Source organism: Chlorocebus sabaeus, chromosome 12, assembly GCF_047675955.1.
Source record: "Chlorocebus sabaeus isolate Y175 chromosome 12, mChlSab1.0.hap1, whole genome shotgun sequence".
Lineage (NCBI taxonomy): Eukaryota > Metazoa > Chordata > Mammalia > Primates > Cercopithecidae > Chlorocebus > Chlorocebus sabaeus.
The window spans coordinates 75135685-75712400 of record NC_132915.1 but is presented as its reverse complement, the minus strand read 5'-3'; the positions used below and the strand labels follow the sequence as shown (position 1 = coordinate 75712400).

Sequence of the window (576716 nt, the reverse complement as noted above, 5' to 3'; positions counted from 1 at the left end):
TGTTATATAGTTTCTTATATCCATTCAGGGAGAAAATGATATTAGTCTCAATCGCACAGAAGGTGTACACCTTTCCTGTGATACTGTTCTTAATATTCAGAGGCATAAAGGATAATATTACACCCAATATCGCAGGATGTGTCCACTCCCCGATATTATTCCTAATATCCAGGGGGTAGAGGATGATATTACGTCTAATATTGCAGTTGGTGTACACTTCCCCTGTGATATTGTTCCTAATATCCAGGTGGGGAGAGAATGATATTACTCTTTATATCGCAGGGTGTGTATATTGCTCCTTTGATATAGTTCCTAATACTTAGAAGAGGAGAGGATGATATTACTCCCAGTATCACAAAAGGTGTACATCCCTTCTGTGATATTGTTTCTAATATCAAGTAGGGGAGAGGATTATATTGCTACCAATACCGAAGGGGGTGTACACAGCCCCTGTCATATTCTTTTTAATATCCAAACGGGAAAGGGTGATATTGCTCTCAATATCACAGAAGGTGTACGTCCCCTGTGTGATGTTCTTCTTAATTATTCATGGGGGGAGAGGATGATACTACTTTCAGTGTCACAATGGGTGTACACATATCTGTGATATTGTTTCTAATATCCAGGGGGAGAGAAGATAATATTACACCCAATATTGAAGGGGTTGTACACCCGCCCTGTGGTATTTTTCCTAATATCCAAGTGGGGAGAGGATATTACTCCCCATATCACAGGGAGTGTACATCCCCCCTGTGATACTGTTTTTAATATCCAGGTTGGGATGCTATTCCTCCCAATATCGCAGTTTGTAAACCCCCCTTGTGATATTGTTCCTAATATTCAAGGATGGAGAAAATCATATTACTGTCAATATCACAAAAGGGTATACACCACCCCGTGATATTGTTTCTAATACCCAGGGTGGGAAAAAGAATGATATCACTCCCAATATTGCAGGATGTGTACACCCCCATGTGGTATTGCTCTTAATATCTAGAAGATGGAGTAATATATTACTCCCAATTTTGCAGGGGTGTACACACCCACCCTACAGTATTGTTCCTACAGTCCAGTGTGGGGAGAAGGTGATACTACTCCCAATATCACACACGGCGTACCTCCTTCCTGTGGTATTTTTTTCTAATATCCAAATTGGGAAAGGGTTATATTACGCTCAATATCTCAGGGAGTGTACACTCCCCCTGTGATGTTGTTCTAAATTCCAGGGTGAAAGAGGATGACATTACTCTTAATATTGCAGGGGTTGTACCCACCCCACCCCCCGGGATATTGTTCCTAATATCCAGGGAGCAAGAGGATGATATTACTCCCAACCCAATAGCCAAGAGGGTGTACACCTTCCTGTGATACTGTTCCTAGTATCCACTGGGGGAGAAGATGATATTACTACCAATATCGTGGGTGGGGGTGTACACCCACCTGTGATATTGTTCCTAATATCAAGCAGTGGAGAGGATGATATTACTCCCAATTTCCAAGAAGGTATACACTTCTTCTGTGATATAGTTCCTAATATTTAGGAAATGAGAGGATGACATTACTTCCAATATCACGGCAGGTGTACACCTTTTCTGTGATATTGTTCCTAATATCCAGGGGGAAAGGATAATATTACTTCCAATATCACAGGAGGTGTACACCCCCCCTTGTGATAATGTTCCTAATATCCAGTGGGGGAAACGATGATATTACTGTGAATACCACAAAGGTTGTACACCTCCCCCCCCACGATACTGTTCCTAATATCCAGGTTGGGAGAGGTTGTGACATCATATTGCAAAGTTTGTACACCCCTTTGTGATACTGTTCTTAATATCCAATGGGTAAGATGTTATTACTCCCAATACCACAGGAGTGGTACACACCCCCTGAAATATTGTTTTTAATATCCGGGGGGAAAGAGGATGATATTACTCCCAATAGCCCTGCAGTTGCACCCTCCTCCCATGATATTGTTTTTTATATTCACAGGGGGAGAGGTTGATATTACTCCCAAGAGCGGAGGCTGTGCACACCACCATTGTGATATTGTTCCTATTATCCAGGGGTGGAAGAGGATGATATTACTCCCAATATCGCAGTGGTTGTACACCCCCTACATGATATTGTTCCTAATATCCAGGGAAAGAGAGGGTGACATTACATTCAATATCGCAGGGGGTGTACACCCCCTCCCATAATATTGTTCTTAATACCCAGGGAAAAAGAATATATTACTGTAAATATCGCAGAAAGTGTACAACCCCCTGTGAAATTGTTTTTAATATTCAGGGCGGAGAAGATATTACTCCCAGTATCGCAGAGGATGTACACACACCCCTGTAATATTCTTTCTAACATACAGGGAAGGAAAGGATGCTATTACTTACAACATCCAAGGGGTTATACACATCCCTGTGACTTGTAATTAATAATCAAGGTAAGGGGGAGTGGATGTTATTACTTTCAATATTGCAAGGGGTGTACACTACCCCAAAGATATTGTTCCTAATATTTAGGTAAGGACAGGATGATATTAATTTCAATATTGCAGCGGGTGTAAACCACCTCTGTGATATTGTTGCTAATATCCGGGGGGAAATGATATTACCCCCAATAACACCGGGAGTGTACACCCCACCTGTAATATTACACTTAATATTCAAAAAGAGAGACGAGGATAATATTAGTGCCAAAATTGTGGGGTGTGTACACCCCACCTGCTATATGGTTTGTAATATCAAGTGGTGGAGAGGGAGGTGATGTTATTCCCAATATCGCAGGGTAAATTCCACCCACCGCCATATGGGGAGTAATATCACCCCCTCCTCCCCACCCTGAGTATTACGAGCCATATGCCAGGGGGCTGTCCGCTCCCTGCCATATGCGGAGTAATATCACCCCTCTCCCCCTCCATGGGTATTACGAGCCATATGCCAGGGGGGTGTCCACCCCCCACCATATGGGGAGTAATATCACCCCCCTCTCCCCCCTGGGTATTACAAGCCATATGGCAGACAAGTGTACACCTCTCACCATATGGGGAGTAATATCACCCCCTCTCCCCTTCTGGGTATCACAAGCCATATGCCAGGGGGGTGTCCACTCCCCTCCGTATGGAAAGTAATATCACCCCTCTCTCCCCACCCTGGTTATTATGAGCCATATGCCAGGGGGGTGCCTACATCCCTGCCATATGGGGAGTAATGTCACCCTTCTCTCCCCCTAGATATTACGTGCCATATTAAAACAGGGTGTCCACCCCCCACCACATGAGCAATAATACTCCCTGGATAAGACGCATGTCTACACAGCGTGTTTACAATATTTGGAATAATATAATATTTCCCTTTTTAAATTACAAACATTATCACAGGAAAGTGTACAGCAACCTGCGATATTGGGAGTAATATTATCCTCTCCCTTCCTTAGATACTAGGAAAAATATCACAAAAGGTGTGTACACCCCCTGCAATATTGGGAGTAATATCATTCTCCCCCCGACTCGATATTAGGAACAATATCACGGGGAATTGTACACTCCCTGCGATATTATTAGTAATATTATTCTCTCCCCTGCTGGATACTATGAACAATATCACAGGGGTTATACATCCCTTTGATATTAAGAGTAACGTCATCTTCTCCCCCCTGGATATTACAAACAATATTACAGGGGGGTGTACACTCCCTGCGATATTGGGAGTAATATTATTGTCTTCCCTACAGAATATTACGAAGAATATCACAGGGATGTGGACACGCCCTGCAATATTGGAAGTAATTTTATCCTCTTCCCCCATCGATATTTCCAACAATTTCAGAGGAAGGTGACCACCCCCTGCGATATTGGCATTTATATCATCCTCTTCTCTCCTGGATATTGCGAATAATATCACAGGGGGCTGTACAACTTCCGCAATATTAGGAGTATTATTATCCTCTTCCCTTTTGGATATTACAAACAATATTATACAGGTGTTGCACACCCCTTGTGATATTGGGATTAATATCATTCTATTCCTCCTGGATATTAGAAACAATATTACATGGAGTGGTGTACGCCCCCCGTGATATTGGGCATACTATTATCCTCTTCCCACTTGGATATTAGGAACAATATCAGAAAGAGTTGTACACTTCCTGCAATATTGGAAGTAATATCATCCTCTCCAACACTGGATGCCATGAATAATATCCAAAAAGGGTTTACACTTCCTGCGATATTGGGAGTAATATAATCCTCTCCCCCCATGAATATTAGGAACAACATCACGAAGAAGGTGTTCACCCTTTGCAATATTCAGAATAATATCACCCTCTCCCTTTCTGTATCTTAGAAACAATATCGCAGAAGAGATGTACACCCGCTGCGATATTGAAAGTGATATCTTACTCTCCTATCCTAGATATAATAAACAATATCACGGGGGAGTTTACCACTCGTGCGATATTGAAAGTAGTATCATCCTCTCCCCACTTGGATATTAGGAACAATATCACAGCAGGGTGTACACCCCATGCGATATTGAGAGTCATATCAGCCACTCCTCTCGATATTAGGAAAAATATCACAGGGGGTGTACACATGTGGGGTGTACATTTCCTGTGCTATTGGGAGTAATATCACCCTCTCCCCTACTTGATATTAGGAACAGTATCTTGGCGGGGGGGTGTAAACTCTTCTCGATATTGGAAGTAATATCATCCTCTACTACTCTGAAGATTAGGAACAATATCAAAGTGGGGTTGTACCCCTCCTGCGATATTGGGCGTAATATCATCCTCTTCCAACCTGGATATTAGAAACAATGTCACAGGGAGGCTGCATACCCGATGAGACATTGGGAGTAATATCATATCCTCCCGCTTTGGATAACAGGAGAAATATCACGGGGGGGAACTGTACATTCCGTGCGATATTGGGAGTAATATATCTTCTTCCAAACTGGACATTAAGAATGATATCACAGGGAGGATATACATTCCCAGTGATATTGGGAGTCATTCATCCTCTCTTCCCATAGATAATAGAAACAATATTTCAAAAATGGCATACACACCCTGCGATGTTGGGAGTAATATCCTCTGCTTTCCTGGATATTAGAAACAATATTAGAGGTGTAAACCCCCTACGATATTGAGAGTAATATCCTCTCCCCTTCTGAATATTACAAACAAAATTACAGGAGAGTTTACACCCCCTGCGATATTGGGAGTAATATCATTCTCTTTCTTCCTGGATGTTACGAACAATACCACAGGAGGGTGTACAGCCCCTGTGATACTGGAAGTAATATTATCTTCCCCCACTCCTCGATATTACAAACAATATCACAGGGGAGTGGACATTCCCTATGATATTGGGAGTAATATCATTTTCTGTCCCTCAGATATTACAGACATTATCACAGGGGGGTGTACACACAAGGTGTGTACGATATTGGAATTGATACCATCCTCTCCCCTTCCCTTCCATCTGTACACCCCATTCGATATTCAGAGTAATATTATCCTCTCCCTCCTGGGTATTATGAACAATATCACAGGGGAGTGTACACCCCCTGCAATATTGGGAGAAATATCGTCCTCTTTTCTTCTGGACATTACAAACTATAACACAGGGGATGTATACCCCCTGCGATATTTGCAGTAATATCATCCTCTTCCTCTCTGGATATTACAAATAACGTCACAGGAGGGTGTAAATTCCCTGGGATATTGGGAGTAATATTATCCTCTTTCTCCTTGGATATTACGAACAATATCATAGGGAGTGTACACCTGCAGCAATATTGGGAATAATATCATCCACTACCATCCTGGATATTGTGAACAATATAACACGCGGGTGTACACCTGCTGCGGTATTGGGAGTAATATCATCCTTTCCCCGACTGGCTATTATGAACAATATCATAGGGAAGTGTACACCCCTTCGATGTTGGGAGTAACGTCTTCATCTTCCTCCCTGGATATTACGAACAATATCACAGGGGAATGAATACAGAAAGCGATATTGGGAGTAATATTATCCTCTCTTCCATTGAATATCACAGGGCCGGTGTACACCCTCTGCGTTATTAGGAGTAATTTTATCCTCTTCCCCCTTGGATATTTCGAACAATATCACAGGAAGGTGACCACATCCTGCGACATTGGCATTTATATCATCCTCTTCAACCCTGGATATTACGAACAATATCACAAGGGGGAGTACACCCCTTGCGATATTAGGAGTAATATCATCCTTTTCTCTCTTGAAAATTACAAACCATATCACAGGGGTGGTGTGCATCCCTTGCGATATTGAAAGTAATATAATCCTCTCCCTTCTGGATATTCGGAACAATATCACAGGGAGGGGTTTACACCCCCTGCGATGTTGGGATTAATATCCTCTCCCCATTTGGATATTAGGAACAAAATCACAAGGGGGTATACACTTCCTGTGATATTGGAAGTAATATCATCCTCTCCTACCCTAGATATCAGGAACAATATTGCAAGAGGTGTGTACACCTTCTATGATATTGGTAGCAATATCATCGTCTTTACCTCTGGATACTAGGAAAAATACCACAAAAAAGCTGTTCACCCCCTGGGATATTGGGAGTAATATCATCTTCTCTTCTCTATATATTAGGAAAAATATCACAGGGGTGGTGGACACCCGCTGTGATATTGAGAGTAATATCATCCTCTCCCTCCCTAGATGTTAAAAACAATATCATGGGGGGTGGAGGTGTAAATTTCCTCTGCTTTTTGGAGTAATATCATTTTTCCCCCTCCTGGATATTAGAAACCATATCTCATAGGGGTGTACACCCCCTGCGTTATTGGGAGTAATATCACCCTCTCCCCATTTGGATGTTAAGAACAATATGACAGCGGGGTATAGACCCCCTGCAATATTGGGATTAATATCATCCTCTCCACCCCTGAATATTAGGAACAATATCACGGGGGTGTACACTCCCTGTGATATTGGGGGTAATATTGTCCTTTCCATTCCTGGATATTAGGAACAATATCACAGGGGAATTGTACTCTCTCTGCGATTTTGGAAGTAATATTATCCTCTCCCCAGTCTGGATATTAGGAATAATATCACAGAAGGGGTGTACACTTTCTGCGATATTAGGAGTCATATTACTTAGGAACAATATCACAGGAAGGTTATACACTCCCTGCAATATTGGGAGTAACATCATTATCTCCCCCCCCAACCCCGCTGAATATTAGGAACAATATCATGGGAGCGTGTACACCCCTATCCATATTGGGTTTAATATACCCCTGGATATTAGGAACAATATCACCAAAGGGGTGTACACCCCCTGTGACATCGAGGGTAATATCCTCTTCCCCCCAGATATTAGGAACAACATCAAAGGGGGACCGTACAACCCCCGCGATATTTGGGTAATATCATCCTCTTCCCTTCTGAATATTAGCAGCAATATCACAGGGGGATGTACACCCCCTGTGAAATTGAGAGAGATATCGCAGATATAACTGGATATTAGGAACAATATCTCGGGGGGGGGTAAACACCTTCTGCAATACTGGGAGTAATGTCATCTTTCTTCACTCTGGATAGTAGGAAAAATATCGCAGTGTGGGGGTTGACCAGTTACGATATTGGGAGTAATATCATCCTCTCTCTTCCTGGATATTAGGTACAATAACACAAGGGGGTTATATCCCCCTGCGATATTGGGAGTAATATCATTCTCTTTCCCCCGGTGATAAGAGCCATATCACACTGTGATATTACTATCAATATCGCAGAGGGTGTACACTCCCACTTTGATATTGTTCCTGCTATTTAGGAGGGCAGAGGATGATATTACTCCCAATAATAGTGGCTGTACATCCCCCCGTGATATTGTTTCTAATATCCAGAGAAAGGGAGGATGATTGCTGTCAGTATCGCAGGGGGTGTACACCCCTCCTGTGATACTGTTTCTAATATTCAGGTGGGGAGAGCATGATATTACTCCAATAACGCAGGAAGTGACATTTCCCCTGTGATATTGTTTCTAATATCCGGAGGGGAGAAAGATGATATTACTCCCAATTTCACAGGGAGTGTACACACACTGTGATATTGTCCCTAATATGCCTGGTGGGAGAGGATAATATTACTCCCAATATCGCATAGGGGTACACACTTCCTGTGCTATTGTTTTTAATATCCAGAGAGGAGAGGATATTACTCCCAGTATCGCAGACGGTGTACACAACCCTGTGACATTCTTCCTAATATCCATGGGGGAAAAGAATAATATTAATTTCAATATCCCAGGGAGTGTACTCATCAATGTGATATTGTTCCTAATATCCAGGAGGGGAGAGGATGCCATATTCCAAATATGGCAGGGGGTGTACACCCACCCTGTGATATTTTCTCTCGTATCCAGAGGGAGAGAAAGAAGATATTACTCTCAATATTGCAGGGGTGTACACCCACCTGTAATATTGTTCCTAATATCCAGGGTGGGAGAGGATGATATTACTCTCAATATAGCAGAAGGTGTACACAATCTCTGCGAAATAGTTTTCAATAAGCAGGGAGGGAGAAGATAATATTACTCCCAATATCTCAGGGTGTGTACGCCCACCGTGTGATATTGTTCCTAACATTCAAGGGGGAAGATGATGATATTACTTTCAATATCGCAGGGAGCATACAAACTTCTGTGATACTGTTACTAATATTCAAATGGGGAGGGAGGATATTACTACCAATATCGCAGAGGATGTACACCCCCCAGTGATATTGTTTATAGAATTTAGGTGGTAGAAAATGATATTACTCCCAATATCCCAGGGGGTGGACATGCCCCCCGTGATATTGTTTCTAATATCCAGGGGGGAAGAAGATGATATTACTCCCAATATTGCAGGAGTTGTATGCCCCCTTGTGATATTGTTTTTTATATCCAGGGCAAGAGAGGATGATGTTACTTTTAATATTGCAGGGGGTGTACATCCTCCCCATGATATTGTTCCTAATATGCAGGCAGGGGAGAAGATATTACTCCCAATATCGCAGGGGGTGTACAACCCCATGCAATACTGTTCCTAATAGTGTATTAGAGGATATTACACCTAATATTGAAGGGTGTGTACACTTCCTCTGTTATATGGTTCTTAATATCCAAGTGAAAATAGGATGACTTTACTTCCAATATCGCAGTGTGTGTACGCATGCTCTGTAATGTTGGTCATAATATCCAGAAGAAAAAAGGTTGGTATTACTCTCAGTATTGCACGGGGTGTTCACACCCCTTTTGGTATTGTTCCTAATATCCAGAGGGGAGAATATGAGATGATTCCCAATATCGCAGAGGGCTTACACCCCGCTGTGATACCCTAATATCCAGGAGGGAAGAGGATATTACTTTTAATATCACAAAAGGTGTACACATCAATGTACTGTTTACTGTTCCTAATATCCGGGGGAGGAGAGGATTATATTACTCCTAATATCGCAGTAGGTGTACACTCACCCTGTGATATTCTTCCACATATCCAGGTGGAGATGTTATTATTCTTAATATTGCAAGGGGTGTACACCCCCCCGTGATATTGTTCCTAATATCAGGGTGGAAAGGGATGCTATTACTCCCAATATGGCAGAGGGTGTACACCTCCCTTGTGATACTGTTTTTAATATCCAAGTTAGGAGAGAATGATATTATTCCAAATATCGCAGAAGGTGTACACCGCCCCTGTGGTATTCTTTTTAATATCCAAAGAGGAAGAAGATAATATTACTCCCAATATCGCAAGGGGTGTACATCCCCTCTTTAATATTGTCCCCAATATCCAGAATGAAAGAGGATGATCTTACTCCCAGTATCACAGAGTACCCCCTTTGTGATATTATTCATAATATCCGGGGGCAGAGAATGTGATATTACCACCAATATCGCAGGGTGTGTACACCTTTTTGCAATAGTGTTCCAAATATCCGGGGTGGGGGAAGATAATATTACTCCCAATATCGGAGGGGGTGTACACCCTCGTGAGATATTGTTCCTGATACACAGGGAGGAGAGGATGACATTACTCCCAATATCGCAGGGGGTGTACACACACTTTGTGATACTGTTCCTAATATTTAGGGGGGAGAGGATGATATTACTCTCAATATCGAAGTGGGTCTATACCCCCCGTGATATTGTTTCTCATATCCAGATGGAAAGAGGTTGACATACTTCCAAAATTGCAGGTGGTGTACACACTCCCTGTGGTATTGTCCCTAATATTTAGGGGGTAGAGAATGACATTACTCCCAATATCACAGAGGGTGTACACCCACTTTATAATATTGTTCCTATTATTTAGGGGTGAGAGGATGATACTACTACCAATATCTCAGGATGTATACACCCGTCTGTGATATTGTGTCTAGTATCCTAGGGGAAGAGGATATTATTCCCAATATCGCAGGGTATGTACACCCCTCCATGATATTGTCCCTAATATCCAGGGGGAAGAGGATGATATTACTCCCAGTATCGCAGGGAGTACACACTTCCTGTGATACTGTTTTTAACATCCAGGGAAGAGAGGATGATATTCCTCCCAATACTGCAGAGGTTGTACACACCCCTGTGATATTCCTCGCACGGGGTGAAACTATGTTTGATATTACTTTCTTTTTTTTTTTTTTTTTTTTTTGAGGCGGAGTCTTGCTCTGTCGCCCAGGCTGGAGTGCAGTGGCACTATCTCGGCTCACTGCAAGCTCCGCCTCCTGGGTTCACGCCATTCTCCTGCCTCAGCCTCCCGAGTAGCTGGGACTACAGGCGCCTGCCACCACGCCCGGCTAATTTTTTTGTATTTTTAGTAGAGATGGGGTTTCACCGTGTTAGCCAGGATGGTCTCGATCTCCTGACCTCGTGATCCACCCACCTCGGCCTCCCAAAGTGCTGGGATTACAGGCTTGAGCCACCGCGCCCGGCCGATATTACTTTCAACATCTCAGGGGGTGTACACACCAATGTGATATTGTTCCTAATATCCGGGGGTGTGGATATTACTCCAAATATCAGAGGGGGTGCTCACCAATCCTGTGATAATCTTCCTCATATCCAGGGGGAGAGAAGAGGATATTATTCCCAACATTGCAAAAAGTGTACACCCCACTGTAATATTGTGATATTGTTCCTAATATCCAGGTGGGGAGAGTATAGTATGACTCCCAATATCACAGGGCTGTACACCTCCGCTGTGATATTGTTTTTAATATCTAGGTTAAAAGAGGATGATATTACTCCAAATATCGCAGAGGTGTACACCACCTCTGTGATATTGTTCCTAACATCCAGGGAAAGAGAAGATGATATTACTCCCAACATCGCACGGAGTGTACACCCCCCTCGTTATATTGTTCATAATATCCAGGGGGGAGTGAAGGTGATATTACTCCCAATATCGCAGGGTGTGTTCACCACCTTCGACATTGTTCCTAATATCAAGTGGTGGAGAAGATGATGTTATCCAAAATATAGCAGGGAGTGTACACCCCCTGATATTTTTTCCTAATATCCAGGTAAGGAAAGGTTGATATTACTTGCAATATTCCAGATGGCATGCACACTTTCTGTGAAATTTTTCCTAATATCTAGGTGGTAGAAGTTGACATTACTCCCAATATCCCAGGGGGTGTACACCCCCTTTGCGGTATTGTTTCTAATATTTAGGGTGAAAGGATACTACTACCAGTATCACAAGGCGTGTACACCCACCCCTCTGTGATAGTCTTCCTAATATCCCGGGGGGAGAGAGAATATTACTTCCAATATCGTAGGGGGTGTACACCCCCCTTGTGATATTGTTCCTAATATTCAAGGGGGGGAGACGATATTACTGTCAATATTGCAAAACACGTACACCTTTCTGTGATATTGTTTCTAATATCCTGGGGTGGGAGGGGAGAATGATACTCCTCCCAAAATTGAAGAGGTTCTACACTCCCCCTTTGATATTATTTCTAATATCCAGGTGGGGACAGGATGATATTATTCCCAATATCGCAGGCATACACAATGCCTGAGATATTGATCCTAATAACCATGGAAAGAGAGGATGATGTTACTTCCAATAAGGCAGGGGGTGTACACCCCAAATGTGATATTGTTCCTAATATTCAGGGGGAAGAGGATGATCCTATCCCCAATATCACAGGGGGTGTACACCCCCCTGTCATATTGTTCCTACTGTCCAGGGAGAAAGAGGATGATATTACTACCAATATCGCAGCAGGTGTATACCCACCTTGTGATATTGCTCCTAATGTCCAGGTTCGGAAAAAGTGGTATTAGCCCCAATATCGCAGGTTGTGAACAACCCATCTGTGATATTTTTTCTAATATACAGATACATGTGATACTGCTCCTAATATCCAGAATGTAGAGGAATATATTACTCCCAATATCACAGGGGCTGTACACCCCCACCCTATGATATTGTTCCTACAGTCCAGAAAGGGGGAAGAAGATATCACTCCCAATATCACACAGGGTGTACACTCCCCTGTGATATTGTTCCTAATATCCAGGGTGAAAGAGGATGACTTTATTCTTTTTTTTTTTTTTTTGAGACGGAGTCTCGCTCTGTCGCCCTGGCTGGAGTGCAGTGGCACCATCTCTGCTCACTGCAAGCTCTGCCTCCCAGGTTCACGCCATTCTCTCGCCTCAGCCTCCCGAGTTGCTGGGACTACAGGCGCCCGCCACCTCGCCCGGCTAATTTTTTGTATTTTTTAGTAGAGACGGGTTTCACTGTGTTAGCCAGGATGGTCTCGATCTCCTGACCTTGTGATACACCCGCCTCAGCCTCCCAAAGTGCTGGGATTACAGGCGTGAGCCACCGCGCCCGGCCGAGGATGACTTTACTCTTAATATCGCAGGGGTTGTACACAGCTTCCCCCGCCCCACCCCGGGATATTGTTCCTACTATCCAGGGAGCAAGAGGCTGATATTACTCCCAATAGCGAAGGGGTGTACACCTTCCTGTGATATTGTTCCTAATATCCGGGGGGGAAGAAGATGATATTACTCCTAAAATTGCAGGGGCTGTACACCCCTGCTCCACGATACTGTTCCTAACATTGAGCGGTGGCCAGGATGATGTTATTCCCAATTTCCAAGAAGGTGTACGCTTCTTCTGTGATATAGTTTCTAATATTTAGGAAAGGAGAGGATTATATTACTTCCAATAGGTGTATTTCTGTGATATTTTTCCTAATATCAGTGGGGGAAAAGGATGATATCACAGGAGGTGTACATCCTCCTTGTGATATTGTTCCTAATATCCAATGGGGGAGACAATGATATTACTGTGAATACCACAAGGAGTATTTCTTCTGAAACTATTCCAAAAAAAAACTGAGAATGAGGGACTCCTCCCTTACTCATTCTATGAGGCAAGCATCATTCTGATACCAAAACCCACCATAGACAAAACAAAAAAGAAAACTTTACATCAATATCTGTGATGAACATAGATACAAAAATCCTCAACAAAACACTAGCGAATGGAATCCAGCAGCACATCAAAAAGCTAATCCACCACAATCAAGTAGGCTTTATTCCACAGACGCAAGGTTGGTTCAATATAAACAAATCAATAAATGTGATTCGTCACATAAACAGAACTTAAAAAACACATGATCGTCTAAATAGACACAGAAAAAGCTTTCAATAAAATTCAGTATAACTTCATGCTAAAAATCCTCTACAAACTAGGCATCAAAAAAACACCTCAAAATAACAAAAGCCATCTATGACAAACCCACAGCCAACATCACGCTAACAGACAAAAGCTGGAAGCATTCCCCTTGAGAACCAAACAAGACAAGGATGCTTGCTCTCACCATTCCTATTCAACATAGTACTGGAAGTCCTAGCCAGAGCAATCAGGCAAAAGAAAGAAATAAAAGACATTTGAATAGGGAAAGAAGCCAAACTATCTCTCTTTGCAGATGATGTAATTTTATACCTAGAAAACCTCAGAGTCTCTGCCCAAAGGCTCCTAGATCTGATAAACAATTTCAGGAAAGTTTCAGGAAACAAAATCGATGTACAAAACTCAGTGGCACTTCTATATGACAATAATGTCCAAGTGAGAGCCAAATCAAGAATTCAATCCCATTTGCAATAGCCACAAAATAACAATAATAAATAATACCTAGGAATACAGCTAATCAGGAAGGCAAAATATGTCTACAGTGAGAATTACAAAACACTGCTGAAAGAAATCAGAGACAACACAAATGGAAAAACATTCCATGATCATGGATAGGAAGAATCAATATGGTAAAATAGCCATGTTGCCCAGAGCAATTTGCAGATTCAATGCTATTCCTATCAAACTACCAACAACATTTTTCACAGCATTAGAAAAAAGTATTCTAAAATTCATATGGAACCAAAAGAGAGCCCAAATAGCCAAAGCAATCCTAAGCAAAAACAACAAACCTGGAGGCATCACACTATTCAAACTATAATTTGAAACTATACTACAAAGTAGTATTCAAACTACAAACCTGGAGGCATCACACTATTCAAACTACAATTTCAAACTATACTACAAAGCTATAGTAACCAAAACAGCATGATACTAGTACAAAAACAGACACACAGACCAATGGAACACATTGGAGAACTCAGAAATAAAGCTGCACACCTACATCCATCTAATCCTAGACAAAGTTGACAAAAACAAACAACGGGGAAAGGACTCCCTATTTAATAAATGGTGTCAGGATAACTGGTTAGCCATATCCTAAAGATTAAAACTGGACTCCTTCCTTCTACCACATACAAAACTCAATTCAAGATGGACTAAAGAAGTAAACATAAAACTGAAAACTATAAAAACTCTGGAAGATAACCCAGGAAACACCATTCTGGACATCTGCCTTGGGAAACAAAAGAAACTATCAAGAGAGTAAACAGACAACCTACAGAATGGGAGAAAATATCTGCAAACTATGCATCTGACAAAGGTCTAACATTCAGAATCTACAAGGAACTTAAATTGACAAGCAAAAAACAAACAACCCCATTAAAAAATGGCCAAAGGGATGGGTGGGCAGTGGTTCACACCTGTAATCCCAGCACTTTGGGAGGCTGAGGTGGGTGGATTGCTTGAGCCCAGGAGTTCAAGACCAGCCTGGGCAACATGGCGAAACCATGTCTCTACTAAAAATACAAAAATTAGCCAGGCATGGTGGTGCATGCCTGTAATTGCAGTTACTCAGGAGGCTGAGGCACAAGAATCACTTGAACTCAAGAGGCAGAGGTTGCAGTGAGCAAAAATTGTGCCACTGCACCACTGCACTATAGCCTGGGTAACAGAGTATGACTCAATCTAAAAAAAAAGGGGGGGGGAAGGGGTGGTGGCAAAGAACATCAACACTTTTCAAAAGAAGACATACACATGGCAACAAGCATATGAAAAAATGCCCAACATCACTAACCATTAGGGAAATAGAAATCAAACCCATAGTGAGATACCATCTCACATCAGTCAGAAAGGCAATTATTGGATGGGCATGGTGGCTCATGCCTGTAATCACAGCACTTTGGGAGGCTAAGGTGGGTGAATCATCTGAGGTCAGGAGTTCGAGACCAGCCTGGCCAACATGGTGAAACCCCATTTCTATTAAAAATACAAAATTAGCCAGGTGTGGTGACACACCCTCTAATCCCAGCTACTTGGGAGGCTGAGGCAGGAGAATTGCTTGAACCTGGGAGGCGGAAGTTGCAGTGAGCAGAGATTGTGCCATTGCATTCCAGCCTGGGTGACAGAGTGTGACCCCATTTCAAAAAAAAAAGGCAATTATTAAAAAGAAAAAAAATAACAGATGCTGGTGAGGCTGCAGAGAAAAGAGAACACTTATACACTGCTGGTAGGAATGTATATTACTTCATTGTGGAAAGCGGTTTGGAGATTTCTCAAAGAACTTATAACTACCATTCAATCCAGCAATCCCATTACTGGGTATATGCCCAAAGGAATCTAAATCATTCACCAAAATGTTCACCAAAAACTTACACAAAAATATTCAGAGTAGCTTATTCAGAAAACTCCAAACAAGAAACAGTACTGATGTGCACCAATAGGATAAAAACTGTGGTATACCCATATAGTAAAATTACTAAGCAATTACAAAGGAATGAACTACTGATACATGCAACAAGATGGATGATTTCAAAGACATTATGCTGAGTTGTAAAGTCTACACAAAAGAAAACATATTGTATATGACTCAGTTTTATTAAGTTGAGTTGTAGGGGAGTTAACTGGAAAAGAACTTTCAGAAGTGCTAGTAATATGTCTAAGCAGAAGTTTAGGTTATAAATTTGTATACATTTTTCAAAACTCATGGTATGTACACTTACTATTTGTGCATTTTATTGTATGCAAACCTTACCTCAAGAAACAAAAACTGTAAAAAATAGTTTAAGAGGTATGGTCTGTTACAAACTACAGAGTAAAATTGTTCTTAAAAAGAAAAATAAATTCAATAATTTGTGGGGAATATATGCTTTAAATCAAGTATATGAAGGATCAGTATGGACCTTACACTTATCCACAAGTCTACATGGTTTGCTCCCTCATGTCCTTCAGTTCTCTGTTAAAATGCAATTTTAATAGAAAGGCCTAGCAGTCCTGTAACAAACAATCCCACTCCCCTCACTTTCTATCCCTATGTCCTACTTAATATTTACTTGTAACTTTTATTACCACTACAAGAACACATTTGTTTATTATCTGTCTCTCCACCACCAGAATATAAACTCCAAGGGAGAAAGCATTTTTCTTGTTTTCTGTTATCTTCAGAGCCTAGGACAATGATTGACCCATAACTGGTACTCAATATTTGTTGAATAAACAACTGAATGAATATTACCAAGGATGTGAATTGCACCTGGGGCAAACACTATAAAGGGCTTTACCAGGGGAAAGGGAGAGCATTCTGAACACATTATTCCATTTACAACATGCAATGTTCCACTCAATTATCATCAACTTGTGATGTGGATTTTAATGGAAACGTGTCCGGGCTTTAAGGGACAAAAAATACACACACACACACACACACAAACCAGAGTCTCCCTTCTTCTCTCATCTCTCTACCTTTTGGTCTCTACCCACAGGGAGGCTATCATTTCCACAGAAACCCGCCCACTCCACATATCTTGTCTCTCCCCAGCCCTTACTTGATACTCCCTCAGTAAGGAAGAGTGACTAATCTGATAAATCACTTTGATACTCATTTGGTCATGTTTTACTTGAGAGTGAGATCACTGAGGGAAGCTGGCTCATGTTCTTGCCAGCTTTTTGTCTCTTTTTTTTTTTTAAGGAGACCTATTAGGACTTGACTTTCTCAGTGCCACCTCTGATTAGCTGTGTAAGGCAGGTCTATAGGCCTTATTCACACTTCACATTGGGTAAGGAGTCTAACCTTTGCAAATCCAAGTCAAGACTCTACAGGTGACCTGAATAGATTCAGGATGGGGGTTTCAGGCCTAAGCCATGTTCTCCCGTACATTGTTTTACATTAAGAGCCTTGAATTGAGGATTATAGGATACTTGCATAGATTAATAAAGTTTCTACCAATGTCCCATTTGGACAGTAATCACTGAATATATACCATATTAGTCAAAACACTAGATGAGTTCTGAAACTCTACCTCAAGAAAAATATAAAAGAAACATAAAAATAATGTAATACTCCATTGGTGCTAAATAACATATTTTAATAAATTTGTCTTTAATACAAGTGTAAAACAAGAGTCCTTTCATTTCAACTATAGTTAAACCCAAACTTTAAAACCAGTCAATAATTAACAATGTATTAATTTTGAAAAGTTTTTAACTGTAAGAGTATCATATATAATACAGAGCTCTTAAATACTTAATGCTTTCTGTCACAATATTAAAAATAAACTTGTTAGCATTCCAAGACTATGAAAAGTGCCCCCTCCCAATGTTTTTGAACAAGTAAAAGTATAGTACCTGCTGGTGTTTACATTTGTTAAAAATTTAAAATAACAACAACAACTTGAATGTGATTTGAGTACTTCTAAACCATCCAAAATACCTGATACGGGTAGTAGGTTCATGGTTTTGGTAAAAGAAACTAGGTCACAGAGTTTTAATGTTATAACTGGACTTTTAAATCATAAAGTAAGAAAATCTGATGTCATTTAGTATCTTTTCTTTTTATTTTTAATTTTGTTAAGAAGGAACCAGATTTTATATCATCATTCTTCATCTGAACGGACTGCCATATGAAGTTCTGGTTTCTCCGTTTCTTCTTGGTTAGCTGGTTACTACCAAATGCCTGAGGACAATTCTCAGAGCATTTCCATATGAAGGTGATTAGTTTTCATTTAAAATAAAATTAATAACACATGTACATGTAGAGGAAAATATAACAAAACCATATGAAAGCTTGTCAGAGACATTCAACTAGAAACTAAAACAGCAGCCACTAGAAAGAAGACATAGTGGAAAAATTTTTGAACTGAGATACTTTTTGTTGAATAATTACAGTAACTACTACCAATATATTCAGACCAATGAAGATTAGAAAGAACATGCAAAATGCTGAGAAAAGTAATTTCCCCTACAATTAAAACAAACGTGTTTTAATGAGAGATTAAAAAAATCAGTCAAGCTCTTAAAATGAAAATTACAAAACAAAACATGGGATTAACAATTTATTAAAAATTACACCCTTGATTTTATTAAGGGAAAAAAACAGTAGTTTTTTTTATAACAAGGGCATGAGAAAGACTTCAGATTAAGATTCATACTCTGTTCTAAATGAAAAGTAGTAAAATTACTTCTAGTAGAAAATATCTGCTATGGAAAAAAACTTTCAGATATTTTCCATTTGATGTAGGTATTAATAAAAAATGTGATGTTTATATATAAAATATAAAGCAGCAATTTATTTTCATTTATAATATAAAGTGTTTTAGGAAAAGTTTACTCTTCTCAGTGTTCAAAACAAAATGGCAATTGTTTTCCATACCCAGCAATTTTAATGATAATGTAAAGTAAAAATTTAATCCTGCTGAACTAAAGCTCAATAGATTCAAATTTTAAAAATATGAAAATATCTACATTTTTAAAAGTTTAAAATTTTTGTTACTTTGCAATGACAGATCTGCTTTTTCTAACATTTAAAAAATTTTGACTTTTATTAATATAAAACTATTCAAATAATCACAACACAATCCCTTATACCAGAAAAGCATAATCACATGATACACTCATAACACTCAAGAATTACAATCAAGAAAGGGGAAGTCTTCTTCAAACAAAGAATTTCTTTCTTTCTGTCACCTCCATTCCATATATATAGTCTTCATTTCACATCACATACATAGAAAAACTATCACAATCTAACAGGTAGATAAGAAAAAAAATTTTTTTGGCCTTGTAGAGCTCATCAAGTAAATTTATTCATTCTTCTTAGCATGTTTCTTTTTAACATTATCTGAAGCAACATCTACAGGCTTTGAGGCCAATGAACCAATACCATTGGAAGGTGATTTTGCTTCACTTTTCTTCTCACGTGATGAAAACGGCTGCTGCCAGCCAAAAAGCATCCGACTCAATGTATCCTCAAAAGGAGCAAATGTCATAGTAGAAGTCTGTGTAGTCATCATGGTTATCTGGGGGAAAAAAGTTCAATTTTGAATTTAAATACAAATGCTTTTTGTTTCTCGAGAGAGAAAAACAAAGGAAAAAAATCAAAATGCATTCTTAATGTAAACTGCAGGAAAAGCAATTTAAGCTACATTCTGGTAAAATCTCTGTTCTCCATGAGATTACACTTAATGGAAAAGAACACAACTCATTAAAAATAATACAAGGTACCATATTTTGGGGTGCCAAATGAGCAGAACAACCACTTTCACAAAAATGCATTTAGTATTCAAAGGAAGTAAGATAAAATATCAACATTACCATGCACTTGTGTCAGAGCTAAGATAAGTGCTTTACATTGTCATTCTCTTTAATTTTAACCCAACAACTACTCTATTACTATCCTCATCAGTGAGATGTGGAACCAAGGCTCTGAGAGGTTAAATAACTTGCCCAAAGTCACAAAGCTAATAAGTGGTAAAGAAGTTTGCAATATCCAGATTTTGAGTTTACTCAAATTACTAAATAAACTATCATCATCTACACAGATTTTTAGTGAACTGAAGAATACCACCCTCAACAGATTGTAGAAAGTCTCTATCCCCCAATTTTTTCCATATATATTTTTATATAAAGGAACCAAGACCTCAAAGGGTAGAGAGTGCTCCCATTCCTTTATGTGGCAAAATGCACAGTGTTCACAGATGTTTAGATACACTCAAGAAATTGATGCCAACATAAATCTGGGAGGAGAACTTTCAAGTCTAGAATAGCTCCAAAGAATCCAGGAATTTCCCCAAGAGTCAATTCCTCCAGAACACAGATAATGACTCAAACTAGAAATTTTGGGTATCAAATTTCCAAAGAAGACCCCTACATAACCTACCTGCTTGGGGAAAATGGTATCAAGAATAAATTCTTACTAGTTGCAATACAGTATGGGGAGTTGGAAGAAAAGTATATGTTCATCACAAAAGGAATAGGTAAGTTAAATGCATACTATGCAATAGTTAGACTAGAAAAGAAAAAGCAAAAAATTATTAGAACATACTGTTAGGTGAAAATGAGACACAAAACAAGAGCCATAGTGTACTATAATTTATATAAATTAAAAACACATCCACACACAACATTGTGAGAGTACTAAAGATCACCGAAATGTATATTTTAAAACAGCTAATTTTATGTGAATTTGAACTCAATTAAAACAATTTTTTTAAATACAAGCCCATGGACTTCAGGCCAGTCATGATTAAATAGCTTCTATCAGGACTCAGTCTCTCACCAAAATCAACAAAAGACAGAAGTACATAAAGTAACTGCTAAAAGACACTGACAAACAACTGAAATAGGCAGAACCTGATGGGGCTACTATCCAAGAGAAAAAAAGCTGAATAAAGTGAGTTCCACATTCACCCTTGCTTTTTCTTGTGAAGATATGTACCTAAATTCACAGCACAGGGGAACAGAAAGCAGAAGTCCAGGGGGGATAGGAAGCCATAGGTTGGAATGTGAGAAGGCCAAAGCTGTAAGGACCTGAGGTCAATATAGCCCAAAGAGGAGGAAACCACACGGAAGTGAGCCCTAAAATCCTTGTGCAATTCACCCTGGAGGAATTTACCAATCCCTAAACTCTGCATACATAAGAAGGAAGAGAATCCAAAAGCCTAGCAGACAGCAACGACTGGGAGGCCAAAGAGCTGAGCAGACACTTTAGCAGCCAGCTGCTTGGTACTGGGAAGATAAGTTGGAATTCAAGGTCAGATGAGGTGAAATTGCCCAGGGATATACTTCAGGCTTAAAGTAAGACCCCAAAAGGGTTACCCTGTAGAAGGGCAAACTGAAATGCAATACAGCGCTAAGTCTAAAACTAACAATATGATTAAAATATTCTGCTTGTGCATTAACATTAACAACTGTCTTCCAGAAGATGTTAAATGTAGTCCCTGCCCTCAAGGAGCTTACCTACTAGTCAGAGATAGGCAAGTAAATCAGTAATTGCCAAACAGTAAAGAAGAGTAAGGGCAGTAATGGAGATTTCCCAGGAATATTTAAATAATGGATATAGATCTGGAAGTCATTTATCACACAAGTGAAAGGTAAATGCATAAATATGAGTGTACACACCTGGAGAGAACGTAAAATGAGGAGTCTAAATATAACATTAACCTCCAAGTTTATGCCATTATTGGGTAAGATCTAAGGACTTTTTAATATTAAATTATTCCTTAGAATAAATAGTTACAATGAGATACACTAGCATAATCACCTTGGTCATAGCTTGACTTAAGGAACTGCAAATAAAAGATAATAGAATTCAAATAAAAAACAATGGTCTACTGTCAGGAAAACAGCAATGTCTTTTTTTTCACAAAATCCAAAAGAGAAGAGTGTCAGGATTTAAAATATTTTCTGAGAACATGAACTATAATAAGTATTTTTCAAAGTCGAGTGTTTTAATAGAATCTCCACTCCCAAAAGACTCATCACTCAGTTGAGAAGTATTGCTGGCATCAGAAATTACTGCTGAGATAGACATATGAGGTTCAAGGACAAACTTCTGTGAATTCAGCCTCTTATCAGACCTTGATTTAACAAGGTGACAAATATAATTGTGACAAATAGAATAAATCCTTATTCTTTTACAAATAAAACTGTCTCCTTATTTAGCAAACTATTAAAAGAAAAAGCATATTACCTAAAATAAACAGTATTTGGCTTCATAGTCTCTTACTTAAAAAGGAGAGGAAACAAAAGAAAATAGAAGCCCTAAAAATATTTTGGTATTTTCAACATATCCTAAAATATAAATTAATTCAGGTAAAGAAATTGTTTATATGATATCTCAAGTTACACCATTTCAAAATGTCCAGTAAAATGTGACACACAATATAAGTACAAATGGCACTTACATCTACTTTTATATTCTCTGTAGTGCTTAGCATTGAGAATACACTGAATGAATAAATATAACATCTACTTCATAGCATTAATTCAAAGGATACCTTAATAAATCTATATAAGAAAAATTTGCACAATTAATCTCTCTTTTCATCCAGAACATACTTCTTCCTGTCTCTACCTGCCCAAATTCAAATAATCCTTTGCAGTGAAACTCATGTCTATTCCAATAGGCCCTTATCAGTGTCTTCCAATGAAAGTCACTTGGCCCTAAAATGAATCCCTAATGGCACATGGCATATTCAAGTAGGTTTTGTGATCACTCTATGCTTTCTCCATAGATTATATCATTCCCTCAGACTTTGCTAATTATTAACGTGAATGATTCAAATAAATTAAAATCATAGGGTTTATATTTTCACAAATGTAAAAAAAGCTAGGCGAATGAACTGTTCATTTTTGGTATATATAAGTGTGCAATAATTAGAGACCTGTGAAAGAGCATTTTGACCATTTATTAGTCAACAAATACATATTAAAAATCAATTATATACACTAGACTCAATGCTAATGATGCAGTGATGAATACTGCAAACTTAGTACCTCTCCTCATAAAGTTGAAAAAGTTGAGTTAGCATATCTCATGTTCCTTTTTAGACAATAATATCTTAAGAATAGGGTTTGGGTCTTCTTCAATGTTTATATAATCACTTATATCCCCCAAAGCACCTAAGAACAGTGTCCCTCATTCATGTATTCAACAATATATTACATCTTATTCAATGCATCAATGAATAAAATATATATATTACACCTTATTCAATGTATATATGATCATTTGGATCCCCAAAAGGGCCTAAGAACAGCGTCTGTCATTCACGTATTAAACAATACATTACCTGAAGACACTTCTCATCAGTATTCAGCACATTTACACTCCTTAAAACCATCTCCTCCTCCTTAAAACTCTCATCAACCACTCCTTTTCCATTTCCCATTCTAGATTTCCCTTCTCTAAATATTAGAGAACTTTAAGGCTCTGTCCTCACTCCTGTCTCATTCTATGCTTGTCTTCCTATAACTGCCTCCCTAAATTAGCTTATAAATTGCAATAAACAATAAACACAATTGCAATAAAAATAACATGGTTTTTAACAGAGCTAGACAAATTGCTATTAAAGTTCATATCAATAAACAAGAATAGCTAACAATATATTGAAAAAACACAAACATAGAAGAAATCCAGAAAACAGTGAAAAAGAACATTTGCAGGAGTGCCTGATACTCCACAGCCTCATCAACAGAATGTGTAGCCAGACTTTTAAACTTTTAGTTTGCGGGAAGGTTGCTTGAGTCCAAGTTTGAGACCAGCCTGGGCAATATAGTGAAACCAAAATTGTACAAAAAATACAAAAATTAGCCAGGCATGGTGGCACACACCTGTAGTCCCAACTACACTCAGGTGGCTGAGGTGGGAAGATCGCCTGGGCCTGGGAAGTCAAGGCTGCAGTGAGCCATGATCATGCCACTTCACTCCAGCCTGAGTGACAGAGCAAGACCCTATCTCAAAAGTAAAATAAAATAAAAATTTAAAATTTTGTGCCAGTTTGATGAATGATAAATGGTATCTCAAGTGTTATTTTAATTAATGTTTCTCAAGTATGAGTTCCACATTTTTTAATATGTTTGAGGAACATTTCCCGATCTTTTCTGTGTGAACTGTCTGTTGATAACTTTCTTTTAACTTTTCCATCAGGTTTTGGTCCTTTATCCCTTAATTTTTAGGAGGTTGTTATATATCAGGCATACCAGCCCTCTGATATATGTTGTAAGTATTTTATCACTGTTATTTGATAGCTATATTTTGACTTTGTCCACAGTGGCTTTTGCCGTGTAACTTTAAAAAACAATTTATGGAGTCAAATTTATCAATCTTTTCTTTATACTGAAGGAAGAACCAAGTAAACCCCAAAGTAAACAGAAGGAAGGATATAATAAAGACCTGAAATTAATGAAATCTAAAACAGAAAAACCAATAAAACCAAAAGCTGGGTCTTTGAAACAAATCCATGAAATTGACAAACCTCTAGGCAGAGTGCTTTTAAAAGAGAGAAAAAGAAAATACAGATTACCAATATCAGGAATGAAAGGAGAGACATTACCACAAATTCCACAGACATTAAAGGGATAACAAAAAACTATTATGAACAATTTCATGCCAACAATAAAAAACTTAAGTGAAATGGCAAATTCCTTAATAAACACAACTTAGTAAAACAGACACAAGTAAATCTGCATAGCCCTATATCTATGTAAGAAACTGTTATCAAAAACCTTCCTTTAAAGAAAATTCTAGGCCCAAATGACTTCATTAGTGAATCTATCAAACATTTACCAATAAATAATATCAAACCTACATAAACTCAGAGAATACAGAAATTCTTTTCCATTTATTTAAAAAGTCCAGTTTTATGTTAGTACAAAAAAGAGAAAAAAATTACAGAGAAAACTACAAACCAATATCCATTAACACACAGGAAAAAAAATCCTTGAAAATATTTTTAAAAATGGATTCAGTAATATCCATGACTGATAAACGCATCATGACTAAATGGGGTTTATCACAGAAATGAAAGATTTACGTAACATTTTAATAATCAATCAATGTAATCCACTATACTAAGAGAATATAGGAGAAAACCCCTATGATTATTTTAACTGATACAGAACAAAGCATTTGACAAAATCCCACACCCATTCATGATAAACTTTCAGCAAACTAGAAATAAAAGAGAACTTCCTCAACCTCATAAAGGACATCTATAAGATGCTTAATAGCTAACATCATATTTAAGGTAAAAGGCTGAATGTTTTTCCACTAAGGTCACAAAAAAACAAAGATGTTTACTCTCACCATTTTTCTTTCACATTGTACAGGACATTCTAGCCAATATAATAAGGCAAGGAAAAAAAAAAAACCAAATTGAAAAGGAAAAAGTAAAACTATCTTTATCATAGACAAGACCATGTATATAGACAAGGCTAAGGAATCTACACAGAAGCTACCAGAACCAACAGGCAAATTTAGCAAGGTCACAGGATACAAGAACAATGTGTAAGAATTAACTATATATTTAAATACAAGCAACGTAAAATTCCAAATTGAAATTTGAAAAACTACTATTTCTAAAGGCATCCAAAAATATGAACTACTTCAGGATAAATTTAAATTTAACAAGATACATATAAAACAATGAAAACCACTAAATAGTACTCCAAAAATTTAAAGAAGGCCTAAATACATGGAGAAACATGTATCAACAGACTAAATCTTTTTAAGACCTGATTTCTTCTCTATAGACACAATCTCAAAAACAATTCCAGAAGGCGTTTTTTCCATAGAAAGTGACAACTTAATCAGAAAACTTATTTAGAAATATAAAAGATGTAGACTATCCTAAGAAATACTGAAAAAAGAATAAAGTCGGAGAAACTGTACTACTTGATTTTAAGACTTACTATAAAGTTATGGTAATTAAAACAGTTTGGTATTGGCTAGAAATAGACATATAAATCAATAGAACAGAATATACTCCAGAAATAGACCCACATAGGTCAAGCCAACTGATTTTCAACAAAGGTGGCAAGATCATTCAATGAGGGAAAGAACTGTCTTTTCAACAGTGTTGTAACAACTTCATATTCACATGGAAAAAAAAAAAAAAAAAAAAAACCTGACCCTTACCTCATAGGACTCATAAAACTTATTTTGAAATGGTTCACAGATTCTAAAAGTAAAAAGGATGAGTTCATGTCCTTTATAGGGACATGGATGAAGCTGGAAACCATCAATCGCAAAGACAGAAAACCAAACACTGCATGTTTTCACTCATAGGTGGGAATTGAACAGTGAGAACAATTGGACACAGGGTGGGGAACACCACACACCAGGGCCTGTTGTGGGGTGGTGGGAGGGGGGAGGGGGGAGGGATAGTATAAGGAGATATTCCTAATGTAAATGAGTTAATGGGTACAGCACACCAACATGGCATATGTATACATATGTAAAAAACCTGCATGTTGTGCACATGTACCCTAGAATTTAAAGTATAATTAAAAAAAAAAAAAACAGAAAAAAAAGCAAAAATTATAAAACTTTTAGAAGAAATAGGTGAAAACTCTTCAAAACCTTGAGGAATAAAACAATTTCTTAAATAGGACACAAAAAGAAGGACCATGAAAGGAAAATCTAGTAAAGTAAACTTCATCAAAATTTAAAACTTCAGCTCTTCTAAAGACAACACTAAAGAAATAAAAAGGAACAGCATAAACTGGGAGAAAATTATTTGCAATACATATATCTCACCAAGGATTGACATCCTGAATATACAGAGAACTGTTACAACTCAATAATAATACAATTTTTAATAGACAAAATATTTAAATAGACACTATTGAAAAGATGATATATGAATGGCCAGTAAACACATGAAAAGACGCTCAAGTCTCTAGCCACCAGAGAAATGCAAAATAAAACTACAATGCGATATCACCTCATACCTATAAAACGCTAAAATTAAAATGACTGATAATACCAAATAATTAACAAGGATCTAGGACAATCAGAAGTCTCATACATTGCTGGTGGGAACGTAAAATGATACAACCATTTTGAAAAATAGTGTGGCAGTTTCTTAAAAAGATAAACATATGCTTTTCAGATGACCTAGCAATTCTACTCCTAGTTATTAAGTGAAATGAAAATACATGTCTGGCCAGGCACAGTGGCTCATGCCTGTAATTTCAGCACTTTGGAAGGCTGAGGCAGGCGGATCATGAGGTCAGGAGATCGAGACCATCCTGGCTAACATGGTGAAACTCCTTCTCTACTAAAAATACAAAAAATTAGCCAGGCGTGGTGGCACACACCTATATTCCCAGCTACTCGAGAGGCTGAGGCAGGAGAATCACTTGAACCCTGGAGGCGGAGGTTGCAGTGAGCCAAGATTACACCACTGCACTCCAGCCTGGGCAACAGAGCAAGACTCTGTCTCAAAAAAATACAAAAAAGAAGAAAAAGAAAATACATATCTATGTATAGACATATATGTACACATATTCATAGCAGCTTTATTTATAACAACCTTATTCAAATAATCAAAAGCTGGAAATATACCAAAACCCATCAACAGATAACTGGAAAAACAAACTGTGGTACCTAATACTGTTGCGGGAAGTCAGGGACCCTGAACAGAGGGACTGGCTGAAGCCGCGGCAGAAGAATATAAATTGTGAAGATTTCATGGACATTTATTAGTTCCCCAAATTAATACTTTTATAATTTCTTTTGCCTATCTTTACTGTAATCTCTGAACATAAATTGTGAAGATTTCATGGACACTTATCACTTCCCCAATGAATATCCTTGTGATTTCCTATGCCTGTCTTTACTTTAATCTCTTAATCCCGTCATCTTCTTTGTAAACTGAGGAGGATGAATGTTGCCTCATAACCCCGTGATTGTATCAACTGCACAAATTGTTCGTAGAGCATGTGTGTTTGAACAATATGAAATCTGGGCATCTTAAAATTCACTGATGGCTCCAGTAATGGCAATGCTGGCTATGTAGGTCCTACAGACAAGCTTATTTCTACACCACTGCACTCCAGCCTGGGCAACAGAGCAAGACTCTGTCTCAAAAAAAATAAGAAGACAAAAAAAATACATGTCTATGTATAGACATATATGGACACATATTCATAGCAGCTTTATTTATAACAACCTTATTCAAATAATCAAAAGCTGGAAATACACCAAAACCCATCAACAGATAACTGGAAAAACAAACTGTGGTACCTAATACTACTTAGGAATATGTAATTATATGGGTAAATCTCAAAAACAAAATGAGTACATACTATATGACTCTATATGAAACTACAGAAAAGACAACTCTAATCTGTAGTGATATAAAGTGGATAAATGGTATACTGGGGCTATGGATAGTGGCTGGGATTTATCAGAGCAAGGTACAAGGGAATGCTCCGAAGTGATAGAAATGTTTCATACACTGACTGTGGTAGTGGTTACACAGGTATACAAATTTGTCAAAACTCATCAAAATGTACTCCTAGACTGAATGCACTTTATTATCCATGAATATAGTTTATTATGCATCAATTATACTTCTAAAAAGTTGACTTTTAAAAATTTTTAAAGGAGCTCATTTCTAATAATTTCATAAATAAATATTAAACGCTACTTTGCTAAAGCATTTTTTAAAATTGTTACAAAACCCCAAATAATTTTAATATCAATTTGCAATATGACCCACATTTTACATATCTATAAACAAAGAAAGTTTTAGCATACTAACGCCTTAGAAAGAATTCAATTTGGTCCAATAATTTTATAGCCAGAGTTTCTAGGATAAAGTCATATTTATAATTCTCTGTCCAGATTTTTAATAAAAATCAGTAATGTTAAATGGAACACTATCATTTTATAGAGAAATAGTATGAAATTATATTGAGAAATTAGAATAGTCATTAAACATTAAGATTTTATTACAACCCAGGCATTATATATTTCTTTACACTTAAGGAATAGATATCAAACAATCTTGGAGTAAAAAATAGAAGGCAACTTGCTTCAAGTTTGTACCAAGTCAATCAAGCAGAAACCTGAAGAACCTTGTTTTAAGATGAGAGGCATTTATACTTGGCAGGCATTTTCTTCCAATGAAAAAATAAAGTCAATGTGCCACTATCTTGACACTTATAAACATGTTTAAAAAAAGCATTAAGGACATTGATTCTCACAGTTGGCTGAATACTGGAATCACCTAGATTAAAAAAAATACTAATCCCTATACAACATCCCTAAAATTCAGATTTAATTAGTATAAGTTAGGCCCTAGGCAAATAGGCTGTTTTAAAACTCCTCGGGTGAGTCTAATGTGCACTAATTTGAAAACCACTAGCTTAGAGACCTGTTCCATCATCATAGAAGTCAGTCGTGAGCTGAATGATTATATATGCCCTGATTTCAGTGGGTAGTGTTGTTATTTTAAGCATCTGATAAGTGTATCTCCCTTGATTAAAAATAAATACCTTATAGAAGAGATTATATGTTTTATTTATCATTGTCTCCACATATCTGGAACAATGAAGGCACATAGCAGTTGCTAAATAAGTATATTTTTTTAAAATTTTTTTAATTTTAATTTTAATTTTTATTTTTTATTATACTTTAAGTATTTGAATGAATATATGATTGCCTTATACTTCTTTTATATCCCCATCTTGTAATACACTATGCAAATTAGAATTCAAAATATATATATTGAACAAATGAATGACTGAAGCAATTGGGGATAATATTTAAGGCAAAACCAAATCTGATAAAATATACACATATTTTAAAAACACACACATATATATATAAGTAGATCAAAAGTGGAAAAAGAATATACAAAAGAGTGCAACATTTGGCAGCTGAGAATTATTTCATTGAGTTTTCAAATATTCTTCACATTCTTATACTTAGAAACAAAGAAGTAACCCCAAATAACTAATTCATTAGCCAATATCTCAGAACTTGTACATATGCAGATAAATTTTCTTTTAAAAACAGAATTACAGTTTAATCTTGATGCGCAGCTCAGGTTTCAAAATTCAAGTAAATAAAATTTTAGTACACATCATGATAGCCTTACTGCATAGCTGCGTTAAAAACAAAAAGTATTTGGTATCACCTATTGTTATGTGCTCTCAGTTGAGATCTAGGTAGTTTCCTAGGAGTCTCACATTGATAAACAACTATTTTGGTACTTCCTTACATAATGTGTTTATTTAGAAATACCTTATTAATAACAGACTTCCTTTTGATAGCTACATTCTCAGATATGGCTTCATTTATAAAAGTTCCACAACTATTACATGATTTTTAATTCAGTTAGTATCTTAGACTACGGAACTTTGGTTTTCTTTTTTTTTTTTTTTTTTATTAATTAAACCAAAACTAACTTCTACTTGGGTAAGTCTCTTCTCAATACTTTCAGACACGTTAAGTATTCTTTTTTTTTTTTTTTTTTTTTATTTATTTATTATTATTAAACTTCAAGTTGTAGGGTACATGTGCACAACGTGCAGGTTTGCTACATATGTATACTTGTGCCATGTTGGTGTGCTGCACCCATCAACTCGTCATTTACATCAGGTATAACTCCCAATGCAATCCCTCCCCCCTCCCCCCTCCCCATGATAGGCCCCGGTGTGTGATGTTCCCCTTCCCGAGTCCAAGTGATCTCATTGTTCAGTTCCCACCTACGAGTGAGAACATGCGGTGTTTGGTTTTCTGTTCTTGTGATAGTTTGCTAAGAATGATGGTTTCCAGCTGCATCCATGTCCCTACAAAGGACACAAACTCATCCTTTTTTATGGCTGCATAGTATTCCATGGTGTATATGTGCCACATTTTCTTAATCCAATCTGTCACTGATGGACATTTGGGTTGATTCCAAGTCTTTGCTATTGTGAATAGTGCTGCAATAAACATACGTGTGCATGTGTCTTTATAGCAGCATAATTTATAATCCTTTGGGTATATACCCAGTAATGGGATGGCTGGGTCATATGGTACATCTAGTTCTAGATCCTTGAGGAATCGCCATACTGTTTTCCATAATGGTTGAACTAGTTTACAATCCCACCAACAGTGTAAAAGTGTTCCTATTTCTCCACATCCTCTCCAGCACCTGTTGTTTCCTGACTTTTGAATGATCGCCATTCTAACTGGTGTGAGATGGTATCTCATTGTGGTTTTGATTTGCATTTCTCTGATGGCCAGTGATGATGAGCATTTTTTCATGTGTCTGTTGGCTGTATGAATGTCTTCTTTTGAGAAATGTCTGTTCATATCCTTTGCCCACTTTTTGATGGGGTTGTTTGTTTTTTTCTTGTAAATTTGTTTGAGTTCTTTGTAGGTTCTGGATATTAGCCCTTTGTCAGATGAGTAGATTGCAAAAATTTTCTCCCATTCTGTAGGTTGCCTGCTCACTCTGATGGTAGTTTCTTTTGCTGTGCAGAAGCTCTTTAGTTTGATGAGATCCCATTTGTCAATTTTGGCTTTTGCTGCCGTTGCTTTTGGTGTTTTAGACATGAAGTCTTTGCCCATGCCTATGTCCTGAATGGTACTACCTAGGTTTTCCTCTAGGATTTTTATGGTATTAGGTCTAACATTTAAGTCTCTAATCCATCTTGAATTAATTTTCGTATAAGGAGTAAGGAAAGGATCCAGTTTCAGCTTTCTACTTATGGCTAGCCAGTTTTCCCAGCACCATTTATTAAATAGGGAATCCTTTCCCCATTTCTTGTTTCTCTCAGGTTTGTCAAAGATCAGATGGCTGTAGATGTGTGGTATTATTTCTGAGGACTCTGTTCTGTTCCATTGGTCTATATCTCTGTTTTGGTACCAGTACCATGCTGTTTTGGTTACTGTAGCCTTGTAGTATAGTTTGAAGTCAGGTAGCGTGATGCCTCCAGCTTTGTTCTTTTGACTTAGGATTGTCTTGGAGATGCGGGCTCTTTTTTGGTTCCATATGAACTTTAAAGCAGTTTTTTCCAATTCTGTGAAGAAGCTCATTGGTAGCTTGATGGGGATGGCATTGAATCTATAAATTACCTTGGGCAGTATGGCCATTTTCACGATATTGATTCTTCCTATCCATGAGCATGGTATGTTCTTCCATTTGTTTGTGTCCTCTTTGATTTCACTGAGCAGTGGTTTGTAGTTCTCCTTGAAGAGGTCCTTTACATCCCTTGTAAGTTGGATTCCTAGGTATTTTATTCTCTTTAAAGCAATTGTGAATGGAAGTTCATTCCTGATTTGGCTCTCTGTTTGACTGTCACTGGTGTATAAGAATGCTTGTGATTTTTGCACATTAATTTTGTATCCTGAGACTTTGCTGAAGTTGCTGATCAGCTTAAGGAGATTTTGGGCTGAAACAATGGGGTTTTCTAAATATACAATCATGTCATCTGCAAACAGGGACAATTTGACTTCTTCTTTTCCTAACTGAATCCCCTTGATTTCTTTCTCTTGCCTGATTGCCCTAGCCAGAACTTCCAACACTATGTTGAATAGGAGTGGTGAGAGAGGGCATCCCTGTCTTGTGCCAGTTTTCAAAGGGAATTTTTCCAGTTTTTGCCCATTCAGTATGATATTGGCTGTGGGTTTGTCATAAATAGCTCTTATGATTTTGAGGTACGTCCCATCAATACCGAATTTATTGAGCGTTTTTAGCATGAAGGGCTGTTGAATTTTGTCAAAAGCCTTTTCTGCATCTATTGAGATAATGATGTGGTTCTTGTCTTTGGTTCTGTTTATATGCTGGATTATGTTTATTGATTTGCGAATGTTGAACCAGCCTTGCATCCCAGGGATGAAGCCCACTTGATCATGGTGGATAAGCTTTTTGATGTGCTGCTGAATCCGGTTTGCCAGTATTTTATTGAGGATTTTTGCATCGATGTTCATCAGGGATATTGGTCTAAAATTCTCTTTTTTTGTTGTGTCTCTGCCAGGCTTTGGTATCAGGATGATGTTGGCCTCATAAAATGAGTTAGGGAGGATTCCCTCTTTTTCTATTGATTGGAATAGTTTCAGAAGGAATGGTACCAGCTCCTCCTTGTACCTCTGGTAGAATTCAGCTGTGAATCCATCTGGTCCTGGACTTTTTTTGGTTGGTAGGCTATTAATTATTGCCTCAATTTCAGAGCCTACTATTGGTCTATTCAGGGATTCAACTTCTTCCTGGTTTAGTCTTGGAAGAGTGTAAGTGTCCAGGAAATTATCCATTTCTTCTAGATTTTCCAGTTTATTTGCGTAGAGGTGTTTATAGTATTCTCTGATGGTAGTTTGTATTTCTGTGGGGTCGGTGGTGATATCCCCTTTATCATTTTTAATTGCGTCGATTTGATTCTTCTCTCTTTTCTTCTTTATTAGTCTTGCTAGTGGTCTGTCAATTTTGTTGATCTTTTCAAAAAACCAACTCCTGGATTCATTGATTTTTTGGAGGGTTTTTTGTGTCTCTATCTCCTTCAGTTCTGCTCTGATCTTAGTTATTTCTTGCCTTCTGCTAGCTTTCGAATGTGTTTGCTCTTGCTTCTCTAGTTCTTTTAATTGCGATGTTAGAGTGTCAATTTTAGATCTTTCCTGCTTTCTCTTGTGGGCATTTAGTGCTATAAATTTCCCTCTACACACTGCTTTAAATGTGTCCCAGAGATTCTGGTATGTTGTATCTTTGTTCTCATTGGTTTCAAAGAACATCTTTATTTCTGCCTTCATTTCGTTATGTACCCAGTAGTCATTCAGGAGCAGGTTGTTCAGTTTCCATGTAGTTGAGCGGTTTTGATTGAGTTTCTTAGTCCTGAGTTCTAATTTGATTGCACTGTGGTCTGAGAGACAGTTTGTTATAATTTCTGTTCTTGTACATTTGCTGAGGAGTGCTTTACTTCCGATTACGTGGTCAATTTTGGAGTAAGTACGATGTGGTGCTGAGAAGAATGTATATTCTGTTGATTTGGGGTGGAGAGTTCTATAGATGTCTATTAGGTCTGCTTGCTGCAGAGATGAGTTCAATTCCTGGATATCCTTGTTAACTTTCTGTCTCGTTGATCTGTCTAATGTTGACAGTGGAGTGTTGAAGTCTCCCATTATTATTGTATGGGAGTCTAAGTCTCTTTGTAAGTCTCTAAGGACTTGCTTTATGAATCTGGGTGCTCCTGTATTGGGTGCATATATATTTAGGATAGTTAGCTCTTCCTGTTGAATTGATCCCTTTACCATTATGTAATGGCCTTCTTTGTCTCTTTTGATCTTTGATGGTTTAAAGTCTGTTTTATCAGAGACTAGTATTGCAACCCCCGCTTTTTTGTGTTCTCCATTTGCTTGGTAAATCTTCCTCCATCCCTTTATTTTGAGCCTATGTATGTCTCTGCGTGTGAGATGGGTCTCCTGAATACAGCAGACTGATGGGTCTTGACTCTTTATCCAGTTTGCCAGTCTGTGTCTTTTAATTGGAGCATTTAGTCCATTTACATTTAAGGTTAAGATTGTTATGTGTGAACTTGATCCTGCCATTATGATATTAACTGGTTATTTTGCTCGTTAGTTGATGCAGTTTCTTCCTAGCCTTGATGGTCTTTACATTTTGGCATGTTTTTTCAATGGCTGGTACCAGTTGTTCCTTTCCGTGTTTAGTGCTTCCTTCAGGGTCTCTTGTAAGGCAGGCCTAGTGGTGACAAAATCTCTAAGCATTTGCTTATCTGTAAAGGATTTTATTTCTCCTTCACTTATGAAACTTAGTTTGGCTGGATATAAAATTCTGGGTTTAAAATTCTTTTCTTTAAGAATGTTGAATATTGGCCCCCACTCTCTTCTGGCTTGAAGAGTTTCTGCCGAGAGATCTGCTGTTAGTCTGATGGGCTTCCCTTTGTGGGTAACCCGACCTTTCTCTCTGGCTGCCCTTAAGATTTTTTCCTTCATTTCAACTTTGGTGAATCTGGCAATTATGTGTCTTGGAGTTGCTCTTCTCGAGGAGTATCTTTGTGGCGTTCTCTGTATTTCCTGGATTTGAATGTTGACCTGCCCTACTAGGTTGGGGAAGTTCTCCTGGATGATATCCTGAAGAGTGTTTTCCAACTTGGTTCCATTTTCCCCGTCACTTTCAGGCACCCCAATCAGACGTAGATTTGGTCTTTTTACATAATCCCATACTTCTTGCAGGCTTTGTTCATTTCTTTTTCTTCTTTTTTCTTTTGGTTTCTCTTCTCGCTTCATTTCATTCATTTGATCCTCCATCGCTGACATTCTTTCTTCCAGTTGATCGAGACGGTTACTGAAGCTTGTGCATTTGTCACGTATTTCTCGTGCCATGGTTTTCGTCTCTTTCATTTCGTTTGTGAGCTTCTCTGCATTAATTACTCTAGCCATCAATTCTTCCACTTTTTTTTCAAGATTTTTAGTTTCTTTGCGCTGGGTACGTAATTCCTCCTTTAGCTCTGAGAAATTTGATGGACTGAAGCCTTCTTCTCTCATCTCGTCGAAGTCATTCTCCGTCCAGCTTTGATCCGTTGCTGGCGATGAGCTGCGCTCCTTTGCCGGGGGAGATGCGCTCTTATTTTTCGAATTTCCAGCTTTTCTGCCCTGCTTTTTCCCCATCTTTGTGGTTTTATCTGCCTCTGGTCTTTGATGATGGTGATGTACTGATGGGGTTTTGGTGTAGGTGTCCTTCCTGTTTGATAGCTTTCCTTCTAACAGTCAGGATCCTCAGCTGTAGGTTGTAGCTGTAGGAGATTGCTTGAGGTCCACTCCAGACCCTGTTTGCCTGGGTATCAGCAGCAGAGGCTCAGTTGAAAATGCAGAAATCGCTGGTCTTCTGTGTCGCTCGCGCTGGGAGTTGGAGACTGGAGCTGTTCCTATTCGGCCATCTTGCTCCGCCCCCCTGGTTTTCTTAAAATCAGCATTGGTTGCTTGATCATAGGTTTGTCACCAAAAAGTGCTGCTTCACTCTCCGTGGTTGGAAATCTTTTCTGATGTATCAGGGATATTCATTCTGAAACTGTTTTAGCTTTTTTCTTTTCTCCTTTAGAGGTAAATTCTTGTTTTTAATAATATTTTCTAAAAGTTCTGCAATTGCAGCTTGAGAGGTAGAAACTTTGCTCATCAAAGTCCTGAGCACTAATCTGCTTACAGTATGAATAAGTTGGCAAACGAACAAACAGTCCATCTCCAGGATTTTCAATATGTCCCTTTTTTAAGTAGTCAAGATGTTTTTCCGCTGCAGTCTGTAAGTAAGAGGGTACTTGAAGAATTTCCTGATGATGATCCGTTAAGAAAGAAACTAATCTTCCAGCAAGAAGCTCATCAAGATCCACTTCTTTAGCACAGCATAGCACACACCAAGAAAAGGTATGTATCCTCAGTGATCTCGTGCCCAATGCATCATGAAGTTTAGGCATATCAACATTTTGACTCATTTGGGAAATCATACGCATTAAAAGTTGAAGTTTTCTATAATTTGCTGGGGGAAGTAACAAACAACATAACTGTACAGCATCGATGGCAACCCTCTCTAAATGACGTTGCAGGAAACTCTGTGTGCCAGTCAACACAGAAGAAGCTGGAAGTAAAGAATTTTCTGAAAATTCTATTGAACTTTTGCAGAGTCTTTTATTGATTGTGGCACTAGACTCTCCAAGTTCACTTTCCATAGCTGTTTGCACACTTGTGCTGCCTTGTCCAACATTTGGTTTCATGATAATTTCAGCCACTGGTGTATTGATATAACTATTCCTTCTTGTACTACTTCTTAAAAGCAAACTCTGAGACCTGTAAAGCTGTTTTGACTTGCATTTCCCATGACACAACTTCTCTTGGTCTTGAGCAGTCAAAGTAGTGGTTCTCTTAAAACCAGCACAGAATGGCTTTTGAATATTTTCCTCTGAATGAAGATTCAACAGGAATTCCTCTTTGGGCTTAGACTCTAAAAACAGTTTATTATTTTGTCCTTCTATGTTTGGAAAAGATAGATGAAACACACTGGATGCCTCTTATTTGAATTCCCTGACACATCTACAATACCTTCCAAAGAACAACAGCTTGGTTTGCTGTTAGAGGATAGATCATGCATACCACTTAACCCTATTAAATTATGACAGCTTCCTCCCATTATGTCATTAGCACTCACTCTTCTGTTTCTTAAATTAACTAGCTGCATTTTCTTAGCAAATCTTTCTTGAAATCCTGGATTGCTTATCTGTAGTCTCTCAGAATAATCTGATTCTTCTTTTTTCTCTATGAAGCAGACTGAGAAGAAGGTACTCAGTTGATTTGAAGGAATTCAAATTGTTTAAGTGAAGGAATTTTTAAGACTGTGGATCATCTTAGATTCTATGTATCCCACTGGATCTATCTGAAACTATCACATAGCCACAAATAACCAAAATGTTCACAAATAATTTGTAATATTCAAAAGTAAGTAGAGGTTCAGGGAGATCTAGAAAATAATCTGTGATTGTTCTGAATACATCTTGTTCAAATCCAACATTAGTTGAATTATTCATATCATCAGTTCTTGGCCAATCCGCCAGGCCTCATGGCAGATAATACCCAGTGAGGAAGGTCATCCAATTTGTTTTGTAGTATGACTACCCCATGTTTACTTGTATTGGCCATGTTGTACATTACATATTGGGGAATTACTTGTTTTGGATTTATGACTTCTTCTAGGGATGGCACACCTAAAATGGTTTGCAGGTAGATCAGAATAACATATCTCGAAATTTCTTCAACATCTTTCTGGCTTAGTTCTCTATTATCAACTGCATTTTCTTGATCTTCATTGATTATTTCATGCTTTATTTTCTCAGCATTTTCCTAAGATAAATGTATTCCATGCTTTTTAGGAGTTCTACGAGATAAGTTTCATCATTTAAAAATACTATCTTTATCTTTGGAAAAGTTCTCTATGTTGTTTTTTCTCAATTCTGGATGCCTTCGTGGCAGAGTTTTAAGTGGCGAAGTAGCAGGAAATCTGAAGAGCTGCTTATTATCGTCAACATTTTCTGATCCCCACCTGCCTTTGATATCTTCAATTACATGATTCTTAAGAAATATCCTCAACAGTTGGATAGTCTGTTGACTTGTAACTTTGGGACCAAAATTGCTATTATTTCTTAATAGGTCATAAAGCCAATCCACTGCTTCTCCTGCTGTGAAACAATTGCCATATTTTTTAAAGTGTTGTCTATGTTTTCTTAGAGGCATTCCTGCTCGAAAAGATGTGGTAACTTCATTCCATAAGTAGCAGAATCCATTTAAGATGGCCATACCAGGAAGATCTGAATTCTAGCTCTGCCACTTGCTGTAGATGTGACTTTAGAAGGCCTCTAACATCTGTGAGCCTCAGTGTCCACACTGGTAAAGTAGGACTAATAACACATGCCTGCCTGAAGGGCATTCCAGCTTGGTGGCCCGATAAGGCCCAAGAGGCACACCCAGACTCTCCATAGGTCTGTCAGCGCCCGGTGGCGTCCATGGCTGTGAAGGCAACACTCAGGCCCAGTGGCCCGGGCAGTGACGAGTCTCAGCACAACCATCGGCCCTGCTGCCAATTTGAATAGCATCTGCTAAAGCATTTTTTAAAAGTGATCCTGATAAAGTTGGGCCCTGTACCATACCTTGGGAAACACTGCTGTTGGTTATACCTAGAAACAGAGTGAACAGGTCACAACGTACGTGAATTTTCACCCTCGTCAGATATTGCCAAAATGCTCTCCCAAGTTTTATTCCTGTTTATACTCCCTCCAAATCCCTTTAAAATAGTTTATACTCTTCATCTTCACTTTTTTATTCACCTCAGTTGATTACAATCATTTTTTATCCCTTACCAGTCCACTGAAATTGCTTTTACTAAGGTCACTAAATATCTCTTAATTTCAAAACCCAACAGCCTCTTTTCAGTTTTAGTCATTCTTTACCATTTCTTCTGCTTTATTTCACAACAGCTCTATTTCACAATTACTCCTTATAGAGCCAATTTTTATTTTTAAATATTTTTAAAACATTGATGTAGATGTGGTGAAAAGGGAACACGTTTACACTGCTGGTGGGAATATAAACTAGTACAACCACTATAGAAAACAGTATGGAGATTCTTCAAAGAACTAAAAGGAGAACTACCATTTGATCCAGTAATCCCACAACTGGGTATCTCCACAGAGCAAAAGAAGTCATTATATGAAAAAGACACTTGCAAACTCATGTTTATAGCAGCACAATTAGCAATTGCAAAAACATGAAACCAGCCTAAATGCCCATCAACCAACAAGTAGATAAAGAAAAGGTGGTACGTATACACCACGGAATTCTAATCAGCCATAAAAAGGAACAAAATAATGGCATTTGCAGCAACCTGGATGGAGCTGAAGACCATTATTCTAAGTGAAGTAACTCAGAAATGAAAAACCAAATATCGTATGTTCTCACTTACAAGTGGGAGCTAAGCTGTGAGGATGCAAAGGCATAAGAATGATACAATGAACTTTGAGGACTTGAGGGGAAGGGTGGGAGAGAGATGAAGGACAGAAGACTACACATTGGGTATAGTATACACTGCTTAGGTGTACCAAAATCTCAGAAATTACCACTAAAGAACTTATCCATGTAACCAAAAGAACACCTGTTCTCCAAAAACTACTGAAATGAAATTTAAAAGATAAAAAAATGATTAAGATTATGAAATATATTATCAGTTTCAGTCAACTCTAAATGGGATTTGGGCAAATGAATTAGTTTAAAATGAACATTCTATTTAGAAACTGGTGGATATACTTTCTAATTAGGAAAATGTTGAGAAATATTATAAAACAAGTTCAACATTCTATGTTTTCCTATTTTTAAATATCTTTATTATTATTACATTACAGTATGGTGTTTAAGTTTGGGTGTTAAAATATAGAACTTTACATCCAGGAACAATTGTAAGAGAAATTATCATTTTTATTCCACAAATTAAGTGATGAACAAAAGCTGATCCCGTAACTCAAGAAAATGTAAGATATCAGTGCTATTTATTTATTCTTACCAAACCCACAATATACATTCATTTTCTTTAAAGATTAAAGTTAGAAACTCAAAAATAATACAGCTCCCACTCATTCAGCAAACTAGGAGTAGAAAGGAATTAACTTCCTACTCTGCTAAAAGGCATCTAGGAAAAACCCATAGCCAACATTATGCTTAACAGTGAAATGCCAAATGCTTTCTCTCTAAGACGAAGAAAAAGACAAGAATGTTCATTCTCTCCATTTCTATCAACACTATACTGGAGGTTCTAGCCAGGATAACTGGGCAAGAAAATTAAAGACATGCAGATTGAAAAGTAAAGAGTAAAATCATCTCTATTTGCAGATGACATGATCCTGCATATAGAAAATCCTAAGGAATCTATCTTCTATTTTATTATTTATTTTATTATTATTATTTTTTGAGATGGAGTCTGGCTCTGTTGCCCAGGCTGGAGTGCAGTGGCACGATCTTGGCTCACTGAAACCTCCATTTTTGTATTTTTAGTAGAGACAGGATTTCATCATGTTGGCCAGACTGGTCTCGAACTCCTGACCTCAAGTGATCTGCCAACCTTGGCTTCTCAAAGTGCTAGGATTACAGGCATGACCCACCATGCCCAGCCAGGAATCTACCTTTTAAAACATTTATTAGAACTAATAAATGAGTTCAGCAAGGTTGCAGGATACAAAATCAATATACAAATATCAATTGTATTTCTACATATTTGTAATAAACAACCTGGAAGTGATATTTTAAAACAATTGTATTTAGTATAAAATCAAAAAAGAATAAAATACTTAGGAATAAATTTAACAAAAAAAGTGTAAGACGTGTATATTGAAAACAAAGATGGCCAAACTAAATCAAAAGAACTCCTGTGCTGATGAATTGGAAACCTTACTGTTAAGATGGCAATTATTCTCAAATCAATTTACAGATTTAAAGCAATCCCTATCAAAATAAGAGCTGGTTTCTTTGCAGAAATTGTAAAGTTGATCCCAAAGTTCATATGGCAATGTTAGTGACCCAGAATAGTCAAACAACTCTGAAAAAGAATAACAAATTCAGAGGTGTCACACTTTTTTTTTATTATTTATTTTTCTTTATTCTTCAACTTTCATTTAAGATCAGGGGTACATGTACAGGATGTGCAGGTTTGTTACACAGCTAAATGTGTGCCATGGTGGACTGCTGCACAGATCATTCCATAACATAGGTATTAAGCCCAGCAATCATTAGCTATTCTTCCTGATGCTCTCCCTCCCTCCACCTCCCCCTGACAGGCCCCAGTGTATGTTAGGGAGGAGTCTCTCCTTTTCAATATTTTGGACTAGATTCAGTAGAATGGTATCAGCAATTCTTGGTACCTCTGATAGAAGTCAGCTGTGAATCCATCTGGTCCTGGGCTTTTTTTGGTTGGTAGGCTATTTATTACTGCCTCAATTTAATAACTCATTACTGGTCTTTTTGGGGATTCAACTTCTTCCTGGTTCAGTCTTGCAAGGGTGTATGTGTCCAGGAACTTATCCATTTCTTCTAGATTTTCTAGTTTATTTGCACAGAGGTGTTTCTATTATTCTCTGTTTATAGTGTAGTTTATAGTATAGTGTTCTTTATACAGACGGTTGTGTGTATTCCTGTGGGGTCAGTGGTGATATCCCCCTTATTATTTCTGATTGTGTTTGATTCTTCTCCGTTTTTCTTTATTAGTCTAGCCAGCAGTCTATTTATAAATGTTTTCCAAAAACCAGCTCATGGATTTGTTAATTTTTTTTGAAGGGTTTTTCATGTCTCTATCTCCTTCAGTTCAGCTCTGATCTTGATTATTTCTTGTCTTCTGCTAGCTTTGGGGTTTCCTCTTGGTTCTCTAGTTCTTTCAGTTGAGGTGATAGGTTGTTAACTTGAGATCTTTCTAGGTTTTTATGTGGACATTTAGTGCTGTAAATTTCCCTCTTAACACTGCCTTAGCTGCAGCCCAGAGATTCTGGTATGCTGTCTCTTTGTTCTCATTAGTTTCAAAGAACTTCTTGATTTCTGCATTAATTTCATTATTTATCCAAGAGTCATTCAGGAGCAGGTTGTTCAATTTCCATGTAGTTGTCTGGTTTTGAGTGCATTTGTTAATCTTGAGTTCTAATTTGATTGTGCTGTGGTCTAAGAGACTGTTATTATTTCAGTTCTTTTACATTTGCTGAGGAGTGTTTTACTTCCAATTATGTGGTCAATTTTATATTAAGTGCTGTGTGGCAATGAGAAGAATATACATTCTGTTGTTTTTGAGCAGAGAGTTCTGTAGCTATCTATCAGGTCTGCTTGATCCAGAGCTGAGGTCAGGTCCTAAATATCTCTGTTAATTTTCTGTCTCAATGATCTGTCTAATATTGTCAGTAGGGTGTTAAAGTCTCCCACTATTATTGTGCGGAAGTCTAGGTCTCTTTGTAGATCTCCAAGAACTTGCTTTATTAATCTGGGTGCTCCTGTATTGGGTTTACAAATATTTAGAACAGTTAGCTCCTCTTGTTGAATTAAACCCTTTACCATTATGTAATGCACTTGTCATTTTTTATCTTCATTGGTTTTAAAGTGTGTTTTGTCTGAAACTAGGATTGCAACCCTGCCTTTTTTCTCTGTTTTCCATTTGCTTGGTAAATTCTCCTCCATCCCTTTATTTTGAGCCTATGTGTGTCTTTGCACAGAACATGGGTCTCTTGAAGACAGAATATCGATGGGTCTTGGCTGTTTATCCAGCCTGCCATTCTGTGTCTTTAAATTGGGGCATCTAGCCCATTTATATTTAAGGTTAGTATTGTTGTTATATGAATTTGATCCTATCATCATGATGCTAGCTGGTTATTTGCAGACTTGTTTATGTGGTTGCTTCATAGTGTCACTGGTCTGTGCTTCAGTGTGTTTTTGTAGTGGCTGGTAATGGTTTTGCCTTTCCATATTTAGTGCTTCCTTCAGGACCTCTTGAAAGGCAGGCCTGGTGGTGATGAATTCTCTCAGCATTTGCTTGTCTGAAAAGGATCTTATTTCTCCTTCAATTATGAAGCTTATTTTGGCTGGACATGAAATTCTGGTTTGGAAATTCTTTCCTTTAAGAATATTGAATATTGGCCCCCAGTCTCTTCTGGCTTGTAGGGCTTCCACTGAAAGGTCTGCTGTTAGTCTGCTGGGCTTTCCTTTGATGCTGACCTGGTCTGTCTCTCTGGCTGCCCTTAACATTTTTTCTTTCATTTCAACCTTGGAGAATCTGATTATTATGCATCTTGGGGTTGATCTTCTCGTGGAGTATCTTACTGGGGTTCCCTGGATTTCCTAAACTTGAATGTTCGCTTGTCTTGTTAGGTGGGGGAAGTTCTCCTGGATGATATCCTGAAGTATGTTTTCCAGCTTGGTTCCATTCTCCTCGTGTCTTTTAAGTACTCCAATCACAGGTTAAGTCTCTTTACATAATCCCCTATTTCTCAGAGATTTTGTTCATTCTTTTTCATTATTTTTTCTCAATTTTTGTCTACCTGTCTTATTTCAGAAAGATAGTCTTCAAGCTCTGAGCTGTTTTCCTTTGCTTCAGGTATTCTGCTGTTGATACTTGTGATTGCATTGTGAAGTTCTCATGTTGTGTTTTTCAGTTCCATCAGGTCAATTATGTTCCCCTCTAAACTGACTATTCTGGCTATCATCTCCTTTATTATCATGATTCTTAGCTTCTTTGCATTGGGTTAGAACATGCTCCTTTAGCTCAGTGAAGTTCATTATTACTCACCTTCTGAAGCCTACTTTTGTCAAGTCAGGCATCTCAGCCTCAGCCTAGTTCCATGCCCTTGCTCCAGAGATGTTGCCATCATTTGGGGGAGAAAAGACACTCTGGTTTTTTGAGTTTTCACCATTTTTGCGTTCTTTCTCATCTTTGTGGGTTTATCTACCTTTGATCTTTGAGGTTGCTGACTTCGAATGGGGTTTTTATGGGGTCTTTTTTGTTTATGTTGTTGTTGTTTTCTGTTTGTTTTTAACAGTCAGGCCAGTCTATCATAGGGCTGCTGTGGTTTGCTGAGGGTCCACTCCAGACCCTAGCTACCTTGGTTTTTCCCAAACCTGGAGGTATCATCAGTGAAGGCTATGAAACAGCAAAGATGGCAGTCAGCTCCTTCCCTGGAAGCTCTGCCCCAGGCGGGTACTGACCTGCTGCCGGACCGAATGCACCTGTACGAGGTGGCTGGAGATCCCTATTGGGACGTCTCGCCCAGTCAGGAGGAACAGAATCAGGGAACTGCTTTAAAAAGCAGTCTGGCTGCTTTTTGGTAGAGGAAGTGTGCTGCACTGGAGGGGACCTTCCTTGTCCAAACCATTTGGGCACTCCAAAGCCGGCAGCCTAGAATGGATGAGTCAACTGAGTCACAGAGATGGTGACTGGCCCTCCCTCCGGGAGTTCCATCCCAGGGAGAGATGGACAACCCTGGCTGGAATGGATGAAGTCCCTGCAGGGAGGTCCTGTCCAGTGAAGAGGAATGGATCAGGGTCCGGCTTTAAAAAGCAGTCTGGTAACGATCTAGCAAAGCAGCTGTGTTGCATTGTGGGGAAACCCTTTCTCATCTGTAACATTTGTATTCTCCAAAGCCAGCAGACTACAGTGGCTAAGTCTGCCAAACCACAGAGATGGTGGCCACTCCTCCCCCTAAGAGCTATGTCCCAATAGAACCTTTTTGAAGTGGCTGAAGGCCCCACAGGAAGGTCCCACCCAGTGAGGAGGAATGAATCAGGGTCCTGCTTAAAGAAGCACTCTGGCCATGATCTACCAAGGGAGCTGTGCTGCGTTGTGGAGGACCCTTCCTCATCTGGACTGTTCATATTCTCCAAAGCCGGCAGGCTGGAACGGCTAAGTCTACCAAACCGCATAGATGCCACCCGTCCCTCCCCCCAGGAACTCAGACCTGTCTCAGGCAGATTCCAGCATGTTGCCGATGGCAGGCTGGAACCCAAGACAGTGGGTCTTAGATTGTGAGGTGCCATGGAAGTGGGGCCTGCAGCACGATGCTGCTTGGTTCCCTGGATTCAGCCCCCTTCCTAGGAATATGTACGGATGGATTTCCTCACTTGCTGGGGACCCCAGGGCCACAGTATGTAAACTCCTGTGTCTCTGTGTGCGCCTGAGTGGTTGCTCTGCCAAAACTCCACACAGCTCTGTGCATCAGACCCAAGACCCTGGTGGCATGGGTTCACGAGGTGATCTCCTGATCCACAGGTTGCAAAGGTCCATGAGAGAAGCGTGGATCCCTGGGCAAGGTTGCATAATCACTCACTGCTTCCCTTGGCTGGCAGTGGGGGTTCCTTTGGTTCCATGCTGTTCCCAGCTGTAGGAAGTCGTTGGAGATCCCTATCGGGAGGTCTCACCCAGTCAGGAGGAACAGAATCAGGGACCCGCTTAAAAAAGCAGTCTGGCTGCTTTTTGGTAGAGGAAGTGTGCTGCACTGGAGGGGACCTTCCTTGTCCAAACCATTTGGGCGTTCCAAAGCCCAAGGTCCCTTACCCTACATGAGCTGTCTGCCTAGACAGTCCCACTGCAAGGTGGGTATTTCAGTTGAAGGTGCTGAATTCACTTGCCCCTTTTCACTCCTTTCCATGAGTGCCATGGACCACAGCTGCTTCTAATCAGCCATCTTGGATCCTACCACAGTCACACGTCTTGATTTCAAAACTAACTACAATGCTACAACAATGAAGACATAGTAGTAATAGCATAAGGACGGGCACACATATGGATGGAATAACATTGAGAATCCAGAAATAAACCCTCAAATTTACAGTCAACTGATTTTTGACAAGATTGTAAAGGCAATTCACAAAGGAAAAGCATTGTTTTTACAATAAATAGTGCTGGAACAACTAGATATCCACATGAAAAAACTTGGACTGTTCATCATACCATACACAAAACTTAACTCAAAACAGATCATAAAAACCAAATGCAAGAGCTAAAACTATAAAACTCTTGAAGAAAATATAGAGGTAAATCTTCATGATCTTAGATTTGGCAATGGTTTCTTAGTTATGACATACAAAGAACACATAATAAAAGAGAAAATAGGTAAATTGGACTCATAAAAAAAAGTGTTGTTGGGTTTTGTTTGTTTGTTTGTTTGTTTGTTTGTTTTGAGACAGAGTCTTTCTCTGTTGCCCAGGCTTGAGTGCAGTGGCACAATCTCGTCTCACTGCAACCTCTGCCTCCCTGGTTCAAGTGATTCTACTGCCTCAGCCTCCTGAGTAGCTGGGATTATAGGCACCCACAACTAATTTTTATATTTTTATATTTTTAGTAGAGATGGGGTTTCACCATGTTGGCTAGTCTGGTCTCAAACTCCTGACCTCAGGTGATCTGCCCACCTCAGCCTCCCAAAGTGCTGGGATTACAGGTGTGAGCCACTGAGCCTGGCCTTCATCAAAATTTTACCAATTTGTGCTTCTAAGGGCACTATCAGTGAAGAAAAAACCTTACAGAATGGAAAAAAATATCTGCAAATCATTAAGTCTGATAGGGTTCTAGTATCCAAAATATGAAAAGAATTTTACAACTCAACATTAAAACAAAATATAAATTAAAAATGAGCAAATGATCTGACTAGATATTTTTTCCAAAGAAGATATACAAATACCTAATAAGCACAAAAAAGATACTCAGCATCATTAGTCATCAGGGAAATGTACATCAAAACCACAAGGAGATGCCACTTCACACCTACGAGGGTGACTATAACAAAAAATACAATACTATGCACTAGTAATGGTGTGGTGAAATTGGAAATCTCATACATTGCTGGTGGGAATATAAAAAGATAAAGCTACTTTGTAAAATAATCTGTCAGTTCCTCAAAAGGATAAATAGAATTAACATATGGCCTAAAAATTCCATTTGTAGATGATATACTCAAGAGAAATGAATCACATGTCCACACAAAAATTTTTACATGAGTGTTCACAGCTTATTATTCATTTTAGCCAAAAAGTGAGACAATCAAAATGTCCATCAACTGATGAGTGGATAAATAAAATGGCCTATAGCTGGAAGTATTGGGGAAAATGTGAAATGACTTCTAAAGAATACAATGTTTCTTTTTGGAGTGATAAAAATGTTCTAATACTGATTTGTAGTGATAATTGCACAACTCCATGAATACACTAAAAAAACTATTCAATTATACACTTTAAGTGAACTGTATGATATGTGATATGGTTTGGCTCAAACCATACATCACTCATATCTCCACACTCAAATCTCACCTTGAATTGTACAAGGGAGGGGCCAGATGAAGGTGACTCAATCATGAGGGTCTTTCCCGTGCTGTTCTTGGGATAGTGAGTAAGTCTCATGAAATCTGATGGTTTTATAAATGGGAGTTCCCCTGCATAAGCTCTCTTGCCTGCTGCCATGTCAGATGTGCCTTGGCTCCTCCTGTCTTCCGCCATGATGGTGAGGCCTCCCCAGTCATGTGGAAATGTGAGTCCATTAAACTTCTTTTTCTTTATAAATTACCCAGTATCAGGTATGTCTTTATTAGCAGCATGAGAACAGACTAACACAGTATGGAAAATATATCTCAATAAAGCCGTTAGAAAAAATATATACAGCTCAAAATTTGAGGACTGGAAGAGACTACATGTGAAGAGATTTTGCCTCCAATATTTGTTACTTGAATTACGGCCACAGACCATCTCCATTTCAGAGACTACTGAAACAAAAATGAATGATTCATACACTGACTTCATTCTAAGACACATATTAGCTATCCTGTTTTCCTTTTAAAAACCCCAAAGATAAGTTTTTAGCCAAAAATATCTAGTCTCAAATAGAGGTGGCCATAAAATTTTCTAGACTTAAATAACAATTTTATTATAAAATCAATTGTCTATTTGTGAACAGGGAACAATACTTATTCATGGTATGAATAGTCAGAATTAGCCTCATGATACAGCTGCAAATAAAATTCATAAGATATGTCAGATACAGTGACAGAAAGACATGCATCCTCTCTAATCCTCTCAACAACTGTACAATGAAGACGAGAAAATTAGGATTCAGCGACATTAAGTGGCTTGCCTACTCAGGGATTAGCCAGCAAAGCTGGGATTTGAACCCAAGACTGCCTGTCTCTAACCTATCTTCAAGAAGGAATAAAGCTTCCACCCAGGCAATATTAATAGAAAAGAATGACCACAAATATGTCCTATATAAAATATTTGAAATTTTAGAGCTTAAAGGAAACTCAGAGAATATCTATCTCAAGTATCTCATTTTACAAATGAGACAGTATCATCTTTGCAGTCTCTGATATAGCATTGGCTATTTCTACTACTGTCTCTTCTCCAATATACTACTAGGTTATCTGCAAGTGTTTCCTGATAGCCCTCGCATAAAGCAAATAAGAAATCACAGAAAAGTTAAGTTTCAGAAAGTCATGGATGTACTGAGTAAACCTCCCCAAATTCTTCCTCTTAGATAATAACAATAAATAAATGTTTCTCTTACTTGCCCAGTATGCAGAATTGTATCAAAGGGGAATGGTTATACAGGATTTGTAATAATTATAGGTACTTTGAATTCTTACCTTTGTGGCCACAATAAAGATGGTATAAAGGAACATAAGATTATGCTTTGATATTGCCAGATGCTGGGTGTGCTGGAATGTGAAGATAACTGACCCCAGAAGGGTTACCTTGGAAGGGCTGAAAATAAAACACATTTTAAATCAGCAAGTAATAAATATGACATATCTCCATCTTTTTCAAAGAGTTCTCTGCAAAACATTAACTTAATGGGTTACTAATAGATGTAATGCAAAGATGAGTTTTGTTAATACACTTTAAAAAGTGTTGAAAATGCTGAGTTATACAAAGTTAAATACCTTTCTTCACATCATAAACTACAGATTTTAGAATAACCATACATATTCTGACTCTCCAACAAAAAGAGTATATTTCTATATGCAATATTTCTGAAACATATTTGGCCATAACAATTTTTTCATAAAGGATTTCAAAGTTCCACATTGTACAGCATGATTTGGAATTAGTCATTAAAAACCTTACAGTGCTAAAAAGCTCACAGAGTGGAGTCGAGGAAAAGAAAGGCCAGATTTTTAGCATTTGCCCATTTCCATGATGTAAATACTCCCATCATGGCCAATGTCAGGCTGCTGCATGGAAGAGGAGAGGTGTACACAACTGGTTCTCATAAAACGATAAAAGCCATCTCCAGCCCATCTTTAGCTAACTCCAGCACAGCATATTAGTTTTAGCTAATATATTAATGCTTAGATTGTAAAGTCTAAAATAAGATGCTAATTTACCAAATAAGAAGCATTACTTTATGTTATATATTTGCCGCATATTTAAAGTATATCTCAGTAACGAATCATTGCCTAGCTCTCTATCTTACAAGTAAAAAAGATAAATGATAAACTCTAAGAATGCCACACTGCAAAACAGGACAAATCTAAAGGTTCCTATAAGTCATTTTATTACTTTATTTATTTAATTATTACAAGCAAAGGACTGAGTTCAAAACAGGGTGAAGTTTGGACAACAGACCAAACCTGAATTACTTTCCTGTGGCTACTGTAATAAATTACAACAAATTCAGTGGCTTGAAACAGAAAAATGTAAAATCAGTATCACTCAGTTAAAATCAAAGTGTCAGTAGGGCCATACTACCTCTAGAGACTCTAAGAAAGAATCCACTCTGTCTTTTTCAGTTTCTGGATCTTGCTTAACAATATGATTGAGTAACAGTCATGTTTTATTTTATTGTTTTCTTCTTTTTTTCTTCTTTAGTCCCCATGTCTGTTCCATCCAAACACTGTTGAAGAGAGAAACAGATCTGCGGGACCACCAAATGCACTGCCAACAGTCATGTTTTGGAACAGTAGTCTCTAAATCTTTTTGATTGTACATCCCTATTGGTTAAAAAAAAAAAAGTTTTACAGCATTCCCAAATTATGGCTGCCAATTAATTTGGAAATTATATATAACTGCATTATAAAATGTACACAAAATTAAAAATTTAAAAGGATAAGATAAAAACATGGAATTATATCTGTTTTAAGGTTATTTTGTTTCTCTTTCTTTCTCACTGTTTGTTTTCTGCACCACGGTGGCTCATTATGAGCACTGCCTTGGCATACACATCTACCATTTTGGATTGTATTATCTTAAGGGTTGAATCTAAGGAATAAGGATTTCATAGACAATGCATTGGGGCAAGGCATTGGAGAAGGTCTTAAATTTAGGAAAAAGTCCATTTTAAATTGGAGTATGAGATTTGTTTAAAAGATTAGAATGCATTTAGAAAATCCTTATGCTTACTATATTAGTTTCCTCTGAAACTAGCAAACAAGTTATCTGCCTCCAAAATGCAATGATGAAATAAGCACTGAATAACAGTTAAAGATATTGCCATTCCAAAAGGGAGAAAAGAGGAGGAAAAAGGTTCAACAGTCCCAAGCCATTTTGAAATCCAGAAGGGCAAATTCCATTAGGATTCAAGGCCTGGGAATAATCTTCTTTGGCTTGAACCTCTACGTTGGTGGCTCTGGCTTCTGCACCTGAATCCAGCCTATGCACCTGGCCTCAGGCCTCTGGGCCTGTAGCTCCTACCATGAAGTCATTCTTCCTTTTCCTTCCTTTTTTAAGCATATGTTTGCAGGTGAGCAGTTTTATCAGCCTGATTCTGGTCTGCAGAATTTTAAAAGTCTGACAGCCTTCTTTCATTTAATCCTGTTTTTCTCCTTTCAGTCCAAGCTGGCAGTGTTCCTTCTGATTTAATATTTCCAAATCCCCATTGGGTCTCCTGTGTATGCACACCAATCCATGTCACTAGGCAAAGAGAGTCTTCCACAGATCTTTCTTGGATAACCTCCTCTCTATCCCTGGCTTCTGCTATAATGATTGAATGGATCCATGAGTCAAACATCCAATCCCTTCAACACTAGGAAAAGTTGTTCAGTCACACCCTCACTTCTCTCCAGAGTGAATCTCAGTTTTACCAACTTTGCACTCTCAACAGGCTGAAAATTTCCCAAATGATAGAGTCCTGGTTTTGAGGGGTTTTATTTGTTTGTTTGGTTAGTAGCATTCATTCCCTCAATTTAACTCTTTCCTCTTGCACTCTACTATAAGCATCAGGAAGAAACCAGGCTGTACCTGGAACACTTTGCTTGGAAATTTCCTCAGCAAAAATATCCACGTTTACTGATTACAAGTTATGGATTCCACACAACTGTGGCAAACAATTGTGCAGCTAAGTTTCCACCACTATATAACAAGGATAACCTTTCTCCAGTTCCCAATATCATGTTCCTCATTTCCTTCCAAGTCTTTACCAGCACTTTTAACAACATTCCTACCAACATTTTGCTTCTAACAATATATGTATTCTCTAAGACTATATATTTATAGACTCTAATATGCTCCTCACTTCCTTCAGATCCCTCACCAGAAGTGCCTTTAACATCCACAGTTCTACTGCACACTTCAAAATTCCTCTAGCCTCCACCAATTATCTAATCCCAGATGTCTGTTACAGCAGCACACCACATCGTGTATCAAAATCTCTATTACTTTCCTGTGGCTACTGTAATAAATTACAATAAATTCAGTGGCTTAAAACAGAGAAATTTAAAATCAGTATCACTCAGTCAAAATCAAAGTGTCAGTAGTGCCACACTACCTCTGGAGACACTAGGAAAGAATCCATTCCTTGTCTTTTTCAGCTTCTGGGAGCTACCAGCATTCCTTGGCTTGTGGCTATATCATTCTAATCTCTGAGATGTGTGGTCAAATCTCCCTCTGTTTTCCTCTTATAAGGATATATGTGACTGCATTCAGTCCCACCAGAAATCCAGGACGATCTCTTCATCTCAAGAGTTTTAATTTGCAAATATGGAAAGAGTGTGTTCCCATATTGGTAACATTTCAGGTTCCAGGGGGTGAAAACCATTAGAACTTTAGAAACCATTATTCAGTCTTACTGCATTTATTTACTGTAAAAATATGTTTATACAGAAAAATACAGAAATATACTGACACATTAACAGAAATTGTCACTAAACAATGTATTAGAAGTTTCTTTTATGTTAATATTTTCCCAAATTTTCCACAATACGTATATTTTACTTCTTAAAACTTGGGGTAGAGAAGGAAAAGAAGGAAAACACTCTAAAAGAGTTACTGTGGGGACAAGGGACAACTTGACTTTGTTTTTGGCAGGACTAAATTTTATTATTAAATGAACTGGCAGCAATAAGCAATATGAAGGCAATTAAGAAACAATTCCACATACTAGCATTTAAAGAATACCTACGGGTCGGGTGTGGTGGCTTATGCTTGTAATTCCAGCACTTTGGGAGGCTGAAGAGGGTGGATCGCTTGATCCCAGGAGTTTGAGACCAGCCTGGCCAACACGGTGAAACCCTGTCTCTACTAAAAATACAAAAACTAGCTGGGTGTGGTGGTGTGCACCTGTAATCCCAGCTACTCAGGATGCTGAGGCAGGAGAATCACTAGAACCCAGGAGGCAGAGGGTGCAGTGAGCCAACATCGCACCACTGCACTCCAGCCCAGGTGACAGAGCAAGACTCTGTCTCAAAAAAAAAAAAAAAAAGTTTAATAAGATCTAATTAAATAGAAAGCTATCCAATGTTCCTAACATTGGAAGACTTAAAACTGGACAGGCATGGTGGCTCATGCCCACAATCCCAACATTTTGGGAGGCCACGGTAGGCAGATCACTTGATGTCAGGAGTTCAAGACCAGCCTGGCCAACATGGTGAAACCCTGTCTCTACTAAAAATACAAAAATTAGCCTGGTGTGGTGGCATGCACCTGTAATCCCAGTTACTTAGGAGGCTGAGGCAGGAGAATCACTTGAATCCAGGAGGTAGAGGTTGCAGTGAGCTGAAATCATGCCACTGCACTCCAGCCTAGGGGACACAGTGAGACTCTGTCTAAAAAAAGAAAAAGAAACACTTAATATTGTTATAAGAGAGCAACAATTCCCAAAGCGATCTACGGGGTCAATGTTATCTCTATCAAAATTCCATCACTGTTTTTGTTTTTTGTTTGATTACTTTTTTTTTGTTTTGCAGAAATGGAAAAAATTACCTAGGATTTTTAAGGAAGCCTCATATTCACATGAAATTGCTAGGGACCCTGAATGGCCAAAACAATCTTGGGAAAAAAAAAAAAAAAGAACCAAGTTAAAGGACACACACTGCCCAATTTGGAACTTAACTAAAAAGCTACAGTAATCAAAACGGCATGGTACTAGCACAATGATAAACATACAGACAATGGAATAGAACAGACAGTCTAGAAATAAACCCATACATCTATGTTCAACTGATTTTCTGGTAGGGTGCCAAGTCTATTCAGTGGGAAAATAATTCAATAAATGGTGCTGGGACAACTATATATCCACATACAAAAGAATGAAGGTGAACCCATAATTCATATGATATATAAAAATTAACTCAGGCCAGGCACAGTGACTCACACCTATAATCCCAGCACTTTGGGAGACCTAGGCAGGAGTATCGCTTGCATCCAGTAGTTTGAGACTAGCCTGGGTGACATAGTAAGACTCCATCTCTACAAAAAATAAAAGATAAAAATTACCTGGGTGTGGCAATATATGCCTGTAGTCCCAGCTACTCAGGAGGCTGAGATGGGGGCATTGCTTGAGGCTGGGAAGTTGAGGCTGCAGTGAGCTGTGACAGTGCCACTGCACTCAGCCTGGGAGACGGAGTGAGATCTTGTCTCAAAAAAAAAAAAAAAAAAAAAAAGAAAAGAAAAGAAATTAACTCAAATGGATCTGTGAGCTTCTTTTAAGATAACTCTTTAAAGAAAACACAGGGGAAAATCTTCATGACCTTAGATTTGGCAATGGATTCTTAGTGATGTCAAAAGCATAAGAAACAAGAAAATAGAGTGATGTTAGCAAGGTGGCCAACTACAAGTTCCTAGCCCTGCCCTCTACCCCAAAACAAACAAACAAAACAATAAATAACAACTACATTTTGATGAAAATAACTAAAGGAGAGTCCCAGAATACAGCAAAGGAGCAGAAGCAACTCCATAGAGCACAAAAACACAGTACGGCCACATAGAGAAGGGAAGAAAAGTCCTTGTCTCCACCACTACTTCCCCTGAGAGGGTCAGCTTGAAACCAGGAGGGACTTCTCCCTTCCAAGAAAAGGTAAACAACAGAACCCCAACAACCATCATCACTACCATGAACACCCACAGTCTTCACCACTGTGGACTTCTGCAGCCCTCATAGGTACTGAACCCAGCTGAGGGAATTGCCCAGAGTCCATATGGCTGTGTTCACCCCAAAGAAGAATCCTACACTTCCCTCATCTTCTGTAGCCCTACCTGCTACTGTGCTATACCATTTTGAAAGCAGAGCCTCTCTGGGAGTGCATCCTGCTCTGTACATAAATAGTTACTATACCCTTCCATCCCTGAGCTTTTGTTGTCACTGTAACAAGCCTGTCTAGTGACCCGCCATCCTCAAGCCTACCTGCTACAATGCCCTACCCTTGGGGTCAAGCTGCTATGGAGCCATTCCATCCCCTATATCCCAGTTGTTTCTGTGTCCTACTCCTCAGGGTCTAAGCTAATGCAGCACTTCACCTTCTGAGAAATAAGGGCTTTGGCCAAGCAGAGCAGTCACACCTCTGGCACCTGAGCCAAAGCAGCACCAGAGCTGACATGGCACCCCACCTCCCAGGCAACCTGTGCACTGGTCTAGCCAAGCAGTTGATCCCCCTTGGCAACTGAAACATGCAGGGCCCCGCATCCCAGGGAAATAACAGCATTGGTTGAGTTGAACCACCCTGTCTTCCAGGTGGAATGGATGCAACACTCTATCCATAGAACCGGACTAGTCCCCAGAGTCTACACTGCTGAAGCATCCCACCTCCTCAGAGAGTAGAGTCATCCTTGTGCTACTCCTTGCCCTCCAGGGCCCAAGACACAGCTGTGCTCCACCATTAACGGGTAACTGTTGTTGCTGCACCCGGCCTCACAAAACTTAGGCCTCTGCTGTGTACTACCAGCCTAGGGTCCAGAGTCCCCACTGCACAGTGCCTCATGCCCCAGGGCCGGAGTTTCTGGTGTGTACTCTTGACTCTGGGACTCTTGCTCCCTGGGGCTCAGGCCGTTGGAGCACCCCTTCTTCTCCAGAGCTATGCCAGTTCTGTGCCCTGCCCCCAGGATCAGAGTCACAGCTACGTCCCTGCCCCATGAGAACAAGCTGTTGTGGTGAACCTCAGCGTCACAGACCCTAATTTTGTGGCTAATCTGCATCTACTCAGACCTCATAGAGTAAATGTGCAGCCCAAGTCCCAGGTGCTACAGTAGTTTCAAGAGACCCTGAGCTCAGCACACTGTATCCACAGCCAATCCAAGCATGCACCCTTCAGCCCAGCACTGCTGTGACTGCCTGTGGGCCATGTCAGATCAGACACCAAAAAGGATCCCCTCAGTTAGGATCGCTCCCATTGTTGGGAAAACAAGAACTCGAGGACCCCAAAGTCCTTGCAACTGAGGATCCTAACAACTCATGCTGCCAGTACTGCTGCAACAAACTCTTAAAGCTTAAGCCACTTAGGCACCCAAAGTCATCAATGACACTGATTATAGTTAAAGAAGCTGCACAGAAACTACCAGTGTGCCTACTCAGAATAAGAGCCACCATACCCTGTCCAATTGGTACATAGAGGTGAAAGCCTTTCCCTATGAAAACCACTATGTAAAGTTTGGAAGAGGTGATTGTTCCAACAGATGTGCAGATATAAATGCTGGGTAGGACACACAAAATATAAAAAAGCAAGGAAATGTGACACCACAAAAGAAACACAGTAATTCTCCAGTAACTGACCCCAAAGAAATGAAAAGTTATAAACCGCCTAAAAGAGAATTCAAAATAATGATCTTAAGGAAACTCAGTGAGACACAAGATAATACAGACAGATAATTCAACAAAACCAGGAAAATGATTAGAGATCTGAATGAGAAACTCAACGGAGACAGAAATCATTTAAAAAGAACCAATCAAAACTCCTGAAGCTGAAGAATCCAATGAATGAAATTAAAAAAAAAACAGAGCTTCAACAGCAGATTAGAAAAGTAGAAAAAGAATTTGTGACTTCAGAACAAGTTTTTGAAATCAGCCAGTCAGGAGAAAAAAAGGAAAAAGAATGAAAAAGAGTAAAGAAAGCCTATGGGACTTATGGGACACCATCTGGCAAACAAATTTTCACATTATGAAAGCCACAGAAGCAGAAGAGACAGTATTAGGACAGAAAGCGTATTTAATAAAATAATCCGCATATGTAATCCCAGCATTCTGGAAGGCCAAAATGAGAGGGTTGCTTGAGGCCAGGAGTTCAGGACAAGCCAGGGCAACATAGTGAGACCCTATCTCTACCAAAAACAAATGTGTTTTAGTTAGCCAGGCATGGTGGAACAATCTCTAATACCAGCTATTTTTGAGAGGCTGAGGTGGGGAAGATCATTTGACCCAAGGAGTTCAAGGTTGCAGTGAGCTATGTCCATGACACTGCACTCCAGCTTGGGCAACAGGGCAAGACTCTGTCTCTAAAAAAATTTTTTTTTAATAAATCAAATTTGCTGAAAACTTCCCAAGTCTTAGCTGAAATACTGATATCCAGATCCAGGAAGCTCAAAAGTCCCCAAACAGGTTCAACCCAAAGACATCTTTACCAAGATGCATAATCACCAAATTGTCAAAAGTAAAAGGCAAGGAGAAAATTCTAAAAACATCAAGAGAAAACTGTCATGTCACATACAAGGGAATCTCCATTAGATAATCAGTAGACTTCTCAACAGAAATCTTACAGGTCAAGAGAAAATGGGATGATATATTCAGACAGCTGAAAGAAAACAAGTGTCAGCCAAAAGTACTATACCCAGCAAAGCTATTCTTCAGATATTAAGGTTAATAAAGACCTTCACAGATAAGCAAAAGCTGAGGGAATTCATCACCACTAGACCAGCCTTACAAGAAATGCTTACGAGTGCCACAACTGAAAGCAAAGGGACAACAATTACTATCAAGAAAGTATGTGAAAGTATATAATTCACCAGTAGATAACTTCAAAATCAAACTCAGAATACCATAGTGCTGTAATGGTGCTACATAAATCTTTCAATCTTCTAGTATAAACATAAAAAACCAAAATGGTCAAAAACAGCTATAATTCAAAGTTAAGGAACACACAAAAGATAAAGTAAATTAAGGCAACAAAAATATAAATGAAGAATAGGGAAAATATCTAGAGTACTTTTATGTGAGTAAAGTTAAGCTGTTACCAACTTGAAATAGTCTGCTTTAACTACAAGATTCTTAAAGTTAGCCCAATGGTAACCACACAAAAAAAATACAGTGAATATGCAAATTAGAAAGAGAAATGAAATAAACCTAGGCAAATAACAAGAGGAAGAAAGGAACAAAGGATCTACAAAACAAACAGAAAACAATTAACAAAATGGCAGGAGAAAAGTCCTTTCCTAGGATGAACGTAAACGGATTAAATTCCCTAAAAAAGATATATAACGGTTGAACTGATTTAAAAAAAAAAAAAAGATCCAACTATATATGCTGTCTACAAGGAACTCACTTTAGCTTTAAGGATGCACACAAACTGAAAGTAAAGGAATGAAAAATATATTCCATGCAAATGATAACCAAAACAGAGCAGAGGTGAGTATACATACAGCAGATAAAACAGACGTCAAGTCAAAAACTTTCAGAAAAGACAAAGAGGGTCAGTATTTAATGGCAAAAAAGTCCATTCATCAAGAGAACATAATAATTGTAAATATGTATGTGCACAACATTGGAGGAACTAAATATATGAAGCAAATATTAATAGACAGGAAGGGAGGAAACAGCAATACAACAATAAACATCTATAGAATGTTCCATCCAACAACAGCAAAATACACATTCTTCTCTAGTGCACATGAAACATTCTTCAGGATAGACCACATGTTAGGCTGCAAAACAAGTCCTAACAAATGTAGTAACATTAAAATCACACCGTGTCATTTTGATCACAACAGTATCAAACTGGAAATCAACAACAGGAACAATCTTGGAAAATTCAAAAATACGTGAAAATTACACAGGATGCTCCAGGGCAACCAATGGGTCAAAGAGGAAATCAAAAAGGAAATTTTAAAATATTATGAAACAAATGATAGTGGAAACAAAACATACCAATACTTACATGATGCAGTAAAAGTGGGTCTAAGAGGGAAGTTTATAGCAATAAATATCCACATTAAAAAAAGAAATATTTCAAATAAATAACTAACATTATGTATCAAGGAAATAAAAAAAGAACAAAGAAAACCGAAAATTAGCACTAGGAAGGAAAAAATACAGAAATAAATCAAATAGAAAAAACAGGGGAAAAAAATCAATCAAACTGAGTTAGTTTTTTGAAAATCTAAACAAAATTGACAAATGCTTAGCTACACTAAGCAAAAAAAGATAGAAGACTTAAATAAAATCAGAAATAAAAGTAGAGACATTTCAACAGACACCAAAGAAATAAAAAGAATAATAAGCAACTACTATGAACAATTACATGCCAACAAACTGGATAACCCAGAGTAAGCGAATAGATTCCTAAAAAATATAACCAACCAAGATTAAAGCAGGAAGAAGTAGAAAGCCTGCACAGGTCAATTACAAACAGAGACTGGAATATAAACTTAAAGTCTCCCAAGGGACTAAACAGCCCAGAACTAGATGGCTTCACAGCTGACTTCTACCAACTTTAAAAAAGAATTAATACCAGTATTTCTTAAACTCTCCCAAGGAAATAGAGCTAGAGGGAATGTGCCTAACACATTTTCAGAGGCCAACATCAGCTCATGCCTAATCCAGACAAAGACGCCACAAAAAAAAAAAAAGAAAGAAAGAAAGAAAGAAAGAAAAAGAAAACTACAGGCCAATCTCTCTGATGTAAAAAATATTAGTAAACCAAATTCAAATAGCCAAGATAGGAGAACTACCTAAGTGTACATCAACAGATGGCCGTTTGTGTTACTATAAAGAAATACATGAGGCCCAGAGCTGAGCAGAACTAACAGAAATCTACAGAACTCTCCACCCCAAATCAAGAGAATATATATTCTTCTCAGCACCATATAGCACTTATCCTAAAATTGACCACATAATTGGAAGTAAAACACTCCTCAGCAAATGTAAAAGAACAGAAATCACAACAAACTGCCTCTCAGACCACAGTGCAATCAAATTAGAACTCAGGATTAAGAAACTCACTGAAAATCGCACAACTACATGGAGACTGAACAACCTGCTCCTGAATGACTACTGGGTAAATAACGAAATGAAGGCAGAAATAAAAATGTTCTTTGAACAGTCCATGCTCATGGATAGGAATAATCAATATTATGAAAATGGCCATATGGCCCGAGGTAATTTATACATTCAATCTATAATTTATATATCAAGCTACCAATGACTTTCTTCACAGAATTCGAAAAAACAATTTGAAAGTTCATATGGAACCAAAAAAGAGCCCACATTGCCAAGATAGTCCTAAGCAAAAAGAACACAGCTGGAGGCATCAAACTATACTGACTTCAAACTATACTAAAAGGTTACAGTAACCAAAACAGCATGGTACTGGTACCAAAACAGAGATATAGACCAATGGAACAGAACAGAGGCCTCAGAAATAACACCACACAGCTACAACCATCTGATCTTTGACAAATCTGACGAAAACAAGAGATGGGGAAAGGATTCCCTGTTTAATAAATGGTGCTGGGAAAACTAACTAGCTATATGTAGAAAGCTGAAACTGCATCCCTTCCTTACACCTTATACAAAAATTACTTCAAGATGGATTAAAGACTGAAATGTTAGACCTAAAACCATAAAAACCTTATAAGAAAACCTAGGCAGTATCATCCAGGACATAGGTATAGGCATAGACTTCATGACTAAAACACCAAAAGCAATGGCAACAAAACCCAAAATAAACACATGGGATCTAATTAAACTAAAGAGCCTCTGCACAGCAAAAGAAACTACCATCAGAGTGAACAGGCAACCTACAGAATGGGAGAAAATTTTTGCAATCTACCAATCTGACAAAGGGCTAATATCTGGAATCTACAAAGAACTTAAATTTACAAGAAAAAAAATCAAACAACCCCATCAAAAAGTGGGGAAAGGATATGAACAGACACTTCTCAAAAGAAGACATTTTTGCAGCCAACAAACACGTGAAAAAATGCTTATCATCAATGGTCATCAGAGAAATGCAAATCAAAACCACAATGAGATACCATCTCATACCAATTAGAATGGGGATCATTAAAAAGTCAGGAAACAACCAGTGCTGGAGAGGATGTGGAGAAATAGGAACACTTTTACACTGTTGGTGGGAGTGTAAACTAGTTCAACCATTGTGGAAGACAGTGTGACAATTCATCAAGGATCTAGAACTAGAAATACCATTTGACCCAGTCATCCCACTACTGGGTATATACCCAAAGGATTATAAATCATGCTACTATAAAGACACATGCACATGTATGTTTATTGCAGCACTATTCACAATAGCAAAGACTTGGAACCAACCCAAATGTCCATCAATAATAGACTGGATAAAGAAAATGTGGCACATACACACCATGGAATACTATGCAGCCATAAAAGAGTATGAGTTCATGTCCTTTGTAGGGACATGGACGAAGCTGGAAACCATCATTCTGAGCAAGCTATTGCAAGGACAGAAAACCAAACACCGCATGTTCTCACTCATAGGTGGGAACTGAACAATGAGAACACTTGGACACAGGGCGGGGAACATCACACACTGGGGCCTGTCGTGGGGTAGGGGGACGGGGGAGGGATAGTATTAAGAGAAAAACCTAATGTAAATGATGAGTTAATGCGTGCAGCACACCAACATGACACATGTATACATATGTAACAAACTTGAAAGTTGTGCACATGTACCCTAGAACTTAACGTATGATAATAAAAAATAAAAAAGATGTTCTTTGAAACCAATGAGAACAAAGCTACAATTTACCAGAATCTCTGGGGCACATTTAAAGCAGTTTGTAGAGGGAAATGTAGAGCACTAAATGCCCACAAGAGAAAGCAGGAAAGATCTAAAATCAACACCCTAACATTGCAATTAAAAGAACTAGAGAAGCAAGAGCAAACAAATTCAAAAGCTAGCAGAAGGCAAGAAATAACTAAGATCAGAGCAGAACTGAAGAAGATAGAGACACAAAAAATCAATGAATCCAGGAGCTGTTTTTTCTTTAAAGATAACAAAATAGACCGCTAGCAAGACTAATAAAGAAGAAAAGAGAGAAGAATCAAATAGACGAAATAAAAAATGATAAAGGGGATATCAACACCGATCCCACAGAAATAGAAATTACCATCAGAGAATACTATAAACACCTCTACTCAAATAAACTAGAATTTCTAGAAGAAATAGATAAATTCCTGGACACATACACCCTCCCAAGACTAAACCACGAAGAAGCTGAATCTCTGAATAGACCAATAACAGGTTCTGAAATTGAGGCAATAATTAATAGGCTACTAACCAAAAAAAGTCCAGGACCAGACAGATTCACAGCTGAATTCTACTGGAGGTACAAACAGGAGCTAGTACCATTTCTTCTGAAACTATTCCAATCAATAGAAAAAGAGGGAATACTCTCTAACTCATTTTATGAGGCCAGCATCATCCTGATACCAAAGCCTGGCAGAGACACAACAAAAAAAAGAGACTTTCAGGCCAGTATCCCTGATGAACACTGATGCAAAAATCCTCAATAAAATACTGGCAAATCGAATCCAGCAGCACATCAAAAAGTTTATCCACCACGATCAAGTTGGCTTCATCCCTGGGATGTAAGGCTGGTTCAACATACGCAAATCAATAAACGTAACCCATCACACAAACAGAGCCAACGACCAAAACCACATGATTATCTCAATAGATGCAGAAAAGGCCTTAGACAAAATTCAACTAACTTTCATGCTAAAAACTCTCAATAAACTAGGTATTGTTGAAACGTATCTCAAAATAACAAGAGCTATTTATGACAAACCCACAGCCAGTATCATACTGAATGGGCAAAAACTGGAAGCATTCCCTTTGAAAACCTGCACAAGACAAGGATGCCCTCTCTCACCACTCCTATTCAACATAGTTATTGGAAGCTCTGGCCAGGGCAAAGAGGCAAGAGAAAGAAGTAAAGCGTATTTAAATAGGAAGAGAGGAAGTCAAACTGTCTCTGTTTGCAGATGACATGATTGTATATTTAGAAAACCCCATCTTCTCAGCCCAAACTCTCCTTAAGCTGATAAGCAACTTCAGCAAAGTCTCAGGATACAAAACCAATGTGCAAAAATCACAAGCATTCCTACACACCAAGAACAGACAAACAGAGAGCCAAATCATGAATGAACTCCCATTCACAATTACTATAAAGAGAATAAAATACCTAAGAATCCAACTTACAAGGGATGTGAAGAACCTCTTTAAGGAGAACTGCAAACCACTACTCAACAAAATAAAAGAGGACACAAACAAATGGAAGAACATTCCATGCTCATGGATAGGCAGAATCAATATCATGAAAATGGCCATACTGCCCAAGATAATTTATAGATTCAATGCTATCCTCATCAAGCTACAACTGACTTTCTTCACAGAGTTGGAAAAAACTACTTTAAAGTTTATATGGAACCAAAAAAAGCGGCTGTATAGCCGAGACAATCTTAAGCAAAAAGAACAAAGCTGGAGGCATCAAGCTACCTGACTTCAAACTATACTATAAGGCTACAGTATGGTACTGGTACCAAAACAGAGAGATAGACCAATGGAACAGAACAGAGGCCTCAGAAATAACACCACACAGCTACAACCATCTGATCTTTGACAAATCTGACAAAAAAAAAAGCAATGGGGAAAGAATTCCCTATTTAATAAATGGTGCTGGGAAAACTGGCTAGCCATAAGTAGAAAGCTGAAACTGCATCCCTTCCTTACACCTTACACAAAAATTACTTCAAGATGGATTAAAGACTGAAATGTTAGACCTAAAACCATAAAAACCCTAGAAGAAAACCTAGGCAATATCATCCAGGACATAGACATGGGCAAAGACTTCATGACTAAAACACCAAAAGCAATGGCAACAAAACCCAAAATAAACACATGGGATCTAATTAAACTAAAGAGCCTCTGCACAGCAAAAGAAACTACCATCAGAGTGAACAGGCAACCTACAGAATGGGAGAAAATTTTTGCAATCTACCAATCTGACAAAGGGTTAATATCCAGAATCTACAAAGAACTTAATTGTATAAGAAAAAAGCAAACAACCACATCAAAAAGTGGGCAAAGGATATGAACAGAAACTTCTCAAAAGAAGACATTTAGGCAGCCAACAGACATATGAAAAAATGCTCATTATCACTGGTCATCAGAGAAATGCAAATCATAACCACAATGAGATACCATCTCACACCAGTTAGAACGGCAATCATTAAGAAGTCAGGAAACAACAGATGCTGGAGAGGATGTGGAGAAATAGGAATACTTTTACACTGTTGGTGGGAATGTAAACTAGTTCAACCATTGTGGAAGACAGTGTGGTGATTCCTCAAGGATCTAGAACTAGAAATACCATTTGACCCAGCCATCCCATTACTGGGTATATACCCAAAGGATTATAAATCATGCTACTATAAAGATACATGCACACATTTGTTTATTGCAGCACTATTCACAATAGCAAAGACTTGGAACCAACTCAAATGTCCATCAATAATAGACTGGATAAAGAAAATGTGGCACATATGCACCATGGAATACTACACAGCCATAAAAAAGGATGAGTTCATGTCTTTACAGGGACATGGATGAAGCTGTAAGCCATTATTTTCAGCAAACTATCACAAGAACAGAAAACCAAACACTGTATGTTCTCACTCATAAGTTGAACAATGAGAACACATGGACACAGGGAGGGAAGCTTCACACACCAGGGCCTGTTGAGGGTTGGGGGGCTGGGGGAGAAATAGCGTTAGGAGAAATACCTAATGTAAATGACAAGTTGATAGGTGCAGCAAACCAACATGGCGTATGTATACCTATGTAACAAACCTGCATGTTGTACACATGTACCCTAGAACTTAAAGTATAATATCAATAATTTAAAAAAAAAGAAATACATGAGGCGTGGCAATTTATAAAGAAAAGTGGCTTAATTGGCTCACAGTTCTGCAGGAGGTAAAAGCGTAGCACCAAAATCTGCCCAGCTTCTGGTGAGAGCCTTAGGAAACTCACAACCATGACAGAAGACAAAAAGGGAGCACATCACATGGTGAGACTGGGAACAAGAGAACAAGGAGGGAAAGGAACCAGACTTTTAAACAACTAGATCTTGTGAGAACTCGGTGAACAAGAACTCACTTATCACAAGAGGATGGTGCTAAATCATTCATGAGGGATCCGCCCCCGTGATCCAATCACCTCCCACCAGCCCCCACCTCCAACATTTGGAATCACATTTCAACGTGAGAGCTGGAGGAGACAAAGACCAAACCATATCAACGGATGAATGGATAAAGAAACTGTGATATATACAAGTTGAGCACCCCTAATCCAAAAATCTGAAATTCTAAATCTTCTAAAATACAAAACTTTAGGAGTACCAACATGATCAAAAGAAATACTCATTGGAACATTTTGGTCTTCAGGTTTTTGAATTTGGGACGCTCAACCAAGTAAGTATATAATACAAATATTCCAAAATCCAAAAATATCTGAAATCCACAACACTTCTGGTCCCAACCACTTCAAATAAGAGATAGTCACCTTGTATATACAATGGAATACTATTTAGCCTTATAAAGGGAGATCCTGCCATTTGCCACAACATGGATGAATCTAGAGGACACTATGCTGAATGAAATAAATCAGACACAGAAAGAAAATTACTGCATGATCTCACTTATACATGGGATCTCAGGGAAAGAAAAGTCAAATATACAAGGACAGAGAATAAAACAGCAATTACCAATGGGCAGGGTTGGGGGAGGAAATGCGAAATATAGGTCAATGGATACAAAGGAGCACACATGTACGATGAACAAGTCTAAAGATCTAATGTATAACACAAGGACTATAGCTAATTATAGTGTAATGTATTCAGGATTTTTGTTAAATGGGTAGACTTTTAACAAAGTCTATGTATGGCTGCTCTTGCTGCATACATAAAAATGAGAAACTATGTGAGATGATGGATATGAAGCAGTACAATGTTCTCAGTAGTCTATGAAAAATTGAAAATATAATTGCTGGTACAACCAGTAAAAATAATAATTCAAAGAGGTATAGCTAATAAGCCAAAAAGTAAATTAAAGTGGAATTCCTACAAATATTATCTTGGAATCAAGAAAAGGCAAAAAGAAGGACTAGAGGAAACAATAAATAATAAAATCATAGACTTAAATGCAACCATATCCATAATTACGTTATTTGAATACAACTTATATATAGTCATATATTTTATTACCCCAAGTTACAAATTAATTGGACTAAACCCTCCAATTAAAAGGTAGAGATTGCAACAGCCTCCCCTAGTACTAGGATTACAGACATGAGCCACTGTACCCGGCCTCTATTACTTATTTATTTTTTAAGTGAACCGTAAAACAGCCTCAGTTAGATCCTTCAGGAAATATTCCAGAAGGCGGCACTGTTATTATAGGAGATGAAAGCTCCATGTGCATTATTGCCCCTAAGACCTTCAAGTGGGACAAGATGTGGAGGTGGAAGATGATGATATGGATGATCCTGACCCTGTGTAGGCCGAGGCTAATATGTGTGTTTGTGTCTTCATTTTTTTTTTTTTTTTTTTTTTTTGAGACGGAGTCTCGCTCTGTCGCCCAGGCTGGAGTGCAGTGGCCGGATCTCAGCTCACTGCAAGCTCCGCCTCCCGGGTTTGCGCCATTCTCCTGCCTCAGCCTCCCGAGTAGCTGGGACTACAGGCGCCCGCCACCTCGCCCGGCTAGTTTTTTGTATTTTTTAGTAGAGACAGGGTTTCACTGTGTTAGCCAGGATGGTCTCGATCTCCTGACCTCATGATACGCCCGTCTCGGCCTCCCAAAGTGCTGGGATTACAGGCTTGAGCCACCGCGCCCGGCTTGTGTCTTCATTTTTAACAAAAAAAGTTTAAACAGTAAAAAACAAATCTTAAAAATAGAAAAACACTTATAGAATAAGAATACAAAGAAAGAAAATATTTTTTTACAATTGTATAATGTGTTTGTGTTTAAGCTAAGTGTTACTATGAAAGCTTCAAAAAGTTTTTAAAAATTTAAAGTTTATCAAGTAAAAATATTACAGTTAGGTAGAAGGAATAAGATCTAGGATTTGGTAGCATAATAGTACAATGTAGTTAGCAATAATTTATTGTACGTTTCAAAATAACTAAAAGAGTGGAATCAGAATGTTCCTAATACAAAGAAACGATAAATGCTTGAAGCGATGGATATCCCAATTACCCTGACGTCATTACACATTGTATGCCTGGCTGAAAATATCACATGTACCCCATAAATACGTACAATTATGTATCCATAATACTTAAAAATAAAAAATTTTAAAAATAAGTAAAGGGAATGTTTTAAAAAAGAAAAAAGTTACCGTAAGATAAGGTTAGTTTATTATTAAAGAAAAAATTTTTCTATACATTTAGTGTTGCCTAAGTGTACAGTGTTTATAAAGTCTACAGTAGTGTATACTAATGTCCTAGGTCTTCACTTACCATTTGCTCAATGGCTCATAGAGAGCAACTTCCAGTCCTGCCACCTTCATTCTTGATAAGTACCCTATACAGGTGTATCATTTTTTATCTTTCAGACCATATTTTTATCACACCTTTTCTGTTTAGATATATTTAGATACACAAATACCTACCACTATGTTACAACTGTCAATAGTATTCACTACAGTAACATGCTGTAAAGGTTTGTAGCCTAAGAGAAATGGGCTAAACCATATAGCCTAGGTGTGTAGTAGGCTATACCATCTAGGTTTGTGTAAGTACACTTGATAACATTCACACAATGATGAAATGACACATTTCTTAGAACATATCTCCATTGTTAAGCAACACATGACTATATACATAAACACAAACCATCATAATGAACCAGTGATCTCACTTGACCCAGTTGTTGATAATTCATATAGTCATCTAGTATGTATTATTTGCTATGTGCTAGGTGCTTGGGACACAAGAGCATTCAAAAGAGACAAAAATCTCTGTCTCTGGCATTTTATATTCTTTGAAAGGTGGGGAGAGGAGCCAAGGGGAGGGGAGAATAAATATAATGATTAAGTAAATTATATAACACATTAGAAGGTGATAAATGTAGAAAAAAAGTAAAATAGAAGGAGGTGTTGCAATTTTAAGCAGGGTAGTCTTCACTGAGAAGGAAGCATTGAGAAAATACTTTGAGCAAAGTAGATAAGGGAGTTAGCCATCTAAGAAAAATAATTCTAGGTAGTGATAAAAGCTAGTGCTAAACCAGACCACACTTGACTTGCTCAAGCATGGAGTAAAGTGAGCAAGGGAGATAATACCAAGAGATGAAATCAAAGCAAACTGGAAAAGAGTAAAGGCACATTTGGAGGGCCTTATAGGCCATTTGGAGGAGTCAATGCAAGATTTCTGAACAAAGTAGAAACATAATTTCATTTTGGTTATAAAAGCCCAAAAAAATGTTTTATGGAAGGTGCTTCAAGGCATATAATCAAAATGAGAAAAACTGAATATCAAGAATATCTTATTTATAACTTATCATTAATCAAAGCCCCCTTTGTTCTATTTCTAAACTATTTCATTCAAACTTACAGGGGTATTTTCCAAGTTAAATATCCCGAAATTTGTTAGTTCACACAAATGTACTTCATCACTCGTACTGGCTTTCGACCTTCTTTTTTTTTTTTTTGAGACACAGTCTTGCTCTGTCACCCAGGCTGGAATACAGTGGTACGATCTCGGCTCACTGCAACCTCCACCTCCCAGGTTCGAGTGATTCTCGTGCCTCAGCCTCCTGAGTAGCTGGGATTATAGGTATATGCCATCATGCCCAGTAAGTTTTTGTATTTTTAGTAGAGACGGGGTTTCACCATGTTGCCCAGGTTGGTGTCGAACTCCTGAGCTCAGGCGATCTGCCTGCCTCGGCGTCCCAAAGTGCTAGGATTACAGGCGTGTGCCACCGTGCCCAGTCCTCAACCTTCATTTTTAATTCATTATAATCTATTTTTAATCCAATTTAAATTAGAAAATGAGCTTATTTTTACATGAAGTCTTTCCTCACCTTGCTTCTTATAGCCACCATTCTCTAAGTCTTTTCCTTCTTGAATTATGGGAACAGTAACTATATTTCTCTACTTCATTTTTAGGTACATCAGAAACATATCTGTGACTTATTTAAGACTGAGTCTGGGCCAGGCACAATGGCTCAAGCCTACAATCCCAGCACTTTGGGAGGTCAAGGCGGGTGGATCACCTGAGGGCAGGAGTTTGAGGTTAGCCTGGCCAACATGGTGAAACCCCATCTCCACTAAAAATACAAAAATTAGCTGGGCATAGTGGGGCACGCCCATAATCCCAGCTACTTAGGAGGCTAAGGCAGGAGAACTGCTTGAACCTGGGTGGCGGAGGTTGCAGTGAGCCAAGACCATGCCATTACACTCTGGCCTGGCGTGTGAAACTCCGACTCAAAAAACAAAAAAGACTGAGTCCAGCCCGGCACAGTGGCTCATGCCTGTAATCCCTGACCCTTGGGAGGCCAAGGAAGGAAGATCACTTGAGGCAAAAGTTAAGACCAGCCTGGGCAACATAGCAAGACCTCATCTCTACAAAAATAAAAATACTGGCTGGGTGTGGTGCTTCACGTCTGTAATCCCAGCACTTTTGGAGGCCAAGGTATAAGGATCGTTTGAGCCCAGGAATTCAAGACCAGCTGAGGCAACATAGTGAGATGAGACCCTGTATCCACAAAAATTTTAAAAAGTAGCAAGGCATGGTGGCAGATGCCTGTAGTCCCAACTACTCAGGAGGCTGAGATGGAAGGATCACTTGAACCTAAGAGATCAAGACTGCAGTGACATACCACTACACTCCAGCCTGGGTGACAAAATAAGACCCTGTCTCAAAAAAAAAAAAAAAAAATACAAATACAAAAATTAGCCAGGCATGATAGCACACACCTGTAGTCCCAACTAGTAATACTTGGGAGGCTGAAGTGGGAGGATTGTTGGAGCCTAAGAGGTCTAGGCTGCAGTTAGCTATGACTACATGATTGCACTCCAGCCTGAACAACAGAAAGAGAATCTGTCTCTTTAAAAAATTAATATATGACTAAGTCAGTGTCTTCAGAGAACAGATTATCTTAAATAGATGCAAAAGGCAGTTTGTATCACACAATGGGTTATTTCTATAATCTTTCTCTTATTTTTATCTGTAATTAAGCCCAACTGACATTTTTTAAAGCCACTCAAAGGGCTTTATAACGTATTGATTTGATCCCACAAACTTGACATTTTACTATCAGAACTATGTATATAGCCTGAAATCTGGATGATGTCATAGTCATTAATGAAAATGCCAAGAGCCTATCACCTATTCATTTCCATCCAGAGAAGTCTATTCCTACATAGCTTTCACTTCATAAATATATACTCTTCCCACAATTCTACAATCATCTAGAGGTTTTTGTTTGGTTTTGTTTTCTAAAGAGAGAAACCCACAGAGAAGGAAAACACATATTTTAAACTACATTTGAGAAAGCAGACTTTTTAAAAGAATAAAATTTGCTAGTTCTCTTTCCATTATCATTACTATTTATTTTTTCAGCTATATTCCACCCACATTTAAAGTCCCTAAAATGTTCTTAAAAAGAAATTTGGTGGCCGGGCGCAGTGGCTCACGCCTGTAATCCCAGCACTTTGGGAGGCTGAGACAGGCCGATCACGAGGTCAGGAGATTGAGACCACCCTGGCTAACACGGTGAAATCCCTTCTCTACTGAATATACAAAAAAATTAGCCGGGCGCGGTGGTGGGCGCCTGTAGTCCCAGCTATTCCGGAGGCTAAGGCAGAAGAATGGCGTGAACCCAGGAGGCGGAGCTTGCAGTGAGTGGAAATCGCGCCACTAAACTCCAGCCTGGGCGACAGAGCAAGACTCCGTCTCAAAAAAATAAAAAATAAAAAAAAGAGATTTGGTAAGATCTAAGGATAAACATCTAGGTCTCAGTATAATTTATACCAACTTACTATGACATCTTCAGCCATTCATCACCTTCTGGTCTCCAATCTCCTTTTACCAACCTCTCAAAATTCGTTATAATGGTACCACCTGCACCTAAAAATATGAAAATAAAACAAAAACATTTAGCCAAATTTTCTTGAAAAACATATTTAAAGGGAGCCATAATTCTATCACCTGATAAAAAAAATTCCAAGAGGATTCCCAAAATATAATTCTTGGGAAGAAGAAAAAAGTTGCCTTGTATATTTAGGGTACTAAACCAACTGCAATTCTTCTCTTTCACCAGCATGGCAAGTGTCTATTATACTGTAATTAAGGTTAAAACTGGGGCCTTGGACACAAAGATATGGTTAGAGGTTTGTTTCAGAACTGAAAAATAAAATCCTCTGCTTTATACATTTCCTTTCCTGATATGACCAGTTTTAGGTGCAGTATATTGTAAAAAGAAGTTAGAGAGATGTGTTCAATTCCTACATACAAAACAAAAAGGCAAATGATGCAAAGTTCAGTGATCATGAACCCATAGTCAATCATATTTACTATTTCTAGTAATTCTGAATGAAAAAAACACAGAAAAGACACAGCAGTATTTTTTGTTCACACGTACCACATAATTTCTTATGTAAACTTATTTTATTTACAGTGGCACTATACTTTAATTAACTATAAATCTTTCTGGTTCTGGGGATCTTAATCAAACCAATCATAAAAATTTTCTATCATAAGACGATCTCAAAATAATGGCTTATGACTAGTACTAGTTTTGAATTAACTTTACTAGCCAACAGAAACAAGGTTTTTACCTTCCAAAAAGTCTCTGTTATTAAAGTATGTGATCCATTAATGTAACTAGAGAACTGTTCAGTAATGGTATTAATAATACACCAATAAGAGAATATTTATGAACACATATTGTTAATATTACCTCGGGCCCATCCAATAGCTATCATGACTATCCAGCCATTTTTGTAATAGCTATTAGCATGTGTGACTCCACCTACTATTTTCCAAGTTCTGGTCACTTCCTTCATTCCTGAAGCCAGCAGTTGAACAGGTAGATATGAATAGCCCTGGCAAACTAGGTCATACGGGCAAAAAAATGTAATATACCTGAAAATAAAATGTGCACATTTTAATATATGAATGGAATCAGAAGAACAGAAATTAAAATCCAACCTAACAGCAGTAACAATTTGGCAAAACACAACAAATGAAATTTTCCATATAAACATTTAACTTGATTTCAATAAAAGCACAACTTGGGTAGGGAGTCAATTTTTTAAATCACATGAAACATATGTCATCTGCCAAAAAGTCATGATCAGAGGAGAATCTAAATTGTGGACTTCTGAATACTTTATAGATATATGAAATATTTAGTGAGTTCTTAATTTGTGCCTATATTGTTCTAGAAGCTAAGTGCTGAATCCAGTAACAAAACAAATGCATAATCATTTCCAGGGGTAGGGACTCCTACACAGTGTCTTTGTCCTCTGGGAAAATGAATTAGAGAAAGGGCCCTTTGGTAACAGCAAGGGCTACATTTCAATCCCAACTAACATATTCACCTGTGCCCCACTGTGCAGGACATAAACTACAATCTATACAAAGGTACATGACGGCTCACAAGAAGGCAGATTAATATTAAGGAAAAACACATTTCTACACAACTGAAAGAATATGAAGCTTGTTCTTTAATTTAGTTCACTAAGCTTAAGTTTTAACCAAATTAAATTGTGATGAAAAATAATTCAACCCATCTCTGGTAAATTATTTTTTTAAACTTCATTTGTTCTAAGCATCTGTTCAAATACTAGCAGTAAGATCTATCGGAAAACATACTGCTTTTTTCTCGCCATTCTCCAAATACTCTGGCAGACAATTTTGTGCTTAAAGTAGAACATATCTTCTTTCTAATGGGATGAATAAAAGACATGGCATGAAAGAATATCATATCTCTTTTAAAAGAAGCTATTAATCCTATTGTAATTCATGATTTATAAAGTCAGAATTCTTCAATGTTCATGAAATATGAAATGCTTGCCAAAATACTGCTTCAGCGACTAAATAAAAAGATACAATAGTCTGTTTAGCCTAAAGCACCCTTTCTTCTTCATCTCCACTTACCAATTCCTTCCTATTCTTCAAGGTGCCACTCAAATATTACCATAGTCATTGACTTTGGGATTCTTGTTTTATTTCATCATCTCAGCTGAGATCACATTCTGATGGCTCTGTAAAACTAAACCAATTGGTTCCTATGCCTAAAAATAGCTCTTTATACATTTTTCTTTATAGTATAAAATAAAGGCTATAATGCTCATAATGAACTATAATAGTTCTCAGATGACAGGAATCATTCATGTTACCCTCTAACCTAAAACTCAGCATGATGAAAAGTAGCCCTGAATTAAATCATTTATTAGCAATCAATCTAGAGACAAAATACAAAATATAGCAAATCAAAGCATTAGTTGATAATTAAAAAGTTTGAGAAAAAAGAATAAACTGAGAGTAGTAAAAAGATTTCTGAAAACCATTTGTATGGCTTTAAAATTTTACATATTCATATAAGAATTTTAAAAACAACCAGTATGATTTAGAATTTTTACACATTCATAGAAAATTTGAAAAGTCTCTGTATACTTCTCTCTTTGAATATAGAACTAATTTCTAAGAAGTTGGTTAGGTAATGGGGGAAAGTATACACATTTAATTTTTAAATGTATTTTTAATAAAACAAAAATATTTTTGTATCTATTACAGATTACATTAAGGGGGATTTGTTTTAACCTTAGCAGTAATGAGCACCTAAAAGTAAAATATTCAAAAAAACAACCAAAAGAATATTACAAATGACCCATTTTCATTCCTTACACTAAGCCTGACTTTAATGTGAGTTAAAAACTTATACTATTACAATAGCAATCTTGGACTTTTATATTCAACTATGAGACATCATAGTATAACACAAAAAAAATCTGCAATTATTGCAACTCTTCATTTAATCAGATCTTTCTAAAGCACAACTACAATAAGCTAACATTTTAAATAAAAAAACTATTTTCATTTGAGAGTTAAGTAGCCACAGGGCAAAAGAACAATTGTTTATTGTGCTCAGTAGACTTACAAGTAAACATATCAGACTAATGGCACCCTCAACAACCATTCCTGCTCTCTAACAAATTAGCTTTTTAAAATTCTTTTAATAGATCCCTCAACCAACACTTATTAGGTTATAACCTTGTAACCCCTTCTGTAAACATAATTTCACCTTTAACTAAAATTATCACATCTAAGGTAACTTTAACTCGTAAAGTACCTAAAGAAAACACATCGGAAAAAGAGAGAAGAAGTGGAATGAGAAAACAATTGACTTACCATACATTTAACTTGTAGAGGTTAAGTTAATGGAGAGAAAAAAGTAACGAAAGCATAAAAGTCTCAAAACGGGATACAAACAAGATCCTAGACCACTAACAAATGAAATCTCAACCAGTTTAAGAAAAAATGAGAGTAGAATTTAGGTTAATACAAAAAGTTAGGCAGAGAGAAGCTTCCCAGGCTTAGTCACTGAGAACTGTTTTCACTCTACTATCAATTCCACTCCTCTATGGAAGACAATATCACTGAACTAAGACAAAACACAATGATAAATTAAATACAGTTCATGTTAGTCCAATATGACAGCTTTGTTCTTGCTCTTATCACCCCAACAAATTGCCAATTTTTTGTACATGCTTTGAAAAATACAGACAGAATGACACCCATAAAATGATATCTTTTTGTTGTATTTTTCCTCATCTAAATGTAGTCTCGGTTACACAAATGTGCCATATGTAAGTAATTGATACTTGCAATTTTAAGAAAAATGTACTAGGAAACAAAAATAAACATACTAAAAAATTATAAAATATTTATTTCCCCCGGAAACAGCTTTTCAAAACAAATAAAACCTATGAAAGTGTACACTGGCTTCCAAACAACACTATGACATACCAAGTTATTGTTTCTCTTTGCCAGTAGATGGTGCTGATTTCCAGATGTATACACTATGAGCTACTGTACTAAAGATTACCTTGCTTGCTTGTTTAAAAACATTTCTAACATCACTTTATCTCTCAAATTAAAATCAAATGGGCCAGGCATGGTGGCTCACGCCTATAATCTCAGCACTTTGGGAGGCCAAGGCAGCCGGATCATAAAGTCAGGAGTTCAAGATCAGCCTGACAAAACATAGAGAAACCCTATTTCTACTAAAAAGTACAAAAATTAGTCAGCATGGCAGCGGGTGCCTATAATCCCAGCTACTTGGGAGGCTGAGGCAGGAGAATCACTTGAACCCAGGAGGCAGAGGTTGCAGTGAGCCGAGATCGTGCCATTGCACTCCAGCCTGGACAACAAGAGCAAGACCCGTCTCAAAAAAACAACACCTCAAATGAAGCAAAGATTACAAATTTGTTCTAAATATGAAAACTTTATAAAAGAAAATAGTAAAATATCCTATGTCTTTAAGCCATAAATTTTTTATATTTAAGGATCTCTGAAGACAAAGATAACATTCCTGTTTCCAGAGCACAAAACAATATACTGTGTAAGTAAAGATTAAAGGACTAGATACCCCAGGTTGGAATCCCAGCTTCAATTACTCAGTAACTGTGACACCTCAGGCAAGTTAGTAACCCCTCTATGTCTCAATTACATGCTTTTTAACATGTAATTGAATAAAATAATACCTACGTCACAGGGTTCTTGTCAGGTTTAAGTGAGATAATGTAAGTAAAACACTTAGAAAACTGAGACACATTGTGCACATGTACCCTAGAACTTAAAGTATAATAATTTTTTAAAAATGAAAAAAAAAGAAAACTGAGACACAGTAAATGCTGTGTAAGTACTTGCTATTATTGTTGTTTTGTAATGCCTAACAAAATACCTAGAACCAATAAAACTGCCATCAATAAAAGAATAAAATACAGATATTAATATAATGGACTATATAGCAGGGGGAAGGTATGTTCTATAGCTACATACAAACACACAGATGAATCTTAGTAACATAATATTGAATACAAATCTTAGCTTTTTAATGTAGTTTTAGCATGTTTATATCCATAAACAATATAGTTGCTAAAAGTTTTATAAATAGAATCATATGTATTTTTCTGTTTAAGTTCTATTCCTGAGATTTATTCTTATTGTGTGTGGTTATAATTACTAATTTTCACCAGTATTTACCATAACAGAATTAATGTGCCATAATTGATTCATTTCTCTGCTGACAGAGCTGTTCCTACTTTTCCCTATTATAAACAGTGTTTCTAAAAACATTCTTGCATATATCTGTACATAAGCAACATTTTCTCTTGTTTTATGCTTAAGAGATTTATTTTAGGAAAGTGATTCTTAAAATCTATTGGATAATGCCATTATGTTAACATCCATATTTTTTCTTCTGTGGATGAGCATTTTTATTGCTTCTAGTTATTTCACTGGACATCACGAAGTTGAAGATAACCTCTGAAGGTGGAAGAAAAGAGATGGAATGGGAGGAGACCACAGAAGGGACATAAAAAGTAATGGTAAGGGTTCTGAGAAGATGGTAGTGGCTGCATACTTTCTGATCTCTTCAAATTCCCATAAAAACATACAGAGAAATAAGACAGGAAAACCAAAATGCCTTGCACAATAGTTGACTCTTAAACAACATGGGGGTTAGGGATGCCAACCCCTATGCAGTCAACCATCCACACATAACTTCTGACTCTCCAAAATCTGACTATTAATATCTTACTGTTGACCAGAAGCCTTACCAATAATACGAACGGGTGATTAACATGTATTTTTTATATTATATGTATAACTTTTTCACTGTCACCTATCTGTCCCAGATGTATTCTTATAATTAAGCCACAGAAAATATTAAGAAAATTTTAAGAGGTAATGTATTTATTATTCATTAAGTGGAAGCAGATCATCGTAAAAGTCTCCATTCTTCTTCATCTTCACAAAGAGTAGGCTGACGAGGAGGAGGGGTTGGTCTTGCTATCTCAGGGGTGGCAGAGGCAGAAGAAAATTGCATATAAATGGATCCACACAGTTCAAATTCATGTTGTTCAAGGGTCAACTGTACTTACAACAAAACTATGTAACAAGATATACCCTCAAATCCCAAAATGCAAGTGGGTAGAGAAAAATCACCAACATCCACAACACTGTACTAGTTGGCAGAAAGAAGAAAGCAACAAGGTGGCAACTGATGAACTTAAGACCAAAATAATACCAAAACAGCTAATGGATATTCACTGGAAAGCAGAGCAGACTAATTTGGAAACACACACAAACACACACACACACACACAATTGCTACAAGTGACAGGGGTTCTGGCATCTCTAATACCAGATAAGACAAAGAGCCCATGATAAGAAGTTCTGAAAGGGTTGGAACAATTTAGTCCCTCTGCGCTTCAAGCTTTTGAAACTGATCCACCAGGGCTCTCTTCTATAACAAGCCCCACACTGAGAAGAAACTGAGAAGAATCGAACCTGAGCTCCCCACACTGAGAAGAAACTGGGAAGAATCAAACCTGAGCAGAATAGAAGAAAGAAAAGGCCCAGACCAAGCCAAGGAAGGCAAGAGACCCAAGAAATATCAAAAAGCAGGTCCTCATCTTTTGAACACTACATAAAAACAAAAGCAGGAGCTCTGTGAAGTCAAAAAAATATTTCCACCACATTCTGCAAGTTTATGAAAGCCAATTTCATATAAAAATGACCAAAAGTATCAAGATCAAATCCTATACAAAGTTATTACAAGAAAAAAATAAGCAGAATAAATCCTTACAGACAATGTAAGCACTCAGGAAAATGTCCCCACAAAACAGATCAAAACTGTAAACTATTTCAAAACAAGCTAAAGACATTAAGAAAGTCATGTAAGACATAAAAGAACACACATAAGAATAAGCAAAACTGAGAACCAAAGATTCAACACTCAGGAGAAAAAAAGAGATAAAAGAAAAAAAAATCATTTCCAAAATAAAAAACCAGAAAACACAAAGAGAAATAAACATAACAGACAGTGTCTTCAAAGAAACAGCAGGTGAAAAGAGAAAAGAGAAAAACAGATGAAAAGCAGGTTAATTTTTTTAGAAATACAGATTTTTAAAAAATCCTTGAAGAAAGGCAAAGAAGAGCCAATATACCAATAATAAGAGTTCGTAACCAATGCAAAGTAAGAATGCAAACACTAGTATTACTTTCTCAATTAAAAAAAAAAGTGTAGGTACCAAAAAGAACATACCATGTCCAAGTGAATACTGTTGCACAACAACCAACACCAAGATATTTTATTTAAATGACTGGACTTTAATGAAAAAATAAATCTTTAGGGATCTAGAAAAAAAAAGATCTTAAAAGAGAAAGAAAATTAAAAGATCACCAGACTTTCACAGCAGTGCTTTAAGCCAGAAGAAAATGGAGTAATATATATTTAAAATGACAGTGTAAAATAGTACATTTATTGTTAAAATGGGAGAATGAATAGAATATATGCAATAATAATTTCTGTAATCATTTCCTTGGTAGTCTTTGAACATTACTCTAAGACTACTGTGTGCATAATACAGAAAAAAATCAGTAATGTTAGAATATATTAATTGAATCACATCCTATGTCCTTAAGAATCCAAATTCTTAGGGTACAAGAAAGGAGATATATATGTAATAGGGAAAAAATAAATAAAAGCTATATGGTCCTGAATTTGAATTAGAAATAAGAATATGAACTCATGAGTTATTTTATCTTCATTTTTCCTAGCTCTGTTCACTAAAAAGGCCGAGACATAATGATCAACCCAGTAACAACGAGCAGATGAAGTCTCTAGCACTCAAGTCGTGGTCTTGAAATGCCATTGTTCACCAAAAGAAACCAGAACATCTTAGAGAAACAAGTGATTCCAGAAGAAAAGCACAAGATGAATCTTACAACACCAGGTAGAAAGTAAGCTAATTCAAAATCTGTCTCAGGAGTCAACCTAAAGAGGCTTCCACTGGCTGAAGATGGGATAATTTGAGCTTCAATATGAAAATAACTGAAATTTTATTGAAACCAATGAAATACGGTTAGTCCATGGGCTCGTAATTATTTTCTTTAAGCTAGTATCTTTAGAGGATGACAGAGATCTAGTTCATTACACTGAAAATTGGTAAATGAAGGGAAAGAAGCAAGCATTACCTTTCCAGTATGAACTGTATAGCTGGTTTCCAAATAGATGATAAATAGGAAGTATCTATTTGTATTTTGGGATCTTTGGGATATCACTTTTCTGGGCAGAAACCTCTGTGGCTGGTGGCACCCTTGACCAAGCTCTTGTCCTGCAGCCAGGAAGAATGAAGTACGCAGACAAGTGGAGGGTGAGCAAGACAAAGAGAATCTTTGTTTAGTGTTAGAGCAGCTCAGAGAAGACCCACAGTGGGTAGCTCCTCTTTGTAGGCAGGTCATCCTGTTGAGTGTGTAGCTCTCAGCAGAGAGGAGGGTGGGTGGCTCCTCGCTGCAAGCAGGTCCTCCCATTGTCTCTGCAGCTCTTAGCAGGGAGGAGGCTCCTCTCTGTGGTTTGTAGGCAGGTCATCCCATCAAGTGCTCGGCTCTCAACAGAGAGGGTAGCTCCTCTCTGCAGCTGGTCATCCCCACATCTGCAGCTCTCAGCAAAGAGAAGGCCCTGCAGAGAGGGTGGGGCTACTGCCTACTCCTGGCTCCCAAGAGCACAGGGGTGCCTGGGTTGCAGCCACGACTTGGGCAGCTACACTTGCACCCGGGGAGCTCCAGCCCCACCAACTTGGAAGGGGCAGGGCTCCCACATGTCCCCAGCTCCCTCCGCTCCGTGGGGCATGGCACTGGGCTGAGTCTCCTCACTGTCTAGGGTGGGTGCTCCAGGTCCTCACTGGGCCTGGGCTGGCATCTGGGGCAGGAGTAACATTGCCATGCAAGCTCTCTTTGTGGCCCCAAAGCTCAGGGGTGACCTGAAGCTCCCCCTCGGCCCATGCAGGAACCAGCCTGGCCCAGTCCCATCATGGAGGCCCCAAGGGTGGCTGGTGGGCTGTGGGGGATGGGGGGCTGTCCACCTTCTCCCTGTGCCCTCCCTGAAGCAGCTGGCATGATGGCAGCAGCCACACCAGATGGCCTGCGGCTGTCATCATTTATAGTAATATTCCAACTAATAAATAAGAAGAAAAGATAAAACTAGACTATCTTCACTTTGCAATTCCTAATAGACACTACGTGTAAAAGGGTGCTAATGTCACAAAACAGGACCTCTTAGAAGTCTTGCTAAAGGAATCTAGCCTAATCTGATTTGGATTCTGCATCAATCTTCCAATTGTAAGGAAACACAAAGAACAGAAGAATATAATGATCTATACCATGATTATGCAATCAGCAAACTCTGGACTATGGAAAACTTTACGGATTGACTGGCTCTGGTTCTTCAACAGATAAAGTTTAAGGAAAAGAAAGAAATGAAGGCATAACTTTTTTTTTTTAATTAAGAAACATATGAAATTTTTAAATAGGCATGACTAAACTATAGTATCTAAGGATAAACACTGAGTTATAAAATTATTAAAATATTCAAAGAAGTGATTACCATAAAAGTCAAGATACTGGTATGTTATCATAATGGTTATCTAAAGTAGGAAGTGGGTCGGGCACAGTGGCTCACGCCTGTAATCCCAGCACCTTGGGAGGCCAATGCAGGCAGGTCACTTGAGCTCAGGAATTCGAGACCAGCATGGCCAACATGGTGAAACCTCAGCTGTACTAAAAATACAAAAATTAGTTGGGCATAGTGTCATGCACTTGTAGTCCCAGCTACTCAGGAGGCAGGCTGAGGCAGGAGAACTGCTTGAACCCGGGAGGCAGAGATTGCAGTGAGCCAAGAGCCACTCCACTCTGACCTGGGCGACAGAGCAAGACTCCATCTCCAAAAAAAAGACAGAGAAGGGGGTTATGATTGGAATGGGACACACAGAAAGGACTTCTAAGATAAGTGGAGATTGCAGTGAGCCAAGAGCCACTCCACTCCGACCTGGGCAACAGAGCAAGACTCCATCTCCAAAAAAAAGAGAGAGAAGGGGGTCTGCATTTATTTACTTGTACACCACACGCAGTTTACATCTTCCTTAACTACTCTCCTTCCCAGGTAAATTCTAATTATATTCGACATCCAGCTAAGCGGGCCCATCGCTTCTCACCTCTATCCTAGTCAGTACGTTCAGCAAATATTTATTGAGCGCTTACTGTGAGCAAAACATTGTACTGGATAATTGAGGAGAAAAATAGATAATTCCCTTATTCAGTAAATGTCTACTGAGCACAATCTAGTGAATCATTACAGTATGGCCTCATTGTTTTGAGGTGTATTATTCATAACAATATTTTATACCATTCATATCTTAATACAATTATAGAACCCAACATACTACCAAAGATAAGTAATTGTGTGGTTATATGCCATTTAAAAGTATCCAGTATTTGATCCCATTATTACAAATAATGAAAAAATGATTTGTTTTAATCTGTAATAAACTGATTTATTGTGCAGTGACTGTAATATACTAGAGTTATATTAAGTTGTTTACTCAGCCTCACCAAACACATACTAGGAAATAACCCCCAAAATAAGTATTTAACTTTGCATTAGATATAAAGGAGACTGGGTGTTTTAATTAGATTATTTAAAGGCAGACAGCTGTTATCCCAACTGATGTAGTATGTTCTGTAATTGAGAATATGTTCACCAAATTTTACTTTTTAGTGATTTATAAGTACATTTGGTAGGGGACATGTTCTACGTATAGTGAATAAAAAACTTTTACAGTAAAAACAAAAAAAAATAGCCAATGTGGGAAACATAGTGTGAGACCTCATCTCAACAAATATAAAAATTTTAAAAATGAGCCAGGGGCCAGGCATGGTGGCTTACTCTCTGATGGGCTATTATTCCAGTACAGTTAAAACAACATTTAAAAAAAAAAAATCAACAGATAACATGTTGGATAGCAATAATTCTAAGAGGAAAAATAAAGAAACATGATGTGATAGTCATGGAAGAGGAGGTGCTACTTTAGTCAGTGAAGGCCTCTCTGATAAAACAAAATATGACACTTCTGAGGAAAAAAGATTACAAAGAGAAGAAAGCAAGTACAAAGGCACTGAGGTAGAAGAATACCTTACATTTGAACATCCAAGAAATTGCAAAGCTCTAGCAAAGCTCATGTGACTAGAGAAAAGTGAGCAAGAATAGAGTTGTAAAACATTACATGAAAGAAAGTGAAAGAGAATATTTTGTAGGATTTTACAGGCCATGGTAAAAGTTTGGGATATTGTTCTTTTTTATTTTTTATACTTTAAGTTCTAGGGTACATGTGCACAACATGGAGGTTTGTTACATATGTATACATGTGCCATTTTGGTGTGCTACACCCATTAACTCGTCATTTACATTAGGTATATCTCCTAATGCTATCCCTCCCATCTCCCCCAACCCCACAACAGGCCCCAGTGTGTGATGTTCCCCTTCCTGTGTCCAAGTGTTCTCATTGTTCAATTCCCACCTATGAGTGAGAACGTGTGGTGTTTGGTTTTTTTGTCCTTGTGATCGTTCTTAATAAGATAAGAAATTACTGAGCACATAAGTGACATGTTCTAATTTAAGTTGTCCCTCAGTATCTGTGGGGGACTGGTTTCAGGATTCTCCCTCAAAATCTGTGAATGTGAGAGTCCCTATATAAAGTAGCAGAGTATTTGCACATAACCTACACACATCCTCTGCTATATTTGAAATCATCTCTAGATCATTTATAATACCTAATACAGTGTAAATACTATATAAATCGTTGTTACACATTTTTTTATTTGCATTATTTTATTGTTGCATTATTTTTTATTGGATTTTTTCCCAAATATTTCTGATCTGCAGCTGGTTGAATTCAAGCATGCAAAACCCATGGGTATAGAAGGCCAACTGTAATAATTTTGTCTGCTCTGTGAAGAATAAAGAATAGACTCAAAGGGATAATCAAAGGAGCAGCAAGACCACTTACGAAGCTCCTGCAATCATCCAGAAGGTTAGTATTATAGGAACAGAAGTAGAAATAACAGAAAGTATCAAATTCTGGATATCTTCCTTTTTGTATAGTTGCAGCATCTATACACATCAAAAAATTCTTCCAAAATGCTAATAACTTTGAAAAATATTGTTATAGAAATAAAAGTCATTGGGAAAGTTTTTTAAAACACATAGCAACTGGAAGACTACACTTTAAGAGACGGTTAAACAAATCTGTGAGAGATAGTGGCTATAAAGTGGGAAGACTCTAAAGTTAAAAACTTCGTGTTTTGATTCTAGCTCAACCACTTACTAGACAAGAAAATTATAGCAGCATTCCCTATGCTTCAATTTTATCATTTGTCAAATGGAAATAATAATAGCTACCTTACGGTACTCCTGTGATTAAATATGACAATGAATATAAAGAACTTAACTGACATATGGTAACAACTCAACACTGCCATAGGTTCCCAGGATTACTTTTTCCCATAGTTATTATTTGTAATATCCCATATTCATTTTAAAATTATCACAATAAAAATGAACTGTAAGTGTTCCCGTTATATATTTAATGATATGGTTTTAATAGAAAACACAGTTTCTGCTTTATACATAAAAAAGCACTATAATTTGTATTATAGATTTTTTTAAACTTGATGGATCAATCCTCTTAAGGATAACAAATTTGGATTTGCAAGAATTCAAAGCAATTCCGGGTAACATTTTTTTCTTCACTTCAAAATTATAAAATTTAAAGATCTCATAAAATCAACAGAGTATAAGAAGAATAATATGAGCCATAATTGTTTGGACTTTTTGGTTAGTTTCAGTTGGTCACATACATGATTTTATCATGTTGGATATCTGCGTGTATCAGTTAGGTTCACAAGATAAACTCTAGGGCCAAATACTTAATGCCCTTTCATATTGGAAATGCTTCTATTAAAGACACATTAGAGGCTGGGCATGGTGGCTCATGCCTGTAATCTCAGCACTTTGGGAGGCTGAGACGGGCAGATCACTTGAGGTCAGGAGTTGAGAATAGCCTGGCCAACATGGTGAAACCCCATCTCTACTAAAAATACAAAAATTAGCCAGACGTGGTGGTGCAAGCCTGTAATCTCAGTCACTCGGGAGGCTGAGACAGGAGAATCACTTGAATCCAGGAGGTGGAGGTTGCAGTGAGCCTGTAATAAGGGTTAAAAACAAAACAAACAAAAAAAAACAAGTTTTCCTCTGCTTAGCAGCTCACATCAAGGACAGTTATAAGATAACACTGTCCAAAAAGCCAAGGCCAAAGGAATGGGTTCCAGACACCCCTAACCCCTCCAGAGCAAGGTTAAGAAAAAAAAAAAAAGAGAAAGACAAATTCCTTTACTGTTACTCCTTTCCCTTGCCTCTTAAGCATAACTATGTTTTACAAATATCTGTATTTAGCCAGTTCTTGTTTTTCTTTTGACACAGCTACAAGGCCACCAGCTATGTAAGGCCACAAGTTATACACTATATGATTAACTACTTTTGTTTTGCTCTTATAAGCCCACTTATAAAAACCTCGCTCTGTCTTTGTTCAAGGCCTAGCTTTTTGGAAGTAAATCCACTGAGCCGGTGCGTACCTCAAAATAAATATCCTCCTGTATTCACCCATTCTGGTCTCTCTAATCCTCTGCATCCCTCAACAAGCCAAGAGCGCGCCACTGCACTTGCAGTCTTGCACATAGCAAGACTATGCTCAAAAAAAAAAAAAAAAAGTACATAAGACAATGGCAGACAATAATTGCTTCTGGGAGAAGATAAGGGGAGACGAAAAAGAGAGAGACATACTTTGCACTTAAAGCCTTTGGCATGGCTGGGCACGGTGGCTCACGCCTGTAATCCCAGCACTTTGGGAGGCCGAGGCAGGCAGATCACCTGAGGTCAGGAGTTCAAGACCAGCCTGGCCAACATGGTGAAACCCCGTCTCTACAAAAATACAAAAATTAGCTGGGCATGGGGGCGGGTACCTGTAATCCCAGCTACTCCAAAGGTTGAGGTGGAAGAATCACTTGAACCCAGGAGGTAGAGGCTGTAGTGAGCTGAGATCATGCCACTGCACTTCAGCCTGGGCAACAGAGCAAGACTCCATCTCAAAACAAAACAAAACAAAACAAAACAAACCTTTGGCATTATTTGGGTTCCTCCCTTGCAGATGCATTAACTTCTCAAGCACATAAAATATTGTTCAAAGAAAAAAAACTCATTTTACTAACAATTTACAACACAATTGTTTAAATGTCACATAGGTCACCATAATGGCAGCTTACCAGATTGAAGATGCCAGTAATATGTTAGTGTTGTTTGCGAGAAACTTCAATGGAGGCTCTGCAAGCAGTAGACAGGATAAAATTCCTCCACCAAAGCAGTGGAGCATAGCAGTAAACCAGCTTGAAATAGGATTCTTCCATGCCAGTGCAGCTGCTCCTGAAATGGTAAAGTAAAATATGGTCTGCAATCATTATATATTTATTAAACAAGCCCCAAACTACAAGTTGCACTAAACCAATAAACTTCTTAAATTCATAATTTTCAACAACTATTATTCATAGTTGTACCAATCACAATCATTAAAAACCATATCTTTTATTCTTTAAAGCAAGACTGGAAACATTTTGTTAATGGGTGATTTTTGGCACTTTGGCACCTTTAAAATATGCTGTTCTGTTTGGGCTGTCATTGCCAGTTTCCTAGTAATGGATTATTATAAACAATATTCTCACTTACTGTCTCCTTTCATCCCAAACCCTACAGTAAGTACTCCCAGACAGTATGTCAAAGTGATTAAATAAGAAAAATTTATAATCTTAAGTATATTAGAAAATAAAGAAGCTGAAATAAACAAACTAAGCTTTCAACATGACAGGTGAGAAACAGAGTAACAAAATAAACCTAAAGGTAAAAGGTTTCTTAGGAATATATATTTATACTACCTCAACATGAGTCTTAACTAATTACTTATTAATTGTAGAGGGAAATAGTAACTTCTGAGTGGGGGAAACCTTGCAGACACCACTGTAAATAACATCAAATGACTGCTGATATGATGCACTGAGAACACATCATCACTTCTGTGGTATCTCTTTTTTTTTTTTTTTTTTTTTTTTAAGACGGAGTCTCGCTCTGTTCCCAGGCTGGAGTGCAGTGGTGCGATCTTGGCTCACCACAACCTCCACCTCCTGAGTTCAAGCAATTCTCCTGCCTCAGCCTCCCGAGTAGCTGGGACTACAGGTGCCTGCCACCATGCCCAGCTAATTTTTGTATTTTTGGTAGAGACGGGGTTTCACTATGTTGGCCAGGCTGGTCTCGAACTCCTGACCTCGTGATCCACCCACCTCGGCCTCCCAAAGTGCTGGAATTATAAGCATGAGCCACTGAGCCCGGCCACTTCTATGGTATTTCTAACAAAAATATACAACCTGAACTAATTGAATCAGACAAACCCAAACTGAGGGCTCCTGAGAAAACAAAAACAAAAAATAAACAACAACAACTGGCTTATATTTTTTAAATGTCAAAAACACCCAAAAAAAGGCCAATAAAGCATTCTAGATATGAACAATGTCTCTAACTCAAATTGTATTTATTTATTTACTCAATTACTTATTTATTTATTTTTGAGACAGGGTCTCACTCTGTCGCCCAGGCTGGATGCAGTGGAGTGATCTCGGCTCACTGTAACCTCAGCATCCTGAATTCAAGCGAGTCTCGTGCCTCAGTCTCCCGAGCCGCTTGGATTACAGGCAGGTGCCACCATGTCAGGCTAATTTCTGTATTTTTAGTAGAGACAGGGTTCTGCCATGTTGGCCAGGCTGGTCTGGAACTCCTGGGCCTCAAGTGATTCACCCGCCTCAGCCTCCCAAAGTGCTGGGATTACAGGCCTGAGCCACCACACCTGGCTTCCAACTCAAATTATTTTATTTTTAATGTACTGGCATTTAGAAGAGAAAAAAAAAATTTCTCTGTCCTACATTAAGATGTTTGAAATATGCTATCAATAGAATGATTTTCCCCAAAATTCTTAGCAACATCTGTCACATTGAGACCTAAATCTAATTCCAAATATAAGATGTTTAAAATGCAAATAATTACATATGAACTTTAATATCAAAATACTTTCAGCCAGGCATGGTGGCTCACACCTGTAATCGCAACACTTTGGTTTGGGAGGCCGAGCTGGCAGGATTGCTTGAGTCCAGGAGGTCAAGACTAGCTTGAGCAACATAGCAAGACCCCCCATCTCTACAAAATATAAAAAATTAGCCAGGCTTGATAGTACACACCTGTAGTCCCAGCTACTCAGGAGGCTAAAGTGGAAGAATCACTTGAGCCCAGGAGTTCCAGGCTGCAGTGAGCCATGACAGTGCCAATGCACTCAGCCTGGACACCAGAGTGAGACCCTGTATCGAAAATAAATAAATAAATAAATACCTTCATCATGAAATGAAAGCTACAAAGAAAAATAAAGTCACGCTCTACTTCCATAAATGCACTTAAAATCACATCTACAAAATAATCCCAAATTCTGGCAAAATGAATCATTAGACTATGCTTAAAACAGTTTTATGAACTTACAGTTATAACAAAACTTAGAAATATATTTTGTTAATGCACTACATACATGACTTCTTTATTTTGTTGTACTCAGTCTATTTTAGTTCTAGAGTGTGTCCCTGTTTTTAAGAACTAGTTGCACTGTAGTTATTTTCAAAACAGTTGACATTCAACTTGCTAGTGGCTGACATAACTTCTAGAAAGAAGCATGGGAATGTTCTAGCCTTCTCAAAGCTTCAACTCTACATATTAAGTATTTTTAAATTGCATATTAGTTTACTTTTGATTTAGTCTTTCCCCTTTATAATCTTCTTTTTAAAAAGAGAGAAAAATGAACAACCCATATGCCTCAAGTATGCTTTTTCATCAAAATTATTTAAAAATAATAACGTAGGCAACAGAGGCTTACAGATTATCTATGACACAATTCAAGGAGTTTTAGATCAAGCTGGGGGGATGTTTTTGGTTTTTAAATTTTTTAAATTTTTTCAGGAACAGGGTCTCACTATGTTGGCCAGGCTGGTCTCAAACTCCTGGCCTCAAGTGATCCTCCTGCCTCAGCTCCCAAAGTGCTGGGATTATAGTGTGAGCCACTGCGCCCAGCCTTAGATCAAGTTTGAATCATAGTGGACCAGGTAGATCCACATACTCACCTTGTAGTTATTCCCCAGTTCCTTAATGAGTAATTAGAACAGACACACTTGGCAACTGACTCAATGCCCATATAGATTCTTTGATTTATGGCATAAGGATTAATATGGTAGAATGGATCACATAGAAGCCTCTAGAGATTCCTCTCCTCACCAACAAAGTAACCAAAAACAATACCACAGAAATTGGCACCAAAACCAAAGATGAAAAGGTGGCTATCACATTCCACTAACTTAACTGTTTGATCTAAATATAAGACAGATGGATCTTGGAGAATAGCTAGGAATTATAAACACAGAAAGGTCATGACTGTAATTGCAGCTAGTATTCAAGATGTAGTATTTTTATGGGGTCAAATCAACACAATTCTTACAACTTGGAAGCAAATGCTTTTTTCTTCCTATTAATTTGCAAAAAATCCCAGAAGCACTTTGTGCTTTGTTTAACCATTACAGTCCTGCTTCAGGTCTATGTTAACACTCTTGCTCTCTAAAACAGTCCAGAGATTTTGACCACATTGAGAGATCACACATCACACTGATCTGCACTGATGACATTATACTGGCTGGGTCTGATGAGTGGCAAGTAGCAAGTACTTTAGTTATCTTAATAAGATATATGCAAACCAGAAAGTAGGAAGTTCAAACCCTGCTCCTAGGTTTCTGTTCAGTCCGGAGATAGAAAACACTATTATTTAAATAGAACTCAGTAGGCATAAAATTGTTCACTAAGTTATTGAAAAGGCAAAAAGTAAATACTATGTTATCACAGAGTTCAGTTCCAGAAAGGAGTTACTACTCTGGGGGAGCAAAAAATAGACTGAAATTATTAAAATTTAGAAAGTTGGTAGAGGAACTCTTTAGAGCCCAAACTGAGACCCCTGTGGAGGAAACACTGCTCAGGTGGTGTTCTAGACAGCTCATTTATTACACAAATAAAATACTGAGTTTAAGTTCTTATCCCAAGCTACCTAGCCCATTACTGATACACTCTAAACTAGATGCAGGTCTCCTGACTTTATGAGCTCTTTCTACTACAACATACTCCCTGATTAATATTTTTTGACAGGTCACCCAAATATTCTAACTTTTCTTTCACTTAAAAAATATTAAATAAATTTAAGCAAAATTCTTTAAACTCACAGAAGTAAATTATGAACTGTCATTTCTGAAACATACTGGAGTCAAACCTGGCTTTCTTTTTTCTTTTTTTTTTTTTTAAGATAGGGTCTAGTTCTGTCACCCAGGCTGGAGTGCAGTGGCATGATCTCGGCTCACTACAAACCTCCACCTCCAAGTTCAAGCAATTCTTGTGCCTCAGCCTCCTGAGTAGCTGGGATTACAGGCGTGTGCCACCACGCCCTGTCAATTTTTGTATTTTTAGTAGAGGCAGGGTTTCACCATGTTGGCCAGGCTGGTCTCGAACTCCTGGACTCAAGAGATCCACCTGCCACAGCCTCCCAAAGTGCTGGGATTACAGGCATGAACCCCTGCACATGGCCTTTGGCGCTTCAAATCACGTAACAAAGGGGCAAAGTTTTGGGGAGGGTCATAAATGTTCTCTATTTATCTGCATATTGATTATGGGTGTGTTTGAAAATCCACTGAGCTGGACATTGATAACTTTTGCACTTTTCCTTGTTTTTACATGGAGATTCATAAAGACATTGCAAAACTGGGCTGCCACCACTGCTGCCACCCTTCCAGGATGCCCAGAACTGATAAATTCTAGACCTATAAACTTGCATCTCCCACAAATTAGAGGAAAGGAACAATGACAAACTTTATTCCAGGATTTAATTCATAGAAATGACAGAAATCATTGGAGAAAATAACCATGTCAAATGATACCTTATTGAGAAATTGCTAATTATCGAAACCAAGAATATTAAATGGGTATGCAAAGGTAAGGCACAGAATAGTAAGAAATTTTAGAATTAACCAGATCTGGAGTCAAGAACTAGCTAACTATATGACTTAAGGTTATTTTATCCCTTTAAACTATTCCTCTTCTATAAAATGAGTTAAATAATACCTACCTTACAGGAATGCATGAGGAATAGAATATACTGAAATGTTCTCCCAGTATCTAAAAGCAATCATGCCTACTATTACTGTGTAGAAGGCGCGGTGGCTCACGCCTGTAATCCCAGCACTTTGGGAGGCCGAGGCGGGTGGATCACAAGGTCAGGAGATCCAGACCGCGGTGAAACCCCGTCTCTACTAAAATACAAAAAATTAGCCGGGCGCGGTGGCGGGCGCCTATAGTCCCAGCTACTCAGGAGGCTGAGGCAGGAGAATGGCATGAACCCGGGAGGCGGAGCTTGCAGTGAGCCGAGATCGCGCCACTGCATTCCAGCCTGGGCGACAGAGCGAGACTCCGTCTAAAAAAAAAAAAAGAAAAAGAAAAGGTAGTGCAACCTTATGTGACACTATCAAAAATAAAGAAAAAGCACCAATAAGTCTCTTTAGGGCTATAACAGCATCTTTCATTGTGGTATCCTCAACATCTAATATAATGCCCAATACAGAGTTTCAATGAATATTTGCTAAAATTAATTATGCATGATTTGAGAGAGGCTAGCAGAATAGTCACATCAGAATTTAGAGTAAAACAATATATTTTGTGTGTAACAGAAATTACTGTAGTCAGGAAGTCTTATACAAAATGGTGGTTTGATGTGAATGTTGGATTGAAAATGTATTTATTTTAATGAAGACTTAAGAGACATTTAAAATGTAAGATAAGATAGATTAAAATTAATGATGTAAACTTCCCATTAAAATGGTTTCTTACTAGCAACCACCAAAACAGCATATTCCAACTTCCTAATAAAATGCCCAGGAGACAGAGAAAAGAAAAAACAGCACCAAGATGGCCGAATAGGAACAGCTCCAGCCTCCAGCTCCCAGTGTGAGTGACACAGAAGACGGGTGATTTCTGCATTTCCAACTGAGGTACCAGGTTCATCTCACTGGGGTGTGTTGGACTGTGGAGGCAGGACAGTGGGCGTAACCCAACAAGTGAGAGCCCAAGCAGGGGGAGGCATCGCCTCACCCGGGAAGCACAAGGGGGAAGGGAATTCCCTTCCCTAGCCAAGGGAAACCGTGACACACAACACCTGGAAAATCGGGTCGCTCCCACCCTAATACTACGCTCTACCAAGGGTCTTAGCAAAGGGCACACCAGGAGATTATATCCTACACCTGGCTCGGAGGGTCCGGCGCCCACGGAGCCTACCTCATTGCTAGCACAGCAGTCTGAGATCTAACTGCAAGGTGGCAGCGAGGCTGGGGGAGGGGCGCCCGCCATTAGTGAGGCTTAAGTAGGTAAACAAAGCCTCCAGGAAGCTGGAACTGGGTGGGGCCCACCAAAGCTCAAGGAGGCTGGCCTGCCTCTGTAGACTCCACCTCTGGGGACAGGGCATTGCCAAACAAAAGGCAACAGAAACCTCTGCAATTGTAAATGTCCCTGTCTGACACCTTTGAAAAGAGTAGTGGTTTTCCCAGCACGGAGTTTGAGATCTGAGAACGGACAGATTGTTGAGTCTCAGGACTCAAGTGGGTCCCGACCGCTGAGTAGCCTAACTGGGAGACATCCCCCACTAGTGGCAGACTCACACCTCACACCTCACATGGCCGGGTACACCTCTGAGACAAAGCTTCCAGAGGACCAATCAGACAGCAACATTTGCTGTTCAGCAATATTCACTCTTCTGCAGCCTCCGTTGCTGATACCCAGGCAAACAGGGTCTGGAGTGGACCTGGAGCAAACTCCAACAGACCTGCAGCTGAGGGTCCTGACTGTTAGAAGGAAAAATAACAAACAGAAAGGACATCCACACCAAAACCCCATCTGTATATCACAATCATCAAAGACCAAAGGTACATAAAACCACAAAGATGGGGAAAAAGCAGCACAGAAAAGCTGGAAATTCTAAAAATCACAGCACGTCTCCCCCTCCAAAGGAACACAGCTCCTTGCCAGCAGTGGAACAAAGCTGGACAGAGAATGACCTTGACGAGTTGAGAGAAGACGACTTCAAACAATCAAACTTCTCCGAGCTAAAGGAGGAATTATGAACCCAGCACAAAGAAACTACAAACCTTGAAAAAAGATTTGACGAATGGCTAACTAGAATAACCAATGCAGAGAAGTCCATAAACAAACTGATAGAGATGAAAACCATGACATGAGAATTACGTGACAAATGCACAAGCTTCAGTAACCCAATCGATCAACTGGAAGAAAGGGGATCAGTGACTGAAGATCAAATGAATGAAATGAAATGAGAAGAGAAGTTTAGAGAAAAAAGAGTAAAAATAAATGAACAAAGCCTCCAAGAAATATGGGACTATGTGAAAAGACCAAATCTACGCCTGATTGGTGTACCTGAAAGTGGCGGGGAGAATGGAACCAAGTTGGAAAACACTCTGCAGGATATCATCCAGGAGAATTTTCCCAAACTAGCAAGGCAGGCCAACATTCAAATTCAGGAAATACAGCGAACGGCACAAAGATACGCCTCGAGAAGAGCAACTCCAAGACACATAATTGTCAGATTCACCAAAGTTGAAATGAAGCAAAAAATGTTAAGGGCAGCCAGAGAGAAAGGTCGGGTTACCCACAAAGGGAAGCCCATCAGACTAACAGCAGATCTCTCAGCAGAAACCCTACAAGCCAAAAGAGAGTACGGGCCAATATTCAACATTCTTAAAGAAAAGAATTTTCAACCCAGAATTTCATATCCAGCCAAACTAAGTTTCGTGAGTGAAGGAGAAATCAAATCCTTTGCAGAGAAGCAAATGCTTAGAGATTTTGTCACCACCTGGCCTGCCCTACAAGAGCTCCTGAAGGAAGCACTAAACATGGAAAGGAACAACCGGTACCAGCCACTGCAAAAACATGCCAAAATGTAAAGACCATCGACGCTAGGAAGAAACTGCATCAATTAACGAGCAAAATAACCAGCTAACATCATGATGACAGGATCAAATTTACACATAACAATATTAACCTTAAATGTAAATGGGCTAAATGCTCCAATTAAAAGACACAGGTTGGCAAATTGGAAAAAGAGTCAAGACCCATCAATTTGCTGTATCCAGGAAACCCATCTCACGTGCAGACACACATAGGCTCAAAATAAAGGGATGGAAGAGGATTTACCAAGCAAATGAAGAGCAAAATAAAGCAGGGGTGGCAATGCTAGTCTCTGACAAAACAGACTTTAAACCAACAAAAATCAAAAGAGACAAACAAGGCCATTACATAATGGTAAAGGGATCAATTCAACAAGAAGAGCTAACTATCCTAAATATATATGCACCCAATACAGGAGCACCCAGATTCATAAAGCAAATCCTTAGAGACTTACAAAGAGACTTAGACTCCCACACAATAATACTGGGAGACTTTAACACCCCACTGTCAACATTAGACAGATCAATGAGACAGAAAGTTAACAAGGATATCCAGGGATTGAACTCAACTCTGCACCAAACAGACCTAATAGACATCTACAGAACTCTCCACCCCAAATCAACAGAATATACATTCTTCTCAGCACCACATCACACTTATTCCAAAATTGACCACATAGTTGGAAGTAAAGCACACCTCAGCAAATGTCAAAGAACAGAAATTAGAACAAACTGTCTCTCAGACCACAGTGCAATCAAACTAGAACTCAGGATTAAGAAACTCAATCAAAACCGCTCAACTACATGGAATCTGAACAACCTGCTCCTGAATGACTACTGGGCACGTAACAAAATGAAGGCAGAAATAAAGATGTTCTCTGAAACCAATGAGAACAAAGATACAACATACCAGAATTTGTGGGACACAATTAAAGCAGTGTGTAGCGGGAAATTTATAGCACTACATGCCCACAAGAGAAAGCAGGAAAGATCTAAAATTGACACCCTAACATCACAATTAAAAGAACTGGAGAAGCAAGAGCAAACACATTCAAAAGCTAGCAGAAGGCAAGAAATAACTAAGATCAGAGCAGAACTGAAGAAGACAGAGACACAAAAAACCCTTCAAAAAAAATCAATGAATCCAGGAGCTGGATTTTTTGAAAAGATCAACAAAATTGATAGACCACTAGCAAGACTAATAAAGAAGAAAAGAGAGAAGAATCAAATAGATTCAACAAAAAAATGATAAAGGGGATATCACCACCGACCCCAAAGCAATACAAACTACCATCAGAGAATACTATAAACACCTCTATGCCAATAAACTAGAAAACCTAGAAGAAATGGATAAATTCCTGGACACATACACTCTCCCAAGACTAAACCAGGAAGAAGCTGAATCCCTGAACAGACCAATAACAGACTCTGAAATTGAGGCAGTAATTAACAGCCTACCAACCAAAAAAAAGTCCAGGACCAGACTGATTCACAGCTGAATTCTACCAGAGGTACAAGGAGGAGCTGGTACCATTCCTTCTGAAATTATTCCAATCAATAGAAAAAGAGAAAATCCTCCCTAACTCATTTTATGATACCAACATCATCCTGATACCAAAGCCTGGCAGGGACACAACAAAAAAAGAGAATTTTAGACCAATATCCCTGACGAACATCGATGCAAAAATCCTCAATAAAATACTGGCAACCCGATTCCAGCAGCACATCAAAAAGCTTATCCACCATAATCAAGTGGGCTTCATTCCTGGGATGCAAGGCTGGTTCAACATACGCAAATCAATAAACGTAATCCATCATATAAACAGAACCAAAGACAAAAACTACATGATTATCTCAATAGATGCAGAGAAGGCCTCTGACAAAATTCAACAGCCCTTCATGCTAAAAACTCTCAATAAATTCGGTATTGATGGAACATATCTCAAAATAATAAGAGCTATTTATGACAAACCCACAGACAATATCATACTGAATGGGCAAAAACTGGAAGCATTCCCCTTGAAAACTGGCACAAGACAGGGATGCCCTCTCACCACTCTTATTCAACATAGTGTTGGAAGTTCTGGCCAGGGAAATCAGGCAAGAGAAAGAAATAAAGGGTATTCAGTTAGGAAAAGAGGAAGTCAAATTGTCCCTGTTTGCAAATGACATGAGGGTATATTTAGAAAACCCCATCATCTCAGCCCAAAATCTCCTTAAGCTGATAAGCAACTTCAGCAAAGTCTCAGGAAACAAAATCAATGTGCAAAAGTCACTAGCATTCTTATACACCAATAACAGACAGACAGAGAGCCAAATCATGAATGAACTCCCATTCACAATTGCTTCAAAGAGAATATAATACCTAGGAATCCAACTTACAAGGGATGTAAAGGACCTCTTCAAGAAGAACTACAAACCACTGCTCAACGAAATAAAAGAGGACACAAACAAATGGAAGAACATTCCATGCTCATGGATAGGAAGAATCAATATCGTGAAAATGGCCATACTGCCCAAGGTAATTTATAAATTCAATGCCATCCCCATTAAGCTACCAATGACTTTCTTCACAGAATTGGAAAAAACTGCTTTAAAGTTCATATGGAACCAAAAAAGAGCCCACATTGCCCAGACAGTCCCAAGTCAAAAGAACAACGCTGGAGGCATCACACTGCCTGACTTCAAACTATACTACAAGGCTACAGTAACCAAAACAGCACGGTACTGGTACCAAAGCAGAGATATAGACCAATGGAACACAACAGAGCTCTCAGAAATAATACCACACATCTAAACCATCTGATCTTTGACAAACCTGACAAAAACAAGAAATGGGGAAAGGATTCTCTATTTAATAAATGGTGCTGGGAAAACTAGCTAGCTATATGTAGAAAGCTGAAACTGGATCCCTTCCTTACACCTTATACAAAAATTAATTCAAGATGGATTAGAGACATAAATGTTAGACCTAAAACCATACAAACCCTAGAAGAAAACCAAGGCAATACCATTCAGGATATAGGCATGGGCAAGGACTTCACGTCTGAAACACCAAAAGCAACAGCAACAAAAGCCAAAATTGACAAATGGGATCTAATTAAACTAAAGAGCTTCTGCACAGCAAAAGAAACTACCATCAGAGTGAACAGACAACCTACAGAATGGGAGAAAATTTTTGCAATCTACTCATCTGACAAAGGGCTAATATCCAGAACCTACAAAGAACTCAAACAAATTTACAAGAAAAAAAAAAATCCATCAAAAAGTGGGGAAAGGATATGAACAGACACTTCTCAAAAGAAGACCTTTATGCAGCCAACAGACACATGAAAAAATGCTCATCATCACTAGCCATCAGAGAAATGCAAATCAAAACCACAATGAGATACCATCTCACACCAGTTAGAATGGCAATCATTAAAAAGTCAGGAAACAACAGGTGCTGGAGAGGATGTGGAGAAATAGGAACACTTTTACACTGTTGGTGGGAGGGTAAACTAGTTCAACCATTGTGGAAGACAGTGTGACGATTCATCAAGGATCTAGAACTAGAAATACCATTTGACCCAGCCGTCCCACTACTGGGTTATACCCAAAGGATTATAAATCATGCTACTATAAAGACACATGCACATGTATGTTTATTGCGGCACTATTCACAATAGCAAAGACTTGAAATCAACCCAAATGTCCATCAGTGACAGATTGGATTAAGAAAATGTGGCACATATACACCATGGAATACTATTCAGCCATAAAAAAAGGATGATTTCATGTCCTTTGTAGGGACATGGATGCAGCTGGAAACCATCATTCTGAGCAAACTATCACAAGAACAGAAAACCAAACACCGCATGTTCTCACTCATAGGTGGGAATTGAACAATGAGAACACTTGGACACAGGAAGGGGAACATCTCACACCAGGGCCTGTTGTGGGGTGGGGGGAGAGGGGAGCAATAGCATTAGGAGATATACCTAATGTAAATGACAAGTTAATGGGTGCAGCACACCAACATGGTACATGTATACATATGTAACAAACCTGCATGTTGTGCACATGTTCCCTAGAACTTAAAGTATAATAAAAAAGAAAAAACAAACAAACAAAAAAACTTACACTATTAGCCCAGACTGAAAACTATAGCCAATCACACGCCAGGGTTCAGGAGGATTCACATGTTTGTTCACAAGACAAATGGAGGTAAACAAAGAAAAAAATTAATCCCACTTGTTACATTACCTGATGTCTTTTATGTCTTTGCTTATGAAGCAAAAGTTACAGAGAAGGGTGGAGGAGTATTATCTTTCCTGGGATTTTAAAGCCTAAAACCTGAACCAAACAAAAATGGGATGCAGTCCTTCACACCTTAGGCAGAAAAGAGTTAATGCCCTTTCTCATTTTGCCTCCGGTGGCATTTTTTAAGATCTAGGCAGACAGTACAAATGATCCGATATAAATGGTGGGAAAGTAGGGAGTGAGGTACTGGCAGTGGTAGAGTACATACCAAAACAAAGTCTCAAGGAGTAACACGTCTGAGAGGGTAAAGATATGAAGAACTCCAGTAGCAGTATATATATGAATTATAGTTTACTGTAGGTGTGAGTTCTAGAGAATCAATCACTGAGGGGGGGGGACAGGAAAAAGTTGCCAATTAAGTAACGTATACATATTCTACATAAAAATCTAAAAGAAATGGTGTTGGAATAGGAGGAGTACACACATATTAGCTTCAGTTCTGAATATGAAAAAGGAATTCTGACCACATAAATAGAGAGTAATACAAGCTACTCACTCCATCTACTGACAGAGCCTGAACAAATGTATCTTATTCAAAATGAGTTAGAAGAAAAAAAGACATATATGGGGTGTAAAAAAATTACTATAGGACATAAAGTGATTAAGATCCAGAAGATTCAAGTGAAATAGATAACATTTAAGAATTAGCTACTGGAGAATCCAGAGAAATTTTCTACAATATAATGTAAACATTTACTCCAATAGATTTGGAAGTCTAAAAGAAACAGATGATTCCTGAGAGAGATATAAATTACCAAAACGACTTAAGTCTGGATTGGAAGAAAAATAAGATTTACCCATTAAAATATACCAAGAAACATAAAACTACATAGTTGAAGTCTACCAAATATCAAAGAACAAGCAATACCTATTAAATAAACCATCCCAAGTTTAAAAAATGGAAAGCTTCCCATTCTATTTTACAAAAACAGCATAACCTTGGGCCCAAACTGAGGGTCACACAATAAAATAACCTAATAGGCTCATTTCTATTATAAACATAAAAGCAAAAATTTTACATGAAGTACTGCCAAATCAAAATCCCTAATGAATTAAAATAATGTATCAAGTAGTTTAGTCCAAGAATATAAGGATGATTCATCATTTTTAAAAAATGTAATAATGTAATTCACTACGTTACATTTTTAAATGGGAAACACAATATGATCTCAATAGATTTTGAAAAAAAAAAATAGCACTTGATAAACTATGTCACCTTCACCAGATGGTGTAAAGATATAGGGATAATCCTAGAAAGTTGGGAATAAAGAAAAACTTCCTTAAAAGTGTCCCTCATAAAAACCTATAGCAAACATCACTCTTGAGAAAACTTTAAAAGCTTTCTCTTTAAATTCAGGAATATCAGGAGTAAGACAAAGTCACCCACTATCATTAGTATTCAACAAAACACACTTCAATATAAAGAGGCTAGAAAAAAAAATAGAACTTGGGTTCTTGGCTACAAGCAACAAAAACCAACAAACTTAAGCCATAAATAATTCATTGGAAGGATTTCAGTAGCTCACAGAAAAAAATAAATAAATAAAAATAAGAGGCTAATGAAAACAAAGAAGAACTAAGGACACTCCAGAGGTCTATGCAGGAGGGATGATCTTAGTAAAGGTCGAGAGCAGAACCAGTTCAGTGACCTTAGAGCCTACTCTGTTGAGACCACTGAGTTCCAACTGTTCTATCCAGCCATGATCACACTTGCAAAGGAACATCTATACAACAGAAAATACTGCAGATAGATTAAGAACCTATACTTTTTTAGAACTATAGAATTTTTTAAAAAAAAAGATCAAGGAGGAGTATTTTTATAACCTTAGGCCTGAGAAAGCCCTTCTTAAAATACACAAATCCCAATAGTGACATAGGAGAAAAAAATTAATAGATTTTTTATGAAAAAGTAAAAATATTATGAAATTGTTTAAACTTCTGCCATAAAAGACAATATAAACAAAGTTAAAAGATAGCAAGAGTTATGCAGAGAAAGGACTACAGACATAAACAGAATTAATATCCATGATCCACAAAGAGAGTCAACAGAAGACAACAGCCTACAGCCCAATAAGAAAATGGACAAAAAAAATCAAGCAATTTACAGGAAATACAAATGACCAATAAGAGGCACAAACTCATCAGTACCATGACAAATGTAAATGAAAAACTGTTTTCTGATCATCAGAATGGCAAGATATTGAAGACCAATAATAGAACTGTCAAAGGAAATGGGCAGTCTAACACACTTCAGGTAAAAGGCTAAACAGGTACACTGTTCACTCTTGCGTCTGAATTCTATCATTTTTACCTCTTTACAAGTACTGGTACTGTCTGATACTATATTAGTATTCAATAATCACGTGGTTCTCAATTTTTGGAATCTCAGGAGCCCTCTACATCCCTAAAAATTAGCAAACAGATTAATGGTTGCCAAGGATGGGGGACAGCTCACACAAAAGTGCAGGAAGGAATTTGGGGTGGGTGAGGAAACTGTTCAATATCCTGATTGTGATGGTGGTTAAATGACTGTATGTGTCTGTCCAAAAACACAGAACTTTGTATTAAAAATGGTGAATAGACTCTATGTAAATTATATCTTTTAAACAATCTGACTTAAATTTTTTGAGAATCCCAAAGGGTTTTGTTTATGTTGGTTACAAGTATCAACACTTAGCATCTTAGGAATTATAACTGAGAAAATTTTAAATAGTTGTGGAGGCTAAAGCAACTCCAACATCCGCCATGTTGACTTATGATTAACCCCAGTTCTGGGATTGCTTCTAAGATTTATATTTTATCTACTGTTCCTTGTGTAAAAGTATATACTTATCAATCTTGCCCTTAGGTCAAACAACCTTAACACTACTTCACTTACCATAAATTCTGCCCTTAAGCAACTGTCCTACACATCCCTGGTTGGGGGTTGGGGGTCGGGTAATGGGGGTGATCCACCATCTTCTTGGGGCCACCCAAGACATGGCTTCTGTTAAGTCCCTTTCAAAGGTTTCTTTCTGAGAAACTGAATTCCTCAGCCTCTCAGCTTCCTTAGCCTTTGCGGGTAGGACTGCATAGACCTGTCCACAATGCAACAATTGTTTTTCATGTTTTCATTTTTTAAAAAGTACATGTATTAAATGTTAACATAAATAATGTATTCTTCCAGCCTGGCCAACATGGCGAAACCCCGTCTCAACTACTAAAAATACAAAAATTAGCCGAACGTGGTGGCAGGCGACTATAATCTCAGCTACTCGGGAGGCTGAGGCAGGAGCATTGCTTGAACCCGGGAGGCAGAGGTTGCAGCAGGGAGCCAAGATCGCGCCACTGCGCTTCTGCCTGGGCGACAGAGAGGCTCTGTCTCAAAAACAATAATAATAATTATGATAATGTATTCCTTATGAAAAGTAACTTTTCTAAAACAAAAAACATTTAGTGAAAAGAATCACACTGTTGTACATTTTAACAAATGTCTGGCTTCAAATAGAAAACTGTTAGATTCTCATATCTACTTCCTTATGTTACAGTATCACAACTCAGCCTCTGGAAAACTCCACTGTACACTTTTGGAAAAATGAGAGTGACAAAGATAACGTCTGCATATTATTATAAAAGTAATTTTAAACTGGTAGTGTCAGAGAATCCCATGGGTCCCTGGACCACAATTTGAACATCTGATTTAGCCTATACAAAAAAAAAATTTTTTAATCAAATTCTGAACATGTAGTAGCAACAAAACTTTTTTTTCAAATCAAGGAAATAATATCTTATGCAGATAATGTGTTCTACTTTAATACAGTAATACCATCCTTACCCAGGTCAAAATTTGTATCAATGATTTAAACTGAGCTACAAACTTCAACGTAAATGAAAAATATTTCTGAGGTCTAAGGAGTTTTTAAAACCAGTAAGCAGTCCATAAAAAAGGTACAGCATCATCCTCCAGACCTCACTCATCAACTATCTGTAGGGCAAGGCGACGAAAGACAGCAAGAACACAAAGAAAGTAGGCAAAGAAACGCCTGACCTCAAAGAAAGAAGAGGTCCATACAACTAAAAGGACAGCAGAATTACTACAAAAATAAAGCAGTATTAGAGCAAACGCACCCTGGTGTAAAATCCAATAAAATACAACTACTGTCCCTTGATCGCATTGCTGAAAGAACTCAAAATGCTGTTTCAAGGATATATCCCCGTTCTGCAGATAGTCAAACTGTGCCAGGTAACTCTTACTTGTACTGTGTTCGTAGTGACTGTGAAAAGGGGAACGCACTCGCTTCTCACATGCTAGGCAGGATGTCAGGACACTGCGTGAAGGGGAATCCTGGTCTGGCTACAGGAGGCTTTTTGTTTCAGTGCTTGTACAACTTTCGTAACTGGAGAGTAGTCCGCAACTATCTATTACTCCAAGAGACTAAGTCAGAAACCTGCTGTCTCCTCACGTGACTTTCAAACACTGTGCGAGCGAGTAGCGGTACCTCCACGAGGCCGCGCAAGCCCTGGGCTGGCGCAGGTAACTATGGTTCCGAAACGCGGCGGCGGCTTCTGTCAGTCCTGGGACTTCTGCCGGCGGTTGGCAGGGTCGACCCCGCTCGTCCCGGCTGCGGGATCGCGGACCCCAGGTCACGCCTCCTTTGACAAGTACTAGAGCCTCCGTCCTCCCCGGCCCGTTTCCCCATCTGCACTCAGGAAGTCGGACCTACCGGCCCTTGGCGCCCCTCCAACTCTACCATCGAACTGTCTGGGCTAGCGGCCACTCAGCCGCCCACCCGACTTAGACGGGCCTCGCCGTCAGGGGCACTCCGAGGGGCCCGGCCCGCGGCGCCCCGCACTCACCCGGCTGACGTTTCACCGCCATCACTGACACTAGATAGTGCGCGATGTCAAAAAAGGGAAACATAGACGTGCGGGAGAAGGCCAAAGCCAAGTCGTCCCATGGAGAGTCCATAACGACCACCGACCGCGGCAACCGAAGCAGCCGCGGCGACTGGTCCCCCGCGCGCGCGCACAGTGAAGGGTAGCAGAGCGGACAGCCACAGCCGGCCGCACCTCCGAGCCGGCTCCGGCTCTGCGCGTGCGCCCTGGCGCCGAGGGCGGGGCGGGGCGGGGCCGCTCGTCGCGGGAGCCGCAGGCTCACAGACGCCAGGCGGGTGGGCGGGGCGAGCGGGTTCCCGGCAGCTGCAGCAGGCTTGGCCTCGGTTCTCCTAATAAGGGTCCAGCGTCTTCCGCATCCTGGGCGCGGCGCAGGACCTGAAGAGCATGCAAATGAACGAAACACGGTCCTCAAGGGGAGACGCTCAGAGTTGGATTTATTTCTGTAAATTGATGTCATTCACCTAACATTTATCGAGCAACCACAGTGCAAGTCACACTGACTTACTGGAGATATAAAAATAAAACAGTAATATCCTGCCCTCAAGAACTATGCCTTCCCTGAAAGATATTTTTTATAAGAAGAGATAAAACGCACATAATGGTACAAAAGCAGGTACTGAGAGGTAAAGCTGCCGTGCGAGAGCAGTTCCGAGACGAAGATTACAATTGTAGGAAGTGGGTAAAGTGACATGTGAGCCGGACTTTAAAAGTTAAGTAAGAAGCAAAAGCTAGGTGGGAGATGGAGGCGGGTGTTTTGGGTTGACTACAAAGTGAGAAATGAGGTTGGGAAAAGTCCCCGAATGGCAGACAAAGCCAGGCAGTTTGGCTCCAGAGGTTAAATTCTTGATCAATCAATATGTTATGCGCAGAGCCAGAATCCCTTCTCCTAATTATTACGCTAACCGGGTTGTTTGGTGGAGGATGAGGGCGTGGAGGTGCAACCAAGCAACAAGATTAAGAATAGATTGATGAGAAGCGACTGACAACGGAAAATCGGAGGGTATTCACTGGTCCAAGCAAAAGGTAGTGGAGGCTGTGGCAGCAGAAATTGAGACCAATTGTGGGAAACATGGGTAGAAGCAGAATACCGTCAGTGAGTGTCAGTCTGTACAGGCCGGAAAGGCAGCATTTGTCAAAGAAAATGAGGAACAGGTGGGTAGGAGGATTGTGGTTGCATTCTGATAAATAGGAAACAAGAAGGAGTAGGTTTGGGTAAGAAAAAAAACTAGCTTGGCACACTTTTATTTGATGTGTGAACAGAACATGCTGGCACCAGGAAATTGGAGAAACGTGATTAGCTGCTAGGTAGGCGAGGCAGCTTCACAGGAGTATGCACTGCAAGAGGAGAATGTTTTTATATGAATATTTATTCATTAATTTTAATTCATTTAACAAAACGTTTTTTGCGTGCCTACTATGTAGCCAGCATTTTGCTGGATGTCAGAAGTACTGCCCTAAACACTAAGTGTTTAAAACGCAAGAAAATTGTAGTAAATCTCTACACTTCATTACTTATCGAGAAAGAATAGATTTGTTCAAATATTTTCACGTGTGGTTTTCTAAGCAAGCACTTCCTGTAGAGAAAAGTCTTTAGACCTGTAGCACACTTTCTAGCAAAACTAAGGGGGAGAAAAAAAAAAACACCTGTGAATATTTATACTTTCCTGTTTAAGTCTGTTCTTTCCATACTTTTTAAACATTCCCTTATTTTTGGAATTTTAGTTTTGTGAATTTAGGCTCAGAGTTTGGATATTACTTCTTTTTTCTTTTGTTTCCTTTTTTTTTTTTTTTTTTTTTTTTTTTTTTTTGCTATGTAGTCTCACTCTGTCGCCAGGCTGGAGTGCAGTGGCGCGATCTCGGCTCACTGCAACCCCCAACTCGCTGATTCAAGCGATTCTCCTGCCTCAGCCTCCCGAGTAGCTGGTTACAGGCACACGCCACCACGTTTTTTTGTATTTTTAGTAGGGACGGGGTTTCGTCATGTTGGCCAGGATGGTTTGGAACTCCTGACCTCGTGATCCGCCCACCTTGGCCTCCTAACGTGCTGGGATTACAGGCGTGAGCCACCACGCCCGGCCTGGATATTATTTCTTTAAATATTTTATATTTTAACAGTCTTTAATTTTGAAAATATATGGCTAGTCTTTGGGCTTAAAAAAATACTTAATATGATGCAATCCTTAAGACATCACTGAGTTATGTGTCTTTACCAGTGTTATTCTGGGGTACCATTAAATCCATTATTAACACCGATAGGGCAAAAGTGAATAATCACTGATTAAAAAAAAAAATCAGAGGTTTTATGAAGAAAGTAAATCAAGAACTTCCTTAAACAGAATAATTCCAATGGAAAGGAATTAGATCTACAGATAATTTGAAAATTGTTGCACTTCAAAACAGTAAGAATAAGCTTGGTCCTATCTGCCTAGAGCCTAAAGAAATTTCCTTATAAAGTTCTAGGGGAAATTAAATCCTAATCTCACAAAAAGACAAGTTCCATCTACATTTAAATGTGCTCACCATATTTGCTTCTGGTCAGTGGTTGACTTATTTAGTCTATGAGCATTGTAGGAGGAAATGGAGGATGGAAAGACCCCTTTCCTTCTTACCTGTAAAGTACCATGCTATTGAACTTTTTGAAGTACCTTAGAGTCCACAATTAGGAAGTTTTATATTAAAGGGACCAACTGCATTTTAATTACCAATTACCTTTAAATTGGTAAGAAGGAAAGGCAAGATTTGGGAAAATTACATGTGAAAATTCAGTCTTTCTGACTTTTGGAAGGGGTATACAAAATTACATAATTATTGGTGACAAAGTGAATCCAAATTACAAAGTATAGCTTATTAATTAGGAAGCCAAACTGGTCTAATTGTATTAATATCCGAAAAAGAGTTTCATGGGGTGTTTTTTCATTTTGGTTTGTTTGTTTGTTTGTTTGTTTGTTTGAGACTGAGTTGCACTCTTGTTGCCCAGGCTGGAGTGCAGTGGTGAGATCATGACTCACTGCAACCTCCACCTCCCAGGTTCAAGCAATTCTCCTGCCTTAGCCTCCAGAGTAGCTGGGATTACAGGCGCCCACCACCACACCTGGCTAATTTTTTGTATTTTTAGTAGAGACAGGTTTTTACCATGTTGGCCAGGCTACCCAGGCTGGTTGAACTCCTGAACTCAGGTGATCCACCCGCCTCAGCCTCCCAAAGTGCTGGGTTTACATGCATGAACCACTACGCCTGGCCTGAAAAAGAGTTTTGACTAAACCTGTTGGAGGCACTTTTTAGTTAAAAAATAGTGAATCTAATTTTTATAAGCCAGGTTTTGCAGCACCAGCATGATGAACATTTGGGGCTAAACAATACTTTGTCATGGTGGACTGTGCTTGCATTATATGACGTTTAGCAGCATCACTGGTACTAGATGTCAGAACCACGTGCATGCACACACACACACGCTCTCCACTTGTGACAATCAAAAACGTCTCAGCTTTGCCAAATGTCTTCTGGGGCAGGGGCAGGGGTTGGGGGGCACAAGATCACCCCTGGTTCAGAACTACTGTTATAAATGAATAAATGCTTTCTTCAGCAATATATGCCTCTATTAATACAAACGATATGGTCATGTCACTAATGTTAATGATCTCTTTAATTCTAGAAAAATTCATATAACCCTTCTTAGTCTCAGTTTACACATCCATCTTCCTGGGTCAAACTGACAATATCCTGAAACTCAGTGTCATACATGCAATCCTAGCTGTTTCTTCCCTGCAATACTGCTTTTTACCCACTAAGTGGCATGCCTTTCACTTTAGAAAATCTATAATAATAACTTTTTATTTTTTTATTAATACATCATACTTGCACATATTTATGGGGTACATGTGATATTTTGATATATGCATACAACGTGTTATGATCAAATCAGGGCATTTAACCTATCCACCACCTTGAACATTTATCATTTCTTTGTGTTGGGAACACTTCAAATCATCTTTTTTGTTTTTCTCTTTTGAATCTTAAAGGACTATGAATCAGATCATCTCTTCTAGCCATTTTGAAATAAACAATATATTATTGTTAACTATAGTCACCCTACCTTGCTATTGAACTTGTTAAATTACCTTAGAGTACACGATATGGAAGTGTCATATTAAAGGAACCAATTGCACTCCTAAACCTTAGTATCTTGGTCAGGCATGTTCATTCTAAAGTTATTTGATAAGCACTTGATAGCCACACTGTATCAAATGATAATGTATTAATATGTGACATTTAAGACAAAGTATATGTAATTTGAATTCAACCTTTTTTACTATTCAGGATTATCAATGAGAATTAGCTAGAGAGCACCAATTGCCCTCAAAATACCCGCTGAATTCAATCAGTATAATTAGATGCCAGTGCATGAGACTGAAGTAAAACCGATTTAAGTATACACTCAACTCTTTAGACTCAGCATGTATCTAATAATAGTGCCTTTGATATTGTGTCTTGGAAAAGCTGACATGGCTCACTTACTTATTGCACTGGAAACTAAAAATGTTCTCCGTGTATAACAAGTACAAACTTACCTGATTAAAAGCCTGTTGTTATTATGGGAATATCTCTAACTTTCTTCAGGGTAAGGACCACCAAAACTGTAGTCACCCACCAATGCCATAGCTGTCAGTTGTCTGTGGTCATTAACACTTAAGTTCAACATATTCCTCTTCAACATCTCTGTTCAAGAGTAACAGGTACCATTAAATCACAGAATAAATGAGTTTCGGAAGTTGAATGGACCCCCCCAAAAAATAGTAACATGGAGTACAAGTAATGGAAAACCGTTTTGTGCAGCTTAAGCAAAATGAATAATTTGCCAAAAATCTACTAGGGAATCTCATGAAAGCCAAGAAAAGTTGAGCTCAAGAAGAGCAAGAAGCAGAGCATTTCTGGGCTCAGCAGCAACAGGTGGGTGTGCACTTCTCTCAGTCACTGATGATACTCAATGCCAACATCTCTTGGCCTCTGGGTCCCCCTATTGAATATTGCCAGGAGGGAGACCCTGTCCTGACCTGGGACAGCTGTACACTCCTGGTTAATCACTTCTGATGAGAGGCTGGGTCATGTGGTTCAGATCTGAAGCATCCCTCCATATCAGAGGCAATTTCCTGAAAAAGGAGGGAGCGGCTGGTCACAGTGGTTCGACCTGTAATCCCAGGACTTTGAGAGGCCAAGGCAGGAGGATCGCTTGAGCCCAGGAGTTTGAGACCACCCTGAGGAACATAGTAAGACACTGTCTCAAAAAAAATAAAGAGAAAGGAGGGAGCTAAGCAGACGTCCCAAGAGATGTCTAGTATGATCATTTTCTTTAACCCATTTATTTTATTTTATTTTTTAATTTTTGTTTTAATTTGAGAGCAAGTCTTGCTCTGCTGCCCAAGCTGGAGTGCAGTGTGGCGTGATCTCAGCTCACTGTAACCTCTGCCTCCTGGGTTCAAGCAATTCCGTGCCTCTGCCTCCCGAGTAGCTGAGATTACAGGCACCTGCCATCACGCCTGGCTAATTTTTGTATTTTTAGTAGAGATGGGGTTTCATCATGTTGTCCAGGCTGGTCTCCAACTCTTGACCTCAAGTGATCCGCCCACCTCGGCCTCCCAAAGTGCTAGAATTACCGGTGTGAGTCACAGCGCTTGGCCAAACCATTTATTTTAAAGTAGGAAACTAAGTGCTAGAAAGGTCACCACCAGCAGTGACCAACCAAAATTTGTTACTATTCTGTTACAATCAGTCTTCCTATGTACTCCTACTAGGTTTTCTCCTGTCCAACAGAACCCAAACACTTCTTTTAAAGTTTTCCTTTACGGATAGATTCAGCATCCCTACAGCAATGAAAAGGCTACCCACTAGATAAGGGCCAGGAAGACCAATTAGTAATCATTAGTAACCCAATACCATTGTTTGACATTACCTCAGCAGATCCCATTGCTTTGTTGTCATTTAAGATTCCTTTTTCTTTGTCTTTTTTTTTTTTTTTAAACAGAGTCTCGCTCTGTTGCTCTGGCTGGAGTGCAGTGGTGGGATCTTGGCTCACTGCAACCTGTGCCTCCTGGGTTCAAGTGATTCTCCTGCCTCAGCTTCCCAAATAGCTGGGATTACAGGTGCCTGCCGCCATTCCCAGCTAACTTAAGATATTTTTAAAATAAAATAAAAAGTCCAGTCCAGTTAAAACATCCATCTTACATGCAATACAGAACTTCTTTCCTTCCATTTGCTCAGGACTGCCTGTCTCAGAGACTTTGATGGGGCAATGGGCATGGGGGAGCCTCCAACCTCTCTTCATCTTCTGTTCCTTTCATCTTCTATGTCTTCTAGGGTTAGAGCAGTGAGGAGGGAAATTAGAGAAAAGGAAGAGAAGACTTTCTAGTTGGCAAATGTTGGTCATAGTTTTTGGTTTTTGGTTTCTTTGTCTTGGTTTGCTTTTGGCTATTGATATTCTTCTCTATGGCAGGCTCTCAATGCAGACTCACGCATGGGGTGTATTTGTGGGTTCCCCAATGATGCCATGGAGCTCACATAGCAAGATCTCCTAACCTCTACAGTTATGGCAGACACCATTGGTTGAATCACCCAGCACACGTATTCAATTCTGTGTATCAGGTTAAAACATTATATATAGTTTGTTCAGCCTCTCAGCAAGGCGTGAACTTGTGTTAGGATATTGGCAAATAAAACTTCAGGGGACCTAGGTTGACATGCTTCTGAAAACAAAGTAAGGAAAAACAAAGTTGGAAGACTGACACCGTCCAGCCTCAATATTTACTATAAAGCTACAGTGATAATCAAGACATATGATATTGGTGAAAAAATAAAAAAATAGGTCAATGAAAATATGTGGCTTCTCTGATAAAAGGGACCTATGCCCTTGACATTGGCCCTTCTCCTTGTCTTTCTGCCTAGAGCTGGGGCAGCCATGTCGTGACCATGAGAGAAAATAGCAGATCATCAAAGTTATCAATTATCCTTCTCAGACTTCCTGTTATGTGAAAAAATAATTTCTTATCTGTTTAAATAGAGTCTGAATTGGCTCGGGGGAAGTTAGCACCTCTTTCTTCACAGGGAGAGGAGTAGGAAAGCAAAGCCTCTAGCCCACTGAATTCCCTTCCATGAATTTCCCTTCAAATTCTTGACCTCTTACATTGTTGAAAGTGAAGTTCTCTGGACCAGTTGTTATATTTTATTAAGTCCTGCATAGATAGGGCTTAATTGTCTTTTCAGAATGTAGAAGTAACATCTTTTGTCTTAGGGGCTCTAATGGAATTTCACAATAAATTAGCATCTTGTTATACTAGACGACGGGCAAAGGAAGGAGATTAGAAAACGGGGTGGATGATGCTGGGCGTGGTAGTTGATGCTTACAATCCCAGCACTTTGGGAGGCCAAGGTGGGAGGATATCTTGAGGATAGAAGTTTGAGACCAGCCTGGGCAACATAATGAGACCCCATCTCCACAAAATTAAAAAAAAAAATTAGCCCAGAGTGGTGAGGTGCACCGGGTCCCAGCTACTCGAGAGGCTTAGGCAGAAGGATCACTCGAGCCCAGGAGTTTGAGGCTACCGTAAGTTATGATCGTACCACTGCACACCAGCCTGGGCAACACAGCAAGACCCTGTCTCAAAAAAGAATGAGATGGATGGGTGAGGTTTGAAAGGAAGTGCACATGGCTGCAGCTGGGAACCTACAAAGTGTCAGTTATCTGAATAGATGGGTTGATCAAACCAAAACACTAGCAATGAGAACACAACATGTACTTGATGTATGGGCAAATAAAAAGAATCATACCCAGGGATTTATAAATGTGTCCAAATACCAGAGCATGCATGGTCAGGAGCGTCCATAAATACAGAGAGAGCAAATACAGTTGCAGGTGGACTAACAATCACAGAGAGAAATTATTCCAATGTAAGCTGTTTCCATGTGACAATTGACAATAAATACAGACTTCATTGGTTGAGTCCAAACTTGTCTAGCTTTCATACAGAATGTGTCTACATTACATATATTTTCAGGACTATTGTTAAAGATAATGGTCAATTAGTGGCATTGTATATGTATGGATAGAAGGTATAGTCCAAGGAATGTTTCAATCACTGTATGTGCTTTAAATAACCATAAATCAGGTAAGATATAAAATCTGTAAAATGTAAAAATCTACCGGTATTCTATCTTTTATCCATGAAGCTGGATATTCTTACAGTTTTGCATACAAAAATTGGCAATGCTGCCTCAATCAAAAAAAGCTAAGGAGAATATTTGTACCATTCATAACAGCAGAGCTTTTCATAGGCATTATGATTATCTAAGAAGGGGATAATATCCCACAGTAATTTAACCTTGGAAACAATTTTTTCCCTGCAAGTCATTCATAAAACTGGAAATCCATCTTGGAGAACTCCATGTAAAACCTTTCTGATCTCTGGTGTTTCAACTGGACGATCAGATTATTTATAGTGTTTATTCGCTCAGTAAATATGTATCCCATCTTTCAGATAGGAACCATCAGATTATGATAGCAAACGTTTTTCTTCCACCTCTTTTCTTTTTTCTTTATATTGTACTTTAAGTTCTGGGACACATGTGCAGGATGTGCAGGTTTGTTACATAGGCATACATGTGCCATGGTGGTTGGTGCACTTATCAACCCACCATCTAAGTTTTAAGCCCCACTTGCATTAGGTATTTGTCCTAATGCTCTCCCTTCCTTAGCCCCCCACCCCCCAACAGGCCCTGGTGTGTGATGCTCCCCTCCCTGTGTCTATGTGTTCTCATTGTTCAATTCCCACTTATGAGTGAGAACATGTGGTGTTGGTTTTTCTGTTCCTGTATTAGTTTGCTGAGAATGATGGCTTCCAGCTTCATCCACGTCCCTGCAAAGGACATGAACTCATTCTTTTTTATGACTGCATCTTCCACCTCTTTGGCTACTTTTCTGTTAGGCTTAACTAGCCGCTAGCAGTATATCAAATTACATCCTTGACTACATCTTGAGTTCGTTTGAGAAATATTCTCATCTTGGGAGGCAGTGTAGTATGGTGGTAATATAAAACATACAGGCCTTAAAGTCAGACACTCCACTCATTGTGTAACTTCACAGAAAGTAGTTGCTAGGCTGGGTGCGGTGGCTGGCTGAGCGCAGTGGCTCACGCCTGTAATCCCAGCACTTTGGGAGGCCAAGGCGGGTGGATCATGAGGTCAAGAGATCAAGACCATTCTGGCCAAAAAGGTGAAACCCCGTCTCCACCAAAAATACAAAAATTAGCTGGGCATGGTGGCACACGCCTATAATCCCAGCTACTCGGGAGGCTGAGGCAGGAGAATCGTTTGAACCCGGGAGGCAGAGGTTGCAGTGAGCTGAGATCATGCCACTGCACTCAAGCCTGGCAACAGAATGAGACTCCATCTCAAAAAAGAAAAAGTTGCTAAATCTCTATAAGCCTGTGTCTTCATCTTTAACATAAGAATAACAGTACTTACTTCACAGTGTTGTTTTCAAAATTAAGAGATCAGGTATATAAATTGCTTTCACAAGTGCCTGCCACAAGGTAAGTGCTTAATAAATCTTAACTATTACTGTTCTTCTAGACTATTCAGATCTCCAGATCTCTTAGTAGGAATTTGGAAGTTCCTTTCCTACTGCTTTCTTTATTAATATTATTATTATTATACTTTAAGTTCTAGGGTACATGTGCATAACGTGCAGGTTTGTTACATATGTATACTTGTGCCATGTTGGTGTGCTTTCTTAACTACTAACATTGTATAGAATATATTGGTTTTAGAGGCTCAGTGATCAAGACTGCTGGTGATGAGGCCAGACATCCTCAGTCAAAGCCTGGCCCTGCTAGTTGCTAGCTGAAGTACTTTAGGCAAGTTTCTTTGTACGTGTTTTCTCATTCATAGGATGACAAAAATAAAAATCTGGACTTCATGGGTTTTTTTGTAAATATTAAATATATCAACACATGTAAAGAACAGTGTCCAGCACACAGAAAGCCCTCAATAAAGGTTGGTTATTATTATTCAAATTTTATTTTCCAAATATCGTAATGACTTTTTGAATAATTTTCTCTTGTCATGAATAGAATTTAATTTGGACCTAATTTCATAAAAATTACCTACTGCATAAAAGCAGTCAAATGTGTGTTCTAGTGTACTGATCGGTTTGACCTAATTGAAATGAACAGAATTATCAGTGTGCAATAAAAAAGGATGCTTAGGTTACAGGCTTCAGGAAGTTAAGAAAAATTGTAACATTCTAAGAAAAAAGTTTGGGAAGTTTTTCTTTCTTTTTCTCCCTTTTGGTTTGTGTTTTTTTAGTTTTATATCCTTTTTTAAGTGTTATACATGTATAATAACATATGCCCAAGTAGAAATAACAGTAATGCTTCCTTTAATACACAAAGATGATGTTATTGCTTTGACTAAAACCATGTTCTTGAGTTTTTCTAGTTCTGTTCTCACATCCTCCCAGCTACAAGTCCTCTATATTGAAATATACTAGTTCAGTTTGGAAAAGTTTTCAATAGGGCCTCTCTGGTCCTCTAAATTCACCTAAGCTTGAGATGCCAAAATAAAAATACTGTTAGCCAGGACATGGTCTAAATAAAGGCTAGGAATGTTCCCTACTAGACTGAGGTAAGGACAACTGGGCTGACAGCTGCTGCAAATCCATAATCAGAAGAGAGGCTGAAGATAAAATTAGATAAAAGGAGGTTGAGACTGGCTAATTAGACTGGGTGGTTGGCAAGTTTGGTCAGTCAGATCATAGCTCAGGCTAAGAAATCCAACCTAAGGACAGATGAGGTATAGTCAACTGGCATCAATATTACCAGAGCAAAAAGGTTAGGTGAGAAAAATTCAGTGAGGTAAGAAGACACGTCAGGGACAGTGTGGATGACCAGCCACATAAACCTACTGATGCCAGCACTGGCAGAAGCCAAACAAGGATTTCTCCCAGGCAGGTGAAGAGTTGCATCAAAAAAGATTTGCCATCCAAAAGACACTTTCTCACAAAAAGCCCTAATCAGAGAACAAAAAACTGATAAATAGGATTACATTCACATTGAAAAATTCCAGTTACCAAAAGACACTTTAAGAGAGTAAAAAGGGGCCTGACGCAGTGGCTCCCTCCTGTAATCCCAGCACTTTGGGAGGCCGAGGCAGGTGGATCCCTTGAGCCCAGGAGTTCGAGACCAGCCTAAGCAACATGGCAAAACCTGGTCTCTACAAAAAAAAAAAAAAAAAAAAAAAAAAAATTAGCCAGGCATAGTGGTGCTTGCCTGTAATCCCAGCTACTGGGAAAGCTGAGGTGGGAGGATCGTTTGAGCCCAGGCTGTCGAGGCTGCAATGAGCTGAGATCACACCACTGCACTCCAGCCTGGGTGACGGAGTGAGACCATATCTCAAAAAAAAAAAAAAAAAAAAAGAGTAAAAAGGCAAGAAAAGAAGATACTTGTTATATGCACACACACATACCCAAACACACACACATATCTATCTCCAACAATAGACTCTTACCAGAAAATATAAAGAACTTGTATAAATCAATAAATGAAAGACAACTAATTTTTTAAGAAAGTTCAATACAAAAATAGTCAAAAGCCTTTACAGGTAATTCAGGAAAGAGGATATCTAAATAATCAGCAAACTTCTGAAGACATGCTTGATTTCAATAGTCATCATGGAAATACTAATGAAAATGTTAAATAAACTACAGTAAGATATGCTTATCAAAATGGCTAAAATGAAAAAAAAAAAAGAGGTAATACCAAGTGCTGGTGAGGATGCTAGGCAACTTGAACTGTCTCACACCGTTGGTGAGAATATAAACTGGTACAACCACTTTGGAAAACTAGTGATGTATGTTAAAAGTGAACACATACATGTCCTCAGACCCAGCAATTCCACCTCTAAAGGGGGCATATGTTCACCAAAAACATCTACACAAGTGTTCATAGCAGCAATATTTATAATAGCCCCAACACAAATGTTCCATTAAAAGTAGTACAAATGAATAAATCTTGGTTTAGACTTGCAATATATGTACAATTTTCTCTATAGCAATTAGGATGAATAAAATAATGCTACCTGCATCAAAATTAATAAATCGGACAAATGTGGTATTAAAAGAAGCCAGAGACTTAAAAAAATACGTTCTGCATGATTCCATTTATATAGAGTTCAAAAACAGGCAAAACCAATTTATGAAATTAGAAGTCCAGATCATGTTTGCTGTTGGATGCAGGAAGGGGGTTCTGGAGTTTGGGTTCTGTTTTATGGGCTTGGGGTGTTCACTTTGTGAAAATTCATAGAGCTGCATTTTTATGGTTTGTGTACTTTTCTGTATGTATTTCATACTTCAAAAAATTTCAATAGGCCTGGCGCAGTGGCTCATGCCTGTAATCCCAGCACTCTGGGAGGCAGAGGCAGGCAGATCACATGAGGCCAGGAGTTAGGGACCAGCCTGGGCAATATAGCAAAACCCCATATCTACTAAAGATACAAAAAATTAGCTGGGTGTGGTTGCACGTGCCTGTAATCCCAGCTACTCGGAAGGCTGAGGTGGGAGAACTGACTGAGCCCAGGAGGTTGAGGCTGCAGTGAGCAGAGATTGTGCCACTGCTCTCCAGCCTGGGCAACAGAGTGAGACTGTCTCAAAAAAAAAAAAAAATTTCAATAAGTGGGTAAAATGATATCTTCTAACAAATATACAAGGCAACTTGGGACCTAGTAAGCGGTTTGGCTCTGTTTAGGTTTTCTGTTTCTCCAGAGACCTGGGAGTAGTATAGTGAACTAACGGATAAGAGCCTAGCCGAGCCTAGCCTAGCCTAGCCTAACTCACGTAAGTGTTTGTCAGAGGCATTGCTGTGTCATCAGCTCAGTCAGAGGTTCCTTCTGGAACCCTGAGACATAACAGCTAAACTGTATACAATTTCCTTAATCCCATGCTTCCCTGAGGTCTGTTTTTCAAAGAATTACTTCCAGAGCAGATGAAGTTAATAACTCCAGGTTAATCATCCAAGATCATCTTTAGGTGCCAGTAATCTAAGGACTTAAAAATGATTGGCTTTTCATGTCATTTACTTCTTTATTTATTTTTAAATTCAGAGGTAGAGCTGCTTAAAAAGCAGATAGAGTGGCAGATTCCATGTCTACTATGGGGCTCAATTATATGCCTCTGCATACTACAAGGGCCCTCCTCTCCTTCCTGAAAGGAAGAAATTTTACCTAAGTAGGGGTAAGATTCTTGTATTGCGTTATCGCTTGAACAAACATATAATTTGGGCTGCAGACACATGCAAATATTATGAGGCTCTTGGAGGTGCCTGGCCAGGTGCTAATAATATGTGTCATCCCCCCAGAATTCAGAGCTCAGTGGCAAGGATACCTGAAATCAGCCTCGAAATTCATTAAGCAGCTGTTCTCTACTGGCTGCTAGATCCTGAGTCACTGAGGATAGAGATGAGAATACACCAATTCCCCTAAAGACTGCCATTCAGGAGAAGAGGAATGGTGAATGCTTCAATAGTTATTTGAAAAAATGACCACCATCATCACTGCCTACACTGGACTCTTAGAAGATATTTATGACAAAATTCCCAAAGGCTGGTCATGCATCTAATCAACTGTATGTCCAGATAAAGAACATCTCCAGGCTTTCAGGAAGCTTTGCTTTAATAGCACACAAATAAATGAACAAAGATTGTATGGCATAATAAATGCTGTAACAGCAGGAAACACAAGGTATTGTGACGGCTCTTGGAGGTTGAGCTGCTAAATCAAACTAGAGAGGTTAAGAAAGTCTGGGAACTAGCTGGCTATCGAATGCTCTAGAATCATAACCCCATTTTGTATACTATAGTGTTTTGTCTGCCCTCCCTGAATTTAAAACAAGGTATTTCCTTTCAGAAGGGACCTAGTCAATGACATGGCAGCAAATTAGGCCACTAAATAGCGGACATTCTCCCAGATCTTGAGTCACAGTGTGCCCAGCTTGAAAGTTGATTAGGACTCTGGTCTCCAAGTTTGGGGTCCAAGGAGAACCCCTGAAGCTTTGCTGAAAATCACTGACATGAGGCAGAAGGCAAGTTAGAGTAATATTTGTAGGTTTTATGGCTAGCTTTGGGGAAAACGGGTTCTGATTACTACTAATTTAACCCATCCTGGGGAAGAGGGAGTCTATTGGGTTGGTGCAAAAGTAATTGTGGTTTTTGCCATTACTTGTAATACCTTCTATGGCTAGCCTCAGGGCAGAATGGGACTGAGAGACAGGACAGCAAGAAAAGATCAAAGAAAAACTTTTGCTCTTAAGGCTGATTCTGAGGCCTTCGTTTTGAAGTATTGTTTTCTGAGCCCCAACATCCACAATAGCCGTCTCCTAGAAGCTGAAATCCAAATCCATGAACGGATGCAAAAATTTCTGCATTAAGTAGGTGGAAGAACAGGTGTCGTGCAAGCAAGGTGGCCACCATATGATGGACTATTCCATAGAACAGTCTCCTTCTCTTGTTTCTGTTTATATATCTAACCACAAAAGCATGGGCTCAAGCACCCCAAATATCCCCTCCCCCAGCATCATATTGGGAATCTCTGAGGCCCACCGCTATATTCATTGGTATACTGGCCCCTGGTCCATGGCATATGCATCTACCAAAGACTAGGCTCAGAAAGCAGATAAACTTTTATATTTTTCAGAATGAGGAAGAAAGAGCTCAAGGACTCCCTCTGACATCAGGGCAATTGCAGTGTTTAGTGGGTGGGGATCGGGAGCTGGGGAAAAGGTCAATGAGTGAAACTGAAAAGTTGCCCCCCCACTTCTGCAATACCTCAAACATGTGGCATCTTTCCACAGCCACCTTCCTGCAAAGTCCAAAGACCAGCACTACTCTGACTAGACACCTAGTACAAAGTTGGGGGAAAGAATGCCATAGTGGGAAGCCACTGTCACACACAAGTCCAGAGAGCTGTGTCATTATAAATAATGAAGGACAGTCACAGAGATGATACCCCATGTCTTTATAAGAAGCCCCAATAAACCAAACCACTGGATCTGGTAGCCGTCTGGTCTTTTCTGTTTGTTAACTTTCTCTGGCTTTAATCCCAGAGGTGACAGTGGACTTTGATTCTTACATTGCATTTGTATGTGGGAATTCCCGTTGTGCTACCCTAGATCTACCCTAAAACCTAGATCCGAGGCAAAACACCCAAAGCTATTTGGGCTTGGTTTTTGGCATCCTGCCTATTCTAGCCCGACATATAACTCCTTTCCATTCTTCGTTTGGCCTGTATTACACTAACAGTAGCAGCAGCTATTAGAGACTGCACTCTACTGTATAACCGGGGTTCAGAGGATAGTTGACCATGGTATTCTACATCAGGGATCAGCTAGACTCTGCCTAAGGAGAATCCTGGAATCTAAACAACGCAAAAGGGAAAAAGCTGTCAGAATAGATTCAGTAATACATTTTCTAGCATCATCATAATGTTTATTAGTAGGTCTTACCTAACCTTATACAGTACAAATATTTTCTATTCATCAGGGATTTTTTAAAATGTTAGCCAGATTTTTTTAAATCCTCTAGGTTAAAAAAACTATATTACTACAGTTTTCACAAACAAATCATCTTACTCACAGAGCAATGTCTATGATAATTAATTTGAATGTGGTCAAGGTAGTTGGTTTGGTAAATCATCTACACTGCAGCCCACATCCACCCTAACCCTTAGTCCTTAGCCCATTATGATAATTTGGCAAAAGAATGTGGATGGAGCACAAAAATCCAACAGGGCAGCATTACATCAGCAAAAGAAAGCCATCCACAGCAAAATTAACACCAAGGTTAAGGTGTTTAAATATTCATTATTGTTTAGATTGCTAGTAGTAAAAGAAAGTCTGAAATTGATCTGTAATCATTAACCATCTAAGAAAATTGAGTTAAAACTATTAGTGGAAACTTTCCAGACAAGCTACCCTAAGGCAATTGTGAGTTGAATAAGGATATTTTAGTGTTAAGAAATTATTTATTTAAATTTATCTGAATTCTTCCACCTCCAACCCTCTGCCCTTCCACTTCTCATCCCAAACGAGCAACTGAAGCTATGAGAATTCATAAGGAAGTTCTTTAGCTTTAAAAGGGAGAGGGGGCAGGAATGAAAACAGAGATGAAAAATGCCCTCCTTTTCTTCTGTTGACAGAAACTAATCATTGCTGCATATTTGTTGCTCTCTGAATAGCTTAAGCTATTTCAGGGGTGGTGGAAAGGAAGGTGTGGCAAAATGAGCATCTGACCGAGAAGGCCTTAGTAATTCATTAATTTCAGGGTAGTGAATCTTTTCAGCTCTGTAAATGGACTGTGAATTACAAGAGTGTCTCAGATGAGAAGCAGGAGCTCAGTGAGAGACCCAGAGGGAACGAGTCCTCTGGATAAGAGAAAGGCGCGTTCCACTGCCAGCTGTGACAGAGACTGGTGTGTGGCAGACAATTTCCAGGGAAGATGTCTTCAACTGCTTGGGCTTCATCATCCAAGGGTATAGCCTGCTTAGCAACTAATGAGCAAAAGTACTGAGTGCCAACCACCCAGGACATCAAGAGCCTCATGGGGAAGAGGGTCAGTTCTTCAATTTCACAATGCATGAAGACTTCTTAAAGGCTATTAGTGTAAACTTTTTAATGTTTTGTGTACAGTCCTACTCATATGCATGAGAATCAACTTGCTGACCTTGTAAGGTCCCCTCCAGCCTTATGTGAGGTAGCATACTGAGAGGACAGGGAACACTAGCTTTGGAATCAGAAGTCCAATTGGTAACGGGAGGATTTTTCTTGGAGGAGCCACTTAATATCTCGAAGTCTCAGTTTCAAGACTTCAAAATGGGGTTGAAAATACCAGTTTTATTTAGCTCATAGTCTATTATGAAAATTACACTATATACTTATATATTTTGATAAAATATAAAGCTTTGTATGAACATACATTATCTTTAAAAACTATCTGTGATGCTGGGTGCAGTGGCTAACACCTGTAATCTCAGCACTTCAGGAGGCCAAGGCAGGAGGATTCCTCGAGCCTAGAAGTTTGAGACCAGCCTGGGCAATATGGCGAGACCCTGTCTCTACAAAAAATAAAAATAAATTAGCTGCACTAGGTGGCACACACTTACAGTCCCAGCTAGGAAGGCTGAGGCAGGAGGATTGCCTGAGCCCAGGAATTTGAGGCTGCAGTGAGCCATGATTGTGCCACGGTACTCCAGCCTGGGTGGCAGAGTGAGACCTTGTCTCAAAACAAAACAAAACCAAAAAAAAGAAAAAGAAAAAGAAAAAACCTAAAAATAATCATCAAAACCATCTGTGGAAGATTATGGAAAATGACTAGCAGAGTCAGCCAACATGAGGCAGAGAGAATACAGGAATTGCAATCACCCCATTGAGTTGTTTTCTATTTTCTGTACCTAGAAAAAGGATATATCTGATAAGGAAATATCAGAGTATAAATTCTGAAGGGCAAGAACCAAGTCTTAGACAACTTTGCACATCCCATAGCACCGAGTGTAGTCCTTGACAGGGAGTAGATGCCAATAAATATTTGTTGAATTGTACCACCTGACTTCAGCTTCCAAATTTACGAATTGATTAGCCAAGAGGTGAAAGTCAGTAAACTGGCAAGAGGAAGAAGAGGGGCCTTACTTTTTCACAGGGAGAAACAGCCTTGCCATTGTGGTCTTTATTGTGCCTTCGCTGTGCCGCCTTTTCTGTTCTGAACATAGACCGCTCCTGAGCACTCTAAATTGTCAAGAGCTCTGTAGGCTTCCCAGAGGAGCAGCTTTGTGTGGCTAAACACAGGACATACATTCTTTTTGCGCTTTTTTGGGGGTAGGTTTACTGACAAAGTCATTGTCCCTCTCTTCCTGGCCTTAGCCCTCTGCAGCTCTAGTTATGCTGTTTAGGTTCGTGAAGTACAAATTAGCATAATCCGATTAGATTAGCTGCTGAGGGGCGTCTTTGGTCTGAAAAGCAGAGAAAAGAAAAAAGTGTCTCACAAAGAGGGGAGCCTGGAGGATGGAAGGGGAGGGAGGGCAATCGCTCCTGTGCTGCTGGCCTGAAAGCTTGCACCTGCACAAGCCCTCTTGTAAATAAGGACTCTTAGATGGTATTAAACAGGGGACTGAGGAGTCCGGGGGAGCTCAGGGAGGTAAGCATGGGGAAGAGAAAGGCAAGACAGCAGCTCTGCATCCCATTAATTGATTTATCTGGATTGGCAAAGCAGGGGTTGCTGACAGAGAAGAATGTCCGTTTGATTCCTACTCAGCATTGAGAGTGGGTCAGCCTCATAATCTGGTCTATCGAGATAACGTTTTAGAATCTCTGCAAGAGACTGATAAGGGGTTTACTTGCAGGGAATAATGTCCATTGGATGTTTGATTTCAGTACTTTCTGAATGGGACTTCCGTATCTTTCCTTTATTTCTGGAAAAGAAAAAGCCAGGCGATGGTAGTTGTTTCAGGCCTTTGGGTAAAGGTGTACTTTTAAAACTACCAAAGAAAAACCCAGCAATCCACTTGTTAGAGGAGGTGACACAGGAACATTTTTGACTGGGTGCACCTTTCTCTGCTATAGACAGTTTATGGGTTTGATCAAAGTTTTCATGATAAGAAAGGGACTGTATTTGTGAAGTAAATGTTGCATTTCAAGCAAGTCATTTCTTTTACCATTCTTAGTTGAAAAAAGACTATTTCCCCCAACCCCCACACCCCCCCCCCCCCAAAATATGGAGAAGCCCTGAGACACAGAAGTCCCTGCACTTTCTGAGGACTGAGAATGTTTCCATGATTCTCAGGGAACATAAAATATGTTTAACTCTATGGGACCGAAAGGAAGCCATAGGTTAGGCCTGATCTGTGACATGATTTACCTCTAAGGTCAGGTGCAGAAGAAAAGGAATCACCTCCAGCTAGAGAAGGCTTGCTTCTGCTGAGATATCTTCCTAAGTGTCATTCAATGTAATTTAAATGCTGCGAGCAACAGACATCCCCATCACTTCTTTCGGATAATTTTTTCCTTACCAAAGAATTCTTCTGGGTAGAAAACTCAGACCACCAACCAAATTAATCTATGCATTTTATTTTCTTTATTTCAATCGTTGCCTGCCTGCAGTTAGCATTTATCCCACAGGAAGTTTCTTTCTTAGAGGCAAAAGAACATATTAAAATAAATTTGACCTTTGCTGAAGGCAGACATGAGCTCAGAGCCTGCCTTGCTGTTGGCTGTGCGATCTGAAGTTTGCCTCTTAAAACTTTTTTAAGCCGCAATTTCCCAAACCGTAAGCTGGAGCAAACACCTCCATTTAATGGTTGTTAGAAGGATTAAAGATAACTTTTATAAACTATCAGTAATAGGCATGCAATTAATATGGAACGCTTCCTTGAAGTGTTTATATTTTGACTTTTTCCCCAAATAAAACTTGCCATACTCAGATACATATATGTTGTGTGTACAAAAAGGTGTATCCTGATACCCAAGCACAGTACAAGGTGTTTTCTAGTCCCAAAGGGTGTCTTTGCTCTGTTTCCTCTGCTGTTTTACCAGTACATCCACCCTTCTCAACTTCTGTGATGGGGCATCTTTCCCCCTGGAGCCTAGAGCCATAAAGCCTCTTAGAGAGGGATGAAGGAGACACTGCAAGGTTGTTTTCAGAAGCTCTGGAGCCTAGGGAAGAAATTTAGTCTGGGAAGGCAGGTAGGAAAATACTTTCTTCTTGCGTTGGTTTTATTTTTTTCTTTAGACGGAGTTTCGCTCTTGTTGCCCAGGCTGGAGTGCAATGGCACAATCTCGGCTCACCACAACCTCTGCCTCCCGGGTTCAAGCGATTCTCCTGCCTCAGCCTCCTGAGCAGCTGGGACTGTAGGCGTGCACCATCATGCCCAGCTGATTCTTGTGTTTTTAGTAGAGGTGGGGTTTCACCGTGTTGGTTTCCTATCTGCTAGAAGCCAAGGTGAGCATTCGGAACACCTTCAGTGTGAGACGGGGATCTGGAGGCCTCATATCCAGAGGAAAGGGTAAGAAGCAGGTCAGGGGAAGGCCTAGGAAGCTCATTGACTCTGACAGCCTGTATCTCTCTCAGGCTGCAGGTGGACACATGGTGTTTCATGCATCCTCCTACAGAGACAGAGTGGTGGAATGGCAGTGGCATAAAAGCAAGTGGACAAGGTATCCTTCGTCAGACAAGGCCCTCTGCAGATATAAATTACTTTTGTGCTTTCCCATATAGATTTTAGTAAAGGTTCATTGTGGAAATGTTTGACTTTTTCAGAAATATTTTATTAAAATGGTTAAGATTTAGATGAGGAACATAATTTCACTGTATATGAAAATAAAATTATACCATGACCAAATAAGATTTCTCCAAACAATGCAAGAAAATATATTAATATTATATATCATATCCATCTCCATAGCTATCAGAAGGTCTTTCATTAAAATTTATTACCCAGGTAGAATGACCTTCAGCAAAAAAGAAAAATAAATATTATCTGGTTCTTTTTTGGGGGGAGAGGGTAGTGAAGATGCTCTGCCTGCTCTGTGCCCCAGGAGGTTTACCTACACGCACCTCAGCCTCCATCACTCTGGCCTCCCTGCCCTGGTTGGTTGTGGCCAATGTAAGGCAGTGGCAGAACAGCAGGTGGGAGGAGAGAAAGAGGTCATGGTATTTACCCCCTCCCCATATCTACAACCACAGCTGCAATCAGACAGCCCCTCCCCCTCCCGTGGCCACACCTTCGCTGGGTTCCAGTTACCCTGGGGACTAGCAGTGGGTAGCAGGAGACTTAGGCCTCACCTTTATTTACCTAGCAATCTCACTCCGGGGCCACACTTGTCAAGCAGTTGTTGTCAACTGAAACTTTATTTTTTTTGCCGTTTCCTTCCTCTTTTGGATTTTTTTTTTTTGTTCCAGCCCAAGGGTATGTGTCCTCTTAGCTCAGCCTGCTAAAGGTCAGTGTACAGGGTACTCATCTATCAACACCTAGTGGACCCAGGGTCCTCTCTCTTCCTTGTGTCAGAGTTCCAGGGAGCACGTTTTTGAAACTCCTTTTTTTAGAGCCAAATTTAGAATGTGGTGAGGGAGCAATATTTTTTTCAATTGGTATTTACTTTAAAAATGTAATTTTAAGTTCATAAGAAGTCTTTATTAAAAGAGAGGGAATATTCAGCGTCTCCTGGCCCCCCATTTCTTGCATCAGAAGCCTCAAAGATAGGACCTCACAGCAAGATTTTAAACTGAATCCAGAAAGACAAAAACCTCAGAGTAAAGGAAGACTTTCTAACTACAACTCAAAATCCACAACCATCAAATTGATTAATTGTACTATATTAAAATACAATTTAAATATATGGCACATACCATAAGCAAAGTCATAGGACGAATGAAATATTGGGGGAAAATATTTGTAGCCCACAGCACAGAAAAGGAGTTGATCTCCTTCATATATAAAGAGCTTTTAGAAATTGGGGAAGAAAAAAAGACCAACAGCCCAGTAGGAACAAAGGGCAGAGGACATTTAAGAGAGTCCACAGAAACAGAAATACAAACAACTCACAGATATGTTAAATCAAGTTTAGCATATTGCTGCCTCCTTACATATTTTAAGTTCAGCCTAAAAGTTTCTCTGTACATTATGAACCATAACAAGTAAACCCATCATAGCGTACACTTGTGCCAATCACCGAGTTTTGGCCAATCAAATGTGGCCAACTGTTCAAACCATGTTCAAATAAGGCAAACGCCCACCTGCAACCAATGCAGCTATTTCTGTACTTCACTTCCCTTTTCTGTATGTCGCTTTCCTGTTTCTGTCCATAAATCTTTCACCACATGGCTGTGCTGGAGCCTCAGAGCCTACTCTGGCTCGGAAGGCTGCCTGGTTTGCAAATTGTTCGTTGCTCAATTAAGCTCCTTTAAATTTAATTTGGCTGAAGTTTTTCTTTTATCACATACGATGTCAGCCTCATTCCTAATAAGAAAAAGGCAAACTAAAACCACATTGAGATAACATTTTCACCTATCAGATTGGCAAGTATCCCAGCAATTGTCAACATAACCTGAAGGTGAATTTGTGCAGAAACAAGAGCACCCATACATTGCTGCTAAGATTGCATTCATTCTACAGGTTTACCTACGCACTTGGGAAATCACATGTTACAGGTTATTCATTGCAGCAGCATTAGTATCAGCAAAAGACTGGAAACAACACAATGGACATGATGTAATACATGCGGATATTAAAAAGAATGAGAAAGTAACCTATGATTTGGGAAAATCTTTAGGTTATAGTGTTACCAGAGAAAAGCAGGCCAGGCATGGTAGCTCAGTACTTTGGGAGGCCAAGGCAGGTGGATCACTTGAGTCCAGGAGTTCAAGGCCAGCTGGGCCAACATGACGAAACCCCATCTCTACTAAAAATACAAAAATTAGCTGGGTATGGTGGTGCGCACCTATGATCCCAGCTACTTGGGAGGCGGAGGTAGGAGAATCACTTAAGCCCCGGAGGCGGAGGTTGCAGTGAGCCAAGATCACACCACTGCACTCCAGCCTGGTCAACAGAGTAAGACTCTGTCTTAAAAAAAAAAAAAGAGAAAAAAAAAGAAAAAAAAAGAAAAAGCAAGATGGTGTGAAAAAGAGGAGGACATGAGAATATAGAGTTATACAGATGCTCCTCAATTTAGGATTACATCTTAATAAACCCACTGTAAACTGAAAATATTCTAAGTTGAAAATGCATTTAATGCACTTAACCTACCAAACATCATAACTTAGCCTAGCTTGCCTAAGACACACTCAGGATACTTAACAATAGTGTTGGGCAGAAATCATCTAACACAAAGCCTATTTTAAAATAAAGTGTTGACTATTTATTGAATACTGTACTGAAAGTTCATGTAATTTACTTTACTATGTAATTTACTGAATACTGTACTGAAAGTGAAAAACAAACGTTGTACGGGTCCTCAAAGTACTGTTTCTACTGAATGCATTTCACTTTCTCATCATCTTAAAGTTGAAAAATCCTAATTCAAATCACTGTAAATTGGGAACCATCTGTATTTGCATAAGGAACTACTGAAAGATAATTAAACTCTGAAAAGGGATGGGCGATAGGGTTGATAGATACAAGGTAGAAACGAGACTTTTCAATATTTGTCTTTTAGTATAATTTGGATCCTTATACCATATAAGTAAATTATCTACTCAAAAATATTTTCCAAAAGAAAAAATACTCCTGTTATTAATCCCAGTCTTACTTTTTTTTTCCTTTAAAAATAGCCTTAGAAAACAACTTTTCAATAACCATTTTTTGGGCATATTATCATTTTTCTCTCTCATCTTAATTGTATCTTAAACATTACTTCTAAGATATTTAAATTATAGATCTTAAAACACCATCAACTTATAAAAGATTGCAATTGAATTGAGGCCATTTTAATTTAATATAATTATAACCCACACATGATAAGATGTACAGATTTTTAAATTTTTACACAGTTAGCTCATTGACTTAAACCTGACCAGGTCACACTTATTTTTTTAAACAGGAGTGCTTAGGGGAAAAAATTATGTTTACACCTTGAAAGTTTGGTGTTTTTAAAATTTTGCTTAAAAAGACCCCATTTCATACCTAATGTAGATGACAGGTTCATGGGTGCAGCGAATCACTATGGCACACGTGTACCTGTGTAACAAACCTGCACATTCTGCACATGTATCCCAGAACTTGAAGTATAATAATAATTTTAAAAAGACCCCACTTTAAGTATAAATGTGACTGTATTCTGAAAACAAATTTTTACACCTGAGTATTTCACAATGTATTTGCCCAGATTAGGGTTCCAAGGTAAAAACTGATTTTTAGAGGCTTCCTGCCGCAGTTTGGCAAACACGTTGTTTGTTCATTTGTTTACTTGATTGTTTTGTCCTCGGTTGCCCTCTCTCTTCTTCCTTTTCAAATCTACTCATCCAGGGATAATTAGAGCATTTTGGCTCTCCTCCCACATACTGCTGAAAAACTGAGCATGGAGCCAGTTTTTGCAGGGAAAGTTACTGATCCTCAGTCTAGCAGGAGCTGAGGAGGGGGTGTCTCTAGGGTAATATTCCATCTGTAATATTACCATACCAGGTGACGAGATTGGGAACATCCCCAGAACACGTAGGTTACAGCCCTTGCTCCAGGCTCCTCCTCCCTGCGGGATTTGGCTCATTATGTAGATCTTCTATGCTCTCCACCTCTCTGGCTAGAATGTTAAAGAGAACCCAAGACCCTGGGTCTGAGGCCACCTGAGCCTCATCTCTCACCTTCTCTAGTCATTCACTAGTCCAAACTGAAAGGAGTAAGGGGAATGCCGGTAGCTTTCACTGATATGACATCCCCTACTTTTTCTCACAGACCAAACAACAGACTATCCAGCCCTTCCAGGCATTTTTCAGTCACCATTGTCTTACTGTCAACATCTCTTTCAAAATCCATACTCTGTGTATTGCCAGTAGGAGGTGTGAGGGGCACAATTGTACCATCTCCGGTGTACTATAGTCAGCGGAAAGAGAACAGGTGCACACACACAAACATTTGTGTATACACACATATATACACACCATAAGGTAAAATCAAATCTTGATTTATTTAGTGAAATGTTCAAAAAATATGCTTCAGTGATCTGGCTACTGGCGCAGACACAAGGTATTTCACCACAACATTCCACTTCCTCCAAAGTGGAAAGAGGATCTCAATGGCTATGAGACTATGCACAGGGTAGAGTCTTGTTGAATCCAAGAGGCTCTTCTATGCTGTTCTTCAGTCTTTTAAAACCAGGTACTTATATATCACTAGTTAAAAAGAACTGATGAAAAAAAGTCTTAAAAATATATGAAGAGAGCAAGAATGCAATTCCATATCTAGTGAACAAAACATTGTCCATTTCCTTAAACCCTCCTTCCTCCTCAACTCCAGAGGAGCTAAAAGCGAAAGGGGGACAGCAGAAGATGTGGAGGAGTGGCTCTCCCACCCTGGGAGTGTGCACCTACCCTGCGCACACACTTGAGACATAGGTCAAGCTTGAGCCAGGGTGGAGTTGGAGGTAGGAAGGAGAGGAGATGAACTTTCAGATTGGCCCAGACTAGCCCAACACGTCATGACTGGATGGGAAGGGAAGACTAGGCAGAGCATTGTTAAAGGCAGTGACTGGAAAACAACAAAACCATGCCAAGTAGGCATGTCACCATGTCCAGACCATGGAACTAACAAGTTGTACCTGCAGGTATCACATTCAAGCCTGGCGCAGTATGACAGTCTTTTCATGGTGTCTCATCGTGGTGTCAACTCCAGCCTGGTGTTTCCAAATAGGAAGCTTTTTTTTTTTCAGGGGTTGTGTTTGCTTACCCAATATCATTATTGGGTAATATACCTAGTCCACAAGGTTCCATTAAGGTGGTTAGGATGAAAAAGAATTAAGAATTCTGACGTTAAAACAGAACGCTATCTGTAAAAAGCAACCCTGGCTTTACAGAATGCAGTGATTTTGAGCAAAAAATCCTGAGGGTCAAATTCGGGCTCTGCAGTGGAAATGTGGGCAAGTTAGATAACCTTCTACACTTCAGTTTCTTTATCTGCAAAATGGGAACAGTGATATTAATATAATATATTCATATAATTAATATAACATAACCCATATTATATTAACAATATAATATTGTTACAAAGATTAGATGAGCTGATACACAGGAAGCTCTTGGCAGAGTGCTGGCATGTAGAAAGTACTCAGCCAGCCGGGTGTGGTGGCTCGTGCCTATAATCCCGACACTTTGGGAGGCCAAGGCAGGAGGATCACTTGAGGCCAGGGGTTCAAGACCAGCCTGGGCAACATAGTGAGACCCTGTTTCCAAGAACAAATAATAAGTAAAAATAAAATAAAAAACGAAGCACTCAGCCAATCTTGATTTTACCTCTTAATACTGTAATTTTATAAGTGTTGTAAATAATTGTGAAATAGATACTTATGTACATAATTTTCAGTAGAGACAGGGTTTCACCATGTTGGCCTTGCCCTTGTGATCTACCCACCTCGGCCTCCCAAAGTGCTGGGATTACAGGCATGAGCCACTGCGCCCGGCCCAATTATTTTTTGATAGGTTCCTAGAAGGATAATGACTTAGGTTCAAGTGTATGAGCATATTGACCACATTCTTTTTTTAATGCTTACTAATAAAGACAATTCAATAGCTTGCTTCATTGGACTATCAGGGAATTGTTGGCTCTGGAAATTAAATTCTTAGAATAAATGCTAGCTGGTAGATTACAAACATAAGGTTTATCTATAAGTCTAGTGCTCTTCAAAATCTCTCTGTGATAAGTCATTAGCAATAAAGAGAAAATAAAATGGAGCGTTTCTCTGTTTGCAGTAAACTCCAATGGGCGCAGAAGTGCAAGTGTCATTCAGGAGACCCTGTCCCTGCTTTCTGTAATCCCTTAACTGCATTCATTCCTTGGCATTCCCTTCCTAACACCTGCCCTTTAAATCCTTCACTTTGCATTGCCATTGGACTTTTAGATTTCCTCCTTATCTTTGACCTTTTTATTTAAGGATGTGACTTTTGGCTAACCTTTGGCCTGTGGGTCAGCAGTTAAGCTGTCCATTCTCCCAGGCTCTTTCATCTTTTGCCTTTTTAGGGACAAAGCCAGTCGTGCATAATTTATACTTATTTTGGTCATCTCAAGCCATTCTTACGTGATGAAACCTCAGAAGGCAGGTGCTGCCAGGGGTATCCTTGAATAGGAATTATGAGAAACTAACTTTTAAGAAGAGTATTAGACTTTGGGTTTCTGAGAAGATTTCAGCCTGTTCAAGTTTCATTTCAAAGTCATCTTTTAGAGAAAGCTAAAAGAGTACTCTTAACAGAGCCAGTCTTGACATAAGTTTTCACATTTTGAAAGTGGGGATCATTTGCAGTGCTGCTGTAGGGATTAAATATTAGAAACTCTTCCTGAACTCAAGTAGATTTTAGCTTTTTAGGGGAAACGATACACACAGATATCTATAACATAAGGTAGAAGAAGTAAGGATCATAAAACACATAAGGGGATTCTAAGGAAGGAGAGATTAGATTAAGTAGTAGAAATCTAGGAGGACTTCACGTAAGAGAGGGTGTTTAAGATCAGCCATGGGCTGGTGCAGTGGCTCATGCCTGTAGTCCCCTCACTTTGGGAGGCCAAGGCAGGAGGATTGCTTGAGCCCAAGAGGTTGAGACCAGCCTGAGCAAGATAGTGAAACCGTTTCTACAAAAAAATAAAAAATAAAAAAAATTAGCCAGGTGTGGTGACATGCACCTGTAGTCCCAGCTATTCAGGAGGCTGAGGCAGGAGGATCCCTTGAACCCAGGAGTTTGAGGCTGCAGTGATGGTGCCACTGCACTCCAACCAGAAGAAAAAAGATCAGCCATGTGGAATTTGGCACAGGTGGAGGGGTGAGTAGAACAAGTGAGAATGGGGGCATTAATCCAAGCATTTGGCATCACAGGAGTAAAGTCACGAGTAGCAAAGAGTGGGCATGTTCAGCGATCTTTAAGTAAAGCAGTTTCATTGGCATGTAGACTATGTATAGGCATTGTGAAGGGTGAAGGGAAGGACACACTGGGGCCAGGCTGCAGAGGGCCTGGTTTGCTAGGGGATGGCATTTGTCTCGATCTGGTCGACAAGATACTGAAGGTTTTGTAGCAGAGAAGTGATATGAATACAGCCGTGATTTGAGAAGGACCATTAGGGAGCTGTGAGAAAAGTGACATGAAGAGGAAGAAGATTGATTTCAGGTGATGCTGGGCTTTTTTCTATACTAAAGACCATGGGGGAGCTGGTGGGAGGTGGCGGGGACGTGTCAAAGCCAGGATAGTGGCTGTGAAGATGAGAGAAGGGCTGAATGTGCTTAGTAAATTTATGAAATTTTTCTTTAAATGAAAAGAACAATTTCTTTTCTTAAATAATTTATTTGCAATAAATTAACAGTTAAATAACAAATTATAATCAATGGTTAAAAATTCACAAAACATCAACAAATAAAATCTTTGGTTGATATATCTAATCACATTTTACATAGTACAATAATTGAATTTCAGTAAAAAGACATATGAAGAAGATTACTGAATGCTATTGAAAAGAGACTAACATAACGATAAGGTGCTTTTTCATTTTCAATCCTAAAATACTTGGTGGCTGAACAGGGCTCTAGAAAGGCTAAACACAGTGTCTGCAGACCTGGATCTGGGTCCTGGGTTTGCACTAACTGCATGTGACCTCTGGAAGTCACTTCAAATCCCTCTAGAACCATTTTCTCCTCCGTAAAATGAGGGACTGGCATTAGCCCATCAAATGATCTATATGAATCAATGGACCTGTTTATACCTGTTTTCTAGAAGTTTCTAGTGGTGTCCATAGCAGGCTAAACACCTTTTTTTTTTTTTTTTTTTGAGACGGAGTCTGCTCTCTGCTGGAGTGCAGTGGTGCGATCTCAGCTCACTGCAACTGCCGCCTCTCAGGTTCAAGCGATTCTTCCTCCTCAGCCTCCCAAGTAGCTGGGATTACAGGCACTCACCGCCACACCCAGCTAATTTTTTTTAGCGATGGGGTTTCAACATGTTGTCCTGGCTGGTCTCGAACTCCTGGCCTCAGGTGATCCTCCCACCTCGGCCTTCCAAAGTGCTGGGATTACAGGTGTGAGCCGTGGCGCCCGCCTCCACTTCTGTTTAAGTTACAGAGTAGCATAGTTATATAATCTGTTGAAACTATTCTGTTGGGCTCAAATGACCTATAAACGGATGTACCATCCAGTGAACCGTAATGTTTTTGAATCATAAATTCTTGTTACTGCCATCACCAAGCCTTAAGTATAGGACACCAGAGAAGAATCTAGAATGATTTTTGAGTTAGCTTCCAGTCTCAAGGTTTTGGTCCACAATTGACTATATTTTCCTTTTGACAGACACCTTCTTTTTTTCTCCTTCCTTCTTTTCTTTGAGACATGTTGCTCAGGCTGGCCTCAGACTCCTAATATCAAGCAGTCCTCCCACCTCAACCTCCCACGTAGCTGGGACTACAGGCACATGCCAACACACGTGATTTAACAGTCGCTTTAACCAAACACAACTTGGTGTACAAAAATGCAAGCAGGCAAAAGAAATCATTTAGGAGGTGAACTACATAAATTAATGATTTAAAGGTTCATTTATTTATTATAGGATTATTTGCAAGATTTCTTTAAATGATATCCCCCTCACATAAGTTAATGAGAACTTGATCTCCTCATGACTTTTCAGGAGCACTCTGTTACATTTCAGTGGAAAGGCCCTCTTTGTCAAAGAAGATCATGGCCCTCTTTGACACAGATCATGGCCCCAGCAGCAGAAAAGTGGACTCATCCTGGGTAGAGAGGCAAAATCCTATATCTAGGCAAAGTGATACTCTACGCTTTCCTTGGCAACATGTTAAAACAAAGCTGATATAAAAATACTGTAAAAAGTGTTATTTTGATTTAATTTCAGATGAGAGAGTAAGTGATGTTAATTGACAACTGTCATCAAAACTTTGAAATGTACTATCACCTGGTAATTTGGGGGTAAGCTTGTGTCCACATAAGCTAGTGAGGAACAAAAATGCACATTCAGGGAAACCATTTTGATCTCTTTGCTGATGTGTTTCCCTGGACTATGCTGGGGCTGTGGGGAAGTTGACCAAATGCAGTTTAAATAAAGGGCCTAGAAGGAAATCTTACTGGTTCAGATAAATGCATTGTGTTACAAGTACGAACGCTATATAGAGTTTAATGACATAATGACCTTTCTATTTCAGGGGAATGAGATTGTAAGAGTTTCATCCAGCTTTCTTCCAATCACCACACCAAGGAGGCTCATCTCAACCTTTCACAAGTAAAACACCTTCTTTCTGAGTGGCAGGAAATTTAAATTCCTCCATTGTGTATACACTGGAAATCCCTAATCTCAAATCCATCAATTTCCTACCTATGGTTCAGAAGGTTTTAAAACCAATGTACTGTCAAGAACTTTGGGGAAAGAAAATGTCCCAGAGATAATCAAATGACATTATTTATATTCCAGGTTCAACTATGGGATTTATCTTTGACTCCAAGTATCATGAGGGTGGCATACGGTGATGGATTCTGCCAGATCCGTGCTATTTCACTGATTGTTGGGTACCAGTCCTCCCAGCCTAAGACTAAGCTTGATTACCCTTTATCAAATACATCTCATTTTTCAAAACCAACTTTAAAATCTGTGCTGAGGGAAGCATATGCTACTCATTCATCTGAGATCCATTATGAGAAAACTTTTTTTTTTTTTGGAGACGGCTAATGCTCCATAGCAAAGAAGACAAATTACAAATTCATTAGTTCATTAGAGTCTGGTATTACATTTCTATTGTTTACTCTAAATGTTTTGTTTAAACTAAGCTCTCTGTTAAATGAGTCGTTAAATGGTAATGTTTGGATTTTCATAATCATAATTGAATTTTACAGGTCTTAAATGAGCAGGAGTTCAGGCTGAGTGAAACGTTTTAATGCATGCCATGTGAAACGAAGGCTTTAGCTAACTTGTTTCAGCTAACTGTTTTTCATAAGAAAACTATGAGCTCTAACACATAAGTTATCCAGTCCTTTCCTCTCACAGATATAATCCACTATTTGACTTCAGAAATCACATATGTACAAATGGCTCAGCACAAGTAGCACCTCACACTTTCACAGAGTTGAAAGGACACAGAACCGTTCCACATACCTCTGCCGCATTCCTGTAATCCCCACACCTCAGTCGGGGCTGGGGGCGGAGGTACCTTTTCTCCACAGATTTTTCCCGCACGTCTCCCAGGTTGGTTTCTGCAGGGGTTATCTTTCTGTTCATCAATCGTAAGATTTGTTTTGTTCACCTTTGATCAAATACATCTCATTTTTCAAAACCGTCTTTCAATCTGTTCTGAGGGAAGTATATGCTGCTACTCTCATTCATCTGAGATCCATTATGAGAAAACTTTTTTTTTTTTTTTTTGAGACTGAGTCTCACTCTGTTGCCTAGGCTGGAGTGCAGTGGTATAGTCTTGGCTCACTGCAACCTCCCCCTCCTGGGTTCAAGCGATTCTCATGCCTCAGCCTCCTAAGTAGCTGGGATTACAGGTGCGCACTACCACACCTGGCTCATTTTTGTATTTTTAGTAGAAACGGGGTTTCACCATGTTGGCCAGGCTGGTCTCGAACTCCTGACCTCAGGTGATCTGCCCATCTCAGCCTCCCAAAGTGCTGGAATTACAGGCGTGAGCCACTGTGCCCAGTCCATCAATCTTAAATTTATTTTGTTCACCCTTGATCAAATCTCATTTTTCAAAACAAACTGTAAAATATGTTCTGAAGGAAGCATATTCTACTTATTCATCTGAGATCCATTATGAGAAAACTTCTTTCTTATAACCGAAGACATTGAGTAAACAGTGATTTTCAACCTTTTTTTTTTTTAACTTAGAATTTTTTCTCCAAAAGTCTTATTCAGAACCTGGATTTAAAATAGGCAGAGGTAGGCGGCTCTACCTGACATCTCGGGGGGTGACAGCCCACAAGTGACATTCCTCATGACTCCTTTCAGCTCCCTGCAGCTGTGCCTGAGCCACCTCCCAGGAAGCTAAAATTCATGCTTCACAAGTTATCATCAAGTCAGCTCTGGAACATGCAAAAGTCTGTCCACAGGCAGTGACTTCTGAGCAAGTGCTGCCCTGGGAGATGACAGCCAAGAGCCACACTAAGGAATGTGGTGGCTTGGGCCAGGTGAAGGAACCTGGTAGTTCTCAAGCGGAGTCCTGTCCTCCAGACCTGGCAGGTGGGGTCCTTGAGGGAAGAGCCCCAGAATGTTCCCCTGAGCAGGCACTCCCGTCTGTTGCAGGCTTTGCTCCCCCAAGACCTTGACCAAGAAGTTGATATACCTCATTGCTAGGCGAAGCGTTTCATTTTTGCTCAGCTTTTTGTCTGGAGGGTGAGTGGGGATGAGCTTCCTCAGCTTGGCAAAGGCGCTGTTGACATTCTGCTGCCTCCACCGCTCCCTGGTATTTGTGAAGATCTTCCTGGTCATGTTTGAGTTCCTGAGATGGAAAGAGAAAGGGCCCTCAGGGCCAGTATCTTATAAGAGGCCTGATTGTTATCACATGTCCTGCCAAGAACCCGAGATGTTAGATTTTCTTGACTCAGAGCTTAGGTGATTCATTTCCTCATTTTCAGGTTTTTTGACAAGAGAAAAAAATGTAGTAGACGACAGGGGAAGGTGAGAACAACACCCTTCAGCTTTTTCTCCCTGGCTGTTTTGAAGCCTCCAGTTGAAAGATTGCTTTGTCCCAATACTCCTATTTCTTCCTTCATAACCAACTCTTCCTGATTGTTCAGAATCAGGTACAATATCGATTGAGTTTATGTGTGACTACAATATATGTTTGGCCAATAGAAAGTTCATTTTCTTTTTTTTTCTTTTTCTGAGATGGAATCTCACTCTGTCACCCAGGCTGGAGTGCCATGGCACGATCTCAGCTCGTTGCAACCTCCAGCTCCCGGGTTTGAGCGATTCTCCTGCCTCAGCCTCCAGAGTAGCTGGGACTATAGGCACCTGCTACCATGCCTGACTAGTTTTTATATTTTTAGTAGAGACGGGGTTTCACCATGTTGGCCAGGCTGGTCTTACACTCCTGATCTCAGGTGATCCACCTGCCTCAGCCTCCCAAAGTGCTGGGATTGCAAGCGTAAGTCACCACGCCGGGCCACCAACAGAGAGTTGAGTATGAACCAACAGTGTGTTCTCAGAATGAAGTAAAAAAAGAAAATGATTCTAGGTTTCATAATTTGGAATAGAGAAGACAATACAGTTCTCTTCTTAGCTGGCGGACGTCACCGGGAGGATTCAGCCCCTCTCTGTAAGAACTAAAATATCCAGACTGGACTATGTTTAGAGGAGCAGGAACAGAGTGATGGAGGGTCTTGAAACCCTGTTGTATGAAGAACAGAAGTGGGGGTGTTTAGTCTCACAAAAATGAAAAGACAAGGGGCAGGTGGGAGTGGTTATTTGGCGTGTATTCTGTAGAAGATACTTGGGCCTCTTCGGGGCTGCATTGGATAACCTTTCCGAGTCTAGGAGAGTGGTTTATCATCATATACTGCCAAGCATGATGCAGCCATTTTTCACTCCTAGAGGCACGGGCCCCTTTTTTCAGGTGGCTTGGATTAACATGTGCTAATAAGAACACTTGGGAGGCACTGGCAAACAAGCCAAGGTGCAGCCCCAGGCAGTCTGATGTTCCTGGCTTACTGCTATTGGTCTGCTGCCTGCTCCACGCTCAGCTCCCCTGGGCACTGGGCGCTTTCTGGTTCCTCCAAAGACTCATGAATATTCCCAACTCTACCCTTTTGCACGGTGTCATTTTCTGTTCCTTGAATTTCCTCCCCACTCTCTACTTACCTATTTCTTTAAAGAGCAGGCCAGATCTTCTCCTACCACCAAGCCCTGACTCTACAGGAGTCTTCACATAACTCAGCCATCAGTGGAACCATGTGCATGGTGGTCAAGAGCACAGGCTCGCTCCAAGGCCAGAACCCTGGTTTGGCTGTTGGTTCTACTCCCCCTAGCTGTGTGACCTTGAGCAATCTACTTAACCTCTCTGTGTTTCAAATGCCTCATAAGTAAAGAGCAGTTCAGGAGTACTGCATCATTGTGAGGACACATAAAATGATACACATAAAGTACCTTAGCTCAGTGTCTGGTGCATAGTAAAGGCTCAATAAATATTTAATGATTGGCGGGGCTCAGTAGCTCACACCAGAAATCCCAGAGCATTGGGAAACCAAGGGGGCCAGATCACCTGAGGTCAGGAGTTCAAGACCAGCCTGGCCAACACGGTGAAATTCCATTTCTACTAAAAATACAAAAACTTAGCAGGGCGTGGTGGCTCATGCCTGTAGTCAGGGCCAATCAGGAGGTTGAGACAGAAGAATCAGTTGAACCCAGGAGGTGGAGGTTGCAATGAGTCAAGATTGTGCCATTGCACTCCAGCCTGGGTGACAGAGCGAGACTGTCTCAAAAAAAGAAAAAAAAATTAATGATTGCAATTATTATCTCTACAAATAAAACAGAGAAAAGTAAATGTTGTAATTTATCATTTTCTTCCTAATGAAGACGTTGTCATGCATTAGAGAAGGTCTGAGCTTTGTTTATGTGCTCTTTTGATTCACTTTACAGGAATATATGGGGGAGGATGTGTATGTGTGTGTGTGTAGAGCAAAAACCTGGAAGGGTTCAGGCCAAACTGTCAATCGTGGTTCCTTGGGGAAGGATAGTAGATTGGGAGAAGAGAAAAAAGAGAGACTTGTGGTGTTTTATTCTTTTTTTGTATTGTTTTATATATGTCTTTTGTTGTTGTTGTTGTTGTTGAGATGGAGTTTCACTCTGTTGCCAGGTTGGAGTGCACTGGTGCAATCTCGGCTCACTGTAACTTCTGCCTCCCAGGTTCAAGCGATTTTCCTGCCTCAGCCTCCCTAGTAGCTGGAACTACAGGCACACGCCACTAGGTCCAGCTAATTTTTTGTAATTTTAGTAGAAAAGGGGTTTCACCATCCTGGCCAGGACAGTTTCGATCTCCTGACCTCATGATCCGCCCGCCTCGGTCTCCCAAAGTGCTGGGATTATTGTCAGCACAGCACTGGACTCTCTAACCCAGACACAAGCAGGAAAGGCAAGAAGAAAGGAACTGGAATGGGGAAACGTCCGGGGGGCATAGAGACACTCACTGGCGTGAGCCACTGCACCCAACTGTTTTATATTTTTATAGTAAATTATTCATGTATTATTTGCTTCATAATAGAAGAAATGTTTTAAATGCTTATGGGCTGTAGAGCAGAAACATCCAGATTTGAATCTCTGCTCTCGATGTCCTAGTTATCGTTTAACTTCTCGAAGCCTCGGTTTTCTTCTCTGGAAAACGGAGGGAGATACAGCCATCAGCAGGACTTTTGTGAGGATTACATGAAATGCGTTATAAAGTGTCTGGCACACAGATGCTAAATAAATGCAGCAATTTCCTCCCTATACACATGCAAAGCATCATTGTTGCAAAGAAAAGCATTTTTCTTTCTTTTTGTTCTTTTTTAAAAAAACCATTTTTGGTAGAGAGAGGGTCTCACTATGTTGCCCAGGCTGGCCGGGAACTCCTGGGCCCAAGCAATCCTCCTGTCTCAGCCTCCCAAATTGCTGGGATTATGGGTGAAACACTGCACCAACGGCATTTTTCAACCACCTCTCTGCCCCCTGGACATTTCCCCATCCCAGTTCCTTTCTTGTTGCCTTTCCTGCTTGTGTCTGGGTTGGAGAGTCCAGTGCTGTGCTGAGAATTCATGGTGAACTGGAAGCACGGTAGCACAAGGTCACCGCATGGCTTCCAGCTCACCCCACTGTCCGCTTGCACCCACATCCTCTCTCCCTGGATATATTCCTAGTTGGACCCACGGACCAATTACAATACTATGCACTCCAAGCTTTGGGACCAACATTTGCCGACACTGCGAGCCAGGTATTGTGCTTGCTGCTGAGTGCTGAGGAGCTGGCTGATTGTATTAACATGTGAGGGAAGCACTGCGACTGCAGGAGCAGAGAAGCAGCAGCTAGCCAGGCATTCTAGCGGGCTCCCAGACCGGCCAGGTAGCCTTCCAAAACTGAGAGGGGTGAGCCAGGTGATCCCCAGGACCTCATTCTACTCAGAAATGCTACAATGCCCCGCCCATTTCCTTTTTTTTTTTTTTTTTTTTCTGACAGAGTTTTGCTCCTGTCGCCCAGGCTGGAGTGCAGTGGCCAATCTTGTTGCTCCCTGCAACCTCTACCTCCCATGGCGCAGTCTCGGCTCACTGCAACCTCGTCTCACGGGTTCAAGTGATTCTCCTGCCTCAGCCTACCAAGTAGCTGGGATTGCAGGTGCCCGCCACTACACCCAGCTACTTTTTGTATTTTTAGTAGAGATGAGTTTTCACCATGTTGGCCAGGCTGGTCTCAAACTCCTAACCTCAGGTGATCCACCTGCGTTGGCCTCCCAAAGTGTTGGAATTACAGGCGTGAGCCACCATGTCTGGCTCCATTGCCTTTTATCTAACCTAAGTCATTTCTGAATAATCTGACCTTTGGTTCTACAATGAAAACCTGAGTGTTGTCAGAACTACACCCAAGTATACCTAAAATATAAAAGCTTGAACCTGAATCAAGGGGATTTTAAGATAGAAAACTATCTAGTTTTGTTCACACTGACGCTGGCCAGGATTGTGGCAGCAAAGTTACATTCATGCTTCTCTTATCAAAAGAGGGTTTAGCTCATTCACTAAGTCAACCATAGTCCCATGGGGGGTCTTTTTCAAGCTGGGAGGAAAAAAGATTAGGCAGGATAAACTAACTGTGTTGTTCTTTTCTAAGAGGGCTCTATCCTATTGTACTAGAAACAGACAGAAAAAAAAACAACAAAAAAAAAAAACAGAGAAAACTGGCTTCTAAAATGTAGTCTGCCATCCTAGGAGGTGCTTAATCATTCCTTGTTGATTTATCCTCAAGTGTGTTCGTCTCCTTCTCCAAAGGGGAAACAGAAATCAGTGGTTTAACAAGCTGGAAAAGCTCAAAGTAGAGGTCACTGGAAAATTACTGAAGTACTTATTAAATCAAAGGAAAACTGCATTTAGTGTTTTTCCAGTCACAAGGACTGATTGCTGCTAATTATGATCTCAGAGTAATGTAAGAGCTAAAAAAAAAAAAAAAAAAAAAAAAAAAAAAAAAAAAAAAAAAAAAATAGACTAGATGCCACAGAATTGGAGAACATTTGATAGATGCCAAAACAGAGGTGAAGCATTTAGGCCACACAGGGAATCAGTGGTATAGTCTGTGTCCCAGGCCTGGATATTGATGCATTTACGTCACCATTGAGGACTCCTGCCGGGTCAGGGTTCATAACCTTTTTTGTACCATGGACCCTTTTAGGAGTCTGGGGAAGCCTAGGGACAGATTCATTTTCAGAACAATGATTTTTAAATACATAAAGTAAAAAGGCTTTGGTTCTCATCTCAGAATAATTATTTTAAGTCCATAAATTAAAATATATAGACACAGAAAATAACCAATTATATTTAGTAGTTATTAAAATAAAATACAATATAGCAATACATGTGCTTCATATTTAACACATTAAATAACTAGACTTATGATAATCTCTAAAAAGTGATATGTAAATGATGTTTTCAAAAGATCTGCAACATCTGTGACATGAAATGCACGCATCTATGATTTCTATTGGTGACAAATTCACCACCACAGCTAATACTACTACAGTTTATTACCCACATTCATAAATAAAGGAAATGCTATGTTTAGATGAAAGGTTAGTGGAAGTAAAGATGTAATTTTTCTCCATCCAAATTCATAGCACCCCTGAATTCTATCTGTATATCCCTGGGTGGATGGGGGTTGGGTAACCCAGGTTAAGAATGCCTGGGTTGGAGGAAAGTCAGGTAGAAACACCAGGAACATAGATACGCATAAATCCTCTGTTTATATTGTCGCTACTGAAGGTAACACATTAGCAAAGAAAAGAAGGACACACTCCCCCAAGGTGACCAATGCCCCTAACAGGAGCTGCTACTTTTTATGCCAGGGGTTCCTGGACACGAAGCCCGGGTTCACTAGAAAGGGTGCAGCACAGGCTCACGGCTAACACTGGGGGGCCTGTCCCAGGCATTCACACACATGCAGCTCTTTCTTCATTCAGCTTTAAATGTACCTTCCTGGCATTTGGTCCGGTGCATTTGTCTCTTCTTTCACCTTTCTCTTGAAAATAAGTGAAAATACTCGCCACGAAGGGTGGTTTATATAGTTAGATTGGGGAATAGTGCTTTACCTCCAATATGAGGCACAGCTCTGCCTTTTGGAGTTAGTATAGAAGTAATATAAGCTCATTTAAGAAAAGAAAATCAAGCATACACATGTGCCTAGAGTAAAGCATAAAAGCCTCCCTACCTGTTTAGCTACTTGGTCTCACTCCCCAGCTGCAGCCAGTTTGGTGTGTGTATCACACACACACACACACACCCTTTAAAATCACCATATATATCATGCAAGTCACTTTTCTCACACAACTCTGCATGTTGATATATTAAATCAGCAGCACACAGTATGAATTCTTCTCTTCAGCGCCGTTCACAGTAGCCTCACGCTGGGGGAGCCACCTGTTCTAAGATGCACCCAATCCCTGCACCGTGCAGCCTGGACGCATCTCGAATACCTGCCCAACCTTCTTCCCTTGCCCGCTTCGCTTCCAGGCCTTTCCCTTTTTCTTATTATAACGTTTGCTCCCCCTTGCAAACCATTGCCTTGCCCAATGACTAAGTATTTGGGGAGTCCAGGAAAGCATCTCGTGGCTGAAGTTTCGAATCTGCCAGGTGTCCGGGAGTCTCTCAGGGATGCGCGAGCTCCTTGAAGGGCTCTGGGAGACGCGCTGTCGGGCGCGGTATAAGTGGGTACGCGGCATCACGCATAAAAGCGACGCGGCCCCGCCAACACGCTAGAGAGTCGGCCTAGCACCCCCGGAGCCGAGCCACCGCCCCTGCCCCGCGGAAGGTCCCCGGGTCTTCCCATCGAATTGGCTCGGTGGCTGCTACCAAGTCTCGGCCGCACTCCTGCTCTCCCGGGTGAGTGAGGCTCAGCGAGAGACCCGCAGGCCCAGGAGCCCGGCCCTGGTGGCGCCCACTTACCCCCGGAGTCCACGCACCTCCTCGCAAAGAGCCCGCGCCGTCGCCGTCGCCCTCGCCGGCCGTGTGCGCCCTCGCCTGGACGCCGCGCCGCCGCCGCCTTTATAGGACACCGCCCTTTGTCTCGCGGGGCCCGGGGGCCCCTTCCCGACAGGGACTCCCACCGGTTCCTCCCCACTCCCCGCGCCCTGGCTTCCCGGGACCAGCCCTCTCTTGTGCCCTGGAAAGGGAGCAAGGGAAGAAGGAGAGCCCCGCCTTGTGTGAGGCTTGGGGGCGGTAAGGGGGTCCTGCTACCCACCTGGGCTGGGGGAGCCGCTTACTAACCTCCTTCTCCAACACATTCAACCCTGGGAAAGTCCGTATCCGTTGTTAATTCATCAGATGCTTATGAAGCCCCAGTGAGCCTCTAACTGGAGTTCAGGAACCGCTTGCTTCAGAATCACAAGTGGGGAAGGAGGATCCCAACACCCACGACCCAAACCCATGAAACCAGGATTTTTCGGAGGTGGGGGTGGGGTCTGAAATCTGCATTTTTAAAACCTAAGTATTTCAGGAGATTAAGATGCACAGCAGAATTTAACAGTCACTGTACTGGGTAGGTTCCCGAATTTATCCATTTCAGTTTGCACAGTGCCCAGCACTAATATTGATTATTTCAGTGAGGGAGGGGACTTCTAATTGGTCTTCCTGCTTCTGGACTTGCCTCCTTCTGTCTATTCTCCAACATCATCCAGAATGATGCTATGAAAACACAAGTCAGATTCTGGTCACTTCTCTGCTCAAAATCCCGCAGTGGCTCTCCATTTCACTGACTTATGCCGAAGCCTTTATAAAATGCGCCCAGAGATATCTTTTATCCCTCTGAGCTGTCTGTCTCTTCTCTCCCTGGGGCTCACTCAGCTCTAGCCACTTTGGTCTCTTTGTTGTTTCAGGAACTCACCTCAGAGTCTTTTCACTTTTCACTGTTTCCTCTGCCTTAAACACTCTTCCCCCAAGTTATCCACGATTCCCTCCCTAACCTCCTTTCATTCGTTCAACACATTATTACTGAGAGCTTACGATGAGCCAGGCCCTGTTCTAGTTCCTGGGGACACAACTTCAAACAAAACAGATAAAAATCCTTGCCCTCAAGGAGCTGACATTCTTTAGGTCTTTACCCAAATGGCACCTTCTCAGTGAAGTCTCTCTCTGACCACAATATCTAAAATTGCACCGTCTGTCTGGCGTGGTGGTGAGCCTGTAATCCCACCTACTCCAGAGGCTGAGGCAAGAGGATAGCTTGAGGCCAGGAGTCTGAGGCTGTAGTGCACTATGATCGCACCTGTGAGTAGCCACAACACTCCAGCCTGGCCAACATAGTGAGACCTTATCTCTTTAAATTAAATAAATAAATAAAATTGTTCCTTCACACACACACACACACACACACACACACACACACAGTCTTCATCCTTCTGTTTTATTCTTCTTAACACTTATCCCCACTTAGTAATATTTACTTACTCTCTGCCTTTCCCCACCCCATCTACTCCCAGTGAATAGGTGTTCCTCAAATGTTAATTAATGAATGAATAAGTAATGAATTCCCAGGTACCACTCTCTCTGAAAGATCTGGTATAGGACCTGGCACAATAAATTCACAAATGAATTGCAGCTTAGTGGATAAGAGCAAAGGGCTCTGGAGTTACATTACCCAGGTGGAAATTCCTTGTCTATTCACTTTTGTGATCCTAGGCAAATTATAGAATTCATGCTTGCCTTAGTCCTTATCTGTAAAATGGGGACAATGACAGAATTGTGAGGACTAAATGAGAAAAAGGTAGGTAAAGCATTTAGCAGTATGCCTAGCACACAGTTGGTATATTGTAAATTTTATTGTGGTCCACTGTATTATTGTTAACAACTATTGGCTCCCTTCCCTGGGAGAGGATAATATAGCCCCACTCACTGCCATGTGATTGGCAGCACCTCCCTGTAAGTGGAGGAACTATACTTCCCTGCCCCATTGCCAGGCTTGACCATACAACTTGCATCAGCCAATAGAATGTGAGCAGCCCTAACGTTGATCATGATGGAGCAGAAGCTTTACAAGGGATTGCTGGACCCGGTGCTGTGGCTCACGCCTGTAATCCCAGCACTTTGGGAGGCCAAGGCGGGCAGATCACTTGAGATCAGGAGTTCGAGACCAGCCTGGCCAACGTGGTGAAACCTTATCTCTACTGAAAAAAGTAAAAAATTAGCTGGGCATGGTGGCGCATGACTGTAATCCCAGCTACTCAGGAGGCTGAGACAGGAGAATCGCTTGAACTTGGGAAGCAGGGGTTGAGCCGAGATCGTGCCACTGCACTCCAGCCTGGGGACAGAGCAAGACTCCAGTTGGGATTGCTGGATGGGCTCAGCCATGAGAAAGTTAGGTTTGGGGTTGCTCGTGCAGCCTGGACACCATGGAGCAAACCCGCAACCAACCATATAACATGAGTGAGAAATAAATCTTTATTGTTGTAAGTCACTGAGACTTTGCGGTTGTCACACCACCACCCATCTTACCCACCTCCAAAAGAAACAATACAGTTTCATTATAAATTAAAACGGTGTTGCATAAATTGCTAGGTTATGGTGGTAGGCGGGGAGTGGGGTAGGATGGGGAGGTGGGCATGAAGGTGAGGAAAGTTCTGTATCTATTTTCAAGGCACTAACAGCTATTGGAAGGGAGAAGACATGACAACATGACTAACATAAGACAGACAGTCCTGAATGTGAGAGAGTGTGAAATTAGAGTTAGGGATGGAGAGGTAGAAGATTCTAGCTGGGGGATCAGAGGTTACTCATGGGACAGATGGCATTTAAACTAGGCCTTGAAGCAAGGGTGGCTCTGACATTTGTGGGGGCCATGATAAGGGTACAAATGGAGACTCCATCCCCATCCCCATTCTTTTCCCACCCACTAGCTCTGTCCTTTTCTGTGAAGGGTCTTGTGAATATGATGTGAACTCCCAGCCCACAAGGGCCTAAGGAATAGCTTTATCCAGGCCCTGGAAATGGGCTCATGGTCATTTGAACAGAAATTCAGAGATCCCAGATTCCTAGAATATGTTCTAGAAGGTGGGGCATGGGGGTTGGGTGAGCACTGGAGGAGGGCCAGAGCAGGGCCATCTAAAAGTACACTGTCCAGGGCAGGAGCTCTGACTGCTGGGTGCCCGGTGGAAGGGTGGTGAAGACTGGGTAGGAATTATAATACAAGTGTAGGGGTGGAGGAGAGGGCAGTCCAGACAAATACAACTGTGTGCTTTGAACATGGGAATATTATGTTTAGTTACAGGTCGCAAGACTCATTCTGGTGGCAGTATAGAGGAGGGATTGGAGGGTGGATTGGGGAAAATTAGTTGGTAAAAAGAGATCTTTAGAAACATAACCTAAGGCCAGGTGTGGTGGTTCACGCTTGTAATCTCAGCATTTTGGGAGGCCGAGGCAGGTGGATCATCTCAGGTCAGGGGTTTGAGAACACCTGACCAACATGGTGAAACCCCATCTCTACTAAAAATACAAAAAATAGCCAGGTGTGATGGCGCACACTTGTAATCCCAGCTACTCCGGACATTGAGACATGAGAATCACTTTGCTTGAGGCAGAGGTTGCAGTGAGCCGAGATCATGCCACTGCACTCCAACCTGGGCAACAGAGACTTCATCTCAAAAAACAAACAAACAACAACTACAAAAACTAATATTTGCAATAAGCTTCCCTGATTTGCTCCTCTTTCTGCTCCTCTGTTCTCCCTATATGGCAGTTCTAATACAGCAAATGTTACATTTTGAAGCAATAACCTGTATTAATCTTCACCTTAGCCAAAAACTGTAAGGTGATAATATTTTCTTCCATGGCATATTTTACAGCTGAGAAAAAGAATCGTGGTAACAGGATAGCAAGATCGGAGATGGATGATGCTAAACGAAACAATAAGCTGTCAAATAGGATCTGTGTGCAAGTGGACAAGGACTCAGAGAAAGGACAAGGGCTACAGAGAAAGGAGCACGACTGTGTTGACATCCTAGGACCAGGGTTGATGGTTTTTTCCTTTTCAAAACGTTCTTAAATGTTATTGTTGGTTTTATGCTTTTAGAAGCAGGGGAAATAATCTTTGCTGCATCATTCCACTAGCAGTGATCCTTCAGAATGATGGGTCCTCTCCCATGCCAGTCTCCCAATGTAGAGAATTTCGGGCTAGGACCTGCAGGGGAAGGGGTTGAAGTAGGAATTTACATAAGCCGATTATTGGGGGATTAGGTTTGGGCAGCTAAACGCCTCTGTGTGCTTGAGCTAAAACCCTTACTATTCATGGCTCTCACCGCCCCCTGGAGAGACTGCACCTGCGAGCTCCTGGGGAGGAAACAGAGGGCTGGGGAGGGAAGGGCAGGTCACTAGGAGAGCTTGGACACTGTCAGGCTTTCTGGTTCTCCTGGTTTAATTGATCTGTCTGGATTAGCCTGTGATGACTGGCCTTCTAGTCCTGTATGCAGGGCTTGTCAGTTTCAGGAAAGACCAAACCTGGGATTTCTGTTTTATATTTTATTCATAAAAGTAGAGACAGGATCTCGCCATCTTGCCCAAGCTGATCTTGAACTCTTGGGGTCAAACAGTCCTCCAGACTTGGTTTCCCAAAGCATTGGGATTATAGGAGTCAGCCACTGCCATGGTCCAAACCTAGGACTTTTGGAAGGGATTTCTGCCAGGCCGAGTGGGTGCAGGCCAAGATTGTTTTGGCTGGAGGTCAAGCATCAGCCTTAGCCACTCATAAAACTCTCTTCTTCCCTCCTCCATCCTTGGCCCCTTTACCAATCTCCAGTTCTCCGTATTGAGGCCCTATTCATCCATCCATCTCTCCGTTTATCCAGTCATTTATTCATCCCTTCTTCCATCCACCTATTGTATATGCATCCATTAATTTATGAAACATGAATTAGCTGGTTCTTGATATTTAATTTACTGGTAAATCCTTCTACGTAGGTTTTGTTCCTTCACATGTTCTCTCCCTCCTTAATTTTGGTACTTTGACATATAAATTTGGACCTTTTCAGATTCATTAGTAGAGTGTTATATACAGTTATTCAGTTACTTTTTAAAATCTATGTATTTGTTTTATCCCTTTTCTCATGCCTCATGTTATGTGTTCATGATTTCTCGCTGTCTTCTTGATCAGTGTTGCAAAAGTCTGTTCATTTTATTGCTCTTAAAAAAACTAGCTCTGGGATTTGCTTTTTCAAATACACTTTCTGCTATATCTTCATTAAATCTGTTCTTTTTGTTTACGTTTATTTTATTTCCTCTCCACTCTACCACTCTTGGATTGAATGCTTATTTATTTTTACTCTTTCTTGTTTAGTAAGCAAAGCACTCCAGGCTGTGAACTTTCTTCTGATAGACCTTTGGGGATATCCCGTTTCCATTTGTAGTATCATTGTCATTGGTTTCTAATATCTGTTGCTTATTTTTCTTTTAGAAAGTGTTTTTAAATTTTCTTGTTGTTGTATTTTTCGGCAACCATTTGCTATTAGTTTCTAATTTTATTGCACTATAGTGAAATATATGCCCTACATGTTTTTTGCTTTGGGATATTTATTGAGAATTTTCTCTTTGATAAAACATATATTCAACTTTTATAAATGTTTCACAGGTACTAGAAAAGGAGGTATATTCTCTGTTTGAATGGTAAAATGTCTTTTTACACATCCATTAAATAAATCTATATTCTTGGAAGTTTTGGTCTATTTGATCTATTCAAGAGAGCACTGTGTGAAAATCTCCCTTTACTATTTTGTGTCTGTTCTTTTTGTTTTCTGGGAGTGTTTGCTTCAGATCTTTACATCTTTTGATGCATTGCTTTTGAAGCATAAAGACTCATAACTTTTTTTTATTGACTTAGAGGACTGTAGCCTATATCAATATAAAATGTCTGCTTTTTGCCATGAATTTCATTTTATTATATTCATATTACAACCCCTGCTTTTAAATTTGCATTTGCCAAATTAAACTGTGCCCATTCTTTATACTTAATTTCTGGGTGCGTGGGAGTGACTCTTGGTCATAAGAAGCTCTTTTTGATAAATTTCAATTATTTTAACTCTCTCTTTTTTTTCTTTAAAGGAGACTCCACCTCCATGTTGAATTCTTCAAAACCAATCTCATTCTAGTTTACTTGCTACATTATAAACTTCATGAGGACAAAGACTTAGTTTCCGTAATCACTGGACCCCAGAAATTGTGCTCACTGCACATAAAAGCTGTTTGATCAGATATTTGTTGAATGAATGCAAGAAAGCTCTTATTTCTTCAGACAGCTGCCTCCAGTCTGCCCTGCTTTCTGTCAGCAGATACATAGCTTGCTTCTGTGAGGTAAATGTTTCCAAGGCCATAGACGGGATCTCGCTCTGTCACCCAGGCTGGAGGGCAGTGGTGCAATCTCAGCTCACTGCAAGCTCCGCCTCCCGAGTTCACACCATTCTCCTGCCTCAGCCTCCCGAGTAGCTGGGACTAGAGGCGCCCGCCACCACGCCCGGCTAATTTTTTGTATTTTTAGTAGAGACGGGGTTTCACCGTGTTAGTCAGGATGGTCTCGATCTCCTGACCTCATGATTTGCCCACCTCGGCCTCCCAAAGTGCTGGGATTACAGGTGTGAGCCACCGCGCCTGACCTGGTTGTTTTTCAGGAAGGAGAGAATATTCTGTCTGCTACATGGAGAGGGGCAAGAGAAGAGGTGGGGTTGGGGGACTAGTTAGGATGCCATGAAAGCAATGCAGGCAAGAGGAGATGATGGCTTGACTTGAGGAGGGGGTTGACATTAAGCATCAACTCTGGCCCAGGAACTTAATCCTCTGCCCCAATTATTCAACCTTAAGTGCTAGGTGTCACGCTAGGCATTTCACCCAGGTTTTCTTACTCAATATGAAAAATTATAAATATTAATTAAAAAGTTACAGAACAAGTTATCCTAAACAAAAAAATTATTTCTCCCAAAGAAGTCAAATACTAAAACATATACTTAAAGAAACAAGCATATGGCTGACTCAGTTTTACTAGTGGTTTTTAGACAGACATCTTTCCAGAGCCTGCAGAAGCTGCAAATTCTCATGGATGTTCATACTACTCCATTCACAGGGCCCACAGAGCAACTGTGAACAGCTCACATCCTCCCAGGCTCTTCCTGCCTCCCTCATTCCAACCTCCTTCAAATAAGAAAATTATCAAGCAAGTAGCGGCAAGTGAAAGCAGGTGACACAGGAAACCAGGGGACCCGGAAGGGAGAAATGCACTGATGTGGCCCACATCTGCCTGAGCAGTGGGCAATGCACCAGCGGGGTGAGATCTTTAGGAGAGATGCTAGACACTGTGGCCCAGAGTCTCTGATACACACTGGTTTTGTGGCCCTGGACAGGTAGTAGTATCCTGCTGAGCCTGTTTCCTAAAACATGGGAATAATAAATACTCATTGATTGGCTGTGAACTGAGATAAGATATTGAAAAATGCCAAATAGCAGGCAGTTTAGTGTGGCAGCTAAGAGATGACCTTTGACTTGGCTTTGGAGACAGACTGGCTGGCGTTTGTATCCTTGCTTTGATGCTATTATAGTTGTCATCCTGAGCAAGTTACTTAACTTATCCCAGACTCAATTTTCTCAGCTATAACTTAGAAATATCATCTCATGGGTTATTGTGAAGATTCAGTGAGCAAATGTATGAAAAGTTAGTGCTTTGGAATAAATACTAAAAAGTGGTGCTAACAGTCATCTAATGAAACCAAAGGTACTCAATACATAGATTTCATTTTATATTTACTACCAAAAAAACTCTATCTGAAAGCTAGATGGCCAATCTAAACACATGCCTCTAATTTCTGCCAAAGGGTACTTTCCGTTTTTTTCTTTCCTCTGCCCAATCCAGCATTCTGGCTCCCACCTCTCTCCTTCAAGTTACTTAGTTTCTGTGCCGCTAAGAAGCTTTTATTTTTTTCTAATATTTGAAACAGAGCCCAGGACTGGATGAGGGAGAAGCCAGAGGGGAAAGAAAAACTTCTGTTGAGCATCAGGCCTTTCTCTTACATTTAACTTCCATTCTTCAGCACCCCAGACCCAGGACCCCTTGGTAACACCCACACACCCACATTTCATCTCCAAGACACCTGGCATTAAAGCCGTGAGGGTATTTCTGTCCAGAGCAAATGTTGACTATTGCAGCATAAAGCAGCGCACACAACTACTTCAAGTGAGCTTCCCATAGTTACCAATTAGAGGGACACACAGCCTTGGGTGTGCCCAGCTGCCGACCTCTCAAGACCAGGCTGGCTTGGCCTTGACTCCGCAGGCCTGGAGCTGTGTTTCTATTTTCAGCCAATAAACCCAAACACAGTGGGGAAAGCGAGGGGAGGTGTTGGGGTGGGCAGGACCAGGTACTGGAGGAGAGAAAGGGGCGGATGGAATTCCCCTTTCCTTCTTTAGTCTCTGGTCTTTGTGTAATGGACATGACTCATCAATGGGTCTCCTAGATGAGGATTTAGATGCTCTGTGGGCAGCAGATAAGAGTGCAGCCTACTTGCAGAAAGTAAATTCGTGGAACACTCCCCATAAAGTCAATACTGTCAGGCTTATCAGCTGTCCTCATTTCCCACTCAGCTCCCTGGGGACCAGACTGGAAATAAAAGGCCGCAGCTCCAGGCGCTGAGAGTGAAGGTGCAGGGCTGAGCTGGGGAGGGGCCTCTGCCCGCTAGGCTGCTTTTCAGGCAAGTGGGGGAAATCTGCCAGGTCAAGCTGCCCAGAGCCCTCAGCTTCCCAGACTGACAAATCCCAAACCAAATACACACACCAGAGGATGAGGGAGGCATCCCCTTACTCCTTAAATCCAGCAGATGTTTCCAGGAGGTCCCATTGTGCTTAGGAAAATTAGAGGATGTCACCTCAAATGCAACCAACACAAAAACACACAGAGGAAACCTTAATTTCCCACCACTGTTGTTACCTTTGCTTTTCATAACAGATACTTCTGCACTACCCAAGAGCACATGCATCTTTTTAGCTGGTGGGGATATGGTTTCTTTGCACATTGCCTGAACTAAATAGGTTACCAGCTGGGGTTTCAGATCTGTTTCTGAGACTTACACTGTAGCTGATGCAGACTGGTTTAACAAGATACAACCTGTGCCTGGCTCCTCTCCCACTCACTGTCCCTGTGCTCTCTGCTGGGATTATAGGCTTGCCCAGGCCTCATCAGCCAGCAGTCCCTGCCTGAGCTCTCTTACCCAGGCAGCAGAATCTGTCTGGGTGGAAAAGAGGAAGAGTGAAGACAAGATGGCCTTGTTTTTATTATGGTCCAGAAAGCCACTGGAGTCCCAAGTCTTCTCGTAGAGGTAAAGGTAAGGTAGAAGGTCAGTTGCTAGCACAAACTACTCTCCTAGTGCAACTAGAGCAATTACTTTTTACCCCTTGGAGCCCACAGTCTCCAGAGGTAGACAATAGGGACAATAGGGACATGAGGACTAAGTTAAGACCCAGAATTTAAACTCACCACTAAGCTTATCTCCCTTCCTGGCTTCTGTTCTCCCTAGCTTCCATTTATGCTCTGTGGTATCACCATGTGAAAAGTCTATCCTGTCCTAGTTTCTGACTGAAGCAACAGGTATAGGAATGACTCCAGCCTCTTTCCCACATATCTCACATTGCCCGTATTGTGGTGCCCAGGTCTAGTACTGACCATTGGTCTCCACTCCTCTGCTGTGTTCCAAAAATTGCCTTCGTGTCTTCCCCAGAGCCTAGAATCTCACTGGCTCTCCTGGCCCAATTCATCAAACTGAGCTTTTGTCTTCGCTCTCAAAGGCCTATTCTAATTGCCTGGAACCCTCTGGATAAACAGAGGGTTTATTCACAGAATAAAGCTTATTCTGTGAATTTACTGACTCCTCTTATTCAGAAATGTTTTCTTTCTTCATTTATTCAAGTTTTCTGTTCTACAAGTCCTAAGACTCAGCTGAACCTCACTACCCAGTCCCTGTCCTCCTTCCTGAAGTTTTTTCTAGCCTTGGGTGCTCAGATGGCCATCTACAAAGTCTAGGACTTTTGTCTCCTTGCCTAAGCCTGGTCCTTGAGACTCAATTCCATTAAGCGTTATGTTTTAACCCCACATACTCCTGTCCTATCACACTCCCTTTCTGTGGCTTGCAGTGCTACTCTTGAGCTCCACTTCCCAGACCGTCTCCAAACTGTCCCCTGCTCGCTTGGCCTCAAGCGTTTCCTGACCCTGGACTCCTCGTGCCCATGTCTAGCACTGACTGCGAATTCCTAGGAGTGACCTTACTTAAACCATCTAGGGTCCTATGCCCATCTGGCGAAGTTTCTATCCTCTGTCCCTGCAACTATCCCAGTTCTAGGGTCTCTAGGGTCAGTCTCGGGGCATCTGAATTCTCCTAAATCCCTGCTCTGTCCTTGAAGGGGTTCCCTGAATGTTTGTTGAACCTCACCCTTAGGACAGATCTGGTGAGCAGTAACCAGGTCAGAAGTGTTTACTGAAGGCACGATGCTCCCATCCAAAACTTTCCTCTCTCATATCCAAACTTCATAGCAGAATATTCAGTCCCCTCATTTCCTGCAGTCTGTTCCTTGCCCACTTGTCCAGTTGTTTTTTTTTTTTTCACTATTTATCCATATGGCAGATGGTCTTATTCACTGTCCTATAAAGTCTATTCTGTGAATTTACTGACTCCTCTTATTCAGAAATGTTTTCTTTCTTCATTTATTCAAATTTTCTGCTCTACAAGTCCTAAGACTCAGCTGAACCTCACTAACCAGACCCTGTCCTCCTTCCTGGAGCTTTTTTCTAGCCTTGTGTGCTCAGATGGCCATCTGCAAAATCTAGGACTTTTGTCTCCTTGCCTAAGCCTGGTCCTTGAGACTCAATTCCATTAAGTGTTATGTTTTAACCCCACATACTCTCTCCCCAAAGAACAGGCCTTGTACCTGTGGTCTTGAGGCCAGGGTCGCTTCTTATCAACGGTGCTCAGCATAGGGCCTCTACCCAGGAGGGATCTGAAATACCAGTCTTACAGAAAAATTGTTACATAGGATTATCAGGAAAATACAAGCTTATAGGATTTACGCCAAAGGCAGATGTAAAACCATGTGAACATAATATTAACAATAGTTATCATTCACTGAGCACCTACCATGTGTGTGCCAGACACTGCAGATTTCTTACAGTTCTTTTAATAACCTTGAAAGCTAGGTATTAATTTAGCCCCATTAGTTGAAAAAAAAATCAGAAATCAGAAGTTGAATAGCTAGCCCAAGATCACAAAACTAGGCTGTGGAGGACTCTGGATTCCAGTCTACAAATCCAAAACCCTTGCTGATCCCATAAAATCCTCTAGATCTGCAATGTCCAATATGCTAGCTACTGGTTTTAAATTAAAATTAAAGTAAACATTTAGTTATTCAGTTACACTTGCCACATTTCAAATACTCAGTAGTCACATGTGGCTAGTGGCTACAGATAGATCATTTGCAGCACCACAGAATGCTCTAGATAATTCTCTGTCTTCCACTAAGACATGGAGAAAAAGATGGCTCCTAACAAATTACAAGTGGGATGATAAGAGAAGACATAATCCTAAAAGAAGAGCTTTTCCCTTGTTTATGAGGTCACATGCCAGAATTTTTTTTCTGCTAAGCAGGATCTGGCTGGATTAGAGGGTTGGCCAGTCTGGGCTCCAAAACAAACTCTTCCACACTTCAACTATGAGACCATCATCTTCTAAGACATCTGAAAGACGTTTGGTGGTATAACATTTTCAGAACATTGGCCACTCAATTACCTTTCTTATAAAATTCACTAGAAAACATCCTCCAAATTATTGAGATTAACAGAAGAAAAAATTGAATTTAGAAGTTTTAGGTTGTAAAAGCCCTACTGATAAAGTTGCAGAGAACCAGGAATAGTACCAGCTGCTAAAGGGCTTTACTGATAAAGCTAATTAAAGAAAACTCAAAGAACACAAAGGAATAATAAAGAGAAAATAAATCGTAAAAAGAGGGTTACTAAAATGACAAAGTAAATCAACAAAGAATTGGAGGAAAGTCAAAAACAAAAACCTAAAAACCTGTCTTCCAAAAATTGAGACAAAGTTATTCCTTTTTATTATGAAGAGTGTTACCTATTACGAATCCTTGTAAAATGTTTAAGGACACTCTTTAGTAAAATCACAGTGAAAACAATGGTGCGCAGTACACATTAAAAAAGAAAATCATAAAAGAAACAACTAGCAGATTTGGTGTTATCATTATTTTTGATTTTAGCCATTCTAATAGGTATGCAATGATAACTCATGTGGTTGTAATTTGCATTTCCCTGGCTAATGATGTTGAACATCTTTTTCATGTGCTTCTTAGCCATTTGTATATCCTCTTCAATGAAATGTCTGTTTATGTCTTTGCCCATTTTCTAATTGAATTTTTCAAAAAACTGCTGAGTGTTCAGGTTCTTTATATATTCCAGGTACTAGTCCTTTGTCAGACACATAGTTTGCAAATATTTTTCTCCGAGTCTGTAGCTTGACTTTTCAGCTCTCACATGTGGGCTTTTGCAGAGCAGCAATTTTTAATTTTGATGAAGTCCAATTTATCAATTTTTCTTTTATAGATTGTGTTTTTGGTGTCAAGTCAAAGAAAGAATGCTTTGCATAACCCTAGATCATGAAGATTTTCTCCTATTTTTTTTTCCCAAAAAGGTTTATAGTTTTATATTTTACACTTAAGCATGTGATCCATTTTAAGTACATTTTTGTACAAAGTGTGAGGTTCATTCAAGTTGAGTTTGTTTTTTGCCTATGAATGTCCAATTGCTCTAGCACCATTTGTTGAAAGATCTATCTTGGCTGGGTGTGGGGGCTCATGCAATATCAGCATTTTGGGAGGCCAAAGTGGAGGACAGCTTGGGGCCAGGAGTTTGAGAGCAGCCTAGCCAACATAATGAGGCTCCGTGTCAACAATAACAACAAAAAATAATAAAATAATACCTGGGTGTGGTGGCATGCACCTGTAGTCCTAGCTACTTGAGAGGCTGAAGCGGGAGGATTGGTTGAGCCCAAGGAGCTTGAGGTTATAGTGAACAATGATTGTGCCACAGCACTCCAGCCTGGGCGACACAGTGAGACCCTGTCTATAAGAGAAAAAAACAAAAACAAAAACCAGACTGTCTTTCCTCCACTGAATTGCTTTTGCACTTTTGTAAAAAATCAGTTGGACATATTCATATGGGTCAATTTCTGGTTTATTTTGTTTCACTGATCTATGTGCTTATCCTTTTACCAAAACATACTGTCTTTGACTACTGCATTAGATTGCTAGGGCTGCCATAACAAAGTACCACAGCTGAGTGGTTTCAACAGTAGAAATCTATTTTCTCACAGTTCAGGAAACTAGAAGTCCAAGGCTAAGATGCTGGTAGGGCTGGTTTCTTCCGAAGGATCCTCTCCTTGGCTTGTAGGTGACCATCTTCTATGTCTCTACATGGTCCTCCTTCTGTGCCTCTCCTTGTCCTAAGCTCTTCTAAGGACTCCTCTAGTCACCAGTGAATTGGGAATCACCCATATGAGCTCATTTTACCCTAATTAGCTGTTTAAAGGCTCTATCTCCAAACACAGTCACATTCTGAAATACTGGGGTCAGGACTTAAACGTAAGAATTTTGAGGGATATAAGGGAACACAATTCAGCCCATAACAATTACTATAGCTATATAATAAACCTTAATATTGGGTAGAGTGATCCTTCTCACTTTCAGTATAAGAGGCTGATTTTAAGTAATAATAAATTTTTTTTTTTTTCAGATCAACAGTTAAGTAGAATTGGCAGAGTGAGTAGCCACTGGATTTCAAGTCAGAAAACAAGGATTTAAGATCTGTGTTACCTCTAAATTGCAGCTTCCTCATCTGCAAAACAAGGGGTGATAACATCTACCTTATAAGATCAGATGCAGTATCTACTGAAGTGCAAGAACAAACTTAGGTCTTCTGATGCCAAATCTTTCTGCTACTTTTTCCTTATAAAGATTACTTGAGATATTCTAGAGAAATTAACTTACCACATACATTTTAAAATAAGTTCTTCTATGTCTACTAAAAACCTTGCTGAGATTTTGATAGGAATTGCATTAAACCTATTGATCAAGTTGAGTAAAACTGACATCTTTACTGTATTGTTTTCCAATCAATGAACATGGTACGCATCTCCATTTATTTAGGTCTTTGATTTCATCAGTTTTTTTTTTGAGACGGAGTCTCACTCTGTCACCCAGGCTGGAGTGCAGTGGCACAATCTCGGCTCACTGCAAGCTCTGCCTCCCGGTTTCACGCCATTCTCCTGCCTCAGCCTCCTGAGTAGCTGGGACTACAGGTGCCCACACCACGCCCGGCTAATTTTTTGTATTTTTAGTTGAGATGGGGTTTCACCGTGTTAGCCAGGATATCCTGGATCTCCTGACCTCGTGATCCGCCTGCCTTGGCCTCCTAAAGTGCTGGGATTACAGGCGTGAGCCACCACGCCTGGCCTCATCAGCATTTTTAAAATACAAATCTTGTATACAATTTGTTACTTTTATACCTAAATACTTCATTTTCTTCGGGGTGACTTTAAATAGTACTGTGTTTTTGTTTTCATGTTTGCTGTTAGAATATAGAAATGCAATTGATTTGGGGGTATTGGTCTTGATCTTGTATACTGTGACTGCACTAAAACTCACTTATTAGCTCCAGGTGTTTGCTTGTTTTAAAATACATTCCTTGGTATTATCTATGTAAACAATCATGCCATCCACAAATAAAAAGTTTTTAAAAATTTCTTTCTTTCCAATCTGCATGTCGTTTGTTTATTAACTTTTTTTTTTTTTTTTTTTTTTTTGCCTTATTGCAGTGACTAGCACTTCTAGTATTAGGCTGAATAAGGGTGGTGAAAGCAGACATCCTTGCCTTGTTCCTAATCTTAGAGGAAAAACATTCAGTTGTTCGCTATTAAGACATATAAGTTTTTGGTTTTTTGGGGTTTTTTAGATGTTCTTCATCAAATTGAGGTAATTCTCTTCTATTTTTAACTACTGAGTTTTTCTCATGAATGAGGGTTAGATTTTATCAGACTCTTTTTGTGTCTATTGATATGATTTTCTTTACTTTGTTGATATGGTACATTACATTGACTGTTTTATGGCTGAACTAGCCATGTACACCTGAAATGAATCCTACTGGTCATGGCACTGTTGGATTCAGACAAACTAGAACTTCTTACTCCATGTCCTGTGTTATTTCCACTCCACTACAGTTACTTTTAACAATTTTGACATCAGCTAAAATCCTATAAAAGACCTTTCTAGTTCTTTCTCCCTGAAATATGTTATGATTCCCCATGGTGGTTGTTTCCTCTTACTAAGACAAGCTAATAAACCTAACTTTGTTTGATTACAGGTGTGTTCCTGGTGGTCTTTGGCTGGCAGGTTTTATCTCTGAGAACTTTTGGATACCCAGGTATATGTGTGCAGACTACTAGGGTCCCCAGAGTTGAATTTTAGAAATACTGTACTGGTGGCAGGATTACTATTTTACCAGATTGTTTATGAATGTTAGTGTCTGTTATTTCTACTGCAAGTCTCAAAAATAAATACAAGATATCTCAGGAGATTAGAAAAATTTTATTCATCATCCCAAACTGGATTATATATTACAAATTCTGATGAAAATAATATTAAAGGTATTTTCAAGTAGTACCACAAACTATCTGTACCTGAAGATAAAACGAAATAGTCAACTGGTAAGTACACATTGAATCTATTCATCTTCAAAATATCACTTTGTTTAGAAATTCATATATATGTTTTTGTAGTTATGAAGTGGGAGGGACACACAAATAGCTACATAAGATTTTCATTTAACAAACATATGAACTATTCCCCATGCTTTGAATGAATCATCAGAAGGCTGTAAAATCCTGTTATTTTTTTCAAAGGTGCATGAAATAATGTTTCATTTCTAATAGCAAAAATACAGTACTTCTAGTTTTCCTCATACTCTCTTCCAACCCTACTGTGAGAGCTGCTTATAATTATATAGCAGCTTGTTAATGGGTTCCTACATAATCTCTGTATTAGGTTGGGTTAGAAGGTGCCACGGGGCATTCTAGGGTAGAAGTTTTGATAGTACAGAAGCAGAAGCAGAGATTTCTTTCTTTCCTTTTTTATTTTTTTTTTCCTTTTTTGAGACAGAGTCTTGCTCTATCACCCCAGGCTGCAGCACAATGGTGCGATCTTGGCTCACTGCAGACTCTGCCTCCTGGGTTCAAGTGATTCTCCTGCCTCGGCCTCCCGAGTAGCTGGGACTATAGGCGCGTGTCACCATGCCTAGCTAAGTTTTTTGTATTTTTAAAGGAGACCGGGTTTTGCTATGTTGGCCAGGCTGGTCTCGAACTCCTGGCCTTAAGTGATCCACCCGCCTTGGCCTCTCAAACTGCTGGTATTACAGATGTGAGCCACTGCACCCAACAGAAGCAGGGATTTCTTGTTAGAAAATTTATACTTGCCTCCTTTAAGCACAGTACCTATACAAAAGGTATCACCATTGAATTAGTTTGTTTCACTTATAAACCATAATTAGGATTTCAGTCTGATGTGAAGCAGCCTAAAATGGCATCATGCACCCTGCTGCTTCTTGCCTAGTTGAGAAAGAAACACAAATTTGGGGGCAGAAAGTAGAAATGAGTATTTTCAATTCTCCTTTATTAACAATGACACAGGCATTCACCAGTATAGACAATTGAATGAAACTAAGTATTCCAGATTTCTTCCCTTTCCAAATCATGGCTTATATCTAATTTCACTAACAAGGAGGTAAAGATTTACATCTAGGAAAGGCTAGAATATTGAAAAAGAAGTCCAGGGGAGAGTAGGCACCAAATCTAGGGAAGTACAGTGAACTGCTTGGGACCAGCAAACTAGGTAGCATATGGGATAAGATTAGGAGACAAATGCTTAACCAAGAAAATGAAAATACAAGTTCTATTGAGAGAAGGAGGCAAACTGGTAATGTCTCTGAATTCATAAACCATACAATTTAATTTTTAATGACTTGATAGCATTTTTTTTTTTCTTAAGCAAATTCAGTCTTGCAACATTTTGAGTAAAGCAATGTGTTCTGACCCACGGTTTCTATAATTCCATTTGAAGATTAGAAAAGAAACATGGAAGTAGAAAAACTGCACATTTCTTGAGTACTTACTTAATCCTAGACCTGAGGCTAAGAACTGTATACTTCATTTAATCACCCTAAAAACCCTTAGAAGTATGTATCATTTCCCCCGCTCACTAATGTGGAAGTTGAGACTGAAAGGGCCCCCACCATAAATCCCACATGATTAAGCTGAAATTCAAATTCAAGCCTCACTCAAAAGCTTGTGGTCTTTTTATGGCAACACATTGCCTTCCCTAAGTGAGATGTTGTAGGTGATCTAGCCCAGGTCTTAATAATGGTGTAAGACAAGGAGGAAAGAGGGATAACTGCTGGGATTTTTCTTGAGAAAGTCTCTTGACTGGTTGGTAACTGAAGTTTTTCCATGCATTAAAGCTGTTACAACTAATAATTACCTGTTAGAAGGCAGGAATGTGGCACTTTCTCTGACTAGGTTTTGAGGGAATATTTCTCCTAAGGATTTATAACATTTAGGATTTAAAAAACTGTTCACTTTCCAGAAGGTGAAACCAGGGGGAAACAGAAAAATGTGTAGCCATAAGTTTGGGTGAGATTTTAGACTGAAGTGTGGAAACTCATTCCAAATGTGTTTTCCAGATTTAGCTCTGGTACCCAATGTATAAATTCTTGCTTACCTATGTAATATCCTGCCTATCTATGTGCCATCTGAAGTACTGTAGTTGTGTAAGAATAAAAACAATGGTTTGACATCACAAATTTAAAAAAGAATGAGTACTATCTATTCTTAAATACTTGCATTTATCAGAGAGTATCAATATAAATAATTAAAAGTAGTTTATACTAAAAACGAGATACTCTAGTCTCCTTTCCAGCCAAGCAGATTAAAAAAATCCCAAAAACTGCAAAGTACTCCAGTTATATATGTTATTCTTTTTTGTGAATGAGACCACTACTACCAGGTAAAGGTCCCTTAGGAAGGAAAGGGCCTCATGAAAGGTCACTGTAGGAAGGGGAGAGACTCTTCAAATACAGGCATTTAGCAGGTTGGTGCTGATGCTTCCTTTGGGAAACAGAATGGTGAAGTGGCAATGGGATGCATTTTGAGCTTAGAGAATTAGGTACTAAAGGCTGATGTCTCCAGATGTGAACTATCTTATTGTCTGGAGAGAAGGCATTTTCCAGATAAAGGTATGAAGGTTGCCTAAGAATTCTGAACAAGAAAATACTTCCCCTTGACCTCTCTGTCGCCTTAGGTTCTCAATCTGAACAAAAAGATACTAAGTGGCAGAAATACCCTAAGACTTGGACTCAATGAAGCACTGGATGACTTCTCTGTTAAGCATCTCAAGCACTATTAAAGATACTGTGTTGTGATGCAAAACAGACATCGGACTAGAAGTCATGGCAGTCTTGGGTTTTAGCCTCAGCTGTTCTTGTTTAGATCATTCTTTTCTGCCATTATTTATTTAGTTATAAAGTAAGAGGGTTTAAAATGAATATTACATATGGTCTCTTTCAAGATTCAAAAGCAGAATTACTTTCACTTAAGTTTTAACTTGTTTTGTGGGGATACTGGCAAACATTCTGTCAGCTAGTGGTCATATTTCAGGTTTTGCAGCTAGGGAATCAAAGAAATCAGATGTCCCACCAAGCAGCTACTCTTAGGGATGCTCAATTTTAGGAACTATGGTTTTATTCCAGGGGCCAGATATCAGTAGCTGCAGCAGAGGAGAGAAGGAAAAGTGCTCCCTGCTTAGAGAGGGACTGGGTGACTACCTGGTTGTCCTGGTTGTCAATTAAGAGGAATCTTGCCTCTCAGGATGTCTCTGAAGACATCCATGAGTGCCTAACTACCAACAAGTTGTCAGCTTCCCCAGGTAAGCCAGGTAAACTAAACCTGAAAGTGGTCAGATTAGGAGAATGACTGCTAGAATACTCAAGTGAGGAAAGAAAAGTGATCCAATGAGCTACTGAAGATGGACATACTTAACCCAAGGTCTCTGGACACTCAGCAGAATCCAACTGTTAAAAAACATAAGATGAAGTACGGATGAATCAGAATCAGAGGTACGTCTGGCCTTCACATTCTAGGGGAAGGCTTTTGTTACCCGAAGTTAGGGCAGAATCCATGAGCTGAAGCCTGTGAAACCAGAAGACAAGTATTTGAGCAGCCAGCGGTCTATGTAGGGAAGAATATAGACCCTGTGTCAATGGGGCCAAGATGTCTTAGATTTCAGACACTCTAAGCCTTTGTACTCCAGGAAAGGATAAAAGATTAATCTGTAAACAGATGGGTAAGATCTCCTGGCAAAGAATGGGAGTCCCAATTTGAAATGGGCAGAAATGTGGAGTGTATGCATTTCTAGATACTGAGCACAAGCAAATGGTCCTCATCAAGTAGGGTGGATTTTGCCCCAAAATACTGTTATTATTTGTTATATTATGTTTGAGCATGAAAAACAAATGTGGGGTCAGCTATTTAGAATTTGGGAATGTACTCTATGGGCTGATTTTCCAGCAAAGAGAAAACTGATGATGATGATGATGTGCCATTTTGGGACAAGTCCACTGATAATCTTAAAGGTCCCCAGATACCTGCTCATGTTATTTAAGAAAAACCCAATAATTCTGCACTGAGAATGCAACTTAAGTCAGGAAGACTGTTGGTTATCATTTATCAAAGAAGGTTTTCATGTTGCTTTAAAAATTTGGAATGGGGTGGTTGTAAGTTACTTTCCCTAATTTGTTTTTGGGAAAGTCTATCAGCCCATTCCCTCAGATGTTCAGGTTCCCATTTTTGAGACCCCTATTGTTCTCTGGTTTCAGAGGAAAATCTGCCAAGCTCCAGGAAGTAGTCCCAAATAGCATAGGTAAGATACAAGATTCAGCTTCCTTTCCCAGACAAAGAGAAAAATAGCAGTGTTTATTGTGCCTACATTTTCCTTTACCTCTCACTTAGAATATATCATTCAAGTGACCGGTGAAGAGATGGGGTAAACAGCATCCCATCTGACTCAGACATCTTGAGGGGAAAAGGAAACTGAAGGGTTCCAGAGTGTGTGGTACTTGATAAAGTAGAAGTCTGAGTTCTTTCCCCATCGACATTCAACAGACTGAAAAACTAGGGATGAACACAAACTTTACAAATTCTATGATCTGAGGTAGGGTGAATAGTTGCCAAGCCCACTATTTAGCTTCCATTTTGGAGATCGATATATAGGAAGAGGAGAAGAAACAGGTAGGTTTACATGCCACTTAAATTGGTATATAGACCAAAAATTAATGAAGCTGTAATTGATGAATGAAGATAATAAAGAGTATGTTTTAAAAATTAGAGTACATTAAAACAATTCTATTAATATTTTATTATCATTAAAATTGGGAGTGCAAGGATTATAAATTCAGAAAATATAAAATGTACATGAATTTCTCATATTTTTACCTAACAGAGTGACTGAGAATAAAATAAAAATGAGTTTTGTGAAATCATGGACTCTTTCAAAATCATGTCTAGTAGCATGGTCTCACTTGAATGATTTGTCAACAAGTGCCATCAGATGTCAGTGAAAATACTCTCACAATGGATTGAAATTTAAGCATTACACAAGCATAAACTTCCTTCTCACTTCAAATATGACAGCAGTACAGGTATAGAAATTTATTTATCCTGACAAGTAATAAAAGTTCTGATATAAATTAGCTCTCACCTTCCCTAAAAGAGTAATGCCTTGTTCTCTAATTCAATTCCATATAAGATTAGTTGAAAAATGAACCCGATATCATCTTTTCTTGATGCCACTCAAAGTCTGATGACTTGAGTATTAACTCAGACTCCACAATCTTAAAAGTAGCACTAACATACCAGCTTAAATGCCCAGAACAGGAATAGGTTATTCTTTTTTACTAGTATATCCTTCCTTTGCTTTGCCTGGTGAGCTCATCCTCCAGTGCAAACATTAGTTAACATTTTTAAAACTTTTACAGAACTTGAACTCTTCAAAGGGTGGGGGAGGGTTCCCTCAGAGGAAAAATTGAGTTGTTTACCAAAGGGAGGAATAAAAGAAGCAGGTATTTGTCTCATTCATCTAGGCTTCTCCACTGTAACCTAGCATTGTATGTGGCACATGAAAATTCCTCAGTGCTAAATGAGAGAATTAAATCAGATGGCTCTGGAGTTAGGACCCTTTCTGTGTCTTCAAACTTGTCCCTTTTTTTCTTTGGTTCCCACTTAGTTTGACAAATAGACATGTATCTTTTTAAACAGTTATCTACCTTTTTTTCCAAGAAAGGAATTCTCTCATTTCAACCTATTATCTTAGTATAACTGGATAACCTCATCCCACTCAGAAATAGGCCAGATTCCATTGGGTTGCACATTGGGAGGAGAGCGCTTCCAGTCCCACGTCTTTACAGGAATCTTCCAGGTCTTACCATAGTTGGCTTCAATGTATTCGAGGGTTTCACAGGGCACATGGACCTTCATGTCTACAAACTCAGTCCAGCACAATGTAAATTTGGGAAACAGGTACCTGCAGCAAAACGGAGGGATTAGGCTTCAACAGTGGAAGGTCTAGCTAAGGAATCTAGCTGCTAGTGCATTATTGGCTGAAGGACAGTGCTCTCCCATTAAACAGCTTTGGGAATAGAGTGGCTATTTAATTGTTTTTGACTGTCCAGAATCCCTTTCCTCTTCTCCAATTTTCCTTCCTTGTTCCAAGTCCATAGGATTGAGGAGAGGCTGACCCTATCACTAAGCTCCAGAGATCAGTAAAAAAGACTCAGGCCAGTAAGTTAATGATTGAGGCACGGATGGGAACGTACCCAAGGCAGGCAATCAAAGTCAGCCTTGGGCTTTCTGTTGGAACTGTAGAGGAAAGAAGTGTCAAAGCAAAAAGTTGTCAAAAGATGGACAAAACGATCATTTTCTTTTCTTTCACAATCTGGATTTCCCAAGGATACAGAGTAAGCAGGACTCCAAGCTGCATTTCCAGGCTTCTCCTTTGGTTCCATAGCTTACATGATCCTACCTGTGGTTTCTGCCTTTCATCTCAAATGCTAAAGAACGTCTTTAAACCAGCCCAAAGAATACTAGTTATAATGATTTTAACTATATTTATTGCAGGACTAAGACAATTCGTAGGTAAGTTTCAGAAATTAAACCAGGCCGGGCGTGGTGGTTCCTGCCTGTAATCCCAGCTCCTTGGGAGGCTGAGGCGGGTGGATCACTTGAGGCCAGAAGTTCGAGACCAGCCGGCCAACATGACGAAACCCCATCTCTACTAAAAATACAAAGAAATTAGCTGGGTGTGGTGGCGCACTTCTGTTGTCCCAGCTACTCAGGAGGCTGAGGCAGGAGAATCACTTGAACCCTGGAGGTGGAGGTTGCAGTGAGCCGAGATCACGCCACTGCACTCCAGCCTGGGTGACAAAGTGAGACCCTGTCTCAAAAAAAAAAAAAAAAAAAAAAAAAAAAACAGAAATTAAACCAAAACATGTTTCTGAAAGGTACTTTGGATCAAGTAAACTAAATTATGTATCCTAGAAAAGAAAGCTAAAACTAGCAGGTCTGTTTAAGTTTATATTATAGCTCTACTCTATATTCTGCATTTTTTTTTTCTGAGAAACGTTTCAGTGTGGGAAGAACTTTCAGTAATGAGGTTTAAAGTGGCAATAGCAGAGATTACAGGAATTTAAAATATCAGAGGATTAAAGAAAGAACAGGGAAAAGCCAGATTTCAAAATGTAATCATATTGTGGAAATGGGATCTAACTGGGATGTTCTCCAAGAAAAGGTCAGTTCTGATATATTCTGCCTTTGATTATCGTGTTTTACCACCAAATGAACATAAAGTCATACATGAAAAGGAGAGGCTGAACAAATTCTAAAGAAAGCAACAACTCCCTTTTACTCAAACCCAGTTAATGGACAATTCCAGCTGGCTACTGTGAAAAGGCGGCCACAGAAAATCTCATAGCTGAGAAGTAAGATACAGCTTAGCCCCACCATCTGCTGGTCCCAATTTTACTCTGCACACTCATGTTCATGGAATTGCTTATTTTGTCATCACACATAACAATCCATCACCAGCCTCCACCCTCTCTAATCAGATGCTGGTTAGCAGAATGTCCGCCTGTCTTATCCTATCAAGTTGACACACTGAAGTTGAATTGAGGCAGAAATCATGTTCTATCTTGTAATACAGGCCAGGAAACTTCTCTAAGTATTATTCTTTGTAGTCTCATCAAAGAGCTAAAAGAGGGAAATATAATAATAGATACAGGATAGATAAGGTGAAAGGGAATACTACAAATTTTACAAAAGCAATGTTTTGAACAATGAAGAATTTATGAGCAAAGCCAAAACATTTTAAATATATAAACAATGTGAAAATAATTCAAAGACAATTTAACTCAAATGTTAGTTTTTGTACTTAAAACTGAAACCTCTCTAAACTCTTTGTGGTTTTCTTTTCCCCAATTATTTTTCAATCCATTCAGCAAAAAGAAAATCCCAGCTTCCTAGGAGAAGACGAAAGATAAGCAAACAATAAAATGTAAAAACTGATTATAAAATAGGATTGTGAAGAGGAAGTGAAGGGGAGTGAATGACGCAAAACAGCACATGCCATGTACCCTCTCCAGGCTACCAGTAAATAATGACTAAGACTAAAATACACCATGGGTCTGCAATGTTACCTCGACTTTTAAAGCTAAGATTAAGTTCAGCTAAGCGGTTTGTACTTTAAGGCCCTGGGATTGGATCCAACATGTAAACAGGTTTAAATGCAGACTAAGGCAACCCTAAATCAGAATGTAAGTTTAAGAGATCTTATTACCACAAAAAAAATCCCTCCATCCATTTTCTATTTCATACCACTTTTATTTCATATTATTTTTACATAAAACAGTAGTTAAATAGTTGGAATAGACCATTTTTTTCCCTCACAGATATCCTTAAAATCTATACAACTACTTGGTGGTAGTTGGATAATTTCATCAGTTTAATTACAATCAGTTTAAGTACAACCTATGGACATAACTGCTAAATGAAAACGAAGTTCTCCCACCATCCCAGAACCAACAGTGTTTTATTATTACTAGGCTCAGAGAGATGGAGACAACATCAACTATAACTGAACCTGACTTTTTTGAACTTAAGTTTTACATTAACTCCAGAGTTGGAGCAGTAGAGCCATTTCTAGATAAGAATTTCCTGCAAAACATAAATGGTTTATTCTCACTACCAATTTTTTCTCTTCTTTTAACTTTTAATTTCTTCTCATTTAATTTCTTCCAGTGCCTAAGCCCTCTAGCATATTGTTTAATAGAAGCAGGGCTAGCACACATTCCTAATGTTTTTCTGATTTTAATGGAAAGGCTTCTAAAGTTTTATCGTTAAACATGATTGCTCACTCTAGTTTTTTGTTATATTCTCTTTATTAGGTTAAAGAAATTTCAGATACCTTTTTTTTTTTTTTTTTTTTGGAGACCAAGTCTCGCTTTGTTACCCAGGCTGGAGTGCAGTGGTGCGACCTCAGCTCACTGCAACCTCCACCTCTCGGGTTCAAGCAATTCTCCTGCCTCAGCCTCCGGAGTAGCTGGGAGTACAGGCGTGCACCACCACACTTGGCTAATTTTTCTGTTTTTAGTAGAGTCAGGGTATTATCATGTTGGCCAGTCTGGTCTCGACCTCCTGACCTCAAGTGATCCACCGGCCTCAGCCTCCCTAAATGTTGAGATTACAGATGTGAGCCACTATGCCCAGCCCAGATTCCTTTTAATCCAAATTTGTTAAAAGGTCTCTCTCTTTTGGGTTAATTATAAAATTTATCAAAAACTTTTAATATCACCTATTAAAACACTCGTAGTGTTGTTGTTCCTTTAATCTATAACACAGAGAATTACACTAATAGGTACACACTACAAAATTCTATTCATTTAGTGTTTTTTCACTGTATTCACTGAGACAGTAATTTCCCTTAAACATTTTTTTTGGTATTGTCCATGTCTACTTTTGCTATCACTGTCATAAAATAGTTACTTAGTTTTTTGTTTTTCTATTGTCTGAAATAAGCTGTACAATACAGGGATAATCTGCTCTGTGAAGGCACAGTAAAACTTTGCAGCAAACCTTCTAGGTTTTAGTATTCTGTGGTAGGGAAAAGAGGGAGAAAGGAGGATTTCTGATTACTAATTCAATTTGTTGAATGAGTATAGGTTATCTTTTTTTTTTAAATTTATTTATTATTATTAAACTTCAAGTTGTAGGGTACATGTGCACAACGTGCAGGTTTGCTACATATGTATACTTGTGCCATGTTGGTGTGCTGCACCCATCAACTCGTCATTTACATCAGGTATAACTCCCAATGCAATCCCTCCCCTCTCCCCTCTCCCCATGATAGGCCCCGGTGTGTGATGTTCCCCTTCCCGAGTCCAAGTGATCTCATTGTTCAGTTCCCGCCTATGAGTGAGAACATGCGGTGTTTGGTTTTCTGTTCTTGTGATAGTTTGCTGAGAATGATGGTTTCCAGCTGCATCCATGTCCCTACAAAGGACACAAACTCATCCTTTTTTATGGCTGCATAGTATTCCATGGTGTATATGTGCCACATTTTCTTAATCCAATCTGTCACTGATGGACATTTGGGTTGATTCCAAGTCTTTGCTATTGTGAATAGTGCTGCAATAAACATACGTGTGCATGTGTCTTTATAGCAGCATAATTTATAATCCTTTGGGTATATACCCAGTAATGGGATGGCTGGGTCATATGGTACATCTAGTTCTAGATCCTTGAGGAATCGCCATACTGTTTTCCATAATGGTTGAACTAGTTTACACTCCCACCAACAGTGTAAAAGTGTTCCTATTTCTCCACATCCTCTCCAGCACCTGTTGTTTCCTGACTTTTGAATGATCGCCATTCTAACTGGTGTGAGATGGTATCTCATTGTGGTTTTGACTTGCATTTCTCTGATGGCCAGTGATGATGAGCATTTTTTCATGTGTCTGTTGGCTGTATGAATGTCTTCTTTTGAGAAATGTCTGTTCATATCCTTTGCCCACTTTTTGATGGGGTTGTTTGTTTTTTTCTTGTAAATTTGTTTGAGTTCTTTGTAGGTTCTGGATATTAGCCCTTTGTCAGATGAGTAGATTGCAAAAATTTTCTCCCATTCTGTAGGTTGCCTGTTCACTCTGATGGTAGTTTCTTTTGCTGTGCAGAAGCTCTTTAGTTTAATGAGATCCCATTTGTCAATTTTGGCTTTTGCTGCCGTTGCTTTTGGTGTTTTAGACATGAAGTCTTTGCCCATGCCTATGTCCTGAATGGTACTACCTAGGTTTTCCTCTAGGATTTTTATGGTATTAGGTCTAACATTTAAGTCTCTAATCCATCTTGAATTAATTTTCGTATAAGGAGTAAGGAAAGGATCCAGTTTCAGCTTTCTACTTATGGCTAGCCAATTTTCCCAGCACCATTTATTAAATAGGGAATCCTTTCCCCATTTCTTGTTTCTCTCAGGTTTGTCAAAGATCAGATGGCTGTAGATGTGTGGTATTATTTCTGAGGACTCTGTTCTGTTCCATTGGTCTATATCTCTGTTTTGGTACCAGTACCATGCTGTTTTGGTTACTGTAGCCTTGTAGTATAGTTTCAAGTCAGGTAGCATGATGCCTCCAGCTTTGTTCTTTTGACTTAGGATTGTCTTGGAGATGCGGGCTCTTTTTTGGTTCCATATGAACTTTAAAGCAGTTTTTTCCAATTCTGTGAAGAAGCTCATTGGTAGCTTGATGGGGATGGCATTGAATCTATAAATTACCTTGGGCAGTATGGCCATTTTCACGATATTGATTCTTCCTATCCATGAGCATGGTATGTTCTTCCATTTGTTTGTGTCCTCTTTGATTTCACTGAGCAGTGGTTTGTAGTTCTCCTTGAAGAGGTCCTTTACATCCCTTGTAAGTTGGATTCCTAGGTATTTTATTCTCTTTGAAGCAATTGTGAATGGAAGTTCATTCCTGATTTGGCTCTCTGTTTGACTGAGTATAGGTTATCTAGATCTTTTTGAGTTGATTTTGGTATTTATTTTTCTAGAAAATTTTATCATTTTCACATTTTAACTAATGATCACATTTATTGACCTACTTATCTATTGCATTTTGTTTTGAGAGAGTTAATATAACACAGCTGAGTATAAACTAAAGACAACCATCCCAGATTTTTATTTTTTCTTAATCAATCTTGCTATTTTACTAGTCTTTAAATTAATTTTTTAAAAGTCAGCATTTGGATTTGTTGGTATTTGATAATGTTTATTTTCTATTTCATTAATTTCTTTTCTTGGCTTCCTTCCTTCACTTTCCTTAAGTTGACTCTGTTGTCCTTTTATTTCAGCTGAATGCTTGTTTTTAAATCTACTTTTTCATACTTAATGTTTTTAAGGCAATATACTTATTTCTACCCCTAAACTAGAGCCTATGATGTTTTTTTATTTTTGAGACAGAGTTTCCCTCTGTCGCCCAGGCTGGAGTGTAATGGCTCAATCTCGGCTCACTGCAACCTCTGTTTCCCGGCCTTGAGCCATTCTCGTGCCTCAGCCTCCCGAGTAGCTGGGATTACAGGTACATGCCATCACACCCTGCTAATTTTTTTTATTTTTAGTAGAGATGGGGTTTTGCCATGTTAGCGAGGCTGGTCTTAGACTCCTGGCCTTGTGATTTGCCTACCTTTGCCTCCCAAAGTGCTGGGATTACAGGCATGAGCCACTGTGCCCGGCCTCAGCCTATAATTTTTAACATGTAGTACATCCATCATCTTTAAGTCCTAAATATTTTATAATTTGTATTATGATTTCCTTTTTAATTCACGAGTTATTAAGGAGGATGTTTTAAAGTTTTCACACATTTTAAAGATGTCTTTTAATTGCCAATTTCTAATTTAATTCCATTGTGGTCATAAATGCTATCTACTGAAATAACCATGTAGTTTTTTTTCCTTTAATCCATTAATATGGAGAATTATACATACACAAGAAAAATCTTATTAAGGCTTTGAAACTTCTTAAAATTGCCTTTATGATCTAGCATATAATCAACTTTTGTGAATGCTCTGTTTATAGCTGACAAGAAAATGTATTCACCACTTACTGGATGAAGACTTTATATATGTCAAATAGATCAAGCCTGTTAATTTTGTTCAAATCTTCAATATTTTTACTAATTTCTTCTTTGCTTAAACCAGCAGTTTTATTTTGAGACAGGGTTTTGCTCTGTCAGCCAGGCTGAAGTACGGTGTGCAATTAATTATAGTTCATTATAACTTTAAGCTCCTAGGCTCAAGTGAACCTCCCACTTCAGCATGCTGAGTAGCTGGAACTACAGGTGCATGCCGCAATGCCCAGCTAATTTTTAAAAAAATGTTTGCTGTAGAAATGAGGTCTTACTATGTTGCCCAGGCTGGTATCAAACTTCTGGCTTCAAGTAACCCTCCCACCTAGGCTTCCCGAAGTGCTAGGATGACAGGCATGAGCCACTATGCCTGGTCTTTGGCAGTTTAAAAAATAAAAGCATATAAGAATCTCCCACCGCAGTTGTGGGCATGTTAAATGTTCATTAGAATTTCATCAGTTTTTTAATTTGTATTTTTAAAGGCCATATTGTTAGTCATGTAAACTCACAAATATTATTTATTCTTGGTAGACTGTTTCTTTGAGAGATTCTGTAACGAGCCTTCTAATCCTTTAATGTTTCCCCTCTAAAATTCTATTCTGTCTGATACTATTATAATACCAGTTTTAGAGCTCAGCTTGGCAGTTGAGTGGTGGTGACCTTTTAAAGGAATGGGATCCACCTGGAATTCAACTTCTTTCTCTCTCTCTCTTTTTTGGTCCCCCCACTTCCCACCGCCCCCCCCCAAGTTCTGGGGTACATGTGCAGGATGTACAGGTTTCGAACATAGGTATATGTGTGCCACGGTGCTCTGCGGCACCTATTTTCAACCTTTCCGTGTGAGTTTGCTTGGAATGTGCCTCTTGCAAGCATTATATACCTAAATTTTGCTTTCTCATTTGATAATCTTTGTCGTTTTATAGGTTAGGTTAATCCATTTATGTATTTATGTATATTTATTGTGATAAACTGTATATTTAACTTATTTAGAACTCTAGAGTCAGCCTGCCTGGGCTCAAGTCCTGGCTTCATCAATTATTAATTGTATGACCTCATTAATCTTTTTTAGCCTTAATTTTGTCATTTCTAAAATGAGGATAATAATAGTACCTACACCTCAGAGAGATGTTAGTACAGAATGAATAAATAAATGTAAAGTGCCCGGAACAGTGTTTAAGACATAGCAAGTACTGTTAACGGTGTTGACTACTGTCAACATAGTATGATTATTTTCACAGTTTCAATTTACCATTCTTTTTCTTTGACCCCCTCCTCCACATCTGAAACATTCACTTGGATTGATAAAGTTTATATATTCCCTTTTGTTCTGTTTGTTTGGTAGTTTTAGGTAATATTTCTATCCTAGTGACTGTTTATTCTAAAACATAATTACTTCACTATAACATTCTCTATTAAAAAGTAACTTTTTGCAGAATCTCTATCTGCTTTCTAAACATGAAACTGAGTATACTTTACTCCTTAAACACTGATATATCACCTCTTCCCCAGCTTATTATGTTAAGAGTTTCCTGACCTTTCTCTTTTTTTGATTGCTAATTTTTGCAGGTACATAGTAAGTGTATATATTTATGGAATATATGAACTGTTTGGATACAGGCATGCAATGTATAATAATCACATAATGGAGAATGGGGCATCCATCCTCTCAAGCATTTATCCTTTGTGTTACAATCAATTATACTCTTTTAGTCATTTTAAAATATACAAATAAGTTATTATAACTATAGTCACCCTTTTGTGCTATCAAATAGTCAGTCTTACTCATTCTTTATAACTATTTTCTTTTTGCACCCATCAACCATCCCTACCTTCCCCCCACACCCCTTCTCAGCCTCTGGTAACCATCCTTCTACTCTCTCTCTCTCTCTTTTCTTTTGAGACGGAGTGTCACCCTGTTGCCTAGGCTGGAGTGCAGTGGTGTGATCTCGGCTCACTGCAATTTCCGCCTCCCAGGTTCAAGCAATTCTCCTGCCTCAGCCTCCCAAGTAGCTGGGACTACAAGTGTGTGCCACCACACCTGGCTAATTTTTTATTTATTTTTAGTAGAGATGGGGTTTCACCATGTTGGCCAGGCTGGTCTCGAACTCTTGACCTCAGGTGATCTGCCTGCCTCGGCTTCCCAAAGTGCTGGGATCACAGGCGTAAGCCACCACGCCTCCCCCTTTTTTTGCGGGGGGCGGGGGGCAGGGGGACACAGTCTTGCCTGTTGCTCAGGCTGGAGTGCAGTGGTGTGATCTCAGCTCACTGCAACCTCTGACTCCTGGGTTCAAGTGATTCTCATGCCTCAGCCTCCCAAGTAGCTGGGATTACAGGCATGTGCCACCATCCCTGGTTAATTTTTGTACTTAGATTAGAGATGGGGTTTCACAATGTTGGCCAAGTTGGTCTTGAATTCCTGGCCTCAAGTGATCTGGCCACCTCGGTCTTCTAAAGTGATGGGATTATAGGTATGGGCCACTGTGCCCAGCCTCATCCTTCTACTCGCTATATGCATGAGTTCAAATTGCTTTTAGATCCCACATGTAAATGAGAATATGTGATGTTTGTCTTTCTGTGCCTGGCTTCCTTTCTCTTTTTAATATAATAATTGCCATTATTTTTTATAGGCAATGGTTAACAAATTTACTGACCTTTTAATGCATTTTTCTGTTCACCATCATTTCATATATATCATGTCTTCCTCCTGGGTTCTTTCATATGTCTCTAAGTGTAGATCAGTAAGGCATAAACTTTTAGTCTTTCTATAAATGTAAATGTCTCTACTTTGATGTCATTCTTGAATGTTAGTTTTAATTACACATAACATTCTAAGTTGACAAATATTTCTCCTCAGCTTTTGGAAGATGTTACTGCATTATCTTCTGACTTCTATTGTTGCTAAGGTATACTTGCTACTCATTTGTGAGCAACCCATTTTCTCTGGTATCCTGTAAAATTTTTCTGTTTTGATATTGGTTTCCTTAAGAAGTATCTTGGATTTATTATTTATCCTCCTTGTCAGTCTTTAATTTGTAAGTTATCTTTAAATATCGCTTTTCATCATTTAGTCTATTTTTTTTTTAGCTCACCTCTATCTTTTAGATATATTCATCAGTGCTTTGTGTTTGGAGCAAAGGAAGTGTGGCAAAGGGAAAATGACTGTGTCATATTAATTATAAGTCATTACCACCAATGCTGCCTTTAAATAGTCATCTAAGAATCAGACTCAACTCTTGAAAAGCAAGGTTACAGTATGCTGCCCAGTATTTTCTTTAACCATCTCTTTTACTAAACTTGGCACAATCCCACCATAGTTAACAAAAGCAAAAGGAGAGGAATTGCTAACATGCTTTTCAGAGCCTATGCTGGGTTACAGTCTCTCTGAGATCTTCATTAACCCCATTCTCCACCCCCGTCCTAAACTTTTAACATATTATATATGGGAGTTAAGGAATATACATGTTTTATAAAGTAAAATTCTACCTCTTAAACCTCATGTTCCTACTGACTTCGACTGTACATTGAATGATTCCATTTATCCTATTATTAACTTCACTATGCAATCCCCATAAGACCACTGCCCTAGTGACAAACTAGTACTCATCTGTGCCACAAGAGAAACAAGAAAACATTTATTTTATCAAGGAGAAGGGGTAGACAAATTAAACCCTGTAAGATAAAATTTAATGCCTGAATGTATATACATAATGACTACATTAAAAACTATCAATATAAAACAAGTACTAAAGTTTTCCTCAATGCCAGAGGACAAAGCCTTGGGACATAATTACGTAACTTCCAAAAACTCTATAGCTCTAGATAACTGCATAACTTCCCAAAACTAGATCTATAGCGCTTCAACAACCAGTTAGACTCCAGTTGTGCTTGCTTTCCTTCAGACAGTTTTTACAGGATCTCTCCTTGTATATAATGGATAATTTTTAAAAGAATTAAATTATAATTTCAATTTTCATACTCAATACAAAAGGCTTTTTAACTATCAGATTACCCAATTTGTTTAATCATATGTGAAAGTCTCAAAGTTTATCATTGCAATTAGGTCTGCCCTGATCAAATTCATTGCTGTTGGTCCCATATATCCCTCAGTTTCAACATGTGATCTCAGACCCTTTTTCTCTTAGCATCAGCCTTCTAAGTCACAAACCGTTTTTTATAATTTTAACCTTTTTTAAGTTTAGTTTTTACTTTTTTTGTAGAGATGGGGTCTCCTTATGTTGCCCAGGCTTATCTTGAACTCCTGGGCTCAAGTGATCCTCTCACCAGGTCTTCCCCAAATGCTGATGGGTTACTGTGCCCAGTCTTAAACTTTTAAGGTAACTTCTTTTGAGGTAACTGCTTTTGAGGTATAACTTAACTATAATGAAATACATCCATCTTAAGTGACGAGTTTTGACAAATGTGTATACCTGTGTAACCACAATAATCAAGATATAGAACACTTCTACCAAGCCCCCGTCCAAAGTTCCCTGTGCCCCTTGGCAGTCAAGCAATCAACCCACCCTGGCCCTAGGCAACCACTAAGCTTATTACACTCTTGATTGGTTTTTCCTGTGCAATTTCAAATAACAGCAAATACATAGTATATACTCTTCCTATCTGACTTCTTTCACTTAGCATCATGTTTTAGAAATTCATCCATGTTACTGCATTTATCAGTATTTCATTGCTATTCATTGCTCAGTGCTAGTCTATTGTTTGAATGTATCATAATTTTACAACTAGTCACCAGAAGATGGGCATTTGGGTTGCTTCCATTTCTTGCTAGTACGAGTGAGACTGCTATAAACATTTGTGTACAAGTCTTTTACTGAAAACACGCTTTTATTTCTCTTAGAATACTAACCTATATAATATCTTATAGAATTATGTTCAAACAGCAAACTATATGACAGTTTTAAAAAATATAATTTACTTCACATAAATGAAAGATTTGCTGTTTATTCATTTGGAGGCAATCTTCTCTTAAAAAAAATAAACAAAGCTTGCTATATAAATAACTTCCACTTCTACATATTGTATAAGTATACAATTCCCATATAACATGCATTCAAAGTTCTTTCCTCAACTCCTCAATTTTGCACCTGCTACTTACTAGAGGTTTGGAGGTATAATTAAGGAGACCTAAGACATAATCTGTATGTTGTAAAATATAAAGGCACAAACAGAGCAGAAAATATGAGATCATTCTTACAAAAGTCAATGTTTTAAATACACTCATTTAAAGAAATTATTCAAATTTGCCTTTAGCTTCACAGCTGTTAAGTACTAAAAAGACAAATGCGTTTCTTGGAGTTACAACTGTAGGAGCACAGTATCAATCTGTGAAGCTGAGACAATGAGTGGGGATTCAACAACTACCTCTAGTCTTTAACTTCTTGTGAAGCAGAATGATTGAAAACAACTAGCCTAACTTAACTCTATGGTTTTAATTCTCCAACGGTGTTAGGTTGGATCAAGTCATCAACCTAGTGTCACCCCATCATCCTAACAAAACAGTGTAGACTACACTTAGAGGATCTGACTTAGTTTCATGTAGGGCTCAGGTCTCACTTAGCCAAACATGTACTAGGCCTGATTTTATCTATCACGTAGAAAGGACAGACAAATTAGCAAAAGTACTCCAATAAAGCATGAGAGAGGTAAAGAAAAAGAAAATCTATAGAAATGCAGAGGAAGAGAAGATTATTTCCAGACAGAGGTACCAAGAAGCTAGTTCAAACAGAGAGCAACATAAGGCCCTTGAATGAGTAGAACTAGGATATGCGATGATGTATGATAATCTAGTATTACCAGTGACAAGCTTAAAATCTTGGACCAAAAAAAAGTTTCAAAAGGTAGAGTGTCTAAATGCAATGTGGTATCCTGGATTAGATCTTAGAACAGAAAAAGCACATTAGTAGAAAAGCCAGTGAATCCAAATAAAGTATAGAGTCTAAAGTTGATCTTTACTTCATATTACATATAGAACAATAAAGTTTCTAGAAGGTAGTTTTATAAGAGGAATAGCTTCACTATCTTGAGATAGGGAAAGATTTCTTAAACAGGACATGATACTACTAGCCATAATAGATAAACTGAACTACATTAAAATAACTTTTTATTGACCAAAAATCACTATTAAGAGAGTAAAGAAGGGCTGGCACAGCAGCTCATGCCTGTAATCCAATCACTTTAGGAGGCCGAGGAGGCACTTGAGGTCAGGGGTTTGAGACCAGCCTGGGCAACATGGTGAAACCCCATCTCTACTAAAAATATAAAAATAGCCAGGTGTGATGGAAAGTGCCTGTAATTCCAGCTACTCGGGAGGCTGAGGCATGAGAACTGCTTGAACCTGGGAGGTGGAGGTTGCAGTGAGCTGAGATCGCACCACTGCACTCCAGCCTAGGTGACAACTCTGTCTCAAAAAAAAAAAAAGAAGAAAGAAGAAAGGCACAAATTGGGAGAAGATATTTCCAAGTAAGAAAAAGAAAACTCAAATAGACAAAAAAAACCTGACAAGACACTCAGCAGGTAACTCACAAAAGAGGATATCCAAATGGTCAGTAAACATGAACTTGCCTTCATTAAGTCAGGGAAATGGAAATCTGAACTAAAATGTGGTAACACTACACACCTACCAAAATGGTTACAAATTAAGAAGTCTGACAATGCCAAGTGTTGGTACAAATGTGGGACAATGGAAAGATCTATAACATACTGGAATGTAACTCGGAATCACTTTAGAAAACTATTTGTAAACAATATGCTGAAATTGAACATATGAATACCCGATGACCAAGCAATCCCACACTGTATGTGTAAATCCAATAGAAAAACATTGCTGTGGTTTGAATGTTGATGTCTCCTCAAAATTCATATGCTGAATCCAAACCTCCGAGGTGACGGTATTAAGAGGTAAGACCTTTGGGAGGTGATTAGGTCATGAGGGCGAAATGCTCATGAATGGAACCTTTATAAAAGAGGCCCAAGGGAGCTTGCTTGCTCCTTTCACCATGTGAGAAGTCAGCAGTCTGCAACCAGGAGGAGGGCCTTCACCAGAACCTGACGATGCTAGTACCTTTACCTTGGACTTCCCATCATCCACAACCCTGAGAAATAAATTTCTGTTATTTATGAGCCACCCAGTTTATGGTATTTTGTTATAGCAGCCTGAGCAAACTAAGATAAATATGTACCAGGGCACTAAAAGACACGTACGGAAATGTTCACTACAGCATCATCTGTAATAGCCACAAATAACAGCCCAAATATCCAACTAATATTTGGGCTAGTGGACTTAATAAATATTTGTGATATATTCATACAATTAACCACTACACAGCAAAGAAAATGACTGAAGAGCTACAACATTCAAAAATATGGATGGTTCTCATAAATACAATGTTGAATGAAAAGAAGCCAGCAACATATCATTTATTTTATATCAAATAAAAAAACAGGTAAAACTAAACTGTAATATCAGAAGTTAGCATTGCTGTTACCTTGTGGGAAACAGAAGCTATGATCGTGAGGGAAAATGATGTGGGTTTCTGGGGTACTGACAAACACCTATTTTTTTCTTTTTACTGGGGTGCTGGTCACACATTTGTTCATTCGATAATTCTTGGAGGTATACATTTGCTTTGTATAGCTTTCTGTATGTATGTTACACTTCAATTAAAAACATAATAATCCACTATTTCCTAATTTTTCTCTAGCTCTAAGATTATAAACTTATATGTTATTTTGGACACTTAGTTTTCTTGGACTCCCCCTGTTCATAGCCGGGCATGGTGCTAAGTCCTTTCACCATTTCTTCCAGTCACCTCCTGTTTAGCATAGGTCCTCAACCACCCAAGTCTTCCCCACTACACCAGCTTTCCATGCTGGAATATTGAGGAACAATATTCCTCAATAGGACTTGTGTCTTACTACATTCTCCACCAAAAGCCTTATGAGAGAGATTCATTATTACATCCAGTCAAAAACCCCACCAAACAACAAGACCTTCTGGCAGTAAACCAGTTTACCAACATTGCCCAATATCATCTTTACATGGCCCTAAGTCTCTTTTCCTAGAGGCAACCAAATCTAACTTAAGAGCAATTCCCCATTCAACAATATTCATTCAAATTGTGCTGACTCAACCCTCACTTTCAGAGAAAACTTCCATAGAATCAGTACTCTTTACACGTTTTTTTCCTATAAACTATATCTCTCTGCAGTTATATGTAATACAAGTTTATATTCATCTTTGTAACATTTGGTAGGCTTTAATTCACTATGTGATTTTTTCTAATTGCTACCTAGCAAAGAATCTTCCTAATGAGACTTCTATGCTCTGCCTGCCTAATTTAGAATTAGCAAACAGCTGTGAATCTATTATATGCCAAGCACTGAATCGGGTAACTACACATTATTTAATCTAAGCATTATACCCTGTGAAGTACACAGTGTTATTCCCATTTTACAGAGGAGAAATCTGAAGCTCGGAAGGTTATATGACACAAAAAAAATAGAACTCAGATTTGAATTCAGGTCTTCTAATTCCTGGGCTCACTCAGCTAAAATCACACTTATATAAAGTTTAAATATAAAAGTCTCTACATAATAAGTGTCTAACACCTATAATAAAACATTCAAAATCCACTGTAATATTTTAAAGTTGGATTTTGAAAGGGAGACTGCGATGACAGGGAGGGGGTTAGATGTATACTAAAAGCCAGTTGATGTTAGGAATAGTTAAAAGAAATGATCCTTTTTTTCTTTCCTTTTTTTTTTTTTTTTTTTTTCTGGTTTTGCTCTGTTACCTAGGCTGGAGTACGGTGGTGCAAATGTGGCTCACTACAGCCTAGATTTCCTGGGCTCAGGCAATCCTCCCATCTCAGCTTCCCATGTAGTTGGGACCACAGGCACATGCCACCATGCCTGGGTAATTTTTTTTAAATTTTTATATAAAGCCAGGGTTTATTTTGTTGCCCAAGCTGATCTCAAACTCCTGGGCTCAAGCAATTCTCTCATTTTGGCCTCCCAAAGTGCTGGGATTAAAGGCATGAGCCACTGTGCCTGGCCAGAAAGTTAATAATTGTTGGTGACTTGCTACTAATGACTGACCTGGTTTTATGAAAGAAGATACCTTGGGATAATAAAAAGAAAGTGGAAAAAAAAGTTACTCAAAGAAACTATCAGGGGAGTCATGAATGACTGTGAGTACAATGCAAGACTCAGTATGATATAGCAAACTAAACATGCGACTGTATAAAAATTTGTGTAACTTTTTAGGAATGCAACCTGGCAATATGTATCAAAACTCTTTAAAAGGCTCATATCTTTTGACTTAATAATTCTACCTTTGGGTATCTATTGAAGGAAACAACCCCTTAATAAAGTTTTTACTTTATGTATACAGATGCCCACAGAATTTTTTAAATTAAAAAATAGAAATAAACTAGTTTAAAAATAGTTAAATAAACCTATTTTTAGGACTTTTTCCACATTTCTCCTAAGTCTACCTAACAAATTTCTCTACTTTCAAGCCACACTTCTTTGCCATTGTTTCTAGATATGGCTGATTCGGTACTTCAACTATAGATTAGGTCGGGTGCGGTGGCTCATGCCTGTAATCCCAGCACTTTGGGAGGCCGAGGCGGGTGGGTCACGAGGTCAGGAGATCGAGACCATCCTGGCTAACACAGTGAAACCCCGTCTCTACTAAAAATACAAAAATTTAGCTGGGCATGGTGGCGGGCGCCTGTAGTCCCAGCTACTCAGGAGGCTGGGGCAGGAGAATGGTGTGAACCCAGGAGGCGGAGCTTGCAGTGAGCCCAGATCGCGCCACTGCACTCCAGCCTGGGTGACAGAGTGAGACTCCGTCTCAAAACAAACAAACAAACAAACAAACACACTATAGATTATATATATTTGATTACAGTACTGCTATCAGAGTACTTTAACATGTTTCATGGCCTAGATCATGAGATCCTTAAGAGCAGAAACTAAGTTAGAGTCACATCAGTATCCTTAGCACATAGCAGTTAGTAAATACACTTTACAGAAATGAAGTGATAAATTACATAGGATCCACACTTGGATGGGAGTGTGGTTCACAGAGGATGAATCTGAATTTTCTGAAGATCTATCCAATAAGCAGAAGCTGCAACCATCAGAAGGTATAAGGAACCCACTACTAGCCCAAGGAGTAGATTTCCTATTAGAGGATGTAGCAGTGGCTATATTACCCTGATAATGTTTTCATGGAGGGGGTATTAACAACATGATAGAGATCATGGTGACATTACATAGTGTACTGGTAAGAACATGGGCTCTGAAGTGATACACACCTAGGTCTGACCCAGGTCTGCCTTAATTTGCTCATCTATAAAATAAAGGTGATTATGATAAAATCTCCTTTATAAACTTATTGTGAGGATTAAACAAGATAACACATATAAAAGCTTGGCATAGTGCTTGGCTCACAGTAAGTATTCAATATAGTTAACTATTATTATTACCTTTCAAACTTCTGGTTTCTACCCATTCCAGTTGATTCAAAATGGGAAAGAAAGAAAAACCAAATAAATCTAGGCAGCATCTTTAGGAAATGTGAAGTTGAGGAATAAAAACTTCACATTCTGGAGGCATAGTTATTATATTCATCACTTTTATTACTGGCAGATTTGGATGCTGGAGAAAAACAGAATAAAGAATCCAGTCAATATTTTTAAATGGAATTTGGATTTCAGGTAAAAGAAGGGCTTCCTATAAAGAAGTGAAAAGACCGAGAACTAAAGACAGAATGAGTATCATGAGATGGGGGAAGAAAATGCCTGCCTAGAAAATTACTAATCCAATTTACCACTGTGCTGAAGGTACTATACCTTATGCCAGTGCAGTGTGGTAATAACAGTAACGGTAATAGTCATAATAATACAGTACTGACAGTAGCTACTACTTACACAATACTTACAATGTGCCAGATACTGTTCTAAATGCATTAGATGTACTCATTCACTTAACCTATTAACTCTAAGAAGAAAGCATTTAGGCTTAAGGGTCAAACAGGGCTGGCATTAAATCTTGGTCTTGCCATTAACAGCCAAAAGCCTCAAGTAAGTTACTTCACTCTGAGCTTTAGTTTCCTAATGTCTAACTGGAGGTGAGAATACCGAACCCACAGGGATAGTATGAGGATTAACCAGAACATATATATATGTATATATATATGAACTACTTATCATAGTGCCTGATCAGCCAGCAGATATCCTGGTAGCGATATCTTTATTATTACTGTTAATATATTTTTAAATCTTAGGACCAAAGATATCATTTGGTAGGCCTGCAGAGTAGTTTAGAAGAAAATCTTTTTTCTTCCTTCTTGAGTTCCTCTTCTGCCTTTCAAAAAATAGTAAGCATTCTACATTATTAAGCTTTTCTCAGAATGAACTATATATAAAATAAAAAATAGGTTATTATAGAGACAAAAAGACCTTTGGAGAAGGTGAGATGATACATTACACTGATTAGTTTCAATAGTAATTCTAATGTGCTCCCAACCATATTTGGTGTATGGTAGATTTAGTTACTGATTACAAATAATTGATTAGTTACTGATTAGTGGTAAATATTGAGCAAATTTAACTCTCTTTATAGATGGTGCACTTTAAAAAAAAATAAACCCATATTCTCAAACTATGTTGTTGAGAATATAAATTGGGGAAACATCTTTGGAGGGCAATTTGGCAATATCTATCAAAATTGAAATATGCTTATATTCCCTTTAGCCCCAAAATGAGTCTAATACTTTATCCTACACAGGGTTTCACATGTGTGCATAAAGACATATGAACAGAGATAGTGATCGCAGAACTGAGGGTCACAGCAAACTACTGGAAATAGCCTAAATATTCATCGATAGGGAATGGGTTGAATAAATTATGGTATTGCCATACAATGGAATAAAATGCAGCTATTTCTATACATACTCATTTGGAACATTTTCCAAGATATGTAGATATGTGAGGAAAAGAACATACAGACAGTGTGTAATATACTATAATACTATTTGCGTAAAAGGGGAGAGATGAACATAAATACTATATGTATACAAGCATATGTTTGTCTCTGAAAGGATACATAAGAAATGAGTAATTATGTTTATCTCTGGAAAGGGCAACTAGAAACAGGAAAAGGAGGGGCAGAGGATGGAGAACGGTTTACTTTTCACACATATCCTTTACATTGTTTGAATATTTTAACTATGTAATATATAATCTATTCAAATATTTAAAATCCATTAAAAAGACCCTTTGACTAGCTTTAAACATTTTTTCTTCATCCTCAAGGAATAGTAGTGTTAAAAATACTACATTTTCTTAAAGTAAATAGTGCTGAAAAGAATAAAAATGGCATATGGCTGGGGGAATCTTCCAAAGAAACTACTCTACTCAGCCATCTCCTGTTCTTTTCTCTGCCTTTTAAGGTCACAGTAATATGATAGAAAATCTGGGACTCACACCATCTGTCCAGACAGTTCTATCACTGCTCATTTCTCTTGTTAAATAATCAGAACACTTCACACTTCCCAAACACTGCTACTATAAAGAGCTGTTAAAGCAGAATGAAAGAAGCTTTTTCTCTCCAGAAATGTAGTAGTTGGAAATGAACAGTTCTTTTGAGGTTTGCAGGTTTCGGATCATGTCAGTGAGAGAAAAAATTCAAGCCTTAGAAAGAAATTTAAGAATAAAAGCATTCTAATACTGGCTCTAGAAATTATTTGTCTTAGAAAAAAGGTGACACTGTCATAGAAGTTCTCTAAGAATAGAAATAACAGTTTAATATTGAGATGATTATACAGGTCTCTAATCTGTAAATTTCTCATGAGACTAAGAAGAGAAATAGTTTTCTTTACTACTGCTGCTGCTGCTACTACTACTACTACTAGTACTAGTACTACTATTACAACTATAGTTTATTAGTAACAGTAGGTAATAATTACTTAGCACCCAGGACATCCTGACACTCCTCAAAGCTCTTTTTGTGTATTAATTCTTTTAATCCTTAAAACCACTCTATATGGCAATTTCTACTATAATTTCCATTTTACAGCTGAGGAAACTGAGGCAGAGAGGTTAAATAACTTGCTCAAAGTAATACAGCTGGTAAAATAAAGAGCTGAGATTCAACAGCAATCACACTGGCTTCAGAATATCTACCTCTGAAGGTTGTTATGAGGATTAGATGGGTTAATATATGTAAAATGTTCAGAATAGTGCCTGACACACAGTAGAATTACTCAATGTAATAGATAAAATGATTACTGTTCAGAAAAGCCGAAGGCCACAAATTAGGGTGGAGCTAAGTTTTCCCAGGTCAGCCTGACTCAAAAACCCATGCTCTTCAGGTTCCCATTCTCATTCTCTCTCTCAGAACTGAGAATAGACCAGCTGTATCAACTTGGACTGACAAACCCAGGGACACTTCCTCCTCACAAACCGTCCTTCTAGGTATTTTCACTTCACAGGCATAACTGGACTCTATGGGTAAGAAAAGTGTTAGCTAATAATGGAGTCCTGAAAAAGGTTTTTGGTTTTCTTTTCATTTTCAGTTACTTCTTTATTTCTACCTCCTGAAATTATTTCTGTAGTGACTTTATAAGTACTTATTTGATTCATACTTGAATTTTTTTCCTGTTTTGGCCTGAGTGCCTCCGTTCCACATGTGATCAGTTTCTTCATAGAAGAAAAAAATGTCAAGTTTTACATCGTCTTTTCCCTGGAAGGATAGTTCCAAGCTGTCTTCTACCTATGGGGAAGATGAAAACCTTCACACACTGAAACAAAGGAAATACATTTTCGAAAACCTTTTTTTAAAAAGAAAAATAAAGAAACAGATTCTTAAGTTTTACATACGTAGATTATTCATTCTAAGATGCACATTTTTTCAAGTTAAAGCACCTCTGAAATTGGGATGCATCAGTAACATATCATTTAATTTCTTAACTGCATCTAAAATAATGTTGTTTCTTACAATTGATGATAACTCAGAGTAAATGATTTATGGTAATTATCACTGCAGAAAAAAATAGAAACATCCTATTCCAGAGCAGATTTCTGATGAAAAAAGGAAAAGAACCAAACAAATATTATTTCCTTTAATAACCAAATAAAACTATCAGGAAATAAGTCTCTCATAACAATCAATCAATAAGTGCTTAAGTGGTATTCCTCAGAGCCACATACATAAATAGTTTAGATCATTATACTACACACATGGAAAAAAGAAAAAAATAAAAGTCAAGGTAAAAAATGTAAATAATTCTGAGAATATTTCCCTAAAGAAAACTTGTCATACAAATAATTACGTTCCCATTGGACTTGGTACATATATCTGCCACTGCACTCATCACTGAATAATTATTTATGCAGTCTTTCCCCCTCTCAATTAGACAGTGAGCTTCTCAAGGGTAAGAACTATCATTTATTCATCTTTGTGTCCCAGGTGCAGAGGACAGTGCCATACTTATAGTGAATGTTTGGTAAATGTTTGCTGAATAACTAGAGCTCTATTACTTGACTTTGACCTCAGTAAAATATTTTATTTATATTTTTTAGTGAAATAAAATAATTATTTATGATGGAAAAAATAATTTTCTGGTGACTAAACATATTTTTACTTGCTTGTAGGATAACACCTCCGAGGGGACAAGCAAATTAAGAACAAGATGATTGCAAGAGATCATGGACTTAGGGAATAGGAATCAAATTGTCTAGAGGGAGATTTCATCTAGGCCACAACGACCTATCCCTGGTTAATGTCTGAGCAAACTGCTATAGCCTAGGACATATAAGATAAACAAGAAATTGAAGTACTTATTTGAAATGATTCTATATTTCTATCCCTTAGCAATCAATGGGATATTTTATGTTGATAATGACATCCATAAATTAAATGACTCATGAGAAACAATGTAACTTCAGGTACGGTGGGTGGGATTTTTACTTATTATATTAATTGTATATTATATATTATATTGATTTTATATTACATTGTTGCCTAATATAATAGCAATACATTCACCTATAAGAGTTCAAGATCCTTCTTTTCTCATTATTATTAGTTGCTGCAAAAGTAATGGCAAAAACCACAATTACTTTTGCACCATCCCAATAGAAAGCCAGATTTTCTTGCTTTTGCCTAGATACTGCAGAAATTACAAGTGGTAACAGGCTTCTGCTGAACTCATTCTAGTCAATACTGAGTGATAAAATTATATATGTAGCATTCTTACCCATATCTGAGTTGCTTAATATAAACTTTACAATTGAGATATGTTATTTATGAAATGAAGCCGACTTCTGTTACTGACCTTCCCAAATTTGTGTTTGAGTGGAAGTCCTGCATCCTGAAATGCTAAAATAATATCAGATTTGTAATCTTGTATAAAAATTCCTAGGTCGACATCTTTGCTATAAGGAATAATGTTGCATTGTCGATACCATCCTAAAAAGAAGATTAAATTTTTTTTAACAAAATTTAGGTTTGGAAAAAATTAGTTATTATAACAAATTATATTTGTAACAAGGATTTTTTTTTTTTTTTAAAGAGACAGAGCCTCACTATATTGCCCAGGCTGTACGCAAACTCCTGGCTCACATGACCCTCCTGCTTTGGCCTCTCGAGTGGCTGGGGCTACAGAATGGATTTTATTTCCCAGGATTAGACTTAAGGTGCTTTACCAAAATTATTTTTAAAAATTAAATCTCAAACTAAATGACTTTGTTTGAGCAGTCACCTGAACCTTCTATCTATCTATGTAACTATTTTTACTGTCTGAGCACTCTCAGCTTTCTCAAAAACTTTCATGATACATTTTAGTTTCTGAATAAACCATTAGCTTTAGTAATACTAACTTGCTGATGAGAATGTTTAATCATTAATCTCTAGTGATAGAGGCGGCTGTTAAGATATGCAAAAAATATTTAATTCTTTTGCTTAACCAATATATTTTTCTTGATGAATAATTTGTAGAGCCTAACAGCTCTCAACAGAGACCACCTGATTGGCCATATGGAAAAAAAAAAGCAGTAGCAGCTTCAATTTTCAACACACTGCCAAATGATATTTCTAAGTGTTTACCATGTATGTGCTCTCAATTCGTTGCTATAGCATTGTTTTGAAGAAATAAAACATATACCTCAATGTTATTAAGGACTCCTGGGTCTCCCCTACGATCTTTCTAATCATTTCATTCCAATTCTTTCAAAAGTAAATAAATGATTATGATTATCCTTATAGGCATTGCTATTGGTTAATATTGCTTGGAATTCTAAAATAATTCTATTAAAGAATTATAAACAATTAAAAATAGAAGTTTTCTTAAATATCATCTAATACAACTCCCTCATAAGTGCCCTTAAGTCAAGAAAACCATGGGACTGAAAACTCAAAACAAATCGTGTCAAATGACTATGAAGTGTCTTTGATGACACACATTATAAAACAATCTTGTTTCTAAAAACTTAAATCTTAAAGCAAATATCACATAGATGTGTAAGATGTACTTTTTTTTTTTTTTTTTTTTTTGGCTTATTCTAGTGGTAAGCTACTTGGCAGGAAGAACCATGTAAATTTTCAACAAAGGCTAATAGATAGGATAACCATATATTCCAGTTTATGTCTGTTGTACTAACATAATTATTAATGGTGCTTCCTTTCACTCTAAGACTCTTGAATTGAACAATAAATTGGATGGCAACCCTATCCCTATAAAGGCAGGAGTTGAATTAACTTTTGTACAGATATGGTTATTATAAAGAAAAAGAAAATACAGCTATAATTAACTATCATGATAATCAAGAGACAACAAATTAAAAACAAAACAAAATTTAAGATTCTAAATAATTCTAAATTCCAAAGAAGTTTGATTTAATGGACAGTGGACAGAGACCCAGAAACCATTCACAGATTCTAATAGCAACTTGCTTAAGAAAAGTCTGTATGTCCATGTCAGATGAACAGCGATGTCTAGTTAGTGATACTACCAACAACCTAGGAAAGGTTGATGGAAGACCTTACAACACTCCCTTCAATGTTCCTCTCATTAGAAACATTTGGTGCAATGCAAGCTGTTTGTATGGTATAGAAGTAACGAAATAGAGGGCTTTTTATAATTATTTAAAAAGGCAATAAACAATCTTTGGGATAGAAATAATAAAATGCTAATTTAGGATCATCCGAGAATCAACTATAGTAGTCCCCCCATATCCGTGGTTTCACTTTTAGCAGTTTCAGTTACCTGTGGTCAACCACAGTCTGAAGATATTAAATGGTAAATTCCAGAAATAATTCAGAAGTGTTAAATCAAATCTTTCAGGGCTCAGATCTAGCCTCTGCTAAACATTCCTTGATTTGCCCAGGAAGTTTTCAATAGTAGACTAACACTACATCATAATGCCTACATCCTTCATCTCCCTTCATCTCATCATGTAGGCATTTTATCATCTCACACTATCATAAGAAGAATAGTGAGCACAGTAAAATAAGATATTCTGAGAGACAGAGAGATCACACTCACACAACTTTTCTTATAGTGTTGTTAAAACTGTTTCATTTTATTATTATTTACTGTTGTTCATCTCTTACTGTGCCTAATTTATAAATTAAACGTCATCATAGGTATGTATGTATAGGGAAAAAGCATATATAGGGCTCAGTACTATCGAAGACTTCAGGCATTCACTGGTGGTCTTGGAATGTATTGCCCATGGATAAGGGGGGACTATTGTATAGTCTACATGTTCTGATATAAATTTTATACGTATTATTTATAAATTTTAGTAAACACAAGCATGGCCTTTCTAACATTCTTTTTTATAATTCTCAAATTAATTTCTTTAAGGAAATCAATAGATCCTTGCTGCATGCACTCATGTTTATTCTGTCTATACATATGACCCTTCAAATATCACTGATATTTTGTCATCTCAAGTAGAAATCCCTAAAGCGAGAGGACAAAAATGACAAAAAGACAAATGGAAAGTTGTAAGAATTTTACCTAGACAAGTCCCACTGCTCAGCCAGAATGGTACTCCCAATTTGTTTAATGTTTTCGCTGCTAGTTGCAGTAATTCCTTAGCACTCTTCCGAAAGGCCATGGCTTCCACAGTGTTATCATCAAGGTACTGCTACAGATATAATAAATCGTCAGCTATTACAGCCATTTCTAAATTGCTAGGAATCTTTCTGTGGCATCTGAATTAAATTTGAAAATTAACCCCAGGCTGGGTACAGTGGCTCATGCCTGTAATCCCAGAACTTTGAGAGGCCAAGGCAGGTGGATCGCTTGGGGTCAGGAGTTCAAGACCAGCCTGGCCCACACGGCAAAACCCATCTCTACTAAAAACACAAAAATTAGCTGAGAGTGGTGGACCGTGCCTGTAGTTCCAGCTACTCAAGAGGCTGAGGCAAGAGAATCACTTGAACCTGGGAGGTGGAGGGTGCAGTAAGCCAAGATCACACCACTATACTCCAGCCTGGGTGACAGAATGAGACTATCTCAAAAAAAAAAAAAAAAAAAGAAAGAAAGAAAAAGAAAAGAGAAAAAAAAAGAAAACTAACCCCATATAATCTTTTTTCTATTATAAAAACCACATTTTATAGTTACTTGTTTGTCCCACATTAAAATGAACACGTTAAGAGTAGATTCTTGGAGAGATAAATTAAAAGGGAAAGAATAGAACCAGGATTCCCAAAGGCTGAGACATCCTTTTATCAGTTCCCTCCTCTACATTGCAATTTAGTAGCTGGACAGTCAGGATAAAAATAAGGCTAATTATGAGAGCTACAAACAGAGCTGAAACAAAATGAATTTAATAATGTTTTCACCATTCAGTGATTCTATTGGTCTTTAGAGACTGTGTAGTATAGTAGAAAGAGCCTGAGATTTTGAATCAGATTATCAAATCTAGCATACTTCTTTTTAGCTGTGATCATATGCACATTATCTTCACTTTCTATAAGGAAAGTGAATTCATTTTATCATTATAGCTCCAGTGGGTAGAGTACTGCCTGAATATTTGTTGAATGAATGAAATAATGTAAGAATAAACAAATCTCTCCTATATCTAATTTTCTCATTTTTGTTTAAAGATAATTATTATACTTCGTAGGACGGCTGTGAAGATTAAAGGAGAAAAATGTCTTGCAAATTGTAAGGCCACAGATACCATTTACTCATCTTGGTTTTCTGATTCTCTTCATTTTTAGAGTGTTCTGGAGCTGAGGAAAGCACTCTAAATTCTACAGTGATGTTTCGCTACCTATGGGACAAAATCTAAACTTCTTGTCCTGGTGGACATAAACACTGTGTTCTTGTTCCTGAATACTGGGGTCCAGCCTCATCTGCACTCTTCTCACACTTCATTTTATAACTTGTAAACCCCCAAATATACCACAATAACTTGTAACTCCTCAAATATACCACAACTTTTCAAGCTTCCACACCTGTTGTTTCCTTTGTCTGATATGGCCCTGATCAACAAAATCTTTCAAGTCTCAGCTCCAACCTCTGCAAAACACTCCCTGATTGTCCCAGGAAGACGTATGTATTTATTCTTCCAATGTTCCTATTCAGGAAGTGTTTCTATTCAACATTTGTAGAACAAAGAATTATGTTTGGTTCTAGATATACAAAGACAAATGAATTATCTTTTTCCTTAACAAGCTTATGATAGTTACCACTTGTAAATACTTTTACTATAATTCATATCACATTTAATCCTAATCATCAATTTTATTTGATATTCCCTCCACTAGACTGCAAAGATGGTTCCCTGAGGGCAAGTACTACATCTCTTCATCACTATATCTACAGGTTTAGAATAATGCCTGGCAAATAATGTCTGAAAAACACATACTGATGAATGGGCAAATGAATACATGATTGACTAAGCCCCTTCCAGGCCTGCAACATCCTAAAATATCCTGTAATTCTTTTACAATATAGTAGGCAAGAATATAGATTCCAGATGGACTATACGAATCTTAAGCAAAAAGTGCCCTACCTTCAGTAAGAAGAATTTCTTGCAGATAAGTCACTGTCCACAGAATATACAAATTACACACGATCCCTTCATTTTCAATACATTCCTTTCCTCAAAGCCATAAATGCTCTTACAATAAATGACTGGAATGAGAGATACATGTTCTAATGCTTGTTGTAGTAGGAAAAGCCTGGAGTTAAGAGGTGGAGATCTAGGATTTAGTCCATGCTCAACCAACGATGACTGTGTTACTGACATCTTGAAAGATCAATTTTCTTACCTGGTAAGATAATCCTTGCCTTATTACACAGAGTGACTGAAAGGATTAAAAAGCAGATATGAAAAATTCGTGCTCTACAAAAACATCAGGTCTGATAGTTACCTCTTGCTGGTACTGCCGCCATATGGACATATTCCCACCCCAATCTACTTTTCCTAACATAACACTCTCAGAAACTCCATTTCTTTTTTTTTTTTTTTGGAGACAAAGTCTCCTCGCTCTGTTGCCCAGGCTGGAATGCAGTGGCATGATCTTGGCTCACTGTAACCTCCACCTCATGGGTTCAAGTGATTCTTCTACCTCAGCCTCCCAAGTAGCCGGGATTACAAGTGCACACCACCACATCCAGCTAATTTTTTTATTTTTTGTAGAGCCAGGGTTTCGCCATGTTGCCCAGGGAGGTCTCAAACTCCCGAGCTCAGGCAATCCAGCCACCTCGGCCTCCCAAAGTACTAGGATTACAGGCATGAGCCATGGCACCCGGCCCGAAATTCCATTTCTTAGAACTGATCCTTATATGTGTTAAAGTGCATACATGCATACAGCTATATACCTTAAACATCTGTTACAAAATTTAAACATTTTAGTATACATACTTTTTTTTTCATTTAAAAATATCCTGCACAAGATAGATTAAAGACTTAAATGTAAAACCCAAAACTATAAAAACCCTGGAAGACAACCTAGGCAATACTATTTAGGACATAAGCACAGGCAAAAATAGGCACAGGCCAAAAGAAATTGCAACAAAAGCAAACTGACAAATAGGATCTAATTAAAATAAAGAGCTTCTGCATAGCAAAAGAAACTACCAACAGAGTAAATCTATGGTTTGCAAACCATAGATATTAGGTCTAATATCCAGCATCTATCAGGAACTTAAACAAATTTACAAGAAAAAAACCAAACAACCCCATTAAAAAGTGGGCAAAGGACATGAATAGACACTTTTCAAAAGACATACATGTGGCTAACAATCATATGAAAAAAGTTCAACATCACTGATCATTAGAAAATGCAATAAAAAACAATAAGATACTATCTAATACCAATCAGAATGGCTACTATAACAAGTAAAAAAAATAATAATAAAATAAAATAAAAAATCCCAGATATTGGTGAGGTTGCGGAGAAAAAGAAACACTTATACATGGTTGGTGGAAGTGTAAATTAGTTCAACCATTGTGGAAGACAGTGTGATGATTCCTCAATGACCTAAAGACAGAAATACCGTTTGAACCAACAATTCCATTATCAGGTATATACTGAAAGGAATATAAATCATGCATTCTATTATAAAGACACATACATATGTGTTCCCTGCAGCACTATTCACAATAGGAAAGGCATGGAATCAATCTAAATGCTCATCAATGATAGACTAGATAAAGAAAATGTAGTATATATACACCATGGAATACTATGTAGCCATAAACAAGATCATGTTCTTTGCAGGGACATGGATGGAGCTGAAGGCCATTATCTTTAGCAAACTAACACAGGAACAGAAAACCAAATACTTCATGTTCTCACTTATAAGTGGGAGCTAAATGATGAGAACACGTGGACACATAGAGGGGAACAACACACAGTAGGTCCTTTTGGAGGGTGGGAGGAGAGAGAGGATCAGGAAAAATAACTAATAGGTACTAGGCTTAATACTTGGGTGGTGAAATAATCTGTACAACTAGCCCCCACAACACAAGTTTACCTATGTAACAAACTTGCACTTGTACCCCTGAACTTAAAAGTTAAAAATAAAATAAATAAGTAAACCAATAAAAATAAATCCCGAGTACAAATCTCAGGATTACTATACCTCTAAAAAAAAAGACAAAATTAATATCCTAATTTCAATATCACGTTTGATTTTTCCTGTTCAGCCAATGAATGGGGACACAAAGCCCAAGAAGAATCCTGGAATCCAAAAGCACAAATCTTATATCAAAGAATAAGATGACAGAAGGTACCAACTTTTATTGTAGATGAGGAAAGCAAGGCTCAGAAAATCACCCAAAATCTTAGAGCAAATTAGTAGAAGTAAAACAAGAATGTTGCTAACTAGATATTCCTAGGCCAGGTGTACAGGTATTTCCAACTTTCCTTTTGGTTTTTCACTGATACTCAACAGGTTGGAGCTCATTAATTATCTTGTGATGGTTTTTGCTAAAACAAAATCAAATTCAGGAAAATGTATACTATTCTAGTTTTTGAACTTCATGGTAGATTGAGAAAATAATTAAAAGTAAATAAAGTCTCCCTCTCTTCCTGAACTATTTGATACTAAAACCATTAGATGCGGCAGAGCAAGAAAGGTTTTTGTGCAAAGGAATAGCCCGATATGGGGTGTCAGAGCCTGGGCAGGTAATGAGAGCACCCACATGAAGAGGGTAGGAGAGTGTCCAGGGTGGGGAGTCAGAGCCCAAGCAAGGTGAGGAGAGCCTCTCTGCAGAAGAGCAGCCAGGTGTGGGAAGTCAGAGCCTGAACAGGGTAAGAAGAGTGCCTCTACCTGGGTGCAGTCCAGCAGGGTATAGCAGTGCCCAGGTAGGGTGAGAAGAACAGCCACGTGGTGGGGGCAGGAAGGGGAGGACACGTGTTGGAAGACTGGTTATATACAGGGCGACTGAACAACTAAGTAAACATTGAAGACAATGGGAGTCAGGTTACTCACAATTTGAGAAGGGAGTCGCAAATACGGAAATGAACTCTGTTGTTTAATTGGAACTTTGGACTGGAGATATCAATGTGAATTCAGAGGTTTCAATACATAGATACAGAAATAAATACACACAGACATACACACCCTACCCCTGTCCACTGAGAGAAACTTTCTGCAGCAAAACCCAAATAGCAATGGGTACAGCTGGCATCCAGGTCTTGGCTTCTAAAAGGAAATAAGACTTAAAGAAATGGCTGATCCCAGGGTGGAGGTAGGAAAATTATAACATGAACCCAGAATATCTTGTAGTGCCAAAAAGTAATAAAGTGTTCAAAAAATAATGGAGACAAGTAAAAAGACACAGCATTGTAAAGGAGTTTCTACTGGCCAAATATGGAACAATCTGAAGATCAAAATACATAATGAAAATAATGGACTATAACCCATAGGGTAAAATAGGAAACCATGAATTTATATTGATATGAACAAATGAATTGAAAATGTAATGAGGAAAACAATATTTACATAGTTTTAAAGTAACTTCTTGCCAGACGCTTATTATTATAAAGGAAAAAATCAGAAACTTCATAGTGGTAAAGATATGAAGTTTCAGATAGCACTTTAATCAGGTGAACAATGTGAATATCAACAGTAATGGGACAAATCAAAATTATGCAGTGCCCAGTGAGATGTAATGAGAGCACAGCACCACTTCTATACCTTCTAAAGAAGTATAACCTAAATCTAACATGAGGAACCCCCAGATAAACCCCAAATGAGGGACACTGCACAAAACATCTGGATTGTAACCTTCAGAAGTATTAGTCATGAAAGTAATAAAAGAACTGAGAAACTATCCCAGACTGAAGAAGACTAAGGAGACAGGAAAATTAAGACAACATGTGATTTTGAATCGAATCCTTTAATTACAAAGGTTATTACTGGGACAACTGACAAAACTTGAATAGGGATTAAATGGTAAAAATGTACATGTTAATTTCCTAGCTTTCATATCAGTACATGTAGAGAATGTTCCTCTGTTTTAAAAAATACTAAATTTTTTGAAGTTGTGGGACAACTGGTCAACATCTTACTCCCAAGTGGTTCAGGAAAAAAAAAAAAAAAAGCTATCGGTACTGTACTTGCAGCTTTTATGTATTTAAAAGTGCTTTTTAAAAATTATTTTAAAAAAAGATAGGAGGCTGCCTTATGAGATCTATTAGATTAATTCATTGCTTGTTTTACACCAAAGCATTACATTTAAGACTGTTTGGCGCCATCAAGTGTTCAAATACATGTATGTTCACTTTAATTTGAAAACTGACCCTACCGGAGCTTTTCTTTGTGCCAGGTACAGTAGATACTGGGCCAACACAGGTAAATAAAAGAACACTCCTGTTATCAAGCAGTTCATAAAATTTGGTAAGAGGATGAGATAGATATTCATAATTCACTGTGATAATTGCTATAATAGACATGACAACCACAGCAAACTCCCTTAGGACAGGAAGAGCGGTCAAGTTTAAGCACAAAACTCCATCTCTTCTACTTCCTGTTATTATGTGGTAGGCATATGTCAGGCAGCACTTTTCTACTAGAGTAGGCCCACCCACGCATGTGGTTTTTCAGCTTTTTATTCATGAGGCTGGCTGCCATTTCACAGCTCCACAATGACTTAAGGAAACAGGGCTAGGAAGGCCCACTTGGGTTTAGGTGCCACTCGGCTTTAGGTGCCAGTACACTGGATTAGAGAAACCTCAGATTTGTGGGTCTTGGGCACTGGACAGTAACATACTTCATTTTTATAACCCTCATGGATACAGTTTTCTTGGCAGGGAACCCCAGAAAATAAAGGGCAAGTGAAAGAATTCGGGTACCAAAACGCCACTGTAAATTTGCCTGTTTTCGCTGTATCTCTGTGTTTCATGTCATCTCTTAGAGCTGAACTTTCATGCCTCTCAAAATCATTTTTATATCCCCAGGGCCAGAAGCCAGGGGAACACAATAAATGTGTATTGAACTGAAAGCTGCAGCAAGAGAATAAAGTTTTAAAAGCACTTGGTCTTCGTGTAGCACTTATCTTCAAAAACCTTCATAAATGCAAAAATAAATCATATTCAATGCCAACTCTGAAACAAACTGTATTTTCATGAGGTCTTTTCTAAATCTAGATAGTCCATCTTCTACAGTGGCTTTATCCTACTACTTGGACTGAGAATACACCACTTTTTACAAAGTTAATGGGCTATCTTAACTCAAGGCAGAAGCCAGTGCGAAATCTATTAAAGTTATTCAAATAATAAATAAATATCAACCTATTGACTTAGAAAATAGTTTCTTAAGGTTAATTTTTAATCTACTTTTTAAAAAACTGAAAGAAAACAATCTAGAAGAAAAGAGACATATCAAAAAAGGATGTTTACTTTTCTATTTTCCATAAGCCCCTTCATCTTCCCATCTTCAAATATTAAAAATAATCCCAACATTTTCTTTAATGTAAAAGTACACATTTGGTTGTCTCTAACCTGAAAGAATGCTCGAGCTTCTTTATATCTACACTCAATAAACCTAGAGTGTGGTACTTCTTCTACAAAGTGCATTGGATCCTTTGGAATGAGAACTTCCAGTCCATCAACAGTAACTTGCTGTAACTCTGGCCTGAAAACAAAAGTTAAGATTTATTGAGGGGTCGGGGAAAAGGGGAGGGAGAGCATTAGGACAAATACCTAATGCATGCAGAGCTTAAAACCTGGATAACAGGTTGACAGGTGCAGCAAACTACCATGGCACATGTATACCTATGTAACAAACCTGCAAGTTCTGCACATATATCCCACTACTTAAAGTAAAATTTAAAAAATAAATAAATAATTTTAAAAAAATTTATTAAAAGGATTTAACCCAGAATACTGGCAGCCTCTTACAAACATCAAATATTAGCAAAATACTTAAACATCAAGCATAGTTTCATCAATTAGATCAGATATCGATTAGCAATTTTAATAAGACCTAGAAAAATCTGACCTCAAACAGTTGAGTTTTAATTATTTTGGTTAATGTATTTATATATTAATATAGTTGTACTTGTTCATATACACTTTGGCATTTTAAGCAGAAACAAAAATTTTGTGACATAATTTTTAATTATCAGTTTACTTTTAGAGAAGTAAATATTTTTAACACGTAAGTCACACAAGTTAATTACAATGGCCTGAGAATCTCATTAATGGGTAAAATGCTAATCTGGAAATCTATCTTATGTATTTTGGATCCCATACTCTAAAAATATTATTTGAGAGTTTTCCATTCCTATTCATATAAAATTGTACAATGTAGAGATAGCTTTTATCTATTGTTACACATTTATATTTAATAAGTAATTGACAATTTTGAACTTTACTGAGTTATTAAACTTTGAAATAAATTTGCAAAGCTTTAAAAAACTAAAAGATAATGTCTCCCTAAAGAAGGTTATTCAAAATACAGAATAAGAAAAAAACATGCAAAAAAGTGGTAAGAGAACAGTGAGTACTAAAATTTTTGATTAAAATAAGAGAAGTCAATAATAAAAACAAAGTATTTTTCTCCATCTCTACTCATTTTTTTTTTTTTTTTTGGTCATTTCATTTTGAAAATATGGCTTGGTTCAGAAAAGTTTTGACTTTCAATACACAAAAAATATAGAAGATTTCAGTTCTGAATACCTTTTTCAGTCATTCTCAAATATGTGACTTTAAGTACTAACAAGAAGGCAATATCACATGATTCCAGATAGAAAGTGAGAGAGAAAACATATATATAATATATTTTTTTTAAAGAAGGCAAGAATAAACATACTCTTATACTTCTCAAGCGTAACAGATAAGAATTATCTCACTGGAAGTTGCTAAGAAGGAGTTTTTAATGTGAAAATCCTTACAAATATTTACTGCTGCCTTTACATCAGATTCTGCTATTCAAAGTAGACTGTAACATCATTATTGCTGATTTCAAAAGGAGAAAAAAAGGGACAATTCTAGGTTAGAAACTTCATACTCCAAGTATAACTTCAAGAATGTTTTTAGTCCTGTAATTGTTAACATTACAAACTAAACCTAATCAAATTTTACATGAGTTCCTTCAAGTAACTGTTTCTCACAAGAAACATTTTTATTATTGCAATAGCCAAAGATAAATTATTGCACATGGTTTTAAAAAATATACAGGAAAGTGCATAACATAAAGGCACAAAATAATGAATTTTAAAGTAAACACCAAAGTCTCCACCACAGAAATAAAATTCTTCCAGCTTCCCTGTAGTTCTCTGTGTCCTCTATCTAGTCTTTTTTGGTACCTCTTGCTTAGCCTTCTTAACACGTTTACTGTAAGGGTATACATCTATGAACATAATTTAGCAGGTGTTTGAATTTTTTATAAAAGTAATAATAGAATTTAGATTCTTTTGTGCCTTGTGTCATTCAGCATTGCAGGATTCATCCACGATGTGCATAGACCTCTAGTTTATTTTTCCCTGCTGTGTAATAATTCATTATATGAATATATATATATCAAAAATTATTTATCCCTTTATAGTTGTTGTTTTTTGTTTCTTTTTTTTTTTTGAGACAGAGTCTTGCTCTGTTGCCCAGGCTAGAGTGTGGTATCACAATCTTGGCTCACTGCAACCTCCGCCTCCGGGGCTCAAGCAATTTTCCTGCCTCAGCCTCCCCAGTAGCTGGGATTACAGGCACCTGCCACAATGCACGGATAATTTTTGTATTTTTTGTAGAGATGAGGTTTCACCACATTGGCCAGGCTGGTCTGGAACTCCTGACCTCAGGTAATCCGCCCACCTCGGCCTCCCAAAGTGCTGGGATTATGTGTATGAGTCACAGGGCCCAGCCAATCCTTTTATTGTTGAAGGACATTTGGGTTGCTTCTAATTTGGAGGCATTAAGAACAACGTTACTATAAACACTTATATAAATTATATATTAGATTTCAATACTCAAATGTAAAAACACTGCAAGAATTATGACTGAACAACACTCATTTCACATTTCACCTTTTGACTCTGAACTTACCTGTCAAAAGCTCCTGGATAACGACCAAACTGCAACTTTCGGAAGGGGACAAATTTCCTGTCAATGTGTTCTTTAAGTCTCAAGTGGCCGTGCCAGAGGTAGTTGCCACTCCTCTCATGGAAGACTACCAAGTGGATCGCATGAGTGGCCAATTTGCAGATATAGTGCAGGGGGATTTCAGTTCCAGAAAGTGAGTCTATCCCGTCTAGCCGGGGATCTTTACTCTCAATCTTTAGGCACTGAAATCCCATATTCTCAGCTATCCGAAACCAGCCTTCCTAGAACCAAAGAAGCATCAAACATCAAGAAACAACATTTAAACACGGAATATTTAAAGTCAAATACTAGTAGCAAAACAAAAGTGATTCTTACGTTGAACTTGAGCCATATTTTTGTGCTAATCTGCTTTGTAAGAATATTTTTAAATGAAGGTGATGGGCAGAAGGTAGTGGTGGGAGAAAAAAGGAAAGTAGCAAAAATACAAAGTATGTAGCAGGAAAGATATAGCCAAAGACTCTTTATGGGTTGGGCTCTGTGCCTCGCCCCTGTGATCCCAGCGCTTTGGGAGGCTGAGGCAGGCGGATCACTTGAGCTCAGGAGTTTGAGACCAGCCTGGGCAACATGGTGAAACTCTGTCTCTACAAAAAATACCAAAAAAAATTAGCTGGGGTGTGGTGGCATGCACCTGCAGTCCCAGCTACTTGGGGGTCTGAGCCAGGAGGATCGCTTGAACCTGAGAGGTCAAGGCTGCAGTGAGCCAAGATCGTGCCACTGCACTCAAGCCTGGGTGACAGAGTGAGACCCTGCCTCAAAAAAAAAAAAAAAAAAAAAAAAAAAAAAACACTCTCTTTATGAAAATTAATACAAATCCCTTCCTTGGAATGAGAATGCTCATATCAGTGTTTTCTGGTTAGTTTCTATAAAGTAAATGTTGATTCAAGGACAGCACTTAAAATTAAACTTGTAATTCTTAATTTAACTTTTAATAACCTTTATCTTCCAAAGTACTTCAAAAAAGTAGTTCTTTCATCTCAGAGTTTACATCCCAGCATCTTAAAATACTACCATAATAGAACACCATCATAATGCAAATCATTAGAAAGTAAACAAATATACTGTGAGACAAGGTTCATTTTCCAACATCATTTGTTTCATTATCAACTGTAATATTCCCTTTTTCCCTTTTCTTTCTTGGTACACCTAAGAAGTAGAAAGCACTGACTGAGGGTGAGGGTAGCCAATTCAGAGAAAGACACTACTGAATAGAATAAAAGAAAGGCATTATCAGCTGATAAATTCAGGAAATATTTAAAAGGCGGCCAGAACTTGAGAGGAATGTGACCTTGGGTTATAGGAGGAAAGACTGACAGACAAAATAGGCAGAATTATGATATGGTTTGCTTTCTTATAACTATCAACAAGATAAGTAAAGAACAAAATAGTTGATCTGATCAATTGGTGTAAAGGCCTAGGTCAAGGTTATGCTGCAAAAGTTCACTCCCAGTTGCCCTGGCAGAGGTCTGCTCACTTTATGGTAATGGCATTAACACAGAAAACTCACATGCAAATGGAGCCTTTCATTATTAGATCTAACAATCTGATTAGTTCCACATTCGGGGAAGTTTTGGGGGGGACTATCCAAGGGCTCTTGAATCTCTTGAATAGCAGGATGTCACATGTACAAAAGGATAAACTTTTGGGAGGCTGAGGCAGGTGGATCATTTGAGGTCAGGAGTTCAAGACCAGCCTGGCCAATATGGTGAAAACCTGTTTCTACTTAAAAAAAAAAAAAAAAAAATTAGCTGGATGTGGTGGCATGCACCTGTAATCCCAGCTACTCGGGAGGCTGAGGCAGGATAATCCCTTGAGCCTGGGAGACGGAGGTTGCAGTGAGCAGAGATTGCACCACTGCACTCCAGCCTGGGTAACATAGCAAGATTCCGTCTCAAACAAACAAACAAAGAATAAACTTGAACCCATGTGCTAATTCTGGGTCGGCTGAGCTTTTGCTTCTTCCTCTGACTAAGGTAGTATCAGTTTTGCCAATGGTGGCATATTCCCCTTCTTCTAAAATAGTGATTCTCAAGGCAAGTGGGACTGCACCCAACAGACATTTTAGAAATTTGTGGGGATATTTTTGGTTTATCAAGATAATAAACTGGCATTTAGAGTCCTAGGCCAAGAACACTAGATATCCTACAATCCAAAATATGAAAATCTATCCTGTGTACTATGTAATTTCAAATGTCCTGTCAGATAATCACGTAGTGAAAAATTTGTTTACAATTGTCTGAGCCTTTATTTCTCAGGAATACAATAGTCATGTCAACGGAGAAACAATTTTACTTTTTTGTTGTTGGAAACTTGTGCGCTAATTTGGAAAATCATATTGCCAACAATATCATTCATAATATGAGTTTATATTTGTAGCTAACACATTCTGTGATCTTACTTCTAAATACAAGCATCGGAATTACTTTATTACGTCTTCTAGTGTAGTCATTCTGGAACATCTGCACACTGAAATACATACCATTTCCTTTTATTTCTAGGTTATATTATAGTTAACGCATTATATTGATTTGGGGAATTATGTATATAGGAGGGTTGTAATTTCTATGAACTTCATTTGGGGAAAATAAAGGGACATTACAAAATATTCTTTGTAAAAATAAGCCTTGTAGGCTTTTTCTATGAGATACCAAACAGATCAACAGAAATGACCTAAAAATACTGATATTGAGAAGACGTCCCCCAGCAAAAAAGCAGAATCCTTCCTCTCGTCTTCCTGTTGTGAACATGGATGTGATATCTGGAGCTATGACAGCTATCCTGTGATAATGAGGTAAATGAATAAAGAATTTCAGAGACACAAGTCCTGACATCAGTGGCTAGCTAAACTAATATCAATAGCCACTAACCTTTTAACTCCTCATTATATAAGAAAAAGAAATCCCCTGTTTGCCTTAGTGATTAGTTGTATTGTTATTTATAGCTGAAAATATTCCTGATACAATTTATAAAGTGTTTTAGGAAATTTTTTAATGTTTTGCATTTTAAACCAGCCTAAACCCATACTATTTTGTAAAAAGAGAGACATTCCATTATCTGAAAGCAAATCACTTACCTCATTCTTCCATAGGTGATACTGCAGTGCAAATGCAGTAAAGTCTCTTGGAACACAGAAAAATGTGCATTGTGAAATGGAGCCTTGAGAAGTATTTTTCACTTGTTCAAAGTTCTTATTAATCAATTCCAATATCAAAGGATCAATAAGAAACACTGGTACATTTTGGTTGGATGTTAGCATAATAAATTTTTTAACTGCACGCTGTTTGAGAGAAAAAGAATTCTCGTATTTCCAGTAAGCCAACACAACAGCCTATTTTATAACATTTTAATGCATTAATTGCATAAGAATGCAGAGTATTTACCCAGTAGATACCATGCTTATCATTGTGCTAAAAAATACAAATGATTAAATAGCACATATGGTCTCTGCTCTCAATAAGCAGTCTTCTAAGAAAGATGAACATTTTCAATATAAGGTGAAATATGCTATAATAAAAACATATACAACATATTATAAAAGTACAGACCAGTAAGCTACAAATTTGCCGTACATCAAAAGGAGAAGAAATTTAACAGAGGAAGTAGTATCTGACATGAAAATGTGGGGCTTACAAAATTATTCTCTTAATGTTAGCTAAATCTTTTCAAGCAAAATTGAGAGAACTATCTGTCAGCTTTTAAAAATCAGTCTTGTTAATCTTTCAAAAACAAAAATCAGTTGTTTGTACCATTTTTCTTCATGTGTGTAATGCTGCTTAATAATCTTTCAAAAGACTCAGACCAAAATACACTGCCTGTTTGATGACTGCCATGTATAATATGCTTTTCTAATATCGCAATATTTCAAAATATAACTCTGCTGGGCAGTAACTAGGGTCCCCTACTGAAAAAAACAAAAATTCAACAGTAGAATGAAAACAGACTAAATCACACTTAGGAGTAAGTAATACCTAAGAGCAGCAAGGATAAACAGAGTATCTGGCATACACTATTGCTTAAAAGCCTACTTCAGTGAAAGCAAGACTTAAAGGAATGTTTGCCTATCAAAAAGGTGCTTCATGAAATTAAGAATAAATTCTTATTCAGAAAATTTGAAGGAACTCATAAAAATATATATAAGATAAATAGACAAAGTATCATTTTTAGGGATAAAGGATGAGATAAAGCTAAGAATCAGTGTCATTATTTATTTTTAGTGTAGAGTATTATGCAAATGCCAAGAATACAATAATCTCTGCCTTATAGGGGTTTATTACCTCAGTGTGAGAAACAGCTAAGTAAAAAGTTAGGATAAACAATGTTACACCAAAAAATTCAAGTTAGATGACAGAAATTTCTTTAAAAATACAATTTAACAAAACTATCACAAGATGAAACAAAATCTGAATTGCCCTATACCTATTAAGGAAACTAAATTTGTTAGGGGAAAAAAAAAAAAACCAGCCCTCAAAATAGCAAGGAAAAACTTCAGACTTAAGACAGTTCACTGGTGAATTCTACCATTTTTAAGGAAGAATACCAATTCTACAAAAACTTTCTCAGAAAATGGAGCAGGAGAAAATACTTCCTATCTGATTTTAAGAGGCCAGTGCAATACTTAATAGCAAAACTTCTCTCGCCTGTAATCCAAGCACTTTGGGAGGTCAAGGCAGGTGGATTACCTGAGGTCAGGAGTTCAAGACCAGGCTGGCCAACATGGTGAAACACCGTCTCTACTAAAAATACAAAAATTACCCTGGCGTGGTGGCGTGCACCTGTAGTCCCAGCAACTCGGGAGGCTAAGGCAAGAGAATCACTTGAACCCGGGAGGTGGAGGTTGCAGTGAGCCGAGATCACACCACCACACTCCAGCCTGGGCAACAGAGAGAAACTTCATCTCAAAAAAAAAAAAAAAAAAGCAAAACCCGACAAAGACATTACAAAAACAAAGTATAGTCCACCATCCCTCATGAACATAGATGCAAAAATACTTAATAAAATATTAGAAAATCAATTCTAGTAACTAAAAAAAGATAAAAAAGGAAAGTAAATATCATGACCAAATAGTATTTATCCTAGGAATGAAAAGTTACTTTAGCATATGAAAATCAATCAATAAAATGTGACAAATCAACAGAAAAAAGGGAAAAACTATGATAATTTCAATAAAGAAAAAAGCATTTGACAACATTCAATATCTATTCATGACTTAAAACTTTCAGCAAACCAGGAATAATACATCCTTAACTTGATGAAAGGCATGAACAAAAAATTTACTGAGTCGTGTGGGAGTTCTTCACATATCTCTGATACCCTTCCTTTGTGAGATAAATGTTTTACAAATATTTTCTACTCTGTGGCATGCTTATTCGTTTTCTTAATGGTGTTTTTTGATGAGGAGAAGTTTAAAATTTTAATAGTCCAATTTAGCTATTTTTTGTGTGTATGTGTCTTTTAGGGTTATTGTTTTCTGTGCTTTATACTAGGAAAAAAAACAAGAAAGAAATGATTTTGGAAGAAAGATGAGATAACAGAACTACTACATAAAAGGTACTTTAATGTTTGTTTAATGGATCTCAGCTTGGTGTTAAATACAAATATGATGAACACACATAGCTTCATTACCATTATTAATAGAAATACAGATTAGGTCAGGGTCAAGGAGAGATTCTATAACTCACCTTCTAAACACATCCTCCAAGTTGTTATCAATACAATCATTAATGCTCCTTGGAAACGTGTTCAATTGATTCTAAATCCAATTAATTCTAAATCACTATTATCATCTGACGTTCAGTAATTAATTTTGTTTATAAGAATGAAAAACATCTTGTTGAAAAGAGATTATACTGAGACCACAATAGCCTATTCATCTGCCTGTGTATTAAAATTTTATTAAAACTTAAAAAGGCTTGGCAGGACTTGTTCTTAGTAAAAGACTAGTTCCTAATTATTATCATTTTCTTTTCTAAGTGCTCCCAAGTCATCTGTTTAATAACTCAATAAACATTGAGCCCTAGAATTTTACCAGGGCTCAATATCACACTATTGATGAGATTTCACCTTTTATTCCTTCTAAAAGTTTAGAAGTATATTAGTACTTCTGCTTTCCTGTGATTTTGCAAATACAGTGATTCATTGACCACATTTACAATTTTTTTTAGTCCCCTCAATGTAAAAGAGTATAAAGAGAACTCACTGAATGCAAGCTGCTCTTCAACTTTTTGCTTGAGTACCATGGAAGTAAAGACTTTGAAAAAAATCCATTATTTTCTCCCACCTCAAGGATCATTTCTTGAATGAAAAGGATAGAGTCACGCTACCTTTTTCTATTATTTTAAGCTTTAAATTTTTCACAAATTCCATTTAAAAATGTATCAGTGAACCTGTACCTTCTCCGACTGCTCTATTTACTAAAAGGTTTGGGAATGTTGTCAGAATGTTGGTTAATACTGATAAAGGAAAACCTTTTATCCAACTGAAGCTACAACAACTTAAATTTTTTTCTGAAATTGCTTTTCAGTGTACAGATGAAGACTCCTAATAAATGGCAAACCTGAAAAATGTATGTTTCTCTAAGTATCATCACATCTTATAATGTTAAAATGTATGATAGATCACCACTATTGCCTTTGGCTATTAAATACTGAATTTTAAATCTCAGCAAATTGCTTCAACCACAGGATGATAAATCTGGTCCAAGTATTACATGTATGTGTTTTCTAAGGGTGGCATGGATGTAGAGAAGGGTTACAGAGAAGCATACAAAATACTTCTTTTTAATTTAATCTAAAATCTTTATAACTGTGACTGGGTAGTATAAATTCCAAGTATATCATGCTTACCTTTATCCTCAGAATACCCTAAATTCACAGAGCAAAACAATAGCTATTTTTTATAAATTGAAAGTTTACATTGATACTTATAGACTAGAGAGCTGGGAAGCCTGATAACAGGATATCCCCAACTTTACTTTTAAACAGTAGTTCAAAATCTACTTGGTGTTAACAATGACCTAAAATGACCACTGCTTGGCGATCGGAAAATCCACTCTAATTTAAAGAGTTCCACATCTCTGGTTATACAGAAGCCAAAGATTGAAGTGTATCATGAAATATCTGGTCATTCCTATAATGTATACTAACAGAATAAATGTTGTGTTTTATTAGTAACCCAGCAATATTTTTCTTTCTAAATTTAGTTTTAAAACATAGGAAAATATATTTTATCAATGCGTAGGTTCTGAAATTTGTAAAACAAAACAAGGATATATTGTGTATATTGCTGGTTTCCTCTCATCTTATAAAGGAACTATGTTGAATAGATTTTTATTCCTGATCATTACTTGTCCCTTATTCAAATATTCATCTGAATATTTGATTCATATATTCATTCATTTAGAGAAACATCATAGCTCAGTGAATGAGGGTTTTAGAGGCAGACAGAATCTGGTCTTACCAAATTATTAGTCAACTAACTTTAATCTCTCTAAGTGAATTGAGAGTAACAATATTTACTCACTTCTTAAAGTTTCTATAAGGACTAAATAAGACATTGCATAAAGCACTCTGTAGAGGGCCTGTTCCTTACCTGCCACTACCAACTGGTCACCCACCACACAAGGTAGCTATTACTACTACCATCATTCAACAAATACTTACGGAGTAAATGAATGAACTAAATGAACATTATAATTGAGAAATTTCTTGTTTATTCTACATACCCACTGTGTGCTATCAAATCCAATTCGGCTTCCTTTGGATTTTGACAAACCAGCTCCATTCTAGGAAGATAACAAAATAACTTTTTAGTAAATTCAAAGCCCAGCATATAACATTACATGTCGGTTAGGCATGAGATTCAAAATACAATTAGCTTATAATAATTAAAAAGCATTAGCCAATATCTATTTTTCACATAGTCATAAGCTAAGAATTCTACATTTTTATGATATAAAAATCCAAGATGGAAAACATTGATAGATTTGTAGTAAGTTAATTAAGTTATTAAATAATAAGGTAGACATGGTCAACATCTCTGAATCAATTAATTTCCATCAATGAATGGCAAACTCTGGAATTAGGGTTTGTCTATTAAGGTCTATGGCTATATCTGCAATCTCAACGTATCTCCAAATATAAAATTAGTGTTTGTAGACTTTGGCAAAGTGATAAAGTATAATGTTTATTGAGGAGCTCATGTGTTTGACACTTCCATATATGAATTATGTATACTCATTGACCCCCTCACAACAATCCTGCAAGGTAAACATTATTATTTGTTTTGCAGATAGCACCAGTACGCACACTTTACCTAACACACATCATAATTTTGAATGTTGAAGTTTTTATAAAAGATATTTCAGGTCTAGAGCATCAGATGAAAGAAAATTATTATGAGTTTCCATCTGATAGCCCCAAAATACTTTAGAGTAACAGGAGAAAGAATGTCTGATGTTCCAGAGACAACAGGAAGAATGTTTCAAGCTTAAAGAAGATCCAAGTAAGTTTCTTATGCCTTGAGTGCATACTTTATCTATAAGCTATAGATGGGAGGATGCTGAAGAACAATTAGAGTAGCCTCACCCTAAAAATGAAATGTGCTCTAAGTTCCTAAACCTCATTTCCCCATTAAACCTCACATTAAAGGGTAGGGACCAAGTCCAATCCATCTTTGTATTACCAGTAGTACCTAGGATAGTGCTTGATGATTTGTATAGCTTAGTAAAGGTTTGTTAATTGGAAGGAGAGAGGAAGGGATGGAGAAATGAATATACTAAGTAATTAAGACAGAGCCAGAACTGGTCTCTCCTCACAAGCTCTGCAACTTAACCAATAGCATTTTAATACTAAGGGATGTTTGAGAAAAAAACAACTGTAATCTTCAAACCTGAAAAAAGACTGCAAACATTGTAATACGGCTACTTGTTCACCTTAGTCCTACATTAGTTGATTAGACTATATTTCTGAGCTGTTTAATTTGTTGAGTTTGGGATAAGCAAATTTCTAGTGAACGAGCATGTTATTTTTATAATAGCTTTATTGAGATATAATTCACATACCATAAAATCTGCCTTTCTAAAGTGATTTTTAGTATGTTTAGAGTTGTGCAACTATTACCACTGTCTAATTCCAGAATATTTTAATCACTCCAAAAAGAAACTATGTTCCCATTAACAGCCACTCCCCTTTCTCCACTCAGTCCCAATCATAACGTTAATTATCTTCTCTGTGGATTTGCCCATTATGGACACTACATAAAAATGGAATCATATATGTGGCCTTTTACATCTGGTTTTTCACTGAGCATGATGTTTTCAAAGTTCATTCATTCATGCTTTGGCATGTATCAGTACTTTATTTCCTTTTATGGCTAACATTCCATTGTATATTCATTCATTAGTTGATGAACATTTAGGTTATTTCCAGCTTTTGGTGGCTACTATGAAAAATGCAATCAGAAATATTCATGTTTCATAATCATTCTCTTGTACAGACTGACAACTTACCTCCATCTGACTTCATTTTACTTGCTCAGCAAAAGCCCAACTTTCTACTTCCGCACCTGCAACTGTGCAGCTAAAGTGGCTGCTGACTGATATCACTTTATTATTATTATTATTATTACTATTATTATTGAGACAGGGGTCTCTGTTGCCCAGGCTGTTGCAGTGGCATGATCACAGCTCACTGCAGCCTCAACCTCCCAGACAAGCGATCCTCCTACCTCAGTCTTCCTAGCAGCTGAAACTATAGAGGCATGCACTACCACAACCAGCTAATTTTTGTATTTTTCGTAAAGACAGGTTCTCACCTTATTGCATTGGCTGGTCTCAAGCAATCCACTTGTTTCCACCTCCCAAAGTGCTGGGATTCCAGGTATGAGACACCATGCCTGGCTGATGTCGCTTTAAATTCATGACTACTAATCTCAAGTGGGGCTTTAATTCCGCTCAGAAATCATACTACATTCCCCTTGTGTATTAATGTCTCATTCTCTTAGATGACTTTTCTCCCTCTTTTCTCTAACACCTCCCTATCCTATCTTTCAACTTATGGCATTGCTTTCTATTTCACTAAGAAAAAGGAAATTTGAAAATAATTTTCAAAAGCCCCCCACCACATCTTCCCACCTACTGTACAAGAATTATATCCATATAATACGACTTCCCTTCTGTCATAACAGATGAATTGTCTATGTTCCTATCTAAAGCCAGCCTCTCCACTTATGCACTAAATTCCATCCTCCCTTGAGTGGACAAAGACATTGCTCCAGCAATTTTTCTTTCTCTGATGGATCATTCACATCAGTATACAAACATGATTTATTCCATCTTAAAACACTAATAATTAAAACAAAACACAAAAACTTCTCAACTCCTCTTTTCCCAAAGAACAACTTTCTGTCCCTCATTACAGCAAAACTCCTAATGGTTTATCTCTTCTCATTGCTGCCAATTCCTCTCCTCCCATGAACTCACTTCATTTTAAATTCACTCTGCTGAGCATCATGAAGATCACCAATGACCTGCACATTGCTAAATCCAATAGTCAATTATCAGTACTTATCTTATTTGATATACCAAGAATTGTTGATAACCCCTACCTACTGAAACACTTCTACTGAAACACTTCATTTACTTAGCTCTCTGTATCACCATATTTCTGTTTTTTCTCTATTTCTCTCTGGCTACTTCTTTAGTCTAAGTTGCTGGTTCTTCTCACTTCCCTGATGTGGAGGGTCCTAAAGCTCAGATGTTGAGACTTTCTCTCTTCCCCTTTAAAAATCTATATTCATTTCCTTGGTATCTCATCTAGTTGTATGGCTTTAAATACCATCTATATGCTTACAACACTCAATTTGTACACCCAACCCATTCCACCCAGACTTATACAGCCAATTGTCTATTCACCTTCTTCACTTAAAGGTCAAATAGGCACCTGACATGCTTTGGATCTGTGCCCCACCAAATCTCATATTGAATTGTAATCCCCAGTGTTGCAGGTAGTACTTGGTGGGAGGTGACTGTATCATGTAAACAGTTTCTCATGATTGGTTTAGCACAATCCCTTTGGTGCTGTTCTTGTGATAATGAGTGAGTGATTTATCCCAAGATCTAGCTGTTTAAAAACTGTAGCACCTCCTCCCTCTCTCTCTTCTTCCTGCTCCAGCCATATGAAGTGCTGGTTCTGCCTTCACCTTCTGCCATGATTCTAAGTTTCCTGAGGCCTCCACAGAAGCCAAGCCGATGCCAGTATCATGCTTCCTGTACAGCCTGTAGAGCCATGAGCCAATTAAACTTTTCTTTATAAATTACCCAGTCTCAGGTATTTCTTTATAGCAATGCAAGAACAGATTAACTACAGAAAATTGGTACCAGGAGAGCAGTATTGCTGTAAGGTATCTGTAAATGTGGAAGTAACTTTGGAACGGTGTAATAGACAGAGGGAAAGTTTGGAGGGCTCAGAAGAAGACAGGAAGATGAGGGAAAAATTGAAATTTCCTAGAGACTTGCTGAATGGTTGCGATCAAAATGCTTATGGGATATGGACAATGAAGTCCAGGCTGAGGAGGTCTCAGATGGAAATCAGGAACTTATTGGGAGGTGAAGCAAAGGTCACTTTTGTTATACCTTAGCAAAGAACCTGGCTGTATCGTGCCCTGGCCCTAGAGATCTGTGAAACTCTGAACTCAAGAGTGACAGTTTAGGGTACACGGAAGAATAAATTTCTTTTTTTTTTTTTTGAGACAGAATTTCACTCTTGTTGCCCAAGCTGGAGTGCAGTGGCATGACCTCGGCTCACTGCAACCTCCACCTTCCGGTTTCAAGCAATTCTCCTGCCTCAGCCTCCTGAGTAGCTAGGATTACAGGCACCCACCACCACGCCCGGCTAATTTTTGTATTTTTAGTAGAGACAGGGTTTCACCACGTTGGCCAGGCTGGTCTCGAACTCCTGACCTTGTGATCTGCCCACCTTGGCCTCTGAAAGTGCTGGGATTATAGGCATGAGCTACCATGCCCAACCCAGAAGAAGAAATTTCTAAGCAGCAAAGAGTTCAAGATCTGACCTGGCTGCTTCTAACAACCTATGCTTATATGTGTGAGCAAAGAAATGACATAAAATTGGAACTTTAATAGGGAAGCAGGGCATACATGTTTGGAAAATTTGCATCCTGGCCATGTGACAGAAAAGAAAAGTCCATTTTCAGGGGAGGAATTCAAGCAGGCTGCAGAAATTTGCATTAGCCAAGACAATGGGGAAAAGGCCTTGAAGGAATTTCAAAGACCTTTGAGGTAGCCCCTCCCATCATAGGCCTGGAGACCTAGGAGGGAAGAATAGTTTGGTGGGCCAGGCCCAGTGCCTGCCACCCTGAGTAGCCTCAGGACACTGCTCTCTGCATTCCAGCTGCTCTAGCTCTAGCCTTGGCTCAAAGCAGCATAGGTACAGATCAGGTTGCTGCTTCAGAGGGCACAAGTTGTAGAGCTGCCCAAGGCCTTGGGAGCCCACCCCCATGTACCCTGGACATGAGACATGGAGTCAAAGAGATTATTTTCGGGTTTTAAGACTTAATAAGTAACCTGCTGGGTTTTGGACTTGCATGGGGCCTGTAGCCCCTTTCTTTTGGCCAATTTCTCCCTTTAGGAACAGGAGTATTTGCCCAATGACTGTACCCCCATTGAGTCTTGGGGTAACTAACTTGTTTTTGGTTTTACAGGTTCATAGGTGGAAGGGATTTGTGTCATTTCAGATGAGACTTTGAACTTCTGAGTTAATGTTGGAATAAGTTAAGACTTTGAAGGACTGTTGGGAAGGCATGATTATATTTTGCAATGTGAGAGGATCATGAGATTTGAGGGGCCAGGGGCAGAATAATATGGTTTAGATCTGTGTACCCACCAAATCTCACGTCAAATTGTAATCCCCAGTGTTGGAAATGGGGCCTAGTGGGAGGTAATTGGATTGTGGGGACAGTTTCTCATGAATGGTTTAGCACCATCCTCTTGGTGCTATTCTTGTGATAGGGAGTGAGTGAGTTCCCCTAAGATCTGGTTGTTTAAAAGTGTATAGCATCTCCCCGCTTTCTCTTTTCCTCCTGTTCTGGCCATGTGAGGTACAGGCTCCCATTTCACGTGCTGCCATGATTGTAAGTTTCCTGAGGCCTCCCCAGAAGTTGAGCAGATGCTAGCATCATGCTTCCTGTACAACCTGCAGAACGATGAGCCAATTAAACCTCTTTTCTTTATAAATTACCCTGCCTCAGGTATTTCTTTATAGCAATGCAAGAACAGATGAATACAGCACCTTAAACTTAACATGTACAAAAAAACTCCTGATTTTCACCATTCCTCAAACTTGCTCTTTCCAGTCTTACCCATCTCAGTAAACAGCAATTTTGCCATTCCAATTACTTAGGACAAAAATACTAGAGTTATCCCTGATTCGCTTCTGTCACTCTAATACCCTACATCTAACCCATCAACAAATCCTGAAAACTCTAACTTTCCATTTCTCACCAACTCTACCACCAACTCTCTTGTCCAAATCATTATCATCTCTTGTGTAAATTACTAGAATAGCCTTCTAACTGGTCTCTCTGTGTATTAATATGTTTTCACACTGCTGATAAAGACATACCTGAGACTGGGCAATTGATAAAAGAAGTTTAATGAACTCACAGTTTCAAGTGGCTGGGGAGGCCTCACAATCATGGCAGAAGGTGAAAGCTACGTCTTACATGGCAGCAGACAATAGAGAATCAGAATCAAGCAAAAGGGGAAATCATCAGATCTCCCCTTATAAAATCATCAGCTCTCATGAGACTTATTTGTTACCACAAGAACAGTATGGGGGAAACCGCCTCCATGATTCAATTATCTCCCACCAGGTCCCCTGCTCAGCACATGGGAATTATGGGAGCTACAATTAAAGATGAGATTTGGGTAGGGACACACCCAATCTATTCTCATCAGAGCGGCCAGACTACTTGTTTTAAAACAATAGTCAGATCATGTCACATAGCTCAAAACCTTCCTATGTTTCCCAGTCTCACTCAGGATAAAAGTCAAAGTCCTTATAATGGCTTACAAGACCCTAAGTAATAGGAAACTCTAACCTTACCTACTATTCTCCCCATCACTCATTTGTCTACAGCCACATTGATCTCTATGCTGTTCTCAAAACTGATAGACATATTCCTGCCTCAGGGCTTTTGTACTTCCTTTGTTTTCTACTTAGTATGCTTCTACTCTAGACATCAAAATATTCATTCTCTTTGAACAGGTTGTGTCTTCTATTTGTAATGACCTTTCCATCTTTTTCACTTGAAGAACTCCTCATCCTACAAGACCAACTCAAATTATTATTTCATCCATGAAATATTCAGTAATCGCCTTCCCAAGTATGTTATTCAGTAGTCTCTCTTCCCTGTAAACCTTGTACTTACCTCACTCAGCTTGAAGGGACAAGATTAAGGACATTGGAGGGTCCAGTTTTAGAGGGCCCGAAGATTATATTATTTTGTTAGTACTCCCCCACTTTTTTTTTGTTTTGAGATGGAGTCTCACTCTGTCACCCAGGCTGGAGTGCAGTGGCGTGATTTCAGCTCACTGCAACCTCCTCCTCCCGGGTTCAAGCGATTCTCCTGCCTCAGCTTCCTGAATAGCTGGGATTACAGGCAGGCATATGTCACCACACCCAACTAATTTTTGTACTTTTGGTAGAGACGGGGTTTTGCCATGTTAGCCAGGCTGGTCTCAAACTCCTGATCTCAGGTGATCCACCCGCCTCGGCCTCCAAAAGTGCTGGGATTACAGGCATGAGCCACCGTGTCTAGCTGTTGGCCCTTCTTAAGAAAGAATGTAAAAATATCTTTTGCAAATGTTACAAAAATAAATAGCTTTAAACTCCAAGGTAACAAATACTAGAGTATTCTTTCCTGAAAAGCCTGAAAGCTTTGCAGTCCTTCTTACTATAGTGCTGCAGGCATTTACTGCTACTAAATTTGGGTTGGAATAAAAGATAAAATCCATTTTTCATCCCTATCTCTAACACATAATCTTAAGGGTCTCTGAAAATCACCTTGAAGTTCAAGGATGACTTAGAATCTTGGTTTTTATGTTGATGACGCTAACCTATAATTTCACACTGATCAAGACTATGATTCTGTACTCTTTGGCTACCAAATCAAACATTTAATTGAACTAGAAATAATTTTTACATGAATTTATTTATCTAAGCATATCCCACAAAACACTGCTCACTGAACAACAGAGGAATGCAATTTAGATATAATCAGTAAACAAAGTTAACAATAGTTCAGGTTCTCTTCCTATGTCAGAAGAAAACCATTAGAAAACTGAGGATGCATCTATACTTCACTAAAGTTTGAGTTCAAAAATGCTGCATATAAGTGAGATTTAGAAGTTTAACAAAAACCCAAAAGCTTAAAATTTTTCCACAATGACATTGAAAAAAATTTAAAAGTTGGTATCTTTAGCATCTAATTAGTCTAACTATCCTTATTATTTTTATTTCATGTATGTACATATTTGTTTATTTTTTGAGACAGGGTTTCCCTCTCTTGCCCAAGCTCACTGTAAACTCAAACTCCTGGGCTCAAAGGGATTCTCCCACCTCAGTCTCCCAAGTAGCTAGGACTACAGGCATGTGCCACCAAACCCAGCTAATTTTCTTATTTTTAGCAGAGATGAGATCTCACTATGTTGCCCAGGCTGGTCTTGAATTCATGGGCTAAAGCGATCCTCTCGCCTCAGCTTCCCAAAGTGCTAGGATTACAGGCAGGCACCTGGTCACCTTACTATTTTTAAATAAAGTGGTTTTTTTTTTTTCCTACTGGCATAGAGAAACTGCTTGTATTCCTTACAGATAGTATCCTGTTTTCACACTAAAACATACAGGAAGCATCTATACTCTCATCAGCATCTGTCCCAAATTAAATTATAAATATTGGGCAGGAAGAAACCACCTCATTCATTGTTTCTATCGCCTTGGCAAAATATTCTACAAATTGTGACTTTTAAATAATAGTTTCTGAATTCATGAGTAAATTTAAAAATTTCATTTTAAAGGATACAATTACTGGGCTACAAATGGTTTAAAATAATTTCCATATATTAAAAAAAATTTTTTTGAGACACGGTCTCCCTGTGTCACCCAGGCTGGAGTGCAGTGGCACAAAGACAGCTCACTGAAGCCTCAACCTCCCAGGCGCAAGTGATCCTCTCACCTCAGCCTCTTGAACAGCTGGGACTAAAGGCACACGCTACCATGCTGGGCTAATTTCTGTATTTTTTGTAGAAATGGGGTTTCGCCATAGTGCCCAGGCTGGTTTCAAACTCTTGGGCTCAAGCAATCTGCACGCCTCAGTGTCCCCAAATTCTGGGATTACAGGTGTGAGCCAGTGCCCCCACTCCATATATTTCAGTAAAATAAAAATAATCTGTGATATTTTAGAACTTACATGTTATAGTGTCTACCTATTATCAAAAGTAAACATAAAAAACAAGAATCTAGTGTGAATAACGAACTTTACAAAATTAATGGTATATAAAGGTTACCTGAACTTTAGTTACATAATACTTCTGTTCAAAGATTGTATTTTCTTTAATGAATAAGGCATTATTACTAAGCCAGTTTGCATGGTATGGACACAATACAACAAATACTATTTTCATTATAAAATTTTTAAAAATAATAATAACAGCCAATTTTTACTGTTCTCTTTCTGTATAACATGCATTATTCCAAATAGTTTATGTATATCAATTCATTTAAGCTTCACAAGTCTATGAGGTGATACTGTTATTGCCCCCCATTTTGTAGATAAGGAAACAAAGGCATTTAGAAGTCAAGTAATTAACTCAAGATCCCACAGCTAATAAGCAGTATAGATGAAGTTTAATCTCAAATTGATGTTCACGCTCTCAACAACTATGTTACATTGCCACCAAGGGAAAAGGGTCGAGACAGCAGTTCTTTATTAGAATTTAATATATAATTAAGATGGGATTTTTAATCAATGAGTAATTCAATAAGGGATATTGGGACAATTGGTTAATCATTGGGGAAAATGTAAGTTAGATGTCTAATTCATACCTCCTACTAAAATAAATTCAATTTAGTGAAAAAATTTAAACATTACATAGACAAAATACAGTTAAATATTCCCATAATCTTGGGCTAGTTATAACATAAAAAACAGATGTCTTAAGGAAAAAAGATTTTGACATCTGTCTACTTATACATTAAGTACTAATTTATTGAGGGAGTATATCATAAATATAAAGTTAAAAGGCAAATTACAAGTCAGGAAAAATATTTGAAATATATATGATGAAGGTTTAATAACCTTCAAACTATAAAGAACAGCTACAGAAAAAGACAACATCATCAGGAACATATGTGAAAGACACAAATAAGAAGTAAGAATACAACTAAAAAGAACCAATAAACATATGGAAAGATGTTTAACCCCACTAGTAATCAAAGAAATGACCTCTAATGGAGTTGAATAGCTTTCAGTTTCTGAATATTACGAACACTAAAAATTAATGAATGAGGTTTTGGGGTAGACTCCTCAGGTTCATATTCCATCTCCCACACTTAATAACTATGTGATATTGGGAAAATTAGTAAATCTCTCCAAACCTCAGTGTTTTTGCTGGAAAAAAAGGAAGAACAAGATCTACTCAACTTGTTGTTTTAAGAGTTAAATGTAGATAAAGTGCTTTGCATAGGGCCTACTCAATCAAGCACATCAAAAAATGTTAGCTGCTATGGCAGACACTATAGGTAAGCTGACCTGACACCAATTCCCAAACCCCTTCTCTTTTGCAGTCTCTATTATAGAGGCTGGAAAAGCTAAATAACAAGAGTAAAACCTTACTACCCCAGATTCTCTTATATTTGGGAATGTGCTGGCCACTGTCACAAAAGTAGAAGCCTACTAGATCACGCTATTACTTCTTCTAGCCTTGACTGTGGCACAGGAAATACCAAAAGAATTTTAGAGGCTCTAGACTTACAGATATGGACAGATAATTCCTCTATTTGTTTAAGCTACTATTAGCCAGCCATCTCTAACTGAAACAGATGTCATTATTATTGTTATTCCTATTTATGAAAACATATGAGAAATCAGGCATACTACTTATCCTTATGAAGGATAACTTTGTAATACATAACAAAAATCTAAAATGTGCATATTAGATCTAGAATTTCTACTCTAGGGCTTTATCCTAAGAAAATAATCAGGAAAGGGTTGAAGATGTCACAGAAAGATATTCATTGGATAAACAGCCAAGATCATAGGTAGATTCAGTATAGTCCCTTATTTTTAAAATTATATAGCCTGGAAAAAATGGAGCTAGGGACATTAGAGATCAGCTCTACACATCAGATATTGGTTGGTTTGGGTAGGTAAATTATTTAACATCTCTCTTAACAGTTTTGGTTTTCCAGGCCAGCTGCAGTGGCCCATACCTGTAATCCCAGCACTCTGGCAGCCTGAGGTGACAGAACTGCCTGAGGCCAGGAGTTCAAGACCAGCCTGGGCAACACAGCGAGACCCCATCTCTATAAAAAAAAAATTTTTTTAATTAGTCAGGCGTGATGGCATGTGCCTGTAGTCCTCCTAACTACTCAGGAGGTTGAGGCAGGAGTACTGCTTGAACCCCAGAGTTCAAGGTTACAGTGAGCTATGATTATGCCACTGTACTTCAGCCTGGGTGACAGAGCGAGATCCCCTCTTAAAAAAAGAAAGTTTCAGTTTTCTCATCTGTCAAAATTAGGTCTAATAACCCCACGTAACAATGCTGCATAATAAACTTCCCCCAGTCTTATGGCTTATAAGCATCTATTTCCTCCCTCACAAATCTGTGAGTCAGCGGGGCAGCTATGCTTTGGTCTGCTCCATACATTTTTCTCTTCTCCTATAGGTCAGGGGAGCATAAAAACTAAGTCAAATCACAACAGCCTATTTGAAGCTTCTGCATGTGTCAACATTCTACTGTTCAAGCCCAACATAAAAAAGGCAGGGAAGTATACTCCCCTCTAGCTGAGGAGGGGCGCAAAGTGATTAATTCTGATGAATAGTTCTAACAAATGAGGATAAAAACAAAAAAAATATATACATTTTTCTTCCCCATGATTGTTTTTAGGATTAAATTGAGCATGGAAAGCATCTAGTACAATTCTCAATAATAGTAGCAATTATTATAATACACCCCAGAGAGAGTATCTGGCAACTTTTCACAATGTAACAACACCGTCACAACTTCGGAATTCTTTATCTGGTATATTCTACGGAATCTTCAGAAGCTACTGATTTCCACATCATTGTCTCTACTTTATTCCTATAATACAGATAAAGGTAAGTCATACCATTATACTTCTCCAGTAGGTACTAAATTAAAATATATGCTGTACTAAAATAAACTAATTTTGACATTTTATCAAAATTATTTATCATTGAGTTCATTTAAATGAAGGATAATCTGTTTAACAAAATAATAATTTTAATAGATTAAACATCATTGAAACTTAGCAACTGTGTCTTTAGTGTGCTAAAGTATATTTAACTGAATTTTTAATTGTTTGCTGCACCTCACAAAGATGCAAGAATCTGAATAACCATGATTAATATTATGTATTGCAAAGAGAAGTGTGATCAGAAAATATACAATGATAAGAAAGGAGGAATGATAAGAAAGGAGGAATAAAATTACCTTTGTTGATAAATAGTGCTTGTAGTAGTACAACTGAAACAGCAGAAATGCAGAACTTGTCAGCGTTAAAAGGGCCAAAACCACGTTCTTATTGATTCTGCTCATTAGTCTGTGAGGCTCACTTGGTTGTCTTTTGAAAGTATCTCAGTAGTTTTCATCTTTTTGGATTTGGAAAGGAAGATAATTTTGTTTTCTGTGAACAAAAAAGACTTTTTTAAAGAGACAAAAACTTCTTTAATTTTTTACCTGTAATAACCAAAAATAGAACAAAGAAAAAACTAAATTTCCACAGGCATTCTTTGATCTGGTCATTTTCTATGCTAAAGAAATAACCAAATATGAGATCAATGATAAAAAAACAAGAATGTTTATCATTGCTTTTTTTTATAACAGCAAATAACTGAAAACATAAATCGGATATTTATAAAAACTGAGCAACAAAGTTTGAGAGGTACTTTTCTCCTCCAGTTTCTGATTAAGAAAAACTGGTATGAGACCTCAGAATTTGCATTTCTGACAAGTTCCCAAATGATGCTGATGCTGCTGACAATGCTGAGAACCACTTCCAAAGGAGAAACTGAGAACATTTTTCATCAAGGAACACGGCCTATAAGACAGCTCTTTGTTGCTTTTCGAGTTTGTGTGTGATCTCGGATGTGGATGTGGTCAGTTTTTATTAATACTCCATGTATGTTTTCAGTTTTTCAACTGTAAAGAATGCCAGAATAAACATTTTGTTCTTTCATCTTAGGTCTCATCTCTGATTATTCCTTTAGGATAAGAAATTTAATACAGTACTACTTCTTCCTACCTTGTCTCCAGTTTGATTTTGGTTAAATACATTTAGTTTTTCAAGTGCTTACATTTATTCCTTCAATTCTTCAAATATACTGACACCTCTATTACGTTTGATATCTAAGGTTTATATGTCTTTTGTTCTCCAGCTATAAAATAAGAAGAAATCAACAAATTTATACTACATTCTGTCTTCTCTCCCCTTTCAATCTCAACTTCTATTAGTTATTTCTACTTGTTACAGTTCTATTGTATTCCATAACTACAAATCTCACAGTTATTTTGGTCTTATTCCTACAATGTTCCCTGCCAATCCATTTGCTATATCATCTCTGTTCATCTATTGGATGACTGATATTCATCTTCTTGCAGTTTATCAAAAAGAACTTAGGGGTACCACTTACCTTGAGCTTTTGCCTTGTTCAAAAATAGTTGTCAATTTGGCTGCGAGGTTACACTGTCTTTCCCCAGTGACTTACACACTTTGTACCATTGTCCTGTAGTGCTAAATATTCCCTTGACAGTATCTGATTTCCCAAACCAATCCCCCGTAGGTAATTTAATCTTTTTATTGGGATGAGCAAAGAATGCATTCCTTACCTTTGAAATCCAATTTTTTAAAAACTAGGTTATACAAGGATGTTGATGACTGTATATTAGTTTTTCCTCATTCAATGTGTTTCCTTTCAATCTGTAGAATAAAGATTTTTTTTTTGAGACAGGGTCTCACTTTGTCATCCAGGCTGAAGTATAATGGTGCAATCATAGCTCATTGTAACCAGAAACTCCCAGGCTTACGTGATCTTCCTATCTCAGTCTCCTGAGTAGCCAGGAGTAAAAGTATGTGCCACCATGCCCAGCTAATTTTTTAAAAATTTATTTGTAAAGATGGGGTCTTGCTATGTTGCCTGAGCTGGCCTTAAAACTCCCATCCTTAAGAGAACCTCCTGCCTCAGCCTCCCAAAGTGCTGGAATTACAGGTGCGAGCTACTACTGAGACTGACCTAAAGATTTCTTTTCTTTGCAGAAGGTTTTCTTAAATATTTTTTCTGTTATAACATTGAATTCTCTAATTTCAGAACTACAATTAAGCCTTTTTGAGATGGAGTCTTTCTCTGTCACTCAGGCTGGATGGAGTGCAATGGCACAACCTCAGTTCACTGCAACCTTCGCCTCCAGGGTTCAAGCAATTTTCCTGTCTCAGCCTCCCGAGTAACTGGGATTACAGGCGCCTGCCAGCACTCCCAGCTAATTTTTGTATTTTTAGTAGAGAAGGAGTTTTGCTATGTTGGTCAGGCTGGTCTGGAACTCCTGACCTCAAGCAATCCACCTGCCTCAGCCTCCTCACCTACTTTTCTAAATGGGAATATAATTTACTCCTTAACTATGGAAGAAAGAAGTAAGGGTATATTCTAGACTAGAGGGTAGTCTCTGGTATACAAGAAAGCTCTTTCTGACAGAGTATTTTGTACATGTGTATAGGTGAGAAAGGCAGAGAATGTGTACGAGAACAAGTGGGAAAAGCATTTAAACATTACTTCTTCCAGATGTCAGAGACAGGCAGCAAAGAGCCACTCACTATCTCTCCTCTACTTTGCCTCAGCAGGACAGTGCTTCCTGCAAAGACGGGGTATCTGTGCGTTTCCTCATTCACTCTTCCTTTCTTGCTAGTTCATGTGGCCAAACAATCCGAGGAAATTCCCATTGCCTTTCCATGCATCCCCATCCCACTGTAAACAGCAGATGACTCTTTGCTCTGCCAGCTCTATCTGAGATCTCTTTCTACCAGCATTCTCTTTTAAGCTCTTCCTGCTTACATGTGGCTGCCATTTCTCAAATATTTCTATTTGGAGTTACAGGTCTTCTAGTCTCAGCAAAGATGTAATTACATCTCTTTCTCTCATTTTCCTTGTTGCTTCATGGTAATTTCAGATAGAAGACAACTGTCTTTACCATCTTAAAATCAAGTCTTGGTTTGGGGTTTTAAAACAATCCAAATGAGCTTCCAGAGCTGATGCCTACATAAAGCAAATACTACAAAATATATATAAAGTCAACAAACTACTTAAGAGAAATAATACCAATAGTGATGTGAACAATGCACCTGATCAATAGATAATGTATATTAAGCAAAGATAACCTAATAAATCATAATTATTTTCTATCTCCCAAAACTGTGAAAACAGTATCAATTAACATTGATGATGGTATTAGTTTTTATACTCAGTTAAAACCCATGAAAATACAATTATCAAATAGAGGTTTAGTATTTCTTATCCAAAATACTTGGGACCAAAGGTATTTTGGACTTTTTAGGATTCCAGAATATTTGGATTACACTACCAGTTGAACATCCCAAATCCAAAAATCTGAAATGAACATTCCTTTCAGCATCATATCAGCACACAAAAGTTGCAGATTTTGGGGCATTTCAGATTTTGAATTTTCAGATTTGGGATGCTCAACCTATACTCTGATAAGGGCAGCTCACAAGATTAACAAGGAAACTACCCTTCATTTTCAAGATTTCAACTCAAGTTCTTGTACTTGTATTAAATAGTGCATTAATGTATTGTATGCTGATTCCTAGTGAAATCTAAAATGGCATTCAGAGTAGGCCATCACTCAGCTTCTTCTAAGCCCAAATTAATAAATGGGAAAGAACACATAATAGGCCTATATAAGCTACTACAGGCATAAAATCTAAATTAGTATCTTGTTCTTTCTTCTCTAGTTTACAACTAATTCTTCCATAAAATAAACCTCCAAAATACATCATCCAAAACTTAACTATATTTTTATTATCAAGATGACATCCAATTAACTTTACTTCATTATTTATTTTCTATAAATGCCAAGGCAATTCAGTTGCAAAAGAGAAAGATTCGCCTATCAAAATGTTCCTTTTTACTAGAACTACCTCTTCATTAGGAATATTCAGTAACCACTTAAAAATAATGTGATACTTAAAAAAGAGAAACCATAGTATGTTAATTTTAGCTTTAAAATACCTCTTGCATCAACTCTTTCCTTCTTCACTGTCATTCTAAACTCTATGTACCTAATGTCCTAATTTTAACTGATGTCCCTGACTCCACTTTCTCTTTATCCACAATCTTACCTATACACTGACAGATGTATCAAGTTGCTGACAGATAAATCAAGTAACACCACAATCAAAAATTTTCAATAGTTCCCTACCACCTACAAATAGTTCAAATTGCATATAATGGTATTAAGGGGTATTCACAATCTGACTGAATACAGACAAACTTACTATAAGCTTTCTCATACTTCACATAGTCCATGGTTTTTGCATGAGTATTCCTGGAATACATCCTGCACTTTCCTGCCTCTGTGTTTTTGCCCATTACGTCTTGTCTGCAATGCTCTCATTTACTTCCATAAAACTAGTTTACCTTTCTTTCCATAGATCCTCTCAAGTGACACTTCTTCAATGAAGTCTTCAATACTCTTCCAGGTTAGAAGTGCTCCCTCCACCTCTAACCTAGTTTTACCTTTCTGCAAGAAATAAATAGTTACTGTCTACCTTAATGGGCACAGATGCCAAAAAAACAATGCTAAGCCCTAGAGATAAAATGACAAATAAGATACACTTCTCTAACTTCAAAGAGCTTACAGGTGAGTACAGGAGTTTTCAAAAGAAGAAGGACAGTAGTGATAGTGGTAGACAGTGATATACCTGAAAAAGAATATGAGAAGATTTTTTCTAAAATGCACAAGCCCCATTCCTTACCAACCCCACATCAATTAAGAACCACTGTTCTACTTTATGATGGACTCTATCAGAGATAAATATAGAGGCAATAACAATACAGTGTAGTTGCAATGAAGGAATAAGCACGGGTTACTATGGAAGCACAAGGAGAGTCAACTAACCCTGAGGCTTTTACTAGTTTCTAGTTTGCATTATAGCTATTAGTGTATATGAATCGTCTCCCTCACCCAGCCTAAAACTGGCTGAATTAACATCAGGTAATAGTAAGTATGATAAGTATACTAAAAATACACTGTACAATGCTCAAGAGAACAGAAAACTATTTAAATGCAGGTTTTCTGTTCTGCAAGAATTTTTCCAATAAAACAGAATTTGAAATATTAAAAAAAGATTTTTAAAAGCGTTTAAAGGCCCTTAAACTCTCATGCCTGGTTCCAACCTTCAAAAAATAAATGCCTAAAAATATTAAAAATAACCTATGGAGAGATATGGCATAGAACTGAAACAAAAATATTATGTCTATATGTACTTCTTTTTATATGTTACATTTTAGCTATCATAATAAAAACACTAGGGAGGATAGCATTCATTTCCTTACTTACACTTAGGTGAAGTTTCCTAAAGAAGACAGAATATCATCTCTAATGGAAAAGAAAACAAAAAGCACTGCAGAGATAGTAAATTAAAATGAGGCTGGGGTTGGGAGAGAAATGGCAAATGTTTTCAGGAAAAAAAAAAAGATGTAATGAGAGGTGTTATGAAGTTTAAGTAGCCCAACTATCTTAAAGTTTTAACGCAAATATGAGAAGGTTAATATGTAAGTATGGTATATTATGACATAGAATTATTCTTAGATGATGTGGAAGCAGGGCATAACTAATGCATGAACTGAGATCTGGCAATGAAGAAGAAAGAAATGGGTAGATCTGCTTACCAACTAAACCACGAATGGGTTACACGGTGTCAGAGTTAACAATCCTCTCAGTCTTTGGGGCAGCTAGACCCCAAGAGTAGGTCACCTCCAGCCAAGAATACATTCTTTTAACTTTCATCTTTTTTTGGTCAAATTTACTATGTGTCAAGATGTGAAAAGGCTTGGAAAAAACTAGTAGTAGATAAAACCCATACACAACTGTGATGAAAAAAGGTACAGGATGAGGAGTTCACGATAATTCTCAGGCTCTTTCTACAGTGAAGAGCAGCACTGCATATTCTTCAACTTTCCTTTTACATTTGCATCTGTACTTTGAAGGTATTACTATGAAAGACTTTTGGTAACTGCTTTACCCTGACACCTCCTCCAGCCCCAGACCCCTCTTTTGAGAATCACCTAGGTAGGGGTCTGTTTGAATGAATGTTTGAATGAATGAATGATATATCAAGACAGATGATCCAGAAGGCAGGAGTGGGGGGAAGTGGAATCAAAAACCTGCCCTGACACCTAACTTAGGTTCATAAGATGGTATGTGCTAGCCTAGCCATATCCTTATGCTGTGGGCTCCCCGACTTATTTGGGGATATCGGAGAGTAAGACAGAGGCATGGATGATATGAATCAGAGAGTGAAACTGCCTTCGCAAAATTATGACAGCTAAGAGAAATCTGACATAGTTGATTCCATCTTGTTTCTAACCTCCAATCTGTCCCTGGTCATTTCTGGGTACAGGCCAAGCTAACTTTGAGAGGAATTTAGTTTACAGTTTAACCTAAAGCAAGGATGATAGTAACCTTTTCCAAAACTAAACTGCCTTTGTAAAACTAATGAAAGACTATAAGATTAAGATTATGAGAGGGACCTGAATTCTGGTAAAATGTAGTTAAATGATAACCAGTCTTTTTTCCAGAGGACACAGGATTTATAATTTCCCTGGCTAAAACCTAAGATTGGTCTTTTGAGATATTTTTCAGACCTTTGCATTCTGGACCCACTGACCCTACCTAGAGGTGAACTAGTGACTCACGACCCAACCAGTCATGTGGCTCCCTACTCAGAGGTGGACTCAGTACACAAGGACCATTTTTCATACCCTCATGATCGCATCCCCAGCCAACCAGCAGCCCTCATTCCCTAGTCCCCTGCCCACCAAACTAAAAACTATCCTTGAAAAACTAACCACCAAGTCTTTGGGGAGACTGATTTGAGTAATAACTTCTTTGCACGGCCAGCATCATTGTTAATTAAGCTCTTTCTTTACTGTAATGCCATGGGCTCAGTGAACTGGTTTCGTTTGTGCAGTGGACAGGAAGGCAATTGATTACAGGCAATTGATTACAACAGAACTGACATTCAAATATGCCCTGAACAAAACAAAACAAAACAGGAGGCTGAACTACAGAGGGAAGAGAGTAGTGTAATTAGGAAAAGTCATAGTAAGAGAGATGAGGTAGCAGATTGGCAGGCATAAAGAGAAAATGCCTCTGAAAATGTATTCAGAGGTAAGACCAAAACAAAAAAAATCAATGTTTTTCAGCTGTTCTCAAAAGCCAAAAATATCCCAGTAGCAACAGCTACTATCAAATCTTCCCTAAATACTGTTAGTCTTTCTTATTGTCCATTTATTTTCCTTTCATTGCTAACTTATCACAACTGTCAGCAGCTTGGAAGTAAACATTAGACTGCAAAGGGTTAAGAAATTTCTTTACCTGCTTACCATTCATGCACTTAATCCTCTGCAATATAACCTCTACCTAAACATGCTGACACTTGAAGATAAAAAGCTAATGAAATTTAGTCTCTCCAGTAGATGCTCCAGAAAAATCCTAAATACATAGTGACTCCTTTCTGAATGACTATGGTGTAAGAGTGTTTTGGAAAGAGAGTAGCTGAAATGAAAGATCTAGATAAGACAGGTTAGCAAGAAGGGAGGTGAAGACAGCAAGGATTGTCTTTGGGTTGGGAGGAGTGTAGGTGCTTTTATTTTTTCCTTATTTATCTTACATGAACATCAGTTGATTTTGTAATAAAACTACTGTTTTTTAAAAACTTTAAAAATTCTTCTCTCAGCCTAAATGAAATGACAAATATTCATTTACTAGAGCCCACATGTAATTATGTTAATGTCTCCCCATTTTTGGAGTACGAAGAATTTTTTTAAGAAATGGGGTCTTGTTCTGTCACCCAGGCTGGAGTGCAGTGTCATAATCATAGCTCACTGCTGCCTCAAACTGCTAAGCAGAAGCAATCCTCCCACCTCAGCCTCTTGGGCACCTGGAATGATCATAGGCATGAGACACTGTCTGGCTCCCAAGGGTTTTTTTTGGTTTGTTTTGTTGTTTTTGAGACGGAGTCTCGCTCTGTTGCCAGGCTGGAGTGCAGTGGCGCAATCTTGGCTCACGGTAACCTCAGCCTCCCAAGTTCAAGTGATTCTCCTGCCTCAGCCTCCTGAGTAGCTGGGACTACAGGTGCCTGCCACCATGCTAATTTTTGTATTTTTAGTAGAGACACGGTTTCACCATGTTAGCCAGGATGGTCTCGATCTCTTGACCTCGTAATCCACCTGCCTCAGCCTCCCAAAGTGCTGGGATTACAGGCGTGAGCCATTGCACCTGGCCCCCAAGTTATTTTTAAGTGACTCCCTCAAGAATGCAGGTACTTAATTGCTTGGTTCTGGACACTTGGGTATTTATCTTAATAAAACCATACAGCAAACAGAATCAAACCCAGGGCTTAGAGTGTATCATGTACTTAGTGCAACACTTAAATTGTGAATGTATGTACGTAAAATCTGGATGAATGTTCCCAAAAATATTAATAACGGTTATCTCTGGGTAGGAAGAATTAGGAGTGATTTTTACACGGTTCTTTATACTTTTCTACATTGTTCCAATATTTGTATGAGCATATATTATTTTCATAAGGAGTAAAATGATTTTATCCTAAGAGAAACAGATGATGGGTAGTGGTAGTGGCTTAATAACAGCCATATTTGCTAAACAGGATCTAGATTCTTGTCACTTAAAAGTATGGTCCAAAGAACATCCGTATCACATTGGAACTTGTTAGAAATACAGAATTTTCAGCACCCACCTACTGATCCATAATCTATATTTTAATAAAATCCTCAGATGATTCATATGTACATTTAAATCTGAAAAGCACTGATGTGGATGCTAAGGGCTTTATGTGCTGGGAGGATAAGAACAATGTCTACCTTGCTCATCGTTATATCCCTAGAACCAGCAGTGCTTGAAACATATAAGTATTTGTTGAATAAATAAATATGTAAATGATATCACTTCTGGGTGGGCAATTAGGCAGTGGAGATTATATCTATTTGCATTATTTATTTTCTGCCAGAATTCCCAGAAGTAGGTGCTTATTATTTGCTGTAAATGCTGTTAAATTAGTTTAATAACAACACTGGGCCCCTGAGAATCTACAACTATATGTAACTTTTTTAAAAAAGAACTCCTTCCTTGCTCTTACCTCTGAGATCCACATGCCTCCTCAGTAATTTCTACAACCTCCTGTCTATGGGAATAGCCTAGAGTTACTCTCTCTACAATCTCTCCCTGAAAGCAAATCCATGCTCAAGATTTTAACTACCACCTGTGAGAGAAAACACTATTTAAATTACAGTCTATGCACTCTATCTACCTATATTTTCAATTCTATTTCCTGAACCTCACCTCAAATTTAACATGTTCAAAATTAACAATTTTTTTTTTCTTTTTTGAGACACAGTTTCACTCTTGTTGCCCAGGCTGGAGTGCAGTGACCTGATCTTGGCTCCCTGCAACCTCTGCCTCCCGAGTTCAAGCAATTCTCCTGCCTCAGCCTCAGAAGTAGCTGGGATTACAGGCGCCTGCCATCAAGCCCGGCTAATTTGTTGTATTTTTAGTAGAGACAGGGTTTCACCATGTTGGCCAGGCTGGTCTCGAACTCCTGGCCTCAGGTGATCCACCCGCTTCAGCCTCCCAAAGCGCTGGGATTATAGGCATCAGCCACCGCCTCCGGCCCCAAATTAACAATTTTATTCTCTGTCAACTATCTTCCTCTCCCCATCCAGAAGAAAGTAACTAGCTCTCCATCCTCACAGTCTCTAGTTGTACAGGATTTAGACAAGAGAGATCAGCTGGCCCAACATCACCTTATGGAGAACAGGCTCTAGAAGAAGAATTAAAGGACAGCCAAGAGGCTAGTTATTGGCAACATCAGCACTCTACGATCTAAATCACTTTATTCCCAGTACACTATTGCATGCTGGAATTCAACAGCATTCCCATTTTTGCCAACAGCACTTAAACTTTTTTTAGAAACCCAGGTTAAAAATATCACCACCCAGATCCAAGAAATCAAGTCCTGTGTATTATTCTTTCGGCATTTCCCCGGTTCCTTTTTTCTTCCTTGTCAGAACACCCTGCACTTCCTTTCCACTTACAGTTCTTTCATCATTCAATGCCAGCCTTCCCAAATCCTCTACCCTAACTAAACATATGTCCACAAATAGAATCGCTAAAATATAAATGCTTATTCCTGCATTTGATATCTTTGTCCATGGCCCAACAGGGATGGTTTCCAACCGTTCAAACCCTATTCATCCTCAGAGTCTAGCTCAAACACAGCCTTTTCTACTTAGCTTCCATCTGCCCAATTTCTAATATACTACTCTATCATTCACTTTTATATTTGTTCATAGATTGATTTTTACTTACTGGAAACGTGCTATCTTCAAAAGCATAAAGAATCTGATGTATCATCTAGGTTGGTTTTTTTGGTTTTGTTTTTGTTTTTTTCCACATCTGAGAAAACTGAAGCCAAGAGAAATGTGGCTTACCTCATGTTAACTGAGAAATTGTAAATTGTAGGCCGGGCGCGGTGGCTCACCCCTGTAATCCCAACACTTTGGGAGGCCAAGGCGGGCAGATCACCTGAGGTCAGGGGTCACTACCCTAACCCGGCTACTACAAGAGTCTCGATCGTCCTCCAAACATTCACCTGTCCCAGGATGAAGATTTTAACTGATGACACGCCCAGAAGCGTGGGAAGGACTGGCCAAGTGGAAGTCTGCCACGCGATGCTCGTGGACTGACTGAGGAGTACCCAGCCTGGAGCGCGCTCAGCCTGTGGCCGGCCTCCCCACCAAGGGGTAGGCAGGTGCCCAGAATGCTGGAGGATGCCCGGCAAGGGCACCTGGGCCACCAGCCGTACCTGTCTGAAGGCGCCCAACCACCCCCGGCTGCCGAGCTGAGCCTCCCATACCTTACCTCACTCAACAGCACCTGCAGCCGCTCTGCTTTACGGCACTCACAGCAACCGCTGCAAAAGCGGCCGTCAAGTGCTGAGCCGCGGAGGCTCGCTTGGTTCCTGCTGGGAGGTTCCTGCGGTCCAGCAGCAGCTTTGGCGTGCCTATGACTCTTGTCGCATCCTCACAGCCAGAAGTTCACTGAGCCCTAGCGGTTCCTCGCTTTTATAATCTAGCCACTTAGCCAAAGCCCTCTTTTATCTCTTGCCTAATTAACAACTACAGCAGCGCACTGAGGCAGTCTGAGAGTTTAAGTTCTCAAACGCTTTCGAAAGCGGACGATGAACTGGAGGCAGCAGCTGAGCTGTTTTCCAAGCCCATTAAATGTGAACTTCTGATAAACGAGTAATTTTTTAGTGCGTGTGCTTTGCTAGAGGGATTCAGCGTAACTCCCTGAAGTTGGTTTGGATACAATTAGTAGAGATAGGGGATAGAGTGGGAACTAGCAGCTGCGTTCACTATTGCTCATGAAGTTGAGGTGCCGTTATGACATTAAAGATCCAGCGGCCTGTTGCCCTCCAGTTTAAGGCTGGATACAATTTTGGACCTGATTCTTTAACTTTTTTCTTTTCTTTTTTTGTAGAGACTTTGGGGGCTAGCGAGGCGGGGCGGGGGGGAGGGGAGCGTCCTCACCATCTTGCCAAGGCTGGTCTCGAACTCCTGGCCGCAAGTGATCCTCCCACCTTGGTTCTTTAACGGTGTAATCCAAAAGATTGTTGTTAAGGCTCAGATATTAATCTTGTTACAAATCTTTGAAAACCATAAATCACTAAACCAGTTACCGTAATTATAATTTATTTCTACAAAATGGAAAATACCCCATCATATATTTGTTTTCTAAGCTTTGTTTTAAATTTTATCAATACAGAAAGAAAAGGATGGGCCGGGCGCGGTGGCTCAAGCCTGTAATCCCAGCACTTTGGGAGGCCGAGACGGGCGGATCACGAGGTCAGAAGATCGAGACCATCCTGGCTACCACGGTGAAACCCCGTCTCTACTAAAAAACTACAAAAAAACTAGCCGGGCGAGGTGGCGGGCGCCTGTAGTCCCAGCTACTCGGGAGGCTGAGGCAGGAGAATGGCATGAACCCGGGAGGTGGAGCTTGCAGTGAGCTGAGATCCGGCCACTGCACTCCAGCCTGGGCGACAGAGCGAGACTCCGTCTCAAAAAAAAAAAAAAAAAAAAAAAAAAAAAGAAAAGGATGAAAAAGTCTTCCTCACTTCATAGAGGTTATCACTTTTACCAACTTTTTGTTTTTCCTTCCAGAAATTTCCTACGTACATACAAGCTTACTGTAGAAGTCCTCTTATCCAACGCACTCAGAACTGGTAGGTACTCAGTAGGTTAATAAAAAAAAAAGTGGAAGGTTACACCAAGACGAAGGAAGTTATCAAAGCTTAATGGCATCATTAACACAGGTGCTAATGTGATGGGACATGGGAAAAAATGAGCATCACATACCTACTATGGATTGAAACACATCAAATATAAAAATTCCTGAGTTTTTAATGACTCCTTAAAAAATAAAATTCAGTCGCGATTGAAAGTTGCCAGGTTGAAGATTAAATATTCTAAAACTTGATAAAGGGAAAACATCAAGCATTTATCCTGCCCTTCTTGTACGGACTGAATTTCAGTGTAACCAAAATACTTGTAAGAATTCCAGCTAATAAATGGAGAATGATAAAACAATCACGATTTTGCAACTCCTAATAAAATAATAGAAAGGGCAACATCAATAGATAAAATTAAGGTGAAAGGTTGATGGGGAACTTTAATAATAGACTGGCACCACCTGAACCCACTCATCTTCATCTCACTGAGTTTGGGAAAAGCATAGATGATGTACTTCCTGATGTGATAGAAAGTACACAGCCACACCTGTGAAGGATTCCTGCCTAAAAATTGAACCTGCATTTACTCAGACTCTAGATCTAACACAGGATATAGAAAAGCAACTAGCTAAATTCAGAAAACGAGACATTCTACAAGACAAATTTCTCAGTTTTTTAATCAATGGCATTTAAAAGCAGAGGGAACTACTACAAAATCAAAGATTTAAGAGATATAAAGAAGTACAATGTGTGGACCCTGTCTGGATCCTGATTTGAACAAGCTAACTGTAAAAAGCTATTTTTGAGACAACTGAAATTTTAGTATGGACTGATCCATTAGATAATAGTACAGAATTACTGTTAATTTTGCTAAGAATGTTAACAGAATGTGGCTCTTTTTAAAAAAACCATCATTGATGCATATAGCTTACTTACAGGTGACATTTTAAAACAAAATAGATGGCACAAACATGGCAAAATGTTCACAATGATTAGGTGATGAGCACAAAGCACTGGCTTTCTACTTTTCTGTATATTTGGAAATTATAATTAAAAGTAACAGGAAAAGGGAAAAATTATCAGGTTCTTAGAAGTAAATATTTTTCAAGTGTATAACAAATCTAGTTCTGAATAAACCTTTTTAAAAAGGCAGTTTCAGTAGAGGATTACAATGGCCAATCTTCTGATTTGAACTAAGTTCATTTTAAGTATGGACCAACTGATTAGAGTATCTCACTTGTTTTTCTTAGAACACCATAGAAATAATGCATCATCCATCATTTCTAGTTTCTGTTTCTGTAAAATGGACCAGGAACTTAAAGATACAAGTGAAGGAATATGAATTTGAAGTCCTGGAATTTTTTAAAAACAGATCTTCCCCTATCACTCACAATTACTTTAGCCACAACTAATTTGGCAACTTTTTAAACTCTTCATCTCTAATGGTTCCCCTACTTATAAGTATCTTTTCATACTCATTTCATATTTATATTGGTTTATATATTTATATAATTGGTTTACATACTTATATGACTACAACAGTGACTACCACCTGCATAAGCAGGTTTCAGAACAAACATAACTGAAGGTAAATATACAACTCAATGGGTAGCAGTGTTACTTATCAAGCATACTGAAAAGTCAGATGTGAGCCCTCAGCTCATGGCAAACATCAGTCAGTATGCTTTAACCTGGTTAGCAAATACAGTTGAAAGATGGGGGGTACAAGGATGCATAAAAACAGCCTCTCTTACAAGTAAATATTCATGTTCTATAAACCACTCAGCTGTGCACACAAGCAAGGATCCTGGCCCACTCCTAACATTTGTAGGGTCTGGGCCAAGAATACAAATGAAAGCCAACCCTGACACATTTTCAGTGTCTAAATAGCTGAGCGTTAACCAACAAAGAAAATGTTATACTCTTCTACTTTTAACATGTATTTCTTCTCAAGGAACAGAAATCTAGGTTCAAATATGCAATTCGCAGATTCTTCAGACGTGTACTAGAAAGTGACATTAGGGTTGGCCTGCCCTTCCCTGATCCCCTGGGTCTCTTTTTACTTCTAGCTTAAGCCTGCCACAGGGGCCTGTCAGGCATGCATGTGGACAACTCAGTCTGCACATCCAAGCTTCATCTGTACTTCCCACAAACTGCCAGCCATCGGGGTATATACATCTGTAGTAGTCTTTTGTCAGGATGGACTTGGACAAAAGGCCTGCACATATCCTGGGGGCAAGCTTCAGGCTGATGAGCCAAGGAATTCTGGGGTCCTGGCTGATAACATAGTATAGAATTCTGTGGGTAAAGGAACATGGATTCCAAGTAGTCATCCCTTGGCTCTTCAATTTTTCATCCCACAGACAGAGACACAGCAAGAGTGTGGGGATCCTGTTAGTTAGCTTGCCTTAGGTAGGTAACAAGAGGGGTCCTGGAGAGCCCCTGGCCCATGGGTCAGTGCCTCATCCCAGATAACATAAAAAGCAGCCTGGGCAAAAAGCTGCAGGCACCAATAAGGGAACTAGCACAGGATGTTGTGCCTGGAGACATGCCCACGACTGCACAGATGGAAAAACCTACGGCCCATTTGGATAAAAACTTACACAAACCTCCAGCTCACTCAGATAAGGGAACAAGGCCTGGCATAGAAATGCCTTTGTCCTTTGTATAGTCAGCAGGTTCCCAGGAAAAGTTTCTTCTCCTTTTGTAGGCACGGGCACAGTGGGCTCTGATAGGTTCCGGTGGGCGCTCTACTTTCCTTTGTTAGGACTATTAGTCCAGCTGCTACGTCCACGTTAGCCCAATTGGTCCTCGGCCAAACTTTCACTTCAGCTTCTGATAGGTCCTGGGCCAAGCTAAGCAGCATCTATGAATCATCATTTCACCTCCTGACTGGCCCCGCGCCAAGCCGTCACGCGTTCTCCGAGACAGCCCGCGGAATAAGCACATTCCTTCCCCTTCGTCCATAAAAACCCTGGACCCCAGGATCATGGTGGGTATGACCATTCGGGATCCCCTCTCTGCTGGCAGAGAGCTTTCTTCTTTCACCCTTTCGCTCTAACCACACCTCTCTGTCCATGCTCCATAATCGTCTTGGAGGTAGGACAAGAACTCCAGGTGTTATCTCAGACAATGAAAGACTGTTTCAATAACGTAGTATAGAAGTGGGTAAAGAAACATGCATTCCAAGTAGGTATAATCCCTTGGCTCCTCAATTTTTCATCCCACGAAGAGAAGCACAGCAAGAGTGTGTGGGTATCAGGTCAGGGTCCCCTCTTACCCAAGTGTAAGTGCATGCACACACCGGTGCGTGTATGCATATCGTACTCTATATATGCAAATCTATATATTGTACTCTATAATATATCGTACTCTATATATTGCTGGATGACTTTTTTCTGTTTAATCATATCATGAACGCACTTCCATTAACAGCATATCCTTTAACAGCTGTGTAGGATCACATGGAAATACCATAATCTAACCATCTGCTGTTGTGCTGACCTTGTGCAAAAATAAATAAATAAATACAAATACCATGCAGTGTAAGTGTAAAATGGGGTTTAGTAAGGAAGCTTGGACAGAAAAGTAGAGTGCACATAATATCCTGAGCTCTTATGCCACACACTCCCAGCCAGGCACAATTGAACTGGTATACCAAGGAAAAGGCTCTAATTAAGCCAATTGTCATAATGGTCTATATATTTATAACATTTATTGGGGAGGGGAATGTGCAGAATATGTAATAGCTAGATCACTACTTAATAATGGTAGTTTGCTGGTGCAGCAAGTTAGAAAAGGGAGCCTTAAAAATTGTTATCACATTCCTTTGCTGAGGCAACTTAGGCCTTTTGAACCAGTTCTGTACCTTGCTATCAAAAAAGGGAAAGGAATTTACCTCCAAGGTCATCCAAATTTGTAGGTCTTCAATTGATAACTAGGTTGCTACTATTAGCTATGGTAATGCTGCAATTAACATTGGCTTTTTTTGTAAGTACATATGTAAGAGAAATACTTATAAAGGAAATTAAGGAGTATGTGCATTTAAAAATCTTAATATTGCTAAAACTGTTCTCCCGAAATGCTGCACCCATTCACTCTCCATCTTCTACAGTGGTTTCTCGATCAATCTTAGTCCATTCTTCTTCCTGTGACTCAAGACTATCCAGTCTCCTTTCATTCTTCTTACATAACTTCTTAGTTATAGGAGCTCCAGTCTCACTGATTTTTTTTCTTCTAAACTGTTTTCAAGTTAGAAAAAGAATTTTTAAAAGGTTTAGGTTCTGATTCTGACTCTTAGTTACCTTACCATCTACCAAAATGTAACCCAACATGTGGCAAGATCCAAAGAAACCAAATTCTTAAGTTATATTATACTTACTTACATAGCATGTTTCATTTTCCATCTGTAGGTACACTGTTCAAAACAGTGGCTACTAGCAATATGCAACTCTATGTAGCCACATATAAAGGGCTCAGTAGCTGCCTATGGCCAGTCACTACTGTATTAGACTGCACAAATAACTTTTCATAATTGCATAAAATTCTGTTGAACAGTAGTGCTCTAAAATGTTAAGCTTTTTAGGCAAAGGAACTATGACTTTTTTTATATTCTCTTCCCCAACAGCATATTGTATTTATACTTAAATAAAAGTTAATAAAATCAAACAATGAAGCAAAAGAGAGCAGGAAAAGAGTTTTTAAATGTTTAATGAGATATTCCAGGTGCTTCTGTAAAATCTTAACTGGGACATTCTATACAGAACACAAAATCATTTCAAAATACAAGTTACTCCACTTTGAATACCCTATTTTAAAGTGGAAAAACAAAAACATTTTAAAAAGGCTTTGTCTTGTTTCTAAGGAAAATGAGGCCATGTGCTTCTTAAAACACTATTGTGCAGCACTGAGTACATCATTTGTAGTTCATTAAAGGTCTTCAGCCATAACTTAAAGGCCAAACCTGAGGAATTAGAATTTTTATTATCACAACTGCATAGCAAAACCATGTCCAGATAATACACTAAATCTGTAGATTCAAGTAACCTGTAAACCATTTAATCCAATTTAAAGCAAAACAAATATGTCAGGAGAGATACCAAGAGATATCCAGGTTAACAAGATTTTGAAATGCTTCATCTTTTTAAAAAAATGACAATGCAACAAAGTTGTCAAATGTTCAGTGGTTACATTTTATATCATTTATCCAGTGACAACAAACTGCCCAGTCATTTGGTTGTTTGGAAAGAACTGTTTAGACCAAATTCACTCTTTGCATGTGGCACTGGGCAGCCCAAACTTCAAAGTGCAAATGCCTGCATGGAAATGTAGCTTAATTCATTTATTTATGCCACTATTCTACACTGACACACCAATGCTGTGAAAGAGCTTTTACAGCTCTAGAGTAATAGGCTTGAGAAAATATAAAAAGGCCACAAGTCATGCACAAATTAAATGAATATTAAAGAGCATTTTAATTGGGGTTTTCTTTGATTTTTTTAAAATCATGTTTGAAATCACTGGTGATACCACTTTAAGCACACACTTTATCAAAGTAAATGCATCTAGAATTATCCAAACACTTAAATCCATTATTAGCTAAAAACACTTTACATTTACATAGCATTTTGCTGTTGTTGAAGCAAGTTCATATACTCCATTTATTGTATTTCCTCACAACAGCCCTGTGAGGTAGGCTGAACAACTTACACTTATTTTATAAATAAGGCAATAGAGACCCAAAGATGATAAACAATTTATGTAGCGGTCACAGATCTAGTATATGGTAGAGCTAAGGTGATTAATTTTAAATACTTCAAAAAAGAAGCCAAGATCCTTTTTATATCATAACCAGGGATTTTTAAGACTTGTGGTTTTTAATATAAATTATTCCAAAATTTTAGCTATTATCTGTCTTATAGTATGAATTAGTTATAAAGTTGATTTTAAAGAGTCTCCCTTAATAGGTAAATTAGACTCAGTGCTTTGGTACCTTAGATATAAAGGAAATGTTACAAAAAAAAAAGTTATGCATTCTCATAGCCCTTATGTTCTCCAAAAAGTTCCAATACTAAAAATGTGTTTTACCACTTACTATTTGACTTATTTTAACCCTAGTCAAAACTTAATAAGCTCCAAGCCAAAGCAAACACATTCACCTGCCTTCTGCTCTACATACTGTGAAATCCTCTACATGTCCATTCCCATGGATCAGCTTACATTGAATGGGTACCACTAAGAAAAGATACCAGTTTAAACTCACATAGCTTAATTGATTATGCATCAGAAGTCAGTAGCTTATACTGACCCAGAAATAACAAAACTTCTTTTATTTAATAATTGAGTCATGTGAAGAGAAAAGTGTACTCTGGCAAATTCTGGTATTTATTTATAAGTCAATGCTAACTTTGATATGGCATATCCAACAATATCTTTTCAATGAAGACAACATACACCAAATGTAATCCATTTAAACTCCAACTAATTCGAAATGCTTAGACTGCTTCGGTTAATCAAATACTCCAGGTAACAAAGCTATTATATGTGACATATCAGGATCACAAATAATTGCAGACCATGCATACTGTAAGATACACACAAAACTAAACTATACTGAACGTGAGGTAATCTTGCCGTGATAATTAAGGAAACATTCATGATCTCTTATAATACTCCAGTGTCAACATTATGAAATGTATATTTTGGTTAAAAATAACAACTTTGTGGTTATCTGTATATTGAGTAAATTTATGTTGACCACACACTTCCCTAAAAGAATGTATCTAGAGTAACTACAAAATCAAAGAAGAAACTTTTTCAGACCCATTACATGTGACTATATAAAAGTGAACCATTTAATATGCAGTTAATTTGATTTTTTTTTTTAAGCAAACTACAACACATTTTAAACTTCTGACTTATTAGCAAAACATTTTTAAGAGGCAAACTCTGTCACACTACTCAAAAGCTGCAAACCTATACGCACAGTCCATCAAACTTCACTGGTTTTGGTTAATGTACATATAAAGTAATCACATTTTTACTGCCATAAGAACACTCAAATATTTGCTGTATCAATTAGTCAATGAATGGAGACTGATCTTTTAAAAACAAATTACATTTTTAAAAAAATAATTTTTAAAAAATATAATCAATTTCTTAAGCCTGGAATCACATATTTTATAGTAAGACGTCTACACTTTCCTCTTTAAATAAATATTCTTTGAAATAATCATTTTCCATATACTTTTCCAATTGTTTCCATAAGAAACAATAAAATTACATAAACAATTATAATTTTATGGACAAAGTATATAGATAAAAATTAATCATTCTACGTAAGTTATGAAATAGCGTATCTTAGCCTAATTAAAAGATTCCATTACATTTACTTTTATCATTTATACTGCCAAGGATCAGTCACAAAAAATTCAAATTACACATATTATTCATGCTTTAATTTCATAAATAAGTAAATTAAAGCAAGCCAATATGTCTCTTTTCATAACATAGGGAAAAATTACTGTTTGCAGAACAGAGTAAATAGGCAAAGTCTAGCTATACAGCAGCAGTTCACGATTTGTCAAGATGATACAGATGCCATTAATGAAACCCATGTATAGACAGGCATGTCCTTAATACTTTCGATTAGTTTACCTACACCTGGAACATTCAAAGAATTGCTGTATATTAAATTTCTGAGTGCATTAGTTATTAATGCTTAGTATCTACATATTTACCAAAATTTAAAGACATAATGTGACATGGTCAGCCGTAAGAGTCAAAATGAATTGTAAAAAAATTCTTTTTCTAAAGTGCTTAAGGCAGCTCCTTCATTTCTATATCCAGCTTAATAAAACTGGTTTGGAATTCAGTTGCTAAAAGAGAAATGCCATACTAAATGCATGTTTTTATAAAACAACTGTTTTACACCTGTGATATATCCATTATAGTCAACCTCTCATGCATTTCTTTTATAGGAAGCAATCATCTTTGACCTGTGGAAACAAAAACTAAATAAGCAACAAAAGATGTTTCAAAGGATTTAATACTTTTTCCAATGTATTAAATTGAGCAAGAGCTCAACATTTTAAAATTCAAATGTCAATGAGAATATTATATATTATAATCAAGTTAATAGTTACCTTTTTTTGAGACTAAATAGGCACTATATTTGATTAGTTTTCAGTTTGAAAATGAGGATGATGCTTTCTACAGTTTAACTTAACAACAAATAAACTAAAAACATCTTAAACAAAAAAAAAATTTTGTTCTTTAATTTTAGAGACCTTTAAGAAGGCCAGTAAGAAGAAATCCTCAGATTCTTATTTTGAAGTAATAATTGCAAAATTTAATATCAAGTAATACATGTGATGAGAATTTGTACTCTGGATTTACTGAACTTACACTATTACTACAAAACCTCTCAGAGATGAAACCTCTCCAGCGGAGAGGTTTTCCAAATGAATATTAGAAAATTTTATGTGAAGAGTTTCAAATGACGACATGAACACGAGAATCATGTACACTCCTCCAGCCCCTGATTCATATATGCTTTTCCCCATGCCCCTGCAACAGAGGGCCCTCACCACTGTAGCAATGCTCTGTAGCTTAAACATCAGTTGACACTGCATGGGGCATGGACCAAGAGTATGCTTAGAGGAAAAAGGCACTGAATTAATAAGAAGAAAGAATTATATAAGACACAGTAATAAAAAATTTTATACAACAGCATCTGACCTTTTCTGTGTCATATTTGCTAAAATTCACTTAAAGCAACTCAACTACTAAAAATTTCTGCTTTCAGGTTTGAGTCTATGAAGGGAATTATAAAATCCCATTTATTTAGATCCTGGAATAGGCCCTCTGTAGTGAACAGAACATCTGAAAATTTCTTTCAAACTCTCTCTGAGGAACAAAAACCAAAATTATATTTCTTTGGAGAATCAAAAGACTATCTATTGGCTTACTCATTCTCTAAACTGCCTTGCAGTCTTTAAAGTTACGAACATGTCATCAGATAATAGTGCAGATATGAACGTCCTCTGGAAAAACAATATTCCAATTCAAATAAAATTCCTCATTTACATTTGTTTTATCAAGGGAACAAAATATCCTATCAGCTGTAAATTTTTAGAGAGAATGAGCTGTTATTAATACTATTACACAGGTCTTTATGTAGAAAGCAACTCAAATGTAGGCAGTAATGGTCACTCCTTGGAAGGAGGTTGGTTATCATAGCACAATATATTTTAAATGAGAATGAAAAAAAAGTCAACAAGAGAAATGAAAAGTTTCAAAAATTAAGAAAAATACAAATTCAGACCTCTTAAAAATGCCCAAGAAATTATTAAATACTGTAATTTTAACTTAGTTTAGCTCAAAGGATGTGAGTTACAAATTATAATTGACTTTTTAAGAATAGTTATGTTCCACTTAACCATGGGTTTTACCCCAAGTTTGGGAAAGACATTTATGTCAATTTTTGTAATAATTAACATTTCTTTAAAAAGAAAGTGAATGTAGCAAAAGGACTGAGAGTAAACAAACCTCTGAATGAATGGCTGCTTGAAAAACTCATGTGCCAATTAAGTCAAAGATACTCAGATTTTTTTCAAAACAATTGCTTAAAGCATTCCATATGTTATGAAAAAGAATATATACATTATTTGAGTATTTGGGTACCTCCTTTATAACCTATCTTTCTTAGATAAAAATTAAGTGATACATGTTTTTCAGTCTTCTATGTAACTTTAATAAACTTTCATTCCTATTAGAGATGTTAAAAATCAGCATAATTATTATCAGTGCCACATTCAAGTGGGAATTTTACCAAACACAACTATTAAAGGTAGGATTAAACTAGACAACAAAATCAAAAAATATAAGGCTTTAAAAATCTTACCCATCATGTAAAGTGATGGAATGAAAAGAACTGTAGTTAAACAAGGCAACATATAAAGAATACCCCCCTTGCCATTGTTAGTGCACTAGGTAAAAAACTGAAATTTGGGTGATTTTAAGCTGTTGTGTCTAGAAATTTCTTGTCACAGTATTTTGGAAAAAAGAAAATTATATACAACCTAGTCAATAAACAAAAGAGGATAATTTTGTAAAACTTATTTATAAAAGAGGAAAAATAAACCATTTGAAAACCTTTTTATCATTCCCAACATATGATTTCAATTTTTAGAAAACCTTAGATGACTATGTATTTTTAAAGCTTCTGTGTTAGAACTAAATAATAGATAGTAATGAGATTTTAAAAAGACAAAATACAGAAGGAAGAAGGCAAGATTTAAAAGCTTTTCTCCCCAGGCCTTAGGGTTACTATATGTAGTTAAACATTAGAAGAGTCAAAGTAATCCAAGAAATACAAAAATGAGTTTTTATGTTAAACACTGCCTTTTCCCCCATTTACTCTTCAATCATCAGTTTTTTGCTTGGTATCTGCTTGCTTCTATTATACTGTACAGTAGGTTCCTGCAAATGCTTTGAACTAGGTATTTAATGATAACAGATTCCAGGCCTCAAAGCAGAACACAGCAAACCTGATTTTCACTACTCGCAAATTCCTGTGATTAATAACTGCACAGAAAAGGCCACCCAATCAAGAGGGAGGGTAAACGTATTCTGGGTAGACACTATTGAGTAACAACATTGTTCAGGCTACTAGCCGAACCAGTCATTCCATTTTCACTTTTCTGAAGTGTTCTCACAGCACTTGGAACCTGCATCCCAGTACTCAAAGAAAGTCCACCACACCATACCTAAGAAAAGACAAAAAAAACCTGTCAGATTTCAAATCAAATTAGAACTTCAGTGATTTTTACATTTCTATTTCAAAGGTAAAATGTCACACATATGAACATCAATCATTCTCAAACAGATAACCATCATATTTCAGCTGAGGGGAAATGGAAAGACTAAATCAGAACTATTTTAGAACCACAGAGGCCAGAGGAGGTCTTGGTGGTAGCAGAACCAACTGAAGTTGCACCCAAGAGAGGGAACTCAGGGCTGCAGAAATTGAGAAATTTAATTGGCTTAATCTAGGCAAAAGATATTACCTATCATTACTGATGCTAACTTTCACAACCAAGGGAAGCTTTCAAAGCACCAACTTACTTCCCAGTTATGCTTTTGGTTTTGATAATGAGATATGGCCTGAGATTATAAAAATCTAACACCTCTCTATTAACAGTAAAATCCAGTTTTCTTCCCTACTGTGTTAACAGTAAGAACTCTTTTATAATTAAGAAGGACTCCTGACAAAAATACAAATCCCAATATCCAGATGCACTTCCCATGTTCTATTACTTATCATAAATGTGAATGACTTTGTGAAAGTTAAAACTGCTTTGCTTGTGAACAGAGCAGCTATGATTCAATAGAGTGAGAAATAAGATTTGGGACACAGTCATAAGTATTAAAATATGAAAATATGGATCATTGACACTATCATCAACTACCAGGTATGAATTAATAATAGACACAAGCTTAAAGCAAGGGAAATTCTAGAAGTTAAGTATCATCACCTTCAATTATATCCTTAAGTGTTCAGTATCTACTAACTAGATTATTGTACTAAAGAATCTACAGAACTGTGAAATTTGTAATTATATAATTAACATTATAAATTTTCAAAACTATCAGGCTCAGTAATGATAACTCCCAAAATACAAAGCAACTTTCTGATTATAAAACTACTATATTATTTTTTGGAAATTATTTAAATGATTTAGAAAAATATTTACTCAAAATATCTAGCATGAAGATGCAAAGGGGAATCAAGAAGAAAACATAAAACCTTTGTGGCCTTGAGTTAGGCAAAGCATTACCCATAATAGGGAAAAAAATTACTAAATTGGACTTTATATCAAAATGAAAAACTTCTCTTTGAAATGTTCAGAAAATGAAAATGCAAACCATAAACCAGGAGAAAATATTTGCAAAGCATATATCTGATAAAGGATTCACATCCAAACTGTACAAAGAACTCTTAAAAATAGGAAAACCAGGCCAGGAGAGGTGGCTCATGCCTGCAATCCCAGGACTTTGGGGGGCCAAGGCTGGCAGATCATTTGAGCCCAGGACTTCGAGACCAGCCTGGGCAACATGGCAAAACTCCATCTGCACAAGAAACATTTTTTAAATAGCCGGGTGTGGTGGTGGGCACCTGTAATCCCAGGCTAAGGTGGGAGCCCAGGCAGTTGTGACTGCAGTGAGCTGTGATCGCACCACTGTACTCTAGCCTGGGTGACACAGCATGACCCTGTCTTTAAAATAAAGTAAAATATAAAAAAATAAGAAAACAAGTCCTTAAAAGTAAGCAAAAAATTTTAACAGATACTTGAAATAAATTATATGAATGGCAAATAAGCACATGAAGCATCATTTGTCATTAGGAAAGTACAAATAAAAACACAATGACATACCACTACACACCTATTAAAATGGCTTAACAACAACAAAAATCTGGTGATACCAAATAATGGCAAGGATATGACCAATTCTCATATCACTGATAGAAAGGCAAAAAATGGTACAGCCACTTTGGAAAACATTTTGGAAGTTCCCTATGAAGTTAAACATAGACTTTCAATGTGATACAGCAACTGTATTACTGCTCTTAGGTATTTACACAAGGGAAAATCCCGTATGTAAATGTTTATAGTTATTTTATTCATAGCTGCCCAAAACTGGGAAAAACCCAAGTGTCTTTCAACTGGTGAATGAATGAATAAACTGTGACACATACATATATGAAACACTACTCAGCAATGAAAAAGAGGAGAATACTGACACCACAACAACATGGATGAATTTCAAATGCAGCATGGTACGGAATCAGAAGGCTACATACCAAACAATTCTATTTATATGATGTTCTGGAAAAGGCACAACTATAGGGCCTATGAACTGGTTACTGATAGCTAGGGCTGGTTGTGTGGAAGGGTCCACTATAAAAGAACATAAAGGAATTTTCTAGGGTGATGGAAATGTTCTATATCTTGATTATGGTGGTGATTATACAACTGTAGGCATTTGCTAAAACCCACAGAACTGCACCATACTATAAATTCAATAAAACTGACTTAAAAATTAATCTTGTACACAAAACATTTAACAGGCATTAACGTAGTTAATAAAAGCAAGCCTTCAATGAAGGAAAATTTTTTTTAACAAGTTTAAAATAATTTCTTGCAGTATCTTATGACACTAATATAATTAGAGTATTATTTGGAATATAAAACAATAAACTCAGCACATACATACATGAGATAGATTCAAATTAAAAGTAAATCTACTCTTTATAAAAGCACACCTAAGACTTGGAAAAAAATTTTCTGCATTCCACATGGTAAACAATTCATCCTTGACGGACCAGTTTGGAAAAATAGCCAAAAATGCATGATAAGGCAGAGATTTGTACAAAGTTTAAAAAAAAAAAAAAAGGAAAAAGAAACCACCCTTCTAATATCTTTGTTTCCATGAGCAATAACTTTAGTCACTAATAACTTACTTTTAATATAAAAATAGGTGTCCTGGTTATTAGCATTGTTTTAAACTTAAGAGATTAAAGTATCTGGAATAATTATTACGGATAATGAGATTTAAAAGCACTGTATTTTCAACCCACTCATACTCTGAAAACTTTCTCCTTACAGTTGACAAGTTACAGTTAGGGGTGATGACAGAAGAACATACATGCAAAATATTCCAAGTTTGCATTTGAAATATACCATCTTGATTTACAGAGGTAGCCCCCAAATTTAAGGAAAGTTCTAGCCAAAGTAATGGTAACTTTAACTGGATCCCAGAACTCCCCACAGGAACCTAACCTATGAAAAAATGCAGAAGGTTAAGAGTTGGAAAAAGCAATAACATTTGCTTAAATAAATAAATTCAAAACCATGTTTCATTTTGTGCAGAGAAAACATAAATGTTTCCTTTCAGCCTGAAATTGAGTAGACCTGCAGTTATATAGGATGTAATTGCTATGTGGTGTGCATACATATGTTCAGCATAGCACATAAAGACAGTCATCTAATATTGTACAAAGATGACAGTGCACTATGATCTTGTCAGTAAATGGTCCTGGAATAACTGGATATCCACAGGGAATTAAAGAACGTATCTAGATCCTTACTTCATACCAAACACATCAATCCTACGCAGTCTATATCTAAATGTACAAGGTAAAGCTTTTAGAAGACAAGAATATTTTCATGACCTTGGGGTGCATACTGATTTCTTAAACAGAACACAAAAAGTGCTAACTGTAAATGAAAAAATTGATAAACTTAACAAAATTAACTTTTATCAAATGATACCAATAAGGAAAAAGGAAAGCCAGAGTGAAGAAGATCCTACAAATTAACCCATAAGAAACAGGAAGACAACCTAATAGAAATACAAGCAAAAGATCTGAATAGCCAGTTCACAAAAGAATATACCCAAATAGTCAACAAATATATAAAAAGGTACTCAACAGCACTAGTAATCAAGGAAATGAAAATTAAAACCACAATGTAATATATCATCCACTAGAAGGGCATACATTTTTTTTAAATACCAAGTGTTGACAAGGATTTGAAGGAACTCAAATTCTCACATACTGCTAGCTGTAAATTAGCATAACCAACCATTTCGGAAAACCGGCAGTTTTACAGTTGATTATACATACACCATATGATCTAGCAACTCCAATCATAGGTATATACGCAATGGAAATATACACATACATTTATCAAAAGATATGAACAAAAACATTCATGGCAAATGTGTAAGCCCGCAAATGGAAACCACCCACATATCCAACTAAATTAAAATGTATAAATCAATTGATATAGTCACAGAATGGAAAACTGCACAGCTATGAGAATGAATGAACTATAACCACATATAATATGGATTAATCTCACAAGCATAATGTTGAGTCAAAAAGATACTGTATGATTCTGTTTATATAAAACTAAAAAGGAAGAAAAGTAAATTTAGGATATTAAAAGTTAATACAGTGTTAACACTGGAGAAGGGCCATTAGGGACTGGAAATGGGCACTAGAGGGGGCTTCTGAGGTTCTCGTAATGTTCTAGGTGCTAGTTACACACATGAGTGCAGTCTTTAAAAAATCATCAAACTACATATTTATGATTTGTGTACTTCATGTATTAACATTACTTCAATAAAATATACCAAAAATATATAAAAACAATCACAGATTTGGGAGAGGGTGAATTGGGGAAAGGGAGAAGAATATGAAGAAAAAATAAAATATACTCCTTCTCCAAATATACAACATAGAATATTCTCCTTAAAGTTGCCAAACCAAGTAAAATATAAGTTAGGTATATATAAAATATAAAACATACTAACCATGAAACCAGGTAGTACTGGCTGAGTAAATTTTGTCTTAAAGGAATATAGCAACTGTTTTGAATTTGCGTCATAGAATGAAAGTTGACCTAAAAAAGAAGGAAAAAAAGCCTAATTTATTATACAAAAATTGTAACATTTAATTAATTCTAGTGCATAATCATGTAAAAAAAATATATAAGTTGACATTAATTTTTGTTATAAACTTTGAGGACTGGATTAATTATTCCCACTTGAAAATCATAAGGACAAATGCTTAAGGAAAAGCCCAATCCAATTTTCTTCCCCTGGTTTTCAAGACCTGCATAATACCTCTATAATCTGGCACTATTCTACTTATTTACTACAAACTATTTCCTTATTTGATCAGTATTTAACAAATGGTTTCATTAGCCCAGTGTAAACCAAGACCATTTCTTCCTCCTTATTTTTCCCGTAACCAGCCTCTCTGCCCAAATCCTAATCACCATTTAAGGTGTACTCTATTAAACCTTGTCTTCTATCTACCTGATGCCATACTGATACTCCAGTCTCTGAAATCACGTATAATTATCACTGCTTCAATTTTGTTAATTTTTTTAATAGAGGCGGGGTCTTGTTATTTTGTATAAGCTGGTCTTGAACTCCTGAGCTCAAGCAATTCTCCACCTCAGTCTCCCAAAGTGCTAGGATTACAAGCATGAGCCACGATGCCTGACCTGCTTTGTTAATTTTTAAAATCACCTCACGGTATATATTTCAATAGGATCATGCCCTAATAAAAGCTGTCTGTCTGACCTCCTAAACTGTACAACCAAATGGCCTCCTTACAACTGTTATCACTTCTTGAAACTCTTCTCTGATGACCATTCCCTTGGTTTGTATCATAACCATGGGGATAACGTCGCAATCTCCTCCTTTTCTTCCTGTTCTAAATGTAGCTGCTTTGTCCACGCTCTTTTCTCTATATAATGCTTCCTTAATAAATCAACTGCCACCAAAGAGGAAGATAAAGGAAACTAGTATTTATGCACACTATTATGTAGGTTGTTTAATTGAGGTAATGTATGTAAAGTACCCAGTACTTTGATCTCAAAGTTGGTAAACAGCAGAACAGTACATATGATCACAAAGTGAGTAAATAGCAGAACAGTAATGCTTAAATATATTGTTCTATACAGTCTTCCACAGCAATTCTGTAATGCTGTCTCAAATATTTAGCGTCAGCTCTACTTAACTGCTGAATTCTAGCACTGAATTTCAAAATGCTTGCTAAACATGCCACATGGTTATTCTGCTGGCATTTCATTTCCCCCCAAAACTCTATGTTCCCTATCCTGTTGACACGGTCATCCTAATGATCACACTGGCTGGAACCTCAGAGTCATCTTCAACTGCCTCTCCTCAGCTGATCTGTATTTAGTTACTAACTCCTATGAATTCTACTGTCAAATCCATTCTTAATTCTCCACTGCTCAGATGCTTGTTGCCAGTTACTCAACACTTATTAAGGGCTTTCTATGTGAAAAGCACTAGCCAGACAATAAGGGTTTAATAGCTAACAAGAGACTCAGTCCTGCTCTACACCAGTTGAAGACTGCTTCCTGAAAAGTCTTATGCTCACTATGCTTTCAAGCCCTTCCATCTTTAACCACTGACTCTCTAATATTTCTAAAACTAGATTATATTATGACAATAATGTTCTAAAACATGCAGAACCACCCCTCTCCACTACTAAAGACCAGTCCATTATTATTTTTCCAGGCTCTCAGAATCTGATCCTATTCCACAATACAACTTCCTCTTGCCATATGTTATGCTCTAGACTAAAATCTCACTACTGCCTTTGTGGACTCACAGAGTATGGGAAAGGAGAAAGAAGATAAGCAAATGTTGCCTTGGTAGTTGAAAAAGAAAAAAAAATGTGTGCTAATAAATTTGCCATTTATCCTGAGGAAAATGATTCAAGGCAAATAATTCAAGGCAAACAAGTTAAAAAACAAAAAACACAGCAAAGCTAACATGTCATCACCAAAAATAAATCAAGCCAAAATTACTTTTTCTCCTTTTTTGAATAAATTAATTGATAGCTCATAGAATTATTTGGGCATGATACTACTAAAATAATAAAATTTGGTATTAGCTTAAGTGTCAACTTGGAGAAAAAACATCTAGGGAATTACTTTAGTTCAATATTATGTCATCTTCAAAATTATTATACATTAGATAACTATAGAGAATATGCTTATGAAATAACTAATTCAATGAGCTTTAAAATTTTTCCAAAATATATCAAGTTTAGATGATATTAAGAGGAGCGGAAATTTGGGCCAAATCAATAAGATGAAACTAAAAAAGGATAAATGTAATAGTCTTCATTTGCATTATATATAACATTGAGTTATTTTTAAAGACCCTAAACTGGCTGGGCGTGGTGGCTCATGCCAGTAATCCCTGCAATTTGGGAGGCTGAGGCAGGTGGATCACTTGAGGTCAGGAGTTTGAGACCAGCCTGGCCAGCATGGTGAAACCCCATCTCTACTAAAAATACAAATATTAGCCAGGCATGGTGGCACGTGCCTGTAATCTCAGTTACTCAGGAGGCTGAGGCAGGAGAATCGCTGGAATCTGGGAGGTGGAGGTTGCAGTGAGCTGAGATTGAGCCACTGCACTCCAGCCTAAGCAACAGAGTAAGACTGTGTCTCAAAAAAAAAAAAAAAAAAACAAAACCTAACAACAACAACAACAAAACAAAATCCTAAACTGCCTAATAAAAGAAGAAAAAGACAATTTGACATAATGCCATGAAAAAAGATCTAATGGATTAGATCTTTTGGACAAGCTCAATACTGGTCAGCGTGCTAAGTCATACTATTACAAATAGCACAGTCAAATTACTGTCCTTTGTTGGTCAGAGGTCATGTGTTCCACTCTAACAACCAACCTTTAAGAAAAACACTGACATACTAAACAGCCATAGGAGATTATAAAGACTTGGAAAAATTAAATTTTAACAGGGGCAGCTAATAACGGAATATATGGTCTGGAAAAACAGGGCAAGAAAAGCGATGTTAGTACCTGTAGTTTTTCATAAATAAGGATTATCGTGTGAATATGAATGAGGAAACAATTCTGTGTTTATTCAGATGGGAAAAATTAAGAGAAACAGTTTCTGAAGTTATAGGGAGACAATGTGAGTCAACTTAAGAAAAATCTTCTAACCAAGAGCTGTCCAACAATGAAACAGGCTGCTTTCTAAGACAGTAAACTTCACATTAAAAGTTCTTCAGGCACAGGTGTGGCAACTACCTGCAGAGATAGTGTAATAAGAATTTCATACTGTGTAGCAGATGGAGTAATGTCTTTTCTTTTTTGGATTAGACTACAATGTGTTAACAATTTTGTAAGTAAAGAAATTCTGATATTGAGGGGAAACCCCTTTGGCCCCTATAAAGATATTACAAGTCATTCTGAAGAATACCTTTAAAGACAGCAACTTGAAAATTAAGAACATTCCATTCATTTCAAGTTTGATGTGGTTTGGCACAGTAAATAATTGCTGTATAGCTTATGTTTACTAGAATAGTAGAAAATATGGCTCTGGTATCTTCTTGAAATTTTTTTAATTTTTGTAGGTACATAGTAGGTGTATATATTTATGCAGTACAGTACAAGAGATGTTTTCATATAGGCATGCAATGTGTAATAATCATGTCATGTAAAATGGGGTATTCTTCCTGGGTTAGGTAATTTCTAAGGTCTACTTCAACTAGAAAATTCTGACTATCACTCTTTAGAGGTAGGCAATAAAACATGGTAAGGAAGGAATTAAAATGGACAGAAGAAATGTTAGTGCTGAAGACTAAAATTAGCAAAATCTTTCAGACTTAGTATAGTATAAATGAGAGCTTTTGTAGGGCTCCAGGCAGACATCACATATACCATTCCAGTCAATTCTAGAACTGAGATTTTGATGATGATCAAAAGCCTACCTGATCAAAATGTCCTTACCACAATACTAATGGAAATCCTGTATAGATGATCACCAGTGAAAGGTACTGAAATGCAAGCAACTATGAAGAAATAACCTATAAGAAAATAAACTTACCCCCATCAAAATCACAAAATACACCTATTTTTTCAGGAACAGTAACATCCAAAGCTTTGACTTTATTATTATGCTTTGCTGCAAATGTGTTTTGTAGCCAGTTGTTGACATGGATACACCAACTAGTGTTTGTCTTTCCCAATTGGTCAAATTTCCCCAACGTTTTGTATGCTACTCCCACACTGTAGGATTTACAGTCCTTCTGGGCCTTGACCTCCCAATAATGTTGTCCACTTTCAATAGCAGTGTCTCCTACAAAAAATCAGAAAGGTACATTTGACTCTTTTCTCTTCCTTATGAGTCACACAGTTTTACCTATCACTTGTCCCAAAAAAATGACACAAAAATTTTTATTCAAGTACTTTTCCTGTAAGAATAATCATGTTAACACACAGACACTAAATGCTGAGTACCTGCTCTAACTTTACCTTTATGTTTAGTAATATTCTTCTGAATATAAAATGTTTCAGAGGTTTTCTTCCTTACTATCCCCCCTCCTGGCTTATATATAAAGATGTGGGAACACTATGTAAGCTGAAGTAGAGTTTTAAAAGTATCAATAATAATAAGACAATTTGAAAACTCCCCAAAGTAATTAGGTTTCAATTGGGAGGAACTTCTTGCAAAGATTTATTCAATATACAGATAGCCACTTTGAGTGGAAAGTCCACCAGTGTGATTGTGATGCCTTTAATCTGAGATAATGAAAAACAATTATATTTTGTCCTACCCAGCACCGTGTACGATTCTCCAGTAAAACGATCTCTACTGCCTCTTACTGCTGGTGGCCTGGAGCCTACAGATGTTCGTTTTGGGGATGGTGTACCACTTCTATATAAACAAAAAGAAAAAAGAAAAATGAATATTTTATATTGTAAATGTTTCATAAACTAAAACTAGAAATCATGGAAGGAACCTCTGAAGAGACTTCTCATTATGTTATAGAAATAACGACCATTCAATTTGATCCGAACTATTATTAAACAGCGCTGTCAATTATAAACACTGAAATGTAAGAAGCTATCAATACAAAGCAGGCTGAAAACACTAATGGCATGCAGACTGAGCAAGGCTTACACAAAGAACACATGGCTGAAACAAACAATGCTAAAATGTGACAAGACTTACTAAAGAAAAAAGAAGGACTCAAGAAAGATAATGAGTTATAGCTTACTTTTTTTGCAGGTAAATAAAGGCAAAGATAGGTTCCTTCTTATAATCCTGACTAAATAACTCTTTTTATAAGCAGTGAATATTTTTGCTCTGAATCTTAACTTCTTAAAAATAGAAATGGCGACCGGGGGTGGTGGCTCACACCTGTAATCCCAGCACTTTTGGAGGTGCCAAGGCGGGCAGATCACCTGAGGTCGGGAGTTCGAGACCAGCCTATCTAACATGGAGAAACCCCCATGTCTACTAAAAATACAAAATTAGTAGGGCGTGGTGGCGCATGCCAGTAGTCCCAGCTACTCAGGAGGTTAAGGCAGGAGAACCGCTTGAACCCAGGAGGCAGAGGTTGCCGTGAGCCAAGATCGCACCATTGCACTCCAGCCTAGGCAACAAGAGCAAAACTCCGTCTAAAAAAAAGGTGGCGGGGTGGGGGGCTGCAGGCGGTGGCTCACAATTCTAATCCCAGCAATTTGGGAGGCTGAGACAGGTGGAGCACGAAGTCAGGAGTTCAAGACCAGCCTGGGCAACACAGTGAAACCCCGCATCTACTAAAAATACAAAAATTAGCTGGGCATGGTGGTGGGTGCCTATAATCCCAGCTACTTGAGAGGCTTAGGCAGGAGAATCGCTTGAACCCGGGAGGCGGAGGTTGCAGTGAGCCCAGATCATGCCACTGTATTCCAGCCTGGGTGACAGGGCTAGACTCCATCTCAAAAAAAAAAAAAAAAAAGATGGAAATGGCAATTGTCCAAATCCATGCACAGGATAATAAAGAGTATTATCAAGCATTTCTCCTACTCAAATAGCCAAGATCCACCTTGACTTCCTCTTATATCAAATTATATGATATATAGAAAACTGGAGAGTATTGGGATGTTTGCTGACTTTCAAAAACTCAAAATAGATTAAGTCCCAAAGATGTTTTCAAAATAACATTTTAATTATACTGAATTACTACATTTAACAAAAGATATTTTGGTCAAGATTATCCTAAAATTATTTAGGGGATATGGGGATAACTATATTCTCACCACTAATTAGAAATAAAAACACTTTTTTTCTAACATAGCACTAGAAATTTTCTTCCTAAAATCAACTTAGTAGATTTTAATATAAGCTATGAATACTAGAATAGAAATCCCTGACAAAGGCAAAGCAAGAATACAGGTAAAACTTAAAGTCATTTCATATGATTCATTTCATATGATTCAGTGACTTCGTTCTGCATTATTTAAATGTTGTCTTGCTGTCAGAAAGCAGATTTATTAGACAAATTTCGAAGAACTCAGGACCACTTCAACTGTCTCCTTTTTAGTGTATAATATTACGTAGCAAAAGTGTAAGTCTAGAACTATAACACTCACATGACTTAGTTTAATTCTTCCCAAGGGATTTCAAAGGTCCTTTGTATAAAGATATTTCTTTAAAAAGACAATTGAAAACTGACTGTAGGTTCTGTTTGAACAGATAGCATGAACAAAGCTGAATGTGGATAGGTAGATTAAAATTTCTGTGAAACTTGTGCTAAGGTAGGCAGTAGCTTCTTGCTATTGGGTAGGGGGACAGCAAAACAGAACGTGAGGGGGGAAGTTCCAGAATAGTTGTTGAGATCTCCAAAATGAGGGATAGAAACAAATAAAAATTACTAAACATTTATACTCTTTATTCTGAATAACAAAAATACCTGTTTTCACTTTTTCAAGGTTTGGGATGAACATGTATTCTAAGTTGATACTTATACAATACTTTTAAGAGTCATTAACTAGTAAGAAAGTAAAACTGCAAACATTGTCAACTGGTAACTTAGGAAAAAATAACTGCATCATAATTTTCTTTCCGATTCATTTTATATAAGCTGATAGAGAATGTTAAAAGCCTGATTACAAAAGGTCTGTATGTTTTCAAAAGCTTTATCTTAAGCTCAGGGGAAAACATTACATTTGCCTCAAAGTTTAAAAAAATAATACATGTAGCTCTATTTTCCTTATCTTGTGAAGGGCAAAGACTCTTGAAATCAATGGTTTTTTAAACCATATGCTGAACTCAAAGGAATCCACAGATGCCACAGAGGTACTACGGGAAGAAGCCAGCTTTAGGGCTTCCTCCCTCCTTTAACCAGCTATACTTTTCTCTTTTCGGATTAGGCTTCTGGAAATATTTCATGAAAGAAACCATGCTGTTGCTTTTCTAAAAAAAAGGTGTGAAAAAACAATGTTTTAGATGCAACATTAAAAGAAGACATGAAAAGGAAGAAGGCAAAAGTAAAATTGTTTCAACATGGTATATAAATTATAACAAAAAAGCTTTTAGGTCGCCAGAACACCTATGTAATAAAAGAACTTCATGTGGTTGACAGTTATTCTCCAAAAGTTCATATGAGATTATCTGAAATGAAAGTACATTCTCCCCTTAAAAAAATGAGTGCAGAGGTCACCAAAGATTACCCAGTTCATCAAGTCACCAATTCATAAATTGACTGCATATTAATCTTCCTCCACTCAAGTTATTCAACTGCAAATATTGGTAACTATACAAAAATGAACACAGTTTTAATTAATCATGTCAGTATTTGTGAAAAATTACTTTTGTAACTAGAGAAGGCAGATGGGATACAATAACCTGAGAACACTAGCTCTTCATTATATCTAACTTCACTTTAAACCCCAGTGTTTTTTAGTATTGCTAGTACTATCTTACCATGAACAGTCATGACTATGGTTGCTATTCAGTTGAGAAACAGCAAAGAAAGTCAAGATTTTGTTTTGGCTAACTAGGTAAGAATCAAATGAAAGGAGATGAGAGGTTAAAGTAAACGTGTAATCAGGAGTGAGGAGGAATTAAATGAGCCAAACCAGTGGTTCTCAAACCCAGCTGCACATCAGAACCACTTGGGGAACTTTTAAAAATGCAAATTACCAGGACTTAACCATAAACTACTAAATCAGATACTGGAGGGCAGGCTTGAGAAACACATGTCTGTGTTTTTAAATTAAGAATTTCAAGATTTTGCTGTTCATCTGGGCTAGGAGCCACTAAGGTAAAACAAAGCAAAACTCCCCTATCAAGGAGCAGGGATTAAAAGGGTGATAAAAAGACAGGTTTTACACAATCTATCATACGGCACCCTTGGTGCTTGTTTGCTACGGCAAGTGAGGAACTTGACTATGGAGTAGCCGAGGGAAGGGAACTAACTGTTGCTAGGAACCACATCTCATCTCTGTATCCTCAGTACAGAGTAAGTGTACAATATCTGACTAGAATGAGCTCAGCTGAGCAAATAGAATATGTGATATTATCAATTAAGGACCACCTGTATCTTCCTGAGCCAAAGTACTACATTGGAAAAACAATGGGCTTTGGCATTTTGTAATGCATCAATGATTGTCAATTGAAAAGGCACAACAGAATCAAAAACAATCAGGAAACTTTTTCAAAATACACTGATAGTTTACCTCTCCAACTGGTGGGTCAGAGGGTCTGCTGAGAGGAAACATGCATTCTGAAAAACATTTCCCAAGTAACTCAGGGCAACAAATAGAAAGTGAATGTCATATAAAGAGAAAAATGTCACTTGGCACTGCTTCAAAATGTATTAAGAACTCTTTTGATAACCAGATGAACAATTTTTAAAAATTTGTAACTTACCAGTAGTAAAGAAATAAAGGGAAGCATGGAGAAAAGAAAAACAGACATAACTATTGACATTGGTACTTTAATTTCAGAGAAAAGTTAAATAACAAAAACTCTTCCATTGCAGCATTCCAGACTTCCAATCCTAAGTCACTTTTTCAAGAAACAACGTATAGTAAGTTTTATGTCAAGCATGATCTCCTCCCATCCCCTCCCTCACCCCACTTCTCTAAAGGACACCCTGGCCGCTTAACTATCTGAATTTAAGTAAGGCTCTTCAGCTACCTCTAGTCTGGGTTGTTTTGCCAGCTTCCCAAACAATTTCTTTACTGTCCAATTCATCTTGCTCATTATTATAAGATAAAGCTAACTCTGATTCCTTTATTTAAAAATCTTCATGTACTTCTATACTACTTACAAACGACTTAGCATGACATTCTGGTTCTTGATTTAGTCCCAATCTGCCTTTCTAGCCTTCTCACCCCTAGAGATCACTATATAGCTAAATATACCAGCCAAAATGTTGTTTAAACTCACACCATATACTTCAGTGCCTTTGCTATGGTGGTTCCCCCTTTCAGTGCAAGTCTAATCACACATTTTCCCACTTGCTCAAAAACCAGCCTAAATACCACTTCTTTAATGCAAGTCCTCCAAATTCTATCAGGCTAAATAACCTGTCTGAGGACTCCAGCTCCAGGCCCAAATCCCGTGTGTGATTATTTTTTTCTCTTTTTTAAAATTATTATACTTAAAGTTCTGGTGTACATGTGCAGAATGTGCAGTTTTGTTACATAGGTATACACGTGCCATGGTGGTGTGCTGCACTCATCAACCGGTCACCTACCTTAGGTATTTCTCCTAATGCTAGTCCGCCCCTAGGCCCCGTGATGTTCCCCTCCCTCTGTCCATGTGATCTCATTGTTCAACTCCCACTTATGAGTGAGAACATGTGGTGTTTGGTTTTCCGTTCTTGTGATAGCTTCTGAGAATGATGGTTTCCAGCTTCATCCATGTACCTGCAAAGGACATGAACTCATCCTTTTTTATGGCCGCACAGTATTCCATGGTGTATATGTGCCACATTTTCTTTATCCAGTCTATCATTGATGGACATTTGAATTGGTTCCAAGTCTTTTTATTGTGAATAGTGCCCTGATAAACATACGTATGCAATGTGACTTTATAGCAGCATGATTTATAAATCCTTTGGGTATATATCCAGTAATGGGACTGCTGGGTCAAATGGTATTTCTAGCTCTAGATCCTTGAGGAATTGCCACACTGTCTTCCACAATGGCTGAACTAATTTACACTTCCACCAACAGTGTAGAAGAGTTCCTATTTCTCCACATCCTCTCCAGTATCTGTTGTTTCCTGACTTTTTAATGATCACCATTCTAACTGGCATGAGAAGGTATCTCACTGTGGTTTTGATTTGTATTTCTCTAATGACCAGTGATGATGAGCATTTTTTCATATGTTTGTTAGCATATGTTTGACAAGTGTCTGTTCATATCCTTTGCCCACTTTTCGATGGGGCTGTTTTTTCTTGTAAACTTGGTTAAGTTCTTTGGCGATTCTGGATATTAGCCCTTTGTCAGATGGATAGATTGCAAAATTTTTCTTCCATTCTGTAGGGTGCCTGTTCACTCTGATGATAGTTTCTTTTGCTGTGCAGAGGCCCTTTAGTTTAATTAGATTCCATTCGTCAATTTTGGCTTTTGTTGTCATTGCTTTTGGTATTTTGGACATGAAGTCTTTGCCCATGCCTATGTCCTGAATGGGATTGCCTAGGTTTTCTTCTAGGATTTTTATGGTTTTAGGTCTTATATTTAAGTCTTTAATCCATCTTAAGTTAATTTTTGTATAAGGTGTAAGGAAGGGGTCCAGTTTTAGTTTTCTGCATATGGCTAGCCAGTTTTCCCAACACCATTTACGAAATAGGGAATCTTTTCCCCATTGCTTGTTTGTGTCAGGTTTATCAAAGACGAGATCGTTGTAGATGTGTGGTTTTATTTCTGAGATCTCTGTTCTGCTCCATTGGTCTATGTATCTGTTTTGGTACCAGTACCATGCTGTCTTGGTTACTGCAGCCTTGTAGTACAGTTTGAAGTCAGGTAGCATAATGCCTCTAGCTTTGTTCTTTTTGCTTAGGATTGTCTTCACTATGAGGGCTCTTTTTTGGTTCCATATGAAGTTTAAAGTAGCTTTTGCCAATGCTGTGAAGCAAGTCAAATGGTAGATTGATGGGGATAGCACTGAATCTATAAATTACTTTGGGCAGTATGGCCATTTTCACGATGTTGATTCTTCCTATCCATGAGCGGGGAATGTTTTTCCATTTGTTTGTGTCCTCCCTTATTTCCTTGAGCAGTGGTTTGTAGTTCTCCTTAAAGACATCCTTCATATCCCTTGTAAGTTGTATTCCTAAGTACTTTATTCTCTTTGTAGCAATTGTGAATGAGAGTTCACTCATGATTTGGCTCTCTGTTATTGGTGTATAGGAGTGCTTTTGATTTTTGCACATTGATTTTGAATCATGACACTTTGCTGAAGTTGCTTATCAGTTTAAGGAGATTTGGGGCTGAAACGATGGGGTTTTCTAAATAAACAATCATGTCATCTGCAAACAGAGACAATTTGACTTCCTCTCTTCCTATTTGAATACGCTTTATTTCTTTCTCTTGCTTGACTGCCCTAGGCAGAACTTTCAATACTATGTTGAATAGGAGTGGTGAGAGAGGGCATCCTTGTCTTGTGCCAGTTTTCAAAGGAAATGCTTCCAGTTTTTGCCCATTCAGTATGATACTGGCTGTCGTTTTGTCATAAATAGCTCTTATTATTTTGAGATACGTTCCATCGATACACAGTTTATTGAGAGTTTTTAGCATAAAGGGGTGTTGAATTTTGTCGAAGGCCTTTTCTGCATCTATTAAGATAATCATGTGGTTTTTGTCATTTGACCTGTTTATGTGATAGCTTACGATAGCATATGTTGAACCAGCCTTGCATCCTAGGGATGAAGCCGACTTGATCATGATGGATAAGCTTTTTGATGGGCTGCTGGATTCAGTTTGCCAGTATTTTATTGAGGATTTTCGCATTGTGTTCATCAGGGACATTGGCCTGAAATTTTCTTTTTTTGTTGTCTGCCAGGTTTTGGTATCAGGATGACGCTGGCCTCATAAAATGTGTTAGGGAGGAGTCTGTCTTTTTCTTTTGTTTGGAATAGTTTCAGAAGGAATGGCACCAGCTCCTCTTTTGCCTCTGGTAGAATTCGGTTGTGAATCCATCTGGTCCTGGACTTTTTTTGGTTGCTAGGCTATTAATTACTGCCTCAATTTCAGAATTTGTTATTGGTCTAGTCAGGGATTCGATTTCTTCCTTGCTTAGACTTGGGAGGGTGTATGTATCCAGGAATTTATCCATTCTAGATTTTCTAGTTTATTTGCATAGAGGTGTTTATAGTATTCTTTGACGGTAGTTTGTATTTCTGTGGGATCAATGGTGATATCTCCTATATCATTTTTTATTGCATCTATTTGATTGTTCTCTTTTCTTCTTTATTAGTCTGGTTAGTGGTCTATCTATTTTGTTGATGTTTAAAAAAAACCAGCTCCTGGATTCATTGATTTTTTGAAGGAATTTTAGTGTCTCTATCTCCTTCAGTTCTGTTCTGATCTTAGTTATTTCTTGTCTTCTGCTGGCTTTTGAATTTGTTTGCTGTTGCTTCTCTAGTTCTTTTAATTGTGACGTTAGGGCGTCAATTTTAGATATTTCCTACTTTCTCTTGTGGGCATTTAGTGCTATAAATTTCCCTCTACACACTGCTTTAAATGTGTCCCAGAGATTCTGGTACATTGTGTCTTCGTTCTCAATGGTCTCAAAGAACATCTTTATTTCTGCCTTCATTTTGCTATTTACCCAGCAGTCATTCAGGAGCAGGTTGTTCAGTTTCCATGTAGTTGTGTGGTTTTAAATGAGTTTCTTAATTCTGAGTTCTAATTTGATTGCACTGTGGTCTGAGAGACTGACTGTTATGATTTCCATTCCTATACACTTTCTGAGGAGTGTTTTACTTCCAATTATGTGGTCAATTTTAGAATAAGTGTGATGAGGTGCTGATAAGAATGTATATTCTATTGATTTGGGGTGGAGAGTTCTGTAGATGTCTATTAGGTCTGCTTGGTCCAGAGCTGAGTTCAAGTCCTGAATATCCTTGTTAATTTTCTGTCTCATTGATCTGTCTAATATTGACAGTGGGGTGTTAAAGTCTCCCACTATTACTGTGTGGGAGTCTAAGTCTCTTTGTAGGTCTCTAAGAACTTGCTTTATGAATCTAGGTGCTCCTGTGTTGGCTGCATATATATTTAGGAGAGTTAGCTCTTCTTGTTGCATTGATCCCTTTACCATTATTTAATGCCCTTCTTTGTCTCTTTTGATCTTTGTTGGTTTAAAGCCTGTTTTATCAGAGATTAGGATTGCAACTCCTGATTTTTTCTTTCTTCCATTTGCTTCATAAATATTCCTCCATCCCTTTATTTTGAGCCTATGTTTGTCTTTGCATGTAAGATGGGTCTCATGAATACAGCACACTGATGGGTCTTGACTCTTTATCCAGTTTACCAGCCTGTGTCTTTTAATTAGGGCACTTAGCCTGTTTACATTTAAGGTTAATATATTGTTGTGTGTGAACTTGATCCTGTCATTATAATGCTAGCTGGTTGTTTTGCCCATTAGTTGATGCAGTTTCTTCATAGTCTTGATAGTCTGCACAATTTGGTATGTTTTTGCAGTGGCTGGTGCCGATTGTTCTTTCACTGTTTAGTGCTTCCTTCAGGAGCTCTTGTAAAGCAGGCCTGGTGCTGACAAAATCTCTCAGCATTTACTTGTCTGTAAAGGATTTTATTTCTCCTTCGCTTATGAAGCTTAGTTTGGCTGGATATGAAATTCTGGGTTGAAAATTCTTTCCTTTAAGAGTGTTGAATATTGGCCCCCACTCTCTTCTGGCTTGTAGGGTTTCTGCAGAAAGATCTGCTGTTAGTCTGATGGGCTTCCCTTTGTGGGTAATCCAAGCTTTCTCTCTGGCTTCCCTAACATTTTTTCCTTCATTTCAACCTTGGTGAATCTGACGATTATGTGTCTTGGGGTTGCTCTTCTTCAGGAGTATGTTTGTGGTGTTCTCTTTATTTCCTGAATTTGAATGTTGGCCTGTCTTGCTAGGTTGGGGAAGTTCTGGATAATATCCTGAAGAGTGCTTTCCAACTTGGTTCCATTCTCCCTGTGACTTTCAGGTACACCAATCAAATGTAGATTTGGTCCTTTCACATATTTCTTGGAGGTTTTGTTCATTCCTTTTTATTCTTTTTTCTCTAATCTTGTCTTCTTGCTTTATTTCATTAAGTTGATCTTCAATCTCTGATATCCTTTCTTCCACTTGATTGATTCGGCTATTCATACTTGTGTATGCTTCACGAAGTTCTCGTGCTGTGTTTTTCAGCTCCATCAGGTCATTTATGTTCTTCTCTAAACTGGTTATTCTAGTCAGTCATTCTTCTAACCTTTTTTCAAGGTTCTTAGCTTCCTTGCATTGGGTTAGAACATGCTCCTTTAGCTCGGAGGAGTTTGTTATTACCCACCTTCTGAAGCCTGCTTCTGTCAATTCATCAAACTCATTCTCCATCCAGGTTTGTTCCCTTGCTGGCGAGGAGTTGTGATCCTCTGGAGGAGAAGAGGCATTCTGGCTTTTGGAATTTTCGGCCTTTTTGTGCTGGTTTCTCTCATCTTTGTGGATGTATCTACCTTTTGTCTTTGATGTTGGTGACCTTCAGATGGGGTCTCTGAGTGGATGTGCTATTCCTTTCTGTTTGTTAGTTTTCCTTCTGACAGTCAGGTCCCTCTGCTGCAGGTCTGCTGGAGTTTGCTGGAGGTCCACCTCAGACCCTGTTTGCCTGGGTATCACTAGCGGAGGCTGCAGAACAGCAAAGACTGCTGCCTCTTTCCTCTGGAAGCTTCGTCCCAGAGGGGCACCTACCAGATGCCATCCAGAGCTCTTCTGTATGAGGTGTCTATCAGCCCCTACTGGGAGGTATCTCCCAGTCAGGATTCACGGGAGTCAAGGACCCACTTGAGGAGGCAGTCTAACCCTTAGCAGAGCTTGAACGCTGTGCTGGGAGATCCACTGCTTTCTTCAGAGCCATCAGGCAGGGACATTTAAGTCTGCTGAAGCTGTGCCCACAGTCGCCCCTTCCCCCAGGTGCTCTGTCCCAAGGAGATGGGGGTTTTATCTATAAGTTCCTGACTGGGGCTGCTGCCTTTTTTTCAGAGATGCCCTGCTCAGAGAGGAGAAATCTGGCAATCTGGCCACAGTGGCCTTGCTGAGCTGCAGTGGCCTCCACCCAGTTCGAACTTCCCAGCAGCTTTGTTTACATTGTGAGGGGAAAACCACCTACCCAAGCCTCAGCAATGGCGGACGCCCCTCCCCCCACCAAGCTGGAGCATTCCAGGTCAATCTCAGACTGCTGCTGTGCTGGCAGCAAGAATTTCAAGCCAGTGGATTTTAGTTTGCTGGGTTCCGAGGGGGTGGGACCCGCGGAGCCAGACCACTTGGCTCCCTGGTTCCAGTCCCCTTTCCAGGGGAGTGAACGGTTCTGTCTCACTGGCATTCCAGGTGCCACTGGGGTATGGGGGGGAAAAAAAAAAACTTCTGCAGCTAGTTTGGTGTCTGCCAAAAAGGCCACCCAGTTTTGTGCCTGAAACCCAGGGCCCTGGTGGGGTAGGCGCCGGAGGGGATATCCTGGTCTGCAGGTTGTGAAGACTGTGGGAAAAGTGCAGTATCTGAGCTGGAGTGCAGGGTTCCTCAGGATCTGTCCCTCTCAGTTTCCCTTGCATTGGGGAGAAAAATCCCCGACTACTTGCACTTCCTGGGTGAGGCCACGCTCTACCCTGCTTCAGTTCGCCCTCCATGGGCTGCACCCACTGTCCAACCAGTCCCAACCAGATGAACCAGGTACCTCAGTTGGAAATGCAGAAATCACCTGCCTTCTGCATCTATCTTGCTGGGAGCTGCAGAACAGAGCTGTTCCTATTCAGCCATCTTAAAGATCAAATCTGGCACATCTTTCTTCCTAAGAATGCCTGGGGCATTTTCTTAATTTGGCAAACTACAGTCAGCTCCACATTAGCCATAAGCTTCCAGGCAGCAGTCCTTGGGAAATTCTCCTGGAAAGAAGGCAGGCGTGCCGTCTAGTGACATGCATGCGCCCTGTGTGCGATCTTTCAGGCCTAAGCATAGGCAGGCGTTGATGAGGCAGGGTCGGGGCACAGGGTAGGGTGAGCTGCCCTCCTCACACCAGACTTGGTGCACAGCTAGTGCACTGTAGTTTCGAGAGAGAGTTGCAATTCCACTCTTCTCCCCATCATGATCGTACACCGTATCTGCAATCCTATCCTAGGCACCTCTATTCAGAGGTCCTCTTCCTGGAGACAGGCCCTAGGCTGAGTTGCTTTTCAGGTGTCTCTGCATAAAACTCCTTTAGGGCAGAGGTCAGGGGAGGAGTGATGGTCTGAAAATATTTTTCTCCCCTCTGTTTTAGTATTTTTCCCATTTTAGCCCTCACTGCCCACCTTCTTGGCTCTCAGGTCCATAAACTGGCAGGAGCCTTTTGTTTAGGGCTTGCTGCAGTGAGAAGATCCACTATTTGTGATCTGTGTTGATTTACGTGACCTTCACCCAGTGCCATTCTGTTGGGAAAAACTGAACAATGGGGGAGTGAGTATTCTTTCCTTTGTGGCCTCTTGCTTATACTATCACAGCAAATCAATAAATGTTTGATTATTACTTTTAGTTTGACTATCCTACCTAACCACCTCAACATCTGGTAGCTCTGGGCATCTTTCTTCCTCTGAACACCTTTATTCACACTTACCATTGTACATATGTCTACCGTGCATTATTGCTACTTGCACATACATCTCATCTACATAAGTTAGGGCAAATTTCTTGAAAGCAGACAGTGTTTATCCCTATAAATCCTACAACATCCAGCAGACATCCTACAGTGAACAAATATTTACGGAAAGAATATATAAATGCATATAACATTCCACAAGTAGCCTATATGTAAAATACTCTTAAAAAGTAGGAAGGGAGAAAGAAATAATATGATCTTAAATCACGAATATGTAGTCTATTCATAGACTGTTAAATTCAGCATTTTCCAATTTATCACACACTATAAAATCACTTTTCCCAATAGCAAGTACATAAACTGAAAAGTAGAGGAAGATAATTTTGAAAAGACAACACATTCTGGTTTCCAGTAAAGATATGTAGTATCTTCAAATAAGCATTATATTACTCGTGCAAATTGAAACAATTCATCTTTCTGGAACTGTTTTGATAATTTTAGCAATGACCTTTATTTTTTATCCTTGTTGATTCTGAAACTGCCTAATTATTATAAAATAGAGAACTCTTCAAACCTGCTGTGTGTCAAATACAAATAAAAGCAAAGCTATAATGTTAGACTAGTGGATATTATTCAGTACAACAAGAAAGATGCCAGGTATGAGTAAAAGCATAAAAATAAATCAGATAAGGAAAAAAAAAATCAAGAAAGACTTTAAAGCAGAGCTTACTTTGTTACCATATACAATATAATCCAAATAATATGCAGCACACTACAATGTAAATTCAAAACATAAGCTACCAATACAGTCTACACAGAGCAGTATTTTAGCTTATGAAGGCTGCCGCAATGGCTTCTGCTTATTGGTTAAAAGAAAAAATTAAAGTTTTTTTAATCAGCCAAGCTAGATTATACTAAGTCCTAGAACTAGACAGACATAGATCATCACCTTGTATGTTTCTTCAGTGAAGTAACATGGACACTGTCAGATAAAAACAGGCAACTGTTAAGAAACTGTTTTACAACTTAAATTTAACAGTTTATAACAAAATCAGATTAAAGGCCTGCTGAGGAATTTTTGGAGATTCATTTTTGTTATTGTAGCCCACAAAGGCATTTATCTTCAGTTTGAGCAAAAACTTCTTCTATTAAAAAAGAAAGAGGCTCCCATGCTTTGACTTTATTTAAATAAGTTAGTTATGACAATAACAAAAGGCCCTTGAACCTGCCTCTTAGGTTCATTGTGTTGCTGATCAGAAGCAAGACCCTAGGGTTGTACCTGCTAAATGCTGTCATTTAGTGCAGACCAGACCTGCAGGTAAGATAGGTGATCTATAAGTCTAAAATTCAGGAATTAAACTAGAAACTTCTAAGCAATTCAAGTTTCTGTATATATAACTTCAAAGAAATGGAATACTGAAATGAAAATGTGTAAGAGGATTAGGGATGAAACTAAAACAAAAGTAACAAAAAATGTTAATGATATGTTAAACTACTGACAAATAGTATTATATTCTTCACTTTGGTGCTACCAATATACTGTAAATCTCATAGGTATATTGACTAAGAATTTCAATGAAAATTATTGTTAAGTAAGAACCAGTGTACAAGCATTTGTCCATATGGCAGATTTAATGGCCTAGCTTACCTGCCCTTGTTCTCTTTTCCTTTCATTTTACTTTCTTGACCTTTTCCTCCAGTAGGATCCCACTCTACACAGGTATCTTCAACTTTCAGGTTCAAATGGGATGAGGAGTTATCCAAATTGAAGTTAAGTGCTATTCAAGGTAATATTTCAATACATTTTAAAAATATAGCATATCTCCACTTTCTGAAACACAGCTATCACATTATTTTTTACCCAATCAATTCAATACTGAATACAGAAAATAAAGAACAAATTCATAATCCTAGCACTTAAAATTCTCAACAATCAGGCTGTAATTTATAATTCTTATCTGATTTCCCATTATTCTTCTCAATATATCCTATACTCCAATCAAATACAATGTACTTGCATGGTCACTGACATTTCTGCTGTTCAATCTTCTAAAATCTCAGTGAGTACACAGTAACCTAAATCTCCTGTTATTAGGATATCAGTTGACTGTTACGACTAAATAGGAAGGGGAACTGGAAGAATTAAGGAGAAGGATAAAGTTACATAGTGTAAAAAATTATCAAACCCGGCATACACATTTTCTCTGATACTCTAATATTTAATAATTTCACACCTAAACTCTCAGTTTCAAAGTAAGACAAACATGGAGAAACTGAGGCCATGATGGCAGAACAAGGAAACTGGCCCAGCTGATAGATAATTTACATGACCAAGTGTACAGAGGGAAAAGGGACCATATAAATGAAAAAAACAAAAAACAAAAAACTATGCTTTCCAGATTATTTGATATTTTGAGGAATTATCTATACTTTTCACAAGACTTACTCAGAACTGCTAATTTAGGAAATCAGTGAAGCAAGGTATACACTTCCCTCCTTGGAAATTTAGGGTAAATCATTAGAATGCATTGATTCATGACTGATCACACCATTCCTTTTATCTTAAAATATAACTCTCGGAATCTTTATCTTGCAAGGTATCAGCTATTACACAGTTACTAACTAATCTGCCTGTTAGTTCTATTTCCCTCCAAAGGTTCAAACTTCTAGTATATATTAAGAAATACAGTATCCCTTTACAAAACCCTATTTCACTTACGGATATTACTTAATTTAGCTAAGGCTTCAGTGTGTCTGTGAACTATGACTCTCTCTAGTTTGTTGTTTGATGATGCATATCTGTTTACCTAATCAATCAATAATCCTTTTATCCCCTATTGTTCTGTAAAGAGCACTTTAATTTCAACTATGTATTGGAGCTATTGTTCATTGTTTTTATTTATGAAACAACATTCTGAATACAACACTACTGACCACAGAGCTTCCAGTAAATATCAAACAATACAAGGAAGTTCACAGCTTTCAAAATCTGTATTTAAAATGAAATGAACTTACAGAAAAAAGAGATAATGCAGCAATAATGCAGCTTTTTAGTAAAAATAGAAATAGAATTCCTTAATAGACAGGTTATCAAAAGGTTAGGATTATGTAACACTGATACCCTGCATTTCCAAGAATGAACTGCCTTAATAAAGTTAACATCTATATGTGAGTCATTAGGTAATGCATGTGAGAGCATCTACATTTTTGAGAAAGAATACTGGATTTAACTCTAAGGTGCCACCAAGTCTCAACTGCTTGCTAAAATCCTAAGGCTGTTTTTTCAAAAAAGAAAGAAATCCTAAGGCTGTCCCCTAATGTTTGTTATGCTGGAGAGAAGGGCCACCAGCAATACTGATGTCAAAGGTGGCAAAAAAAAAAAAAAAAAGACAGTGCCATTGAAAACCACTTAAAAGCAGACTTATCAAATACCGCAGCATCCAAACAAAAAGGCATGGGTTTCAATCCTAAGGAGTGTCATTTTCATATCTCTCTTTCTTTTTGGACATTACCCCTTTATGGAACCTCAGTTAAGTTATAGAGCTCCTTAATGTAACAGAGATAACATTCTATAGTTAAAAATAATAATAATAATAAAAAGACTAGCCTCAAAAGTGAGGTCCTATCTCTCGTATAAGTCCTAAGTCCTATAATATAACTAGATACTGGTTCCCATATCTTTAATAGTCTGTGAAAACAAAGTACCAAAAATCAGAGTACAGATATATTTCACATGTTTAACTTTGTGCCACTGGCTGCTTTCTTGGTACTATAAAATTATATCATAGCCGCTATCAATTAAAGTTGGAGAATAATTTGTGATTTAGTAATTTAATATCATTTACCTTCACAAGAAAACAACTTATACCCTAAATATTCTGGTGATAAGAACTTACATTACTCTTCACTTCTGAGAATTACAATGCCAGAGGAAATAGTGCTACACATGTTGGAGGGCAGAAATAAACAATGTTCATTATTTTCCATATCAAGAACTTTAAGTGGAAGCATATGAAATTTTAGTAGGCTCAACTACTTAATCTCCACCTTTCTTCCTTTCTCTCTAGTTTTTTGTCCATACACTAATTTCTACTGGTTGGTTGAAAAAGGCTGCAACAAGCCAAATAAATTGGTAAACAACTGTTCAGTGTGTCATTTGTAAAAATGTGGACTTTTCCTATGCAGCTCTTACTGCTATGGAATAACCCTAGAAAATCTGTGACTCATGGCCATGTAGGAGTCTAACTTTATTCTGGAACTCCCTGAAGGTCAGAATCACTGTTCCATGGGTCTCAGAGTTGAGTTTCAGTCTATTTCTACTGCAGAGGGTTTACTCAACAGTGAAGAAGTGCTGAAAAGGGCTAGAATCAACTTAGTTTCTCTCTACAAACCCCAAGATTAAGAGTTTGACCAGTAACATCCAAACATTGCTAACAGAAGCAGCCAGCCCAGCTCGAAGAAAACTACAAGCCAGTGATTAATTTTCCTGTATCTATGGAATTTGCATAGAAATGTGTAATTCACCACATTTAGGTCCAACTTTGGTCATTAAATATAAAGAGTAAATGAAAAGAAACAAAAGAAATTTTAAAAATACGATGCTCTTGAGGAAGAATAATAATAGTAATGAATGTACTTGATGGGCTAAAACAGTTCAAGTTATACAGAAAAGATTATCTTCCTATATATGACTGTATTTTAAAATGGTAAAAACCTCTAAGAAACCACAGTAACATCTCAGTTTGACAACATGTAATACAGAGTAACTGCATTCCTTAGCTAAGTTACCTATAGTTCAGTTCTCAAATAAAAACATTTGCTAATCCAAACAAATTACTTCAAGATAGACTTTATTTTAGACCTTTGTGAAGCAAACATTTTTCTGAGTTTGTCTCATCAATAAATTATAGGCCTCATCATTTTGTTTTATTCTGACATGATTTTTTTTCATCCTCCAAATCCAATCAAATCTCTGGCAGGTAAACCTATTCAAATGCTATATGAACTAGAGGTCAGTGGAATGCCTTAAGTCCCAAGTGCCTACAAGAATGTGTAGAGTCTGGTTCTGGAATTAAATCCAGTCAATAATCATCTCACAACTGGGAAAGTCTCCAGCATTATAACCTTCAAATTGGTAAATACCTAAAAATATCCTCTGTATTCAAGTGTGCTACCCTAGGGAGCTTTCATTAAATCTAAATTGCTCTCAGAGACTAGAAGAATCTAGGTTCCAGGCTCATAGTAAGGGATGGCACAGAACTCAGAAGTGGATTCTTAATCACACCTTTCCAAACTAGGTCTAGGGATCATGGGGAAGTCATTTAATATATTAAAACTATTTTTTCATCTGCAATATAGATACCCATAATATCTAGCATACTGATCTCTCGATGACTTTAATTATCTAATAAAGAATTGAAAGTGTTTTGTAACCATTAATAAACTATATAAATGTTAACTGCTGCAATAAGATTCACGAAAACAGAGAGGACCTGAACTAAACAGATACTTCCCCAGTATTGATTCCCCACTAATCCATTCTATGGGAAAACTCTGGGCAAATCTCGGTGATACTTACCTATTTATATATTGAAATGTATAAATCAAGCATCCACCAGAAAATACAATACCATCATCTCAGTCTATTTTATTTGTATGAATACAATTATATAGGAAAACCCAATGAAAACCACTTTCCCTTTCTTAAAATTCTTACTGTTGCGAAAGCTAGGCTAGGGGAAGTAGAGAAGGAATTCAACATAACATGAAGTGTTTCCTGTTACAAAGTTATGAATAACTTCAGCTGCTAAGCTTTGTTTTATGCTGTATAAAGAGTTACTGATCTCACCTTTGGTCTCTAGAGTCACTGGATCAGAATACTCTCCAGCCACAGCCTTGTTACAAGCTCGCACTCTGAAATTCATATACTTTGAATCAAATTTTAAGCCTGAAAAAATGAAAACATGGTTTTCAGACATGAACAGTAAAGGACTCTATTCCCAAAAGTATGAGTATGAGCCTTCAGACATTAAGTACTGTGTCTCTGTATTCAGGAAGAGTATGAATTTGTTAAAAGAGTGATATGTGGCCGGGTACAGTGGCTCACGCCTGTAATCGCAGCATTTTGGGAGGCCAACTCCCGAACCTGAGGTCAGGAGTTTGAGACCAGCCTGACCAACATGGAGAAACCCCATCTCTACTAAAAATATAAAATTAGCTGGCATGGCTACTCGAGAGGCTGAGGCAAGGGAATCACTTGAACCTGGGAGGCAGAGGTTGCGTTGAGCCAAGATCGTGCAATTGCACTCTAGCCTAGACAACAAGAGTGAAACTCTATCTCAAAAAAAAAAAGAGTGATATGCTCAAAATAAGAGGAATCATGATTTAATTATTATTTTATTCAAAGAAACACATATAGTTTATCAACTTTTATTTTAACTCAGTGATTAAAAAGTACCCTTTCAGGCCTCATTAAAAGTAATATTTCACTCAAAGAGAGATGGTACAATTTACAATAACATATTCAATTTAAAGTGAACACCCTAAATAATTTTTATATTTATGAAACATTGTTTTTTATGTGAAAATGAATTTAAAGAGGAAGTAAAGCAGAGGTTAGTAACAAACATTTTGAAGTACAGTCTAGATTAAAATCGCAGTTTAGAAATTACTAGCTAAGGGACTATCAACAACTTGACTGAGCCTCAGTTTCCTAGTTGTAGAACAGAAATGATAAAGCCAACTTAACAGTTGTTGTAAAGATAAATGAGATGTAACATGCTGATTAAATGAGATGTACTATATGTAATACACTTGAGCCCATCTTCTGACAAATGGTAACGGCTCAATAATGGTGCTCCTAATATTACTACTCATGCACAATAAGCATCTGACAACTCAGGCAATATTTTGCCATTTCAAATATCCAAAGTCCACTATATATTGAGACATCCTTATAATGGCTTTCAAAAGGTCAACACGAATTTCCAATATTATACCAAGTCACAGGTCTTCTTTAATTATTAACATGAAGGTAATCTTAAAACAGTAAAAGTTACAGTATTTACATTATCAGTGAAATGAGTACTGAGAACATCTAAAAAACCAACAGTTTTTTAAGAGTCAGAAAACCAAGGTAAAAATTAAATGTTATTCTGCAGTAATGTTTTCAGAATATCCCTTCATACTTATTTTACATATATTCTGTTTTACTATGTTACAAATGTCCAAAAGTAATAAAAACAAAGGTTTCCAGCCTGGCCAACATGGTGAAACTCTGTCTCTACCAAAAAATACAAAAATTAGCTAAGTGTGGTAGCACGTGCCTGTAGTCCCAGCTTCTCAGGAGGCTGAGGCGGAAGAATCGCTTGAACCCAGGAGGTGGAGGTTGCAGTGAGCCAAGGTCCCGCCACTGCACTCCAGCCTGGGTGATAATAGAACAAGACCCTGTCTCAAAAATAAAAAGGGTTTCCTTGATATTTCAAGAAAAAATCACTTCCATAATGAATATCTAAAAAGTCAGTGTGACTAAAGAAACTTAAAAACTTTATCCTTTAAAGTAACTCAAAACATTTTTCAAGAATACATTTATCTTCTGAGAATGAGATTCCTGAAATGCAGACATGTTACCTGATAGTGTATATTCAGTACCCTTAATATTATCAATTATCTCCCAGCATCGCTCATCCTTTACACGTGGAAGTCCATCAAAATTAGTCTTCCTATGTTCCAGTATAAAATGGTCAATCTTATTATCTTCTTCCAGCATTCTCCAAGCTACTGTTACAGAGTTATCTGCCACCAAACACTCTACTGGATCTATCTCTGGAGCTTTGGGGACTGCAAAGAAGAAGAAAAAAAAAAAAGACTCATTCATTCCTCATTTATTACAGCTCTAATCAATTATTGATATATTTATATCATTCAAACTGCTTTTTCATTCTGCTTTTGAACTGCTCAAAAGTAGATCAGATTAAGCAAAAAGATACCCCATAAATGTAAAATAACTATTTTCAAAGTACACACATTAAAGATAAGGAATCAAGAAAGACTTGCTACTTCTGAACATATTATATTTTTAATCTGACATTTCAAATAGCTGTAGCATATAAATTAAATCAACATTAACAAATAGAATAAATTGCTTTGAATATAATGATTAAAATAATTCAAGAGTATATTTTCACTCTTGAATGTATTTTAAAATCTTGTTTTATGTATTTTAAAATCTTGTATGTATTTGAATGTATTTTAAAATCCTGTATGTATTTTAAAATCTTGTTTCCCAACCCTGCAAAATACTTAAGGATTTTTAAATGTTTTTCCCAAGAGTTCTACAGTTCATTAAAATAAACTGTAGTAAATGAGCCACATTTAACATGTATGAACATTAATTTCTTTTCCATGAAAGACATATTTCATAGCTATTTAACATTAACACATGATCCACTGACATAACAACTGTAGAACATGGTCCTCCAGTGATATGGACTTGTCTGAACTGGGTGAAACTATGCAGTCTAGCAGGTATCAGATTTAAACATTTTATTGTTAAAGAAAAGAATTCAAAAGATTTATTCCTGGTATGCAAGGCTAGTTAAGTGTTTGAAATCAATTAATGTATTCTATTCCATCAATTGCAGAAAAATTATATAATGATACCAATAAAAAAAAGAAAAATACCATTTATAAAGTAAAAAATAAAACTCTTTGTGGATGACATGACTGTCTATGTAGAAAATCCAAAGAACAGGCCAGGCGTGGTGGCTCATGCCTATAATCCCAGCACATTGGGAGGCCAAGGCAGGCAGATCACGAGGTCAGGAGTTCAAGACCAGCCTGACCAACATAGTGAAACTCCGTCTCTACAAAAAATACAAAAATTAGCCAGGCGTGGTGGCATGCACCAGTAATCCCAGCTACTCATGAGGCTGAGGCAGGAGAATTGCTTGAACCCAGGAGACAGAGGGTGCAGTGAGCCAAGATTGCACCACTGTACTCCAGTCCGGGCAACAGAGCGAGACTCTGTCTCAAAAACAACACCACCACCACCACCACCACCACCACCACCAAAGAATAAAATTCCTGGAAATAACAAGTAATCATAGAAGGGTTGCAGGACACAAGAGATGAATAGATGAAGCAGAAGGGAATGTGAGGGCAGTGAAATTATTCTATATGGTAGCATAATGGTAAATATAAGACACTATAAATTTATCAGAACCCACAGAACTGTTTAACACAAAGAGTAAATGCTAATATAAAATCTGAACTTTAATAATGTATCACTGTTGATTCATCAATTATATCAAATGTATCACACTAATGCAGAATAGTAATAACAGGGGAAATAGTATATGAAGGAGGTAGTGGGTTTATGGTAACTTTCTGTACTATCATGCTCAATTCTCCACAAATATAACCCTATTCTAAAAAACAAAGTAAAGCTGGCCCTCTGTGTCCACGGATTCAATCAGCCTTGGATCAAAAAATATTTGGAAAAGATAAAAATAACAATAAATAAAATAAAAAAGTTCAAAACTACAATATAACAACTACTGACATAGTGGTTACATTGTATTAGGTATTATAAGTAGTCTAGAGATGACTTAAAGTATATGGGAGGATGTACATATATGTGGTTATATGCAAATACCCATTTTTCACAAGGGACTTGAGCATCTGTGGATTTTGGTAATTCAACGAAGGTGCTAGACCCAGTCCCCCACACATACTGAAAGATGACTTTTGCTAATATTTTTTTAAACCACAACAATAACAAAAGAATTACGTATAAAAGTTAAGATGCAAAGTAACATGAGAGCTAACAAATCCAGTAAAATAACATCAAGATGAAAAAATTTGACTTGGAAAGGATGATCCATTTCCACTAACTAGAATCTTCCCAAAGTTAAACTCTGCATGTATAATTGTACAATAAATACTTAGAATTGGATATAATTTATTAGTAAGACAACTGACAACCAAAAAAGCATTTATTATTTGTCATTACCATCAGTTTCCTTCATCTGTCTCGTAGGATTTCTGTCCTTATGATACGTAACATCTGTTAGTCTTTATTACTGAAACATAAGAATTGTAGACTATTCACTGCCAAGAGAAGAGACTATAGGCATTCATGAATTTAATATGCTCTGCTATGCCTACATGTAAGGAAATGTAAAGGCCTATGGCCTGTAGCAATGTGAAAATTTTGCTGAGTCATAAATCTGCAACTGAAAGTCCTGAGAGGCTGGTATAAAAAAGGTCACTTAATTAGTGAGTAGGACTAGTTAGCACACTACTACGTACATCTCAATTCAGCTGCCATTCTAGTAAGACTGCACTGGCAGGCAGATTCTTCTTTCTTGTGAATAATGGTCCCCAAAAGAAAGTCAAGTAACAAAATGAAAACTGAGGTTAAAAAAAGAAAAAAACTAAGAAAGTGGTGACACGTGGGAAGGACAAAGAATATTTAGATAATTTAAGAGTGGTATGTCAAATTTAGGTTGACTTGGAGCTAACATGTGGGAAGTTCACTCTAGATTCTATATAGAAGAAAACAATTCATCAAATACGGCATACACATTCAGGGGAAGACGAAAGATAGTGTACTTATTACACAAAAATATTACTTAGGCGATGCAGAACTCTTTGAAAGGAAAGCAATCCACATGTTTTGTCTACATATTTCCATAAAGCAACAGTGACTAACTAGCAATAGTGTAGAAATTAGTTGAAGAATTTACTAAATGTTTTATCTGCATCTGAATGTAAAAGGGTAAGTGGCATCAGCATTGCCAGACTTATTTCTTTTCTTAGCTCTAGAAAGGAGAAAGGATATAAAGTCAAAATTTCAATGCATAAAAAATGGCTAACAGTAGATAATGACTTTGTAATTATCATTGATCATCATCACTTCCACTGTTAAGACTCAGGTAAATCCATAACTAATATTACTACATATAATGTACTATAGGATAGATTATAGTGGCATTTATGGAATTAAGAGATAAAGATATTTTTTCATTTTATAAGTTAATTTGATTCCATCTTATAGAAAATTTTTATGCTATAAAATATTAAAAATTAGAGATTTAAATGCATCCTTCATGAATTTTTAAAACCTATTACATTTTTCTGCTGGGCACAGTGGCTCATGCCTGTAATCCCTGTACTTTAGGAGGCTGAGGCAGGAGGATCACTTGAGCCCAGGAGTTCGAGACCAGCCTGGGCAACAAAGTGAGACCCCTACAAAAAAATCAGAAAAATTTAGTTGGGTATGGTGGTGCATGTCTGTGGTTCCAGCTACTCCGGAAGCTGAGGCAGGAGGGCTGCTTAAGCCCAGGAGGTTGAGGCTGCAGTGGTTGTGCCACTGTACTCCAGCCTGGGCGACACAGCAAGACCTTGTCTTTAAAAAAAAAAAAAAAAAAAAAAAAAAAAAAATTCCTATTGCAGTTTTCCTTCTGGACGAAACTCCTCCACAAAAAGGATTCTTGATTTTTTTTTTATTTAAATCTCATTTTGCCAAAAGGGGAAATCCTAACTGTTCATGCAATCTACTTGACAACAATAAGCATGCTCTTGGTCTGTTAAGCCATCACTGAAAGCCCAAAAGAAGGGAAGTAAGGGTGAGAAGACTGAGTTTTAAATCATTTTTTAAATCAAAGTAGTAGTAATATCTATGTGTATTTTCACTCTGTCAAAATTTAGAAGTGACGGGAAACCTAGATACAGAAAATGAAGATATATACACTGGATTTTAGGGGGAAAAGCTCTACTTACAACAGAAAACATTATGGGAAAAAAATGTTATCACTGGTATCAGTTATTCACATGAGAAAACTGAGAAGGGGGAGAAAACAACAGTTAAAGCCTCAACTGCTGTAAGTCAACATGTAAATTTTCCAAGTGTGAGTAAAAAAGTGCACTTGAGATAAATACAAAGTGAAAAATACAATTTCAAAGGCAACAATCAAACAAAGTTTTCTTCATAAGTTAAATAGAAAACTAAAAAAGAATAATGGTAGTAACAATAGCCATCATTTATTGAGTGCTTTCCACTTTAATCCTTACCATTACAATACCATAAACTTTATATTATCATTATTTTATTAGGGGTTCAAAGATGTCAAAGTAACTTGCCCAAGATTGCACTGCTAGACAATTAAAGAAGAAACAGGATTTAAACATAAGCAGTTTGACTTAGAGACAACAGCCTTTACTATTCTTAAAGAAAGGCACTCTAAGCTAAGGACATATATATTAGTATATAAAAAAATATAAAATTGAAGAGCAGTAACATGCAGAAAGATATCCGAATAATAATGAGAAGAAAAAAACATATATGAAAGTTAAACTATCTGGCCAAGTGGAAACAAGTGATCTATAAAACTAACACAAAGGGATGAATGATAGGACCCTTACTGACCTGGAAACCTAAAGGAACCTAAAGGCAGGATCTCTGAAAAGTTCTGAATCTGCCTTACTGATAATTTGATAACCCGGAAAGTAGAGTCTGTGTTTGGTAAACTAACTTTTTCGGACCTAAGTATGACCAATAAGAAGAACACAGATATAAACATGGAAATGATGGCTGGGTGCAGTGGTTCACACCTATAATCCCAGCACTTTGGGAGACCATGGCTAGAGGATGGCTTGAGGCCAGGAGTTTGAGACCAGCCTGAGCAACACAGTGAGACCTCTATCACTACAAAAAGAAAAAAAAATTAAAACTTAGCTGGGTGTGGTGGCATGCACCTGTAGTCCTAGCAACTCAGGAGGCTGATGCAGAAAGACTGCTTGAGCCAGGAGTTGGAGGCTACAGTGAACTATGATGATGCCAATGCACTTCAGCCTGGGTGACAGAGAAATACCCTGTCTCAAACAATAAAAACTGTAAATGATGGGAACTTTAGAAATAAGCAACAATGTCATCTTAAAGAATTCATGAAAGCCAGAGCAGGAGATTGGGTAAAATCTGAAAAAAAACTTCAAAACTTTCAAACAGAAAAAGAAGAGGACTCATATACTACCATAGACTGTTATAACTACCATATAACTACCATACTCTGGAGGGATTCTACCATAGCAAAAAAAAAAAAAAAAAAAAAAAAAAAATCCAGCATAAAACAATTTTATTGTGTTGCATGGTTGAGCTTTTATAAATAAGACAGTGCTTCTCACCTTGAATGTGTGTAAAAATAACCCTAAGTTACCTCAAGTCCAACACTAAGACTCTTGACTCAGAATCTGCAGTTGATTTGCATGCACTTTAAAGTCTGAGAAGCACTGCACGTTATCTTCTGATGAATGGATTCCCTTTACAACACTGGCTTCAAGCTATTGTCAAGCTTCTTACTGAATTATTTTAGTGATGGGAAAAGTTACTATTTCCTAAAATTGCTCTTCTCATAGTCAGTTGTGGCTATTAGAAAAGCCTTTCTGATATTACTGAGCTGAGTTTTCTCCATAAAACTCCATTTGGAAATGAAAGGGAAATAAACTATCTCAAATGCTTGGGATTATAATCCCTTGGCCACATTTTTATTTAAATTTTAATTGAAATTGTACTTGCTTAAGGAGTACAACAGGATGTCTGAGAGTCCAACTCAAAGGAGACCCAGTTACAGGAGTGTCCCCACACATTTGTGAGTTTTACCTCCAGGAGCTTACCAGGTTCCCACCACGAATAACTAACGGAGAAAAATCCCCTTATGCTTCCACAGCAGGGGGAGGAGAAAAGGAAGTATTTTGAAATACATCAGAGCTTCTGTTCCCTTAAGAGAAACTATTTAATCATAGTCTAATCTGTTGAGGTTTTGTCAGAGCCTAAGTGACCTGGGGAAAGGGAAATATCCAACTCCAATCAGCTACTCCATGTGGGCAAAGGGAAATACCCAAACCAACCCCAGGCCACTCCAAACAATCCAGGAGTGAGGAGTGGGGAAAACTGAGAAGTCCCTTGTGAAGTTCACAGTCCAGAGGCACAGGCTCACCAAAAGACTGAGACCTAATTATAGTGCTACAGAATGCTTCCCCTCCCACACACCTTACTACCACATTAATAAAGGCCTGTTTACATCAGCTTCGTTAACCCAATACATGTCAGGTTATCAAGAAAAAATTATAAGACTCAGATATGGCAGAGATGCTGGAATTATCAGACCAATAATTAAAAACAGTTATAATATTCTCAGGGCTCTCATGGAGAGAGCAGACAGCATAAAACGGAGAAAGGAGACAGCATAAAAGACAGCATAAAATGGGCAATAAAAGTGGAGAGTCAGAAATTGTAAGAAACAAACACAAAGAAAAAAACACTGTACCATAAATTAAGAATAATTTAATGGACTTAATAGCTGACTGGAAAGAAACTTTTGAGTTTGAGGATCTCTCAATAGAAACCTGCAAGATGAAACAGCAAAGACAAAAAAGATTGGAAGAAATCCCACAGAATATAATATCCAAAATTTACTGTGGAAGTACAAAAGGAGTAAATATGTATAATGGAAATTACAGAAGGAGAAGACAGAAAGGAACAGAAGATATATTTGAAACAATAATGACTGAGAAATTCCCAAATTAATGTCAGACACCAAACTACAGATCTAGGATGCTCAGGGAACATCAATGAAAATAAATGCTCCCTGCCATATACAAACAAAAACCATATCTAGGCATATATTCAGACCACAGAAAATCAAAGACAAGGAAAACACTTGAAAGAAGCCAGGTGGGGGCGGAGGAGGGGACCTTACCTATAGAGGAGCAATTCTGTATACCTTGAAATTATCCTTCCGTAGTGAAGGAGAAATAAAAACTCTCTCAGACAAATAAAAATTGACGAAATCTGTTGCCAATAGGCATGCTATGTAAGAAATGTTTTTAAAAAGTCCTTTAAAGAGAAAGAAACAAAGAGCACTGGAGAAGGATAAGTGAAGGTAAAATAAAAAGTTATTTTTCTTGTTTTTGACTGATCTAACCAGTAACAATTCAAAACAATAAGGGCAACTATTTATTTGAATGTGTGTGGTATATATATGTGCTTATATACACTGTTGCGTAAGTGAAATAAATGACAGCAATGATACAAGTGATGGGAGAGAGGCAGAAAATCACTAAGTACATAGTTGAACTCAACGACTCTATCAATCAACTGCATATAATAGATATCTACAGACTACTTCATCCAACAATGGCAGAATACACATTCTTCTCAAGCTCCTATGGAACATTTGCCAAGATAAAGACTACATTCTGGGCCATAAAACACACATTAACAAACTCAAAAGCATACAAATCATGCAATGATTAAATTATAAATCACTTAACAGAAAAAGATACATAGCTGGAAAGTCCCAAAATACTTTGAGATTAAACAACCCACTTCTAGCCAGGTGCAGTGGCTCATGCCTGTAATCTTTGCACTTTGGGGCGGGGGTGGATCACCTGAGATGAGGAGTTCAAGACCAGCCTAGCCAACATGGCGAAACCCCACCTCTACTAAAAATATAAAAATTAGCAGGGTGTGCTGTAGTCCCAGCTACTCCGGGGACTGAGGCAGAAGAATTGTCTGAACCTGGTAGGCAGAGGCTGTAGTGAGCCGAGATGACGCCACTGCACTAGCCTAGGCAACAGAGCAAGACTCTGTCTCCAAAACAAAAAACAAAAAACAAAAAAAAAAAACACCAACCAACCAACCAAACAAAACCAAAAAAAAAAAAACAAAACAAAACAAAAAAAAACAACCTACACTTCTAAATAACACATACTCAAATAATAAATCTCAAGAGAAATTTTTAAATATTTTGAACCAAATGAAAATGAAAACACAACTTATCAAAATTTGTTGAATACAATGAAAATAGTGCTTAGAGGGAAATTATAACACTGCATGCACATATGGTCATGAGCCATAAGCCACATAACAACATTTTGGTCAATGACAGACCACATATATAAAAGTGGTCCCATAAAATTACAATCCATATTTTGATTGTATTTTTTTCTAAGTTTAGATATGTTTAGATACACAAATCATTATCATTGTGTTACAACTGCTTACAGTATGCAGTACAGTAACATGCTGTACAGGTTTGTAGCCTAGGAGCAATCTGCTATATAACATAGCCTAGATGTGTAGTAGACTATACCATCTTGGTTTGGTAAGTACACTCTATGATATTTGCACAATGACAAAATTGCCAAACATCACATTTATTAGAATGTATCCCCACCACTGACAAATGATTATATTAGAAAAGAAGATCTAAAACCAATAATTTAAGCTTCCACCTTGGTAAACTAAAAATAATAATAATAATAATAAAGCCAAAGCAAGCAGAAAAGAAATAATGAAAATTAGAACAAAAATCAGGTTGGGTGTGGTAGTCACACCTGTAATCCCAGTGCTTTAGAAGCCTCAGGTGGGAAGCTCACTTGAGGCCAGGGGTTTAAGACAAGCCTAGGCAACACAGTAAGACCCCCTCTCTACAAAAAAAAAATGAAATTAGCTGGGCATGGTAGCACATGCCTGTAGTCCTAACTACTCAGGAGGCTATGGCAGGAAGATCCCTTGAGCCCAGGAGTTCAAGGCTGCAGCGAGCTATGATTACATAACTGCACTCCAGCCTGGGCAACAGAGCAAGACTCTATCTCTAAAAACAAACAAAAAAAACAAGAACAGAAACCAATGAAACTGAAAAGAGGGAAATCAAAGGAAAAAAAGTCATGAAAGCAAAACCTGGTTCTTTGAAAGATCAATGCAATCAATAAACCTCTAGTCAGACTAAGAAAAGAAAGGACACAAATAACTAGTATCAAAAATGAAAGAGGGAGCATCACCACAGATCCCATGGACATTAAAAGCTAATCAAGGAATTCTATGAACAACTCTATGTCCACAAATGTGATAACCTAAATGAAAGGAACAATTCTATGAAAGACACAATCTGCCAAAACCCACAGAAGGAAAACAGACAATCTGAATAGATTGAATCGATATTAATAACTTTCCAAAACAGAAAGCACCAGGTATAAAAGTGTTCACTGGTGAATTCTACCATACTTCTCAGGACAAAAGTATACTAACTCTCTACAATCTCTTGAGGAAGAGAAAAATAGAGAGAATACTTCCTAACTCATTCTATGAGGCCAGCATTACCCTAATACCAAAACTGACAAAGATATTACTGCAAAAGAAAACTACAAACCATTATGTCTCATAAATTAGATGTGAAAAATCCTCAACAAAATATTAGCAAATCAAATCCAACATAACAAAAAGAATTACACCCTTGACCAACTGGTGTTTATTACAAGTATGCAGGCTGGTTCAACATTTGAAAAATCAATGTAACCCATCACATCAATAGGCTTAAAAAGAAAAATCTCACAATCATATAAACAGATGCCAAAAAATGCATTTCACAAATTCCAACACTCATTCGAAATAAAACCTCTCAGTGAAATAGGAACAGAAGCGAACTTCCTCAACTCAACTTGTTAAGAAATAGCTACAAAAAAACTTACAGCTAACACCATACTTAATGGGGAGAAACTCAAAATTTTTCCACTAAGTTCAGAAACAAGGCAAGGATCCCCCTCTTTCCACTGCTTCCAACATAGTACTGGAAGTCCTAGGTAATGCAGTATGACAAAACAAGGTATTCAGATTGGGAAGAAAGAAATAAAACTGTCTTTGTTAACAAATGACATGATCATCTAAGTAGAAAATCCAAAAGAACCAACAAAACACTCCTGAAACTAATAAGTGATTACAGCAAGGCTGCAGGATACAAGGTTAATATACAAAATTCCACCACTTTCCTGTACACCAGAAATGAACCCATGGAATTTGAAATTAAAACACAATACCATTTACATCAGCACCCCTAAAATGAAATCTTCTGATATAAATCTAACAAAATATGTTCCATGTTTATATGAAGAAAACTACAAAAGTATAATGAAAGAAATCAAAGAACTAAATTAGAGATATTCCATGTTTATGGATAGAAATACTCAGTTTTCTTAAGATGTCACTTATTGCCAACTTGATCTACAGATTGAATGCAATCCCAATCATAATCCCAGGAAGCTATTTTGTGGATATCAATAAGATGGCTCTAAAGTTTATACAGAAAGGCAAAGGATCCAGATAAAGGCAACACAATACTGAAAAAGAAGATCAAAGTTAGAAGACTGAAACTAGTCAATTCTCAGACATACTATGGGAGGTGAAGCTTGCAGTGAGCAGAGATCGGGCCACTGCACTCCAGCCTGGGTGACAGAGCAAGACTCCATCTCAAAAAAAAAAAAAAAAAAAAAAGCTACAAAGCTACAGTCATCAAGATGTGGTGTGGGTGAAAGAAGAGACAAATAGATCAAAGGAACCAAAGGCATGCTTCATGAAAGAATAAGAGACTAAACATTATTACTGAAATTAAAAATCTTGCTCTGTAAAAGACATCGTTCAAGGCGAAGAAAAGCCAGAGAGTGAGACAATATCTGCAAAAGAAACATCCGATAAGGACTACAAAGAACTCCTTTTTTTTTTTCTCTCACTCTGTCTCCCAGGCTAGAGTGCAGTGGTGCGATCTCCACTCACTACAAGCTCCGCCTCCTGGGTTCACGCCATTCTTCTGCCTCAGTCTCCCGAGTAGCTGGGACTACAAAAAAATGCCCGGCTAATTTTTTGTATTTTTAGTAGAGAGGGGGTTTCACCGTGTTAGCCAGGATGGTCTCGATCTCCTGACCTTGTGATCTGCCTGCCTCAGCCTCCCGAAGTGCTGGGATTACAGGCGTGAGCCACCGCACCCAGCCCAAAGAACTCTTAATATTCAACAATAAGAAAAGAAACAACCCAATGGAAAAAAAACAGGCCGAAGACCTTACAGACACCTTACCAAAGAAGACATACAAACAGTAAGTATATAAAAAGATCCTTCACATAATATGTCATTAGGGAAACTGAAACTTAATAAAATACCACAATACCACCAATTGGTGAAAATGTGGAGCAACAGAATTCTATTCATTGCTTGTGGGAATGCAAAATCATACAGACACTTAGGAAGACAGTTTGGTAGTTTTCTACAAAATTAAACAAACTTTTACCATACTGTCAGTAACTGGCATTTATTCAAAGGAGTTGAAAACTTATGTCTACACAAAAATGTGCATACAGATGGTTATAGTAGCCTTATTCATAACTGTCCAAACTTGGAAGTAACCAAGATGTGCTTCAGCGTATGAATGAATAAACCAATAAACCATGGTGCATCCAGACAATGGACTATTATTCCATACTAAAAAGAAATGAGCTATCAGGTCGTCAACATATATGGAGGAAACTTAAATGCATATTACTAAGTGAAAGAAAGCAATGTGAAAAGGCTACTTACTACGTGATTCCAACTATACAAGATTCTGGAAAAGGCAAAACTATGGAGAGAGTAAATAGATCAGTGGTTGCCATTGATTGGGGGTAACGAACAATGAAAACGTGGGGCACAGAAGATTTTTTGAGCAGTGAAAATACTCTGTATGATAATACAATGGTGGATACATGTCAGTATACATCTGCCCAAATCCATAAAATGTACAATACCAGGAGGGAACCCCCAATGTAAACTATAGACTTTTGGGTGATAATTACGTGTCAGTTTAGGTTCATCAATTGTAATAAATATACCACTCTGGTGGGAGACGTTGATAGTGAAGAAGGCTATGCATGTGTGAAGGTGTATGAGAAATCTCCATACCTTTCATTCAACTTTACTGTAAACTTAAAACCGCTCTAAAACTAAAGTTTATTTTTAAAAAGCTGCAAATATAAGAAAATGTGTATTTTTACAATCTTGCAATAGCAAAAGTCTTTCTAAGTAACACCTTTACAAAATCTAAGAGTCACAAAAAAAAAGTGTGATGTATTTGACTGCACTAAAATTAAAAATTTTGCTAGGAAAAAAAATCACCATAAATTCAACAGGCAAATGATCAAGGTGAGCAAGGATATACACCACATAGGACAAAGGTTGACTTCCTTAATGTATTAAAAGGTCCTATCCCACATTTCGTTAATAAAAAGACTAACAATTCCATGAAAATTTGACAAAATTCATAAATAGGGAGCTCATTTTTAAAGTGGCTTATGAAAATATGACAAAGGCACAAATTCATTCATACTTAAAGAAATGAAAATTAAAGCAATCACAGTATATTTGTCACCTATTAGAATAGGAAAAAAGAGACCCGACAGTAGTGTTTGCAGCAGTATAACAATACATGCATTCAAATATTTTCTAGTACATATAAACTGTGAAATCTCTTTGACAACCTAAAATCTACTCAAATTTAAAATAAACATGCACTTCCACTTCCAGAAATTTGTCCTCAAGAGATAGTGTCACCTCTCTGCAAATATATACAAGTATTTGATCATTTCAGCATTATTTCTAATAAAAAGACTATAAACCTAAATACTCATCCAGAACTAATTACATTCCTACTATCTAGTCATGAAAAAAAAAATAAAGTAGATGTACAGTGATCTGGAATGAACTCCGACATACTGTTAAGTGGCAAAGCAAAATTATATAACAATGTATATGTATGCTTCCTTTCTTTGAGTTCTTGCTGTACTATGTGCTTCCACCTTTTTAAAGGAGGTGAATTACATGTTAGCTTCAATCACATGAAATCACCAAAAGTTACCAATTACGTGATTCTGTCTATATGATGATACTTTTACAAAGGCACAGACTGTTTCTAGAAAGATAAGCACATGCTAGTTAACAGTGGTAACTCCTAGGGAAGAAAACTGGCAGTCTGAGATGAGAGGGCTACTTTATACTCTTTCGTACAACTTCAACTGTTTATCACATGCATATATTCCTTTTTCCAACAAAAATACTAAAGTAACTTTAATATGTAAACAGATAAGCAGGAAAGGACAACTTTCCTCTCTAGGTTGCTGAAATTTTTCTTTGCTCTCCACTCAGATGGAAATTATATTAAGAATGTTCTACATCTGATAGCTATATGAAGAAGGGTGAAATTCTGAAGTTTTAGAGTCATACTGGTGGTAAGTAGAGACATATGGTTAATGTGACTTCTAAACATATTTCCTATTTTCCTTTCCTAAGAAAGCTCACATTTGGAGATATATTCCCTAGTCTGAAATTTAAGTCCCTATCTCCCACAAGTGAACGTAAGAGTGTTCTACTGAAAAGTAAAACCTCAGTTAACTGGTAACCTGTGCCACCTCAAATTTTCAAAACTAAAATAAAATCCAGCTTCTTACCAACGAAATTCTACATGTCAGAATGAAAAAAACAAACCATTTTAAATTATATGGTAATCAAAAAAAACTTTTAAAAATGTTTATTCCTGCTTTAATATCAGTTTCACTCTCAAGTAGAGCCTTGTGAATGAAAATATAGAAATTCTGAAAGGCCAGTGTTTAGGTAAATAGCCAATGACAAGTACACTTTCTTCCTCTACAACTACAGTTCCTTCTCTCATCTTTTCCTTTTATGGACTCCTCTAGAACTTCTAATCTGTATCACACAAATTAGTATTTCACTTGTGCTACCCTTCCTAGGTTCCATCATAGTGTTAGAACTACTAACTTGTTTTTCCAATCATATTTTAAAGTCCCTGACCATATATTCAAGGAAAAAAGAATGGTTCCATATAATCAACATTCTCTATTCAAAAATAGCTAGCCTCCAAAAAAAAAAGTATTTGTAAGGAAAATATGTCACTTTCAAGAAGTCCTTGATCCCTCAAATCACCATATCTAAATAGTTTTAGTTATCAGCAACATGATGCAAAAAAAAAAAAACCTAACCAAAAGGTTGTAAGTCATATTCCTGACTTGTCCCCAGCAAACTCATGTTGAAGTTTGATCACCAATATGGCAGTGTTGGAAGGTGGCGCTTTTAAGAGGTGATTAGGTCATTACAATGGATTAATGTCTTTCTCAAAAGACTGGGTTAGTTCTCATAAAAATGGATTAGTTCCTGTGAAAGAAGGTTCTTACAAAATGAGGTTGCCTCTCTTGTTTTGCCTTTTTGGCATGTGTCTGGTTCCCCTTCTGTGCTCCATCATGTTTTGACATAGCATGAGGCTATCACCAGAAGGTGCCAGACACTGCTGCCCAGTCTTGAACTTCTCAGCCTAGAGAACCTCTTTTCTTTATAAATTACCCAGTCTCAGGCCTTCTGCTATGGTAACACAAAACAGATTAAGATTGGTTCTTAATTGGTTCTTTCATATAAGTGAATACTTTGGGACTCAATCACAAATAGTTTTGGCTACTGCAATATCCTCATATTAATACTTTAATAAAACAATGTTAACATATACTGAAGATAAAGTTCCATCTGAGCCACAACCACAACAATAATAATAACACCTAACATTCACTGAATTTTAACTATGTGCAGGTACTATTATAAATATTTTAGAGATATCAATTTATTTAATTCTTATAAACACCCTAGAAGAATATCATCACATTTTAAAGATGTTAAAAATGAAGGAAGTTAAGTAAATTGTTCAACATGACATGGCAAGTAAGCAACAGGATTCAAACCTAAGAAGTCTGGCCTTGAGACCCACTGCTAACCATCACACCATACTGCTTCCCTCTGCCAAGCTAACAATAAGAGATCCCTTGATAGGATTCTTAAAATGCAATTTTTACTACGAATAAAATCTCTAAAAATAAAAAAAAACTACCAAATTTAATTATTCCTTAGCTGAGTGAAAAAAAAATCACACTGTACTTCCTTAATATTTACATACCAATGTTCATTGCAAAAAAAATCTTGTAGAAAAAAAAAGTTTTTATACAAAACTTTACATGTAGTACATGTATTTACCTGGCAAAAACTTCAAAGTTTGCAGCATCTGTCTTTCCTGTGAGAAATCCACCATTAAATGAGTCATGTTGTCACTGACCTTTGGTTTCAAAGAAAGGCGAAAGGCTGAAGCCATTGTGACTCTATGGTAAACACAAACATACTTTTTAAAATAAAGGAATAGGAAGTATCAAATCATATTTAATTTATAAAATGAAAATACAAATTATATCACTAATAATTTCAGAGATTCTAATAAAAGTGAAATAGAAATTTGCTCTTAGTCTTCAAAATTAACTAAATAAAAAACTACAAAATGTCTTTTTAAAGACATTTAAGACAACTGGTTAGCAACTTTCCTCCCAATTTTTGTTAAATTGCATATATACAAATAACATAACAAGTATCCAATAAAAATAATCTTTACCAAACTCAACACTCATCTGAACCTCTGTACATTCAATCTTAATGACTTCCTGATGCCAGCCTTACTCCTTTTCATATGCCAGATAATGAACTTAAATTCATTTATATTCATTTGAATCACACCTTGATTCAAACATTCTCCCTAGTAACAAGAGCTACTCCATGTACCCTCAAATAAGAGTAGAGGTAGATTGACCTAATATTGTATAGTTTGGTAGTTGCTAAAGATAGGCCATGGATAAGAAAGGAGAGAAGTGAAATCATTATCAATGAATACCATACTAGGTGTCACTCTGATCTATCAACATCAGCTACAGGGAAGCCTACTATAAGAAACAGCCCTGTGAAAAATTATATGCCATGGAAATAATAGGAATTCAATAAACATTTACTAGATGAATGTGGAGGGGAAAAAAAAAAGAATAAAGCCACTTTATCCAAAGTACAGAGAGTCTGTAGTCCATTAAAACCGGAGATTAAAAGAAATCCTCTAATCCTATTAATTTGTAATTTTATCTCTAATTTCAATTTTTCATATTCTAATAAATTTCCACGAGTATCACAAAGTAAGCCCCTTACTATCTTTGGTTCAAGAATGATCAGAAGTACTACAGGTGAACACTGTCCTCCTAGTACACAATTTGGAAGGGGAAGGAAACAGAGCTGGTGGGACAAGGGGAATACTAGGCCTAGTCAATTGGATCTGCCAAATCAATTGGATCTGCCAAATCAACTGGATCTGCCAAATCTACACAAGAAGTTAATGAAATGAAAGATGTCAAACTTGCTATATTCACTTATTTTAGGATGAAAAATGTCAGACTGTTTCTGTATTTATTTTACTTCATTTCAAAACTAGTAATAATTTAATAGTAACAATGAGTAAACAACAGTTTATGTGTTTATCAAGAAGAAAGTGCTATACTGAAATATAATTTACAGCAAAGGGAATTCACACTGACTGAAGGCTTACTATATGCCAAGTATAATTCTGATTATTTCATGCATATTATGCTCAGCTGTTTGTCTCTCAAATAATACAATTTCAATAAAAAGGAACAAATACTAAGTCCTATATATGTTATTCTTTACAGCCCCAAGTATCTTTTGATTCAAGGACATGTGAAAGAGCTACAGTCAGATATGTACTTAATAAATGCTCACTGAATCAGTGAATAGGTTAGAACCTACTTGGTTCATTCAAAACTGACTAAATATTAAAATGTTTACTGAGAAATGTTGAGAAAAAAATCTGAAAGTATTTTAAAGAACTTAAAACCTTAAACCTGTAAGATTTGATTCAATCACCATGACATCAAAGAAAAAGAATATGCCCCATAAATGCATTAGAAAGGCTTATCAAAGCTTAAAAAAAAAAAAAAAAACAAGAACAACTCTTATTTTCTAGACAACGAAAACTTAAGTTTCCATGAATCAATTTAGATGGGCAACAATGCTACAATCTTTCAGAAGATTAAACTTTAACTGCATGTATTTAGACATGTGCCTCAAAGACCAAACTAAACATCGAAAATTCATTAGATAATTCTCTATACTACAGGATCTATGAGGCTAGGTATGTTTTAATTCCCCTTGATTTTCTTAGTTCATTTCTACTAGCACAAGGTAAATTCAAAGATCCTTTGCTCCTGATTTTTGCAAAGAGAAAATAACTACAAAACATAGTTTTAATTTCCTCAAACTACCTAATTAACTTGATTCTTTCATAACTCCTCTCTTTCAAGAACCAATAACTCCTGCAATATACCTCAACTAATCATATTCCAATATTATTAAGTCCCCAGAAGTACACGCCAGTGATTCTATAAAGTTGTAGAGATGTGCTATTATCTTATTTCTATCCTGAGTTTTCTCTCTTAATCCTGCTGTTCCTCTGCGTAACTTTTACCATAGCAAATGATAAATAATGAGTTTTCGCAGATATTTTCATTTTTTATATTTGATTCCTTGCTCAGATATGTTACACATTCTCCCTTAAAGTCCATCTATGCCCTTATAAAAAGATAATCCTAGGGCAGGCATGGTGGCTCATATCTGTAACCCCAGCACTTCGGAAGGCTGGGGCGAGGACAGCTTGAGCCCAGGAGTTTCAGACCAGCCTAGGCAACATGGCGAAACCCCGTCTCTACAAAAGATACCAAAAAATTAACTGGGCACAGTGGCATGTGCCTGCAGTCCCAGCTGCTCAGGTGGCAGAGGAGGGAGGGCCCCTTAAGCCAGGGAGGTCCAGGCTGCAGTAAGCTGTGATTGTGCCACTGCACTCCAGCTTGGGTGATGGAGCAAGACTCTGTCCCCCGCCCAAAAAAAAAGAAAAATCCTTTCTTTACTTGGTGAAAATAGCTAAAGTAGTCATTTTATTATGACTATATGTTTAAATTATTTTTATATTTTAAATGGTAATAATGGAATTCTAAAAGCTCACTTTTGGGGAGTACCAAAAACTACATCGGAGAAACCTGAACATTATAAAGCTAAATATCAAAATTTTAAAAATTAAGTTGAAGGGCCGGGCACAGTGGCTCACACCTATAATCCCAGCACTTTGGGAGGCAGAAGTGGGCAGATCACTTGAGGTCAGGGGTTCGAGACCAGTCTGGCCAACATAGTGAAACCCCATCTCTACAAACACACACACACACACAAATTAGCTGGGTGTGGTGGCAGGTGCATGTAATCCCAGCTACTTGGGAGGCTGAGGTAAGAGAATTGCTTGAACCCGAGAGGCAGAGGCTGCAGTGAACCAATATTGCGCCACTGCACTCTAGCCTGGGCAACAGAGCAAGACTCAAAAAAAAAATTAAGTTGAGACTCAGAAATGTTCCTCACGCAGGAAGTAAAAATGTTGCAGGGGACCACAAAAATGCTATAGGGCTTGAACACGCAAACACACACACAGACACACAAACACACACACACAGGAGTTTGCCTGAACCCTAATTCCTGAGACCACCTGGATACTAATGAAATCAAGTCAAGAGGCTGGCTTAGAAGAGGCAAAAAACCCAAGCTTCAGTAAAGAACACAGCCACTGAAATTGGTCATAAAATTAAATCCTGATAAACAAATCTGGGCAAAGAGAAACAGTTCAAGGATACAGACAAAATTCTGTGATGCCAAGAGCCATACAGAATCTTGAAAAAAGGAGAAATTTTGCAAGGTCATGATAAGGAAGTAACTTCTAATTCAGAAAATTAGGAACTAAAACAGGATGTAGTGGGATAGGTAGCTAAACAGTAAGTATAATATACCCAGGGAGGAAGATGGATGACTCGATGGATGACTCATAGCAATTTCCAGACACAACCCAAATCTACCTTATCCACAAAACTGACCTATCTACCATCCATTCCTCACATCGCTAGTATTTTTCACCTTCAAACTTTCACAATCATCTTTCTAGATTCAGGATTTGTAAGAATGATCCATGTCTTTAGCTACTGCCTGATGTAAAATATACAAAAAATACAAAAATTAATATAGGATCAGGCACAATGGCTCACACCTGTAATCCCAGCACTTTGGGAGGCCAAGTTGGGTAGATTGCTTGAGCTTAGGTGTTCCAGACCAGCCTGGGAAAAATAGCAAGACCCTGTCTCTACAAAAAATACAAAAATTAGCTGGATGTGGTGGCACATGCCTGTAGTCCCACCTACTCAGGAGGCTGAGGCGGAGGATCACTTGAGCCCAGGAGGTAGAGGTTGCGGTGAGCCAAGATCGCACCACTACACTCCAGCCTGGGTGCTAGAGTGAGACTCTGTCTCAAAAAAAAAAGAGAGAGAAACACAGAAGTAAAATTTTCCGCCAAGATTAACAATAGAGGCACTGTTTTTCACATAATCTATAATGAAAATTTTTGTGAATTATCTGAAGAATAATTTAACCTAGGATTTGGAGTGGTACTTTGAAGAGCTGTGCCTTTCAGAAAATCTCATGATTCTCAAATGAAAAAATGTGTTATAATCTCAATACAGACAACATTCAGTGACTAGACAGGCAGATCCAAACTGTTCCATCTGTGTTAATGCGATCCAAATGTTGCTAGCAACTCCTTTAGCACTCTATGTTCATTACAAGTACTAAATTTCTTATGTTAAGCCTGGCTTTACCAATAAGAAAGACCTTTTAAGTCAAAACCTTTAATAATTATCTTTAATTTTCTCTTCCCATAGAATATTAACCAGATAGTGGTGGCATTAGAAATAGAAAGAGATGGCACCAGGAACAGGATGGAATGAGAATACAAAGGTGTTAAACAGGAGGGCAGTGAAACAGGAGAGCTTTAGTTCTTGAGGACTACTTAAAATGAGTGAGTTCACAGAAAATAAGACCCACTTATATTTAAATTTAACAAAAAACACATTCCAGGAGTATATATTTTTAAGTTATTCAAAATATTTCCCTCTTCATTAGTACAGCTAATTAAGAACTGTTCTAAAACTAAAACTAACTATATTACTATACCAGAAATGAAATTCTTCTGAAGCACATAATTATCCACAACTATGCTTTTAAAAAATCTTATTCATACAATGGTTATTCGAAGAAAATATATAGAGGACATTTTATTTTGTACTTGGTCATTGGGTATTTTTATCTTAACTAACACAGTTTTAATTAAAAAACTATTTCTGAATTTCATTTCTGACTTCAATAACAATTCTTAAGTAAAAATGTGTTTTATACCATACCTATCCTTGATCTGTCTGGCAGCCTTGGAGCCAATCAGGGAGAAGAGAAAGAAGGCAAGTTAGTGCTTTTCATGCAAGTTTCAATGGCAGTGACATGCAAGAAAAGTTAGGATATAAACCCTACAATAGATTAGTTCATATTCACCAAAACACAAACTATAGAAAATTTTTGTGTATAGTTCACATAAGCTTTCATGTGATGTTATAGTAGAATTACAGTAGAAAATCCAGACCCCATAAAAATCAACTTTTAGGAGGAAAATTTAACACTTCAAACAAATTCCAGGGGACTATAAATGTTTTTTTCTTACCTTAATATTATCAAAACACACTTCCACTTTCATTCAGTCTGATACTCATCAACTAGAGCAACCAACCTCCTTCAGGGGACAACTTCCTTCATGGTTTTCTTGTACATGTCAGATTTACTCTCTACATTTTCTTCGGAGATTTCTTTCACTACTTCATAATCGTTGTTCCAAGTTTTCTCTATATGCCTCTATAGGGCAAGGAATTCTGAAAGCTTGCCTGCTAACAAATACAACTAGGCTGCAATTCCACACACCTTTACTCCAAAGAAAGTTGTAACGGCAGAAATCCAGACACAAAGAGACCAGAGAAATACTTCCAGCAATGGGGTCTTTCTCCATGATGATTTCATAGATGCTACCAACTTAAACCTAAATATGATATCTCTTTTGTCTTTTTTTTTTTTAATGAAAGCACAAGTTTAGAAAGGGAACTCAGCTATTTACTTGGGATTGCATGGTCATATAAAATGATAAAAAACAAGTAAAAACTGTTGTCCTTTTTACATTTACATACAATATATCCAACAAAAGTTTTTTTCCCCACAGTAACCAGTACAGTTAACAATATATCAGACATAGACAAGGCTGTTTTGCTCAACACTGTATCCCCAGTGCCTAGCAAAAATGCTTAGGACATAGTAATACTTAATAATTATTAAATTTATTTGAATGTTAATTAGATATATGTAGCAATGCTTCTGTGGCCTCTCTTCTTCAGTTCTAATGTTGTTCCTATTCATTATTGGTCATTTTTATATCCACCCTAAAACATTCTGGTCTGAGTACCCTTTCTACTCAAAAACACAGAACTCAGATCTTTTCTTTTTGAGACAGAGTCTTCCTCTGTTGCCCAGGCTGGAGTGCATGGCGCGATCTCAGCTCACTGCAAACTCCGCCTCCCGGGTTCACGCCATTCTCCTGCCTCAGCCTCCTGAGTAGCTATAGGGACCTGCCACCATGCCTGGCAATTTTTTTTTGTATTTTTATTAGAGACAGGGTTTCACCATGTTAGCCAGGATGGTCTTGATCTCCTGACCTTGTGATCCGCCCGCCTCAGCCTCCCAAAGTGCTGGGATTACAGGCGTGAGCCACCGCGCCCAGGCAACACAGAACTGAGATTTAAGAGATCAGCATATTATACAGTTTCAGCACTACTACTAATCAGTTGAGACCTTGTATATTAATCATTCTATTTCTTTTCTAATGAATTTTGCTCCTTACTGTTTCCAAAAATCATTTCCAAGGCCCACATACTACAGCAAACAAATTCTGTGGGATCTGTATGTATCTTAAGTCATGAAACTACTGTAGTACCAGAGATAGAAAATGTTTAAAAAGTTAATTATATTGATTTTTTAAATTACTGTCATTAAAGCTGGAATTACAAAACAAAAGATTTTACTGTAAGTGTTAAAGGAAGGAAAGAGAGGACTCTTCTCTGTACCTGATATGAAACAAGTACTTCTAGGATTACTCTTTGCATCTCCATTCCCTTATTTCTCCTAGGAAAATGATATGACTTATCTGATAATGGGTTTGAAAGGAGAAACTAGAAAAGAGTAGCTCAGGACCTTCTGCTTTTTCTGGCAGTTTGCCTGCCCACAGAGAACATATATTCTGTTCTTTCCCTCTGTGCCATAACTTTCACTGAAAGTGGCTTCCCCTGCCCATCACCTGAGGCAGCCCCTGCTGATCATGGCTGGGTGAATTTGTCTGTCTAATTCTAGGTATTTAGTATCAGGAAACTTGCCCAATAACAAAAGCCATCTTTTCCAACATCCTTTTATTATTATTTGGCCTCTTATCAGTTTTGTTTTATCTTATTTCCTAATTGGTTTCGAACTCAGAGAAATATTACAAATCACCCTCGCATAACCCAATGATATGAAGACCATTACCATTTTTTAAACTGACCACGATGATTCAATTTTGTGTCAAGTGTTACTAAATTTAATAAGGTGAAAATGTTTAGTGTGTGTGTGCACATATGCATGCATGCAAAGCTTTTATGGTATCACTTCATGTACCATGCTGTTTGTGAAAAGGAATAAATGAAAAGCCAGATAATGTAGGAAAAACTGTTGTCCATGCATTTACATCGAATATACCCAGCTGGTAAAACTGAAAACTCCCATGGCTCCACTTTCATTTAGGTTCAAATTGTACTGCATATATATTGTATAAATGCAAGAGAGGTTTAAGAAGTTATTCTGAGCAATGATTAGAAGACAGAGTTTCAAATTCTGAAGACATTTCTTTGAAAGGGCCCAATTTCAAGAAATGTCTTAAATTAGAAAATATTTTTTTTTCTAGAATTCTTCTCTCTAAACAGAAAGGTATCCAAAAGATACACAACACTATACAGCTTCTAAGTTTCTATTCCTCTATTTCAAGAATGGTGACTTTTGTTAATTACAAAATTGGCAGAAAGGATTTCAGTAGAAGATCTAAAGAGTGATGTTGAGTAAAGTAATATAACTCAGCTTCCTGGAAGCTTTTCAGTAATATACAGTACCATAACCTGAAAATAAATCTAAACATCCATTGCAGCTTCTTCATAACTCACTACCTGGAATTACGGAGGCTCAAATAAATGTGTTGGCAACAGAGCAGTGGTAAATCTTGGAATCAGCTGGTACTAATTAAACAGATGTTTGACAAAATTCAGCATTACAATTCTACTTAAGGAAGTTTGGTCTCAGGTGACACCTTTCTATGGCTGATTAAAGAAATGGAATTGTAAGATTTAGTTTAAAAACAATTAAGAGATGGAGGGAATGAGGGAAGAGAGACAGAGAGGGAGAAAGGAAGGCACCATCTCTGATATGAATGCAGAGAAACTGTAATATGAGTACAAGTAGAAGTAATCGCAAACCAATCTTCATAACTGCCAATTAAATTTAAAGGTCAAACCAGATATTTTCCCAGTCACACAGAAAAAAGTTAACAGATCTTTTCCCAATCTCTTTTGTTCTTAATCTGTAATGGGTGAATATAGAAACTATTTTCTTCTGTGAATTTATCAAGCACTTTGAAGATAAAGTATCTTACTGTTTCTATCTTTCTTCTTTAATATCATCATTTCTCTTTTTATAGAAAGGGAGAGGGAAAAAGAGCCTCAAAACATTATTTTCCTTTAGGCAAAAATATGTCTTTGGGAAAAAAAAAACAGATTGCACATGAGTTAATTCCATACATTAGAAGTTTTGTATTTGGCAGACATATATTTATCTGTTTATGAAAGGAACTATTTTTCAAAAAACGATCATTTGAAAGAATCTGTCACAAAAGCCACAGTGAATAACTTGAAATACACTTTGAAATATAGTACTGCATGCAACTGTTTCATGATTAGACATATCTGTACAGGAGATTGCATTTCTGTAAGACACAAACACCAAGAAATGAAATTAAGGTGAAAACTACAATTTGTCCTATGCTTAACAAATATTTAGATCTGTTTTTTTATATTGCCCTCAAAACTGAAACATTCATGCTTTTGTTGAAGGTCCTCTCCTCTCTCCTAACATTCTTAACTTCAGCCAACAGAGGGAGCTTCTGGCAGTATTTCTGCTTACTTGAAAGTACTGAGTGAGCTTCTACCCACTCCTCTTCTTGTTCACTCTTGCCAGTGGTCAGAGCCTAACACTCACTGGACAATATTCTGCAGGCGAATCATTCATTATGAGTGAGATGTGGGAAATACACTAAACCCATTCTCCCTCTTCAGCTGTGGTCAAATGCAGAAGACACTGCTCCCCTTTCACCTAACTGTACTTTTTATTCCATTACAGGGACCTCATGGGTAGGAAACTATTTTCTCCCTTCTAGTCTGACAACTGAAGTACATGTGGCATGATTGTGATGGCAAGTTAGTTACACTGACTTGGAAATTGTCAGCTCTTTCTATAGAGAGAATTCAAGGTCTAAAGTCAGGGTGGGAATAGAAATACTAATTTTGGTAAAGGATCCAAGCAGTGTTCTGCAGGCCAGCTGTTAGCAGAGAACCCACATTTGGTGGGATGTTGCCAATTTGCTAAGTCCAGGAATAAAGCTAATGATCTGGATCCCATTTGCTGGTGATCCTTCTGCATAAATTTACTAACAACCAAACTTCTAGCAGTTAAAAAAAAAAAGTGAAAGTATGTTCTAAATTATTTTTGCATTTGTGCTATTTGTATTTGTTTACTTTCAGAGAGTATAAAATGCTGGTAAATAGCATAGTTTCACATTCAGTTCTCATGCTGAGATACTGCAACGTGATAATTTAAATACCAGAACTTAAAATACTTTTTTAAGATAATGAAGTATGAAAAGATACTCGAATTTAGCCTATGCTATCTTTTTGTCCTCATGAGCCATTCATATTAATCTCATTTAAGCACTTTAATATGGGATATTCACAAACAGTATACCTTAAATGAATTTCTTTTTCCAGACATCTAACAATATACTGCTAGACTAATAATCTCCAAAGTCATCTCTCCCTATTCACTCAGCAACTAGGTGTCTGAGGCAGGCCTGTAGTCCATGTAGCTGGCTAGGAAAGTAAACTTAGTTTTTTACTTGAAATCAAATTATTATCTGGACATATGAAGAAAATAATTGCAAGCAGCTCTCAGTTAAGCATTTTTCCTAAATAATAAGCCCAGATTTCTGGCTAGGAAACACTGACAGATACAGTAATGTGCCACATAACTACATTTCAGTCAATAATGAACTGCATATACAATGGTGGTCCCATAAAATTATAATGCTGTATTTTTACTATACCCTTTCTATGTTGAGATACACAAATACCACTGTATTGCAACTGTCTACAGTATTCAGTACAGTAACATGCTACACAGGTTTGCAGCATAGAAGCAACAAACTATACCATACAGCCGAGGTATGTAGTAGGCTATGCTATCTAGGTTTGTGCCATTATACTCTAATGTTCCCACAATGATGAAATCGCCTAATGATACATTTCTTAGAAGACATCCTCATCGTTAAGCGACACATGGTTGTAATTCATTTCACCACATCTCCAAATGGTTTAAGCTACTAAATACCAAATGGTTTAAGCTACTAAAACTATAAACTGCTGCAAGACAAGACCCAAATAGTAAGAATAAGCAAAGTGGCAAATTAAACCACAATGTGACTTATTTTATCAGAACCTTTCTAACTTATAATCTGTCAGGAACAAATTATAACAGAAACAAAGCTGGAAAGAATAAAGGACAGTGAAACAGAAAAGGGTAGCATTTGGGAGAAAGAAGACAGAAGAACTCTGAAAATGTCAACAGAAAGAGAAACATGGGAAAAATAAACTTTTATCATAGTTTTTCCAAGTTTCAGTCCCTCCTTAAATCAACTGGATTCAAGGCATTTTTGATTATTAGTCTCCACATTCTATAGTTTTCCTGTCTTCTTCCTCACTCTCAGGCTGTCAGTTGGTAATTCTTACTGCTATGACTATACCTGTCATTAACAACTGCCCTACTCCACTAAAAGGGTAATTTGTTGACAAGTAGAAAACAGAAAGAAAAATACTGAAAATAATAGTAGTATCAAGTACAATAGTGAACAGATTCTGAGAAATGATCTTGAATAGAGGACATTAACTCTTGTCATGAACTCTATGATGTTGATTTTGATGACTAAGACATCTTTTGCTTTCTGCATGTTTCTTAGCTATGTTCCAGACATTTAAGGTTATCACATGAATGCCCTCTAAGTAAGTGACATATCGTACTTTTTTTTTTTTTTTTTGAGGTGGAGTCTCGCTCTGTCTCCCAGGCTGGAGTGCAGTGACACGATCTCGGTTCACTGCAAGCTCCGCCTCCTGGGGTCATGCCATTCTCCTGCCTCAGCCTCCGAGTAGCTGGGACTACAGGTGCCCGACACCACGCCCGGCTAATTTTTTTTATTTTTATTTTTTGTATTTTAGTAGAGACGGGGTTTCACCATGTTAACCAGGATGGTCTCGATATCCTGACCTCATGATCTGCCAGTCTCGGCCCCCCAAAGTGCTAGGATTACAGGCGTGAGCCACCGCGCCTGGACTGTTTTTTGTTTTTTAAGATAGAGTCTCGCTCTGTTGCCCAGGCTAGAGTGCAGCGGCGTAATCACAGCTTGGTGCAGCCTCGACTTCCTAGGCTCAGACAATCCTCCCACCTCAGCCTCCAAGTAGTTGGGAGTACAGGTGCACATCACCATGCCCGGCTAATTTTTTTATGTATTTTGTACAGACAGGATCTCACCATGTTGCCCAGGCTGGCCTCAAACTCCTGGGCTCAAGCAAACCACCCACCTTGGCTTCCCATAGTGCTGAGATTCCAGGCATGAGCCACCACACCTGGCCAACATATCATACTTTTAAAGTACTTTTAAGTATGGTACATTTCCCTCATAATTCCTTATATAATAAGTCCACTTATGTGCATTAGTGTCTTTACAACTCACCTCCAAATTTAAAGAATTAATTCATGCACTGGCTTACTGCAAAAGAACTTTTGTTTTGATTCATTTGTTTAAAAGAAGATATCCATGTTAAAGTTCAATTTTAATATCCAAAGATGTAAGGTGGCAAATGTTACCTTCTCAAGGAAGTTTTTTCTACCTTCAAGTTCACAGAAAATCATAAAATGAAAACAATCACTAGGCATAAATCAATTATAAAGCTACCTTTCTAACACCAATGCAGCTCACTATATACTCCACAAAGGTGAAGTAAATAACATCAAACTCAAATTATCTTGATAACCACACAGTAATTTTTGCTAATTATATAGCTTAATTTCCAACTCTTTTCACATCATTTTAAAATATATTCTACATTTCTGGGTTTGATTTGATGAAATGGCAATCATTTAAAACGACCCTACTTAAAAGAAGAATTAGAATTTAGAATTTACAATCACTTAAACACCAGGATCTAAGTTAAAACATTAGCAGGCTTCTTGCTCTACTCTTTACATTTTTATACTAAACATATCCCTTAAGTAAGGATCTACATTTCCATGTTTTAATAAAACATTCAATTACTTAAATCAAGCATTGGGGGCATTTATCTGCAATAAGAAGTTACACAGTTACAGTGCTCATATGCATAAAGTGATAATGCTTTCCCAATCAGCTCATAGACGGAAACACAGAAACGCTTTTTAAACATATTTGTTGATGACCCTAAAGACACACACTTCTAAGTGTTCGCTTTGGAATAAATGAACAGCTAGCATTTTACTTATCAAGAAACCCCAAGCCTTTATTAGTATTAGAAATCAGTAAAGAAATCCAAAACTAAAGAAAAACAAAAACACCTTTTTAAAAATACAACTTTCCTTGTTAAGTGTATTAATGCAGTTTTTGTGTACCTTTGAAAATTCTTCGGGTTCCTTTATATCTAATGACCTTGTTGCAAATTCTAATAGTTCTTCAGAGTTCTCCAGGGCGTTATTACATTGACTAATTTGACTCTAGGAAAAAAATAAATAAATCATTAAAATGAAGTTTCCTATTGCCATCAGAATCTTAAATACATATTGTTATAATAAACTTACAAATAATTTTAATAGCAATAACAGAGGAAAAATATTTCAGTGAGCTACTGTAGCAAGATAATCAAGACAAGTTTTACATATATATAAAAAATTTGTTATATTTCTTTTATATATATATACAAAACAAATTTTAATTATCTTAATACGTTGTACCTCTTTCCATAATTTATCAAAAACAGCTTAACTGCATACAGGCAAAGATATACTCATCCTTTAAAACAAAAAAGGACCTAAGCAAAGCTTAGTCAACTGGCATTAATTAAAAACTAGCAATTCAAGATACATAAAAAATATGGGACGAGTAGGAAGCATTTTTCTAAACCTAAATGGCAAAGTTCCTGCTCTAAAGATGAATGTTTGCAATTCAATTTTATCTAACAAACTGCAAGTTTTAAAAATGTTTCTATTGGCTGCTCCCAGCTCCCCTGTAACAATGCCAGAAGAACAAACTGTCCACATATATTCAAGCAGAAAGAAGGTCCCGACAAACAACAGACATCAATGAGGTACTAGGAACTGAGAGGTAAGTGAAAAGGGAAAATATTACCAGCAGCACTGGAACATCACTCACACCAGGGAAGGCTAGGGGGCTGATTGAAATGGATAACGCACACTCTATATGCAAGAGTTTTTGGTACTTGATGGGAAGAAGGAAAGGCAGGAGAAAAGACATGACCCATGGCCACTTTGGTGGCAGGTTTAATATGTGGTACAAGTTAGGGTGACAGAAATGTTGGCTAGTGGTAGATGAAGACCATTAGAGCTGCTCTGGTAAAGAAGTAAGGGGAGGGAAAAGGGAAGATTGGAGATTAAGCAGCTGGATGCCTAAAGGCCATTCCAGAGTGGTGCTGTAAAGAAGGGTCTGGGTCCAAAACATAACAGAATTCTGCACAGGATGAGTTTTTGGTTGGATCTTCAGAAGACGCTGAGTTGTCCTTTCTTCTACAGTGTTTTGTTTTTTAAATGAATTCATTTCTTATTAGTATTTATTGAAATGTATGGAAACTTTATGAATAAACAAATTATCCTTGAATTATTTAAGTAGTACATCACCTGCCCCCAAATATGAACAACAAACCTCAACCTGGGGAGTATGGACATGCTTCAGAGGGTATCTGATGCCTGGAAATTGTGCATGTACAGTGTATATGTAAGACAGAAAGAGAACATACGTGTTTTCCCATAGCTTTTAGGTGCTCAAAGATATCTATAACTCAAATCAAAACACAAAAATTTGCACTTCTACACACCAATAATGAACAATCCAAGAAGGAAAATAAGAAAAAAATCCACTTATAACAGCATCAAAAAGAACAGCATACTTTGAAATAAACTTAACCAACAAGGCATGAGACCTATACACCCAAAACTACAAAACAATGCTAAAAGAAATATACAACAAAAATAAAGGGAAAGATATTCATGTTCATAGACTGGAACATTTAATATTGTTAAACTGTCCATACTACCCAAAACAATCTATAAATTCAATGTAATCACTGTCAAAATCCCAAGACATTTTTTGTAGGAATAGAAAAAATACATGTAAAATTCATGTAGAATCTCAAGGGACCCTGAACTGCACAAACAATTTTGAAACAGAAAAAAGTTGAATGCCTCAACACTCCTGATTTCAAAATATCTTACAAAACTATAGGACCCCAAACTATGTACTACTGGCATAAAGACAGATACACAGACCAATGGAACAAAACAGACAGCCCTGAAATTACCCTTCACATATATGATCGAATGATCTTTGACATAGGTACCAAGGTTGAACAATAGGGACAGGACACTCTCTTCAACAAATGGTGCTAGGAAAACCGAATATCCATAAGGAAAAAAAAAAAAGTAGGTCCCTTACTTAACACCACATGCAAAAATTAACTAAAAATGGATTGAAGACCTAAACATAAGCTCTAAAGCTCCTAGAAGAAAACATACGGGAAAAGCTTCATAACACTGTGTGTGTCAATGATTTCCCGGATATGACAATGAAAGCAAAAATAGACAAATGAGATGATGTAAAACTTTAAAACTTCTCCATATCAAATGGAACAACCAACAAAGTAAAAAAGCAGCCTACAAAATGGGGGGGAAAAAACTGCAAATCATATACCTGGTAAGGAGTTAATATCCAGAATGTATAGAAAACTGCTGCAACTTAACAACCACAAAAACCCTACAAGTAACCCAATTAAAAGATGGCCAAAGAACCTGAATAGACATTTCTCTAAAGAAAATACACTGATGGCCAACAAACACATGAAAAGATGGTTAACATCACTAGTCACGAGGGAAATGCAAAGCCAAACCGTAATGAAATAGCATGTCATACCCATTATGATGGCCACTATCAAAAAAAAACCCAGAAGATAAAAAGCATTGGCAAGTATGTGAAAAAACTGGAACCCTTGGGCTGGTAGGAATGTAAAATAGTGCAGCCACTATGGAACACATTATATAGAGGGTCCTCAGAAAACTAAAAAGAGAATTACCACATGATTCAGCAATCCTACTTCTAAGTATACATATCCAAAAGAATTGAAAACAGAATCTCAAAGAGATATTTAAACTCCCACGTTCATTGCACCATTATTCACAATAGCTAAGACATGTAAGCTGCCCAAATGTCCATAGACATATAAATGGATAAAGAAAATGTGGTATATACATAAGTAGAATATTATTCAACCACAAAAAAGGAGAAAATCCTAGACATGCTATAACATGAATAAATCTTGAGGGCATTATGCTGAGTGGAAATAAGTCATAAAAGGACAAATGCTATGATTTCACTTATGAGACATGTAGAGTAGTCATGGAAACAGAAAATAATATGATTGCCAGGAGCTAGTAAGAAGTGGAAATGAGTTGTTGATCAAGGGACATAAAGTTTCACTTGCACAAGATGAAAAAATTCTAGAGATCTGTTATACAAAAATGTAAATATATTTAACACCATCAAATTGTACACTATACAGTTTAAAACGGTTAAGAGAATTGGCCGGACACAGTGGCTCACACCTGTAATCCCAACACTTTGGGAGGCCAAGACAGGTGGATCACCTGAGGTCAGGAGTTTGAGACCAGCCTGGCCAACATGGTGAAACTCCGTCTCTACTAAAAATACAAAAATTAGCTAGATGTGGTGGTGGGCACCTGTAATCCCAGCTACTTGGGAGGCTGAGGCAGGAGAATCACTTGAACCTGGGAGGCGGAGGTTGCAGTGAACCAAGATCACTCTGGCCTGGGTGACAGAGCCAGACTTTGTCTCCAAAAAAAAAAAAAAGGTTAAGAGAATAAATTGGTTTTTTTAAAACCATAATTTTAGAATACTTATGGCCAAAACAAAAAACCATATTCTTCAAGGTATACTAAGAAATTCACTAATCTTTGCTTACCATAAATTGAGCATTAAATAGATTAAAATTATCCATACTTTAACAGTTGTATGATCTCACCTGTAACTCTTGGGATTTACGAGCTTGTTCCTGCTTGATACAGTTAATCATACTTTCTTTTACTTCATCCAGTATAGAGTATAAACTATCAAATTCTTCGTCTAACTCTGAGAGTATGTTGGACGAATTTTCCTGTTGAAAAAAACAAAACAAAACAATTTTACTGAAGAGCTATCAAACATTTAAAAACTAAAAGGTATGTCCAAAAGAGAGAATAAATTTATATTATAAACTATATTGGCCTAATATAAAAATAACATAATTCTAATGTTTGACTTAAGGCTTTCAAAAGAGATAAATGCAACAAACTGCCTGCTAATGCTAACAGTACTGTTTCAGCTATACTATCAGTTAAGTTGCCTTTTATGGACTAGCCCCATACGCTCTTCACTTTACTGTTTCCACAGGACAACATGAAAGGATGTTTGAAGATTCCCAACTTTGTCCAGACCTTCAGTATCTCAGGCAGACTTTAAGCCAGTGGTTCTTAACCTCTGGTGCGTATCAGAATCACTGGTGAGGTATTTTAATACAATATTCCAGAGATTTTAATTCAGTAATTCTGAGGAACACTTTGCACAAACAGAAATGAGGCAGATTTTGTCTAAATTTTAAAATCTTTCAGGGTCTCTAAAACACTGCATTTATATAAGATAAACAGAAATTAAAAGACTAAGCAATTATTTATTGGATCCTAAGATATTTATCAAATATTGAATCATCTAATGACTAGAATTTGTATTCAAATCCTGTATTTTATTAATTAAAATACAGGTAAGTTACTTGCCCAAAGCCACACTAGTAACTATGTTACTAGTAACATGGTCAATAAGGCATTTCAAGTCTCTTGACTTCTCAGAGTTCCCCATTGCGTCCATAAGCAAGATGCTGCTACCTCAACAAAAAATAAATTAAATTATTTGTAAAATCCCTAGATAAGCAATATCCACACTTGCAACAAATATGAGATAGAAGAAATTCTCTTAAGACATTTTTCAACTTGGATGAATCATTCAATTAAGAGAAGCGAACTGGCACTAAGAGAACTAATATATACAATCTATTATAATATTATATGTCCAAACTTTCGCTTGTAATGTTTATAAAAACTAGACACCTCACTGGCACCTCACCAAAGGTGGTGGTAATCATTTTACTAGTCTATTTACAATGGTAAGAACAACTACAGAAGTGGAATGTGCAGTCCGGAAGGGAAAAGACCTAACTCAAATCCCACACTAGCCACTCAGTAACAGCATGACCTTGTACAAGGCACTTAAATTCCTAGACCTCAGTTTATTCATTCATAAAAAAGAAATAGATTATTTTCCTCTCAATCACCAGATGGCATCTTGTTGCCTTTTGCCTACTACTAAGCCCCCATCTTCAGCAACAAGGGTGTAGTTAAATTCCCCCACTACCGTTTTTCTAACGTTAAGGTAGAATTCTAAAATTTATCAACCAGAAGAATGGTTTGAGCTAGATCTACATAAGATCTCTCTTTCCAGATATCAAATGTGATGATTCTCTTGTCCACAGATCAGGAGCTTTACAGTCATTAGCTTTATGCTTATCTAAAGAAAGCTGATTCTCCAATTTTCCAAAAAAATCGTTCAAGACAGCTAAAATAATGATTTTTTTTTCTTTTTTTCTTTTCTTTTTTTTTTTTTTTTTGAGACAGAGTCTTGCTCTATCAACCCAGGCTGGAGTGCAGTGGCACAATCTCAGCTCACTGCAACCTCCACCTCCTGGGTTCAAGCGATTCTCATGCCTCAGCCTCTCAACTAGCTGAGATTACAGGCGCCCGCCACAACCAGCTAATTCTTTTATTTTTAGTAGAGATGGGGTTTCACAATGTTGGCCAGGCTGATCTTGAACTCCTAACTTCAGGTGATCTACCCAACTCGGCCTCTCATGAATGTTCTTTTTGCTAAAGATTATTTTGGTTATTCTGGGTCTTTTGTATTTCTATATACATTTTAGGATTTTTTCTATTTCTGTGGAAAATGACACTGGTATTTGGATAGAGATTACAATGAATCTGTAGATTACTTTGGGTAGTACAAATATTTTAACAATGTTAATTCTTCTAATCCACAAACATGGGATATTTTTCCATTCATTTATGTCTTCTTAAATTTCTTTCATCACTGTTTTATAGCTTTCAGTATACAGATTTTCCATTTCCTTAGGTAAATTTATTCCTATTTTTTTATGCTACAGTAAATGGGATTGTTTTCTTATTTTCTTTTTGAAATAGTTCGTTTTTCGTGTACAGAATACTGATTTTTGTGCATCGATATTGCATTCTGTAACTTTACTGAATTTATCAGTTCTAATAGTTTTCTGGTACAGTCTTTAGAGTTTTCTAAAGACTAAGGCAGGAGAATTGCTTGAACCTGGGAAGTAGAAGTTGCAGTGAGTCGAAACTGCGACATTGCAATCCAGCCTGGGTGACAGAACAAGTCTTTGTCTCAAAAAAAAAAAAAGAAAAAAGAAAAAAGTGGTGAGAGGAAACATCTTTGTCTTGTTCCCGACTTTACAGAAAAAGCTTTTGACTTCTCACCTTTGATAAGATGGTAGCTGTGAGACTGCTATTATACATATGGCCTTTACTGTGTTGGGGTACATTCCTTCTATACCCAATTTGTTGAGAGTTTTTATCATGAAAGGATGCTCAATTTTGTCAAATTATTTTTCTGCATCTACTGAGATAACCATACACTTTTTTTTTGTCTTTAGTTTTGTTAACATGGTATATCACATTTATTGACTTCTGTTGAACCATCCTTGCATCCCAGGCATGAAACCTACTGGATCATGGTAAATGATCTTTTTAAGGTGCTACTGAATTCAGTTTGCTAATATTTTATTGAGAATTTTTGCATCTATGTTGATTAGGAATATTGGCCTGTAGTTCTCTCTTTTGTAGTATCCCTGGTTTGGCTTCATTATTGGGGTAATGTTGAATTTGTAAAATGGATTTGGAAGCACTCCCTCCTCTTTGATTTTTTTGGAAGAGGCTAAGAAGAACTGATAGTAGTTCTTTAAATATTTGGTAGAATTCAGCGATAAAACCACCAGGTTGCAGGCTTTTCTTTGATGGGAGACTTTATTGTGGATTCAATTTCCTTATTCATTATTGACCTATTCATACTTCTATTTCTTTCTCATTCAGTCTTGGTAGATTTTACGTTTCCAGCAACCAGATTATCTTGAGTTCTCTCTTCCACAATCAGTATGTCACTACTTACAACATAAATTATCTCCCCAAACCTGGAACTATTTTCTTAAGTATTCCTCTCCCTCCTCAATGGGCCCTTTACCTTTTACTTAATTTCATCTGCTTCTACAAGTAGACCCCTTACCAATAACATTTTATTTTCTTTTTGAGACACAGTCTCGTTCTATCATCCAGGCTGGAGTGCAGTGGCACAATCACTGCTCACTGCAGCCTTGACCTCCTAGGCTCAAACGATCCTCCTACCTCAGCCTCCTGGGTAACTGGGACTACATGTGTATGCCACCACACCCAGCTAATTTTTTTTAAATTTTATTTATTTATTTATCTATTTATTTATTTATGGTAGAGATGGGGTCTTGCCATGTTGCCCAGGCTTGTTTCAAACTCCTGGGGTCAACCTATCAACCTGCATCAGCCTCCAAAGTGCTGGGATTACAGGCATGAGCCATCACATGTGGCCAACATTTTTCTTCCATTGTTTATTGCAAAAGAAATGTTTTACTTGCCAGTACTTTTGAAAAAGTACAAATTGCTCTTAATTTATATTAAAAAAAATGTCAAATGGAAAAGGACTAAAGTGAGCACTCTGGTACTCCCTAACAACTACTATTCCAGAGTTTTCCTTTTCTCTTACTATTTTGATTTTTCCATGGACAAAACAGGAATTGCAATGAAAACATTTTTACTTTATCTGCTATTTTAAAACCCTGCTCTCACCTCCATTAGTTTATAACCCAAAGTTCATAGAGTATATTTGTACTTCAGATTTGACTCATTAGTTGTGACGTATTTATATAAAATTTTTCATTAAAAAATCATACCTGAACTCCTTTTAGTGTATGATTTAGTGTATCAATGAAGTTCTGAATTTCATCATTTTTATTTGCCAGAGTTGAAATGATCCTCTGTAGAGCTTCCTAGAATTAAGAAAAACATTAAAACACTATATTTCAATGAAAGAGTTATAAAACTCATTAACAAGCATTCTCTAAACAAACTTTATGTAAGAGTACAACAAATAGGAGCAATGTAAAATTTCTCATTGTTCAAAACTTCCAAAGGCTTATAATTAGAAAAGATGGGGTATATATTTGTACTATATTAAGCCCTCTTATTCCTAATATACAACTTAATCCCCATGATACTTTTCAGATTGAAACTGATCAGTTTAACTTAATACCAATAGAATTATTTTAGGTCATCGGCCATGGCAATGGAATAGAGCAAAATCTTTAAATGATGTAAAAACAAATGGAAACGGAATACAACATCAGGATTCAAGGAATAAAAGCAAGGAGACATAAATTCATCAACATTTTATTTATTTACAAAAATAAACATATTTTAGAGATACGAAACTAGATAATAAATGTGCATTTAGAATGACAACATTCATTCCAACGTTTACAGATGCCGTAGAACTATAATAAATCAAGCAATTTTAGTAGCAAATAGCTGAGACTTTGATAATGCTTCCTATTTAAATAAAACATTTGGTTAATTTTCTCTCTGGTTCGGTGCTATCCAATAACATTTTCCACTGTGATGGAAATGTCCTGTAAATGTGCTGCCCAATATGGCAGCCACCAGCCACACACAGTTAATGAAGTCTTGAAATGTGACTAGAACTGAGGAACTAAATTTAATTTTTTCAACTGTAATTAATTAATTTAAGTTTATATAGCCAAATGTAACCAATGCTATCATATTGGACAGCACAAGTCTAGCTGCAGTAACTACTCATTGGTAGCAATAGCAAAAACCAAACAAGGTTATTTATAGTCTCAGAAAAAAATCAAATGCAAGTACTTTAATACTTTGTAATTTTCTCAGAAGCATAGGACTTTTTTCTGTAAGTACCTATGAGCTTAAATGTTTTAATAAAGCCTACAAGACTTTGTGAAATAAAGGTTCTCCTAAAAATATAATCAGATATCGATAAAGGGTTATACATAAGGAGCCCAGGAAATAGTCTGAAGGGAGGTAACATCTTTTTTTTTAAGTTTTTTTCCTCGAGACAGAGTTTTGCTCTTGTCTCCCAGGCTGGAGGGCAATGGCGTGATCTCGGCTCACTGCAACCTCCACCTCCTGGGTTCAAGCAATTCTCCTGCCTCAGCCTCCCAAGTAGCTGTAATTACAGGTGCCTGCCACCATGGCTCAGCCACTTTTTGCATTTTTAGTAGAGACAGGGCTTCACCACATTGGCCAGGCTGGTCTCAAACTCTTGACCTCAGGAGATCCACCTGCCTCAGCCTCCCAAAGTGCTGGGATTATAGGCATGAGCCACTGCACCCGGCTGAAAATTTTTAATTTAACAGTAACAGTTCTCCTTTGAGTCTCAAAATTCCTGGAGATAAGGAGGTTTTTATTATCATCCCTGGGGCTGCCTAAGGGTTCTCTGTTTTATTCACTTACACTACTTCTTCCCACTGTCACTACTGTTGGTATTTTAATATAATAACACAATGAAGTTATACTGTGAAAGAACACCAATGAAGACCGAGAATTAAGTGTTTATCCTGCCAATACTCTTCCCAAGAACTGGTGCACCAAGACTTGGGGGAGGGGTGGACGCAGTTGGAGAAGCAACAGAGGTAATACAGAAATGGAGAAGAAGTCAAAGGACTTAAATCTTCCAAGTACTCACCCAACGTAGGCTCAGTACTTTTTTCTTTCTTTTTTTTGTTTTTGTTTTTGTTTTTTTTTTTTTTGCTTTTTGTTTTTTTGAGACAGTCTCACTGTCAACCAGGCTGGAGTGCAGTGACGCAATCTTGGTTCACTGCAACCTCACATCCCAGGTTCAAGCAATTCTCCTGCCTCCATCTCCTGAGTAGCTAGGATTACCAGCATGTGCCACCACACCCAGCTAATTTTTATATTTTTAGTAGAGACAGAGTTTCACTATGTTGACTAGGCTGGTCTCAAACTCCTGGCCTCAAGTGATCTGCCTGCCTCAGCTTCCCAAAGTGCTGGGATTACAGGCGCCACTGCATCCAGCCTCAATACATATTTATTATTTTATTTATTTATTTATTTATTTATTTTTTGAGATGGACTCTCACTCTGTCGCCCAGGCTGGAGTGCAATGGCGCCATCTCGGCTCACTGCAACCTCCGCCCACAGGTTCAAGTGATTCTCCTGTCTCAGCCTCCTGAGTAGCTGGGATTATAGACATGAGCCACCATGCCCAGCTAATTTTTGTATTTTTAGTAGAGACAGGGTTTTGCCATGTTGGCCAGGCTGGTCTCAAACTCCTGACCTCAGGTGATCCACCTGCCTTGGCCTCCCAAAGTGCTAGGATTACAGCCTTGAGCCACCATGCCCAGCTCAATACATATTTAAAAGCAACACAATGGAATAGTAAAAACAGGTCTGTACAATACTCAGACTTTATAGTAGGTTTCAGTTAATAAGACAGGGCTGTTTCTGGCTAATGAACTGAATCTGCCTCCCCTTCTATCCCTCAAAATGGCAGAGTTACGTCCGTATTGTGCAGATGAGAAAATGGAGATTCAAAGTAACACTGCTAGTAAGGTAAAAATGATCTATGTCCAAAGCCCATGGTCTTAACTACTTTGGAATACTGCCTCTAAATCCAATCAATTAGCCCATCATATGGTCTACTCATACAATACAGTACATATTCTTTAAATACCTTATTTGCCAAGAGTTTTCAATGACAGAGAACTGCTGGAATTTTCATAGTAGAGAATCACAGCTTGATTCACTGGAAGGCACTTCTAATGAACTTCAGAGAAAAGTTGGTAACATTCTACCAGAACAAAAGTAGAAGAATCTTCTGAAAAGATCACCTTCTATGAAAAAGAGGAGCCAGGCCCAATGAATTCAACCCAGTGACAAAATTTCAATCACCATGATATATGTGAGTTCAATAAAAGCTGAAAAAAGGCCAGGCACAGTGGCTCACACCTGTAATCCCAACACTTCAGGAAGCTAAGGCAGGCAGATCACTTAAGGTCAGGAGTTCAAAACCAGCCTGGCCAACATAGTGAAACTCCTCTCTACTAAAATTACAAAAATTAGCCAGGTGTGATGGTGTGCACCTGTAATCCCAGCTACTCAGGAGGCTGAGGCAGGAGAATCACTTGAACCCAGGAGGTGGAGGCTGCAGTGAGTTGAGATCTCACCACTGCATTCCAGCCTGGGCAACAGAGCAAGATTTTGTCTCAAAAAAAAAAAAAAAAAAAAAAAAAAAAAAAAACTGTCAGGCACAGTGGCTCATGCCTGTAACCCCAACACTTTGGGAGGCTGAGGCGGGTGGATCACCTGAGGTCAGAAGTTCGAAACCTGCCTGGCCAACAAGGCGAAACCCTGTCTCTACTAAAAATACAAAAATTAGGCAGGCGTGGTGGTAGGCGCCTGTAATCCCAGCTACTCAGGAGGCTGAGTCAAGAAAATTGCTTGAACCCAGGAGGTGGAGGTTGCAGTGAGCCGAGATCACACCACTACGTCCCAGCCTGGGTGACAGAGCAAGATTCTGTCTCAAAAAAAATTGGTACCAAAAAAAAAAAAAAAGGCAGACATAGAGCAAAAAATAAAATATCCTTAGCATAGCTTCCCATCTATTTTTTTTTTTTTTTTTTTGGTCTAAGTTTAGTAGCAAGCTTTGCATTTCAGAAATTACATAGCAAAAATCTGGAGATAGTTGTAGTTTATGGCCCCAACTAGGTAAGACCTGAGCTCCAAAGATTTTAATGAGAAACCTTTTTTTTTTTTTTTTTTGAGGCTCTGTCACATGGGTGGGAGTGCAGTGACACAATTGCAGCTCACTGCAGCCTCAACCTCTTGGGCTCAAGCCATATCCACCTGCCTCATTGTTTGATTTTTTGTAGAGACGAGGTCTCACTATGTTGCCCAGGCTGGTCTCAAACTTCTGGGCTCCAGCAATTCTCCCACCTTAGCCTCCCGAAGTTACAGGCATGATCCCTGCTCCCAGCTAAAGCCTACCTTTTTAACGTTCCTGTTTTTTACTGAGTACAGTCCAAGACATCTAAATGCTCTAATTTTGAATCAGATCTTCAGGTTAAATCCTCTGCTCCTTTAAGAGCTACCAACCTGCTGCAAGTTAACAGACTGGTCCAGTAGTGACGTTAGAGATCAGAAAACAGGCTTTACCAACTGTAACGTTTTCATTCTCCTTAAAGCAGTACTGTCCAATATAAACATAGTAGGAGCCAATAGCAGCCACATCAAAAAAGTAAAGGAAAAACAGGAGAAATTAATTTTAATATTTTATTTAATAGATTCAAAATACATCATCATTTCAACATGTAGTCAATATTTAACAATTAATGAGTTTTTCTCTTTTTTGGTACTGAGTCTTCAAAATTTAGTTTGTATTTTACACTTATGCATATCTCAATTCGAAACTGGCCACATTTCAAGTGCTCAAAAACCACATTATGGCTAGAAGCTACCATCCTGGAAAATACAGACTTAAGAGGTCTATGTCATCCAAACAGACCATATATTTCTAAGAGTGGAAATAGGGCAGAGATCCTCTATTAATCTTATTAATTTGCAATTAAAAATAAACGACCTAAAAGCTTTCTGAACTTTTTCTTGGAAGACCAGAATTTCTTTATGTGCTTATGTTATGCCAGATTCTTGAATTATAATAACTATATGTCGATATAAGTTAAAACGTTACAACCAACTTCCTTTACCAGAATTTCGCTAATTTCTCAGTTTTTAATTTATATTATTATTAACTCTAGAAAGTGAAAGACATTTTAAAATTACCAACTCTCAAAATAAATTGGTGCATAAGTAACACCACTTTGGGATCCAAAACCATAACAGAAGAAACAAATACACTCCTCTCTCCTGTGAAATTTACGCTGTTCTCTCATGTTTTTGGTTAGAGAAGACTCCTTGGGATCACAAAAAGTACAAATGTCCATGTCACAGTTGGCAGCTAACAAAAACAAGACTGCACCTGAGGACAACTGACATATAGGTTAGACAAATTCAAATAATCATCAGAATAATGCCCTCCATTTTCTATGATACTATCCCATATCTCCAAAAAATACCATCCTTAGATTACAATTTTTTTTTTTTTTTTTTTTTTTGAGATGGAGTCTCACTCTGTTACCCAGGCTAGAGTGCAGTGGTGCAATCTCGGCTCACTGCAACCTCCACCTCCCGGGTTCAAGCAATTCTACTGCCTCAGCCTCTCGAGTAGCTGGGATTACAGGTGCAAGCTACCATGCCTGGCTAATTTTTTGTATTTTTTAGTAGAGATGGGGTTTCACCATGCTGGCCAGGCTGTTCTTGAACTCCTGAGCCTGTGATTCACCCGCTTCGGCTTCCCAAGTGCTGAGATTACAGGCATGAGCCTCTGCGCCCAGTGATTACAGTTAATCTTATCTTTACCATTCCCCTTAAATTCATTCAAAATTCTATTACCATAGATGAAAGACCCTTTTCAACTGTATTGGCCTAAGATGTATTAATAGCCATACTTCTGGAAAGAAACTCTGCAATCTATGTTAAAGCCTTTAGGGGAATGATATCCTATATGAATTGCGTAAGGCTGTAAAAATACTGTACTTCCCCAGAAAGTGGATGAGAAAGAAAGGTCTTTAAAGACTGATATAGTATTTCTGGGAAACATGGTCTCATTCTTTGAAGAGAGAGCACTCTACAGCTCTTGAATTTAACAAGGAGTTCCAGTACAGCATGAGAGTCTGTAATACATACCTAGATAAAGGGTCTACATTCTGAGAAAAGTTGCTTTACCCTAATGCCAAAACTGCAAAGACTAAAGGCCTAGATTATTTTCAGGGGATGCACTCCAATCTTTAGATGGGGAGGGCTTCAGAACCTTTGCTACAATATACCACTGAGACGCTGTCAGAATGGACAAGCCAGCTACAGAGGACTCTGGAACCCCAGCATTTAAGATCATCTATATTTTCAAAGCTGCCGAATACGTTACTAAACATGGTTGCAGAAGCAGCAACCATTCAGATCATAAAGAGAAAGTCACAGCAACCAATGTGACCTTGTTAGCTAATACAGATAAAATGCTGCCTCTCTGTTAAGCTTTTCTAAGCTCAAAGGTAGGAAATATCCGCAAAGTTCCCCAAGGGCAGACTACTGAGACAAAGGCTCCAGAAGCTCTGATCCACTTGCCCTTTAATCTGTAACTGCTGTGGAGAGGATGAGCAAATGAAAAAGACTGTAATCCAGAGCTCATATTTAGCATTCTAAAATAGTAAGTTCATCAGTGAGAGGGCCAAGGCTTCAGCCTTTCTGACCCTCACAAGAATGGGGACTGGCTGGAACTAAGTGGAAATGACATAAAGATAAAAAGCACTAAGGAACTTGGTGCTCAGTAGAACTGGAAAACAAGTTACAAGGAATTAGAATATTTAAGACAAAACTACCACCAGCACCAAAACATGAAAACTAAAGAATTAAGATTACATGGGCTGAGTTCGGAAACTTGACCCTAGCTTGTATATGTGACATAAAGTTAAAATTTTCTCTACAGTGGTAGGAGTCAAGTAAAAGGTGTATATAAGGATAGTATGTGCCTCATCTAGGAGGTATACAAGGGGAGGCTGGCTGAATAGGTATCAAACCCAGCAATTTTTAAAAAGTGTTTTCTAGATATGGTAGGCAATACGCCAAGGCAGAGAAAGAGAGCAGAAAAGAGCTAAAAGATATCATAATGCAATGAGTTTTCTACCCCAGTCTATCCCTCCAGGACTTCCAAATTTAATCAAGAGCAAAGACAGAAAGCTAGGCCATCATCACTATCTCCTCTCCTCTAATTTGTGCTCTACATGAAGTCACAAAGTTCTATAGACTGTACCTTCTTAATGGTTCTACTGATAGCAGCAGGAGGCAGACCTAGTCCTAGGTAGATGGGGCAGATCCCTGGTGAAACCTGACCTTCAGGCTGAAGACAGCCTGAAGCCTGAAAACTGGGCTGCCAGTTCCTGATGGAATCCACCAACCTGAATGAGAATTTCCTTTATGCCTTTCAGTCAAACAAACGGTGCTTTTTCCAGGCCCACCCATGGACCAATCAGCACATACTTCCTCCTGCCCATGGACCAATCAGCATAAACTACCCCATTTTGAGCCCATAAAAACCCTGGACGCAGCCACATATTTGGACTACCCATTTCAGGACTCCTCACACTAAGAGCTATTCTGTCACTCAGTAAAACTCTCCACTGCCTTGCTCACCATCCAGTCGTCCATGTCACCTCATTCTTCCTGGACTCTGGACAAGAAGTCAGGAACCACTGAAAGGCAGGCGCGGAAAGGGCTGTAACACTTTCCTGGCTCGCTTGCCAAGCTGCATACAGGAGCAAAAGGGGCTGTAACATGTTCCTGGCCAGGTCACCAAGCTGCAGGCAGTGACATGAACTGCAGAAGTGAAGAGTGGCAACACTTCTAAGGGCCTAGACCTCAGGATTCCCTGAGCCAGACCTATAACACTATAGCCCTCCCACCTTCCACCAGCATCAGGCGGCTGCCCCACATGACAGGAGGTGACAACAGGACTGGGCCAGCCTGGGAGCCACAGGCCCAGGTGAGGTGGCAGGAGTGAACAGGCTGAAACATGCCCCACTGCTCCCACTGGCCAAGCTGCGGGTGGCAGGAACAAGAACACTGTAGCACCCCTGCCCCCAACCCCTTGGGGCTCCACAGTTACTGGCATCTCTGAGTTTTCAGGCACCACTGCATTCACCTCATCCAGACACAGGCACCCACAGAGGAAACCACTTGCAGTATGTTTGGTTCAGCTGCAGCCTCACATGGAGCTGGTGACTGTGCCAGTGCCTGGAGCTGCCCGCATGGCCACAGCAGCCAGCATGCTAGGCTGTCCACAGTGGTCGTACCCCAAGCTCACTCGCTCACTCACATATCCCTCACTGCTCCATGCCTGGATCGCCCTTGGCAGGTGTGGGATCCAGGCCAGTAGTATGAGCTGAGCACAGCCTGCCAGGCCAAGTGAGCAGAACGAGCCCAGCAGGCATGAGTGAAACTCAAGGAGAGACACTGCCAGCCACAGAGGTTTCCAGCTGGTTAAAAAACATCCAAAGTATCCTGTAACATTAGAATTATTACTACTATCTTAGTAAAAGTTACCATGATATCTCAACCTATATCTCAACCTTCACTGTAGCAAAACTTCTTAATCAGACTCTGATAATAATCTTTCTCCCCAATAATCAGTTCTCTATATACTTCAGCTAGGGTAATGATGGCATCACGCTTCCTGATCAGTATTCTTCAATGGCTTCCCATCGTACCTTGGATAAAACTGAAAATCTTTAACATGACCTATAAGATCTCAAATGATCTGTGCACTGCCTACCTCACCTGCTTTATCTCCCCAGACTTCCTCTCTCTTATTACACTCCAGCTGCATAGCCGGCTATGAATTTATCTCATTTGACTTGCTTCCTCCTAGCAGCCCTCTCATTTATCAGTTCCTCTACCTATAACCCCTGTCCTAAAACATATACACAATGTACTGGCAAAAAAAAATCCAAAAATGTACTTAAAGAATGAGCCCATGTTACATATATTCATTTCTTTTTTTTTTCATCAAAGCCTATGAGTGAAGGAGGGCAAAGACAACTTTCATCTGCCCCACGGGATTCCATCAACCTTAAAGGATGCCTGCGAAGTTCTCAGATTTTTATATCAGATCTCAAGCCTCCCATTACCTTCTAAACACTGATGGATAAAGTAATAGATAAACATAGATGAATAAAGGCAATACAAATTATCTAAAGTTTATCTAGAAAATTATGTAAGACTCAGGTGGTGATAACTAAAAGTTCTAGGTGATGCAGGTCTGAAGACATGCTTTGACAAATGCCAATTCTGCTAAATCATAGTAAAATATATGACATAACTCTCCATAGGAAGTCTGCACAGGCAATCTCAGCAATTGTCTTTTGGTGATGTAACACAATTACCAGACCCTCATAATAACAACAAAAAAATACAATGATGTGACTATGGATTTAGACTAAGGCAACTGCTACACCAACAAGAAAAAGCATTATATACACCCTAGCCAAGCACAACCACAACCACTGTCATTGTCATGGAATGAATCAAAGTAATCTAAGATGTACACGACATGAGCTACTCTCTTCAATGCAGCACAGCTTAAAGTTACGTTTATACTCACTATCAATCAAGTAAAAGGATAATCAATAGACTGAGCAAAAGAGCACTTTGGTACTCTTAAGTGCCAAGTACTATCTTAAGCTCTCTACATATTATTAATTCATTTAATCCTTTCAAGAATCCTATGAAGTAAGATACTATAATTATCCTCGTTTTCCAATGAGGAAGCTGACGCATGGAGAAGTTAAGCAGCTTGCCTAGAATATCAAGGCTAACATGTCACACAGTCAGGATTCAAATTAAGACAGTTTGATTCCTGAGTCTATGCTCTTAAAGGACTACACTGTACTGCCTGATAAAGTAGAGATCAGAGGTTCATGAACAGGTCAGAATGGCTAAAGGCATCCAAAGGACTAAGATTTTACTTCAAGATAAGAAATCTGGAACTGATCAACAGGTTATAACCCCAAATCAGAGGGCATCAGCATCCATGTGATCATAATTAGAGAAATGCTGACATATGGGTTTCCCACCAGCATCTTCTCTGACCAGGAGAAGACTTCTGAGTCAAATTCTACAGCAGTATTCCAGAAAATCAAGATACAAAAATCTAGAGCCCCTGCAAATACTACAAATAGATCTATAATTTAAGGGGGTCAAACTATTATTATAGCCAATTTAGTTAGAATTTCATTAAGCACCTTCTACGTGCCAGGCTCTGTGCTGCTAACATGGAGTATCTTTTTAATCATCACATCTGATTTAAAAAAAAAAAGTAGTATTAGTCTTCACACTTTATGGTTGGAAAAAGGAAAGATTCAAGATGTTAAGAAACTTGTTTTAGGTCACACAGTTATCAACTGGCAGTCACGATTCAAATCCAGGAGGTTGTCCCCAGAACCTCTGCTTTTCAAATCCAGGAGGTTGCCTCCAGAGCCTGTACTCTAGGCTGTTTAAACTGTTGGGGACTACACGAGATAATCACAGGGTTCCTGCAACCAGAGGAAAGGGATTGATCAAACCAGCATGTAACATTCCTGGAAAATGCTCAACTGCCACCAGAAATGATGTCACTTGCATCATCCCACACATAGACCTGTCCTTTGAATTAAGTGACTTCATGCTAAACCCCTCCATCGACTCCAATGGGGATGGCACCAGGTTCAAGAGGCTGAAGAAGAAACCGAGAGCCACCAAATGAGACATGGTGTTTTATTGAGGGATTACATACAAGGGAGAGAGTCCAGTGGTGGCAGGCTGGGCAGAACTGCCTTAAATACGGAAAAGGTCCAGTGACAGTGAGCTGGACAAGATAACTACACAGCCCAGTGAAACTCAGAACACTCATTCAGGTGAGTCTGCCATACAGGCTCATTCTAATAGTATGCTTAAACTATCGCTGTTAGGTAGGTTTACCATACAGTGATAAGAGCTGAATCCAGAAAGCTCTATCCAGCTGTTAGCTAGATAACCAGAATCTCGCCAGTTATTCTGACAAAAGTATCATGCTCAGATGTGATGCAAGAAGGTGAAAAAAAGAGAACTGGGAAATTCAGGAATCTAATCATCATAATATACCTAAAAGATGGAAGGCTACACCCTCTGTAACAGTGAAACAGTTGAGAACATTACCTGTACACAGACGTAACTGAGACAGCCTACAATCAATTCTGATTTAGTCTAGCTTACCAGCTGAGAAAAAATCTAAATGCTAGTAAAAGAACTGGCTGGGGAATGCTGCCTTTCTGCCCTGAATCCAGTTTAAGATATCACGGCATAAAAGGAGGTAATCTCCCATCTAGAATTTGAGGGATATAAAGCACACCAGAGGATAATGAAGCCTTAACCATGTTCAGTGGCCTCTGAACTGGCTGTTTTACCCAGTAAAGTCAAGGAGGCTCATAGTCGGCCAAAGAAACCAGAGGTCCTACCATTTAATGAAAGAAGGTGGCATTGGAGTGGAGATGGGAGTATTAGTATAAACTAACAACCCTTCTCAAGGGCAACTTGACAATACGTATCAAATACAATTTTTGAAGTATATATACATTGACTCAGTAATTCTATTTCTAATTTATTCTAAGTGAATAATTAAGGGTGTAAGCAGAGACTCAGCTACAAGGATGCTCATCTGTGACATTTATAACATTAAAAGGTTGGGATCAACAAAAATATACAACAAAAGGGTACTGATTAAATAAAATCAAGTAAAACACGCATACAAAAGAATTCTGTTGAATAATTAAAAGTATTGTAGAATGATTAATATGGAAAAATATCCATAATTATGTGAAATGCAAATTATAGAGCAGCATATATAGCATGATACCGTAATTTTTAAAAAGTTTTTATATGCATATCAAAAAACTAGATGGTGATATAAATGTTGAACAGATTATCTCTGGGTGGCAGAATTGAGTGGTTTTTATTTTCGTTTTATTTATATTCCTATTTTCCTACAATAAACTTATATCACCTATATTTATAATGCAATAGAAATGCAAACACTGGCTATGTTAATACTTTTTAAATAAATTAGTTCAAAATGCAATTAATAGCAATTAACAAGCATCAATAACTGAAACCAGATTCTATCAGAACCTTGTGGCTGGGAAGAAGTGCAAACAAAGGGTGAAAAACGTATTTTTAAAAGTCTGGAGATAAAATCCACCAACTTTAAAATATTTTCCACCATAAGTTAGAGTGGAATATCTATCACTATGGCAAACATTCAATATGTGTTTACTGCAAGAATAATCCTGCTTACATTTAGCCAAGCATTGCAAACAAGCACTATGTTAAATTTTTTTATAAAAAAGGTCTGCTTCACTATCTTTCTAATTTTTAAAAACTGCCAAGTTCAATTGAAAAATGAAGATATCTATATTACATATAACGGTCATAAGTATGTCAACATGGTGTTCATTTCTTTTTTTTTTTTTTTTTTTTTTTTAGACAAGAGTCTTGCTCTGTTGCCCAGGCTGGAGTGCAGTGGCGTGATCTCGGCTCACTGCAAGCTCCACTGCCTGGGTTCATGCCATTCTCCTGCCTCGGCCTTCCGAGTAGCTGGGACTACAGGTGCCCGCCACCATGCCCAGGTAATTTTTTGTATTTTTAGTAGAGACGGGGGTTTCACCGTATTAGTCAGGATGGTCTCGATCTTCTCAACTCATGATCCACCTGCCTCAGCCTCCCAAAGTGCTGGGATTACAGGCATGAGCCACCATACCCAGCCCATTTCTACTTTCTTGCTCACAGTTCTACTTTAGATAGCTAAGACATTCCTTCAAAAGAGTTGAAAAAAGGGGAGAGATATGTATAGACACACACACACACACACAATAAAAATAGTGATTTTAGGCTGTGCGAGGTGTCTCATGCCTGTAATCCCAGCACTTTGGGAGAGTCATCTGAGGTCAGGCAGGAGTTCAAGACCCCCCTGGCCAACATGGCAAAACCCCATCTCCACTAAAAATTTTAAAAATTAGCTGGGTGTGGTGGTAGGCGCCTATAATCCCAGTTACTAGAGAGGCTGAGACACAAGAATCGCTTGAACCCAGGAAGCAGAGGTTGCAGTGAGCCAAGACTGCACCACCGCACTCCAGCCTGGGCGACAGAGCAAGACTCTGTCTCAAAAAAAACAATAGTGATTTTTATTTGGGGCAATAAGAGAGACCAAATTCCAGGTTTTTACCTAAATCATGTTCTTTATCATCTATCAACTATTTTCACTATACTTCAACTATTTAGCTTCTTAAAAAAAAACAAACAACAACAACTTTAGGTCAGATGTGATGGCTCATGCCTGTAATCCCAACACTTTGGGAGGCCAAGGCGAGCCAATCGTTTGAGCACAAGAGTTCAAGACTAGCCTGGACAACACGGCAAAACCCTGTCTGTACAAAAAACACAAAAATTAGCCAGGCAATATAGTGGCATGCACCTGTAGTCCCAGATGCTCAGGGCGCTGAGCTGGGAGGATAGCTTGAGCGCAGAAGGCAGAGATTGCCGTGGTGAGCCATCAGCCTGAGGAAGACAGTGAGACTCTGATGAAGGAAGGAAGGAAGGGAGGGAGGGAGGGAGGGAGGGAGGGAGGGAAAGAATGGAAGGAAGGAGAGAGACAGGGAGGGAGGAGAAGGAAGGAAGGAGAGAGAGAGGAAGGAAGGAAGGGAGGTAGGGAAGAGGGGGGAGAAAGGAAGGAAGGAAGGGAGGGAGGCAGGGAAGGAGGGGAGAGAGGATGAGGGACGGAACCCTGCTTTATAGGGGCTTATCCCTGTTACATTTTAAGTTTTAATTACTTTAATCATACCACCATTGAAATGCAAATAATTCAGGCAAGAACGGTGGTAATGAAAAAACTTTGGGTTGTAAAGAAAAACTTCGCTTGAATCCAGACTACTATTTGCTAGCTGTGTGACTCTGAACAAGACACTTAGCCTCCCTAAGTTAGGGAAAATGAAAATGGGCTTCATTTTCCCTAACAGTGCAACAGGAATAAGAACTGTTGTGACAGTTCAACACAATACTGGATGCAGAACAATAGTCAAATTTCGTTTCTCTTTCCTCAGGAAACAATTTTTTTTAACTGAGGAGTAATTTTGGAACATGGAACACTTGGTTGGTTATGGATGTGGTGGGGTTCTTGGAACTGGTAAGGTACAAGAGGAAGGCAAAGAATAGCACATAGCTTGGAGCAGGAAACTGGGATAAGGAAACTTAGCGTAGATAGGCTACTTGTTGCAGGTTGTCATGTTTAAAACTCCTCCTGCTCAGCTCAATCTCCCCAATCTAGTTTTGTCCAGTCAAGCCTCACCTGTCACTCACTACCCCTTTCCAAGTAGGAAGAATATGCAGGAAAAATAGTGGGGAAAAGCAAACAAGTGACAATATATGCTCTTGGTGAATTCCTTCCTCTGGGCTCTCATCTCCCTTCCTCTCTACCCTTTCTTATTCCTACAGTAAGTACCTTTCTTAGAAACAGTGATCCCTATGCATGTGAATAATCTGTACAAAAATTTAACTTAAACTATAAAATTTCAAGCTCTAAGATTCTAAAAAGGTACAAATGTCTTATTTGTTTCAATGTTTTCTTTGAACGTGCACATTTTATCAGGTGAAGAAACCTTTGGGATTTTATCTTAAAACCGTTTAAAGACATAATCAAAAGGTTTGAGTATCAAACAAAAGCCACCTATCCATAACACATCCTGTTCACAAAAGCGTCCCAGAAACTCGATATAAACAAAACCCCTCTGTTTATTTCCAGGAGTTAATACTGTGGTTTTCTGTATCCAACAGTATGCCTTACATACCCGGGGTTATTATGTTTTCTTCCTCTACTCAAACAGAGCATCTGTTGCTAACATTAACACTGAAGTCCAAGTTATTTTCACAGACAAAAAAGCAGCTGGTCAAGCTAATCCATTTGTTGACTAGCCACCATCAAGCTTCTGTAAGACTGTCTAGTTAACCTCTATTGTCAGACTGCATGAGTCAGAACTTCCAATCCTCTTCCTATTAGAATTTAACAACTCTTCTCTGGCACCACCATGTGAATCGTTTCTTACAGATATAATAGCAGAAAATATGCTTTAAAAGTAAAAATGTCGGGCCGGGCGCAGTGGCTCACGCCTGTAATCCCAGCACTTTGGGAGGCCGAGGCGGGGGGATCATGAGGTCAGGAGATGGAGACCATCCTGGCTAACACGGTGAAACCCCGTCTCTACTAAAAATACAAAAAATTAGCCGGGTGTGGTGGCGGGCGCCTGTAGTCCCAGCTACTTGGGAGGCTGAGGCAGGAGAATAGCGTGAACCCCGGAGGCGGAGCTTGCAGTGAGCTGAGATCGCACCACTGCACTCCAGCCTGGGCGACAGAGGGAGACTCCATCTCAAAAAAAAAAAAAAAAAAAGGAAAAATGTCTACACTGAATTTTAAAAGAAGAAAGTTAATTTGAAGTTAGGATTATTAAATTAATAGCAGTAGCTAACAGTGTTTTTGTATGCTAGGCATTGTTAAGTGGCTTTTAAAAATGAACGCTAGACCAGGCATGGTGGCTCAAGCCTGTAATTCCAGCGCTTTGTGAGGTTGAGGCAGGCGGATCACCTGAGTGAGGTCAGGAGTTTGAGACTAGCTGGCCATCATGGTAAAACCCCATCTCTACTAAAAATACAAAAATTAGCCAGGTGTGGTGGGGGACGCCTGTAATTCCAGCTACTCAGGAGGCTGAGGCACGAGAATCTCTTGAACCCAGGAAGCAGAGATTGCAGTGAGCCGAGATTGCACCATTGCACTCCAGCCTGGCCGACAAGAGCAAAACTCCGTCTCAAAAAAAAAAAAAAAAAAAACACACACACACACACACAATCCTCACAATAATCCTGTGAGAGAAGTACAACTGTTATCTCTATTTTACAGATGAAGAAATGGAGACAGAGCAAACTACCCCAGCTCATACAGCTTATAAATAGTAGAACCAGAGACCTGGCTCCGGAGCCATCCTCTTAATAATGTAAAGCCCAAATCCCAATGCCTAACAAACATTCAGGTATATATTCAGGCCTTCCTCACACTTTGCAGTACCTATTTTTCTTACACTCTACTGACTGAGGTACTACCCCTGCTACTATTTTCAATGTACATTCCATAACAGAAAATAGTCTCTAAAAATAATGTCTGGGGTGTACTACTGTCTTATTTAAAGAGAACAATATCCAGCTTAGATCATTACTATTTGAGGCTTGTGATTCTGCAGGAATTCATATGAGAAAAGGAAGCTCAGGTTCAGAGCACTGAATTGGTTAATGCACATTAACCCCGGACATTCTTTTTACAGCTATAAACCAAAGAGTGTGGGTTTTTTTTTTTTATTAGAAAGATTCGGTACCATCAATGAAATTCAACATATTTTCTAATATTGAGAAGTTGATTCTCAAAGATATCACAAATAAGATACTTTACTACTAATAAGAAAGAGAAGCTAATTCTTTGCTACCTCTCAGGAAACTGCATGTGGTAACCTGTAGGTACCCAAACACATCATTCGAAATGAGAACAAATAGGTTCAAATCTTAGCCTTAGGGCTAGTAGCATGACCTTCCAGGAGTCACAACCTCCAAGTCTTGATTCCTCATTAAAGTGAGGAATAATGCATCCCTGACAAAGTATGATGATCCATATTAAAACACCTTTTTTTTTTTTTGTATTTTATGGGACACAGAGTATTTTAGTGCTCATACTTTGTAAACTTTAAAATACTGTGTTTTCAGAACAAACTATTTTATCAGATTTTTACTATGACACTATAAAATACTCTTACTTCTACCGCACAGAAGAGGAAACAGATTAATCACAGTTAAGTGACTTGCTACTTATCACAGAGCTAGTAAACAGCATCCTGGAACCCATGTCTCCAGACTTTGCTCCTTCACTTGACCTCTGCTAATGTCCATTCAAATACCATTACTTTTATCTAATAAGCTGAGAGATGCTTTACAAATTTAGGCAGAGACAATATTTTAAACCTATACATACCCAAAATACACAAAATGTAATTTTTAAATGTCTTACGAATAGTCACGCATACCAAGGTGAGTTTCAGGACCAACACATACAATGAAATCATGTGCATTTTTGTTAAATACTATAATAATCAATGCTCAACACATCACTATTCTCTCATGCCCTCAGCAAAGTGATCAAGAAGGTGAATCTAGACAAAATTGTAGAAAACGTTGTTCTAAGTCTTTCCCGTGCTTTCTAATAATAGAAAAGAAGAGCCTCTTAGATATGTCTTTGTTTTCCCTGCTACATTATTAATACTCCTCGTTTTTTCTTTCCTACCCTGCACTATATTTCAATTACGTTATAGTCTAACAAAGAGAACAGGGTGGTTATTTTCATATGCAGATTATGACTGAATAACTCACTTCTAACTGTATTGAAGACATTGGCTTTGTTCTCCAAATACTTCTTCTGAATCGAACCTTTACAATTATATAACCTTTCCTCAACTGTTCGGAAAGTATAAAACATTCCACGACGACCCCTAAGTAACTGTGCCCAGCAACACCAACTGGTCAGAGTGGGACGGCTGCCCTAACAATTGAAGTCTTTTCCCTCCATTCAACGAACACTAAGATCTACTTAGGAAAAGTCATGGGAAGGGGAGCGGGTGGGCGGTACAAAGGAGATTGGGTCCCTGACCTAAAGAGCGGGGTGCTGAGACTGGACTTGGTCGAGGAAAAAGCCCCAGCTTTCGGCGTCAGCAGGGAGAGACCAAACAAGCCTGTGCCTCGGTTTCCTCATCTGCTGAGGAGGGATACACCCCCACCAGCACGCTCGCAGGCTGCGGGCATGAAAACGGGCCTAAAGCATTGCAGAGTGGCTGATTTTAAAAGGGGGATGGCTCCCTGTTTTTCCTTAAGAGTCAGGGGCCCGGACAGAGCACAGGGCAGAGGCCAGCCCGAGTCACCGGGCGCGGTCCTCGCATCCGTGCGGGCGCCTCTTTGCTCCCGCCCAAAGAGCGGCCGGGCGGCCTTGCCCTCCGCAGCAGCAGCCCGGACGCCCGGCCAGGCCCACCCGCGCACCCACAGCCCACGGGCCCAGGCGCCCCGCCCACCCTGTGCCGGCCCGGCTTGTCTCGGTAGCCCCGGGCTCCCCTCCCCCGCTTACTTTCTGGGAGTCCATGGCGAGGGGCTAAGTCTGTTGGGCTTGAACCCGAAACGACGAACCGTGTGACGAGGCTCAGCGAGATCGCACACCCCAAGACCGCTACTCACTGCACTGCCCCAGCCCGCACCGGCACCGCCCGGCCCCACCCGTCCGCGCCCAGCCCGCGCGCGCCGTCGCCGCGGCGCGGTTGCCAGGGTGAAAGGGCGGCCCGCAGAAGGGAGGGGCTGAGGAGCACCCCGCGCCTGCGCGCAGCGGCCGACTGCACCCGGGAAGTAGCGGTGGAGGGTGGGGAGCGCCGCGGGTCGGTCTCCCGCTAGCGCTTCTGCAGGCTGCAGTCCCTTCCCCCATCCTTTTTCCTCCAGCGACAGCAGTCTCTGCGGCCCTGAAATAGGCCACTGGGCATCCAGCAGCCGACCGGTTGGGAGGATCCGGGAAGGAAAGAGTATCTGGTGCTGGAGACAGATGAGCCTACCCTCCACCCAGCACGCATCTGAAGCCTCTCCCCATGCTATCCTTAGAGGGGCAGCCAGGCTACAGCGGACCCAGCGGTCTGAAGGAAGGAAAAGGGCTGGGATGGGGATGTAGCGAAAATGTGGGAAAAGGCCTTTAGGGGATGTGGTGGAAACGTGGGAGGGGGGATATAGGGATGAGAGTGGCGGAAACGTGGTTATGGGATTAATGTGAGCTTTGGGGCCTGGCACAGTTTTCCCGGGGACCCACCACCCTCCCCGGCATCTTGCTACCTGTATGATTTTGAGCAGGTCACTCTCCCTGAGCCTGTTTCATCTGTAAAATGAGAGAAATAATGCGGACCTTGCAGAGGATTGTGAGGATTAAATAACGTATGGTACATATTAGTACTGAGTAAATTATTATTATTATTATTATTATTATTATTATTATTTGGAGATGGAGTCTCGCTCTGTCACCCAGGCTGGAGTGCAGTGGTGCCATCTTGGCTTACTGCAACCTCCGCCTAGCGGATTCCAGGAATTCTCGTGCCTCAGCCTCCTGAGTAGCTGGGATTACAGGCGCACCCACCACACCTGGCTAATTTTTTGTACTTTTAGCAGAGACTGGGTCTAGCCATGTTGCCCAGGATGGTCTCGAACTCCTAAACTCAGGCAGCCTGCCCACCTCAGCCTCCCAAAGTGCTATGATTACAGGTGTGACCCACTGTGCCAGGCCCATTATAGTCATCTTAGTGGGGAGTTAGAACCTGCTCGGTGTGACCTGAGGCGGCAATGAAGATTTTTAGAAAGCCTGGAATTTAGTAGGCTTGAAAAAGTTCTTCCTCAAGCAGAGAGGCCTCATCTTCCATTTGGATGACTCTGGAGAGGCTCACAAAAGTTCAACTGGACAGTCATTTATGATGAATGAATAAAAGGGAAATACGTACTGAGTACCAGTTCTACAAACAAAATTCAGTAGTGGACAAGGCCCTGTTTTTCTCATGGAGCTTACAATCTAGTATAGGAGGCCAACCAAAAAAACAACAAAAAAAGTGCTAGGTAGTTATAAGTGCTAAAATTAAAAATCAGGCCAGGCATGGTGGCTCACACCTGTAATCCCAGCACTTTGGGAGGCCCAAAGGGTGGATTGCTTGAGTCCAGGAGTTCGAGACCAGCCTGGGCAACATGGCAAAACCGCGTCTCTACAGAAATTAAAAAAAAAAAAAAATTAGCCAGACGTGGTGCTGCAAGCCTATAGCCAGAGCCAATCAGGAGGCTGAGGCGGGAGGATCACTTGAGTCCTGGAGGCAGAGGTTGCAGTGAGCCTAGATCACACCACTGCACTCCAGCCTGGGCAACAGAGTGAGACCCCAGCTCCTAAATAAATAAAGAAATAAATATGGCAAATGGATTCAGAGAATTGGGAGGGTTTAATTTTTCATAGAAACGTCAAGGAAGGTCTCTCTTGGAAATGGCCTGAGTATAAAGTGAGAAGATGAATTGTACAAGGATCTAGGGAAGAACATTCTAGACAGTAGGAACAACAAATACAAAGGCCTTATGGAGGGAAGGAGCTCTGTGTTTGAGAAACTATTTATTCTACAATGTTGTCATTACATCTCTGCATGGATCCCTCTGAGTGTACTGTGATTTTTTTGAGGGCTGAATTTCTTTTGCCCCATATCTGTATCCCCAGCTCAGTCTGCCACATAGTATGCACTTAATATATCCTTTTTTAACTGCACAGAGATTTTCAAGAAATGAAATGAAAGTTACGAAAGGGAAAAGAGGGGCTTGGCTAAGGCTAGGTGGGTAGTGCTTAGAAAGCCAGGGTCCAGGGTGAGCCTATGTGCGCCAGCTGAAAGGAGTAGTGGCTTGCAGTCCTGCAAAGAGATGCCCATCTCTTAGTACCAAGAGAAGAGAGCCTCCTATTCAACCTTTCCCAGGTCCATGAGGAACAGCAAGTGCAGCCAGGTGCCCAGCCATTAGCCCACTGCGGCAGCCACAAAGGTCATTCCTCCACACTGTGTACTGCAGCTGAGTCAGTTTCCCATGAGGGAGAAATGCAGCCTGGGGATTGGAGAACATCTAAAGTCTAATCACCAGACTGCGTGCTTCCCGGCTCTGCCCCTGCTTGCCACTATGGGACCCACCACTAAGCGGAGGAAACAGAACTTGGTGATGTCCCCACTTCTCTTGCTGCAAGGACTTCACCTCATTACTGTCAGAGGGCAATTCCTGGGCACTTTATGACTGACAGGCACCACCGGAGGAAGAAAGAGGCTTTTGGGGACAGTGAGTTGCAGCTGAAATGTGATCACCAGACTCTATCACAACTCCCACACCCCAGGAGCTCACTCCTGGCTCCTTGCCTCCAGCTTCCCGAGTTCTTTCCCTGCAGCCCAGCCAGCAGACTGCAGCTTTTGACAACATCTCTACCCCATTTGACTTCTGCCCTCACCCAATCTCTGTCTCTGGCCAGTCTGGCTCTCCTGCCCAGCTCATCCTGGGCCTTTTGCTTCCCCTTGTTCCCATCTGGGAACAGCTAGTTCCTTCTGATTGTGACTTCTGTCTTCCCCAGTTTGTACAAGTTCTCCCATCACAGCCACTTACCGAGCTGGGCTCTAAGTCTCCCACCCAATCCCTCCCAGTACCTCTGGCCTATTGGCAAGTCCTTTGCCTTTTCTGTACTTATTTTTTCACAGCCAAATCCATTTAGAAATTTTCAAAAGTAGTTTTGCAAATAAAATAAAGCATTTGTTCTTAAATGTGATCCCTGGACCAGCTGAATCCACATCTCCTGGTAACTTCTAAGAAGTACAAATTGTCCGGCCTTATCCCTGGACCTACTGAATCAGGAGCTCTTGGAGTAGAGTCCAAAAATCTGTGTTTTAACATTTCCTCTAGGTGATTCTGATGAATGCTAAGCTTGAGAGTCATTGAACTGAGAGAAAGCAAATTGTTTACAAAAAACGGGGGTCGGGGAGAGAACTACAGAGGCATAAAAATACCACTTCAAAACCTAGGTTTCTTATTCTTAAAAAGCCTACCTAATCATAGACATTTATCCAGTTGAGGTCTCTGGGCCTCCAGAAACCTCTTTCTGAGGAAACCTCAAGTTAGGATAGCCTCACAGAGAGGCTGATATAGAGAGTCTGGAGAAACTGTCTCTCCCAGAACCAGGTTCTCTATCTTCTCTGAGGGGTGCCAGGCATTGCCTGCAGCCCTGGGCTACCTCGCATATTCTGAAATTCCTCCATCTCTTAGGAGAGAAATTTCCTTCCTTTCAGTGTTGCCCACAGTCTTCCCCTTTGGGAGTCACTATAGGGCCATCGGCATGGAGTCAGCAGTCTGAATTTAAATCCAGATGTTGCTGCTTGCCAGCTGCGTAGCCTTCGGTGAGTCACTTCACCTTGCTAAACCTCAATTTCCTACTCTGTAACATAGCGATCAGAATAGTAGTAATTCCCTTTTAGGGTTGCTGTGAGGATTAAAGGGGATTATGTAGGTCAAATGCTGGCTAGTATTATTTAACAAGTGGTAGCTGTTACTAATAATTACTCTCTTACTCATCATGTCCTCCTGTTTTACCCTTGCACAGCTCTTTTTCCTTCTGGATCTTTGGGGCCTTAAAATACCTATTCTCACCACAACTCCCCTTTTCCCTGTTATACCTGTTTTTTCTGGAGCAAAATCACTGTCAAATGCTGCCCTTTGTTGAAGTCCGAAATCTTTGCCCATTGCTCCCTGCTACTATATCTGGCCTGAGTCTTAGCCTTTGCCACCCAGCCTGGGAAGACTCCAAGGCCTCTCTAAGCCTCAGCTTCTTTAGCTGTGAAATAGGGATCATAAAAGTGGCACCTACAAGGGATGTTGAGTGGTAAATGATATAATTCATATTAAATTTTGAGCACAGTGTCTGGCATATAGTGAACATTCGAAAAATATTAGCTATTATCATTTCTTACCAACCGTAGAAACCTAATTAATTCTGATTTTTTATTTTATTTATTTATTTATTTATTTATTTATTTTATTTTTATTTTTATTTATTTTTTTTTTTGAGACAGAGTCTGGCTCTGTCGCCTAGGCTGGAGTGCAGTGGCCGGATCTCAGCTCACTGCAAGCTCCGCTCCCGGGTTCCTGCCATTCTCCTGCCTCAGCCTCCCGAGTAGCTGGGACTGCAGGCGCCCGCCACCGCGCCCGGCTAGTTTTTTGTATTTTTTAGTAGAGACGGGGTTTCACCGTGTTCGCCAGGATGGTCTCTTTTAACAGAGACATGGTCTTGCTGTGTTGGTCAAGGTGGTCTTGAACTCCTGGCCTCAAGCAGTCCTCCCACCTTGGCCTCCCAAAGTGCTGGGATTATAGGCATGAGCCACCATGACTGACCTTGTTTTTCTGGCCCTCTTCTGAGTAAAAACCAAACTCATCCAAAATCCCTGCAACCCCTCGGAAGTCAGAACAAAAATTTCTGATCCTAGGCACTCATTACAGACAGAGTCTCCCAGGAGGGTGATATGGTTTGGCTGTGTCCCCACCCAAATCTCATCTTGAACCACAGCTCCCACAATTCCCATGTGTTCTGGGAGGGACCTGGTGGGAGGTGATTGAATCATGGGGGCAGGTCTTTTCTGTGTTTTTCTCATGATAGTGAATAAGCCTCACGAGATCTGATGGTTTTATGAAAGCGAGTTTCCCTGCACAAGCTCTCTTTCACCTGCTGCCAATGTAGGATGTGCCTTTCACCTTCCGCCATGATTGTGAGGCCTCTGCAGCCACATGGAACTGTGAGCCCATTAAACCTCTTTTTCTTTATAAATTACCCAGTCTCGAGTATGTCTTTATCAATAGCATGAGAACAGACTAATATGGATGGAAAGAATGGTTCTCCCCTGATGCGGGCTGGCACTCTCTACTTGAAGAGCTCTAAGCCAAGTGGGAAGCAGTCAGTGGACACATACATGACTAGTGAAAACATGTGAGAAAAGACACAACTAAAGCACCTGTGAGTATATGGCCTGAAAGGAAAAACTCAGAGTGGATATGATCATTGAATTCAAATTTCTGTAGGGCTATTGTATGGAAGAGGAAACTAACTTGTTCTCTAGCATCCCATAGGTATAATTAGACCCAATTGGTGGAAGCTACAGGAACACAGATTTCCATTCAACAAAATGTCCAACTTTCTAACAGAGCCATACAGAGCTGGAATAGACTGGTAGTGAGATCCTCATTGGTGCAGGTATACAAGCAGGGGCTGGACATTTGCTTAGCAGAGCATTCATAGGGGGATTCAGGCACTGGAAGGGTATCTGGTAGAAATAACTTTTTTTTTTTTTTTTTTGAGACAAGGTCTGGCTCTGTCACCCAGGCTGGAGTGCAATGGTGCAATCTCAGCTCACTGCAACCTCCGCCTCCCAGGCTCAAGCCATCCTCCCACCCCAGCCTGCTGAGTAGCTGGGACCACAGGCACATGCCACCATGCCCAGCTAATTTTTTTTTTTTTTAATGTTTTGTAGAGATGGGTTTTCGCCATGTTGTCCAGGCTGGTCTTAAACTCCTTAGTTCAAGCAATCTGCCCACCTTGGCCTCCCAAACTGCTGGGGTTACAGGTGTGAGCCACAATGCCCAGCAGAGATAACTTTTAACATCTTCCTGAACTGTGAGGTTACATCATTCTCTAAACTGGAAGGCAAAACCATTCATTCCCTGCCTGACTCAGTTTTGTAATTATACTCACATTTAGAAGGCTCTCTGAATCTCCTCTCCCCACCCTCACTTCCATGTGGTCCATTGCAAGAAGCCCCACTCCTTCCTGGGAGGAATAGTTAATTAAACCCTAGCCATTATGATGTGATTGTGTCACAATACCTTCTCCATGTGTAATGGCCTACTTTATGCTGGCACTAGGGACACTGAGATGATTAAGGACTAGAAGGCACAAGTGCTTTCAATCTACTCTGCCATGGCTCTGGTCATGCCTCTGAACTCGTCATATTCAGAGAATGATCAAGGACAAAGCAAATTTATCTGCCTACCAATCTCCTCTTTGTAAAGCATGGTGGCCCCCAGCCAGATTTCTCCAACACAGAGGAATAGACTCAATGTTCCTAGGAAGAACACTGCTCAGCAGCCCCTATCCCTCTGCATATACTGTGAAAATGTTAAGGGCTACGTTGAGACTAGGGAGATAAAGAGCCATCGCAAATTCACTGCACTTCTATTTCATTGGCTAAGCACCCAGACTCTGGTGCCAGACTGTCTGAATTCAAATCCCAAGTCTTGCCAGTTGTGTCTTTGGGCAATTTCTTATCCCTTCTGTACCTCAATTTTCTCATTTCTAAAATAAAAGTATTAACAATATCCACTTGATAGGTTTGTTATGAAGATAAATGACTTAATGTATATAAGATGCTTAGAATAATGGCAGACATATAGAAAATACATAATATATGTGAGCTATCTCTTATCATTTTCTAAAACAAACTGTTCTTCTAAGCAAAGCACCAGGAAATAATAGTGTCTGTGAGCCCTTTGGTACTGCAGTGCCATTGCTGCTAGTGAAGATGGTACTGTGTCAGCACTTCCGGGGAAAATAAGCCTCTTGAAATCCATCATTATGAAGGTCAATCTCTACTTTTCCATGACAAAAGAGTTTAAGGGAGAAAGGTGATAGGACTTGTGCTAGAAGGGAAGGACTCAAGACAAGGAGACAGAAAGGGAAGATTGGACCCTTTCCAAGCCAAAGAAACAGCCTGAGCAAAAATGGGCAACAATGGAAGAACAAACCCAAAAATGGAGGTAGGGGATGAAATGAGTGGAAGGTGCAACCTTCAGTACCCAAATATTGGGGAAGTATTAGGAGGACTTTAGAATATATAGGAGATGAAATGTTCTACAGCCATGAAAATTATCTTTAAGAAAAATACATAGCAGTGAGAGAGTTTATAATATTACAAAATTTTTTAAATAACTAGAATAATTTTTCTTTTTCTTTCTTTCTCTCTCTTTTTTTTAATGAGACAGAGTCTCGCTCTGTCACCCAGGCTGGCGTGCAATGGCACAATCTGAGCTCACTGCAACCGCCGCCTTCTGGGTTCACGCCATTCTCCTGCCTCAGCCTCCCAAGTAGCTGGGATTATAGGTGCCTGCCACCATGCCTGGCTATTTTTTTTTTTTTTTTTTTTTTTTTTTGTATTTTTAGTAGAGACAGGGTTCCACCATGTTGGTTAGGCTGGTCTCAAATTGCTGACCTCGTGATTTGCCCACCTTGCCCTCCCAAAGTGCTGGGATTACAGGCATGAGTCACCGCACCCAGCCGAAAAATAGCTAGAGTAATTTTTCTAAATACAATCAGATAATACCTACTATAGAAAAGTAACCAATGCATTTTTAAGTTTTTATTTTGTTTATACCTTATAGCTCAGGTGAAGTGACATCATATATGAAGCTCAGCCTGGCTTCCTGTGATCAAATGCAACACTGTTTTTGTGTGTGTGTGTTGTTTTTGTTTTTGTTTTGAGCTGGAGTCTTTCTCTGTCCCCTGGGGTTGGGATGCAATGGTGCAATCTTGGCTCACTGCAACCTCTGCCTCCCAGATTCAAGTGATTCTCCCGCCTCAGCCTCCTGAGTAGCTAGAAATACAGGTGCCCACCACCACACCCAGCTGATTTTTGTATTTTTAGTAGAGATGGGGTTTCACCATATTGGCCAGGATGGTCTTGAACTCCTGACCTCAAGTGATCTGCCTGCCTCAGCCTCCCAAAGTGCTGGGATTACAGGCGTGAGCCACCACACCTGGCAACAACATTGTTTCAGTTCAAATGTTTGGGTCTCCACAAAATCCATTTGTTGAAATCTTAACCCCCAAGATGACAGTAATAGGAAGTGGGGCCTTTGGGAAGTGACTAGGTCAGAGGCAGAGCCCTCAGGAATGGCATGAATGAAAGAGTCCTGAGAGAAACCCCTCAGTCCTTCCACCAGGTGAGGATGCATGAAGTGAGAAGGTGCCAGCTGTGAACCAGGAGGCAGCCCTTCATAAGATACTGAATCTGCCAGCACCTTGATCTTGAACTTCCCAGCCTCCAGACCTGTGAGAAATAAATTTCTGTTGTTTGTATGTAAGTCACCCAGTCTGTGGTATTTTGTTACAGCCACCAGAAAGGACTAAAACAAACACCTGTAAGTAGTATATGTTTATTTTTCTGCTACATAAAAGTGAATCAAAGACAAGCAAATTGGCTTTGATATATAAACTCATATTTGGCATGATTTCCTCATGATGAAAAAAAAGGAAAAGGGAAAAAGTGGGTGGAGAGAGAGATTAATAGGGGTCAAACTGTAATGGTCTCTGAATTCCAGGCCAAGGTGTTGGGTTCTGTGCATGTTGTGTGGGGGAAGCCACTTGCATGTTTATGAGCAATGAGTTATTTTAGGACAGTTGATTTGGCAGGAGAAATAGGAAGGACGTGAGTGGGAGGAGTCTGGGGTGAGGAGTTGACTGCGGATCCAGAGGCCCAGACCGCTCCTATTCCCTGTCCCTTCCCTTTCCTGGTTAGATCCCTACAGCCCCCCTTTCCCCCCACTCCATCACCACCACCACCACCACCATTAGAATACAGTAATTACCTTAGCATTATAAATCTTTAAGTACTTTTTCAGGCAAATGGAAAAAATAATACATTGGCCCAAATGAAGATGGTTGACTTTCTTCCAGAGTCATCTAAAACAGAGGTTGGCACACTTTTTCTGAAAGGGCCAAATAGTCAACATTTTAAGCTTTGGGGGCCATATGGAATCTGTCACAACTTTGCAACTCAATCACTGTAGAGCAGAAGCAGCCATAGATACGAAGGATTGGGTGTGGCTGTGTTCCCAATAAAACTTTATTTACAAAAATAGCTGGGGGCCATATTTTATCAACTCCTGATCTCAAATAATATTGTGTTATTTTTTAGAAGATAATTCTGTGATTCTTTTGTGCCTCTAAAGACTCCCTGGTCCTCCATCTCAGACATTTCTCATATACATACACTGCCATCGTGAGAGGAAGTATACCATTGATAAGGTGTTGGGGTAATTATCTTTGGAGCAATAATAAGCAAAACAATGTTAGTGTGGAGAGCTTTGGAGTTAGAACTAGATTTGAATCCTGACTCTGGCAAGTGTGTGATCTTACACATAGCACACAAACTCTCTGAGTCTCCGTTTCTTCGTGGGCAAAGTGGAGATAATAGGTGCAAACTTACAGGGCTATTGTGAGGATTAAACATATATAAAGCACCAGCCTAATGCTTGGCATGGAACAGGCACTCAATAAATAGCAGTTATTAACCCACATTGGCTCTATAAATAGCAGAGTCAAAGTCGGCAGACCCAGCCTGAACAAGAATTTCACTGTGGATCTAGCCTTCAGGCCAGTATTGGCACTAGAGTGAGAAAAGGGAATCATTTAAACATACGAGGGTAGAAGAGAAAGCAACATTAAATGTGAAGACAGTGCTGCAAGACAGATTTCTATCAAATGCTTTTGATTATTTATTAGACAGCCACACTGTACCAAATCCACTTGGCTGTTGGTGGTTCGAGAACCTTGTTACATGCTTTCATTGAAGTAATAAGATCCTGCTCCTCATAATCGCAGACTCTCAACAGCTGGTGAGTGGGAGAACCTCATGTAAACAACCTCCTCCGAGTTCATTCTTCCGGGCTCATGAGACCAGTCACCTTTTCTTCAGCTGAAAGATCAACACATCAAGAAAATGAATGCTTCTGTCCTAGGGGAACATGACACAATGAGAAGTAATCAATAACTAGAAATAGCATGGGATCGTCTTTAAAGAAAACATTATGAAATGTAAGAAGGCTACACACACACACACAGATTAACACATTTAAAAAGATATCTGAGAGATCCCCTTATCAACTGTGTATTCATATACAAGTTATTTAAATTCTCTGCCTACATTTCCCAATGTATAAAATAAAGATAATTACGGTTTCCTTAAGGTTGTTGTAAGGATTAAATGCATTGGTAAATGCAATGAACTTAGAACACTGTCTGACACATACCGAGGAAGGCTAGATTAGTGTTTGCCATTGTTGGCATTAGTATTATTCTTTGACAAAGAGGATTTTAGAATAGTTGAACTGAATCAGACATACCTATGATGAGTCAAATTCAAAGCTAATCTGCAAAATTTGATTCTATAGTACTCTCAAAGACCAAAACCTGAAATGCAAATGAAACTTTGAATTTTTCACTCCTGTAATTCAGTCAGCAGTGGGTCAGGTCAGACCAGGATAACAGATATTCTCATGGTTTAGTTCAATTCAAGAAATAGCGACTAAGTAAATTAACTGACGATAAGAATTATAATGTGGTTCTTTAAATGGATATTCTTATTGCTAGGAAATACACACTGAAGTATTTAGGACTAAAAGGCAATGACGTGTGCACATTATTCCCAAATGATCCAGAAGTATTAGGTATATACTATATACCTAATAGATATGTGTGTGTATATATATATATGTGTGTATATATAGAGAGAGACAGAGTATGGACCTACTATTCTCTGTATTTATCTATATCAATCTAGATACTTATCCAGACAACTATTTATCTAGATCATAATAGCTAGATATATCTAGATATCTATCTATACATAGAGATAGATATATCTATAGATAGATATCGAGATCTAGATAGAGAATGGATGAGCATATGGGATAAAATACATGTTTAACAAAGTGTAACAATATGTAACATGGTGTTTCATGTACCATTCTTATTCTTGCAGCTTTTCTCTAAGTTTGAAATCATTTCCAAATAAAAAGCCCCACTAGGATGGGTTAAAAATTAAAAATAAGGGTAGGCTCAGTTTGGTTATCAAACAAGCCCAGAGCCACTGCAGGATAAGCAGAAGTAACAAGATACAGTCCTAACCACAAGATGCCAGGAGAGCTTGGACTTGCAAGAAGGGGATATGAAATAGTTCTATGATTCAGATATGTAATGAAGTCAGGTGAAGATCTGCTACATCTGTCTCCACAAGAGGCTCTGCTTGTCTCCAGGTGCTTAAAACAGGTCACATGTAGCACTAAGAATAACATTGTTTGAAACCCTTACCAAAAGTTTCATTTTAGGGTTTTAGTCTTGAGATTTTAGTACATGCCAGTTATTGCTGACCCCCCCCCCCCCGCCGCCTCAGATTTTTCCCAACTTCAATCCATTTGGCAGGCTGCCGATAGAATAAATCCCTAAATTGTTGCTTTTACCACATGAGTTCCTTACTCAAGAAATTAGCAATGGCTTCCTATTTTCCACAACACCTCATCTAAACTTAGCTGTCTTATCAGTTTCATTTTATTTATGTATTTATTTATTTTATTTATTTGAGACAAGGTCTTGCTCTGTCACCCAGACTGGAGTGCAGTGGCATGATCATAGCTCACTGTAACCTCAAACTCCTGGGCCCAATCAATCCTCCCACTTCAGCCTCCTCGGTAGCTGGGACTATAGGAGCTCCATGCCACGTGCTATTCCATTTTATGACTTTACATACTTTGACTTGCAGTTTCAACTTTCATGATTTTTTCCCCTTTACTGAAAATAACAGGACCTATGATTAGACTGACATCTGACTGATTGTTGCTTGGTCATGGTCATGTGGCGTAGTCACTAGGATTATGCCGAAGTTGTGATTTGTCTGATGTTAACGATAAAAGTTCTTTCCTCCTACTTTTCTATTTAAATAAACTTTTTTTTTTTTTTTTTTTTTTGAGACAGAGTCTTGCTTTGTCACCCAGGCTGGAGTGCAGTGGCACAATCTCGGCTCACTGCAGCCTCTTCCCCCCTGGGTTCCAGCAATTCTCCTGCCTCAGCCTCCTGGGTAGCTGGGATTACAGGTGCCCGCCACCACACCCGGCCAATTTTTGTATTTTTAGTAAAGACAGGGTTTTGCCATATTGGCCAGGCTGGTCACGAATTCCTGACCTCAGGTGATCCACCGGCCTTGGCCTCCCAAAGTGTTGAGATAACAGGTGTGAGCCACCACACCCAGCCAAATAAACTTTTTAATTTTAGAATAGTTTTAGGTTTACAGAAAAGCTGCAAAGATAATATAGAGCTCCCGTCTACCTCAGGCCTAGTTCCCCCTATTGCTAACATCTTACATGACTACGATACATTTGTCACAGCTAGTGAACCAACACTGGACACGGCTATTAGCTAAACTCCATACTGCAAGGTCCTCTGAACAGGCTACATGGTGGCCGAGTCATTGTGACCCCTGTGACCCACACATACAGGCCTCCTGGAGTCACAAAGCCTGGAGCAACAGGAGAACCACTAAAGAAGAAGAAACAGCTAGTTCCTGCCTTAACTGATTAACCGACCTTGCAGCATTCCACCATTGTGATATGTTCCTGCCCTACCCTAACTCATCAATCGACGTTGTGGTATCATGCCTTGTGACCTCCCCCAAACTCATGACTATGCACCTTGTGACATTCTTCCCCTGCCCGAAAAAGCTGCCCCTAACTGTAACTTTCCACGACCTACTCCAAACCTATACAACCAGTTCCACTCCCACCACCCTTCGCCGACTCCTTTCTTGGACTCAGCCCACTTGCACCCAGCCTTGTTGCAACAGCCTTGTTGCTCACACTCAGCCTGTTTGGGTAGTCTCTTCAATTAGGCACACGCATAACACATACTTTATTCAGATTTCATTAATTTTCTCTGATGTCCTTCTCAGTTCCACAATCCTATCCAGGAGACTGTATTATATTCAGCTTTCCTCCTTTTTTTTTTTTTTTTTTTTTTTGAGACGGAGTCTCATTCTGTCGCCCAGGCTGGAGTGCAGTGGCACAATCTCGGCTCACTGCAAGCTCCGCCTCCCAGGTTCACGCCATTCTCCTGCCTCAGCCTCCCGAGTAGCTTGGACTACAGGCACCCACCACCATGCCTGGCTAATTGTTTTGTATTTTTAGTAGAGCCGGGGTTTCACCATGTTAGCCAGGATGGTCTCAATCTCCTGACCTCGTGATCCACCTGCCTCGGCCTCCCAGTTGTTTTGTTTTTTGAAACAGAGTCCTGCTTTGTCACCTAGGCTGCAGTGCAGTTGCACCATAACAGCTCATTGCAGCCTTAACCTCCCAGGCTCAATCGATCCTCCCACCTCATCCTTCTGAGTAGCTGGGGCTACAGGCCCACGCCACCACACCTGGTTACTTTTTTTGTATTTTTTGTAGAGATGGGATTTCACCATGTTGCCCAGGCTCGTCTTAAACTCCTGGGCTCACGCAATCCACCTGCCTTGGCATCCCAAAGTGCTGGGATTATAGGCATGAGCCATTGTGCTTGAATCTCCTCCTATTTTTAAATTTTAAAATATTATTTAAAAAACTAAATGCAACCCTTAAGATTAAAGTATACAGTCTAATAAATGTGATTTCATTACACTTGAATGCTGTATCTTTCCTACTACCCTTGAACGTGAAAACTCACAGCATAATCTAGCTCATCCCAATAAGTGACAAGAAGATTCAATTCAAAGCTTCCTGAAACTTCTCTTTGTGTCAGATCCCTTGGGAGCCCAGAACACCCTTCTCCAACTTCAGGTCCAAGACTACATCTAATTAACTGGTCCAAACAAGTTTTCCTTCTATATATGTATGGTATAAAGGAATTATTATATGGATATTGAATCCCCTGGAATGAATCTCTACTTTTATCTTTTCCATCTTATTTTTGCCCTACTTTTAAGAGACTTCCTCAAATTCATCTTTCAACCCTTCTATGAGTTTTACACTTTTTTCTATTTTAAATATTTTTGTTCTCTGAACGTTCCTCTTTTAAATAGCAAACTATTTTCTTTCTTTCTTTCTTTTTTTTTTTTTGAGACGGAGTCTCGCTCTGTTGCCCAGGCTGGAGTGCAGTGGTGTAATCTCGGCTCACTGCAATCTGTCTCCAGGGATTCAAACGACTCTCCTCCCTCAGCCTCTCAAGTTGCTTGGATTACAGGCACGCATGACCATGCCCAGCTAATTTTTGTATTTATTTAACAGAGACAGGGTTTCACCAGGTTGGCTAAACTGGTCTTGAACCCCTAAACTCAGATGGTCCGTCTGCCTTGGCCTCCCAAAGTGCTGGGATTTACAGGCATGAGCCACTGAACAGCCTAAATAGCAAACTAGTTTTTTTATTATAATCCTTTCTATTATCTGAGTTTAGTAATTTACAGTTTTCTTCTACCTTATAGTCTGTTTCCTCTAAGTTGCTTTGTTGTTGTCTTTCTCTTTGTTTTGATTTCTGTCTTTTACGGTAGAGACTTGCCCCAAGGGTCTGGTAATTCTTATTTAAGAAAGCAGCACTAAAACTAATTGCAAGTTTTTATTCCTGCGTAGATCTTGTCATTGAAATGCTTCACTGTATAACGACTTGATTGGACTTTCTAGCTAGAGAACCCCGTGTGAGCATCTTTAGGCATTTTCCTTTGGGCTGGTCAGATTCCCTGGAGAATAATTTTTCAGTTTCCTGCTTGGTGGGTGAAGGCCTGGTTGTCAGAATTCTAGGAGCTGGGTCCGGCTGGGGCGGAGGGGTGCGGGGTGGTGAAGGAGGGGGTGGCGGGGGGGTAGGGGGCAGTGGGTGGTGGGGGGGCCGTGTCTTAATCCCCCTGACTTAATATGGTACCTCTGTTTTGGATGCTCCTCCCTTAAGTTCTGTCTTAACCTCTTCAGAGAACACCTCTCTGTCTGCTGAGGATGAGAAAAGGCAGTTGCCTGACTGCACAGACTAGGGGATGGTGTTTGAAGACTTTGTTAAGCATCATTCCATATGCTCTATCCTCTTCGCTATCACCTTTTGTGGGGTACCCATTTAAATCTTTCATCCATTTGGGTTCCCTTTTTCTTACTGAGTTGCAAAAGTTTTTGTTTGTTTGTTTGTTCGTTCGTTTGAGATGGAGTCTCGCTCCCATTGCACAGGCTGGAGTGCAGTGGTGTGATCTCGGCTCACTGCAACCTCCACCTCCTGGGTTCAAGCACTTCTCTTTCCTCAACCTCCCGAGTAGCTGGGATTACAGGCGTGCACTACCACACCCAGCTAATTTTTGTATTTTTAGTAGAGACAGGGTTTCACCATGTTGGCCAGGCTGGTCTTGAACTCCTGACCTCAGGTGATCCACCCCTCCTCGGCCTCCCAAAGTGCTGGGATTATAGGAGTAAGCCACCGCGTCTGGCGATTTGTAAAACTTTTTATAAATTTTAGTTTGGAGTCCTTTACCAAATATGTGCTTTGCAAATATCCTTTTCTAGTCTGTGGCTTGCCTTTTCTCTTTTAATGGTGTCTTTTGATGAACTGAAGTTCTTAATTTTTACAGTGTCAAATGGAAGCCTCAAACGACTCTCCTGCCTCAGCCTCAATTTTAGCAACTTAAAAAGGAATAATGTAATTTAGAGGTCTGGCTATTTTTCTGAGCTTGCTGTAATACGCTGCAATAGAACTTGCGCTGAGCAGAAAACCATCTTCGTTCCAAGGTTCAGGGTTATGTTTCTTGTGCCAGCTGTCATCAAGATTAAACATTACCAGACACAAACTATACCTTGCTATTCTAGGATCACTGGCACCAGTAAACAGGAAGAAAGGGATCAGTCTTGGATTGTTATGGCAGACCATATGGCAACAAAGCTTTGGTCCCTAAAGGCAGAAGGATGAAGCTTCCAGGCCCAGGGAATAATTGTCTCTGCTTCCCTTCTTTACAACTTGCATGTTAACCTAATATCATTTTGGATAAATTTAATGCAGTCCTGCAGATATCTCTCCACTCCTATCTTCAACAAAGCAAAACAGAAAGATTAAACATTCTGTTATACACAAACGATAAGGTTGTATTACCTTTAACAAGGAGTGGCTTGAAGAGACAGTTGGCCTGCTGGCTAATTATTGACAAAGAGAAGGACTATAAATCAACTTTTCAAAAATAAGAGCCACCATTCAACTGTTTTTGGCCTATAACAATGATAACTTCAGGCCGGGTGCAGTGGTTTACCCCTGTAATCCCAACACTTTGAGAGCCTGAGGTGGGCGGATCACTTGAGGTCAGGAGTTCGAGACCAGCCTGGCCAAAATGGTGAAACTCCATCTCTACTAAAAATAAAAAAAATTAGCCGGGAGTGGTGGCGCATGCCCGTAATCCCAGTTACTCGGGAAGCTGAGGCACAAGAATTGCTTGAACTCAGGAAGCAGAGGTTGCAGTGAGCCAAGATTGGGCCACTGCACTACAGCCTGGGTGACAGAGTGAGATCCTGTCTCAATAAATAAATAAATAAATAATGATACTTTCATGTAATCAGCTTACTGTCTTTGGCAACTTTGCTCTAAGTAGTTTGTTGGAAGAATGCCAGAAAATAAAAGTCCTCAAATTAAAGCTGCTTTGTTGCACACAGCACAGAACAGGGACTCCATAAATATTTATCAGGTGAATTTGAGGGTGCTGAAATGGGTGTATGAGTTATAACTGCCTAAAAATTACTAGGCTTCAAATTATTTTAGCCAAGCTATATGGACAGGAATTTGGACCTTATTTGTCTTTTTGTCTCTACGGAGACCCTTGGAGCTGATCAGAGGTACAAACTCTTTTCAGGTGCATGCCCCTCTTATGATCCTCATGTCTCAGAGGAGGCTGTCAATCTCTTACTCATGCCAGCTGACAGGTAAGCAGCGTGGGCCAGTCAGTGTTCAGCTGTACTCCAAGCACTTGTTAGAGAATGAAATATATGCATCTCAAGCCAGTATTTATCAAGAGCTCAACTGAGACCTATAGACCAATGGAATAGAATTGCAAATCTAGAAATAAACCTACATATCTATAGTCAATTGATTTGGACATCGACAAGGTATGAAGACCATTCATTTGGAAAAAAATAGTTGTTCAACAAAGGGTGATGGGACAACTGGATATCCACATGCAAAAGAAGAAAGTTGGACATCTACAGATGTGTCACACATATACACCTACATATACTCCGTACATGACATATATATACTTAATTCAAAATAGATCAATGACCTACATGTATGAGCTAAAACTATACAACTCTCAGAAGATAAACTTAAGGCTAAATATTTATGACCTTGGATTAAACAATGATTTCCGAGTCATGACAACAAAAGAACAGGCAACCAAGGAAAAGACAGATAATTTGACTTCATCAAAATTTAAAACTTTTCACTTCAAGGAATACTACAAGGAAGTAAAAAGATAACTCATGGGTAAGAGAACATAACTGTAAATCACATATCTGAGAAGGGTCTAGTATATATCTAGAATATGTAAAGAACTCATACTCAACAACAAAAAGACAACCCAATTTTTTAAATAGGCAAAGGACTTGAATAGACATTTCTCCAAAGAACATATACAAATAACCAATGAATATATGAAAAGGTGCTTAACATCATTAGTCATAAGGAAAATGCAAAACAAAACCACACTGAGATACAACTTCACACTCACTGGGTGTCTATAATCAAAAAGATGAAAACTTACACTTGTCAAGGATGTAGAAAGACTGGAACCCTCATACACTGCTGGTGGGAATGTAAAATGGGGCAGCTGCTGTGTAAATCAATTTGGTATTCCTCAAAAAGTTAAATATAGGATTACCATATGACCTAGGAATTCCACTTCTAGGTATATACCCAAAAGAACTGAAAACATATGTCCACACAAAAACTTGTACACGAATGTTCATAGCAGCATTATTCAGAATAGCAAAAAGGTGCAAATCCAACCTAAGTATCCATCAACTGATGAATGAATGAACAAAATATAATAGATCACACATCAGAACATTATGCAGCCATAAAAAGGGATGAAATACTGGTATATGCTACAACATGATTGAAACTTGAAAACATGCTAAGTGAAAGAAGCTGACAAAAAAATTCTACATATTGTATCATTTCTTTCACATGAATCCCAAATAGGCAAATCCACAGCAAAATAAAGCAGAATAGTGGTTTCCAGGAGCTGGGTGAGGGGAATAGGCACTGACTGCTAAAAGGCATGGGTTTCTCTTCGGGGCAATGAAATGTCCTAGAGTCAGATGGTGGTCATGGTTGCACGGCTTTGTGCATCTGCCAAAAACCATGAAGTAAACAGTTTAAAATGGTCAGTTTTATGATATGTTAATGATATCTTCATTTTTTAAAAAAGAGAAAGAAAATAACTATGAAATAATTTAGTAATAGTTGATTGAGCTCCACATGGTAAGAACTATAATTAGGCCAGGCATGGTGGCTCATGCCTGTAATTCAGGCACGGGGAAGCCAAGGGAAAACGATTGCTTGAGCCACAGAGTTGGAGACAGAGAGGGACCATGTCTCTACAAAAAATGTAAAAATTAGCCAGGCATTGGCAGCACATGCCTATAGTCCCAGCTACTCAGGGGGCTGAGGCAGGAGGATCACTTGAGCCTGGAAGGGTCAAAGTTGTGGTGAGCTGTAATTGTGCCACTGCACTCCAGCCTGAGCAACAAAATGAGACCCTGTCTCAAAAAAAAAAATTATACTTGTACTTTTACACCCTGTAATTAAGGTATACACATGCATAAAGAAAGATGAAAGAAGATTTAAATAAAATTGAGATCATACCAAATTTCCACACACCTTGAAATGGTTCCTAAAAGTCTTCTCCGTATTTGAAGATTTAAGTGTTAATGTTTTTACTATTTGCAGTAAATTCCAAATCTTGGATGATGATTAATCTGTAACTTCATTGAGGTAAGCACTTTTTCCAAGGGTACATCTTTATTGTTTTCCCCTCAGTATGCATAATTATTGTCAAAAATTAAAGTAATACAGAAGGGCCAGGTGCGGTGGCGCATGCCTATAATCCCAGCACTTTGAGAGGCCCAGGCAGGAGGATCGCTTGAGCCCAGGAGTTTGAGACCAGCCTGTGCAACATGGCAAAGCCTCGTCTCTACAGAAAATTCAAAAATTAGCCAAGCATGGTGGCACACACGTATAGTCCCAGCTACTCGGGAGGCTGAGGTGGCAGGATAGCTTGGGCCCAGAAGGTGGAGGTTGCAGTGAGCTGTGATCGTGCCACTGCACTCCAGCCCGGACGACAGAGCCAGACCTTGTCTCAAAACAAAAATAAAACAAACGAAAAAGATTAAAGTAATACAGAAAAGCCGTACTCCTAAATCACTCTAACCTTTGAGATAATCTGGTTTTATATCCTTGCAGTTCTTCCTTTTAAGGCAAGATACACATTGTGTGCCCTGTGGATGTGGAAGTGTATCACTTACCTGTGAGTGAGACAAGCAAACAGCCATTGTGGAGATGTGAATGCAGCTTTGTTGTATTTTTTGACCATATGCCCAGTAACTCATTAAAAGTTTGAAGTGAGTATTCCTGCACCATTCAAGAATATCAGAATTTTTTAAAGTTATGAATAACCAGCCGGGCATGGTGGCTCACACCTGTAATCCCAGCATTTTGGGAGGCTGAGGCAGGTGGATCACAAGGTCAGGAGATCGAGACCATCCTGGCCAACATGGTGAAACCCTGTCTCTACTAAAAATACAAAAATTAGCTAGGTGTGGTGGCGCGTGCCTGTAGTCCCAGCTACTCTAGAGGGTGAGGTAGGAGAATCGTTTGAACCCGGGAGGTGGAGGTTGCAGTAAGCCGAGATTGTGCTACCACACTCCAGCCTGGTGACAGAGTGACACTCCGTCTCAAAAACAAAACAAAACAAAACAAAACAAAACAAAACAAAACAAAAACCTATGAATAACTTCATCGATATCATAGTCATAATTCTAGTAGTGAATGCATACTGTACTGAATGTTTCCTAGGTAGCACAGCCCATGCTGACTATTCTGCATGCTCAGGATAATGGAATCCTCCCAACAATCTGTCTTTTACAGATGGGGAAACTGAGAATTAGATAGGCTAAGTAACTTGCACAGGACCAAAAAGATGGCAGAGCTAGGATCTGAACCCAGATGTGGTTGATCACAGAGTCTAACCTCTGAACAACTATACTTCTTAGAATATCATAGATCTACTCCATATGACAAAATATCCACACAAGTCAATGGGGGAAGGAATAAATCACATAACAAATGGACCTTACTCTGTATTATATAATAGAATTATTTCTAGCTATTAATAAATATGAAAAGTAAAATAAAACCATTAAAAATAGAATGTAAATTGTACCTTAATTTATAAAAGAAAATAATATTTTAAAAATAGAAAATATAGGTAACTATTTTACTGATTTGGGGGCTTAAGGAAATTATCAAAAATTTAAATCACATAGATTATAGGTAAAAGTATCACTAACAAAATTAAAAGACAAACTACAAAGAAGGAGAAAGATTTGCTACTAATATGACTGGAAAAAGTGCTAGTATCCCTAATATATAAAAATCTTTTATTCAACAGTAGGAAAATTGGTGACATCTCAATAACAAAATGGCAAAGGACATGAATAGAGAATTTATGGAAGAGAAAATATAAAGGACTAATAAATTACTATAAAATATTCAGTTCACTGAGGAAAAATACAAAGTAAAATAACAAGGGACTGTCATCTTTTGCCATTAATATTGTTAAAGGTGATGAGAATGATGATATGAGTATCCGCCAGATGTGGAAAATGGTGACGTTCATAGGCTTTAGAGCAAAGAATTGGTGGAGCCTTTCTGGAGGGCAATTTGGCAATACGCATCAACATTCAAAGAGTACCTTCACCTCTTGATGTAGTGATATCCTTTCCAGAAGTCTATCTAAAGGAAAGAATTAGCAGAGTGCAAAGATAGCTCTATAATAAAAAGATTATAAATAAAAGTTTAGTAAAAGGGGATATACTTCCACTATTAAAAATCATATTTCTGAGGCTGGGTGCAGTGGCTCACCCCTGTAATCCCAGCACTTTGGGAGGCTGAGGCAGGAGAATTGATTGAGCCCAGGAGTTCGAGACCAGCCTGAGCAACATAGTGAGACCTCTGTCTCTATAAAAAAATAAATTAAAGACATCATGTTTCTGAATAATATTTAATGATATGGAACATGTATATTATACATGTGTGTTCAGATATCTATAGCTAAATCTATAAAAATATAAAATATCTATATATAACCGTACATAATGTTAAATGGCAAGGGCAAGATATGAAAGTTCCTATGGGTATATATTTTATTGTAACTGTGAAAATGGGTGTATATAAAGATAATTATTACAGATATATAAATATATATATATAGCAGGAAATAAATACACAAAAATCATAAAAGTCATTATTCTGGTTAGAGGGATGTAGCATAGTTTTTCTTTTCTGGGAGTATTTGCTACATATTTTTAAAGGAAAATGTGTTACTTTACTCATCAGGTTAAAAATAACATAAACAAGAGTGTTTTAAAAGTTAATTTCTTTTTATCTAATAAATATTTAAGTTCTAAGACAGCATCCTTAACAAAATGGGTGGAGATACAAAATTTCTATACAAAGATGATCATTATAGCATTATTAATAATCCCTTAATTTTGAGAGGAAATTGCTAAATTCAATTATAGGAGAATTATTGAATAGAATATAGTATGTTCAAATGAAGGAATATTATAACTCAGTTGGTCCTGCTTTCAAGGAAGTTTTAATATCATTGGGAGATTCTAATATGTTAAGGGAAAGAGAAGACAGGCTAGGCGCAGTGGCTCACGCCTTTAATCTCAGCACTTTGGGAGGCCAAGAAGAGCAGATCGCTTGAGCTCAGGAGTTCAAGACTAGCCTGGCTAGCATGGTGAAACACTGTCTCTACTAAAAATACAAAAAATTAGCCAAGTGCAGTGGGCCTGTAGTCCCAGCTACTCAGGAAGCTGAGATAGGAGAATTGCTTGAGCCTGGGAGGTAGACGTTGCAGGGAGCCGGGATCACGCCACTGTACTCCAGCCTGGGCGACAAAGGAACATTCGGTCTCAAAGGAAAAAAAAAAAAAAGAAAGAAAGAAAAAGGAAAAAGAGAAGATAGAAATTATTTAATATGTATCTTATCTTTATCTTTGTGTTATGAGAATATTATTTTGTCATGCTTGCATATTTTGGGTTATATTTTTAACTTGATTGTAACTAATATTTTATTATCTATAATGACCAAACAATTTATTCAGTTCATCTAGGCATAATCATCTTGTTTATTTACTCATTTATTTGCTTATTGACCAACTTATCCACTTAGTAATTTGTTTATAGAGATTGGGCTTGAATTAAGGTTCTGGCAGATAATAATTGTGACTTTGGGCAAATTACCAATCTTCCCTAGTGTCTGTTTTCTTGTCTATAAATGAGTATATATTACCTCATATACCTCATGAGTATATGAGACAATGTATACAAATACTCAGCACAATAACTCACTCATAAAAGGTGCTCAAGAAATAGCAATTGATATTATTTTATTATTGTTATTTTTTTAAGTAGATGCAAAGAAATAGTGCGGAACCAAAAACGTGTGGGGAGAGACCTTCACATTCTCCCAGTCAAGGGAGTTATTGAGATTATAATTTAAAACAAGAACTGTAAAATATATTACATTCTTGGAACTTAAAGGGAATGTAAATGTCAATGTAAATCAAAGATCAAACACCGAAAAAATATAACCTTAGAAATGATGCAGTGCACTGAGTAACCCCAGGAAATTCTCCAGTGTTGCTTAATAACTATGCCGTTGCCATCTAGTGGAATTAGTGATGCATTACATAGCCCAGAAAATTCGAGATTTTATTTCGAAGTATTAAATGGTTTATATAGAAAGGCCAAATTACACAAATATTCTCCTATATGTCCCCATCATCTCCTTTGAACTACTGAAATACTCGTCTAACTAGTCTTTCATCTTAAAATCAGAGCCTCAACCCATTCTCCTACACAGAACAGGCAGAGTAAGCTTTCTAAAATATAAATCAGATCATGTTACTTACACAGATTGAAAATGCAAAACACCTTGCATGGCATGGAAGGCCTCCAGCCTCATTTGTCCCAGCCTCGCTGAGTACGAGTCCCCATGACCATCTTTCCAGTAAGAAATTTTCTGCCTCAAGGCTCCCAAATATACAGTTTTTTGTTTGTTTGTTTGTTTGTTTTGTTTTTTGGGTTTTTTTGACAGTCTCGCTCTGTCACCCAGGCTGGAGTGTAGTGGCGCGATCTCGGCTCATTACAACCTCTCCCTCCTGGGTTCAAGCGATTCTCTTGCCTCAGCCTCCCAAGTAGCTGGGATTACAGGCACCCACCATCATGCCCGGCTAATTTTTGTATTTTTAGTAGAGACAGGGTTTCACCATGTTGGCCAGATTGGTCTCGAACTCCTGAACTCAGGTGATCTGTCCACCTCAACCTCCCAAAATGCTGAGATTACAGGCGTGAGCCACTACACCCAGCCCCAAATATACAGTTTTCTCTGCCTAGAATGTTCTTCCTCAGCTTTTTACCTGCCAAATTTGTCATCCTTCAAGACCAAATTTGTTTCCCTCAGACAGATCTTTCTGCAACTATATTATGTACCTCTATTATTTTCTCTCATAGTATTCTGTTCTCTTCCTTCATGGCATTTCATCACAAATTATGCTCAGGTATTTTTTCTTGTTTGGTTAATACCTGCTTCCCCCTTCAAACTATATGTACCATGTTCAACAATGTATATGTCAGAGCTTAGTACTTTGTAGCACAATACTATGTGTACATTAAGTAATCTATATAATGGAATGCCGTTTAGTCAACAAAAATAGTGTGTTAAATGGGTATTACTGACATAGAATGTTGTACATGATATAACTTTAAGTGAAAAAAGTAGGTTTTATAGTAATATAATCCAGTTTTTGTTTTTAAAATGTGAATATATACTACATACATATTTACCTATATTACAAATATATGTGTTTAAAAATCTGCAAGGTGTTATCGTGGTTATCTAAGTTAACAAAAAGTGGGTGTAGTCAACTTTCTTTTCTTTTCTTTTTTTTTGAGATGGAGTCTTACTCTGTTGCCAGGCTGGAGTTGCCCAGGCTGGAGTTGCCCAGGCTGGAGTGCAACAGTGTGATCTCGGCTCACTGCAACCTCCGCCTCTTGGGTTCAAGCGATTCTCCTGCCTCAGCCTCTCAAGTATCTGAGACTACAGGTGCACGCCACCATGCCTGGCTAATTTTTGTATTTTTGGTAGAGACAGGGTTTCACCTTGTTGGCCAGGCTGGTCTTGAACTCTTGACTTCAAGTGATCCACCCACCTCATCCTCCCAAAGTGCTGGGATTACAGGCGTGAACCACTGCACCCGAACAATTTTCTTATTTTTGCTTATCTTTTAAAATACGAATTGTTTATCACCTTTGTAGTTATAGTAGTTGAAGTTGAGATCTAATGGAGTCATATCCTATATGGGACCGAGAGAGTTAGTTAGTATGACTAGTCAGCAGTAAACATTGCATTCAGGATAACTACTAACATTAGTGAGGTCTGAGGCAAGAGGACAAATGGAACACTCTGCTCCCATTCTCTTCCCACTCCTCGCCCCAGCCCACACTAGGAGAGGCTGCTCACGCTTATGTGTGGACACTTGAGCCCACAAGGACAAGCTCCAGCCTCATCCCCTGCTACAATCACAGCCAGTATCCATCCTTAGGAAGAAGTACCTGGAGAAGAAACTCATACAGGCCTTGTCTTGGGAGGGAGTTCTAGGGTCCTGGGTTTCTGGAGAGTGGTATTAGGCTTGGGGTGGGCATGTCCCCTTAGTCCCATGGTGGACTCCTTGCCCCATGGAAGGGGACCAGAGAGAGGAGGGCAAGAGCAGGGGGTCTGGTGTTGAGGATCTAAAGATTGTACTGATTGCATCTAATCAAAATTAACTTTGAAAAATCTCTTAGATCATCCATAAAGTACAATCCTGTACATATGTACATATGTTTTATGTATGCAGCCCTATATCATTTTCATTTTTCCTTGTCCATGTTTCCCTATGGCTCTCAATTAATTTAATTTCATCTTCCATGATGTTGGAATCAGCACCCACTTACCTGGTTACTTGAACAATGTTTCCTTCTATATCCATGGTGAGTAAACCCTTAAAAGCATTCAGATTTTCTTGATACATTGGCTTTTAGGCTTGATGACACCTATTGCTTGCTTAAGTTAATACATCTATAAGATGACTCCTTGTATATTTTGGAAAACAACAGGACTCGAAATGACAGGTTGAAAGAAAGGGAAATTTAATGATTCTAGGTTACCAGCTTGAACAACTGGTTTACCAGTGTTATTATTTACTGAGATGGGAAAGGTTAGAGGAAGAAGGGGTGTAGATGTATTATAATTCATTCACCTGATTATTGTTCGGTATTTAGGTTGGCTGCAATATGTTATAACAAGGAACAATAGTCTGATTTGCAGCAAAATCTTTTCACATATCCTTAATTTCTAAACACAGAATTGCTGGGTAAAAATGTGCACGTTCTTGAGATTTTATTTTATTTTATTTTATTTTTTGAGACTGAGCCTTGCTCTGTTGTCCAGGCTAGAGAGCAATGGGGCAATCTTGGCTCACTGCAACCTTCACCTCCCGGGTTTAAGTGATTCTCCCTGCCTCAGTCTCCTGGACTAGCTGGGATTACAGGCATGTGCCACCATACTCGGCTAATTTTTGTATTTTTAGTAGAGACGGGGTTTTACCATGTTGACCAGGCTGGTCTCAAACTCCTGACCTCAGGTGATCCACCCACCCCAGCCTCCCAAAGTGTTGAGATTACAGGCATGAGCCACCACGCCTGGCCCATTCTTGAGACTTTTAATACACGTTTCCAAATGACTTTCAAAAGAGCTGTTTCCTCACACTGTTAACATTAGAGTAGATTTCAAACACTCAAGTTCTAAGTCTCCCTCCTTCTTTCCTTCCCTCCTACTTTTCCTTTGTTCATTCGATAAGTACCTACTATGTCCCACACAGGGTCTGACATAAATGTAACTTTGCTCCTTGTTAGGGGTTAGTAGATGATCAGGGAGAAGGAAGTGTGATGGAGAACTCTAGAGTTTTGAATATGAGTGACTTGGATATTCTACCCACAAACTTGTTTGGCTCTGGACAGCAGACAAGATAAGCTAAAATTCCTTCTTTATTTAAGTTAGTGATGCCACTGAGAGTTTGTAAGAAAAAATGTTTAACTTCATGCAGACCAGAAGTAGGACACTGTAGGCTTTGCCCCCAGGGAATTATAGAGGGTACCATTTTACAACGCAAATTTGGCCCTCTAATTAGCCAAATGATCACAGCAATTCTCCAGCATATGAGGCAGGTCTGTCCTATCCGGGGATCTGTCTCATGGCAGCTGATAAAGAAGGATAGGGCTGGGCACAGTGGCTCATGCCTGTAATCCTAACACTTTGGGAGGCCGAGGGGCCGGATCACCAGTTCAAGAGATCGAGACCACCCTGGCCAACGTGGTGAAACTCCGTCTCTACTAAAAATGCAAAAATTAGCTGGGTGTGGTGGTGTGTGCCTGTAGTTCCAGCTACTCAGGAGGCTGAGGCAGGAGAATTGCTTGAACCCGGGACGCAGAGGTTGCAGTGAGCCAAGATCCTGCCACTTCATTCCAGCCTGGCTACAGAGCAAGACTCTGTCTCAAGAAAAAAAAAAAAAAAAAAAAAAAAAATGGAGCAGGAGACCCGAGGTCAGGGCAGGAGTCCCTCATCATGAGATCATGAGGGCCCCTTTCTGTGCAGTACAGAACCAGCTTCCACCCTGCTGATTTGAGAGGACATTTCGAACTACTTGACTTGAGTACCTAAGTTGCTAGATGTAACTCTGACCTGGAGGAAAAAAGGAAGTTGGTGGACTTCCTTATTATCATAACTCAGTTAGGAGAGTCCAGCCTAGCAATATCACCTCTGTCAACTGGCACTCAGTGAAACACTTGAGTATGCACAGTACTGTAGTCACTTCTACCAGAGGTTCGAACTTACTGGAAAAGTTAGGCCTGTGCAAGACTGAAAAAAACTGACAATGCACCAGTGTGCTGAAGGAATTAAAAGGAGATTCCTGAAGTCTTGTGGACCTAATGCAAGACTGGATTATGAGTGTTGTTGCTCTGTTCTCTGAATATGGGTTACTATACAAACTCCTGTAATTCAGAACTCTGCTAATGACTGTGGCTCTAACGCTTACTTAAATAACTTGCCAGAGGCTCTCTGACCTCTAGTAATATAACTTAAGTTTCTGAGCTATTGTGATTTCAACTTTAAAATGAGAACGACTCTCTGTCTCATGATTCTTATAAGGATTTAAAGCTAATGCCTAGAAAGCCCTTAGCACAGTGGTTTTTGCTTACTAGGCAAAAGGAGAAAAAGTGTCCAGTAAATGATGGCTATTCCAGGAGCAATGTATGCCATTCCAGCACATCTAATTCATAAAATGTTAATGCATTTCATTTATCAGATCATATATTTGAAAACCAGAGGAACCAATTCCAGATACTGTTTTGTAAGGAAAATAAATAATTTTAAGGTGAAATAACTTTAAAAGGCTTAACACCTGCCTTTTAAAAATATATGATACGGTTAAACCTATGGAACTCTGGAGATTTGTTACTTTATTCGACATTTTCTGCATGGTTTTTATTTATCAAAATTATTCTATGTATCTGTGTCATTCTGAATGGACTCTTGCAGTGCTTAACTCAGTAGGACATCAAAGCAACATAACAGCACGTCTATCTAGACCATCCTTTCTTTTTTTTTTTGAGATGGAGTTTCACTCTTGTTGCCCAGGCTGGAGTGCAATGGCGCTCAGCTCACCGCAACGTCTGCCTCCCGGGTTCAAGTGATTCCCCTGCCTCAACCTCCCGAGTAGCTATGATTACAGGCATGTGTTACCACGCCCGGTTAATTTTGTAGTTTCAGTAGAGAAGGGGTTTCTTCCTGTTGGTCAGGCTGGTCTTGAACTCCCAACCTCAGGTGATGCACCGGCCTTGGTCTCCCAAAGTGCTGGGATTACAGGCATGAGCCACCGCACCTGGCCTAGACCATCCATTTTGGATAAGCTTGGCACTGACTCATAATCAGCTCAAAATCAGCTCAACTTTCTGGCACATTTTTCATTTGAAAGAAAAGAAAGAGATATATTAAAAAGGGATTCGTGATTCTCAGTGAAAGAAAAGAGTCTTTGTAATTCTCCCTTATACTCCACTATGCACATGTCTCCGGGACAAAGGAAAGAGTGTTTGTAACTTTAAATTCCCATGCCCAATAGAACGTCAACATTTTGTAAATAAAAAAGTCATCACCAGTTATCCTGACTTTTATTTAATCAAGTGTTTTCATTGCCTTGGTCTTTCTAAGACTCTAACAAGAAGTAAAATAGGACATTTGGCCTCTTTCCTCTGTTCCTGCGAAAACCCTGGGGTGATGCAAGGCAACAGGGCGCATTCTGCTAGGGTCAGGGTCGGGGATCCTGGATGGGGAGGGCTTGGAGACTATGCGTTTGTTCTGAATAATGGCAGACAAAAGAGACCTCTAATCAAATGCTTCCTCTAATCAAATGCTGGAAGGGCTGCTGAACAGCACAGGCACCTGCTGTTCCAGAAGACAGAGCGAGGAGCACTGCATGGGGGTTAGGAAGCAACAGATTTTGCTCTCCAACTCTCAGAGTAGGCAGCATGGAAACACATTGCCTCTTTTTTTTTTTTTTTTTTTTGAGTTGGAGTTTCACTATTATTGCCCAGGCTGGAGTGCAATGATGCAATCTCGGTTCACTGCCACCTCTGACTCCTGGGTTCAAGTGATTCTCCTGTCTCAGCCTCCCAAGGAGCTAGATTACAGGTGCACACCACCATGCCTGGCTAATTTTTGTATTTTTAGTAGAGACAGGGGTTTCATCATATTGGTCAGGCTGGTCTCGAACTCCTGACCTCAGGTGATCCACCCACCGCAGCCTCCCAAAGTGCTAGGATTACAGGCATGGGCTACCGCGCCCAGCCAGAAATACATTGCCTTCTAAGAGAATTTCTGAACTAGGTAGAAGGTAGAAATTACTAAATTAATTTATATTAACAATTAACGGTTGGCTATACCTGTAAGTTGGGAGTTCCAAAGCAAGTAAGAGGCTTCTTGGAGTATACATGCTCAAACCTTCTAATTCTCAGATTGCAACATATGGTCTTTCCAAAGGCTGGTTTTCCTGTCTTGTGTATGTCTTGAAAGATACTCTCTTTGTCAAACTACAATGAAGGTACAATCCCCTTTCTTTCCTGTGAGCTTATTAAACACAGATAAAATTTACTTTGAACATACTTTAAAATCCTTCAAGTACAAATACAGCAGGGTAATATTTCAGAATCATCATTATCTCCCCATATCAGGCACCAGCTTTGTCTTGCAGCCACACTTGGGGAGGCATTTGTATTAGTGCTGTTCTGTGCTACGGCTTTGCAAACTTGCATTTTTTTTTTTTTTTTTTTTATAACCATATGTCTCTATGCTAACACTGGGGTTCTTCAGCTTGTAAGTCTTTTTCTTTTGTGTCTTTTCAAACTTTTGTCACTTGGCTCTATACTGATTGTCAAGTTCACTGCCAAATTTTGTTCAGTCACAATCTGCCAACGTCTTGGCATTTCCAGGATATTATATTAAGAGTAGACGAGTACAAACAGAACAAACTACGTGTAATGAAGACTGTTCCCAAAAATGTTGTCCCTCTAAGTCAAAGATTAACTTTTGACTAAAGTTTTGAGAGTAAGGTCCTTTAGGCTGTTGACTTGGCCAATGAGCAAGAAACCACAGTCTGTTAGGCAATATCTGTTAATAAGAAAGTCACATTTCAGCACAAGTGGCTAAGAGATCCTCTCCTGATTTGGGGGCAGGCCAGTCAGGCACAAGCTGCTTATCTGTGCAATTGGGGCAGCTTAACCCATAGGCCAGGAAAGCCTGGCTTTGGGGATCACATCAGGGTTGTGGTCCATGTCTAGAGGTGAGCAAATATTGACAGAACTGGGGTCCTCTTGGAACAACAAGGGAGCAGGAAGGGTGGGGGCTAGTTAATGACTGTCAGACTCCATACCCAAAACAGCTCAAAATCTTTACAAAGACATCAAGACAGAAAATCTGTAAGCTAAGAAGAGTGCTTTTATTTAATTAACCTGTTCCAGAGGTAAGCCCCCTAGGACAACACTGAACAGCATGATCTAACGGCCAGTCAGTACTGTTGCAGTCTGAATTGAAGGCTGTGAGCCTCCTGCTCTTTTATTATTTACTTCTAATTATCTTTTTTTTTTTTTTTCTTGAGACGGAGTTTCGCTCTTGTTGCCCAGGCTGGAGTACAATGGCGCGATCTCGGCTCACTGCAACCTCTGCTTCCCAGGTTCAAGCAGTTCTCCTGCCTCAGCTTCCCGAGTAGCTGGGATCACAGGCATGCACTGCCACGCCCGGCTAATTTTTTGTATTTTTAGTAGAGACGATGTTTCACCATGGCCAGGCTGGTCTCAAACTCCTGACCTCAGGTGATCCGTCTGCCTCAGCCTCCCAGAGTGCTGGGATTACAGGCGTGAGCCACCACGCCCGGCCTATTGTCATTATTTTTAGAGACAGAGCCTCATTCTGTTGGCTGGAGTGGACTGCAGTGGTACAATCATAGTTCAATGTAACCTCAAACTCCTGGGCTCAAGCAAACCTCCTGCCTCAGTCCTCTGAGTAGCTAGGACTATAGGCACATGCCACCATACCTGGCTAATTTAAAAAAAATTGTTTTTTTGGTAAGGATGAGGTCTTGCTATGTTGCCCAGGCTGGTCTCAAACACCTGACTGCAAGTGATCCTCCAGCCTCAGCCTCCTGAGTAGCTGGGATTACAGGTGTGAGCCACCATGCCTGGCTGCTTCCTGGCCTTCTGATGGCTCACTGATATGAACGGGAAAATAGAAAAAGAATGGAAAGGACCAGCATTTGTTAAGAACCTGCTGTGCATTGGGCACTGGTTTTAGGATGTAATCACATTTTTCACTCAATCCTCAAGAGAAGGTATTATTAGCTCCTTTTGCCAGGTAAAGAAAGAGAAGTTAAGGGACTTGGCAAGGTGATGGGGTGGGCAAGATCCAAACTCAAGTCCATCAGATTCCAAATCCCATGCTTTTCCACCAGACCATGATAGGTGGATAAAGACATGCATGGTATGGCTGAAGACCAAGCAGGAGGGAGGAGGGCGAAACATAGGGATGCTTTATCCTTCTTCCATGAGAGAAGGTCCTGATCATGCGTATGACCACAAAGTGAGCATCTTACCCTGTTGTGAAAGGCAACACAGTAATATATCCATCATCACATATTATTTTAAAAGCATGCAAAATTATGCAGGAAACAATGAATTGGTTTATTTCATGCCTCAGGTTCTAGGAACCAGTGCTGAGCGTTTGGCCCCAGTAAGGACACCGATGGGATTTTCTGGGGTCTGTGTGAGGGGAATGCTGTGTGTGAGTCCCTGTTAGGACAAGGAGAGGAGGCAGTGCAGCAGCTCTGTGTATAAAAGGCACAGAAATTCAGCCCTGTTAAATATCTACATTAAAACCAAAACCAAAACCTTTTACAGCCCACAGGTCAAATGTAATTACCAGAATGAGATACTTTCCAAAGGGACTGGGACTTTTTGTGTTTAATCTGCATGAAATTCTCAATTAATAGATATAATCTTACACCTTTTGATTCAGTTTTGACCACTGTCAGATAAATAGGAGCTTCTATACTTTGTGCATTGATATTCCAGTGGGATAAACATCCTGATAAAAAGCAAATCTTAAATGTAAATTATTCTATGGCTATTCACCACCTACAGGATAAAATCTAACCTTCTTGGCAGGTGGGTGAGACGTGGCCTGACTCTTTGGCCTCATCTCCTATCATTTCCAGTCTCACACTTTATAAGAACATATCATTTGGAGGTTAGTGCATTCCAAGTGCATACGCTGCAAATGCTATTTCACACCTTTATGCCTTACCACACTCCAGTCTCTTTTCTGGGAACTTCAGATCTGGTGATGTCTGTGGAGGATTTGGAAGACCACACTTTTCCCCTAAGCCTCAACTTATTCCTTGACCCCACTCCAGTGGAATGAACGGTTGCCCCCACCCCCAACTACTTTGACATATTATACATACTTCCACTGCTACACTGACCACACCTATCCCCTCTCCGTCCCTCAACTGTGAGCTCCCTGAGAGGAATACTGACATGTAGTAGATGCTCAGCAAAGTAATGGAACCAGTTTTTCTCTAAGATATCATGGTACTTTTTTTTTTTAAATCTTGCCTGGAGTCTTTGATGTCAGATAAGAATTAGCTCCTTATTATTTCTATAAAACAATAACAGAGAACAAACTCCCTAATCAAAAAGTTCAGTAGGCCGGGTGCGGTGGCTCACGCCCGTAATCCCAGCACTTTGGGAGGTCAAGGTGGGTGGATCTTTTGAGGTCAGGAGTTCAGTAAATCCTTTCAGAGAATATCCAAAAGTTGGTCTTTTTTCAAATGAACGTGAAATGGGAACATTCGTTCTAAGAAACATATAAGATAATCGAAGCACAATATTCTTCAGGTATATGTTGCTTCTACCTGAAAGCTAGTGAAAAGAGGATACACATGTAAAAGTCAGTGTCCCATACCTGGGGCTTTTTGGTATGTTAATTACCGCTGTTAGTATGCAAACACTAAATGCCTTTAGTATTGGAGGCCCCACAAGAGAAAACACCTGTGTAGTTTCAGGTGTTGTTAATTGTCACTCTCAACCAGCAGGTGTCGCTAGAGACAAGCACATGTACTGTGGCTGCCCTCTCAAGGACGACCACCCCAAAATCCTGCTCCAGCTGGAACTCCTGCCTCCCTTTAAGGTTCCATCCCTCCGTGGAAACTGCAGCTGGAACAGCATAAGTGTCCATAGTTCTCAAAGTTTATTATGCAGCAGAATCCTCTGGACTGGGTCGGGTTTGTTAAAATGCAGATTTCTGTCTGCCGGCTGCAGAGATTCTGATTCAGCAGGTAGAAGTGAGACCCTGAGAAATTTCTGTTTTAAACACTGCCTTTTTACCTTCCCTGCACCGCCTATTGTGATGCATTTGGCGAAACACTGATTTCTATCCTGTGTGGGCTGTGCAAAATCATCTCATAGCCTCGACTCAGAGACAACCAGGCTGCCAAAGGATTCATTTGTTGATTCACTCAATAAACCTCTATTGTGCCCTTAATAGCCTCCCAGTTACCACTGGCTACCTTCACAAAGTTGTGCAGCTCATTCTCCTATCTCAGGCTTGGGATCAACCATAGAATCCAGTAAAGTCTTGACCTTTCCTTTCATTTGTTTGTTGGGTGAGCATCCCACCAAAGAACCTGGCTTCCACCCTGAGAGGAAAAAAAATCTCCTTTTCTCATCAAGAGCATTAATATATTTACAGAAACTCTGCCAATAAATGGATCCTTAATGGTTGGTTTATAGGACATAAACATTCCAAAGTGGTGAAATGCATCTTATTCCTGTGGCTTGTTTTTCCTTTTTTGTTCAAGCAGGGTCTCGCCATGTTGCCCAGGCTGGAGTGCAGTGGCTATTCACAGTTGTGTTCATCACGTACTACAGCCTAGGACTCCTGGGCTCAAGAGATCTTCCTACCTTAGCCTTTTGAGTAGCTGGCACTACAGTTGTGCACCACGGTGCCCAGACTACTATGACTTTAAACACAGATAAAAATAACAAATCCATTACTATCTAAAAATTAAAATACTGCTATGTTTTACGGCAATATTTGTAAATCCAAGATAAATAAAAATTCTAGAAGTAAAAAAAGGGATAAATTAGATTGCTACAAATAAATTACAACAAAAAGTTCATTAGAAACTTAAAATTGCTGTAATATGTTTACCCAGGGGGTGCTGAGGGAGCATGCATTCTTAGGAACTTTAATGAAAATCGTGGATCCAAATACAGGACTACAGTTAAAAAACACTGTCGGCTGGTCGCGGTGGCTCATGCCTGTAATCCCAGCACTTTGGGAGGCTGAGGCGGGCGGATCACGAGGTTAGGAGATAGAGACTATCCTGGCTAACACGGTAAAACCCCATCTCTACTACAAAAAATTAGCCAGGCATGGTGGGCATGCCTGTAATCCCAGCTACTTCGGAGGCTGAGGCAGGAGAACTGCTTGAACCCGGGAGGTGGAGGTTGCAGTGAGCCAAGATTGTGCCACTGCACTCCAGCCTGGGCAACAGAGCGAGACTCTGTCTCAAAAAAAACAAAAAAACAAACACTAACTGTCCAGCAAAAGCCTAGCATGCCCTGAGTCCATCTATTTTTTTTTTTTTTAACTTTTCTCTTAGAAAAAATTTTGCACTAGAATAGACTTTAAAGGTCACTGAATTAGTCTTTCACTCTGTGCTCAATACTGCTTTACAACATCCCAGCTGCAAAAGTACCACCCAGACTCTACACACATTCCTTCGTAGTCAGGGGGATCATGTCTTCTCCTGGGGTTAAGTCCATCTTGGTACTGTTCCAGGTTTTAGGAAGTCTTCCTCACATTCTGTCTGATAGGCAGGAAAAGCCAGTGTCTCCACTAGGCGGTCATTCCCCTACTAGGACTTAGCATAGTGCCTGGGTTAGGACTGCATGTCAGCTGCATTTAACAGAAACCTATTATAGTGGCTTAAACAAGAAAGGGATTCATTCTTCTCGTGTAACAGTAAGCCCAGGAGACAGCAAGCCCAACTGTGCAGAAATTAGGCAAGAATGCTTTCTGGGAACCAGGCTCCTTCTATTTTTCAGTTCTGCCATCTTTGGTCTGTGGTTTTGTTGGTGTTTGTAATATGTCTTTTGTTCCTTCAAGTAGGATCACATCTGCATTCCAGACAGGCCAGGGAAGGGAAAAACCAGGAGGATGGGCAGCACCTATATTGGGAAGGCAAAATTTTCTTGGAAATTGCCATTATTCTTTAGCTTATATGTCATTGGGCAGAACTATGTCATATGGCCACTTCAAGCTTCAGGGAAGTATGAAAAGGTGAGTATTTTAGTAAGGCATTTTGCTAACCAGAATGATATCTGGGTTATATTCACGAGAAAGATGGGCAGAAGATCAATAGCAGGGCAATCAACACTCACTGCCGCAGCCTGATAGTAATAGGTGATTAACACATGTTAATTGACTGATGAAACAGAAGTCTCTTTTTCCAACTATTAGAACGCTTTAGGGGCTCAGGACATGACTATAGACACCATTTGTTTCTACAACATCCCTTTAGATATTTGAATATAGTAATCATTGCTTTTCCCTTTCTCTACCCCAAGATGTTTCTTTTCCCAGTAGATATCTTCTCTAGGCTTGTCTCTGAAAACACTCCCATTCGTTTATATTCCAGGTGTGGACTGACCTATGAAAAGTAATGCAGAGTAGGCAGGTGCGGTGACTCACACCTGGAATCCTAGCACTTGGCGAGGCTGAGGCGGGTGGATCACCTGAGGTCAGGAGTTCGAGACCAGCCTGGGCAACATGGTGAAACCCCATCTCTACTAAAAATACAAAAAAATTAGCTGGGCATGGTGGCAGGTGTCTGTAATCCCAGCTACTCGGGAGGCTGAGGCAGGAGAATTGCTAGAACCCTGGGGGCAGAGGTTGCAGTAAGCTGAGATGGCGCCATTGCACTCTAGCCGGGGCGACAGAGTGAGACTCCATCTCAAAAAAAAAAAAAAAAAGGGAATGCAGTCATTTCCTTTCTCCTGCTGTATACCATGTGGTCGCTATTATCAAATAGCTACCACAAAGAGCACATATTGTGCCCAGACCTTGGTTTCCAAATACCAGTTTCCATGAAAAGGAACCGGGGCTCACTTGAAGACTTGGCTGATTACAGAGTTGAGACCACAAAAGCACAAGATGAGCCTGGAACATCTGGTTGTGTCAGTAAACAAGGAAGTACTCAATGAATGACGGGGAGAGATCAAAAGTACAGGAGCCAGCCTGAATGGGCTCCTATTGGCTAAATCTGAGACAATGTGGGCATAAAAATAAATGAGGATAACAGAAAAAAGGAACAATCTGGGATTTGATATGTATTTATTTGATGAATAATCAATATTTATTCGATAAATAGGTATTTGATGAGTAATTAAAACTTTGACAAATATGTATTTATTTGATGAATAAATATTTATTTGATGAAAAACTAAGTGGGTGAGAAGAGAAAGATTTTCCTTACAGTAGGACACCAGCTAATAAATATAGGAAGAAGAATGATGAAATTAGAAAAATCACCATTATATGAAAACAACAGTAATAGCTGTTTCAGAGAAGAATGTGAATAGATATGTGAAAAGTTGATGAGAAATAGGATTTTTATATAGTCTCAAACTATCTCTCCACAAGATACTTATTAATTACAAAGGGAGAAACAGTACATTCACATTGGAAAGACCAAGAAGATCCACCTTAGCCAAATGATCAAAGTTAACATCACAGTAATGCGACAAATGAGATCATGTGCCTCCTGCTACGATGCACTGAGAAGGACACGGTATGCCTTCTGTGGTATTCCTGCCAAAAATGCATACCCTGGATCTGATCATGAGGAAGCTTTAGACAAACCGAAACTGAAAGTCATTCAAGAAAACAAATGGCCTGACTCTTCAAATATATCAAGGTCACGAATGATTAAAAAAAGACGGTGCAATTGTTCCAAGTTAAAAGAGATTAGAGACATAAAAATGAAATGCAATGTGGGATCCTAGATTGGATTGTTGACCAGAAAAATAACTTTTTCCATAAAGAACATTAGTGGGACAACTGTTAAAATTTAAAGGTCTGTAGAATGCGTGTGTGCGTGCGCACACATAAACATGGAGAGACCAAGAAACCAACAGAAATGGAGACAGAGCAAGAGAGAGGGAGGGAGAGGTAGGAAAAGGGAAGCAGGAGAAGGAGAAGGAGAAGGGAAGAAGGATAGAGGAGTGGAAATGAGGAGAAAAAGCAAATGCATTAAAATACTAACATTTAGAGAAGGTAGTTGAAGGGTATATATGAACATTATTTGAACTACTCTTCTAACTTTTCTGTATGTCTTTATTTTTATTCTGGTAAAATATATATAACATAAAATTTACCATTTTAACCATTTTAAAGTGTACAATTCAGTGGCATTTAGTTCCTTCACAAAGTTTTGCACCCATCACCACTATACAGTTCCAGAATATTTTCATCACCCCAAAAGAAACTCTATTTCCAATAAGCAGTAATTCCCCATTTCCCCAGTGCCTGAAAACCATGAATATGCTTTCTATCTCTATGGATTTTGCCTATTTTAGATATTTCATATACATGGAATCATACAATATGTGGCCTTTTGTGTCTGGCTTTTTTCCCTCAGCATCATGTTTTCAAGATTCATCTATGTTTTTGCATGTATCAGTACCTAATTTCTTTTTATGGCTGACTAGTATTTTGTTGTATGAATATACAACATTTTGCTTATCATTCATCAGCTGATGGACATTAGTTATTTCTACTTTTTTGTTATTGTGAATAATGCTACTATGAACATTCGTGAGCATGTTTTTCTTTGAACACCTGTTTTCAATCATTTGGGGTATATACCTGGATTCCACGGTAATTCTACGTTTAACTTATTGAGAAACTGCCAAACTGTTTTCCAAGTGGTGGCACCATTTTACATTCTCACCAGCAATGTATGAGTGTTCTAATTTTTCCACATTCTCATCAGCACTTCTTATTGTCTATTTGTTTGAGTATAGTCATTCTAGCGGATTTGAAGTGGTATCTCCTTGTGGTTTTGATTTGCAATTCCCTAATGACATTGAGCATCTTTTTATGTGCTTCATGGTCATTTTTAAACTTCTTTGAAGAAACATCTCTTCAAGTCCTTTGCTCATTATGGATTGTTTGTTTTTTTATTGTTAAGTAGTGAGAGTTGTTCACATATTCTGGACAGTAGACCTTTATCAGATATATGATTTGCAAATATTTTCTCCCATTTTGTGGGTTGCCTTTTGTACTTTTGATTATGTCCCTTGAGGCAAAAATTTTTCAATTTTGATGAAGTCCAATTTATCTATTTTTCTTTCATTGCTTGTGTTTTTGGTTTCGTAGCCAAGAAACCATGGCCTAATCCAAGGTCATGAAGATTTACTCTTATGATTTCTTCTAAGAGTTTTAGGGGTTTAGCTCTTTTTTTTTTTTTTTTTTTTTTTTTTTTTTTTTTTGAGGCAGAGTCTCGCTCTCTTGCCCAGGCTGGAATGCAGTGGCTGGATCTCAGCTCACTGCAAGCTCCACCTCCTGGGTTCACGCCACCTGGTGTTTAGCTCTTATATTTAGGTTCATTTTGAGGTAATTTCCTTGTTATTTTGATAACATTTTGAGTTAATTTCCTTGTTATTTATTTCTAATTTCATCCCATTTTGACCTAGAATATGCTTTACATGATTTAAATCTTTTAAAATTTACTGCAATTTGTTTTGTGGCCTAACATGGTTTAGCCTTGAGAATGATCCACATGCAGTTGAGAAGAATAGTGTTGAATAAAGTGCTCTACAGATGTCTATTATGTCTAGTTGGTGTATGATGCTCTTCAAGTCTTCTATTTTCTTCTTGATCTTCTGTCTAGTTATTCTATCCATTTTGAAAATGAAATATTGAAGTCTCAACTATTATTGTTGATTTGTCTATTTCTGCATTTAATTCTGTTAGTTTCTGTTTCATGTACTGTGGATTCTCTTATTAGATGCACATATGCTTATTTTTTATTTTGTCACCAAGGCTGCAGTGCAGTGGCATGATCATAGCTCACTGCAATCTCGACCTCCTGGGCTCAAGGGATCTTCCCACCTTAGCCTCCCGAGTAGCTACAACTACCAGTACACACCACCACACCTGGCTAATTTTCAATTTTTTTTGTTGAGACAGGGTCTTGCTTTGTTGCTGAGGCTGGTCTTGAACACCTGGGCTCAAGTGACCCTTCCACTTTGGCCTCCGAAAGTGTTTGGATTACAAGGGTGAGCTACTGCACCTGGCCCACATGTTTATAATTGCTATATGTTACTGATGGGTTGTTCCTTTTATGACTATAAAATGTCCTCTCTAGTAACAATTTTTGTCTTACTAGCTGTTTTGTCTGATATTTATATAGCCACTCCAGCTCTCTTTTGATGATTATTTGCATGGAATATCTTTTTCCATCTTTTCACTTTCAGCCTATTTGTGTCTTTGGATCTAAATTGAGTCTCTTGTAGATATTATATAGTTGGATTATGTTTTCTAATCCATCCCACCAACTCTGCCTTTTAAATGAAGAGTTTAATCCATTTACATTTTAAAAAACTGTTGGCAGGGTGCGGTGGCTCACGCCTGTGACCCCAGCACTTTGGCAGGCTGAGGCCGGCGGATCACGAGGTCAGGAGATCGAGACCATCCTGGCTAACACGGTGAAACCCCGTCTCTACTAAAAATACAAAAAATTAGCCGGCTGTGGTGGCGGGCGCCTGTAGTCCCAGTTACTTGGGAGGCTGAGGCAGAAGAATGGCGTGAACCTGGGAGGCGGAGCTTGCAGTGAGCCGATCGTGCCACTGCACTCCAGGCTGGGCGACAGAGCAAGACTCCGTCTCAAAAAACAAAAACAAAAACAAAAAAACCAAAAAACTGTTAAGTGAGGCCTTGCTTCTGCCATTTTGTTGCTTATTTTCCTTATATCATATCTTTTTTGTTCTTCAGTTCCTCCATTCCTGTCTTCTTTTATGTTTAATTGATTTTTCTAGTATATTATTTTGATTCTCATTTCCTTTTCTGAATATATATATTTGTTAATGTTACCCTGGGGGTTATAATTAACATCCTAAATTTATAATAATTCAGTTTGAATTAATACCAATCTAGCTTAAATACTGTACAAACACTGTGTTCCTATGTAGCTCCACCTTCTCCCTTTATGTTGTTGCTGTCATACATTATATCTTTATACATTGTGTGTTCATTCAGATACATTTGTAATTATTGTGTTATGCATTTGTCTTTTAAATCATACAGAAAAAAAAGTGAGTGACAGGCTGGGTGCGGTGGCTCACGCCTGTAATCCCAGATGTTTGGGAGCCAAGGTAGGTAGATCACCTGAGGTCAGGAGTTCGAGACCAGCCTGGGCAACATGGTAAAACCCTGTCTCTACTAAAAAATTCAAAAATTAGCCAGGCATGGTGGCATGCACCTGTAGTCCCAGCTACTCAGGAGGTTGAGGCAGAAGAATCAGTTGAATCTGGGAGGTGGAGGTTGCAATGAGCTGAGATCATGCCTGAGTGACAGAGCAAGACTCTGTCTTAAATACAACAACAATAATAACAACAACAAATGAGTGACAAACAAAAAAATACAACAATACTAGCTTTTATGTTTACCTATGTAGTTTCTTTACTGATGTTTTTATTTTTTTTTTTATTGTATAGCTAGAGTTACTTGTCTTCTTTCATTTCCACCTGAATTATTTCCCTTAGCATTTCTCATGCAGGTCTACTAGAAGCAATCTTGATTTCTTTCAGTTTTTTATTTTTATTTTATTTTATTTTTTGAGACAAAGTCTCGCTCTGTTGCCCAGGCTGGAGTGCAGTGGCGTGATCTCGGCTCACGGCAGCCTCCACCTCCCAGGTTCAAGCGATTCTCCTGCCTCAGCTGGGATTACAGGCGCCCACCACTACACTGGCTAATTTTTGTATCTTTAGTGTAGACAGGGTTTCACCATGTTGGCCAGGCTAGTCTCCAACTCCTGATCTCAGGTGATCCAGATGCCTCGGCCTCCCAAAGTGCTGGGCCTTATTTTTATTTTTTGAGACAGAGTCTTGGTCTCTTGTCCAGGCTGGAGTGCAGTGGCATGATCTCAGCTCACTGTAACGCCCACCTCCCAGGTTCAAGTGATTCTCCTGCTTCAGCCTCCCAAGTAGCCGGGATTATAGACATGTGCCACCACACCCGGCTAATTTTTGTATTTTTAGTATAGACAAGGTTTCCCCCATGTTGGCCAGGCTGGTCTTGAACTCCTGACCTCAGGTGATCCGCCTGCCTCAGCCTCCCGAAGTGCTGAGATTACAGTGGGATTACAGGTGTGAGCCACTGTGCCTGGCCTTCTTTCAGTTTTGGTGGAGAATTTTATTGAATAAAGGATTATTGATTTTTTTTTTTTTTTTTTTTTTTGAGACGGAGTCTCGCTCTGTCACCCAGGCTGGAGTGCAGTGGCCGGATCTCAGCTCACTGCAAGCTCTGCCTCCCGGGTTTATGCCATTCTCCTGCCTCAGCCTCCCGAGTAGCTGGGACTACAGGCGCCCGCCACCTCGCCCGGCTAGATTTTTTGTATTTTTTAGTAGAGATGGGGTTTCACCGGGTTAGCCAGGATGGTCTTGATCTCCTGACCTCGTGATCCGCCCGTCTCGGCCTCCCAAAGTGCTGGGATTACAGGCCTGAGCCACCGCACCCGGCCAGGATTATTGATTAATGATTGTTTTTCTTATTAAGGATACTTAGATGTAGTGAGTTGCTTCCCTCTTGCTGCAACCGGTATTTTCTATTTTTCTTTGTCAACAATTTGGTTATAATCTGTTTGAGTGTGGATCTCTTTGGGTTTATTTTATGTGGAGTTTGTTGAGCTTCTTAGATGTGCATTCATATTTTCATCACTTTTGAGACATTTTCAACCATCATTTCTTCAAGTATTCTTTTTTTTTTTTTAAATAGCCCAGACCTTACATGACAATATTTCTTCAATATTCTTTCTGCTCCTTCCTTTCTCTCTTGTCTTTCTGGGACTCCCATTCTGTGTATGTTGGTATGCTTGAGGGTATCCCACAGGTCTCTTAGGCTCTGTTCAGTTTTCTTCACTCTTTTCTTTTTCTTCTCCTCAGACTGAATAATCTCAGTTGATCTATCTTCAAATTCAGTAATTCTTTCTTCTGCCTGCTCAAATCTGCTACTGAACCCCTCTTAGTGAATTTTTGGTATCAGTTATTTTCAACTCCAGATTTTCTATTTGGTTCCCTTTTTTATCATTTCTATCTTTTTATTGATGTTCTCTATTAGGTAAAACATTGTTCTCCTGATTTTCTTTAGTTCTTTGTCCTTCACTTTATGTCTTTGAGCATAGTTAAGACAGTTGATTTAAAGTCTCTGTCTAGTAAGTCAAATATCTGGGCTTCTTCAAAGACAGTTTCTTTTTTAAAAAATGTTTTTTTGAAGAGATGGAGTTTGCTGTGTCACCCAGGCTGGAGTGTAGTGGCTCAATTTCAGCTCACTGTGGCCTTGAACTCCTGGGCTCAAGGAAACCTCCCACTTCAGCCTCCTGAGTAGCTGGGACTACAGACGCACGTCACCATGTTTGGATAATTTTTGTATTTTTTTGGAAGAGATGGGGTCTCATTATGTTGCCCAGGCTGGTCTTGAACTCCTGGCCTCAAGTTGTCCTCCTGCCTCAGCCTCCCAAGGTATTGCGATCATAGGTGAGCCACCACGTCTGGCCAGTTTCTGTTAATTTCTTCTGTTCATAGGCTGTACTTTCTTATTTCTTTGTGTACCTTGTAATTTCTTATTATTGTTGAAAACTGGACATTTTGCATACTATAATGTGGCAACTCTGGAAATCAGATTCTTCCTCCTCCCTAGGGTTTGTTGTTGTTGGCTTGTTGTGGGTTATAGTTGTTTATTTGTTTAATAACTTTTCTGAACTATTTCTTGTAGAGACTGTATTATTTGGTGTGTGTGTGGTCACTGAAGTCTCTGTTTTGTTAGTTTGTGGTCAGCTAGTGATTTGACAGTTTTCCTTAAATATCTGGAGCCACAAAAAAAAAAGAGATCACCTTCTAGTCATTGCACATTCATTCTTTATGGGGGCACTGCTTAACACTTAGCAAGACTGTTTACAACTCTGCTTTAGCCTTTACTTCCTGCTTGCATCAAAAGATTAGCCAGAAGTGAACATTTGTGGTCTTCTCAGGTCCTTCCTGTGTCAAGCCCTGGTCACCTGTGTGGCCTTAGACATTTCCTGGTATATGCAGAAGCTTTTGAAAGTTGTTATTCCTCCATATATGTCCTTTTCTAGCCTCGTTTCCCAGGCTTCCATCTGTCTGCTGTCTGCGGCATCTGTTATTCCTCACCACAGGTTGCTGCAGCTAGTATATACGCCTTTAAGTGCTATTGACAGATGTCACCTAGGAGATCACTTCAGCCCTAAGAAGCTTCTGAGGCACATGACACAAAGATAAATCCCTGAGTTGATCATTCAGGGAGCCACCAGACAGTTCAAAACATACAACCACAATTTTTTTTGAGAATAAGGTCTAACCACACATTGCTTACTTGGGCATTGGCAAGCCACATCAGAAACATGAGCCATCACTTTCACAGCTGCTGCTAAGCTGGTGAGTGGAGATGGTATGCAAATAAGTTAACATGCCTCAATGCTCTCTTACCAAAATGTCTTTATTTAGCATTTGCCTAGGTGTGTAAGTTCTTTATTAGAGTCTAGAATTTGGCAAAAAATTCATTGGATAGTTTTTGCCAATTTGATCATTGTTTTTGTGGAAAGATGGAGTATTGGAATTTTCTGCTCTGCCATTTCAATCATATCATCCCACCATTAGCTTTTTTTTTTCTTTTTTTTTTTTGAGATGGAGTCTCGCCCTGTCGCTCAGGCTGGAGTGCAATGGCACAATCCCAGTTCACTGCAACCTCTGCCTCCCCGATTCAAGAGATTCTCCTGCCTCAGCCTCCTGAGTAGCTGGAATTGCAGATGCCCGCCACCACACCTGGCTAATTGTTCTGTACTTTTAGTAGAGATGGGGTTTCACCATGTTGCACAGGCTGGTGTCGAACTCCTCACCTCAAGTGATTCACCTGCCTTGGCCTTCCAAAGTCCTAGAATTACAGCTGTGAGCCACCACGCCTGGCCACCATTAGCTTTTATACATGAAACTAGAATGGAGACTCTAGCTTGTTCTGTTCAGTTTTATATTCTTGGCTTCTAACACATAGTAGGTACTCATGAAATATCTGTTAGGTAATGATTGAGTGAAATGAACAAATTATCATTGTCTTACACAATCCCTATAAAACATGAGTATTCCCATTTTACAAAGGAAGATACTGAGCCTCAGAAAGGTTCTGTGGCTTTCTCAGGTTACCCAACTTCTACAATAAGCAGCAGAGACAGATTCAAATCTACATCCATAATCCCAAGACCTTTGTTCTCTTCCTTATACAATGCTGGCTCCTTTAGGCATCAGAAACTAAGGAGATAACAACTCTGTTGTATTTAACTGCTTTTGAAGCATATTCCTGTCCCCTAAGTTCATGTATTTATCATTGTAGTCCTACAACACAGACTGAGCATATTCCATTTTATAGTCAAGAAAACAGGCAGAGAGGACAAACAACCCATGATTGGACTGGAGGCACTGGAGATAAATCCAAATATTCTAAATCCTAGGTCAGTGCTTTTTCTGTTATTTTATCTTGTCTCTTTATTAAAGTAAATAGGGTTTCATCTTAAAGTGGTTCTTTCCAGGAGAAAAGTAAATTATTTTCCAATGCAGTACTACATGCAAACCAGGACCCAGAGACTCACGCTTCACTCTCATCTTTCTTTCACTTGGCCGCTTACACCAACCAAACATCCGTTTTTGATGATTCTATCCCTCCATTAGCTTTTAAATATACCACTTTCTCTCCCTTTTTTTTTTTTTTTTTTTTTTTTTGCGGGGGTGGGGGGTTGCGGAAGGGATGAGTCCTGCTCTGTCACCCAGGCTGGAGTGCAGTGGCGCAATCTTAGCTCACTGCAACCTCCGCCTCCCAGGTTCAAGCGATTCTCCTGCCCTTTCTCTCCATTCTTATTGCTAGTGCCCTAGTTGGAATTCTCATTCTGAATCACATGGTATATTACAATGGTCTCTTCACTTTGTTTTCCTGGCCCAGAAGCAACTCATCCCATGTCATACCCCCCACTGTTGTCAGGGTAATTTTTCCCCTGAAATGCAAGTATCTCCAAACATTCCCTTGGTTAAAATCTTTCAGCAAGTTCTCATTTTCTGCAGCATAAAATCAAGACCCTGAGGGTGGCCTGCAAGACCCTTGAGATCTGATCCCTACTGACCGCTCCAATTTCATGTCCCCACACATACACTTCAGTACAGATTCACAGGTACATCATCATTTCTTCACACACGCTATCCTCCTTGGAACACTCTCTCCTTCCCTTTCTCCAAAGGCTATTTACTTATTACAGCCCCACCTCCCTGCCCCTCCCACCTTCAGGTGGGTCTCCCTGCTACTCCTGAGTTAACTCTGTTAGAGCGGCTGGCACACTAGATTACAATCATCTGCTTACTCCTTTGCTTCCTAAATAGGGTGTGAGTTTTCAGAGGGCAGAGGCTGGGTCTCTTATTCTGGTATTCTTAGCTAATACAGAACTCAGTGAATATATCTGAAATAAACGAAGACTTATCTTTCTGTTTTATTTACACTTAAGAACGATGTCGTGTAACTCATAATAGAGGCAGACCTAAATAAGGTATGAGGTAACAACTTCAAATAAAACATCAGGAAATTACATGCTGGGACTTCCCCAGCTTAGCATCCGCCAAATCCCAATTTAAGAGCCATACGTGGGTTATTTTTGCTTCCACAGTAAATTGAAGAATGCATAAACTTTCTTCTACTAGAGAATAAAATTCTGTAGATCTTTGTGTTTTCTTTTCCTATCAGGTTGCTAAGAAAGCTGAAAGAATTTAAGGCTTCAATGCACTGTGACAGTATTAGTCCTAGAGTCTAGCATATTTGTTTCTTCCTGTTTATGTCTTTGCTTTTATATTTTTAGTTTAATAATCTTTTTGGGCTGGGCATGGTGGCTCACACCTGTAATCTCAGCACTTTGGGAGTCCGACTTGGGAAGATTGCTTGAAGCCAGGAGTTGGAGACCAGCCTGGGCAACAAAGCGAGACCTTGCCTCTCCAAAAACAAAGAGAAGAAAAAAAGCTGGGTGTGAAGGTGCATGCCTGTAGTCTCAGCTATTCTGGAGGCTGAGGTGGGAGGATCGCTTGAGCTAAGGAGCTTGAGGCTGCAGTGAGCTATGATGGGACCACTGCACTCCAGCCTGGGGTTAAAAAAAAACTTTTTGTATGTATGCCTTTTTGGAAAATAAAAGGTGCACAAATATAGAAACAACTCACACTTTAGATGTGAACACACATGTAAGACTCCTGTATCCTCTCCAGGGTCACCTCTTGGCGCAAACCCACATCTTCTTTGCTCTGGACATCCTGAATGACTTGTGTTCCTCATGTTGCTATATGAGTGCCAAAGTGCTTCTATTCTGGGTAGAATCACCCTCCCACCCCTTCATCATCTGGCTAATCCCTGCTCATCCTTCAAGACTCAGCTGAGACAGCTTCTCCTAACGACCTCAACACCTTCCTCTGTGCTCCAAAGCACTCTACTGATCACTGCTCTCTGCCTCCCTCATTAGGCTGTGAGCTACTTAAGATCAGGCAGTGTTTAGCACTGAGCTCCCAGAATATAACTCTGGCTGACCAGAAGAGGTCTCAGGAAATGCTTGTTGAATGAAAATGCATACATTTAGCACACTGCTGTGGACATACTTAGGAAATGCATCTGAAATGGGCCTCACGCATCACAATTTCCATGAAATGTGAGGTGTGCATCTCCCTAATCTCCACCTATCATTTTCATCATCCTATTATTTCAAGTCTATCATTTCTATTATTTCTTCTAATCTTTCTAATTTTATCAGATCCTCTCCACTCCTTCTCCTGACCTTTCCCTGGTCTAATAATAATAATAAAAAAAATCCTAAATCCATTTAGATTTGACTTAGATTTGTTTTCAAATTGAAAGCCCATTGTCCTAAATTACAATTTATTAAATGGATTCTATCCTTCCTTATTCATTTTATGTATATTCTATTTTAGGTATAATCCCTTATAAATAATATGATTTGTTTTGGAAACTTTCTCTTCTATTCCATTGGCCTCTTATCACTGGTTTAGTTACTATCATTTTATTATCTTACCCAGCTATTTGTTTTTAATGTAATTTTTTCCTATTAAAAACTATAGAGGAATATTTTAAATATACAAATAAGCAAAGAAAAAACTAAAATTACTCCTAGTCCCACAAAACAGAGATAACCATAATTATCATTTTAAAAATGTAAATAGATGGCTTTCATAGCTGGCTTTCACTTAACCGTTTTGCCAGATTAACTGATCTTTTCCAAGCTTCTGTAGAATGTACTGGCTGATGACCACTGTATGCGGAATGTTCCTGGAGAGGGGCTTCCACTCAGAGGCCTGTGTTCTGTGTTCTCATTCTCAGCATCAGGAGGTTGTGCTAACAAGGGTCTGGTGTGTATATTTCAACATGTTATGCCAGGTGTGGTGGTTTCACTACTGCCAGGATTATTTAAATATTATGTATATTGATAAAAACAATGAATATGCAAAGAGTAGTTTCTATAAAAACTCTTTGAAAGCTTGAATACCTTGCGAAGACATAATAAAGGTAAATGCAAAAACTACTACTCTCAAGTTATGTGTAGATGAGAAATACAAACATTGCAAGGAAATTATAAAAATTATTAAAACCGGGGAACCTACATTCAGTGGGCTTCGTAAGCATCTCTAAATTTTTATCCATTTTAATAAATCAATATTTCATATTATTGCACTTTTGGGAGGTTACATTATTGGTGTTTTTAATGCCAAAGACAGTAGACAACTTCAGAAGAGTCAGGAGTCAGAAAGAATATACCTATGTCAACAATTGGCCAATAAACATTTACATGTTGTAGTTTAAAACAATTTTCTTTTTCTTCTTCTTTTTTTTTTGAGATGGTGTCTCCCTCTGTTGCCAGGCTGGAGTGCAGTGGCACAATCTCATCTGACTGCAACCTCCACCTCCCTGGTTCAAGTGATTCTCCTGCCTCAGCCTCCCGAGTAGCTGGGACTACAGGCGTGCGCCACCACACTCCGCTAATTTTTGTATTTTTAGTAGAGACGGGTTTTCACCGTGTTGGCCAGGATGGTCTCGATCTCTTGACCTCGTGATCCACCCGCCTCAGCCTCCCAAAGTGCTGGGATTACAGGCGTGAGCCACGGTGCCCGGCAAACAATTTTCATTTTTAATGATTCTCCTCCTTAACCCAATTTTTCAATTAACCAGTTAACTACCAGTGCCTACAGGACTGAGAGAGCATCTACTATACCTTTAAGACGTGTAAGAATATTTATTTCATATAAATGAGATCATGCATTGCTTGAGCCCCTGCTTTCTTCACTAACTATATTATAAACATTAATCCAACGTATTAAATATTATTTACATCATTGTGAATGCCTACCCAGTCCTTCCTGTTGAACTTCTATTTACGCTTTTTAAAACTTAACATTAAACATGTACCTTTCTTGATTTTCTCTTTCACAGGACTGACAGGAAGCTTGGAATTTAGTCATATGCCTAGCCTGGGATTCTTACATAGCTAATCTCCTTTTCTCAATTTTTTCAATTTGCTTATTACACAACTTGTGTGTGCATGTGTGTTAAAATTGTTTTATTTTGTTGTAAGCTGTGAGAATCCTTTCTGGAAGATGGAGTGAGTAGACCAACCTTAAATACCTAATATCCTGTCTCCCAGTGTGAGGTTACAAGATGTAACCCGAGACTGACTGAAGGCCACTTGGTTTTGCCTTGAAGGCAGTTCCTTACTGTTGCCTCTCTAGTCTGACAGTCCTGGCCAGGGAGCTTGTAAGTACCTAGAGCGCTTTAAGATTTCTATTGAAATTGCTGATAAGCCCATGAAATGGTCTAATAGCTTAGCTTTACTTTTTCTGGAATCCTAAATTTAACCTAGGTGAATCTGCTAAAATTATTTTTCTTGGAATTGGGACAGTAAATGACATGAGGCATATTATCAAATTAAAGGCATAAAGCATTTCTTATTTTCACTACTATTTGCCACAAGTGAAAAAAACAACGTGTAGAGCAAGCTTGTCCAGCCCACGGCCCGCGAGACACATGCCACCCAGGATGGCTTTGAATACAGCTTGACACAAATTCGTAAACTTTCTTAAAAGATTTTGTGTGTGTGTGATTTTTTTTTCTTGGTTCATCAGCTATGGTTAGTGTTAGCGTATTTTATGTGTGGCCCAAGACAATTCTTCCTCTTCCAGTGTGGCCCAGGAAAGCCAAAAGATTGGACACCCCTGGTAGAGGCACAAACTCAGTAGGTTAGTTCCACAGCATCTGATCAAACATATGAGGCGAAGGAGCCTCTCGAGGTACCAGCTTCTTTCTGAACCCTTCAACATCTGTAAGAGCTTTGAGCTGTACAGCTATTTAAAGCAGCTAAAATTTTAATCACTACTTACATATTAAGATAGGGTGCATAAGTTTTGTGCCTCCTGAAAGAATCCTCTAGATTTTTATTTCCTTCGATTTGAGGTTAAGTACAGAGTACACTTTCCATAGCCAAACAGAAAGAAAAGACTTTCAGGTTACCTTTCAGGCGTGAGGCTTTTCACAGGCTCTTTAATCATTAGGTAGTCTACATAACAGAATTACGTCAATCTGCATCAGAACCACTCAAAAAAAGAAAGAACAGTCCAGATTGGTTAACATTCTTCAGAATCTCAAATCCCTCCAGTGTTTAAGCCTCCTCACAATTATCCTGTAAACTCTTTTTGGCAGGATGGTATAAACAGCCAGGACTATCATCAGCTCACATTTGTTAATAAAAGGCAGTTTACAGTGCAGCCTCTCACGAAAAATCCAAAATCACAAAACAAATTAGGAGAGGTGTATGGTATTCCAAAAGGTCTTCCACTTAAGAACATCCCTTCCTTAGTCCCTAATATTACCTACAATTATTGGTTTTTAAAAAGATTGATTTTTCTAAACTTTCAATGGGGCACAGCTACTGCCTAAATGATGGCACCACACAGTTTCACAAATGCACTAAACTCAGTACAGATCCAGGCTTCAATTCACGTGCAGACCACTGTACCAGGCACAGTGAATGCTTTCCACGATGGACGCTGTCCAGTGGAGGCTTTTCTTCTTCTTTTTTTTTTTTTTCTTTTCTTTTTTTGAGAGTGAGTCTCGCTCTGTCGCCCAGGCTGGAGTGCAGTGAGGCGATCTTGGCTCACTGCAAGCTCCGCCTCCCGGGTTCAGGCCATTCTCCTGCCTCAGCCTCCCGAGTAGCTGGGACTACAAGCGCCGCCACCACGCCCGGCTAATTTTTTGGTATTTTTTTAGTAGAGACGGGGCTTCACTGTGTTAGCTAGGATGGTCTCCATCTCCTGATCTCGTGATCCACCCGCCTTGGCTTCCCAAAGTGCTGGGATGACAGGCGTGAGCCACTGTGCCCAGGCCAGTGGAGGCTTTTCTACTCTGCCTGATGATTGAGTTCAGTTGCAATCTTAGGATTCATATGGCAACTCAGACTCCAGCTATGAAGCCTGGCCGGGCAGTGGATGAACTTTGTACTTCAGAAATTGGTTTTAGTACATTTATATTTGTTATTCCGAAGCCCCCAGCACATGCTGTGAGAGACAGAAAGGAATAGATGGGAAATTCTGGGGCACCCTTGCGGCATACTGACCTAATTTGAAATGAAGATGTTGCCCATGATTTTATCAGTCACCACGCTGGGCATGGGGAAGTGTTACAACACAGTAGACAATAACATTCTTTCCTATAAAATTTTATTTATTACATAAAAAATTCTATACATTTGTTAGACTAAAATACAGTTTTCATTATAATTCTGGCAACTGAGTCAGTACACAGAGAAAACTTAGCATTAGATCAGCACTTTTCTTTCTAGTTCATATTTCTGCACAAGAAAAACATTTCAAAGCTCCATTTCATATAGGCTGATTGTTCTCTGAAGCCAGATGGAATTCCATCCAATTCAGAGCTCTTGGAAGTTAATTTCCCAGCAAGATTTGATAACTCCAACTCCAGAAAGTTAATTGCTTAATATACATATTTTTAAAGTTCTCTGAGAGCATAATGCTCCATCTGTAAAGTCTGCACTGTGTCAATAACGACAGTCACAAATACTGGGGCTACAACTGTGTCTGTGGGGCATGTTCAAGCACCTACATGTTTGTTCCCCCACATGAATACAGTGTAGTGACACTGTAACAAGAAAAAAATCCAAAATAATGGTAAGGTAAATGATCCCAAACTATAGAAGGCTTAACTGTGATCCTCCACTTTATAATGGACAAAGACAAGACAAGATACGAAAATTCATTCTGGCACTACGAAATAGAATGCAAATGGCAAAAAAAAAAAAAAAAAAAAAAAGACAAAAAGGCATCAGATTGAGAAATATGTGGCACCACAATATACTTCTCATGCCACATTACACAGCCACAAGAAATCAAAACACACTGATGTGTGTTTTCTGCTCATATCACCCCATATGCTGGGCTGGGCTTGACACTGGATGTGAAGACTCAGTGCCTAAGAGATCAATAGCAGGTCCCTACTGTATTGACTGATCTTTAAATTTGGCTGCCTTATTATTCTAGAAGCTCCATTCTAAACTCGAGGAGTTCAGAAAGGCTGTGCCAGCCAGTAAGTGAAGTTGGACCTTTGGTCTTCAGAAGATAGGGTTTTATCTTTGGTTGTTTTTTGAAGCCCCTGTCATTTTGCTTGATGCCCTTCACACTTTTCTCCCCACCTTTTTGTTAGTTATAAAGTTTTTTTTTCCTCCTGTAATCAAATCAGTTAACAACCACTGAACTAACTTCTTTAGGTGTAAGATCTATTAGAAGTGCATTCAGTGGTCCAGAATATTTTGAGAAAGTATAAAAACTTCTTTTCATGATGGAGCTCTTAGTACCCTCATATAGGGAAGAAATCAGAAAACTCCAACAACACAACACAATCTACTAGCATTAAGGCAACACAGCAGAAGAAAAGTTAACTGTCCCCATGTGATCATTTCAGAAAATCAAAATAGGCAAACACAATAGGGGCCAAAAACCAAGTTCTGAGCACAGACTACTGGAACCTAGAGAATGGGGAAAATCTACTTAATAGTCCCTGTTTCAAATCACCAGCCCCCAAAGCTATCCTATGATTGTCACATTCCTGTGTGGTATCTAATACAATTTACGGAAAAAACAAAAAACAAAAAAAAGTCACGACCTGATTATCAACATGGTAAATGAAGAAGGAGCTCACATTTTCTAGTGGCAACTAGGATGATCCATGGAACCCATTCTATCTGCCCAATTATTCCCAAGTCTTTTTTTCAATGCCCACTTTTTTTTTTTACTCATATGATTTAACACATGCTCCCAAAACAGCTCAAATTATAATCCTAGCTGACAGGATGGGTGGATCAGATTCATACACAAAGGTCGGAATATTCCCTTTAAGTCCTACACTTCTGTGACAAAAAGACGTATCAAATTTAGATACTTCCACTGGACTTAGGCCCTTTTCTATCCAATATGGGAATTTCCACCAGTGGTCTCTGCATTTACTACTGTGGAAGGTTCATTAAAGCTCTTCTAGGCCGGGCACGGTGGCTCACGCCTGTAAGCCCAGCACTTCGGGAGGCTGAGGTGGGTGGATCACCGGAGGTCAGGAGTTTGAGATCAGTCTGGCCAACATGGTGAAACCCCGTCTCTACTACAAATACTACAATTAGCTGGGCGTGGTGGCACATGCCTGTGGTCCCAGCTACTCAGCAGGTTGATGCAGGAGAATCGCTTGAACCTGGGAGGTGGACGTTGCAATGAGCCAAGATCGCGCCACCGCACTCTAGCCTGGCGATAGAGCGAGACTCGGTCTCAAAAAAAAAGCAAAAACAAAAAACCCCCAAACTTTTATAGGAGTGTGGGGTGCAGTAGGGAGCTGACTTTTCTCCTTTCTTCACCAGCCAGTTATGACATTTCCACTTTCTTCAGCCTGAAAAGGTAGGCAATGGTTTGATGTCTGACTATAAATCATCAGCCACTGGGATCAAATTTCACAAGAACTTCAAACCCCTTGATGAGTGTCTGCCTGCTTTTTCAAGGGCCCAGGGAGCCTTCCATGTAGATGCAGCACCCTTACCTAATAGTACTAGGTGCGGATGTGAAGAAATTCACATATTCCTAAAGAAGATGGAGTAGGGAAGGGACTGGGGGCGGAGTTCTATTGGCAGAGCAGTCCGAAGCTGCTCTAGTGGGTGACTGGAAAACACTAAAACAGAAAACACCTTCCTGATTTATGCAGGGAGAAAAAGCACCTTTTGCATTTCTACCTTTAGCATCTGCTCCTCCAACTTTCTACCAAATTTATCTTTTGCCAACTATGGACTACACTTGAGTTTGCTAATTTATCATCATCTTCAACTGTTCCTGGACATGTTGACAAATATATTTTAAGACAGTAGTATACTGATAACACTAAGCCACATAATGCCATAGCTGAGTTACAATAAAAAGAATCAAGTGTTTTGGTAGATGGATTAATTACAAAGATTCCCTATTTATTTCTTCTTGGATTTTTTTTTTTTTTTGGCTCATTGCAAATAATCTGCTACCTTGCCCCAAATAACCCCCAAAGACACACACACACACACACACACACACACACACACACACACACGCCCCCCTCACACCTCCAAGGAAAAAAAATCTTAGTGTTACGAAGATTCAGTGTGGATCATCTTGTTATTCCTTCAGATTCGTGTGGTTTCTATTCCCTAACCTGCTACTAAATTACATAAAGTCTTTAAGTTATAAAAATGATTCCAGGTCAGAAGGTGGTAAGCATCATCTCAAAAGTATCTCTAGTGGAGGCCTAATCACTTCCTCATTTCAAAACACATTATCAGAACAACTTTAGAGCAGGCTTTTGACTTGGGTTCATTAAGACTCTGAGGGGGTGGAGGGGTGGCAGTTGGCAGTCTGAGGGCCCTGAGATTCTATGAGCATTCTGAGTGTTCACAGACATGCGATGTGCATTTGAGAGAAAGATAGTCCATAACTTTCTCGAGCTCAAAGAGACCCACTGCCCCTTCAAAATAACTTGTTTTTGAATATCAAATATTAAATTCAGGTCTTAGCAAATAAAAGTGAAACATTTCTGAGACATCTGTAAATTACAATGTTTCCATGTTCAACTAGATCTTCACTAGCCCATCAATAAAAGCTTTATTATTCTGAGCTCCGTGTCCTGGAGAAAATCATTTAAGTTGTAAAACTGAGCATCAAAACTGAATAGCCTAATAGGTCTCTAACAATTTCACATATTTTCCACAAATTGACTAATGAATTTCCTTAGAACACATTCTGTCCATATAATTTACAAAAGTGGCAATTGTTCATGCAATATTGAGAAACTGAATCATCATTTGTCTTTACACATACAAAACCAAGATGGGGAGGAAGAAAGGGCACTATAGTATTTCTATAGAAAAGAAAGGTTTTCCACAGAAATCAGTAACTTTAAAAATATCATTGAAGTTTTCTATAAGAAAGATATTTTCAAAGATTTAAATCTTGGATTAAAATTATCCTCTTAAAATTAAAACGTGGAATATAAGAATTTGGCTCAAATGTATGAAATCTGAATGGGAAAAATGTGGTATTCTAAATTCATAAGTGTACACAACATGTGTAATTTTTGTTTTGTTTTTTAAGTTTGCTAGCTTTAGATTTTCTTTTGGCATACTCGAGGGTCTTGCTTTTTTAAAATTTGGACTACGTGCCACTAAGTTAACAAAGGTGAGTTAATTCCAAGAAGCTACTGTGTATGAACAGTGCCTACTTTTCAAAAAGGCTAACACGCATTCTTAGTACACAAAGATACACGAATATGCATTTAAAGCAAAAGGCAGCCTATGCTGTGAATACAGAATACACAAATCTCTGCGTTACGCTTTTACTTATGAACCCACATTTTTTCGATATGTATTCACAGACCACTTCTTAACAACTCTAGGCAAGCCATGATAGTGCACTCTTATTTGTCAGATGGAATGTATGAAAAGAATACAGAAATTAACTGTGGCAGGTACACTGATAAGCCTCCAGACTCTGAGAGTTTTGTTGTTGTTGTTGTTTTTAAGCAGCAGTAGAAAAGCAGTAAAGAATTTATTTATTGAAAAGCGAAAGCTTAAAGACCTTTCTGGAGGAAACTTCTCAGAGGCCATGTTAAGGCTATTGGAAAGTCCAATTTAAATGAAAAGGTTACTGACCAAAAATCAAATAAAATATTCAAGTCAACATTACTAGCAGTTCTGGTTTTGGAACTGATCCCAGAATTCTAGCTTGCAGGCTACAAGATCTCTTGAAATGGCTGTTAGTAGCCAGTGATAGTGCATGGTGGAAATGGTTGAAGCCTCAGGGGCAGTGATGTGGCCTCACACATATGTGGTGCCTGCAGTTCCTGTAGCTGTTCTGAAGAGGGAGGGAGAGGTATTAACTCTGCTCTAAAGCAGTTTGGGTCCAGAATAAAGGGGTCAGTACCTCATACCCCCTACTGGGGTGAAATCCTAAAACTGCCCAGGGAAGGCAAGGAAGCCCTTGGCAGATACCAAGATCAGTGGTACTGGAAATCACTTACAATCAGCAGCTTAATGCCCTTCGTGGGGGGGAAAAAAAGAGAGAGAGAGAGAGAGCATCTCTACAAAAGAAGAACACTTCTAGCATAACTTTAAAATAAACTCAGTAAGTGCCTCCTCCTTAACCATTATGGAAAAAGTTTGGGGACCAACATACACTTAAGCTACTTAAGTTGTAGTGACTTAGGACTTAATTATCTTATAGGATAAAATAAAAACTTTAATCCTAAACATTAGCCATTGCATTAAATGGTTTAAGGGAACAACTGGCTTTGAGCTCTGCTCATCCACGCAAGGATTATACAATCTCAGTGCTCTAGCTAAATTGCTAATGTTTTATTACTACTGCACCGGTAAGCCTCTCATAGAAGATGGGTCTCTTGGATTTACAATGAAACATAACTTTTCTCTTCCGTATTATGGAAGACCTTATTCTTGAGGCAGAAGCTTAGAAAGTCTAAATTATGCACCAGAGCTTTAATTATCTGATGGCAGAAACCATGATACTCTGGTCACTACTACAATTGACAATAGAGGACCCCAACTAAAACTCTAGAAATATGAGTCCTGAATGCAGTTTTGAAGATTCACCACAGAAGAAGACAAAAACCACAACACAGAATCAATGATTTATAAAATTATTCGGGTATCCACATTTCACAGATAAATTTCTGTTCTTCATCTATTCTTCTCACTTGGGCAGAAGATGGAAGCAGTGAGCGAATAGCAATAAGGCAGCCCATAGCTAGCTGAAGAATGACTTGAAATGAATGAAAAGAGGCAGCAGGAATATCCAAACATAACCTCAACACATTTAAATATTGCTTAAAATCTTCTGTGAGGCTTTATCAAATTAATCAAGGAATAAAGCTCATGAGAGAGTGATATTCCACATATTAAATATCTCTCTGTGTGTGCCTGTGTAATGTATATGCATATATGCATATTTCTATATGGCACATGAATTTACTTAAGGAAAACAGCCTGGCAATTAATTTGCAACTCAAATGACATGGTTACACATAGATTATAATTTCTAAACACAATGTTAGTAAAACAAAATTTATTTGTAAAACAGGACCTGTTATATAAAATGGCACACAATCAAGTTATACAAAAATACAAAATTTCTTTCTGATTACAGTTCTAGTTGCAAATGATAATTAGAAAGCATTCCTGGTGGCTTCCAAATAGCTGAGATTGCGAGCATATGGAACAGGGAGCAGCAACAGTCCATGATGCAGGGATGTCCAAGTGAGTAGAACCTAATTTCCAAGTTCAGGACTTCCATCAGGTCACTTTGGAGGGACACCTCTTTAAATTGCTAGCTCCTGGAACATCTTCTGTTTGGATACCCATCTTCTAGACTTTTGCCAATTCTAAATTTAGTTCCCAATGTTTGTGAAAGTCCAAAATCTGTGTGGCTATGAAACAGATGGTATTCTGAATTTTCTCACATGATTTGCTCTCTCATCTATTTGGACAATTGTTAGTTACATAATTATATTTACTCCATATCAAATGAATAAAAGAGAACAGTGATACTGTTTGGTGATACTAGATGTTAGATGTTAACTTCTGGAGAATTATTCTTTCCAAATAGCTACTCTTGCAATGTTGGTTTCCCAGATCTTGCTAAGACATGAGCTCTTAATTGTGTGTATGTGTGTGTTTTTTAAAATCCAGACTCTTATTGCAAATATTCTGAAAAATCAGAAATATTACATGAACTTTGAAAAGAAACCAAGGCATTTAGCAAATTTTAGCCTAGCTAGAGTAAAGAACACCAATACTTAAAAAAAAATACCATTTACCTTTTGCAGCAATTTAGAGGTCCAACCCTTTGAAAGGAAGCACATTAGCAAACAGCTGCTTATGAAGCCCTAGTGACATTACTTGTATGCGTGTCCATAATACCGGTCTCATTCACTGTCTAGTTCTGGTAGGAGGCAATGCTTTCTTTCAAAAGATTCTCCTTCCATGGAATGATAAAATGCTGAGGCTTTTTTTGTTTTTTGTACAGAGCCTGTATTTAGTGCAATAAGTTTAAAAAATTTGCTCTGAAATATTTACTTTACATTAACAAAAATAGCTTTTTTTAAAAAAATTGTAACAAAAAGGAGTTATCGCATAAACAGATCATGAATTATTCTTAGCAAATTACACTTTTTTTTTTTCTTAAAGCATTCACCATTACAATAAGCAGAACAATGGAATATTAGCCATTCATATCTGGTAAGCTTCAGGAATAAAAAAGCAAAAAACCCCAGACCCACCCCCAAACAAAAAGAACAGTCACACTGGAGGATCAACACATTAGCCAATTCTTCAGTTAAACATCGTAGAACTCTGGATACTCAATGAATTGCCAAGGAGAGGAGTACCTGCCAGTGTGTTTTCAGATTGTATAGCAAGCATTTGAATAAAATGGCCATTTAACCCTAAGCCACTGACGTTACTCTGAAGCAGAAGCCCAAGCACCGCAATTTTCAATGCTTTATGTTCCATGTTTCTGTCCCTTCTTTATTCCTCCCAGCATTACTTAATCTGCAAATCAATACACAGAAACTTAAAGGCTAAACTCGCTGGGTGCCCCAGCTTCCTTTCAAATCAGGCACACAAATGTGTGGAGGATGCTACTAAAGTCAAAAAGGAAAGAAAGACAAAATATAAGGAAAAAGTTTGCATACGAAAGATTATCTACCCTTTTCTTTTTTTACCTACTTTCTTTTAAAGAAGCGTTAGGGTAAACTACAAATACCTGAGGAGTTGGTTACCTTTTAATGTTAGCTGACAAATGTATGAACTATTATGAAAATTCCCATATTGGGCCCACTTGTGTGTTTCTAAAAGTAAAATGACATGGCTTCTTTGATTGGGGAAAACTGATTGGAGTAATTCCTTATTTATCTGAAAGCATATGCCTAGTCTTGACCCACTAGGACTTATGCATCAGTAAAATAAGATCTTGATTTTATACACACATCAGGGAAATCACCCCTGAATAAACTTTAGATATAATTTGGTACAATAATTTTACCTATTTTTAAATAACTAAAGTTAAAATCTCCTCTAAGTTATTAAAAATGTTAATCAGATATGAATTTTAACATTTCCATTAAGACAATTACAGTTGAAAACATTAAATGACGGAAGTTGCCTTGTAAAAGCCACCCGTATGAAAGGAGTACATGTTTGACAAAAATAAGCATAAAAAAGGTATTAAATCCCTGTTCCTTTTCTCTGATTTTGGCTGATTTATGTGTGTGTGTGTATATACATATACATATATACACACATACATATACATATATACACACACCCACACACACAAATACATAGTTATGTGTATATATTGTTTTGGAATGTCAATGGGTTTCCATAACCGTCGGCTAGGTTCAAGCAGAACTTGCTCCCGAAGCCTAGAAAACAAAGTCATACAGAGTATAATCTTAGACAATTACCATTAAAAGGAGATCATGAATGATGTTACAAATATACACATGGTCACAAACAGCAAGATGGCAAAATGGACTGAGAATCCTTCTCCCCTGAATTCCTGGAGCTGAAATGCTTACGAATATTGAAAGTCACACTTTCTCCAGGATCATCTCTGAGATACACAGAGCATACTTCTCTAGCCCATGTTCCTACAGTGTCTAGGATTTTTCCTCCCTTTTCTCTTTAAGTTCTTTCCTATATGATAGCAAGCAGACAATCAGAAAATCTCTTTCCTAAACCTCTTCATCACTTGTGGTACATTTATCCAAAATCACTTTCAAAGAATCATAAAAAAAAATTCATAAATCTTTAAAGTTTCCTTAACTAGTGAGCCTCTCTCAGGGAAAAGTTCGAGAACAAAACTGGAAGTTCTCACGTTTAGTTCAATGATCCCCTGTCAAAAGGAAAATATAAAACCTCATTTTACTGAACATTATTGTATAGGCTAAAAATGAAGCCTAAATTAAAAGATCCCATTGAGGAGGGAGGAAGATAGTGAATTCAAACAGCGGCAATGTTTCTAGAGCTACTGCAAAATAGGCATGATGCTCTTTTAGAGAACTTTCATCTACAGCAACAAGATGTAAATTATATCAAGCAAATACAAATAAGCAATCCTAAATTCTATCCATCCCCAAACTTAAGGTAGAAATTTCTCAAATAGATTTTCAGAAACACATGCAAGGGAATGGTGTTAGTAGGGGCCAACTCTAACCATGTATACTGTGGAAGAGAAATAAAGAAGGTACTGAGGTGCTGAGAAAAAACTACTCTGTGAGCAACATTTCGCACTTGTCTTCTGGGAGCTTTTTAACCATTGAAAACATTATTCTTAGGGACCCAATGCTACAATGTCCAAAGCACCAGAACAATGCATATAGAAGATGTATTTTGGGATGCAGAAGAGGGTTTTTGCCATTAATCTGCAAGCAATGAACTGATGAACAACATAAAATGAAAGCAAAAATTAAATGAAGATTTTAATGCATTGTTTGAAGTAAGGGACACTATTTCAAAACTGAAAATACTAATAGGAAAGAACTCCTTCTAAAATATTTGGCATCTGGTAGAATGCCACATAACCTGGGCAATTCTCCCAGGATTATTGCCTATAAATTAGGAGTTTAGGTAAGGAAAGTATACTTGCATTCTGATCTACTACAATTCATCTACCATTCATAAATAATACTATAGAAATCTGTGCCAACTCATGGCAAGATTACCTAGTCTTCAACCTCGAAATAGTTCTCCCTTTCTTTAAACGCTTATTACTGAATGATATAATGAAAGCTTCAATCACTGGAGAGACAGAAAAGAGGGAAAAGCTTGGTTTTTATTTTAAGATTTCTTGTATCTTTTTAAGTTTTGGGCTTAGAATCAATTTGCTGAACAATTAGGGCTACCAAGCAGTAGAAGAAAGGAAGCCTCCCTCCTTTCTCCATGTTGCCATAGGGTTGGCAGAATCTCCACTGCTGCCCTCCTCAGCCTTTGTGAAGTAAGAGGGACACAGAAAGGTGTGGAGGGCGGGCATGGAACCTGACTGGGAAGATTGCTGGTGAGCTGCCATCTGCCCAAGCAATCCACGTCTAGGTGATACAAACTTAAAATTCAGAGCTATGTGGGTACTAGAGTGATCTGTGCTCTGGGATCTAAACATTTAAATTGGATTTTATAATTATTCATGCTATTAAGTAAGAGTAACACCAAAATAGGCACTGGAAAGGGTTATAAAGAAAAGGGTTTATATCTAAATATTTTATTGAGGCTTTAACTTAGGTCGAATATGCAATTAGTTTGCATATACATATAGTCTCCCTGCCTCCCCCCTTAAATGAGCCTATTTCCTTCACTCTTAAATGAGCTTATTTTATACCATATATATACTTTTTTTTTTTTTTAAGATGGAGTCTCACTCTGTCGCCTAGGCTGGAATGCAATGGTGCAATCTTGGCTCACTGCAACCTCCGCCTCCCAGGTTCAAGCAATTCTCCTGCCTCAGCCTCCCAAGTAACTGGGATTACAGGCACTCACTGCCATGCCCAGTTAATTTTTTTTTTTTTTGGTATTTTAGTAGAGGCGAGATTTTTTTTTGTTTTTTGTTTTTGTATTTTAGTAGAGATGGGGATTCACCGTTTTGCCCAGGGTGGTCTCAAACTCCTAAGCTCAGGCAATCCACCTGCTTCAGCCTCCCAAAGAGCTAGGATTACAGGCATGAGCCACCACACCTGGCCTACTTAAATGAACTTATTTTATACCATATATTTTAAAGTTGAAAACCTATAAATCAGCAGTATCCAATCTTTTGGCTTCCCCAGGTCACCCTGGAAGACGAATTGTCTTGGGCTGCATATAAAATACATTAAGGATAGCTGATGGGGTTAAAAAAAAGAAACGCAAAAAAATCTCATTTTGTAATAAAGTGTACGAATTTGTGCTGAAAGCTTTCCTAAGCCATATGCGGCCCACAGGCAGCAGGTTGGACAAGTTTGCTATAAATCAAATCATTTATTAAAGTGTAAGGAAGAGAGAAAGGAAAGTCCTTACCTCACACTTTTGAACATTATATGCAGTTAGAGGGCACATTGTTTAAAATTAATTATTTAAGGATGCAGACAATTATATAATATTTGAAAATAAACATGCTATTAAAAAAAATACGCATTTAAATTAGGAAGTAATTAGACCAATATATGACAGAGGCATCTATTGCTACGCTATACCCATGTGAAATATATGTGACAATACCCATGTGAAAAGCGGCTCAAGGTTCTCTTACACTCATTAAGCTGCTTTTTTCAAATAAAAGTGGAGTACAGAGATATATTTGTATATATATACATATATATAATATCAATGACCAGAAATAATTTATCCATCTCACAATTAAACTGGGAGAAGACTAGATTGTCTTACTGAGTGGGAATGTGGGTATTGATGAAAACAGCCTTGTTGCTACTGAAAAATAAAGCTTAAGAAACAAAGAAAGTACAACTAGGCAACAGAAGAAAATGTCAGCCAAGGGAAAAGGACAGCGATGTAAACAGAACAATATTTTAAAATGGTGGAGTATGAATTTTAGCAAGTTGAAAGGAATTGCTATGATCACCTTCCAAAATGATAAAAGTCAAACCGTCAGTTCAAGTGTACACCAAAATGTTCAATCTGATGAAAGCCAAACACTGACAGTTGAAACAGAAAGAGCAATAGCAGTTTTACCTTAGGGACAAAACTATCATCCCCCAACCCCCACCGAGCACTGACGAGGATGCTGTTCCTTTCAGCTTACTTTTACAGAAGGTGGTCTCAGTTGTGACAAGAATTCTGCCATCCAAGTGATGGGTAAGCACACAAACAGAAAGAGCAGCACGTCCTGTGTGATACAGATAACAAAAGCTTCTCCTGAAGAAGTGCAGTCAGTGAAGACAGAGAGAGAGAGGAAGTGAAAGTGAAATTCTTGGAGGGCGGCCACCTCCTCATCTCCACCTACCATCGGCTTTAGCTCTCTGGCATCAGCGACGCCTCCCTTACCAGCTTCTTTCATTGCTTTCCTACTGTTTTCCACAAACTCCTGCAAAATATGGACCACATTGCGTAAATTCTTGGTTCCTTTCAGATTTGTTAGTAGATGAATTCTAAAGAACATTTACATTTTTGACTCAATCTTGGTAAATGGATGGCCTAAAAACATAGCAATAAAGAATGTTTAGTATCACACATGAGAGCTGCTAAATTTGCAGGAATGGACCCTGCAATCCGCTGATTTAAAACATCTTTCCATCCATTCATTGTGACAATCTTACTAAGGCTCCAAGAGATAATGTTAGTTCTATGTGGAAGAGAAAACACCTAACATTTTTAAGAGGCTATTTTCTCATACTCAGAATATCATTTTATTTGTTATTGTTGTTTTTTTCTATATCAAGGTTAAATGAAACAAGAAGAACATGTTACTCCATAAGCCTCCACTTTTAAATAACCACAGAAGGTAAAAGAACACACTGATATTGCTAAGCACATAATGCTTTTTTTCTTAACCAAACCACAAACAAACAATCTTTTAAAAAAGTGTCAATCTGACCATGACATTACTTCATAAAGTAGGAAGACAGGGTGTATCAACCAGAACCTATGGTTAGTAGTAGTCGAAATGGGAATGTGCCCCAAAGGGAACATTTCTATTCTGTCAACATTTACGGGGCACTTCTTCATTAAATATCCTCACCATTCCTACAAAGAAAACTGAAGGGTGGAAAACAGTATTTTTTACTCTGCTTTTGATCAGTGACTTAAAAAACAGTAACACTCTTCTAAATGCTTTAATCACAAAAGAGATGCAATAATCATGATCAAATTCCATTCAGAAAATAACCAGTTAGAATTAGTTTAGACATTAAGAAAATGTCCACAATTTAGCTGATGTTGTCAGAAAAAGAGAAAATCAATGCCAAATAGGTCAGCTAAATCATTTGGCATTCTTGCTATTGAAAAAAAAAAAAAAAAATCTAGGCTGGGTGTGGTGGCTCACACCTGTAATCCCAGCATTTTGGAAGGCCAAGGCAGGCAGATCACCTGAGGACAGGAGTTCAAGACCAGCCTGGCCAACATGGTAAAACCCTATCACTACTAAAAATGCAAAAATTAGCCAGGAGTGGTGGCACACGCATGTAATCCCAGCTACTTGGGAGGTTGAGGCAGAACTGCTTGAACCTGGGAGGTAGAGGCTGCAGAGCCAAGACCATGCCACTGTACTCCAGTCTGGTTGACAAAGCAAGACTCTGTCTCAAAATAAATAAATAAATAAATAAAATAAAAAATCTAGCCTATTTATTAATACACTTATTTCAGATTTAACTGGATAAAATATGCTCCTGGAAAATGACTTGTTATTTCAATGTATAATGCTTAGTATTCAATATTACCCATTTTGAGATAGAAATATTTCATAGCTTAATAGCAAACTACTATTATTTAGAAAGCATCTTTACTTGGTAACATTTAACACTGATTATAATGGTACTTAAGCCATTTAATAAGGTTTTCAAATTTTTAAAGAAATTTAATTGGGTTCTAATATGAAAAATCTGCATATAATATCTGTGTAAAGGTTCAGATCTTGACTAATACATAACTATACACTCTATCAGTCATGGGTCTGTTATCTGTATTCATCACAAAATGCTTTCAATTTGGCCTACCATATTTAAGATGATGAGTTTTAATTAGGGTTGACAGCAGTAATGTTTGGGGCAATGGTGGACAGAGAAAGACAGGTAGGCACTAGGACCTGGGAAACAGGTTATTTTGCCTTTGAGCCCCATTTCAGGAAAAGGCTAGAAGCTGGTTTAAAAAGTCAATTCAAATCTATCTAACTACAGAGAGAGGGGCAGCAGGAATAGGGTGAACTTAGGACTATTAACGAGTACAACTCTACCTAGGTGGATCTGAAATGATCTTGTCCATGCCAAGAAGCCTTCCTCCCTGACTTACCCAAGATTAACCTCATTCATGAGTCAGTGCTATGGGGTTAATTCTAAATTACTCAATTGCATATAGTGTGAATTAAACATAGATAATGTTTTACAAAATATTTTTATTGGTATTTTTATCCCTAAAATAGGAAAGGGCATTTGAAGTACTTACCATCAGCACTTTATCCATATAGAATTCTCTGCCAGGGCTCCCATCATTGTATTTTGTATCAATGGCAAAACACAAGAATAATACATCCACTACCATTTCGTAAATAGACAGGAAGCAATGAGCGACTAGGAAAGCAAAGAGGCAGACGATGATCAGAGGCAGCACCCATACTGTGTAGTCCTGCTGGTAGTTGAGCAGCATAATCCCAGCTAAACCTGTGCTGCAGACTATCAGCACCTGAAACAGAGAGAACAAAGATCACATCTAATATCCTAGTGAATAAAGCCACTCTTTTCTCATCATTTGCAGACTTCAAATTCTCTTTACTATTATAAGTGATGGTTGCATGAGGCCATTCCATCTCAAATGAGGAAATATAATCCATATATTCCCGTATACACACAGAGCCATGTATGCTTATCATATAATATACATTTTTAAATCATACGTTAAATGATTCTGGTTTAAAGATAGTTAAGTTTTCCAAATGCTATGCTGCACCCTAAAACTTAACCTATTTAGAATCTGTGGCAATTTTTAAGATAAATGTACACATATTTTAGAAAAAATTTACACACTCTTAGCACTCAGAAAAAAGTGATATTTCAGTGTAATGGTATGTATTTTTTTCTAAGCATTTTCACATATATGAAATAGTATTATATAAACAAATCACTGTAAGCTTTTCATTAATATTTATAGCAGTATCATTATAAATGCTTCATAAATATTTACTCAGCTACATAATTTCATTTTATGAGTGATTTAAAATACATTTAACCACTCTCTTACTGTGGAGATTTACATTGTTTTCAGATATAAATAATGCTGCAACAAACATCTATAGTCTTAGAACTTTTTCTGTGTTTCATATTTTATTTCACATAGAATATGTGGTAAATTTAATATAATTTGCCATGAAGTTTATATTTGGACTCTCTGTGAAGAAAGAGGTTGCCAAAAACATCCATGCTAAAAGAATAAAAGAAATAGCCAATTTAGTTATTGTCAAGAACCACCCACTCTGATGCTTCACCATTTCACATGCAGCATTTTAAATTTTTTGTGGTTTTTAAAATACATTTTATTACAGCTTTTCAATAACCCTATAAATGGTTTATGGCAAATATTATCATCCCATTTTATAGACTGGGAAACATACTTAGAGATGCTAGCCAACCTGAGTAGAAAAAAAAAGAGTAGACCCAAGGTCAAGGTCATAAGAGTAGAAAAAAGAATAGATCCTACTCAAATAATGGTCTCATGATGTCAACTCCAGTGCTCTTTCCAGATAAAAAATCAGAAATATTTGGATATTGGTACACAGCAGTAATAGATTCTACTGAATTCTAGACACACTCTTTCCCAGTTCATTATTTTGTCTTGTACAAGGCTTTAAGTAAAGGGAAAAAAGAGACCTCTAGAATCATGGCAGCCTGTTCCTGCCTAGCATTAAGAAGAGGCAGAGTGAGAATTCTTCTTTGGCATTTTCTCCAGTATTTATCAACATCAAGGCATTTCTCATTCACCATTATCTTAACTTGGAGTTAAAATGCATTAGATGATACATTGGTTAAGCTATAAATTGATCCCTCTCTCATATGCTTTTAGTGAGCAAATCTGGGTCTGCCCACGCTTTGGAAGACTCCCCCACCATTTTTGTAGCAACTCACTTATGAATCTTCTCTTATAGTGACTTATTTTCTGGGGTTATTTCCATAGATGGTTAATTACTTCCATTTTCTTTTCTTTTCTTTTTTTTTGAGACAGAGTCTTGCTCTGTCACCTAGGCTAGAAAGCAGTGGCATGATCTTGGCTCACTGCAACCTCCACCTCCTGGGTTCAAGCAATTCTTCGCCTCAGCCTCCCAAGTAGCTGGAACTACAGGTGCTCGCCACCACGCCTGGCCAATTTATTTTTGTATTTTTTAGTAGAGACAGGGTTTCACCATGTTGGCCAGGCTGGTCGCTATCTCCTGACCTCAGGTGATCCGCCCGCCTCGGCCTCCCAAACTCCTGGGATTACAGGTGTGAGCCACTGCGCCTGGTCATTACTTCCATTTTCTTCCACTCTCCTGGTTTCAATTTTAGAGTGAGTTATTTCCTATACTCTCCAAATCTTGCACATTCACCCTATTGGAGGGCTGAGGTTCTTCATGCTCTCAGCATGCCATTAAAAGTTAAACCCCATTGAAATGGTAAAGTTAGTTATAGAAAGTAGGTGTGGCTCAAACAAACTAGATGTTGAGACAAAAAGTTGGTGAGATGGAAGGTTAGATATTCTCATACAAGAGATAACTTCAACAATTAGTGATGTTTAGCCAAAAAAAGTAGTAGTTATTCCCAAATATAATGAAAGAGTGTTATGTACTTATTCAAGCAGATACAGTAATGGTTCTCAAACTGTAGAAAGGCTAAGAATGCAGATTCCTGGGCCCTACTCCCAGAGTCTGGTTGGTTGGATCCACAATAAAGCCCAGTAGTTTGCATTGAAAAAGTATCCCAGGTGCTGATAAAGCCTATGTCTCAAGAAGTACTGGACTATATCAGTGATCTCCATGGTGGAGTACCCACATCCCAGGGAGTATTTAACAGGATCACCTGGGACTTCTATTATATTTCTCACACATTTAGAATGTCTTCTTTAGTATGCTTTATAAGGCATATATTAGTAACAGCTATATATATATATAAAATTGATAAATAAATGTAAATATATTAAACAACTGTGATCAAACTTTTTTCTTAATAGGGCGCATGACTTTAGAAGTTAAGAAATCCTAGCTGGGCATGATGGCTCACACCTACCGTCCCAGCTACTCGGGAGGCTGAGGCAGGAGGATTGCTCGAGCCCAGAACTTCAAGACCAGCTTGGGCACACAACAAGATTCCATCTCAAAAAAAGAAAAAAAAAAAATAGACATTCCTGTTCTAGAGGATAAATTATTGGAATACAGTAGATGAGATTCATGCTTTGGGTAGGATGTGGGAAGCAGGAAGGAAATGATACTAGTTTTGGAGTTAGAAAGATGTAGATTTGAATCACAGAATTAGTACTTAGTTTTGTAACTCTAAGCAAGCTCATTTAACCATTCTGAGCTTGTTTTTCCATCTTTAAAAGAGACATAATAATACATACATCCCACGATTGTTAAAATAAACATTCTAAAAGTATTTAATGCAATGCCTGGCAATGTTTCTCCCTCCCTCCCTTCCTTTCTTTTTTTGCCATCCTAAATGCAACATTTATGATGCTCTTTCTCTAGAGAACCTATATTTTGAAAGATATTGTTTACCAATAAAATAGCATTTATAAGTAATAATTCATATTTCAATTTTTATTAACCCAAGTCAAATAAATTGTCAACTAGAAGATATAATTAGTGTGAGAAAAGACATTACCAAATGGAGGTAAAATAATTTCACACAGAAGCAAAGAAATTTGAGATTGAAGGGTTTTGGGATAGCTTTATTAGGATAAATATCAATACTTAAAAATATTTAAATTGGATTATAAATCTCTATTCTTACCTTTCGGACCCTATTGGCCAGTGACCATATGTTACAAGTCACTAAACTAGAAGAGCTAAGGTCCCTTACAAATATAATTCATATTCCATAAAAACTATCAGGGTACCATAGAAATGGAACCCATAATGATGTCTTTTTATATTCAGAGTTTTAAAATTGAATTTAAAATTTCGAAGTAATTGTGAATTCACATGCAGTTGTAAGAAATAGTAGAATGGTTCCATGTACCCTTTACCCAGTTCCCTTCAATGATAACATCTTGTAAAACTATAGCGTGATATCGATGTCACAACCATGTTATTGACATTGATATTGTGAAGATGCAGAATATATCCATCATCACTGGAACCCTGCACTTTGCTATTTTATGGGTATTTCCCCTCCTCCTCAACCCGATCTCTAACCACAAATCCATTCTTCATTTCCACACTGCTGTCATTTCACTTTTTTTCTTTTTGAGAAAGAGTCTTGCTCTGTCACCCAGACTGGAATGCAGTGGTGTGATCACAGCTCAATGCAGCCTCTGCCATCGGGCTGAAGCGATCCTCCCGCCTCAGCCTCCTGAGTAGCTAGGAATACAGGTGCACAGCACCATGCCAGGAAAATTTTTGTATTTTTTTGTAGAAATGGGGTTTCGCCACATTTTTCAAGCTGGTCTTGGACTCCTGGGCTCAAGCGATCCACCCTCCTTGGCCTCCCAAAGTGCTGGGATTACAGGTGTGAGCCACAGAGCCCAGCCCTGTTGTCATTTCTATTATATAAATGGAATTAATCTTCTGGGATTAGATTTTTTCGCTCAGCATAGTTTCCTCAAGATTCAGTCAAGTTGCTATGTACATAAACAATTCGTTTCTGGCATCATGTTTTATAATGTTTATTATGCTCTATTAGTTGAACTCCCTGATTAGAAACAAATTCTGCATGCTAGCAGCCATTTAATTGTAATGAAAAACTCTTTTCGAAAGATTTACTGTATTCTACGATCAGAACTATATTTTTAGGAAAAAAAACTAAAGAACATTTATATTAAAATGTTAGAAACCCAGAAGATTTCTCTTCCTCTTATTTTTCTCTTTTTTGAATTTCTCAATTAAAAAATGTATTTATCTTTTATGGTTTTTGAGGTCATTTGAAATACTATAAATATTACATTATTAAAAATACACCTTTCTGGAAAACAATTTGGCAATGCACATCAAGAATCCTAATTAATTCTAATTCTAGGATTCTGTCTTCAGGAAATAAGGATTGATGTGGGCAAATACACAAATACAAATTTTAGGTTAGTAAAAAATTGAGCATAGCTCAACTGTAAAACACAGAAAACCTGAGGATTAAATAAATGATACAACAGTTGTATAACCAGAGTTAGAAATGTTTTAAGAAAACAAGAAATGCTCATAATGTAATACCAAGTGAAAAAAGGGATACAAAACTGCCTTTTCTAATAGGTTTCTTTTGTTTTTGTTTTTGAGACAGAGTCTCACTTTGTCATCCAGGCTGCAGTGTAGTTGCACTATCTCAGCTCACTGTAACCTCTGCCTCTCAGATTCAACTAATTCTTATGCCTCAGCTTCTGAGTAGCTGGGATTACAGGCATGTACCACTACGCCTGGCTAATTTTTATACTTTTAGTGGGGACAGGGTTTCTCCATGTTGGCCAGGTTGGTCTCGAACTCCTGACCTCAAGTGATCCACCCACCTTAGCCTCCCATAGTGTTGGGATTATAGGCGTGAGCCACTGTGCCTGGCCCTCTACTAGATTTTAAATTCTATGTATTGATCAGTATATAACCAGGACCTATAATAGTCCTTTCCACATTACTAGTAGGCACTCCATAAAGATATGAATAAAAGGATACGATAAACAAAGAAAAAGTTTTGACAGGTCACTAGGCTGCTAAAAAAAGTCAACTTTAGAACATTGTGTTTTATCATCTTTATATATTTTTCTCTCTTTTTTTTAGACAGAGTCTTGCTCTATCGCCCAGGCTGGAGTGTAGTGGCGCGATCTCGGCTCACTGCAACCTCTGCCTCCTGGGTTCAAATGATTCTCCGCCTCAGCCTCCCAAGTAGCTGGGACTACGGGTGCTCGCCACCATGCCCAGCTAATTTTTTTTTTCGTATTTTTTTAGTAGAGATGGGGTTTCACCACATCGTTAGCCAGGCTGGTCTCGAACTCCTGACCTCAGGTGATCTGCCCACCTCGGCATCCCAAAGTGCTGGGATTATAGGCATGAGCCACCACGCCCAATCCATCTTTTTATTTTTCATTAAAAAAATAATGCGTACTCAATATAGAGAATATTATCTTACTACAATAAAGTGGGGTAGGGGTTTGGAATTATCTATATTTTCAATATCCAAAAGCAATCATTGTTAACATCTTGAGATATTCATTTCCATTCTTTTTCTTATAAACATTGTTAAACACTACTAAAGCCTAGTAGTTTTTACTCAGCTTTTTCATTTATTACATTATATGCATTTCTTCATACTGTAAACTCTTAATAAAAAACAGGGCTTAGTAGGTGAGTAACAGTCTACCGACTATTATTCCCAACCATTTCTCTATTGTAAGGCATCAGACTGTTTACCATTGGTCACTATATAAATAATGCCATATTTGTTTGCAGTTAGTGTTACCAGAAGTGGCTTATCATTGACTCAGAATTACTGAGTCAAAAGGCTTTTAAAAAAAATTTTTAAAAGGCCCAAGGACAAATTTAATGTCAGCTGAGGCAATTATAGCACACAGTGATTAGTAACTTAGAAGTCAGACAGACCTGAGCTTGAATGCCACATTCTAGTTCTCTAAATCTGGCCAATTTAATTTGTTCTCTAAACTTTATTTTAGAGTAGAGGAAACCAAAGATAATACTAGTAGCTCACCTTACAGGGGAGGACCAAATGTAACACTTAACAAAAGCCCTTCACTCAGGGCCTGGTACCCAAAGTGTCTTAATCAGAGTTTACTAAAATCATCATCATTTAATATTACCACTTAGTATCTCCCTTACTCCTCTAAATGGTTTCTTATTTCCCTTTGTAAAAAGCGTTGTGGGCAATGGCTCATGCCTGTAATCCCAGCACTTCGGGAGGCCGAGGTGGGCAGATCACCTGAGGTCGGGAGTTCGATACCAGCCTGACCAACATGGAGAAACCCCGTCTCTACTAAAAATACAAAAATTAGATGGGCATGGTGGGGCATGCTTGTAGTCCCAGCTACTCGGGAGGTTGAAGCAGGAGAATCACTTGAACCCAGGACGTGGAGGTTGTGGTGAGCCAAGATTGTGCCACTGCACTCCAGCCTGCACAATAAGAGTGAAACTCTGGGAAAAAAAAACAAAAGCAGTGTGTGTAGTGTGTGTGTGTGGTATACATATATATACTTTTATCCTAAGTTGCTTCTAATCTTTCTTAGCTGTAGGGATAAATTATAAATATGTAAACAAAAATAAAAGATGGTGAAGCCTTTCTGAATCAGCTGTAGAGAACTGACCCACTTCATCGCACACAATGCTATACTTCTCCATGCCAAACACATTTTCTTTACAAAAACACTTAAAGAATACAGTTGGCTAGAGCAACCTAAGGGTTCAATAGTAAGAAAATGTTTACAAATAGTATTTGGTGGATATTTACCTGGTAATAATAACAATTGTGAAGATTATCAAAACAAGATGGAAAATGTATATGGTGTAATGTAAAGATAAATGGGGGGGACCAACAGGTACGTATGCTATGATTTTTATACTACAGAAATACAAGTCGATGAAAAAACATGGGAAGAATTATATAGAAATGATAAGTTATTTAGTTATAGTGGTGGTAGTATAAGTCTTTCTCTTTCCTCAATTCAAAAATTTTCTGTGTATTTTGTGGTTTAAAACTCAGATACAATGAAATCTAATTATAATGTTATTGAATATTTTGCAGTATTTTAATAGTATAGAATAACTTGCCTCTTGTTCGACATTTCTAAGGAAAGTATAACTCTTATTCTCTAACAGCTCTATTTTAAAGGGGCTTATACATAATACTATAGTAATAATGACAACACCTAACATTCACTGAGAACTTAAAATGTGTCAAGCACTCTCCTAGATACCCTACATGTATTAACAATGCATTAACCTCATGACCCTAGGAGTTTGGCACTATTATATTCCAATTTTACAGATGAGCAAACTGAGGCACAGAGTGATTATCTAACCTGCCCAGGTCACACAACTACCAGTGATAGTGTCAGAACTGAAATCGAGGCAGTCAGGCTCCAGTTGCAGTACCACTAACCAGGAGGAAGACTTTTTCCTAATTCTTTACAGTTCAAAACACAAAAAGAGGGCCGGGTGCAGTGGCTCACGCCTGTAATCCTAGCACTTTGGGAGGCCAAGGCGGATCACCTGAGGTCAGGAGTTCAAGACCAGCCTGGCCGACATGTGGAAACCCTCTCTCTACCAATAATACAAAAATTAGCCGGGTGTGGTGGCACACGCCTGTAATCCCAGCTACTCGGGAGGCTAAAGCAGGAGAATTGCCTGAACCCAGGAGGCAGAGGTTGCAGTGAGCCAAGACAGCACCATTGTACTCCAGCCTGGGCGACAGAGTGAAACTCCGTCTCAAAAAAACAAACAAACAAACAAACAACAACAAAGAAGGAGAAACATAGGCACATGACTTAGCCTCTCCATGCCTCAGTTTCCCTCTCTGTAAAATGAGGATAATAACGGAACTTACCTTAAAAATTTATTGTGGGGATTAAATGAACACAATATATGTCAAGTACTTATAACAATGCTGGACACATAGTAAGGGCTTCCTAAGTACTTTCTAAGTACTTACTTTTAGTTTTTTGGTGGCCTGGATATTTTTAAAATAAAAGAGCAAATATATATATGCAAAACTTTACTGTATGTTGCAGAAAAAAATATTTGGTCTTACCTTGCCTAGGAATAACATAAAATCTCCCACTGTGTTGATGGTAGCCACTCGCAAAGCATTCTCCACCAGAATGACAAAGGCATCCTTTGCTGAGGTGCAGAAGTTGGTGCTGTTGATAGCTGTGGCTGTGTATGCATTCTGGACAAAAGCAAAAACAACATTTTCATCAACAACTGAAACTCCCTTTGTTAAGATATAAACTGAGCATAGCTAAAACATAGCTTTTAAAAATATTTCAGTCAAACACATGGCACCCTTTAATGAGGTAAGATTGAGACTAACTACAAGAAAATATAAGATTTAAAGCCTCATATGGTAAAAATAACTTTCCATTTGGCTTAGTTTTGGTCCTTTAAAAACACTGTTATTTATTAAAACATACACAAACCTTTCTAACATCCATTAACTTCTTCCCTGTCTTAGTAAATCAAACATAATTTAATCTTTCCTAGATGACTCAGGGTCGTGACTGTGAACATCAGCAGTGCACTGTAATCATTTAGGTGATGCTTTAAAAGCTGAAGAGGTAGGTGCGGGCATCGGATTGCTGTGGTGTTCTATCTGGACTATCTACTATCTCCTCCTTGATGGCTTTCTTCTATGCTCTCACTTCTCATAGCTTTTGTAGTACATAGCTCTTTGATGGCTGGCATTTTATACCCCTCCTCCTCCTGGGAGCAGAATCCTAAATCTTTTTTGAGAAAACAGCCTTACCCCATTCCCTGTTTCAGTCCCAGTGAGACTGTCACTACCTCAGGCTCTGGGGATGGGTCTTGACTGACATAAGCCAATTAGCATACTATACCTACTGGCCACAATGATTGGTTCAGAATTGGTAAATAAACCAATCAGAGCCAATGAAAGCAAAAGTGATGTTCCCTGGGGCTTCTGGGAAAAAGAGGCTTTCTTTCTCTTCCATAGGTTCTCTTGAAGGTGTGAGGGTATGAATGGCTATAGCTGTTTGGCTAACATAATGAGAAGAGCTGCTGAAGGTCACAGTGTAAAACTGAGGGTGAGGCCAACACCATGAAGTCAGAGCAGGGAGAATCAGGTACTTCAACTTGGTGACAGTTGGGACATTGGGAACTTGCCAGATTTCTGAACTTTTCTGTTATAGAAGCTAATAAATTGCTAAGAATCCCAGCTCTTCCCTGCTCCACATTCCCTTCCCTCTCCCTTGTTCAGGTCAGATTGAGCTGAGCTTTCTGTTCCTTAAAATACTGAGTTCTAGCTGATACGCTTTCATTCAATTATAACTGCTTCTGCTGCCCCATGTGCTCTTTGACCTACTAGTCACAGACTGATTTTTTTTTTCCATTCTTTTTTATGTTACATTCTAGAACAGCATTGATGTTTTCTGGGAAGTGTGAAAAAGTATTATAACATCAAATATGTTTGAGTCTTAGGAAGGAAAAGTATATGAACTTTGTGACTAAAACTTTTGGTCCTGAGGAATTTTGGGTTTAGTGCTGACTTAAATTGTCACTGGGTCCCAAATGTTGGGATTGCTGGAAAACCGTGGGAGATAAAGGGCTTGCTTTATACTGTGTTGTCTATAAAGCTTTAACCACTGAGCCCAGGAGAGATGGTCTACAATTTATGAATATTCTAATTATAAGCTTGTTAATTATTAGGAGTCTGTAATGAAGATGAGGTTTGAATTATCAAAAATTTAACTTGCCATTATATGATTAAATTCATTGATTAAAAATGCAGAACATTTCAGAGCCAAAGAGAGTATTTTACTGAGCAGGTCACTACCTGTGGTTCCTAAGCTTTTTTCAGTAATGGGGCAGTAGGAAATAAATTATGGTGCTCTTTAAGAAACACATTATGAGGATGGGCATGGTGGCTCATGCTTGTAATCCCAGCATTTTGGGAGGTTGAGGCGGGTGGATTACCTGAGGTCAGGAGTTCGAGACCAGTCTGGCCAACATGGTGAAACCCCGTCTATACTAAAAATACAAAAAAGTTAGCCAGGCGTGGTGGCGTGCGCCTGTAATCCCAACTGCTTGGGAGGCTGAGGCAGGGGAATTGCTTGAACCAGGGAGGTGGAGGTTGCAGTTAGCCGAGATTGCACCACTGCACTCCAGTCTGGGCGACAGAGTAAGACTCCATCTCCAAAAAAAGAAAAACAAAACAGAAGTACAGTATGATTTTGGTATATAGAATTCCATCATACAAATTGCGGAAGTTTATTATCAGAATATATTACTATAAGTCTTTTTATCTCAAAAACTAAAATACAGAACATCTTAAAGAAATCATACTAAGTGTTCGTTAGCATCTACCTGCTTGTTGCTCCCTTATATTGTCATCTGTCAGTGCTTCTTATCAGATAAAAGACAGCAGGCACCAGAGTTAACTACCTAACTGCAGTGGTCCAAGTGTTTTTTTTCCATCTTCTACAAAAGCTTCTTTTGAAATACTCTGCCAAGTGACTCAAAGAAGTAAAAATAAACTATACTTTTGATCTTGTGTAACATTAACCTTGCTGAAAAACGATGAAGAAGAACTGCCCCAGCCAGTTCTATTCTGAAAGAACACAGATTGGTTCCCAGTTCGCACCAGTTCCCTAAGTACTCACAAAAACACCCAGTTAACAATTTATTCTATAGCAGAGGTAGTGAACCTATCACCTGTAGGCCATATCTGGCTTGCCAATTACTTTTGTAAATAAAGTTTTACTGGCACACAGCTGTGCTCATTGTTTACCTATTGTCTATGGCTGCTTTCATGCTACAGCAATGGAATTGTGCAGTCATGAAAGATCCTGTATGGCCCATAAAGCCAAAAATATTTACTCTCTGGTCCCTCACAGAGAAAGCTTGCTGACCTCCTCTTCTAGAGTACTGCCAAGGATTAATATCAATCTCATCTACTCCCTCATCTACTGTATGTGGAACCCACCCTCTTATTGGAAATACAAACCACATTTACTCATTTCAAGTTTTAGTAACTTCCTCCACAACTTTCAATCTTTCAGCATCTCTCACTGTAATTCTTCAGTTCAACAATTTAATTGACAAAGGTCTTCAGTGATCTGGAATATAACTCCCTTGAAGAGAAATACCTTATTTCCCACATTCTAAGATATAATCAAGAGACTAATGAGCCAGTTATTCATAACAAGTTTTTAGGAGAAAATATCCTACCATATCAAATATACATATTGATTATGAGATGCATCCTGATGCTAAATAGCTTCATAATATCTACAATCAAGGAAATTGGACAACCCATTTAAATCAACTAGGTACTAGCTTATGGTCACTCCCACCCTCACTGAGAACAACTCACTCAACTATAGTGTTCTACCCTTTCCAGTTCACCATGAATTTCCTTGAGACAGAAGCAAGAGAGGACCCACATGTCTCCAGTCTCTCTCCTCTGTTATCATCAGACCAGCTGACATGAGGAGAATGCCCAACACTTCCAAACTAAACTATAAAAACTTTTTTGTTTCCCTCATTAGTTTTTAGAAGCTTCATTTCATTGGAGAATTATTATTATTCCTCTTTTGCTTCTTTCTTATCACCCCACCCTGCGCCATTCCATCTGCGTTTAGGGCAGAAGTCTGTTTGTAGACAAATAAGCAGCAATAATTTATTTTCTCCACCCCTCTGAGAAATTTCTGTGCGGGTCGAACATAGTCACAGAAATTTAGCCTTTTTGGCAATATTTCTACGGATCTATGCAATTCCTTTGTATTCAACCCAACTGAAAAAAAGTAGGTGGATATTTTGCAAGCTCTTTCACTCCCTCCCAAGGTAGGAAGATGAACTGGATACACAAAGGTCAAGATGACTTCTTCAGGAAGAAAAATGTGCTGCAAATCATAGCAGGCCAATGAAAATTCCCTCCTTTTCTATGCTTCCTAGTCTAAAAGAATTCATGCTTAAGGTTCTTAGGAATTTCGGAGTCCTCTGTGGCTTTCCCTGAAAACTATTCCCTGAACTTTCTTCAGACTTCTTGGTTAAGATTTTTAGAGTCCACCCACCTTCTTCTCAGACAGCCTTCCTTATCTGGAGTTAAACTGCCCACAGACAGACATCACTGATTAACATTTAGCCCACGCTCAACATTTGCTTGGGAAGGACACAAGCTTGAGGATATTCAACCCCCAGGAGCAAGATGAAGGATGACCACCATCCGGAAATCTTTTTAAAGGATGCCTGTTAGCCCACGCAATCCCTGGTTGTACTTCTGTGTGATGGGATATAGTTAAAAAGTACTGATCATGTGAAAGAAAATATGTTAGGGCAGAGGGTCACATGCATGTAACAGGCCCGTGTGGCCATCTGTCCCAGAATACAACTTCTTCGTTTTCACATCTTCTTTCCTTTCTCTAGTGAAGGACCCAGAAATTCTCTTAAAGTTTAAAATATTTACATAATGACTCAATAGGGGCAAGCTAGAGAGCAATGGTAAGGGAATATAGGGTATGTGCAGTTCTGTGTGGATCCTTATAAATTAAATAAATGAAAGGGTAATGACAATTATTCCTTTCTTATTTGAGGCACAGGGGAGAAGGGGAATGCTATGGTCTGAATGTTTGTGTCTTCTCAAAGTTCGTATGTTGAAACATAGTCAGCAAGGTATTAGTAGGTAGGGTTTTTGGGAGGTGATTAGGTCATGAGGGGTCTACTCTCATGAATAGGATTAGTACCCTTGTTAAAAAAATTACCCCAAAGAGCTATTTTGTCTCTTCCACCATGTGAAGTCACAGTAAGAAAGCGCCATCTCTGAACCAGGAAACAGGCCCACACAAGCCACTGATTTTGCTGGTGCCTTGATCTTAGATTTCCCAGCCTCTAGAACTATGGGGATAGTTCTCATAAACTACATAACTATGAAAAATAAATTTCTGTTGTTTAGAAGCCACCTAGCATATGGTATTTTGTTATAGAAGCCTGAACAGATTAAGACAGGGCACAAAGTCAAACTCATACTGTATGCCTTATCCAATTTTGTTCTAAATTCTTAGACTTTTTCAAAGTCATAAATATTACAAGTGTGTTGCAAATCTTAATTTCAACAGGCTTTCTTTCTTTCTTTTTTCTTGACAGAGTCTCACTCTGTTGCCCAGGTTGGAATGCAATGGCTCAATCTCAGCTCACTACAACCTTGGCCTCCCAGGTTCAAGCAACTCTCCTGCCTCAGCCTCCGGAGTAGCTGGGACTACAGGCATGAGCCACCACATCTGGCTAATTTTTGTATTTTCATTAGAGATGGGGTTTCACCATGTTGGCCAGGATGGTCTCGAACTCCTGACCTCAAATAATCCACCTGCCTCGGCCTCCCAAAATGTTGGGATTACAGGCATGAGCCACCGTGCCGGACCTCAATAGATTTTCTTTAAAAACATGACTGTCTTAGTTTACAGAATGAATCATTAAAATTTGAGATATCTGCATATTTTCTATAATAAACCATATTTTTGTTTGTTTATGCCACTCAGAAATGTATATATATTTATATAAATGTATATAAATAGATGAGAAAATAATGCTAGCCTTAAAGAGTTGTGTTGACCACATTTCAAACGTGGCATTTCCTATGAGCCCAGGAGACATGAAGCACTGCGGGTGATCAGTCCCCACATTGTAGCACTTTGTATTCCCAAACAGAACTACAAAGTATGAGTTCAGAATAACTCTCCCTAAGCCTTTGCTCACATGTTTGATTTACTACTATTTTAATGTTCCACTTAAAACTTCAAACATCATGCCTACAAAATGCTGATCCAAAATGGACAAAATGTGTACAAAAAAGATCAACATCTCACGGTTGTTGGTACTAAATCACTGACTAATGTTTAGCTTGGGATATGCTGAAAACCTCTGATTTTTGTAACCTTTTAATCGACTATCTTGATATCATATGATGTGTTTTCTTCCTTCAGTATAACTGCACATCTCCTTTTCAAGATTTTTATAGTTTTGTATCACCCTGTTAGTCTTTTTGAGTCCAAATATTCACTAATATAATTAACAGTTCATTCAGAAAACACTAAAAAGACCACCTATTATATATTGGGCACTGTGCTAGCTTCTGAGGAGACCAAGAAAAAGAAGATGTTTACTTTAAAGGGGCTAGAAATGTAAAGGTAAAGTTACTAGATAACTTCGATATAGTGTTGTTAGTATTTGAATACTAAGGTATGACCTAGTGTTAGAAGCTCAGCAGAGGGGCTGGTGTGGTGAAGGATGGCTTCTTGGAGTGACGCTCAGGCAGAATCATTAAGATTCAGTAGGAACTACTCAGGTGTTGGAAGTCATCCCAGGCACACTTGGAAAACTGCAAAAGCAAAAGGTGCCTGGGGGACGGCAGTGGGATTGAGACTAGAGATCTGGGCTTAGCATACCTCTCCAAGGATAAGCTACTTAGTGATGGGTATAAAAATGCAATTATGATCATCTTTAGTGTATCCATCAACTTTCTGATAAAGATGATTTGGCCTCAAACCAATTTTAAAGAACCCAATTTTTCAGGTTGTTATGGCCGTTACTAATTATTTTAAGAATGAGCTTCCAAACACTTACACATCCATAGGGAATATTATGACCTATAAGAATGTATTTTGCTAATGAAACATCATACCTACTTTCTCATAGTAACCACAGAGCCCAGTAAAGCAAAGTCCAGGCATGCTCAATACCATGACCATAGAACTATCAACCTGTGACTAGCCTGAAGTGAATGGAAAGTGCAAGCTACTCTTTAACCACTTAGCGGTAAATGGTGAGAAAGTCAATTTTACCTCTAGCCTATTAGATGAGGGCATTAATACATTAGAATTGATTTTTAGGGAATGGAAAAGTAATTTTAAAAAATAAAGAAAAGAAGGAAGGAATGCCCCACAGAGACTCCTAGATCCTCAGATATTAGATAGATAGAGGACTAACCCATTCCCCTAAGCCCTTTTATCCTATAAATATCAATTCTTCCATTCAAGCTTATAAGTACTACTTCCTTTGATAATATTTCCCAGGCCAATATCATAGTGTTTAGCAGTTGGGGACCCCCCCCCAAAAAAAAGTATCAGCATAGAGAGCACACTAGTTTGAATGATAGTAGCTAGTTGCAGAGAGGGATAAAGTGTCACAACAGCTTTACACTGAAGTTTTCAAACAACATTTTAAAAAATGAAAGGATAATAACAGTCACAGTAGTCAGATTCTTAGGGAAAACTTAAAAAATGAAGGAATGTGAATTAAGGGATAAGAGATAAATGCTTTCCCTGAAAAACAAACCCTAGTGATGTTTTATCTATTTATTAAAATAAAAATAATAACCTATGTAACAAACCTGTTCATGTACCCCCTAAACCTAAAATAATAGTTGGAAAAAATTAAAATAATAATGAGCCTTGGTAAGCACATACATTAATTTAAAAAATAAGAATATGATTGAAATAGACATACTTTATCAAGGTACAATGTACAATACCACAAGAAAAACATAACATCTTTCAATTAAGTTTATTTTAGCTTAGGAGCAATGAACCTATCTTTGAAAGTAAATATTAGATTTATTTTTAAAATATTTTACCTGATTTAAATAATTTAGGCACTTTTCAAGACACCAAAGGCAACAAATGCAAGATTTCAGTACACATCGTGCACAAGCATTTTCCTGGATAGGGGAAAAATTGAAATAATCAAAAAACCAAAGAATCAAACTGTCATATAGAAGACTTCAAACATTAGAAAAATAAATAAAAATTTTAAAATCACAATTTATGCTTCGAAGCCTCCATACTTGTCTACTTCCTCCTTAAAACATAATGACTGAATTATTTTTAATAAATTAAATTCAATATTTATTTAGTCTCTATTGCATATAAGATACAACGAAGTTTATAACACCTGCAAGGTACTTACAATCTAGTAGGAGAAAAAAAATACTAAATACAAAAAAGTTACAATCAGAATGTAGTATAGATACTAAGTGTTGTAAGCGTGGAGAACAAAGAGACAGCATCGTTTGGGAGATGGCAGGAATCAGGAAAAGTTTCTACAAATGGGTAGAATTTGAGCTAAACTATGTTGAAATGCATGTTATTCCCACAGTCAAGGATAGGGAAGAAGTTCTAAAAAGGAAGATATGTGAGTTAACAGAGAGGAAGAGCAGCACAGGAAACTTTTAGTAACTAGTGATTGGATGAATTTTGCCAGAGCATACGGAGTACATGAGTGGGAGACAGGGTAGAAGGGCTAGATTTTGCCTCGTAAAGACTTTGAAGAAAACACAACTTTGTATTTAACATTATTGGGTGCTTTCTTACATGCAGAACTGAGGTCTGGAATGTGCCCACAGAAAGTACAGAAATGCGTTTTCCTCTTACCTTTCCTTTGAGCTGACTGTGAATATACATAAGGATCATTCGCGGAATTTTGACTAATGTGATAATAAAAGATCCTTTTGCCACCGTACCAAGGTGGTAACGAATAAGGCGATTTACTGATGCCAAAATAGGTGTAAATGGCAAATTCCTTTTATCCCTATTTAAAAAAAAGACCAAAGACAATTAAAACAAAGCCTAGATCAGGATGGAAACACAGGTATGGTTTAGGGTTCAATGCAGTGAAAAAAAAAAAAAAAATCAGCTCATCATTCTTATTTTGTCTTATGACAAAATGGCCAAGTGATATATAACTATTACAAATGCTACACACATGCTATATAAAATTAATGTCATTGCTCTATGGTTTCATGGGGTTCTGATGCTCTAATACTTCAAGTTAAATAAAACTGTGCTCCGAAAGCTTTTATTAGTGAATACTTACGGGGTTAACCACATAATCAGAAAACAGAATTTAAAAAGATGTTCAATTTAGACTTGGCATATAATTATAATAGAAAACTATGAGGCCTAAAGCTTTCATATTTGGCTCTAAAGTTAGCAAAGGGAACTCACACTTGTTCCGGTCTAAACAAACCAAAAAGACTTGTCCTTTGATGGACTTTTATACAAAGCAGAAGTACGTATGGCATCACTGTAAGATTTATTCTTCTGCTAAATACAATTTGTAACATCACGATACATTTTTTGAGACAATTGCAGAAAAGTATAAAGAATAAAACAACAATCTCTCATTTGACCACCTCCCAGCATTATCAACTATATATAACACTCTTATCATATTCATTTCTAATTATTTTGTTAAAGAAATGAAACTCCTACCAGTCCCAGTCTGATTCCCTTCCCCTCCAGCCTGTGGACACCGTCCCTTAGATGAACTTGAGTTTTCTAATAACAACAAATTCTCACCTAGTAAAATAGTATGTTACCACAGCTCCTGCCACTGTCATCTGCTGACACGCCAGAATAAATTCACTGATCCAAATCAAGCCCACCACATGGTACCACCACATGTACTGCAGAGGCCCCGAAATTTTGAACTCCACAAAGCCTTGCTCATTCTGAACAGGACTGCCTAGGAAAATATCAAGGGAGGAAAGAAGCACACAAAGTACAAATCCAGAAATACGGCAATTAAATAGAAGGCAATAGGGCCCCCCTACCCCAAGCCACAAACCTTCTGATCTGTGTGCTATTTCATAAAGGGACAAAAACAACTATCACTTGAAAAGTTGTGAAATTAAGAATTGTACTATTATGCATTTTGATGTCCTCAGGGGCATCATATAAAGCTTTTAAAAGTTGTTCTATCCATATTATCAATTATTTAGTTTAACCATGAATTTTCAAACACTTCAGTTTTTTTCAAGACCTATTATTTATCCAATCATTATAGATTTCTTAGCAAAGTACAGAAATTATTATTATATTCAATTGCTAAGTGTGTGTGCTGAATGGACAGATAAGTTACATAGTTACATACAAGTTTACTATCCTTATGATACTCTTTACAATTAGTTCCATTTAAGTTTAACCTTTGATATTCGGTATGGCTGTAAGAAAGTCTGAGTGTCTAACTATTAACTATATCCTCACCTGGAGCTCTAGTTAGGGTCAGATCATTTCCGAACTAGAAAATCTCAAGGAAGTAAGTATATCCTTGGCTATACCTGGGATTTGAGGTAACTCCTGAGTGACACTGCATTCATTGGTTCATCTTAGAAGGAATCTAAATGTCTGAGTCAGTACCAGAACTTACTTCAAATTCATGATCATTTCAGAATTAGAATGCAATTTCAGGCCTTCCCTGATCTAGACTTACATGGCTAGGATGTTCTAAAAAATCATGAATATGGGCTGGGCGCGCTACCTCACGCTTGTAATCCCAGCACTTTGGGAGGCTGAGGTGGACGGATCACATGAGACCAGGAGTTCAAGAGCAGCCTGGGCAACATGGAGAAACCCTGTCTCTACTAAAGATACAAAAATTAGCCAGGTGTGGTGGTACATACCTGTAGTGCCAGCTGCTCGGGAGGCTAAGGCAGGAAAATCCTTTTAAACCTGTGAGGCAGAGGTTGCAGTGAGCTGAGATCGCACCACTGCACTCCAGCCTGGGCGACAGAGAAACACTCTGTCTAAAAAAAAAAAAAAAAAAAAAAAAAAAAAAAAAAAAAAAAAAAAAGGCCAGGAGCAGTGGCTCACGCCTGTAATCCCAACACTTTGGGAGGCTGAGGTAGGTGGATCATGAAGTCAGGAGTTCGAGACCAGCCTGGCCAATATGGTAAAACCCCGTCTCTACTAAAAATACAAAAGTTAGCTGGGCATGGTGGCACGTGCCTGTCGTCCTAGCTACTAAGGAGGCTGAGGCAGAAGAATCACTTGAACCTGGGAGGCGGAGGTTGCAGTGAGCCACGAGAGCGCCACTGCACTCCAGCCTGGGTGACAGAGCAAGACTCTGTCTAAAAAAAAAAAAGGACGAATATGGAGTAGGTTGTTGAAGAGCCATAACCACTACAAGTTCTGATGGCTATTGGACCGTCACCAACAAATGTCTGAAGAATTACCTCTCTCTGATGTTCTAAAATACTGGAATGCAAATCACGTTTGTCACTAAGAGAAAGAAGCATATCTTCTTACCGGTAGTGCCAAGAAAAAGAAGTGTCATGATCCAGTATGCCCAAAACAAGACAAGAGCAAAGAAAGTCCAGAAGGGTTGGAAGACTAGCAGTGGCAAGTGAATGAAGACCTTGCCAGCTACGTGGAACAAGGCGATAGTAAGAGCAACACGTTTGCGCATAACCAACATTATCAGGAATAAGATCACCTGTATGGAGAGAATGGTTTCAGTTATTATAAGTAGTGAAAACAGAAACCAAAAATAGTGGAAATTTTTAACATAACCCTTCACCCCCAAACCTGGAGGTAGCATTCTTTGAATTTCAATAATATTTTAGCAGTAAGTATCTCTCTTGCAATATTTATTGCCAATTGTATATTACGGTTACCAAGTGTCCTTTAAAGCAAAACATAAAGGATTTATCAACTTATTAATACATCCTAGAATTTTTTTCCTTTTCCCTTTGCCACTCATTATGAATCAAAACATATTGTCAGTCAGGATGAGACTCTTTATTTAAACAGATACACCACAAAAATGAGGTTTTTATTTCTATCTTCCTTATTAGACCAACAGCTCCTTAAAAGTGGGATCTGTGTCAGATTCACCCTTTGCTTCCTCCCACCCCCACATCCCATCTCCAGCAGCTGGCACAGCAAATTGTACCTAAAATGAGATTTCATTCGTATTTTGTTGTAATATCTGTATAACAATAACTACCAAATATCTTTTGGCATCAATGGTTTTATGGTGGCTTTATTTTTTGTTTCTGATGCTCAATAAAAAGCTTGGGATTGCTCTTAGAAGTAGACTGATTTTTTTTTTCTTTTTTCAGAGAGAAGATAATGATGAACCAAAGATATACATATAAATTATTTAACCACATGTTAATTGGTAATTTTATTGCTTAATACCTAAGCAGCAAATCTCTCTCTCACACACACACACACACACACACACACAAATACACATATATATTTTGGAGACAAGTTCTCACTCTGTTGCCTAGGCTGTAATGCAGTGACAATCATGGCTCAAGTGACCCTCCCACCTCTGCCTCCCAAGTAGCTGGGACCACAGGTGCACACCACCATGCTCAGCTGATTTTAATTTTTTATGGAGACAGGGTCTCACTATCTTGCCCAGGTTGGTCTATAACTCGTGGGCTCAAGTGATCCTCCCACTCCAGTCTCCCAAAGTGCTAGCATTATAGGCATAAGCCAGTGTACCTGACCAGACCTATATTTCTGAAATAACGCCATATTGTTAAATGAAAAGTTTGAAAGACAAATGGGAAGATAATTAGTGAACAAGTAAATGGAATGATATATTTTTTAACATATTTTTCTGCAGTAAAGGGAATCATTTTTAAAAAGTAATTATCTTATGACAGTAAGAAATATGTTCTTGTAAGCAAATGGTAATGTAAATATTCTAGGTGAAAATCCTCTCTCAAAAAGCAGTCAGGGTAGAAAAAATGTTTCATCAAATAGCACTCATCCATGAGGGAATCCTTCAGGAGACTTTTTAGTGTTTCATACACTATGAGACAGAGATATTATCTACTGGAGATCAGGGTCAGGAATGCAAAAGCCAGATTTGAGTTTCTGCTCCATTAATGATCTCCTGCAAATAAAACACAAAACCAAAAGACACGCCAAAGCCTAAACTCACTGTGAACACTGTAGCTGAAATGGCATAAATGAGGAGGGCCCGAAGATTGTCTTCAGCTATCTGAAGCTGCTCGGGAGTAATAGTTTCTTTGGGAGACCTTCTTTGCTTTGCATACAGCCACCATAGTACACCTGTGCCTCCTGGAGACAAAAGACCCAATTTTTAATGCAGTAATTAGCATAAGAAAATGTGTAACATAAATTCTCAATTTTCTTCACCCTTCCTACTGATCATCATGGGACTAATGCAGTGACAATCCATTTGGCTGGGAAGTACGTAGCGATAACTTTTTGCCAGCATAAAGAAAGTGTCCATTACTCTATTATCATCCTCCACATTAAGCACTTATAAATCCTTCAGTGTATCAAATAAGTTTCCTTCAAATTTATTTATTATTGACTATGAAGCTAAGAGTGAGCCAGTAGAAACATACACCCCTGAGAGGAACTGATCACAAAGAAAGAGCCTCAGCATTTAAGCTGAGGAGGCTGAAGGAAGGAAATAAGCATCACAGAAAACATCAATGAAGCTTGAAGAGGGCAAGGATCTTCTCTGTTGTACTCATCACAGATACCTCTGTGTCTTGCACTGACACAGTAATGCAGTTGATTAAATATTTGTACAACGAATACATGCAAATAAAAGAACAGTTCCCATCAAAGAGAGGAACAAAGAGGAAACCTCTGATAGTGGTGAGTGCTAGGGATGAGCATTTTTTAATCTCCAACACCGGTTGAGAGATTCAAAGAACGAGACTGAAGACGGAGACAAATCTACCTCCACATATGAGAGCTGACTTACATACCTACCTTCAACCCATTCAGCAAACATTTTGAATGCTACAGCACCTATTGTTCTAGCTAGAGATAGAGCAGTAAACAAGGCTGAGTCCTCATTCTTGCTGCTCATGGAACTTATGTAACAGTAGGGGGGGAAAAATAAGAAAACAAGGAAAAATACAATATATTAAGTCTAAAGAAAAAATGATCTCCTGGTAAGAAGGATATAGAGTGTTTGGGTAGGGAAAGCTTTGCAATTTTATATATGATGGGTAAGCAAGGCCTCACTGGTATTAGTAAGATGATAACTGAGCAACGGAATCAAAGACAGAGAGCAATCTATGACACTATCTAAGGAAAGAGTATTCTAGGCAAAGTTCAAAGAGGCTGAGGTAGAACCATCCTTAGTATGAGAGAAAGAAGACCATTGTGGCTACTGCAATGAACAATGCAGAAAGTGGTAGAGATGTGGGCAGCGAGGTAGCTGGGGACCAGACCATACTGTAAGGCCTTGTAGGTCACAGTAAAAAAACGGATAATTCAGAGTAGAGAGATGTGTGTGCATGTGGCTGATACGATAAATGTCTGGGAGATAAAAAACTGAAGTAAAGTCGAGGTACATCAACATCTGCACTCAAGAGTGAATGAGGTCAAAGACAAATTGCATTGCCTATTTGTTGGCAAACACCAAGTACAAATTTTCCATCTGTTGAAGAGGAGGAAACAAATCAAAACTACCAGAAATTGGTGAAAAACATTTCAGAGCAAGGGGAATGTTTCCATTTTGAAGTCTTGCAGGTACAAGAAAATTGTTCGGAAGAATGTTTAATATATTCAGAAAATGGAAGAAGAAAATATGTTTCCTAGAAACAGAAATGAATTATAGGAGAAAAGCTGAAGTTAAAAAAATAGAATGAAATTGAAATAATGATGTCAAGGAGGAAGCTATTCACAATAGCCATGGTAGACAGTATTTATTATTAAACTTTTAATTTGTGTTAGGAACTGTGCTATGTCCTTTATAGATGTGATCTAATTTAATCATCACAACACTATTAATATCTAGAGCTTTAAAGTTTCGTCTAATTCTGAATCATAATTAAATTTGCCTATGATCTTTTGGGGGAATCTTTTTAATTCTGAAATTTTTTATTTCTGTATTTGATTATTGTTTCTGTTCCATTTTTTTTTTTTCTCCTAAGGTCACGGTTTATTCTTCTGCTATCATCTTCTAACTTACCATTTTACTTTTTTGGTAATTTTCCTTTACATTCAGGAAAACCTCTTCAAATTTATTTCCAAATAACTGATTTAGTTTTTCTTACTAGCAGTTCTGTACTACTTTATAGAAGAAGGACAAGTAGTTCCTACTAAAACTAGTCCAGGAAAACGTAAATGTAAATATAATCATAAAACTTTTTAAGGCAAAGATAAACAAGATTTTTAAAAAGATACAGCAGGTGAAAATAATATTTTAACTTTAATTATAACCCTAGTACAAAAGCTCAGACTAGGGCAAAAAGTGGGAGGGAGCAGAAGAGAGTAGGGGATGAAAGGAAGCAAAGTTTATGCTAAATTTAACGGAGGTAGGGGAGAACTCAACATATACTATCTTATTTCTGACTTTAATAATCACAGTAGTCTAAAGAATTTCAGGAAAGACAGAACAGATGAGAACAGTAAGACCAAACAAACCAGTGAAGATTATAAATGTAATGAGAACAAATTCCATTACTAAAAGGTTTCATATTTAGCTGGTAAAATTTAACTATATATGTTCATATACATATGCATAGAAAAAAAGTCTGGACTTCAAATGCCAACAGTGATGAAATGAGGGGAGGGGCAAATAGAATTATGAGAAATTTTAAGGCAAAAATTAACAGTCTTCCTTGAAGATATAGCATGTGAAAATAAAATTTATTTTCTTCTTTATATTTCTATTTTCTACTAAAGTAGTTAAGTACCATGAAAACAAAGAAATAAATAGCTTACCAAGTGAACCGAGTATGACCAGAATTGTTAAGATCCACACAAGTACTCTTGATATATACCTGATTATCACCATCAAAATCATGGATAGAACTGCAGGGAAGATAAATAGAGAACATATAGAATATTATTTGAAAACACAGGTAAATATAAAGAAAACCTTTTCGATGGTTGCTTTTTTCCCCAGGGAAATAATCTGTTGCTATTGACCACAATTTAGATAAGGAAGGAAACTGGCTGCTGTTGTATTTGACTTTGCTACTTGTACCACTTAAATAGCATCACTCGAAACCAAAGTCACCTAACTGTGGGTTTATAAACTACAGAAAAAAATACATGCAAATGCACATGGTGACTCAAAAACAGCACAGGACTGTTGTGGATTCACCACGGGGAAGACATCAGACATGCAAACATACATGCCAGCACACAAAGTATAGAGAATGACATGTCATGTTGGTGACAAGAAAAATTACTACACATAGACAGAGATCAGTTAAATTAGGCGCTACCCTTTATTGAGTAATCTATGTATTTCAGGACCAACTTAACTTCTCTGACAGTCAGTCCAGAAGCTAAATGGCATCTTATCCTTTTCTGGCTGTTTCTCCTCTAGAACTCCAAAGGATGGTCTGACCCTGTGGAGTAACATCCTGAAGCCTACTATGGCCGAACTTCCTCTGTCTAATTTCTCAACTGAGGTCGGGGGTCCCAGGTGAGGAGACCTTCCTCAAAAAGGAGCAAAGCTGTTTGAGTTATACAGCCAATTATTCTACCTGCCCCAAGCTAAATCCCATGTGCTATAATCCTGAGTAAAAATCTTAAAGAAGAAAGGAAAGATTTAACCATTGCATGGGAATTACATTTCTGAAATAATAATTTATAAATTTCTTAATTATCTAAAGGCCCATTCCACAAAAAATGAACAAAGATTTTTAAGTTTATATTACATACTTAAGCCTCAAAAGAGAATCATTCTAATAAAAAATAGAATTCTGATGGCTTAACATTATTGGCACTATTTTTAATTGGATTTTTAATTTTTGGTTAAAGTATTCAACTATTTCAAAAACCAAATAATTTTGATATAAAGCTAGACTAAGAGTCAAGTTTCTTTGGGCCACTTGCAAAGCCAAATAAATAGTTGGGATTCGTGTCTAGGTAACATTATTGAGGTACTCACTTTTGCAATAAATGTACAGGAACCAAAAACAGATGGGAGCCTTTCAAATATCACAGAAATAGATTTTCATATGGACAGCATTATTTCAATTGAGTCAAGTACTACCTAAGCAAAAAGAAAATACTCTCTAATGACAGGAAAGACGGAAATACAGCTTGTATCTTCTCAATGGCTATAATTGTTAACAGGCATAAATACTAAGTTTACTTATATAATGAAATAGCTGTTGGTTCCTACCATAGTTTACTTCTCCCAACTAAGAAGGCCTATACATTCTGATAAGGTACATATAGTTCTAGAATAATACAGGGAGTGTTAATCTTGAAAATAAAATTTTTATTTGATTTATTATCTATTTATGGACTAGAAAACTCAGTGGCTAATAGGTGGAGATTTCCTAATTTTTCCAGCAATACATTGATACTATGCACTGTAGCAATGAAAAGGAAATTACATACTTCAAAACTAATCTATCAGAAATCTATATTCTTAGATGGGAATATATAAGAGAATATGTCGCCTCCTGTATAAGTAAATATACCTTTTAGGAATCATAACTAAAAACAGAGGGTAGTTGATTCATTAAAAGAAGCCTCCTGCTATCATATTAAAGTAGCTGTGGACTAAGTAACCAATGTTTGGGAAAACACTAGTTTTCTCCCATGAAAGAAAAAAAGGGAATGAGTTTCAGATATATATACATACTTATATGTACATATTCTTAACTATATATAATCTGAAACAATGATTTTGGCTATGGGAAGTTAAACATTTTACAAGTATCCCCAGTTGTATTCATATTTTGGCTAAAAGACAAAACAGTCTTCTTCTGCAATACTATGCAATAGCTAATAATGAGAAAAACAATTACCTAGTGATAACAAGCAAAGTCCCAATATAATTTCTTTGCTGGTCATTACTCCACTAATCAGCCTGTGTAAGACACTATTGTCACTGACAAAGGTGATCAGGGCCTCTGCAAACTTGGCATAGCAGGAAATGTTCACAGGAGCACAGCGATGGAAGAATGGAATAGGTGCACTGGTGACACAAGAAAAAAAAATCAGAAAAAAAATTACTCCTACTTAATATAAATGCCACATCAAACACACAAATGAAAGGTGAATATGGCTGCAATACACTCCACCCTCCACGCATCACTATGGGAGCTAAGAGCTGTGTGCTTAATGCTATGAGAATGACTGTCATGGGCAGTGATGCAAATCTTACCACAAGCCTTATCAAAGAGGGTGGAGTGCATGTTCCAACAGAAGACATTACCCTCCCCTTCTGAAAAGACACACACACACACACACACACATACACACACAGAACTACCAAAAGCAAAACCAAACACTTAAAACTCCTTAGCCTGCACATCTACCAGTCAAGGGGCAGATGACAAAGCTTACAAACACATACTTTATTGAACTGAAAATGAATTTTTGCCATAAGCGATTTGAAAATAAAAAGCACATGCTTTTACTTGAAATGTGCCACCATTAATAGAATGTTTCCTCTAACAAAACAGCATACAAAATCTCAGATTAATAAAGGTGTTTACAGCATAAGCTTAATACCTCTCATATAAACAAAGTCATGCTGAGACATCAACAAACAGCGTAATAGGCAGCTATTTAAAACAGTAACCATGAGTAGTAATATATGGAAATGCTTATAATGTAATAATAGAAGGTGAAAAAGTATATCTAATGTGATATCTCTGCATAAAAAATTACACATAATCATGAGAACAGAAAATAATTAAAAAGTGAGAAATAGTGGACTTGTTAGGATCACATAATTCTGGGCTATTTTCTTTTCATCAGTCACTATTAATCTAAGGTTATCTGTGTCTAAAAAGATGTAAAATAACCAATTACTTAGTCATTTATATTAGGCTTATATGGACTGAAGCTTTTACTTGTGAAAGACTACAGTTATGTGTAAACTGTGACATTAATCTGGTTTGTTACAACATGGTTCTACTTCTGAGAGGATAGTATACACTATCCTCAACTTCTGAGAGGATAGTATACACTAATCAATGGGAGATTTTAAACACAGAACTACGAACATGCCTTTGGTTGTGATTTACTCAAATTCTAAGACAGCCATATGTATGTCCATGCATAAAGACACACTTATATGTGCCTTATGTTCAAATTTAGCCATTGCTAACGTGTATCCCACATTTCCAGAATTGTTCTTGTAACTTTTTGTTAAATGGTATCCATGAAAACATGTTCATAGAACTTTAAGTTACAGCTACAACTACGTTTTTGACTGGAACAATACGAATGTGTTCTCATTCTTGGTTTGCACTGTATTTTGGTCCAATGAGTGGATAAAATTACATGGTTGGGCACTACAAGGTTTCTAATCTCAGCAAAGCAACTTTGTATGACCTGAAGCAAAACACTATCCTCATTTCCTTCCTTGAAAAACAATGTTTCTTTTCCAGTAAGAATATAAGCACACTATGTATCAGTTTCCTTTAAATGGTAGTAAACGAGCACCATTGGTGGTAAGAATAAGTAACATCTTCCATGCTGTCATATTTGGTGGAACATTAAAATAATATAATTTTAAAGATCTAGCTTTGCCTTAGTCTTGCTTTAGTAAATATATCCAAAATTGACGACATAACAATGTGACATGAATATTTGTTTTTAAAAATTGCCTCTTGCATCCCTGTGTATTTGTGTAAACCTCCAAAATGGTATTAGTGAAAGTTAATGCCAAAGGTTTGATATTGTATCAGAAAGCACAGGAAGCCAGAGCATTCTAAGAAATGCTTGAATTATAGGTATTCAAATCACTGTTTTTTTAACCAAAAAGTGCTTCACAAATGATGCAAAAAGATATTAAATTATAGAATACCTTTAAATGAAGTAGATTTAGTTAAAAATATTATGAGACTCAAAAAGGATTAACTGTAAATTTCTAAGTCAATAGAAGCTGATTTGTGACAGAAACCTTTAAACTGACAACTTTGCCACGATGAAACTTCTTTTCTGATGTTGTCTAGATGCTATCTCTGCAAGTTAATGTCTCTGCCTAAGGACTCTTCTAACCATATTTTTAAACTAAAGCCTGGTTCTCTATCCTTCAAAACTAAAATCCTCTCTGTTTCATGATTATCTATAACTCCATCCTCTTTCTTTATTACCCCATCATCTGTGATTTAGTGGCTATTTAATTCACTTGCCTCCAACCTTGAACATAAAATATATTCACTTAAGGATACTGATGTCTTTTTCTTGTTTTCAGTACCCACTATTTTTCTCAGCCCTGCTTTCCTGTTTTCTTTTTCCTGCCAGGTAACTATAAAAACCCCAATTCTTCTAATCTTGCACCCTGCCTGTAACTCCATCTCTCTTACTTTCTCCATTGGTTAGCTGAAAGAGTAGGAGTAAGTACTCTGCAAGTCTCTTCAGATCATCATCATCATCCAAGAGAGCACCCATAAATCGATGACACAAAATTATATAGGAAAAGGATGCCCAATATGTTCAGTGTTTTTTTTTTTTGTTTTTTGTTTTTTTTTTCAAATTTAGGATGAGAATAGATGATTTTAAAATAGAATGACTATAACTCTCAAAAACTCTGAAAATCCTTCATTTTTATTTAGGAGGAAATGCTGGGTAATATCTGATCTGAACTTACCCTTTCAAACATTTTTACACACTGTTTATTAACAGTTGGCCAATTGGAAAGAGTACTTTTATAAGTATCCTTCAAAGAACTGGAGTAAAATAACAGCAGCCCTTTACACCAAAATTCAGTCTATGTCAGTTAAAAAAAAATAAAAAATAAAATAAAACAACCTGATGCTCTAAATTTAAAGGTATAAAATTAGCACACGCTGATTAACTACATTGTCTAGCTGATAGTCAAAATCTGTTCCTAGTGGTAATGAAAAATAAAAATAGAAGGCAAACATAAGAAGAAATAATATATAGGGACATTATTCAAAAATAAGATGAAATATTTAGCTTTAAAGTAAAAAGCACTAGATTCCCTTGTTTGAAATCTAAACAAACTAGATTTCCTTACTTGTCATTCTTTTTCTCAACTTTAGGACAAGCCTAAAGTATTCTATATACAGTAAGTTTTTCTACATTCCAAAGCCCACCAAATATTGAATCTTTAGTAAGTCGATGTAGTCACATTAGGGAGTGATGCTGTTTCACTTGCTGAAGTCAAGAACAAAATGAACTTATAATGAGTCTTTTAAAGTTTTTACATTAGTCCCTCATATGAAAATTGTATCTTACCTTGGCAAACATACTGTCCATTTCCCTTTCAGTTCAGATCATCACAGTTAATAAGCTCCCTAAAGTATGATGACTAACAATGCCTAATACCACTTGTCCATTTGCCTTCACAAGAAGGCAGGGGTCTGCATCTCACATAATTACTTTAGAACCTCAGGTTATAAAGAAACAATTACACATGATTTCTAGCCAAAGTTTTATTTAAGTAAGTATAACAATAAAGTATTCTGCCAATATCTCTACAGTACACTAAAGGCAGGAAATATGAGTCTGAACATGGAGTGGTGTTTCTTTTTTCTCTTCTTTCACCCTTTTAAAAACATTTTTATTATTTGTTTATGTATGTATGTATGTATGCATGTATGTAGGTATGTATGCATGCATGTATGTTTTATAGAGAGAGAGGGTCTTGCTATGTTGCTCAGGCTGGTTTTGAACTTCCAAGCTCAAGTGATCCTCCCACTTTGGTCTCCCAAAGTGTTGGGATTACAGGCATGAGCCAATGTGCCCAGCCTTCTTTCACTCCTATACTCTTTGTTGTTGTTGAACACTCACTGTGGTATACATTACAACATCCTGGATTCAAATTCCAATTTGCAACAATTAGTTGTATGGCTTTCGATAACCTCTCTCATCTTCTTTTTCCTCACCTACAAATTGGGGGCAATATCTTGATAGGTTTTTGTGAAGGTTAAATGAGATAATATATATGAGAGATACTGTGGGATAGCTGGCAAGTAGTAGATGATTTGTAAATGTTAATTTATCCTTGAATCCTCCATTGGAAAATATGAACAGATAACATTTTTTTCTTGGCTATTAATTTCTTTCTTTCTTTCTTTTTTTTTTTTTTTTGAGACAGGGTCTTGCTCTGTTGCCCAGGCTGGAGTGCAAAGGCACAATCTTGCCTCACTACAATTGCACCTCCCAGGTTCAAGCGATTCTCATGTCTCAGCCTTCTGAGTAGCTGGGATTACAGGCATGCAACACCATGCCCAGCTAATTTTTGTGTTTTTGGTAGAGACGGGGTTCCGCCACGTTGGCCAGGCTAGTCTTGAACTCCTGACCTCGAGCAATCCACCTGCCTCAGCCTCCCAAAGTGCTGGGATTACAGGCATAAGCCACTTTATCTGGCCTTTGGCTATTAATCTGTCATCTATACATTATTGTATCATTAATTCCCCAGCATCTAGTAAACTTTCTGTCATCCAGAGGTGCCCAAACACATGATGAATAAACCAAATTTATGTAATCTGTTTCTACTATTGCTGTTTTCTCCAGCTATTTCTAAAAGCACTGTAAGCATACTGGCTAGCTATTCCCCATACTGCCACCGTGGTTGGCATTTCACCAACAGAGAATTATGAATTTGGATAAAATACAACTCTTTCTAGGCATTTGTTTTTAAAATTCAAAAGCTTTTAGGAATGGTAATCATCTGGTTATTATGTGTCACTAATGCTTCACTGAAAATTAGTTTACAATTGCTTTTCTCTAAAACAGGTGCTGCTTTTAGCTGTAGAAGGCCCCTGGATACCCAAGAAAGATGGGCCAAAGGAAGAGGTTCTAGAAGTTCAAAGAAATACCTCCTAAGTCAAGTGCCAAGCACAGTAATAGATGTTTAATGTGTATTATCTTGTTTAACTCTTACAATTTCTTGAGGGGAGTATGACTATTCCCATTTCACTCATGAAGAAACTTGGTTTACAGAGAGGTTAAGAGGTTTGCAAGAGGTGACAAATAGAAAGTAATATGGAATTCACCCCAGACTTATCTCAAAGTTCATGTCCTTCCGTCCCAGTAGGATGCTCCTAGAAGGACACCAAAAGAGATGTGAAGGATGCTGAGGGGTACTTGCCTGCCTCATAGTTTTGCCTGGTGCTGGTCTTTTGCCATTCAAAAAAGTCACCAAAAACATAGTCCCTACAAGACTATGAGTTTAAGGACAGAGACTAGGTCTTACTCACCTTTGGAAACTTGGTATCTAATACAATGATGTGTGGAACGGGGTGATGCCCCAAGTCTTTTTATTAAAACAAATTTATTCTTATTCTCAGATCCTTTCAGTTTGTTTACCTAATACTATATAGCTCTGGTATTTACAAGATTTGCCTTCTTTCTATCAAATGTTCTTCTCTTTTACTTTCCAGCTGGCTTGGTTCAGACAAAAGTGATAACATACTTAGACTGTGATGTACTAAAATAAGTAAAACATAAGGATTTTTAAACACAGCATGCAGTTTTCAGATGGTATAGGTTCAGCACTGCATTTTAGATTAGTGAGATATTAGATGATGACCTTGTTAGAAGCCATTTCTGTCCATCTCTAAAATCTTCTCCCCTAATACTATTCTTTGTCTTCCAGTGAATACCCCTAGGACATTGTAAGATGCATGTGTGTACCAAAAACTGAAAAAACGAAGATAACCAGGAACAGGCAGTCCTCAACAAAGTGGCATCAGAGGTCAGAGGCAGGGAAGGATGTGCAGGATGAGCTGAGCTGCCCCCACCTGACATTCTGCCCCCATTACACAGGAGCAGAGCCCTCTCTCTCATAACCAGGCTTTCTGGCTATCCTGTCATAATATGTTTTAATCTTGAAAGCATGATTCTATATTCAAAATATATATTTAAAACAGACTTTACCAGTTGGATAGATAAGAGTATAAAGCTTTTCTCATTTTTATATGGATAAATTTTCTCCTAAGACTATTCGAAGGATCCCCTTTTCTTTACTGCCACAGCCTCCCCAATATTCTCAACTTATATGAATGTAATCTCCGTAGCTGTTGGTTTAAGGCCATAATTTGTAGGTCTCTCTTACTATTTTTTAAAATAGTCCCTTTAGTTTTATGTCTACAGGCTTTAAATTTTGATTTTCAATAGCAACTTGACAAGATTAATGAGCTGAAAATATATTTAACTGCTACATCTTTTTTCTACTTTCAACAGAAAATTTCAAATTCAAGTTAATAAAACCCAAGTTACACCCATAAGTAATCCAAAAGAAAGCAGACATGAGTGTCAAAATTTTTTATACAACAGCTTCCTATAATATATTGAGATGCAATTAAAGTGGCCTCAAGTACATTTTCCTGGAGAAGTTGACTCATGTTACACACAGTTGGCAATATACACTAAGGTTGTGATTTGACCAACATTCCAAAGTGTGTAAGAGTGTGTGTGTGTGCGCACAAATGAATATACAAAACTATACATACACACATATACATATACCTAATTCTGAGCATATATTTTACAATGCTTGATAATGCATTTCCTTTCAAAAAATCTATTTATAATTTTAAATATTGCTTTACTTGTAACTACTTTGAGATCCTTCCAAAGAACATTTCTTGTTTCATCTTTGTATCCATTATACACAGTAGGTACTTAATAATAAATGTTTGTTGAATAAGACCTTGGATAAGATATAGCAAACAACCTAATACAGAGAATGTTACCTAAAAAATATAACCTGAAACTATGGGGAATAATCACTGGCATACTTCTAAATCCACAAAGTAAATTTACAACAATACCAATAAATATTACTAGGATCAATTAAAAAAACTCTTTGGAGATTGTGAGAGTTGGTTTCTAAGTTTGTTGCAGATTTTACAGCAATTCAGTGGTTTTGTGCACTTAAAAATTATGGCATGAAAATAAAAACAAAAAAAGCAAGCCCCTAAAATAAATTTAAAATACCTCAGAACAAGAAAAGTTGGCTGCCTATCTGTTGTTTTTAAATATTAAATATATAATGTCATTTCTATTCCTACTTTAAAATTTTTGTTATAAAAGTATTGGACCTGGCCAACAGGTATCAAATGACTATTTTCTCAGAATAACATATATTGTTTAAAATTTACCTACAAAAACAACAGTCACAAGTTAACAACTTTGCAATAAAATTTACCTCGCTGGAACTGGTAGTTTGGGGCAGAGAACAGAAGATTTTGAAGATGTAGTGTATTCAGAAGGCTTTAGGTTGTAGCTACATAGTGCTGAACCTGTTCAAAGAAAAATTATATGTTAGCTGGCAGAAGAGTCAGAAAAAATTCTTTCACTATCCATTTTAATTTTGTATCATTCAACATATGCAACTTTCCAAACATTATAGAATTCATAGAAATCTGATTTGATGTATAAGTCCTCAACCATTTAAAATTGATTCTTCTCTAAAATTACTATTAATGTAATTCATGTACAAATTTTAATTAATATTAAAGGTAATAGTAAGTACTAGAACTACCTTTATTGAGTGTCAGGTTCTCTGCAAGATGACATTTATGTATTATACAATTTACTATAACTCTATAAGGCAGGTATTATTAAGCCTACTTTAGAGAGAAGGAAATAGAGGCTAAGAGATAAGGTAAATAACTTGCCTAAGAACATAGAACTAGTAGGAGTAGAGCTGGGATTAAACACCACGTCTCTTGACTACAAAGCCTGTGCTCAATTACATATTATGCCTGTTTTTCCTACGCCTACCATTACTAAATGTTTACAATTACTGCATTTAACTCATGTAAATTTGGATAATACATTACTTATTTAAAAAGCAGGAAACATTCCTAACTGTAAATAAACAGAACAAATTGATAAAACTGATAAACTGATAAAAGTGATTCCTAGTTTTCAGAGTTTAAGACAGCTTAAATTCAACTGTAGATTGGTTATGCAAAAAAAATTAATTTTTCTGATTATATGGCCAACACATACCGAATATACGTAACATGTATACTATGTAAAATTTACATAATACATTAATGTATTATATAATTTACTATAACTCTATAAAGCTGGTATATACATTAATTTCCTTAGTATAGAAAATTGAGATGGATAAAGTCTACTAAATCCAACGTAAGTCTTATTTTCCTGATCCGCTAATTTTAAAATACAGCAACTAGAATACTGGAAGGTTCACTGTATAATATATTGTTAAGTGAGGAGACCCAGGCTCCAGTTCTAATTTTGCTGCATTTCATCACATAAACGGTTTATATTTTATTAACTGCTGTTCCCACCAGATTACTAATTTGATCAAATACTTTATTATGAAATAAACAGAATAGCTTTGCATCTGTATTATGATGATACTGAACTTTTATATTATACCACCATAGAAAAAGCTTAAAATATAATGTGAACAGCAGACTGCAACACTGAGTTAATTATGGAAAAGGCATGTGAGCATAGGAGAAGGAACTGGAAGGGAATATAGAAAAAAGGATATAGCTTGATTTAATGGGACAACAAAATTGGGAACAAATTTATTTCATTTATATCTTGTCCTATCAATCAAAATAATTTTTAGAAAGGCACAAACCAACATTTAATTTAGCAATGCTGCCCCAAACCAGCAAAAAATCCAAGTGATTAAATATGTGAGCCTTAATAGCATACTGATATGAGTGCATGTAGCATATATTTTATATAAAGATAACCTGAGTAATCTGACAATGCAAAATATTTTTAAAGCGATAATTATGAGTTACATGGCACTGTTCTTCAAGTTTTTTAAGCTTAAAGTAAGCTCAATAAGAAACTAAGTTTTAAAAATTGGGCTTGACTATTCTTTTGCATTTTAATGATCTATTTTTTAAAAAGCTAAGGATGAATATTAAATATTTAACTCTTCTAAGAGCATTGTCTTTCACACTTGAATATAATGCCACTAGATTACATTTATAGTAATTTTGCAGAAAACGTAATAATGGCAAGGAAACATTTTAGATTAATCCTGAAATAGCTAGGAGTCCTAGTATAGAATTGCTTAGGGAAAACAGCAACTGTGCCAGTAAGTGTGGAGCACCCGATGTGATCATCAACTTCCTGATCTGAATTGTCAACTTATTTCTTTCAGAGTCCAAGATGGAATCGATTTGCACAAAATAAAAGGCCCTAACTAAAGCACTTTGTGTCAGTGCTGCCAAATACACTGCTTCATCTGAATTCAGTTAGCATAATCTCTATCCCCACCCTTTCTTCATTTAAAAAAGGAGGTCAGCAGGTGCAATGGAGTTCAATTTTATAAATACTTTCCCAGGATAATACTCAATGAAAGGATAATAGCCTTATCTCTGACGGTATTCTGGGACACAGGCCAGTACTAAATAGATCCTGTACTAAATAGATTAAAGGAAAAAGATCTTTACAATGTGTTAGTAGTAATAATCATAAGAAACCTTATACTGCTTCCTGCTCAAAGGGTTGATGAACAGAGAAGCCTCAATGAAGAACATTAAAACAATTCAGTAATGGCAAACATTTTACAACTGTTTTTCTTTACATGTTCATTAGCCAAGCATTTTCAGTGAACATTCTGAAGGTAGTATTTTTTTTTTTTTTTACAGTGAACGTATAAAAAATACTTAGCACAAGAAGTTTGGATCTAACCAGTAGGACAAAGTTTTCCTTCTAATGCAAAAGCAGGTAAAAATTATACATGAGTAATGAAAAGTAGAAAACTAAGAACAAAAGCTTATCTAAAGCACACCAGAGGCAATCCATGCAACTCAGCCGATGTTATTCAAAGACTATCAAAATGAGTGATCTTAGGAACCTAACTTTAGTGTATAAACATTTATCATGGCAAACGGTTACTATGGCCCCCAGAATGTTTAACTACTATAATTTTTCAAATGCTGTATAATAGTCAATTATTTAGTCTGAATTTATTATTCTTTAGCTCAATATCAGTTATATCAACTCCCCTAAGAGGTACGTTTCCATCAGAACACTCCAAATATTACAGATGAAAAAAAAAGTAATACTTCCAAGGCCTTCAATGCAATCACTGGCATATTTACAAGTGGAATTCTTTGCCCCTAAGCTGCCATGCTTCCTTTAATGCCATTCCTAATACTCATAATTGGGTAAGTATTCAATAAACTCTTGGGCCAAAAAACATACATTTACAGACACCTCAAGAAAAACATCTTTGGAGAAAAATTAGTTCCACCATGTACCTTCTGACTTTATATTTTCTGTCCTGGTTAATGGTTCCACCATCTGTGAAACACACAAGTTATCCGACATCTTTTTTATCTACTGTTTTCCTATACCATTCAAGAGATACCACATCCTGAGCATTGGAACTTCCTATGTTATCTCAGACCTTCATGATCTACTGTGTCAGTTAAAATACTGTAAAGTGTTTCTCATCTCCATTCTGCGTATAACCATCAGAATGATCTTTGTACAATGCAGATTAGTCATATCACACCCCTATCCTCAGGATGAAGTCCAAATATCCTGGATTCAAAGTCCTCCTAAAGCAGGTCTCTACCTAAAACTCCAGACTCATCTCAACATAATAAACTACATACAATGAATGCTTGCTGTTTAACAAGCTTCCAGGTTTTCACACACACCACTCCCTCTGCTTGCGCTGTCCTTTCCCAGCTAGCACCTGAGTGTTAACGTCTGAGCAGAATTTCTACACACTACTCAAACTTCATCTCTTCTGTCAAGCCTTCTCTGACCCACCCAACAAAGCTATTTACTGCTTAGCTCTATGATAAAACAGGGCATATTCTTTTGTAACTTTTTGTTTGTATATCATCTCTATTTTTACAATGCAAACTCTTTGAGAACTCAAACCTTATGCCTTTGAAATGTTTGGAACCTATATTTCCTGGTATATAGACGTCATCTAAAAGCCTTCTGTTGAATAAAACAGGTATCCTGAGTGGAGAAAAAATGAAATAACTGTTTTTAATCTCTTATGTTTTGGTATTATATGTTATATACAGTGTTCGGATGCGTTTCACCATTTGCTACAAATATACGATCTAAAACAACATTCCTCAATCTTGGTATTATGACATTTTGTGCTGGACAATTCTTGGTTGTAGGGGGCTGTCCTGTGCATTGCAAGATGTTGAGCAACATCCCTGGCCTCTATCCACAAGATTCCAGTAGCCTCCTCCTAAGCTCTCACCCAGTGTGACAGCCAAAAATGTCTCCAGACATTGCCAGTTTTCTTTGAGGAGGCAAAAGCCTCCTCAAAGTTGTGAACCAATAGTTTAAAACATCACATTATTTGAAAATAAGATACAAAACAAAGAGTTTCTATGCTGGGGGCTAATTTTTCTTGCTTTAAAATTTTGTTTAATTTACCACCACAATGATATTTATAGGATAGATTAAAATTAAGGAAAAATATTCCTTAAAACATGATTTAAATATTTGCAACTAATAGAAAAGAAAGTCTCTCAATGCAGAACAGTTTTTACTACGAAAGATTTCCATTGCCTTGTGATGTCTAATGAATTTAACCTCCTTTTCACTAATTAAGAAACACTATTTATATGCTGGGAGAATGGAAGATAATTTTCCAATTTTAATTCCTAGTAACCCATGAAAAGTATGGACATATTTGTAATTCCCAAGAAGCATTCACCTACAGAAATTAGCCAGGTAAGAATGTGGCATCATCTGTCAACCACTGTTGGCACATACTAGGCATACATAATAAATATTTGCTAAGTGAATTAATTTTGAACATCTATGTACGAGACTCCTACTAGGTGTTGTGGAGGATAAGGAGAATTCTGACTCAACTATACTGCAAACTCCTTCAATGTGGGGACTGTACTTTGTATCTCTGATGCATGCTTAATGGGTACTAAGTATTTGTTGAATGAAAGAATTAGTTTAAACTGCAGTATCAAATATAAGGATTTTCCTTCTTTTTAAACAACCAAGCATCCTTGCTGATCTCTGACTTGGAGGCAATTAATTCAGTTGCTAGAGTTGATCATTTCATTCATTTACAAATGATATCAAGTCAAATCTTTTACTGTGCCAAAAAGAAAACATAATTACTCTGGGGTTTAAGTTTTATTGATACTGACTGGCAAGAAAAAGGGTAATATACTGATCATCTATTGATACTGACTCTAAACTAATAACCAGATAACAATAATCAAAAAGACTTATTAGTATTCACAATTAGCATTACCTGAATGGACCACATAATCTGTTAAAGTTTTTAATGGCTAAACAGTAATCATTAAGAAAACACCAAGCTTCATGGCTCTACTCAAAATGTGAACACGGTCTCAGGGCAGGTTATAAAGCTCTCAAATTTTTTTCAAAATATTGTACATTGAAGAAGCACTAGTAAATGGGAGTGCTTTTTCCACATACTATAAATGGGAGGCAAACAAAAGGAAAATAAGATTTCTGCCAGACTTTACTACTGTGTTAGGGAAGATAAAATACGTATTATAAAACAGTTTGAGAAGAATAATGGAAAAGGTAATAAAAATTCCATGTGAACTATTAGCACTGAGAACCTATAGTCAACTCCTAACTTACTCACAGGTTATGTTCATTTCTATTTATTTATGTATTTATGTATTTATTTTTTTAGAGACAGGGATCTTGCTATGTTGCCCAGGCTGGCCTTGAACTCCTGAACTCAAGTGATCCTCCTGCCTTGGCCTCTCAGTAGGCTGGAAATACAGGCATGTATCACCTCACTCGGAAGATTGTGCTCATTTCTAAACTGCCATTTAGAATTTAGACAGCAAGTGCAAAAATCAAAACAATATGCAAAGCATCTGGTGCAGTCCATAGCATACAATAGCTACCAATAAATGGTATGTTGAAACAAAACCCAGGGCTTAAGTCTGGTGTTTCTATTCCGATTCAGATGCCCATGCCGTACAATGGGGACAGTGGAGTGAAGTGAAGGGTCGTCTATGGACCAGAGATGCTGGGTCAGAATTAGAGGTGGGAGAGAGAAAGGAGAAGAACTGTCTGAGCAGGCATTGTCTTCCCCCTTCCCTTCACCACCTGTCTTGCAAGATGCATTGGTATCTTCACCACCTGTCTTGGTATGGCTGGGTTGAGATGAAAGCTGAAGGAGGGAGATTCTTCTCTCCCACTGTAATATACATAGTTCCCTCTGACCCATGGGAATACACTCCAAGACCCCTCGGTGGATGCCCGAAGCTGTGGATAGTACCAAACCCTCTATATACTACGTCTCTGCGGTCTGGTAACCGATAGGGCTACTAAGAGACTAAGTGGTGGGTAGCATACACAGTGTGGATATGCTGGACAAAGGGATGATTCGTGTCTAGGTGGGATGGGGCAGGTCCATGCAAGATTTCATCATGCTACTAAGCAAAGTGCACAATGTAAAACTTATGAATTGTTTATTTTTGGAATTTTCCATTAAATATTTTCAGACTGCAATTGACCATGGGTAACTGAAATCGAACAGTAAAACTACTGATAAGGGAGAACTACTGTAGCGTTATTTGAATTTTCAAAAATAATGGTAATAAGGAGGAAAGTAGCCTGTTCATCAGACTGAAGAGAGGGAAAGTGAAAGTAAGATGGAATTCATGCCCTGCTGAAAATCCAAGAACTCAGATAACAGCATTCACCAGATGGTTTCAGTTTTCTCTGTAGGGCATAAGTTTAGGAAAGAGGACAAACAAGAGGGCTTGAGAGAAGAGATATGAATAATCACTTGGATAGCATTATAAGGGAGATAAATGAGTTACTTAGAGATGAATAAAAAGAACTGATTTCACAGAAATACTAGTTAGATTGGAGAACAATTTACCTGCTGGTGTCAACTCACACAGATAACAGAATTGAGGATAAAGTTTTCTGTGAGAATGAGAAATAATATTAAGTGGCAATAGAGGAGAACAGGGAATCCAGCCCATTATTTTTTCAAAAAACATTTATGGATATCTACTTATCTACTATGGGAGCCTCTATATTAGGGCCTGGATATTCCCAGATGAAAAGAGCATGAGCTTGCCCCTAGGAAATTCATACACAACTGCAAGAAGTTTGATACTGAGTCCTTATGGTATTTGGCAACTTCAATTCTTTAAAGGCAATTTTTAAACTGTTTTCTTCTCTAGCATTATATATTTATAATACTTGTGTTATATGAATTATGAACCATAAAAACAAATGCACATTTGTACCCCTACCACCCAACTCATGTACTAGCATTCACAGTTCTTTTATTATTATTATTTTTATTTTTATTTATTTTTTTGAGACAAAGTTTCGCTCTTGTTGCCCAGGTTGGAATGCAGTGGAATGATCTCAGCTCACTGCAACCTTCACCTCCCAGGTTCAAGCAATTCTCCTGTCTCAGCCTCCCGAGTAGCTGGGATTACAGGCACCTGCCACCACACCTGGCTAATTTTTGTGTTTTTAGTAGAGATGAAGTTTCACCATGTTGGCCAGGCTGGTCTCAAACTCCTGACCTCAGGTGATCCATCCACCTCGGCCACCCAAAGTGCTGGGATTATAGGTGTGAGCCATGCGCCCGGCCAGCACTCACATTTTTATATTTGTCTGCCTGCCTTTCAAAGCTCTTTGTAATATGACAGCTTCTCCACAACACCAATCTAATTTCCAGCTATTTCTTCCAAACTCTCTATTGTAGTAATACTTGACAGGGGCATTCCACTGCCAAGTGCCCAAGAAAATATCTTCTTTTTCTTGTTTAAAAGAAACAAAGATTTGAGGAAATAATTTATTTGCCTATTAAATACATTTCTTACAACCACCACCATAGGAACCAAGAGCTTCTTCCCCTTTAATTTCTAGAGGTAATAAAATTTCATGTGAATGGATGGTTGTAAGTGCTAAAAAGTACCTTCAAATGTTGTCATGGAAACTTAAAATTCTTTGAAAAGGATTTATATTATCTTCTCATTCTAGTAAGAAACATGTTATATTGCCTTGCATATTAAAATAAGGTATAAAATTAGCACTTAAACTGTTACTACTACCTCAAACAGGACTCCTCTTTCATGAACTTAATAAAAATTATGATAAAATAAAGACAACATAAAATTACTATCGTAATCATTTGTACATGTACAGTTCAGTGACATTAAGTACATTCAAACTGTTGTGCAAGAATCACCACCATCCATCTCCAGAACTCTCTTCATCTCACAAAACTAAAACTCTTCACGCATCAGACAATATCCCCATTGCACTCTCCCTGCCACCCTGGCAACTATCATTCTGCTTTCTGTCTATATAAATTTGACTACTCCAGGGTGGAATCATACAGTATTTGTCCTTCTGTGACTGGCTTACTTCACCTCGCATAATGTCCTCAAGGGTCATCCACGTTACAGCATGTGTCAGAATTTGTTTTCCTATTTCTTATTGCGGTAAAAAAATGCATAACATATAACTGACTGTCTTAACCATTTTTAAGTGTACAGTACAGCACTATTAACTATATGCATATTGTGGTGCAACAGATTTTTAGAACTTTTTCATCTTGTAAATCTGAAACCCTGCTCATTGAACCACAACTCCCTTTCTCCCCCTCCTTCAGCTCCTGGCAACCACACTTCTACTTTTTGTTTCATGTAAGTGGAATTATGCAGTCTTTTTCTTTTATGACTGACTTATTTGACTTAGCATAGTGTCCTCAATTTTCATGCAAGTTGAAGCATATGACGTTTCTTTCCTCCTTTTTTAAGGCTAAAATAATCTTCCATTGTATGTATACACCACATTTTCTTTGTTTTTGTTTGTTTTTGAGACAGGGTCTCACTCTGTCACCCAGGCTAGACTGCAGTGGCATGATCTCGGCTCACTGCAACCTCCTGGGCTCAAGAGATCCTCCCGCCTCAGCCTCCTGAGTAGCTGGGACTACAAATGCGTGCCACCATGCCTGGGTAATTTCATTTTTTGTAGAGATGAGATCTCACTACGTTGCACAGGCTGGTCTTGAACTCCTGAACTCAAGTGCTCTTCCTGCCTCAGCTTCCCAAAGTTCTGGGACTACAGGTGTGAGCCACCATGACTGGTAGTTCACCATATTTTCTCCAACCATTTATTGGTCTACAGACATGAGGTTGCTTCCACCTCTTGGCTATTGTGAATAATGCTACAACGAACATGATTGTGCAAATATCTCTTCAGGATCCTCTTTTCAATTCTTTTGGATATATTCTCAGAAGTGGGACTGCTGTATCATATGCTAATTTTAATTTTTTGAGGAACCTACATACTATTTTCCATAGCAGCTGCACTGTTTTACTTTCCCATCAATGGTACACAAAGGTTCCAATTCTCTACATCCTCATGAACACTTGTGTGATTTTAGGTGTGTTTTTTTATAGTAGCTCTTCAGATAGTCTAGATATTAACTCCTTACCAGATATCTGATTTACAAGTATCTTCTATGGGTTGACTTTTCCCTTCTGTTGATTTTTGTCCCTTGATGTACAGTTTTCAATTGTGACGTAATCCAATTTATGTATTTTTTTCTTTTGTTGCCTGTGCTTTTGGTGCAATTTGGTGCCATTCAATAAACTATCGCCAAATGCATTGCCATGCAGCTTTCCCCTACATTTTCTTCTAAGAGTTTCTGCAGTTTTAGCTCTTACATTTAGGCTCTTTCATGGACTTTACACTATCCCCTCTTACTGACTTGAAAATTTCCCACTTAAGTTTGAATTATATATTAAAGCTATTCCTCTCTGAAATTAACGATTGAGGTTTATATATTTGAGGCTACAGGGTCTGTGTATTTTCTAACAGAAATATACTGTAACAACATGCAGACACAGATTCTAATAAAAATTACTTGCTACTCTTGAATCAACTTGCACCTCAAACGATAGAAAAGATAACTGAATGGCCAGGTGTGTGGCTCATACCTGTAATCCCAGTACTTTGAGAGGCCGAGGAGGGAGGATTACTTAAGGCTAGGAGTTTGACACCAGCCTGGATAACATGGTGATACCTCATTGCCACATAAAGTAAAAAAATTATCTGGGCATGGTGACACATGCCTATAGTACCAGTTGCTCAGGAGGCTGAAGCAGGAGAACCACTTGAGCCCAGAAGTACAAGGCTGCAGTAAACCATGACTGTGCCACTGGCCTACAGACCAGACTACTGCACTTTACTCTGTCTTTTAAGCAAGAAGAAAAAGAAAAAAAACCAGGTAACTTACAAAGACAAAAGAAGGAAAAATAATGCAAAAAGCAGAGACATAGTTCTCTCAGTGACAAGGGTAATATTGGAATTAAATCTTACCAGGTCTAGTTTTAAGTTACCAATTCAAACAACAGCATAGGTTCTTTTGAGAAATTCAGAAATTTCAAGTTAGGGTTGCTACTCAAATAAGGTATTTAGGCCCCTATACCAAAGGCTCTCTCTCTGATATAATTTTATAGCTTTTCTATTTGCCTGTTAAAATTTTGTCTTCTCTATCCTCCATCGTTGTACCACTTGATGCTGTCATTTTTTATGGCTACCTTATTGACTTATTATTCATACAGCTGGCACAAAACCCCAATGGTACCTTTGTAGCTAGGCACCAATTTAAGAAGTCTGTTTTCTGAAATAATGTTTATTCATTAACAAATCTTGAGCAGCTACTTTGTGCAAGACACAGTGAGAAATACAAAGCTGTAAAACCCACCAGGAGGGTCTTCTTAACTAAACCTGAACAGGCCACAGTGAGTATTATATTCACTTAGAAGGATACCAGCCTGGAAACAAAGCATACCAGCAGGGGAGCATGGGGCATTTCTCCTCCAGGGAACATCTCAGCAGGCCACCCAGCTAACAGGAACCTAGCTCTCTTCTAGCCCTCCAGATGACAACTCAGGTTCAAGGGACCAAGACTCGCAACCAGTGGGTTTGAGAAGACATGTTGGAAGATAGTTCGAGACTAGATCATAGCTTCGAATGATAGCATAAGAGATATAGACTTTTATTTTTTACTATGGATGCTTTCTGAGCAAGGGGTTAGCACTGATTGAAGCTCTAGGAATATTAACATGGCAGCAGTATGTAAGAGAGCTAAAACTAGAGAGAAATTGGAGGCAGAAAGACTATTACATTCCATTAGTGGAATAATATTAATAATTATAATGATAATAGCAGCAGCCAATAATTTTTCCTAGCAACTTAATATTTGCCAGATACTGTTCTAAGCATTGTTCATGTATCAAGTCCTCATAACAATCCTATGAAGTATATTAGGTATGAATATTGTCCCTATTTCATAGATGTGGAAACGGAGGCAAGAAGTCAAGTACTTTGCCCAGGGTCTCACAGCCAGTGAGTGGTAGGAGCAACATTTGAACCCAAACAATCGGACTCCTGAGCGTATACTTTTAACCACTCAACCACATCACTTGTCAGAGTATACTCACATTGTCTAAAATTCTAAAAGTATCTAAAAGTATCCGGAGCGTATACTTTTAACCACTCAACCACATCACTTGTCAGAGTATACTCACATTGTCTAAAATTCTGGAAAAACCCTTGAGGAAGGGCTCACCTCTCCCTAAAAAACCTTATAATGATGAGGCTGGTAGTTCTGGTAAGAGGCTCAGCAACAACACATGTGGGGATACCATATGGAAATAAAAAATGAGATCGTGAAGAGTGGTTGACACTTCTTTATTCAAGTGCCTGCCAAGTGTTCAGTATTCTTCATACATCATCTTAATCTTCATAACAACGTATGAGGGAGTATTATTTTTAATCCACATTTTTTCAGATGAGGAAACCTAGGCTCAGAGAACTTTTACCCTTTAGCCTTATTACAGAGGCAGTCAGTGACAGTCAGCACTGGAATCCAGACCCAAATCAACCCATGTTGTCCTATGCTGAGGGCATGGAACAACGGAACAGGGATACTGCCAGCCTGGAAGGCTGCAGTCCTCCTGCCTTCAGAAGGCTAGCATCCCCAACAGGAAGACACTGGAGCCATGCTAGTATGTGCAGAGTTATGGTTCCAGGCTGTCTGTCCACCCAGCCAGAAGTTGTACCCACTGGGTACTTGGGTTGGTCCTTGTTCCAAGGAACCAGCACCAGCCTGTGGATCTGGGCAGGACCAAGGCAGCTCTGAGGATTCCTACACACAAAATACAAGCATGAAACCTCAAAGAAATTCAAAAACAGGGGCCTCTACAAAGGGTAGTTAAAAAAACGATTCTCAGAAAAGAATTGAGGCAAGCCATGTGGACCTGAGGATGGTACCCACAGATAAAATGCCTCAGAGAACAGAGCTAGATTTCAGGAAACTATGTTAGTTTTCTCAGCTAATTCCCCTATGTTTAGCCTCAAAGTTTCTCACAATTATTTTTAGAAAAAGAGATATGACAGAACATTAAATTTAAAAAGCAGAACACAAAACTATATACACACCGACTCATTGAAAAAGTACTGATGCTGGAATTTTAATTTCTACTTCTTATTTTTTCTGAACTTTTCGAATTTCCTATAATATGCATATGTTACATTGCTAACCAGGGTTACACACACACACACACACACACACGTATATATATTATTTCAATATATAAAATTTGTTTCAATTTATATAAATGTGAATTGAAATACTTTTAACCAATCCTTGGGAAGGGGGAAGAAGAAATAAATTTTACCTAGAGTGGTTTAGTAATTTCCAAACACTCAACAGACTACATCAAAGTCACCTGAGATATTTATTTAAAAAATACTAACTTCCAGAGCGCAAAGACCCACTCAGTCAGAATTTTGCTGGGTGGGGCCCAGGAATCTGGAGTTTAACAAGCTCCCTGGGTGACTATAATATTTTTTAGCAAGGAAGTCCAAAATTACTTCAATTATCTAAGGTTCCTTGATAATTTATTTAACACTAGGGCAAATTTATATTTAACAAAGAGAACAAGGTGATAGGACATAGATTTGGACGGCCTAATGTCTCACCATTCATCTCTGCAAACTTCTGAACATCACTCAGAGTTTTCAGTTCTTGCCTTGGACATGCTGCTACACACAGTGCTACAGACTTAATCTTCCGGTTTATCAAGTCCAGGTTGCATGGATCCAAAAAGAATACATACCTAAAGCATGGAGAAAAAACTGAGATATTATTTCACAAAACACATTGTGGGTCACCGCATATTTGACTAAGCCTAGAGCAAAGAACATCTATTCCACATTCCTCCACGATAAAAATCTCATCATAAATACATTTTTAAAAAATTGCTTATAAACAGACTAACAGTGGGAATAGGGGAATTGTAGGATTCATAATTATCATGATCTATTTTTCTAATATTTAAATTGTACACATGCATATTTTATAATCAGAAATCATCTATTTCAGTTTTCTTCAAATCATTAATTTTTTATTTTGTCAAACTTGTACCAAAAAAATTATTGGAATATCATAATACTGCTATATAATATAGCATGAATTGCAGTTTATATATAAACTGTAAACTTTAGTTAATAAATATAATTCATTCATTATATATAATTCATATAAACAGAATTACATAATTCCAAAAATGAATATATATTATAGATATCAATGAATATATACAACTGAATATATAAAGTTAAATGGAGACTAGAGGGAAATACACCAACATTTCAACTACAGTCATCTCTGGGTATTAAAATAAAGTGATTTTTAATTTATTTTACCTTTCATAATCCGCATTTTCTAGAAAGAATGCCAATTACTTTTGAGCTGATATAACTGCAGTAAATATTATTTATTAATAGTTAAATACTGTCCATTACAGATAGACAAAATAATCCCCAGATCTGAAATTATACCCTTTAAGTTCTGTATACTTGTATTTTAGGAGAGGGAAGATTAATTAGAAAGCATACTGAAGCATGTATTTTTAATGTTATAAAGTAGATGAGATGATAAAGATTGTAGATGTTAACACTTGCTCAAAGAGAAAATAAGGGCTAAACATTCTCAACTGAGATAAGCTAAGTGCAATAATACGGATCAAGGAAGGGAATACAAGAAGTAATGCTTCCACCTAAAATGAATCTCCAGCCAGGGTTCAATTCCACTGAGTTCATAAGAAGTTTTATAAAATCATGCATCTGTCAATAGCCTTTCACACGGTTAAACTCTGTTGCTATGCAAAATGTGGTTTCAAATCTGGAACAGGAAATATAACCAAATATAAAAATTAGGAGAACAAACTGAAAAGCAGAAAAGGTAAAGTCAATACATATGCTAAAATGGAAACTTTTATATGAAGGGGAAAAAAAAGTAAGTAGGAAAAAAAAGGGGGGCAACTACAGAGGCCTTTGCAGATCAAGTAATTTTGCACACTTCAGCACAGCAACAGGTCTGGGAACCCGGCATGAAGGTCAGGTATAACTTACCAAACTGAAAGAAAACAACAACAAAAAAACGTGTGTGTGACCCTATCAGTGACTCCAAACCAGTGACTCCAAATGTTCTATCTATACAGATAGAAGGAAAGAAAAAAAGCCAGGCAAGATGAGGTTTAGAAATAGGTTTTGTGGACTGTTTCCATGGCTGATAACAAGGAAGTAGGGCATACAGAGAATTGTTTCTGGCACCTTCTGAGTAGAAACAAGCATTCTCTTACTAATTCTCCCTTCTTCTATCTTGGGCGTCTGACTAAGCATGTCTATGCCTGTGACCCTGTATAATGAATTGCACAAGGACAGATCATGGACAGGGAACAATCAGGTCCTTGAAAAATGTGTCATAAAACCTTTGAATCAACCACTACTGCTATCACCACCACCACCACCACTATCACTGCTACCATTGCCATCACCACTACTATCACTACTAAGAACACTTTTTTTTTTTTTTTTGAGATGGAGTTCTGCTCTGTCACACAGGCTGGAGTACAATGGCATGGTCTCAGCTCACTGCAACCTCAGCCTCCCAGGTTCAAACGATTCTCCTGCCTCAGCCTCCTGAGTAGCTGGAATTACAGGCGCCTGCTACCACACCTAGCTAATTTTTGTATTTTCAGTAGAGACAGGGGTTTCACCTTGTTGGCCAGGCTGGTCTTGAACTCCTGATCTCAGGTGGTCCACCTACCTTGGCCTCCCAAAGTGCTGGGATTACAGGTATGAGCCACTGCGCCTGGCCTAATAATACTTAATGATAAAGACTTTAAAAAAATGATAGCCAATTTTATTGAGTACTTACTATTTATCAGACACTGTATTAAACCCTTTACATATATTAACTCATATAATTCTCACAGTAATTCTGTTGTGTGTTTCTCTATGGGGTGGGAGTTGGGCATTGGAACTGGGATGAGAGAGAGGCATTGAGTACACAGTTCTAAGTGATAAGCAATGCCTTGAGAACCATCTGGGGAATCACACCACAGTAGAAAAAGAAGCTTAGGGAGAAGGAAAAAAAAGCCAGAAGCTGCCTGGGCCTTGTTGCTGGGCCTAGGCTGGATCAATGACAACCTCTTGAGAATAGATGCACTGTCCGTCCTGCAGGCTTCAGCCTCCTCCAAGGGCAAAAGTATCCCTATTACATTTCTAACTTCTTTTATACCTTAAAACATATTCCTTTGACTTATGCTAGTGACTGGGCAGCAACCTTATCCCTTGCTTTAGTCAGACCAATGTGAACTTGCTTTCTGATTCTCTCTTAATAGTTCTCTGACCTTGGAAAATATATTTATCCTTCTGACCCTCAGTTTCCTTATCTGAAAAATTACATATCACCTATTTTATAGTTTGTTGTAATGTGATCAATAATATATGTTAAGCACCTAACATAGCATGCACTCAATGATTTGTGTCATTACCACAAAGAATACTATTTGCTTTCCACACATTTTACATTTCATAGTGAGGAACTAAACTCAACACTTTCTTATATGGGCATAAAACAGGGATACAATACTAATATTTAGTTTTCATTTAGAAAAAAAAAAAAAAAATCTGTGTAGGAGTATTCATGACTAAGGGTAAAGTCATTACCCCCTTGAGAACCAAGTACGCCGCCAAAACAGATCCAGCACAAGGAAAACAAGAACAGGAGGGTGAGAAGAATGCTACCATGACTATAACTCTCTGAAATTAACACTGCACATTTTTCAGCCTGTGTATGTGGTTTGAAAATATCTAAAAACTTACTTGAAATGATATCTTCAAGAAATACACACTCACATACATCACATGCTTACACTCCATATCTTACCTGCCCTCCATAGTCTAAGAATATATTAAGCTGGGTAGGCGCAGTGGCTCAAGCCTGTAAACCCAGCACTTTGGGAGGCCAAGACAGGCAGATCATTTGAGGTCAGGAGTTCAAGACAAAACTGGACAACATGGTGAAATCCCATCTCTACTAAAAACACAAAAATTAGCTGAGTGTGGTGGCGGGCAACTGTAATTCCAGCTACTTGGGAGGCTGAGGCAGGAGAATCGCTTGAACCTGGGAGGCAGAGGTCGCAGTGAGCCGAGATGGCGCCACCGCACTCCAGCCTGGGCGACAGAGTGAGATTGTGTCTCAAAAAAAAAAAAAAAAAAAAAAGCAAAAAGAAAGAAGGAAAAGAGAAGATATTAAGCTTAATTCTCTATGCATTTTACATATTCAAACGTACACACATAAAGTTAAAAATAACATGGAAACCTTGATCGTAGGTCCAGATTCTACTAACATTTGTTGGGTGTTTAGGTATTAGTCACTGTCACATTCAACACCTGATTTGATCTTTGCAACAACTCTGTGAGGTAGGGGTCATAACCATTCCAAAGATGTTAAAACTGAGGCCTTGAGGCCTAACCACCAGGCCCAAGAGAGCTAGTAGGTGCCAAAGCATGAATTCAAACCTAGTACCTCTGATTCTGAGTTTCACTGTTTCCATTCTGCACTATTCCAAAATATTTCCTACAAATATCATTAGTAACTTTAACTGTTCTCTATTAACTTTGAATATTCTGTTTCCAGCATTCTGAAGTTCATCCAATCCATGGCAACATGCTTGCATGTAATTATATTTTAACTAATTCATATTTAACTGAATATTTACAGAGGAGGCAAGTGCGTGTATCAAACCAATTTATGATTTATTAAAATTGCACTTTCTCGCCTTTTGATTTGAAAATGTCCTTAACCAGGTAAATAAATGCTTACATTAGTTTTTCACTTTTCAGTTTAAACAAAATGAACTGATAGTTTTATTTTTATATTTAGACAATGAAACAAATAATCGTAATAAGCATGGCACTGACAAACTAGATTATTGTAACTGAAAACTACAGATGAGTATTTCAGCTGAGAGGGTAACACACAGTATCCGCCTAGTTTCACTCTCGACAGGGCAAGGATCAGGAAAGAGATGCAGCACATACATTTTGAAAAAGCTTCTCAGGCCAACTCTGATTATTTGCCTTGGCCTCCATACCTCCTCCTTCTCTACGCCATCTCCAAGGTGGAGAGCCCATGTCACAGATAATCCATAAACCTAAGTTAAGAGCAAGTTTGTCGTTGTCATCCTCAGTGAATCTTTTACTGAGCCTTTTGATAATTTAAATACAGGTTTAAGTTTCACATCCTTTAGAGGAACAGGAATAAATAAAATACCAAAAGTGAGAATGAAAGACAAGAAGCAGTAAGAGAAAAATACTCTATAAACAAAACAGCCTAGACACCTGCAGGCATTGGCATATACAATATGCACATAGCATGATCAGATGATACAGAAATGCATTTGCAAAGGGAATTGCAAAACAGCCTAAGTAAGCTTTGAACTTAAAAGGTAGATGGGAATGGAGAAAAATGTTCAGACCAAACTGCAAAGCAAACATTACAGAGGACAGCAGGTAAGGCATGTAAATGTGTATTTATTACAGTTGGGGTCGTTTCCAGAAATTATTTGAGGAACAGAAAAAGGTTTATTTTTAAATGGATATTTTTGAGATACAATAACAAATTATCCCAAAAGGTAGGAAAAGGAGAGATGTCTAAATAAAATGCTCTGTCTACGCAGTGAATGAGGGGGACAGATGCACCAAAGATGAAAACAGGATGAGACAAAGGAGGGACATTAAATCACTGAAACTCAGGAAAAAGGATAAGAGTCACAAAAGAAGTGACTTTTAAAGCTGCACTCAGAGCAAGAAGATGAAAACGAATGATACCATGCCATAGAAGGTTTAAAACTCATTTAAACTTCTGTTTTGCTTTTACTTTCTTTACTGAAGATAGGAGAAGGTAAAGACAGTAAGATTCATTGATAATTTACTTTGAGTCACAAAGCATTACAGGCTTTAGCCTCACAACATCCTAATTTAACAAAGAATGGAACTGATTGGCAAGCTGGGTGACTAACCTAACTTTCCAGTTCAAACTGGAAAGTGAGAATAAATGTAAAGGAGAGTGAGTTACAGACCAGTCAAGTCAGTTGATTAAATCAGTGCAATCTTCTGGGATCCCTGGCAGACAAAGCCCTACCTGGACATGATATAGGGCTGTACTCTTATGTGGTATGCAACACTCACGTGACAGGAATTAAATAGGATAAGAAAATCTTCATTTATAACAAACATTACTAGGTGTATACTCCTGGGTTAGACCCTTTGGATACCAAATTCATAAAATACAGTTCTTGAATGCAAGTAAGTTACAGTCTAGAGAAAAACAAACAAAAATGTATACAGTCATTTAAAAACCATGTGATAGGAGGCAAGGCTGAGATGGCAGTGGAAATTGTGTAATTCTGCATGGAGGATAAGGGGTCAGAGAAACCATTAAGGAGGAGGAAGCAGTATCTAAGTCATATTTTGAAAATGAGTAAGAATTTTCCAGACAGATGGGGAAGGGAGCACTCTAGGCAGAGGAAACTGCATGTCTAAAAGCACAGAATCATGAAAGAGCATATTTAAGGAACTGCAAATAATCTGATAAAGTCGACTATAGGATGGAGCATCAAAGAGCTATGCACTAAGGAGAAGCAGGGGATAGAAGATGTAGCCATCCTTAGAATCTGGAAGATCTTACAGCTCTTCCATTAGGCAACATGTACTCAAATGGCCATGGAACAGTGATACCCTAGTATGGCCAGCCCCTCGAATTGAAGGCTAGAGAGGGAATGGCTGGGGAACAGCAGCGCTGCTCCAGAGATGAGCCTCTGCCATTAAATTGCCTCCTGCTGCCATGGCAACTCTGCGACAAGCCTTTTTGGAGCAAAAGGTGGCAAGCAGATACTAGGTCTGCTGGCCGCCTCCTGCCGAATTTGGCTGCTCTCCTCTCTAATCAGGATGGAAGCACTGCAGCACTACAGCTGGAAAGCAGGCTGAAAAATCCCTCTGTCACCTTCTGCTTTAGTGATTCCTGACATGTGTCTTCCCCAGAGGGGAATAAAAATGGAGTCTGATCATTTTTCCAATTATTACCTCATATCAATTTACAATTTATAGCCCCTTTCCACAGAGAGTGTTGCCGTGAGTGAATCATACCAAACTGAAAACCATGACAGCCTAGCGGAGGCTTGCTATTGCTAAACATAGGCTACAGAGAGCCCCGCAGATCTGTACTCCACCCACAGTGGAATTCTGCCCAGAGGAGGCCTCTTATTTCCAGAGGGGCTGGTGTTGGGGTGCCAGCAAGGCAAGCCCAGTCGTCTGATTCGGGGTGGGACCCAAATGCCCCCAGAGGAGCCCTGTTATATTAGGAAAGAACTATGGGGCCAGCACCCCGGAGTTGGTGAAACCCAAGAAACCCAACCCATGAGGTTGCTGACAGGGGTGTGACCCTTCCCCACTGCTTCCTCAGTCCTAATTAGGAAGAGGCAAAAATCTCCTAAGGAAGAGGTGCCACTTGTTAAAACTAAAACCTAAGGATGCATCTCACCAATCCCCAAAGAGACAACTGAATTCTAAACAGCATGGCAGCCTCCTCCGCCAGCACTTCTGCAGACCTTGATTTACAGGCAACTGCTAAGAAGAGAAACTTTCATGGTCCTTTCTGGTAATTCACAGCACTGCGAGCTGAAAATAACTTTAAACTGCAGAGGAAGCCCAAAGATCAGACTAAGAGAGCAATATTCAGAGAATGTGCACCTCTCTAACCTCACCTCACCTTCGCCTGGTCTCCCACTGGTCTCCTTTCTGTTCCTCAAGCAACCTGGCACACTCTCACCTTGGGGCCGCTGCACTGCCTATCTGCCTGGAATGCTCTTTTTCTAGACAGCAACAGAGCTAGCTCCTTCCCTCCTTTCAAGTCTTCACTCAAAAGACACCTTCTCAGTGAAGCCTTCGCTGGCCAGCCTGCCTAAAACGCCAACTTTCTACTCTGATGTGCCTTCATCTTTCCTGCTTTGTTTCTCCTCAGACTTACACTCGCTCACACACTGTGTATTTTACTGATTTATCTGTTTATTTTCCACCACCACTAGTAGAATATCAGCTCCAACAGGGCAAAGATATTTGACTGCTTAATTCATCCCTACATCCTTAGTGCCTAAAATGATGCCTGGAATAAAGAAGCAGCTGCATTATTTCTCAAAGTAATAAACAGATGGTAATTATATAAGATTTTGCTAAGTGGGGCCAGAGAGGAGTGAAGATAGGGAAGAAGATATTTCAGGAACAGAGAAATACTCTCGTTTATTCAAAAGAATTTTATTAAACACCTATTCTGCCAGGTGTAGGCCTAAATAAGTACTAAAGATGATGATAAGTAAGTGTCTCCCTTCTTAGTGTTCACAATCCAGAGTGTAAGAAGACAATTATAAACAGTGTGCTAGTGCTAAAGCAGGGAAACCAGGATTATAGAGGAGGCAACAAACATACCCCATTAATGGAAAATCAGGATAGGTGTCCTGAGGAAGGGATATCTAAAGCTGGGACCTAAAGAATGAGTAAGAGTTAACCAGTGTGGATGAAAGTGGGTAGGAACAGGGCAGGAACAGAGCAGGCAAAGGCAAAAAGGTGAAAGGGGGCATGGCACAGCTGAAAACAAGAAAATGGTCAGGATGGTTGGTAGACGGCTGGACAGGTCAGCTGGTACTAGATCAATCAGGGCCTTATAAATGGTATGCCTGTAAATCCCAGCACTTTGGGAGGCCAAGGTGGGCAGATTACTTGAGGTCAGGAGTTCAAGACCAGCCTGGTCAACATGGTGAAACCCTGTCTCTACTAAAATACAAAAATTAGCCAGGTGTGGTGGTGTGCACCTGTAATCCCAGCTACTTGGGAGGCTGAGGCAGGAGAATTGCTTGAACCTGGGAAGTGGAGGTTGCAGTGAGCTGAGATTGCACCACCATACTCCAGCCTGGGTGACAGAGTGAGACTCAGTTTCAAAAAAAAAAAAAAAGTTAGAAAGTTTGGAGTTCTTCTTAAAGACACTGGGAAGCCATTGGGAGCTCACCAGCTGCAATGTGCAGAATGAATCAGAGGTAAGCAAGAGAAAAGTAAGGAGACTGGCCAGGAGGCTACTAAATTTCTACCAAGAAATGATGACTTGAACTAGGGTGGGAATGCGAATAAAAAGGAGTAGATTTCAAAAGTTTAGACACACTGAAGAAAACGTTATGACTGATTATACATAGGGGGAAAGGAAAAAAAATAAACATAATGCTTAGCATCTTAGACTAAATGGCTAGCACATTCTCGTTTGGAATCCTGCTCAATTCTGTAAGATAGGGGACTCAGAAGAAGCAGAGTACAAAAGGACAAGGATGACGTTCCAACTTTAGACAATTTAAGTTGGAGATGCCTATGAAGTGTCCAAATGGACCTATACAGTTGGCTGTAGGGTTTTAGCAGAGAAATCTGGACAGGCGATAGTGATTTTGGAATAATCAGCATATACATGGTAGCTTTCCCCTGGGAGTGCATGAGATCACCAAAGTCAGTGTGTAGGTTGAGATTCTTAAGATTCTTAACCTGGGTGAAATCTGTGAGCCTCCAGAAATCATAAGCAAACGCTGATGTGCAAATCCATATGTATTTTTCTGAAGACAGGCTTTATACTTCATAGTTTTAAACAGATTGTCAAAGGCCTCGTAAGAGTAAAAAGTAAGATGATGAAAGAGCCAAAGAAGATACTAACACTGCAGAGCAAAGGCATGGAACTGGAAAAGCATGGGGGAAGAATGACTCTCCTATTTAGCTACAAACTCCTGCTTATCCATGTACTACGGAGGGAGACATAATTGTCAGAATGGCAACCAAGAGTCACTTACAGCAAATGATATTCCTTATAATAAACGGAGGCAAGAAAGTAAATTAAAACAACTTTAACTGGGTGCATTAGTTCTCGCCTGTAATCCCAGTACTTTGGGAGACAAGGGCAGGAGGATCACTTGAGGCCAGGAGTTTGAGACTAGCCTGGGCAACACAGTCAGACCCCATCCCTACAAAAAATACAAAAATTAGTCAGATGTGGTGACACATGCCTATAGTCCCAGCTACTTGGGAGGCTGAGGTGGGAGGATTATTTAAGTCCAAGAGGTTGAGGCTGTAGTGAGCAAAGGTGGTACCACTGCACTCCAGCCTAGCTGACAAAGCAAGACCTGGTCTCTTAAAAAAGAACATTTCACATGAAAAAAACAATTTTCTAGTTAGTCCAATAAATTGAAAGAACACTCCTAAATCAACTTGTTTCAGTACTCATACTGAGAAATAATATGTGTCATAAGCCAATGGCCAGAAATTTCATTTTCTTTTTAGTGTAACAGCTTTTTTGAAATATAAATAACATACCATAAAATTCACCTGTGTAAACTGTGCAATTCAAAGTTTTAAGTATATTTGACTGAGTTGTTCATCCCATTACTACAATCTAATTTTAGAACCTTTTGTCACCCCCAAAAGAAACCTCATAACCATTAGAATAACTCCCTATCTGTTATGATTTAAATATTTGTCCCCTCCAAAACTCATGTTGAAATTTAATCCCCAGTGAGGCAGTATTGAGAGGTGGTGCCTTTAAGAGGTGACTGGATCATAAGAGCTCTGCCCTTGTTAATGGATTAATGGATTATCATGGGAGGGGAATTGGTGGCTTTGTAAGAAGAGAGATGTGAGTTAGCATATTAGCACACTTGACTCCCTCATCATGTGATAACCCTGAGCTATCTCAGGACTCTGCACAGAGTCCCCACCAGCAAAAGGCTCTTATCAGATGCAGACCCTCCATCTTGGAGTTCTCAACCTCCATAATTATAATACATTCCTTTTTCTTTATAAATTACCCAGTTGCAGGTATTCTGCTGCAGGCAACAGAAAACAAGTGAATACATCATCCTTCCATGCTGCCTACTCCCTAGCCCTAGGCAACTACTAATCTACTTTATGTCTCTATATATTTGCCTATTCTATACATTTCATATAAAGAAAATCATACACTATGTGGCTGGCTTCTTTTATGAAGTATAACACTTTCAAGGTTCATCCATGCCATGGCATATATAAGCACTTCATTCCTTTTAATGGCTGGATAACTTTTCATTGTGTGGATATACCACATTTTGTTTATCCTGTCATCAGTTGATGCACATTTGTGCTGTTTTCTGTTTTTGGCTATTAGATGCTGCGGCTGCTATGAATGTTCATGTATAAGTCTTTGTGGAGACGTGTTTTTAGCTCTCTTGGGTAGATACTAAGGAGTGGAATGGCTGGATCATATGGTAACTCTATTTTGATATTTTGATGGGCTGTCAGATTGTTTACAAGAGCAGCTATCCCATTTTACATTCCCAGAAGCAATGCATGAGGGCTCCAATTTCTCCGCATCCTCACCAACATCTGTAACTGCCTTTTTATTATAATTATTCTAGTGGATGTGAAATAGTAACTCATTGTGGTTTTGATTTGCATTTCTTGATAGCTAATGATGTTGGCTATCTTTTCATGTGCCTGTTAGCCATTCATATAGCTACTTTGGAGAAATATCCATTGGAATCCTTTGCCTATCACAGATTTCTTTCAGATCTCGGAGTAAGACAGAGTAAGGCACAAATATACACTAGATATTGCCACAACATTATGAAAAAATTATTTTACAACAAAAAACAAGGATGAAAGTAGAGTAAAAAGAGCACTTGGAGGCCAGGTGTGGTGGCTCATGCCTGCAATTCCAGCACTTTGGGAGGCCAAGGCAGGTGCATTGCTTGAGCCCAGGAGTTTGAGACCAGCCTGGCCAATACAGTGAAACCCCATCTCTACAAAAAAAGTACAAAAATTGGCCAGGTGTGGTGGCACACAACTATAATCCCAGCTCCTGAGGAGGCTGAGGCAAGAGAATCACTTGAACCCAGGAGGCGGAGGTTGTAGTGAGCCGAGATTGCGCCACTTCACTCCCACCTAGACCACAGAGTGAGACCATGTCTTTAAAAAAAAAAAAAAAAAAAAAAAAGGCTGGGCGCGCTGGCTCACGCCTGTAATCCCAGCACTTGGGAGGCCGAGGCGGGCGGATCACGAGGTCAGGAGACCGAGACCATCCTGGCTAACACTGTGAAACCCCGTCTCCACTAAAAATACAAAAAATTAGCCGGGCGTGGTGGCGGGCTCCTGTAGTCCCAGCAACTCGGGAGGCTGAGGCAGAAGAATGGCGTGAACCCGGGAGGCGGGGCTTGCAGTGAGCCAAGATCACGCCACTGCACTCCAGGCTGGGCGACAGAGCAAGACTCCGTCTCAAAAAAAAAAAAAAAAAAAAAAAAGCGCTTGGGAGAAAGTACAGGAGTCGAAGGACTAGAGGTCGAAGAATGGCTGCAGTGGGCAAAAAAGGACATGCAATGCAAGATGGAAGGAGAGAAGCCCATGGTGAGGGTGGGGGAAGTTTTGAATTACTCTGAATTGCTTTTATAGGTAGAACAATTAAGGGTGATGACAAAGACCAAGCTGTGTCTATGAAAGAGGGAACCCTGAAAGAAAACCTGAGAAAAAATTTAAATAGTTCCCAGGGATAGTGAGAATCAATGAGACAGAATATGTGAGAGTGCTTTGTAAACTACATAAATGTAACAGATGGTTAAAATATCTGTGTTTTCCCCATCTAGGTTAAAAAGGGATGAAGCCTTGATAAGTAACTTTGAAGCTTGTTTCGGATGATAATGAAGATGATTATAATAAACAGCTATTAACGTTCATGATCCCAAGCACTCTGCTAAGGCGTACCATGATTTATGATCTTTACTCCTGTAAAACACCAAAGGAAGTACTACTATTATTTTCATTTTACAAATGAAGATCTTTTGGCCAAACATTACTGTTATTTTCAACAGTGTAACCTGTCCTTCAATTATCTGCCTAATGGATCTACCCGTACAGATACATCCCCAATTGCATGAAAAATCTTACCTATTACAGAAAAACTCTAAATGTTGTTCCCATTGTATTGCTTTTGTATCAGAGAATCAAATTTTTGATAATCAAACATGCCTACCTTCGAATTATTTAATTTCTTTTTTTTAAAGAAACGGAGTTTCACTCTGTTGCCCAGGCTGTAGTGCAATGGTGCAATTTCGGCTCACTGCAACCTCTGCCTCCTGAGTTCAAGCAACTCTCCTGTCTCAGTGTTCCGAGTAGCTGAGATTACAGGGGCTTGCCACTGCGCCTGGGTTTTTTTTTTTTTTTTTTTTTTTTTTAATAGAGAAGGGGGTTTCACCATGTTGGCCAGGCTGGTCTTGGACTCCTGACCTCAGGTAATCTGCCCGCCTCAACCTCCCCAAGTGTTGGGATTATAGGCATGAGCCACCACGCCCAGCCTTATTTAATTCCTTTATTGCCTCAACAATGTATCAATTATTGAAATTATATAAAGTATAATATTCATTTATAATATTGAAATTATACAAAATATAACAATCACTAAAGTATAATATTCATTCAATTATATAAAGTAGAACATTCATTTTAAAATATTTAACCCATGTGGAACTTATTTTGCATGGTATGAGATTAAAATAGAACTAAATGTAGCTTTCTTCAAAATATCACTCAACCCAATGTTTTTTGTTAAACACTGACTACTTTCACAGTATTTATTTCTGCTGTTTCTATTTTGTTCCCATCACTGTTCTTAACCTATGTCCAGGTAGTCTTGTTGTTGTCCTTTGGAACAGGTTTCGGCCTAGAATGGCAATACCCCTTTCATTCTCCAAGTGATACAATTATTAATTAGATAATCACAACTATAGATACACAATCTGTACTCACACAATTAGTAATCCTTCGCTCCCATCTTTCATTTGGCTAGTACACTAACTATCAACATTTAAAAATCATAGGACTGATACACTCTTCTTCTCATTAAGAGACTTCTGGCTTCCTCTAAAAACTTAGCATCACTGGCCCCATCTACCCATATGCCAAAACTCACCCCAATTAGCAGCTATCTCCTTTATATGGGGCACGCACATATAAAGTTCAAAGTGTCCAATATTCCCTGTTGTCTTATACCCAACCCATGTAAGTGATTTACAGTATCTGCCTAGGGGCTTTTGGATTCGCAACCTCTGGTGAAACCCATGTGTTTCCCTTCCTGCACAGCTAATTTAGTGCTTAATGTCAGTAACTACACTTAGCCTAGATTTCTGGTCTCATCTCTTCTCCATTTCCATTGTGTGGCTCCTGATCTTTTTTACTCCCATTTCATTGTCTTACAATATATGCACCTACTTCTAATCCTTTCAAATTATCTTGTGAATGAGAAACAATTTAAAAACATTTCCCCTCTGAAATTCTTCCCTGGTCCTTTACTCTGTGATTTACATTATCAATCAAGTTCAATGCACATCCTACTGGGATCTTAACTGGCACTGTATTAAATCTATAAATTAATTTTGTTAGTATTGTCATCTTTACTATATTAAGACTACTCAACCAGTAGATTATACCTCTCTTGCTTTTTTTTTTTTTAATTAAAATACTATAACTCTCTGTATTTGGTCCCACATATATCTTGTTAGATTTTATTTTAATAAAACAAGTATTATATTTTTCATTGTATTTTCTGTGCACTGATAAGACAAATGACTGACTTTAGTTAGGCATCTGTTTTATAACCTATAATTTAAGCGCCTCATTTCAAGATATGTTTTTGTTGAATCTCCTAAACATTCTAGGTTATAGCCCCTTGTCACTGGCAAATAGTATTATTTTTCTTTCTAACCACCTATACATATTCTATTTATCTCTTTTATTATGATTTGCTGCAACTAGTTATTTAAAATAGTGCTATTAAAAAGATGATGTCCTTGCTTATTTAATGAGGTAAACTACTTCTATTTCTCCATAATATTGGTAGCTGCTATTACTAGAAACTCTATCAGCCTCCTTTCATGCCATCAAACCTATAATAAAATCTATTTTCAACAAAGGTGGCAAAGTAATTCAATGCAGAAGACAGTCTTTCCAATAAATGCTTCTGTAATAACTGTATTTTTTGTATGGGAGAAAAAAGATAAACCTTGACCTTTTCTTCACACCATAATAAAAAATTAAATCAAAATTTATCATATATATAAACATAAGAGCTAACTAAAAAACTTGCAGAAGAGAGCATTAAAAAAATTGCGAATTTGGGGTAAGGCAGTAATTTCTCAGATAGTACACAAAAAACATGAGCCATTAATAAAAACAAACAAATTCAACTTCATCAAAATTTAAAACTTTTGCTCATCAAAAGATGTCATTAAGAAAACAAAAAGCAAACCAAAGATTAGAAAAAATAATTGCAAAACACCAAACAAAGGTCTTGTATACAGATTTAGTGCTTATAACTCATTAAGACTAACCAGTTTGTTTTAAAATGTGCAAGATATGAATACTTCACAAAAGAAAACAGATGGATGGTCAATCAACCAGCACTTAAAAAGATGGTCAATATCATCAGTCATTAGAAAGATGCAAATTAAAACTACGATGAGATACCACTACAGATTCACTAGAATGGCTAAGAATAAAAAGAACAGAGACAGGCATGGTGATCTGTACCTACAGTCCCAGCTATTTGGGAGCCTCAGGGTCACTTGAGGCCAGGACTTTGAGGCTGTAATGTGCTATAATCATGCCAATGAATAGCCATGGCACTCTGAACCATGCAACACAGTGAGATCCTATCTCTAAAAAAATAAAATAAAATATAACAAATAACAAAAAGTCTCATAATACAAAATGTTAGTGAGGAAATGAAGCAAATATAATCCTCCTACTTTTGTAGTGGGAATGCAAAATGGTGCAGCAACCACTCTGGGAAACAGCTTGATAATTTCTTATAAAGTTAAACATCCTCACCACATGACTCTGCAATCTCAATGCTATATATCTAACTCTCCAAGAGTAATGAAATATATAAAATTACATACACAAATTGTTAAAGCAGTATTACAATAGTAAAAAAAAAAGTTAAATATTCAAATAATCCAAATTGCAAAAAACCTAGTGAACAGATAAACTGTGTTATATCCACACAATGAAATATTTCTCAGTAATTTAAAAGGAACTAACCACTGATATATTTAACAACATGCATGAATCTCAGTAGCATTATTATGATATGTTTTAAAAGGCAGACACAAAATACTACACAATGTATAATTCTTCGTATATGACATTCTAGAAAAAACAAAACTATACTACGAAAAGTGGATCAGTGGTTGTCTAGGGACAAGAATGGGGGCAAGAACTCACTACAAAGGGGCACGAGGTAATTTTCTGAGAGCAAAGGAAGTGTGGATTGTGGTGGAAGATGCATGATTGTATATAGTTACCAAATTCAAACTACACTTGAATGAGTAAATTTTACTATATGTAAGTTATAACTCAACAAAGCTATAAAAATGAAATATTTTTAAATTTCTTCCCAAAAATCGACTTCACAAAATTCAATTTAATCTAATGACCCAGTGTGTATGTAGTAAGAATTTAGCCTTACTCAGAAAGAGATCTGGACTTTGCCCGTGACTTCTGGGAGTGAATTTCTAAGCCTTATCGGAGTGTCTTTGTTGTTTTGGTGCTCTTGGGTCATAGAAGTCTAACCATGTGTTTCAGGGTCGGGGTAGACCACTCCACAAAGTATTTAGGGTGGGGGTTGACCACCCTAGAAAGACCAACAATATTGTTTAGATTAGGAGTTTGGGATCACCTGGTATCAAACTGACCAGAGGAGCTGGAGACCGCAGACTGAGTCAGCCACATAATTATGAACACTGAGGCTTAGGTGAGCTTCTCTGGTTAGACATACTCTGTATATTGTCACACACTGACACTGAGAAAGTACTGTGCTCTGACTCCGCACACTCCACTTTCTCCACGGGAGACAACAATGGAAGCTCTGCCCCATGCACTCCTTTTGTTGGCTGATTTTACTCTATATCCTTTCCTAAAAATAAACCACAATCATGAGTACAGTAGCATTCAGTGAGTTCTGTAAGTCTTCCTGGCAAATTATTTGCCAGGAAATAGGTGGTTTTATGGACCCCAATCTGGCATTTGGGGTCAGATGTAAGGGTGGTTGTGTGTGGACTGTGTGCCCTCTAACTTCCTAGGTGCCCTCAACTCTCACACCCAGGTAAACACAAGTGGGTGGCAAACCAATCACCATCAAACTCATAGTTGAAGCAGTTAATAATTACCTGAAGTATATTACAAAGATCATTATCTATCAGCTCATGTACAACGACTAAAGCTTATAAAAATCTTTACAGGTGCCAGGTCACCTAGAACCAACTCAAATAGTGAGACTTCGGATTGAGCATTTGTATCAGCTATTTAACTTAGACATGGCAAATATACACACCTGGTCAAACAACACGGAGAAAAACCAATCCTCCCTTCCTTGCCACCTAGCTGCATACATGTCATCTAGTTCTGTTAAACAGCTTTTCACTTCCCTATTTAGAATTGACAAAACATTTTGACTTTCAACTCCTGCATTTTCTAAGGTATGTAGCTGGATCTCCTCTTTCAAATTGCTAGCAGTATTTTCCACAGCAAGTATTATCCTGAAGGCAGAATTACACTAGCAATACAGATGTTACATTTGTAAAGAGATTAAAAATTTAGGCTAAAGAGTAGTGTGGTCACAAAAAATCTCCATAAATTTGCCTTCTGAAAATTTAGTTAGCATATTTACAGCTTCTAATATTTTCCATAAGAGAGAATGAAAGTTTAGAAAAAAACTGTATAGGCCGAGTGTGGTGGCTCACGCCTATAATCCCAGCACTTTGGGAGGCTGAAGTGGGGGGGATCATTGAGGTCAGGAGTGTTCAAGACCAGCCTGGCCAACATGGTGAAACCCCATCTCTACTAAAAATACAAAAATTGCCTGGGTGTGGTGGTGGGTGCTTGTGATACCAGCTACTTGGGAGGCTAAGGTAGGAGAATCTATTAAACCCGGGAGGCAGAGGTTGCAGTGAGCTGAGATCTTGCCATTGCACTCCAGCCTAGGTGACAGAGCAAGACTCCATCTCAAAAAAACAAAAAAACCTGTATACATAATACAAGAAGTTTTTATTTAGAACATCACAGATGTTACTATTTTCAAATGCTTGTAAATTTGGGGGGGGAATTAAGTTCTCAAATACAAGTTTATGTGAGGTATCTACCTAGGCTTCTCTTTTTCACTTTAGTAGGAGTGACAGTAGGTTAGAGTTAGAATCAGAGAGTACTGACAGAAGACAGAGAGAAGAGTGCTTTCCCTCAAAGCAAAGGCAAATTCGTCAAAGGCTTAGAGCATCTCCATTTGTTTAAACCTATCCCTAAGTGTAGGAAGAAGCAGGCTGCTCTAAGTAATACCTTAACAACAGGTAGGTAGAATATCCTGTAAAACTTAAGAATTAGTCCAATGGACACATGTATACCTCTCTTCTTCTAAGCTTCTACAACTCCACAAGATAGAGTCAGGAGTACACGACAGAGTTGGGAGCACCTTCCTGTGTGTGCCAGTCTTCCCTGGGCTTTAGGATGGCCAACAAGAATTCTAAACTGTAGACTCAGCCACACTATTCCTCAGACGATGAGAACCAAGCTTGGTATTCTAATCAGAATTCCATCTTCACCAGAAGATGGGCTCTTGGAGCCACCTCTCAGTCCCCAAACCCTCATAACCATCTATTCACCTCTTCTTCCAATCACCATTACGTGTACCATCCTTCCACAGCCTACTTTACTTGACTTTACCCTGATAAAATGCAAGCCCTGCCTTGAACCCCCAAAATATGACAAAAAATATTTTCAAAGACATCTCTATAAACTTACCTTCTGAAAATTTAGTTAGCATCTTTATACCTAAATGGGGCTCCAAAACTCTGCCTAAAATTACCCTGTCCCTGAACCCCTGTCACTGGCTGAGTCTTCAACCCACATGTACAACCTGCAACCAAGATGCTGCCCTGAAGGGGAAGTCAGAGAGATTCAAGACTGAGAATCGGACCCAATTTTGCTGGAGGAAGAGAGTCATGAGCCATAGAATATATGCTATAGAATATATGTTACCTCTAGAAGCTGAGAATGACTCCCAGTTTATAGCTAGCAAGGAGTCCTACAGTCCTACAGCTATGTGAAACTGCACTCTGTCAACAGCCTGAATGAGCTTGGAAGAGGATTCATTCCCTAGAACCTTAAGAAAAAAATTACAGCCTGCCAAGACTTTGATTTCATCCTTCAAACCCTACAGCAGAGAATCAGCTAAGCCATGCTGTGCATAGACTTCTGATCTACAGAACTTCATTGTTTAAAGCACGAATTTGCTTCAATTTCTGATTTACAGAACTTCATTGTTTAAAGCTGCTTACTTTATGGTAATTTGTTACAGCAACATTAGGAAACTAACACAATAGTGGTTCCAGTACTACCATCAAATTGCCTTATTTTCCTCTCCCCACCAGCCTGCTGTTAGGAACTCAGGAAAGTGGAGTCACTCAGCTTTCAATAGACAACACTTTTACATGACATTCCAACACTGAACTGTCATAATTTCTCTATGTATTTTGTCTTTCCCACTAGAATGCAAGGTCTTCAAGGACAGGGACTACAAATGTCTTTTTATCCTTTATATTTTTTTTCATTACCCAAGTAATATATATTGATTATAGAAAACTTAGGAAAAAAGAGATAAGTACAAAATTAAAACCATCCATAATTCAACAGCTAATCACACTGCTGACATTTTCATGTCATTCCATACTTTTCTATGTATATGTATATTTTTACACATATAAATAAAATAATGCTGTACATACTGGTTTGCAATTTATTTTTCCCTTAATAATGTTATGTATATATTGCATGCTATGGACATACTTTTACAGCATCATTTTTACTGACTCCACAGTGTCTCAGACTGGGCCAGGACCTCCCATTATTACCTCTCTCATGGCCTTCCCATTATAACCTCTCTCATATCCTTATACCTCTCTCTTCAAAACACTTCCTATAGCTATAATAATTTGTGATTGTACGATGATTTTATTGTTTTCTCCACAAAACTGTAATTCCCATGAGATTAAAGAAAAAAAGTATGCTTATTTTGCTCAGGAGTATAATCTCAAGTGCCTAACTCAAAGAAGATGGCCAGGAAATAGAGTTCACAAATGAATGAATGAATGAATGAATGAATGAATGAATGAATTTAACCAAACCTTTTTTTCAACCACTTAGGTTGCTTGTTATTTTAGTATTCGTAATAGTGGTCTGTAGCACACGGCTGATTTTCAATAAATGTTTGCTGAGGGCTAAATAAAATAATAAACATAATTTTCAAAAATGGTGAAGGATAGTCATTCAGGAAACAGCAGTATGATTTAAGTCATCACGAGGAAGAGAAGTCCTAGCCACATAATGAAAACCTGTGCAAGTACTTAGATGATAAGAGGACCAATGCAAATATTTTAGCATATTTTATCTGTATTTTTCTAGTTCTTTTTCAAACAGGAACAGGTATGCACAGTCAATAAGATTCGGTTACTCTTTAAAAAGTCTTCAAAAGAGGCATGTTTTACATGCTGACTAATTAAAGAATAATATTCTCCCTAAAATAGATGGCTATATGGTTAGTATAGGCCTAGAAAGTTTGGCAATCATTTAAAGAGCAAGCACAATCTTCCTATTGGTACAATCCCCTAAATAATCCTCTGCATAAGTTAATATGTGATCATGGGGTAGACTGAACCAGAGACATTAAGATACAGGACTCTCACTTTAAAGAAGGTGATCAGTGGCCACTAAAGTCCTATTCTGCATATGTGTAGATATTATAAAAATGGAGAGTTTCCTTAAAATAAGACCACTGTTCATTAAACAATCAATTATCTTATTTTAAAAACCCCATTATCAATTTGAAGCTGAGTATTTTTCAGTAAATACTGAAAACATACAAACGGTAAAAAAAAAAAAACCAAAAAAACAAAACACAAAAAGACAAAAAACGCAGTTCCTCATCACAATTCATATTCTTTATTTGACAGAGAAAGAAATAGACAAAATTGCCTTCAAATTACTCAAAGGCTTCCTAGATTGTATAAGGGCTTTGGTTTCTTTCAAAGTTCTTTTAGTGTGAGTGGGGACTCATCAAGTTCCCCCCAAAATTTCTTTGATCTTTAAATGTTGGGAGGGAGAAACCTCCAAAGCAAAAAAGGTGGGAAACTGGAATTACCACACAGCTCACCAGATCTATTTTAGTGCATGATGCAAAGAGCACTGACTGAGGGTGAGAATTGAGTGCTGGTCTATCTCCATCAAGTCCCTCATGTTTCCTAGACTCAGTTTCCTCACTTGTAATATGATCTCAAGGATCGTTTTAGCACAAACATTTTAAGCTTTGAGTATCTTGCCAATTAGAACAATTAAGAGAAAGAAGGAAAACTCATACTCTGATTCTGTTTTTACTAGGTACTCTGGTAAAGATTATGCAGGAAATTGAAAAGAGCTCAAATAAAATGCATCCCCTATAGATTTTACTCATACATAGATGCTATCATCCTCTGCAGAGCTCTAGTTCTTTACATCCTGTTAATACAGATTATCTGAAATTGGAGAGGCATTTTAGGGTAATGGAGCCTTTATCAGTGATTGGGACTTTAAATGGCTTCCTTGGAAAAAAGACAAAAAGATAAAAAAGAAAATTAGATTTGTGCAAAAATATATCTTTAAAACCTCTATGGAAGAATCGATATTTATGCATGAGATATACTGGTAAAACTTCTTGGAGTAACAAAGAAAGCGGACACTAAGCTCTGTGTTAGGACTGTTTGAAGAATGAGGAAAAAGTTCTAATAATGATACAATGTTTATGTCAAAAAGATTAAGAGCAGTTCCCTACTTACTGTCACCCAGTTTTACAACGATGACCTAGTTTACAAAGAGCTACCACCACTTTGCCACATCTTCTCCCATCTCAGGCACCCAATACCTGGGAGCATCTTTGGTAAATATACAACACCCCTGCCCTCACCCCAGTCTTCTCCCCAGAGGCCAACAAAGCTAGACCTTTTTTTTGTCCTAGCTCAGTCCACACACTCACTAACTCAGGTATCTTGCCACTAAACAGGACCATCTCTGGTCTGTCCAAATTAACATGGAAGATAGGGAGCTTCCTCTCTGGGAATAACAATAATAGTAATAAGGCTGGGCGCAGTGGCTCACGCCTGTAATCCTAGCACTTTGGGAGGCCGAAGTGGGCAGATTGCCTGAGCTCAGGAGTTCAAGACCAGCTTGGGCAACATGGCAAAACCCAGTCTCTGCTAAAAATACAAAAAAAATTAGCCAGGCGTGGTGGTGCATGCCTGTGGTCTCAGCTACTCGGGAGGCTGAGGCAGGAGACGCCTGAACCCAGGAGGAGGAGGTTGCAGTGAACCGAGATCATGCCACTGCACTCCAGCCTGGGCAACAGAGCGAGACTCTGCCTCCAATAATAATAACAATGATACATTTTTATCTAAAATTGACATATATACTCTGAGGCTACTTATATATTATAGACCTAAAGATTGTGGACAATCTAGAATGTGGCAGAAAAAGTATGTTTTTGGAATTCCCAATCAGAGTTCAAAATATATTACTACCACCCTGATCCCCACCATCAAAAAAATGGCAGCCAGCAAGGAACAAAGGCCCTCAGTCCAACAGCCCTCAAGGAACTGTAAGCTGCCAACAACCACAAGAGCTTCGAAGGGGAACCTCCCCTCATTGAGCCTTTGATGAAATCCCAGCCCTGACCAAAAACTTAAGTGCAGCCTTATGAGAGTCTCTGTGTCTGCAGACCCAGGTAAGCCACATCCAGATTTCTGACCTACAGAAAGTGATCACAAATGTATCTTGTTTTAAGTCACTAACTTTACAGTAATACTGTTACCTAGCAACTGTCAATTAATACAGACAGATGAGAAACACAATATAATTAGGGCGCAAACTGAAGGCAGTAGAATAAGTATAATATAGAAAAGTTCAGGTAATCAAAGTAAAGGAAAGCTCACGACGGATAAGGTTAGTTTTGAAGCTCACTACGGATAAGGTTAGTTTTGAAACATTTCATACAGAGGTTAGCTATGAGACGTGTCTTAAGTGTTTCAAGAATTCAGACTGGCAGACAGGTAGAAGGAACAGCAAAGAGGTAAGAATCAATGGAATGTCCCAGACAATAAGAACATCACACTGAGGAACAGTGGGAGGAGACTGAATAGGTGAAACGGGTCCAGATCACAAGAAGCCTGGAAGGGCAGGGCTAAGTGGGCTCTTCTTTGAGGCTATAGACAACACTACCAAAGGAAAGGCTCTTGAGGAGGGAAATGACAACATAAGAGCCCTATTTTAAAGAACTTAATCTTATCACAGTATAAAGGATGCAGCAGATTAGAGATAAGACGACCAAGAATAGATACGCTAGCACAACAGTCTTCATGAGAGGCTAACAAACATGGGGAAAAAAGGTTCACACTCATTAATAATCAAAGACATGCAAATTAAAACTATAAAACACTATTTTCTGGCTTAACAAATTAGTAAATAATAAAAACTAATAATACTAGCAAAGATAAAGCAATCTCAAACACTGTTCGTGGGAATATAAATGGAACGGTCTTTATGGAAAGCCATTCAGCAATACGCATTAATAATTTTAAAATGTTCAAATTCTCAGACTCACTAATTTACTTCTTAAAACATATTCTAAGGAAGCAAATTGATTTATTCATTAAACAAGCATTTAAATGTGTGCCTACTATGCTCTAGGCAAATATATCTCTTCTCTCATGGCACTTAGGATACACATTTAACAAATAATCAAAAAATAAGTATATACTTACACATATTACAGGATACAATGAGAGTACTTTTGAATATCCGATTTAAATTATGAGAACAAAAATACCTCTCTGGGAAGTGAAGTGACATTTATGCTGAGAGCTGAAGGATGAGTAGAGTTTAGCCATGTGCAGATTGGGCGGAATTTTTTTTTCTGATAGAAGAAACAATATTCATGAACGCAAGAAAGAGTTACAGTTGAGATTTTAGAGGACTGATCTGTTGACTTTTTCAACAAATATGTATAAAGGTCCTAGTAAGACCAGCTACTGTACTAGCGGCTGACAGTAAGGAATGGGAGAGTGATCAGGGTTAGGCTGAAGTACTAGCAGACAAAACAGGTATAAAAATACTATACAGCTACAGAAGGGCCTACAGTTCGTAAGGAAGCAAAGAAGTACGAGGAAATAAGTGTAAAGGAAGGAAACCAATACATTTTCAGGAGAAAGAAGAGGATGGAATAAAGGTGACAAACACAAAGACTGCTGCTTTTCTGTCTCTTTTCAGATCGAAATATTATAGACTTATCTGAGAAAGGTAAAAAAAGTCTGTTCTTTTTTTTACAAAAACATCTATAGACAGAAATATTTAAGTAGGTTAGCACTAAAAAGGTCATACAGTAGGAGAAGATGAAGTAGAAATCAAAAATAAATTTTAAACATGTGTACATGAATTAAGGAACAGCTACACTTGGGAAACTATTTTCCCTCTATATGAATGGCTCTTGACTATGCTAAGCATTCAGGGAACAGTGATCACATTTTCAGAATAATAAGTAGTCTCTCTTGGAAGAGGCTGAAAGGTACATAGAATAATCCAAGTATTTGCAATCTGCTCCACTGAACAGATGAATCACCACAATGTTAAATACGAAGAGTGGCATTTACACAAACTTTATGGTGAGAACAGGCTTGGAGTCCTGGCAAGTTATGAAAGGAGCCATTAAAAATGATTCCAATCCCATGTAAGTAGAAGACCTGAGGGAGTAGTTCCCTTTTCCTCTTATCTCCTCAATTATCTAAATTGTAATATTTTATATTTGATACATGTCAGCAGCATTAAAGAGTTAAATAATATTTTACAGAGTAGATGCTATCTACAAAAAAATAGTACTGTGGAACTCTGTACTATATTTGCAACTTCTATGAGTCTAAAGTTATTTCAAAATAAAAATTAAAAAATATGCATAGTCTTGCTACAAGAAATAACATACAGTCTAAAATTTGCGTTAATTTCATGAAGCAATCATAAAGAAGAAGAAATGTAACAATTCTTCCAATTGCTAAGAGTCCAATTTTCACTTCTCTCAATGGATGCAGGTGCATATCAAGAGAAAAACTCATCTTCTGGGCTGGATATTCTACCGCCCACCAGCCATGTGACTTTGGGAAAATTACTTCAGTCTTCCAAGCCTCTGTTACACCTACCTCACAGGGTGGTATCACATGCTAGTTGACTTTGGGATGCTATAAAGATACTCATTGTTGTCATTTACAATTTTGTTTATTTAAAATGCATTATCTTATCTTCATTAATGGGAGGAATAACACTGAGAAATTAACTACTTGGATTTCTTCAGGTTTGTAACATTATCAAATTAATCTTATACTTCCCACTAGGGGCCCAGATTTAACCAACAGATTTATATAATAATAAATACAGTTATTACATATTACGTTCCTGGAAAATGCTTTATAATAGACCTACAACCTTAAAATGTTACCTGCTTAGCCTTTTCCTATAAAGTGCATTAACTGGATTAGTTAGCCTACTACCTTAAAATTAGTTTTGCTAATTCTGAAGAACAAATGCCTAATACGGCTTCATGGGGCACAAATATATAGTTTACACAAATATATTAGCATCATACATAAAATATGCTAGATGAAATCTATTTTCCCCACAGGTATTAAAAACAAAATGATAGCTCTTTTGAAGAAAAAGTCAATTAAGTCAGGAATCTCATGAAATCTAAAAGATGAATATTGAGAAGCCAAAGCAAAGTTTAAAGTCTGACAAAATGTATATTTTATAAAATAGGAAACTGATGTATACTTATAAAAGATACCACATAAAATATTTTTATAATGTTAATATTTCAAAATCCATTATCATCCCTCTCTCTCCCATTAAGTATAATCTTAGAGGAAAAAAATGTTACAGGGTTAAAACTAGTGCACAGCTTAAAGGCTAACGGAAAAAAAAAAAGAGTAAAAGAATAACCTTTTCAAATCAAGCCTTTACCCACTAACATGGATAAAGGTAGCCCATTTTAACATGGTAACTAATTCTGTTTCCTGAAGAATATATTTGTAGACCAAAAACAAGAATGATTCAAGGGTTCAGTGAAAAAAAATCAAACACACCAACAGAAGTCACATAAAAATAATATTTGGTAAGATATTATCTTTAAAACAGTAAGAATAGCAGGATTTTCTCTGTGCCTCTTTCAAAGTTTCCATGTGTTCATCATTTAGCAACAGTCTACTCACTTCCGCTGGGTGTGGTCCATGCCACTGTTTGGTATTGCTTCCAACTTTGTATTTTTCTGCCCACAGATATTTCCATAGCTGTCGTATCCTGACACTAGTCTTGCTGCTGCACCTGTTGCTATTGAAAAGCCACAAATAAATCCCTAGGAAAGAAACAGAAAAAAACATACAAATAAACCATTTCAATAGCCAACAGTCACTAGTTGATACGATAATGAGCTTCTTTTGTCTGCTGAAGGGAACAAAGAGCTATCTTTCCTTACTGCAAACACTATTCTACTGTTTTCCTTGGATTGCACATAAGCAATACAAAGAAGTCCATAGGGAAACACTATTTACTACCATAACAAAACAAATCCTAACCTTTACATCACAAGATCATCTTTGAATTTTATTAATAATAGTAATAATATCAGCTTCCCTATACAGAACACCTGCTCTGTGCCAGTCTGTGTACTCTTAATAGGTGCTTGTAGGACGTTATCTCTAATCCTCATGATGAAGATTATGAACTGAGGCCCAGAGACGTTAAACAAGTTATCCGAGGCCATCAAAGCTAGCAAAGATCAGAGCATAGAATCAAACCCAGCTTCCCTCATTCTTTAGTTTCATTTGGTTGTAATGGGGTTCCTTTAAGTGAACATCAGCAAAGGATGAAAGAAAAAAATTCAAACAATAGGAACGTGGGTTTTGAATCATTATCGCTTCAGTGCAAGCAATACTTCTGTTTCCTTCCTGCAATAAAGCTGTATACAAGTCAAAGAATTACATCGTGAAGCACTGCCATGCTCTTAATATTGAAGACTGGAGGACAGTAAGGCACTGGCTTTGTATACTGCAAAGGTCACTTCATTTCATGGGAATATGCTTCATCACAGTACTAAAGGCAAACGGTAGATACTTCAGAAGCACATCATGCTTGCTAAGTCAAGCATGCACTGACCAAAACAAAGCAATAAAAGCCTAAGCTTGACAGCAAGCTACTAGCCAGAAGAACAGGAAGTAAAGTGAATCACTACTGATAAACTGATTGTATTTGGGGGGAAAGACTGAGGCTAAGAACTATTCTTGCAACCTGGTCATTAAAAGGTTACGTTTTTATTATCTTTAGTAAACTGGCTATGAAGGCAGAGACTATCATTATTTAATTAATCACAGCCAAGTATCATGAGTAGTACTTATCTAAATAGCCTTGCTAGATCTAAGGCCTAGAGTGGAAAATACTATACTCATATGCAATTCCTCAGAGAAAAGTATTTCCCCTTTAAATATACTTACCTAAAAAGGCAAACAAACTGTTTTCTAAACAAGCCCTGCACTTTCATTGTGCAGGTAAGGGAGCTACAAGGAAAGAGTAGAGACCATAGCTACAGTCAGAAGAAACTTCTTGAAGCTATACTTTGTAAAAAAATAGACTGAGAGTGGAGACTATCCCTGATTTGCTACTCACTAGCTTCAACTTTCTGTCTCAATTGACTTATCTGTAAAATTGAGATAATGAGTGTATGTAGCTCATTGGGCTGTTGTAAGGATTAAATGATGTAATCCAGTAAAATGGTAAAAAAAATCTGCCTGGCATGTAGTAAGAGCTTAATAAAGTCTTAGCTATTATAGTTGTTAGGTACTATTATTATAAGTGAGAATATGCTACAAGGGAAAGATGGTGGGCTTCGGGGTCAGAAAAGCCTGCGCTGATCGATGGAATACTGATGACTCCATTTTCTTCTTGGGTGACCTTGGACAAACTTACTTAATTCTGTGCCTCAGTTTGCCATCTATAAGTTAAGGTTAAAACCACTTACCACAAAGGCTGTTGTGAGAATTACATGAGATAATACATGTTACATGTAAAGTGCATGTCTTAATACATGTTAGTCTCCTTCTGCCTCCAAGCAGCACAAACTGCTAGTGGTGGGGTTAGACACAGCTGGTCAGTACTTACTCATTCACACTCACCCTGTTGCCCCTCTCCCCCTCTCCTGACTCCTCCAAGGACACTGTAGGGCAATCAATCCCACCTCAGAACTTCAACCCAATACTAAGACATGGAAAAAAAATATTTAATCCTTTGCATACATATTTGCATATTTACATGTGTGAATCAGCATACTATTTTAAGCATATCTTTGAACTCCAAATTAGGAAGCCCTGTGCTGAGTAAAAACTGGAAAAGGAGGTAAGTATTAGGAGGTTTAATAGCTAACCTTTCCAATACTTTTTTTTTAAAGACAGAGTCTAGCTGTGTTGCCCAGGCTGGAATACAGTGGCGTGATCTTGGCTCACTGCAACCTCTGCCTCCCGGGTTCAAGCGATTCTCCTGTGTCGGCCTCCTGAGTAGCTGGGACTACAGGCATGCACCACCACACGCAGCTAATTTTTGTATCTTTAGTAGAGACAGGGTTTCACCATATTGGCCAGGCTGGTCTCGAACTCCTAACCTCAAATGATCCATCTGCCTCAGCCTCCCAAAGTGCTGGGATTACATGCGTGAGCCACAACGCGAGGCCTCCAACACATGTTTTAACAAGAAGACTCAGATTAACAGTAAGGGAATGGACTTCGTATTCAGTAAGACCTGGATTCAAACTCTCACTCTACCAATTACTATCTGTGTAATTTTTATCTAATTACGTACTTAGACTCTGTTCCCTCCTCTCTAACAGAGTAATACCATCTATTTCACAGCCTAATGAGGAGAACTGAATGAAATAACACATATCCAATCCCTAGCTGACTGTCTGGTACATGGCAGGTGATCAATAAATGGTAGCTGTTAGCGGTGAATTTGAATGGGAAAGTCAGACTAAAGAGGTTAACAACAGTAACTGTTCACTAACAAAAACCCCTTTGGTTCTGTTTTAGAACAAAAATTTCTAGGGGGAACAGCGAGAATGTCAGTAATTTTGTTACTGTACAAAAATATTTTCAGACCACAATTACAATCTTCTTTCACTACTAATCTAGAATAGCAAAGTTGTTACATAATTAAAAGGTTATGTTCTTCTTTTACTTTTTATAGAAATTTTCTTCTTATGTTTGGTAAGTACATTGTGTTACAGATTCCTTTAAGTGGCTTCTGATTTCCTTTTCTGACTATTTTTAACAGTACTGTTGGACATGTGGGTTTTTTTCTTTATCATCATAAGCCACCTCACATCCCTCTCGGATGTAGGCAGGGGTATAAATTGTAAATGTTACATATATATGCTAAAATGGGACGCTGACATATTTTCACATAGGCCACTTAAACTTCTTAGTAGCTTCCAGAAGTATTAGAGAGGGTGGAAAGCTGCCAGGGGTGGGGGGTGGGCAAGGAGAATAATAAGCTAATAAGATGGGAAGAAACCATGACTATTATCCTAGGGACTTCTCATATGGTACAACCACTGACAATGGGGAACTAGGCCAAACACAATTAAAAATACAATATCTTTAAAAAGAAAAATTCTAAAATCCAAATGTGGGAAGCAATATAATTTCAGAAAGGAAACAATGTGGTACATGAAATTAAAGTGGGGTGAGAGAAACTTTACAGAATACACTCAATAATTTAATGGTTCAGCAGAGAGAGAGGGGAAAGGCATTCAACAGAAGGAAAAATCACATTAATGAAGCAAATGATAAGGGGATAAGGAAGGCTTTCATAAGCATGGAGTAGGAAGCAATCTTAGAGAGAAAGTAAGACTATTAGCAAGGAAGAAAATCATGGCTAAAATGTTCAAATGAGTGAGCTATGGAAGTGCTTTCAGCACTGCTATTTTAAGAGAGAGAAGAGGAACAGACAAATTTATTCACAAATAGGAGGTGACTCAAATCAGATGAAGGCACACAGGGATGGTGGGTCAGAGGCATGACCTGGCAACTCATAAGTACCGACTGCCTAAGTGGGAGAAAGACAATTTGCTCATTAATGAACTGTGCTCATATTCCCTTCATATCACAAGGTCTAGTTGTACCTAAGTAAGGGCTTATGTTTAGTTTTATTTGCTATTAGTAAAAAAAAAAAAAAAAAAAAAAAAGACACACTTTCATTTCACAAGCATGTTTGAATTGTATACCTAGAGCCTCTACTAAGTAACTGAACAAAGCAGAAGGACTAAATTTAGTTTTGAAAAAAACGGTCAACAAAAACATGTATAGAGTGGGTGGGAGATGGTGTATGAATATGGCAAAATGTTTCAAAATAAAAAGATAGGGAAAAAAAGGAGTTCTGCTTACAGCCCTCTCCCCTGGAATTAATGAAAACATATACTGACTCTCTTTTTCTCAGATACCACTTCACCTCTATAAAGCCCATATCTCATCAGTGCTTGGGCTCAATCTTATAATAACTGATTTGTAAAATCTTGGAACATTTGGCTTCTGTTTCTCCTCTTTTGGGAACCTTAAGATACAGAGGGCTATGAGGATCCAGCAAACAGGGCAGGATTAGTATCCTACCCTAGAAAAGGCCTGATGCGGAATGAATATTTATGTAAACAAATTAAACAAAATTAATTATAAACTTGAGTCAATCTGTCAGATTCCCAGACTTTTTAAAACATGTAATAGGATGCCTCTCTCTAAGAATGAGGAAAGAAGAAGGAAAAAAAAAAAACCAGAATGAGGCCAGGAGCAGTGGTTCATGCCTGTAATCCCAGCACTTTGGGAGGCTGAGGTAGGAGAATTACTTGAGGCGAGGCGTTTGAGACCAGCTTGGGCAACACAGTGAGACCCTGTCTCTACAAAAATAAAAATATTAGCCAGGCGTGGTGGCACACGCCTGTAGTACCAGCTACTCAGGAGGCTGAGGCAGGAGGATTGCTTGAACCCAGGAGTTCAAGACTGCAGTGAGCCATAATTGCACTACTGCACTCCAGCCTGGGCAACAGAATAAGACCTTGACTCTGAAAAAAACAAAAGAATGATAGAAAGTCTAGGAAATAACCACTCAATAAGCATTTATTCTGCATATACAAATGCAAGGTTTATCCTAAAAGAACTGAAATGTTCTCAAGACAGAAGAAAATAATGGGCATGATGGAGCGAAATCATAGGCTCAATTTCATGGGCAGCTAAAACAATGAAAAGAACACAGACAAGAAAGACTGAAAACTGACCCTCACTTTGCCATGAATACTCCTTACCATCATGAGCAAGTAACTTTTTATTCCCTGAGCCTCAGTTTCCTTATTATCACAAGGATAGAATTAGATGAATCTCTAAAGTCCTTCCTCTTCCAAACTATTATGTTTCTAAGGGAAAGCAGATACAAAGTGCAATTTTTAAAAATATACTTGCAGGGAGAAGTTCACACCTGTTTGGTTTACTACAGTGTCTGAGAATAAATAAAGCAAAACTAGATTAAAAACAAACAAATTTAACTGAACTACATACTTAAAAAAGGTTAAAATGGTAAATATTATGTTAGGTACATTAATAGGTAATTACCATAAATTAAAATAAAGAAAGGAACAGACTTAATAGAAAGTCATTTGGATCAGGTAACCTTATGGTAATTTTTTGGCATATTGTTCTTCTTATTTCTGTGATCCCAGCAAAGAACAGCCCACCAAACAGGTGACTAAATACTGCAGTGAATCTCTCACTCTGTTCTGCATGCTCAACAATAGTTAATGAGGTAGAAACATCATGCCCTGGGAAGTAAACCAGTGCTATAAAATAGAAAAGGTCCTTCCGTGAAAGCAGTCTGAAGGGACAAACTATGAGATGATGTCCCCTAAATCCAACTCTAGTCCAGATCATTCTCCAAGATTCCAACTTTGCATTTCCAACTGCTTCTCCTTACTCACAAATTCTACATGTCCACAACTCATTTTCTCATTCCACACTTCCTTTTCCTCCATATGCTCTGTCTCCATTGGTGGCACCACTTCTAGATGGCACACACAAGATACAAAGTGGAAGACTGCAATCTCCTCTCTCCGTGCTTCTGCCCCTCACCCTAGCTTCCTGACACCACACTAGAGGAAGAGGTAATGGCAAGCGATTTGGTCAGAGCCTGAGATATTGATGAGACCATGTTTCACTGGCAAGCGAGGTTACTGTGTCCTACAGGTCCATGTTCTAAACAGCTTTTTCTGTTGTCCTCAATTCCAGGCAACAGAGTGGGGTCTACCTCTTGAGGCCTCGGCTTCTCCCTCTTCTCTTCTGGGTTCAGTGCTGCCACTATGTAATCTTAAGACAGTTACTGAGCTTATCTCTATGCCTCTGTTTCCTTCTCTGTAAAATGGGAATGTGATAACAACAGTGTATACTTCCTTGAGCAGGTGTAGGAATTAAATGAGTTTCTATGTGTCAAGTGCTAAGAACAGTGTCTAGCTCACAGTAAACAGCAATAACTACTAGGGTAAGTAAGTTGTAGGGGATCTCTGTATCTTCTATTTTCCATGGTAAGCACTCTTGTTAGGGCCATCCAGCTGCCTCCGTTCTTGCCTTTTTGTGGTAAGCTGATCTGGGCAGATTTCGTCCAGTTAGATCTCCATTCTCTTTTCATCTCCTTTTCTGACAAATACCTCCCCTTGAGACAGAATGAAGTCAGACCATCCTAGATAAGAAGGAACTTTAGCCTTTTGGGCCCAAGCTTCATTCCACAAGTTACTTTTACCAGGGAGTAACTTACTGGGCATAATCAGGTATTTACTAATAAAGTGGTGGTTTATTTATCCATCCCACTCTTGTTTCATGATGTGTACAGAAACTGTGGTTGGGAACCTAGCAGGAGCTGGGGTGGGATTTGAGCTGAGAAACCTATCCTGAACCCCCAACACAAGAACCTCTTAGTCATCCTTGATCTGTCTCTCACTTGTCTGCAACACTGATAACACCATTGATAAATGTTATGGATCCAAATTCTTCAATCTCTCTCTTCTTCTCTTTTAGCACTTCTTTATTTCAGGTTTTTCACCTCTTATCTGGACCATTACATCAGCCCCCAAAGTGATCTACCTGAAACCTCTTTCCACCTTCCAAGCCATCTTTAACATTAGCTGCCAGTACCAGCTTTCTAAACCCACTCTTAACACTTCTTGCTCAATACTTTTCAGTGGTTGATTTTTTCAGTGGTTGATCTTTTCAGTGGTTGATCTGTGCCTATAATAATGGGTCTCAACTTTGGCTGAACATCAGGTTTGCAGAGATTATATGAGAACCATTGAGGTAGGGCTGAGGAACTAGGTTTTTTTTTGTTTGTTTGTTTGTTTGAGAAAAGATCCCAGCTAATTCTAGGCTGGGCACGGTGGCTCACACCTGTAATCCCAGCACTTTGGGAGGCCGAGGCATGCAGATCACTTGAGGTCAGGAGTTCGAGACCACCTGGCCAACATGATAAAACCCCTTCTCTACTGAAAATGCAAAAAGTAGCCAAGAGTGGTGCTGGGTGCCTGTAATCTCAGCTACTCAGGAGGCTGAGGCAGGAGAATCACTTGAACCTGGGAGGCAGAGGTTGCAGTGAGCCAAGAACGCACCCTGCACTCTAGCCTGAATGACAGAGCAAGACTCTGTTTCAAAAAGAAAAAAAAAAAGATAAGAAAAAAAGAAGAGATCCCAGCTAATTCCAATGTACAGCTAGGGCTAAAAACCACTCGTTTACTCCCTTAATGAAATACACAAATTTAGCAGTGCAATGTTACAAGTAATTTTTTGGAGCAGAGTAAGTATATGCCCAGTAATCCCAAAATAGTGATGAAAGTTCAAATGTAGAAGATAGCACTTAAGAAGGCCAAGAGTAATTTGCTTTGAAAAATACTCTAAGTTCTAGACAACTTAAGCATTAGAAAAACCTTGAAACTAAGGGAAGAAATAAAAGAGAAGTACAAATATTGATGAAGAGATGAACATGTATAAAGATTTAATGGTAGAGATGAGTGAAAGATGACAAGATCTTAGAATATTTAAGAACCCGACCATAGGTATCAAAAAATGAGCAAAAAGCTGCAAATAAAGACAGAGAATAAAGGTATGGTTTGAGTACCAGGCTGCAAGATTACTAAGAAGAAACAATCTGTAAGAGAAGCAGGCAGCTGGGCCACTCGATTAAAAGAACATAGCCAGAAAGTTCCAGTTCCTATTCTATCTTTGCCACTTATTTCCAGCAGTATATTCTTAGATAAGCTAATATTTAACCTTGCTATAGTTTGTCTGTAAGCAGGGGATAAAACCTATTTCATAGTCATTTAAAAAAATTAAAAAGATACATATTTTGTATCTTTTTAATATATATATTATATATTTGTATATATGTATATAAATATATATACATATTTAATATATATACACACACACACGTACTAAAGTGTTGAGCATAGATTAATGTCCAACAAATGTTTGTTAAATGTTTATTTTAAAAGTACTACAGAATGAAATCCAAAGAGGGAGAAATCTTCTAAAAATCATTTAAAACAAATACTCAGAAGCCAAAGAATGCTGAATCTCTGTTGTGCCGGTGAATAGAACTTTGAGATTTCTTTTTTTTTTTTTTTTTTGAGACGGAGTCTCGCTTTGTCACCCAGGCTGGAGTGCTGTGGTGCGATCTCAGCTCACTGCAAGCTCCGCCTCCCAGGTTCACGCCATTCTCCTGCCTCAGCCTCCCGAGTAGCTGGGACTACAGACGCCCGCCACCACACTTGGCTAATTTTTTTGTATTTTTAGTAGAGACGGGGTTTCACGGTATTAGCCAGGATGGTCTCGATCTCCTGACCTCGTGATCCACCTGTCTCGGCCTCCCAAAGTGCTGGGATTACAGGCATGAGCCACTGAGCCCAGCCAGAACTTTAAGATTTCTTATTTCTACATGGCAAAATATGATGTTAGCTCAATTCCATGAAGGTAATCCATTAAAAGAATCATTCGAAAACAAATAATGCTAATAATGCTATGCCAACATTTAAAAGTACACACAGTGGGTCTTAATTACCATCATACTGAAATCAACACTATATTAATTACATTGCATTAAAATGTTTCAGTAAACAAATAACTCCTTAGTCTCAAGTCACTCCCAAATCAGCCTATTAACATTAATGATTGCACTTTCCTGACCTATTTTAGCACAGAAAATCCAAAGCACCTCGGGTGGCATGGTATATGTTTTTGTAAACAATTTTGAAAGGTCAGCTGCTATTTGTCTCAGGGTTACATTCAGGGAGCAGGGAAAGGCTGTGGACTAATTCTGTTATCAAAGAATCTTTCTACGGCAGGGTGCAGTGGCTCACGCCTGTAATCCCGGCACTTTGGGCGGCCGAGATGGGTGGATCACCTGAGGTCAGGAGTTTGAGATCAGCCTGGCCAACATAGTGAAACCCCATCTAAAAATTCAAAATTAGCTGGGTGTGGTGGTACATGCCTGTAATCCCAGCTACCTGGGAGGCTGAGTCAGGAGAATCACTTGAACCTGGGAGGTGGAGGTTGCAGTGAGCCGAGATTACACCATGCACTCCAGCCTGGGCAACAAGAGCGAAACTCCGTCTCAAAAAAAAAATTTTTCTTTTCTCCACACGCTGCATAAACATTCATGCATGTTATATTTCAGCTGCCATTCCATTAAACTAAGTAAACTTTTGAGCAATATCTTATAAGTCATTAAGTTAGGAGACAGGTATTTTGACCTTTCCTAAATATCCTAAATTTGGTGAAACTATGCTTTTATCTTTAAAATAAACACTCCTTATTTTACTGGATTTATCATATCTCATTAAAATGTATTGCTTTCTTTTCCTTTGCTCAGAGGCAGAACTGGTACCTACAATCGTGCCTATTAGCTAAGATTACAGTTGTTCTGTGATTCACAAATGGCGCTGGCCTGGCGGGCAGTTAGAGGAGACAAACAGCAAGATTTTCCTAAAGAAACTCTATAAAAGGTATAGTAAGAAGGGGGTTAAAAATACACATGAGTAAGAGCAAGGCTGCCTGAGGTAGTGTAATTGCATTTTGAGTTGTAGAAGACTAAGAAAGAGAGAGCAATAATGTGTCTGCAGAGTCCCCTTGAGGAAGAGGAAATGGGGTATTAGAAAACTGCATTGACCTGGAAGTGAACAGACCTGGGCTCTGTTCCCAGCTCTGTCACGAACTAGCAGTGTGGCCTTGGGATAGTTATTTCCATCTCTGAGTTTGATGTTTTTAATCTGTAAAATAAGGGCGATGGACTAGATGAGGATTTCCAAGTCCTTTCTACTTCTAAATATCAGTCCGCTTTAAAAATAGCAGTTTTCTACTTTTTTTCAGCCCAGCACACTGGCAGGAACTCTAATGCCACTGAAGTCTGTGTCAGAAACTCCTGTAGGGCAGATTGGGTATGCAACTGAATGTGCACACCCCGAATACCTTGTAACAGCAACTCTGCTCCTCCATTCTCTACACCCATTGGAAAATCACCAGGTCCCTTGATCCCTAATCAAAAGATACTACTCATTACAGTAGACACAGCAGGCAGCAGGGGCCATTGGAAAACCACCAGGTCCCTTGATCTCCAATCAAAAGATGCCACTCATTACAGTAGACATAGAAGGCAACAGGGGCCTAGGACGGGCAGAAGGAAGAAGGAGAGTGAGCAACCAGCCTCCCATCTAGGAAGAACTATGGAATACCAAGTCTCTGAGAGGAACTGACTGCCCTAAAGATAACCAACAAGTTGGTGTGACTGGGTTGGGTGAATACGCGGGGCGTGTGACTCATGGTCACTGTTTTGCTCACCACTCCATCAAGATCACCATTCAGAGACTTACGTCAAATGATTTGTTTTCTGAAATGGTCTATTGAATGGCATACGAGTCCCAGCTGCTCCTTAATTTAAGCTCAGTTTTCATGTAGAAAAACAAATCAAGGGTGACACAAAATACTACTGAACTGTATAAGGACTCATATATTCCACAACAACTGCCCTCATTAAACCAACTCCTCATCATTCCCTTGGATCATGAGTCCAGGTTTGAACCATCTGTGAGAGTTTCCTTACCATTCCAATGCAGAAGAGGATGAAGAGCAGCAGCCATGGTATGTCTGTGCAGCTACGGTCCTCCAGCGGCTTCCATTCTCGTTTGGAGCTCTAATTGGAAACACAAAATAAGAGAGTGTTAAATGTTAAGTTTAGTTAAAGTTAGAAGGGCACAAATACACCAGCTATAGCTAAAGCCCTTCTTTGCCAAACAAGTTTCTATTGAACCTTTAAGACACAACTCAAATATTTGTCACCTTTTCTGTGACGTTTATGCTAACCCCCACAGCAATAACTCCACTGGCCCTACTCCCACCCCTCTTCCTGGCCAGGGCCGGTACAGAGTTCATTGGTTTTTTGGTACCTATATTAGAGTTTTTAGTGGGCTAAATTGTCATTCTTATTTGTTATGCTGTGTCCCAGCAGACTATGAGTTTCATAAGGGAAGAGACCAGGCTTATTTCTCAGCATGTAACATGATGCCTGACGGTTCATAATATGTACTCAGTGAGGGCTTTTTAAAAATGAATGAATAAATGAATACGCTCTTCCAACTTCAGTCTTAATACTAGCTTTTTCTTTGTGTGTCCAGACGCTAAGCTTAAAAAAAAAAAAAAGTTAGAATGTGCCGTTTATATATATGTTCTCTTCTAGGAAAGATGCCCATCAAAATAGATTCCTATTCAGGCTGGGCCCGGTGGCTCACATCTGTAATCCCAGCACTTTGGGAGGCTGAGGTGGGCAGATCACCTGAGGTCAGGAGTTCGAGACCAGCCTGGCCAACATGGTGAAACCCCATCTCTACTAAAAATACAAACATTAGCCGGGCGTGGTGGTGGGCGCCTGTAAGTCCAGCTACTCGGTAGGCTGAGGCAGGAGAACCACTTGAACTCAAGAGGCAGAAGTTGCAGTGAGCCAAGATTGTGCCACTGCACTCCAGCCTGGGCAACAAGAGCAAAACTCCAGCTCAAAAAAAAAAAAAAAAAAAAAAACCAGATTCCTATTCAGGGGTAGATTTTTCTAAATCAAATAAAATTCAGGAAGAAAAAAATCAGATTTTATAGACAGATCTGTGCAACTCCTAAATAATCCATGTATTTTCATTTTGTTCCTAGAAAATGTTAGTTTCTAGAGCAAACACAAAGAATCCTGAACTACAGAACTAGCAGCATTCTAAAAGTTAACTTGCAAAGTATTGACTGGAATTCCAATTGCATTTTTTTTTTTCTTATTTCAATAGTCTTAGGATTTCGGGTCAGCTCACAAATCCCTTTTAATGGAAATCTAACTGAAATAAGCCCCTTGAGCTTCCTAATGAACAAAAATCCCTGAGTCTCACACCTTCTCCTGGAAAAAGTAAGCAGCGAAGGGAGAAAGAAGGTATCCTTAGGAAACCTATGGGAAAGGTTCCTCTGAGAAGGTTGAGGCCTCCAGTGGCTTCCATGACAATATCCAGGAAGCTATTCGGAAAAGGCTTGTCAGGAGGAAAGGGCACCAGTAGGAGGGGGCTGGAGATAAGGGAGCCCTCTAGTACAATTAATATATATAGAGTACAACCAGGCTTAGTTCTCTCTCCCTCTAAAACCATAGTATTGAACTATGTATCTTTGATAACCTGATGAAAACTACAGATTCTTTTCTTAATATGTAAGCATAGGTGGCTCATGACTGTAATCCCAGCACTTTGGGAGGCCGAGGCGGGTGGATCACCTGAGGTTGGGAGTTCGAGACCAGTCTGACCAACGTGGAGAAACCCCGTCTCTACTAAAAATACAAAGTTAACCGGGTGTGGTGGTGCATGCCTGTAATCCCAGCTACTCAGGAGGCTGAAGCAGGAGAATCATTTGAACCCAGGAGGCAGAGGTTGTGGTGAGCCAAAATCACACCATTGCACTCCAGCCTGAGCAACAAGAGCGCAACTCCGTCTCAAAAAAAAAAAGTAAGCAGATATTCACATGATTTTCATAAGAATTTAGGGAATTCAAATCCCAGATTAAAAAACACAAGTTTAAAATATCTGCCTATCAACAACGAGAGCAGAGAATTTGAGTTGAAACAATTTCTTCCTAACCCCTAAAGTGTTAACCAAACAAATGCTTTGTTATTGCCTTACACTGTACAATTGTTATGAACAGAACAAAACAAAAAACACAACCAGTTAGCTTGTTCCCAAAAACCCACACAGAAAACAAAAGAGCACTAGTTAGTCATGGAAAAAAACCTTACCCTAAGACTCTAACTAGCATTAAAAACCAAGAATGAGTAGGCAGGGTTTTTTCCAGAGCAATGGAGCACTGTGGCATAATAGATGAAGGACTGGTTCTCTCCCTGGCTCTGTCATTAGTTAGCTACATGACTTTAGATAAATTGCTTCATCTCTCTGGGTGGCAGAAAGGAGTTAGTTTGGATCTCTTAGGTTCCTTCCAACTCTAAATCTATGATCAGGAATGCACTTTTGTGGAAACTTATGACTGGAAAAAACTGCAAAATAATTTGACTTAATTCTCTGTATTATTCATACAAGAATGCCTGTATTGTGGTCTGTATTTTGGAAGACAGTTGTTCACAGTGTGAATAAAGAATGTTTCTTTGTATTAAATAATTTCAGTCTTGAATAATACCCATTACAGTAAAACTGCTTCCAAACACAGAATTTGGACCCATCTTTGATACTCATTATATTTACTCTACGGTAATTTATAAAGCAAAAGCTACTTTGAAATGCTATATTTATTTGTCTTAATAAACAGCACGTATGGGGAGGGAAGAAAGGGGAAGGCCTCAGGTTGGTTGGGCAGTTTCTTTATCTCCAACTATTTTCTTAGTATTTTTACCTTAGACCAACATTCAGTTCATTAATGCCTAAATTTTCATCTATAACTAAACAGATATTTCATTCTTGACCAGCAAAATACAAAGATTCAACATCTCAACAAGTTCATTCAACTTGCTGTGGGCCACTTCTGTGCCAAATACACGTTCTCTCACTGGGAATGAGAAGTGGAGTGAGGGTAGGACTTATATATAAAAGATATTGACAGAGTCTAAAGCAGAGTGGAAGAACAAAAATGATCACCCTCACTTGACAAAGGAACACTTAGCAGAGGAGGGGTGGCTTACTTCACAGGGATGTTCTGAAGAGTAAATGGGAGCACCTGTCACCCAGCATGCACTCAATTCTCTGTTATTACTATTATTCATCAATACTTTTCAGTTAACCCTCTCTCTATTGTTAAAATATCCTTTTACCAAGTGAACTTTCTTACTAAAAAGGATATAAAGAATAGTAAACTCTTTTTCCCTTATACTTACTAAAATTTTGACTTAATGGTGGCATATTTCATTTTAGCTGCCATTGTTAATGCCATCAGTTATTGATTACTATTAATCAGACATTAGACGCAAAGCTTTACACACATTATGTCTTCTACATTCAAAACAGCTGATGTAGGTGTCATCTGTATTTCACAGATGAGGAAACTCAGGCTCAGAAGTTAAATAATCAGCCTAAGGTTTCACACCTGCACCATCAGTCTTTGACCCCCTGCTCTGTGACTCCAAAGCCTATTCCAATAAGACTATTTTTTATTTGCACTAGTTAGTAAAAAGCAATAACGTCAATTAGTTTCTCCTCACATTGAAAAATTTGGGAGCCAACTCAATAATTTTAAATCCTATTGGCACAGGGAAAGCAAGTGAGATGTGTTATGAGCCATGAAGTTTCTCAAGTGAGTCAGAAAACCCAAGAGTTGAAAATTTTTAATAATTCTTTAACAGATTTATCCAAGTGGCAACAGGATTTAATGCTGTCTGACCTAGCAAAAGTAAACTGTTTTGCAACAGCACTTTTTAAATGTCATTTTACCCCTTTCTCAGATTCTACATGAGATTAATACCAGGCTTTCAGTACATGTTAGGTCTCTCCCCTTCACAGGATCTTGCAGTTTAGGAACTAAATAGTACCAAAGTAATCATATAATACAAGCCTTTAGTGAGAGTGATTAAGACCCAGAGAAGGGAAGGGGCTTGCCCAAGGGCATACATTTATATTATCTATGACCGCATTTGATTCCTAAAACAATTCTGTTAATTACTATATACTCCTGACTTTTCTATTTTATAGAATAGGAAAACAAAAATCAAAGAAAACAAGTGGAAAATCTATGTCTGAAACCTGAGTCCTCAAACTGTAGCACAAAAACAGAAACTATAAGACAGGATCCAGGGATGCTAAAAACAAACAAATAAACACGGTAACAAAGGTAAGAATGCCTTTCTCAGGCTTATCAGTGTACTAAACACAGGCAAGGAAAATAATCAGTACACTCAAAGACAGGTTAACAGAAATTATCCCAACTGAAAGACACACACAGACTCAAAATTTAAAAACCAGAATAGAGCATCCAAGAACTACAGGACAACAACAAACGATGTGGCCAGGCGCCGTGGCTCAGGCTTATAATCCCAGCACTTTGGGAGGCCGAGGTGGGCAGATCACAGTGTCAGCAGATCGAGACCATCCTGGCTAACACGGTGAAACCCCGCCTACTAAAAATACAAAAAAATTAGCTGGGCGTGGTGGCGGGTGCCTAAGGTCCCAGCTACCGGGAGGCGGAGCTTGCAGTGAGCTGAGATCGCACCATTGCACCCCAGCCTGGCGACAGAGCGAGACTCCATTTCAAAAAACAAATAAATAAAATAAAAAACAAATGATGTGACATATGTAATTGAAATCCAAGAAGAAGGCAGAATGAGGCAGAGGAACTATTTGAAAAAAATAATGACTGCAAATTTTCCAAAAATAATGAAAGAAATCAAAGCGCAGATCCAAGAAGTTCAGAGAATCCCAAGCAGGATAAATATAATACACAAACACACACCCCCTAGACCTATTATACTCAAATCCTTGAAAATCAAAGATACAAAGATCTTCTTGAAGGCAGCCAGAAGGGTAAAAAAAAGACACATCACATACAGAAAAACAAAGATGACAGCAGTCTTCTTGTTAGAAACTATGAAAAGTAGAAAACCACAGAACGACATCTTTAAACCGCTGAAAGGAAAACGAAAAAAAAAACTGCCAACCCCAAATTCTATGCAACAGAAGATATCTCTCAGACATGAACACTTTTCAAACCAAAAAACGTGACAGAATTTATTAGCCACAGATCTGAACTGTAAGAAATGTTAAGGAAAGTTCTTCAGGCACAAGGAATTGATACCAGACAAACTTGAAGGTACAAAAGATTTAAAGATTTTCAAAAATGGCTAAAATGAACGTTTGAGATTTTCCATAATAAAAAGTTTTTTAATGTTTTAAAGTGTGTGAATATATTCCTATAACAATATCCACAGTACATGCATTTTTTTGCACACATATACAAGGTTAGTAATCTAGAAGGCAGAATTATAATTTCTAATACTACTACTGGAGAATTAAAGAACAATTCTAAGTCAGACCACAGCTGGCATATACCTCCTGTTTGTACATTTATATCCTTAAAGTTAGGGAGGAACAATGTGTAACACCTTCACATGCCTTCCTATATTTTGTACGGCATAGATATCTAATTTTTTAGCTTCCATGGTATCTCTTATAGAAGTCATAGTACTACTATGTCTTAGACTCCATATTCACTATGAGCCCTAATAACTAAACTCAAGGCCTTCTAGTGAATTTGATATGCTATAGTAAGGGTGTATTTTTTTTTTTAGTAAATAAACCTGTAAAATGTTTTAACCTAAATTTTCATGTGACTGCAAATAAAGACACAGTTGTTGAATAAATGTATTTGTAGATAACAGTAAAACACAGAGGTTTTGGTAAGTGATATGTTATAAACAATTAGGTCAAATTAGCCATCACTGTAATATGGCAGTAATATGGCAGGCAGGGTGGGCCAAGGCCAGGGGATCAATTAAGTAGGAAAAGGTCTGGCAATTATGTATCAAGTGCACAGAATTAGGTCAGGCAGGAAGGATTAGGAAGATATCAAAAGATCAGACAAGCATTATCAACGATCCAGATTACATACAAAAAGAGTTAACTAGGTCTCAAATATGGAGGCAGGTAGGTCCAAAACCCTGGAAGTCAGAAGACATCTGGGTAATATCTAAAGGCAAAGACTGAATATTCCCGCTCTCTTTTCATACTCTGCGCTTACTGCCTGTATGACTTTCTCCTAATTAAGACAGAAGTACAAAGCTTCCCAAAAGATTCTTATAAGTAATATAATAAGAGTACCACCTAATGCTATCAATCTTTCCTTCATACACCAGGTTTTAAAATAATGGAAAATGTGCTATAAAAAGGTTAGAGTCAATTATATGAAGTTGCTTGATTTTCAGAAACTATTCTTTTTTTCCGAGTCAGGATCTTGCTCATTCACCCAGGTTGGAGTGCAGTGGCACAATCATGGTTCACTGCAGCCTCCATTTCCCAGGCTCAAGTGATCCTCCCACCTTAGCCTCCTGAGTAACTGGGACTACATGCACACACCACCATGCTCCATTAATTGTTTTTTAAAAATGGGTTGGGTTTCACCATCTTGCCCAGGTTGGTCTCTAACTCCTGGATCAAGCCTTGGCTTCCCAAAGTGCTAGGATAGGCATGAGCCACCACACCCAGCTTCAGAAAATATTCTTAAGCATTTCTTTGATTCTTCAAATAAATACTGGGCACCACACAAAATACTTGAGACGCAACAAGTAAGACAGCCCCTGTCCTCACTGAGCTCTAGTTTAAGTGGGAAAGAGACAAATCAACTACTAGGATAGCGTGAGTGATGCCAAGATAGAGACAGAAAAGGTACTGCAGGAATAGACATGCGGAACATTAAAGAAGCGTTTGTGAGAACTGTTGAAATTACCTCATAAACTTTTGGAGCTTATATTCTGAGGCAAACATTAAAATGATCTTTCAGTGTCTAAAATATAATGTGTTTTGTGCCCCAAAACATTCTAAAAATTCTTGGTTGCTATCATGGGGAAATAGCGACTGCTAAATAAGAATTATTACACCCAGAAATGTTTAGTAGCAAACAGGACATTAAGCTGCTTAAAAAAAAAAAATCAGCCATTTCTCACTTCATATCAAGATTTTTTTATACACTAAAGATTTTGTGGCTTCAGTTAGGAAAAGGCCTTTCAGCCTCAGAAATGAGGAAAAATATCTTCCTTTGTTTTCTGACACTTATTGTCTAGGGTTATATTTACTAAGCTACTGGAATAATATTTTCACGTAGATGTCACTGGTGAGATCCCTACTAACAATGAGTTAAGTACTATCTGGTCACATATATCTAGAGGTGCTGCAACTTGGAATTTCTGACAGGCTAAAGGACTACATGCTCCTTTGGCATTCCCCCAGACTAGGCCAGAGAACTGCATTTTCCAACATTCAAAGTAACAATAAACAGCAGCCTAGGAGGCTGGTCCCAAGGAAGAGAAGCGGTATATGGGCAGGGTTAAGCTTGCAAACAAATAAGGGACCAACCATTACAGATTCCAATACCATTTGGGATGCCATTTCACCACTACGGCACCACCCATATTCTCGTATTTTTTCTAATCAACTGGGAGGTATAAAAGTATTAACTACTAACAAAGTACTGAAGCTTAGAAATTTAAGCACAATCAAGAGTATCCTTCTGACAAGGTTATCAACATATACTTGTTCTTACAGGTCACTAGTAAGGAGAGTTAAGCTGGCAGGCCAGGAATCCCATATAACCTGAAGCCTATACCTCATGATAAGCACAGGAATGCTATTCCTCCTGTGTGCCTAGATCTTTGCAGCACAGATCCATCGCTGCTACTTTTCCCAGATTCTGATGAAAAGCCAGCTATACCTGGGAAGACCAAAGCAAGCTAAGATGTACTCTCATCAAGCACAGAGTTCAGAATGCGTCCTTGGGTTGAAATGGGTGATTTGTTGAGTAATCAACCCCTCCCCCAACTTTTTGTTTGAACATCATAGTCTGCACTTCCTGAGTTAGCAGACCATCTCCAAAACGGTCCCACAGTTCCAGCAGCTCTGCTGTAGTTTTCACTGTCCTAACTACTCCCTGACACACCTCAAAAGCCACTATTCGTCACTGAATGCATCCATCTCCAAGGTCACCGCTACATAGACATTTGTGTGATTCAAGCGTGTATGTGTAAAACATTGGTCTGTGAAGACTTTAGTTTGCTCCTGCCAGTTTTACACAGAAACCTCCAGTATTAAAGACAAATAGTTGTACATTCAGAATCTGTAAAGCTCCCTCCAAGGACATACTGCTTCATTAAATTCCCCAATATGCTTTTATTTGCACAGAGTGGTAACAAAAAAAAATAAAAGAGCTGATGTATATCATTTTTGCCACAGTTTTCAATAGAGTGAGCAGACCTGATGAAGTTGAGTAGCAATAAACTATGGCGGCTCTAGCCTTCTGTTCTTAGCATCTGCAAATAAAATCTTGTAATAGGATTTTGAAAGACATTGCCTATCCTTTGGGAAGGCTCTGTCAAGGATCTGGAGTGCATAACTACTTACGGTTACCATAAGTAATCTGTTTCATTTGCTAAGCCTGGTGATGGAAATTCATTATGGAAAGGTAAAACTAAAAGCATGATTTTAACAGACAGTTAAAGGTAATAAGATACACTGCGTGGAAAGATACAGGATTCTGTGCCCAACTGCTTTTCTTAGTTCATGAACTTTATATGAAATCACAAACATTCATCTATTTAAGGAGAAAGGGGGAAATGGCAACTACAGCTGCTTTGTAAGTCAGGTATTTACATAGTGATAGAAAGATCACAGAGAGATAAATTGCCAGTGACTTCATTCTGCCTCCAATTCCCCTAAAAAATAATTGTGGGCCTGTTACAAAGATGTCTTTCTTGCATCAGACTTCCTGTCTTTCTTGCATATGAACACATAACAATTACTGGGCAGAGGCCAAGTTAATCCTGCTCTACAATATAGCTAATAACATATTTTACCTCTATTATCAAAGAAACAATCAAAATTATACAGACAAACCTTGCCTGCAATCCTCAAACAGTATCTCTAACTTGTTTTTCTCCTGAATCAGTGGTAAGCAACCTTTATAATTTAAAGTTACTATTTAATTTTTTTAAATTATAGTTTTCATGGGCTTTGTTTTTTTCTTATCACATCTACAAGGGTCAGAATTTCTTCAGTACTTGATGATACCGAGGACAGACTGATAGACCAAAGCTCCACTTCACACCCTCCATCGGCTACAGTATAGTCAATTTCCAGACTGTTGATGGGTGTACTGACTTTTCTGGCTATGCTGTAACCATTTTTTTAAATTTCATGCATACACAATATAAGATTCTTACTCCAACCTTGCTCTCTTTTCCATGATGGAACAGATAAAAACTGACTTATAGGCCAGGTGCAGTGGCTCACACCTGTAATCCCAGCACTTTAGGAGGCCAAGGTGCGTGGATCACCTGAGGTCAGGAGTTACAGACCAGCCTGGCCAACATGGTGAAACCCTGTCTCTACTAAAAATATAAAAAAATTCGCCAGGCATGGTAGTGGATACCTGTAATCCCAGATACTCAGGAGGCTAAGGCAAGAGAATCACTTGAACCTGGGAGGCGGAGGCGGCAGTGAGCTGATATTGCACCACTGCACTCCAGCCTGAGCAACAGAGCAGAACTCCATCTCAAAAAATAAAAAATAAAATAAAATAAATAAAATTAAAAACACTGAGAACTGACTTATAATGACTTATACAGAAGTAACATGAAGATTGCACTGATCATAATATAGCAAATAGGTGAGCAGAATTTGGTAAATTTATGTTCTAAATCAAAATTAGGTATTGTCTTTGCCAATTAAGATGTTTTTAGTTCACAGCAGTCACGCACTGAAAGATGTATGTGTTCAGTTCTATGGCAGTGGTATAAAACTTAAGTGAACCAAATCCCTACTGGAGGAATCCATAAGGTGAATTAGGTTCCCTTCCTTTGTGTTTCTACAGCACACTATGTAAATACCATTACAGTAATTATCATTCCATATTATAATTATTTATGTTTTCCCAGTAGATGACCTTTTTGATGGTAAGTGTAATGTGTCTATTTTTTGTTTAACCCAGGGATTAACATTCTTTATAGAAAGCACTCCAATATTCTTCAAATGAAAACCTATTCCATGCAAAACAATGTGTACAGAAGCTTCCCCTAAATGGTTGCATATATAATGTTCAGTCTTCCCACTTTATCGTCTACTTGGGGACAGGGACTTGGGTTTGTTAACTTCTATGTCCCCAACAGTTACCACAGCTAGCACGTAAGTAGGCTCTCAGCACATTTATTTAGTGAATAAATAAACCAGGCTAGGTCTCTCACCATGGAGTGGCATGATGTTAGAAGAGACAGCCTTACTGCTTTTCTTGCATAAGATTTTATACCCAAAAAGTATCTATTGCATCATAAGCGGATTCCTTTTCCCGCAGATATTATATGGTTGGCAATTCCCAAGGATGTTTGTTAATGGAATATATGAGAAAAATTAATCCCATTTTAAATAAGTTTTAGAAATGGGGGTTAACAAAGTCTAGTCTTTCAAGCAGGATTTCTTGAGCCTTTATTGTAAGATTCTCCAAAACGTATTTGGTCACACACCCATTGGGGGAAGTGGATGCAGACAATGCCAATCTCTCTCATTATATTTCTAGAAATCAGAGAATAAGAGTTCATAGTTAGGATGCTACTCCCACCGAAAAACTTTCAGAACGCTGACAACATTGGTTAAGAAACTGAAAGCAATGTAAATTGGTTAACCACTTTGAGAAAGTAATTTGGCAATACATTTCAGAAGCCCAAGGAAATAATCCAAAACATTAAAATAGGACCAGGCATGGTGGCTCACGCCTATAGTCCTAGCACTTTGAGAGGCTGATGCTAGAGGATCGCTTAATCCCAGGGGTTTGGGACCAGCCTGGGAAACAGTGAGACCTTGTCTCTATAAATAATTTAAAAATTTGCAAGGTGTGGTGGCACACACCTGTGGTCCTAGCTATTTGGGAGGCTGAGGTGGTAGAATCGTTTGAGCCCGGGCAGTGGAGGCTGCAGTGAGCTGTGACCATGACACCAGACCCCAGCCTGGTGACAGAGCGAGACCCTGTCTCAAAACAAAAAACAAACAAAAAAACACATTAAAATAGCTCCACATGTTCAATACAATGCTATTACGAGAAAAAAATTACAAATTATCCAATAATAGAAAATAAATATACGAGTGGGATATTAAGCAGTCATAAAAATAATTATGAAGGCTGTATAGTAACATATAAAAATGATTATAATAAACAATTGTGTTAGAAACATGGTTTGAAATTGTATCTATGCTCTGATTATACAAATATGCAAAGGAGAATATGCAAATATGTAAGCACTGGAAAGCGATGATGCAATTTTTAAGTAGTTTGATTTATAATGCATTTTTCTCATTCTGATTTCCATTAATGCTATTTAATTATGAAAGAAATAACGTATATATATATATAATATATGCTCCCATTGATCCAGATTATGCTTTTTCTACTTCCTCATTATATCACCTATAAAAAGATATAGTATCAAAACCACCAGAAAATGTTTAAGTCATTTTACCTAACACTTATTGATGGGCGATCAGAATACTTCGAACTTCCTTAGAAAGCTGTATGCTGAGAATGACCCAGGTAGGAGCAAGATTTCTCCTGAAGAATGCAGGAAAACTGGCAATTTAGAGAGGTAAACGGGTGTGGAGAGGGAAAGGAACACAAACCTGGGCTTGAATTCTAGCTAGTGTTCTAAATAGGAGTATGATCAGCTGAACTGACCTCCCCACCAGCAAGGTAAGGACAACTACCTTATACCATGCATTGTTTTCAGGATAAATGATTTTAAGTTCCTAGGACTAGGAACATTGTTGGCTCCTTTGTTAAATCATTGTTAACGTCCTTTCCCAATGGGCTATGCTTCCCTATGAAGCATTAAAAAAAGTGAGTTCCCACAAATATTCATCTCAAACATCTTTAAGTTGTTCCCATATTGTACATATTATAAAATGTATGTTTGAAAACTGAAAAACTAGTTGTAAGGAAAATACAACCAGAAGAAATGAATGAGTACACAGTTTTACAGACAATTGTGTAAGAAACAAATTAATAGTAACTTTCAAATGACAACACAATAAGGAAACTGAAATGCCTTTTTTATAGCTTAAATTTTCCACCCAGCTTTATTGACATATAATTGAGTAGTAAAAAGTATATATATTTAAGGTGTACAACACGATGCTTTGATACACATATAGACTGCGAAGTCTTAAAGTTTTAAAGGAAGTTGAAGGAAACTTCAATTCTGAAACCCATAATCAACCAAACTATTAAAAATTCATTCATTCAATAAATAACTTATTATCGTATGAAAGGAAGGGTGCTGGAGCTTAAGAGATTCAGCTACTTTACTTTCACTTTTCTGCTGTTTTCTTTTTAATTTACCTTCCTTATCTCTGGTTTCTACCTTTTCTGTTCTCCCTTTCATATTTTATTTTATTTATTTTTTAAAGACAGAATCCTGTTCTGTCACCCAGGCTGCAACGCAGTGACACGATCATAGCTCACCGCAGCCTCAAACTTCTGGGCTCAAGTGATCCTCCCACCGTAGCCTCCTGAGCAGTTAGGACTACAGGCATGCACTGCCACACCTGGCTGATATTTTTATTTTTTGTAGAGATGGGGTCTCATTTATGTTACCCAGGCTGGTCTCAAACTCCTGGCCTTAAGTGATCCTCCTGCCCTGGCCTCCCAAAGTGCTGGGATTACAGGCATGGGCCACTGTGTCTGGTTGTCCTCCCTTTTATAACACAACCCATTTGAGTTCATAATCGAGGGCTGGCGAAATTATAGGAAAAGCTGCACATATTAAGGTAGAAAAAGACTATAGATCAATCAAAATTAAGAATATTACCAAACTGATGTTTTACACAAGTACTTAAAGTGACTGTGTGACACTAAATCATAATACCATACAGAGACAGATTTTAGCTAATATTGTTGAGCATATTCCATGTGCCAAACATTTTGCCTATATTAACTCATTTATTCTTCAGAACAAGTGTTATGAGGTTGATGTTGTTATTATTCCCATTTTACTGATGAGGAAACTGAGACAAAGGAGGTTAAGTAATATGCTCAAGACAAATGGTCAGTATGTACTACAGCAGGAATGTGAACCAGACAGTTGGGCCAGGACCCATGACACTTTGCTCTGCTCCGTTTACTGTGGTTAGCATATCCAGTGTAGACACTATGGAATGAACTATGTGGAAAAAAGGAGGGAAAAGAGGAAAATGAGAGGCATAAGAATTGCAGTAAAAATACCACATTATATTCTATAGCTTAATCTATCTAAAAAATACTTTTTTTTGAGACAGGGTTTCACTTTGTCCCCCAGGCTGGAGTGCAGTGGTACAATCTCGGCTCACTGCAACCTCCACCTCCCAGGTTCAAGTCATTCTCCCACCTCAGCCTCCCAAGTAGCTGGGGTCTGGGTAATTTTTGTATTTTTAGTAGAGACAGGGTTTCATCATGTTGGCCAGATAGGTGTCAGGCCTCTGAGCCCAAACGAAGCCATCATATCCCCTGTGACCTGCACGTATACATTCAGATCACCTGAAGCAACTGAAGATTCACAAAAGAAGTGAAAATAGCCTTAACTGATGACATTCCACCATTGTAATTTGTTTCTGCCCCACCCTAACTGATCAATGTACTTTGTAATCTCCCCCACCCTTAAGAAGGTTCTTTGTAATTCTCCCTATCCTTGAGAATGTACTTCGTGAGATCTACCCCCTGCCGGCAAAACATTGCTCCTAACTCCACCGCCTATCCCAAAACCTATACGAACTAATGATAATCCACCGCTCTTTGCTGACTCCCTTTTCAGACTCAGCCCGCCTGCACCCAGCTGAAATAAACAGCCTTGTTGCTCACACAGAGCCTGTTTGGTGGTCTCTTCACACGGACGCGTGAGACAGTGGGCAAATTATTTTTTTTTACATGGTTAACTTTTTCTTACAGGAAAATTATAGGTCATAACCAAGAATAACATGTTATTAACATATTTTGTCTTTTGATTTCAAAGGTAATTTCCAAATGTCCAAATATTACTCTTGATATTTGAAGAAAACACCTGCAGTGATATTTAACAGGTAGAAACAAACTGTTTTCCTCCTAGCCATCTGTAACTTCCACCTAAATTCTATAAAACACTCGATTGTATTTCAAAAACAGTAATACTTAAAGTGCTACTTTGCGATTAAAAAAATCACATACAATGCCCATCAACTGATGAGTGATTAAACACAATATGGTACATCCATGCCATAGATATAATTTTGCAATAAAAAGGAATGAAGTAGTGATACATGCTACAACATGAATAAACCTTGAAAACATTCTAAGTGAAAGAAACAAGGCACAAAGTCCATATATTATATAATTCAATTTATATGAAATAACCAGAATAGGCAAACTTATAGAGACAGAAAGTGGGAGTTGAGAGGAAATGGGGAATGACTGCTAATGGGGATGGGGTTTCTTTTGGGGTGATAAAAATGTTCTACAACTGATTGTGGCAGTGGTTATACAACTCTATGAACACACTAAAAATCATTTTGTATGGTATGTGAATTATATCTCAATAAATTTGTTATATGTATAAAAGAAATCACATTAAAACACTTCAAAGGGTCCACATTGGCCACTTCACCTGCAGAGTTCTGCTGACTTCATGACAGACTCCATATGAACACTTTTCATATAGCTACTGCATCAGATATGCAAGATGAAAGTGGAAGGTCTTTAAGGTAAAGACTTAGGTAATAATGAAATTTGATGAACAGAAGCATGTTTCTGAGAAACCAGAAGTTACTAGAATTGCTAGATAAGGTGCTGATTTTCCATCCCTCTGTAGGCAACACAAGGGAAAAGGGTAAATAATGTTGCAGACAACTAAAATATAATATAAAATAGATCTGAATCAGAAAAATCTTTTTTTTTTTTTTTACATTTTTTTTCTTTTTGAGACGGAGTCTCGCTCTGTTGCCCAGGATGGAGTCCAGGATGGAGTGACAAGGCAAAACCAGACTGCAGTATTAACACAGTTACAGAAAGATTGTCAGGGCCGGGTGTGTGGCTCATGCCTATAATCCCAGCACTTTGGGAGGTTGATGTGGGAGGATTGCTTGAGCTCAGAGTTCAAGACCAGCCTGGGCAACATCGTGAGACCCCATCTCTTACAAAAAAAAAAGATTGTATTTGTCAGAAAATACAAAATGGATAGGGCAGGTAGATACATACTACTATTTACTTAGCACCTATTAGGTGCCAGGATTTGCACCTGGGTAGTTACAGTGAAAAATCAAAGTCTGAGAGATAAACCTTGATACTGCCCTTCCAAACTGCTGGGGAAAGGGTGCTAGGAGAGTGAACTCTGGCATCCAGCTTCTCATGCAGATGTGCTTTTATTGTTGAATAGACAATTCAGGTTACTGAACTGAGGCTGCGCCGTGGGTCATCCAGCCTACTCCCCGTCCCTTCATCTGATTCCATGTCATCAGGCAACCTTCTGACTGTGCTCTTGCCTCCCACAGGGTGACAAGTGGAGTGCACAACATAATTAGAGAGCTATAGGAAAAAAAAGCAATAGAGCAAGGGAGCTTATTGCAATTACAGACATTTGGGAAGAACATATACAGACTAAGCTGTTAATGCTTGCTATCTCATAAGGTGGAATGAGAAAGGACTCACACATATTGGGACTGGATTTTTAAAAAATAACCATACTACTTTTCTATTAAGAATAGATGTAATAGTTCTTAATAATAATTTGGCTTTACTTTCATCCTTACCAAACTGATAAAAAATTTCTGGTCTGCCTGTCAGTTGATTCTTTAATAAATTAGCCTTCTTGGTTGATAAGTGTGTCTTATGATGTAGTTTTACATGAATTCTACGTTAAGAGAAGAGTACACTTTAAATCTAGCAAAATTAAGTTCTAAGTCTCCAAAGCCCTGGGGCTTTGTGGATTCTAAGGTCAAGGACACTTAGTAGTGCCTCTTCACGGCCAACAGCTGGCCTTCCTTAGTAAAACCTAAACCACACCGAGTACTCCCCATTCAAATTCTACAAGCAGAAAATATTAAAGAACTACAATTTAGACCGTTTCCAGAGAACTTCTCCTAGCATTTCAGTATAATTTACAAATAAGTAGCTCTTAGATCTGTAGGCTTACTATCTTTGGATAAAACAAGGTTGTTTCTCCACAATCAACCAACCTCCAGCACCCTCTCCATGCCCCAAAATAGATCAGAACCATGGAGGAAGTCCTAGGAACATGAGAGTGCTGAGTTTAACCCGGCCCTACAATTTGGGTCCAAAGTCCAACTAAACTCCCACCTGTGGCCCAAGGTTTACAATTAAAGGTTGAAGTACCCTGCAGCAGGGGCCACTGAATGTGCACTGACATTTCAGCACCAGACAATCAGCTGGCCTTCAGCTACCCCTAGGTATGACCAATGGGTTATCTCCAAGTGACTGCTCTATATGAAGATGATATATTGTCACAAAATTCCCAAATCCTCCTTCTTGGCAAATTCCAACTATTAAAAAATCAAGACCTGCCAGGCACAGTGGCTCACGCCTGTAATCCCAGCACTTTGGGAGGCCGAGGGGGGTGGATCATGAGGTCAGGAGTTCAAGACCAGCCTGGCCAACATGGTGAAACCCCATCTCCACTAAAAATACAAAAATTAGTCAGGCATGGTGGTGCACACCTGTAATCCCAGCTACTCAGGAGGCTGAAGCAGAATTGGTTGAACCCAGGAGGCAGTGGTTGCAGTGAGCTGAGATCGCGCCACTACATTACAGCCTGGGTGACAGAGCAATACTCCGTCTCAAAAAAAAAAAAAAAAAAAAAATCAAGACCCAATCTATTATTAAGAATGAAGTAGGGAAGAAAATAATACAGAGTTGACAAGTCTGATTAGAAGACTATTGCAGTCCTTTCCAACTTTGACATTCAATGGTTCCATGATCAGCAAGCATTCACAAGAAAACATATGGGCACACCAGAAGCTGAGTTAAGGAAAATCAGCTAAAGATAAAAAGTGATACACTCAAATAAGTAAGAGGGAACACTGAATTATCAAATTAATAGCTCTACAAATGAGAGATACTAAACTTGTTCTTAAAAAAAAAAAAAAGCAACCAAGAAAAATGAACGCTAATAAGCCTAACTTGAATAAGTAAATGCTCTAAAAACACAGGCATCTGTAAACCTCCACACCCAATGAGTCATTAAGACATCCCACTCGTAAAGCCAGGTCCCAAGCTCAGACAGACCTTGACTGGTTTGTATACAATTATGGCAATTCATCTTGCCCACCAGCCAGTCTTCTATGCGTCTGTTACAGCTACTTTTCTCACAGTGTAAAGTTAATCTGTGTTAATCCCACAAAAGTAACTAGTTTCTTCTCTCTTCATTCTCTGTACCCCATCCCACTCCATGTCAATTGGTTCTTTCTGTACTGCCCTAAATAATGATTCTCAATCACAGGCTTCAAATAACTATACAGCTTAAACAATATGGCTCCCAAATTGACAAAGTCTTCATTTCTCTGAAACCCAGTTAAATCCTGCTTCTTTCCACAAAGTCCACCCAAGAATAAGCTGATCTTCTATTAGAACTACAGATGTAATCACAAAGGAACAACCCATTTTAAGATGGCACATGTAAGCCTGGGTTACCAAATGACCAGCTAGTAGTCATCCACTGTGGAATAAAAAGTGCAAGCCCCTGATGGAAGCCCTATGTCAACAAACATGGCAAAGGACCCCAAGCCTCTATACCTTCAAACCTCCCTTCCTGATGATCTCATATCTGCCTGGTCACTATGAGACACATTCTTTACTACAAGATATCACCTGAGTCATCACTCCTAGACACAACCCTTCTTCATGCACTCACATACCACCACTGCCTCCATGACTCATCTTTCTGGTGACCACATTTATGAAAACTATTACAGGCAATAATTAAACAATATCAAAAAGATAGTAAAAACCAAAGAGAAAGACTATAAGCACCCTACCAAGGAAGACAGTAAAACACATGTGCCGCTGCCCAGAATATCACAGGTTTCAGAAAGAAAAGAAGCCACCAGAGGAACATCTCTGTCCTGGTCCAGAGCACTTGCCTAGCAATACCTCTCTCCTTAATCTTCAGCCATGGTATGACTTTGTTCCCAAAGAGACTGCTCCCAGGGTAGGCCCCAGCCACTCTACAGGGCTTTCTCTACTGAGAGCATTTGCAGGCCCAGATCCCTGCCAAGGTGCTCTCCATAACACTGAATTTTTTGCTCTGTTATGTCTATCTTATGCCGCCTGGAGAAGGCAGCTACAAAAAGGAATGTGCTCTGGCCTGGGAGTCACAGGTTCACCTCAGTGGGCTGGGTGATGTTGAGAGGGTTTCTCAGCATGTTCTGCCATGCCTGTGCCATTTGTGTGCTGCAGTGAGCTCACACGGGCTCACACCAGCTCATGACAGCCAATCTTGCACATTTCTTCCTAACTCCTGCTCATGGACTTTACATCGGCAGCTTAAAATGAGTCATAGTGGGAGCATATACACCATGGAAATCAGCAAATGTAGCAAATCTGGATTTTTTTTGTTCACTTGGAGAGCTGGTTATTAAACACCAAAACGACACTACTTCTGCCCCAGTTTGTTACCCAATTTGTTTTTCTTTTTGTGGAAATAGAAATTTTTGTACAGCCAAATCAACTCGACTTTAGACCTTGTCTCAATGTTTTTAAGCTCTTTAGCTTTTTAATATTGTTTTCTTCTATTAATACTTGTTTATGGTTTCATGGAATTTATTTTGATGTATAGTGTAATACTCATTGTTAATTCAGAATGGCTCCTTTAACAAATAATAAATTCTTATTTATACTATGGTGGTCAACAACAAAATAGCAACTAACATCTTTTTGAGTACTTCCCATGTACCAGCAATTTGCTCAACTCTCTATCTCATTTAATCCCACACTTTACAGGTGAGAAAGTTATCCTTGAAGAGATTAGGTACCTGGGCCATAGTCATGTGGCTGATAAGTCATAGCTAGACCTGGAATCCATGTATTCTACCTCCAAGACCTCAATTCATGACCATTATTGCCAAACTGCAACACAGTGTTGACCACTATTTTTAAATTTTATTTGATATTAGTCCTCCCTTTATGTTTCTTGCTTAGAATCATTTTGTAAATCATTTTGTCAATTTTACTCAAATCATATTAAATTGAAACAATGACATCTCAGTATTCTAGTTTTTATATCCAGAAACAACAACATATGTTCCTCTAGTTCATTTATTTATTTTAAAAACCTCAAGAAAAGTGTTTTTTGTTTTTTTGAGATGGAGTCTCACTCTGTCGCCCAGGCTGGAGTGCAGTGGTGCGATCTCGCCTGGGTTCACGCCATTCTCCTGCCTCACCCTCCCGAGTAGCTGGGACTACAGGCGCCCACCACCACGCCTGGCTATTTTTTGTATTTTTAGTAGAGACAGGGTTTCACTGTGTTAGCTAGGATGGTCTCCATCTCCTGATCTTGTGATTCACCCACCTCCGCTTCCCAAAATGCTGGGTTTACAGGCGTGAGCCACCGCGCCCAGCCGAAAACTATGGTTTTGTAAGTTTTCTTCACTTCAAAATTGGACATATTTGTTAGGGTTATTTCTAATTTTATATTTGCTGAAACTTTGATAAATGGGATGTTTTTTATACTATATGTTTCTAACTGGTTATTGCTAACACTTGAGAAAGATACTGATTTTTTGTATACTTAACAAATACAGCACCTATAAATTTTAGTTGATTTTCTTTTTTTTGTATTTTATCTCCATTTAGATCATTATACTTAACTTTGGTATTGTGGATTATTGCACGAGTTAGAACTTCTAGAACAATGTTAATGGTGATAGAAGGCTTACTTATATATTCCTGATGTAAACTGAAGATGCTCTACGTATCACTGTCGAGTACAAGACTGGCTTTTTGGTTTAAGACGGTGGATCTTATTAAAGATACACTTTTCTCGGTCAGGCACAGTGGCTCACATCTGTAATCCCAGCACCATGGGAAGCCAAGGCTGGCGGATCATAAGGTCAAGAGATTAAGACCATCCTGGCCAACATGGTGAAACCCCATCTCTACTAAAAATACAAAAATGAGCTGGACATGGTGGCACGCACCTGTAGTCCCAGCTACTCGGGAGGCTGAGGCAAGAGAATCGGTTGAACCCGGGAGGCGGAGGTTGCAGTGAGCCGAGATTGTGCCATTGCACTCTAGCCTGGGCGACAGAGTGAAACTCTGTCTCAAAAAAAAAACAAAAACAAAAAAAGATACAGTTTTCTCTTCCTAGTTTTAAGACGGCTTTTAAAAAAAAAATAGATGTTGAGCTTTTTCAAATGTTTTTTGAGCATATTATTAAAACAACTTAAGGTTGTTCTTACTGAATACCTATTTTAAACTGAAAAATCCTAGACTATCAATAAGGAGGTAGATCTGAGTTTGGTTCCCAGGTTGAAGGGCAGATCTAAGGAGTCTTAGGTCAGCAGCACAGTTTGTTCTGCTGCAGTGTGTTTCTTTGACAGGCATTACCTCATACCTGACTGGCAACAGATGAATGCTGTTGGCATAATGGTGAAGTCACATTGGCTCACATGCAATTTTTCCCAGCATAATAATGTTTTCAAGCAGAGACAAGTTTTCTCAAGATTAAAAAGAAAGCCTTGGCAATACAAGATGACCGTAATGGGGGGAAAAACAGTTGAATGTCTACAGAAGTGACTTACTTTAGCATAAGTGGTAGTTAATTCAGTGGCTTTAAAAACCACTATACTTTCCTTCTAAGTTATCTGGCAAAGCTGCAAATGCAGATGAGAAACCTGCAAATACGGCCAGGTGCAGTGGCTCGTGCTTGTAATCTCAGGACTTTGGGAGGCTGAGGCGGGTGGATCATTTGAGGTCAGGAGTTCGAGACCAGCCTGGCCAACATGGTGAAACCCAGTCTCTACTAAAAACAACAATAACAACAAAAAATTAGCCAGGTGGTAGTGGCGTACCTGTAATCCCAGCTACTCAGGAGGCTGAGGAAGAATGGAGGTGGAGGTTGCAGTGAGTGGAGACAGTGCCACTGCACTCCAGTCTGGGTGACAGAGTGAGACCCTGTCTCAAAAAAAGAAAAAGAGGGCTGCAAATACACTCCTCCCTGTATTAAAACAATGGATTAAGAAGGCTATATGCTGGGCCGGGCGTGGTGGCTCGCCTGTAATCCCAGCACTTTGGGAGGCCGAGACGGGCGGATCACGAGGTCAGGAGATCGAGACCATCCTAGCTAACACGGTGAAACCTCGTCTCTACTAAAAATACAAAAAATTAGCCAGGCATGTTGGTGGGTGCCTGTAGTCCCAGCTACTTAGGAGGCTGAGGCAGGAGAATGGCATGAACCCGGGAGGCGGAGCTTGCAGTGAGCCGAGATCACACCACTGCACTCCAGCCTGGGCAACAAAGCGAGACTCCGTCTTAAAAAAAAAAAAAAAGGCTATATGCTGTATCAACTTTTCAATTTTGATCCAAATGGTCTCTATTGGAAGACAAATACCCTCTAAAACCTATTTCCCAAAGAAGAAAGCATGAGCCCCAGGGTTTACAGCTACATAGAATTTTCTGACTATGATACTGGAAACAAGTACCAGTTAGAGTTGACTGTGCTGGCTCTTGTTTTATTTTGTTTTTTAGTACTCTTGTGTCAACAACAGAACAACTGTCACTAACATTTTTTGAGTACTTCCCATGTACTACTTGGTTACATGGGAAGGACCAAGCCCTATTAGGCTACTTGGTTTACAAAGTTCCTCAGTTTTAATTGGTCCGTCCCAAATCCCATCAGTCCTACTGTTTTCAGTGCCTGATTCTGCGAATATGGGTTGTTTATTGTATTTTTCAATTACTGTTGAGGCTTCCATTTTATTCTGTTTTTGTTTGCTTGTTTTTTCCAGGTTCACCTATACGGTGTGGCAGCAGAAACATTTGCGTCCTCATAGAACCACTGGATCTGGTGCCACCTGCTTACCAGAGTGTGGCCTGCTTGAGATTTGAGATTTTTTTGTAACCCAGTTAGCTAACAGGCACGAGTACCTGCCATCAGGGAATCTAAAACACTTAATTTAAACACTGAAAAGTTTAAATCATGATCATGAATGGAGTAACTGCAGTAAAGAGAGGGGTATGCAAATTTCTGAAGTGTATTCAAGAGCTGAGGCTGCCACACTTGAGTTCCATTGTCTCATCCACGACACACATCTATTACCAACTCCTCATATTCTACACAACCTGTTCCACCAACAGCCTTCCCTACTTCAGTAAACAATAATTCCACTTTCAGGTGTTCAGACTGAAAACCTTATTGCCACTTTCTCACAGCATCTATTCAGTTCATCAGAAAATGCTGATGGCTCTGTCTTCCAAACATGGCCAGAATCTGACCACGTCCTGTCAGCTCTCCACCGCTACCACTCTGGTTCAACTCACCATTATTTGTCACCTCGATTACTGCAATGGCCTTCTATCTGCTTCCACCCGTGTCCCCTCAACACTAGTTTCAATAACGTGATCAGAAAGCCAGATCTTATTATTCCTCTGCTTGAAATCCCATAATATCTTCCTGCCACATGCAGAGCAAAAGCCAAGTTTTTATAATGGCTTGGAACACCCTAGACGCTTGGGCACAAAATAGCCTGGACCTGCTGTTCCCTTCCTTCCACTTCTCAGACTACTCTGGTTTTCTTGATGCTACTTCAGCTCTCAGGATTGCCTCCTGACTTTTGCACTTGCTATTCCTTCTGCCTGGAATGTTCCTTTCTTAAATACCAAGTTTGTTTGCCCCCTCATCCCGGTGAGGCTTTTCCTGACAACCCTATTGTAAACTGCAGACACACACACACACACACACACACACACACACACACACACACACACGGCTCCCCATCCCCGTTTCCTAACTTAATTTTCTCCAAAGCAGTATGTATCTTCATCTGCTATACTGTATATTTTATCTGTGTCTCTGTTTAGTCCCCTAAAAAATAAGCTTGGTGTTCTTTGCTCTATCCCCAGTACCTAGCACAGTTCCTAGGGCATAGAAATTTCAAAAAACTACTTACTGAATGAATGAATCAGGTTCATTGCATGATGTGATGAAAGCAGTGACAGATTGAGACTGTGACTCTTGAGTCACCTTAATCTTCACAAATCTAAGAAATATTTGAAAGAAGATGAAGAGGTGCATAGAAGTTGACTTTATTTTAATGCACTCATATGGCTAGGTTGTGAAAACTTGTTCAAGAGATTTATTAAGCTGCTTCCTCAGATCAAGGACACTTGAAATTAAAGGGCTCAGAGTGGCTCAACTTGTCATACCCCCTGGTGACTCTAAGATTGTTCTTCCGGGCAGGTGCAGAGGCTCACACCCGTAATCCCAGCACTTTGGGAGGCTGAGGCGGGTGGATCACCTGTGGCCAGGAGTTCCACACCAGCCTGGTCCAACATGGTGAAACCCCATCTCTCTTAAAAATACAAAAATAAGCTGGGCATGGTGGCGGGCACCTGTAATCCCCACTACTAGGGAGGCTGAGGAAAGAGAACTGCTTGAACCCAGGAGGCGAGGGTACAGTGAGCTGAGATTGTGCCACTGCACTTCAGCCTGGGAGACAGAGCGACATTCTGTCTCAAAGAAAAAAAAAATAATACTAAGGTCGGGCGCGGTGGTTCATGCCTGTAATCCCAACACTTTGGGAGGCCGAGGCGGGCGGATCACGAGGTCAGGAGATTGAGACCATCCTGGCAAACACGGTGAAACCCCGTCTCTACTAAAAATACAAAAAAAAATTAGCCGGGCGTGGTGGCGGGCGCCTGTAGTCCCAGCTTCTCAGGAGGCTGAGGCAGGAGAATGGCATGAACCCTGGAGGCGGCGGAGCTTGCAGGGAGCGGAGATCAGGTCACTGCACTCCAGCCTGGGCGACAGAGCAAGACTCTGTCTCAAAAAAAAAATATATATATATATATATATTTTTCTTCCATGATGCGACAAGACATCTGAACACACCAAAACTGAAACTACAGGGGGAAAAAAGCAGTAGCACTGCTGATATGATCCAGGAAACACAAGTGTTCTGATTCAAACCAGACATGTGGATCAAAGAAGTTGAGACGGCATTGATTTTTCATAAGCTGACCAACCCTCAAACTCAACAGAATCACTAAATTTAAAACTTAGAGAATATTTTCTAGAAATCAATTTCAAAAGAAGGTTACAAATTTTATAAGGAATCACACTTTCATTGTCTGTGTTTACCTCCAAGGTGGATCCCTCAGGAACAGACCTGAATTGCCAAGCATTTATCCCATTGCATGGCTCACATTTTCATGAACAAAATGCAAGAGCTGAAAGCAAAATATGATCAACAAAAACTCAATATTCATGACATTCTGAAGATGAATTTACTAAGCTTTGAGCTATCCCCAAACTTCTGACATGCGCTCAACTTTGGAACGTGTTTACAATCCCTGATGCTGTAAAACACATTATTTTTCATGAAAGAGCTGAAATCAAAGCTGAAGCTACCATCTGTGATGTAAATCTAGCATTACAACAAATTGAGATCGGCCTCACTAATACATGCTACGGCTGTGTAGTTGTTTCTCAAACACCACTTTCCTGTCAAGACTAGTGTCAAGACTAGCTCCAAGCCTTTAATGCTGTACTTTTGAAGAAAAAAATTTATTATTTTTCAAACTGATTTCAAATTAATTTTGAAATCATAATACTATTGAACTGTTTTATATCATTATTGCTAAGAATTTAAACTTGGGTTCCCATGTGTGGATTTCAAATTATATAATTCATTGCTCTGAAAGTACAGGTGCTTACTTTTCTATAGGATCAAGGTTATGAAAGACAGAAACACCTGAAAAACTCACAGATTGGAATAGATGAGATAACTAAGAGTTCCTGGCTCTACTACAAAGAAACTACTACATGACATAGGCAAGTCACTTAACCCTATGTGTGCCTTATTTTCCTTACCTGTAACAGTTGTGAGGTTAACCACAGTATATGTAAAATACATACCACTATATATAGCAAAGTAAACAATGGATACATAGTTGTGTCACTGTTACTTACTCTACCCATACTGTTCAACAAGATGTTATTAAATTCTGGGCAGAAGAACTTGTTTCATGCTCAGAATGATAGGGCCTCATCTTATGCTTTAAAAGATTCGATATTTCTATAGGTAGGTGACATGAAACACTTAGGTAACAATACCCAAGGTAATTTATACTGTGTTCAGAGAAGGGGGTGGTCAGCGCGGACTGAAGAGGAAGGCTTCTTGAAAGGAGGGAATATGAACTGGCTCATCAGGATAGGATTCAGATAGGAGGAAGAAAAATTTCAAACAAGGACATCGTAAGTAAAAGCAGCGAGGCAGCAGTGAAGATGCTCATTCAAAAAGGCCAATACACCTCCACCAGTACAATTATTGTTCAGTGACAAAGGCCAGATGAGTATACTGAGGGCACAGTCCAGGGGGAACTTTGAATCTAATGCTGATAGAAAAGACATATTGCAAAACAGAATCAAAGTGGAAAAGGAGTAGCTTCATATTGCTTAAGGGGAACATCTGGTAAAATGTGAATTAGTGGTTTATCCAGTGAATGAATGAATGGTTTGCTATAATGAGCATAAACACAACCTCACTGATGGATATATCCTTTACTGGTTTTTTTATTGGCTTTATTCACTACTTTTCCCTCTAACATCAATGTCAGTATTACTACCCTACCTTGTCTTTAAGTACCATGAAACATATTTATATGCATAAAGAAATAATAACCTACAGAACTATCATATTCATTAACATGTGACTGTGTGGGTGTGTAAAAGCAGAAGACAACAGGGTGGAAGGTTCCTTGCAACTTAAAAATGCTGTTTGATCTCTAAAGAGCATCACGGCCAGGGAAAGTAGATTATTATTAATCCTACTAAGAGAAAAAAAAAATCAGACACATATTGTTGAGGAAAAAAGCAAAAACAGCGATTTTAGAGCAATACAAAACTGCTTAACGAAGTATGATATGGCTATGTACAATGGCATGAACTGTCACTGCTCTGTGATTGCAGGTAAAAAAAAAAACTCAGACAATATATTCAGAACATAACATTTGCTAGTAATGGACTCACATCTTCAAGATTCCTACTGCTTGAATGAAATTCACTCAGTCGCAATTTTACACAAATCATCCACCATGAAATGGTATAAGAGCCCAGCATCCTGAGTTTACATATGAATTTTTCAAATCAATGCGGTTCAATAAGAACTAGAAAAAAGCAAAAAAGGAAAAATACAGCTTGTAAGCATTAATACAAGCCAAATGTAATCCATTCATCTCCACAGTCTATATGAACCATGTTGACAATAAGGAATAACATCCACCCCCTTCTAATTCACCAATAACTCTATGTTCTAGGAATAGATTTTGGTCACTCATACTCTAATCAAACTCTTACTGTAATAAAAATTATTGGGCTGGGTGCAGTGGCCCATGCCTGTAATCCTAGAACTTTGGGAGGCCGAAGCAGGCAGATCACCTGAGGTTGGGAGTTCGAGACCAGCCTGGCCAACATGATGAAACCTGTCTCTACTAAAAATACAAAAATTAGCTAGGTGTAATGGTGAGCACCTGTAATCCCAGCTACTAGGGAGGCTGCGGCAGGAGAATTGCTTGAACCTGGGACGCAGAGGTTGCAGTGAGCCAAGATCGCGCCACTGCACTCCAGCCTGGGTGACAGAGCCAGACTCCATCTCAAGGAAGAAAAAAATTAAAAAATACAAATTATATACATATGAAAGAAAATTAAACACACTGAATGAAATTATTTTAATATACTTAATGTGGCATAAAATAATATTCACTTTTCTCTTTATTACCTACTTTCATGCATGTGTCACAAGAAAGGCTAGAGGCTATGAATTTGCCTATATCCTTTAGCAGATGGGGAGACCTACTTTCAGCATTTGTGCTAGCCAACGCTGCACAAATTGAATTTTTTCAACTGACCAATAGGCCATTCATCATCCTTAAGTGGAATTTGGGATACCTAAAAAATTAGAGGAAATAAAGTAATAGAACACTTGTGTTCTAATTCCAACTCATTTGCTTCCTAGCTAAATAACCTTAGACCTTTAACTTTTATGAATCAGCTTTTTCACCTGTAAAGAGAATAGTGATACCTAATACATACGGCTGTTTTTTTTTCTCTCAGCCTTTCTCAAAGGAATATAAGTTTGTTTGGCCGGGCGCGGTGGCTCAAGCCTGTAATCCCAGCACTTTGGGAGGCCGAGACGGGCGGATCACGAGGTCAGGAGATCAATACCATCCTGGCTAACACGGTGAAACCCCGTCTCTACTAAAAAATACAAAAAACTAGCCGGGCGAGGTGGCGGCGCCTGTAGTCCCAGCTACTCGGGAGGCTGAGGCAGGAGAATGGCGTAAACCCGGGAGGCGGAGCTTGCAGTGAGCTGAGATCTGGCCACTGCACTCCAGCCTGGGCGACAGAGCCAGACTCCGTCTCAAAAAAAAAAAAAAAAAAAAAAAAGTTTGTTCGTGATGGTGGTTCCAGATTTTCTGCATTGTGGGACACAAGCAGTTCTCTGATTGGAAGGAGGTACATGAACATGCCTCTGCATAGCGCTGCACTGAAGATTATGAAAAGATTAACTGTCCTATCAAAGAATGGGGACTTGACGGAGATACTGAGGAGTTAAATATCTCCCAAGCCCCTCTCCTTGATCCCAACACTGCCTGTTGTGGTGATTACATATTACAAAAAGGAAAAGTGAGGTAGGAGATATAAAGAAGACAAAAAGTATATATATATATCCACAGTACAGACTCATATAAAGTGTACAATTAAAAAATTATATATTTTCTCCTTTTGATTAATTCAGTAGAGAGTCCAGCCTTCTAGATTTTCTTGGGAAAATTAAACCCTTTTATCAGAATTCAATTCAACTGAACTTTGAACTCTTAGTATGTGCAAGCTACTCTATTAGATACTGTTGAAGATGAGGAAAAAATAAAAATAGACTCTTGCTTTCAACAAGTATGTAAAACATAACAAAATAATTTCTACACCAGAGAAACAAAAGTATTATGAGACCAAAGTACAGACTTTCGTAACTCTAAAACTAGCATTTAAGATCACAATCAGGCCAGGTGCAGTGGCTCACACCTGTAATCCCAGCACTTTGGGAGGTAGAGGCAGGAGGATCACCTGAGGTCAGGAGTTCGAGACCAGCCCGGCCAACATTGCAAAACCCTGTCTCTACTAAAAATACAAAAATTAGCCAGGCGTGGTGATAGGCATCTATAATCCCAGTTACTTGGGAGGCTGAGGTAGGAGAATCAGTTGAACCTGGGAGGTGGAGGTTGCAGTGAGCCAAGACTGCGCCACTGCACTCCAGCCTGGGCGACAGAGTGAGACTCTGTCTGAAAGAAAAAAAAAAGAAAAAGATCACAATCTACCTTTCTGGCCAGATTTCACACTAGAGATAAACACATACTCCAGCCATCCCAAACCACTTTTGCCAAACACATTACACATTTCACACTTCCATGTGTTTGTTCGTACCATTCCTGCAGACTAGAGTTCCTTTACTGATATCCCAAGGAAGTCATTATTCATCCTTTAAGACCAAATTCCATTCCTTTTCCTTACACCCACTTGGAATTAAGGGAGGTGATTTATGGGGGAAAAAAGATACAAGGGAACATAGGAGAGGAATGAAAGACTCTACCAGAGGAGCAATGAGATAAATGACAGTAAGGATTTGTCAGAACCTTCTAGAAAAAGCATCATTCCATGCTATACAGAAAATTAACAAGCCTAACAAGGTCTGACAGGAGGAATCCAAGAGGTGAGAGAAAACCTGTCGAGATTATGGGATAACAAGAAAACCTGCAGCAGAAATTTGAGAAATGTGTCCAGGAATTATAAAACAGAAGGACTTAAAGCCACACTTGGTCTTTTCATCTATTATTCCAACAGGAATAAGAAGCGTGTGAAAAGTTACATTAACCACTGATTACACAGATGGCATCAAAGAATAGAATTTAGTTTTTACCATTTCAAGATGCTGCAAAGATTAAGCACTTAACCCTAGAAGAGGGAACCTAATTAAGTCTGGAAGAATGCCTTTGTTCAGAAACTGGCCTGTCTTATCCAAAGGGCTCTGAACTAAAAATGGAGAGGTAGAAAGAAACAATGTAAGTTGACACAATACTGCATTATTCATTCAACAAACATTGACCAGGCACTGTTCTAACACTGGGGATATAGCAGTCAACAGATCTGACAAAATCCCGTGCATATTATGCTGGGAGAAAGCCAATAAAAAAAAAATACATAATTATTTCAGGTGATGATCACTGAAAAAATACAACCAAGTAAAGAAACAGAAAATGACAGCTAGGGTACAAGGTGTAGAACTGAGAGAGGAAGTCTGGCAAATCTAACGGTAGAGCCAGAGAGAAAAGGAAGGCCCTGAAAGACGAAGGATCTCGACGTGTTTGACAACATGAACTTGGCCAGAACATAATAAATGAGAAGGGCGGTAGTGGGCAGGTGAAGAGGGAGGCAGAGCCAGAGTAAGGTAGAAAAGAAGTCTGGATATTATATTTAAGTGTGATGGAAGCCTCTGGAGGGGAGAGGATGTGGAGTCTGAATCACCTTTTTGATCACTCAGGCTACTGAGTGGAGGAGGACTGTAGGCAGCTAAGCACAAGATGACCACAAGTTGGGCTAGGGTGGCAGCAACAAAGTTGACACATGTCAGATATGATTATGTGAAGAAAGACCACAGACAGTCGTAGGAGAAAAATTTTTAGAAAAAGGGACATCACATATGTCACCTCCAATGTCAATAAACAAGTGGAGAGGATGATCATGCATGAAACATCACTGAGTTCCATGAGAGTTAAGAGCTATCATGCGTTGTGATATCTCCAAAGCCCAGCACAATGCTTGGGACATCAACAGGTACTGGGAAAAGATTTTTTTTTCAATAAATTTTAACACTTTAACACAAGAAAGCAAGTATAACCTTACAGGTATAACCAAAATTTAGTGGGATGGGATTCAATATTGGTCTATAAACACTGAAGCTCTAGTAGGTGAGTAAACTGTTTCAAATAAACAAGCTTACTGAAACATTCACTGAGTGTCTTCTACATGTTACTAGTGTGGCACACTAAGAACAGAGAGTTAAGACCTGCCTCTCCTGTCTCCCAAGTTAGAGTTCACACCCTGGTGGTCCACACAAGTCACATGCCTGAACAAACACCAAGAGGATTTGTGCAAAGAAGACTGCTGGCAGCAGTCTTCAAGCAACCGTAGAGAACGACGGCAATACAACACAGAGAGGAACATGGCAGCATCCCTGGTTTTAAGAGGGGGTAGAAAGTGAATGCTACCCACTTAGCAATTGAGCATAATGTCAACTCTGAGTAAAACTGTACAATAGAATACCAAAGGGAGGGTTCGTGGGCACTTAGACAAGAAAGAGGTGGCCAGTAAGAGCCAACACATGTACCTGAGTAAGCCATTCCTGGCTGAAGAGTTGTCCTTTTTTGATAGAAGAATGGAAATTGGAGAATACATAATATATCTGAATTTTATTAAAATTTATTCATCGTAACTCTAGTAATAGTTCAGGGGATAAGATGGGACGAAAGGGACTAAAGTACAGGTCAGCTGTATAGCAAACTGCCAGAATGGTCTTGAGAAAAGAGGTGACCAGCTTAAGAGAGTGATTGTCTAAAGAGAGGATCTGAAAGGAAACGTGTAAAAATAAAAATAAAATGAGAAATAATATCAAGGACAAAAGATACTGCCATTAGGGGTTTCTCAAGGAAACAGGCCAGCCAGGCCACCCTACAGTGAATGCCACAATCAGGAGGTGTTCCCTAAATAAACATGCAGACATAAATTTCATAAAGTACCAGGACTCTGGCAGCCAGACTAATATCCTTTCCAGGAGCTCAGAAGAGACTTCTCTCGGGAAATCTGATGGGTCCAAGAGAAATGACCAAACGATACTGACATTTAGTGTTTCCCAAAGAAAAAGGCGAACCAGACCACTCTACAGAAAGTGCCACAGCCAACAATCCCATACCCAAATAATACAATGCTTTCCAACAATCTTCTAGGGCCCTGTTCCTAAATATTAATAATAACCAGAGCTAAGGATGACCAGACATTTAAGGAATCTATTACCATGACAAACAGAAAGAAATTACTTGGAAGAAAAAGATGATGCCGTTGCAGAGAGAAGTGAAATTAACACACACACACGGAGATAAAAACAGATGATGTAAAAACAAAAACAAACAAACAAACAAAAAAAAGATTACTGAAGAGAACAAAAGCACCCACTAGGAAATTAGAAATCATAGCAGAAATAAAAACACAATAGAAATACTGAAAGGTAAATTAAGGAAATCTATTGCAATGTGAAGAAAAGACAAGGAGTTCAAAAATACTTTTAAAAGGTAAGAAAATTCAGAAACGGGGAAGAGATGGGGGGAAAAAATCCAAGAAAGAATTAAGAAAAAATTTTCCCAACTGCAAACCAGAAATTTTCAGATTGAAAGAGCCCACACTGTATCCAGCATAATGGATAGAAGGCCCATCGGTGAAAAATGTCAGAACGTGGGTTATAAGGAAGATCCTAAAAGATTTGAGAGAGAGTAAGTTTAATATGACGAATCAAGAATCAGAATAGCAGACTTCAACAGCGACCCTAGAAGTCAGAAGGCAATGGAACAACTCACTTAAAATTCTGAGGAAAAATAATTTCCAACCTAGAATTCTGTATCCACTCAACTATTACATATGTGACATAAAAATAAAAACATGCAAGCTGTCAAAAAACTTTCCTCATGGAGCCTTTCTCAGTAAGCTACTGAAGGAGGTGTTCTACCAAATCAAGGGAATAAACCAAGAAAAATAACACCAGTACAGAAACACTGATGGGGAGAAAAAAACTCAAAGAAGGCTTAAATAAATGGAGAACTACACCACACTCATAGATTGGAAGGCTCAGTATTATTTGACAATCAATTCTTCCCTAAAGGATCCATACAGGGATGCAAGCCAAATCAAAATCTCAGCAAAATTTTTTGTAGATATTGACAAGCTGATTCTAAAATGTATAGGGAAAGGCAAAAGAACTACAACAGTCAAAATAACTTTGAAAAGGAAGGAAAAAGTTAAAGGACTCACATAACTTGATTTCAATATATACTATAAAGCTACAATAATCAAGACCATACAGTACTAGTATTAAAACAAACAAATGGATGAAACAGAACAGAAAGTTCAGAGATAGATCCACACATATATGGTTGATATCTGAGAAAGATACAAAAGCAATTCAATGGAAAACAGTCTTTGCCGATAAATTGCACTGAAATAAATGGATATTCATACACACACACACACAAAAACAAAAAACCAACTCAACCTTATATAAAGACTGACAAAATGGATAATAGACCTAAGTGTAAAATGTAAAACTAGAAAATTTTAGAATAAAACATAGGAGAAAATATTTGTGACCTTGGACTAGGCAGTGTTCCTAGCTTGGTATCAAAAGCATAAATCATAAAAGAAAAATTGATAAAATAGACTTTTGCCAAAATTTTAAATGTTTGTTCTTTGAAATATTGAAAGAATGAAAGAACAATAAACATACTGGGAGAAAATATTTGCAAGTCTCATATCTGATAAAAGACTTGTACCCAGAATGTATAAAAGAACTCTCAACAATAAGAGATTTTAGTATACTGCAAAAAGCTGAATCCCGAGCCAGTGGTAGGAAAAGATAGGAAGCAAACCCACTTACTCCACAAAATTCCCTCCACTAAATAAGCAATGAAAGCCAATCACGGTGGCTTACGCTTATAATCTCAGCACTTTGGGAGGTCAAGAAAGGAGGATCGGTTGAGGCCAGCAGTTTGAGACCAGCCTGGGCACACAGTGAGACCCTGTCTCTACATAAAAATAAAAAATAAATAAAACTTAGCCAGGTACGATGGCACACACCTAAAGGCCTAGCTACTTGAGAGGCTAGGACAGGAAGACCGTTTTGAGTCCAGGAGTTTGAGGCTGCAGTGAGTTAGGAGTGCACCACTGCACTCCAGCCTAGGTGACAGAGTTAGACCACGTCTCTTAACACACACACACACACACAGCAATAATTCGAAAGATACAACACCAAGAAAATACACAGATATTAAATAAGTACATGAAAAGATGTTCAACATCTCTGGTCCCTAGGAAAATGCAAATTAAAACCATAGTGGGATATCACTAAATGTCTATGCCAACAATTTAAAAAATAAACTGACAATACCAAGTGCTCACGAGGATATGGAACAATTAGAACTCTTCTTATACATTGCTCATGGGAATGCACAATGGTACAGCCCGTTTGGAAAACAGTTTGGCAGATTCTTATAAACATTCACTTACCATACAATCCAGCAATTCCACTCCCAAATAGTTACCGAAGATAAATGAAAACGTTCACACTGCATATAAGTGTTTATAGGAGCTTTATTAATAATCACCCCAAACTGGCAACAACCCAGTGTTCTTCAACTGGTGAATAAACTATGATATATTCATATAATGGAATACAACTTAGCCATAAAAACAAACTATCGATGCATGCAATAGCATGGATGCATCTCAAATGCATTATGCTGAAGAAAAGAAGCCAAGCTCCAAAAGGTTACAATACTGTATGATTCCATTTATATGACATTCTGGAAAAAGCAAAACTATAGGGATAGATCAGTGGTTGCCAAGGGTAGAGAAGTGATCTGATGACAAAGGGGCAGCTCGAGAGAATTTTTGGAAGTAAGAACTGTTCTGTGTCTTGGTACTGGTGGTAGTGCCTTCATAAGGCCATGCATCTGTCAAAGCTCATAGAACTGTAGAACAAAAAGCGAATTGTACTGCATGTAAATTAAAAAATAAACTTTAAAAAAACACGTGGGATCCAGATAATTGGGAATCCAATACAAGAAGGATTAAGAAAATACCAGGTATGGGCTGGGCACAGTGGCTCACGCCTGTAATCCCAGCACTTTGGGAGGCCGAGGTGGGCAGATTGCCTGAGGTCGGGAGTTCGAGACCAGCCTGACCAACATGGAGAAACCCCATCTCTACTAAAAATACAAAATTAGCCAGGCGTGGTGGCGCGTGCCTGTAATCCCAGCTACTCGGGAGGCTGACGCAAGAGGATCACTTGAACCCAGGAGGCAGAGGTTGCAGTGAGCCAAGATCATGCCATTGCACTCTAGCCTGGACAACAAGAGCGAAACTTCATCTCAAAAAAAAAAAAATTCCAGGCATTATGTGACAGGAGATCTTAAATTGACAGCTTTATAAAAAAGCAGGCATGAGAAGTGTCCAGCCCAGTTTGGAGGAATGGGAGAGATCTATTCAGGAAATTGAAACTGAAAGAATATCTAAGGTATCTGAGCTTAGTCAAAGGAGATTCACACAACTAGGTGAGAGTTTATAAGCCAGTTATAAGTGCAAATTACTAGAAAGCTGGGTAGACAGTAGAACAAGACAACCATGATCTCCAAGAGTGACAAATGATGAAATATTACATGACTTAGCTGTTAAGAGCAACCACTTAGTCATAAGATGAAGACTAAACATTAGGCAGGGTGCGGTGGCTCATGCCTGTATTCCCTACACTTTGGGAGGCCAAAGCAGGAGGATGACTTGAGTCTGAGTTCGAGACCCTCCTGGGAAACATAGTGAGAACTCATCTCCACAAAATAATTTAAAAAAATCAGCTAGGTGTGGTGGTGCAAATCTGTGGTACCAGCTATTCAGGAGGCTGAGGTGGGACAATCACTTGAGCCTGGGAGGTTGAGACTGCAGCGAGCTATGATCACGCCACTGTACTCCAGCCTGGGTGACAAAGTAGACTCCATCTCAAAAAAAAAAAAGACTGAACATTGATTCAAAGTTATGATGATATATCTGTAGCAGAAGGATAAGGGCAACCCAAAGTAGGTGCATGGGATAGGGCAGAGGATGGCACTGGAAGACAAATCAATCTTCATCTTCTACAGTGGAGTCCAAAATTAATGTCAAAAATTGAAAAGCAAGGAGGCAGCAGCATAAGCAAATTAAAGATATATAGGGGGAAAAGCAAAAGAATTAAAGAATTAAAAGTGGTGGTCTCAGGCAGCAGAAAATGGGGAGGTGGCTTTTTAAAATAACAAGCCCTAGAAATGCTTAACTCTTTAAAATACAAACATGTGAGCTGGGCGTGGTGGCTCATGTCTATAATCCTGGCACTTTGGGAGGCTGAGGCGGGTGGATCGCCTGAGGTCAGGAATTCGAGACCAGCCTGGCCTACATAGTGAAAATCCGTCTCTACTAAAAATACAAAAAATTAGCTGGGCATGGTGGCGGGCACCTGTAATCCCAGCTACTCGGGAGGCTGAGGCAGGAGAATCACTTGAACCCGGGACGCGGAGGTTGAGTGAGCCAAGATCGCGCCACTGCACTCCAGCCTGAGCAACAAGAGTGAAATTCCATCTCAAAAACAAAAAACAAAAAAAATAAAACCACATACTTGTGTAACTGATAAAAATAAAAATTACATAGATTTAATAATCAAAGCATAAAAGGAAAGTAAAGAAGTGGCCCAGAACAGTAAAGTTTCTGAAAGTTTGACATTCAGACATGGTTCTAAAAACTAAAGGTGTTTAACTTTAAAACACACACACATACCTTGGCACACACTAATTTCAGTTTTTTATTCTGTTTGGCTAATGGATGCAGAATTAGAACAATAAAGTTACATGGACACAGAGCTCGGTAGTACAAAAAGAAATTTCTAATAACTGCCTGAATGTAGAACAAATGTCTCAGGAAGCAGTAAGTTATCTGTTGCTGGAAGTGTTTAAACAAAGACTGAACAAATCCATGTAGGGGATGTGATACAAAATTCATGGCTACCTTGGTAGACCTCTTAAGTCCCTGACAGTTGTGCAGTTCTGTAAAAGGATTCCATGTGACAATTTCCTTTGAATCAGTATCATTCTAAAATAGGACTAGAAACACTGGTACCTGAGTGCCTGAGGTGAAGAAGCTCAGGCACTCAGTACATTTGTGCTTCTTTTTCCTTTTATCCTACCTCCACCTCCTTTCAGCTTTTGGCTTTTCATTTCAAAAGTCTTAAATATATTTATACTTTATTACAAATTACTTAAAACATTTTTGGAACCAAATGAGACAAAAGAACTTAAAAAGCATAAAGAGAAAATGTATGTCTGGATGGTAGAAAGCTGGAAGATAAATGAGAAGGTGGCCTGATGTAGTGATAGGAGACAAATTGAGGAGTTGGGTGTCCCTGAATCCATTCTGGACTCTGTAGTTCAGTGGCCATGGAACATTAAACAGGTCACTGTGCCCAGTTAGGTATGAGACTCCGGGACTATGGCAAGAGCACTTGGGTTTCCTGGCAGGGTAATAGGGCAGAGATACACGACTAAGTCATAAACACACAAGAGCAACAAAAGAGCCACCATAGGTTAGTCAACAACGACAGAAGAATACTTTTGATGTGTTCTACTTTAAAATTTCTAGAATCTGCTCTATCAAAGAACAAAACTCATTTATTAGCTTAAAAACTGGTCATTTCAACATGAAAATTAAAACATTACCCATATTATAGGTACAATCTTTTCAATGGGACTGCCTCAAAAGTCATTGTGACTTGCATATAGGCATCTGAAGCTTTGTTATTTTCTTACTCAAGGACGGTATTTTTTTTCACTCTGTATAATAAAATGCTGTCATGCCTACAAACACAATAACTTCATCCTAAAGTTTACTGAACTTCATCCTTACCAGTTAAGCAGAAACACAACCCAAACTTCAAAAATAACATCTATGTTCCTTTAGGGCACTTTTGTATTTCTAGTTTTTAGTTTTGAAAATTAGTTTAAAATCTAGCAAGGAATTATCAGTGCTTTACACCTTGTAAACTATACTAATATTTAGCTATATAAGAAACACAGGGCCAGGCACAGTGGCTCACGCCTGCAATCCCAGCACTTTGGGAGGTCAATGCGGGCGGATCACCTGAGGTCAGGAGTTCGAGACCAGCCTGACCTATATGGTGAAACCCCGTCTCAACTAAAAATAAAAAAATAAAATTAGCTGGTCATGGTGGTGGGCCCCTGTAGTCCCAGCTACTTGGGAGGCTGAGATAGGAGAATCACTTGAACCTGGGAGGCAGAGGCTGCAGTGAGCCGAGATCGTGCCACTACACTCCAGCCTGGGCAACAAAGTAAGACTCCCTCTCAAAAAATAAAAATAAAAAAAGGAGAGAGAGAAACAGATTCAGCTGTGCTCTGGCACACTGACAAAGCTACACCCCTCTGTAGAATCTCCCTTAACAGACGGCACACTTACAGAGGGAAAAGTTTCATTCTTTGTTGAGCCCAGTTCTTAGCAGCCTGAGCAGCACACCAGCCCATAAACATTGAACAGAACCAAAGCATGCAGCCAGTTTGGAATTCTCTTTTTATTCTACCGATATTCTTGGTTCTTTTATTTCACTTCAGCATCTTCCCTTTGTCCTGAGTTTCCTTATTGCTGCACTGGGCAGAAGCAGTGCTGCTTGTCACCTTCCTGGTCACACTCTGAACAAAATACTTAAGACTGGAGCTTTACCCAGCCTACTCCCAGGCAGGCACTGAGAAAATGGGCCAGAAGAGCTTTCATTACGCTCTGTGGGCCAGAAACAAGAGGTGTGCTGCAGGGAAGTGGGGGAAAGGGGTGTGGCAGAATGGAAAGAAGGTTCTCATTCTTATATAACAAATCTGTCCAGTGCTGATTACCTGTCATACTGAGGTTTTGATGAGGCCCAGAGGGTTCTAGCTTATGATGTGCCTTTTTTTGCTGATTGTCTAATATTAATGTCTTCACCAAGACTTCATTGTAACCTAGGAACACAAGCTAGCAAGGTAGGGTTCAAAATTGAGTCTACCAGAATTAAACATTTTGAATGGTAGCTAGTTTTAATTTTCAGGTTCATTCCCATTTCTCTCCATTGGCAAGTTATATTCGTTTTAACCATAGTCTTGACAAGTATCAGCACCACAAACTAAATGTTTAGTCTCTGAATACTCCATCCCTGTTCCATATGTATTCAATAAACATTTATTGAGGATCTGTTATTTGCTTGGCCCATCATCCCTGCCCTCAATTCCTTCTCCAATAAAAGAAGCATTCCATCTCCGGATGGCCATTTGGAGTTTAAGTGATAACCGTAACTGCCCCTCTGCTGCAGCAGACTTGAAGGAAGGAGAAAATCCTCCAGTGCAGGTGACGACTCCCCTTCTTGCTGTTGGCCCAGCTGACCCCATGGCAGTTCATATTATTAAGTTTCAAACTTGAAGGATCCTTTTGTCAATCATTTACCCTACCTAATATCCCTTGGAGATCTCAAATCACTAATCTGAGAAACAATGATTCAGGTGAAAGGGTTTTAAGTTATAATATACTTGAGTGACTTGAAATGTATCTACTTTTGCCAGTATTTTAAAGAAAAACATGAAGTTTGTGATGTGCTTAAACTCAGTTTCAGAGCTGAGTGATTCTTAGCTAAGAGTCACCTGATCCAACCACCTTATTGTTGCTTCTGTTTCACAGTAACCACTTTTGTTGTCATTTAGGAGAATGAAATTGAGAACCAATATTTCAAGCAGTGTTACTCAAAGTGTGCTCTGCAGGAGAGCAGTTCGAGATATAACGAAAAAAATTTAAAGGACAGAAGTCCAATAAAGGCCAGTTAAGCAAAGTTAAACTGGTTTCCTGGAAGGCAGGGCGATGACCCTAAATATATTAATAGGCATGATTACTTTTCAAATGGGGTTGGGGGGCGGTGAGGGGGTGGTATGAAGTGAACAAGAAGAACCTCTCAAACTTTTCTGACCTCAGAACCCTTTTTTTGGCAGAACACCTTATAGCCCTGGTGCTTTGGAAGCACATACTTGGGAGAAATCCTAATTAAGATATTCTTATATAAGAAACATTTAGATCTTTAAAAGGGATGGCATGTAGAGCACCATTTATCATAGAGCCTGATTTAAGTAGCAGATCCTTCCTCACCCAGAATGCTCCCAGCTCAATTTGCTTGTTGCAACCTCAAGATAAATAAGTGTTTCCACTTGGTCTTAGTTTACTTTCTCAGATTACATTAAATTATAAACTTTTTAAAACTAGCAGCAAACTAGAATTGCTTTCAGTTTTAAAATGAAGTGCCTTATTATGTTATTATTTCCAAACTTTCATCAGCAGTGTACATTCAAAAATGTTTTTCTTGATGAAAAGTATGACTAGTTTCAAAAATATGTCAAAATATATTTAAAACTTGGTATCTTTAGAATTGTCTTCCAACACTTGTGGTTTCAAAATCGTCATGAAAATACAAAACCACAAGCAAAATAGATTTGGAAAAACTTTCGAGGCTTAGTAAGCAAGGAATAAAACTCTCTTAAATATGCTGAGTTTTTAAAGTGAAGTTTATTATTTTAAAAATTCCAGCTCTTGCTCTGATGGTAGGAATCTCTGCCTTCGTAACTTGATCTTAATGTGCACACTAATCATTTGTGCTCCAGAGTCAGCTTCACTGAGGCCATTTTCTTCACCCTTTCCTCTCTTACTACTCTCCAGAGCCTTGTTGGTACTCAACATTAATAACACAAGCGTCAATTACATTAACCCTTTCGGAGACCATGAATCTCCAAAGACTGACTAAACATATAAATATCCATTCCTTATTTAAAAGTGTATTTTCAGGAATTGGTGAATTATGGAGAAAGAACACAATTATATTCATAAGTAGTAAACTTGCTGCTATGATAGACTTGCTCAGACTTAGTTCTTAGAAGAAAATATGGAAGGGCCCCAGAGGAAATGCACAGTAGCCATTGGTCCTTACTCCGAGTCTGAAGTTTATAACCACCACTTTCAGACTCTGCTCTAAACTGTCATACCCTGGCCTCTATAGTTTGAGGTGCACCGATTTAAAACCAACCTACATATAGACTTTGAAGAGAGAACAAACAGGCACAGTGGCTCACACCTGTAATCCCAGCATTTTGGGAGGCCGAGGCAGGCGATGACCTGAGGTCAGCAATTTGAGACCAGCCTGTCCAACATGGTGAAACCCCATCTCTACCAAAAAAAAAAAAAAAAATATATATATATATATACACACACACACACACACACAAATTAGCCGGGTGCGGTGGTGGGCGCCTATAATCCCAGCTACTTGGGAGGTTGAGACAGGAGAACCGCTAGAACCCGGGAGGCGGGGGTTGCAGGGAGCCGAGACCACGCCACTGCACTCCAGCCTAGGCAACAGAGCAAAACTCTGTCCCCCAAAAAAATAACAAACAGCAAACAGCACACAGAATCTCTGAATTTAAGTGACAGAAATGTGGTATCTAAGGTACATTCAATCTACCATTTAATACAGTACTTCTCAGAACAGCAGACGGAAATACAGCAGAAGTGCACAGGCTTGGAACTACTCCCGATTTTACACTATGTGGGCGATCTTAGGCAAGGTACCTAAGCCTTTCTGAGTTTCTGTTTCCTCATCTGTAAAATGAGGCTAACTGGGACCCACCTGAGAGCTGTGAGAATAAAATGAGAACTGTATGTAAAGCACTTAGTCCAGAGGCTACCACACAGTAAATCCCCAGCAATGATTGGTGTTCTCTATGTTCTATATGCTCATGACTTAAAGCATTTTCTGAAATCCAGTTCTGGGTCTTCAATTGCCTATGGAAATACTACCTGGAGGTATTAATATCAGTACCACCTCAAGTCAGTCCATACAAAACTGAACTCATCTTCCCCTCTCCCCATACTATATAATACCCTTCTTCCACGATGTGGCATTCGAAACATCTGTGCTAGTTCCTTCTTCATTCCACATATCCAGATTAAGTCAGGAAGGTCTATTTTATTTCGACTCCACAATGTCTGTTCTCTGTTTCCTGTTTACAATGGTATGAGTTACTGAACAGCTTCCTGGGTGGCCTCTGCCTTCCATTGCTCCCATTCAGGTGCAGGTATGCTGTCAAATTAATCTTCCTTAAACCACTCTGAAAATCCCTCCATGGCTGCCCATTTTCCTCCTCTTCAAATATGAATGCCTTCCCCACATGTAACATCTCTTCACTCCACTCTGGTCAGGTCTCCCTTCCATGCTGACAAGTTATTGTCTGCTTTCTTGCCTTTGATCAAGCCGTTCCTTTCCACTGGAATGCCCTCTTCTCTCCCTGCTTTCTACTAAAATCTGTCTGCCCTTCACTGTTTCTAAACCCCACTCTTCCAGACCAGATCTTTTGTTGGAGAATCATTTTTAGGAAGCCCACTCCCCAACTATTCCTTCCTCTCTTGGTTTCTCCATCCCCTGAACTCCTCACCACCCAATTTAGCCTCTCATAATTTCTATTTGTTTCTCTTTGCATTCATTTTCCACACACAGTTTACAATCTGGGGGCCAGGCGCGGTAGCTCATGCCTGTAATCCCAGCACTTTGGAGGCCAAGATGGGCAGATCCCTTGAGCCCAGGAATTTGAGACCAGCCTGGGCAACATAGGAAGACCTCATCTCTACAAAAAAATACAGACTGGGCACAGTGGCTCACATCTGTAATCTCAACACTTTGGGAGGCCAAGGCAGGCAGATCATCTGAGGTCAGGAGTTCGAGACCAGCCTGACTAACATGGTGAAACTCTATTTCTACTAAAAATACAAAATTAGCCACACGTGGTGGCACATGCCTGTAATCGCAGCTACTCGGGAGGCTGAGGCAGGAGAATCGCTTGAACCCGGGAGGCGGAGGTTGCAGTGAGCTGAGATCGTGCCATTGTACTCCAGCCTGGGCAACAAGAGCAAAACTCGGTCTCAAGAAAAAAAAAAAAAAAAAAAGGCTGGGCGCGGTGGCTCACACCTGTAATCCCAGCACTTTGGGAGGCCAAGGCAGGTGGATTACCTGAGGTCAGGAGTTTGAGAGCAGCCTGGCCAACATGGTGAAACTCCGTCTCTACTAAAAATACAAAAATCAGCCTGGTGTGGTGGCAGGTGCCTGTAATCCCAGCTACTCGGGAGGCTGAAGCAGGAGAATGCTTGAACCCAGGAGGTGGAGGTTAAAGTGAGCCGAGATAGCGCCACTGCACTTCAGCCTAGGTGACAGAGCAAGACTCCCTCTCAAAAAATAACATAACATAACATAACATAACATAACATAACATAACATAACATAACATAAAAAAATAAAATAAAATAAAATAAAATAAAAATAATACAAAAATTAGCTGGGCATGGTAGTACATGACTGTAGTCCCAGCTACTTGAGAAGCTGAGCCAGGAGGATCGCTTGAGCCCAGGAGATTGATGCTGCAGTGAGCTGAGATCTCACCACTGCACTCTAGCCTGGGTGACACAGAGAGACCCTGTCTAAAAAATAAAAATAAAAATAAAAAGTTTCCAGGTATTTTTGTAATCTTAAGAATGAAAGCCGTACGCTTACATAATGAAACCAAAAGGAGAGTGGGTCTTTGATAAACAAGGAGTGTCATATCAGCCCTGAAACCACTACTTCTGGACTTACTTTGGTTAAAAAATACATTTTTATCTGGTTTATCTAGTTTCTTTCAGTTTTCTGTCGTATGCAGCTGGATCCAACTCTTAAATGATACTCTGTCTCAAAATAAAATTATCACAAGAATATAAACCAGGCTAGGTGTGGTGGCTCATGCCTGTAATTCCAGCACTTTGAGAGGCTGAGGTGGGCAGATCACTTGAGCTCAGGCATTTGAGACCAGCCTGGGCAACATGGCAAAACCCCATCTCTACAAAAAATACAAAAATTAGCAGGCATGGTGGTACCTGCCTGTAGTCCCAGTTACTCGGGAAGCTGAGGTGGGAGGATTGCTTGAGTCTGGGAGGTGGAGGCTGCAGTGAGCCAAGATCCACCACTGCACTCCAGCCAGGGTGACAGAGTGAGACCTTGTCTCAAAAATAAAATTTTTGGAAGTCAGGGTACCTTTCCAAACCTCAAACACAAAAACATTTTTAAGGGAAGGATTAATGGTTATTAGAACATCAGGGAGATTTAGTTTACATTAATATTGTAATTTCTGAGATACATTCATGAGTTGTGCAGTTTGCTAAAAGCTTCTGAGGCAAGTTTTATTATTGTTTATATTTTACAGCTGGTGAAACTCAGGCACCAAAGGTTAAAGAATGTGGCCCAGGCCGGGCATGGTGGCTCACGCCTGTAATCCCAGCACTTTGGGAGGCTGAGGCGGGCAGATCACGAGGTCAGGAGATCGAGACCATCCTGGCTAACACGGTGAAACCCCGTCTCTACTAAAAATACAAAAAATAAGCCGGGCGTGGTGGCAGGCACCTGTGCTCCCAGCTACTCGGGAGGCTGAGGCAGGAGAATGGCGTGAACCCAGGAGGCGGAGCTGGTAGTGAGCCGAGATCGTGCCACTGCACTCCAGCCTGGGCTACAGAGTGAGACTCTGTCTCAAAAAAAAAAAAAAAAAGAAAGAAAAAAAAGAATGTGGCCCCAAATAACTCAACTAGTGACAAGGTGGGATTCACATCAATATAGTCTGGCTATAGAGCCCACCCTCCTCCCAGTACACAATGGTGTTCAATCCTCCGGATTCTAACAGCTGTTTAGAGAAGAAATAGTGAAAGGACTTCTGAGGAAGGCAAAAGGCCACTCAATGACTAAGGGAGGATCATTTAGTTGGCAATGAGGAAGTATAACAGACTAAATTCAAATGGATTTTAATAAGAAAAAGGAAGAAGTTGGGTGCAGTGGTTCATGCCTGTAATCCCAGCACTTTGGGAGGCTGAGGCGGGCGGATCACAAGGTCAGGAGATTGAGAACATCCTGGCTAACATGGTGAAACCCCGTCTCTACTAAAAAATACAAAAAATTAGCCAGGCATGGTGGTGGGCTCCTGTAGTCCCAGCTACTCGAGAGGCTGAGGCAGGAGAATGGCATGAACATGGGAGGCAGAGCTTGCAGTGAGCCAAGATCACGCCACTGTACTCCAGCCTGGGTGACAGAGCAAGACTCCGTCTAAAAAAAATTAAATAAAAATAAATAAATACATAAATAAATAAATTTTAAAAAAGAAAAAGAAAGTTTTACAGCAAACATATGATGCTTTAAACTTTTTGCCATTATAAATAACGCTACAGTAAAAAGATTCTTACATATAGCATTTCTCAACTTTTGAATTACCAAATAAAGGGTGTCAATTTTTTTTAAGGCTTTTAATGTATCTCAAGAGGATCATTCCAATTTATTCCAGCAAATCAATAAAGTATATTTGAGTCAAAACCACTTGGGCAATTAATATTATTTTGTTAACTATTACCAAAGTTACAGATGTGAAAGGATGCCTCTTTGCTTTAATTTGGTTAACAAAATTGAACATATTTACACATTAGTTTATTTCCTTCTATAAATTATGTATTGCAAGGATGCCTTTTATATACTGTGAGAACTCTTTATATCAGAGATACTCCAAATAATGATGTGACTTTTCAGTTTAGTTATTTAAAAAAAAAAAAAAACCCTGAAAGTAAGCAAGTTAAAAAAAAAAAGAAAACAGAGGCACTCTCTTTTTCCCTCTTTAGTGTATTCCACTCAGTATTATAGCTCCTTAAGTGTATTAGCTGGAGGTGGAAAGAAAAATAAGGAAAATAAAAACTATCAGTTTTTTGATATCCAATTTTGAAACAGAGATAAACATAGACAGAAGTGAGACTTCAAAAGAGGTAGAAAAGGAGATTGTGAGCCAGAGAGAGAAGAGGTCATACTAACCCCCAAGGTGCTCTTGAGGGACCATGGCTTGCAAGAATACTAACTCACTACTTAACCATTAATCCAACCTCAAAATGCTCTTCTTCATTTGAAGCTGTCCTTAGCTCAGAATGGGAAAGATGCAGTGGGGGTGGGCAAAAAAGAAAGACAGGGGTTTCAGCAATGGCTTGAGCAGCATCACTAGGACAATAAGAAGATAACTGTGTGACTTTGAACTACGAACTGTGAAGTTCATAATGGAGCTATAAGTAAAATGTTAGGAAACACTACAGAAGTCTGATTTAAAGACAAAAGAAGATGGCAAAACCATAGCAGATAGTATTGGCTACCTATTCAGCCACCGTGCCCGCTCCTGCATCCCTGCCACCACCTTGCTGGCAAAGTCCTCCTTTAGTTCTGGTGTTGCTTTGCCTCTCACTTGATTCAGAGGGAAGTCCTGGTTAGTCTAAACCAATTGCAGAGTCCTTTGCCTTCCTCTCGTTACAGCTTGTTTAGGGATGAGTGTGCAGCCCTCTCTAATTCCCATGAAAGGAAAACCACTGGAGATTGTCAGCTCAGCAAAAGACGGTAAGAAGAGCCATAGCCATCTTGGGATCTTGAGGGGAGCTAATTAAGAAAAAGCTACCTTCCGTAAAATGACAAAAAAGAAACAAGGAGAGAACTTATGGCCTTGCTGACATCATCAAGCCACTGAACTACCCAACCTGGAAGCTACCTTACCCCTTGACTTACAGGAGATAATCAATTTTCCTTAATGTTTTAGCTATTTGGATTTAAGGGTTTTTTAAAATTATTATTATTGGCTTGCTTGTTTGTTTAAGAGAGGGTCTCAGCCGGGCACAGTGGCTTACGCCTGTAATCCCAACACTTTGGGAGGCCGAGGCGGGCGGATTCACAAGGTCAGGAGTTCAAGACCAGCCTGGCCAACATAGAAACCTTGTCTCTACTAAAAATACATAAAGTTAGCCAGGCATGGTGGTGGGCACCTGTAGTTCCAGCTACTTGGAGGCTGAGACACGAGAATTGCTCAAACCCAGGAAGCAGAGGTTGTCGCGAGTCGAGATTGCACCACTGCACTTCAGCCTGGGCAACATAGTGAGACTCCATCTCAAAAAAAAAGACAGGGTCTCACTGCCACCCAGGCCGGAGTACAGGCACAATCATCGCTCTCTGCAGCCTCGACCTCCCAGACTCAAGAGATCTTCCTCCCACATCAGCCTCCCAAGTAGCTGAGACCAAAAGCATACAACACCATACCCGGCTAATTTTTTTTTTTCTATTTTTTGTAGAGATGGGTCTCACTATATTGCCCAGGCTGGTCTAGAACTCCTGGCTTCAAGTAATCCTCTTGCTTCAGTCTCCCAAAGTGTTGGGATTATATGTGTGAGCCACCAAACCTGGCCTTTTTTATTTCTTATAGCTGTAATGAAGAATTTTCTGAGAACATAATCATCATTATATTATCACAAATCTACAAAAAAAAAAAAAACAAACAAACTTTAATACCTTCCTACTACTTAAATATCTTGAAGTAGTCATCTGTTTTCAATTTTTCCATCTTCTTGCTGGTTTTTTTTACTTTACGTATTATAAACATATCCAGAAGTCAAACACTTACATTTAATAATTTTCAGCATTTCTGGCAACCTTAAAAATTGGAATAAAAGTTGCTTTTAAGGGTTTCCCTACTAAATAAAAGTCTAAATATCTGGCTGTGGAATATTGTAGAGAGCAACTAAAAGGAATACTAATATATTCACAAAAAAATAAATTTCAGTGGTTTATCAACCAAATGTTTGTTAAATGAATCCTATTATACAACATTATCATATTATGCAATAACAAAGGAGTCCCCCAGAGGGAAAAAACTGGCATCCCTCTATTGAGTATAAAAAAACATACTGAAAAATGTAAATCTGTTTTTTAAATTGCCAAAAAAATACTAAATTTTATACAATGCATAAATTCAAAATTGGAACATTATGCTCTACTATATTCCAAATAAATGAGAAAACAAAAAGTACCAAAAAGGAGGAAATATTACTGTGTCAAAAACTTTAACTGTCTTTACAGAGTGAATTCCCACAGCAGAGATAACAATGTCTAACTCTTTAACGACTTAAATTTTTCACCAGCTCTAACACGTTTTCTTTACAATGCTTGCCATAAAGTCTCACCCATTTGTGCCTGCTATAAAAACATCAGCACTGTAAACCTGACTGGTCCATTACTTGAGTGCACTAGCCCTTTCCCATCCACCTTGACCCAGTAACTTACACCTTTATAAGTATACTTGCTTTATAAATGACATGTATACCTTCAACAGACAAGCTGCTTAAGAGAGCTGCTGAAAATTCTGTTAAGAATCTTCTAAAGAAGAATCTTTTTTACAATTTTATAATGAATTTTAAAACCCCAGCATTCTAAGGTAAAAGTTCAATCACCTCTATCCATGGAGGGAAAGAAAATATTTGTTAATTCATTCAAATATTTCATGAGTGCCTACCATGTATTGGTACCAGCTAAGCACCAAGATGGCAATAAACAAAGCAAACATGGGCCCTCTCTTCATCAACTCAGCCTAGAGCAAGGGTCAGCAAACATTTTCTGTAAAGGGCCACAGAGTAAATATTTATGCTTGCAGGCCATAAGGCCTCTGTCACAACTACTCAACTCTGCCATTGTCATATGAAAGCAGCTATAGACAAGTAAATGAATTAGTATGACTGTGTCCCAATAAACCCTTACAAAGAAATTAAAATGTCATAATTTATGAAACAAATTTATCATGAAACCATATGCTTTTGATTTGTTTCAACCACTTAAAAATGTAAACACCATTCTTAGCTTGCAAGTCACACAAAAACAGGTAGCAGGTCAGATTTGGCCCATGGGCTGCAGTCTGTCACCTCCTAGTCTAGACATTAATATTAACTGTAAAATTATGTGTTTACTGCTTTAAGTGCTCACAGGAAAAACACATAAGGCTATGAGAGTTTAATGAGGAGACATGGCCTAGTTTGAAGGGATCAGAAAAGGCTTTTCCAAGGAAGTGACTTTCAGGCTGAAACTTAAAGCAACCAGCCAAAAGCCAGGGAGCAAAGCAAAGAGCCTTCTAGACAAGTGAACCACATATGGAAAAGCCCTCTAAGAGGAAGGAATACAACCAACTGAAGAATCTGTGAGGCTGCAGTGCAATGAGCAAAGAAAAGCACAGCACAAGGTGACCCTTTAGAGAGATGGAGAATAGCCACACACAGGGTCTTATTGTCCAGGGTCAGGGGTTCTGGTCTTTGTCCTAAGAGCAATGGGAAACCATTAAAGAGTTTTAAATAGGAGAGGAAGACAATCAGCTTGGGATTTTTCAAAGATCACCAAGACTGCAATACGAAGAAAAATTAGAAGGGAGCATGAATAGTTACGGAGAGATCTGGGCTGGAGATGACAGAGGTTTGAACTAGAGTGCTGGCAGTGACGTTGAGAAGGTCAAAGAGGCAAGATGTGGTGACTAGATACAAAAGAGTGAGAGGCAGTTTCCCTACAGGACTCAAGTCTCCAGTTTCCACAACCAGGACATTGGCATCATTCAGTGAACCAGAGATAAAGTACTGAAAAAGCCAGGGGTGAGGGGTACGATTTTGAGGACAGATTTAAAAACATGCTGAGTTTGAGTTGCCTGTACAATATTCCAGTGTAGATGCTAATTAATCAGTTGGATATAAGGATCAGCGACGAGGACAGTAATTTAGTTTGGGAACTGTTAACATACAGACTGTAACTGAAGCCATACGAGGGATAAAATTACCTAGAGAAAGGGTAAGGAACAGTGCCTCTCAAACTTGGTGACACATGAGGGCTACCAGGGGAACTTTTAAAAGTTTTGATGCTGGCTACTCTGGGTGCACTACTATGGGTTAGCCCTGCTCTGCAAGAAGCAGTTATAAAAAAGAAAAAAAAAATTGTGATGCCTAGCCAGCAGTCTTGGACCAATACATAAGAATCTCTGGGAATAGGACCCAGGCATCACTTCCATAGTATTTGTAAACTTCTCCAAGTGATTCCAATGTACAGCCAAGGATGAAAGGAAAAGAAAACCTAAGACATTAAGAATTAATAGTACTGTACTACAGAAAGGACAAGAGATTAAGAGACTAAGGTTTCTAATCCCAGTTACCTCATAATGTATCTCTCTGACCTCAGTCTACTTCATGTTCCTACATTCTAGTTTAGATCAACAGAAAAGTGATAGTAGGCTTATCTCGTATATCCCCTATAGTCCCAAAAATCTGAGGCAAAATTACAAAATTGAAATATTTCATTCTTTCTTTGCAGTTTGAGCAGGGGAAAGGCGAGCACAGAAAAACAATTATTAACCAATTACTGGTAGTAGAATATATATTTATGAATAATTTTCCCAGGCCAATAACACTTTTAAATGACTGTACTGTTAACACAGCAAATAGTATTTGATAGTATAGTATTTGTTAAGCCTGGAAGCATTCTAGGTAGACTAGCTTTGCTGTACCATGCTACTCTCCGGATAGCAACTATAGGAAGTTCCAAATGGCGGCGTGAAATTTAACTTGGAAATTCTTTACTTCAAACTTTTATTAAGTAAACCTTTTCTAAAGATAAAAAAGTAGGCTGGGTGCAGTGGCTCACGCCTATAATCCTAGCACTTTGGGAGGCCAAGGCAGGAGGATCGTTTGAGCCCGGGAGTTTGAGACCAGCCTAGGCAACATAGTGGGATCCTGTCTCTACAAAAAATTTAAAACATTAAAAAAAATAGCCAGGCATGATCTCGCACCTATAGTCTCAGCTACTCAGGAGGCTGAGGTGGGAGGATCACTTGAGCCCAGGAGATCAAAGCTGCAGTGAGCTATGATCATGTCATTGCACTCTAGCCTGGGGGACAGAGCAAGACCCTGTTTCAAAAAAAAAAAAAAAAAAAAAATTAGTAAACTGCAATTTAAGATTTGGGAATTGGCCAGGCGTGGCGGCTCATGCCTGTAATCCCAGCACTTTGGGAGGCTGAGGTGGGTGGATCATCTGAGGTTAGGAGTTTGAGATCAGCCTGGCCAACATGGTGAAAACATATCTCTACTAAAAATTTTTTTTAAAAATATCAGCTGGGCATGGTGGCAAGCGCCTGCAATCCCAGCTACTTGGGAGGCTGAGACGGTAGAATCACTTGAACCCGGGAGGCAGAAATTGCAGTGAGCCGAGATTATGCCACCACACTCCAGCCTGGGCAACAAGAGCCAAACATTGGCTCAAAAAAAAAAAAAAAAAATTACCATTTCTACATTATTTTCCAATTTTGACATTAACTTTGATTTACATATTTTGAGGAGTAGATCCTCTACGCTAACAGCACAATATTCAGAAGAGGAAAGAAAAAAAGGCTTCATGCCATGACTTCTGTTCCCGTTAGATCAAGTTTACTTTGCAGGTCATAATTTAATTGAGCAACTTTAGTCTCTGTTGGTAATTCCCACTACACTCTTCAAATTTAATTTTTACCATCTGACTTCAAACTCCACGAAGCTGATATAGATGATGGTATTATTAAAATTCTGTTAAAGCACAGTTAGCATATGCAAATGTTAACCAGCATTTGTAAACCACTTCTGATTGTTTTTTATTACTCCCAAAACAGAATATGAGGGCTACAAAAAGACAGTTAAATATACAGCCTTCAATTTGAAGACCACAGAATGAGACAGTGGACAAAAGTCTCCTAAAGCTAGACAGACAAGGGGCAGTTTGTTCAACCTGAAAGATTGTCCTCCATCCCTCTCACAATTTCTAAGGTTAGAACTGAAGGACACAGAACTTCACAGAACTTGCAAAATCTCCTGGCCTCCAAAGCACTGCTGTGAGAAATATGATGTAGCCATTAAGGACAAAAACTTATGGCAATTTGCTAAGTAATATTTCAAAAGATTCATTCAAACTGGTTTGTCAATGGGAAAGAGCATTTTAATAAATCTGAAGATTTACAAGTGAACTTTGAAGTTTAACATTACAAGGATAGAAATTATGTCAGGTTATACCAGAACAAACGAATTATAGGGAGATGGGAGTAAATTTTAAGAGCCTTAGGGAGGATTAGTACTGTAAAAAGAAACTCAAGACTATCTTAAAGTTCCCCTCAAAAGACTTTTAGGCAAAGACTATCATGTGTTGGTCGGTATTGAGCAATTACCAATATTAGTAAACACCTTGTAATGGTCATTAATTTTTTTAAAATAATTTTAAAAGTTCTTTAAGAGCCCTCACTCACTTTTAAGATCCTAGATGTACATAGCTGATACAGCACAAATTATTTTGCCAATAATCTGCTCCTCTAGCAATGAAATACTAGTATAGAATGTGACACTTTTCTTTGATCTAAATCCTAAAACGGTATAATTATTTTGATGGGAAATTATGATACCCAGATACTGCCAAGAAAATGAAAATAATACCAGGACAGACTACAAGAGATCAAACTTTGGAAGACCACAAACTCTTTTATGAGAATCTACAACATAGTAAGAGACTATAAGGGAAAATAAATTGTATTTCAAAAGTGAATCCCTGCTACAAAAAGAAAATGCACTTTATTTACATTGATAAAAACCTGCCAGAGCTTTAAAGTTGCTGAAGATACTGCTGAGAAAAGCTAAACTGAACTGCAGATTACCTCAAAGCACATTGTTTTCATGTGTTGTGTAGGTTATCATTAGAGTTTGCAGACAAGCTCTTTTAAGATGTTATAGTCACTGCTCCATCTAAAACATACACATTAAGCAGGTCACCAGGAGCAAAGGAAAACCTTGAACAATTTTGCAAGCTGATGGTACCACTGAAAGAACAGAGATGTAGAAAAGGCAGGTAAGTTTTAACTTAAACAGTCCAGGTTTGAGTTTAGAAGAGGACGGCTTGGCAGAATTAATCAACCAGCCTATAGAATTCAATGGGTCAGGGCTAGAGTCACATTCGATGCCACTTGCCAGTCAGAGGTTCAAATATATGTCTACATATTCCCTCCAGGGACTACTGCTGAGCAACTATTAAGTACAAGCTACAGTGAGGCACTGCAGTGGATACACAAATAAGGAAAACAAAAACAGTTCTTGTGCTCCAGAAGCTTACAATCCAGTAGAAGCGATGAAACAAACATATTCTGAGTGAAAATACATTTGAGACCCCTGGTAGGGTGCGGTGGCTCATGCCCGTAATACTAGCACTTTGGGAGGCCGAGGCGGGTAGATCACCCGAGGTCAGGAGTTCGAGACCAGTCTGACCAACATGGCAAAATCCTGTCTCTACTAAAAATATAAAATTAGCCAGGTGAGGTGGTACATGCCTATAATCCCAGCAACTTGGGAGGATGAGGCAGGAGAATCGCTTGAACCTGGGAGGCAGAGGTTGCAGTGAGCCAAGATCGCACCATTGCACTCCAGCAACCTGGGCAACAAGAGCAAAACCCCATCTAAAAAAAAAAAGGAAGAAGAAGAAAATACATTTGAGACCCCTAGGAGAGGCAGGAGAAAATGTGGAGTTGCAACCCTATTTTGTTTAAAAACACATATAGGAACAACAGTATTCTAAAACTGGTGATGCTCCTGAAAGGAGAGTTAAAATACCAGCAGATTAGTAACATTTCACAAATGAAGAAGGATGCCAAAAATCTCAAATAAGAAAAAAAAAAAAAAGATCAGCTCTTTGGCACAAAACCTGCCCCTCAATGCTCCACTGAACACTACAAGTCCTTAAAGCTGAACTTAAAAATGTGACAGCTGTTGATTGGTTACAGGAATCCACAGGAAAAAAATGCACCCCTTGGGTGCATGACATGCATCTTATCTGTAGAACATGGCATGTTCTACAGTGAGAGGAGGTAAAAGAAAAGAAAATGTATATGATAGCATTCTAAAAAGTATGACGCTGAGCTAGACAAATGCAAGACCCACTACCTGTTTTAAAGCAGAGTTCTGGTGCAGCACCCATCCCTCCCAAATTTAATTGTTCACGCACTGAACAAGTCAACCATAAACTATCAATACTTTTCTGTCTTAAAGGCATTTCACCACCAAAAGAGAAAGTAAATTAACTCAATTCTGAAAAGAAAGGCAATCTGAAAAACACCTTTTTGGTGAAAATTATATTTAAATATTAAAGAGCACCCAACTAGACCCCACAAAATCCTAACCAGCTGAAAGTTATGTGCAATTCTACGCCTTTATATGTTAATATGAAAACTCTGATATACCAAGCCTCTCCTTCCTAACACCTCTATATATAGTTTTTTCTTTGCTATTATAATTGAATAGGAATGTTTAACTACACCAATAAGCCTGACTATAATGCTAGTAGAAAAAAAAAAGAAAACCAAACGGGTAAGCAAACTCTCAAAAAAAACAAAGGACTGGAGGAATAGGATGATAGGATGGATACCTAATAAAACATAAATGTCCCCATTCATCTGCAATTCTAGTCATTTTCTCTCTAACAGATCTCAGATTTTCAGAACAAGTATGCAGGTTATTTAAAACTGAGTTATATATAGTCATTTAGCAGCAGTAAAAACACTTCTGGCATTATCACAGATGCTAGATCTCTGGAGGAATTTTTTTTTCCCCCAAACTAGCATTTTTCTTCACCAACAACCATTCTTTATTTCTAAAAACAAGAACCCTTTCCTGCCCCCTAAAACAAACAAATCACAGACCACAGTTAAATTCTACGCTAATGAAACTGTGAGATTACATCCCAGGCGTTGTCAGAGCCTATTTTTCATACACCACCACAAGACAGTTTGATGCAGTATTCCTGATTGCTTTTTATAGTATTTGTAAATACACTCACTAATCCACTAAATTAGGTAATTTACAAACAGGTCCTCTCAGTTATTAGTGGCCAGTAGTCAAGTTCTATTACATTTGATCCTCATACAGTTGTCTAAACATATCCACCCAGGTTAAGGGCTCGGATCCGAGAGAAGGAGGTTGGCGAAATTTGGATGGGGGCAGGGTAGAAGCTGGGAGAAATCTCTGCATCTCAGCCCTCAGCGACAACATTCAGCCAGTGCCCACAGAAAAACTAAATTCGGAACCTCTTCCTCCTGTAACACTGGCAACAAAGAGGGAGTTTCCGTAACGCTCCCGTCACCCACCAGGTGCCCAATCTCCTTCCCAGCCCAGAATCCGCGCTCCCGCAGGGGCCTCCGAGTGCGGGGAGGCCGCGGGGCCCGGGTCACGGCACCAAGGGGGGATGGGGTGCAAGCGAGCAAGCGAGGTCTGCGGAGCGGGCCGTGGAAGGGCTCTGGGACCCGCTGAAACATCCGAACCCAGCCGGGAGGCAGCAGGCAAGAGAAAAGGGACAGAATATCTAATGAAGCAGAAACCGGAATTCGGTGGAAGAGGTGAAGAGCCCTTGCTGGGGGTACACCTGCGAGGAGCACAGAAAACAGGCGACGGATGGCGGGGAGACACCACGGAGGTGGAAGAGAGGAGCCAGGCCCGGAAGAACAGGGAAGGGGATGCCACCTGGGGCAGAGGAGGCGCCAGTGCAGCCTCTACCTGCCGGCTGGCGGGACGGGCCGCTCAGGTGTGACTGGGAGGAGGGGGCCAAGTGGGGAAGGGGCCGGGAAGAGCTGAGGACGCACCAGGGGACGCGCAGAGGCGCCTGCGAGTCGGCAGCCGCGGAGCAGCGCGCGGGCATCGGCGGGACCGGGGAGCCAGCGCGCGGGCATCGGCGGCACCCGGGAGAGGGAAAGGCGGCGTGGGGGTCTTTGGACTGCACGGTGCGCTCAGGGAAGGCTGGGGACAGCGAGAGGTATCGGACGGCGGGCGCCCGCCGAGCGACGCGGCGCACGGGAGGCATCCGGGCGGGCGGCCGGGAGGCGGGAGCCCCTCACCTGCGCGGCGGAGGAGGCGGAGCTGCAGCAGCCCATGGCGGGGCCGAAGGAGCCCGGAGGCGGCGCCGGGCGCGCAGCTACGCCCCGGAGCCCCTCGGCATGCGAGCCGGCGGGCGCCCGGGGAGGGCGCGGCCTGGCCCCGCACGGCTAGGCGGCGGCGGTGGCTGCAGCGGCGGCTGGTACTCAAGAGGCGGCGCGGCTAGGGGCAGACACCGGCCACATCCCCCGGCGGCGGCGGCTGCGCGGCTCCTGCTCTGCTCCTGCTGCAGCAGCTGCTCCCCAGCGGAAAGGGGCGGGCGGCGGCGGCGGCGGCGCCTCCCTCTGTTCCCCGCCTCCCGCCTCCCGCGCCCAGTCCCTCTCCCGCTCCCTCTCCCGGGCCGCCGCCTCCTCAGCGCCGCGCGCGTCTCCCATCAGACTCCCCGCCCCCAGTGCAGCGCCTTGCGGGCGGCAGGGCGGCGGCAGCCAGAACGAGGCCGGGCCCTTCCGCGCGTGTCAGAGACTGCGCGGCGCCGGGCTTATTTAGCTGTGGCACCGAGGCAGCTCTCTGCCTCGAGGCTAGAGGGCAAAGCGGGCTGAGGCAGACGAAGACCGGGCCAACTCGCTGCCGAAAAGGGGCCTGATTGCTTCCGGACCCGGGACGCAAGCGGGACTGCTCCCTCTCCCTACTGGGCGCACAACTCAGGATCCTGATGGCTTCTTATCGCTCTGTCCGCTCTTCTTTTCTCCAGAGGAAAGCGTACACAAGAAACCTTTCCTGGAGAAAGAGTAGGTGATAAAAAGACTGGAAGAAAGAAGTATCTGTTGCTACTGTCCCCATTTTGCTGATGTGGAAACTGAGCCTTGAAAGGGACCAAGAACCTAATGAAATTCCCCAAGGTTGAAATGGTAATAAATAGCCAGAAATGAGGAAAAGGTTAAAAGTTATCCAGGCTTGCAAGTCAAAGCCATACTGGATCTAAGCTAAACTTTCCTATACAGGATAGTCTACAAAAAACAAAAAGGGGACATTAATTTACTCATATTAAAAATACTTATCGATGACACACTAAGTTCCAGTAACTGGTACTGGCAATAAAGAGACGAACAGAAGAGACTTACCAAGGTACTGTTGCTAAATCAGTAAGACTAAAGGAAGCAGCAACAAGTTAGAGTAGACCTGGTCACTACCTTCAAGAAATTTACAGTTCCAAAAGAGTCGTTAGGAAATACAGTGTGAGGCGAAAACAGTTAAAAAGTGAAAGAAATAAAACTAAGGGTAATGACTAATGTTAAAAAACACATTTATCAGGCACTGTTAGAGCCTTCATATCTCATTTCATCTTGTCACAGAATGTCTTAAAAGACAGACACAGGAAAAAAAAAAAAAAAGAAAAACTTTATTTGCAAAGACGCAAGGGAGTGAGACTTCCAAAAGCACTGATTCACCAAATATGAGACATCACGTTTTAAAGATTACTTCAAGTGTAGAGGGAAGAAAAGAACACAGAATTAAATTGACTTTACATGCATTGAAAGGGAATCTAAGCCAAGGAAAATTGGAATGGGAGCCTGTAAGGGGACAGCTACAGAAAGGGCCAGAGAAAAATTCCTAATTGGTGTTTTCCTATGCCATTTCCTGAGTTCGTGACTGTGGACGAGTTACCTCTCCAAATCTCATTGTCCTCTTCTGTGATACGCTGGTAGCAAGGATGACCGCAAAGGCTTGTGGTCAAGATCAAATAACGTAAGGAAGTGCTGCTAGGTCAGCAAGTACTCAACTGCTTAAGATCTTGAATTCTTCTGCATTCTTTCTAGTTTCCTTTCAATTCGATCAGAGGGTCCACCATACCACGGAGCTAGAGAATCCTACATGTGTTTCTGATAACCATTAGACCGACAAATACAAGCGAAGACATAAAACTCTAATGGTTCTAGTCCCAATTCTGGTTGTAAACTCCAGAGTTAGATTGTAAACTCCCTGAGAACAAGGAAAAGTATTTTCTCCTTTGTATCTCCCTCAGCTCTCTCAAATGATTGTTGAATTATTCAGTGTGGCCAGGAATAAAAAACATTCCCTTGAGATTTTTCCCTCAAAGCCAGAAAAGTACATCTTGTTTTTAACTCAGGGAGGAGACTGAAAGTAAAATTACAGTCCTAAACAAGAAGCCATCTGTCTTCCTTCTTTATAGTCAAGGAAAGGGGAGTTGTTTCTCTTAGCAGAGTCAATATGGGAGCATTTCTCAGATTAGAAAAATCTTTTTGGCTAGTGCTGTTGTTCCGTGTAGTAGCTACTGCTTATTCTGTAATTGGAACTGTAGAAGGAGATAAATGCGTAACAGACTGTGGCAGTGCTTCATAAAATGTATTTTGCTTTTTTAGAGATCTCTTTCCTAGACATAGCTAATGGGTGAATATAATTGAAAGCAAGCACAGTCCATTGTGCTTGACTGATCTGAACTCTGGTTTTCCCTTTAAGGGTTAATAGAACTAAGAGTTCTAAGATTCTCTAAGGTGCTTTGTAAATACACCACTTATGTATGTATGCACCATATATGCATATGAATGTGATGTTTCAAAATTATACCTCGTCATTAGCATGAGGGAAACTAACAGCTCGTGCATTGGATATGCTGTACCTTCTAAGAATGAGTCTCTTTCCCATTCCCCTCATGCCCAAAAAAAGCCTCGTGAAAGGAGTGATTTAGAGAGGCAAATTACTATTCCTTTTCACTCTTATAAACAAGTACACACAGCATTCAATGAAATTAAACCACAACAAACTCAGAAATCACAAAAGGGATTTCTTTTTTTTCTTAAGCCAGTGATCAGGGTACTTATCTACCATCGTGAGATGTTACCAGGGCAAGCCCCTTCGGAAGGGCTTAGGTTGTTTTTCTTTTTCTTTTGGGAGAAAGGAGGTTTTTAAAAACTTATGTAAAAACCATCTGCGCTAACCAGGATAAAATTATAAGGTCTATCAATCTTGGTGCTGCAGGGTAAAATCGGATCACCAGCTGAGCCAGCCAGAAATGCTTCCCAATGGTCTGGTATTGCGTAATTGGCTGTGTGAATTCCAAGGGTGCCAGCTTCAGATAGAGGACTTGGTACTGGTCACTCACTGAGGGAAAACATTGAATTAATGGTCTTTCCAATGATTTTAATAAAGCCTGACTCGTTGTTCACATGATTTCAGGTTTTGGGGTAACAGAAATACAAATGCATCTCTACATGTATATGTCTATAACTGCTGAGAAGTCCTCTTAATTTAAAAACCGTGGCATTTGGTGCTTTGGCTGTGTTATTTACATTTTAGCACATACTGTGCTCACAGCCACATCCCACAAGAGCATATTTGCTTCAGCAGAGTCCCAGCTTCCAGATTTGCCTCACAACCTCTTCCTCTTGAGCATTCATATATCACCCCTGGGAGATGCTCCAAAAGCAAAAACTAATTGTAACCAAAGGCTGTAACTGTTCATTCATTGCCAGAGAGGCAAGAGCAGGTCACTGTTTGAGAAGTTAGAAATGTATCTCAGCCTCCCAGTTAAACCAGAAGATAAAAATCCGCTTTACCTTAAGAGAGCTTTCCCAAACTCAGACATGCAACAGAAAAAGACAACATTGTATTCAGCAAGACTGGCAGTTCTTAAGTCCTTAGCTCTGCAACTTTGTTTCAGCTCACACTTGTAAGTTGATGTTCCTCCAATATTTATTAATAACTCTGGCTTTTATTTGTGGTTTCACTTGGATTTTTGTTGCAAGATCAAACAATGTATGAATTCTCTTTAAAATGCTTGTTATGAACTTGTGTTTAGAGGGGTGTATCTTCCTCTTACTACTTTTCTGAATGACTTTTTTAAACATTGTAGTCATTCAATTCATTTAATAATTTTTGTATTGACTGCTTTCTATGAGCTAAGCATGTTTGATTTTGATTAAGTAGCTTGTGCTCAAGCGTCAGTCCTCAGGGATCTCAGCTGTTTCCAACATAAAATTAGTGTTGGTTTTTCATTTTGGGATAGTGGGATGAGGAAGGAGAGAAAACGGAACCAGGGTTTTGAGTATTAATTTGAGAAGGAGAGAAGAAATTTGTAAAGTAGGGAAATCTATTTATTTAACAGTACATGTCTTGAGCCATTATAATGAACCAAATACCTAGCTGGGTGCCTGGGATTCGAAGACAAATACACTCCTTGCCTTTAGATCATTCTTAAGGGGTGGAAAGATATTTAAACCAAGAACAGAGTATAGTTTAAATGCAATGAAAAGGAAAAGTCTACATGCTATATAAGCTTAAAGGAGGTCCACAAAGATTGATTTTTTTTTTAAATTTAAAAAATGCTGTTCCATTTTTTCCCTGTTAACCATTTGTCACCTCCACTAGACAAGTTCCCACTGTGTACCAAAAGCCTAGAAAACAGCTTGGTATCCAGGAATGTTACATAAATATTTATTCAATGAATGAATGAATTTTGTCAGTGAGTCCCTAGGAATTTAGATTTATAAATGCCTAGAATGTCTCAAAGGAAAGCTTATATTAAGTATCAGATTACTACTTTTTAAAATACTTCTTGTTATTGTTGTTTGTTATTGTTTACTGTAAAACTTCTGGTATAAAATAGGTTTATTTTTCTGGCTAGGCACAGTGGCTCATACCTGTAATCCCAGCACTTTGGGAGGCTGAAATAGGCAAATCACTTGAGCTCATGAGTTCGAGACCAGCCTAGGCAACATGGCGAAACCCGGTCTCTACAAAATATACAAAAATTAGCCGAGCGTCATGGTGTGCCTCTGTAGTCCCATCTACTCAGGAGGCTGAGATGGGAGGATGACTTGAGCCTGGGAGGCAGATGTTGCATTGAGCCAAGATGGCACCACTGCACTCCAGCCTAGGTGATAGAGCCAAACTTTGTCAAAAATAAATAATAATAATAATAATAATAATAATAACTTTTCTAATATTGGAAGTATAAAAGACTTTTCTTTGGATAACACTAGCCTAATACCATAGTAAAAGACCTATAGGATTAACTACATAAATATTTTAAAACTCCTACATGCAAAAGATACTACAAAATAAATACAAATGACAGAGATAAATAATACTTGCAAAGTCTATATAAAGGTTTACATAATACACAAGAAGCTCCTATTTAAAACCAAAAGAAAAAAGAAAAGAAAAAACCCACTCCACAGAAAAATGAGTAAAGGATATAACAGACAAAATCCACAGTGAAAGAAATACAAGAACTAATAAAACACGAAATGTTGCTCAGCCTTACTAATAATAAAACTGTAAGTTTAAAAATTAGGAGACATCATTCCTCACCTAGCAAATTGGCAAAGATTTAAAAGTTTAATAATAACCAGTGTGAGAGAAGGTCACAGTACTCTATACATGATTAATGCTGATATAAATAGTTACCCTCTTTCTGGGGAGAAATTTAAGAATTTGTATCAAAATGTAAAAGGTGTATTCTTTTAACCCAGCAATTCTTACCCTGAGAATATCCAACAGCAATACAATCTTGTTTTTAATAAGGAAACATTGAGAAAAACCTAGATTTCCATAAACAGAAGATTGGTTAAGTAATTGCTTAAATAATGGGAAGCTCTACACAACTGTTAAAAAGTAAGAGCAATCTGTATTTAATGACATGGGCTACACATAACTAAAATATACCATCAACTAAAAACAGTAGTTTACAAAACAGGATTATGATGGAATCATGTTCATGTCAATCTTGTGTGTGTGTGATGTAAATTGCGTGTACACAAGCACGTGTGTGCATGTCTGTATAGATGAGGTTGTGAGGAATATGTACCAATCTGTAAACAGCAGTTACCTTTGGAGAGGAGGTAGGGATAAATCGTGGTGAAACAGAACAAGACAGAAGAGAGACATGTTCTGAATTATAACTTTTGAATTTTTTGTAGTTTTGACAAAAGCATGTACTTAAAAAAACTATATTTAAATATTTTAATAATATAAAACATTTTATTTTATTAAGGACAGGGAGGGGGGTTCTCCTGAATGACCTGTTAATCATGAAGAACATATACAGTGTCCAGAGTACAAGGAAAGAACAGGTCACAAATGCAATAATTAGGAAAGGCTTCATAAATTGTGTTTCAGCTGGTCCTTAACACGTAGCTTTGCATAAGTGAAGATGATGGGAGAAAAAGAGAACTCTCAGGTGTAAAATGACTTAAGCAAAGATGCAGGCTTAGAAATCAATAAGATCTATTGGATGTTCCAGTTATCTATTGTTGTATCACAAACCAAATTAAAACTTGATAACTTAAAACAACAACAATCATCAAATCTCACAGTTGGGGGAACAGAGTAGGCTCAGCTAAGCGGTTCTCACTTGAGGGCTGTCATGTGGTTGCAGTTAGATAGTGGATGAGGCAGGAGTTATCTTGAAGTTTCCTCACTCCTGGAGGTTGTTACTAGCTGTTGGCTATCAGCCAGAATACCTACTTGGAGCCTTGCCACATGACCTGGGTTTCCTCAAAGCTTGGTAGCTGAGATCTAAGGGTGAGCATCTTTTTTTTTTTAATTATTTTTTATTTTCATTTATTTTATTATTATTATTTTGAGACAGTCTCACTGTCACCCAAGCTGGAGTGCAATGGCATGATCTGGGCTCACTGCAACCTCCACCTCCTGGGTTCAAGCAATTCTCCTGCCTCAGCCTCCTGAGTAACAGGAATTACAGGCACCTGCTAATTTTTGTATTTTTAGTAGAGACAGGGTTTCACCATGTTGGCCTTGAACTCTTGACCTCAGGTGATCCACCTGCCTCGGCCTCCCAAAGTTCTGGGATTATAGGTGTGAGCCACCACACTCGGCCAGATGTGAGCATCTTGAGAGGACCAGGCTAACACTGCATTACCTTTTACTTATGTATTTAATAATATTATTATTATTATTTTGAGACCTTTTACTTATGTATTTAATAATATTATTATTATTATTTTGAGACAGAGTTTTTCTCTTGTTGCCCAAGCTGGAGTGCAATGGCATGATCTTGGCTCACTGTAACCTCTGCCCCCCAAGTTCAAGTGATTCTCATGCCTCAGCCTCCCAAGTAGCTGGGATTACACACGCATGCCACCACGCCCAGCTAATTTTTTGTATTTTTAGTACAGATGGGTTTTCTCCTGACCTCAGGCGATCTGTCCACCTGAGCCTCCCAAAGTGCTGGGATTACAGGTGTGAGCCACCGTGCCCAGGCTGCATTGCCTTTTATAACCTGGCCTCAGGTAGTACATAGCATCACTTTTGCTATAGTCATAGGCCCATTTAGATTCAAGGGAAGTGACCATTGGTGCTCCCCAAACCGTACCCTTGAGGAAATATCAATGTCACACTGTAAGAAGAGCATGTAGGTTGGGAGATCTTGGCCTGAGCTCTTCTGTTTATCACAGTTTCAAACACTCTCTGAAGTCTTTTCTGACAGGGGCCAGTTTCTCCTATCTACATTACCCTCTGGCATTCATAGGCCTTAGAATTTGTACCTCCTACAGAAAAGAGGAAACAAAGAGTTTTGAGTAAAGTAGTAATACAGTGGGCTTTTTGCTTTAAAATGATCACTATGATAGTATCTTACAGGGAGGACTAGAGGGAGGAAAGATTAAATAATAAAAACAGTAGGCGCTAGAGCTATGCCCCTACTCATCAACTCCCCTATTCAATTCAGAAAAATGGTGCCTAAGTATGATTGACAGGAGTCTTCCATATTCTTTACCAAAACCTTCAGTCTTCAGAATGCTTTCAATGGGCCTCAATTCTAGTAGAACCAGATGCTCCTGTGCCTGGCAGGAAATTACTAGGCCTTGGGAAGTAATTGAACTTTTTGAGAATACCAAGGTACCACTTCAGGGATACTAACTGATATTTCTCCCACTGAGCAAAGGACATAGACTTCCTGGAAATTGACCACCAACTCACTTGCTTCCCAAGTGCTCCAGTGGTTTATCTCCTAGTGTGATGCTACAGAACAACATGGAGGAATGGGGAGGCGGGGCAGGCTACAGGGTCTGCACACATTGCTGGACTAGCAATTTGAAGTTTAGCTACAATCATTCCTGGCTTCCCTCAAGTCCTGTTAAGAGATTTGTGTAAGGCAATGAAAAGAGTAGTATTAGCTTGGTTTTTGAAGTTTCTTTGCCTATCATTATTTTAATGGACAAACTGTCAAAATCAACCTGTTCTTTCTCAGAGATCTCCTTTCTTCCTTTTTCATTGGTGCTAGACAGAGTCGTTTTCCCTAATACTATGTAATTTAGAAGAGGCTGTGTCAATTGCATAAAATATTTCTAATCTCCATAATTAAGATGCTGCTGGTCTGACAGCTTTGCTCTCTTACTCCCCCTCAGCTAGTTGCAGGGATGTAGAAAGACATTTTAAGAGAGTGCTAAAGCAAAAATGACATGCTGTTCCCCTCCCAAAGGGCCTGCTCATGACTGTCACCAGCATCCCTAGGCTTCTTCCTGGAGAGTTTCATGTATGGCTTCCTCAAAAGTAGGAAAGAGGGACTATGCTAAGATTCTCCAGACCATCTTCTCTCCATCCCCAAAATATGTATATACCCTGTTTTCAGTTTAAATTCAGGGGAAATCCAGATTGTCCCTTCTTTTTCTCACTCTGTCTCCCAGGCTGGAGTGCAATGGCACGATCTTGGCTCACTGCAACCTCCACCTCCCAGGTTCAAGCAATTCTCCTGTCTGAGCCTCCCAGGTAGCTGGGATTACAAGTGAGCGCCACCACGCTCAGCTAATTTTTGTGTGTGTGTGTACTTTTAGTAGAGACAGGGTTTCACCATATTGGCCAAGTTGGTCTCAAACTCCTGACTTCAAGTGATCCACCTGCCTCAGTCTCCCAAATTGCTGGGATTACAGGCGTGAGCCACCATGCCCAGTCCTGATTGTCCCTTCTTATAGACCATTCTTGAGGTCAAATACTAGCACAGCGTTTGACACGGAATAATCACTGATAAATCTAGGTTGAACACCTGAATGACCAAATTCTGAGGTCAAAGAGAAATTTAGAGGTGAGAAGTAGCAGAACATTGCAGTTGCTAGCACAGAATATTTAAAGATCATGTAGTCCAGTTTCCTATAATTTTGGGGGAAAAAAACCAGAGAGATAAGTCACCATGATTGCCATATATTCAACTTTTTTCTTCCCTCTTGGTAGTTTGATAATGCATGCAGGTATAACATATAAAAGTCCTGCTTCATCCTTACAGTAAGTCTATTAAATAAAAATTATTATTACTATTTTAGAGATTAGTAAGATGAGGTATAAAGGATAGTCTTATTAGACTGTATTATGCTGCTATAACAAACTAATTCTCAAACCTAGGTGGTTTAACAGGAGAAAGGTTTATTTCTCCCTCACAGTATGTATGACAGAGCAGTTGGTCCAGAGGGAGAGATGGCAATAATAGTGTCTACTTTACATAGTCATTCAGGTGCCCAGGCTTATGAAGGCTCTAAGATATTGTATTTTATATTTTGAGATGGAGTCTCACTCTGTCATCCAGGCTGGAGTGCAGTAGCACGATCTCGGCTCACTGCAACCTCCACCTCCCAGGGTTCAAGCGATTCTCCTGCCTCAGCCTCCTGAGTAGGTGGTATTACAGGTGCATGCCACAACACCCTGCTAATTTTTGTATTTTTAGTAGAGACAGGGGTTTACCATGTTGGCCTGGCTGGTCTTGAACTCCTTACCTCAAGTGATCCACCCGCCTTGGCCTCCCAAAATGCTGGGATTACAAGGCATGAGCCACCAGGCCCAGCCTCTAAGATATTTTAGCTGCACCCTGTGTAACTTGAAGTCTTCCAACTCTCTCTCTGGAAGAAGAGAGGACTGGATAATTACTCATAGAATTTTTACTGCTTCAGCCTAGAAATGACACATACCACTTTTGGTTGCGTTTTACTAGTTAGTCCTAGTCACATGTCCTCACATAATCAGAGGGGGATGAAATGTAGAAGTGAATTATTTGGTAAGCATTATTGCCACTGTCACTGCTCCAAGAGATAATTTGCCCACTGTCCAATAGCGATTAAGTAGCAAGGTTAGCATCCGAACTCAAGCTGTCTGATGCCAGAGTCCATGCAATTTGTTTTCATAACTTGATAATGCCATGTTGGGCATGGAAGTGGCCATAATGTGGAGAGGTAGCTGTAACATGATGGGAAAAGCCCTAGACTTGAGACAATTGAGCTAACATATCCATTTTACCACCTGCTAGTTATGAGACCTTGGGCAAGTCCCTCAGCCTCTGCTAAAAGCAATTTTTCACCAGGCACAGTGGCCCATGCCTACAGTCTTAGCACTCTGAGAGTTTGAGGTGGGCAGATCGCTTCAGCCCAGTTCAAGACCAGCCTGGGCAACACAGTGGGACCTCATCTGTACACAAAATTTAAAAATTAGCCAGCATGATGGTGCATGTCAGAAGTCTGAGCTACTCAGGAGGCTGAAGTGTGAGGATTGCTTGAGTCCAGCAGACTGAGGCTGCAGAGAATTATGATCATGCCATTGCACTCCAGCCTGAGTGACAGAGTGAGACACTGTCTCAAAAAAAAAAAAAAAAAAAAAAAAAAAAAAAAAAGGGCACTTTTCCTATCTATAAAATAGGGACAAACAAACAGAACTCTCATAAGATTGTTGTAAAGGTAAAAGTATAAGAGCCTTCAGGACATATAACACACCCTCAATGAATGTTGAGGTCTGAATTCTTATTTCTTCTTCTAGCCCCTCTTTCTGCTCTTTCTGCTAACACAAGTACCTTCCTGGAAATGTAAGGCCTTCCATAGTGAGACTTTCTGCTGAAAGTTCTAGTTGAAATTTTGCCAGAGGAAAGACTTTAGTAACCTGATCCCAACACTTCCAGCATTTAAGTTCTGATTCTATTACCAGTCCTTTTCCTGATATCAGCAATTTTCTTCATGTGTTGCCAACCACAACTCATTCATGACTTCAGGGAAAAGGAAAGGATAATGTCACAGTGGAATTAAAAGTTGTGGCTTGAGAGCAGTCTTGCATTTAAAAACACTGTAAATGTTGGCACCTCTCTAGGAAGTAAATGTCAAGGCCCGTGTAATACAGAGTAAGCACCAGTGCCTTCAGGTATTAACCTATTGAGAAAGCCCATTTGGCTCATTATTACATCCTTGTCTCAACTCCAAAAATAGATCCTCTTTATTATTTTAGTATTATTTGGAAAAAAACTAAATTTTTATTATGTGACATGAGAAAATGCCTTTGTTAGATAATGGGCCTTTTTGTTTTTTTTGTTTTTTTTGGTTTTTTTTTTTTTTTTTTTTTTGTCCTGAGAAAGGAAAGTAAATTGCTTCCTATGGAAAGGTGCATAAACTCCTTCAGGCCCTGGGTAATTGCTTAGGAGAGTATTGGTACAGATAATTGACAATCTAAAAACAAAGGTTCTTGGCAAAAGTAATGAACTTCCTTGAAGCAAGTCTCCTTTTTCAAAATGAACCTGAAGCTCAAAAACCTTTATTCCTCACTTTGCCTTTGTTGTTAGCAGCTCAAACATCCTGACACACTGGTTACAACCTTGGGCTTAGGAGTGAGACAAATGTGGGATTGATAACCAGTCCAGCAAATTCCAGCTGTGGGACCCTGCTCAAGTTACAGAAGTTCTCTGAACTCCTCATCTGTGATATTGCATCATGATCATTACATGAAGGAGAGCACTTTGCCAGGTTACAATGGTGTATCTGGCATGCTTGACACAAGAATGACAAAATTATTAACAGTAATCGTCATTTTCTTATTCTTTAGTTAGAAGCAATGAACAATTTAAAATAATACATTTCAATTTTTTAAAATGAAAATGTATGTTTTGTGTGAACTGAAATTTATACTCGCTAAACAAGGTATTACGCCTTGCAGTTTATACTGTTTCACTTAAAAAAATTTTAAACCCAAATTAAATGTGCAAATTGTCACATAGAATGATGAAATTAAATTAATCCAGTTTTACTTCTTCATCTTGAGAACCACTGTGCTATCATTATTTATATCTACCGTTTAAGTGTAGAGATATATTGTACTACAGGGATTCAAGACATGAACAATGACCTCAATGAGTTTGAACAATTCCTAACTATTATGAACTTACTCTTGAAGCAACCCCATGCAGCTATGTCCACATGTGTCTGGGTGGATGCATAACTAGTGGTTGTCTGGATTTGTTTCCATGTAGAATATAATGCTTGGTAAGACATAAATAATAAATGTTTGCTAATTTGAAACATATATATACACACATGTAAGTATTAGAGATATATATTATATAACATATGTCTGTAAGTATATATATGCACACACACCACAGTATTAAAATTCAACAGCTTTGAAGGTAGGCCAACCAAAGATTTTTTTTTTAAGGAAGAGTATATTTATTGCTGACATTGTTTTTTGTTTTGTTTTGTTTTTCTCATATGGGGTCTTGCTCTGCTGCCCAAGTCGGACAGCAGTGTTGGGATTACAGGCATGAGTCACTGTGCCTGGCCAACATTGTTTAAAATTGTGGGCACATGGTGATAATAAAAGCAGACAGATGAGGTTTTATAGCGTTTTCACATCCTCTGCAGACAATTCACCCTCTATTGTTGCACCAGACGAGGCTCTTCCACTGCTCTGCCCTTGGAATACCACTGCATAGTTCCTGGCAGATAGTGAGCACTCCATACCTGTAAACTATTATTATTTCGCTACAGGTCTTTTAAAACTTGAGAGGTTCCTAGAATTTTACTTTTTTTTTTATTTTTGGCAGAGAGAGAAACAATGACATGGAAATATGACTTAATTCCCCAATAAAGAAGTAGTATTATCAGGCCCGGTGCAGTGGCTCACACCTGTAATCCCAGCACTTTGGGAGGCCAAGGTGGGTGGATCACCTGAGGTCAGTAGTTCAAGACCAGCCTGGCCAAAATGGTGAAACCCCGTCTCCACTACACGTACAAAAATTAGCCGGTTGTGGTGGTGCGTGCCTGTAGTCCCAGCTACTTGGGAGGCTGATGCAGGAGAATCGCTTGAACCTACAGTGAGCTGAGATTGCACCACTGCAATCTAGCCTGGGCGACAGAGTGAGACTCCGTCTTGAGGAAAAAAAAGAAAAAAGTAGTATTATCTTAAACAAATTTTTTTTTTCCTGTGATAATAGTTTTGGTGCCTTTTAATTTAGAAAATATACAAAAATGTTTTTAAAAGTACACAAAAGAGGCTGGGCGAGGTGGCTCAAGCACTTTGGAAGGCTGAGGTGGGCAGATCACTCCTTGAGGCCAGGAGTTCCCAACCAGCCCAGCCAACATGGTGAAACTCTATCTCTACTAAAAAATAAAAAAACTAGCCCGGCATGGTGGCACATGCCTATAATCGCAGCTACTAAGGAGGCTAAAGCATGAGAATTGCCTGAACTCAGGCAGCGGAGGTTGCAGTGAGCTGGGATCGTGCCACCGCACTCCAGCCTGGGCAACAGAGCGAGACTCTCTCAAAAAAAATTTAACAATTTAAAAAGAAGTATACCAAAGACAATAAAACCCCCTATAGTCATGCTATCCAAAAGACAAAAATAACAATCATTTATTGATTACTCTATCTCAGGAGTCCTACATTCTTTCCATTTATTTTAATCCTTACTGTGAACCTATGAAGTAGTTTCGTTTTTTACATTTTTCTTTTCCTTTTCTTTTCTTTTTTTCTTTTTATCTTTTTCTTTTTTTTTTTTTTTTGAGACAGAGTTTCACTCTTGTTGCCCAGGCTGGAGTGCAAAGGCGCGATCTCAGCTCACTGCCACCTCCTGGTTCAAAGCGATTGTCCTGTCTCAGCCTCCCAAGTAGCTGTGATTATAGGCATGCGCCACCACGCCCGGTTTATTTTGTATTTTTAGTAGAGACAGGGTTTCTCCATGTTGATAAGACTGGTCTCCAACTCCCAATATCAAGTGATCCACCCTCCTCAGCCTCCCAAAGTGCTGGGATTACAGGCATGAGCCACCGCACCCAGCCACAGTTTCCATGGTTTTTTTTTTTAGAGGAGGTAACAGTCCTAGAGAAGTTACAGAAGTAGCCCAAGGTTGTAAACCTGAGCTTGTAAGTGGCAGGCCAGGATTCAGACACAGCTGTGTTTGACTGGAAGCCTAATCTCTTAACAACTCTGCTGTTTTACAACAACTCTGTGTTCCCGGCTGACCATTATTAATATTTTGGTGTTTTGCCTTTCAGTTTATTTTATGTGTATACGTATGTGTGTTTTCTAAATGTGTACGTAGTTTTTTGAACAAAATTGGGATCATGTTGTGTATAATGTTTTATATGCTACTTTGTAACCTAATGTTACAGTGTAAGCATTTTCTGCATCATTATATAGGATTCAAAAGAATGATTTTCAATGGCTACATAATAGTTCATCATATGCTTTACTGTAGCTGAACGAACAAATCCTCTTGTGTGGGACTCCACTTTGAATAAAGTTCTTAGAAATGTAGTTTGTTACAACCATTCTGAAAGTCAGTTTGGTAATATATCGTGAACTGTACAAAGATCTTACCTTTATAACCTCACTTCTAGGAGTTTATTCAAAGGAAATAAACAAAATTATGGTCAAAGATTTATGAATGAGGGTGTTTATCACAGTGATAGTAAAAACATATTTATGCGCATAGAAGAAAGATGAGAAGAAAACAATGATACATTAGCAATGTATCGTTAGTTACTGATATAACTTTTATTTACTGAGTTATTATTTTTATTTTATTGCACTTTATTTTTTATTTTTATTTTTTATTTATTAATTTATTGAGAAGGAGTTTCACTCTTGTTGCCCAGGCTAGAGTACAATGGCGCAATCTCAGCTCATTGCAACCTCTGCCTCCTGGATTCAAGCGATTCTCCTGCCTTAGCCTCCCAAGTAGCTGGAATTACAGCATGTGCCACCACACCTGGCTAATTTTTTTGTATTTTTAATAGAGACGGGTTTCACCATGTTGGCCAGGCTGGTCTCGAACTCCTGACCTCAGGTGATACACCTGCCTTGACCTCTCAAAGTACTGGGATTACAGGTGTGAGCCACTGCACCCGGCCTTATTGCACTTTAAATTATATTTCTTATATATCTTTTAAAATTTTTATTATTTGTTATATTTTTCAGTGTTTTCTAAAATTCTTGTAACAAGCATGTATAACTTCTAAGAATTAAAAATAAGTTATTTTTAAAATGTTGGTAATTTTTGGTGAATCTTCAACTCATCAATCACTGAATCCTAATCTTACATACAAAGTTACAAAGTCTGATCAAAATGTTCTGTACAGCTCACACTTTCCAACAATATCTAGTCTAGGGTGGAATTAAATGTCACTTTGTCATCTCCCACGCTTCCTTTAATCCTCAACTGTCGGTGACTTTTACTCCAACTCTTCGATTTCTCCCAACCTTACCAGGGTGAAGTCATTCATTTACTTCTACAACTGCTTGTTTTAAGGATATCCAATTTATTTCTCTCATTAGGAAATTAAAGAAATATTGACAAACCCAACTTTTTCAGATCAGATGAAATTTTTTTTCTAACTTCAAAAAAAAATTCCTTCTGTGTAGCGAGCTCTCTCTAGATTTTGGACATGGTTAGTGGTTTCCATCACAAGCATAAGCTTCCTGTATATCTGGGCAATGATATGTCAGCTGTTATCCTCAGCCAAGTCTTCACTTAGGACCCAGTTTTCTCATCTATAAAATGAAGGCTGAAAGTCATTGAGCTGTAAGGGTCTCTGCCTACTCTTAATCCTTAGGTAAAAATCTACCAGTTAAAGACTGAATGTTAGTTCTTTCTGGTCCCAATTCTGAAGGAGAATGTAAATATAACATATTAAATGTAACTGAAGACAGAATAAGAAAACTAAAAATAGGTTAGAAGAAATTACTGTAAAAGAAAAAATATACTGAGAGATATATTTATTAAGGTAAGTATGTCAATTCTCTGAATGCTACCCAAGCAATGAGTTTAGTATAGCGGTTTAGTGTACTATTAAGGGAAGATGCCAAATTTAGAAATAAAAACCCTGAAAGGAGGCTTGACTCTTGTCATTTATTAGCTACATGGCCTTGAGCAAGTTATGTAAACCCATGGCTGCTTTTTAGAGTTTCTCTTTGTCTTGATATTCTGAAGTTTCTGTACAGTGTCCAGATGTGGATTTGTTTTTGCTTATCCTGCTTGGGAATGCTTGAGATTTTTGAATCTGTGTGGATAGTACCTTTTATTAGTCTTAGAAAATTCCTAGCAATTCGATATTCAAGTATTGCCTATAAAAGCAAAACAATATGACTTTTGGGAATGGCTTTAACATATTTTAACAAAGAAAGAAAGAAAAACAAAGAAAGAAAATAAACAAATGTGGCAAAATCTTGATAACTGTGAAGTCTAGGTGATAGGCATATATGGTTTATAGTACTATTATCTACTTTTTTCTTTCATGTATGCTTAAATAATTTTATAATAAAAAATAAAGAGCCATAAGAAAATAACAACCATTCTGTCTCCTTCTCCTTGTGGAGCTTCAGTGGAGTGTACATCAGACCTTGTTCTACACTTCATGTCTCTGAATGCTCATAGTTTCCATATTTTTATCTCTTATGATATTTTGAATAATTTTTTCTAACCTACATTTAGTTTGCTTATTGTGCCTTCAGTTATATTTAATGTTATTCAGTATTCAATTTTGGTTATTATAATTTGTATTTATAGACATTCATTTTGGTTCTTTTTCAAATTTGTTAGGTTACTTTATCCCTTGCACTTTCTCTCCAATCAGAAGTGAGCTTTCTCCAAGTATTAAAACAAACACACATGGGCCGGGCGCGGTGCCTCATGCCTATAATCCCAGCACTTTAGGAGGCCGAGACGGGCGGATCATGAGGTCAGGAGATCGAGACCATCCTGGCTAACACGGTGAAACCCCGTCTGTACTAAAAATAACAAAAAATTAGCCGGGCGTAGTGGCGGACGCCAGTAGTCCCAGCTACTCGGGAGGCTGAGGCAGGAGAATGGCGTAGACCCGGGAGGCAGAGCTTGCAGTGAGCCGAGATTGCGTCACTGCACTACAGCCTGGGCGACAGAGCGAGACTCCGTCTCAAAAAAAAAAAAAAAGAAAAGAAAAAAAGAAAAAAGAAACACACAAACACACACACACACGCACACAACCTCCTTCCCCAGCTGTTAAAAAAATAGGCAGATTTGTTTTAAGTATATTGTTCTATAGCCTAAGTCTCTTAATTCCAACATCAGAAATGTGTGAAAATCTGGTATGTTGTCTATTTGTTCTGTGGTTTCTAAAGGTTCTTGCTCATGGTATCTTGCTTGTGTGCTTGATTATTTTTGACTGTGTGCTGCTCATTTATTTGAAAAATGATATGTATGATATGTGGGATGTTTTTCTGGTCTAGGATAAAGTTGTTTTCCTCTAGAGTAGATATATATTTGATTATTTGCTGTTCAAAGGCATTAACAATTCAGAACAATTTTTAAACAAATTCAGAAGTTGACAGTTTTTTGACTAATCAAATTCAGTGATGTGTGTGTAGGCTGCAAATTTGAGTGATGATTAGCTTGTCGAAACTTTTCAGTCCTTTTCCCTGTCTCTTAGGCTCAGCAACAAGGTAATTTTCTTGCAGCCCTTGGAGTAGGGGAGAGGTGTAAACCTTTGGTACCCCATTTTCACTGGAGTGAAGGGGTTCCTTCTTAGATATTCTATTTTGGACAGGACATTGGCTTTGATTTCCTTCCCCCTTGCCATGGGAGGCTATCAGCACTCTGGGAAAAAAGCAGCCTCAGTGCTTGCTCTTCCCTTCCTGGAAAAGATGAATGATAAACTCTTCTAAGTTCCAATTTCTTCATATGTAAGACGAAGTTAATATTGCTTTGCTTACAGAGTTGTGTGTTAAGCAAGATACAAAATGCCCTTTTTAAATTGTAAATTACCATATAAACTTACTCTGGAACCCAGGGCCCTTAAGGTTTGGGAAACTTCTTCAAGTTGCATGGATACTTGAGGGTATGTATATTGTCCTATATGTGTTTCAGAGGGTGATCATATATTTACTGAGGTTCAAATAATCCATTGACCACCAAAAATTTTTAAAACATTTGAAAATGGAAGTTATTATTTGAAATCAAATAAGTACAGGAAGAAGACAGAGCATTGGACTTGTGTTTATTCATTTAGATGTTGCTGAAATGGGCCGGGTGTGGTGGCTCACACCTGTAATCCCAGCACTTTGGAAGGCCTCCTGATCACGAGGGCAGGAGTTTGAGACCAGCCTGGCCAACATGGTGAAACCCCATCTCTACTAAAAATACAAACAATTAGCTGGGCGTGGTGGTGCGTGCCTGTAATCCCAGCTACTTGGGAGGCTGAGGCAGGAGAATCACTTGAACCCAGGAGGCAGGGATTCTGGGGAGTGGAGATCACGCCATTGCACTCCAGCCTGGGCAACAGAGTAAGATTCTGTCTCAAAACAAAAAACAAAAACAAAAACAAACAAACAAAAAAAAGATGTTGCTGAAAGGTTTTAATCTTTGCCAGTTACTAAAATAGTGATTATTTGCTCAATAAAACTACGTTTTATCTGATCTCTTCTAGACTATAATTTCATGTGTGTGAAATTCAAGGGGAAAAAGGAAACAATACATAATCCAAATTAAAAGCATTTGTCTTGATTTAAGTTTAGTATTTGGTAGGAAAAGCATTTTGTTCCTTTCATTATTTATTCCTTGCAGACTTTCATTCATGGATGCATAGACTCTTAGAATGTTAGAGCTTTGGGAGTTAAACCTGATGTAAATGACGAGTTGATGGGTGCAGCACACCAACATGGCACAAGTATACATATGTAACAAACCTGCACATTGTGCACATGTACCCTACAACTTAAAGTATAATAATAATAAATAAATTTAAAAAAAAAAAAAAAGAATGTTAGAGCTGCCGAATCTGTACAGATCAGCTAATTTAACCTTCTTAGTTTACATTTAAGGACTCCGAGGAAAGGAAATAGATAAATTTACTGGAATTGTAAATGTGACAAATATTCCAACGATTTTCTGCTAATTAAAATGTTGCTTTGGCTAAGAAAACATAGCAGAGCTTGAGATTTCCCCCCTTTTCCCTCTATAGCATCACCAGGGTCACACTTCAGGGCCTGGTCAAATGTTTTATCTTCTGAAAAGCTTTCCTGGCTCAGATGAGGTGACTCATGTCAGCCTACACAAAGGCTTCTTCATATACTAGAATTTCTACCATAATTTTTCAGCCTTTCCACAAAACAAGTCTTACCATAATCCAGCAACAGAGCAAAAGAGAAGTCAATGCGGAGAAGCTTGATAATGTGAAGGTTTAATTCTAAGGTGGGTAGCAGTCACTCTTTCATTCAACAAGTATTTATTAAGTACCTACCATGTGCTGGGTGCTAGAATTATAATGATAAACAAAAGATGTGGTCGTTATTTCACCCTTTTCACACCTCTTTAGTCACTACTTTTCTTTCCCTTTTGGACAACTCAATGTATCCTCTAACTGGTGTTTCTGCTTATACTTTGATCTCCCTTTGATCCATTCTTCACTCAATAGTCAGAAGGATCTTTTGATCATTAAATCCCCTCCTTAAGCCTCTCAGAAGTTCCACTTGCGGAACAGCAGTGTGCGGAGCTCTATGGACCCACTCTTCAGAGTTAGCCATAACTATTGAACATTATATATATTTTTAAAACCCAATCATTTATAAATCCCTGGAAATTGTCCTAAGAGCATATAGCAAATGAAGAAACATTTATTAAAGAAAATCTGTTAGATCTTGGCAGGAACAAAAGGAGTCTTTGGCACAACCCACCCCCTCCCTCCTCCCTTCCCATCTCAACCTCATGACAGAAGTTCCAGTCTGGTCAAATGTCACCAAGAAAATGGGGCTCCTCTCCCCTCTGCTCCTAGTCAAGGGATATAGTAGCACTCTAGGAAGGGCAGGCCACTAGCATTTTTCATCCCCCACCTCTGAATTGCAGAAGCTAAATTCCTGGTGAGTATGGCTGAGGGGTGAGGGGCTCCCTTCCTCCACCCAACTCCCACTCATAGATGGAGGCTCTGTCCTAGGCATGGGAGGTCAAGAGTACAGGGGTCCCATTAATCCTTGTTCCAGCTTACTTTTAGGTTGGAGGTTTCATGCCAGGAGAGGCAAGACAAGATCTGAAGCCACTATTCCCATCTTCTACCTTGAGTGTAAAGCAGGGGTGTCAGTTCAAGAGAAGGCTACTGTCCCTGTCCTCACCTTCAGGGCAGTGGCTCAGAGATTTTGCCCTGGAGAAGAGGAATTCCCTAAGAACAGAGAGCTCTAACACTCTCCCCAAAGAAATTGACTTTATTTAAAGCAGAATATGGGAAAGTTCAAGTCTAAAAGTTCTCTCAAATACAATGGAGATTTTGGTGGTAAGCAGTTAAGAGAAGGCTGGTAACTCCATGGGAGCAAGAAGCTGAACCACAGGCCAGTTAACTTACCAGACAGAACCAGGGAAAGAGACAACTAAGAGGAATCCTCTTGGAGTCACAACAAACCTCAAAAACTGGGCTTAGAAACTACCTCTATTTTTCTGGGGTTTAAATCTAATTGGATCAGACTGTGGAACAATTTATGTCCCAGGGCATTGTCAAAAGAAAAAAAAAAAAAGTAATCACCTGACAATTAGGCAGCATCTAACAAAGGCAGGTAGCTTAACAGAGGGATCAAGGAAAGAGAGATGAAGAGAGTCCTGCAGAAACTACTGTCACCCCACAGTGACTGTTCATGTCCAAGTCTGTGTGTGTCCTCTGAGGAGCAACATCAGATGCTTCACACTGTGAGTGAAACAGACTTTACTAAAATTATCTAAGCAAGTCACTAAATAAATAAGCAAAAAGGAACAAAAATAAGCCCTGGAGTTGAGGGGGTACTCAATATCTAGAATTGCTACAATCTATTACCTGAAATGTCTATACAGAGACATACAAAGAAACAGGAAAGCATGACACATACATAGGCAGTAAATCAGGCAATAGAAATTGCCTTGAGAAAGATGGCCCAGATGTCAGATTTGATTGACAAAGTTCAAGGCAGGCATCATAAGTATGTTCAAAGAACTAAAGAAAACCATGCTTAATTAAGTAAACAAAGGCATAACGTCAACGTGTCGTTGAATAGAGAATATCAGTAAAGAGATATAAATTACAAAAAAATTAACCAAATGAAAAATTGGAGTTCTAAATTTGGAAAGTGTAATAACTAAAATTAGAATTTCACTAGACATATCCAACAGTAGATTGGAACTAGCAGAAAAATCAGCAAACTTGAAGACGGACTGATAGAGATTATGTGATGAAAGAACAAATGGAAAAAAGAATGAAGAAAAATAAACAGAGGCTCAGAGAAATCTACAACCCAAGAAGTCTAAAGAGCTCCAAGTGGAACAAATACAAAGAAATCTACACCCAGACACGTGACAGTAAAAATGTTGAAAGAGAAATTTTAAAAGGGAAAAATTTGAAAACAGCAAGAGAAAAATGAGCCAGGCATAGGCTGAGACAGGGGGATAGCTTGAGCCCAGGAGTTCGAGACCAGCCTGGGTAACATAGCAAGACCCTACTCTACACAAAAAGAGTGGGGGAAAGACACTCCCAAAAAAGGAGAAAAATAAATTATCACATACGAGGGAACCTCAATAAGATAACAGATGATTTTTCATCAGAAACAATGGAGGCCAGAAAGCAATGGGATAAAATATTCAAGGTGCTGAAAGAACAAAAACTACCAATCAAGTATTTTATAATATCACAGGATGAACCTCAAAATTGAAGCTCAACCTGGGAGGTCACATGGGTTCTTGACTTCATGCAGAAAAGAATTCAAGAGCAAGCTGACAGTAAAGTGAAAGCAAGCTTATGAAGAAAGGAAAGGAATAAAAGGGTAGCTACTTCATAGGCAGAGCAGCCCCAAGGGTTGCTAGTTGGCTATTTTTATGGTTATTTCTTGATCATATGCTAAAGAAGGGGTGAATTATTCTTGAGTTTTTCAGGAAAGGTGCAGGGAATTCTTGGAACTGAGGGTCCTCCCCTTTTTAGACCATATAGGGTAACTCCTGTGAGTTGTCATGGCATCTGTAAACTGTCATGGTGCTTATGAGAGTTTCTTTTAGCATGCTAATTCGTTATAATTAGTGTATAATAAGCGGTGAGGACAAATAGAGGTTGCTTTTATTACCATCTTGATATTGGCTGGTTTGGGCTGGTTTCCTTATCACATCCTGTTTTATCAATGGGGTCTTTGTGACCTGTGTCTTGAGAAACAAGTCTTGCTGAACTCCTATCTCAAAATAAAAACAAAACCAAAAAAAGCCTCAAAATCTTCAGTATCTTTTAATTACTTTGGATAAAGTCAAATTTGCTTATCATGGTCTACATAGTCTGTCCACCTCCCTACCTTCTTGAACCACACTTCTCTCTTGAGCTTGATCCCACAGCCATTTTTTTAGCCTGTTCCCTCCTGCCTTGAGGCCTTTTGAACATGTTGCCCCAAGTGTCTGTCTCACTATTCTCTCATCTCTTTAACTAAATATTACTCATCCTTAGATTTCAGTTCAAACTTTGCTTCTTCTGGGAAGCCTTCCCTTATCTCCCTGTTCATGTGAGATAGTACATACTGCCGTGCATCTCCCCTCAACTCCTTCTTGAAATTTTACATGAATTGGTACATTTAATTAATGCTTTCATAATGTAAATTCCACATAGACAGGAAATGTGTGTGTGTGTGTGTGTGTGTGTGTGTGTTGTGCTTTAGGTTGTGAAAACTAAAAGTCACTGAAAGGTTTTACCGGATGAATGGCATTGTTAGATTAGCACGTTTAGGATGTTTTCTAGCTGTGCTTTTAGAAAGTACTGAACACATTCCTATTGTGGATATAAGGAAGCTGTTGTAGTATTCCAGAGGAGAGGTGATCAAATGCTCAGACCAGGTCAGGGTTTGGAGATGAAAAGTACACCAACTTGAGAAATACAATCAGAGAGGAAAGAACAGTTATCGCTGGGTGGAATCCTAGGTTTCTGACTGGTACAATTCAATACAGTGGTTCTATTTACTAGAAGAGGGAGAACTAGACAGAAATCAGACTATTAGAGGGTGTGGATAGAGGTAAATCATGATTCAGTTAGGAACCGTTGAACTTGAGGTGTCAGTGAGAACTCCAATAGAGATTTCAGGTAAGCAATTGGATACAGGATTCTGGAACTCAGAGAACTTGAGACTGCAGACATGCAAAGCCAATCTGGGGAAAATATGGTTGCCTGTGAGGACCCACTTCTCCTTCACTACTACCAATGCTGGCAGCCTCTCAGCTGCAATTCTGCTTTGTTCCAAGCCTATCAAAGGCCAGAAATGTCCTTCTCCCTGCCCCTCCAGCTGATAACATTCCTGCTTATTCTGTAAGACCCTCCTTTTTCTGAACCCCAGCCTGCAGTAGGGTTGTGCCTGGGCTCCTGGGAATTTTTTTGTACTGTGCTGGTCCCAAGAAGAACAACTTCTGAGTTAATAAAAAGCTCCTGGCTGGGCGTGGTGGCTCACGCCTATAATGCCAGCACTTTGAGAGGCCACGGCGGGTGGATCACGAAGTCAGGAGTTCAAGACCAACCTGGCCAGCATAGTGAAACCCCATCTTTACTAAAAAATACAAAACTTAGCTGGGCATGGTGGCGCATGTGTGTGTAGTCCCAGCTACTCAGGAGGCTGAGGCAGGAGAATCACTTGAACCTGTGAGGTGGAGGTTGCAGTGAGTGGAGATCGTGCCACTGTGCTACAGCCTGGGTGACAGAGGGAGACTTTGTCTCAAAAAAAATAAATAAATAAAACAAAATAAAATTAAAAGCTCCTTCTGGTGTCTGTCTCTTATTTTAATTTGATCCTCTCGGCCTGAATCCAGGAAGAGATATGCGTGTTGAATTCTGAGGGTGAAGGTGTGTTTTTCTGCTTGTTGGATAGTTCTCAAAGGTCAGGCAGTAGGCCTTAGTCATGCTAATGGAGATCTAACCTTTCATGGAATAAGAGATTTTTTCCAGCTCAAGGGAATTTCAATAATTTTCCAAATGAGGCCTTTGTCTCCAAATCACAGTGATAATTACCAGCAAAGTCATAGCTTGAACTCAGGTCTTCTGACTTGAAGCTCAGTGCCTTTTTTTTTTTTTTTTTTTCCCTAAAGTGCTCCCATGTAGTATAGCATCTGACTTCTGGATGGACTTTTGCAGCACCAACCACCATTTCTAAGACATAGTAGTGCCATAAATGTTGTTGAATGAATAAGCAAATAACAGCTATTCTACTGCCCAATCCTTTCTTTCTGCCTAGAGCAGACAGTAAAGAAAGCAAACCAGCAGAATTAATGTATCTGGGGTTTCCAAGTATCATTATCAGCATGAATGCATGTCCTTTGGGAACTCTACCACTGAAGTCATTCAATCAAGTAGAAATTGAATCAATGTCCATTCTTAGTACAATAATTAAAGGATACCAATATCTCAGAACCAGCTGGTGGAAAATAATATCTGGTCTGTTTTATAAGCAATATCATATATAAAGGTGGAAGGCCTTCAGTGTTTTTCCCTGAACAGCTTTCTATGGTACACAGCAGAGACATCCAGGCAAAAGGAAGACAAGCTGGTTCACCGTCATCTCTGATTTCTCTCCAATCTCCACACTACCTCCAACGTGATAGCTTTAAATGCAACTTGAGAAGTGTTTCATCCAAGATTATGTAGCTAGTAAGCAGTGAAGCCAAGACTACAGCCTGTGAATTTGGATTTAAATACTTTGCCACCCATTTATCACACTTTTGATCAGATTTGGATCCACTGTTGGCCTCTTTTTCTGACTGTAGCCGTGTATTTTAGAGCTGCATTGTGCAATATGGTAGCTGCTGGCCTCCTGTGCCTATTTAAATTTAACTATGGTGGTGCGTGGCTGTAGTCCCAGCTACTCAGGAGACTGAAGCAGGAGAATCGCTTGAACCCAGGAGGCAGAGGTTGCAGTAAGCCGAGATCATGCCACTACACTCCAGCCTGGACAACAGAGCGAGACTGTCAAAAAAAAAAAAAAAATTAAGTTAACTAAAATCAATGGTCGGGTACTGTGGCTCATGCCTGTAATCCCAGCACTTTGGGAAGCCAAGGCAGGTGGATCACCTGAGGTCAGGAGTTCGAGACCAGCCTGGCCAACATGGTGAAACCCTGTCTCTACTAAAAGTACAAAAATTAGCTGGGTGTGGTGGCATGCACCTGCAATCCCAGCTACTTGGGAGGCTAAGCCAGGAGAATCACTGGAACCCAGGAGACAGAGTTTGCAGTGAGCCCAGACAGTGCCATCGCACTCCAGCCTGGGCAACAGAGAAAGACCCCATCTCAAAAATAAATAAATAAGTAAATAAAATTAAAAATTTAGTTCCCCAGCTATACTAGACCCATTTCAAGCACACACTAACCACAAGTGGCTAGTGATTGTATGTTGAACAGTGCAGACATGGAGCATTTCTATCATCAGAAAAAGTTCCACTGGACAGCACTGCTCTAGAGACAGATTTCCCTTTTTTTGGTCTAAGGTTACTAGGGTCAGAAAGTCTGATGGAATATTTCCTCTCTCCAAATGGCAAATGATGCCAATAGACAGATGGGAGACTATGAGCTATTTCGTCTATTCCATACTTTCTAAACTCTTAAATGGAGTTGATAGGGCCTAGCTACTCATCTCTGGGATAGGTAAATCTGAAACATGCTACTTAGAAAAAGATGATTAATCTATTGTCATATCAAGTCCCTTGAACATACGATATAAATAAATATAAATTAAAGTATGCATCTCTCTGCCCTACTCTGATCTGTTACATGAGTATATATTTCTTGGGATTTAGAAGAACATTATGTTTCATTCTCAGGCTAGTGATTCATTAAGAATACATTTCTCGATGACATTTCCACAGATCATCATTCTCTAGGCAGAAACTATCTTCCTAGGTCTCTGGGCCCATTTTCCTTCCAGACTAAAATCCTCTGGGAAAAAGATCTAAACATTTCAACTCTAACAGGATGTAAAGCTCTCTAGTTGAAAATTTGTAGCAGATATTCAAATTGGGAAATGATAACTACAGTGCGAAATAAACTATATACAGGAATGTACAAATGAAAGATTATATTGTCACCTATATACCGCAAGTGAGTTATTCTACCAGAAGAAGAGATAGCTTACTTTGCTTTGTTGAATGTCAAATGACGACGACGACAACAACAAAAGACGAGCAGTTTACACACAGAACCCAGGGTGACCATTTCTTTTTTGCTTGACATAGTTTGTATTTGCAAACATTCCCCATTCATTTGTGTGAAATAATTGGAAAAAAGCATGCAATTTTCACAAAATTGGAGAAGGAAGGGGGTTCAGCTTGCAGCTCTAGTGCTCCCTTGTTGGGTGGGTAATTTGGTATCAGGAGGTAGCCATGGTGACCATAAAACTTACTCATGTGACTAACGATGCAACTAATGATGCCCACAGTTACTTAATTGCAGGCATGCTTAATGGCTTTTGCCATTTTCAGATGGTGCTTATGGCTAATTGTGACTGCAAGTGGGTAACTACAGGTGCAATCAGATACGTTCCTAATTTTTACATTTGTGCTGACAGCAGAAGAAGGAACCATTTCTTCTAAAATGAGGCGTTACAAAAACAGAGCTGAAATTAGTTCTTGCAAGTCCACTGATGATAGAACAGCCTCTGACATGAAAGCAAACACAAGTCATTTCATGCTGAAGCAGAGGAAAGTTCTAGATGATCATTGGACCTTTTGCCCCACTCCAACCCAACCTGTGCATTCTCCTCTTTCCACTTAGTGTTCTCCCACTTGAATTCCTGCTACTGCCACTACCAAAAGGGGACTTTTACTTTTTCCTTATAATGCTACAGTTCCTGTGCCATCATGGAATTCATACTGTTTTTTAATGTTACATTGTCTGTATTTGAAAAGGCTTTATTTTTTATGTTTTATTTTTTTTGAGACAGAGTCTTGCTCTGTCACCCAGGTTGGAGTGCAGTGGTGCGATCTCGGCTCACTGCAGCCTCTGCTTCCCAGGTTCCAGCGATTCTCCTGCCTTAGCCTCCCGGGTAGCTGGGATTACAGGCACATGCCACCATGCCCAGATAATTTTTGTATTTTTAGTAGAGACGGGGTTTTGCCATGCTGGCCAGACTGATCTCCAACTCCTGACCTCAGGTGATCTGCCTGCCTCAGTCTCCCAAAGTGCTACGATTACAGGCAAGAGCCACTGCACCCAGCCTTGTATTTGCAAATACTTTTAATACATGGCATGATACATATGTGCTCGAGTGACATCTAATATATATCCTGGGGCAGATAAGTTAGTTTTTGAAGTTCTCTCATCAGGACTTAACACTCCAAAGATGGCTATGCAGTACTTTGAAATCCTTAACAAAACCTCACCTGAGGGATTTTAATCAGAGAGAATTTTTTGTTTGTTTGTTTTTGAGATGTAGTCTCAGTCTGTCACCCAGACTGGAGTGCAGTGATGTGATCACTGATCATTACAACCTCAAAGCAGTTCTCCCACCTCAGCCTCCTTAGTAGCTGGACTACAGGCATGCACCATCACATCTAGCTAATTTTTATATTTTGGGGGGTAGAGACAGGATTTTGCCACATTCCCCAGGCTAGTCTCCAACTCCTGGGCTCAAGCAATCCACCCCTCTTGGACTCCCAAAGTGCTGGGTTTACAGGCGTGAGCCACCATACCCAGCCTAGGGAAGTAATTTTGAATGAGTGAGATAAGAGTGATTCAAGACATATGGTTGGTTAGATAGATGCCTTATTGATCTTGATCTTGCATGAATGAAGTGTATGGATCCAGCAAGCTCAGTGGTTTAGTGGTCAAACTTTAGGTGCTTGAGGTCTAGTGCTCCCTTGGATCAGTCTGCTTCACAGTGGCTGAGACTTGACCCTACAGAAGAGTGGCTGGTCCTCATGTCTGCTTTATAAAGTTCGTGTTATTTGTAGTGCCTAAGGCAGAGAATGGGTCTTCTCAAGAGTCTCAAGAGCCAGCTGTAAGGCTATTCTTGCCCTGCTGGCTAGTAAACATTTGTAGCTTTGGCAGAATTTGCTCTGATACCTCACCTGCTGTGGAGATTGTGAGGTACAGAATGTATGCTACTCCGACTTTTAACCACTTGAGGTTACTGATATTTACCCAAAGAACCTGGCAATTGCTAAGAGGCCAATTAGCTTGGGTCAGTTTAGAACATCTTGATTTCCCATAAAATAACTCCCATAGGTTTACACTTCTAAAAAGTATGAAACCAAAACACAAGGTGTCTTAGTCTGTTTGAGATGCTATAACAAAATACTATAGACAGGGTAATTTATAGGTAACAGAAATTTATTGTTGACCGTTCTGGAGGATGGGAAGTCCAAGATCAAGGTGCCAGCAGATTCAGTGTCTAATGGTGCCAGCTTCATAGATGGCACCTTCTTGCTGGGTCCTCACCTGGCAGAAGGGACAAGCAACTCCCTCAAGCCTCTTTTATAAGGGCACTAATCCCATTAATAAGGTCAGAGCTCTCATGCCCTTATCACCTCCCAAATACCCCATCTCTCTCTTTTTTTTTTCCCGAGACAGAGTCGCACTCTGTCACCCAAGCTGGAGTGCAGTGGCATGCTCTCGGCTCACTGCAACCTCCATCTCCCAGGTTCAAGCCATTCTCATGCCTCAGCCTCCTAAGTAGCTGACATTACAGGTGTCCACCACCATGCCTAGCTAATTTTTGTATTTTTAGTAGAGACAGGGTTTCACCATGTTCGCCAGGCTGGTGTCAAACTTCTGACCTGAGGTGATCCACCCACCTTGGTCCCGCCAAAGTGCTGGGATTACAGGCATGAGCCACTGCGCCTGGCATAATGCCCCAACTCTTAATACCACTGCACCGAAGACTAAATGTTAACATATGAATCCTGGGGGGACACAAACTTTCAGACCCTAGCATGAGGTTACAAGGGAAATATGTTATTGCCAAAGGCACTAAATGTAAAGAAATGGATGTATCTTCTAGGATTAGAAAACCACCTTTATTCAAGTGGCTAAGCTCCCTTCCTCCACGCCTTGCCTGGGTTCTGGCCCTTCTGGGTCCTGCCTTTCTCTAAGTGTGGTATGTCATCTTTTCCCTGTCTCATGAGGGATGCTGGTTAATCACTCAAACTATTCTGCATTCTATAAGCAAATATCTCTTATGTGTGCTGGACACTGTTCTGGGCACTGTGGTGACTCAGTGAGATGACTAGGACGGCTGTGTCCCCACCCAAATCTCATCTTGAATTGTAGTTCCCAAATCCTCCTGTGTCATGGGAGGGACAGAGTGGGAGGTAATTGAATCATGGAGATGGTTTCCCCCATGCTATTCTCGTAACAGTGAGTAAGTCCTCATGAGATCTGATGGTTTCATAAGGGCCTTCCCCTTTATAACACTCTCATTCTTCTTTCTCCTACCACCATGTAAAGAAGGATGTGTTTGGTTCCTTTTCTGCCATAATTGTAAGTTTCCTGAGGCATCCCCAGCCATGCAAAACTGCGAGTCAGTTAAACCTCTTTATAAATCACCCAGTCTTGGGTATGTCTTTATTAGCAGTTTAAGAAGCGACTAACACAGATGGTGTCCTGTGAGTAAGCCCTGTACTCTACTAATTGTCAACTCTTCTTGTTTGGGGCCTGAGGGATGAACTTCAGCCACAGCCAAATGCCAGAACTGTAAAGACTTGCAAGTAATGAGGTGGAGAAAATGTTGGTTACCAGAACTCTCTGAGGGAGAGCCCTTTATTTGATTAGAAGAAATACTTTGAAATGACATTTGGGGTGGAAGGTGAAGTCTCAAGAGCCTTCTCCATCAAGAAAAAAATGTTTGCTAAACTGCTTTGCATGAGACAAGGAGAGGAATTGTATTGCTCCTAAGAGACAGTGAAGAAGGAGAAGGGTAGGGAGATGGGGGAAAGAATGCAACCACAACACTGGCAGAAAGATATCTGCTGCACAATGGAATCTTTTGTGTCAATGCACAAATTCTCATAAAATATACTAAGTTAATGAATGTCTAGTGTGCATGATTATCTGTGAAGATTCGTGAAGAGGTTGAGTTTGCTATCTGGACTGAAGCTGAACACTATCTCTGAAGTTTGGCTCACAACATCTCTTCTCTCTTACTCTCTTTGTCACACACACACACACACACACGTACACACACACTACACCCACCCCACACTGCGATACAGAAAGGGCACTGGGTAGAGGCAGGTAAAAGGAGAATTATTCTATCGCACTGTGACATGACAGGCAGGCTGAGGGTACCAGCAGGCTTGCAGAAATGGGCATGGTGCCCAGGGCTTGGGCAGCCACAAGTCAGAGGATGATTAGACAATGGAAATCAACAATTTATAAAGGCTGAAGGACAAGGCCACAGGGATTGTTCAAAGTCCAGGCACTCAATCACTATTCAAGGTGTGTGCCTATGCTGTGGGATTTGAGTGAGGTAGAGGAGCAAATGACTGAAAATTTCTCTCAACTCCATGGTGTGCCTGACCCAGTGCTGGAGATTTCAAACAGAGTAAGATGCTGCCCCCCCCCTCCCCGCCCTTGCACTTGGAGAGAGATCATTAGAATACAGTCATAAAATTATGGCAGTAAGAAGCTCAGAAGAAGCTGGCAGGTTAGGTAGGGAAGGCTTGTACAAGGATATGGTTCTTGCTATGAGCTTTGAAAGGTGAAGAGTATATAGAAAGATTGTGAAGAAAGGTTTTCTGGGCAGAAGGATTAGCATATTTGAAGAGGCAGAGGCATGAGAGCACAGGGCAACTGAGACAGGAGATGAAGGTCTCAAAGATCTGAATGGCTTTGCTTGCCATTTGAGGAGTCTAAACTTCATCTAAAGGTACTGGGGAACCATGGAGGAATTTAAAGCTGGTGGAAAGCATGACTAAATTTGCCTCTTATAAAGATCTCCCTGGTTTATGTGCCCATCTTCTGGGCTCTCAAAGTATTGACCTGCCAGTGTTTCAGTTATTTATTTATCCACTTCACTACATTGTGAGCACCTTGTGGGGAAGAGCTGTAGCTTTCATCTCTGCATACAGTATATTGTCAGAGGACATAGTAGGTATTCAATGGATTTTTTTTTTTTCTTTTGAGACAGAGTCTCGCTCTTGTCACCCATGCTGGAGTGCAGTGGTGTGATCTCAGCTCACTGCAGCCTCTGCCCCCTGGGTTCAAGTGATTCTCCTGCCTCAGTCTCCTGAGTAGCTGGGATTACAGGCGCCCACCACCACGCCCAGCTAATTTTTGTATTTTTAGTAGACATGCGGTTTTGCCATGTTGGACAGGTTGATCTCAAACTCCCAACCTCAGGTGATCTGCCTGCCTCCCAAAATGCTGGGATTACAGGCATGAGCCAACACGTCTGGCTTCAGTGGAATTTTTTTTTTTTTTTTTTGGAGACAGAGTCTCACTCTGTTGCCCAGGTTGGCGTGAGCCACCATGCCTGGCCAGTGGATTTTTTTTTTTTTTTTTGAGACGGAGTCGCGCTCTGTCACCCAGGCTGGAGTGCAGTGGTGTGATCTCCGCTCACTGTAAGCTCCCCCACCTCCTGGGTTAACACTATTCTCCTGCCTCAGCCTCCCTAGAAACTGGGACTACAGGTGCCCGCCACCACGCTCGGCTAATTTTTTTTTTTTTTTTTTTTTTTTTTTTTTTTTTTTTTTTAGTAGAGACAGGGTTTCACCACGTTTGCCAGGATGGTCTCGATCTCCTGACCTCGTGATCCGCCCGCCTCGGCCTCCCAAAGTGCTGGGATTACAGGCGTGAGCCACTGCGCCCAGCCAAGTGGATTTTTAAAATGCATCCTATTCAGAAATGAACAGTTGGAGTATGGTACAATAAGACAGAGAAATGAGTGAGGAGATTAATAGAGCAATCAAGATGGAGATAGTGAAAGCCTGAGGAAAATGTAATGGCAATAGGGATTGAGAGAAGGAACCAAATCTAGAGATATTTATAATGTAGAATTTACTGGACTTGGTGATTGATTCGTTTGTTGAAAAAATTGTTAGAAAAAAGTATCAAGGCTGACCCCGGGTTTCTGTCTTTGGTAACAGCTTGGATCCTATGAAAAACAGGAGGAAGAATAGGTTTGTTTTTAGAGGTGAAATGGAGATTATCAGTTCCCTGAGTGTTAATAGCCTATGGAACAACAGAAGAGATACCTACCAGGCTGCTACTGGATGGATTATGCTCACTATAGACCTAGATCTCTAACATGGAGACTGTGGGTTGGAATTAATAAGTCTACAGATGGTCTTTCAGATGTGAGTGTAGATGTGCTGTTATAGGGGGAACATGTAGAAGGGGGTGGAGGATAGAACCATGAGAAACGCTAACATGTGTGGGGTAGATATGGAAAAGAGTTGCTCTTGAAGGAAGAGTTGAAACGTAGGAAGAAAATTGGGAGATAAAAAATTATTACAGAAATTCCTATAATGGAAATACTTATTCTTTTCTTTTTTTCTTTTTTTGAGAGGGAGTCTTGCTCTGTCGCCCAGGCTGTAGTGCAGTGAGCGATCTCGACCCAATGCAACCTCTGCCTCTTGGCTTCAAGCGATTCTCCTGCCTCAGCCTGCTGACAAGCTGGGATTACAGGCGTGCACCACCATGCCCAGCTAATTTTTGTATTTTAGTAGAGATGGGATTTCACCTTGTTGGCCAGGCTGATCTCGAACTCCTGACCTCAAGTGATCTGCCCACCTCGGCCCCCCCGGAATGCTGGGATTACAAGCATGAGCCACCGCACCAGCTGGAAATAATTATTCTTCACTGCATTTCCATCAGCTCTTCTACATTTCCCAGCTCCCGTTCTAGACGGTAGGGTCAAGTGGCTGGTTCTGGCGATGTGCTCCGAGTAGAAGGGGTATATATATATATATGTATATATTTTTTTTTTTGAGACGGAGTCTCGCTCTATCCCCCAGGCTGGAGTGCAGTGGAGCGATCTCAGCTCACTGCAAGCTCCGCCTCCTGGGGTTGACACCATTCTCCTGCCTCAGCCTCCCGAGTAGCTGGGACTACAGGCTCCCGCCACCATGCCCAGCTAGTTTTTTGTATTTTTAGTAGAGACGGGGTTTCACCAGGTTAGCCAGGATGGTCTCGATCTCCCGACCTCGTGATCCGCCAGTCTCGGCCTCCCAAAGTGCTGGGATTACAGGCGTGAGCCAACGCGCCCAGCCGGGTATGTGTCTTTTCTGCATAGAAGCATTTAAGAGCTGGTGTGTGACCCTCCAGCTCTATCTTCCTCTGTCTTAGCAACCACAGAGGCCTGTTTTTGACTTGGCAGAGCCACAAGATGGAAGTAACCTGGATCATGGAGTAACCACATGGAAAGCCCTAGGCCATTCAGTTTTGCATGAGTGAGAAGTAAATGTTTGTTGTGTTAAGCCACTGAGATTGGGGGTTAATTTGTTCCTGCTACATAACAGTCTACTCTGACCAACATCGTCAATGGAGGAGAGTTTCAAGAAAGGGCCAAATATGACGAAAAAATAAAGCAAAAACGATCAATTAGTGACGAATAGTGGATTTAGAAATTAGGACATGAGAAGCAAAGTGGGAGGGGATTTTACTAGAAGTCAAGGATTGAACAGGAGGAAGGACAGTGGGAAGAGTGAATGCAGATGGAGGCTTTGGAAAGTTCGGATAAGAAGTGAAAAATAAGAAGCAGTCACTGGAGGGGGACAAGGGAACATGTGGTAAACAAACTTGCTTTTGTCTTTAAGAAGGATGTTTATAGGCTTTTGGGGAAAGGGAGTAGAGAGTGAGAGACTGAAGATACAGAAAAAGAAGAAGGCTGGGTGCAGTGGCTCTCACCTATAATCCCAGCACTTTGGGAGGCTGAGGCATGTGGATCACTTGAGGTCAGGAGTTCGTGTCCAGCCTGGCCAACATGGCGAAACCCCGTCTCTACTAAAAAATACAAAAATTAGCCAGGCATGGTGGCAGGTGCCTGTAATTCCAGCTACTCAGAAGGCTGAGGCAGGGAGAATTGCTTGAACCCAGGAGATGGAGGTTGCAGTGAGCCGAGATTGTGCCACTGCACTCCAGCCTGGGCAACAGAGCAAGACACCGTCTCAAAAAAAAAAAAAATAGATGAAGATAACAGAGAAGGCAAGGTTCCTGAGGATTTAGTGACCATAAGTTCATTGGAACAAAGGCATGTTCAGGAGAACCACCCTGTCAATCCAACACCCAAATAAATGTTTGCTTCTTTTCACTCAGATCACAAGATGTTAGGAAGCTCCCTCAACTGTAACCTATGGACTTCTAACGGACAGCAACAATGCTTTGAGAGGCCATACTTGGCGTACTCCTATGACTCAAAATATGAGCGAATGCACCTGTGGTTTTACCCAGGCCATTGTCCCTTTGGTGGTAGAGAATTTGGTGAAAAGAGTGAGGGCTGAGCATTCTGGAAGCAGGCTACAGAGGGGTACAGACTGAACTGTGCTGTCTCAAAATTTACAGGTGGAAATCCTAACCCCAAGTACCTCAGAATGCAACCATAATTGAAGATAGGGTTTTTGTTTGTTTGTTTGAGACAGGGTCTCACTCTGTTGTCCAGGCTGGAATGCAGTGGCATGATCATGGCTCAACTGCAGCCTCAACCCCCTCTGGCTTAAGCAATCCTCCCACCTCAGCCTCCCAAGTAATTGTGACTACAGGTGGGCACCATCACACCTGGTGAATTTTTAAATTTTTTGTAGAGACAGGCTCTCCCTATGTTGTCCAGGCTGGTCTCGAACTCCTGGCCTTGGGCCATTCTCCTGCTTTGGCCTCTCAAAGTGTTGGGATTATAGGTATGAGCCAACAGTCAGCCAGAGATAGAGTTTTTAAAAAGGTAATTACATTCAAATGAGGTCATCATGGTGGACCCTAATCCAATGTGACCGGTATCCTTATGAGAATAGGAAATGTGGACATAGACACATAAGGAGAGAAGAGTATGTGAAGGCACAGGGAGAAGCCATCTACAAGCTGAGGAGAGAGGCCTGGAACAGATCCCTCCCTCATCGCCCTCACAAGGAACCAACCCCACAGACACCATAATCTCAGCTGTCTAGCCTCCAAGACTCTGAGAAAATAAATTTTTGTTGTCTAGGTCATCCAACCTGTGTTCCTTTGTCATGGCAGCCCTAGAAAACTAACGTGGTGGGTTCGAATTCCAGTTCAGCCACATCTCAGCTCTGCCATCTTCGGTGAGGTATATAACCTCTCTATGTCTCACTTTCCTTATCTGTAAATCAGAAATAGTAATCAAAGCCTAAAGTCAGCTCTCAATAAATGTTAGCTGCCATTATCATTATTATTATTGGTAATTTTTTAGCTTTATGATGTAGTTTCAGTGTAGTAAAACTTAAGTGACTCCAGATTATTTTATTGTTGTTATTGTTTTTTAATTTTTTTGAAACAAGGTCTCACTCTGTCACCCAGGCTGGAGTACAGTGGTGTGATCATGGCTCACTGCAGTGTCAGCCTCCTGGACTCAAGCCATCTTCCTGCCTTAGCCTCCTGAGTAGCTGGGAACTACAGGTTCACACTACCATGCCTCAATAATTTTTGTATTTTTTGTAGAGATGGGGTTTTACCATGTTTCTCAGGCTGATCTCAAACTTTAGGGCTCAAGTGATCCAACCGCATTGGCCTCCCAAAGTGCTGGGGTTATAGGCATGAGCCATTGTGCCAGGCCCAAACTCTTTTATTAGTTCCACTCTGTCTCAATCATAATCATGAATGTAGCCATGCCTGCAGGAGTAACTCACAGTACTCTCTCATGCATTTGCAGTGGAAAACAGGTTTTAATGAAGAACCTTAGTCAGATCCTTTCAGAGAGAGCCATGTAGCAGTAGAACACTTGTGAAGTAGAACATCCCCACATCCAAAATACGCCTTCTGCTGAAACAGACTTCATATGCCTGCTGGCCATGTTTTGAAGGTAGCCCACTTACCTGTTGGGTTTGTTGTTATTTTGTTTTGTATTTTACCTTTTTCTTGTGGAGGATCTGAAATGGATACAAAAATGGACAAAATCATTTAAGAACCCCAGGTGTTACTCATGAGACCATGAACAAGGCTGCCTACCCATCCCCACCACCCATGTTCTTCTTGAACATTCCAGACATTATATAATTTCATCATTAATATTTAAGAATCAATCTTTTAAAGATATGGAGTATTATTATTATTATTTGAGGTGGAGTTTCACTCTTGTTGCCCAGGCTGGAGTGCAATGGCATGATCTCGGCTCACCACAACCTCCGCATCCTGGGTTCAAGTGATTCTCCTGCCTCAGCCTCCCAAGTAGCTGGGATTACAGGTATGTACCACCACACTCGGCTAATTTTATAATTTTAGAAGAGATGATGTTTCTCCATTTTGGTTAGGCAGGCTTCGAACTCCCAACCTCAGGTGATCCACCTGCCTTGGCCTCCCAAAGTGCTAGGATTAAAGGTGTGAGCCACTGCACCCGGCCAACACTGGCAAGATGGTTTTTATTTAAAAATAGTACCATTAGGCTGGATGCGGTGGCTCACGCCTGTAATCCCAGCACTTTGAGAGACCAAGGTGGGCAGATCACCTAAGGTCAGGAGTTCAAGATCAACCTGGCCAACATAGTGAGACCCCATCTCTACTAAAAATACAAAATTTATTTATCTCTACTAAAAATACAAAATTATACAAAAATTAGCCAGGCATGGTGGCCTGTAATCCCAGCTACTTGGGAGGCTGAGGCACAAGAATTGCTTGGGAGGCGTAGGCTGTAGTGAGCTGAGATTGTGCCACTGTACTCCAGCCTGGGCAACAGAGTGAGACTGTGTCTCAAAAAAAAAAAAAAAAAAAAGTACCATTATTGAGTGGATTAAGAAAATGTGGTGTATATACACCATGGAATACTACTCAGCCATAAAAAGATAAAACAATGTCTTGCAGCAACTTTGATGGAGCTGGAGGCCATTATTCTAAATGAAATAACTCAGGAATGGAAAATCAAATGCTGTATGTTCTCACTTATAAGTGGGAGCTAAGCTCTGGGTACACAGAGGCATATAGAGTGATGTAATGGACTATGGAGACTCAGAAGGAGAAGGGTGTAAGAGGGCACAACGGATAAAAAAAAAAACAAACTACCCATTGGGTCCAATGTACACTACTCAGCTGATGGGTGCACTAAAATCTCAGACTTCACCACTGTACAATGCATCCATGTAATCAAAAACCACTTGTACCCCCAAAGCTATTGAAATAAAAAAATTTTAAATAAGACCACTATTACATGACCCAAATAATTAACAATATCGTATTATTCATAAGATCATCATAATATCCAGTGTTTTAATTTCCTTTCTCTTAAACTCATTATATTTTATTTTGTGTATTTATTTATTTTGAGATAGGGTCTTATTCTGTCGCCCAGGCTGGAGTGCAGTGGCGCAATCACCACTTACTGCAGCCCCTCGACCTTCCCAGGCTCAGACCTTCCCACCTCAGCCTTCCGTGTAGCTGGGACTACAGGTGCACGCTACCATTCCCAGCTAACTTTTGTATTTTTTGTAGAGACAAGGTTTCACCATGCTGCCCAGGTCTAGAACTCATGGGCTAAAGGGATCCCCTTGCCTCACCCTCCCAAAGTGCTGGGATTATAGGCATGAGCCACCACCCCCAGCCTCATTATTTTTTACATAATTTGTTTGAGGGAAGATTGAAATAATTCTCATTATTTAAATGTGATTCACAGCCGGGCGCTGTGGCTCAAGCCTGTAATCCCAGCACTTTGGGAGGTCGAGAGGGGCAGATCACAAGGTCAGGAGATCGAGACCATCCTGGCTAACACGGTGAAACCCCGTCTCTACTAAAAGGTACAAAAAACTAGCCGGGCGAGGTGGCGGGTGCCTGTAGTCCCGGCTACTCCGGAGGCTGAGGCAGGAGAATGGCCTAACCCCGGGAGGCGGAGCTTGCAGTGAGCTGAGATCCGGCCACTGCACTCCAGCCTGGGCGACAGGGCGAGACTCCGTCTCAAAAAAAAGAAAAAAGAAAAAAGAAAAATAAATAAATAAATAAATAAATATGATTCACACATTACAATTAGTCAATATATCTTTTGTTTGTTTGTTTTGAGACGTTCTAGCTCTGTTGCCCAGGTTGGAGTTCAGTGGCAGGATCTTGGCTCACCACAAACTCTGCCTCCCTGGTTCAAGCAATTCTCCTGCCTCAGCCTCCCAAGTAGCTGGGATTATAGGCACCTACCACCATGCCCAGATAATTTTTGTATTTTTAGTAGAGACGGGGTTTCACTGTGTTGGACAGGCTGGTCTCGAACTCCTGATCTCGTGATCTGCCCACCTCGGCCTCCCAAAGTGCTGGGATTACAAGTGTGAGCCACCACACCCAGCCAGTCAATATATCTTTTACATCTCCTTTAATCTATAGATTTCTCTGTATTTGTTGAAGAAACCTGATTCATTGTTCAGTAGTTTCCCACAGTCTGGAGTTTTTGCATTCATCCCTTAACATGTTCCTTAGTTTCTTGCATTTCTTGTTCATTGGTAGTTAAAATTAGAGTCTATATCAGACCCAGGTTCAATTTTTTAGCTGGACTACTTCATAAGCGGCGGTGTGTTCTTCCATCAGGGGCATATAATATATGGTTGTCTTTCTCCTGCTTGTTTTGCATTCATCCTTTCTCATATTTTCATATCTCACTTTTATGATTCCTGGAAAAGGGGCTGGGAGGTTGGGGTATGGGGGAGGGATTGCCAGCCTTTCTGCCTGCTCCTGTCGTATTGCCCTGCTCTGTTCCCTTGTTATCCTGTCATATTGCGCTGCTCTATTCCCTAGCCATCAACATGGCTTTCCATTCCTATGGAGCATGATGGTGCTGCTAATGCCTTTCCTAGAGCTAAGGGGGGAACAACAGACATGTTGAAAAAACTTTAGAGGTTAACAGTTTTTATTGCTTTTCTTCTTCCATACTAGGGAATGCCAAGTCTGAGCCCTGCTGGCTGGCTATTGATTCAGATGGCAAACAGCTGTGAAGCAGGGCAGGGTCTGCTGGATAGGAAAGTAGCTGATGTGCTTCCTTCCTGATCCATGCAGAATGGGAACGTGATTTCCAACTACCATTTGGTGCCCAAATTTCAAATTTAATGCTTCAGGCCTAAAGTCCAAACATAGTTGAACCCCATAAAAATGTTCCAGATTCCCTAGAATTGGGTCAACATGGGACTGATATGTGTGAAGGATTTGCCTAACCATATATTGCCCACAGCAATATTGAATCCTTGCTCAAATTCCAGGCTAGCGTGTTCATTAGGAATCTAGAAAACGGGCGGGGGGGGGGGGGGAGGCGTCAGTCATTATAGCCAGATTTTCTACAAAATAATCTTTTTTTTTTTTTTTAAAGATTCAGTAATACAGAGTATTTGTTTTTATTTAACATCAATTTCTTCATCACCTAATTTTGCCTCGTTGAATCCTAAGTGTAGCAGATTCTGTTGATACCTAGCTCTGTATTACTCTGGCCCACCTTGGAGCTCACATGCAGCTTGAGTGGGTCAGTTCCTGGCCACATGGACAGGTGCCTACCTCATATGCTTGTGGTTCCCTGCTCTTCTCCCAGAGGGTTTACTCCTGTTCTACCAGAAATTACCAGACTGCTCAGGCCATTGTGGTGGTACTGGGAACTTAAGGTCCCCAGGCACAACCCTTGGCCCCTGAGAAACGAGTCAGTGGACACATCCCTCAGCTTCCCCATCCCTTGGCAGGATGATCCTGCGACATGTCCTCCATGGAGCTTCAGAGAGTTCCCAGAGGATTTATCGGTATTGGACTTTCCTGCTCACTGATGCAGCTTTGAACTTTTGTCCCATTTCAGTCTTTCTTTCTCCACTATTTCACTTAAGTTCCTGGGATCGCTTCCCAAATAAGCCACCTAAACCCAATTTTTTGTGCAGAGCCTGCTTTTGGGGCAACACAAACTAGTCAGGAAATAATTTTGTAAGTGACCTCAAAACGCTTTGGAACAAGTATGTGTAAATAACTAAACATTGAGCATTATGTGCTGGATACATCCACATGTGAGTCATCTCTAATCCTATGAGTGAGCTATTGATATCTCCATGTTTTTTTCAGATGAGAAAACTGAAAATACAAGACATGCAAGGAAATTGTCCAAGAACACATAACCTGTAAGAAGGGAGATGCAAATCCATAAAGACCAGCAATAATATCTTGGCTCTTGTTCTCCATTTCATTTTTGGTGGAAGATTTTCTCTAATCGCTGGCAGGTTTCTGTCTTTCATTCTTCCTTTTTTGAATTGTTCTGTTTGCTTATCTATATTTTGAATGGGTGAATTTCCTGCCAGTTGAACTTCAAGTTGTAAGTAAAAAGGCCTATCTTGATGTGGTCTCCTAGCAACAATTTATGAAGCACTTTAAAGCAATTATTCTTCTCAAGCACGTTTCCAAATGTTGAAGCATGTTCATTCACTTCGATCATTAAAATCTCCAAGAACATTCATTGTGTAGCACACAGTTCTGGTAATTACAAGCTCATCAACAGGTTGCTTAGTGAGCGGAGAGCAAGGACAAACCCCACTCTCCCAGGAGCTGAGCGCTTTGTTTTCAGCCAAGCAAGGCAGGGCAGGGCAGATCCACTCCCGCCCAAATGAGTCTTAGTTGATTTGTGGAGTGGTGAAGGGGGAAGAATATTTAAACCCCAAATAGCTACCTGTAAAATGTGGAGCCCATGGCAACACACACAGTCCCAGGGAGGATTTGAATATCTAAGGCCTGAGTCTGCCATGCAGTTTTCTGCTCCTCTTCCTCTGGACCCTTCTCTCAGCCCACCCTAGATCTGGAGACTCAACATCAGGCAGAGGCCTCATCTCCCCTTCCCTGGGTCCTTAAACATGTAGTTCTGCCCAAATTAGCCACTGGCCCTTCAATTTGTCTTTCTTTCCTTGTCTTTTTCTAAGAATTCTCTTTTGTTTTTATCTTCCTTTAAGTGTTTTAGGACACAAGTCTGGAAGGGGATCTGGATTGCTGGCAGTCACCCTGTAGGTTCAGCAAATAGGAATGTCCATTTGGCAAGCTAGAGAGTTGTCCATCTGGGCTATGGTTGTGAAACCATCAGGCCTGACTCCAACTCCACTGGAGAGGAAATTACAATCAGGATGGTGCCTTGGACAAAAGTTAAGTACCCCTTGGATGTTTCAGATCTAAGAAAGGGGAAGGCTGACTTTCCTACTAATCCAGCAAGCTGTTTTTTTTTTTTTTTTTTAATCTCTTTATTTTGAAACATTTTAATTCACAGAAGAGTTCTATACCTGTCATCTGCTTTCCCTAATGTTAACATCTTATATAACTGTGGCACACTTATGAAAATTAAGAATCAGTTGTATTGATAGTTTTCTTATGAAGGGAAATTGTATGAATCCCAAAATAGCAAAGGCTGGATGCATGCACAAACACACACACACACACACACACGCACACACACCAGATAAACATATACAATATACAGACACATACACATCAGAAACACACACAACATGCATACAGATATTCACACAAACACAGATACATACACAATACAGATATACACAACATACACACAGACATCAGACACACACAACATACAATACACAGATATACTTAGAACATAATACAAATATACACAAGATATGTACACATGACATACATATAGATACATACACCATACAGATATACACATGTGCATGCAGCAAGACAAAAATAGGCACACACAACATACATACAAGCACAAAACACAATATATACAGATATTCATGCAACGTACATATATACAGAGACATATGAACACATACAACACATGTACAGAGATACATACATAGCATACATACTCTTAAAATTATGGCTCATACTTTATATACTGAGAGTGCTTCTTGGTGGAATTTGAGCTGGTTGATGGAGGCAGAAAAGTGCTGAGAGAGAACTAAGGAACAATGGCAATGAAGCAGTCAGGGCATGTGGTCAAGAATGACTCTCTCTACCTGGAAATCGTTATTTCTTTGTGGAAATGGGGCTGCCATCTACCCTAGTAATAGTTTGGGTTGCAAAATCAGACCCACCAAAAAGGCCAAGGGAGACTTGTTCAGATAAACTTTAGGTATAAGCGGTTCTGCCCCATCTCCCCAGGCAGGGTAGGGTAGGTACAGCCAGCCTGAATTTCCTGGGTCCCCATACAGGAACAGGAGGAGAAATGAGAGATGCCTCATCCTGAGACTTGGCTTAAATGACATAAGCATTTATTATCTCTTGCAGTTTCTGTAGGTCAAGAATTTAGGAGCATCTTAGCTGGATGGTTCTGGCTCAAGGTGACTCAGGAAATTACAGTCAAAATGTTGGCCAGGACTACAGTCATAGGAAGATCTGACTGGAGCCAGGCAATTTGCTTCCAACACAGTTCACACACATGAATGGCAAGTTGATGCAGCCTGTTGGCAGGTGGGGGTTCAGTTCCTCACCATATGGGTCTTTCCGTAGGGGTCCTGGGCATTCTCTTGGCATGGTAGCTGACTCCCCCAGAGTGAATATCTAAGGGAGCAACACGGAAGCCTCAATGTCTTTTATGACCTAGCTTTGGAAGCCACACTTTGTCGTTTCTGCAGTGTCCTATTGGCTAACAGGTCAGGCGTATTTAGTGTGGGAGGGGACTATCCAAGGGCGTGAATATCAGGGGGCCATCTTGGAAGCTAACTACCACATGATCTTTTGCTCTGATGATTTCATTCCAATTTAATAAAGCACATTTAGACTAAACCTCAAGGTATAGTCAAATATAGTCACACTTGGTTTCAAAACCAAGTTGGTGAAGTTGGTGAAAGCTAAAGTTAGGTCTCCTAGATAAGATGAAGTTTGAGTTGGGACCTGAAGGAAATACAAGAGTTATGGAGAAAGTAGTGAGAGATGAGGTTAGAGAGGTGTGTGTGTATGTGTTTGTGTGTGTGCACGCATGCATTGTAGGCCATTATAAGGACTTGGGTATTTTATTCTTTCCATAATATGAGGAGCCTTGCAGGTAACATATCCCTGAGTGCTTTTGTCGTCTTCTTCCTCCTTTCCCTCTTATCTGTGGAGTTCGGATGACATGGGGGATTTTGGTGAGTTGTGAAAGAAGGAGGCTAGGACATTTGAAACAGAAATGGAAAATCTGTTTAATAGAAGTCACTATTGGCCAGGCATGGTGGCTCATGTCTGTAATCCCAGCACTTCGGGAGGCTGAGGCGGGTGGATCACTTGAGGTCAGAAGCTGGAGACCAGTCTGGCCAGCATGGTGAAACCCCATCTCTACTAAAAATACAAAAAAATTAGCCGGGCGTGGTGGCACATGCCTGTAGTCCCAGCTACGTGGGAGGCTGAACCAGGAGAATGGCTTGAACCCAGAAGGTGGAGGTTGCATTGAGCCGAGATCATGCCACTGCACTCCAGCCTGGGCGACAGAGCAACACTCCATCCCCCCAACAACAAAAAAAATAGAAGTCACTGTTTTGCCATGAACAAACTCTGTGTGTGTGTGGTTGTGTGTGACAGAGAGAGAGACAGAGAGAGAGAAACAGAGACAGATATAAAGGGATTCAAGAGAGCAATATGGATTGGTAAAGGCTATAACAATATTCTTTTCTTTTTAAAGTTATTTTAACAAATTTGTACTTTAACATTTTCCTGATTATCCAAGTAATATATGTTCATTAAGATAAGGCAAGAATCATGCATGATGTCATCACCCAGAGGCAACAAAATGCTTTGACATTTTCTAGATCCTTTTCCTGGGCATGTTTTCTTCCTTGAGTTGAGGTTATATTCCTTCTGTAATTTTGTATTCAGCTTTTCATATGCATTTTATTGAATCATTTAATAGCTTTTAATAACCATTAGAGAAAAAATATGCATATGTTTCTTCTCTTGGGTTACATGCTCATTGTAAAAAACAAACCAACCAACCAACCTACTGAATACTTTATAATTATATTGGAGAGAAAGGAAAAGTCCACCCAAATATTACTTCCTAAACCACTGTTGATGGTATAGTTTAATATTCTTCCAGACATATTTTTCTGTGTGTTTGTAAGTGCATGTAGATAACACTTACAAATAAGTATTTGGAAATGTTCTATAATTTATTTTACTTCAATATCACTATTATTAATGTTTTCCATGTCAGTGAGTAGTACTGTATCCTTTAAACACCTTATTTTTTTCTGATTACAAAAGTAAGAAATGCTTTTTTTAAAGCATGTTTTATGATTGTGTAATATTCCATCATATAGAGATACACCATTATTTGGGTAATGGTTACCCTGTTATTTCCATTTTTGTTATTATGAACAATCCCATGAGAATTACCTTTGTAATCCCCCCTGCATTTCTGATTATTTTCTCTGGCTCAATTCTGAATATTAGAATGTCCAAGTCAGGATTTAACAACTGTATAGTATATATTTGCTATTTGTTTCTCCATTGTCATCCTATGCATTGTAGAAACAGTAAAACCTCTCAATTATTTTTTCTTTAAAATATTTAACAAATCACACTGTAAAAATGTAAACTTTAAAATTTGAATAGAAATCATATGTAATCTCTCCACCATAATAAATCAACTTTTTAAAAATATTCTCCTTTGATCCTTTTTTATATACATATCTATATATACTTTTAGACCAGGAGTCAACAAACATTTTCTTTTTCTTTCTTTTTTTTTTTTTTGAGATGGAGTTTCACTCTTATTGCTCACACTGGAGCACAGTGGTCTGATCTCGGTTTATCACAACCTCTGCCTCCCAGGTTCAAGTGATTCTCCTGCTGCAGCCTCCCGAGTAGCTGGAATTACAGGCATGTGCCACCATGCCTGACTTTGTATTTTTAGTAGAAACAGGGTTTCTCCATGTTGGTCAGGCTGGTCTCCAACTCCTGACCTCAGGTGATCCACCCACCTCGGCCTCCCAAAGTGCTGGGATTACAGGCACGAGCCACCTCGTGTGGCAAAACTTTTTCTTTAACAAGCAGATACTAATATTTTAGGCTTTGTGTGCCAGGTGGTCTCTATGAAAACTGTGCAACCCTGCCATTGTATCATGAAAGCAGCCATAGACAACGTGTAAATATGAGAATGCCGTAAAATTTTATTCACAAAACCAGGTGGCTGGCCTGTGTTTCTGGAGCCATTTTAGGCAATTGTTCTTTATAATTCAGTTTAAACTATTTGGTCATTCATAAACTGAACTAACTTTCTGAGTCTGTTTTATTTGTAACTGTAATTTTTTTTTACTTACTGTTATTTTCCCTAGATCTTGTTAACCACACTAGATTCATAGAGCTGAAGTTCTCACACTGGTTGTTTTTAGTAAAGCAATACATTCAATGCATTTACTGATTATAAAGATACAGAATATTTCTTTACAATGGGCTTCAAGAATGACTTTTTTTTTTTTTTTTTTTTTGAGACAGTCTCACACTATCTGCCAGGCTGGAGTGTAGTGGCACGATCTCGGCTCACTGCAACCTCCACCTCCGGTTCAAGTGATTCTCCTGCCTCAGCCTCTCAAGTAGCTGGAATTACAGGCACCTGCCACCATGCCCCGCTAATTTTTGTACTTTTAGTAGAGACGGGCTTTCACCATGTTGGCCAAACTGGTCTCGAGCTCCTGACCTCAAGTGATCTGTGCGCCTCGGCCCCCTGAAGTGCTGGGATTATAGGCATGAGCCACAGCGCTCAGCCAAGGATGAGTTTTAAAAGAAAGATGTTTAGGCCTGGGTGCGGCGGCTCACACCTGTAATCCTAGCACTTTGGGAGGCAGAGGCGGGTGGATCACCTGAAGTCAAGAGTTCGAGACCAGCCTAGCTAACATGACGAAATGCTGTCTGTACTGAAAACACAAAAATTAGCCGGACGTGGTGGTGGGTGCCTGTAATCTCAGCTACTCCAGAGGCTGAGGCAGGAGAATCGCTTGAACCCAGGAGGTGGAGGTTGCAGTGAGCTGAGATCGCGCCACTGTACTCCAGCCTGAGTGACAGATCAAGACCCTGTCTCAAAAAACAAAATAAATTAATTAAATAAAAAAATATAAAAGAAAAATATTTAGCTATAACTCCACCACATAGCAAAAGAGTTATGATCTTTTAATACCTTGGTCAATGAACATGCTCTTTGATGATTCTATGAAGGGAAGAGATGATACAGCAAGAGTAATTTTGAAAAACAGATCACCTCTATTTCCACTAAACTGATGTATTTCTAGTGCTTGTCCACCTGCAAATGTGCCTTTATATGGCTGTAATAATGTGTGCCTATTCTTATAAAGTATTTTTTACATTTACTGTAATGAAGACGTATTTTCAGCTTTTCCATAGTTTTGATCTTCTGCAGGAATTTCAAAATGCAGTTACCCTATTCAGTGTATCTTCCTCCCTATCATTCTAAGGCAGTTTAATCTAATATAATATTTATTTGTACATTTTCACTTTTTACTATGAAAAATTTTAAACACACAGAAAAGTTGAAAGAAGAGGATAATGAACATGTACATACTAACCACCTAGATTCAGCAATGAATAACATTTTGCCAGGTTTTACATGTACACACATGCATAGTTTTTTCTCAATCATTTGCAGTTAAACAGCAGACATCATGATATTTCACTCCTAAATATTTTAGCACCTAACAATAAAACTGTTTTCCTGAATAACCACAATACTATTGTCATACTTAAAACAACAAATAATAATTCCTAAATATCACCTAACATCCAGCTCATATTGACATTTCCTCAGTTGTTTCCAAAATGACCTTGTTTCTTTTTTTTTTTTTTTTTTTTTTTTGAGGTGGAGCTTTGCTCTTGTCGCCCGCCCAGGCTGGAGTGCAGTGGTGCAATCTCTTCTCACTGCAACATCCGCCTCCTGGGTTCAAGCAATTCTCCAGCCTCAGTCTCCTGAGTAGCTGGGATTACAGGCACCCCACACCAGGTGGGGCTAAGTTTTGTATTTTTAGTAGAGACAGGGTTTCACCATGTTGGCCAGGCTGGTCTGGAACACCGGACCTCAGGCGATCTGCCCACCTCGGACTCCCAGAGTGTTGGGATTATGGGCGTGAGCCACTGCGCCCGGCCCCCAAAATGATTTATACAGTTGGCACTCTTGGAGCCAGGATCCAATTAAGGTTCATCCATTACATTCAGTTGTCTGTTCAATCTCTTTTAAGAGAAAACAGTTTCCTGACTTTTTTTTTCCCCTATAACATTGACTTTTGTAGAAAGCAGGACAATTGTCTTTTTTTCATAACCTACGTTTGTCTGATTGTTTCCTCAGGGTATCATTTAAACTATTTATTGTACACTGTAGACTAAGTATAAAAGTGATAGAGATTGAGGTTAAACCTAACATAATAAAATTATTTTACCATTCACTCCTATCTACTTTGACTCATTAATATTCTTTTAGATATCTAAAATTAAAACATGTTATAGGTGGCATAGTAGACAAGATCTGCTTTTGAATCAGAGTTTTTATAGCTAGAGATCCTGGGAAAATGATTTAATTTCTTTGAGCCTCAGTCTCCCCATATGTGAAAAAAGTATGGTTGGTGCTCATAAATGTTTGATCTCTTCCCCTAGTCTGTAGCTTCTCGTGGATCTTGCAAAGCACCACCAGGACAGATATCTCAAGCACATTTGAAGAGCTCCTGTTTCCTAAGTAAGACAGCAGCAGCAAGACCGCAATCATTTCTGGGAAGACAGTATCATCATAACGCAATATTAGCTACTGTGATCTTCTATCATTTCCTTCCTGGAGAGTTATGACTGTGGCATTGAGGATTTAAGACCTACAGCCTGAACACTACTTACTACAAATCTCTCACAAAGCTGCTGCAATCAATCTCGTGGAGGAAAGTCATTGCATAAAAAAATCCTCAACTCCAGGGAGTTGGCCATTTATTTTCCTAGAAAAGGGGCTGTGATAAGAGACACTCCATGCTCCTTTAACTCCACAGAACAGAACGCAACAAAGCATTCATCATGGAAAGTTGACTGACGGGCCCAATGAGACTCGCTGGGGAAGGAAGATGGAAAGAGAAGCGTCCCATCCAAGGCCTGCTCTTTTTCCTAGCTGCAGCCTGGAGGGATTTCCTCTTAGCCTGAGGATTGACTTTCCATAGAATCAGCACCACTGAGGGTAAGCTTCCCTGAAGAGAAACTCTTATTGGAGAGCTCAGCCAGCGGTTTCAAACTGGACCCTATGGGCTCCACAGATTTATTTAGTCTGCACAGTATTTAAAAATGTTTTTAGTTAGGACCAGGCATGGTGGCTCCCACCTGTAATCCCAGCACTTTGAGAGGCCAAGGTGGATCACCTAAGGTCAGGAGTTTGAGACCAGCCTCGCTAACATGGCAAACCCCCATCTCTACTAAAAATATACAAATTAGCTGGGCATGGTGGCTCAGGCCTGTAACCCCAGATACTCGGGAGGCTGAGGCACGAGAATCACCTGAACCTGGGACGCGGAAGTTGCAGTGAGCCAAGATCATGTCATTGAACTCCAGTCTGGGTGACAAGAGTGAAACTCCATCTCAAAAAAAAAAAAAAAAGTTTTTAGTTAGTTCCCAACATCAAAAACTAATAATTTTGCAAAGAAAGATAAAATCCAGATTTTGGGGTCCCCTAAACAAACTGGGATATCTGAAAACAGTGGGCCACATTCCTACATTTCTGCCCCTATTGACAGTATGTGTCTGCTCTAATTTGCCACACCGCCTCCCCTTTTACCCTAACTGCCCTGTAGGGAATGGAGTTCTCAATCCCCATACTAATTCATCACCCTGCAGGTCCATTCCCCTCCTCCCTGACCTCTGTTCTGATAAGGGGTGAGAGAATGAACCCCCACAGGTATTGAATAGAAAATACATATATTGGCCAGGTACAGTGGCTCACACCTGTAATCCCAGCACTTTGGGAGGCCAAGACCTGCAGATCACCTAAGGTCAGGAGTTCAAGACCAGCCTGGCCAATATGGTGAAACCCCGTCTCTACTAAAAATAAAAATATAAATAAAATTAGCTAGGTGTGATGACAGATGCCTATAATCCCAGCTACTAGGGTGGCTGAGGCAGGAGATCGTTTGAACCCAGGAGGCGGAGGCTGCAGTGAGCCGAGATCGTACCATGGCACTCCAGCCTGGGCAACAAGAGTAAAACTCTATCTCAAAAAAATAAAAATACGTGTATTGAAGAGAAAATACAACTGACTAATCCCACCTAAACTGTGACCTCATATAAATTCAGCAGATCTTTCTAACATGGCAGGGAGGCAGCCTGGTATAAAGCAAAGAGCGCATACTTTGCGAATGTAAACCAAAAATAAAAGTTGAAGGCCTTCCCCACCATATGAATGGTCTCCTTCCTTTGCCAGGACACCGTAATATTGAACTGGTTGAGGCCATGATGGGTAGTAGGGGTTGGACATGCCTCATTATACCCTTCCAGCAGTAACATCAACACAGACATTAAGTCTGATAAGAAACATTTAGTCTATTTTCTCTGAAGCCTGCTACTTAGAGGTATAAAACCTAGGTCTCCACAACCCCTATTGTAACCCAACCATTTCTTTCTACTGATAATAAGTCTTTCAACCAATTGCCAATCAGAATATGTTTAAATCTACCTATGACCTAGAAGCACCCCCCTCTTTGAGTTGTCCCGCCCTTCCAGACTGAACCAGTGTAAACGGTTCAATTGATTAATGTGTTGCATCTCCCTAAAGTGTATAAATGGAAGCTGTACCTCAACCATCTTGGGCACATGTCTTCAGGAACTCCTGAGTCTGTGTCGCAGGTGAGTCCTTAACTTTGGCAAAGTAAACTTTCCACTACTTATAATGGCAAAAACTGCAATTACTTTTTGCACCAACCTAATAAATTGAAACTTGCCTCAGATACTTTTTGGTTTATACCTAGAGGCAGACCTTGGCTCAAATCCCCTCTCTCCCTTACTCTGGGATATTGTCCAACTTGCTCAACCTCTTGAAACCTAGTTTGCTTATAGCAAAATGGGTATAACTGGATCTTTCACCCAAGCCTTTTGTGAGGACTAAATGTGGTAATGGACATTAAGTGCCAGACCCCTTGGATGTGCCATCTTCTCTCAGCTTCTGTAATGTCATGCTGTCAGTTCCCTTCTTTTCATGGCTTCTTTGCTTCATCTTTTCTGACTCCTTTGAAGGTACCCCTTCCTGGAATATTCCATAAATGTCAGTGTTCCTCAGGGTTCTATCTTGACCTGACTCCCCCCACCCCGCCCCTAGCTTTTTCCTCTGTCTAATGATGGTAGAGATACATAAATTGATAAGTAGATTACAACACAATATCATTTTCT

At 38.8% G+C, this 576716-nt stretch overlaps 4 protein-coding genes and 1 pseudogene across 29 annotated transcripts; all 5 read right to left on the bottom strand.

Annotated features, from left to right (window-relative positions):
- Positions 1–17762: 17762 nt before the first annotated feature.
- On the bottom strand, positions 17763–102321 carry TMEM38B (transmembrane protein 38B). 2 transcript variants are annotated; one of them, XM_037983249.2, is made up of 7 exons: positions 102077–102148; positions 87095–87211; positions 85082–85238; positions 71595–71779; positions 70675–70762; positions 48823–48940; positions 17763–19712 (listed from the first exon to the last, which is right to left on the bottom strand). In XM_037983249.2, the coding sequence occupies exons 3-7, from the start codon at positions 85186–85188 to the stop codon at positions 19497–19499; spliced, it is 714 nt and encodes a 237-aa protein (XP_037839177.2). In that variant the 5' UTR covers positions 85189–85238; positions 87095–87211; positions 102077–102148; the 3' UTR covers positions 17763–19496. The 2 variants fall into 2 exon arrangements, with proteins under 2 accessions (XP_037839177.2, XP_007966706.3); XM_007968515.3 differs by lacking the exon at positions 87095–87211 and having other exon boundaries at positions 102077–102321.
- LOC103219072 (DEP domain-containing protein 1A pseudogene) lies at positions 35389–39880 on the bottom strand (annotated as a pseudogene).
- Positions 102322–134085: 31764 nt separating the features above from the next.
- Positions 134086–228048, bottom strand: FKTN (fukutin). Of its 15 annotated transcripts, none has more exons than XM_073021815.1 (15): positions 227957–228006; positions 221431–221533; positions 218612–218702; positions 218028–218160; positions 217217–217409; positions 205193–205252; positions 200546–200749; positions 197419–197696; positions 194881–195013; positions 187430–187559; positions 184742–184875; positions 183050–183177; positions 162640–162737; positions 154037–154179; positions 134089–134314 (listed from the first exon to the last, which is right to left on the bottom strand). In XM_073021815.1, exons 5-15 carry the CDS (start codon positions 217319–217321, stop codon positions 134180–134182), a joined length of 1548 nt encoding a protein of 515 aa, XP_072877916.1. In that variant the 5' UTR covers positions 217322–217409; positions 218028–218160; positions 218612–218702; positions 221431–221533; positions 227957–228006; the 3' UTR covers positions 134089–134179. The 15 variants fall into 15 exon arrangements, with proteins under 15 accessions (XP_037839166.1, XP_072877921.1, XP_072877922.1 ...); XM_073021816.1 differs by having other exon boundaries at positions 218080–218160; XM_037983238.2 differs by lacking the exon at positions 218028–218160 and having other exon boundaries at positions 134086–134314; positions 200546–200591.
- A 5972-nt stretch (positions 228049–234020) lies between these two features.
- Positions 234021–323091, bottom strand: FSD1L (fibronectin type III and SPRY domain containing 1 like). Of its 6 annotated transcripts, XM_007968516.3 has the most exons (15): positions 322890–323070; positions 309164–309257; positions 304909–305004; positions 300844–300975; positions 297191–297292; positions 289516–289538; positions 284402–284523; positions 269139–269348; positions 267358–267456; positions 263158–263287; positions 262459–262491; positions 249527–249627; positions 248797–249048; positions 244710–244798; positions 234021–240097 (listed from the first exon to the last, which is right to left on the bottom strand). In XM_007968516.3, exons 4-15 carry the CDS (start codon positions 300892–300894, stop codon positions 239972–239974), a joined length of 1338 nt encoding a protein of 445 aa, XP_007966707.2. In that variant the 5' UTR covers positions 300895–300975; positions 304909–305004; positions 309164–309257; positions 322890–323070; the 3' UTR covers positions 234021–239971. The 6 variants fall into 6 exon arrangements, with proteins under 6 accessions (XP_007966707.2, XP_037839078.1, XP_037839017.1 ...); XM_037983150.2 differs by lacking the exon at positions 262459–262491 and having other exon boundaries at positions 322890–323091; XM_037983089.2 differs by lacking the exon at positions 309164–309257 and having other exon boundaries at positions 322890–323091.
- An 8919-nt stretch (positions 323092–332010) lies between these two features.
- SLC44A1 (solute carrier family 44 member 1) lies at positions 332011–526415 on the bottom strand. Of its 6 annotated transcripts, none has more exons than XM_037983084.2 (16): positions 526101–526408; positions 471037–471126; positions 460086–460228; positions 434287–434423; positions 421466–421559; positions 414138–414307; positions 412087–412176; positions 409313–409452; positions 407659–407845; positions 405931–406096; positions 405004–405160; positions 404208–404291; positions 396654–396791; positions 388180–388416; positions 386027–386107; positions 332011–333078 (listed from the first exon to the last, which is right to left on the bottom strand). In XM_037983084.2, the coding sequence occupies exons 1-16, from the start codon at positions 526134–526136 to the stop codon at positions 333064–333066; spliced, it is 1965 nt and encodes a 654-aa protein (XP_037839012.1). In that variant the 5' UTR covers positions 526137–526408; the 3' UTR covers positions 332011–333063. The 6 variants fall into 6 exon arrangements, with proteins under 6 accessions (XP_037839012.1, XP_007966711.1, XP_007966712.1 ...); XM_007968520.3 differs by lacking the exon at positions 526101–526408 and adding an exon at positions 525849–525983; XM_007968521.3 differs by lacking the exon at positions 332011–333078 and adding an exon at positions 380085–382460 and having other exon boundaries at positions 526101–526407.
- Between the last annotated feature and the right edge of the window lie 50301 nt (positions 526416–576716).

Excerpts from the sequence above, each read along its gene's own strand:
- TMEM38B (XM_007968515.3), bottom strand. The coding sequence starts at position 102,188 with ATGGACTCTCCATGGGACGACTTGGCTTTGGCCTTCTCCCGCACGTCT. Across the intron at positions 71,780-85,081 it reads TTACTGGCATCTTCAATCTG|GTATATTACATTTTTTTGCC; the intron begins GTAAGCTGCCAT and ends TTTTATTTTCAG. Across the intron at positions 70,763-71,594 it reads AGCTATTGGATGGGCCCGAG|GTGCAGGTGGTACCATTATA; the intron begins GTAATATTAACA and ends TCATATTTTTAG.
- FKTN (XM_007968501.3), bottom strand. The coding sequence starts at position 217,321 with ATGAGCAGAATCAATAAGAACGTGGTTTTGGCCCTTTTAACGCTGACA. Across the intron at positions 205,253-217,216 it reads AGCACTATTTATCAACAAAG|AATGGAGCTGGTTTGTCAAA; the intron begins GTAATTTTATTC and ends TTATCTTCCTAG. Across the intron at positions 200,750-205,192 it reads GATTTGATAGCACACAGTGG|CGTGCAGTTAAAAAATTTAT; the intron begins GTATGTAGAATA and ends TCTCTCAAACAG.
- FSD1L (XM_037983089.2), bottom strand. Across the intron at positions 297,293-300,843 it reads GTAAATCCCAAGAGTTACAG|AGTCAAATTAGTCAATGTAA; the intron begins GTGAGATCATAC and ends TTTTTTTCCTAG. Across the intron at positions 262,492-263,157 it reads GGAAAAGAGAACAAGGGCAG|TGTCCATGTTACTTCACTGA; the intron begins GTAAGCTAGGCC and ends TTTATCTGACAG.
- SLC44A1 (XM_007968518.3), bottom strand. The coding sequence starts at position 525,935 with ATGCCCGCGCGCTGGCTCCCCGGTCCCGCCGATGCCCGCGCGCTGCTC. Across the intron at positions 421,560-434,286 it reads GAAGTTTGCAGAGATGAATG|GTTCAGCACTATGTAGCTAC; the intron begins GTGAGACATTAG and ends TTCTTTGAACAG. Across the intron at positions 388,417-396,653 it reads TTATGTTATTCCTAGGCAAG|GTGCTGATAGTCTGCAGCAC; the intron begins GTAAGACCAAAT and ends TCTCTGTTTCAG.